A 515,740-nucleotide genomic window follows, 5' to 3' on the forward strand; every position below is an offset into this window, starting at 1 on the left:
CGCCCGTGCCCCCCAGCTCCCCCTGTGCCCCCAGCTCCCCCCGCCCGTGCCCCCCAGCTCCCCCCGTGCCCCCCAGCTCCCCCCGTGCCCCCAGCTCCCCCAGTGCCCCCAGCTCCCCCCGCGCGTCTCCTGCCCCCCCAGCCGCGGAGGGAGCCCCCCCGCCCGCGCGCGCTCCCGCCAGTGTTTTCGGACTGCACCAGCCCCAGCCCCGCGGCGCCGCCGAGCCTCCTCGCCCGCCGCCCCGCCCGCCCCGCCCGCCCGGGCCCGCTCCTGCGGCTGCGGCTGCGGCGGTGGGCGCCGGTGGGCGCTCGGGGGGCGCTCGGGGGGCGCTGCGGGGCGCTCGGGGGCGCTCGGGGGCGGCGGGCAGGGCGCGCTCCGCACCTGCGCGGCCCGGCGATGGCGCGGCGCGGGCCGGGGCCCCGGGCGTCCTGAGCGAGCGCCAGCCGGGGTGCCCGCCGCCGGCCCTGGCCATGTCGTCGTCCTTCTTCAACCCCAGCTTCGCCTTCAGCTCGCACTTCGACCCCGGTGAGTCGGGCGGGAGTCCCTGGCCCTGCGGCCGCCGACCGGCTGCGCCCCCAGCCCCCCACTGCGGACATGGTGCCTTCCTGAGCCCGGTTTCCTCTTTTGCATGGAAATTAACCCTTTGGGCACCCTGAGCCGAGCGCAGCAGGAGCCGCCGGGGGAGGGCCCGGCGGGGGGCAGGCGGGCAGGCCGCGGGGCTGGCACCTGGCAGGGTGGGCACGGAGGGCCGGCGGCGTCTCTGGGGATGCCTCGGGCACAGGTAACTGGGGCAGGAGGGCCCACCTCGGGCCCAGGTGTCCAGGGGAGGAGGTGGCCAGGGGCGAGGGCTCCCTGGGAGGGTGGGAGTGTCACCTTTGGGGCCCAGGCCTCCGTGCCCCCTTGCCCGTCCGTGGTCTCAGCGTGGGAGCCCCTCTCACTGCCAGGAGCCGGTTCCGGGGAGCCCTGCCCAGCGGCCCAGCAGCCTGCACGGGAAGCTGGGAGCAGCTGCCTCCCACAGGACAGAGCCCACCGGGCAGAGGCTCGGGAGTGGGGCCCCGTGGTGCCCAGGCCCCCTGCACCGGGGGGAGGTCCGGGTGGCAGGCCTGGGGGGCACAGCATAGCTGACTGTGGGGCCCCGGGGCCCGGGCTCTCACCCTGCCAGGCAGCTGGCACCGGCCGCCTGTTTACTCGTGGCTGCTGGCATCCTGGAGGGGTGGGTGCCGCAGGGGGCACAGGGGGCACCGGGCCTGGGGCTGCAGGAGGCCCGCGTCCGTCCCCGGGAGGGGGTAGGCTTGCTTGCCTCTGTGTTACCAGCTCCAGCCCTCCTTGGCCCAAGTGGGAGAGAAATCCCTGCCGTGGAGCCCTGGCCCAGGGGCCGGAGTCCCACCCATATGTCACTGGAGCTCGGGCACAGGCCAGTGCAGCCAAAACAAAGCCAGGCACATGTGATGGGCTCTCCTGGGTCTCCCGCCTGGAGCGGGGCCGGCGTGTGCGGCCATGCGCGGCGTCCCCTGGGCACAGCCCCATCCGAAGGCATCTGCTCCTGGGGGAAGGGAGCTGACGTGAGGTCTGTCTGCTGGGTTTAGGGTGTGGGTGTCAATCCCTCAGCAAAGCCTTCCCAGGCCATCGGCCCCCAGGGCCCGGGAGCTCGCTGTCGCCCGCAGACGGCCCAGCGTCTGGGTGGCAGCAGCCCCAGGCCCCGCCAGCCTAGGCACAGCCCTCCGGGCGGCTCCGGCCACTGGTCCCCGCAGCCTGCGGGCCGGGAGGTGGGGGCCGACCCCAGGACTGCGGCCGTGGAGCTGCCGGCAGGGTCGGGGATGCGTGGGCACATGTGCCAGGACTGGCCCTGGGATCACCACCCCCTCCCCCTCTTCCCTGCCTCCCCCCCGCCCCCCCGTGGCGCCCAGAGCTGCCCTGCGTGGGGTTCGGCCTCCGCGTCCCTACGCTCGGTGTGTCCTGGCACCAGACCCTGCCCCCACTTCCGAGGACCAGGGCTTTGCGGGGCTTGCAAGTGTTTGCGTAAACAGCTGCGATCGTCGTAATTATAACGTGTCAGTTTAACGACGTACAGGGAAAGTTGTCATCGGGAGGGCAGGGGGAGGTCCCCTCGGCAGCCCTGGATGGCGGTGGCAGGTGACGGTTGGGGTGCAGGGCTCCGTGCCGGCCCCCACGCGGGCGAGGCGGGGCCCCCTGCCTCCTGCTAGATGCCCGGACCCGTGGAGTGTCTCTGGCGCTGTCTTCTCGTCGGTAAAATGGGACAGCAGGGCCTGTCCCCCCCGCCCCCGGCCCTCGTGCGGTGGAGTGCTGGGGAAGCTTGGCGCCCTGTGAACAAAGATGCTGTTTGGAGGGGGTGGCAGTGAGCCCACGGTGGCTCCATGGCGTTCCTCTGCCCCCAGGGTGGAGGGGGGTTCCTTCCAAGGGCTGCTTGTGTGTGGAGGGGGGGGCGCCCTGCTCCGGCCAGCAAGCCCAGGGGGCAGGGAATACCCCCGGCCACCTGGGAGTCTGTCCCTGTGGCTCCCCCTCCAGGGTGGACGGGGAGGCCGGGCCCAGGCCGCATCCTCACCAAGTCACCCGCAGGCCACGCGTGCTTCCTGGGATTCCCTGGAGGTCGCCGCAGGGGCGCGGCAGGGACGGTGGCGGTTGTATTGAGAAGGGGACTGAGCTTGAGGCTCAGGCCGTGAGTACGGGTTCCAGGGGGGCCCGGGGCTGGGGGGCCCTCGCCCAAACCAGCGCCCTCCGGGGCTGCCACCAGCTGTCACGTGTGGGCGGGACCGGGGTGTGTGAGGGGCCAGGCCTGCACGCGTGCTCTTGGGGCAGGCTGCCACTTGTGGGGTCCAGTGCTTTCTCCCACCGTGTGGGTGGCTGTGGGGGATTTCCTCATGCCCTCGGGGCTGTGTGGCCTTGGGCTGATCCCTCAAGCTCCTGAGACTCGGCCTGGTGCAGGTGACCCCTCACCCTGGGGAGACAGGCTGGACAAGGCCTGAGGGGCGCCGGGGGTGCCACATGCTGGGTCGGGAGCAGTTGGGACGGGATGGCCCTGGGGGACAGGGGGATCCCAAGGCAGGGGGCCGGCCGGGTGGGGCCTGGGAGGCCTCGGTCGGTGGCTGGCAGGTCCAGGCCTCGCTGGGGCTGCTGCGGGTCCCTGACCCGCCGAACACAGGGAGTCCCCGGCCCGTGGGGTGCCGGCTGACTGGCAGGGGGACCTGCCCCTTCCCCCAGCCCCTCGGCTCCCGTCCTGCCTGGGTGCTCACCTCATGTTCCCTCTGGGGAGAGGCCCGCCCTGGGGGTGCTGGGGGCGCTGGGGGGTGGGCGGGGAGCCCTCTCCCTGGCGGCAAGTGCCCGGCGGCAGCAGTTCTCGAACCCGGTGGCTTCTGCTTTGCGGCCTGGCTGGGGCGCCCGGGGCCCACCCTGCGGCCAGCACCACCACCCTTCCTCGCGCCCGGGAAGGGCGGCCCCTGGGCGGGGGGCGCGGGGGGCGCGGGGGGGCTTAGCTTCGGGCACCTTCTCCAGGGAGCCAGCCTCTGCCTTTCCTCCCCCTGGGGCCCTGCCATAGGGGTGACCCCGGCGTGTGCACACCTGCACACGTGCTCTTCACACAGGTGAGCACACACAGGCGCCTGGTGCGTACACCTGGGGCAGAACCCGTTGTTTAAAATATGTGGTTACCGGGGATCCCTGGGTGGCTCAGTGGTTTGGTGCCTGCCTTCAGCCCAGGGCCTGATCCTGAGGTCCCGGGATCGGGTCCCGCGTCGGGCTCCTGGCATGGAGCCTGTTTCTCCCTCTGCCTGTGTCTCTGCCTCTCTTTCTCTCTCTCTATCATGAATAAATAAATAAAATCTTTAAAAAATTTAAAAAAAAATGTCATCACCTCCCTGGGGGCGGAGGGTGTCTCCTGGGCGAGGTGGCCCTGCGTGTGGCCTCCTGACCCTCTGGCCGCCCGTCCCCCCCGCCCGCCGTGGGAGAGTCCATGGGGCAGGGCCCGCACTGGGGCTGGACCCCGGTCCCTCCGAGGCCTGACCGGCTCCCCAGCCTTCGGTGACCTTGAACTAGGCGCAGTGGTGCCCCTGGATTTTGAGTGTGGCCTTCCCCGCCACCCTGTGATGGATGCTCGGGCTCCTGACTCGCTCAGGCGGCCCCCGGGGCTCCCAGCCGCCCCCGCCCTCCGCGGCCTGCGGTGCCCTGTAGACGCGGCACCTGTGCCCACCCAGGGGAGGCTTCAGAAGAAAGGGAGGGAGGCAGGTGCGGTGGCCTGGGGACCTGCGCGTCCACCGCCTGCCCCTCGCGCAGGACCGGGCGTCAGCAGGACGCGGCCTGGCCTCCCCGCCCCGGCAGAGGAAGCGGCAGAGGAAGCCGGGGCAGGGCCGCGGCCCGAGCCAGTTCCCAGGCGGCCTGTGTGGGCCGCGGCCGCCGAGCCCTGGGGCCGGGCGCCTGGTGCCCCGAGTGGGGCGGGGGTCTCCCGAGGCCACCCCGGGTGGGACCGCCAGCCGGAGCACGTGGGAGCACCGCCCGAGCCGGGTACGGCGGGGGGGTGGGGGTCCTGGTTGGACGCGGTGCCCGGGGCGGCAGCTTGTCACGAGGGCCGGGCCCTGGCGGAGGAAGTGGCAGGACAGGAACGGGCAGGGCTGGTGCGGTGCTAGTCCCACCTCGGGGCCACTCACCTGTCCCGGCGTGGGGGTGAGGCGGTGGGGTCCCCGTGAGCCGGGCCAGCAGCGGGGGGGCGGGAGCCGGCCCCGGACTCTGCCCAGGCCTCCCCTGCAGTGGCCCAGGGCCGAGGACCCCGTCCTACATCCGAGGAGTCCTCGCAGGGGGCCCGGCCCGGGGAGGCCCCGCAGGGCTTCACCCCTGCTCCCGTCACTCTCTGATCCTTCGTGATTTGGCACAGGGGCCCCGGGGTTCCGATTGCGGCAGCCCTGCAGGCTGGTTCGGGCCCCGGCTGGGGGCACCGGGCGGGCTCACCTGCAGGCGCCGCGGTGACTCTGCAGCGGAGGCCGTACGCCTGGGGCCATGGAGCCGCGGAGGTGGCAGCAGGTGGGGGCTGTGCTGGGCGAGCCCCCGGGGAGACCCCCCCCGGGAAGGCAGGATTCGTCCCCATGGGAGGCAGTTCCCAGTGCGCCCAGCTGCTCTTGCTCAGACTCACGCGGCCTGCGCGGGTGGGCCTGCCCGAGGCGTCCTGGCTCCCACCGCTGGCCGTGCTCCCCGGTGACACGGCGCCGTGCGTTCCCCGGCCCCACGGTGGACGGCAGTCGCCTTCTGTCCCCCACGTCTCTGTGTCACGTGACGCAACCCACCCTGCAGAGGACTCCCCCCTTTACAGGGCGCGCTCCGGCGTTTACTGGCCTCTGGGCATGTGCAGCCGTCCCCGCCTTTGTCCCCCAGGACCAAGCCCACGAGCCTGCCGGTCCCCCTCCCTTCTCCCCCCGCACCACGCGTGCATGCACAGGGTCGCCTCACGAGGTCACGTCATAGCAGCAAATCGTGTGACACGGGGCCTTCCTCGTGTCCCCTGATTGGCTGGCTCGTGGGGCTTTGCTCCGAGAACGGCAGGAACAGCTCGGGCCCTGGGGCAGCGGCGGTGGCCGCTGTGGGCAGCCCCTCTTGGGGCCCGCGTTTGCCCTCCTGTGGTGGCCGTGCTGGGGCGCAGATGCCGTCCCCCCCGGCGTCGCCTGTGTGGCGGTCCCTTCCGTGATGCCCCTCTGGGCCTCCCCCCTGTCCGTTTGGGGTGGCACGTCTGTACCCTGGAACCCGGAGTCTCGGTCCCACGCGTGTGTCGTGGCTCGCATTTGCTCTCCCGGTGCCGTGTGGCCGCGGAGTGTGCTGGCGCCAGTGGCCCATCCTTCCCAACCCTGCGCTCGGTGACGCGGCGCTGGTGGCCGTCGGGCCCCAGTGGAGGCCGCGCCCCAGGAGCTGGCAAACGCCGCCCATCGAGACCTGCCCCTTTCCTTTTTCCTTTTTCCCACAAAGCTGGTTGTGGGGCGTTAGGGCCGCCTTGTTCGTCCTGGGGACGTGCCTGAGCCCTGCTGGTGGCAGGCTGGCACCCCCAAGCCGCAGCTCCTGGCCACCGCGGGGACGCCGGAGGAACGATCCTGCTCAAAGCCGCGTAGCCTGGGAGGGGGCTGTCCTGTCCCCTGGCGGGGCCTGCTCCGGGCCGGCGGGCCTGGGCTCCTTTCCCAGGTCCACGGGTGCACTCCTGCCCCTGGCGGAGGCTGCAGCTGGCCCGGTGGTGCCCCCGCTGCCCCCACCCCCCAGCCGGCCACCCCCCAATAGTGCCCTGCATGGCGTCCAGGCAGAAACATGGAGCCAAGGGTGGCGGGGCGTCCGAGCCTGGTGGCCCTGGGCCTCTGTCTACCAAGCTGCTGTCCCCTGCGTCCCCTGCCCCGGCCGTGCTGGAGACAGACTCCTCCGTCCGGCTCAGCTGCCCCGGGACCTGGTGCCCAGCGTGTGTCAGGGCAGGGTCCCCGGGTGAACAAACAGGCCTTTCTTCCCGAGGTGTCTCCCACAGGCCGGGGGGCGTGGGGCCGTGGGCGCGTGTGCCTCGGAGGGCCAGGTGGACCGGGCTGGGGGCCCGTGGGGGGGCCGTCCATGCAGGGGAGACCGTGTGGAAGGTAGAGGCAGCCCCCGTGCTCCCCGTTGTCACCCTCACCCCCCAGGCCCCCCACCCCGGGACCGGCCATGCGGGTGGGCCCCACGCTGTGTGGGAGGGCTGTGGGGTCGGCGGTGGCACCCTGGCCTGGGCCTTCTCACGTGTCACTGGACAGTGTGGAGATTGCGGAACTTCCTTCCGTCCCCGTGTTTGTGACAAGCTGGCCTGACGCGGGGCGGGGCCAGGGCGGCTGCTCAGCTGGCCCTGTGCTGGGGTCCCGGCCGGGCCCCCCCAGACCACCAGGCCTGCACCCCTGAGCGTCTGTCCGCACCGTGGAAACGTGCGCAGGTGTGTGCGAGTGGGAGCGTGAACACGTGTGAGTGTGAGTGCGTGTGTTCCCCTCCCCCAGGTCCCCTTGGTGCTGTCCTGCCCCTGGGGAGCCAGGGCCTGAGGGTGCCCCCGTGGGCTCCGTGTGGGGCCTCAGCGGTGACCCATGCGGACGGCAGGAAGGGAGCTGCCCCGCACGCCAGCTGCCAGGCCGCCCTTGGCGGGTCGGGGTCCGGGGTCCAGGAAGGGGTCCTCCCGGGTGAGCCCCTTGGCCCCAGCGCACCCTGCACACCCTGCAGGGGCAGCACCCCGGGGCCGCTGAGTGGTGTGGTCACCGGGGTGGGGGCGCGGCACGCTGGCACCCGGGTCTGGGACACGTGTGCTTCCCTGTGTCGGAGGAGGCCGTGCCTTGGCCTCTCAGCCCCACCCTCCGTCTTCGGGGTGCGCCCTCCCTGTCTCTGCTCCCCACACACCCCCTGCCCTCTCGGCGCCTCCCGTGCCCTCTGTCCTCATGCGGCGGGCGGTGCCCTCGACCGAGCTTCAGGGCTGAGAGGTTTGGAAGGTTCTGGAGTGGGGGCAGCGGGGCACAGCCACCCCAGCCGGACGCCCCGTGGCCCTCTCTCATCTGCTGGGGGGTGGAGGTCGGGTCTGGCTGCACCCCGGCCCAGAGCCCGGTTCTGAGCGGGGAGGGTGTGCCTCAGTTTCCCCACCTGGCTCCGGTCAGCTGAGCCTGGCGGCGGTCCGTGACGGTTCTGGGTGCAGTGCCAGCTGTGGGGCGGGGGTGTGTCCTGCGGGGGTGGCTTTGCCGTGGGAGGCTGGGGTCGGGGGTCCGGAGCCCGCGTGTTGGAGCCCATGCATGTGGGCAGGTGCGTTCCGGCTCACAGACGCCTTAGGGCCCCGCTCTCAGCCCCTGCTCTGCCCTCTCGTTCGTCAAGTGGCCTCTGAGGTTCGGGGGACATGGGGCAGCAGACGTCCCCTGCGGTCACCCTGGAGCCTGAGGCCCCAAGGCCCCGAGGCCGGGTGGCTGACCCGTGGAGTGAGCTCCCCGTGGTGTGAGCAGCCGGGGGCGGGGGGCTGGGGGCTCTGGGGGCCGGGCCGCCGCGCCAGTGCGCCCTGAACACTTTCTTAAATTGAGGTGAAACGCACAGAACAGGGTGACCTGTCAAAGTGAGCAACGCCCGGCGCTTAGTGGGTTGACATGTCATGCAACCACCCCGTCTAGTTCCGGAACATTCTTCTCACCCCGTAAAGACACAGTGGGCCACCTGCAGCCCCGTCCCACCCCTGGCCCCTGGCGCCACCCCCGTTCGCCGCAGACGGTCCACACTAGGGGGGAGGAAGGTGCATGGCGATGCCCAGAGGAGCCCCCACTTTCCCTCGGGGTCACTGGCCGGGGACGGGCTTCCCGCTCTCTGTGTCCTCGCCACACTCACTTCCCATTAAACGATTTGTGACCGTCTTGGCGGGTCAGAGGGCTCGCGTATGCTTCAGAGCAGCAGCCGGGCGGACAGCAGGCTGTGGCCCCGGGGGACGCTGGGGAAACAGAGGCACGGGGCTGCGGGGCTGGAGGGCTTGACTGCTGTGCCCTCGCTCTGCCCAAGTGGTTCCGGAGTGCTGTGTGTCGCAGGCCCCCAGCCATGTCCCCTCAGGCCGCAGGGACAGTGAGGGGAAGGGCCGGCCTGTGGGCAAGGGGGGTCCGCGTGGACGGCCCGGAGGAGGCGTTGGTGGGCGCTGCTTTTGGAGATGGCTCTGGTGCTGCGGAGGGAGGGCCTGGACGCCCCAGACCCCCGGAGTTGGCAGGGTCCTGGCTGTGCTGGTGGCCGTCCGGGCCTGGGTGGGGCTACCCGTGGGGAGAGGTGACGGGTGCAGGGGCAGCTGGCTGTGAGGTCCCGGGAGTGGATGGGTGGGCATGGGTCCAGGGAGCGGGTCCACCCGAGGGAAGGGCCCACCTGGGGGTGGCGAGGAGGGTCCAGTTGGGGACCGTGGTGGGGGGGCCAACGGGTCTGCCCCATGGCCGATGGGGTCTGCCCCATGGCCCAGGATGTGGCTTTGCCCGCTGCAGACACGGCCCGGCTGGGCCCGCTGAGCTCTGGCTTGCTGTGCCGTCTCCCCGCTTCCTTCTGGGTCCCCATCGCTTCCCCGGGGACACCTGGCTGCCCTCGGCAGGTGGCTCCCGGCGGGGGATGGATGGGTGACGCTGAGGCCCTGGGCTCCCGACGGCATCGAGCACGGGGACTGTGATGTGGCTTACGCACGTGTGACCGGAGGCGCTGCGTGCTCATCGGGGCCACGAGGCGCAGACGGCGGGAGCGGAGGCGCCGCTTTGCCGCCCGACAGGCGCCGTCCACGCGTTGAGGGCTTTCTTGGGGGTGGTTTGGTCTTTCTTCGTCCCTTGACGTCCCCGGGACCTGGATTCATGAGCGGTTGCGGTCCCGCCTCGGGTTCCACTTGGTGCAGGTGTAACTGAAATGAACTCTGCGGGTTTGGGTTTTCTTGGCATTTTATTTGGAGGGAGCGCGTGCGAGTGTGTGCGGGGGCGGGGGGGGCGAAGAGAGGGGGTCCCGGCCGACTCCACCGTGACATGACTGATGCCTGGCGCCCCGACGTGTCCTCGTGGCCTCGCGGCGTCTCCGTAGCGTGGGGCGAGCTTTCCTCGGGAACGCCGTCTTCGGTTCGCCGCGTAAGGCTTCCTTTGCAGATGTACTGATTTTTTCTTTTTTTAAGCCTTCCCTCTTTTGTGGACTGTTTGGGCTGTTTTTGTCCTAAAAACATCACCTCAACGAACGTCTCTTCTGTCTGCGGTGGTGACGCGCTCAGTCCTGGGTTCGCCTCGGTTCTGGCTTCCCGTGCCCTCCGGGTTAGGCTCGTGGTATAAATTCCCAGACGAGGGATCACTTGGCCAACGAGGGGGCCGGTCCCCCAGGGGGGCCGTGAGGACGGCTTTCCCGCTTTCCTGATGCTGCCGGGTGCAGGCCGGGGAGCCCGGCGGCAGGGCTGGAGCGCGGGCTGCGGCCGAGATCGCCCCCCGGGCCTGGAAGAGGACGTGGCCTTTTGGGTTGCGCTGTTTTTTTTTTTTTTTTTTTTAATTTTTTTATTTATTTATGATAGTCACAGAGAGAGAGAGGCACAGACATAGGCAGAGGGAGAAGCAGGCTCCATGCACCGGGAGCCCGACGTGGGACTCGATCCCGGGTCTCCAGGATCGCGCCCTGGGCCAAAGGCAGGCGCTAAACCGCTGCGCCACCCAGGGATCCCTAGGGTTGCGCTGTTTTGATTATGGACGAGGCCGAGTGTGGTTTTTTTTAGATTTTATTTATTTATTCATGAGAGACGCAGAGAGAGGCAGAGACACAGGCAGAGGGAGAAGCAGGCCCCATGCGGGGAGCCCGACGCGGGACTCGATCCCGGGACCTGGGGTCACGCCCTGAGCCAAAGGCAGACGCTCCACCACTGAGCCTCCCGGGCATCCCTGATTTGGGGCTTTTGTGGAACGTACGTGTTTATGGAGGCAAATCCATCGATATATTTGATTTCCTCCGGTTGCTTTTATTTATTTATTTATTTTTTAAGATTTTATTTATTTATTTGAGAGTGACGCAAGCAGTGGAAGCAGAGGGAGGGGGGAAGCAGACCCCCCTCGGAGCAGAGAGCCCGCCGCGGGGCTCGAACCCAGGGCCCCGGGGCCCGGTCCTCCACTTGTTGCCTCAGCGTTGTGCTCCGCGCGGAAACCTGGTGACGTGGCTCCCTGGCTCCCGCCGCCGGCCTGGCCCTGGGCCTTTCCTTCTGCGCCTGGCCGCCCGCGTCTTCCCGCGGCACCGTGTGCGCTTCGTGGCGGCCACGTCCTCGCGTGGGGTCCGCTCCGGCCCACGCCCTTCCCGGCTCTGTTTCGCTCCCTGGCCCTGTGTGGAGCGTCATCCCCCACAGGGTCATAGGACCGGGACAGGGGCTTGGAGAGGGCCTGGGGGCCACCCGGACGTGTGACAGCCAGCCCCGCCCCCTCCCGATGCAGACGCGGTCACGTCTCCCTCTGGGGGGGGCCGGCGCCGGTTCTGCTCTGCGCTGGGCCCCCCGCTTCCCGCGCCCAGCTCCCAGCTCCCTTCGCAGCCCGCAAGGGGCCCTGAGCACACGGGGGAGGGTGACTGGGCGGGACGGCTCCTCGGCGCGGGGTCCCGGGGGCAGCGCTGGGGGTGCGGCCCCGGGTGCGTGGCCACCGTGCCTGCTGCCCCCCTCAAGGGCCAGCGGCCAGAAGACCTGCCCAGTGGGGGGGGGGGAGCGGGGACGCAGGGGCCCCCGCGGGTGACCCCCAGGGCGCTGGTTGCTCCCCGGGTGCGGGGCCGGGGCCTGTGGAGGCGCTGGGAGGTCTCTGCCTTGGGCCCCCTGGGCTCGGGTCGTGGCTGTCCCTGCCGCCCTTGCCCCCCAGTCCCCTGGCCCTGTGGGCGAGGGTGGGGCCCAGGGACCCGGCAGGTGCCCGGTGCTTGCCCTCGGGCTCCCGCGGCCTCCAGGCAGCCCCCCAGACAGCCCGTCAGCCCGCAGCCCGGGGTGCCCGTGTGGGCGCAGGAGGGCACCTGTGCTGCCTCAGGCTCCTCGCTCTCGCCGGGACGCCGTTCCCTCCTGTGCGGGGGAGCAGGCCCGGGGTCACCTCGGGGGCCGGTTGGGACCCCTGAGGCCTTGCCGAGACCAGGGGTGACTCGCACGGACGTGCCTGGTGTGGCCGGCTGCTGCGTCGGGTGATGGGGTCTCAAGGGGTCAGCCACGGGTGGCAGGGGGGTCGGCGTGACAGGTCGGGGGCAGGCCACGGGGGCCGCGGGGGCGATCCTCTGTGTCCGGGGAGTGGTGCTGTCCCGGCACCCCCGTCCCCACACCTGGTGACGCTCAGGGCCGAGGCACCGGGTGGGGCGGGCGCCGCCCTGAGGGTCCCTGCTGCTCCCGGGACAAGCAGCATCAGGGGGCCTTGGGGACGCCAGGCCGGGTGCAGGAGGCCCGCGGCCCACCCTCCCGGGCCCTGGGGTCCCCCGCCCCCCGCCTCGGCTCCAACCCCGCCGCAGAGCCTGGCGGGTGCCTCGCTCCGGGCGCCCCTGGGATCCTCACGGCTCGGGCGGGGTGACTGGCCCTGGGGTGGCGCCGGGAGGGCAGGCGGGTGACCGGGTCTCACGATCGCCCGCCGCTCCGCGTCCTCGGACTGAGGCCAGAGCGGCGCCCCGTGGCCGTTCCGGGAACTGCGGGTCCGAGCGGCAGAGGCCGCGTGTGCACCTGCGGAGCCGGGTCGGTGCCTGTGGGTGGCAGGTGCGGCGGGCCTGGGGGCGGGGTGGGGAGGCAGGGGGCCGAGGGCCGGAGGCCGGGGCGGCAGGGGTGTGGGGCCGGGCGAGCTGCCCCTGTAACCCCCTCTCCCTCGGCAGACGGCGCCCCCCTCAGCGAGCTCTCCTGGTCGTCCTCCCTGGCTGTGGTGGCCGTGTCCTTCTCTGGGCTCTTCACTGTCATCGCCCTCATGCTGGCCTGTCTGTGTTGTAAGAAGGGCGGCATCGGGTTCAAGGTGAGGGCTGGGGGGGTCCGAGGCGGGTGGACGGGATCCCGAGGGCCGGGCCCTCTTGTGCCCACGCAGCGCTGGTTTCCCTCCTTCCTGGGGTCACCTGCAGGCCACGCAGACCTGGGACCCCACAGCCTCCCTGGGGGCCGCCGACGGGAGGGGCCTACAGGCTTTTGGGGACCCCTGCCCACTACCTCCCATACTTTGGGTGCCCCGTGTGGGCCCGGCCCCGTGCTGTGGGATCCCGGCTCAGGGCCCGGCCTCAGCGCCGTGCGCAGGTTGGGCGCCCTGGGACAGTGAGGAGGGGCCTCGCGGGCGGCCGTGGGGGTCCTGAGCACCGTGGGAGGGGACTCGCTTCCCCGGGGGCCCCTGACTTCCCGGGGAGAAGTGCCCCCGGCCCCTCAAGCCCTGATCGTGGGACCCAGCAATGAGAAACCACAGCCACCCGCACACGCTTCCCGCACACCAGGACCCCCCGGCCAGCTGGAATTGCCGTCCTTGGGGCCCCCAGGCCCCCACAGGGAGGGGCTGGGTGCCGGAGGTCGGGGCGACCGCGCAGCAGTAGCCAGCGCTGCTGTTCACGGAGCGTCAGCCAGACGCACGGCCCTGGCCTCTCGAAGGCCGCCCCCAGGGCCGCTTCCAGGGAGCCTGGGCCGGAGTCAGCGCCGAGGCCCCCGGGATGTGGCCAGGGGCTCCCCGGGGAGCTGTTCGGGGAGGGAGGACCAGGCGGAGGAGCTGGCGGCCCAGAACCGCCCAGATCCCCGACCCGAGGCTCCTACCCCGGCCGCCTGGGCTGGAGGCAGTTCCCGGGCCTGGCGGCTTTAGGAGGGGACCGGCCATGCACGTCCCCGCTAAGCGGCCCGCACCACAGCCGCGACACCCCCGTTTAGAGAGACGGCACCCCTGCCACGTAGGCCGTGCTGTGTCCTCCACGAGGACGAGGAGGTGCCTTTCACCCAGCCGCCCTCCCGGGTCCCCCAGTGCCCCTGTGGCCGGGCTGTGCCCTGGCAGCTGCAGGGTCCGTGCCCCTGCCCGCGCTCCCTTGGCCGGTCCTGGGGAGGCCGTCTTCCTGCCCTGTGTCACCTTGCAGCGCCCCAGGCAGGATCCTGGAGCCGTGAGGCCCTGGGGGTGGGAGTGGGGGCCCGTAGAGGTCAGCCCCTCCCCAGGGCACGGCGGGAACAAGGCCCCAAACAAAGGCCAGCCTCGGCCCCTCCCACCCGTGCCCTCCTCACTTCCTGGGGAACATGGTGCCCAGAACATTCCGGCCCCAGTGCGCCTCGGTGGGCGGGCCTGCCTGCACGGGGACTCCTGCCTGGTCTCTGGGGGCCCGGGGCTGGGCACCCCCGTGGAGCTTGCTGGGAGCAGGGGCCGGGAGGCGATGCTCACGCTGTCCTATGTGATCGCCTGCTCTGCTGGCACCATCCGGCGGGCTGCCAGGCGGCACCGTCAGGTATGGGCGGGGGGCTGGGGCCAGGCGTGCTGGGGGGTGGATGGGGCTGTAGTGGGTACCCCAGGGCCCCCAGGGAGGGCTCACGGGCCCTGGGAAGGGGAGGCATCGCAGGGGATGCTTCCTGCTGTCCCCAGGCTCTGTCCTCTCTGGGTCGGTACCAGGACTGGGGTTGCCTGCAGTGGGCTTCGGGGACGAAGGAGGGTCCCCGGGGGCACGAAGGGCCAAAGGAAGAACCTAGGCCCCCTGGCTCCCGGTCCAGCCACCTGCCCACATAGGGGCTGTGCTCTGGGCCTCAGTCTACCCACCTGGGCAGTGGGCTTGTGGGCTCCGGGGGTGGGAGCTGCTCTTGTTTCTGTAGGAGGGGATTCCTGAGCCTCTGGCTCTGCTCTGGAGTGCGCTCTGGACCCGGGGGAGGGGCTTCCCCACCGACAGGGACAGGTGCGGCAGCTGCATTTCCAAATAGCAGGCTGGCCAGGTAGGGCCCCCCGCCCCCTGCCCTGGCTGCCACGGCCGGGCCAGGCTCTTCAGGAGCCCCCGGAGCAGAGGAAGGCCCTCCTGGGTCGAGGTCCAGGGCGGCCCGCAGGCAGGTGGCTGCGGAAGGTGGCAGGGAGCCTGGCCTAGGCCTGCAGCCTGGGGGGTGGGCTCCCTGTTCCGGGCCCTCAGGAATGCAGCTTGTGGAAGGGGCAGGGTGGGCGGGCTGATGGGGCCCCTGTCCCCGCTCCCCAGCCCTGACCTCGAGGTTGGGATCACAGGCTGCTGGGGGGAGTGGGGGCGCGAAGAGGGTTGGGGGGCTGACCGACCGGATGGGCAGGGGCAGCCGGCCTGGGGCTCCGGGCACCCATGCTTGAGGCCCCCTCCAGGCCTCTGGGAGGAGAATCACCCTCCCCTCTGACCAACACAAAACAAAGCTGTCTGGTCCCCCGGTGCCCGGGCAGCTGGGGGGAGTGGGGGTGTTCCCTGCCCGAGGACTGGGAAGGTGGGGGGCGCTGGCAGGTGCCACCTTGGTCAGGTGCTGCCCAGCACCTTGGGCAGGTGCTGACCACCTTGGTCAGGCCCCCAGCCCGCTCCACCTCCGGCTCCAGAAGGAGCGGAGAGCTCGGTCCTTGCCGAGCCTGGCCTGCACCCCTTGCCCCTGCCCTGCCCCCCGTCCCCGGAGCCCCGGAGTCACTGCCAGCGGGCGCCCACCTACCGCCGCAGGAGTTTGAGAATGCCGAGGGGGAGGAGTACGCCGCGGGCTTCTCGGCACAGGGGTCCCCTGCGACAGGGGCTCAGAACGGGCCAGACGTGTACGTCCTGCCACTCACCGAGGTCTCCCTGCCCATGGCCAAGCAGCCGGGGCGCTCAGGTGAGTGGACCCCCCCGGAGAGGCCGGGTGGTGCACACCCGTGTGACTCCGGGGTCCGGCCTGGCCTCTGGGCTCAGGAGGGGAGAGGCGGGAGAGGGCTGGTAGGTGCCCCCTTCTGGTGGGACCTGGGGCACCGCGGACAGGCTTGGGTCGGCCTCCTGCCCGCCCCCCGGGGGCTGCTGTGCAGAGGGGCAGCTCCGGCTGCAGGGGCGAGGAAGCTGTGGGCCTGGTCCTGCGATGGGCTACCCGTGTGCTGGGAGGAGGGGCTCCCCCGCTGTCCCTGGATGGCTGCCCCCACACGACCCCCTGAGGCCAGCATGGCCCCGCAGGGACATGGGCCCCATTGTGCCCAGTGGGCAGGGCCCACCTACTCAGGGAGGAGGGGCTCGTCGGGGCCCCTCCGTGGGCGGGCTCGTGAATGGGCCTTTCACTCAGGCCTTGGGGTGGGGGCAGGAGCAGCAGGGCCTCTTCCATGGCCCCCTTGCCCTGTGTCCCGTTTGTTCCCCGTCCTGGGGTCCCCCCCAGGGCGAGCGTCCACAGGACAGATGTGGGTCCAGGCTGGAGAGGTTAGAGGTCAACATCCAAGCTGGGCTTCGAACCTGTCTGCCTGAGGCTGGTGCTGTGGGCACCCCTGGTCGTGTCTGGGTCCGTAGGGGGAGGTCCCGCGCTGACCCCCACCTCCGAGGCAGCTTGACCTCAGTCCCTGTGGGCTCCGAGGCAGGGCCGTGCCCGCCGCCCTCCCCTCCTCCAGGGGCACGAGGAAAGGGTGTCGGGCCCTGCAGGGTGATGAGCAGGCCCATCCCTGCTCTGTTCCAGGCCTTGGCAGGCCCATGACCACGAGGCTGCCCACTGTGAAGCCCAAACTTCTTCAAGGGCTGGGGACCCCCAAGGTGCTGAGTCCTCGGAGCAGCCCTGCGGGCCCCCAGCTACCAGCCCTAGGACCCGGGGTTCCATGGGCGTCACCGCCCACCCTCCAGCCCGCATCTCCTGGAGGAGAGGTCACCGGTTAGGCAGGAGCCAGGGCTGGGGCTCAGAGGCATGTGCCCCCACACAAACTGCAGAGGGTAGGCCCCCTGCTGTAGGACACTCCCCTGGCCTTCCTGGATGGCCCCGGGGCTCCCTGAGCTGTGCTGGCCTGGACACTGCGGCTGGTGGGGAGCCAAGGGTCACCTACCCCCAGCCCGGGCCTGTCACGTGCACACAGTGTCTGGGACCTCGAAGAATCTTTGAGACGTGGCTTCTCCCACCCCTTGGGGGGCTGTCCCTGAGGGTGGGAGCAGGGACCAGAGAGAGCGATTGCTTGCTTTCTCTATTTCCATAGCCCATGTCTCAGATCTGCAGGGTACCCCGTGTCTGGGGAGGTGATGTCGGGGGGCAGCCCCCCCCCCGGAGGTGAAGGCTGAAAACCCGAGTAGCAGGTGCCACCTGTTGAGACTGTAGATAGAGGAAGACAGAGCAGGGGGAGGAACCCCGAGGCTCGAGCCCCAGTGGGACCCTCCCCACCCTAAATTCTGCTTAGCGTCAAGGTCTGTGTTCCCTGGGAGCCGCCCCCCATCCCTGGGGCTCTCCTGGCATCCTGGCCCAGCCCTGTCCCCTGGGCCCTCAGGGCGGTTGGCGTGGGAGCAGAATTCGGGGAATCCCTCGGGGGACAGGGTGTGAGTGGGCTCGGCAGCCGTGGCCCGTCCTCCGGGGCCCCCGCTGACCCTTCCTCGCTGCTGACCTCACCCACTGAGGCTGCAGGAGAATGGGCCCAGTGTGTTCCGTGCACGGCTGTGCCAAGCAGCCCCCAACAAAGGAGCCTTTGGTGTGCCTGGTGCTGGAATGCCAGCCTGCGGCAGGGGTGAGGGGACGGGCGGCTCCAGGGCCCTCCTCCCCATGGGCTTGGCCCCGGCCATCCCGCCTGCCTGGCATTGCCCGCGCGCTGGTCTTGGCTCCAGGCCCTGCTGTCTTTGCGGCTTGTCCCTGTAGTTTGGGGACCAGCCTTCCCAGACCCACCCAGAAAGATGCCCGGATGCAGCTCGCAGGTCCACAGCTCTCCTGGGCAGCAGGCATCCTGCTCCTGATGGCAGCCCCCCAGCTGTGGCCCCGGCGCTGGGGGGCTGAGGGCAGGTGCTGAGTGGGCAGCCCTGGGAAGGGCAGATGGGGGCGCTGACAGCCCGAGCCGGGGTTCCTGAGCCCCCTGCCCTGTTACAGTGCAGCTGCTCAAGTCCACGGACCTAGGCCGCCACAGCCTCCTGTACCTGGAGGAGGTTGGCCACGGCTGGTTCGGGAAGGTGAGTTGCTGACCCCGGGGGCGGGCGGGCGCTGACGCCGGGGGGCCGGTCTCCTGCCCGGCAGGCACAGGGGCAGGATGGAGACCTGCTTCCCCTGGGAGCCGCCCCACCCTGGGGTCCCCTCCCGGGGGCGTCCCTTCCGGGCAAGTGCTGGTGTCAGATGCTGGGAGGCGCCCTGGGAGCGCCGGGTTGGGGCGGCGCGGGGTCTTGGTCCTGGCTGCTCCCCGATCCCCAGCCTGGGGATCCCTGCTTCCTCCCCGCGGACCCCCAGAGAGAGCCGGGAACAGCCGGGGGCCTCGGGATGAGCACGAAAGGGAGGATGTTACAGCCGGGAGGGTTCCCCCAGGAGGGGCCCAGAGCCCCTTCTGCAGATGAGTAAAGCAAGGCTTCCAGGTCGGGGCTCGGGGGGAGCGAGGGAGGGCAGGGCCGCCGTGACGCCCGCCCCCGCAGGTGTTCCTCGGGGAGGTGAACTCGGGCATCAGCAGCACCCAGGTGGTGGTGAAGGAGCTGAAGGCGAGCGCCAGCGTGCAGGAGCAGATGCAGTTCCTGGAGGAGGCTCAGCCCTACAGGTGGGTGGCACCTGGGGCCGGGCTGTGGCGGGCGGGGGCTGCCGGGCACGGGGCCCTGTGAACAAAGGCAAGCTCTGTGCTGTCCCTGCTCCTCCCCTACCCCTGCAGAGCCAGCCCCCCTCCCCGCCCGCCCGCCCCCTCCTGGCCTGAGTTCGAGTCAGGGGGGCAGCCTGTTGGCTCCTGCAGGGCCCTGCAGCACAGCAACCTGCTCCAGTGCCTGGCCCAGTGCGCGGAGGTGACGCCCTACCTGCTGGTGATGGAGTTCTGCCCCATGGTGAGTGGCCGCTCCCGCCTCCAGCCCCTGCTCCCTGAGCGGGCCCGGGGCGCATGCCCACCACGTCCCGCGGCAGCCTGCGGGGGGGCGATCCCACGTCACCCGGGAGGGCGGCCGCTGCGTCTGGGCCCCCCGCCTGTCCCCCTCAGTTAGGATGCTTTCCTGCGAGGCCTCACCTCTGTGTCCTGGGCCTCACGTGGCCCGTGTTCCTCCCGGGGCGTGACCCTGGCTGCCCTCGCCCCCCGCGGCTCCAGGCGTGCTGCAGCCTCCCCCCGTCTGGTTTCTGGACTCCGGGCCGCAGCTGTGACCTCCGGCTTCCCCAGCGGCTGGGCCCTTGCTGGAGCCAGGCAGTGTCCGCAGGTCAGGGCTGTGCCCGCTGACGCTCGGGTCGTCTGCCCTGGGCCAGTAGTGAGGTGGCGAGCACATGGGCCCCAGGGTGGTACACAGGGCGTGCTCCTGTGGCCCCGGGCTCTGCGCCCTCCACCCGTGGGGTTGTCCTCCCGCGAGCAGGCCACCGGGGCAGACCTCGTGGCTGTGGGGTGGCTGCGCGGCCACCAGGCCCTGGTGGGGAGGGCGCCTGTGGGGCTGGCTGGGGTGCCCGCCCCGATCGGTGCGTGACGGTGCCGCCTCTCTTGGCAGGGGGACCTCAAGGGGTATCTGCGGAGCTGCCGGGTGGCAGAGTCCATGGCACCTGACCCCCTGACCTTGCAGCGCATGGCCTGTGAGGTGGCCTGTGGGGTCCTACACCTGCATCGCAACAACTACGTGCACAGGTGAGGGCGGGGCAGGGTGCCGGCTCTCTGGGCATCCCCGTGGGGCTCAGGGCGGCTCCTGCCCTCGCACCGAGGGGCCCTGGGTTCCCGCCTTGGGGTCGTGTGAGGCTCAGCTGGTCCATCTTTATTCAGCCTTTAGGGACCGTGGTGCTTTAATGAAGACCAGATAGATGGGGCGCGGGATGGGGACCTGCTTCTGCAGGACGTCAGGCTGGCCCAGGCGAGCACAGGCAGGGCCCAAGGCCCATCCACCGTCCCTGGGGTGGCCAGAGCCCCGCGGTGGCCCCACACTGGCCCTTGCTGGCCTCTGGATCCCTAGGCCCCGGGGGAGGGATGGCTCTGTCCTGCTTCCCACCCTGGCCCTGGAAGTCGGAAAGACGGACCAGGGTGCCCAGCCCAGGGGGACGTGCCGGAAGAAGTGGCGATGGACGAGCGGCCCACCGGCCCCGGACGCCGCACAGGCCGTCCTCCCCAACAATATCCTGGTGCTGAGTGATGACACATGCAACTCCAGCATCAGTGATTTTGTTGAAGAGGGCAGCTGCCAGCCTCCCGACCTGCCCGCCGGGCCCACCCAGCCCCAAGCACCCGCATGCCCCAAAGGCGCGGGCCCGTCTATGGCCCCCGGTGGATGTGCGCTGACCCCACCTTTGCCGTAGGGGCCCATGCCCCCCACACCCTGTGGCCCCCGAGCAGGTTGGGGGGAGGTCCGCAGCCCTGGGCCCGCTGTGCTCCAGGGGGGCACTCCTACCCCTACCCTGTCCTGGGCCAGGAGGGGCCCAGCCCCGTGTGAGCAGGGCCGGCCTGGATGCCCTGGGCTGCTCAGACCCCAGGGTGCCGGTTGCCTAGAGGGAGGGTGGAGCGGGCGGGAAGAAAGCCTGTGGTGTCCCCGGCTGGCTGGCTGGCCCCCCAGGGGTGGCTCAGCAGGCAGGGGGACGGAAGCCAGGACAACAGCAGGGGTCAGGAGGGAGGGGCTCCAGCAGGGCCATCCGGGCCCCCGTGCGTGCTCCCGCCCTCCCTGGGCCTCGTTTTCCTTGTCTGTGGTGTAGCGTGTGCGGCCCGTCCCCGTGGGCCCCCGGCGCGCCCAGTGCTGGGCCGGGGAGGGGGCTCGGGGCAGCTGGGGGTTCGGGCTGCCTCTCAGACGCCCCTTCCCACCTGCTCGCGAGCGACAAGGCCTCGGGGACACACGGCCCGCCCCACGGCCCCGCGGCCCCGCTGCCCCCCTGCCCCCCTGTCCCCCAGGGGCCCTGCCGCTGACCCGCACCCTCCCGCCCTCTAGCGACCTGGCCCTGAGGAACTGCCTGCTTGCGGCCGACCTGACGGTGAAGATCGGCGACTATGGCCTGTCCCACGGCAAATACAGAGTAAGAGCACGGGGCCGCGTGGGGGGCAGGGCCAGCTGCCCGGCGCCCCCGGGTAACGCCGCCCCTGCGCCGCAGGAGGACTACTTCGTGACCGCCGACCAGCTGTGGGTGCCGCTGCGCTGGATCGCACCCGAGCTGGTGGACGAGGTTCACTGCAACCTGCTGGTGGTGGACCAGACCAAGGCCAGCAACGTGTGGTGAGTGGGGGGCCGGCGGCGCGGGAGGACACGCCCAGGGGGACCCAGAGGCCGCCAGGCCCTGGTGTGTGGGTGCGTGTCCAGCCAGGACGCGGGGCCCGCCGGGCTCCAGGGGGCAGAGACGTGCGATGACCTGCTCATCTGCCCACCTCACCTCTCCGTGGCCCCAGGGGTGCTGGCGGGGCTGCCGGGCCACCTGTAGCCCACGGTCCTGCCCCTCCCAGATCCACGGACACCCACAGACCCCAGGCCCGAGCACACGTTCAGGTGGGGAGGCCGCTGGGACTGAGACGGGGCCTCAGTGTGGCCCCCCCTGTCTGCGAGCAGGCCGGGCTCTCCTGTCTGTAGTCTGGGGCCTCCCTCCTCCCCGAGCACCCGGCACCGGGCAGGGCACAGAGGGGCATGCAGACCTGGGACTGCAGCCGCTGGAGGCTCTGGCACGGTGATCCCGTCTTCCTTCCCCACCTCTCCTCTGCACCCTGCCCGCCTGCAGCTCCTGGGGCCTGTCTGGCCTCCCTCTGCTCCCAGTGAGTGCTCAGAACCTGGACCCATGGACCCCCCCTTCCTGAGCACCCCGGGGCGTTTCACTTAGTGCATCACCACTGCACCCCCGTCCCCTGCCGGCCCAACCTGACTGGGGTCCTCTGGGTGGCTCTGCTCCAGGCCACCCGACTTCTCTGTTCCTTATGCTCTGGGTCTCTGGGGTCAGCCTGGGCCCGGGAGCTGGAGGAAGGACCACGGAAGGAACCCAGGTGCCATTTCCCAGCCCTGCAGGCTGCGGCCGCCCCTGCCGCGCCCTGGGCCCACACGTGTTGTGGACCTAGACCCCCTCCCCTCCCCCGCCATCACCGGGCCCCTAGCACCGGGAGCCTCACCAGGTTGCTCCAACCCCTGGTGCGGTGTCCAGCCTTCACCGCGGCAGTGAACAGATCGACAAGTGAACGGACTTGGGTTTGGGGAAAGGCCCGCGTGGCTTTTATTTGCCTGGGTGACCTGGGCGCCGCCTTGGGCCTGGCCGGGTCACGCATCCTGCCAGTTTACCCAAGGACCATGCTACCCTTTGGGAGGGGCGTCCGTAGGATGCTGGCGGGATGACAGGAGCTGCCCTGTGGTGGCCGAGGCTCTGAGACCCCGGGCAGCCACGCCAGCCCCCTCTGACGGCCGTCATCTCCGCAGGTCCCTGGGCGTGACCATCTGGGAGCTCTTCGAGCTGGGCGCGCAGCCCTACCCGCACCACTCGGACCGGCAGGTGCTGGCTTACGCTGTCCGGGAGCAGCAGCTCAAGCTTCCCAAGCCCCAGCTGCAGCTGACTCTGTCTGACCGCTGGTGAGGACCCTGGGACGCCAGGCTGGGTGGAGCGCCCCCAGCCGGAGGGGCGAGACCGAGTCTGACAGCCTGGGTTTCCAGCTCACGCCGGCTCCCCCTCTGGCCAGCACTGACCTCTGGGCCCTGTCCTGTGCCCACGGCCCAAGTGGTCTCTTTACCCAAAACACAAACGCACCTGCGGCCAGGGTGGGGGCGAGCTAAGGGGAGAGCCCTGTGCCCACCGCTTTGGGAGAGTTGGGGTGTCCGGGAGTGAGCTGGAGGCTCTCTTCCCTGTCCTTGGGGGATTCTGGGTAGGAGGAGAGGCCCCAGACCTTGGTGCAGAGGGCTGCTCCGCTCGGCCCGGCGGGGACTGGGGTCCAGGCTGGCGGTGCCCCGGGGCGGCAGGCGACGGGCGCGCGGGCAGGGCCTGAGCCCTGGGCCTCCTTCCGTGCAGGTACGAGGTGATGCAGTTCTGTTGGCTGCAGCCTGAGCAGCGGCCCACGGCCGAGGAGGTGCACCTGCTGCTGTCGTACCTCTGCGCCAAGGGCGCCACTGAGGCGGAGGAGGAGTTTGAGCGGCGCTGGCGCTCCCTGCGGCCGGGTGGGGGTGGCGGGGGCCCCGGGCTGGCCGGCCTGGCTCTGGGGGGCGCGGGCGAGCTCGCGGCCGCCTCGTCCTTCCCGCTGCTGGAACAGTTCGCGGGCGACGGCTTCCACGCGGATGGGGATGATGTGCTGACCGTGACGGAGACCAGCCGCGGCCTCAACTTCGAGTACAAGTGGGAAGCGGGCCGCGGCGCCGAGGCCTTCCCCCCGCCCGGGGGTGCAGGGAGCCCCGGCCGCGCCGCGCGCCTGCAGGAGCTCTGTGCCCCTGACGGTGCGCCCCCCGGCGTGGTGCCCGTGCTCAGTGCGCACAGCCCCTCGGTGGGTAGCGAGTACTTCATCCGGCTGGAGGAACCCACACCCGCCGCCGGCCACGAGCCTGACTGCGCCGGCTGCACCCCCAGCCCCCACGCCGCGGACCTGCTCCCCGACACTGGTGACCAGGACAATGACTCGGAGGGCAGCACTGCCGCCTCGTTGGCCATGGAGCCGCTGTTGGGCCACGAGCCGCCCGCCGAGGGGTCCTGGGGCCGCTGTGACTACTACGGGCGGGAGAGCCATGCCCGAGACCCGCCCTGCCCGCTGGGCTCGCCGTCACCGGGGGCCCTCGGGTTGGCGCAGCCTGGGGAGGAGGACACCGACTGGGGCGCGGCTGCCTTCTGCCCACCCTTCTTGGAGGACCCACTGGGCACATCCCCCTCGGGGAGCTCTGGGGCTCAGCCGTCCCCGGGTGGGGAGGAGGTGGGGGGGGCCGAGGCATGCAGGGCCGCCCAGCTCAGGCACTGGAGTTCCAACGTGTCCGCCAATAACAACAGCGGCAGCCGAGCACCAGGCCCCTGGGCCCCGGGATGTGTGGGGGGCTGCATGGGCTGCTGCCCCGGCACAGAACACGCCCTACAGGCTGTCCCTGAGCTGGCACATCCCCTGGCCATGGAGGACGCCAGAGAGCCTCTCCTCGGGCCGCAGGGGGCCTCCTCTGGCCTGGAGCTAGGCCGCTGCCTTGGACCCCCTTATCTGTGTCCTGCTGGGGGCCTGGCGCCTGCCACCTGCCTGGTGACCTCGTCCTGGACACAGGGGGCCGTGGGCTGGGGTGACAGCCCCCAGACAGAGCCCAGGCTTGCTGAGGAGGCCGAGGGCTCCAGCAGAGCTCAGCGACCCCTTCCCTCCATCCCAGCCCCATCCCAAGAGGGAGCCCCGCTGCCCGCCGAGGAGGCCGGTGCCCTCGCCACCCTGCCTGCCTTGCCCCTGCCTGCTGGCAGCTGGGAGACTGCCCCTGAGGTAGCCCCGAGCCCAGAGAGCCGCACTGGTTCCCCTGGGCTGGAGGCGCCAGTCAGCGAGGATGAGCACACAACAGAGGCCACTTCCGGCGTCTTCACAGACTTGTCCAGCGATGGCCCGCCCGCGAGGAAGCCGGACGTGCCGCCGGCCTTCCGCTCCCTGCAGAAGCAGGTGGGGACCCCCAACTCCGTAGACTCCCTGGATATTCCATCTTCTGCCAGCGACGGCGGTGGCTGCGAGGTCTTCAGCCCGTCGGTCACCGGCACTCCCGGCGGGCAGCCCCGAGCCCTGGACAGTGGCTATGACACGGAGAACTATGAGTCCCCGGAGTTCGTGCTCAAGGAGGCACACGAGCCGTGTGAGCCCGAGACCTTTGGGGAGCTGGTCTCCGAGGGTGAGAGCCCGGGGCCCGAGACTCAGCTCCCCGCCTCCCTCGGCGGCCTTGGGGAGAAGAACCCCTACCGTGACTCAGCCTACTTTTCGGACCTCGACACAGATCCCGAGGCCACCTCCGGCCCCCCGGAGAAGGGAGGAGGTGCCCTGGCCTCCAGGCTACAGCTGGATCTGGAGAGCCCTGGGCTGCAGTCTGCACAGCCCTCGCCTGAGTCTGGGGTGCCCGGGGGGACACAGGGCCCTGGCCCCAGGGAGGTGCCGCCCCTGCGACTGCTGCCGCTGGAGGACGCGTGTCCGGAGCCGAGCACCTGCCCGGAGAGCCCCAGACTGGAGCCTCCCTGGGCTCCGGGGCTCAGCCCCGGGCGCCCCAAAGTTTTCCAGCTGACCCCAGTCCCGCTGAGCTCCGAGAGCCCCCGCCCTGACCTCCAGGAGGCCCAGCAGGGACGGACGGGGGGCCCCGGCGCCCCCAGGACCCCGCTCTGCTTGGCCTTGCCCGCACTGCCCGCGGCCGCGGAGGGCCGGCCGGAGGAGGAGGAGGAGGACAGCGAGGACAGCGACGAGTCCGACGAGGAGCTGCGCTGCTACAGCATCCAGGAGCCCAGCGAGGACAGCGAGGAGGAGGCGCCCCCGGTGCCCGTGGTGGTGGCCGAGAGCCAGGGCGCGCGCAAGCTGCGCAGTCTGCTCAAGATGCCCAGCCTGCTGTCCGAGGCCTTCTGCGAGGACCTGGAGCGCAAGAAGAAAGCCGTGTCCTTCTTCGACGACGTCACCGTCTACCTCTTCGACCAGGTGGGCGGGCGCCCCGGGGGCGGCGGGGCGGCGGGGGTGGGGGGAGCCGTGGGAGCGCCCGCTGCAGCCCCGTGCCGCTCTGACCCTGCAGGAGAGCCCCACTCGGGAGCTCGGGGAGCCCTTCCCGGGCACCAAGGAGTCGCCCCCCGCCTTCCCGGCGGGCGGCCCGCACGCCCCCGGCGCCCCCGGCGCCCCCGGCCGGCCTCCGCGGGCCGACTCCGCCCCCGACGGCTCCGCGGTGGAAGAGGGTGAGCTGGGGGCGGGGCGTGCCGGGCGGGGCGGGGCGTGCCGGGGGGCGGGGTCTGCTGGGCGAGGGGGCGGGGCGTGCTGGGCAGGGGCGGGGTCTGCCGGGAGTGGGCGGGGCGTGCCGGGCGGGGGCGGGGTCTTCCGGGCGGGGGGTGGGGTTTGTCGGGCGAGGGGCGGGGCGTACCGGGCAGGGTCCGCCGGGCGTGGCGTGGAGGGGGCGTGGCGTGCTAGGCGAGGGGCGGGGCGTGCAGGGAGGGGGCGGGGTCTGCTGGGCGAGGGGGCAGGGCGTGCCGGGTGGGGGCGTGGAGGGGTGGGGCCTGCCGGGAGTGGGCGGGGCGTGCCGGGTGGGGGCGGGGTCTTCCGGGCGGGGGCGGGGTCTGTCGGGAGAGGGGTGGGGCGTACCGGGCAGGGTCTGTCGGGTGAGGGGCGGGGTCTGCCGGGCGTGGCGTGGAGGGGGGCGGGGCATGTCGTGAGGGGCGGGGTCTGCCGGGCGTGGCGTGGAGGCGGGGCGGGGCATGTCGTGAGGGGCGGGGTCTGCCGGGCGTGGCGTGGAGGGGGGCGGGGCATGTCGTGAGGGGCGGGGTCTGCCGGGCGTGGCGTGGAGGCGGGGCGTGCCGGGTGAGGGGCGGGGTCTGTCGGGCGGGGTCTGCCGGGCGTGGTGTGGAGGGGGCGTGGCGTGCTAGGCGAGGGGCGGGGTGGCGGGGGCGGGGTCTGCCGGGGGCGGGGCGTGCCGGGCGGGGGCGGGGTCTGCCGGGGCGGGGCGTGCCGGGCGGGGGCGGGGTCTGCCGGGGGCGGGGCGTGCCGGGCGGGGGCGGGGTCTGCCGGGGCGGGGCGCGGCCGTGACGTGCCCGACGGCAGTGACGTGCGGGCCCTTGCAGGCGGCGGGCTGGCGCGGGGAGACGGCTTCCCGCGGGGCGCGGTCCCGGAGCCCGCCCCGCCCGCCGCCCCGCCCGCCGCGCCCCCCAAGCCGGCGGCGCCCGGCCCGTCGTCGCGCTTCACCGTGTCGCCCGCGCCCGCGTCCCGCTTCTCCATCACGCACGTCTCGGACTCGGACGCCGCGCCCGTGGGAGGTGAGGCTGCGGCGGGGCTGCGGGGGGCGCGGCGGGCGGGCGGCGGGGGCTGGGGCCGAGGCCGAGGTCCGCGCTCGTTATTTCGCGTGTCCGGGCCTCAGTTTCCCCGCCCGTAGGAGGGCGCAGGGCAGGGCTGAGCTCTGCTGGGCCTGAGGTCGGGTCCGGAGCCTGGTGACGCGGCGGGAGGAGACCCCGGGCGGCTCCCGCCGGGCCATGGGCAGCCCCGCTGCGGGGGAGGCGCCAGGCCGCAGCCCCGCGGTCACCTGGCCCGGGAGGGGTCGGAGGTCAGGCGGGCCCGGCGGGCGGCTCTGGGGACCGCGGTCTGCAGCGTCTGCAGATGCTCACGCGGCACCTCCTGTTGGCCAGGCCCGGTGGCAGGTGCTGGGGGCAGCTGTGAGGAGGCTTGAGCCCCTGCTGGTCCCGCTCCAGGCAGCGGCGAGGACGGTGGTCGGCGGCCGGCACCCAGCACCCGGCACCCGGCACCCGGCACCCAGCACCCGGCACCCAGCACCCAGCACCCGGCACCCGTGCGGCGCCCTGGAGGAGCGGGGCAGGACTACTCTGGACGCTCGGGCTGGTGGCGAGCGGCCGGGGGCGCCCAGAGCCTCAGGCCCGAGCAGCCCCTGCCCCCGGCAGCCCCGCCGCCCCGCCCTGCGTCACAAGGGGCTGCTTGGCTTCTGCGCCCGAGGACCTGCTCCCGCGGGGGCCTTGCATGCCCGCCCGCCCGCTCCTGCGGTGAAGCCTGGGCGCTGTGTCCCCGGGGAGGACGGGCGCAGGCCCGCTGGGACGGCGTCTCTGCCCCTTCGCCCCTCTGCCGGGCTCTGGGTCTGCCCAGCAGGAAGAGGCCCCCGGGCTGTCCCCCGCCACCTTACCTCAGTCTGTGGCTGTTCCCCTGGCGACTCCGCTACCCCGGGGCTCCCTCCCCACGTGGTCTGGGCCAGCTCCCGTCTGGGTGCAGGGTCTGAGTCATGGGGGGGGGCTGCCCGGCCACACCTGTTCTAGAGGTGCCTGCGGCTGGCCCCGCACCCAGCTCCCTGCGGGCACTGCCCCACCGGCCCTGCTGCGCCGGGAAGCGGGGGCTGCACCTCCACCGTGTCAGGGGCTCCCGCCTGCAGGAGCCGCAGGGAGGGGCGCAGGGAGGGGTGGAGCTGGGAGGGGCGTGGGGGGCAGGGCAGCACAGGGAATATTTTTGTAACTGCTGTTGTCTGAGCGAATGGATACGGGATGATTTTAAGTTATTGTTGCCAAAGAGATGTAAAGTTTATTGTTGCTTTGGGGGTGTGGGTGGGGGACTTGTTTTGGGTTTGTGTTTTTTGTTTTTTATTAGTTTGAGGCTTAGGATGCTGGTGCAATGATTTTCTTGTTCCTTTTACGTTTGTTTTTTAAAAGAAATCAAGCTAAGAAAAAAAGAAGGCTTCATGCTATGCGTGTGTTTTCTTTTGGGGTTTGCATCTAAAGCTCTGGGCAGGAGGGGGCCTGGGTGGTGCTGAGGAGGGCCATGGCAGGGTGGGGGGATGCGAGAGGGCGGCCCCCGCGTTCCCGGGTGGAGGTCTGCGCGGAGCAGGGGGGAGACCGGGCTGCAGCCGCCTCTTCCTGTCCTGCGAGGAGGGGGACCCACACACCTCCCCGATGGGCCTTCCCCTTGCCTCGCCAAAGTGCAGCAGCAGGGGCAGGACGACTTGGGGCTTCCGTGCATCTCTACCCCAAACATCTGCCCTGAGAGCCCGCCTGGCCCGTCCCCAGCTCCTGCGAGGCCAGAGGCAGAGGTGGCCCCACCTGCCCTACCTGCGGCCCCTTCTGCTTCTCTTCCTGGGCCGCAGACAGGCTGTCGCTTCAGGGCTGCAGAACCCAGCGTCAGGAGCCTGGCCCCAGTGGCCGCCGCTGCCACCGCTGGTCACCATGGGTGTATTTCAGCCACAGATAGCATGCAGGCAGCTGGGGGGGGGGGGGACTCCCCCAACAGTGACACCCACCATTCACTCCAGGGACATGGAGGAGAGCCAGGGGCCCCACAGCCAGTTCTGGAGGGGAGTCGGGCCTGGGTGGGGTGGGGCAGAGAGCCCCCCAGAGCTGCCAGCAGGGGTGGGGAGGCCCAGCAGAGCCCCATCGGGGGGCATCTCCCCCCTCCTCCACCAGCCTCCCGCCCCCTCAGGCCCACAGATGACAAGCAGGCACAGGTAGGGCAGCCTGTTTATTGACCAGACACTGGGGAGCCACGGTCGGGGCAGGGGCCGTGCTCCCCTTCCAGCTACAGGCCGACGTCCTTCCCTGCCCCGGGGGCCGTGGCCCGGGGACACCTCCGAAGCAACGGCCAGGGTCCAGCCCAGGCCAGGCTGCAGCGGGGCAGAGCCGGGCAGGTGAAGGCTTGCAGGGAGGGGAAGGTTCTTTCTCTGAGCGGGGAGCACGCAGACTGTTACAAAAGAGGGTCTGCGTGCGGGTGGGGAGCAGGGGCCCAGCGGGCAGCGGTGGGGGCCTGGCCGTCAGCTGAGGAGGGGTGCAGACCTGTCATTGGTCACGGTCGGCTTCAGCTGGACGCTGGCAAAGGGGTTCCTGAGAGAGGAGAGGAGAGGAGAGTGGTTTTAGTGTCGGGAGGGGCACCGTCGGGCACCGAGCCACCTGGGCTGCCCAGGCCCCAGGGTCCCCAGTGGGAGCCCGGAGCAGGGAGACTGTGGAGCCTGCTGGGGACAGCCAGGGACGGGCTCTGTGCACAGGGCCAGCTGACTGCCTGCGCCCCACGGCCAGGAGCCACTTCTTTCTCCAAAACCTGAGGCAGTCCTGCGGGGGCCTGCATCCAGGTTTGGGGAGCCACCGCCCCACGAGGCCAAGAGGACCCTCCACCTGCCCGTTTTTAGACACACCACGGACACACACAGCTCAGCAGCTCACACAAACCCGGCCCATGCATCCCGGGGTCCCGGAAGGTGGCTGGGGGCAGACACGGGGCCTCGGCCGCCCCACGCCAACAGGACACACACGGGGTGCACGCACACCGGCGGCCGTGGGACAGCAGGGCTGGACCAGGGCTCAGCCACCTGTCAGTCCAGGGAGCTGCGCCCTCCCCTGCGTGCCTGAGGCCACAACTGACGGACAGACGGACTCGCCAGACAAGAGGTTGAGATGGGACAAGATGAGCACAGCAGAGGCCGGCACGCAGCCTGGTCCTCGCAGAAGCCTCCCCTCGGAGTCCCCGAGGGGCTCGGGGGACCCTGCCTGGGCAGGGACAGCAGAGGACAGCGGGCTGGGCGTCGTCAGGCGGCCCCAGGGGTGACAGCACAGATGGTACGTGGGACACGGAGGGCTCGGCACGGACAGGACTGCACCCCCGGCGAAGCACTTGGCTCTCAGGCCATTACCTGGGGCAGGGGTCGCCTCTGGCACAGCTGGGCTGGCGTCCATGGCAGCTGGGGGGGCACGTGGGCTGGGGGCGCCTCCCTGTGTTTTCTAAGACACTGAGACAACTCGGACGGAATTTTTAAAGGATAAACTAGGGAGAGCGGCCGACTTATTGGCGCACGGCTTCCATGTCTGCGCGGGGACAGAAGGATCCTGCTTGGCCCCGTGGCCCGTGAGCGTCTTCTGATGTGGAGCGCGACGAGCCCGGCGTTCAAGGCCCTTCCTGCCCTGCGGGCTCCCCCAGGCGCGCCAGTCTCTCCTGGCCGACGTGTGCAGACCGGCCGCAGCTCAGATGCTCGGCAGGTAGCGGCCACCTCCGGCTCCCAAGGCCAGGTGTGCTGTGACAGTGACGTCTGCCCCAGGCCCTGCCACCGTGACTCGACTCTGGCTCCAGAAGGCGGCTCCGGGCCCTTGGCTGTCCCCAGCCTGGTCAAGGCAAGGGGTGTCTGGGGGCCGCACTAGGGCAGCTTTGTTCAGGTGGAGGTGGGGGGTCGAGCAGCTCCCGTGCGGGGCCAAGCGGCTGTGGGCGGCACACCCGACTCCTGCCCTGGTCCCGGGGCCGGGGACCCAGCCGCAGCAGCTGGGGCCGGAGGGGGGTGGCAGGGCCAGAGAGGCCCCCCCCCACAGAGGGTGCCTGGCCTCCGACCCCCCCTTTCTCATCTTCCCCAAAACAGCGCAGGGCACCGCGCCATCGACACCGCAGGTCCCGGGGGCCTCCTGCCTTCGGGGAAGATGGGGCTCAGCAGCTGCCCCTGGGTGGGCACCCGGGTGAGCCCGGCAGGTCAACCCCCTGCTGACGCAACAGGACAAAATCCCAACCCAGGGCACCCCCGCACAGTCCCCGGCCCCGCGGACATCCGTCACTGCCGGGGGAGCCGACGCGTGACCACAAACCACCAAGATACAAGGAGGCTCCAATCGCGCCGGCAAAGGGCGGCAGGGACCATCTGGATGGCAGGGTCTGCCCTAAGCAGGCCCCTCCTGTCCCCACGGGAGCACCCCGCTGGGCCCCCAACGGGGTGGTCTACACTCGGCAGGGCAGGCCCAGGGCCGCCGGCGCCACCAGCTCCCTGCCCAGCCGGGCCCCTCCCCAGGGGCCGATCCAGCACCGGTTAGCAGTCACGCTTCGGGGCGTCGCGGGGCACGGGGGTCCCGCCTGCAGACCCTACAGCTGAGGGGGGCCGAGCGCCACGGCCCAGCACCTCTCCACTTCAACCTCTCGCCGCGCACTCCGGGCGTTGCCTGTTCTGAGTCCGCTACGTGAGGGTGAGCGAGAAACGTGATTGGAGAAGAGCCGCGTCGTTTCGGGGTGCGGTTCCCAGCCTTCTGTGGTTCTGGAGCAGAGGGAGCCCAGATTTCCACTTCATCCTCAACTTTCTCCTCTGGGGCCTGACTGGTCCCTGTGCCTCCGGGACGCTGGCCCTCCCGGGATGGAGTCCACTGTGTCCCACCCCTCAGGGCCACACCCAGGGGACACCTTGGCAGAGCAGGCAGGGGTGCCTCAGACTCCCCGGGGGCCCTGACACCCACCCCGGGTGAGTCCTGGGCCAGGCCCAGTCTGTGGGGGATGCCCCGGCTCCCGCGGGGGGCTGCAGCCCTGTGCCTGGGGGGCGGGCTGGGGCAGAGGCTGGGCTCCCTCCAGAGCCCCAGGGCCGACGGGCAGCGGGGGTGGCAGGCGTAGGCCTCCTAAGGCCTCTTGGAAGAAGGAATCTAGAGGCAGGGAAGGCCTGATTTCCATCCGCCCCATCCCCAAACGTCAAGAGCATTTGTCTCCAGAATTCTCCAGAAGTTCCTCACGCTGCAGCTCAGATGTGGTGAGAGAAGAGAGTCCAGGACTGTTGAAGCGGTCACTGCCCGTGGGGAGGAGCACATCACGGCGGTGCTCCGTGGGGTAGAGGATGCGGGTGCCAGCTTCGTGGGCAGGCTTCTTGGCGACGGGGTGGGGCGGGCACAGACGGGCCCTGGCCCGGAGCACCGGGCTTCCCCTTGCTTGTCGTCGGGGCTTGTTTCCCCGGGGCCCAGCGGGAGGGGCCGGCACGGCCGGGCTGTGGGCAGCCAGTGAGGGCACCTGCACGCCGTGGCCGGAGGCCTGGTCTGCAAAGCCTGGTGCGGCCTCTACGCAGCCACGACAGGGCGCAGCCGCCGCCGTATCCACCTGCCTCGGCGGGCCTGAGGCACCCGGGTGGGCTCGAGCCTCGGGGCCGTCCCCGAGACCCACCCTGGTGTCCCCAGCCCCCGAGGGGCCGCAGTACTCACCAGCCAGGGAGCCGGCCAGGCCGGGCGCGGGCCCGAGCCCACAGGGGCCGGTCCGAGTGGACACCGAGCCAGGGGAGCCCAAAGCTGGCCTCACAGCCCATCACCAGGCCTCGCCCCGACTGCGGCCGAAGCACCCCGCAGAGACAGGAGAGGAACCCGGGCAGAGGGCCGGGGCCGGAGCACGCGCGGGGGTGCGGGAGGTGCCGGGGCGCAGGGGGAGCAGCCAGTCAGGCCCGCAAGCTTCCAGACGGAGGGCGGAAATCCCAGAGCCCGAGGAGCAATCCAAGGAGAAGCGAAAGCCCAGGCCGGAGCGGGGCAGCCCGGCAGCCCGAGCAGCGCGGAGCCCGGGGCGACTTACTAAGTCTAGTGAGGGGCGGCTCAGAATCTGGCCACTTCCACTTCGGCGCTGCAAGGAAACACAGGGCTCCGTTGGTGGCGGGCGCGGGGGCACGGCCGGGCAGCCCAGCCCCCAGGCACAGGACGCAGGCCGGTCCGCTGAGGCGCCCGGGCCCCGCGGTGGGCCTGGAAGGACGCGCCACACTCAGCTCAGTGCAAGAAATAAAACTTTTATTCAAACGACTGCAGTACAGGGCACAATTCAGATTAAAAAAAAAAAAAAGAAAGGAAACGAAAGTATTTTGAGCACTTTACATCTTCATACAAGTGTCGCAGTTTTGTGTCTACATTCATCCACTGAGCATGGAATCCCCTGGATTTGAGATCTTTTAGCAAAATGAGCACACACCACGGAAGGCTCTGTACATGGGTCCACGTTCTGGCTTTGTTTTTTCCTCAAATATAAAACGGGTCCGTCTGTGTCTTGAGCGGCTTCTCTCGCGGAGGGTTTTCTTAGATCACGTCAGAAAAAGCTCAGAAAAAGCGTCCACAGCTTCACGGGGCTCCCGGGGCCGCGGCCCGGCTCCCTCCCCAGACTCAGGGTGTGAAGAGGCAAAACCAGTAGCCACGGAGTCCGGCGTGTCTGCTTCTGAAGGCGCCGAGACACACGGACAGACGAGCGCGCTGGCGCAGGCCGGGCGGTGGGCCTGCTGCCCCCTCCCCAGGGCCGCCCGGGCTGTGCGCCTCTTTCCAGGACGCTCGGGGCGGCGGGGGGGGGGGGGGGGGTCTCTGCAGCTCTTTGGAAAGTCCGAGCGGCAGCGCTGGCCCCCCCGCCCCGCAGAGGGCCCACGCCCTGGGGCCGCCCACTCCGTGCTGCACGCCAGCGTCCGTGGGAAGCAGCGCTCAGGGGCCCGGCTGCGGGGCGGGGGCCGTGGCCTCCCTCACAGGAGCGGCCAGCTTCCTCAGGAGGCCCCCCGCTTGGCAAGACCCCTGGAGGGTGCGGCCCTCGGAGGGGCACCTGCGGGCCACGAGCCTCCCGACACAGATGCCAGCGTCCGCTGGGGGAGTCAGATGCAGGAGTAACAGTACGCACACCGGAGTCCATGCAGATCTGGTTTTGTTTTTCAGGAAAGAAAAGTCCTTTTCCTGTTTTGTTTTGTTTTTTTCAGTTTTCTTTTTTCTTTTCTTTTTTCTTTATTCTTTTTTTTTTTTTTTTAAGATTTTTCTTTTTCTTCAAACATTAGGCCTGGCTCGCGGTGAGCCTTCGACAAGGGACAGCGCGTCATGAACACGGCGGCCGCGGAGCAGAGGCAAGGACGCCCGCCCCCGCTGCCCCGCCAGCAGCTCCCGCCTGGCGGACACGCGGGGTGGGGGGCGTGTAAACACGGGGAGCAGAGATGGGGCAGCACCATGGACCCTGGGGGATCTCAGAGTCTGGGGTCACCAACCAAAAGGCAGGACAGGGCAAGTGAGGAAGAAAAAGAACCCGAGAACAAACCAACGAGCGCAGAGGAGGGAACTGATGGAGGCCAGACAGGTGGGGGGGCTCTTCCGAGCAGCGGCTGCCCGTGGTCAGCGTCCTCACACTGTGGACACCAGCGTGCCGCTGCCGCTGTGGAACAAAGCACAGGACGCTGCCGGGCCGCACGCCTCTCCTGCAGCAGCTCCGCCAGCAGCTCGGGGGCTGGTTCTGGGGACGGGAGCCCAGGACCAGGCGCCCCCCTGCTGCACCAGGAGAGAAGGGCAGGTGCGAGAGCAGCAGGACGAGGGGCTTCCTGGAAGGCGGGGCCCCTGGGGCCACGCTGGGCTCCCGCGGGGAGGACCCGCTCCCACCCGCCCGGCTCTCCGGACCCCCGGCAGTATCTGGGGCTTGGGCTGCTGCCTGAGACGCCCGCCACGCAGACACGTGTAGAGAACAGGCACCCGCCCGCCTGCCCGGACCCGGAGCGCGGCCTCCAGTCTCTGGCAGGCCCCACAGAGCAGGCCGTGGAGCGTCTGTGAGCGGGGCCGGCCCTGTCCACCCACCGCCCCCGACGCATGTGAACCCCTTACCTGCTCACAGCCCGTGCTCCGTAGTCATCTAGACCCTGGAGAGGAAAAGCACCATGGGTCAGGCTGGGGGTCGCGGGGGGAGGTGGGGTCTGCAGGACAGGGGGCGGCCAGGCAGCTGTGCCCTACTGCAGTCGAGGGCACGGGGGACCCCTCCACACGCCCAGCAGGGACAGCCCAGCTCCACACCCAGCCAGCGGCAGACTGTGCATCGAGCGAGCTCACGCTCACGGGCACACACCCGACGGGTCCTCTGGTGACCTCTCCACACACATCTCCCGGGTGAGCACCAAGGCAGCTGAGCTCAGGCTTGCATGGCACGTCTCGGGGCATGCAGGGGGGCCTCCCGAGGACACCAGCCTGGGCCAGTCCCTGGATGGGACACACCCCTGCACCCCAAGACACCAGCGGCAGCTTCCTGGCCTTGGGGGAGGTGCTGCCACCCCAGGAGGGAGAGCCCTGGCTGTGGGGCTGAGGGATGGGCTGTGGGTGCCACCTGGGGACACCCTCCTTGGTCACCTCAGCGCTAAAGCCAAAGCTGGACGCTGGACTCGGGAGTGGTGTGTGGTGGCCAGACCCACGCAGCTCAGCTGGCTGTGTCCTGGGCCCAGGCGGGGCTGGATGGCACTGGGGCGTCGCCTGGGGCCCGTGCTTCTCCCAGGCTGGATGAGCACCCCCTCCTGCTGCTGCCTGAGCACCAGCCCTAACCTCACCTTCTCTGGAAGCTTCCAGCCCAAGCCTCAGCTCCACCCCCAAGCCAAGTCCTTCTCACTGCGCTCGTGCTCCTCCCGGGAAGGGGCAGGCCGCTCAGATGGTGCTGCGCGGGGGCCCTCCCTGGACCTCACCCACCTCGGCCGCCGCTCTCCGCAGCCCTGGGAAGGCCTGATCTGTGGGCGTCACCGCTGCCCACATCTTAGAGAAACAACTTCTCACCCCTTGCAGGGGCTGGGAGCTCACCTTGGAGTCAAGGACTGGAACCCCCGCTCCTGACACCCCACGAGAGACCAACGTTCCAAAACCTTGGGCTCCTACAGCCCTAGGAACCTGCCCATCCACGCACACAGCCTGGCCTCACGTGGACTTCAGAACCTCCATCGTGTGCTCGAGGGCTCCACTGGGACCCAGGCCTTGACCTCCTGCCTCTGGCCACTTGGTCCTGGGTAACCTGGGCATGCGCACCAGGCCCTGGCTCCCAAGGCCCCAAGACACAGCAACAAAACAGTTCTGGCCGCCTCCCAGGCCTCCGGTGCAAGTGCTCGTGTCCACGCTCGGGCCTGGGAGCCCCATGGTCGGGGGGGGAGGGTTTTCTGAGGCCACTGGTGCCCCCACCAGAGGGGAGGCTGGGCAGAGGGGCTGCAGAGCTCACCTGGGAGAAGGCAGGCACAGCCACGCTGTAGGGCCTCTGCTTGAAGGTACCGGCCGTCTGGGCAGGGAACGCACGGGATGACGTGCCGTAGTCGGGGGGCGGGAGGGCCAGGTCCTCCTTGTCCAGGAGGTTCCCCGTGCTGCTGCTCTTTCCCTGCTGCAGGCTGTGGAGGTGGGAGTGCTCAGGGGCTGGCTCCACCCCTGCCCGGGACCCCGTGGGGCCCCCACCTTCCCCTTGGACCCTTGGAGAAGGCCTGGCGATGGGCTGCCCTGGAGGCCCGGGAGCAGCCTCACTGAGCCGTGAAACGGGGCCTGAAGGTGTGGCAGAGGGACTCCCACAGCCGCGCCCCCAGCCCTCCTGGCGCCGCTCAGCCCCTCGGGAGGCAACAGTGGGTGTGTGGTCCCCGGCTGGGGTGAAGCAAGGGAAGCCCCCACCCCACGGAGCACCCATGACCCCCCAGGCTCCCTGACTCCCGCCTCACAAAGTGCACTGCAGCCGAAACCCGGGGCCTCCGACGCACAGCATGCTGGGCCGAGAAGGCACCAGAGCCCAGCCGAGCCGTCTGGGCTGAGAGCAGGGGCGGCTCACAGAGCCGCACGCCCACGGTGCCCTGTTCCCGAGCAGCCTCTGCAGAGCCGAGGGCCGGCGCCCTGGTCAGCACGCTCACCTCATGTGCAATCTGTCGCCACCGTCGCCGTCCAGAACCCGGGTGTAGGAGAAGGGAAACCAGCCCCGCCTGCAAGAGAAGACAGGTGAGAGCGCGTCGGGGCCCAGGAGCCCCAGTTCCCCCGCCCGCTGCAACCGTCTGGAGGGAAGGCGATTCCACATTCCAGGGAGACCCCAGACCCCAGCCTGCGCCCTGGGCACACACCCGGCCCTGAGCCCCCGCCCCGGACGGGAGGCTGCGGATCCCCGGCAGGAGGGCAGGGCTCCTGCGTCTGCAGCAGCCAGGGCTGGTTTCCGGCCACACGGCCCCAGCATCAGAGCAGCTGTCTGGAAGGCGGCAGGTGCGCCCAGGAGCGAGGTGGCCTAGTGACCGCCCTGCCAGGATGGGGGCCGCTGGGGCTGGGGCAGCGCTCCGACCAGCCCCTCCCTGGCCAAGGTGGGGGCGTCTCCCATCTCGTCAGCGGCCACAACCGGAGGACAGTAGCGGGGGCACGGCCCCGCGGTCGAGTGAGAGCGAGAGGCTGGCAGGGCCTCTGTGTCACACGTGTTCAAGGAAACCGTGAAGACGCGGCTCCGGAGACATGACAGTGTGACCTCTGGAACCCCAGCACTCGGGCTGGTCAGAGGAGCCTCGGGGCAGCAGGAAGCCTTGGGGTGGACGGTGGGCCTCGGCCAACTGGGAAGCCACAGCCCTGACAGTGGGGGGGGTGCCCGACGGGCTGTGTGCACATGCGGGGCTCTGGGCCAAGTGGGTGACGCAAGCAGGGAGGGCGACGGGCTGCTGAGTGACCGTGAGGCCGGGGCTTGGACAGAAACCGTCACGTCTGTGCCGCAGGGACCGACTGAAAATGCTCGGCGGGAAACAGTCGGGGAAGGACCCCGAGCCGCCAGGACGTCTGAGGGCCTCGGGGCCGGGGGCCGCTGTCCCGAGCACAGCAGAGCGCAGGGCAGGCTGCCCGCCCCGACGCCCCGACGCCCCGACGGCCGGCTGGGAGGGTGCGGCCGGTGGACGCTTACATTTTGGTCTTCTCGCTCTCGCCGTAGTGCCAGCCGTCCCGGGCCTCAGGCACCAGCAGGGTGATGAGGTCTCCCTCCTTGAAGCTCAGCAGGGTGCTGTTGTCCCCGGCCGCGTGGGAGAAGATGGCTTTCACTCGCATGCGGCCGTTGCGCTCCAGGCCAGCCGCCATGGAGCTGGAGCGCGGCAGGGTCTTGTTCTCGGCTGCAGGAGGACAGGCAGGAGTGAGGGGCTGTGCCCGTCCTCCTGTCAGCTCGGCTGCCCCGGGGGCGGGGGCGGGGGCGGGGCTGGCGGGGGCCGTGCCTTTGGACGTCAGAGTCAGAGGCAGATGGGGCTGCAGACCTGCCGCAGCAGGTGCGGGGAGCTCCGGGCCTGGGTCTCGGCTCCCCCACCTGCTCATCATTGACCCTTAAGCTGGGGGACGCGTGGTGCCGCCCACGGGAGCTGGGGGGGACTGTTCCACCCTCCCCTGCAGCCCCGCGGTGTCCCCCCTGCAGCCCGCCACTCGCCAGAGGCCTAATGGGAGGCGGGGGGAGCCAGGCGACGCCTGAGGATCCAGGACAGAAATCTCAAAGGGGGTCAAGGCGCCACCCAAGAGCACGCACACACTCGGGGCCGGGGGCCTCCCTGACCTCCCCTGGGTGTGACACGACCACCCGGGGCTGGGGGCACGTCCAAGCCCTTACTGGCCGCGTAGCTGTTCTTCGGAGCCACGCTCTTGCGCACGGGGAGCGTGTTGGAGTAGGAGTCGCTCAGCTTGCTCTGTGACTGTGGAGGAGACGAGGTCTTGGGCTGGGCGGCCTTGCGGTCGGCCCAGGGGCTGTAGTCTTCGCCATCTGGGCCCGAGACGCCATTCATGACGGGCGTGCTCTCCTGGGCAGACAGCCGCTGTGGGGAAGAGGCGGGGGGTGGGGGGGGCGGCGGCGCGGGAGGGCCTGGTCAGGCGAGGCTGGCGTGGAGACCCCTCAGCCCAGCCACCCTGGTGCAGGGTGGGGGGGCATCTTTCCACACCCAGAAAGCTTGCCGGAAGCCGCAGACTCACCCCCACAAACGGGGCCAGCTCGGGGGGCACCGGCAGGGGCTTGGCCCCCGGGATGGGGTCTGAGATGACCAGGCTGGACTTGGAGGCCGACAGGGCGCTGGGGAGGACGGAGCCGTTGCTGCTGGCCATCTGCTGCATCAGCTGCACCGCGCGGTCTGGGATCTTGTTGGGGTCGGCGCAGGCCTGCTGCCATAGCGGCAGCTTCTGTGCCAGCAGCTCCTTGCCCTGCAGCAGAGGAAGCAGGGAAGGCAGGGGCAGGGTCAGGGCTGGCCGGGGAGGGGGCCGTACCTGTCAAGCCTGATGGCTGCTCTTCACCAGGTGGGGACACACAGCCAGAGTGGCCACCTGTGAGCCCTGCCCGCCGGCCCCCAGGAGGGCTGGGCTGTAGCAGTGAGCCAGGCAGTCATGAGGCCACCAGGACTCAGACGACACCAAGGTCCAAGCTGGGCAGGGGCCACCAAAGAAGGAAAAGGGGACGACGGCCCAGTAGCCATGCAGCTGACGCACCGTGGGCGACCTCGAGGCCCTGGGGATCCTGGCCACAGGCAGGCCAAGCTGCAGGGGGTGGAGGACGGTGGGACCCACCAGGCGGTACCTGGTAGATGCAGGATGCTAACTGTCCCTGCCCCCAACCCAGGAGCCCAGAGCCCAGCTGTCCCTCCGCGTGCACTGGGCCTGCGGACAGCTCGGCCGGCCTAACAGGATGAGGAAGCCAGGGGTCTGGTGGGGAGGCACCAGCCTGAGGTTCCCTGTAGCCCACCCGGGTCTGGTGCCTCCTGCGTGAGCCTGTCCAGGGCCTGGGGGGCTGTGCCCTTCCCTCTCCCGTCTGGCTGAAGTGGCACATGAGCTTCGTCCCACTGCGGAGCTGGAGCTCCCCTGGGTGACGTGCTCCCCAGCTCAGGGCCTCCCCAAGGGCGGTCTGGCCCTCGTGGCCTCTCCCCACTTCTGACCTGGGTCTGGGCAGGGAGGGGGCGTCTGTGTGGGAAAGCAGGGAGAGGCGAGGAGGAGGCCCTCTGAGTGGTTCAGACCAGGGCCCAGCAAGCCATGGCCTGAGGGCTGCCCCCGTTCTGTAACGCACCCCGTCTGTCCCTAGTCGGGCTGCTTCTGCGCTACAGCAAAACCCAGTGTTACCTGCACCGAGGCTGAGATAACTGGTTGACAAGTCTGGGTGGTGGTGACAAGAGGCCTACAGGGACGCGGCACCCAAAGGAGGCAAGCCCAGGTCTGGGTGTGACCCTCGAAAGGGCTCCCCGGTGGGGGCGGCGGCCCAGCCCAGGGCTCCTACCTGGTGACGAAGCCCGTCCGTCCGTGGGGCTGGGACGCACCTGCCAGGGAGACACCTGGGGGCCCTCGGGCCTCTCTCACCCAGCTCGGGAGGGCTGCGTCCAGCCCCTGGGGGTGGGGGGGAGCACCAGGGCCTTGGCGACAACCCTGCCTCCGTGCGCCTGCAGCACTGGGGAGCCCTGACCTGCCGCGGGGCCTGGTGCCACCAGAGGGCGCGGGTGCCCACAGCGAGCCGGCGTGTGTGGGCGGGGCCGCCTCTGCAGCTCCCAGCACCCAGCTGCAGGCACCGCACAGAGCTCCTGGCAAGGCTGGCACGGTGCCCCAGGGAGCCCTCCCAGCCCCCCAGGGGATGCACGTCCTTGCACTGTCCTCACCCTGCACCTGTGGCCAGGCCCTCGGGAAGGCCAGGAGGCAGAGCCTCTGCGCAGGGAGGGAGGCTCCCCTTCCCAGCCCAGGCTGGGGGAGCAGAGGGCGAGTCTCAGGTCAAGCACACGTGCGTGAATGTGCATTCACCCTGCCGATCCGCAGGCCCCTTCGTGGAGAAAGGACGGGAATGTGGCTGCCTAGGCAGGCCCTCTGAGCTCCTGGAAGGTTCCGGAGTGCTCCCTCCCTGGCTCCCGACTACAGACTATGCACAGAGGCCTGTTCCTGCAGGGGAGCCAGCCCCAGGAGCGACATCACCCCTACAAGGGGTTTCCCTGGCACCCAAGCCGTCCCCAAGGAACCAGTCTCCAGCCACTGTCCTCAAAACAACAGCCGGCAGCTTCTAACCAAAGCCTCAAAGGCCCCCGCGGCGTCTGGCTGGTGACTCTGCTATTCACACGCCGTCCCCCGGGACGACCCCAAACGCTTGGTATTACTTTGATCCCGCTCCACGGGGAGCGGCCCGCGCGAGCACCCCCACCTTGGAGTGGTAGGCGGCCGAGTTCTTGGCCACGGCGCACTGCTTCTCCACCAGGAAGCAGAACCTCCTCCTCTCCTCGGTCAGGGCCGTCTTGTAGCCGTCCGACACGTAGTTCTCCAGCTCGCCCTGCTTGTTGCTGATGGCGTCGATGTACTGGGGGCGGGAGAGAGCGGGCGACACGCGTGAGCGGACCGGACTCGGGGGCCACGCCCAGCTCTGGGCGCCCCAGGCCCCCCGCCCCCGCAGCCATGCCCACGCCCGCGCGGACCCTGCTGGCAGATTGCCGGTGAGGCCCTGGAGGCATCGTGGCGCCTCCCGCGGTGCCGATCCAAGCGTCTGAAGCCGCCCTGACGGGCCGGGAAAGCTCACCCGGCACGACGTGTGTGAGAATGACTAATTCACACCCAAATCCTGCGGGGGCGGCCAGAGAACACAGGAGACACTGCTTGAGGCCGGGGCACGCTGGAACAGTCGGATTTGCAGGCTGGAAACTTTGGGTAACAAAGCACCCTCAAGACGTAGGCAGCCGTCGTGGGGGGTGGGGGCACCCAGACGCACCGCTCGGGGGCCGCCGCGCCCTGCCCGTGTGTGTGCGTGTGATAGGGCCCGCGGGGTCCCGGCGCCTCTCCCCTGCACCCTCCGCCCCGGGTTGCTGCTCTGTGCGGCCCTGGGCTCTCCCGTGCCCCGGGCAGGCCCTGCCTAGAGGGCGCCTCCCCCACGGCTCTGACTCAGCCTGGGGGGCGGTGCTGAGCCCAGGTGGGCGCCGGGAGGAGGTGCACAGAACGGGATGTTCCTGCCGCCTCCCTTCCCTTCCCGGCAGCGCTCTGCCGGAGGGGCGAGCACCCGCCTGTGGGTGTGGCTTGTCCCCCGCGGCCACCGTGCAAGCTGGGTGCAGGCTGGGTGCAGGCTGGGTGCAGGCTGGGCCAGCGGGAAGCAGCCATACTACCCCACTCCCTGTGAAGCCTGCCCCCAAGACCCGGGCCCCCCACCCCTGGGGACCACACGCCTCCCCATGCAGAGCTCCACTGCCCCCTTGGGGAGGGCGGTTACCAGGACACCCCATCAGACACCCCATCGCCCGCCCACCGTCCGCAGCCCCAAGCAACAGGCCCTCCCCCCGTGCCTGAGGGGACACAGGACGGCTCTTGGGGACCAAACCCCCCTTCCCCTGTGGCCACACACACCCCTTCCCTCCTCTCCCCACCCCACCCCCCCATTCCCTGAGCTGCCTGAGGACTTTTCTCCTGGTTATGAAACATGCGCCTACCAGCACCTCCCCTGCACCGTGGCTCTTCCCCAGGCGGGGGAGCAGGCCTGGTGCTTGGCGGTGCCCCGGGAGATGCTGGGGGGGGGGGTGCTGCTGGGCACGGCTGCACTTCACGGGGGCCTTCCCAGGGGAGGACGGGACAGCCCGGATGGACGCACACCCCCAGGGCCCCGTCCTCAGCGCTGGCACAATGCTCCGCGGCTGCTGCGCCCTCCCCATCCGGGCCGTCAGGGACACCACCGTCACCCTACAGGCCTCAACCACCCACAGTAAGGGCACCTTTGACACCACTCACTGGCTCAGCCCAGTGCCCACGAGCCCCTTCAGGGGGCGGCCTCAGGATGAGGGTTTAACCCCCAGGGAGGCCCCCAACCCACCCTCTCCTGGTGCCACCACCTCCCGCTGTCCCAGGGGCTGCTCTAGCGTCCCCACCAACTGGCAGGGGACTGGGGGAGGGCCAGGCTAACCATGATGGGCTGCCCGCCTCGTGCAGGGAGGCCCAGGGAAGACCGCCCAGACCAATGGCCTCCACGCTAGCTGTCACCTACGGGGAGGAGAGGGGCCACTGTGAAAGGTCAGCACGGGACGGCGTGGAAACCGGGACGCGGGGCCCCCTGGGTCTGCCCGCCCAAGCACCAAGCACGGCTCCTTCCAACCCCAGCCCTCGAGCCGCCCCGTGGTCCCACCTGCACACGGTTTCTGGGTTTTTAGGCTGTGGCACGTCTTCGCCAGTGGTGTGCCCCGCTCCCAGGAGTGGAGAGGAACGGTGCCGGGCCGTGCGGTGTGGGGCGCTGGCCTCATTTTGGGGCCTAGCAGCCTCCACGCCGGGGAGAGAGGGGAGTTTTATTTTTAAGATTTCCATTTACTTAAACAAGCTCAGAGAACGGCTGAGAGCAGCGTGGGTCTCAGGGGACGGGATGGAGGTGGAGCGCATGGCCCTGGGAGAAGCGGGGGGGCCGCGACCTGGGGACCGTGCCTCCCGGGGAGCGGGGAGCGGGCAGCGGCCCCAGCTGGAGCTACGGCTTCCTCTGTCGAGGAATGACAGCCGCCCTCCCGGCCTCCTCTTCCTGGATGCAGCTCCTTGAGGACCGAGACCACGGCTTCGCTGGGCGCATCCAGGAAATCTGGGTCAAGAGGGGAACTTCGCCGTCGAGGGGGACGGGCGGTGCAGCACGGCCACCCACGGGGCCCGGGCCACGCCGGCTTGCTCCGGGCAAGGACACCCACGGCCCTGAGCGCGGGCGAGCCTTCACGCACCCTGCAAGAGCGCAGGGGACAGGACACGGCCTGGCCCTACACCTCCGATGACTGAGCTGCTGGAAACGGTCCGAGCCGTCCCCGCCGTGGGCAGGCGGGCAGGTGGGCGCCGTGGCCGGCTCGTCGCTCCCGGTCGCTCCCGCCCTCCGCCGCGTTCCTGCTCGGCCGCGGTGCCATGGCGACGGTGCTATAGAAACACCCAGCTGAGAGCGTTTAAGACCGCAGAACGCTCCCGCTTAGTCACCCTGGGCTCAACAGCCCTGTAATCCGAGAAGACAAAAGTGATCAGAACATATGTCTCCTCTCAGAGCGAGCAGTGACTCACAGGGGGGAGGGGCGCTCGAGAACAATCCTCGGCCCACGTGGCCGCGGCGCCCCACGTTCCTCAGGGCCCTGACGCTGCCCCTTCGGGTCTGCGGCTCGGCTCATGGATGAGAGCATCGTTCCGGGCCCCGGGCTGTCACCGCGGGAACCGACCCCCAGGAGGCAGCTGAGGAACTCAGCTGGCTGCAGGGATCAGGAAGGGGCAGCAAAAATCTGACCCCCACGCTCCGTCTGCACTCTGGGTACCTGCCGGCCGCACCAGCGGCTGCCCTGGGCCTCGCTGGCCAGGCCTGTGTCCCCTCCCTGGGGGGCCGGGCCGGTTCTCGGAACAGGAAGGCCGCGGGCGTCAGCGGCTGAAGCCCCCACCAGCCTCAGTCCCCTAGGGGGTGGGCGTGGCGGGGCCGTGGGCGCAGGGCAGTGCGGGGGAGCCTGAGGGTTTCATTCCAACACGAGGGGCCGAGCAAGACTCCCGTCGCCCTCAGGCCCGTGAGGGGAGGGCCAGCCGTCCAGCTCCCTGAACCCGGGGGCTCCTGTTTGCAGGGGTGTAGAGCTGCGTCAGCGTGGCAGGAAGGTCTGCAGACCCCACGTGCGGACGCCCTGCCCAGCACCCTTGCAGCCCAGAGGCCGGGGAAGAGCGTGGGGCCCCTTACGTCCACACCCGTGGGCCAGATGCCCTGACAGATGCCCGTCAGGCCCGCAGCGCAGCCCGTCCCCCAACCCCAGGGCCTCGGCCTGCACTCACGGCCCCTCGCCACCCAGGGGTGCGGTGCGCTCGGCCCCTCGGGCCTGGAGGAAGCCAGAGGCTGGGTTTAGCACCGCTTGCCAGGCGACCCCTGCTGAGCTGCGAGGCCCTGGGGGTCTCTGTTCCTCCGTGGGGGGGAAGGGGCGGGCCCGCCTCGCCCACGCTGGCACGCCGACACCGCAGCCCTCGCCTCCCGCGGCCACGGAGCTCCTGCCACTCCACGTCCACGCCCAATTTCACAGACTTAATAGGAAAAGAACACGACGTATCTCGCTAGTATTCTTCAGGGTGATGACGTGTCAAAGCCACGTTCTAAACACGTTCAGACAGGGGCTGTCACTTAAAAACGTTATTAGGACAAATGTCATTAAAACCCTCACCTGCTTCCTACGTTTTTAAGGTGGCCAGGCCTGGCCGTGAGAGGGCAGGGGCCACGTGCCCGACACGGCTCCCGAGGGCTCTGGCTCTGATGCCCAAGACGTCCCAGACCACTCCCAGGCGGCTGAGTCGGCGCCGAGGCCACAACCCGCTGCGCGGCTCCATCTGGGCAAGTGGGGGCCGGTGGGCACGGCGCGGTGTGCGGGGCGACATGGCCCCCGCAGCCCAAAGGTTCAAAGGAACAGAGGGCGTCCCCCAGCGCCCTGTCCTGGGACCCCGGCACCCGATGCCACCTCTGGACACACAGGCCCTGACAGGGCGCAGAGGCCGCTGCTTTCTCAGGCTCGGCCGGTGCACCTCTGGCGGGACGGCGTCCACACCGCGGCCGGGAGACTTGCCCACAGACCGCCTCTGGCGTGGAAGAGCTTTTTAAGTGAGACCGGGAGGTGCACAGGGGGCTTGAACCACGAGCACGGCGTCAAACTCCACACGTTGACGGGACCAGCCTCTGCCATGATCTTTTTTGAAGACCTAAATTATGGTTATTTTGTTTTTGTTTCGTTAATTACACACCCCTTTAAATAGAACAAGTCTCCCCCCTCGCAGACTGGGATCTGGATGTGTGCGCCTCCTGGAACGCGCGAACCCAGGGAGGGGGGCGGCCGCCACGAGGAGGCCTGCGCCCCCCGCTTCTGACGAGGCCGTGCTCAGGGTCTCCCTGGACCTCCTCCTCCAACACAACCAGCGTGGGGCTGCGGAACCTCTCCCCCCACGGCCGCGTGGCCCCGGGGACGGGAGGGGACGGGAAGGGACGGGGCCTGGCTGAGCGCTCCCCGCAGCTCCGAGTGCTCAGCAGCCGGACCCTGCCTGGTTCAGGGGCTCCAGGGGCTCGGCCACCCGAGAGCCCCAGGCGGCCGTGGCTCACCGTGCTCAGGGCAGCAGGCCTGGCCCACCCTCGGGGGACCTCGGGGAGGGTCCACCCCGTCTCTTTTCCTTCCCAGGCGCTCACCTCTGCCTTTGGGGCCCTGACAACCCCTCTCTCGGTGTATGGAGCCTGTACACAGGAAGACACCCCGCTTCCCTGGACCCCGACCCACCACACACCCAACGTGCGTTCTTGGGTTTTCTATCCGTCAAGACACCCCTTGGAGGATGGGGTCCCCTGCCTCTGCCCGTCTCGTTCTAGTCAGAGCTGGGCCAGGCTGGGCCAGAGGGGGCAAACACATGCAAGGCTGCTGCCTGGCCTGCAGGATTGGCCACTTCCACACCAGCCGCTCACGAGCCCTGCGACCACCGGCCGCCCGGCGGGACTGGCTGCCCGTCACAATCACCCAGAAGCTCTGAGGACCCTGACACAGTGCCACTGCTCACACCTGTGCGTTGGGGAGGGGGACGCGGGCTCCGCGGAGACGCCGAGGGCCAAGGGGACAGAGTCACGCAGCATGTCCTCCACGGCCCAAGCACCCTACGGCCCCGTCCACAAGGACGGGTGCTCCATGGGTGCCAGGAGGTCTGGGGAGTGGCCTTGGCCGTCAGGACGGCCCCTGGTGCCTTCCCTACTTCTAGATGCCACTCTCGTCCTACTTAGTGCCCCAAATGCCTCTAAGCACCTGTTCCCTGACCTACAACTAAAATCAGTTCTCTTGATGGAAATCCCAAAACACAGCCTCAATTACCAGTGGTTCTTGCAAATGGCCGGCTCTGACCCAGTCCCGTTCACAGGGAACCCCTACTGACGGCCCGACACCCAGTCGGATCAACGTCCCTTCTGCCGCATGGGCAGTGGGGTGCTCTGGCTCGGCCTGGCCGCGGACCGCACAGCACAGGCCCTGGGGGAGGACAAGCAGGTGGGGGTGCGTCTGGGGGGCACGGAGCTGCCCGAGGAGACCCCAGGGCTGGCCCTGCCCCGTGGGCAGCCCTTCCTCTCCCCAGCAAACGTTCTACACACGTGACATGGGAGGGGGAAGGACGCCAGCAGCCGAGCCTCCTGAAGGACCACCCCCTCTCCCTGGCACCGAGCAAACCCGCACCTGAAAGCCCATGCTGGAACCCCCGGCCACAGTGTCCAGGCCCACGCCAGCCCGTGGCACAGGCTCAGGCCATCTGGTTTACCACCTGCTCTGGCAGGGGAGCGCCCCGAGGGCAGGGGCTTCGGTGAACCTGCCTGAGCCCCGGGATGCAGGGCCTGCCCCCCCCGGGCTGCATGAGGCTCGGGGCCCAGGAGCACAGGAGTCTGCAAGGGAGCACGGAAGGCCGTTAGCTGTGTCTGAAGCCCACCCCACGCCCCTTCCCCGGGGTCACGACTCTCCTCCTCCTCAGCTCACGGATGCAGCCCCAGGAGCCCACACAAGTCAGGATCCTGCCCCCCCGGGACTCGGGAACACCACGTGGGCACATCTGCCTCTCCCAGCTCCTCCGCAGGGTTGGGGACAGTCGCTACAGCGCTCTGCAAACCACCCGACCCCATACGGTCCCAGCCAGGCCTCTTGAAGTTCTATGTGCTGGTTCGACGATCCCTTTGCGTCTGCCCTCAAGGAAGGAAACTGAAATAATGGGACACGTCCAGGCTGTCACGGTGCGGCACCTCGTGCTGAGCACCACGCGACCTACCCCTCCCGGGAAGGGGCTCAGTGACCTGGGAAAAGTCATGATAAAACCCTTGGATGATCACAGATCCAACAGAGGGAAGATGGGTTTGGAGAAGCAGGAGACCCACAGGTGGGGCCTGAGCAGGTGCTCGAAAGAGGGAGGGGGATGCCACTCTGTGGGCGTTGGCATGTGGGGGTAGGACCCACCCCGTAAAGGGGCGGGCAGGCTGGGCGAGAGCCTGGAACTTGCCACCACCACACCCCCTGCAAGGGTCAGGGTCAGGAGGAGAGTCCAGATCTGCCCACCAGGCCTCACAGCATGGCCTGCATGGGGCAGGGCCTGCATGGGGCAGGGCCAACCTGGGTTGTCCGCCAGCCACGCGTGGGGTGACCAGGCGCTGCTGCACAGCAGGTGCCAGGGAGGAGGAGGGGCAGGGGCCGGGCCCTGCTGGGGGCGGGTAGGCTGTGCTGATGGCCAGGGCTTGGGGGGTGACCCTCAGTCATGGAGACCGGGGTGGATGTGGCCAGCTCGCCAAGCTGGGGCTCTGCCGGGAGACCCCGTGCAGCGAGAACAGAGCCCCCAACTTTCCAGCAGTACCAGACGAGGGCGTGCGGAGAGGGTGCATGCAGGCCCTGACGTGTCCCCTTCCAGCCCCGCTCTGCAGGCCCGAGGGTCCAGGGTGGCGCAGGGCGCACTGAGGGCCGTGGGTGGCTGGGGGCTACATGCAGCAGAGTCTCTGGACTCCGCAGACACGGGGTGAAGAGCTGTCAGGGCCTCCACCAGCCCCACCCACCCCCGGTGTCCCGGCCATGACCCCCACCCTCCAGCTGCAAATGCTGGTGACAGCTTCCCGGGGGCTGGTCACAGCAACTCAGCTGGTCCAGGCCCAGGCCCTGTTCAGGACAGAGCTCCCACATTCGTGGCCGTGAAAGGAGAACGTTCTGACACAGGCCACAGTGTGGACCAGGCTGGGGCGCACAGTGCTGAGGCGGGAGGCCGCATGCGGAAGGCCACAGGGTGGTGACCCGTTCACACCGGACACCCGGACGGGGCCGGTTCACACGCGGACAGCAGATCACCGGCTGTCTCAGGGGAAGGGGTGCCTGCGGGCAGGCGGGGGCCTCCTTTCTGGGGTGCTGGAAATCCTCTGGGCAGAGCGTGGGGACGGCGGCACAGCTGCAGGGGTGGGCACGCTCCAGGCCCCCACCCACCCTACGGCACGTGAAGCACATCTCCAAGCTGATACCAGGGAAAGGAAAAACTGCCTCGAGGGGGGTGCGCAGGCTCTGACCCCTGGACGAGCCGGCCTCCGTGTCCCCACCACCACACCCCCTGGGCCCCTCAGCGGGAGCTCAGGGCAATCACACCAGCGCTGAGGGGGCTCCTGGCCTCCAGCCGGGGGGGCACGGGGGACGGGGACTGTTCACCTTCGAAGCTTGGGTGAGCAAAATGGCAAAACACCACGGGGGTGACGAAACCGAGACGTCCAGCGAGGCGTGGGCTTCTCACCGCTCAGCCTCACAACCGCTCCTAGACGGGACTCTCTCTGCAGATGACTCTGTGGGACGGCCTCGGGGACAGGTCCTCAGGGCTGACGAGCTGGGGCAGTCCCGGGAGAGGACCGTGGCAAGAGCGCGGCGCCAGGACGTGCGTCTGACTCGGGAGCTGCCCACCGCTGCCCCAGGCGACAAGCCCCTCCCGCTCCCCTCGCCAGGCTGTGCTCGTTAGTTCTCACCTGCTGTTGCCAGGCCCGTGCACCCCACCAGGCGGGCCCTGCACAGAGGGGGGCAGCGGGGGGCCTGTCACCTGCACCCGCTCAGGGAGGGCGTGGGGCGCGTGCTCCTCGGGCACCACCCCACCTCTGGGTCCCGGCACGCGGCTGAGGGACGTGGGCCCACGAGCAGGCGTGCGTGGTGCACCTTGGCTTGTTATCGCCGCCCCCCGAAGGGGGGCCTCGTGCCCACACCCGACCCGGGGTGCTTCCCTTGAAGCAGCTGGGAGAGGCTTTCTTGAGGTTTCCTTTGGAAACAACGGGCGTCCTCCTTGTCTGAAGTCCGTGCAACCTTGGGGGGTGGGTGTCCTGGGCCTGACCTGTGTCAACCTGCACCCAGGGGTTCACCCCGGTATCTGGGGTTCCGGTAGCTCCGGTGTCTGGGGCTGTGCCCACCATGGGCCACGCTGTCCTAAATCCCTGCCCTGCTCTGCGCCCCGTGCTGGCCGGGCCACCTGCCTCACACAGCAGGGCTAACGGCCCCGTCCCCGCGGCGCCGGCCGGCCGGTCCCACCTGCAGCTCCTTGTCCGAGTACTTCTGCGGGTTCTTGCTCCCCTGGCTCTTCTTGCGGAGTTTCTTCAGCTCGGCCTGGCACTTGTCCAGCGCGTCACCCTTGCTCCTTTGCTCCGTCTGGTATTTCTTCAACGCGGCCTGAGGTGCAAAGATGCGAAGATGCCACATGAAGCAGAGACCGATGAGCCGACGGCCCTTCCCGCTCCCTGCCCCGCGGCGGGCAGCTGGGCCCCGAGGGCGTGGGCAGCACCAGCTGCCGGTAGGAGGGACCGGGCACACGAGGCACCCAAAGGCTGGTGCCCCCAGGGCTGCACTTGTTGTGGACGGGAACCTGCAGGACCGCGAGCTCCCAGCAGACGCGGGCCCCCGCCGGGTGTGTGTGTGGGGGGGCACTACTTACACTCAGGTACCTGGAGTCCAGCTCCACCTTCTGCTCCAGCTGTGTGAGCAGCTCATTGTGGAACGACTTGAGCTGGATGTGGAGGAAAGACGCCGGGTGGTGAGCGGCCAGGGCAGGAGGGAGGGAGCCGCCCCCCGGACGCCGGCCACCCCGAGGAGCCTGCGGGGAACGTCCCACCGTCCCGGCCTTTGTGACCTTGGGGGCTCCACTCCAGGCAGAGAACAGCAAGAGCCCCCACGAGCCCCCTGCTCTGCGCCGAGTCCTTCTGTACGTCCCTGGCCCCCCGGAGAGTCAGCTCCCCTGTATGTGACTCCTATGAGGCCTGGGATACGCCCCCACCCTGCGGCGGCCACATGCCTGTGCAACGTGCCCCAGGACACACGGCCAGGGCACAGAGCCGGCTCTTCCCCTCCCTCGGACCGGCCGCCCCCGCCTCCGTCCCTTCCTCCCCGGGGCCCTCACCATCTCTTCCAGCTGATTCTGAATCTGCCGGTGGACTTCCGCCATCTGAAAGAGAACGTCTCCTGCAAAAGCACAAGGATGGGGAAGAGAGAAAGGAAAGAAAAGGTAAGTTCTCCGCACTACGGCCCCTCCACCCTCCTGTGGCCGAGGAGCGGGGCGCTGGCGGTCGGGCGCAGGGGCCTGGGCTGCGGGTGACCAGCAGGCAGAGGTGCGGGGGGGGGGGGGGAACCAGGCAACGGGAGAGTCTCGAGTGACGGGGGATGCCCAACCTCAGACACTGATCACTGGAGACTTTGGGGGGCGTGGGTCAGAGTCCTCAAGCATCTGCACCAGAGCGGCGGTGCCCGACAGAGGCAACAGGCTGCACATCTCCAGCCCACGAGCGAGCCGTGAGCACACGCACGTCTGACCCCGCGTGGCCGCCAACCACCCACCCACTCCGGGGCCAGGCGACACCAGGGCCAACAGACCTGCGCCCACCCTCCCGCCAGTAACGGGGCCAAGAGGAAATCTAGCCGCGGGCCCCAGAGGGAGGCCTGCGGAGGCGCCCGGGGCACGCAGGGCCTCTGGGGACAGCGGGCGCACACAGCACAGCTCTCCAAGCATCTTTTCTGGAGCAGCGACATTTCGGGGACGCTGATGGTTCGAGCCCGTCATCACAGGAGACAGGCAGGAGGGAGAAGGTGGCAGCACAGGGAGGAGGCTGTCCCCCAGAGGCTGCTTGCAGTCCGGGTGTCGGCGACATGGGCTCACGTCACCTGCACGCAGGGCGCGTTCCTAGGGGCTGACCTGACATGAGGCCGCACCCCCTGAACTCTCTGCAGCAGCGAGCGTGCTGCCAACCACCCCCCACTTCCCGGGAGGAGGAGAAGAGACAGAGGAGCCAGGGAGAGGCCGTGGAGGGTGGGGGGCTCAGCCTCGTTCTCCCTTCTCTGCCAGCTGCGACCCTGAAGTGTGCTCAGGACCAGCAGGCTGCAGCCCAGGGCATGACCGTGGCCAACAGGCCCAGTACCCGGCCCCGAGCCAATGCCCCCAGGACAGAGGCCTAGGCCCAGGCCGCTCACCCCGAGACCCTCTGGCGGCCCCGCAGCACTGGCACGAAGGACGCCCTCCTTGTGGCCCAGGGACGAGCTGACCGGGCGCCGGGCTGCGCTCGTCGGGACGGCTCCTATTTGCTTGGTGCCGTTTGCAGAGCCAGTGCCGTGAGTGTGCTGTGGACACGATGGATCGGGGGGCAGGGGCACTCTGCCCTCAAACCCCGTCCCTAACGTGCCGCTGGCACCAGCAGCCCTCCCAGCTCACGCCTGGGCCCCGTGACCCAGAGATCCTTCCTGGGGCAACCACGAGGGGTGCCCTGGCCCCCAGAAGGCGCCCTGGCGGGGGGTGGGAGGGTGGGTGCTGCCTGCCAGCCAGACGAGGGGCACCAGGCCCACTCTGCCTCCCAGAAGCACCCTGGGCTCTAGGGCGGCCCGCCACTCGCGGCCACTGGCTGTTCCACGAGCTGCTGACGCCCACGGGGCCTGCTGAGCCCCCGCTGAGTCCAGGAGCTGCCCGACCTGAGGCCCGCAGGCTCCACCCCGCCCTGCGGGGCCCTGGGCTCTGCCTTCGGAGCTGAGTCACCCCCTGAACCCATTTTGCCTCAGAGAAACCACAGATGTCTGCTGAGGGCGACAGCACCCGCCCGGCAGCTGGGACCCTGCTGTCCCGCCACGGCCTCCTCCCCGCCCAGGCCCCTCACGCCTGCCCCGGGGCCAGCCTGCGCGCGGGCCTGGGACGGAGGGGAGGCACCGGGCCTGAGTGTGTACGGGTGAGCGCGCGTGTGAGCACGAGCCTCCATCGGGCAGGGCTGGGCCCTGTGCACACGGGAAGCCCGGCGCTGGGCTGCGAACACGCGGCCCCCGGACCAGAGCTGCACCCGCTGGGTCTGTCTGCAGGCCCGACGTGCGGAGGGCGACCGAGGAAGGGACACGGGCAGGGCTGGACCCCAGGAGCTCCCGGTGCACAAACCCCCTAACCGTGCGGTCACCCGGCGGTACTGCCACAGACGGCAGCACGGCGAGCACCTGCGGGGCCCTGGGTTCCTGGACTTAGTCCTGCTCCAGTCCAAGCCCTGGCCTGGCCTTGTGGCACCACAGGGCGTGGCAGGGCAAGGGGGGCTGTGGCTTCCTGTGGTCAGGTCGGGGTCAGGTCAGCGCCCTGACCACATGTGGCCCACGGTCAACCACACGCGGGGCGGGGGGGCTGACCAGCCCCACAGGGCGCCGAGCCTGCCCTGGCCCTGACCCTACTCCCACCAACCCTGACTCAAGGCCCAGAATGACACGGGACGGAGGATGACAAGGAGGGGCCTGGGCCCAGTCCTGGCCGAAGGGAAGCCCGTGGGACAAGAGGCGCGAGGGGGCGCTGGCCAGGGCGGTCCGGCCCGTCGCAGACACTCGGGCGCATCAGCACCTGCAGGGGGACCCGGGTACCGGCCTCGGCCCTCGGCACCGCCACCTGCGGTGTGCAGGGGATGCGTCCCGCGTACCTGGAGCGGAGCACACAGCCAACCCCGACCCACGGGTCCCACCTCTGGTTGCTCAGAATCTGTCTAAGCCCCAAGAGGCGCAGCTCCAGGGTGATTCTGCTTCTCTGTGCTTCTGGCGTTCTGGAACTTTCTCAAAACACCCACTACTCTGAGATGAGGAACACATTGTGGTCTCGTTTGTGACGGGTCTTCCTGTGTCAACGGCCGGGACCCACCCTCAGTCTCCCTGCCCGCGGGCACCTGGGAATCGGTTAGACCGAGGCCGAGGGGTGCGGGCCCACATGGCACAAGGTCTGGCCGGTGCGGGGAAGGGCCGGACTGGACCAGAGGGCCTGCCCCCATGCGCCCACCCCCTGCCCCCACAGCAACCTCAAGGGGCATCAGCCTGGGTGGCAGCGCCCACACGCGGTCCAGCCGGTCTGCCCGCAGGGGCGGCACCCAGGCCACCGGCCACCCGACCGTAAGTTAACAAGATCAAACAGAAAACGAATGTTTCCTGAAAATTCTGTGCACGAGCAGCTTGGGGAGAACATCTGAGAAACACAACCCCGCAGAGTAACCCCTTCAGAAAGGAGGTCCCGACGCCAAGAGGTGCGTGAAGCTCCGTGAGGAACTGCGGCCGCTGCACCCCCGGCTCTGCCGACCGCTCAGGAGCACCCCGGAGCCTCCCCCCCAGCCCCCCCCCCCCCCCCGGCAGAGGCCCGGCCCGCCCCCGGGCCCACGGCCGTGCTGTCGGTGCGCCGGTGCAGTGCGCACACCGGCTCCAGGCCCCAACCCCAAGGCTGCACCAAGCAGCCCACACAGTCAATTTTTAAACTGCATTTTACCAGCAGCTGCAGGAAGCCATATGCTCACGAACCACGCAAGGCGGTGGCGGGGGGAGAACGAGCAGCCCAGGCCCTGGACCCCCGGGGACCGGGACCCCGCCTGCAGGGCGAGGCTGGCCCCAACACGGGCCCCTGGAGGAACAGGGAGCCACAGGCACCACACTCCCTGGTCCCGGGGCGCCTGTGCCTTCCGGGGCCCGCGGGCAAGCTAGCAGGGGTCCTGAGAGCCAGAGCCAGCAGGGGCCGCGTCGCGTTTCTGGGTTCCGCGAGGCACTCCACCCCGTGTCCCAGACAGCACCGAGGGGGACACCCTCCCAGGGGGGAGGCGGCCGCGGGCTGCCCCCGCCTCCCGAGCGCAGGCGCACGCGCCCCGGGGAATCTGTGTCCTGGGTTCAGAGCACAGGTGGCTCATAAACTTGACGAACCGGGTTTAAAATAGCAGCGCAGACCCAGCCCTCCACAGGCCAGGGTGGGGGAGCGGCCAACTCGGCCCACCGCCCGCCGGGGCGCCAGGGCTCCAGGGGGCGTGCACAGAGGGGTGCCAGGCGGCAGGTGCCCACGGCCTGGGCTGCAGAGTCAGCAGAGCCTGGAGCCTGGTGGCCGGGCTGGAGGGGCCGTGCAGGCTCGAGTCACAGGCGTGGAGAGGATGTGCAAGCGGGGAAGGGGTAAAGGCCACGGGAGCAAGGACAGGAGTCGAGGCCCGCGTGGGCGCCGCGGCTTCCTGAGGGACCGGCCCCCGTGCAGAGCACAGAGGCACCTGAGTCAGAGGCCGCGTCCTCCCCTGCCCTCCGAGTGTTTGCTGTGCCAGCCAAGCAGCAGGGCAGCGGTGAGTCACCTGCGCACGCCCCTCCGCTCCCCGTTTTCACATTCCAGGTCCTGCCCGTAACCTCAAGCAGCTTTTGGGCAAGGAGCGGAACTCGGTACGCACGGCAACGCCCCTCTGCAGGGGGAGCAGGGGCGTTCACGCACGTCGGCATACGCACGCACACACGTGCACCCGCCCTCGTATACACACACACTCACACACGCAGACACACAAGTGTACACACAGCCACACGGGACGTGCCGCTCATCTTTCCTGGAGTGAAATGTGAAACGTGCGGGGGACCTGTGGCTGGACATTAACTGGTTTTGTCTCATGTGCCCAACACAGGACAACGGTGGGACAGTCGGGACCGACCTGGCAGCCGGAGCAACCCGTAGAAAGGGTGCAGCTAAGGTGGGCTGGGGACGCTGAGGACGCTGCTGGTGGCCCAGCTCTGGGGTGACAGGGACAAGTAATAATGCAGCCTTCCAGGGGGGACAGATGCCCCAACAAGGACACAGAGCTGGAACCAGGCCTGTGGACCCCCCGACAGGCAACTCTTCCTCGACTGCATGCACCGGGTCGAGCAACCACGATCCTTGACTCCAGAACATTCCATCAGCCACAAACCTGTCCCCATGAAGTCCCATCCTCCCGCCTCTCTGAGCCACCAGTCTGTATGGGTTTCACTGTTCTGGACATTCCCAGCAGGGCCCTGGGGAGGCGGAAAGAAGAGCCACTCTCACCTGGCACGCCAGCCAGGATGGGACAGCGGGAAGGACGGCGCCTGCTCCCATACAGCCGTGTCCTCTGAGGTGACCGGAGGGTCCACCACGCACCACGCACCCCAGGGGGCTTTCAGAACCTCCAGAAGGACGCCACGGGGGAGGGGGCTGCGGAGCACTCGGCCACTTTACACACCTGCAGGGTCGTAGGACCACACCCGACATCCCAGAACCAGGAAAACCTTTGCTTGTTTCCCCAAACTCAGATCTTTGGGAAAAAAGTATTCCAGAAAACTGGAACAAAGGACAAGTACCAATGTTTTAAAGGTACAGACTCTACAAAGTACAGGCTGGTGTGTCAGCGTGAGAACTGCCCCCAGGTCGAGGTGACCAGCTCACAGCCTGCGCACTTGCTCACGTCTCATCCTCTGCGGTCACGCCCCACGGCTTTCAGCGGGCACCTGCTCCGTGTCAGGTGCCGTGGCCCGTGCGCCCGTGCGCCCTCCGGGGCCGCGCAGAACCGGGAAGGAGAGCCGCCAGGACGGCGGGGCTGGCCGGTGTGCTCTGGGAAGACCGAGAAAGCCCGTGAGGCTGGCAGCTGGTGGGGAGCCGGCCTCGGGGTCCCCAGGATCTTGGGGGTCCCCAAGTGGCAGAGAGACCACGAGCAGAGTGGGTGGCCGGCGGGGGGACCCAGTCGGCAGCTTCTCTGAACCCAAGACCAGCACCGGTGCAGACCCTCCTCCCACGGGAACCGGAGGCGCTAGGCGGGTCCCCCGGAGTTGGCCGTGACCCGGGGCTCCAGGGGGGCCTGCAGGTCGGCCTGGGTCAGGTGCAGGCCCGTTCTACAGCCACACCCACAGGCTGCCACCGGAGGCCCCAGGTAAACACAGTGGGACCTGCTGGGCGGTAACAGGGCCGTGAGTCACAGCTTCGAGTCCCCTGTCCCCGGGGCCGAGAGCACAGCACACGTTCTCATCCCGGCCTGACCTTCTGAACTTCAGGAGGTCACAGGAACAGTGAAGCAAACACCGTGCGCCGCCTCCTAGGCCCCCTGGTCCTCGGCGCTCGCCGTATTTGCTCACGCCCTGCTTCTGGTGGATGTGCACACACACACATGCATGCACACACAAGCACACGCTCGCACATGCACATACACAATGCACACGCACACCCACGCACGTACACATATACACATGCACGTACACACACACGTTCCACTGAACCATCTGGGAGGCAGCCCGAGCCCAGGGACGTGGCCCCCGCACGCCGGCGCGCCCTCCCAAGCAGGGCCTGGTGCCACAGCAGACACCCCCGCGCTGCTCAAGAAAGGCGGCCACGGACGCACGCCCCCCTCCCCGACAGCCCCACAGTGCACCCGCACACAGACGCGGTGGCCGCCAGCTTCTCCCCCCGGCCGCACGCCCATCTCTCGCTCCTCTCCCCGAGGCACCCTGCACCTCGGCCTGAACGTGGCTCCAAGCGTCAGGAACCGGAGAGCCCCATGCAGGCCCGCGGGCCGGTTCCCGGGGACGGGCGTGGAGCGGGACTCGCATCTTCACCTCGGGCACCGAGGTCTTCGTCTGCACCTACAGAGCCCTCCCACGCCTTCACGGCACTGAATCCGTAAAGATTCAGGCTCGGTTTTTGTGGGTTTTTTTTTTTTTTTTTTTTTGCTTTTACTTCTTACAGAAGATACGACGTGTTCTTCTAATCTTCAAGTGACAGAGAGCTGAAAGGGAGCGGGACTCCGGCTGACTGACAAAGACACGGGGTTCACTCGCCCGCAGGCCGGCGGCAGACTTGGGTCCATCCTTCCCCCCCAGGCTGGGGCGGGGACCTGTGTCGGCCTGACACCCCTCCAGGGCCACCCGGCTGGCTCCTGGTCCCCAAGGAGCGAGGACGGCATTTCACCAGGATTTGGGTTAACGCCCCATCGAGGCTTAACAAGAGAACACGTTTGGGGATCCCTGGGTGGCTCAGCAGTTTGGTGCCTGCCTTCGGCACGAGGCCTGATCCTGGAGACCCAGGCTCGAGTCCCGCATCAGGCTCCTGCATGGAGCCTGCTTCTCCCTCTGCCTGCATCTCTCTCTGTGTCTCTCGTGAATAAATAAATAAAATCTTAAAAAAAAAAGAAAATAAAAAAGAACACGTTTTAGCCAGCGCCACACAGGCCCGGGGAGCCCGCCCGGGGGATGGCCCCCATGAAGGAAGCCCGTGGCCTGAGCTGACCCCACGGGGCAGGCGAGCAGCCCAGCGTGGAACGAGGCGGCTCTGCAGCAGCTGCCAGAGGCCACGGCCGGGTGTGCCCCCTGCAAGGCCGGCTGAGCATCGCCTCCCGACTGACAGGTTCACAGGCTGCCCAGGGGTGGGGCCTGTAAAACCTGACTAAGCCCAGAAATGGAGAGGAAGCGGGGACCCCAGTGGAGGCGGCCGAGGAGGGCGGTTTCTTTCTTTCCTTTTAATTCCGTTACCGTACGGGGTAGCACCAGCCTCAGGTGCGGGACACAGGGACCACCTTCCGGACGTCACCCGGTGCCGCCTCGACAGGCGCCCTCCCGCATCCCCGGCACCTGCCCCCGCGGCTCCGTCACCCTCACTCTGTTCTCTGTGGCGAAGAGTCTGTTTCTTGATTTGTCTCTTTTTTCCCTTTGCTCACTTGTTTTGCTTCTTAAATCCCCTGTTAAGTGAAATCATGTGGCGTTTGTCTTTCTCTGACTGTGCCGGGTAACACCCTCCCGCTCCATCCACGTCGCTGCAAGCGGCAGGATCTGACGTCGCACCTTCCTTGTCTGCTTGTCAGTCCGTGGACACTGGGGTGCCTCCATGACTTGGCTGCTGTGGACATGGGGTGCACGGGTCCCTCCGAGTCAGCACTCGCGTGTTCTCCGTGTCGGAAGGCAGCTCTGTCTTGACCCTCGGGAGGCGCCTCGGGAAGGTGGTGTGCGTGTCCGAGGACAGGCCACCTGAGCCCCGACGTGGCGCGCAGGGAGGGAGAAGGGGCCCGGCACCACCCTCGGCTGCAGCTCTGGGCCCGTCTGCAGACCAGGGAGGGCTGCCCGGGGGAGACGGCCTCCCAGGCCAGGGGCCCGCGGGGGAAGCCCAGGAGGGCCGCTCCCAGGCACTAGTTTTCTCAAGGGTTAAGCACGGATGTCAGTACCTGGTGTGACTGAATCAGTAGGACCAAGCGTCTCCTGACGGGGAACCGGGCCAGCCAGGCACACGGCACACGACACAATCCCTGCCCCAGGGACAGGGCCAGGCAAATGCTGGCCTCCATTAGCAACGGTGACAGTGGGGCGCGGGATCCGGGCGCGGCACCGCCCGACACCCACGGCGCCTCCAGGCACAGCCTCCCCACTTAAGCAGAAAGACGATGGCAGCTGAGGCGGTCAAGCAAACAGGCAAAAGGCAGGAAAAGCCCCCAGTGGGGGCAACGTTCAGTCCCCGTGGAGCCAGGTCTGTGCCTGTGGGAGGGCCACCGCCCACCCGTGATCAATGGGTGGGCACCATGCGTGGCCCCTTACCTCCCACCCGACACCCTTCATCTGGTGACAAAGCCAGGCCTGGGAGTGGGTTCCAAGCGCCAGGCGTCTTCCTCACTGTGCCCGCCCACCTGTGTCCTTCTCACGACTGTTACAACCGCACAGGCCTGTGGACAAGAGGAGCCGCGCACAACGCACGGTGTCAGGAGGGGCGGACCCAGGTGGAACTGGTGCTGCGGGACACGCAGGGGATCTTCAGCTACAAACGGCAGGCAGTGATGTGACCAGCAGCTGGCCCGCCGGCCCCTGGGGCAGGTCCGCGCTCTCAGACCACATGGCTGCTCCAGGAAGCACTGGGCTTCCTGGAGGGGGCCCTGGGTCACCGAGGAGGCCCCATGTCCTCTGAGGGTCTTCCTTCCACTTGAACCCCATTACCTGCTGGCCTGCACCCAGGGAACAGTCAAGTCTGGACACCCCGGTGTTGGGGAAGGGTCCTGCACACACCTGCCATCCCCTCTGGGTACAGGAGGCTGGCATGGTCAGGTTTGGGCACCAACGGGTGCCACCTGCCAAGGCCCCACCCCAATCTCAAGTGGCCCACGTTCCTCTCTCCTGGGGGTTAAACTGTGTGCCAGTGAGAGGGCAGCCATGCCCAGAGGCGGCTGGACATGACCAGGCGGCCAAGGCAGGGGGCCCCACCGCTGCAGGCTGAGCCTCAAAGGTCGAAGCCCTCCCAGACCTGGCTATTTCGACCACCAGCATTCTTGAAGGCAGGGGCTGGGTGACCTCAGTGGGACTGGGAGCAGAATGTCCATGCCATCCTCCAGGAGACTGTGCTCCCTGGCACTGACAAGCACGGGGGTCGTGTGAAGCAGGGGGGACCCCGGGAACCTGGAGGCCCCAAGATATGATGGCAGAGGTGCACTCTCTGACCAAGAGGAGCTGGGCCTCGCTGCAGGGACCTGAGGGAGCCTGGGACCAGGGATGGGGTGAGGGCGTGGAGCACAGGGAGCCCCCAGGGTAGGAGCCCACGGCGTAGGAGCCTCTGGGGTGGGAGCCCTCGGGAGGTGGAAGCCCCCAAGGTGGGAGCCCATGGGGTAGGAGCCCCCGGGAGAAGGGAGCATCGTTTGCCCATCAGGCCGGCAGATCCTGTGAGCTGGCTGGCCTCTCGGGGGCCTGGGACCCAGCATCCCAGGGTGGGGAGCGCAGCAGCCGCAGGCCTGCGGGGACCCTGGCCCCGCCTGGGCACAGCCGCTGAGCATCTGGAGACCAGCCCTGGGGAGGCAGAGCTGAGACCAATGACGTCATGGCCACAGCGCGGCATGAGCAGTGCCGGGTCGGGGCAGGTGGACTTGCCGATGGTCTCAGTCTCTTCTGGGCGAGCCGCGCGCTGGAGGAGCCCTCAGAGCCCCACAGTGCCCGGGGCTGCAGGGGAGGCATGTGACCTCCCTCTCGTGCCTCAACCTCTAGCCTGGGGGTCTTGGAGCTGGCCGGGGCCACCCTGCGGCTCCTCAGAGATCACGGCATCCCTGTGGTCACGAGTGGCCAGCGAGGACCCCGAAAGCTCGAGTCTCTGGTCTCTGTCACTTCGGAAGGGGCTCCAAGCCAAGGGGTCAGCTGCTCAAACTTGGCTGGGAACACACACCACCTTCTGGAGCCTTCTGAAGCAAATATCCATAATGCTCAATTATTCTGGTGGCTTCCAGAGCGGAAGGCGCCTCCGAGAGCTAATTAGCATATGCCCAAACGAGGGACAAATATAGAGCTTCACGGGGAGGACAGACAGCGAGGGGCTGAGGGGGCGCCGCACCGTCAGGACCGCGGGAGGGGACACAGAGCCCAGACGGCACCACGGGGACCCCCATCAGCTGCCAGCACCACCCTCCCCGCGGCCACGAAGCCTCCAGCTCCTCCCAGGAGAAGGGGGTTCTCTCTGCTCACAAAAAAGGCAAAAACGGAAGGCGGGGGGGGGGGGGGGGGTGATGGCTGCGTTGCCATGGTGATGACGGCAGACAGGGCTCCTCACCAGCTCTCCGGAGGCTCAGCAGAGCCCCTCCCAGCACCCGACGCCTGGCTGGGCCTTCCCGCCAGAGGCAGAGGCGAGGCCGACCCCGCCACGGCCACCTGCTCCGGGCTCAGGGCCTGGCCGGGTGTCGGCCGCGCCTGGGAGTCTGGACGGATCCAGAATCGCCGCCGCCGCAGGCCTCCCGGTGCCAAATCTGTGCTTGGCCACGATCGCAAGCGAGTCCTACAGGCACACGGCACGGGCCGGGGGCCCCAAGCCATCTGGTCAGGGTGGCAGGGGTGGCGCCTCAAGGGGACCTGCCGAGGCAGGAGGACCAGGAGGCGCCAACCCTTGATGGCAGCGCCCAGGCCGTCACCCTCTCCCCGTGGGCCCCACGGTGCGGATGGCACCGCGCACCCGCCCCCCACCTCCCGCGTCCGCCGGGGCTCAGCTCCAGCAGGCTCGCCACCTGCCAGCCGCGTCTTTCACTCTGCCTGCCGCGACTTGCCAGGAGATGCACGGTGTGAACACAGATGAGGATTTTTTCCTGCATTTTCCCCCCAAAGCAGACACCAGGGACCAAAGTCACCTGGAGGAGTGAACCCTGACACCCGGGCCTCCTCAGGGGTGGGCAGACGGGGCCCAAGGCCCAAGGCCACAGAGCCCCCGGCTTGGAGCAGAGAGGCCGTGCCCCCCCTTGGGAGGCACTTCTGGTGCCGCCGAGGACCCCCGTGCTGAGGGCAGCCGTCAACCTGCCTCGCGCTCCCTTGTTCGCCATCCAAGTGGACGTCGGCTCCCCGAGGGCAGCTTCTCGCTTTCTCACCAAGACACAAACAGGACAGAGGCCGCTGGGAGACGGCTGGTCACCAGCACACCGGGTCGCCACCGTCAGGGTGTCACACTGCCTCTGACACGCCCGCCCTCCCCCAGTGTCAGGGACTCCAGGGACCGGTGTCCCCCCAGGGGCTGGCACCCCAGGGAGACTGCAGACCTGCCTCCCAGGCCCCCGAGCAGCACGTGCACCGGCCCTGGGGCCACCACCAAGCGGAAACCAGCTCCCACCCGAGGGAGAAAACGAGGGACCTACTCTTCTCCTCAGATGTCCTCTGCAGGGTGCTGCTGTCTACAGCACCGCACATCGGGGGTGACACAGCTGGGGTCAGGAGACACGGTCACTGGCCGCCGCGGGAGAGCTCTAGGCCCCCGGGCTCCAGGGCTGGCCCGGGCACGCCGCTGCAGGGCGGGGTTCACAAGGCCTCAGCTGCAGGCCAAGACACGGGACGAGTCGCCGCTCCCCGTCGGAGCAGAGGCCGGGGGCCGGTGGTCACTGACCCTGCACGGCCCCACGGCCCCCCAGGGAACAGGCTCTGGACAGGGCTACGGCTCAGGGCTCCTCTTGGCCCCTTCCAAGCAAGAACCCCGGTATCCAGGCAGGAGGCCCTACGGTCCCACCTGTCCTCAGGATGAGACCCAGCCACCGACCGCTGTCCCAGCACAGGCCCCTGGACGCCAAGGGACGTGAACACACACTGCAAGACCTCTCCCGCTCTCACTGAGGCCATCACTGAGAAGACGACGTTTACCGAGGTCTCCTGGCCGAGGCTCAGTCCGCCCGACGCTCCCATCAGGGCGGGCCACGCTGGGGCACTCGGGGCCCCTGGCAAGAGTGACGGTCATCTGAGCCCCCGGGCCCCGAGAACGGACCCCTACATGTCCCGGCCCCTTCTGTGTTCAGCCCTGAGGCCCGGGCTGCCGAGTGGGGCCGAGGGAACGCTGCCCAAGACAGCGAGGCTGGCCCGCCCGCTCCCAGGCTGGCTTGGACCCTTGAGCATCCACAAAGTGGAGCAGGACAGCAGAGCCACAACGCTGCCCGGGCAGAGCCCCGATGGGTCCCAAGTCCCTACGGCCGAGGAAGACCAGAGAGCAGGGTCTTTATCCCTGGGGTCCGGCCGCTTCTCCGGGTGCTGTTGGGGGAACCTCGGTGTCGTTAGCTGGGGAGGGGACGTCAAGGCAGAGAGCCCTGTTCCAGGCTGGCCACGGATGTGCAGCCTGCGGGACACGGGCTCTGAGTCGGGCCCCCCGGGGACATGAAACGGAAGGCCCCACCACCAGGATCTGAGTAAGCCTCCAAACAGAGCTCCTGTCGGGGTCTGATAGCAGGTGGCACTTCCGCCCCACTGCTGTCACATGTGGCCTGAGGGGAGGCAGGGGCACTCCTGAGGCCCTTGGCCGGGTGCGGGCAGCCTGCCAGACACGACAGGGACACGGGAGGGGGGCTGCAGCCAGACCACCCCCGGGCCTCCGGGAGCACGGGAGCCGGAGCAGGTGGGTGGCCGACAGAACCACCTCTGCCAACACAGCCCGTCCAGCCACCGTCGCAAGGTCCCCGGGGTCGCATCGCCGAGGGCACGCCCTTCTGCTGGGCCCCCTGCACCCCCCAGCCCCTCAGGCGGGAACAGGCACCTGTGCCTCCGAGGGAGAGGCCCGAGTGAGCAAAGCCAGCTCTGCGGGCGGGACCGGGAAGAGGCACCCAAACCCCACAGGGAGTTCTCCTTGGGCGGGCGTGGGAACGGTGACCCTGCGGAGAGCCGCCAAAGGCGGGGCCGCGCTCAGGCCGCACCTCCCCTAACCCGGGACTGGGGGCCAGAGCGGAGGGTTTCAGGCGCCTCCCACCAGCATCGGGCAGGGCCGCTCCCAGCACAGAGCTCCTGCCGCTCTCACGGCGCGGGTGCGGGCACACGGCGGCCCTGCAAGCACACGGCGGCCCTGCAAGCACACACACGCCCGGACCACAAACAAGCAGCCTCTTCAAAGGCAGAGAAGAGAAACAAAGCGGCCGTCCACACGGATGAGGCAACCAGAGCAGCCGCGGACGGGACAGGGCGGGCTCGGTGGGCAGCTCAGCCACACGCGGGGGACACCGAGGCCAGCAGAGGCTGGGCCCTGCTCACCGCCGCCACGGGTTCTCGCCAAGCAGTGCCGCCTTCGTGAAAAGTCTAGAACCCTCTAGAAGTCTGCCCTGCAAAGCCAGGGAAGGCCAAAGAGCAAGCGACGTGATCCTCTTCCGCCTGAGTGATTCCAGCACAAAACACCTGAGTCACTTCACACACGTAGAGGAACCCAGGGGCACCAGGACCCTGGCCCCCGCTCCTGCGCCCTCCTTGGGCTCAGCCCAGCTCCTTGCACACAGTCACCCTGCAGAGACAAGGCAGGGCTGTGGCTGCAGGCCTCGTCCAGAGGGTGGGACATACTCAGGTACACAGCACCCCGGGGGCACCACAGACCACGGCACCCTCCCCTGCAGAGGGACCCAGAGCAATGGTGGGCTCCCCCAGGAGCAGGGGTCCTTCCAGGAGCAGGGCTCCCCCCAGGAGCAGGGGTCACCCCAGGAGCAGGGCTCCCCCCCAGGAGCAGGGGTCACCCCAGGAGCAGGGCTTCCCCCCAGGAGCAGGAGTCATTCCAGGAGCAGAGCTTCCCCCCAGGATCAGGGCTCTCCCCCCAGGAGCAGGACTCCCCCCCAGGAGCAGGGCTCCCCCAGGAGCAGGGGTCCACCCAGGAGCAGGGCACCCCCAGAAGCCAGCTCTGGGGGAAACACCATGCATCACACACAGACGGTGCCCTGGAGCCACAACCCATTCTCCAGTGGCTGTGACGGGAACAGAGAGCCCAGAAGCCAGCCCCCCCGCACCTGGATGGGGGACATGGGTGCTTGAGCCCCACAGCCGCGGGCACCTGCCTGCAGCGCGCACAGGGCCGGGGCCGGAGAAGAGCCGAAGTACGGGCAGGGACTCCCGGGGACAGGGACGGCGGCGAAGGTGCGACGGCACGGGGGTTCTCGCCACCGCCCTGTCTGCTTTTCCCCAAACGGAGATGTCCGAGCACTGGAGCTCAGGTCACCAGGAGCCTGGAGGGGCCCTGGCCGTGCGGGGGGCCTCCCTGGCTCAGGCCCTGCAAGGCGGGTGCTCGGGCGGTGCGCCCCCTGAGCTGTGGAAACACCAGCCCCTTCAGCTCGAAGAGAGCCTGGCCCGCCCCTCGCCGGGGCCTTCCAGAAACATCGGCAGCTCAGTGCTGTGCTCCCGGAGCAGGCTGACGGCACTTCTGATGGTTCGTCATCAGGACGGACGAGGGAGAGGCCAGAGCAGGGGGGCCACCCGTCCACCGTCCAAGGGACTTGGGTGGAGGTGCAGGCGGAAGCCCCCCCGCCCCCCAGGGCCCGGGACCCGCACGCGGCCGGGGCACCCTCCCTCATCGCCCCGAGCCGCCGGTCAGGCCCAGCCCAGGCCCGGAAGGCCGTGGACGGTGCACAGAGCAGGAAGCGGAGGCTGGTGTGCTCAGGGGTCACTGGTGGGGGGGTGCTGGCGCTCAGGGGTGGCCCAGCGGAGCCCCGCAGGCGGAGGTCACGTGTGCGGCTGCTGGAGGCAGCGAGAGGGGCCGAGGAGCTTCTGACTAGGCCACCGCGACCCGGAGCAGAGGGGCACCCCCTGGCAGCTGGGGCGACGGCCGCCCACCCACTGCAGCGGGGCCAGGCAGAGCCAGGGAACCACACTGCGGAAGCCTCGGGCCTGCGACTTGGGGGTTCACCCGGGAGGGCCGCGGGCCACCCGAGAGCTCGTGCTGGCGGTTCGGGCGCACGGGGCTCCGCGGGGAGCGGGGTGGCGGCAGCGTCCTCAGGGACGGCGGGTCGGAGCCCCACAGGGAGGGGCCGCATCGCCGCCCCAGGTGCCTGCCCAGCCCCGATCGGCATCCCCGGCCTCGCGGAGGCCCCGCGGGATGCAGCAGCCAGAGGGTGGACCGAGCCCTCCGAGGTCAAGTTTCTCAAAACACCTCTGGTCACGAAGCCCTGGCGGCTCCTCCTGGGCTGCCCCCCAGGGGTACTCGCCCCCCCCCAGGCCAGGTCGTTCCCAGGCTGTGAGGGTCCTGGGGGGAAGGCCTGCGGGGAGGAAATGGTCAGAAACAGCCCATCCCCGGGGGCCGCAGACAGGAAGACGTGCAGGAAGTCAAACTGAACACCGGACAAAGCGACAGAGGGGTCAGCTCCGCAGGAAGGTGTGACCACACACGGGTGTCACCCCACAGCCAGAGACAAGCCGGCGTCCTGGGGCCCAGGGGCGCGCGTCGGCTTCCCCATCAGTCCCCAAGCATAACACGGAGCTTGCACCTGTTGTCAGGGGACAGGTGTTCCCTCCGAACACAGCACAAGCACACGTACGTGCACAGGGGGCCACGGGCCGACGGAACAGCCTGTCAGCAGGCACCTAAGACGGGGTCACGCGGGAATCCACATGGGCCTCACCCGGGGTCTTGACTTGCCTGCAGGGAGGGGAGCTCAGACCGATGTCCCCGCTCCCCGCGGACCGATGGGACCAAGGAACTAAGGAACCAGGAAGAAGTGCCCCTCAGAGGGTGACGTGACACCAAAACCCCAGTGACATGGTTCCCTGGTGACAGTGGCCAGAATGTGCCACCGAACCCCAACCTGTGCAAACTCAGCCAAGAGTGAAGGATCCCAAATGTGAAATTTCCACCAGGGCCTCAAGGCAGGAGCGGGGACAAGCGCTCGGAAGGGCCTGGAAGACCTCGCACAGTGACCGGCCCAGGACGCGCGCCCCCTGGGAGGCAGCATCCGCCCCCGGTACATTGGCACCTCTGACGCCCCGAGTTACAACAAAGGGAAGACAAGTGCCTCTTGGTGTCCGAGAGGCCTGACCTGTCCCTCCCGGCCCCCACGCCAGGCTGGCCAAGCCGGCCGGTAGCTGCTGCTGTGGCGCAGGGGTCAGGGTGCGTGCGGGGGTCCTGCCCACGCAGACGTGGCCTGAGGGCGTGCGAGGAGAACACGTGTGCTGAGCCTCACGCAGAGGGGAGCCTGCCAAGGCTCACAGAAACCTCAGCAGTGGGCGCAGGCCACTCCCTCGCTCCTGTCCTGGAGGACGGCGGCAGGTCAGCAGGGAGTGCTGGTCCCCCAGCAGCCCTGGTGCCACATCACAGGGGCAGGGTCACCTCCACGGTCCTATGGACACACTCGTTCAGAGCAGCAAAACCCACCCAGAATAACCCAACTGCCGACGGAGAGGAGAGAGAAACGATGGTTTGCTCACAGAATGTTCTACTGTGCCAAGTGGGCTCTGCTACTGGACAATGGCCCGGGGGGGGGGGGCACAAATCCAACCTCCCAGGGCCCCCAGCAGCCTCTCCACGCTCCTCGGCTCCACGCTGTTCCCATGTCACCAGAGCACCTCGTTCCTGCCCACCTTGCAGTGTGTCCCCGCCCCCTCCCTTCCCCTTTCGGGGTCACAGCTTCAACACCAGGCCCTGGCCACCCCGCCCGGGGTCCTGGAGGCCGCACGCCTCGTCCACGACTGGGGGATGCTCTGACCTGCAGCCGGGCCCACACCCCCCAGAGCCGGGAGGCCTCCAATGCCCTCCCCCCAAGAACAAAGACCTCAAATGCTTCCAGGAGAAAAACAAAACACCCTAAACTAAACCCTGCTTGGAAGAAAGCAGAGCTGGGCCGGGAGTGCCTCCCTCCCCGGGGGAAGACGCAGCCTCCTCCATCCTAAGTCAGCCCCACCTTCCACCAGGCGGACAAACGGCTGCGGACACACAGACAAGGCCTAGGCCCTTCCCACCCCCGTGCCGAAGAAGCCTCTACAGACCGGACGGTCCCCCGACCCAGGGGAAGCGGGACCCAGAGCACACGGTCTGGGCCCAGAAGAGGGACGCCTGGTGCCCGGGGAGCGGCCGGGAGGACGGCGGCGCAGGAACAGCATGGTGCCCGGGGGCCTGGGACTAAATCAGCAGAGATGCTTGGGAACGAAGCGAAGGAAGAAGAAACAGGTGAAAACCATGACCAGAGTCACATTAATAAAAACCCACGACCTAGGGATGTCCGGGTGGCTCAGCAGTTGGCCGTCTGCCTTCAGCTCAGGGCATGACCCCGGGGTCCCGGGATCGAGTCCCACATCGGGGTCCCTGCAGGGAGCCTGCTTCTCTCTCCGCCTGTGTCTCTGCCTCTCTCTGTGTCTCTCACGAAAAAACCCACAAACTGTAATGTTCAAGAAAAAAAAAATCAACCAACTGGACTTCACTGAAATTAAACGCGTTTGTTCTAAAAACCCTGCTCCGGACACAACAGGTGAACAAGACTGGGGGCGCCGGCTGTGGGGCTCACGTGACCGACGACCTCCATGGAGAACACACGAGTCTTACCCTCGGCCACGGGACCAAAACCCCAGCAGAGGAGGAGGACGCGAACGCACACTCGGCGAGGAAGAGACGCAAGCGTGTGAGGCGCTGCTCGCGCGCCGCCGGTTCGGGGGAAGAGGCAAGCGTGGAAAGGCCCGCACTGGAAACCGCCGACGCCGCTCGGCAGCCGGCAGGACAAGCAGGCGCCTCCATCGGGCGGGAGGGCCCGGGCGCCGCGGCGGGAGGGACGCTGGCCCCACGGGGGCAGGGATGACCGTCACGGCAATTCTGACGGTAGCAGAAGCCAGGCCACACGCAGGGCACAGTCCGCACCACACGGCCCCACCGACGCCGCGCCGGCGAATACCCGCTAACTCCCTGCGCAGAGAAGCCCGACTCCACGGCCAGGCGGTCACTGTGGTCCGGAGCCAGCATCTCCGGGGGACGACAGTGGCTGCAGCGGCTGGTGGATGGTTGCACCCCTCCATGAATATCCTAGAAGCCCCCCAGCCCCACAGCTGACCCCCGTGTGAGTCGTAGGGCACGTGAGTCACGTGTCAGTAAAGCTGAGAAGAGACGAGCCTGCGGAGGGGGGGCTGGCACAGAAGACACAGTCACGGTTGGGCCCCGAGGCCCCTGGGAGGCCCTGAGCGACGGGAGCATCGTGCATCCTCACGTCCTCCGGGTGGGCCATGGGGCTGGCCACCAGGAAGGCCCCGCACGGCCACACGCTGGACTGTCAGCTGTGCCCCTTCCCCTGGGGCCAGAGGGCCTGGTGACTGAGGCCCTGACCTGCTCACGCGGCGAAGCCTCCGTGAAAATGCCTGAACCACAGGGTTCAGGGCCCTGCCTGGAGGGGAACATGCCCCGGGCTGGGGGTGCGGGGACCGAAGCCCCCGGGTTCAGGCCTCCCACCCACGGTTCCCTCCATCTGCCTGTTCATCTGTATCCTTCTGGCACCTCTAGGATAATCTGGGCAACGTAATTAAGTGTTGCTGAGAGCCGTGAGCTGTTCTAGCAAATTCTCCAACCTGATAAGAGGTCACAGGAACCCCTGCCGTGTAGCCCAAGTCTGACAGCACTGTGGCCTCCAGACACACTGCTCCACCTCGATGGCGTCCAGGAAGGCCGCGGCCGCCAGACAACGGGAGACCTGGCTGACCCAGGGAGCCCCACGCTTGCTGCCAGCGCGTGTGCTGAGAGGACACGGGCCGACGTTGCCCGGCACCTCGCGGCCACCACTGCGGATGCGCACACACCCAGCAAATTCCTACCTGGTGCCGGGCCCCACGCTCCCCATCCTGGAGCCGCACGCCCATCCTGCCGAGTGCGGCCGCAGGGAGCAGACAGGCCTGGTGCCAGGGGAGCGCATGACTCCCCCCACAGCGGAAGGGCCCTCTTCCTGCAGGAGCCTGTGCACACAGGTCATACAGGCCACCCCACCCCCGAGGGCGTCGGGGGGCCCAGAAGCCCCAGGCAGGCCCACGTGTGGCCTCTGAGCCCAGAGCCCACTGGTCTAAAGCACCACCTGCCACAGGACCAAGGGCCTCCGTCACTGGCCAGGCCGCACAGCCACCTCCCCGTCAGCACCCTCCGCACCCTCAGGCGCAGGGCAGCGTGGTATCCGTGGAGGCCACATGGGAGCCAGGGAGCAGCGCAGCCCTTCAGACGCCGGACAGAGGCCGCCCGCCACCCATGCAGGCAGGGCCAGCCTGCGCGTGGGGCCTGCCCTGGCCACATACCCCGTCCGCAGGGTGCCCCCGGCCCTAGGAGGCTCCTTGGCCGTGTCTGTCAACAGAGCAGCCGTGTTTCACACCAGTTCAGGCGCCGCAGCCGTTCCTCTAGGGCGGCCACCACCGGCAGGGGCATGTGACCGCCGGGCCCGGGCGCAGGCCCCATGTCCCCTGACAAGGAGCACCAGACGCCCCTACAAAGCACCACAGCTGACAGGCCCCGCGTGTGGCTTGGGACAGCGTGGGAGGGCAGTGGCCTGCTTCGGGAGCCACAGCAGCGATGCCGACGGTCTGGTACCACCACCTGCCAGCGTGACCAGGACACACGAGGGACACCATGCGCCTGGGGCACGAGCGACACGAGTGTGTAAAACAGCGAGAGCACAGAGAGAACCACCCGCCGCAGGGGCTCCGCCCGCTACGCTCTGGGGCCTTTCCCCCACTTGTCAGGCAACAGGCATGCAGGCGGGTGCATCCTTTTCCAAAAAACCAGGTGGCCCCATGTGATGGGCTGGGTCCCTCCTCGCTATCACACCAGGAACGCTCGTCACCTCAGTCCCGCTGCTACACGGCGCCCAACACCGGCCTCGTGGTTCCATCTCCTCGCCCCCCACCATGCTGCTCCGGGTGGGGGTGGGGACAGACCCAGCGGGCGTGCTCTCAGCAGCCCCCGAAGCTCCCAGCGCACCCCACTTGCAGCCGGGCATGTGCCTCACGGCCCTCGCCAGCTCTGAGGCTCACGGTCCCTCAGAGATGCCGATTTGACAAAGAGACCGGACCCCAAGAGGAATCAGAACCAGGCACAGGACGGGACCCCAGACCCGCGCGGGCACATCTAACGGGACGGCCGCCTGGGGGTTCCCGCTGCGTCAGGGGTCTTACCGAGTTCCTTGGAGCCCTGGCTCTCGCTGGCTAGCTCGCCCATCTTCACGAGGGCGTCGAAATAGCCTTTGGCCGCGTAGGTCACACCTGAGAAGAGAGAAGGGACAGTCAGTGCCCACCGGGGACGGACAGGGCGGCCCTCAGCACCGCCACGGTGGTCGTGGGCACAGCCCGCTCCGCGGCCCTTCCACCTGTGCTGAGCACAGCCCGGGCCGGCTGACGTCCTTCCAGCAGCTTTCCCCTACGAACGCGGTGCCCGCTCAGGCCCGGGGCCTCTCGAGCCCATGCCGGGTGCCGCCCCCAGTGCCCGGATCCGGCCAGGCCGCAGGGCCTGCTGAGGACAGCTCACCCGGGGGACCGCGCCAGGCAGGAGGCGGCAGGAGGCCGTGGCACGGAGACCCCAGCCGCGGACGGAGGGCGCCGCTCACGTCTCTGAGCGGAAGCCACGCGGCGGGCTGCCCCACAGCGACCGTGGCCGCATGGCCGCGTGCCTGGAGACCTGGGGAGAGGGGACCCGCCTGCCCTGCAGGCCGCCGGGAGCACGGGGCAACGAGCCTGTCACCTCTGCCTCCAGAGCCAGGCCGGGCCATCTCACCGGGCCCCGCATCACAGGCTATGCAGCGGCTTCCACAGAAGCAACAGCCAGGAGCGCACTCGGCACCCGGACGGCTGCCCAGAGGGGTGGGCTCCTCAACGCTGATCAAAGGGCAGCCGAGTGTGGCCACGGGGACGCTGAGTGGAGCGGAGGGGCCGGTGGTGGCGTGGCCGCCCGACCTCTGCCACTGGGTGGTCCGGGAACACGGGGTGGAGGAGCCGCTAACTTTCCACCAGTGCCCCTGGGAGCCTCGGGGAACCGGGGGTGGGGGCAGGAAGCCCTGGAGGGAAACCTGGCCTCACGTTGAAGGGGAGCGGGTGGCGTGGTCTTGACCAGGACCGACTGGGAGTGAAGTGACACCCCAGGAGGTGGCCAGCTGAGGGCGAGCAGAGTCCCCGACGGCGGCTCCACAGAGGGAATCCCCGTCAGCCACGTGCACAGCCCCGAGCGCACGGGGAAAACCCGCCTTGTCAGAAGAGATGAGCCCGGTCCTGCCCCGCCGAGGCCGGCACCTCGCCCTCCTGCGTTGCCCTCCTCCAGCTTGGCACACGGGGCGTCTGGGGCAGCGGACCCGAGGCCAAGCCAGCCCGCAACCCCCGGCAGGCAGAGGCCCCCACTGCGGCCTGTGACCTGCAACAGGCTGCGTTTCAGCTCCAGCAGCGGACAGAACCTGTGTCGATGAGCAGACGTGCCTCTGTCCCTGCTGGGGACCGGCAGGCTCCCGGGCAGCGTACCTGCGCTCAGGGCTGCGGCACCGGGTGGGGGGGTGGGGGCTTCAGAGACCCTGGCTGGGCGCAGAACGCCTGTGAGCACCCCACAACCAGAGGGCGGCGCGGGACCCTGCCCGCCCACAGGGGTCAAGGCCATCGACCCTCAGCAGGAACAGGGGAGCACACGCCACACTCTGGGCCTGCTCTGTGCGTGACCTCGGGCTCTCTCCTTCACAAGGGTCAGTGGGCAGCGGCCTCCCCCAGAGGGGAGCCCCAGGGCCAGGCAGAGGCCCAACCTGGCAGAGCGGGGTACGACAAGAGGCGCCCCCCACCCCTAAGACATGGCGAGTGGGCAGGTCTGCAGCCAGGCACCTGCACGTACAGACCGGCAAGGCCACGTCCAGGAGCAGACGGGTTCCGCCGGGCGCTCTGTCCCCCGGGCGACCACAGAGACAGAAAAGAACAGGAGCTGCCCAGCTCCGGCCTCTCCCTGCTGCCTCCAGGCCAAAATCCCACCAACCAAGCCCCCTTGGGGCCGCGGACATCCCAGGGCAGCTGCTGGGGGTGCGGGCTCTGCTTCACAAGGATGCCACCCCCCCAGGTCAGGGGGCTTGACCCCCACCCTGGAGACACAGTCAAGGGTGGGGGAGACCAGCAGTCAGGCCCCCAGAACAGGGCGCCCCTGACCGTGGTGTGGGTTAGCCGGCCCCCGCCAGGGTGGAAGCGTCCATACACACCCGCGGCCCGCGCTGCGGAGAACTGGCACTGACGCCCCTTCCCTGAACGAGACCGGGCAGCGCTGCCCCCGCCCCAGCGCCCAAGCCCAAAGCCCAATCCTACAGCCTCAAGGCGCTTCTGCAGCAGACATCCCCACCCGCCGCCTTCAGGTGCTGTGGACGAGCACCGAGCCCAGACCCCAGGCCGAGGCCAAGGACGTGGCCGCCCCCCAGCCGTGGGCGCAGACTGCAGGCTCGCAAGAGGTATCCACACCCTCCCTCTGCCAAGGGCTTTCTTCTGGAGCAAAGCACCTCCTCCCACTGCTGAGCCATCCACCCGCTGACAGGCCACTGCTCGGGACCTGCCTTACCTGCCAGGGCCTTCTCATAGTTCTTCCCCATGGCAATGAAGTTCCGGAGGCTGGGGTTGAACTGCTCCATGATGGTCTGCGGAAAGCAAGAGAAAGGGCGTGAGTGACCAGGTGGCCCGGTGACCCCGGGAGTGTCCCAGGGGAGAAAATCCACAGGGTGGAGACCCCGAGGCCCCAGCCCCACCCTCGGCAGACCCCCCAGCCTCAGTTTTCACCTTGTGCAACGGAGCAAGAGCGGCCTGCTGCCCGGGGCTCTGCAGATCGCACGCCGAGCACAGAGCGCCTGGCACAGGATCGCGCCCAGAAGTGTTGCTGCTGAGGTGCCATTACCCCATCTGGAGGGGCTGAGTCGGGGAGGGGAGTCCCTCCGGCCGCACACAGGGCTCAGCGCCACCTCCCACCCAAGTCCTGGCTCAACACGCCAATTACGAACACGGCTCTGATCAGAGGGGCGCACGGCGGACACGCAGACACCCCACTATGAACCATCCCGCAGCCCCGGGTCCTCTGGCCCACGGACCACGGTTCTTCATCGGATGAAATCAGATGTTCGCGGCCAAGGCCAAGCAAATGTTTTAATGAAAAGGCGTGAAAACAGGCCCACACAACCTCCCGACGCGAGTTCCACGGGGTAACAGGGCCGATGCCGACAGTCGAGAGCTGGCCCGGCCACACGCGCCCCCCGCCACACTTTCAAAGAAAACCCGCCGTCCCTGACGCCCGTCTGGGAACAGAGGCGGGGGACCGTGTCCCCCCAGAGCCCCTCTGTCCCCCAGTCACACCCTCCGTCCCCTCTCCTTGCGCTTGGCCAGCGGGAGGGGCTCCAGCTGCCCTTGCCCGCCCTGGGGTGCAGCCAGGGGCGTCGGGAGACCTCAGCCACAGGGAGCTGTGCCCTCCTAAGCCCTGGGGCTGGCCTGAGGCCCCACGCCACGTGGGAGCAAGGAGAGGGAACACGGGCAGCTGTACCCATGGGGGGGCGAGGGAAGGGCACCTGCTCCGCGCAGCACAGGAACACATGGCAGCAACCCTGCCTATGCCCCATCCCTGTGGGGCTGGCACCCCGAGAGCAAAGCACATCCACACCACATGCCAGGCAGGGGGCAAGACTGTGGGACCTGGTGGGGGAGCAGGGGAGTGGGGCATGCTGCCTACAGGGGGGAGGGCTGGGGGTAGGGGGTGGGGGGTGGGGCCAGGGCAGGGAGGAGGGGGCGGATAAGGGGGTGGGGCGGGGGGCAGGGTGGGGGCAGGGCGGGGGCAGGGCAGAGCCAGGGGCAGGGCAGGGTGGGGGCAGGCAGCAGCAGGCAAAGCCTGGGCCCAGCCACTGGGTGGAGCAGGACAGCACCGGCCAGGGGCTGAACGGCAGGGGAGGAGGCGGGGAGGAGGCAGGAAGCAGTGGGGAAGGCCCTGCTCCCGGGCCTGGAAGGGAAGTGGAGGGAGGGTCTGAGCAGAGCTGTTGTCCAGCCACCTCCCGAGGGGAACCACAGGTGCTTGGGGGACTGCCGCCAGGGCCCAGCAGACGCAGGGGCCCTGCTGGACCTGCCCTGGGATCTGAGAAGCGGGGCCCTAGGCCCTCAAGTCCCATCCACAGGCACCGGACGTGGGTCAGGTGGGGCTGAGGGGCAGCGGGGAGGCAGGCAAGATGCAGGCCGCTGCTCTGGGGCCCCAGGAATGTGGACCAAATCCAGGGAGCACCTGGGAACCGGGACAGGGGCGTTGTTGCCAGGCAGCAGGGTCAGGCATCGGGAGGATTGGGAGCAGAAAGCCAGGTTTGGGGGTCACCAGCCAGGCGTGAATACAGGGTGTGTGGGAGCTCCAGGCACATGGCGCAGGCTGCCTGCAGACCTCAGGGCCGGGGAGCGCAACAGGCTCCGTGTGTGTCTGGATTTTGTTTTTGTTTTTCTGTTTTTTATTTTTTTTTTAAGATTTTTACTTATTCATGAGAAAGACACACACGGAGATAGGGAGCTGAGCAAACAGTGGAGGGGCAGGGGGAGGGAGAAGCAGGCTCCCCACTGAGCAGGGGCTCCATCCAGGACCCCGGATCACGACCTGCGCCCGCGGAGCCACCCAGGTGCCCCCATGTGCGTCTGTTCGGTGAAGGACAGAAGGTCCATAATCCAGGCAGGGTAGGTTGGGTCCCTGAGCCCGCTGGCCAGGGGTGCCTGAGGTGCGTGTGTGTGTATGTGTGTGTGCTGGGGTGTGCACGTGTGCCCAGAGCTTCAGCACAGCACGAGTTCCTCGCTGTGGCAATGGGCACAGGTGTGAGACGCTGCCCTAGCGGATGCTGGTGCCAAACCCACCCGCATTCCCAGGACCGCAGCCACCCTGGCTCCGGGACAGCACCCCCAGCCTCCTGGGCAGAGGAGGACACGCTGCCCAAGCTCACTCTGAGCCCATCAACATCCTGACTGACAGCAGGAAACGGGCCAGGAGGTGCCCAGGCCAAGCGAGGGGATCACCGTGGCAGCCCGCCCACACCCTCCCAGTGACACACGGGGACAGCCGCCAGGTTTCGCTCCCTCTGTGTGGCAGCTGAGCTCACGCGGAAGGAATGCGGGAGTGAGTGGGCAGGGCAGCCTGGGTGCTGGGGTGCCAGTCAGGCCACCTGGGCAGGGCAGGGCCTCCGATCTGCTGAGAAGGCTGGTGGCCAGGACAGCAGGCCTGGTCACACAGGGGCCACTGTCTCCCCTGGAGGCGGTGACAGAGGCACCTGCTTGCAGCCCTGTGCAGATCCCGCTCCCTGGCCTGGAAGGCAGGCCTCCTACGGAAGTCTGCATGGACACACAGCCAACATCACCCACCTGCCTCCCGGTCACTGGCTCTCCTGGCACCGGAGCAGCCAGAGACCAGCTAGGTCTGCCTCAGAGGCCTGGCATGGGGTTCCTCCTCCGGCCCGGCCCGGGGGGAGCACCTGCTACACCTGCCCCAGCACCGCTCCCCTAACCAGGCCCGAGGAGGGGCCCCGGAGCCAACAGAGGCAGGAGCATCACGGGCGCCCACAGCTCATCACACAGAGGAGGCCTCGGTGGGCTGTCACTGGCCACCCGGACCTTTCTCAGAAGCCAAGGGATGGCACTATCTTTTCCTGGGCTCTGCCAGGAGGGTGCGGAGACCAGAGCACCCAAACCCTGCAGCGGGGCCTGATTCCCTGGAGAGGGAAACTTGCTTCTCCTCAGGACTGTTGTGCCCAGGGCGCTGCCAGCAGGAGCAAGGCCGGGGACAGCCTGCCTCCCGTTTCGGCCACGTGCTGCGGCCTCACACTCGTCCTCAGGGCAAGGGCACGGTCCCACAACATGAGCAGCGACCAGAGTCATCTTCCAGCTCTGACCCCTGTGCCCTGAAAATGAGATCCCCAAATTGGCTCAAAGTCTGTGGTGCAACACGGAGATGGTGCACGTATTCCCCTGGCAGCTTTCTGGGCCGAGGACCACACCGCTGGCCTCGAACAACACAGGAGGGCACGTGCGCGCTCACAACGCCATTTTATCAGTAGGTATCCGACAGCCCTACAGGTGTATTTTCTCTAACAATTCTTTTCTTTAGATTTTATTTATTTTAAGGAAAGAGAGACAAAGAGACAAAGGAGAGAGGGAACCCACGTGTGCATATGCCAGCGGGGGCGGGGGGGGGGGCGGGCAGAGGACAGACTCTCAGGCAGGCACCCGCGGAGTGTGGACCCTGACAAGGGGCTCGGTCCCAACACCCTGGGCCGAAACCAGGAATCAGATGCTTGATCATCTGAGCCACCCGGTCCCGTCCGCCCCCCCCCCCCCCCCCCCGCAATGGTTTTAAGTAACGTTTTCTCCCCTGGTTAACTGCATCATAACAACGCAGCACGTAGCACACACGATGTACAAAACACGCATTCATCAACTATTCTTGTCATCGGGAGGTCGGCTTCCAGCCAACACTAATCCACGGGGAGCCAAGTTTTGGGTGGGGTCCCACGCTACACGCAGATGTTCGGCTGGGAGGGAGGTCGCGCCCCTAACTTCCACGTTGTTCCCGGCTCCACTGTATTTAGCACCAAGCACTTACTCGCTGGTTCCTTCCCCTGCTAAGGACCGTCCCTGGGTAGCAGGTGGGCGGCTGGGATCGGCGAAGGGCACCCGGACGCCCCCCCAGAATGTACGCTGCGGGAGGGCTGGGACGAGGAGGGGTCCCTGCAGGGCACACGCGCGAGCTCAGGCTTGCTGTGCTGTCACCCCCTGCCAGGACGTCCTGAGCTGGATGCCCCCGCCACCCCGGAGGCTACCTGAGTCTCCACGCCACGGATGCCCGGCCGCCCTGCCCAGCCCTGGGGACCCACATGCCCTTCTACAAGACCAAAGGGGAGGGGACGAAGGAGCTGTACAGGTGGCTGTCGCCAGGACCCCAACGAGGGGCCGCTCCCCGCCCACCTGCACGCTGACACGCATCCCCATGGACTTTGTGGTCACAGGTCCGCCTGGCCGGTGAGGGGAAAGGGCAGCGAGGCAGCCCGGTCTCCGACGCGGGGGACGAGGAGGGCGGCCAACGCATCCTGGAAAGGAGCTCTGCCAAGGGACTTTGCTCGGGCCTGCCCTGTGCCCGCGCCGGCGGCTGCTCGCAGCGCAGGGACTCCGTCTCTTCCGCAGCGCGGGCTCCCGCCGACGGCCCCCTCCAGCACCTTCCTGGCAGGCCGGTCGCAAAGTGCAAAGTTTCTCTGCTGACAGAGGGGAAGTGACATGCCTTCTGCTTCCCCTCCAGCCCCTCACACGCAGCAGAGGAAGGACGGGTTGGGCGTGTTTGCCTGTGTCCCGCGCACACTCGTGGGAACGCACTCGACACCTGGAAGCGCACGTGCAGAGGACAGGACGGTGCTGGGACCCCACCTGGCCTTTGGCCCCCGTCACCCTGACCCTGGCTTGACCGATCCGAGTGCGCCGCCGCCCCATCTTACAGACGGGCAGGGAGAGGCGTGGGGAGGCCAAGAGCCTGCCCAGTAGTTGCCGCGGGGACAGTTCCAGCCTCAACCGCAGGCTGGCCGCACAGCTGAGCTCCGCGCTCGCCGCACACGGGCCTCCCCGCTATCCCGACGGTTGCCGAGGCTGGACCAGGGGCCATCTGGGCCACCCCGCCTGCCCTGGGCGCCCTCAGGGGCCACAGCCAGCAACCCCAGAACGAGGCGAGGGCCGAGGTGGTACGTGCCCACTCCGGGACCACCTGCGGGAGGGCTGACGCCGGTGCCCACCCCAACTGCTTACCCAGGACACAGGGCCTCCAGCCACAGAGTGGCCCGGTGCCTGGCTGCCCCGGCCACCTGCCCTCACGTCCCACCTCGTCATGACCGCAGGATAAGGAGGCACAGGGCCCAGGTCTACTATGGTGGCCTCTGTCCAGGAGCTGCCCAGGAGGGAGCGGCCATCCTCCCAGGGGAGCCCTGCTGCAGCCCCCCCAGAGCGCACCGGTTCACTGGGGCCCTGATGGAGGGTCTGGCTCACCGTGCGAGGGGGGCCAGGGAATGGGAGCCGTGGGAAGGACCACCAGGCCGAGCCGGGAGAGCCCAGCTCCTCAGCGCAGCTCTGCACGACTCCCACCTGGGGTGGGGGGGGGGCAGGTGGAAGGTTCCATTCCTCTTTAAAAACTGGGGTATTGGGACGCCTGGGTGGCTCAGCAGTTGAGCGTCTGCCTTTGGCTCAGAGCGTGATCCTGGAGACTCGGGATCGAGTCCCACGTCGGGCTCCCTGCATGGAGCCTGCTTCTCCCTCTGCCCGTGTCTCTGCCTTTCTCTCTACGTGTCTCTCATGAATAAATAAATAAAATCTTAGGGCAGCACCGGTGGCGCAGCGGTTTAGTGCCACCTGTGGCCCAGGGTATGATCCTGGAGACCCGGGATCGTGTCTCACGTCAGGCTTTCTGCATGGAGCCTGCTTCTCTCTCTGCCTGTGTCTCTGCCTCTCTTTTACTCTCTCTGAATAAATAAATAAATCTTAAAAATATAAATAAATAAATTAAATAAATAAATAAATAAATAAGTATTAAATAAAATAAATAAATAAAATCTCTTAAAAAAGCAAAAACTGGGATATCTATTCTGGGGATCCTTTTTGAAAAAATTAAACCAACTTGGAAAGTTCAGTGAGTGCTAGAGGGGGGCTTCCTGGAGGAGGCAGGTCTTGAGCTGGATCTCACTGGGTTAGAGCCAGAGAGAAGATAAGAACATGTTCATACTTGCTCAGAAAATGACTGGATGTGGCGAAGCTTCCAGAACAAAACAGCCCCTGGGGTGACCGTGGGAGGGTGGAGGCCAGCAGAGGACGCAGAAAAACCCCCCAGGGGAGCAGGGACAAAGCGAGCAGCACTCAACACAGACGAGCTCCACTGTAACAGCACCAGGCCCCCCGCCCCCACCCCCACCCCCACGGGTCCCCCCCATGGGCCATGGCCCCCACAGCCCACGACCCCGACCGCGGGTGCTCACGGCCTCAGCCCCACAGCCAACAACAGAGACGCGGACCCCACAGGGGCTTGAGGAGGCCAACCCAGCCGCAGCCCCCCAGGGACAGAGCATGAAAAAGCAAAGGGACCTGGTGGCCACACCCCCCCCACCCGGAGCCAGGCCCACACAGGGCCCGAGGCCTGGCTGCTCCCCTCCCGTCTGAGGCTCCCTCCACCCGTCCCGACCTCAGTGGGCGCGGCCGCCCAAGGGCCCACGGCAGGCACCGGCCCCGCGGGAGCAGCTGCCCTGGGCCAGGGGACCTGTGTCCTCCCACCGCTTCCCGTCCGCCCTTCACACCCAGCCGAGGCCCGGCCCCACCAACGGCGGCTCGGAGCGCACGGCCCGCGAGGGAACCGCGTGGTCACACCCGGGGTGGCCGTTAGATTGAGGCTGGACAGAAATGCGTCACGGCCCGAGCACGCCAGCCCGGAGCCCCTGGCGACCGCACGCCCGCGCCATGGGGTGCAGGCCCAGGCCACGCGGCTGGTAGCGGCTCAATCAGGCCGAAAACTTCCCGCGCCGAAGGCCCAGCGCCCGGCACCTCAGCACGGGGCTGCCCGCGGAACGACGGTCCTGACAGAACGAGCTGGTGGGACGAGGCCCTCGGGTGGGCCCTGATCCACTCTCACTAGCATCCGTCTAAGAAGGGATCGGGACAGAAGCCCACAGAGGACCAGCGCGTGGGGCCGGGGGCAGGAGGCGGCCGCCCGCGAGCCGGGGGACAGGCCCGGGGGAACCAGCCCTGCCCACGCCTGGATCTCGGACTCCCGGCCCCCACGGGCGTCAGAAATAGGTGTCGCGTGAAGGCTGCCACCTACGGTGCTGTGTCATGGTGGCCAGAGCGCCTGGGGACACTGGGCCAACCCCCACTTGCCACAGGAAGACCCAATGCTGACGACAAAGCGGGGTCTGGTTCCTGCGTCCCCAGTTATGATGTTCCACTGACCTGTCACCGCCCCTGTCCCTGTAGAGGCGCTGACCTGGGTTTCACGGCACTGGGCTCCCCGCTGCATGAGGAACTACCTCTGAGCAAGCAGGGATGCAGCTGCGAACACTCTGGAACCGCGCCGGTCCCTGTCCTCATGTTCCACAGGACGCCCCGGCCAGGAAGCATCACGCCGACGGGCACACCGGCCACAGCGCCCCGCAGGCCCGGCAGCGGCAGCCTCGTGTAGGGCCTCGGCCTGGGCCTCCTCGGCCTGGGCCCCCCGCCCTGCCCTCCCCCTGCCCCCGGAGGTGTCCACTCTGCAGGCTAGTCCGCCCCCCGCGCGCCCCCAGCGCTCTCCGCGCTAGGAAGTACTCGACGGGCCCTTCACTGGTCAACGAGGGATGGTGCGGGGCGCCCGGGGGCTCAGTCAGTCCTGATCCCAGGGTCCTGGGATCGAGCCCGTCGGGCTCCCTGCTCCTCCCTCTCCGTCTGCCGCTCCCCCTGCTTGTGCTCGCTCTCTGTCGAATAAATGAATCTTAAAAAAAAAAAAAAAAAAAAAAAAAAGAACAGAAAAAAGAAAATGGTGGCACAGAAGCTAAAAAAGTTGCCTGCAATCTGTGGACCCCCGAATGGAAAGACAGTGCCAGGCTCCAGCAGCTCTGTCCCGGCCCCGGCTCAGCCCCAGAGCAGCCAATGGCGTTGGAACACGCCGCCTCCCCTCGCGGAGGCTCCCGCCAGCCGGGGCAGCCAGGCCCCCCGGAGGAGCAGGCTGAGGAATAAAGCAGGTCATGCGCACGGCTCGCAGCACGGCGCCCGGCCCACGGCCACGAGGTTACTCGAGATCACCAGCGGGCAGGAGAGCCCAGGTGGCCCGGGGCCGATGCTGTCTGGCCCCCGCCCCCCCAGGCCGAGCCAGGCACCCGACGTCACAGCCCCCTCCCCAGGTGGGGCCCGGACGGCCCTGGACGCCCAACGGCAAGGCAGGCGGCCACGGCCTGAGCTCCGTCGGTCCCTGCACCGCAGAGGACAGGGCTTCCGTGTGCGGACAGGAGGGAACAGAGGCGGCCGGACAACAGGCCTCTCCGGCCACACAGTGTCCCCCAGGGCACGGGTACACAGAGGGACCCTAGGTCTACTGCACCTCGGAAACCGGCCCTTCCACGTCTGCCACAACTCCATCTTTCCTTTTTTAGACTTAATTTAAGAGAAAGAGAGAGGGAACGCTCACATGTGCGTGAGCTGGGGAGGGAGAAGCAGGCTCCCTACTGACCAGGGAGCCCCACGCGGGGCTCGATCCCAGCACCCTGAGGTCAGGAACTCAAAAGGAACAGGGGTCCTGGCTGTCCTCAAAAAACCTTCAGTCTAGAAACAAGAAAGAGGCGGGCAGGGTCTCAGGGCTAGGAGAACATCCCAGAGACCAGGGGAGGGTGCTGGGGACACCGTGAAACGGGGCAGACTCTGAACGTGGGGCAGTTTTAGGGAAAGTCTACCGACGTACTTCTTGCCTATTTAATACAGACTTTCCTAAACGTTGCTGAAACCGTTCCAAGGCACTGTCCCCTACATGGAAAATTAAAATCTCAAACAGGAAGCACGCACTCCATTCTGATCGGTGGCCTTGTTCCCCCCTGGCGGCCCACACTGGCCCCCGGCATCTCTCCGGTCGGGGTGTGGGGTCCAGTGATGTGTGTCGAGACATCTTCTGTGCTCTCCACCCAGGGTGCGTGGTGGCTTCAGGACGAAGACGACAGACTGGCTCCGCCAGCCCCCAGATGGGCAACGGGGAGGGAAGGGGCACCTGCAGGGGGACCGCCCTGGTCATGGTGCACCTGAGACCGCCGGGCCACAGAACCAGGGCAGGGACCAGCCAGGCCAGCGTCCTCCCCACCGGCCGCAGGAGCCCGAGGGCCAGACAGGTTTCTGGAACAGATGGAGGCGCCCGCAGCACAAGTCTGAAGGAGGAGCTGAAGGCAGGAGGAGGGATCCTGCAGACTGTGTGGGCACAGATCCCCTGGCCCCTGGCCTCAAGGTCACCTCGCAGAGAAGGGTTCTGCAGGCCAAGGTCACCTGCAGGCCCTGCCTTCCCAGCCCAGCCCCTCTCCACAGACCCGAGGGTCCCCCCGGGACGCTGCAGGACCCCCACTGCCCAGCCAACACCCAGCCTGCCATGGGCTCCGGGAACCAGGGACACATCGTGCTCGGGGACGTGCACCCAGACGGCCCCCAGAACTCTCGAAGCCAACAGCCCGAGGGCAGACCCGCCAGAGACATGGACGGCAACGCAAACGCAGGCACCCCGAGCCCCGGCACTGACGCGTGTGCTGGCCAGTCAGGCGCCCGCTGGTCCGGGGTGTCTCAGGGCAAGGCTGGGGTCGCCTGGGAGCACATCGCAGACAGACGAGACATTCTGCCGTTTAGGAGAAGCCCAGGCACCCACCGCCCCTTGGGCCACCTGTGCCCCTGCCCGCAACGCGTAGCCCACTCGCAATGACCGGCACGGGGCAGGCGGCTGTGGTCAGCGGGGGCGGCACGGTGCTGACGGGGCCCTGGTGCTGTGCACCCGGGGGACACGGGTCTACATAGGGACAAGGCAGCCTGCCCCCCCACCCCCAGGCCCAGGTGGAGCGGCGAGGATGGCAAGGGGAGATGGGCCCTGGCTCAGTGCAGCTACGGGCAAGGGAAGCGGACAGGAGCCGGCCGGGCCACAGCCCCGGGCACCCCCACCCCCCGAGGACGCAAACCCAGGCACCATGCCAAGCGGGGCAGGGTCGGCAGGCAGCAAGGCCAGCCCTGCCTGGGGCCCACCCAGGCCCGCGGCCACACACAGGGCTCTCCCGAGCAGGACCCAGGTCTGAGCACCCAGGTGGAGAGCCCCGGGGCAGGGGACAGGCCCCCCCACTGAGCCCCTAGCCCTCCCATGACCGGCTGCCCATCCTCACCAGAGCCGGGGGGAGCAGGGCTGCCCTGAGGGAGCTTCATCCCAGACCAGGCAGCCCCGTCACGGCCTCTTCTGCCGGTGGTGCCCTGAAAGCCTGGGACCAGCGTCAGCCACCACTGGGACCTGGAGCCTCAGGGGCACGGGGTCGGTCCCACGGGCCAAGCCAGCCTCCCAAGTGCAGGCCCGTGCTCGAGGCAAGAGCCGTAGGGACAGCGCAGGCCTGGGCCCGTGACCTTCAGGGCCCCGCAGCAAGCACCCTGAGAGCCACCAGGGGCCTGCACCGTGCAGCCGACAATCTCTGGGGTGACCTGGGCACAAAGAACTACCACAGCCCGTCAGCTCAGAGCTCACTGCAACAGAGACACCACTTCGCTGCCCCGGCTACTCCAGAAAGGGGGTGGCAGATGCTCCCCTAAAAGCCTGGTGGGGGAAGGACAGGCCGTGCAGCACACCCCAGTCGGCGGCAGCAGGCCCCGCCACCTCCTCAGAAGACATTACAGCAGAGGACACCCCTGAAAGCACCTTTAGGGCAAAGCACACGAGCACCACACACACGTACACACGTACTCACATTCACACTCACACGTATACAAGCAGAGATGCGTGTGCACAGAGGTGGGCGCAGTGCTGTGACTCCTCGCCTCCTCCACAAAGCAGGCATCAGCTCCGCTCCTCCCGACAGGCGTTTCCGTTGCCAAGGAAGTGCCTATCAGTCCACCTTCTCCAACTGGGGGCCCCCTGGGCTCTGTCCACGCCAGACGCCGGGCTTCTGATGGCAGCACACGCTTTGGTGTGACTGCCCAGCCGCGGGTGAGGAAGCGGGTCTGAGGTCAGCGGCCCAGGGCTTCCCAGAGCGCCCCCAACACCCACCTGGAGGGGGGGCCGGGACAGTGGAGGGTAGTGGGCAGGGCCCGGGCAGCCAGGCCTCAGTGGGCTCTCACGGCTGCCTCCCTGCAGCGCCCAACACCCCCCTCCTGGCACCAGGAGCCCCGTGTCACCCTCCACCCACGGAGCAGCTACAGCACAGCCAGGCCAGCATCCCCACAACAGCCACAGACCTCCCCTAGCGACCAGCCCGGCCCTGTTGACCAAGGCCCCAAAGCCACACTGTCATAGAGCCTGCCCAAGGCTCTCCTGGGGAGTCCCATCCTCGGGCCGTCTCCCACCTTTCTGCAGCCTCAGGACAGGTGATGCTGCTATCCCTGGAGAAGCTATGGGAGCTGCCACCCCGAGGGGACAGAAGGTCACCCGAGGGCCACAGTTCCTCTAGACATAAAAGACCACGAGGATGAGATCCCTCGGTGGCGCAGCGGTTTGGCGCCTGCCTTTGGCTCAGGGCGCGATCCTGGAGACCCGGGATCGAATCCCACATCGGGCTCCCGGTGCATGGAGCCTGCTTCTCCCTCTGCCTGTGTCTCTGCCTCTCTCTCTCTCTCTGTGACTCTCGTAAATAAATTAAAAAAAAAAAAAAAAAAAAGACCACGAGGAAAACACCGACGGTTGTTCCCCAAACCCAGCAGGAGGTGAGGTCCAGCACGTGGGGTCACGCTGAAGTCTCTCCCAGGACAGCTGCGGTTTGGCCCTAAGTCTGAGCAGTAGATGCCTCTGCCCCTGCCCCAGTATGTCCCTCCCTCTGGCTGTCACCCAGGGCTGCCCTCCAGACTAGATCCTGGCACCAGGCTCTGCTGCCCGCGCCCTAACCCCACGCCTCCCCCCAGAAGGCTTCGGCACTTGTCGCCCTGGCCCAGAGAGAAGGGGAGCTCTCAGCTGCCCCCTGAAGCCGTTCGACCTCTCTCCCTTCACCTCTCGTGAAACTCCCCGAGGACGTGGCCACAGGAAAAGAGGTACAAGTCCACGGGACTCATTCCTCCAGGAGGGAGTATGTTCTCTTCTCACATTTTTAATCAGCAAGGCCAAGGACGAGCGTCCCTGCGGCTCCCTCCTCTGCCAAGGCAAACAGCGCTCCAAACTGCAGCTGGAACGGTGCAGGGCCAGAGCAAACAGCTGGGCCGCCCCGCGGGGCACACGGCCGGGGACATGGCCCTGCCACACTTCCGCCAGCCCCCAACCTAGGCGCAGAGGTGGCCCGGCCCCTGGATGGGACGGTGGGCCAGCCGGGTCCACACGGGCAGCTTGGCTGCACCCTGACTGTGCCTCCGGGAGGCCAGGCCTCCACCAGGCCAGGGTGCCCCCGCTGCCCCACCCGGGCCCCTCCCCGCCCCCCCCGCCCCCCCCCCCCCCCCGCAGGGAACGCTGAGCTCCCTGGGGATAAAACACAAAAGGGTGAGAGAGCACTCGGCACTCGAGGACTTGGCAGGCGGGCCACAGGGCGGCGGGGACGGCGCCGCCCACGAAGCCAACCTGGCTGCGGTGCTGGGCTGCGGGGGGCACGGCCCTGCGGACACCCAGGCCCGGCAGCCTGCAGAGCTCGGGGCTCCTCGCCACGCTTCCCCGCGAGCTTGCGAACCGCCCGGCCCATGGGCACAAAGCACGGGCTCGCCTGTTGAATGTGCACCCGACACCCTCCAGCCGGCTCCCCGAGGGGTTCACAGTCCTCACGCTCAAACCCCACTTGTTTCCTGCCAGCAGATCTCACTTCAGAGCTCCGGATAAATCACGGCTCCATCTGGAAGCCGCTCAGCCGTAACCGCACGCCTCGCTGCCCAGCTTATGAGAGTTCTAGCAAGGACGATCGTGGGGTTCCCCTGAGCAAAGCCACGCCGGGCACCCCTTGTGAGTCCCCCCATGAAAGTTCCTGTTTAATGGTTTCACGGCAGAAACAGGGTAAATAGGAAAGAGATCCTCTGGCCGGCACTTCCCTTCCACCCGCTGCAACAGCGAGCAAATGGTTATGGAACTAATGACTAATAATTGAATAAACCTCCCTTCCCCGACAGCATTAGCAGAGCCCCACGGCCGGAACGTGCGCCACAGGTTCTCCGCGATACCAGAGACCCCCAGGGGCTGTTCCTCTTACGTGCTGGGCCCTCCTCGGCCTCTGCCTCCTGTTTACCGGCGGCTCTAACATGGCTCCGGGACGGGCTTGTCCACCCCGCCCGGCCTCAGGGTTCCTCCCGTCACCGGCTCTAACTTTAAAACCCGCGTTAGGAGCCGCGTTAGAGGAGTGCCCCACCTGAAACCCAGCTGCGAGCGGGTGGGGGCCCACTGGCAAGTCCGGGGGGGGGGCGTCCGGGGCCGAGGTGCCCACGGGGAGGGCTGCGCAGGCCGGGCCAGGAGGGCTCAGCCACAGTCGCTCAACACGATCCGAAACTGTTGCACTGGCAGCGCCTCGCAGCCCCGCGTAGCGGCCGGGCGCCCGCCACCGCCCGGAAACACCGGGTGCCTGAGTCTCCCAGCCCAGCAGGAACGCCCCGGGCTCGGCTGGCTAAGCCGCCTGCTGTGGACGCCCAGGCCCCCAGCCTCCCCCCAGGACCTGCCCGCGCGGGACTGATGCGGGCCCTGGGGCTGCTCGACCGGGGGTGAGGCTGCAAACTGGCAATGGAGGCCGGAGACAGAGCCCAGGGCCGGCTCCTGTGGACCAGGCTCAGCGGAGGCGGCGGGCGGGGGCGCCCGGGGTCTCGGGGCTGCGGGCCCGCGCTGTGGCAGCGACGGCGAGTGCAGGGAGGGCGCGCACCCGGGTCTGCACACGGCAGAGGAGAGGCGAGGAGAGGAGAGGCGAGGAGAGCAGAGGCAGGCGCGCCGGCCTCCCACACAGGCAGCCTCCGCCGCGGTTACATAAGATGATGGATTATCCGTCCACCCCTCAACCTGCCCGCGCGACCTCCCGCCCGGGCCGTCCAGGACGCCGGCGCGGCCGGGAGCGAGTTGTGCGAAGGGGGAGCCTGTGGCGGAAAGTGCCCGGGGCTCGCGGGACCGGCCGCGGGGGCCGCCACCGGGTCCGCACGCCGCCGGGGGCGCGGGGCGACGGCCCCGACCCGGCCCTGCCCGGCCCGCCCCCGCCCCCGGCCCCGGCCCCGGCCCCGGCCCCGCGCTCGGCTCCCGCAGGGCCCGGTCCGCGGACGCGGGGGGCGGCGGGGCTGCGGGGCTGCGGGGCTGCGGGGCTGCGGGCCGGGGCCGGGGCGGGGCGCCCACCTGTGACCCGCGGGCAGGCGCCGGGGCCGGTCGGGCCGAGCGGGCGGCGCGGGGCTCACCTTGTACACGTTCTCCGTGAGCCGGTGCATCTCCTCCGTGCGCGACAGCGACATGGTGCGGGTCCGGCGGCGCCGCGGGGCGGAGCGGGGGCGCGGGCGGCGGCGGCGGCGGGCGGCGGGCGGGCGCGGGCGGGCGCGGGCGGCGGGCGCGCGGGGCCGGACCAGGGACGCGGGGCCCGGCCGGCGGCCGCCTTTATAGCCGCTCTCGCCCCGCCCCCCGCAGGCTCCGCCCCCCGCGCCCCGTCGCCGCCCCCGGCCGCCCGCCCGCCCCCGGCCGGCCGCGCCGCTGCCAGGCAACCGGCAGGCCCCGCCCCCGCACCGCCCTTCCCATTGGTGGGTTCCGGACGGGGGAGGGGGCGGGGCCCGGCGGCCGGCCGCAGGCGCCGATTGGCCGGCGGCGCTGTCGATCGCGGGGGAGGAGGCGGGGGCGCGGCGCGGGCGGCGGGCTGGGAGCAGCCCGGGGGCCGGGCGACAGCCGGGCTGGGGGCGGGGCGCGTGGGCCGGCGGCGCGGGAGGAGCGGCGCGGGGGGCGGGGGGGGGGGCTCTTCGCCGAGTCGCGGTCTGGGCCGACCCCGGGCGCCGCGGGTCGCGGGCTCGGGGCAGGCCCGGGGAGAGGCCGGCGCGCGGCCTCGGGTCCCGCCCCGACCCCGACTTTCGGGAGGTGAGTGTGCGGGGCGCGTGCGGGGGGGAGGATGGGCGGGAGGCCGGGGGGGGGCGGGAGGGTCCTGGGAGGGAGGGACGGACCCTGGGAGGGCTCGACCCCGGGAGGGTGGGCTGGACGGGCCCTGGGAGTGACAAGTCCTGGGAAGATGGACCCTGGGAGGGACGGACCCTGGGAGGGTGGGCTCTGGGGTGTGTAGGGGGGTGTCATGGGGAAGGACCCTGGAAGGGGTGGACCCTGGGGAGGATCCTGAGAGGGGCGCGTCCTGGGAGTGGACCTTGGGAGGGTGGGCTCTGGGAGAGGAGGGCCCCGGGAGGGGTGACTAGGGGGCCGGGTGGGCCCCGAGGGAAACCCTGGCAAAGGGAGCATCCTGGGGACAGGGAGGACAGTTTGCCAAGAAGATCATAGAGGGGGTGGGTGGGCAGGTGGGAGAGGACCCTGTGGAGAGGACTGCCCGGGACCCCAGGGAAGGAGGGGACCTGCAATGGCAGATGACCCTCGTCGGGAACACTTTCTTTGGGGAGGGGTGGACCCTGGGGCTGGAGGACCTCCCTTGGAGGGATCACGGGGTCAGACCGCTGGCTGGTTCTGAAGGCCTTTCCTGGGAGGGTCCACGGGGAAGCTGACCCAGCTGGCCCACAGGGCTCCCAGTATAATTCCTTTGGAAAAATATTTACAGAAATTAGAGTCACACAGAGGGATTGTTTGCTTTACGTTGTAAGACACCAGATCTGAGCGTTTCCCTCTCACGAAGCCCGACGCCGCGCCCGCATCCTGCCCAGGACAGCGGCTCACACGGCTCCTCACACGGCTGCTCAAGCACAGGCGCCCAGGAAGACACGGCCCCGCCAGGTGGCCCTGCACGGAGCGGGACTAGGACAAGTCCCGAAGTCACAGCGCCCGGACCCAAACGGACGGCCCTCCGCCTGGCAGAAGGGCCCCCGAGGAAGGGGAGCGACGTCGGGGCGAGCCCCCCTGCCCTCCTGTCTGCCGGCTCCCATCACAGGCAGAGCCTTCTCAGTTTCATTTCCTTCCTGCTCCCAGCCGTGGCTTCCTCTTTTTTCTTTCTCAACTGCCGTGATTTAAGGCGGGTTCCTGTGCCCACAGATTGTGGGATTCCTTTGGTTGCAAGTGTCGGAAAGCGGCCGAGTGCAGCTCTCAGAGCCGGGGCACCTCTCTGCTGGCGGCGGGCGGCGGGACCATTGTCCTCCTCCCTTTCCCTTTACTCCGGGCCACCTCGGTGCACTGCACACGTCCATCCTGCCAGCCCTACGACCGACGTCGGTTGACCTGAGCGGGGTCAAGGGCCGAGGTGGAGCTGGGTGGGTGCAGAGTAAAGCTGCTGCCTTCCCAAAGGGAAGTGACGTGGTTGGGACCAGAATGACAGGTGGAGGCTGGCAGGAAAACCAGAGGGGGAGGTCTCCTCACTGTGGGAGGGGAATGAGTCTGGAGGGTTCTGAGTTGTCTGCTCCCATCAGTGTCACAACAGTAGAAGGAGGAGAGGGCCCTCGCCAGAGAGGCATCCATAGTCCTGAGTGCAGCTCCACTCTAGAGGGTTCTAGACTGTCCCCCTCCTGCCCAAGGGCATGCTCACTGCTGGTAGTGGCAGAGGTCAGGGACCCACCTGAGCCTGGCCTGCCTCCCTGGTGTGCTGATGGTCCTGCAGCCCATCCTGGGCCTCTTTGTCTCCCTGGCAGCGGGGCAGGAGGCGAGCGGCGGGGAGGGGCCAACACGCAGCACCTGCCACGGGCGAAAGTGAAGGAGCATTGCCCAGAGCATCACGGAGAGAGCCAGCAGGGCCGATGGGGGGCGCAGAGTGAGAGGTGGGCGCAGCGCTGGAATCCAGGCCTGGAGACCCGTACCCTGCCTGTGCCTCTCTGAGCCACTGGAGTCCAGAAAGGTCTCCAGCACGAGTGCAGCCCCCCTTCGGCCGTGAGGATGGGTCTGAGCCCCCGCCTCGGAGACACCCCTGTTCTCTGAGGATTTTCTTCATTGTATGGAAGCCCCTTTGCAGTGGTGATGGCGTCTGGGCCGGGGGCTAGGGCCCGAGCAGTGCACGAGACTAGATGGTGGGCTGGGTGCCAAGGTCAGCCCCAGTGCCAGCCCCCAGAGTTAAGGGGGCACCCTTATCTTGCCACCTTCTTACTTGGGAGGTGTCCAGAGGTCTTTCCCCTTTCCCAGGTGTTCCATCTCCCCTGAACCCTCAGTGTTTTGGGGGCAGTGGGATCTCAGGCCTTGCCTGGAGATTGGCAGACAGTGCAGCTGGGAAATCACTGCCCAGATGTGGGGCCTGGTCTGCCCCCTCCAAGGCCAGCAAGAGGAAGGCGCTGTCACGGTGGAGAAGTCCCAGGGGACTGGCAAGAGGGCCAGCGCCAGCACCGCGAGGCCCGTCCTTGCCCCAGACCGGGGTGGTGGTCCTCCTACACTCAGGGCAGCGCTGGGAGGCAGCTCAGGGCTCCCTGAGAAGGCAGGTGCTCTGGCACCCCGCACCGCCGACTCTCCCGTCGCTTCTGATTGTCAGTCCCCACCTCTGGGCCGCGCGGCCGGGCAGGCGTGTAGCCACGTGGGTCCTCGGCACCCAGCTCTGAACCAGACGGTCCCCGGCCCCGAGCAGCGGCCCCGGGGCTGGCGCCGGCAGGCTGCCGGGCTGTGGTCGGAGGCAAGAAGGTGGCCACGTGGAGCTGCCGCCGTCGACCCCGGCTCCGCAGCCTCCGGCCCGGGCGGCCCGGGAGTAGAGGGCTAGAAGCAGGAAGAATAAAAGTGCGTCTCTTCATCAGCTTATTTTTAGGCGTGTTATATAAGTGGCTTCATCTCAGCGTCACGTAGGGAGGGGGGTCTCAGATTTAATTACAGGATGACAGGCTTTGCTTTTCAAGCAAGCTGTTCTCCTGGCAGGCAGGCACAAGGATTTGTGAATTTTTGCTAAACAGAAGGAGCCTTTCTGAGGTGGCCGCCCAGCAAAACTTTGAAGGGCTTTCACCTCCACGTCTCTCTGCGCCTAACCTGGTTTCTGCTGAGCTGGGCCTAAGGGGTGGCCGTTCAGCTCAGATCCCAGGGACGGGTGTGCTTGGCAAGGAGGCTGTTTCTCCCTCCGCCCTCCTCCTTCCTCCGCTCTCCTCTCCGAGAAGGGAGCCAGCCAATCCGGACTCCTCCTCCTCTTCTCCTTCCTGGATTCAAGCACTTGTAATCGGCAATCAGAAAGTTCCAGGGCAGGAGGGACGGGCATACCTGGCAGGACCTCACCTTTGGCCTCCACCCGGGTCTGCGCTGCTGACGCCGTCCACTCCAGGTGCCCCAGGCGACTGGCCCGGGCCGCGGTTGTGGCGCAACTGTCCGAATTGTGTCCGGAGAACTGTTTTCTGGTTCCTGGCCAGGCCCCTGGTCTTCGAGACCGTCAGCAGTATCGGCAGGGAAGCCTGGAGCCGCCCGGAGCTGGAAGATCTAGGCCTGGGGGAGTCCTGCCTCCTGCCAGCAGGAAGGTCACCGCCTCCGGTGCACCGTGGCCTTGCTGTGTCTCCTGCCCGCGGCTGAGGCCTGAGGTCTACCGGCTGGGAGTGGACACAGCGTGCAGGAGGAGCCAGTCGCTGGGCAGCCCGGCGGGGCTCGGGGGCTTCCCCAGCCTCTGTGGGCCCCACCGGGCGGGGGGTGCAGGGGCACCTGCCCCAGAGCTTGGGGACATTCAAGGTGCGAACGACAGGAGAAGCGCCGAGAACTGTGCCTGGCACGTGGCACGCCTTCAAACGTTTTACAGATTGTTGTCATCGGCCCTTAGACATTTCTAGAAAGCACCCAGATGCCACTTAGAAAGGCACCGGAGAAGCTGCCCTTTAAAAAGCGGGGGTGCCTCAAGAAGACTCCCCAGCCCCTCACGCGTGGGCCGTGCGTGGCCGCTGCCTCCCAGAGAGCGCGGCAGGCAGGAGAAGAGCTTCGCTGGGAGACGCTGGGGAGCAGTCCCCAGCCAGGGGAGCCAGGGCACAGCCACGGCGGGCATCTTGGTGACCTCCCGTGGCTCGACGACATGAGGGGGACGCACTGCACTCTTCCTCCTGGAACCTGTCCCGCCAGTGTAATCCCACAGAAGCATCAGACGTGTCCCGGTGGAGGGACAGCCCCTGCACCCCCACACAGCTGGGCCACCAGAAGCCAGGGACGTGGGGGCCACCGCGGCCCAGAGGCGCCCGGGGAGACGTGACACGACCAGGCCGAGAGGGTGTGACAGGGGAACCAAGGAAGCCTGAACAGAGAGTGGACTCCTGCTGACCGCGGGCCCGCGCTGGTTCCCGATGTGTGACACGGGGGGCGCGGCGGGGCGGCAATAATTGTGTGAAGTGGAAACTGTCCTGATACGGGAAGTGTGTTGGGGGTGGGGCGCATCACACCCCAGACCCCAGCCTCGGGGCCAGGCCAGCGGCGGGCGGCTGCCTGCCCCCACACGGGGTGCCCAGGGCCCGGCTGCCGACAGCAGGGGCCCCGGGGCACCACCCGGCCAGGAGGGGGTGGCCACCCCAGATGATGCCGTCCCCCCCAGCTGTTTACTCGGGTTTGCACTTTCCCGAAATCCACTCCTCCTTGCCCTGAAGTCCGTTTACAGGCTTTCTCCTCTAGAGTTGGCCCTGCAGGACGGCTGCGGGCTGGCCACAGGGATGGCGCCGCTGCCTGTCCCCCCCAGGAGTGCAGGGCGCGTGCCCGGGAGGGAGGCCTGAGTGGAGCCCTGCCTGGGCAGGGGACGGGCTTGCCGTCCCCCCAGAGGGGGCTGGAGGAGTGCAGGGCAGGCTCCGGGGGTCCTCTGGGCTCCTCCTGGCCCTCCTGGCAAGGTGGCCTAGAAGGTTCCCCAGCTTCCCTACTGGCCGGGCAGCGGGAGGGCCACAGGGGGCTCATCCGGGGCGGAGGAGACGAGGCGCGACTGCGGCAGGGCTGGGTGGGAGAGGTTCCCCGGCAACCGGCCCCCTTACATAATGCGCGCCTCGGCGTGACTCCAGGGGCCGTGGGAGGCGGCGCGGGGGTGAGCGCCGGGGCGCGAAAGGCTCCGACTTTCTCGGGGCCCCTCCCCGCTGTGTGTCGGCGTCATCCCGCGTCTGCCAGCCCGGCACCCACCTGCTGATCGAACGCCTTAGCTGACGGTGCACATTCACACGCGTCCAGGTCGGGGGTGGGGGGGGCGGGCAGGTGCCCCGGTGACCAGGCCGCCGGTGTGGGCCCGGGAGGGACGGGGACCTGCCGTGCCTTGCTCGCCCGGCTCTTTGCGTCCTCCTCTCTGCTTCCTAGGGACGTGAGGGGCCGCACAGTGACGGGCAAGGCGTTTGGGAGCAGAGAGGAGTCGGGGCTGGGGGACGCCCTCCCCGTCGAGGCGGCCCCGGCCCCCGGGCGCTGCCAGGAGACTGCAGACGGCGCTGCCTGGCGCGCAGATGGCTCCCCTGCCCGGGGCCGCTGCTTCTAATTTCAGCTGCCGGAGGCTCCGCTCGCTCTTTTTTTATTCCATGTTTATTTAAAGCCAGATTTTAAAATGTTGTCTTCAGCCCTGAAATCTTTTTCTTCTCGCTGCAGATCCTTAAACCCCCCAGGGGAGCCTTGCGACCCACTGGGGCTGGGCCTGTGGGCCGCCCACCCTGAGCGGGGAGTACAAAGCTGCCCCAGCCTCCAGCTTGTGGCCACCGGCGTCTGCCAAGACTGGCCCAGTGTTGCGTCCCTGGGTCCCAACTACAGCCGCCCTGTCGTCTCCCTGTCTGGGTGGCTCCTAACGCTGGGGGCCTCTCCTGGGCCAGGTGGGTCCCCGGCCGTGGCACAGGGACCAGGTGGGCAGCTTCCAGCTGGTGAGGCGGCTCCCACATCTCCTCCTGGCACTCAGGCCTCCCCCTTCTCCTGTGGTCGGGAACTGGGGATGTGCAGAGGGCAGACTCGCGCGGTGTTGACGGGACACTGGGCCACTCTTACAGGAAGACGCAGGCCAGTCTTACAGATGTTTGTGTGCATGTGCCGGGTCATGGGGCAGCATTGTCCCCCTCGCCAAGTGGGTGACCCACAGGCCCAGCCCACGTGGGTATTGGGCTCTCACCAGAGGCAAAGGCCTGTCCCCTTGGGTAGCACGTAAGTGCTTTGTCTCCTGCAGCCCCTAGAATGTGCTGGAATAACGGTGGTAGAATTGGACAGGCGGACAGCAGAGCTGCCGAGGGGACCTGGGCAGGTGCCAGTGCACCCTTGGGGGGGACAGGGTGTGTGTGTGTGTGTGTGTGTGTGTGGCCACGAGCTCCTGGAGCAAATGGTAGGGAAGCCCGGGAGGAAGGGGCTGGGGTCGGGTCAGCAGTGCCCACGGTCTAGGCCCACGGGGCGGCCAGACTGAGACGCCACAGAAGCGCCTGGCCTGTGGCGGGGGCTGGGGAGGCAGCGGGCCGGGCACGCCGGGCTCCCTTCCGCGCTCCCTCCGGGACCCAGGCTGCAGTTGGGGCCGTAGCTCGGGGAGCCAGGCACTTGTCCCAACCGCCCAAAGCCCCCGCCACGCTCTCGTATCCAAAGACGGGGAGTGTTTCGGAACTGAGGCCCTGGCCGGTCTGGGCCGGAGGTACCGTGATTCTGGGGGACATTATTTTAGCGTCTCGCTTGAGAATATTACTTGCCCCCCAGGCTCTTCTCTCCCTCCGTCTTTCTCTCCAAAGTTGGAAGAAACAGACTTTGCAGAGGCCTCTGGAAACTTTGTTGCCTAGATGTCGGCAAGGAAAGAACATTCCCTCCGTGGGGGGAAAAACCACGGAACAGCTCGGGGTGACCTTTAACCCCCGGCCAACCGCGGCCTCCGCAGGATGAGGCTCTGTGGGGACAGAAGCGAGGCCCCAGGGGAGCCCTGGCGGCTGGGCTGCTCACCCGCACCCAGACCTGGAGACTTGCTCCGCCGCGGGCGCCGGGGGCTGCAGTGTCGCTCGTAGGAATTTTGCCTCATTCTTTGGCTCCTGGAGTTCCTGCTGGGAAAGGTCCGCGACCTCGATTCTGCACCGGGAGAGTCAAAGCCGAGACTCCTGGGCGCCACGGGCTCCTGGTTGGAGAGCCCAGGTGGGATCTCAGCCGGAAGTTGGGCTGGTAATTTGCGGGGGGCCGTTGGGACACGGTGGTCGGCCCGGGGGGGGTGCAGGGGGGTCAGTCCCAGGACACCCCGCGGGGGCTTTGCCGGACTGCGTGGCCCCGTCTGAGGTGGGCCCCAGGGGGTGTCGGAGTGTGTGCCCGCAGGTGCCCGACCCCGCCTCCTGGTCCGCGGGGGGCCTCGGGGCGCCGCCCGCCGGGTGGGCAGGGCCTCCACATCGGGGAGCCTTCGCTGCCATCTGGTGGACGGCCCCGGAGATGTCCTGCCGCGTCCTGGAGGCCGGCGAGGGGGTGGGGTGCTGACGGGGATGGGGTGGCCACTGGCTCAGGTGGTGGCAGTGCCGCGTGCCCAAGTCCCGGGCGTCCGCAGGCGTCCGGGCCCGAGGGGCTAGGAATTCTCCGAAGACGTTGGAGACCCGGCAAGGCCCCAGCCTCCGGGGAGCCTGTCCCCCGGGCCCAGCGGGAGGAAAGGCCACAGGCGGGCAGGAGGCCCTCCCTGCGCGCGGACGCTGCCTGGGCCCTGCGGGGCGCCCTGCGAGGAGGCCTGCTCTCGGCGATCTGTGTTTTCAGAGGGCCCGGTGACATCCTGTGACATCCTGTTCTAAGGCTGAGGTAGAAGTCACGTGCCAGCAAACTTTTTGGCAGTTCGGTCCACATCGGAGGCACAGAGGGTGGTGCTGCGCACCCGCCACCTCGACCGCGAGCAGGTTCCCGACCTTTGTCAGCAGCTCAGAGGGAGCCCGTGCCCGGCCGCGGCCCCCGCGCCCCCCTCGCCAGCTGCCGGCAGCCTTTCTGTGGCCGGGGTCGGCGTGCGTGGAATCCCCCGATGTGTCCCCCTCGGTGTGGGCTCTGCGTCCCCTCCCCGGCCCAGTGCTGCCCGGGAGGAGCACTCTGCCTTCGGGGCCGAGGGGCCGGTGCTGCCAACCTCACGTGCCCGCTTGTCGTCGGTCGGTGGCGCGTGTCAGGCGGGAAGCGCTGCGTCACCTGCGTCACCTGCCGACTTGTGTTTAGCTGTGGCTCCGAGTGACCCAGGGTCCTGCGCCCCGCGCTCCCTTGCTGTGCTCTGGGCTGCGGTTCCCTGAGGCCGTGGGCGCGGAGGGGCCTGGGCTCCTGGGGGGAAGAGGTCTGTGCGGCCCTGCAGCCCCCCCCGCCAGGGGCTCTGGGGGAGCAGCTGCCCTCAGACCCGCAGGGCCTGAAGTCCTGAGCTGTTGCCTGCGGAGCCCTGGGTGGGAGCCCACCATCTGCAGCCCTGGCAGGCCGGCGGCCGGGGGGGCCAGGGGCCGGGGGACCAGGCGCCAGCAGCCTGCCCGAGGCATCCAACCACCAGCCCACAGGACCAGCTCTAGGCTCAGGCTGTCACCGGAGGCCGGGACCTGGGAGGGGCTCTCCCTGCCTCCCCGCCCCCCGGGCCGCTGTACCCGCGGTCCTGACAGGCCAGAGCCCGGGCTTGAGCACGAAGGGCTTTGTGAAGAGGAGGTGGTAGGCGGTGGGAGTCTGGAGAGTGCGTGGCGCTCATCCGGGCCCATCACGCAGTGGTCCAACCCGGGTCCCCGCTGCCCCTGCACCCCCAGCCTCCCTGTCCCCTGGCGGGCCAGCCTGCCACACCATGGAGAGGAGCGGACCCGGGAAGGCGGATCTGACACCTGCTCTGACTCAGGAGCACCGCACACGGTCCCCAGATCACACTTGAGGACGTGTGTGTGCATCTGTGGGCCACATGCATGGTCTCCAGGCAGGGGGTTTACACCGTGGAAGCCACTAGAGGCCTCGCTCCTCTTGGCAGGCCCGGGCCCTTCTAAGGCTGTGTCAAGGGGAGCCCGGCTGTGGCGTCCTCACCGCGCCCTACAACAGGGGCCAGTGCCCGGAGTCCCAGGAGTCCCATCACACTCTCCAAGCAGGCGCGGCAGTGCTCCCACATGGCAGCTGTCGGGTGCTCCAACGGGGCGAGCTCTCCCTGTCGTCGTGGGAGCACTGGCCCGTCCCGTGCTTCTCCATCCTGGATGGTGGGAGCCTGGTTCCCGTCTACATGTGTTTCCAGTGGTTCCAGTTGTTGCCGGTAGATATAGAAATGCATGTGGCATTTTGCACGGTGACCGGGTCGCCTGCGACCTCACCAAACCTGCTGGCTAGTTGTAAGGGATTTCCCGTGGGTTCCTTCGGGTTCCCCGCTGCAACTAGAAACTCTTCTTTCTTCCTTCCCGACATGGCTGCATCTTATTTCTCTCTCAGTTATGCTCGAGGACCCCGACGTGATGTTGAGTACAAGTGGTCAGAGGAGCCCCCTTGCCAGGTTCCCGATCTCGCGGGGAAAGCACGCCGCCCTTGGCCATGAGCATGCTGTCAGCTGTAGGGTTTTGCGGATGCCCTTTATAAAGAAGTTCCCTTTTTTCATAGTTGCTACTTTTTTTTTTAAATCATAGATGTTGAAATTTGTCAAACACTTTTCTTGCATCTACTGAGATGTCCTCAGACTTTCTTCTTGAGTCTGTTGATATTGTGGATTGCATTGCGTCATAGCTTGACCTTATATTTCCAGGATAAACCCCACTTGATGTATCCCAGAGTCAAGTTACTCCAGGATAGAAACCCTTTCTACACTGGATTCAGCGTAATAGTTTGCTGAAGACTGTGCACCTGTGTTCCTGCCGGGTGCTGGCCGGACTCCATCTCTGGCTCTCCCCGAGTTCGTGCAGAATTGCTAGGACGTCTCCCTTCAGTGTCTGGTGAGAATGAATTTCTTTTTTTTCTTTTTTTAAAGATTTTATTTATTTATTCATGATAGACATAGAGAGAGGCAGAGACACAGGCAGAGGGAGAAGCAGGCTCCATGCCCGGAGCCTGACACGGGACTCGATCCCGGGACTCCAGGATCACGCCCTGGGCCAAAGGCAGACACCAAACCGCTGAGCCACCCAGGGATCCCTGAGACTGAATTTCTTTAGCAGATACGAGTGCGCGGCCCATCCGTGCAGCCTCGACTGTGCTGCGCTGTGTGGGGCTTTCAAGGAATTGGTCCATTTCTTCTAAATTGATGAGTTTACAGGCATCAAGCTAATATTTCCTTAATGTCCTTTTAATGTTTATAGGGTCTACAGCGATGTTCCCTTTCATTCCTGGTGTAATTTGTGCCTCCTTTGTTCCCATCACTCTGGCCCAGGTTCATCAGAGTCACGGAGTTTTCCAAATAACTCCTTTTTGCTCTCATTGATTTTTATTTCGTGTTTTGTCTTCATTGATTTCTGCTATTATTTCCTTTGGTCTGATCACTTTGGATTGAATTTGCCCTAATTAATTAAGGTGAAGGTTTAGCTCATTGATTAGAAACTCCCCCCTTTTTAAAAGTAGGCGTTCAGTGTTACGAATCCCTTTAGAGGTAAAGCACTGCTCTTGCTACAGTTCATGAATGTTAATGTTTTCATTTTCATTCAAAATATTTTCTAATTTCTCTTACGAATTGCACTTTACCCCATTCATTGTTTAGTATCTGCGGATCTTTCAGAGATGTGTCATTGACTCATTACATTATGGTCTGAGAACATACTTTGTAGTATTTCAAGTTTTTTTAAAAAAAAACCTGGGTTTACAGGACGGCCCAGGACGCGGCACATGGTGACGCACATTCCGTGCACACTGGAAGGGACGCGTGCTCCGCTGCGGGCGCTCCGTCCGGGGGCCTGTCTCGGCGGGTGAGGGTCTGAGCTCCGACAGCCCATCGGGCCTGCGGTCCTGCCAGGCTTTGCTTCCTGTGCGCTGAAGTCCTGTGGCTGTGGGTACTCACCCTCGGTGTGAAACCTCCACCGTCTGACGGTGACGTAACCGTGCCAGCTTCCCTTTGATTCGTGTCTTGTCTCCAGGATAGATTTCCCCATCTTTTGATTTTTTCCCTGCCTTTATATTTAGAGTGGGCTTCTTGTAGACAGCATAGGCAGGCTTTCTTTTTTTGGTTAAATTCCAATTTGACAATCTGTCTTTAATTGGGGTATTTGGACTGTTTATATTTATGTAGTTATTCAGAATTGAATGTAGGGACGCCCGAGTGGCTCAGCGGTTGAGCATCTGCCTGCAGCCCAGGGCGTGATCCCTGGGGTCCCGGGATTGAGTCCCGCATCGGGCTCCCTGCATGGACCCTGCTTCTCCCTCTGCCTGTGTCTCTTGTGAATAAATAAATAACATCTTTAAAAGAGAATTGAGGGGGATCCCTGGGTGGTTCAGTGGTCTAGCACCTGCCTTTGGCCCAGGGTGTGATCCTGGGGCCCCAGGATCCAGTCCCACGTCGGGCTCCCGGCATGGAGCCTGTCTCTCCCTCTGCCTGTATCTTTGCCTCTCTCTCTTTCTCTATGTCTATCGTAAATAAATAAAATATTTTAAAAAATAAGATAATTGAATGTAGATCTACCACTTTTTCTGTTTGTCCACCTGTGTTCCCCTTTCCTGCCTTCTTTTGGATTCTTTGACAATCTTAGTATTCCACTTGACCATCAGACTTTTTGCTGCATCTCTGTTTTTTTTTTTTTTTTTTTTTTTTTAGTGGTCACACTAGGGATTTCAACATACACGCTATCCTTTCACGGCGGACTGGGAGCTAACCGTAGAGGCCTTACCCCCGCCATGCCAGTTGTGCGTTCACAAGTCGTGTGTTCTAATTTTTGCTTTCAACAGCACGTTTTTTAAAAACTTAAAAGGGAAAACGATCTTTTCGATGTACTCAGATATTGCCCATTTCTCTTCGTCCTCCATTACCGAAGACACACATCTCCGTGTGGCATCGTTTCCTGGCGGCCTGACGAGTGTCATTATATCTCCTTAGAGCAGCTCTGCACAACCAACTCTTCCCTTCCCCTCTCCTGAGAGCGTCTTCGTTTTTCCTTCCTCCCCAAGGCATGTTTTCATAACTCACTGAACCTTGGGCTGACTGTTGTCCTCCAGCACTTTCAAGATCCTGTTTCTGCGTCTTCTGGCGTCTGCGGGTTCTGATTCACAAGCGCATGTTCGGACTGTTGTTCCTCTGGGCAGGTTTCGTATCTACCTAGTGCCGTCCAGATTTTTATCTTTGCTTTGTTTTCAGCAGTTTATGGTGCGTCTAGGCACGGCTTTCTTTGGATTTACCGTTTGGAGGTCACTGCAATTCTTAAATCTATAAATTGAGGTCTTCAAATGTGAGAAATTTTTGGCCAGTTTTTCTCCAAAAAATTTCTCCCCCCTGCTCTATTCTCTTCTCAGGATTTTAGTAACACGACGTTGGACCTTCTCATCCGGGCTCACAGGCCCCCGAGGCGTGGGCTTGCCCCCAGACTCCCATCTCTTATCCAGGCTGGATTTCCTTTGGCCGATCGTCCAGCTCAGAGTCTTTCCTTGGATACCTCCTTTTTGCTATTGAGCTTGTTAGTTTTTTTTTTTTTTTTTTTGGTTTTTCAGTTCTGAAATTTGCATTTTGTTCTTTTGTATACTGTCTCCCCGCCAGTTGAGATCTTTCCGTGTTTCCAGCGTGTTTAACTTTACCTTCTGTGACATGGTCTTGATAATTGTGTTCACGTGTCTCATTCCACCACCTGGATCTCAGGGTTGGCATCTGTTGATTGTCATTTCCCTTGGAAACTGGTCACGTTTTCCTAATTCTCTGTAGGTGAGTAACTTGGGATTGTAAATCCGGCATCGTGGCTGCCGTGTTGTGTAGGCTCTGGGTCTGTCATAATCCTCCGGAGAACACTGGTTTTTGTCTCAGCAGCCTGTCACCCTGGCTAGTTTATGCCACAGGTTCTGCTGCCTCCAGCGGCCAGTGTGGCGGGGCCTCCCCGCGCGTCTGTAGCCAGGGAGTGACCACACAGGGAGCCAGCGCCACCCGAGGCCCCTGTGTCGTCAGGACAGTGCCCCACGCTCTGCCGTGTTCCCGATCCCCTCTCTGGGTAGGACAAGGTGTCAGGGAGACCCTCTGGGGTGGCCGTAGACGGGGAGAGGGCCAGTGCCTCCCCAGGGCAGGGCACACAGGTGATCCAGGGTGCCCCCATCTCATCCTGGGCGCCCCTTTCTCCCAGCTCCCCATCCCCTGCTTTTATACTTTCCATGATGCCTGTACTGGGGACAAATGTGTGTCCCACCAAAATGGTCCCAATGCCTCGTCCTCCCCCCTGCCCTTTCCTGTCCCAGCTCCCCAGGTAGTCCTCTCTAGTCTGATGGCCCCTGGCCCCCTTGCTAGCCCCTCCCACCGGTTTCCCGGCCCCCAGGGATCTTGAGCAGGACACCAGCTCTGCCGCCGCTACAGACAACTGTAGTGCTCCTGAGCCCTATGCCCCATACGTTAGAATGAAGTGGGGTCAGGGTCAAGTCGCTGGGGTTTAGGACCAGGGCTCGGTGCTGGGCAGGGTCAATGCGAGGCTTGTGCTGGCAGGAGAGGTCACCCCAGCTCCCTACGCGCGCGCACACACACACACACACACACACACACACTGACAGGCGCTGGCAGGCCAGGCAACTTCTAGGGCCAGGGCCGAGGAGTCAGCTCAAGGTCAAGCTGGGTTTCAGGGCCACACCTTCCTAGGTAAACAGAATAAATGTGTAAAAAGAAAAAAGATGATTAATGGGTACATACGACCTAACTTCTTGGACTTTGAGAGGATAAGCTTCCCTCTCCAACTTCTGGGCTATTTCAGAGGAGATGAGGGTGCCCCTTGCCCGGGGCAGGAGGAAGCCCATGATGCTGCAGGGTGCACGTCGGGGAGCGGGTGGTTCCCCGGGAGCGGGCTGGGTGGACCCGGGCAGGTTCCCTAGGGGAACACCAAGAGGGCATCGGAGCCCTGACGCCCCACCGTGCAGCCCCACTGCGAGCCGTGAGGGGGCCCAGTCAGTGTGCGGCAAAAGGCAGGCTTTGCAGACAACCCTGCCCCCTGGGTCCTGGTGGGAAGAGGGAAAGGGGGGGCACCTCCCCCAGCCAGGCTGCCCAGGCCCTCCATGCCCCGGGACCGGCAGCGGCCGTGGGATGGGGTCACCGTATGGAAGGTCTCCTCCTAGCCTATCAGAGCTGCCCCCAGGGGCACTGTGCATCTTGGGGACAGGTGGCTGGATTACCAAAAACAAGGGGGGGGGCCCAGCCACCAGACTGGCACTGCAGTTTCCTGCAAAATCCCCCAAATTAGCTGGCAGACAGCCCCCTCCTGGCTAAGGCATGCATTACACCCCAAATCCAGGTTGAATTTTCAGCTCATCGCCCTTCTGGCTGCATCCCATCATGCCCTCAGAGTGAAGGGCACGGAAGCCCCCTCTTAAGTGGTCCCCTTAAGTGGGACCCCCCCATCCCTCTCCTTGTTGTTGTCTGCTCACTCCCTGGGGCACCGGGACTCCAAGCCCGCTGCCCTCCCAGAGGTACGCCGCTCCCTCACCCCAAGGGGTCTGAGGCCGCCTCAGTGAGTGAGCCCACGAGGGTCTGTCCCACCGGAAGGGGACAGGACACTGCTCCCCTGCACTCTGCTACAGGCAGCTGCCCAGAGGTGACGGCGGAGCCCTGCTGGGTGCACCGAGAACCTTCGCCTGTCCTTGCCCAGCCCCATGGGGTGTCGCCCCAGCAGGCGCCCTCAAGTGAATGCCCTGGCAGGGGCAAGGGCCTTGTTTCAGGGATGCTAGAGGACAGGAGCCACACTTAACGCACCCAGGTGTTCCCATGGACCCCACGCCACAAGGCAGCAGACCATGCAGGCATCGACTTTAATAGGGGGCTGACCTGTTCGAGGGGCTGGGAGGGTCCCCTTTCTGTTCTTGTTGGGAGGGACGTGTCACTGGGATTGTCTGAAACCAAGATGAACCGTCAACTAGGGAGCCGCGACCACCCTCCACAGCCTCTGCCCCGCAGCTGATGACTCAGAGACGGCGGGTCAGAGAGCCTGGGGTGCTCGGCAGGGTCCCAGGCAGCGGGGCCGCGGCCACCAGAGCAGGCCCCGTCAGCACCTCCAGGGACTCCAGTGAGACTGCTGGCTCCCCGGGACGTCCCTCTGTGGTGGGGCCGCCTCTGCGTGCACAGCCGCATGTGACGGGGACTGGTCGGGGCTCCTGCAGCCACCAACCCAGCAGGGGTGCGTCCTCCCCGACCGGCCCGACGCCCCAGAACGCCGACACAGAAGAGGGGAGGTTTCCAGCCCTGAACCGACGTGGAAACTGGGCAGGTCAGGAAGCCAGGCCAAGGCAGGGACTCTTCCACTGTGCTGCCGGGCCGCTGTCGGGAGCAGCAGGAAGAAGCGAGGGAAGGAAGGGCAAGGAAGCTAGGCTCGACGCGCCCTCCAAACGAGAGAGCGGGCTGCAGAGAAGGCAGCCCGTGGAGCCTCGCGGGGCCAGGGACAGGAGTGTGCCGGCACCAGGAGCGTTGGGCCTGCCTGTGGCCGCGTGGGAACCACAGCGTCAGAGCTGTGTTGGCTGGAGGGTCCAAATGTTGCCATTTAATCCAGAAATGAGAGCAAGACAGCAGCGCCAGGGCAACGCTCCGTAGAGTCATCCTGGTATCAAGCCCTGTGTGCACCACGCTGCGCCGTCAGCACCTGACCGGCCTGGCCTGGCGCCGGCCTCCTGGGAGCCGGGTCAGGGCTGGCCACGCACCCAAACTCTGTGGGCCCCAGTCTCTGGGGAGTCCCTGCCAGTCCCATGCAAAGAGGCCAGTTAGGAGGCTGCCACCAGGTCCACCTGCTTGGGCCTGGCCTTGATGGGAACTTTTTCTGTGGAGGAAAGAAAGAAGTTAAAAAAAAAGAAAAGAAAGAAAAGAAAAGAAAAGAAAAGAAAGAAAAGAAAAGAAAAGAAAAGAAAAGAAAAGAAAAGAAAAGAAAAGAAAAGAAAAGAAAAGAAAAGAGGTATTTGTCAAGTATACAAGACCCCACCAGCAGAAACTTCCAGAGAAGGAGGGGAGGTGGCAAGGAGCCAGGTGCCAGGGCAGTGGGCTCTGGGCAGAGCCTGCGGGGCTGACAGGCAGTGCCAGCGAACAGAGTGGTCCAAGGCTCAAGCACTCAGGGCCCTGGCGTGAAGGAGGAACGCAGGGGGGCAGAGAGAAACGTGGAGAGGCCAGCAGCCATGCAGGGCCCCCGCGGAGAGCAGCATTGCAGGGCCGCTCGGCCCAGGGCCCTGCTATTTAGAGGACAGCTCGTCCTGGGCTGGACACGGCCTTTTCCCAGCTCTGTCTGTGGGATACGCCTGTCTGAATGGGGTTAGGCTCTTAGAAGTCACCCCCCACCCCAGAATCCAGGCCCAACCCTCCCGAGTTGGCCTCGGCAAGCTCACCTGCCCAGATCTCCCACCAAGCGGGAAGGGAAGGACCTTGCAGCTGGGGGATTTTGCTTTGTTCTAGAACTCACTGTTTTCCAAAGCACAGAACAAGAAGCGTACCTGGTTCCTTTGCGGGAAGCGGCTCCGAAGGAACCTCTGGGAGCTTTATCTGCTCCTGCAAGAAAAGAGGGTGGAGGCTGTAGACACAGCCTGAACAAGACCTCCTGTGCCACAGCTCCAGAGCGCCTCTGAGACTGGAATGACCCCAGGGGGCTTCCTTGGAGATCCCTCGTCAGACCCTGGACAGGCAGGAGCACAGGCTTTGAACCAGACCTCAGTCTAGCACAAACTCTAGTTATTTTAGGAACACCAGCTGCAAAGCCAGAGTGGTGTACTCACATGAAGCCCGATGCAGGTGCTCACCTAAGGCCAACGACCACAATGGGCAGGGGCCTCCTGGGGGTCCGATCCCCTGAGCGACCGTGCCTGGTCCTGGGGGTCTGATCCCGAGCGACCGTGCCCTGTCCTTACCTGAGTAATTGCATTCAGCTCCTCCAGGATGGCATCTTCATCCTCCTGAGTGAAGCTTCCTGCCAATAGTTCATCTATTTGCTGCAAAAGGAGGAGCAGAGGTGAGGACAGCGGCCAGGCTGGGGCAGGGGGTACAGTGCCCCCTTGTGGAGGAAGGAGACAGCCCGTGGCTCAAGGCCCTCCTCACTTGAGAGAAGGTGACCACCAGCGGCCTGGGGGGCGCGGCCCTCGAGGGTGGTCGCTGGGCACGCCCAGGCGGCAGGTGCGCTCGCACCTGGTGGAAGGTGGGGCCCCGTGACCCAGCAACACCAAGCGACACCTACCCGCTGGTACTCCACGGCTTCCTGGGTCTCCTCCAGTATCCGCTCCACTTCTTCTATGGACATCACCTAATGAGTGCAGAGCGTGGGGGTCCCGTCAGTGAGGCACATAACCAACCCCCGAGGTAAGACCACCTGGACTGCAGGGCGCAAGCCGGGCCACGTGGACACACAGCTCTGGCGATTTCTGCCGTGGGCTGGGCCTGCGCACAGAGGCTCCAGGGCTGTCAAGACCCGTCTCTTCAGAAGCCTTGAGTGCACTGCTCAGACTCCTGCTGGCCTCTGCTGCAGGCCTTCGGGTACCCCAACCAACCCTAGCAGGTCCAGGTAGAAATAAGTAAAACGGCGTCAAAAACTTTCTCTGGGCAGCTGACTCGACTTCCTTTGGGTTCACAGTAGCTCCTTAGCTTGAGTGGCAGGCACAGCACCACAGGGACGGTCAGAAAACCTGGGAGGCCGTGGCGCCCCGTGTAGCCCCTGCTGTCCACTCATCAGGAGATGGCCTCTCTGGGCCTCACCCTCCTTTTGCCACCCACCCCTATGCTGCTTCCTGGGACGAGGCTCTGGTCACCTCCTCCAGGAAGCCCTCCCAATGAGTTCACTACCCCGTTGGTGCACCCTCACCAGGCTTTTCTTCCAGTCCCTCGAGCATCTGCAGACCCAATTCATCGTCTCTGCCCATCACCCCATCCTCAGGCCAATACCCGAGTCTGTCTGCCCCCAACACCATCACCCTCTCGCACGTTCCCGCCAGGCACGACAGCTCCCGGCCGAGGTGTGAGCTCAGGAGCAAGCTCTCTGCCCCCACCCTGCGAGGACCTACCTGGTGCATCTTCTTCAGACACTCGTTTCCGATCTGCAGCCCTTCCACCACCTTCATTTCAATCTGGGTGAACTCAATGCTCTGGACCTGGGGAGACCGCAGCAGACCCGGCCGTCAGGGGCCCGCCTTCCCCGCCCGCTCCCCGCCGCTCCCGCTCGCCTACCATCGTTTCCAGGCTGCTGATCTGGTTCTCTGTCTTGTCCAGAAGCTGCTCCCGATACCGCTTCTTCTTGAGCAGCAGCTTGGCGCGGCTGCAGAGGGAACCCGAGCAGTGAGCCGGCAGCCGTAGCCGTTGGCCGGCCTTGCCCGGCGCTGACCGGCCTCCTGGGCCAGCCCACCCCCGGTGTGGAGCCTGTCCATGCGCAGCCTGCCCTGGGCCCCACTCACTCCTTCTTCCCGTCCCGCAGGAGCTGCCTCGCGATCTCCCGCTCCCTCTCCAGCTGCTGGGTGATCCTCTTCTGGTACTGCTTCAGCTTATCCCGCTGCTGCTTTAGTTGCTGCGAGAGAGCAGGCCGAGGTCAACAGCACGGCCTCCCCGCACCGGGCCCCGCGGGCCACCCGGCACCCGGCCCGGCCAGCCTGGAGGTGCTCGGACTGCCGCCCCTGGCAGCACACCCTCCGAACAGTTCTCCACAGGGGCCGGGGCACATGGCGCAGTATCTGGGCACGTCCGCGGCTGTCATGAGCCGGGTGCTGCTGGCCCCGTGGGTGGAGGCTGGGGATGCTGCTCAACGCCTTGCGATGCCCGGGATGGCCTTGACGCAGAGTGAGCCGGCCCCACCGTGCACAGTGCCGAGGTGGGGACCAATCTGCAGCCCTTCGCAGGGGGCTGATGCTCACAAGCGCATCTCCGCACGGCACTGCCATAGCTGCTCTGGGGGCAGGCCAGGGTGCTGCCGGTGCCTCGAAGGTTCAGAGACAACACGGAAGGGCACCAGAAGGCACCATGCCTCCGGCCCCAGCGAGGGTTTGGGGCCTTCCATCCCGGCTTCATTTGGGTGAACTGTTTGCGTGATCTCACCAAGCCCCTGGGACCCCCAGGTACCGTCCCAGAAAGGATGCGTGGTCATTTACACATGCCAGTCAATTCTACCCTATTTTAGGCTATTCACGTCTCTTCCAAATTTCATTTTTGATGATGCTATGGTGAGCACCTGCAGCCACAGGGCATTTCTCATACGTAGCATTATATCCTTAGGATCGATTGCTCTGAATTAATGAAGTTAACTAAGTCGTGAGCTAGGTACATCCTTAAGACTCCATATGGCTAGACACCACTCAGCAGTGTAGATGTGTCTGCAGGGGCCTGTTTGAGGGTCCCTCTACAGCACGTTCTCCCGAGGGCCTGGTCCTACTGCACCACGGGGCCTGTGGGTCAGGCTCTGTGATGGTGCCGCTCTCCTTGCTGCAGTGCAGGGTGCCCAGTCTCCTGGCCCCACGGCCCAGGGACACCGTGGCCAGCCTGCCGCCCCGTCTTCTCAGCTCTGGCTGCCCTTCCTCCCCAGGACCTGGGCACCCACCCCTACCCCTCGGGCCACTGTCCCAGCTGGGTGCGCACAAAGTATTGAAGACGAGCCAAAGAAGCAGGTGTGGCCAGGCTGCCCCCCCCCACCCCCCCGTTGTAAAACAAGGAGTGTCGGCAGAGGGTCACGGGACGGACGGACACTGGGCTCGGAGCGTCTTAGGAAACCATCAGGCAGTAGTTTGTTTTAATGTGTGCAACCCTGCAAGCCTCGTTGTTCCCCAAACTGAATCCCCAGCAAGTCGCAAGGCCTCCTCCAAGAGGAACCCAGAGGGGAGTCCTTAGTGGGAGACGACGCCCGCCTTGGGGGCTTCCCGGTGCAGAGCAGCGACCAGCAGGGCCCGCTGCCCCCCTGCCGCCCCCCTGCCCGACTTCCCATCCGGCTCCCGCTCAGCACCCAACGCTGTTCAGATCTTTAGGGACAATTGTGCCTGATTCTCCCTCCTCTGGGGAACTTCAGCTAAGAACCCGTTATGACATAGGGCTTCTGAAGCCAAGGTGGGGAAAAAAAATCATCTGTCGCTTGAATTCGTTTCTCTCTCGGTGCAAAAATAACGGGTTTTCGTTGCAAGCAGCTTAGAAAAGACGACGTGCGAAGAAGTCAACTCCGCTCGCACTTAGGACCCCCGCCCGCCGCCCCCCGACTCCCCACCTGCCGCGTCACTTCTCCCGACACCGGGTCTGTCCGCAGCAGCGAAGTTTTCTACCCGGGACTCCGCGGACTCCGCGGGCAGGAGCAGCAGTGGGCGCGGGGCTCCGGGGGCGGGACTCAGAGGGGGCGGGGCTCAGAGGGCGGGGCCTCCACAAGGGGCGGGGCCTCCACAAGGGGCGGGGCTCAGAGGGCGGGGCCTCCACAAGGGGCGGGGCCTCCACAAGGGGCGGGGCTCAGAGGGCGGGCCTCCACCAGGGGGCTCAGAGGGGGCGGGGCCTCCAGTAGGGGGCGGGGCTCAGAGGGCGGGGCCTCCAGTAGGGGCGGGGCCTCCACCCGGGGCTCCCTCGGGCCGCGGCCCCCGCCCCCACCCCCAGCCCGGAGCGGAGCGGGACCCCGCGGGGCGCCCCCACCCCCACCCCCGCCCCCACCCGGGACGTGGCCGGGACCTGCCCCCTGGAGCACGCGCCCGCCTGCAGAGCAGGTGCGACCACGACGGCGCGGCCCCGGCCCCGGCCCGTCCCCCCCACCCCGGGCGCCTGCAGCGCGGGGCTCGAGCTCGGAGGCCGCCGCCCGGACGCAGGAGCCCGCCCAGCCGCCGCGCCGCGGGCCCGCTCTCACCAGCACGGCCTTGTCCTGCTCGGTGACCCGGCTCTGCTTCTTGCGGCCGAACAGGTTGCCCATGGCGCCCCGGCCCGCGCCCCGCCCCCGCCGCCCTTCCGGCCTCCGTACTCGGGCCCCGCCCCCTACGGCGGCCGCGCGGGACCAGGCGCCGCGGAGGGCGACGCGCGCGGCGATGACGTCCCCGGGTTCGAATCCGCCCCTGCGGCCTCGGCCACTGAGACGTGCGCGCCGCGTGACCTCCCGGAGGCTCTGCAGCCCTGCAGCGGGGCTCTCGGGCACGAAGGGGCCCCTGACGCCGCGGTCGGTGATGCTCTGTTCAGCCCGCGGCCTCCCCGCCGCCCCCGGGGCCGCACCTGACGGCTCCGCGTCCCCTGCGGCTCCCTGTGCCCGGGCGGGGGGAGGGGCTCCGCGGGGCCTCGGGGCGCGGAGCATCCCCTCCCCTGGCTCCGGGCCGCGCTGCGCCCCGCTCGGCCGCCGCGGGGACCCCATAGACCCCATAACCGAGGCCGCAGGGCCGCGCCAGCTCCGGGCAGCCCCGCGGCCCCAGCACAGCAGCCCCGGCCTCGTTGGCTGGGCCCCAGGCTGCTCTGGGCTGCTGTGGGCTGCTCCGGGGTCCGTCGTTCCGCGGGCACCGAGCGGCCGTGGGCAGCGGCCCGGCTCGGGGGTCCGAGTTGCTGAGCCGCGGGCTCACCCCGGATGCCGAGGCCACTTGGCGTTGGGCCACCGGCCGGGAGGCAGGAGAAAGCGCTCGTGGGGGCGACCCAAGTCCGCTTTGGGCCCCCAGGCCTGGAGTCCTGTCCGTGGTGCCGCCACCGCTCTAGGGCTGCCCCATACTTCATCCCGGACCCCCTGACTGGCCGGGGGTCCCCTAGGGGGCCGCAGCCGCCTGCCAGGGCAGGTCCAGCCTTGCTAGGACAGCAGGGGCCTGCCTGCGGCGACACACGGTCCGAGGCGAGAGCCAGAGCTGGTCGGTAGGAGAGGCCGCCCCTGGGCCGCGAGAGGCGCGGGGCCGCGGAATCCACCGCCCGCCCGTAGGCCTTCACGTCCAGCAGTAGGATGCCCCGCGACCTCAAGGCCGGGTCACAGGCCACACGGCCCCATCTCTCCGGGTGCGCGCTCTGGAACCCAGCCGCCTGGAGACCGGGGTTTCTGCCGGGGTCACGGGAGCCGGGACAGCTTTCCCCGCGGGCCCGGCCTGACGGTCGGAGCCACCAGCGCAAGGGTGAAGTGAGGGCCCGACCTGCCCTCGCTCCCGGCCGCCCTGGACCTGACTCGGCCAGGGGAGACGTAGGACTCTGTTGGGGACGTTGGGCCGAGCTGGATGATTCTGTCCACGGCCGGGGCCAGCGTTCCCACACTGTGCAGCTTGCTCGGGTCTAGGGGCCCGACCAGCCATCACGTCCTCCACGGATGCTGGAGGTCCCAGCACGGTCCCTCGTGACCGCTGCTCCCACAAGCCCCTCCCTCATCTCTGGGCCCGGCCCCTCCGGGTCCCCGGGGGAAATCGGGGGACCCAGTTGTGATGGCAGCGCCTCTACCGTCATCCCTGGCCCACGGACAGCTTCTCAAGCTTGTCTCGCGAAGGGCTGTCTCAGGGCCTCTGCAGGCTGGTGTGCTTCGGGGACACAGGGAGGGGGCCGCACCTGACAAGCTCACACCGTGTCCTTGTCTCCCTAAGCCCCTGCCCTGCCCCCCCGGGCACCCCCCGTGGCTGCGGGTTTGAGCCAGTGAAGTCTTGGTATTCTCGGGGTGGGGTCCCGAGGACCACCAGTGTCCTGGTAGTGACTGCCCACGTGAGGGGCTGTCCCCGACAGGCAGGAGGGTCCCCAGGCTGGCGGGTGGGGACTGGGGGGGGGCAGGGACAGGGACGGGGGTGGGGGGCACAGTCCTTCCTCTCCATCTCCATCCTCAGCCGTCTCCAGGCTCCGAGCTGGCCGGGCAGGCCGTAGTCCTTGCAGCGTGGGGCGAGGCTGGGGGGGGCGCTTCCCGGACGCCTCGTCCCGCCCAAGCACTAAGGTCTCTGGAGGCCGCGAGCTTTTCGGATCTGAATCCGCCCTGGCCCTGAGAATGTAAGGCACCGCGCTCATCGGCTTAAAAGATGTGATCTTGCCCCGGGCGGTCAGAGGTCACCAGCGGGCGCCGGCCCCCACGCTGCTGTGCAGCTGTCACTCGGGCTCCCAGAACCCGGCCTCGGGAGCACCTCGGCCGGCAGTCACAGACGCACTTGGCCACGTTGGCGAGCACAACTCGGCTGCCCAGCCCCTCACAGGCCCCGTGGTCGCCGGGGCTGCCGTGACAAATTGTCACAGACCAGGGGGCGGGAACCACAGAAACGCGTGGTCTCTAGGCCTGAAGGCGGGAAGGCGAGGTGTGGGCAGGGCCCCAAGGGGGTCGCCCTGGTCCGCTGGCACCGGGGCTGGTCCTTGGCCTGTCCCTGCACCACCTGCCTCCAGCCGCCCTGTGTGCGTGGCTGTGTCCAGATTTTCCCACGAGGTCCCGGTCATACTGGATCAGAGCCCACCCAGGGGCCTCTTCTTATCTTGATTACCTCTGCAAGGGACCCTACTTCCAAGGTAGATGACGTCCAGAGGAACGGGGGTTAGGACTTCAATAGCTGCATTTTGAGGGGACGCAGTTCAACCTGCAACACAGCGATGAGGTCACCACTTCTTATAACCTATTCTGGGTTTCAGCCTTCGAGGCTCTCTCCTGGGTTAGAGGCTATGGGAACCCCCGCATCGCCCTGCTTCGCTCGGGGCACCTCTCGGCATTTCAAGCCCAAGGTGTGTGTGTAATGCAGGGTCAGTGCCTCTAAACCAGCGACGGGGTGGCAGGAATGAAGGCGGGGGGCCCGTCACTGGATCTAGGGGACACCGAAACTCCGCAGCCCGAGGGAACGCGAGGTGTCGGAGAGGGCGGCTTCCGTCCCCGGCGTCCTGCCCCGTCTCACTTGCCGCGAGCCCCCCCCCCCCCGCCCCCGGGTGGCCTGTGGCCCCCAACGGGCTCAGGAGAAGCATGGAAGGTAGCCTGGAATCCCGATGTGGTGGCCCCCCGGGGCGCTGGTAGGAAAACACGGTCCTCGTGGGGGGCACCAGCAACAGGACCGCTGGCGGCCCCCCGGAGTGACCCCAGGCCTTCTGGAGCAGGCGACAGAAGCTGCACCTGAGACGCGGCGAGCCGGCTGCGGGGACCACCTGGGGCTCGGGGTCTCCGCGGTGCACCTGCTGCGCATCCTCCGGCCGCGCTCGGATTGGCCGCCCTCCGCGGGCCAATCGGCTGTGGCCGCGGGCGGGGCTGGAGGCTGATTGGCTGAGCCTGGCTGCGGTGCGCGCAGCGGGCCAATCCGCGGCGGGAGGGCGGGGCCGCGGGGCGGGCGCTCCACGCACGTGCTCACCACCGTCCCGCCAGAGGCCGGCGGTCCCTGCACCTGCGTGTGGGCCGTGGGTCCTGCGGGCGCCGAGCCGGGGTGGCGGGGGCGGCACAGGCGCAGCGCCGACGGGGCCCTAGGGCGTGAGAGGCGTTGCCAGGGGTCCCGGTCAGGGGTCCTGGGCGTAGGGCGCAGTAGGCACAGCAGGAAACGGCGGGAAATGCGGGATGAGCCAAGGAATCTTCTGGAAGAAATCAGAAGAATCTGGGCAAATTCCCAGGGACTGGGTGTGAGCCCAGGAGATGCTGGGGACGCTGGAGCGGCCCTGGGGGTGGGCCTGTGGGGGCCCCGGGGCAGGCATCCTTGGGGGGACTGGGGAAGGGAAGCTCTGAGAGGTCTGGACTGCAGGGGGGAGGCTGCGGCGGGGAGGCCCGGGGGGGGGGGAGCTGCAGGGGGGAGGCCCCGGGGAGGCCCGGGGGGGGGGAGCTGCAGGGGGGAGGCCCCGGGGAGGCCCGGCAGAGGCTTGGTTTGCAGGCCCCGCGGCAGCGGAGCCCCGGGACCGCAGCAGGTCAGGTGCCGAGACACGTCGTTTGGGGCCTTGAGGGAGGAAGGTGGGCGGCGCTGCGCGCGGGCAGCGGCGAGCCCCGGGCGGCCACGCGGTGGCGCTGCAGGACCGCCTGGCGTCGGGGCGCCGCCTCCCCGCAGGGACCGCCGCCCGCCCCCGCGCCCCCGCGCCCCCGCGCCCCCGCCCCGCGCGGGGCTTCTCCCGCCAGCACCTGCCGCCCCGGGGGCCGCGGGTCCAGGGGTCCTCGCAGGTCGGGGGCCCAGCAGGCCGCGGGGCCGCGTGGAGGGCTCCCTGGCCGGGTCCCTGCCCGGGGGGTGGGGGGTGTGGGGTGCTGAAGACCCGGGTCAGGGTGCCCTGGTGGGGGCCGGCACGGTGGGGGGCGGGAGCTCTGGCCCCGGGGCAGGGCCGCGCTCACCTGGGTTCGCTCAGGTCGCTCAGCGGCTCCGGGGGCAGGGCCGGGGCCGGGAACCCCGGGCGTCCTGGCGAGCAGGCGCAGGGTGCAGGTGGCCCGGTGCCCCCCACCCCCGGCACAGCCTTCGGGGAGCCCCTCTCCGCCTGCGCGGCCGGATCCAGACCCAGACCCCGAAGCGGCGCCCCAGCGCGAGCTCGCGCTTCTGTCTTGGGGTTTTGTGTTTCTTTAGGTGGAATTCACGGCGCATAGATTCACCATTTTAAAGTGGACGATTCAGGGCATGTGGTGCCTCCGCGACCTCCGGCAGCTCCAGAACGTTCCCATCACCCCTGCCCGCCCGGAGCCACTGGTCTTGCCGCGGTTCTGCGGGGCCTGAGCCCGGATGTTGCTGAAGGACAGCACGTGGCCGCGCGCCTGCCCCTCCCCCGGCCGGCCCGGCCCAGGGGCGGGTTTGCCACTGGCTTGGTGCCCTCAGACCACGGCCTGTGCACCCACCTGTACCCGCCCGTCCGCGGGCGCCGGGGCTGTGTCCCCGCTGTGGCGAGGGGCGCTGCCGAGAACGGTGGAGCCCGGGCCCCGCGGGCGTCTGTTCCCCTCCGGGCCCCCGGACATGCTCCCACGTCCTGTGCTCCCCGAGGTTTCGAGCCGAGCGCGCTGCTCTGCTCCTGCACGTCCCGCTGCCCCGGCGGTGGCCTGTGTGGGTTCCGGGCCCCAGCGGGCGTGGGGTGGCCCCAGCGGGTGTGGGGTGGCACCTGTTCGCACTTTCCTAGTCACTAATGACGCCGAGGGTCTCGCTGATGTCCGCGGAGTCCTGAGGGCTGCGTGTTCTGGCAGTCAAGCCTTCCAGGCGCACGGTTTGCACGCCTAATGCAGAACCGTCATCCGTAGCTTGTCTTCCCTGCATCTTGGAAAATGTCTTTGATGCACAAACGGTGTCACTCAGTCAAGTCCGACCGCCTCCTCTTTCGCCGCGGGTGTCTCTGGTGCCCCCGCACACCCCCGGGCTGCAGGGCCTGACGACTCCCCGTGTGTCTTCCCCACGAGCCTGGCGGGTTCAGTTCTTGTGTTTGTGCCCCGACCCCCGAGTTGGTTCTCGCGGGCGGTGGGAGCTGAGAGCGCGCCTGCACTCGGCTTCTTTTTTTTGTTTTGTTTTTTTATGATAGTCACAGAGAAAGAGAGACAGAGAGACAGAGAGGCAGAGACACAGGCAGAGGGAGAAGCAGGCTCCATGCACTGGGAGCCCAACGTAGGATTCGATCCCGGGTCTCCAGGATCACGCCCTGGGCCAAAGGCAGGCGCCAAACCGCTACGCCACCCAGGGATCCCCTGCACTCGGCTTCTGGGGCTTGCAGGCCCAGCTGTCCCCCGCCTTTAGCCTGATGCGGGGGGTGTCCACCTCGGTGCAAGGCAGGTGCTGGAGGCCTTGGCACTCCGCTCGGGGTGGGGGGCTCTGGGTCCCGCTCCCCTGCCGGCAGCCCGGCCTCGTGCCAGCACCGCTGTTTGGATCATCGTAGCTTCGTAGGAAGTTTTGAAACAGGGAGATTCGAGCCCCCCAAGGCCTGCCTTCTCATTATTGCCTGGCGACCTCGCAGCCCCTCGCACGTCGTCCCCGTGCGTCGGAGGGGCGGCCCCCCCAGGTCTGCGGGAAGGCGCCCGGGGGTTTGACCGGAGGGTCCCGGGTGCGCAGGGCACCGTGGGGAGGCTGCCGTGCGCGGTGGGGGGCTCGGGACGGCCGTACCCCAGGATGTGCTGGCCCCCGAGGTGGGCGGGGGGCGCAGGGCCTGCCCTTGGCCCATGTCGCCGCGCCTGGTGGAGCCAAGGGGCCTTTCCTCGTCCTGCTGCTGACAAGCGGGGACGCTGCCACCCCACGGCCCGCAACCCGTCAGCCGAGGAGCTGACCGCACGGCGGCTTAGAGCCTGTCCGCGGCCGGGCCACCGCGAGGGGTCCCCCCCAGGAGGAGGAGCGGGTGGCCCAGGTCCTAGCAAAGGCCTGAGGTCAAGCCCCTGGTGGAAACCTCGACAAGAACGGGGCCGTGGGGGCTGAGCGCTGACCCCTGCTCACTGGGCACCGTGGGCGGCCGGGCTGGCCCCGGGCTGGTCTCGGATGAATCCCCAGGGCCCTCTCCCCACTCTCCGTGCAGGGCGCGTCGGCCCGACACTGGCATCACCGTGCGCGCCTCGTGCCCGCGGGGACAGGTGGCGGCGGCCTGGGCACCCGGCGGGGGGCCTCTGCACCTGGGTGTGCTGATGGGCGCGGTCAGCACCCGGTGAGGACAGCCCAGGGGACGCTCCTAGGAGGCCCCCAGCAGGACGGGGCCGGGTCCCCAGGGGGCCCCGCAGGACGACCCCACCCGACGCCGACCTGGAGGCCGCCGCCCTCCCTGCCCTGCCGCCGGACTGGGGCTGGGGGCGGGTCTACTACAGGGCCCCTGGCGCCCCCGGTGGCCACCTCTGCCCGTGGGAGCGTGTCCGTGTCCGTGAGCACCGGCTTTGCACGCAAGTCTTGGCGCCGGAAAATAGTACTTTCCGTCTGTTGGTAGGAAGACGCTGCTTTCTGTGCGGAAGGGGGCGCGGGGGCCCGGGTGTCCTTCCTGCACAGCACCGACGTCACCGCGTGAGCTGGAGCTGCAGTGCTCAGGCCCCGGGTTTCCATGGCGACGCCCCCAGCACAGCAGCTGCAGCCTCTGCCCCTCCCGACCCCTTCTCCCCTGGCCCGAGGGGCCCCGGCCTTGTAGACAGAGGGAGCCGTGGGCGGATTAAAGCCCCTAAGGATGTCCGAGTCCTGCTCCGGCCGTGCCTCCAGGGCACCGGGCTTCGGGGTGTTGGAGACTGTCCCCCCTGCCCCCACACCCCTGGGCCTTCACATTGGAAGAGGAGGTGGAGGGTCAGCTTCAGAGCCATGGGGACAGGGGACACGGGCCCGGAGCCTAGATGCCGGCAGCTCCTGGAAGCTGGGAAAGGGGGAAATGGAGTGTCCCCCGGGATCCTGCTGCAGCGGCCTGGCGTCTCCAGACCGGTACGGTTTGGGGGTCCCACTGCACGGGGGTGTCATCGATCTGGGGACCCACGGTGCTGCTCCCGTGACCTGGCCCCTTTCTTTCCTGCCTGCCTCTTGCCGCAGCCCACCTGCCGGCTGCCCTGGGGACCCTGTCCTGAGCCTCCTTCCAGAACCCCTCACCCCGGGGAGCCAACCAGCGCTTCCTCCGGGAAGCCCGCGCCGGCAGGGACGGGGACCTTGCGTCCTGGGACTCAGGTGGCCCCTGGTCTGTGCTGGCTGCGGGGCGACACGAGGGCGCTGGAGCCTCCCCGCACTGCACCCCTGTGCCCCTGCTCCCCAGCGCCCCGCCCCGCGGGTGTGGAGGTCAAGCAGGCCTCGGGCGGGACCGGGGCGCACCCAGGTCTCCCCCCCCCCCCCGCGGCGCCAGCCGACCACACCCCCCCCCCCCCCCGCCCCCGGCCCCGGGCCCCGAGCCACCAGGCCGCAGCCGGTCACCTCTGCACTTGTTTATTGTCATGAACAGTTGTCGTTCGCTGCGCTTTCACTCCGCAATTCTCATTTGGTAAAATAAATAGAGATAAACGAACCTTCAGGGCGTGCTCTGTGGAGCCCCGGTTAACTCCATGATTGGATTTTCGCGTGGGCCCCGGTTAGACCGGCCGCCGCGTGGGTGTGGGCGGCCCCGCGCCCCCCCGCCGGCCCGGGCAGCTCCTCCCGGCGTGGTCCCTCCTTCGGTCCCTCCTTCCGTCGAGGCTGCCGGGCGGGGCGGCTGAGCCAGCTCACTCTTCCACGGTAACCGTGATTCCCAAGGAAAATGGAAAAATGCTTTTCAGAATCTCATCATTGGGGTTTTGTTTTACAAGCGCCGTAATCGGTCAGCACACCTCCGTTGTCCTTCGTGGGGACACGGCCCCCATGGCCCTGAGGTCTGCACGGGCTGAGGACACGCGCACACCCATGTGTGCAGACGTGCAGACGCCCGGGCACACCCTAAAGCGACCACCACGAGACTTCTGCGTTACTCATTGCAAGATGCACACTTGTGCTGCACCAGCGAGTGGCGGCAAACGCGGGCCACTGTTTACCACAGACGCCCCTGGGTCCCCAGCTGCCCCCTGCACGTGTGTGATGCACGTGCCGGCAGGGAGGCCACGGGGCCACGCGTGGACACGCATGTGCGGGCTCGGGTGTGGAGACCGCGGACCCTGCACACACGTGTACACCCGTGTGGGAGGCCACGGGCCCAGGTGGCTGTCACTGCACCTGCCCAGAGGCAGCAGTAGAGAGAAACAGGCCCGTGGCCCAGTGGTGGCCGGATCACCAAGGACCTGCCTCACCTGTCCAAAGCCACAGGCCCCTCTTGCTTGCGGGTCTGTGGTGAGAGGGGCCCGTGCCAGGGGTGGGCTGCGTGGCAGAGGGGCGGTGCCCAGCCTCACACCGTCTGGCCATGAAGGCCCCCAGTGGGCGAGGACTGGGGGTTGGCGGGAGGCTCGGGCTCTCCTTCCACATGTGCGGCTCCCTTGAATATGCCCCCTCCCAGCCTGCTTGGAAATGCCCCCCGGGGCGTGTGGCTTGCAGCCAGGGGGAAGCCCGGCCCAGAGACCCGCGATGGGCCCCAGCGCTCCCCCATCCGCCGGGGCGGCTGAGCCCCCGGGAGCCGGCTTCCGTCTCGGAGCTTTCCTGGAGTCAATGCTGGGTCCTCGCAAAACAGAACCAGTGCGTTTCCCCCTTTAAAAATCTCAGAAGCAAAACAGGACGGGAAGGGTGCTGGGATGTCTGCGACGGTCCTTGGGCTGTCACACGGCAGGACCCCACCAGAGGCCCCTTCCCTGGGCTCCTGGGCATGACAGTGACCACAGACGGACGGACAGACAGACAGCGAGGGGCCTCCGGGAGCCCCTGGCAGCAGGTCAGGACCAGTGTTCAGGGTGGTGCAGTGGATCCAGTATGTACACGGAGGCCTGGCGGGGGGTGGGGGGCGCCTGCTATCTGGCACGCTTCTCCACGGAGTACACGGAGATGTAGTAGTCGTTGCTGCCCACGGCCAGGTGAGGCTGCGAGGAGAGCAGGGCAGGTGAGCAGGCGGGCGGGAGGGCGCCGTGCAGCCACCTCATCCCCACCCTGCTGCAGCTCTCGGCAGAGGCCCCACAGCCTGCCACAGGGACGCGGGGCCCCCACGGCTCCCTGTGGGGATGGTTCTGCGAACCCAGTGCCGTGCGTCCAGGCTGAGAGCCCCACACTGCCTGGGGGCCTCTGGCGGAGCCCACAGACTCGTGGCACTGCCCTAAGGGATGAGCATGGGTCACAGATCTGGGCTGCTCCTCCCCGGGGCCCACGGGCTGGGCGAGGATGCCCAGCACCCTCCTCACTGCGAGGCTTCTGCAGGGGCGGCACCAGTGCGGGCCCAAAGGTGACGAAGAGTGGGCTGCCCCATGTCTGTGCAGCCCACGACGCCCTGCCTGACGCGGGAATGCGGTGCTGCTTTTAGAGGCGGTTTGGGGGCCGTGACCCCCAGAGACCCTATGCCCCGACAAGATCCTGTTTCTCAACCTTCTTGGACATGGGGAAGGTGGTGTGGGGTGGGGCCCGGCTGCAGTCCCACCTGCCCGCATGCCCCCTGGCCCCCGGCCCCCCGCCCCGGGTGTGGGAACACAGACCCAGTGCGGGTGGAAGGCCAGGCAGCTGATGGCCCCGACGCGCTGGCCCATGAACCCGTCGTAGTACTTGATGTGGTTGATGAGCTCCCCGTTCCCGCTGTAGATGGCCGTGAACTGGTTCATGGAGCCGCTGCGCACAAGGAGGTCCGGGGTTAGCCTCCCGCCGGGCGGAAGCTGCCGGCGCAGAGAAGCTGGGCGGCGGCCCCTCCCCCCACGCACCTCCCAGACACGGGGCCGCCCTGGCCGCCCATCACCCAGGCACGAGGGGCCCCACAATTATGTGGCTCCAAGGAGCACTGCTTCCAGCCATGGGGGACGGCGCCGGCTGTTTACACGGAGGCCCGAGGCTGACTGTGGTGCTGAGAGGGTCGGGCCAGGAGAGGCCTCTCGTGTTCCCTCAGGTTGGTACCTACCAGGCGATCAGGTTTGCCTGGGGGTGGATGTCGAGGGCCGTGAGCCCCTTCACGATCTGAAGGACGTTCACAGACTCTGGCATCCGAGGGTCGAAGAAACGCACGTCCCCGTTGACACTGCCGGGAAAGGGTCACCGTCGGGCCGTGTGCACACGCACTGCTCCAGGCCAAGGCCGGCTGGCCCCTGAGGCCGAGCATGAGCCCGCCCCACCGGCCGAGCCCCGGACTCCCAGGCCCCGCGGCCCAGGCGGAGCAGCGTAAGCAGCCGCGGCAGGTCTTGCACAGGAGGTGAGTTATGGGTTCATTTCCGGTCCCGGAGATTCGATTTCGTGCAGCCCGGGACGCGGTTACGGGGTGGGGGGGAGGCGCGGGCGGCACGTGGCCCCTGGAGCCGCTTTCCCGCCCCCGGGCTCCGGCGGGTGTGGTCCAGAGCTCTGTTCTGCTTTCATACTCGCGCCTCTCGGGAGCGATGGTGGCTCGGTGACAGTGAGTTACCTTCTGCTGTCCCTTTAACGGGCAAATAAATATTCGCTGCTCTCAGCACGGGATTTACCGGGCAGCAGAAACGAACGTACGGGCAGGCGGCTACTCCACGCAGAGACCCCGCGGCAGAGGGCCGGAAGATGCCCACCGGCTCCCGGGCACCCCCCGCCACCGCCGCGGAGCAAGCCTCCCGTCGCCAGCGGGCACGGCTCTGCCCATGTGTCCCTGCCCTCCCACCGGCCCTGACCTTTCCGCCGGTCCCAGAGCGGAGGTTAATTACTGCCCGGAAATGCCACCCTTTCCGGGCTATTTAAATACCAGGGACATATTTTAAATGGAGGAGAAAATACTGTTTTTACAGCAAAACGTCCCATAAATATTTCGTGCTCGTTACCTCACGCTCATGATGTGGCCCTCGGGGTGCTTCTGGAGGTAGGCCTTCACCACCCAGGCCGTGTGCTCCCGGTACGTCATGACGCGGCTGGAGGGGAGGAGGCCGGGTCAGAGCCTGGGGGCTGCCGGGGGGGGGGGGGGGGGGGGGGGATGGGGGGGGAGGGGCAGGCTAGGAAGCCCAGAGTGTGACTTCTCTGGAGCCAGGGAAACCCGCTGTTCCTTTACAGGGGTCAGGGTCCCGCTGTGTCTGCGGATTGGCCTGCGCCCACCATTCACGTGACGCCCGGACGCCAGCAGGCCCCTGGGAGCACAGCGCTGCTGCCCTAGAGCCCCCCGCCCTCCAACAGCGAGCCCCAGGTCGCAGCTGGGGTGCACAGGTGCCCAGCGTCACTGCCCTCGGCGTCAGGAGGAGGCGTGGGCTCTGGGGGACCCCAGCTGCACCCTCGGAGCCACTCCATCATCCTTGGCTCTTTTCGGGCCAATTTGTGACTTTACTGCCTGCTCGGGGTAGCTTTTTAAAGTGACAGCCTGATGGGGATAAAACTCATGTACCATAAATCCACGCTTTAAAAGCGCAGGGGCAGTGGGTTTCGGTGCGCTTGCGGCCGTGGGGGGGTATTTCCGGCAGCCCGGAGAGAAGCCCCGCTCCCCCGCGGGGACCCTTCTAGGGAGAACCGGCAGGGTGGGTGCGGGCCCACCCGGCACCGCTCCAGCCTCGGGGCTGCACCTGCAGACCAGCCCTGACCTGGCCGGCTTGTCCCGGCACCAGGGCCTCTGCAGCCAACAGCCTGCCCCGTGGCTCATCCCACGCAGCTGCCCACTTGCCATCCCGCACCCCGAAGGCCAGGCTGGATGTTCTGGGATGGACTAGGTGTTAATGAGCACCTCAGGTGCCCCTGGAGGCCGTGCGGTGGGGCTCGGGCTCGGGACCACCACGGGGACCTCAGCTCCTCACTGCCCACAGGGGACAGCACTGGCCCCCAGTGCCTGGAACCGCCCTGACCGTACGCGGGGCTCCGCGCTGCATGATGCCCACACAGGCGCTCCCTGACACCGTCTCCTTGGCCATCCACTGAGCTCAGGGAGGGTCCCCGGCCCTGCTGGCCCCGCTCCATGCGTCGTGGGAATGTGGCCTCGGTGGGGGGTGCCCAGTGGGCTCCGGGAGGCTCACTCTGTCTGGGCCCGGGAACCCGGCAGGAACATGACCACCTGGTCGGTGCTGGTGCTCGGGGGAGGGTTACCATTCACTGAGCGCCATCCTTCGGTCGTAGACACGGATGGAGCCATCGCCGAGGCCGGCCACGATGAGGGAGCGGTGGGAGTCACAGGACAGGCTGGTCACGCAGCTGTCGGCGCCTGTGGGGATGTCCTGGGGCACAGGGACAGCAGTGAGACCCACCCACGGCGGCCGGGCGTGCCACCACCCCTGACATGGGGCCCTGCCTTCCCCACTGGGGAAGCCATCGAAGGCACAGGGAGCCCGCGAGCCGGTCCCCAGTCCCCAGGGCCACAGCCAGCACACAACTCTGGAAACTGGCTTTGGTGCCAACTACTTTCCAGGGTCTCTCTTCCCTAAAAGGGAAGACACAGCACAATTTGGTGGGGAGGGATCCTCCTAGTTAGTTCAGGAAAGGGGCCAGGGAGTTTGCCTCTCCTCCGGGCAGCCGTAAAGACCAAGGAGGGCAGGGGTGATGAATGCTTGGGAGGAAAGAGCAGGGGACAAAAGGGGCCACAGGAGGGCAAGTGCCTTCCCACTGTCAGGGCTTTTGCTGCTGTTGGGTCCACAGGGAAGGGATCCCACATGCATGGATCCAATCTGCCTAAAAGGCATCAGGACGAGGGGCCGCAGCCACCCCTGGGATGCCCGGCCTGGGGCCTGCTCGGGGGACCTACAGGCGGGAGGGGCGGGACCCAGGCAGCTGAGCTGGAGACAGGTCCCAAGTCCCAAGAACGGGCTGTGAGCACCAGCGAGTCCTTGCTGCACGGGAGGGCTGCAGGGGCCCCGGGAAGGGCACCGTGGCATTGAGGCCCTGAGCGCAGGACAGACGGAGGTCACCTCCACCTGGGCGGCCACCCTGGCAGTGGAACCCGTGGAGCGGTGGCGGCGGCTCAGAAGAGCGTGCCCTGGCCTCACAGCGGCTCCGTCCCCGGCCCTTCCAGATGGCCCCGGAGCCCTCCCTCCTCCTCAGGGCGCCGGTGTCACTGAGGGCTTGGCGGGAGGCCCAGGGCCGGCGGGAGGCCCGGAGGACGGAGCTCCCGGGCCTCAGGCCACAGCCAGCACCGCCTCCCGGAGCCTCGGTGGTCCCCAGCTGTCTGCGCCCTACGGCCCCTCCCAGGTTGTCTCAGTCAAAACCAGTCCCCTCCTTGCTGTTGATTAAAATTGGAAGTAAAAGACTCTTTACGAAGCACAAAGCACGCAGGGAAATAATTCACCATTCCAATTTAAAATGTTTTCACCCTGCAGCTTTCTGATATTCCCTCATTTGCACACATAAAATAATATTGGGAAATAATGAGGATTAGCAGAGGCTTAATCACGCGGCGACGGCGGGTCAGGGTGTCAGAGGAGGGCGCAGCAGGAGCTAATTAGCTTCCTACGGGGTGGAGGCCGCTCCCTCCCCGGCTCCTGCTTCTCTGGAGGGCGGCCTGTGGGGGGAGCGGAGCTGGGGGCCGGGCGGGGGCTGGGCTTACCTGCACCTTCATCTCACGGTCCGTGTCCCAGATCCGGACGATCCGCACGTCCCCCGAGCTCATGAGGAGGCCGGTCTCCTGCTCCCAGTCCACCACCATCCCGGCTCCTGGGGGGACACAGACCGCCCCGGTGTCACGGCGGGAGCCTGGCCCAGCCCCTGGGCACCACGGAGCGCCACACCACCCACACCCGTGGCTGCGTCCCCAACCCCACGGGAAGTCCAGGGCGCGGATCTGGGCCGGGGCAGCAATCTGGGGTCCGTGCAGATCCCCGGGCTGCCCGGGCACCTGCCGGCAGGACAGCGCGGTCCTAGGACCCCTTGTCTTCCAGAATGCTGGGCACAGCGGGCAGCCCCACCACCTCCGGGTGGCCGTGGAGATGCTTCTCTTGGCCACGTCGGGGCTCAGGGATGTGGCTTCTCGGGGCTCTGCGGGGGCCGGGCAGACGACGCCGGGAGAGAGGCCCACGCTGGGGCCGCACGGGAAAGCGGGGGCTGCGGCGCTCCCAGACGTGGCATTACAAGCTCACGAGAGGGACTCTACTTAGAACAAGGGTCTGTCTCGAACACCCCGGGGGATCCCGTACCCCCACCCAGCTCTGACGGTGGCTGGCATTTCCCCCTTTTTGCTCTCTTGAAAAGTAAGATTTTAGATGAGCGAAAGCCTCACTTGCCGACTCCGATCCCGGCCGAGCCGTCCCGGGCCGAGGGCACCCTCCCTAGCCAGCCGCGGGCCCCCCGGCGCACCCGTCCCCACAGGAGGGTGGCCTCGCCACCACCACCAACTCCAAATGGGGCGTACTTCCGGGAACCTGCGTTCCCCTTACAGGCAGCAGGTAGGGGTCTGGTTACCCTCCGGACCGTTTATTTAGCTCTTCCCCGATTCTGCAAACCGTGGCTGCAGCGGCGACTGGAAGGAGGCACCGGGCCGGGGGCGCGGGTCCCCCTGGGCGCAGCCGCGTCAGGACGGCACAGGGGCTCCCGGACCCGGACCCCGCGCTGGCTGGCGTCTGCGGCACTCTCCCGGCCAGACGTGCGTCCGGAGCCGCGTGGGGACAGCGTCTCTCCCCGTTCTGTCACTTACGTGCTAACCTCGCGCGTGTTCCTTGGGTGACACGCACGGCCCCCTGGCTGCTGCTCTGCGCCGCGCCCCCCGCGCCCCCCACGGCCCCGGGCACCCTGCTCTCCCGGCTGTCAGCCTGGGCCCTGGAACTCCTCCTCCCCCTCCCTCCGGGTCCCAATCTCCCTTCGGAGCCCCAGCCTCTCCGCCGGGTCCCCTGCAAGCAGGGAGGGAGCCGGGCCCAGACCTTGGACCCACGGGCAGCTCGGCTCGGCGGCGGAAGTCTTCCGAGTGTCACTGTCTGCAAAAGGACCTGCGGGGAGACTGAACTACTGGGCACGGGGTTTCCTTCTGGCGTTGAGAATGTTCTGGAACCAGATGGGGGGGTGCACATTACGACTGCACAAAATGCCACTGAACGCTTCGCAACGGTTAATTTTATGTTATATGAATTTTACCTCAAAGACAATCTCAAAAGAAAAGAAAAGAAAAGAAAAAGACGAGCAGGAGGCCTCCATTCGGCCGGGGTGTTTGTTCTCCTTGAGCAAAGGTCACGTGTCCAGGTGCGGAGGCAGGGCCCCCGGGGCAGTCCCTCTGGCCACTCTGTGCCAGGACGATACCCCAGGCCTGGGGGACGTGCTGAGGCTCCAGGCACGGCCAGCAGCGGGGGGCGGCGGGCGAGGCGGGGGTGTTCACCACGTGGGGGCGACCCTGCAGGAAGCTCCCTGACCTGGGGAGGGGGCAGGATGCTGAGGGCGCCCGTCCCGAGGGGGAGGGAGTCTGCAGCCCCGCTGCTTCAAACCCCATTTTTACTGGATTTGATATATTTGGTACCATTGAGGATGGAGAGCGTGACTTCCGACCCCGGCCCCTTGGCCACTGTCAGTCATGGGCCCCTCTGGAGTCAAACCCCAAATGCATCCCTCAGAACGGGCTGCGACCCCGGGCCAGCACCCGTGGGGTCACCCAGGTGGCCTGTCCCAGCCAGTGTCCCAGGAACCAGTTCCTCCACCTGTGAGCCTTCTGCCCCTCACGTCGCGGGGACCGGACGGCCTCATACAGCGAAGCCAGCGCACATGATGAAGGATGGATGGCCGTGCGGCGCGGGGCAGCGCACAACCCCGTATGACGGGGAACAGACACGGCTCCTGAGGACGCTTGTTCGAGGCCCCTGAGACCCAGGTGTGACCTGAGAATGACGAAGCTGGACAGCCATGAGTTGGTCCCACGGTGGGCGGGGGGGCCGCATAGTTGTGCCACCCTGTGTCCACTAGACAAACACACGCCCCCACAGCAGCCCTCTGCAGGCCCCCGGGGCACACCAACCCGCAGGCCCAGCAAAGCACACGGTGTGACGCAGCCCTTGGGGGGGAGAGGCCACACGAGGGCTTCTCTGAGCAGCGGCTCTGCTGGCTGACCCGGGGCAGAGCGGTGCCCACTCCCTTTCTGCGACTGCTGAGCCCCCTGGCGCGGGAGCCCCTGGCTGCCACCGTCCCCACACAGGAGGGACGTGGCCACACTGACGCAGGACCTCAGTCACGTGCCCTTATCACCAGTGACAGGCAATTGGCCCGGGGACCAGCCTCAGGAGGGACCTCTGTCGGGAAGGAGCCACCTGCAGGCAGGGACCGCTGCCCGCCGACGGGCCCATCTTCCCCTGGCGACGTCGGCAGGGATCACGTGCACTCCTGGTGGTGCCGAGGCCGTTCCAGGACTTGGATCTGTCATCCCACTGTGGGCCGCGTGACCAGGCCCCTGGGCAGGCCTGGGATGGGTTCTGCCCTCACCCTGCTCCTCAGGGGCTGGCGGGCCCCGGAGCCACAACGTGAGAGCTCGGCCCACGAGAACCAGGCGGCTTGAACGAGACCCTGACTTCTCCCACGTGGAGGCCGGAAGTCTGAGGTCAGGGTGCTGGAGGGTCGGCTCTGGCTCGCCGACAGCAGCCTTCCTGCCGTGTCCTCACGCGGCGAGGAGAAAGTCCGGGCGCTGACCGTATCGTGGGCCCCACCACGACTCTGTCAAACCCCAATCACTGGGGATCAGGCTTCAAGAAGTGAGCTTTGGGGGCCACGCACATTCGTCCACAGCCTTCCTCGCTTTGAGGACAATGACTTCCTCCGGCTGGATTCACTGTGACGTGGAGGGAGGCACCCGTAGGAGCCCGTGGAGGAGGTGACCCACGGCGACAGGGGCGGTGGGAAGAGGCAAGGCCCATGCAGGGCTGTGGACCGGCCCTCCCGGGGGTGCGGTCTGCACGGGGCCGCACCTGAGAGCAACCAGAATTGGCCCCTGGGTCAACGTGGGGTCTCGGTTTCCTGCAACGGCTCCAGCTTCGAGAAACAATCTTTGTAAAATTTGTAAAAACTAAAAGTCATTTGCTTTATGTAGACTCCTCAGGTTATCCTAAAGAATAAGCGAGTTCACAAGTCCGAAAGCACTGAGGTCAGAGCACAGGCCGTGGCCCTGGGGGGGACTGCCGTGAGGGGACCACTGGGTCGCTGCGGGGCTGCCTCTGCGCCCCCCTGAAGGCAGGCAGAGCCCGGAGGCTGGCGATGAGGTTTCTGTCCTGGCGGGGACAGTGCACCGTCCTGCACAGCCAGACCTCCTAGGCCCCCCGAATTGTGACCCGCGGGGCGGCCGCCGCGGCAGAGCGCGCGCTGCCGTGTGTTGAGGCGTCCTTGGCCGTCCACCTGGTGCTCCGTGTCAGCCCCGCCGGGCCCTTCGCGGCGTAGTTGATGAGCGTGTGGGCCAGATGGCATCTGGAACACGGCGCCAATGTCTCAGCGCCAGCGTCTGGGGTCACGGGGACGAGCAGAGAGGGTACGGGGTGGGGTGGGTGACCCAAGGACGTGAGGCGAGCGCCGCGGCTGCCCTGCGCGGGGGTGTTTTGTTCTGGAGGCAGCCGCTTCCTGAGGCATCGCCTTCACGGTGATCCGACGAGGGGCGCTGCGGAGCCAGAGGGAGCTCGCCCGGGTCAGGGCCCCGATGCTCTGGTTCTGACTTGATGGCCTCTTTGAAGACCTCTCAGGCGTGGTCACCTGGGTGCCGACCCCAGGCCTCGGCATCTCCCCTGGCCCAGAGGCTCTGGGAGGTGAGTCCACGCGGCCACCTGACAGCCCCCAGCCCCCTGTGAGCGGAGCCAGGGGATCGCGGGGGCTCTGGTTCCTTTTAAACTCTGGACTCTGACGCTAAGCACGTTCTGGCTGAAATTAGTGTTGCAGTCGAGGTCTTGGGAGACTGGGTTTTCCCGAGTCCTGTGCCCCACGTCTGGGCAGCCCAGTCTGACCCCAGATAGGACGTACAGGTGCCTGCAAGGTGGTGAAAGCCACATTCTCTGACCCTGTGACCCTGAGACCGTGAGACCCACAGCACGGGCGGGCGGCCAGCCCTGACGTGGGGCTCCCACTGCCAAGAGAGCCACTGCCCCCCCTTGACGCCAGTTCCTGAACTGAAAAACAGGCAGCCAGCAGTCCTGTCCCAGAGGAGGGCCGGAGAGGGTAATGGTGGGATGGCTACGACCCCTCCTGCACAGGGCGTCTCGTACACGGGGGCCGGGCGCCCTCACCAGCCGCAGAGGCCATCCCCCGGGGCCCGGGGCCTGCGGGGCGCACCTTTCTACCATCCCAGTTGCAGTCGAGGACCTAAGCTCAGGCTGGTTTGGGGACTTTTACAAAAGCAAACAAAAGGGAGCTGAGGTAGAGTCGGGGCCGCAGACGAAGCCCACCCTTATTCAAGTCTGTTCTCTCGTGGGGCCGCCCGGCCTCTGACGGACACCAGGGGAACATAAACTTTCTCGACAACTCAGTTGTTTCCTCTTTTAACTGCAAAAAACGCCCTCGAAGCTGGCCTCTGAGGTGCACACGACGGCCGGCGAATGGCCAGGGCCTCTTGCTGCCCCGTCTGCCCCCGGGTACTTGCACAGCGCTGGCCAGGTGGGGCCCTGCACCCTGGGCGTGGACAGCCCAGGGGAGGGTCCCGGACACGTGCGGGAGGCTGTGGGCTCTCGAGGTGGGGTGCAGGTCACCGGGTCATGGCAGGGCGCTGGCGGGCACAGGAGAGCAGCGTCTGCGGTCGGTTTTAGTTGAAAAGAAGCCCCGCGGGAGCTGGAATGTGGATTGGGAGCCTTGGCCCGTGCCCTCGGCGGTGTTTGAGTTTGAGGGCGCCCCTTGCCGAAGACGGCGAGGCTGCCGGATGAAAGCAGGGTGTGCGCCCCCCCCCACCTCCAGGAGGTGCTCCTGCTCCCGCCCGGCCGCCAGGTCCCCCGGGGCCAGAAACGTGGGGGGAGGCCACTGGCGTTCTCACCGCCCCTTTCCCAGCCAGCCCCGCGTCTCGACTTCCAGACATGATGGGACAAGAGGTTATCTGATTTATCATGAGTTCAAGACGATGAGAGGGTTTCGTGTTCTTCCCAGGTGGGATGAGCGGAAGGAACAAAGTGGACGCCTGTGTTTGACGCTCCGAAGGCAGGCCTTGCGCGAGGTGGCTTCCTCCCGTAGGTCACCACCGGCGCCTCCTCTCTTCTCCTCCTGGGAGAGCAGAAGCCCATCTCCTGTTCGGTTGGGGTTTCCTCCCTGCGGCTTGTCTGCGGAGAAGGAGCTACCACAGCGGTAGTTTCTTCACAAAACACTGACCCGTGAGTCCGTGAGATTGTCCTCAGCCCCCCGGCCCCTCGGCCCCGTGGCCCTCCTGCGGAGAACACCCCCAGCTCTGGCAAAGGGACAGGCCAGGACGGAGGCTCCGCGCGGTCTGAACCTGACCCTGTGAGTCACAGGTCGGGAACCCCGTGTGCCGCCTGCATCCGTGAGCCCCAGCTCTTCGCGAGGTGCCCACACGCTGAAATTAAGAAAGAAAAACGATGTGTTTTGCTGGCTACGGGTTCCGTGTTTGCTAACCCAGTTCTACAGCTGTGGATCCGCGGGCAGCTGCGTGTGGGTGTTCTGTAACTATTAAGCTTATACGCGGAGTTTTCAGATGAAGTCAGGCGCTGTAAGAAACTTTGCATTAAATTCTGAAAAGGATTATTTTTCAAAAGTTTAGGTGGAAACACCAGTCTTGATGCAGGACTTCTCTGGCCCTGCTGGTGTCTTGCCCGCAGGGCTGGGCTGGTCACAACCTCCCTCCAGCGGGTGTCGTCTGGGTCACCTTCCATCCCTAACCGAGCGCGGTGTGCGGACCGGCCATCCCGTCCGGGAGCCCCACAGGAAGGCAGCGCAGCAGAGGGGAGGGACGAGGTCCCGAGCCTGCAGGACTAAGTCCCCACCTTCAGAATTAGCAGGACCAGGAGGTGCCACCACGAGGCCTCGGATCCCAGGGAGATTCCCGTCGACGGCTTTCCTTCCATTTCTCCCCAGAGCCCGTGCAGCTCCCCGGCTCGTCCCCTAACACCTGAGAGTCCCCTGGATGATCATCTTTTATAAGGGAGGGGCAGACAGGCAAAGGCACAGCCCTAACCCCTGCTGGCCCCGAAGAGCGGAGGGTGCAAGTGGAGGAGAGGGCCCCAGCTCCCCCAGCCCCGCCGGGGCGGCCCCGGCTAAGAGAGAGGACGCCTGTCCCTGCTAACTGTGGGCCAGAGACACCGAGGCCTTGTGGGTGAGGACACGGGGACCGTGGGTTTCACGTGGGGCTTAGCGGGGCAGCCAGAGCAGTTGCCAGAGTCAAACAATCCAGGGGGGTTAGGAGAACATTCCAGTAAAAGCAGCGGGGAGGCTCGCAGGCGGGGCGGCCGAGGCCACAGCGTGCTGCAGTCCAGACAAAAAGGGCCGGCCTTGCCCCAAACGGGCCTGACAGTCGTGGAAACCCGGTCACCAGGGTTTCTGGTCTAAAAATCAAGTCTCCGTCTAGGTGGGAAATCGGAAGGTGCTGCATTTCCTGAGACCCGGCCAAACGTGCCACTGGAACTCCCAAGTGCCCGAGGGCCCGTGAGTGCCACGGCGACAGCCACTGTGGCCGGTGCAGGGAGGCCTCCGAGTGCGGAGGCGGCGCTGTCGGCTCGGGCAGGTCGGTGGCCAGAGGGCTCGTGGCAGGCGTGGCCTGGGGGCAGGAGCTGCCCCGGCAGTGACCGCAGGGAGCACCGAGGGGAGAGCCCACCTGCGGTTCAACTTCAGAGCATGTACACGCGTGTGCATGCCTGTGGCGTGTACGTGTGCCCAAGCGTGTGTGCACACTCACGTCAGCCAGAGGTGCTTCAAGGGACGGATAAGAGCTCACATTTCACGAGACTCCCTGCCTCCTCCTCAGTCACAACTGCAGATTCGGACCTCCCCGAACAAGCTGCCGGACGGCACCCTGGCGACAGCGCCCTGGCAGGTGGATTCCAGCGCGGAGAGCTGAGCGAGGGGCTTCCAGCCGGCGGCGCTCTAGCTGCGTGGTGGCACCAAGTTCCCCGGGTCTGCGGGCAAATGCCCCTCCTCGCCCTGCACGCCCAGGTTCCCAGAGGACGAGCCTTGTCCGTGGGCTCCCCAGCGGACAGGTGTGGTCGGCCAGGATGCAGGGGCCCTGCTCCGGGTGTGTGGCTGTGCAGGGGGAGCTGATGGCCGCCGGGCCCCCCGGCCCGGACCATCCCCTGCACGGCCGGCAGACAGCTTGGAGGGCCAGCTGGAGCACGCACGCCTTGGCCTGCGGGGGGGGGGGGGTGCCCCAGATGCCAACAATCAACGGCCTGGGGAGCGGCTCTTGGTGTCCTCACTCCGTGTCTCTCCAGGTGTCTCCCTAGGGTCGCAGCCCGGCCTCTCCCAGCCGTCACGTCAGAGGCCAAGACAGTGCTGGGCAGGGGGAAGGAAGTCGGGAGCTCATGGCAGAAGGCGACCAGCGGTTGGCACAGGGGCTGGCATTCCACCTCCGACCCTCGGCTGCGGAGCTTAGATCCCGAGACGGGAGTTACATCGGGGGGACTGTGTGGACCGAGGGGGGTGGCCCTGACCCCACAGCACCCGGCCCGTCCTGTCTCCACCTGTAGAGCAGCAGCCCCCAGCTCCCGCCCCTCTGTCCTTCCAGCATCTCAGGAAGAACAAGGAAATAGCCTTCTCGCTAAGCTGACGCTGCCTGGCTACGAGGCGGGACCCAACTCTGGCTCAGCAGCCAGGAGAATCAGGGCGCCCCCCGGCCCTCGGCCTGCCTGCTGATGAGGACCTGCTGCTCCTCGCCCCTCCCCGTCCACCTCTCCTGCGGGAGGGAAGGGGCTGGCAGGAAAGGCACATGTACACAGCGGAAGCCACGCTCAAGTCAGGCCCGCGGTGGATGACGGGCCCGGAGCGGCTCCCCGCACCCCAGTGACATGTGGGGTCCTCTGATGGGGAGAAGACAGTGCAGGGGCGCCTGGGACCCAGGTCGGCCCCCTCAGCCCTGCTCCCTCTGCTCCCAGCTGGACCCTCCCACCCCACGCATGCGAACGACGACGCTCCCTGCCTCCCTCGCCCTGGGCCAAAGCAAAGGGAATAGCGTTGTGGGTGAGACTGTTCTTGGGGTATCGAAACCACACACCCACATCTTTGGGGGCAGAGAGGCGGGCGGCTGCAAATGGATCTGCTGAGCCGTCGGCGGTCCCCCGCTTTCCCATCCTGTGGCCCGGCCACGACCCCGACAGCCCTGGGCAGCCCCTGCTGTGCCTGCACAGGGGTCTCGGCTGTGCGCACGGGCCTGGGGTGTGTCACCCACTAGACAGCAGCAGGAAGTGAACGACCCAAACCTTCATCTCCAGGGTTCCCACCTGCACTGTGGGCCGCGTGAGCGCCCGGGTCGGGGTGGGGGTGTGTGTGTGGGCATCATGGCCCTGCCCCGACGCAGAACCCCCAGGAGAGCTGCCTGCATGGCTGGGGCAGTGGGGTCTGTGGGGGAGACAAGCCTTTGCTCTAATCCGGGAAACCAAGACAGAGGTGGAAGGACACAGGACGTAGCTTCATCGTCCCCGTCAGCGTGTGACCCCGGGGCCTGCAGGGGTCCAGGGCCGTGTGGGGGCCTCAGGGGAGGGGAGGATGGATGACTATCCTTTAACTAAAATAATTTGAAAATACGGCGACATTTTAAAGCCACCACAGGCGCCATCTGTGCTGGAGCTGCCCTCCTAGGGTCGGCGACTCCCCGCACGGAGGGGAGAGAAGGAGCCACAGAGACGACAGGCCGTGAGGATCGTGGGCACAGGCGAGGCCGCATGGGGAGTGGACCACGTGGCAGCGAGGCCGGGCTGGCAGCGCAGGGGCAGGAGGGCTGAGCTGCTTTCCTGTCAGTTTACAGCGAGACCACGACCCCACGGCCGCACATCCCTGGAACCAGGACCCGACGGGCTGTCCACGCGTGGTGGCACCACAGCGGCCATCAGCGGAGAGGAGCCTGCCGCCAGTCCAGCTCCTGCCCTGGGCCCTGACGGAGTGGCCGAGGGCGGCGGCCGTGCCCACCCAGGGGCAGCAGCCGGGGGCGCCTCTGTGGGCCGGGGGCCGGGCGAGCGGCCGGGGCTCCCGCGCAGGACACCCCCGCTGTCCGGGCCTGGGAGTAAGCCTGGGGCAGAGACTCGGGCAGGACAGGACAGGACACGGGCTGGAGCCGCGGGCAGCTGGCAGCGTCGGGTCTGGGGGCTCCGAGGCGGCGAGCGGCCCCCCCAGGGGCAGGCGGATGGGGCGGCAGCGAGGGGCCGCTCCCGGGGACCCACCTCTGGTTGTCGGCAGCATGTCCGAGAGCCCCTGCCAAGCCGTCACCATCTCTGGGTTCTTCTCCAAATCTGCGAAGTTCTTCCAGACCCGGATGGCGCCATCATCTGGGGAGAGGAGGGAGGGTGAACGCGGGGGACGCGGGGGACTGGAGGGGGCGGCCCCTCGTCGACAGGCCCCCGGCCTCGAGCCAAGTTCCTAGGAGGCCCATCTCCCCTGGGGCCCCTTAACTCCCGCCTGGGCTGCGGGGACGCCGCAGGGGCGTGTGGATCCTCCGGCCGCAGCCCGGGACGCCCAGCACGGGGCCTGGCGCTCTTCGCAGCCCGGGTGGCAGGGGGGTGCAGCTGCCTGCAGAAGCCACCCCGTGGCCTTCCTTTGGGGGCTCCCCGGGCTCCTGGGCCCCTTGTGTGGCCCTCTGAGGTGACTCCTGCCCGGGGATGACCGCTCGGCCTCACCTGCAGGGGGAGCACGAGGTTGGGGGACACCCGCTGGGCCGTGTCACCGCGACAGCCACGTGTTTGTCCTGCCCCTACTCTGCGACCATGAACCTTCCCTGCACTGGAACCTAAGAGCGTGTGCTGCTCCTCCGACGGGACCCCTATGACCACTCTTGTGCCCCCTGTGCCCGGAAATCACCCTCTCCCTACCCATGGCTCGTAAGGTGCTTGGGGGCACCTGCCCTCCGACTCCGCTGAGCCGCCCCGGCTCCCCACGGCCGCCCCATGCTCCTCCACTCCTGCACCCTGAGGCCTGCGGCGGAAGGATCTGCTGTGGGTGCCTCCACCCAGTGTGCGGAGGCCCCGCCTGGGAGGGAGGCCCCAGCAGGACCCTTCACCGCGGGGCCAGAAACACCCTGAAGGACGGGGCGGCAGCGTTCTCACTGCGGTCAGCTTGCTACGTCCATGACTCAGGCTCAGACCTAACGTAGGCCGGGGCGGGGCGGGACAGGGTGGGGCAGACCAGGGCAGGGGAGAACAGGGACGGGACGGGAGCGAGCCTGGACGTATACCTTGCCCCCCAGCCTCGTGCGCCCCCTCTGCCCTCTCCCCTCTCCCTGCCCGCCCGTCCCACCCTGGGCCTCTTATCCGTGGAGGTGCAGTCGGTCCCACGGTGACTCCTGGTCACCCACAAACAGCAGGGATGTGTCATTAAACAGCTAAAGGAGGCGGCTGTTCCCCAGGGTGGCTCACTGGGAAGCCTTTGGGGGGGCGCGAGGTAGAGACGTTTCAGGCCCAGAACGCGGGCGAGGCCTGCGGGGGCAGCGGCCCTCCGGGAGGCAGGCGTCAGGCCCGAGCAGGAGCTGGACGCGGTGGTGGCGGGAACCCGCAGGAGCCGAGGTGGGCCTGCCTCCCCGCCCGCGGCGCTCCGGGACCCCCAGGCCTCGCCTCTGAGGGCATCTCAGGGGCCATGAGGGCCAAGGCTGGCGGCCTGTCCCGGTCAGGGTCACCCGGCAGTCACTGGGTGTGCCCCAGGAACGCTCCCGCCTCGGGGTGGTGGCCGTCACCACGAGCAGTGCCCTTCGCCGCAACCACCAGGGTCGAACAAGGCTGCGTCTGCACCCGTGTGGGGTCCCCCCGAAGCCCACTCACCCGTGGCCGTGAGCAGCAGCGAGCAGTCCTGGCCGTTGAGGTACTCCATGGCGGTGACCCTGGTGTACCGGGGGTTCCCGTTGTGGAAGTAATCCAGCTTCTCCCCCTTCTCCCAGTCCCAGAAACTTCGGAGGAGAGAGAAGGTCTGTTGTCAGGGGAACAGTCACGGAAGCCACAGGGCGGTCCTCCCCTGCCCCTGCTGGGATGGCCACACCGACCCGCGGCAGCCGAGCCCCGGCACGTGCGCACAAACGGCCTGGGAGCACGGCTGCCGGGCGCTGGCACGGGGGTGCCCTGAGGCCCGGGGTCCCGCTCCTGGGCACCGAGACGCGAGACACGTCTGCCCACGCCCATAGCCACCAACGGTGGGGAGAGGGGGGCGGCCACAATAAAGACTGGGGCCCAGACCGACACAGAGGCCCCAGCGCTGTGCAAACGGGCCGTGTTGGGTGTTGCAGACAGATGGCAGGACGGCGGGACGACAGGGTCAGTGACGAATGGGGACAGAGTTCCAGTTTACGAGATGGAGCGAGTTCTGGAGGCGGGTGGTGGTGCTGGCCCCGCGGCAGGGTGAGGGCGCCCGTGCCCCCCCCCCGCCCCCCCCCCCCCCCCCCCGCACTGACGCTGTGAAGACGCAAAGTTTTGTGTGCATTTTGCCACAATAAAGGCAAGAGGAATAGGAAACAGGTAAGGACACCCCGACCGCCTCCCCTGTAGTGGGGACCTTCTCCGTGACACAGGGCAAGGCTAGTCATAGACTCGGTGTCTCACTGTCACGTTTCTTTGCAGGCAGTAGCAGGACTGAACCCGGGCGCCCGTGTCTCCCTCACAGTGCAGTTCCGAGGAGCCCACCGTGTGCGCAGGCGCCAGAAGCTCCTGCCACCACCCTGTCCGTTTCTCTGCGCGTTCACGAGCCCCGCTGCTGCGACCCCCCCGAGGGCTCGTGGAGAGAGGCGGCCACGCGGCGACCGCGGCACATGCCACTGGGTGCCTGTTACCAGCTGAGACGCAAGCGCCACGAGCGCCCGGCGTACCAGATGCTGTCCTTATCAGCCACGGCCACACACGGTGTAAAGGGGTGGAACTTGACCACGGAGGGGACGCCGGGGTTCCTGTTCAGAAATATCTGGTCGTCCAGTTTTGAGATACCTGCACAGAGAGAGACACAGCCATGGGCCGCCGCGTACAGGCCCGGGACGCCGTCGCGCTACCAAGGCCGAAGCCGCACCTCCTGTCTGGGGACCCGGGAGGCCAGAAGGGACACACAGGGCAGCGGCCGGACGAGGGCCTGGCTCCCTGACCCCAGGGCGGACGCGGGGCAAGTCTTCAGTCGGCCCCATCAACTACGCGCAGGCCGCACGAGCGAGCTCGAAGGGCGATGGGGCGGCAGTTTCTGGAGGAAGGAGACTCCGCGCCCGCGGCCACGGTCCTGGTGGGCCTCTCGGGAAGGGGTCCCTCATCACCACAGACGCAGGGCGCCGAGTGGGGGCTGACACACCGGGCCCCAAACACCAGCACCGGGAAAGAAGCCCCACGGGGCTTTGGAGGAGTTTGTTTTAGAGAAACGATAAAAAGAGGCTGAAGAGGCCAAGAGGTCAAGACAGGGCTAGATGCGCTTCTGGCGACTAATCCATGGCTGAGCGGCCGGGGCCACGTGGGGGTCCCCTGGAGGGTGCTGGCGCCCGCCTGACGGTGACGTGGGTCCTCCACCCCCGCCCCCGCCGCGGGAAAACAGCGGACACTGACAACCACCTGGTAACAAGGTCGGGGTCTGAGCAAGGGCCGCCAGAGGGCCACAGCGGCTGTGTTCACGGTGGGGGCACGTTGCGGCCAGAGGGTGGGAGACCCGGGGACCCCGGCTCCCGAGTCAGGGTGCATGCGCGCGTGTGACAGCACTGGTCCTGGTGGCCGTGGTCGCCGGGGCGAGGCTGGGCGCCTCCCGGTCCGGTCACCTCGCTAATCTACGGGCACCAGGCCGCTTGCTCATCACCGCACAGGCACTCGGATCGCCGCACGCGGGCTGCAGGGGGGCGCGGGGGGCTGAGCGAGCGCCGTGTCCCCTGCTCTGGTGGCCGGGTCTGCCGCACGACCTCTCCCTCTCCAAGTCCCCTGGCCGACGTCTCCGGCGGCTGGTCCAGGAGCCCCCTGACTGTTCTAACAACGAGGCGTCTGTCGCACGAAGATGGAGAGGAGAACCGGAGCCTGCTTTACCCACAGCCTTTTGTTTTTGCCTAGAGAACCTGGTGTGTCTCGAGTCTCACCCCCGTCCTGGGTGTGGCATCGCCGTGGGGGCCACTCTGCCCTCAGACGCCAAACCTGCGGACTGGGCTCCCCCACAGGACCAGAGCCACGGCCTCCCGATGCCCTAACGCCCGGAGCACGTATCAGGCCCCGGCGGCTCCGCTGTCTCCTCGCCGAGGGCGCCATGGGGTCGCAGCCCCTGCACCGAGGCACAGAGTCGCACACAGCCACGACTCGCTTTCAGCAGAAACGACTACACACGCTAAGGCTACACAGCCCCAGGGCGGCTCCGGGGAGCGCTGGACAGAGGCAGCTGCGCGCGACGGCCTCCAGAGCGGCTGCCGGTGTGCTCGGGGCCCAGGGCGCGCCAGGGTGGCCGTCCAGCCAAGCGTGTCTGGGTGACAGCCTGTCGCCTGGGCCTTTCCCCCCGACTTGAAAAAGCAAGCAGAGCAATCATCACAGTTTGAGAGGACAGGGGCGCAAGGTCAAAACGGTAAGTCGGGAGAACGACTTCCCCGTGCGCGGGGCCCTGGGCCGCTTCCGTCCACCGTCTGGTCGGCCTGGGGGCGAGGGCGCGCTGGCTCCTCAGAAGATGCAAGTGCCTCCCACCTGCCTGTGCCCCGGAGAGGGAGGGGGCGGAGCGGGGCTGCCTGGCGAGCCCGTCCCTGACCTTGTCCCGTCCCTCCCCGTGCCCCGCCGGCAGCCCCTCTGTGGCCGCTTCAGCACGGGGGAGGCTGGGGCCCGGCAGATGGGGCGGATTGGCATCTCCTGGCAAATGTGCTAAAAGGTTTGGTAAAACGTGACTCAAACACAGGTCTGGTTGACGAGGGTGGTGATCCTGGGGACACGCAGGGGCCAGTGGACACAAGCAGGGCCCTGTTTGTCCCATGTCCCCAGGGAGAGTACAGGGCCGGGGGTGGGGGCGCCTTGCTCCTTCCCCCTGGAAATGGCAAGATGCACAAGCCATGGTCCTGAGGCCGCCAGCCAGCCGGCTTCCCTTGGAGAGTGGCCCAGGGTGCGCCCCTGGCCTCAGCCCCCCAAGACCCCACTGTTCGAGGGGAGCCCGCACCCCACCCGCACCCCGCCAGCCCCGGGCGGCTTACCCTTCTGGATGAGCTGGCGCGCCTGCTGTCGGACGCGCGTGTTGCGGAGAAATCGCCACTCTCGTTCCTTGCGGATCTGACTCTCCAGGTCGTGCTCTTCTGGGATCTTCAATAATAAAAACACCACGTGAGGTTCGGCGGGAACAGGCAGGTGCAGCCACCTCGTCTTACCGTGACTCGCAGACGCTGCGTTTCTCCCCAACGGGAGGTCTGCGGTCACCCCGTGCCTGGCACGCCCGTGGGCACCATCGTCCCGATGGTGCCGGCGCACTTAGTGTCTGTTCACGTGTTGGTGACTCTCACACACCCCACGCTGTTCAGTATCAGCACATCTGTTCGCGTGACCTGGGGTCCGTGAGGACGCCTCTGAAAGCCCAGGCGATGGGTAGCATTTTCCAGCAATGACAGGTTTGTTATTTATGGTCTACGGGTCGTTTTCTCAGACACGGTGCTACTACTGTGCGCTCAGCGGACTGTGGCCTAGGGTGAACGTGACTTTTACACGCGCAGGGACACCACAACACGTGCCCTTTGTTCCCGAAAGAATTCGGGTTCTTGGGTCTGGCCAGGGCACCACTGCCCCGCTGGCAGAGCGCACCGGGGCTCCCTCCCACGGTGGTCTGGGGGCTCTGGGGCCAGCCGCCTGTCAGGGAGGCGGGCGGCGGGCGGCACGACGGCAGGGGAGGGCAGTGTGCCGTCCCGCTCCTAGGAGCCCAGCGCCCTGATGGGGGCAGCAGGGCGGCCACTTCCAAAGCAGATGAGGAGCTCCGGGAGGCACAGGCTTCAGGGATAAGGGGCCGGTGGGGTTTGGGAGGGGCCCACGGGCCGAGCTGGGCCAGCAGGAGGCCGATGCTGTGCACGTCGAAGAGGCAAGCTCAGAAGCAGGTGGGCGAGCTCAGGGACTTTATTCTCTCTGAAGCCAGAGAACTGGGGCTGCTCTTGAAGAGAAAGGGGCGCAGGACAGCGACACAAGGGCCCGGGCTGGAGGCCCCGTGTGGCCTGACCGGCCGTGGCGTGGGGTGGAGCCGGCCAGACCCCAGGCTGCATGGTCAGGAAGCAGCTCAACTGCGAGCCTGCTCAGCCCGGACAAGCACCTGGGAGCCCAGCTCCCTCGCCGCCGAGCGCGCTTCAGAGACTGAGCTCACGTCCCCTTTGCAAACCGGCCGCTGTGTCCCTGGAGCAGGAAGGCCCTGTGTGCTCGCGTGGGCGCCCAGGAGAGGCCTGCCCCTGGCCGAGAAGAAGCCAGGAATGACGTCTGCGTGTGCAATAAAGATGTACTTCCTTAACCCCCACACGTCATCAAGTAGACCGGATGGACTGGGACTCCCTGCTCGAAAACCTGGGGTTGTGACGTCCTGAAATACGACAGAAGCCAAACACGAGAAGCCACCCTACTTGCTCCTGGCGGAGCCGAGCAGCCGGCCTGCGGTCAGCGAGCGGAGAGCGCCCGGGCCCGGACAGCCCACACTCCGTGTTTGCACACCGTGTCCCCTGCCGGAGAACCCACTGGACGACAGGCAGCGTGCGTGGCCGCATGCAGGTTGTCGTGTGCAGGCAGGCCGCGAAAGCGGGCACAGCAGAGCCCCCCGCCCCCACGGGGCCCCGCACCATCTGATCACGAATCAGACACAAACCGCGCCCCTCGCGTCTGGGGCCTGCAGATCTGTCGCCAGCATTTCCCTGCTCTGCTCCTTCCCCTTTGCCCTAGAAATCACAACCCCACACCTAACAGAACAGAAGCAGCCGCAACAGGGCATCCAAACGCGGCGGAGACATGAAGGGATGGCGTCGGCCTCCGCAGCACGTTTGGTGGTTTGGAAATAACCCCCAGGGCAGCAGGGTAGACCGCGGTTCCTAAGGCCGGTGTGCTTGTGACAACCCGGAGCTTTCACAGAGAAGACAAGACCAACGGTCAGTGCTGTCGTGCAGCAAAAAGAACACCCGAGACAAACAGGTGGAAGGCACGTGCAGGAGGCACTGGGCGGGGGGGGGGGGGGGGGGGGGGGGGGGCAGGACACGCACGGAGTCCCCGGACACGTGCACCCCAGGGCCCGACCCGAGGGCTCCACAGGACACGAGGCAGCGGCGGTGATAGGTAAGAAGGTGTGTGGCCGGGACGTGAGGGACCCACAGCAGCCCAACCCGTGGAGGTGGTCGGGCCGCTCCGCCTTGGCCGGGGGCTGCTCCGTGCTCTTCTGAGAGCAGCTTGCTGCTCCTGGGGCGGTGTCCACGGTGCCTGCCCCCACGGGCATGCGGAGCTCACCCAGGGACCTGCGGGCATCTGTCTGGGGACAGTCGGCCAAGGATCACCGGGAAGAGCCAGCAGGATGGGAGAGCGGCAGGGACAGTGTGGGTGCGGAGCGGCGCTGGGTGACGAGGGCCGTGACATCAGCCCCGGCACCTCCGGGCTCCCACGCAGAATCCAAGAGATGCCTCCCAGAGATGCGGGGCCTGGGGCCCTAGGCCTGGCCTGTCCCTGCAGCAACTGGGGGCAAGGACCAGTGGGCCCCCCGACAGCAAACGGGGAGACAGACCCTGGGAAAGATGCATTACCTTGATGCTAAGCACTCGGACCCGAGCTCTGTTTCCACCCAGAAACCAGGCCTGTTCTGACGACACCATCAAGCGCCTCTGGACCTGCTTTTCACCCCGACAGTTGTGTGATTTTTCCCATTGTGACAAGCCGCCCTACCCCGCCACAAACAAGAAGTCGCTCTGATGCAGAGAAGTGGCGGATGCGACACTGCGCTCCTGCTCTGCGGCCCCGTCCTGTGGCCGCTGACGGCAGAACCTCAGAGGAGAGGGTCAGGCTGTCCTGTGTGCGTGAGGCCCAGACACGGGCACCTTCGCCATCTGACTACACGTCCTGCCAGGTGTCAGGTCAACGGCGGCAGAGTCCCCGTGCGACACCCTCCCGCTCAGGCTGCCTGGTGGACAACAGAGCCCGGCTCTGCTCCGTGCCCCTCGGCGGTCGGCCTCCCTACGCCCAGGCCTGGCACCTGCCCCGTCGTTCTGTTTTGGCTTTCGTGGAATGCTGGGCAAATGGGTCTCACGGCGTGCAGCCTTGGCGTCTGGCTTCTTCACTAAGCACGACGCACTCGAGGTTCATCCGTGTTGTGTATCTGTTCCTTTGGAAAACCTTCTCAGAGGACTGCCATTTCTTTGTTTCTTTTAATATTTTATTTATTTATTCCTGAGAGACACAGAGAGAGGCAGAGACCCAGGCAGAGGGAGAAGCAGGTTCCCTGAGGGGGGCCTGATGTGGGACTCGATCCTGGGACCCCGGGTCACGCCCTGGGCTGAAGGCAGGCGCTCAACCGCTGAGCCACCCGGGCTTCCCTGACTGGTATTTCTTCCTATGACCCCATCACAGTTCAGGCATCAGGTGCAGGACACCTGGCTTCTGTCTACTTGTCATGATTATGAACAAAGCCACCATTGATACACACACGAGGGTTTTCATTTTTCCCAGGTGAACGTCCATCTAGAGTGTTGGGTGGTATCACGTGTGTCCATCTTGTAGGAAACAGCCAGATGTCTCCAGAGCGTCTGGGATACTCATCGTCTGCACAAGGGACGAGTGTCAGCTGCTCTGCGCCCACTGTCAGCACGTGGGATCGACGGACCTGAGACGTGAGCATCATATGGCAGCGTGCTGGTCGTCTCCTGTGGCAGCTCGGGCCCCCAGCGGCCACCCGCCTTAGGGCCACACACCTTCTCAGGGCTCCTTTACTGTCCGCACACCTTTTTGGGAAAACGTCTGTGCCCGCCTTCTGTCGGTTGTTTGAAATTGCCTTATTTCCTTCTGTATGGAGTTGTTTTTTTTTAAGATTTTACTTATTCACGAGAGATAGGCAGAGAGAGAGGCAGAGACACAGGCAGAGGGAAAGGCAGGCTCCATGCAGGGAGCTCAACGTGGGACTCGATCCCAGGACCCCAGGATCACGCCCTGGGCTGCAGGTGGCACTGAACCACTGGCCACCGGGGCTGTCCTCGTATGGAGTTTTGGGGGCTCTTTGTGCTTTCGATGCCGGAACTTTACCAGATACATATTTTACAATATTCTTCTCCAGGCTGTGGCTTATGTTTTCATGATTTTAACACCAACGTTCAAAAAGCAGTTAATGTGATGAAACCCACGTACCATTTTTTTTCACGTGTGGCTTGTTCTTTTTGTGCTTCTCAAGGAACCACTGCCTAACAGGCCAGAGGGGGCTTCCAGAAGTTTCCATAGCACGACGCGATGCTCTTCGAGTTGGTTTCTGAATACGGTGTGGGAGATGGAGTGATGTTCTTCTTCTGGGCAAATCCATGTCCAGTCACTGCAATCACACTTGCTGGAAAGACCACCCCCCGCCCGTAGCTTTGTGGAAGATCGGTGGGATGCACCATGGCTCCACTGCGGGGCTCCGTTCGGCCCCACTGGTCCCGGTGTCTGCCCTCCCCATTCTACTCCTGACTGATGTCACGGTGACTCTTGAGATCACACGGTGCGAGTCCTCCAACAGAGCTCTGGGACAAAACTTCTTTGGTTATTTTAGTTTCTTAGCTTCTTCCCATAAACTTTACAACAGGCTTGTTGATGAAAACAATCCTGTTGGGGTGTTCGGTGGGACGGCATCGACCTGTGCCCAGGTTAGGGGCTCCTGACACCCGCACGTCACTGAGCCCTCTGGCCCAGGAGTGCACCTTCCATGCACTAGGTCTCCGCCAATTGGTTTCATCGCTGTTTTGTATTTTTCAGCATTTGGGTCTTGTATGTATGTATTTATTTATTTATGAGAGACACAGAGAGAGGCAGAGACACAGGCAGAGGGAGAAGCGGGCTCCACGCAGGGAGCTGGACGCGGGACTCGATCCTGGGACCCCGGGATCATGCCCTGAGCCGAAGGCAGACGCTCAACCGCTGAGCCACCCAGGCGCCCCTGCATACCTGCCCTTGAGACAGCACCACACTGTCCCCATTCCTGCAACTATGCAGCAAGGTTTGAAAACGGGAAGCCTGAATTGTTTATTTTTTTTGTCCTTTATGATATTTTTCGTAAGCACTATTCTGGGCCTCCTGCATTTCCATCTGAATTTTAGTCTCAGCTTGCCAGTTTTTGCAAAAAAAAGGGGCTGCTGAGATTTTCACCAGCCTCACGTGGACTCTGTGGGTCTATTTGGGGACCTGCTGTTAAGAAGTCACCCGACCCGTGAACATGTGATTTCTTCCCATTCCTGTAGGTATTTACTCTTTCAACGCTTTGGTTTAAGGAATGTTTGTTTTAGAGAAAGAACATAGCTGAGAACCAAACATCTGTTGGCCCTCGGTGGTTTACAATCCAGCGGTGATTTACAAGACACGCGGGCGCCTGGCACGAGGCCAGCAGGTGGGAAGACAGGCAGAGGGGCGGAAGTGGTCCCCAGGTGGCAGCAAGTGGGAGCCCCCGTCCTCCTGGCGTGGCCGCGTGGAAGCAAGTGGAGGGTGCTGGCGGGTCTCCCTGCCACCCGACCAGACACTTCATGCAGCTGCCATCACAAAGCGAGCACCTGCTCCATCCTGCTGATGCCGGAGGGGAATCCACATGTGTTCGGTTTCCAAGTGAGCTTTCCAGGAAAGAACCAGGGGCCTGCGTTTTAGGAACTGGAGACCGTGTGGCACCGGCTGGCCTCCTGACACAGGTCGGGCTCACCGCAAACTAAGCTGATGTGAACCGGTGTGAAGGTGCGCCCACGGCAATGTTCGGGCTCTGTGTGCCTGGAGGTTTACGTACAAGAAGAGAAAAAGGAGAAGTCGTTTCTGTGCAAGAGTATTTGAGGATATGAGAAAATGTTTGATGTTCATAACCACATAAGTGCACAAAGCAGCACACAAAGCTGTACGTGTGTAATAATCCCAATGGCAGGGGAGAGAACTGTGTGCGTGGGAGAGAGACGGAGAGACAGAGAGAGAGAGATGGAGAGAGAATTACCGGGGACTTCCATTTTATTTTACATTTTCATTTTCGGAGTTAAAAAAAAGTTAAGTACACTTAAAAAAACCAGCTTCCTGGACCTGCAGACTTAAGCAAGTTCTGCATCTACTCCCGAGCACGGTCACACACAATCCTAAGTTGGGTCGGGGTGTAGGATCTGCGCCCTCTGCCTGGAGAAAAGCCTTCACTCTGCTCTTGGGCCTGAGTGCGTGTTAAACCGACATTCGCTCGGCATATGAGGTCTTAAAACAGTCTGACTCTTTTTAAAGCTCTTTCTGTAAATAAACGTTATAGTTTAATCTGTTCTAAATCATGACACTGATAGCTGTGTTCTCTACAAAGTTCAAACAGTCTGAACGCTACAGTGTAGAAAGGACAGTCCCTGCCCTCTGGAAGCAACAGTACGGGGCCGCGTGGGTGGCTCAGTCAGCTGGGGGTCCGACTCCTGGTTTTGACTCGGGTCGTAATCTTGGGGCCGTGAGATCGAGCCCTGTGCCGGGCTCCGCGCTCAGCAGGAAGTCTGCTTGTCCGGCCCCTCGGCCCCTCGCCCAGCTCCTGCAGTCTCTCTCTTTTTCTCAAACAAACATGATGTAAACAAACCTTTAGAAGGAACAGCATGAGCAGTGTGATGTGTGGCCCTGGAGGCCTCCTCCCGTGCTCGTGCACGACGAGGCACCATGGCACCTGTGCGGGCATTTGGGACCATCGGATTATCTACCTTCGCTAACAAGGACTCCACACGTGTCCTCAGGCCGGGCGGCTCACGGTAGGGCCGTGCAGCTCTATCGCACGAACACAGTGGTCTTAACTCGCGCTCCTCCTAATTACTGACGGATTTTTTGTTTTGTTTTATTTTCAACTTTTTGCTCTTACAAATCATGTTGTAGCGAGCACCTCTGGACACATCATTACACACGCACGTACGGCGGCGGTTTTAGGATCTCTTTCTCAGAGGAGGGCTGTGGGTTTTTAGGGTGAAGCCATTTCTGATTTCGAGAACCACCAGTGAACTGCTCTACAGCGAGCGAGCGTTTTACCACCAGCAACAGCGGCGGAGAGCTCCTATTTCCCTGCACTCCCGAGAGCCCGCCTCTGGGTAAAATCAGTCTCCACTCTGCCAACCTGAAGGAAAAAAACCTATTACTTTTGTAGCCAGAACAAATCTCAATGTATCTTTTTTTTTTTTTTTTTTAAAGCACATGACAGGCGTCTTTAAACAGTCTTCATCTTTCTAAGGCAGATGCGAGCCCTGTAAACCAGCGGGGGGGGGACGGTTCCTTCCTCAGCACGGGAGAGCCAGCTCCGGAGCCAGCTTCTTTCTGGCCACGCAGACCTGAACAGAATCGGGCGGCGAAGTGACAAAAAGCCAACAGAAAGCGTCCTGGCCGCCACGTGGTGGGGTCCCCGGGCCCCCCAAGCGCGAGCTGCGGGATGCTTGTGAGCCGTCACGCTGGGGACAGTCCTGCTCTCTGAGGCGGTTTAGGGCTCTGACTTCTGAGGTACGAGCCTCGCTATGAGCTGTTCTTAGTTTACGTGTGAGACAGGCCGATAAAAACGCCCCTAACGCATGTACTGCACGCGTGTCAGATGATGCATGAACTTAATAAAAGGACACCCCTGTGAACGGTACCCAGAAAACGGGGGAGAACAACTTTTAAAAAAATTACAAAGAAATAAAAACGCATCTTCTTCTGACACTTAGAGATGGTTTCTAGTTAACGCGAGGGGGAAGTTACTCGGGCGCCCGACCACCTCACATCTTAGCCGCCACCAGCAGCTACAGACAAAGGCCATGGCGACAGGCTCACCTCCGACCGGGAGGCCTCGTGCGTCACTTCAAGCGACCATCACCCGAGAGCCTGGCAGAGGGTTAGCAGGACTTCCTGACCGCGTCCCGCGGGCCAGGTGGGAGTGACACCGGCGAGGGCCCTTCCTCCCAGGCCCCCTGCAGCATCCCCACTCCGGGTGTCGCCCCGTCCCCCCCTGACCTGCAGCTACAGAGGGACGGGGCAGGGGTGTGGGGTGCGGGTGTGCCCGTGGGAAGCACAGGAGCAAACCTCAGGCCTGCGCTCAGGAAGCGGCCCTGCGGGGGCTGACGCCACTGCCCCTGCCCCAGGTGGCCGAGGACACTCGCTGGTGAGAGGACGAGCCTACGGACCTATGCCCCTCCTCCCTCCTGTCACCGAGGACGGCAGGGCCAGGTGCCTCTCAGACCGCCCGAGGAGCCGCTCATCACCCCAAGACACCCCCTGGCAGGGCAGGCCCCGGGCCCTAACCTGATGGCCTCGCTCCCGTGAGGAGGAGACTGTCAGGGAGACCGAGCTCCTGCAGACCTGGACAAACCCTTGTCCCTCAGAGCAGACGGGACCAGAGGTCTAGGGTCGGCCTGCTGCCCACGGCCGCAGCTGCTGCTCGCTGGCTCGCTCCCTTCTCAGCGAGGGGCCCGGGTGGCGGCAGTGGGCAGGGCGCAGAAAGCCCGAGGACGAGCACAGGCCGCGGCCGCCCCTTGCGCTTGCTGCATTCATACTTTTGTTCTGACTGTAAAGCTGCTTGGTGCTTAGTATGGAAAACACAGGGGAGACAGCCGTGGATAAACACGCTAGTGCCACGCCGACACGTCACCCGCCACCAGCCACGGGGCGGCTGCTTTAGTGTTTTCTGGGCACAGACGGATGTGCACAGCGTTTCCAACGGGGATCTCCCTGTAGCCAATTTATGTCCTGCTCTTTTCCTTTTTTAAAAGTTTTAGCACGAGTATTTCCTTAAGAATCAAATTTTAAAGCTTAATTTTTAAAACAATAAGCATCAAATATTTCCTGAGTGTTAAGCCCTCCTCTCCGTGCTGGGCCTTCAGGTGGATCCTAGATTTCACGAGATAAATAACACCCAGATCATCCACGACTGATCATTTCCTTGAGTCGGTATCTCAGCAAACGAGTTACCAGGTTGAAGGGAACGGCTGCTCATGGCTTCTGACGCTTTACTGCTAAACCGTTTTCTGGGAGTCGGGTTCAATTCAAAAATGGAAGAGAGATGTCCGCCTTGTCAGCAAAGGGGCTCAGCAAACTAGAACTCTGTCCTCTGCCTCAGGCACGGACAAGCACCGCCTTGTGTTTTTATCAACAAATATCAGCATCTTTATGGGCAAAGAAAAGCAGGACGAGAGTTGTCATAAAGGGTCCAGGTTACTCCTCAAGGAAACTGCTTGGATGTGTAGCTTGATACACAACCAAGAGTAAACCATGATTTCAACGGTCTTTACGAGAGAAGAAGAAAGTTTTCTAAGAATGTGCTTCATGGGAAAGTCGGCGCTCCCGGCGAAGAGCAGCAGGACAAAGCGCTGCTGGCCCCACACCGTCCCCTGGACATGCGGCTCGGATCTGCCGCGACAGGACACGTCTCCCGTCAGGGCCGGGGGAGAAGGACACCTGAGTGCCAGGCTCCACAAGCGGCCCGGGCGCGCTGGAATTAGCCCCAGCAGGCAGGTCTTCGGGACAAGCCTGCTCCCCGGCCCAGCAGCCAGAGCCCACGCCCCGGGCCGTCCTCACCAGGAGGGTCTCCAGGCCTGGCGGCCTTGCCGAGTGGACAGATTCAGTTGTCCTGGCGGCTCTGAGCGGGCAGGCTGCCTTGGTTTCTTTGAGAAGACAGGAGGGTAAATGAAGTCTGTTCCTTTTGCTGTTTTGACTATTACATCAGCTACCATGACGGCAGTTTGGGGTCGCCCATTAGCAGCTGTAACGTGACGGGTCAGGAGCCCCAGAGGGTCGGTGGCTGGGCTGGCGGGAGCCACCGAGAGTGACCAGCTGGGTCTGGCCGTGAGCAGGGGGCTCAGACAGCTCAGGCCAGAGGCCGAGGCTCCTGGGGAAGGAGGGGATGGAGGGAGCCAAGGCAGGGCTCTGACCGACTCCAGTGTCTGTGCGAGGGCACAGATGGGAGGCCCACTTGGTACCCGGAGCAGAGGCGCACACTACCTTCATGACAGGCTGGGCGAAGTACCGGGCGCTCCAGTCACAGAAGCCGGTCTGTGTCGTGGCCGAGACAAAGCTTCTGTGTCCAGCGGCATCATCTGCATCGTCGGTGGTCTTCAGGGGCGTTTCGGGGGGAGGGGGAGAGAAAACAGGAAGAACAGTCACACACTCCACACACCCGTTTGTGAGCTCGAAAGGACTTGCAAGGAGACAAAAGGCAGTGGTCTGGCTGCTAAGAACGTTTCTCTGCTGGCCTCGCTTCTGCATCCTGGTGGCCAGGGACCCTGAACGCATGGCCAGGGCTCCAGGGAACCTGTGTCAGGGAGGGCCATCGAATCTGTGCTCAGGGGACCAGGTTCCCCTGGGGCCAGCCACAGTGGCTTGGGATACAGAGCCTGTCACTCTTAAATCGGATGCTCAGGCCAGGCGCCATGAGGTCAGCAGGGCCTGAGGCCTCTACGGCCTGGAGGGCAGGGGCTGCTGGCACCCTGGCACCCACCTATGCAAAGTAGCTCCTGCACGAAGGGACATGCAAGTATCGAGACCTCAACTGCTTGGTGCTGCTCTACTGGACAACACATTTGTTTCCCACAGCACGGCCTACGGGGACCGGGGTGGGGGGGCGAGGGTGGGAGTTTGCATCACTGTACGAAGCTGGGCACCGCAAGGCCCACGATGCACGGGGGGGCGGGACGGAAGGCGTCCGTCAGAAAGGAGCCCTGTTATCCAGGGGAGCCTCGCCTGGTGGAAAGTCTGACAGCTGGGACTCGGTGACAGGGTCTCACCCCCGACTGCTGTGGGAACCTGCGCTGCTCTGCTGGGCCAGGCTCCTGGGCTCGCGGCCCCCAGGGCAGTGAGCGCTCCCTATGCCCAGGCGTTCCCGTCTGATGGACCCATGTCAAGGTCCTGCCAGGAGGACGAACCTCCTACTGGGCACTCGTGGCCATGTTTGCTCCACCCAGTACGGCGGGAGGCCTTGAAAGCCAGGGTGGGCGAGGGGCCAGGGGCACGTGTAGAAACTACCACCGTATGTGCTTCTGCTCCAGTCTCCACAGCAGCCTGGCTCCCTTGGCGTGTCCTGAACGGCCCCTCCAGACTGCGTCCTTGCCCAGTAGAGCGGCACACCGTCTGGACCAGCGGCCAAGGCCACAGCTTATGTGTTTACAGCAGCCAGGCCAATGAAGACACCAATTGCTCCCTCTCCTGGAGTCTCTTTCCAGCTTTGAGGCAGAGACTGCAGCTACTTATGTGGCAATAACAGGATGTTTGCGGAAAAAGCAAACAACCCACTCGGAACAGGCACTTCTGCACGGCAGCTGCCATGTCCAGTGGAGGAAAATGCTACTCAGCCGCGAAGGGAGAAAGCAGATAAGCTCCATGTGCTTACTTGGCTACATGGAAGGTGCCGGAACAGTGAGCCGACAACAAAAGGCCACAGAAGGGAGGACCCCGGGACATCTGCTCAGCCGTGATGAGACAAACTGAGAGCCACAACTGGGGGTGCAGGCTGTGGAGGCCCCCCGTCCTGGTGTCCAATCTTGGCTCACACTGAGGGATGTGACGCTCAGCACCTACACTCACTAGAATAGGTGCCAGGGAAGGGTTCGAGGGTACCTGGTCTGGGCCCTTGTCAAACATCTTCCGTGTGCGGGGGAACTGCTGGGAGTGGGGCGTGTACTGCACCCCAGCGGGGCCAGGGGCACCAGGACGGCCCGCGGGCAGGTCTCGGCTGACTGGCTGCTTGGCCACGTCGTTGGTCAGGCTGGAGCTGCTGGCGCTGGATGTTGGCGGGGAGCCCCTGTCAGTGGGGGAAGAAATGCTGTGCTTTACCCAAACAAAACACCCTGTCCTCACGCCACCCACCTAGATACTGCCAACCGACCTAGTTCAGGGCCCAAAACATCCTCACACGCCCGACACATCCCTATGCCTCCAGACACCAGCCACCCACGCTGATGGCCCTTCTGGGCCCTGCCTGTGGGTTCCAGTTGTTATTCCCCCGGAAAGCCAGGGTGGCCCCAGGCACGCTGCATGCAGCCTAAGCAAACCAGCCAGGGCCTGGAGGGCGTGGGGGCACGCATCTGCTCGCCGCTTCCTGCCTGTGGACACTGACCTAAGAGGGGAAGCCGCCTGCTGGTGACCGGCTGGCAGGGGACAGACCCTTGCTTATAGAATTCTGCTTGGCGGCAGAAGTCAGGCTCAGGCCAAGCATCTGCTGTTGCATCTCGTCATGCAAAGGAAGGTAGTGAAGGCTTCCCGCCAGGGGCCTGCACGAGACAGATGCAGGCACTTACCCTGCCTGGTGGATGTGGATGCCCTTGTTGGTGGGGCTGGCGGGCGCCGACTGGGTGAGCGAGGACGTGGTGAGGATGCGCTGGGGCCGGGCGTTCACTGTGGCCTGCAAGAGCAAAGGGGCACGTGGTGTGGACGGTCAGCTGCTGGAAACCCTGGCGGCCACGGACAGCAGGACGGGGTGGTGGCTTCATGACTGCAGAAGAGGCCCCTTGGCCCAGGAGGTCCTGCACACCGGTGGGGGGCCCGGGTGACTCCCCCCCCCCCCCCCCGCCCCGCCACATCACCCTGCAGGTAAAACTACGTTCTCCCGCTTTTCTAGAAGTCACTTGCGGGGTCCAGGGAGGCCTGAGGGCAGGCCCTCCTGGAACTGTAGCCACAAGACCACGCAGCGTTAACGGTGAGCTGGGGCCCTGGCACCCCATCCGGGACGGCTGAGAATGCCACCCCAGTCTTTCAGTTTTCACACCTCAGGGACTCACGCCGTGTCCCTGGTTGTGGCACTTAGAGGATAGAGACAAGGTAGCAGGTTCTAGAAACTTTCTCCACAAATGTGCAGCATTTGACATTTCATCGCAGAAAGGCACTTGTGCCAGCCTGAGACTAGCGTGTAGGGGGAAGTGGCTTTGTTTTGATTTTTGGAAGTAGAGTTTGTGTGGATTGGGAAATCAGCTGTCTGCCGGAGGAACACGGCACATGGAAGTGCCGAGCCGACGGAGGGTGTTGACCGCCCCTCGGACGGCAGACCCGCCATCTGCCAGGTTCTCTCCTGGCGTCTTGCTCCGGACACACGGGGCGGCTGGTGGGCCCTGCTGGCTCCGGACACACCAGGTGACATGCGGGCAGGTGGCGGCCGACGCAGCCATCTGGGCTCCCTGAGTGCGGCTGTTGCCAGACTGTTTGAGAGCTGCCGGGAGAAAGAGAACCTCGACCTTCGTGGGTGATGATGTCGGGCCACCCTGCGCAGCCCCCCCCCCCCCCCCCCCCCAGTCAGGATGCTGGCCCTCCTGCGTTCAGCCAACAGGCAGAAAATCGCAGAAAACAAAAGGGCCATGAGGCTGCTCATTTACAGAACATCTGTGCTTCCCTGATAATCCGCTGCTCTGAAGTAAGAACAGCAAGGAAACGGAACCATAATCAATCTTTTGAAATCATTAAAATTTTTTTTTGTATTATAGAAGTTATATTGTCAGCTTGTTTTTGCTGTATATTTACATTATCTGGCCTGCGCCCTTCCCTCCAAAACTCAAGGGCCAAGCGACCTCCTACGTGGTCTGAGGAGAGTGAAGAATCTCCTCTAAGAAGCTGTCAACTTCCATGTGTCTCCCAAAAATTCTGGAGATGCAGGCGGCGGTGGTGGGGGAGACAGAAAACTTCTGCGCCGCCGTGCAGACCTTAGCAGACCTAGCCCCGTCTCCCCGCGGCCCCCGAGGCCCACCCGCCGCCTCTCAGGAGGCCCCACGTCCCTCTGCTGGGGCATCCGGGGCACGGGGCCCACACCCAAGGCTGCCACACGGCTCTCCTTCCGTGTCCGTGTTGGAATCCACAGCGTGGATTTTCGGGGCCGGTGCACGCTGGACCATGTGCAGAGCACGTGTATCGCATCCACAGCGATGCGCGTGCTGGCAGCCTTCACGCTGGTGATCACAGGGCTTCAGACTTCGAAGATTTCTTTTTCAGCCCAATGGCTCCGACCTGTTCAACATGTATGGACTCGATCTTGATCACGTGTGCGGCGTAGGCCTGTGGGGATGAGCGTGCGCAGACCTGCCTATCTGCAGACTTGGTCTGGGGGCACAGGGCATGGGGGGCAGGGTGATGAGCTGGGCATGCTGCCAGAGGTCAGCAGAAGGGCAACAGCACTCTGTAGGCTCCGAACGGAGGGCTGGGCCTGGCCGTGAGCACGTCCCACCTGTGCTCGTCCTTCTCCGGTGAAGACTCCCTGTCCTTCTGCACTCCAGGACATGGCCCCGAGACCGCTGGAGGGGCAGGTGCGCCTGCCCTGACAGGTGACCGAGGCCAGATGCGCAAGGGCTGCGGGGCGGGGATGGTCACAGCTACACGTCACGCTCTCAGAGGGCAGCAAACGTTACTTCGTTACACGCCGGATTCTCAGGTCAGAGGTAGTCTCTTGGCCCAATGCAAACACGGGGATGGTTCGCAGGGACACGTGCACGTGCATATGCACGCACACGAGCCGGCCGATGCTCCCTGACCCTGTAGCTAACGGGGACATATGGAGCAGGAGCCTGGGGCTGCAGCGAGCCCGTCTCCAGCTCCCGGAGTGCTCCCGTTACTCTGGTTCTCCCACCGGAACACATCACCTCACAAGGACACAAAGGACCATCTACCACAGAGAAAAATACCTAAAGCAGCGTGGATGACTTCGGACAGTGGATTTCCCAACTGGGTGGGACAGAGTTGGGTTTAGGACGCCGGTGCAGGCTTTCAGCCGCTCTTTCCTGGGGGCAGTCCAGGAACCACAGAGGTTGTACCGTCAATTGTGCATCAAGGATCTGGATTCATGTGTGAGAAGGTGGTTCCCACAAGGATCATTTAGAGGTAATTTGGAACTGAGTCTGATGCAGACCCTGCTGGATGCTCGATCACTGAGAAGACACCTATGAAAGCACGAGCCTACTGATAAGAAGTGATTTCTCTATGAGCTACGTTTCCTAAATAAGTTTCCCTCTGGAACGCTGAGTCACAGGGAGTGTTCAGGGCAGCAGTGGTGATGACCAGGAGCCCTGCCCTATGGTCACTGAGGGGCCTCAGTCCTCCAGGAAGAGAAGCCAGCAGGGCCGAGGCCGGGGAGTGTCACCTACCCCCTTTCGGGGCCGGTGCACGCCAGACCATGTGCAGAGTACGGACTGAGAAGGAGGAAGGAGACACTAATACTTGACCTTGCTTCACAGGGTTACTGTTTACTATGGAGCAGGTCCTACCATGAGCCCATCTCTGCAGACAAGCTGGGGCATATGAGGCTGAAGGCTGGTGGAGCCAGAACAGGACCCACGTGCCTGGAGAGCCACCCCGTACCTTATGGCCATGAGTCCCTGTGCAGGACACACAACAGGGCCCTGAGCAGAGTCTCCATGAACCAGATTTCCAGCGGCCACAGAGCCACTGAGTCCGAATCCCCGAGGGGACCTGCTCTCCTGGGGTTGTTTGTGCACCCGGCCGGGCAGGCCCCACGGGGTAGCGACTCTCAGGGAGGGACAGCGCCTACTTCTGTAAGCTAAGCCAGTCTGAGGGATGATGGCGTCACCCTGGGTCTGCAGGGAGGCGGGAAGGGGGCAGGTGCACGGGAAGGTTCAAACTATGAACAGATGCATCTCAGTCACAACAGTTCGCTAGGACTGTGATTTCCTGCTTGCAAGGCCTGCCCCGCTCTGACGGTTCTAGGAGTCCCTCCTCCTTGTGGCGGCAGCGGGGAGCAGTGGGGCAGAGGCCTGGGAGGGCACAGACAGCACTGGCACCTCTGAGTCAGGGTGGGGGTGCTGAGGTGGGAGCTGGTGGGCTTCCAACAGCAGAGGGTGGTTCCAGCGGGAAATGGTGCGCAGAGAACCTCCACCTCTGGGAGCCGAAGGCCATCTGACTCGCGTGAAGAGAAGTCAGGACGTTTACACACATAGCACGGAGCCCGCGGACAGACAGATGCAGGTGCCAGTGAGGGGGTCCCCGCATCAGACGCGCTGCGCGACGCCTGCCCGGAAGCTAACCGCAAACTCGCTGGATGAAATCGGATTCGGTGTGAGCATAGCAGGTTCCCGGGGTGCTAGTGAGGCTGCCAACGTGGAGGAGGACAGAGACCACGACAGGTTTTACACACTATGAAAGCGTGAGCCGGGTTCTGTTCCTGGTTTTTGTGGTACTCTGGAATGTGCTGTTTTGGGGACGATATCAACCATCCTTGTTTCTCCGTCGCTTAGGCCTTCGGTCTATAAGAAAGGTGTTCAGCTTCCAACTGTGCACCTGACCTCTGGTCTCCTCCGGTGCACCTGGCTGCGAGTGTCCCACAGCAGACGCAGCGATTGCATTTCCGCTCCTTGGGTGTGGAGTCGCTGGTGGACTATTTCTAGGTGAGTTTATGTGCTTACAAACTTTCTCCTAAATATTTAAAGTAGTGATGATTATTACGCACGACCCTGACATTTGAACACCTGTAGCTTGAAATTTCCTCCTCGGTATTATCTGTAAACCACAGGTGGCAGGAGTGGCGTGAGGGAGGTTGTTGGGGGCGACGCGGTTCCCGAGGGTCATCATGTCCTTTGTCCTCTACGTGGTTTGAAATTTTCCATGTTAAAAACTACAGGCAAAATGCAAACCCTAAGCCTGTGTGGAGAGGAGATGTAAATACTTGAAATTAGGCCAGGGCTCCTGAGCTGGTAACAATCTCTGTATTGGAGTACGGTATCCTGTGGGGGCATTCCAGAGTGGTAAGGCTGTTTTGACCATGATGAACACAAACCTGCCTTCAGAGGCACCCCGGTGGCTCAGGCGCTGAGCGTCTGCCTTTGGCGCAGGGTGTGATCCCAGGGTCCTGGGATCGAGTCACGCATCGGGCTCCCTGCAGGGAGCCTGCTTGTCCCTCTGTGTCTCTCATGAATAAATAAAATCTTTAAAAAAAATGTTTTGCCTTCAGAGTGGAGTATCAAAAGTAGGTCCATTTCTCTGTAAACTGAAATGTCATCTCCTCTTTAGTTACTGGAGTAGAAAGCAAGACATTTCTGAAATTAAACTGAGGACAAGAAAATGTTTCCTTCATGTTCATGCTTCCAAATCCTTCAGTAGCAGTGTTTACTCTTAATAATAAACGTGCGTACACACGCGCACACACACACACACACACACACGGACGCACTCAGGCTCTCACACACTCAGGCTGCGTTGTGCCAGGGCAGGGCTCTCGGGAGGCATGGACTCGAGAGGAGGCCCACTCCGCCCTCTGTCCCTGTGCCTGGGCATGCCAGTGGGGGTGCCCACCGTGCACACCGGGACGGATGGGTCAGCCTAGATCAGCACAGCAGGCAGAAAGCCACTGGCTACTTGTAAGGCTCCGTTAGAACGCGCTGTTCTGAAGGCACGAAAGGCTGTATTTCCGGTTGCCGCAATCTGCTGCTAGGCTCTGCCTGGTAGGAGCGATTACACATACGAGGTTTAATTACCATGGAGTGGGATGAGGGGCGTCTCTGGCTCACACACTTTACACATGATCTAAAAGGACACGGAGATGTGGTCTCTGTGCTCTACGTGCTAGAGAGAGACACCTAAGAGAAATGGATTTGACAGCCTGACGCCAGGTCTACCGCGATGAATTTACAGTCGTGAAATTTCAAGATTAGGCACTCATTGTATTTTCAAAGGATTCAGGTTTTAGTAAGGTTGTATACGTAAAAGCTACTGAAAAACAAGCTTATATAATCTGAATACTAGTTTCATCACCAAATGGCTAAGGGTCGGGGGAGGATGACCAGAGGCACCTGATGAAAGGTGCTAGCCACGGCCAGGGGGCCATCCCACGTCTCAGAGAGAAAACAAGGTCTCTAGGTACCTCTGTGTGTTACATGCTCTCAGGCAAAGGTGATGACCCCCAGCTTCCATCTTAAGAAACTAGAATCAGAGAAGCAAGTTACATTCAAAATAAGCAAAAGGAGTGGGGTAATGAGGACCAAAAAAAAAAAAAAAAAAAAAAAGGCACCAAAAGCTGGTTCTTTGAGGTTTCCTTTAGCCACATGGTTGTGAGATGAGCCATAAACGGCTGGTACTGGAACAAAAGGGGACATCACTACAGACCACACAGACCCCGACATGATCACGAGGGTAAGGGCAGCCCCCACCTAATATCCTGGTGCCCCGATACGGCCAGGTTGAAGCAGGAGGTAAACAGAGATCAGGGTATGCTGTGAACTGCCCGTCAGAAGGCTCTAACCCACGGCGTAGGCCCGATTGAGCCTGGAGGTCCCCGCATGAATATCTGTCACTAAGACTGTGAGCTTGAGAGCTTTGCTGAGGACACGTCACACATACCTTGTAAGCAATGCTGTTGAGCACCTTCATGGCCAAGTCGGAAACGTCTGGATAGGGATCCGCAGCCAGGTGCAGTAAGACTCTCCAGATCTGCGTGTAAACACTGTTAAAGGAGACTCCTGGGAAAGAGAAAGGAGATGTTTAGTAAGATATAGCCGTCCCCTGTGTGTCTGGCCGGTGTCTAAAGACCCAGCTCCTGCCAGGAACGGGCGCTTCAAAGAGCTGGGGACTATGGGAGGCTTGTTTCTGGCTGTTTGCTTAGGGGCCCAGAAATCCCAACTGGTCAATAGGCTTGATGACATTGGGGCGGGGGGAAGGAGGCTGGATTTTTCTAGAAGGAAAAGTGAGTTAGAAAATGCTGGCCTTCCTTGAAGCCCTGGCTGACTGGACAGCACCACCTAGCTCCCAAAGACCAGCTGATTTCACGTCCAGGTTTCAAGGAGCCGTCACAGTCTATGTGAGGTGCGTGTGTTGGCTGGGAGCCCCATGTACACCTGTCTCACATTCAGAGCATGCTCGGGCTGTGACTCAGTGAGTCTTATCCACACACTGCACAAGGACTGTCCTGAGTCCCCAGGAAATCAGGAAGGGTGTGCATGATGTGACCCAAACTCTCCAGGTCCCACCAGGCACCCACAACACTTCTGGGTGGGTTCTCTACACGGGCCGGGCGCCACGGCAGATGAGACGGGGTGCATCACAGACACGAAGGAGGGACTGTCTGTGAAGGCCTCACCCAGGGATCCGTTCAGCCCTACTTTGCCCTCATGATCTTGGCCACAGGCACTATCCCTGGGCACTGTAGAGGGACAGTGAGGCCTGGTGTCCAGGGGATGAGGGAATCAAGTGCTCTCCTGTCTGACATTCAGGCCAAGGCCACTTCTACAATGCCGTGCCGCTGTGACAGCTCCAGTAAGGGATTCCTTCTGTCAGGAAGTGGGGCCAGGAGGCGAGGAGCCAGGCAGCTTTACAGAAGAGGCACACGGTGGGCTGCACGCAGAGGAACCGGGATTGCTCTCTTGGCAAAGACTTTCCTGGAGGAAAGTCAGCAAACGCTGGAGTGGCACAGAGGGGATGGAATCGCACGGAGCATTTGGAGAAGTGGCACGACCATGACCTGGGCGTGCAAACCAGAGAGAGCAGAGGAATGGCTCAGGGCCTGAGGGTACAGAAGACATGGGTGCAGGCCTCTGGGTGCAGCGGGGTCTGCATCATGCTGGGTCTGGACAGGCAAGGAAGGAGCCACGGCCGGGAGTGGGGAGTGCCGCGTGGACACTGCACCCTTGCTCTCTGCTGGGGTGAGCCCAGGGGCTGGACACAGATGGCATGACGGATGGGAGACAGCAGCATGTAACTGTGGGAGGCCAGACAGTTTGTTGACAAATGCTTATTTAGCCACAGAAAGTGATGAAAAGAGCACTATTTGCTTGTTTTTTAAATATTTATTTATTATTTATTTATTTAACAGAGAGAGAGAGAGAGAGAGAGAGAGCGCGCGCGCGCATGCACAAGCAAGTACATACACACACACAGCAGGCAGAGGGATGGGGGGAAGCGGGCTCCCTCACATGGGGCTCGACCCCAGGACCCCGGGATCATGACCTGAGCCCAAGGCAGGCGCTTCATCGACTGAGCCCCCACAGGTGCCCGGAAAAGGGCATTAATTTGAATCAGCCAAGACCCCAGGTCACGGCCTGGCCAGCTTCCAGCACAGCCCCACTCGCCCTGTGAAGGGGCTGAACCATCACGTGCGCTGTCAGAGGACGGAGCATCCCTGTCCACACGGAACAAGTGGCACCCGACCGTGCAAATCGGAGGCAGGCTGGGTGAAGTGGAGGGTCACGCATCTTCGCTCACCTCAGCGCACAGCCTCTCGTTTGGGGGCGGCACTGCCCGCTACCACGGGGACGGTGCGCTCAGGCCGCACGGCTGCACACACCTGCTGCGTAGGGATGCAGGGAGCCCCCGGCTCCCGAGGAGGCCTCGCGGGGACCCCGAAGACAGGCAGGGCCACGGGGACTGGGAGGCCGCTGGGCTGCCCTGGAAGGATGGCGGGTCCCATGGCTGCGTGGCCCAGGGGGTCGGGCAGGGCCCCTCGGGGGACGGGCTGGGTAGGCATCTGCCCTTTGGACGGTGAGAGCTCGGCTGAGGACACTCTCCCTGGAGAGGAGTCCGCGCCGGGTGACGCACCCTTTCCCTGCACACTTTAACTTAGACGCAGGAACGGATGAGCACCTCCGACCCTGACTCCGGATTTACAACCCAAGTCTGAGGAAGCTGTGTGGTAAAATGGGCCCCGAGCCTCCCGGAGGAACTCCCAGGCCCCTTCTGGATCGAGCGGAGCGCCCAGCAGCAGGCACTGGGCCTGTGAGACGTGAGGACCGTCCACGAAGACGTGGCTCCCCAGTCACCCCCGTGAGGGCTGGGGGTTTGGGGCCTACGGGGACCGGCCGCTGCACGTTCACGGGTGCGGCGCGCTTAGGAGGGGAAGGACGGTCGGGCCCCTAATGGGGTGAGGCTCTTAGGAAGGCCCCTCGAAGTCATCACAGCTACTGTGTGAGGTTCTAGCTCCCCCACAACCCCATTAGTTTTGGGCTCAGATTCCCCAGAGCGCCGCCAACAGGGGACAGAGTCGCGAGGCGGTGCACTAAGATGACCTGCCACACTGTCACCACAGCCGGGCCGGGGACAGGAGGACTCACAGCAGCAGGGGAGGGGGCCGCGGCGCTCAGGAGCCTGGTGACCTGTGTGCCTCCAAGAGCAGACACCCGAGCAACCTGACCCTCACCCAGCAGTGCCGCTGGCGGAAACGCGAGGAGGGGCCTGGGGTGGGCGGCAGAGACCGGCACCAGGAGAGGGGTGGCACTGCGCACCTAGGAAGGATGTGGCCGCCGTTCCCATCTGGAACCTCATTACTGCTGTGGCCTTTCTTGTGCAAGATTTCAGCTTTGACTCAGCAGAGAAGGAAAAGGCTCTGATGTTGGCCAGAGTCTGGCTACAACGAATGAGGTAAGTATTTGCTGGTGAAAACACGCAACTGGTGTGGAGAAGTGCTCCGTGCATTTCACCTCCTCCCTCAGTCTGGCCTCCAGGCTCCCTCGGCCCCCTGCTGCACGGACCACCCTGCTCTGAGAGCTGCTGCCAACGCACCAAGGTTGTAAGCACAGCAGAGGCTGGAGCCCCCGGGCTGCTGGAGGACGCCCGAGTGGCCTTCTGGAGGCTTCTGGCTGTGAAATGCTCAGGAAGGACGCCTGGGTCTGGCACTCACTCAGCTCCTTCCTCATGAGCGCTGAGAACCTATTTCCACGTCTAGACCAAAAGTAATAAAAGATCATAACTAATGGTTTTACATTTATTTTTCAGAGCAATGGCCACAACTTCCCAAGTAGCATAAAATGTAGGAAAATGTGCTTGGAGCTCTGTAGCCAACTCCGGCTCCCAGAAGCCCCCGGGGCTGGCTGCACCGCTCGGAGGAAAGAGAAGCCGGACCTTGCCCCCTTAGGGCCGATGTGGCTGACAGCCTCTGCCCGGCCCAGCACCCAGCGCCCGAGCCCTGGGGCCTCCGCATCCCCAGTCTGTGACGCCCCCAGGGACGGAGCCCCGTCAGGAGCCCCCTGACTTCCTGCCTCTGCCCGTGGGAGGGGCGCGGAGGGCGAGACTGCTGAGTGCGGGTGGCCCCCGTGTCTGCACAGTCCTGCCAGCGACGTGCCTCAGGGCCCCGGCGAGACACGCGTAATGATGGCCTTTCATCAAAGGTTGTGGCCATAAAGATGTAACTGATGTTGTGGCGTCGGAGAACAACGCCGTTCGCCTTCCCCCCGTTCTCCGGCAGCAAGAAATCAAACTAATGGGCTGTAAAACCTTCCCTGGGACCGTGCGCGGCTCCTCTGGCGACAACCGCACGGCCCCTCCTCCTGGCTGATGGCCCCGTTCTCCCCGGTCCTCTGCTCTTCATGCTCGCACCTTGCGGCCCTGGGGCCCCAAGGGCCTCCTCTGTTAGGGCTTCTCGAGGTGGGGGGACAGAGGGAGACGGAAGGACATGCTAGCTCCTGGCCGATCACGATGCAACGGGGACGAGCGGGCTCAGGCCAGCAGGGCCCCCAGGGGACCAGAGATGTGGGCGGTGGCCCCGACCCCCAGATGCTGAGCGAGTGGAGGAGTCGGAACCTGGGCCCGGCTCCAGGCCGGCGCACAGCTTAGATCCCGGCTCTTCCCACCCCAGCCCAGCTCCGGCTCGGATCCATTGCTGGGAACACGCTTGAGGTGATGTCAGGGTCACAGAACTTCAGGGAGGCGCCATCGTCCCACCGCGGCCAGGCCTCCGAGCCACGGCGAGCAGGCGCTTCGGCGGTGGGAGCGCTCACGGCCGCCCCAGTCTGGCCCGGAATCCTCAGAACAGAAATGATCCCCCCTCACCCCCTCCAGGCTGTGACTCACTCCTGCAAAGAAGCAGAGTGACCATCCCCGCCCGCCCCGGGGCCCGGGCTGTAGAGCAGGGTGCCTGATGGGGCTGGAGGGCTGCCCGGCGGCGGGGGCAGGAGGGGTGTGTCACGTGTGCCCTGATGTCCACGCACGGGCCGTCTCTTCCCCCCTTCCCACTCCACCTCTGGGCGCTCGGACGGGGTAGGCTCAGGGCGGGAGGGGCACGCGGGGCTGCCTGCCGCACACATGACCAAGAAACTGCAGCTTTACCATAACGGAGGAATAAAGACGGACCCCCCACTCGCCCCGCGGGGGTGCAGGTGTCGCCGCAGGGAGGACTCCGCGCTGCTGGGTTGTCCGCGCCTCGCTCAGGGGCCGGCATCCAGCCTGAGAGGAGGAGCAGGGGCGCAGGGGCGCGGTGGGAGGGCCGATGCCGAAGGTGGGCTGTCTGGGGGAGGAAGGCCTCGAGTAGGGAGCTGACAGCGAGTGCGGTTTTCAGGGAGGCTTCTGTGCGAGGCTGCCATGGGCCACCTGCAGACGTGCTGCAAGGCCTGACGGGGGTCCTGGCAGGCCGCGTGGGGAGACCCTGGGCTGGGAGACCAGAAATGGGGAAGACCGACGGGGGCCCACAGGGATCAGGCCAGATGGCTGGTGAGTCAGAGATAGGTGGGGTTCCAGGGACGAGGGGATACGGAGACCGGGTCCCCCTGCAACCCTACAAACATCAGGCGGCCACCCTTCAGGTGCGGAGACCCAGGCAGGGGCGAGGGAAGCCAAGGCTTCTCCCGGGAATGTGTTCCTGGACCCCCTACCCCGCAGGCAAGACCACGGGGCATGCTCAGAGCGACAGAGCAGGGAGGGGGCTGGGACGGAGCTGGGAGGGGGCCCGGAGAGGCTGGCCTTTGGGGAAGAGGTGGGGATAAATGGACGTCCTAGGACGCCATGGTTTTGAAAACCTCTTGCAGTATGCACTGAGGGCCTGGAGAGTTTGCTGTCCTTTGGTTGAAACGAAAGAGAAAATTGCCTCTAAGCAGGTGAGAGCTGCACGCGGTGGGACGCGGTCGGTGACGTCTGAGCGCGGAGGCGGGGAGCGTGCCTCGTGGAACGCGCATGAGCCGGCTCCACCTGCTGCAGCTCATAGTCGGTCTTCTCCACTCTGGTTTTCAAAGATTCGACTGATATACAGGAAACACTCAGCTTCTCCGGGAGCCGGAATTTGTGAGCAAGAAGGTGGGGGTGTCGGGGCTGCCGACCCTCCGGAGGAAGCCAGCGGGCAGGTCCGGGGCGGGAGGTGCTGCGGTGCGGGGCCCGGACACGGTCAGGTGCTCGTCCCCGGCAGCTGCCGCGGCCTCTGACAAAACATCGTTCTTCATCCTTACGCCTCCAAGACCTGCTGGCCCCGCCAGCGCCCGGGACGAGGCGGCACCTGCTCATCGCGGCGGTGCTGTGGCCCAGGCCGGTCCTGCCCCGTGCACGTGCAGGTGCACCTGGACGCGCGGCACCAACCCCACCCTCGCCCTGTGAAGCGGCCGAGACACTGCGGCCTGAACCTGCTGTTGCTCCACCGCACACGCGGCCTTAAAGACCCCGGAGAAGGGAACATGCTGTAGACAATGGGGACTTCCTGACAGGAGCTGGCAAGGGTCCCTTGGGGACACGTGACTTCCATACTCGCTTCAGTTCTGTCTGACCTGCGACAGGTACTGTGTTTCTGCACGTTCGGAAGCCAGGTGGGACCCTTTCAAACATTTCTTCTCTTGACGGCCGGCCATGCGTGTGAACAGGGGGCCGTGGAGTGGATGGCCACCCGCAGAACACGGGTGGCACTGGACGTGTGCCGCGAGGCAGGACAGTCAGGACGAGACCCCGAGGGAGGCAACAAGGAGATCAGTCAGGAGGACCCTGCAGGGGGTCAGCACGGGGGGGGGGTGAGGCCGGGCAACGGGGAGGGTGCTCTGAAGGTGCTGAGGGCCGGGGTGCAGGGGCGAGGGACAGAGGACTCACAGACAAGGACCCGAGGCCACCGCTGTCCCGGCAGCTGAGGTAGGGCGAGACTGGACAAGCCCCGTGTGGTGACTGGCTTCCAAGTCTGGCGCTCTGTACTTATTTGTTCCATGGCGGTGAGCTCGTGACGCCCGGCACGCCAGCGGCACTTACGGAATGCTGCTGAACGAATGACGCACCTCCACGTCCCGAGACAGAGCAGCACGAGACGCTGTTGCCGTCACAGGGACAATCTGGGCCCTCCAGGGCAGGAAGGGTGGACGCAAGCTCCGGTGGGCCTGCGGGCAAACCATGGCCCAGACACACGCGCCAGCTGCTTGTTTTCTTGTGGCTTGCAGACTAAGGATAGTTTTTTTACTTTTTAAGTGGTTGAGAAAAAAAAATAAAAGGAAGATAATGTCTTGTGACTTGTGACTATTTTATGAAATTTGCATTTCAGTTTGTAAGTAAATTTTGATTAGAAGGCGGCCAGATTCATTTGTTCACGCGCCACCTGCAGCTACTCTTGTGCCATGGAAGCTGTGCCACCTGCACGGCTGAAAACACACACTGTCGGGTCCTGTGCAGAGAACGTCTGCCGACTCCTGCTCTGGTGAGAGGTGGGAGGAGGGGTTGTCCTGACTCAGGCCGGGGGGGAGGTGCTGCACCAAGTTCACCGGCTGGTGGGTCGCAGAGCCACAGCGTGGCGCATTTCCGTTTCTCTGAGTTTCCCCTGTGACTCCATGTGTTTTCATTGTGGACATATGCACAAATACTGATTCGGATTCATATCGACCAGAGTTTAAAAGACTCCTGTGGGGAAGCCTGGGAACCAAGCCACCGTACACAATGTTAATTCTGTCAAAAGAACACATTCTAGTTGAAAACACCCTACCAGTGACACTCAGAATGTATTTTATGGGTGAGTTAGCAGAACCTGCGTTCACGCCGAGCACCAACATCATCTTCTGGGCACTTGGGATATTTTAGCAAACAATCAAACGCACGAATTTGTGATGTTATTTCTCAGTTTAGATTGACAATTCAAGTTGGCATTTCTAAGCTAAGTTCCTGGTGGTGGGTGGGTGGGTTTGGTGGCCACGTCTGGAGCCTGTGGCCTGTCCAGGCCCAAAGGGACATCACACGGACTTAACCTACAGGAATTATGGCAGATGCCCTGAGCTGCGTTCCAGCAGAGGGACAGACTGGGGTGGTTCATGCAGAGACCGCAGTCCTGCCCCCTCCAGATCATGGCCGAAATTCAGAAATATCGCCCTCACCACATGGTGTGGAGGGTGCAACTGCTAGGGCATAGGGCTCCCCACGGAAATAAGTTGATGATTTAGAACCGACACAAGGGCCGATGAGGGGCAGAGACCACAGATGTGAATGTGGGTGGACGCTGGGAGGGATGCAGGAATGAGCGCCAGCGCATGAGCTAAATCTATTCTCAAATTCAGAAACGAAACCAACGATGGAGAAAAGCTAAGGAAAAGAGAAGGGAATAACGAAATGAAGTTATTAGAACAAAACACGAGGATCTAATGAAAAAACCAACAAAGCAAAAGTTGGGACTTGGACGCTAGGGCAATTCAACATCTTGTGGGGATGATCATGAAGGAGCAGAAGCAGAGAAACAGTGGCAGGAGGACAAAGGGACACACGTCTGGGGACGGCAGGGGCTACGAAGTCAGGAGAGCACTCTGCACGGCTCCACGGGCCGACGGGGACATTCGACTGACACGGGCATCTCAGAGCAACCTGAGGTGCTGAAGCAAACCTAGGGAGGAGCAGCCTGCGCGACCCTGGGATGGCTGGAGGGAGGACTCGGCGTTGGGCCCTCCACCCGCAGAATGGGTAAGCGAACCCGGCAGGTGAGGAGGGGCTGGTGGAGCAGGGGGTGGGGGGCAGGGCAGGGGTGCGGCGGGTCAGGGGGTGGAGCGCAGCACAAACACAGAGCGGCGGCACGAGCGGCCCCACGGAGACGTGCCCCACGGCACAGGGTTCCCGTGAAGTCTGCAGCCTGTAAGGGGCGCGGTGGGTGCTCCGGGGGTTTGCAAACTGTGATGAGCGTGGAACCGGCGGCGAGTTCGGGGGATTTGGCTCTGCCTGTGATTGCTGAAGTTGGGAGACAACCCACACGCAGTGGCCGTACATTAGTGTCCCCAGGTTTTCAACATTAACTAAAATTCCTGCTGAGGCCCGGAAACTGTGTGGGGTGGTCAGAGTGGAAGTGCCCTCACTGCCAGCGCCCCGAAGACCCACGGTCGCGCGGTGAGGAGGGAAGAGCCCTCTGGGAGGGATGCACTCAGCCTGTCAGGTGTGGCAGCCCCTGCTCTGCCCTGGCCGCGACAGATGCGTCTCCGGGGGCAAAATCACTGCACAGGCAGCCATCGGGCTGCGGCAGACGGAAGGTTCTGGCAGCCTTCCCCCGCAAGCCCAGAAGGGCCTGTAGGTACCATGGGAGCAAAGTTAAAGCTGCGGAAAGTTCCGGCTGCCCTCGGCACCCACTCCTCTCACCTCCACACTCCAATTAATGCTTGTTCTCTGGCCGAGGCGGTGCCCGCATCCCGTGCCCTGGCACAGGCGGGTGGGGGCACCCGGGTAGCCCGGGCGCGGCACTCACCGATGAGGGAGTTGAGGGCCGAGTAGGAGCTGACGCGACGCATCTTGTCGATGGTCTCGAAGGACAGGATGTACTCCTCGTTCTCGGGGCTGCCCAGGGTGCTGCTGGCGCTGCTGCTGGTGCTGAGGTTCCCGGGGGAGAACGCCACGGAGCTGCCGGCTGGCCAGACAGCACGGTGGGGGTCAGGGTGCGCCTCCCACACGGCCCCCCACCGCCCTGTTGCCCGCTCCACCGCAGCCGGCCCACACCGCGGCGAGACGTCAGGGCCAGCCGGTGGGGCAGAGGGCACGCGCTCACGGCAGAGGAAGGGCGCGGCCCTTGTGTGTAGAACGGTTCAGAAACTCACACCCACAACTGTCCCCCCCAAGGACCCGATTTCCAGGATCTTACATTCTTCCGTCAAGCTCAGATTCTGTAAAGACTTGTTCAAGCTTCGGGCAGTGGTGACGGCACGAATGTTTCCATAGGAACTCACGGAGCGGAGTCTGGGGGTGCACGGGCTGTCCCGCACTGGGGTCAGGCTCCCACCCTCTGGGAGAGAGTCAAAGAAAGAGTTAATGGTGGGCTTTGGGGGGCAGTGCACCCCCTTAGGCAGGGGCCACAGCACGAGGTGACAGGAGCTACCACGGCTCGCCCCCCACTCGGTGCGGACCCGACACGCGTGTCGGGTAGGGAGGTGTAAGGAGCAGGTGACCAGAGCCCACCCCTGCTGTTCTGCGGGGGCGCCGTTCTAACAGACATTTCGGAGCAGGGCTGGCGGCCGGGGCGCCCTGAGGGCTGTGCCAGCAGCTCCGTGGCTCAGCTGCAGGCTGCTGCCCCTCAGGTGACAGCACAGCCACGGCCGGGGTGGTCCTGCCAGCCCCCTCCCTGCCCTGCTGCCCCTGTGCCCCCCTCTGGACCAGCTGTTTCCACCGAGCAAGTTCATTGTCACTTCCCTCCCCGGTGTTCTAGAAGCAGTAATGCTTTTGTTATTGATCACGAGCCCTCTTTCCTGCGGAGAAGCTGCGCTCTGGGGGAGGAGGCAGCCCATCACAAAGAAATATTAATCCAGTGACAAGGACAAACGGGAGGAAAGGAGCTGCGTAATGTGACGCAAGTGTATCACGGAAGAGCCGGCGAGCTTCCCCGTGCGCCCCCGTGGCACACGTTCCGCTATCCTTCAACATCCCCATGAATCTGATTTCCAAAGGTGGTAAAAAAGAAAGGGAAAGAGTCAGAGGGTCCGGGCGGCCCGTCCTGCTGTCCTTCCTAGCCTGTGTCGGGCCTGGGAGGGTGGGAGTCGGGGGGCCACTCCAAGGGGGCAGCTGTCTGACGTGGGTCCCTGGGGGGCGGGCAGGCGGGCCGCTCAGGCCGTGTGTGCAACGGCGCCGTACCTGTGGCCGCTGGAGAAGGCAAGGGGTAGTTCTTCTCCTCCTCCATGAACTGCAAGGCCACGGTGCAGAAATTGCTTTCGTACTGAACGACAAGATGACTCAGAGCCACCACCAGTTCCTGCCGGGAGGGACAAGGACAACAGCACTTATTGGCGGCTGGCGAAGGATTGCGGAAAAGCAGTGAGGCGGAGAGTTCACGCCGAGTGCCCAGATCACCACAGAAAAGAGAAAGGTTAAGACAAACTGCACTCGGTGTTGGCAGCGGGGACTGGCCCTTCCAGGGACGTGCTCGGGGGTGTCCGGAGGGAGCGGGAGCCTCTGGACAAGCAGTGAGGGCGGGATGGCTGGACGTGAGCGGCCGGAGCAGGTGTCCTCGGGGCGCGGGTGTGAACGACACGCTCCGGGGGGGGAGGGCGGTCGATCCTGGGGCCCGGGCTCAGCTACGTGTTGACTGGACCATGTCGCTGGGTGAGCCATTTGAATTCCGGGCATAGAAAAGCAAGATACGTCTGACAAGCCAGAGCACGCTCTTTTTACAAAATGCAAAACTTGCAAAGATAAATTAGTTTCCAGTCCCTGAAAGGCAAAGACACGATCCCCAGGCCCAAGTGCCCGAGGAGACGAGCGCAGCGGCTTCTGTCCGGTGATCACCTGGGCCCCAGCTTGCGTGTGAATCCCTGCCCCTCTGCACGGGGCCCTGGGACCCCCTCGGCGGCTGCCCTGTTGTCTCCTGCCCTAACCCCACACGGCCCTTCAGCTCCTCCTGTCGGCCTGTGCGCTGCTCCCAAACCCACCCCTGGGCCCTCTCTTGAAGCTCCAAGCCGACCTCAGCCTAAGTGCTCCTGTGACCCCAAACTCAGCGTGCCCTGCAGGCTGCTGGCACCACCCCTTCCCACTCAGCCCCCACTGGGGACTCCTGTGCCCAGGGAACCATGAACCCCCAATCCACCTCCCACCCAATCTGCCCAGAGTCTATCTGCACTGTGGCCCCGCGAGCCTCTCATGCCACTGCCGACGCCTCCGTGCCTGCCCGCGCCCTCTGCAAACCAGGGCACATGCCAGGTGGGGTCGCCTACCGGGCCCCTCCTGTCAAACACGCAGCCTATACGGTCTCCGAAAAGGACGGACCCTCCCCTTCACTCTGATGCAGGGCGGGAGGAGCCTGAGCTGGGCCCTGCAACGCTAACTCGCACCCAGATCCCAGGCCCGCTGATGTACAGACAGCCATTCAAGGTCAAACACTGGGGCACTGCCCATGCCCAGTGGCTCTGGACCAAGCACATCCTGCTGGGGTGGTGGCCACTCAAGGTGGCTGCTGCTGGCCATGGGCTGCTGGTGTGCAAGTGGCCACAAACGTGTGGGTAGTTCTGGCAAGGGTGTGCGGGCTGGGGCAGGGCCGCGTGCATTCTCAGCTTCTGGAAGCGGTTCAACACGGGCACTCCGACACCCCGAGGCACGAGGCCCAGCTCCCGTGGCACCCTGGCACTCCTAGGCATGAGGTCCGGCTCCTCTGTCCAGCAGCACCTCTCAGCCTCACAGGTCAGGGTCAGTCCCACCTTCTTCCCAACCTCCTGCCTCTGCTCACACACAGAACAAAACGAGGCTTTTCTCGCCTGGGTCCCAGGTACCCCCATGCCCTCGTGCCCCCACCCTGGGTCTAGCATGGACCTTTGAAGGAGCCACCACTCCTGCTCTGGGCCTGAGCACTTGCTGTTCCCTTTGCCTGGAAAGGCCTCCCCAAGTGTCCCCAGCTCAGCCCATGTTTCCTTCAGGGCTCCACTCAGATGCCCGAGGGCCCCACGTTCGCCAAGGGCTGCCCCCCGGACACGCTCTGCCTCCCTCAGAGCATGACCTGCCACGTCACACATGCGCCTGTTCAGTCTCCAGCCTGCCCCACCTCCAAGTGCGAGCCTTGGGAGGAGAGCCAGGTTAGGCTCCCTGCTAGGTGCTCAAGGCCCGGTGACCCAGGGCCCAGCACACGGGTGCCTAACGGGTATGCGCCAACGAACGGAGCCTTTCCCTTCAAATACGCTGTAATCTTCAGCATGTGGGGCACTTCACCGAGTGTCCTAGGGTTCAGGGCCACCAGGCCTGGGCATGTGCATCCCCCAACGGGAATCTGGCTACTGCTCGTTGGTTGTGTGGGAGGCCAGGTCAGGTGTCTTCCTGGGGTCCTCCCTGCGGCCTGCGTGTGCTGGCTGCCACCTCCTTGCTTCCTCCCCAGAGGGCTGTCCCCACTGTGCGTTTCCAACAAGTCACTGGCTGACACCTGGTGGCCCGCCGTCACGGTGTCTGACTCGGCCGTGACCACGGCACGACGGAGCAGCGTTCAGGGGAGCACGTCTACTCCGGGGTCACCTCCAGGCATCGGTGCTCCAGCCTGGGGAGCTCGTCCCCCTTCGTCTCCACCAGGGACCTGGGGCCTGGGCGGCCAATGAGGAACAGCGTCTGAGGCTGTCTGTCAGCCTCACCGTGGGTCAGACGTGCGGGTAAGGGAGGCCGACACCGGTGCCGCTCAGGAGGGTGGTGGTGAGGAAGCCGGAGCGCGGCTGTGGGGCTGGACGGGGGACCTACCCGCAACCCCTGGCCCTTCTGAGGAGGTGGGGGCGTTGGCGGGCTGGGCACTCTGGCTGTGTCCTTCGTGGGCAGCTTCGGGCCCAGGGATTCGGGAGGCTGCCGCCAGTCTGCGGACTCTGGGCTCATCAAGCAAGCTCACTAAGCAGGCGATGCTCTGCTACCTCACGGCCTCAACTAGGAAAGGACGCTCGTACTATAAAAAGTAATCAGACGTCATCTTTTCCACGCTGAGTACACGAGGCTTTGAAAACCCCGCATACATCCCGGTTTCTCTCCTCTGCTGCCCGCGTGATCAGGGCCCCAGCTGCAGGTCAGAGCCGGCGACCTTGGCCAGGGCCTGGGTGAGAGACGCAGTCGGGGCGGGTCAGCTCGCAGCGCTCGACGCCCACATCTGGGCTGTGCTCCAGACCCGCGGGCCCCGCAGCTGGGTCTCCCGGACCAGCACCTCGTGGGGCCATGGGCCACACCGGTCCCACCACGGGGCTCTGCAGATGGTGAGGGGCCCCTGCCTCTGAGCAGCTGCCACCGTCCTCTTCAAGGCTTCCCTGCCCCCCAGACTGCACCCTCGCTTCCTCCCCTAAACCTCTGTGCCCCACGTGCCCACAGCAAACGCCACCTGCCTGGCTTACTCGCTAGGCTGCCGTGGGCTGTCCGTCTCCCCTGCTAGCTGTGCGGGGCCCCAAGGCCTCCCTGCCCCATACCGGGAGCCGGCACTCAAGCGTTTGTTGGAAGAATGAAATACTTCTGTGCCGTGAGGGCAGGCACGCCCCTCGCACGCGGGGCAAGGCTACGACGAGCCCCTGCCCTCCGTCAGCCCCTCGCTGCCTCTCCTGCCGATACAGCCCCTGGAACGGCGGCAGCCCTGGGCGCAGCACGGTCCTTCACACCTGCACTGCACACACCCTCCGCCTGCCCTACGAGCTCCCCCTGCCCCTTACCCCCTGGGTCCTGGCTGCTGAGCCCTCATAACCCAGGGACAGGCTCCCACCTACGGAGGCCTCCCCTGGCGAGGCAGTGCAGGCGCCACTCAGACCTGTTCCGAGAGCTCTGCGCCCACCTCTGAGGTCCCACGTGTTTCTGGGTACTTTAGCACCACTGCTGGTGCCCGTGTCCGGCCCCTGAAGGCAGGATCATCTCCACTCTGCACGCCAGGGCCTGGGATGCAAGGGCTTGTTTGCTGAGCCCAGGATGGAGGAGCACAGGGGAAGAGCTGACCTCTGCCTCCTGGTGAGGCACATCTCTGGCTGACGTGCAGCCGTGCCTCTGGGATGCATCTACGGTGCTCAGCCCCCCAGCAAGGCAGACACCCCGATGCCCTCGGGAGACACCTGGCTACACCTGCGCATCCTCATGTCTAGAGGAGAGGGACAGCAAGTGGATCTGAGCCAGGGATGGGACGCCAGGGCCATGGAGGCATTCAGGGCCATGCTCGAGAGCACGGCAGGCCCAGGTGTTCCCACGGCCTCACCGGCCACTGTCCTGATACTGGAAACTGACAGGGATTTCTTCCAATTTTTATTAATATTCTTTTTAAAGATTATCTAAAAAGAAGAAAAAAAAGCTTTCCTTCTTTTAAAGGGATTTTAACGGACAAGTAAAGGAGCCACTCCTTTGCTGCTCTGACTGGGGGCGTCCGAGGGGGGGCAGCTTGCTGGTGGGGCTGCAGGAGACAAGCCTGCAATCGAGAAACTGTGGGCCAGTGAAACAGGGTGGACGCCAGGGTCTCATGTCGCGGTTCTGACGCTGCGCTAGGGAGTCGGGCACGTGAGCAACGAGGTAATCGCTCCCTGAAGGGAACAGGAGACCAGGGAGTCCTCCTGCCTCTCGAGTCTGGCCGAAGTGAAAAGCAGCGGGGTCCAAACGAGCACACGGCCCCAGGCCACAGCCCGTCCTCTGCCACTCCCGCCCCCGTCCCCCGTGCGGTGGTCTCGGCCGGGCACCTGCACGGCACCATGTGGACGCGGGCAGCCTTCCAAGGTCACCAGTAAAGCAGGCGGCCTGTGGCGCCTCTGCCCGGGTGACGGGGGTCTAGCTGTGCTGGGCCAACTTTTGACAAGAGGTGTGAGGTCTTGGACGGAAATCTGTGATATTTCTACATCTAAACAGACAAGTAAAAGCTTTCAACTTTATAAAAGTGTTTCGTTCAGCCGCTGACAAACACGGGGGCGGGGAGGGGAATACACTACACAAACCTTTCCGTCTGTCTGTGGGTGTCTACTGCTCTTTTGAGTCTCCATCATGTGTGTATGTGTTGCTCCCAGGCAGGAAGGAGCCTATTATACAAGCTGCCGGGAGGCGCAGCCCTGTTAAATGCCTTTAAATGAAGCAAACACATGAGTATCTGGTGAAGAAACGCATTTTGTAGAGAATTAAACAAACATTTAAAGGTCTGCTCTCTGAAGGGTGCGCGCCAAGTGGGACATGAGGGCTCACGGCTGCGGTCAGGGTCGCCGGCTCAGACCCCCGGGCGCCGCAGGAGACGGGTCGCAAGGCGCTCTGCTGCTGCCTGCGGACCTGGGGCCACGCACCTTGCGGACCACAGGGCTCCCGTCGTTGATCAGCTGGGCCAGCATCATGGCCACGTTGTGGTCGATGGTGGTCGAGTGGTCGGTCCTCTCTGCGGAGTTGCCCACAAAGGTTCCGAGGGCGAAGACTGCCGCGCAGCGCACCTGCAAGAGGGGCCGGGGTGCGGTCACACCACGGGGTGGTTGGCATCTGGCCCCAGCCCGGCACCACCTGCCCCGACAAGGCAGCAGAGCACCGCCGGGCACCACCAGGACGCGGGGGGCCCGAGGCCAGGCCGTGTGGCGGCTCGGTGTCGGCCCTCTGCACGCGGCAGCCAGGCCTCAGCACGCTGGTGGCGGGCTCACCTCAGGGATGGGGTCAGAGAGGAGGCTGCAGAGCTTCTCGTGCGCGCTGTCCCTCACGCCACACCACCTGGCCGAGTCAAAGTTCTGCCAGATGCGGCCCAGACAGATGGCCACCCACTGGCGCAGGAGCGGGTGCGGGTCGTTGAGCTGCTCCAGGCAGATGGCGATCAGGTTTCCCTGGAGGCAGGCCTCCTGCAACAAGGCAGACGTCACCCACATCACACCCGACCCCAGGGCAGGGGATGGCTTGCGGGGACCACAGCCCCGTTGCTCAGGAAACTCCCACTTGCAGCAGATGCTCAGTTTTCCTCATTCCAGATCCTGCCAGTTTCAGCTCCCCCCGCAACGGCGGGCTCCATGAAGGCCCCGCCCGCCCTCGGCGCCCCCTTCTCCGGGAGACCGCGTCATGGACACTCAAGCCCGCAGGGCAGCCGGGGCGGCCACCACACTCACCTGCCCCGTGTTGTAGCTGTTGACGATCACAGCGAGGATGAAGGCCGTCATGGTCCGGTGCTCGGCCTGGAAAAAGGAAGTCGGCCTGGTTTTGCTCCCCCCGTGGTGGAAGCCCAGCCCTCCCCAGCACAGCGGAGCTCCCCTCCCTGGGCCCCTGTGATGAGCCAGGCGTGCAAGGTCACGAGGGGCAGCTCTGGTGCCCTTGGACTGGAGTCTCCAGACAGGAAAAGCCCTTGTAGGAGGGCCTGGCTCTGCACTGGCCGCGGAGCACAGGGGGTCCCCGAGGTGTGAATGCGGCCGGACGGGACACGTCTGCTGTGCTGCTCCGGGAGCGGAGGGCTGTCCCACCGGCAGGAAGCACCCGACCGCTCACCCCTCAGCCTCGTCCAAGCCCCTGGAAGCACACTGTCCTCGCCGAGCACACTGGCGGAAAATGCATGAGTCCCACACCCTAACTCCATTCCAGCTTCTTCCTTCCAGAGCTTCCATCATGTGGACCTGCGTTCACCCTGCCCTCCTCTGTGGCCCTGCTGCTGTGGGGACCGCTCAGCCGATTTTAACGGTTTTGTGGGGCCTGATGTTTTTAATGTGCACCCTGAGCAGAGTCTGAAGCTGATCCTTCCTGTGCTCGCCCGTGGGTTAGTCAAGGCCGCTACGGCGCCGCCGACTGCAGCCTCCCTCCTCCGGCCTTAACCCCTGGGTTTCCTGATGGCCGTCGTCTGTTTGTTCAGCCAGTGCTTACTGAGATCTGGCGACACGTTTGCCAATTCCTCCGTCTTGTGCACTGTGTACGTCCCTGTGGGTTCAGATTCCACGTGAAGCATGGTCTTCATAAGGCTCTGCGCTGGGGGTCTGCGTGCAGCGGGCTCTGAGTCTCTGACCACGTGTCCTAAATGTGGGGCGGTGGAGGGTCCTGGGGTGACAGTCCATTTCCTCCAGTGCCGGCATCCATCACCCGGTGGAGCTGTCCGCTCCCATGCATAGGCCCTCTTCTTGTTCCGGTTGCCTTCGAGATTTCCTACTTCCATCAGGATGAGTCTTTGTGTGGATCTGTTTTTATTTAGCCTCTTCAAGATACTGAGCTGGGGCACCTGGGGCTCCGTGCTTGAGCGTCTGCCTTGGGCTCAGGGCGTGACCCCGGGGTCCTGGGATCGAGTCCCACGTTGGGCTCCCCGCAGGGAGCCTGCCTTCTCCCTGTGCTCTCTGCCTCTCTCTCTGTGTCTCTCATGAGTAAATAAAATCTTAAAAAAAAAAAAAAGATTCACTGTGCTTTTTAAAACTGAAAACTTGTTCCTTTCTTCCTATTGGGAAAATTCTTAGCCGTGGCATGTTCAGGTCCAGCTTCTCCCCGCTGTTCCGACAGTGCACTCTGGCCTCAGGCTGGGAGCAGCGGGACCCCTCCTCACGGGCCTCTGAGCCCCCTTCACGCCGTCTGTTTGCTTCATCCTGGGTGGTTTCTCCAGGAATTCTGTCACTCACAGCACTGGTCTGAGTTTACTTCACCTGCAGGGCTTTGAGCGGCAGTGACTATGTCTTCTGTTACAGGTTCTCCCCCCTTGAATCTGAGTATTTACCCAAAGAATCTAGTTGGTCATTTTTGAGGATGAGTAAAAAGGGAAAAACATTATTTTCTCATCACAGGGTAAAAGTACTCCTGAGGACACAACATAACGTATTCCTGAACGTAATTAAACAAATGTGTCATTCAGTCGTCTTGCACACACTTACTCATACGGACTTTACAGTCCTGCTCAGAGAACTCTAGGACTCTCGGGTCTTGGGTGCTCATTTCCCACTGGTGACTGCCCGTGCTCCTCCCCACCTGTGGCTGCGGCTCTAGGCTCCGCGCTGTGCGAACCCCCTGCAGGAGCTTGTGCCTTTGCTTCTAGGCCCCTGGAGATCCCGGCTGCTGCCCCGGCTGGGACGTGCACACACGGGGCCGTGTTCCCAAGCAGGCTCCTGGCTTTCAGCCACGATCCCTTCTTGCGCTGCTGCCACATGGCCCCCATCCTGAGTGCAGACTCAGGGTCTGCTGGGCCGGGGACCCCAGGGTCAGTGCTTCCTTCCCACCATGGCTCTCCTCAGACTTCTGGCTTCGGTTTTTGGCATTTGGCAATTTTCTCTTTGGAATTTCACTATAGGTTCCCAACATTGATGGGTCCCGGCTTGACGCTCCACCCGTACCAACTCCGCTCACCACTTTACCACGACTAGTCGCACAGGGCCCTTTCCATCTGGTTGACCATATCCTTGCTCACCCAGAAAAGAGGGAAGCAACTGTTTCCAAACCTCCATGAAGTGTCAACTTTTGCTGCCTAGGATGATGCTGAATTACCGCACTTAAGTTAAAACACGCAGGTACCGTTTGCCTTTTATGCAATGAGCCTGTTTTTAATGTCTTCTGGCTTTTCTTCGGCAACCAGCACTTAGTTCAGGACACCAAGGCTGTGCAAACACTTTAAGTACACTGGCAAAAGTCAGGTATGTCAAGGAGCGACTCAGGACGTCTGTTTTGTTCTCTCTGCCGTGCTCGGAACTGCTACAGGGAAGGAGTCTAGGGATTAATTACAACACATTTGTAGGAGTCGCTGTAAATGCTGCTGTAGGTTACTACTGTTGAAGTGTTTTAATAAAACAAAATAATCTGAAACTTAGACATTCACTCTCTTCTTTCCTCCCCTCCCTCCCTTCCTGCTTGATTCATAAGGCACACGGGCAACTTGTCATGTTCCAGAACCTTCCCTGGGCATGTGAGCTGTCATACTGCAGACGTGCAAGCACTCATTAATCTAATTCGGTTGACAGGCTGTGAGGGAGAGTGGCTCCTACTCTATCGTAGAGACGTACGTGCCAGGGAGACAAATGACAACAACCAAACCAACCCGCGCGCCTCTCCTACTCAGACGCAGAAAGGAAAAAGCCCTGAAAGCAGGTGTTCTCGGGCCCAGGTGAGGCACGTGCCCTCAGCCCGACGTGGCCCCTCCGCCCGCAGGGAGCCCCTCGCCACAGGTACCCCAGAGCGTGACAGGGGAGCAGAGACAAACGACACGATCTCAGGACTGTCCAAGGGGAAGCGAGGGTGGGCTTACTGGCATGTAAGGGTCGGCCAAGACGGACAGGAAGTATTTGTGACCGTTGTCCTTCACCAGGTCAGCTTGACACGACTGGGGAGAGAAAGAGACAGGGAGAAGCCATGAGTGCAGGTGCCTGGGAGGGCCCTTTGCTTCCCGTGATGTGTGAAGAATGAACGTGCAGTGAACGTTTTATGTCCTAGTGACTTCCTCAGGCCCAATGTTCGTTTGGTGAAACAGCTCGAACGGCTGCTCGCAGACAGCGTCCTCGGCTGCGGCAGAGCGGCTGGCAGCGCTGAGGGGTTCTCTCAATGCCTCCGCCTGCCCGACAGGAGGGGCCCCGGCTGCAGGACCCCTGGGAGGCCCCCTTGGCCTCTGCAGCCCCTGCCCACACCCTCCCCGGTGTCTGCAGACAGCCCCTGCCGAAGCTTTCCTTAGGATTTTGCTGGGACTTAGAAACAGGACAATCTGTGTGCGTACAATCGTTATGAACCATGTGTGTCACACGCTTCAACAGGTGCTTCCTGGGATAGAGGCCCAACTCTTTACCCCAAAGGAGGAGCCCTGAGGGGGTAACTGCAGCGTTAAGTGTAAGCCAACTGTCAGGGGTGCGGCTCTTCCCAACTCTTCAGCCCGCTCCACACCTGCCAGCACCTGTGTGCACCAGCGGGGCTGTGGGTCCGTGAGCTCAGCACACATTCGAGGACCCGCAGGTGCCAGGCACTGGCCTGGTCCTGGACGGAGGGACGACCCACACCCTGCTCAGTTTCTGGAGAAGACCCTGGGGGCTGGGGGACTCAGGGACAGGAGGGGGTGCCTGTGCTGAGGGACAGCAGTGAGTCTATCCTGTGGGCTTTGGACGCTGTGCAGAGGCTTGAGGACACCTGCAGGGTCACAGGGGAGGGTGAGCCAGACCGGAAGGGGGAGGCACATGCACCAAGAGCACAGCGAAGGGGATGACCCCGGAGACGGGAGATGGGAGGAGACAGTTCTGGCAGCATCCGGGCCAGAGGGACTGAGTGACCAAGAGGTGGGGAGGTGGTCACAGGCCCTCGGCGAAGGACAGACATCAGGAGGAAGGTCCACGTACATGCTCCAGAGAGCAGAGTGCAATCCTAGCTGACCTAGATGGGAGTCATGCCCATGTTGGGTGGGAACCAATGCCACAGAGGGGAAAGAGGGTGCTCGGGACGAGGACACAGGAAACAGGCGCCTGGGAACAGGGGGCTGGTGAGCGATGCCCAGGGCGGAGGAGCTGGGACCCCGGAGAAGGGAGCCTAGCTCGGAGGCAGCGGCCGTGTTACCAGAGGCCCTGACGGCACACCAGGCTGGCAGGTCTAGGGGCATCCTGCAAGTGCTGGTTCTTAAGGGGCTCACACGATCGTGTCCTGGACACTCAGGGTTCGGGTGCACAGCGTCAAGAAAGGTTTCTGCTTGCACGGAGGAGACCTAAAGGCAGAGCTGGAGGCAAGAAGCTAGGTCCCAGGCCGGGCTGCTCCCGTCGCTACCTGCTGGGGCCATAGTATAAAAATCGGTGCTCAACTCGTGGAGTCAAAGGTAAACACGTGGCGTAGGCACAAGCCTCTGAGATGGACACACAAATCCTGGATGCTCTTACGCTTGGAGAGGGTGACCCTCGGAACGTGGTCACGATGCTAAGTGGGCTCCAGGCCTGACACCCGGAAGGACTGATCAGCAGCACTTGGGGTAACGCGTCCCCAGAGACGTGGAATCTCACCCGCTGCATCCAGGGACAAAGGCCATTACCGCAGGAGTGAGGACGAGCAGCTGAGGAAGGGCGCTCCCAGCAACGGGGGGAGAAGACCACGTGCTCCCCGCCGCTGGCAGACCGAGCCCCCGGCCCGCGCCGCCCCGACACGGCCTGCTGCCGGGTGTTCCGTCCTCGCGCTGATACACCGATGGGGAGGCCTCGGCTCGGCCGTGCAGGTGGGAGCCCCGCGGGCTGGGGAGCGGGGGGTCAGGAAGCAGTGGGCGCCAGCGACTCCGGGCGGCAGGCTGATGCCCCAAGAGCCAGGGAGGCCAATTAAGTGCGCAGTTTGCGGTAATACCACGGGGACTCCCTGCTCTGAATGGAGGGTGTGACGGGAGAGCGACAAAGACGGGAGCACGATGTCCTCTCTGTAGAGACGTGGTCCACAGGGGCCCGGGAGAGAACAAAGGCCGGGCGCCCGCCTCCGAGAACAAAGGCCCCTCTGTGCTTAACAGCAGAGCTTCGACAAGGCACATCAAGGCCGACGCGTTTACAGGGGAGCTCCTCCAGCGCGCCTCATCACAGCTCCACGGGGTCACTAATTCTCGCCCTACTAATTCTGCACCGAGGCGTGTGCCCCGGCGAGGTGGTCACGCCAGGACCGCCGGCAGCGCCATCTCTCCAAGGGCCTCCTTCCCTGTGGGTCCTCAGCCGGGGTCTCTTGCCAGCTGGCTCTGAGCTTGCTCAGACTTTCACCAACTCAGCCGTCTCACCCCTGCCCTCGGTCCACACCGCAGGCAGGGACCCGGGACACACGTGCCCCGGCCGACTGCCTCATCAGAAGGAAGGAAACACGAGGCCTTTCGACGACAAAGGCACAGAAATGCAACCCACGGACGCACACTGCGCAGGCTCGGTGGAAAGCCCCGCGGAGCCTCAGGGCTCGGGGCTCGGGCAGCTGAGACTCCCCCTTGGCAGCTGCTTCCCGGGCCCTGTCTGTCGCCCCCAGATCCAGCTGCAGGTACGACACACGCAGGCCGGAGGGGAGGCAAGGGCACGAGTACAAATGGCCTTTCCAACCGGCCCCTGCCCCACCACATGCAAAACCAACTCTGACGTGCTTTTAATTCTTGCTACAGCTCTGGTTCTCCTCTCTCGGGCTCTCAGGGAGTTTAAAACGGGGACGGGGAGGTGAGGAAGAGAAGCAGAGCCGCAGGGAAGGGAGCGCACGTTTCACTGTGGCACCAGGCGAGGCAGGTGGGATAACCTGGGAGCCCTCTTCATCCTCCTCCACGCAGCTACCCTCCGTTCCGCGGGTGCTCGGACATGGATGGGACAGCCCTGAGCACCAGTGGGCACGGGCTGCGCGGGACGTGCTCTGAACCTGGAGAAACCCACCCAGAGGGAGAGTCATGCTTCCCGTCCACATGGGTCCTGGAGCTCAGGCCGACGTAAGAGAAAAGACCCAGAGTGGGCTGTGGGGTGGCGGTTCCCCAGGTGACGGGTACCAGGTGCCCACAGAGATGGGGGGGTGGTGGGATGTGCACATGCTCAGTTGTAGCAAAGGCGCGAGGTCATATAACCAGAGGTGCCTGAGAAAATGAGACCAGGGCAGGACTTCTGCCTACTGGCCACAGGAGCTCACAGCACCTCACAAATTCGGCAGCAGGTCCATTGGGCAGCTACCCTGGGACCGACTTGCCTCCGCACGCCTTGCGCCCTGGTGACGTGTCATATTCCCGGCCTGCCCCCCCCCCCCACCAATGCCAAAAATGCTTAAATATACGGGGCAGCTGGCTGGCTCGGCTGGATGAGCCTGTGACTCTTGATCTCGGAGTTGTGAGTTCAAGCCCCACACTGGGTGCAGAGATGACTTAATAACATGGAAAAAAAATATTCTTGCACTGGATGCTCTTGTGTCAGAGGTAAACCTCGGAACGAAGACACACCACGTGTGTTGTAAACAACTGGGACCAATGGGAAAAATCACTGGCACATGTGAATGCTTTCACACTTTCAATCTACTTTTTTGGTACATGTTCCAAAATTTGTAAATATATTTACAAGATGAAAAATCAAAATGCTACCGGAAGGCAGAGATGGAGAAGTCGGCTCCCTTCCTCTGTCTCTGCAGGGGTTGCAGAGACTCAGCATGATTATACATTAATGTGGAGAAGGGACATCTGGATACAAAGCGAAAATAAATGTGAAATAAGATGCAAGTGTAAACCTCCCTCCACCACTAGTGTAAGTGCTTTGTTAGTTTCTTACTGATTCTCCCGATTTTTCTCTACGGAAACCTAGGGGACGTGAACACAGAGACCAAGCCACCCTTCCCTTAAATGCGAGGACCGCTCCCTCTCTGTACGACAGCCTGGCCACGTGGGAAGTGTCTTCTCCTCGCAGTGAGGAGAGTGTGGCTCGGTCAGGCCCACGGGGGCAAGGCTGTAAATTCCCACAAGCAACATGGCCCCGTCGCGGGACAAATGCATCTGCCGTCCTGCAGCGCGTCCTGCCGTGAGACACCTGAGGGCTCGCCCATCTAAGAAGTGAAAACCCGTTTTTGGTGCCACCCTGCTGCACCCGTGCCTCATCGTGGAAGGACTCCCTTCCCCTACGTGTAAGTAGTAAGTAAGGTTCACTTGTATTTCTCTTTCTGGGAATTGCTAGGTCATGGTCATCTTTTGACCAATTCTCTGCTGGACTGTCAAGTGTTGTTCTTCATTTCTTGGAGCTCTTTACATATGACGGCTGGTTTTCACCAGGGAGAGTTTTAAATACCATCCCCCTCCAATTTTTTGTCTTAAGACTTTGCTAGTTTTTCCCCCCATGCAAATGTTTTATTGTTATGCAACCAAATCTATTAATTTTCAAAGATGTGTAGACTTTAAATCATGGTTGAAAGGACTAATCACTCTAAGGCTAAGATAGAATTTGCCTGGGTTTTCTTCTACTGCTTCTATTCTTCATACTTAATCTATCTCTTTAAAGTCAATTCTGATGTTTGGGGTGCACAGTCGGATCGCTAGCTACCCTCACACCAGAAAGTCAGGAGCCCATCATCCTTGCTGCCCTGATCTGAGCTGCTGACTCGACTACACAGTGCCGTGCGCGCGCCGAGGCCCGTCTCTGTGGAGCCCATTTGTCTGCCTGTCTGTCCATGATCTGTCCAACCCCACGTCGCTCTTCATTGTTGAGGCTTTGTCCTAAGTTTCGATGCCTGGTAGGGTTAGCTCCTTCCCATTTTCCTTTCTATTCAGAGTCTCCCTGGCGATTCCTATTCATTTCTCCACAGGAAGTGCAGAGCGTGTCTGTCTAGTTCCAGAGAAGAGGGAGGGGGAAAAGGAACCTGCTGGTAGTTTTATTGGGATTGTATTAAAGCTTAAATTAATTTAGGGAACACTGACATGCTGACGATGACGGATCCTTCTGTGAAGGCGCAGCACATGTTTTCATTTGTTCGGGTGGATTTCTGCGTTCCTCAGGAATGTTTTACGGTGTTCGTGTCTCGGGTTTATCCCCAGATTTAGGGGGCACGTACCTTCCACCGGTTGTTCCTGTGATGTCTGTACGTTAATCTTGAGTCCCCTGCCTCGTAGCGCCCCTCATTAGCAGCATCGAATGGACTCCACGGGGCTTTCCAGGCGCACCGTGTGTCAGCCGCAGTGGTTCACTTCTACTTTTCTAGTCTCTGTGCCTTTAGTTGTGGCCTCTGCGTGACGGTGGCTTTTCATTCTGCCTGCTTGTTGTTCTCAGGGTTTCTCTGTTAAGGATGATGCTGGCTTTGGGGCTGATACCAAACTATTTTCAGTGTTCGAGAAGCAGCTCGGGATGCTCCTGTATCGTGTGGTTCTCCTCCTTCATGAGAAGATCGATGTCGGCCTTCTGCCTACTAACGTCTCGAGGATGACAGGGAGCCAGCCCCGCATCCGGGAGGAGCCCGCTGGGCAACACGGTGCTGTCCCTTCCGGACACTGTGCTGGATACAGGGGCCTTGTGGTTTGCTTTTGTGTGTGGACTTTTTCAGTTTTGTGTGTGTGTGTGGTGACACACATGAAACATAAAATTCGCCATTTTATCCATATTTGAAGCATACGGCTGGGTGGCATTAGGCACACTCACGCAGTTGTGCATTTTAGGTTTGGGCGTCGGTGTCCCATGTGCCCCGGGAGCAGGCTGGCGCTGCTTGCCTTCCTTCCGCTGCTCCGGGGGGGTGAGGGCTGCTGGGGTTCTGCAGCCCCGGGGGTGGCCGGGCGGCCAGGTTCTCTCTGGCCCCTTCCCTGGTCCGTGTAGGGAAGCTGGCCTGTTTGAACCTTCCACTTCTTCGCAGTCGGTTTGATCAGTTGTAGTTCCCTGGAACTACAAGTGTGCTGCATCCAGGCTATGGCTGCATTTTCAAGGATGCACAAAATAATCTCCTGAGTCACTGTGCTCTTCTTCCTGCGGTTCTTCCTCCCTTGTCCCTTCCTGATGGTGCTCTGTCCCCTTCATCAGGTAACTTGATTTCCCCCCAAGAAATAGCTTTTCATTTACTGTTAAGTTTTTATTTCATTTTTTTTGCGAACTCAGAAAAGTCCTTTGATCTTTTACCAGCTTTTTCCTGTGTGTCTAGAGCTCCTTCTGTTTCACGGTGTCATCCTAGCGGGCTGCTTACTCTACTCTGCTTCTGTCAGGTGGCGTGGGGACGTAAGGTTGCCATGTTCTTCTCTGAATGTGGCTTTAGCTAGAGTCCGTGGGTCTGATGGGCATTACTTTCAATATCTGTGCTTTTGGAGACTATAGTTTTGTTCCATATTTTTCCTTTGACACAAGACCAAAGGCAATTGCTTTAAAAAAAAATAGATTTCTAGTTGGAAGGCTTATTTTGTTTTCAGTTACTGTTATTCATTTCTGATCCTACTATGCACAGTCTGTACTATTGCTGCTTTCTGAAAAAAATTTATAAGATTTCTATATATTTGAGAGAGAGAGAGAGAGAGAGAGAGCGTGCGCACACACGTGCACTAGGGGAGGGAGAGGGAGACTCCCCCTGAGCAGGGAGCCTGATGCAGGACTCGATTCCAGGACCCTGAGATCATGACCTGAGCCAAAGGCAGAAGACCCCAACCAACTGAGCCACCCTTACTTTTTGGAATTTCTTAAAAGTTTCTCGTGACCTAATAGATGGCGAGACCTTGTAAATAGAGTTCCCTGCGTGTTCTTAGGTCTGCCCTACTTCTACGTCTATCTTATTCTTAACAAAAGCAGCAGCAAGAATCTAAGTGCCTGGGCCCTACTACGTGCCCTGTGCCCTGGAGACATAGCCCAGCACCGGCTCTGCATCGCCACCTCGAGAGGAAGTGGTTGGAACTCCCATTCTGATACAGAGAGGCCAAAGTCAGAATAGGCAGTGACCTGCCGAGGTCCATGGGGGGCAGAGCCGGAGCCCCAAACCAAGGCCGGTCCAGATTGCATGCACCTTTATCACTTCCCTTACTGCAGAGGCTTTTTTTTTTTTAAAGATTTTATGTATTTATTCATGAGACAAACACACACACACACACACACACACACACACACACACACAGAGGCAGAGACATAGGCAGAGGGAGAAGCAGGCTCCATGCAGGGAGCCCGACGTGGGACTCGATCCTGGGACCCCAGGGTCACACCCTGGGCCAAAGGCAGCACCAAACCGCTAGGCCATCAGGGCTGCCCACAGCAAAGACTTTTAAAGTCCATCCTCTCTATTCTCTGGGTGGACAGGGGACACACAGGCTTCTAGTTGGTCACCTAATTCTCTCCCTGACAGCTGTGGATGCTCCCACCCTGGCGGAGCTACGTGGCTCAGAGGCTCCTACCCGGCGGCAGGGTCGGGCTGCTCCTGCTCTGGGCCTGGAAGGCTGCCGTTTCTACTAGAGGAATACAGGGAGGGAGGAGGAGCCGCGGGACGGCCCTCAGTGGCCTATTCCTCCCACCTTCAGGTCCAGCTCCCCAAAGGCAGCCAATCTCAATTCTTTTGGAGAGGTTTTTACGAGTTTACTTCTAGCTTTCAAAAATAATGGCTAGTGTTTATTTAGCAACTGTAGACGTCTACTGCTCCATCATGGAAGATGAGGATTTCGCTTTTGCACTTGCGACTGTTTGCCCCAACTCTCCAATACGATCTCGCCGTAGCCCCTGGTGAAGTCCACACTCAGCGTGTTACACAGAAGCAAATCTTTCTCACCGGCGAGTCCAGCTGCGTGCTCGATTACATTTCCTCACCATAAACCTTTTGTTTCACTTACTTTTTTTTCTAATGCTTCTGGGGACGTCGGGCCATCCCTCCCCTCAATTTTGCACCTGCTCAGCCTATCGGATAACCGTCAGCTCCTGCATCTCCATCCACCTGGCCCAGGGGAACTCTGCTCTGCTCTGGGTGGTTCTGGTCTAGGCCAAGAAGTGGCTCCACCCCAGAGCCGGCCCTTCTGCTGGACTGGCCCCCGTGTTTCCTGGAGCTCATCTGAGATTCCTGGACTCCTTTGAACGATCTGATTAATTTCTATAGCACTGCTCTACTCGTATCCCAGCCGGGCCCTAAAACTGTCCCCGAGGGTCATGCTCAGCCCTGACCACTTGGTGCTGACTGCCCAGCAGCAGGATGGGCAGCAGTGATGGAGAAATGCTTCTGGGCCAAAAAGTCGTCTCTTAGTCTTCGCCCCCTCACACGAGGCGCTTGCAGGCGGAGTTTGTTTTCACCAAGTGTGTCTCGGCTCCAGGCCCTCTGTCCCCCACTGGAGGCATCAGAGCATCCTTCAGGTACAGCCTCTCAAGGCAGCCCTGCCGGCCTCCGGATCTGCTTCTTGCTTCTTTCACTGGACGTCCTGCATCACGACTTCTGGGTTGGCTCTTTCCACTCACCCCCGCTTTGCTACACTCTCAGCTCTTTGAGGACGAGGACCCTATATTATTACCCTGTATGGTCCCCAAATGTAGCACAACCTGGCTCCTATCAGAGGCCTACAAAGCATTTGCTGAAGGAATAAAAAAGCCAATGTGTACACAGAGAAGTATTATGATTCCTAATCACAGACGCTAATCACACCCAGTAACTGCTTCCAGGGTGGACGTTTGAGTCCACACGTGCCACCCGTGAAAGGAGGAAGGAAAGAGCGGCAGAGCCAGGAGAGCAAGGCCTGGCCTCTCCTCGCCTGTCCTGCGGGCTTGCACCCAGAGCCTGGAGCCCAGGGCACTGCCAGGTGCGGCCTCACAGTCCAAGCTGGTGCTTCCCGGACCATGGCGAAGCCCAGCCTTGACTGCGGACTCCCCGTGTCAAAACTGCGGTTGCCCTCTCCCTTAACGTGTAAGGCTGGAGTCCCGCGGGCCGTGCTCTCAGGCTGACCAGCACCCTCGTCCCCATCCTCGCTCCGATCAGCTCTGCAGAACCGGCGATTCAGCCCAGCCTGACAATGAATCATGGGCCCCTGAGTCATCACCCAGAAAAACGGCCTCTCTCTCAACTGCCCTCGGTGTCGGGCTGACGCTTCACCTCCTCTCACCAGGAAGTCCCCTGCAGCCTGAGTCACAGCGCCCGTTCCTGCTGCCAAAGGGTGATCTGTCACCTTCCCGCCCGCGCCCAGGCCCGTCCGCCTGTAGCGGGGCCCAGTGGCCGGACGGTGAGTGGGGCTGACAGCCTCCAGCCTTCTCCTGCTGCTCTCCATCTCACTCCTGGAAATCCAGGGCCATCTGAAAGCAACGGTCTCCTCCTGCCACAGACAGACAGACATACTCAGCGGCCACCCAGCCTTTCACCGAAGTGCACATCTGGCTGGACCTGGCCTCTTCCCGGGCAGATGGCCTCCAGGGCCTGAACCAGGGCTGGAAGAGGCGGCCCTGGCTCCTGCGACGTGGAGGGCGGGGGCTCTGCTTTCCGGGTCCACAGCTGTCCAGGGCCCCTCGAGGGTGGACCTGCATCTCCCTGGAGTAAAGCCCTCTGTTAGGGCCTCCGACACGCAGCCGTCTCATTTAACTAGGAGGGCGCCGTTCTGCATGACAGCTGTGTTTTATCAAACAATAAAAACAGCAGCTCAAATCCACTTACACAGCACCTCCTGGCTGACTACAGCTTCTCTGTGTGACGTGCAAACTCGTGCTCCTCGATGCTGAGACTTTATTTTATCTAGACTTTAGTTTATTTTCTGCACTTTATAACCTATAGTTTGGAAATTAAGTGGATCATCGAAGCAATTCAATTACTGACATCACAATGGGGAGGCGGGGAGGATAAGCAACGTTCATCAAGGGCCCACAGCAAGCCAGACGTGGAGCTGCACCTTTCCTGGGCCTCGGTGCCGCTGCCCGCACACCTGCCGTGACAGGCCTTCCGCTCCGCCTGCCCGCAGGGGCTAGGCCGCAGGGCAGGTGGCGGGTGCAGTCGGGGAACTGAGACACACAGTACACGAAATCCCAGGAGTGCAAAAGCAAAACAAAACAACTCCACCACCAAACCTTATACAATAAGCCTAACCCAGCATTAAAAGAACGATACTCAGATTTAAAAAAAATGTAATAATGAAAGTGAGTAAAGGAATCATGGTTGACCTGGGACCCAAAGCCGGTCACATCCTCCATGCAGGGGGATCGGGGTAACATGGGGATGCACCCCAGCTGGGTGGCCGTGGTCCCATCCTTGGTGACGAGTCACACTGAGTGCACAGACGGACCTGCGCTGTGAGGGGATGAGGGGGCCCGTCAGCCCTGTGCTCTTCCTCCCAGAACTCGTTGCTGCGGCGTAGTCTCCACAGAAACATCCCGATGGAGGGACGGCCCCAGCACCCCCACAACTGCTGGGCCACCCGAAACCAGGGATGGCCCAGAGGCGCCTGGGGAGACGTGATGCCAGGAGAACCAAGGAAAGCCGCACAGAGCGGGGACTCTGGCTAATAACGACAACGTGCTGACACGGCCTCCTTAGGATTCCACCCGCAGGGGAAAGTGGGGGTGGGCTGTACGGGGCTCTACTGGCCGTCTCGGGGTTTCTGTAAATACCACCTACGGAGCAGTTTCTTAAGATAAAACCTGTAGGGAGAAGGAGACGGAGCAGCGGCGGGCACGGGGCGAGGTGTGCGGGGGCCCGAGCGGGCCAGCCCCTGGCAGGCACCGGCCGGCAGGAGGGCAGGCTCTGGGCTGCAGACTCTCTGGCCGTCCTGGTCACACTCGGAATCCGGTGACGCGGGTCCTCACAGGATGGGGGAGAGCTAAGGCCGCTCATTCTGTCAATTGAGCTTTGTGTGTGAGGCTGCAGGGGGCGGTGGGAGAGGGGGTGCAGGTGCAGGAAGCGAGGCTGGTGGCGTCAGAGCCGAAGAGCAGCAACGGGCCTGCTCTGCAGAGAGCGGAGCGCGCGTGCGGGACCGGGGAGGGGGCCGGCCCAGGGGCGGGGGACACAGAAATGAGATTCTGCTCAGCCTCTTTCCGCTTTTACTCACAGAGCTTGTTCCTTCCTGGCCCCGTGACAGCTTCACACACGGTGAAGCCCTCTGGACCCCCCAAATTTGGATCGGCTTCATAAATATGACACGGAACGTTTTCCCAAGCTCTCGACAATGTGCCCTTGGCACCCTGCTGGCACTCTAAATAAAACTTTATTAACGGTAACTTGGAAAAAGTCTGCCTGAATTGCACACTGACGGCGTCTGCGAGAAAACCCCAATTAACCGCAGCTTAGCTCACAGGAGCATCCTAGTGACCTTCTCCTCCCTGCCCCTCAGCCCCCAATGTGGTTAATTAGCAGAAAGGGGATAACGAGGGGTCTGAGGGACTACCCAAGCACGGCCACCAGCACCCTCTCGCAGGGCCGCCCGCGGAGAGCGCAGGTTGGGCCACATTTTATGTGCTTTCTCATCCTCCGGTGATCCTGCTCTTGACGTGTGACCCCCCCACCCCCATCCCACAACCTGAAGGACAATTTAATTTAAAATGAATATTCTGCAACGTTTGCTTTCTCCCTCTCCCCTCCCCTGTGCTTGTCTGCACTTTCTCAAAGTTGCAGATGGCGTGACGCGTTGCCTGGAAGCTCTCCTAAGAAAAAGGACATTCTCTTACATAACCGCAAAACCACGATCACGCTCGAGAAATACGGCTTCGGTACCACGCTATTATCTGATGTTCAGTCCATATTCAGATTTCTCCCAACTGTCCAAACAATGGCCATTCACAGCTTTTGGTTCGGGGGCCGGGATCCAGACCTGCACTTCCTGGTCATACATTATGAGTCTTCATGTGGAACAAGCTCCCCACATTTTGTTGTCTTTCTTGGATTGAAAAATCTAGAAGAGGTGGTACAGTTGTCCACAGACTGTTTCACAATTTGAAACTTTTAACATCCCTCCTGAGGTCAAAGTGATAAATGGAATCTGCACGTTTATAAGCACAGATTTTGGTAACTGTGGCCGTATGTCCTCACCCGGGGGGCCGTGCCGACAGTCAAGGTAAGGGGATTTCTGCCCTCAGAAGTTTCCTTGTGCCCTCGGGAACCCCTCCTCCCCAGGCAGCAGCTAATCTGTGCTATCTAGGATTTTACATAAATGGGATCGCATAGTATACACCCTTCTTCTCCTGGCTTCTTTCACTCAACGTAACTATCTTGGGGCGGGTATATTCCTTTTTCTTGGCAGAGTAGCATTCCGCTGTGTGGACAGATGACCGCCGGCTTACTCAATGACGCGTCGATGGTCACTTGGGCTGTTCCCGGTGTTCGGCTCTTACAGATAAAGCTGCTGTAACACTGTGCACAATTTTTAACGGATGTATGCTTTCAAGAGACCAGAAGCACTTCCCAGGGCAGGGGTGCCACCTGCATTCCTCCGAATCTGTGCCCACAGGGGACACAGTCTTTTCGTTTCAGACATTCTAACGGGCGTGTGCTGGTGTCTGACTGGTTTTACCTGCCGTGTGCAGAACCACGTCCAGCATCTTTCCGGTGCTTCCTTGCCAGCAAGCTACTTCCTTAGTGAAATGTCTATTAAAACCCTTTGACTATTTTCTGGTCTGTGTGTTTGTTTTCATATTGTGTTTTGAGAGTTCTCGATATAATCTTACTATGAGTTTTTGATCCGATAAATCATGTGCAAATGTTTTCCCATTTTGAGTTTTTTTTTTTTTAAAGGTTTTATTTATTTGTTTAAGAGAGAGAGGCTGAGCAGGGAGCCTGATGTAGGGCTCCATCCCAGGACCTGAGCCGAAGGCAGATGCTTCACCCACTAAGCCACCCAGGCGCCCCTTAAGTTTTTTTTAATGTGGTACCAGGTGTAGACCGCAGTTCAGTTTTTTGCACATGGATGTCCAATAGTCCCAGCACTGCAGGACGAAAACGTGCTCTGTTCTCCGTTGAGCTGAACTATTTGGATCTTTGTTGAAGATCAGCTGACCATGTATGTAGGGGTCTACCCCCGACTTCTCATTTGGTTCCACTGGTTTATTTGTCCATTTTGATGCTGCTTTCAGCTCTACTACAGACGTAGGTAAGTCTTAAAATCAGATAGTGCTAGTTGGTACTAGCCCTTTAACTTCTTTTCTTTTCTCTTTTCTTTTCTTTCTTTCCTTCCTTCCTTCCTTCTTTCTTCTCTGTTTAAAGAAGCTGTTTTGGCTATTTTAGGTTCTTTGCATTTCCTTGTGGATTTTCGAGTCAGGACCCATGACAGGATCTCTCCATTTATTGAGATTTTCTGTAATTTCTCTTGCCAGTAGTTTGTGGCTTCAAGATACAAGTCTTGTGTCTCTTTTCCTGGGATCCATTCCTAAATATTTCATGTTTCCGATATTGTTATAAATGCTTTTTACCTTTTTTTTTAAAGATTATTTATTTATTCATGAGACACACACACACACACACACACACACACAGAGAGAGAGAGAGAGAGAGAGAGAGGTGCAGAGACACAGGCAGAGAGAGAAGCAGGCTCCATGCAGGAAGCCTGATGTGGGACTCGATCCCGGGTCTCCAGGATCACACCCTGGGCCAAAGGCGGCGCTACACCGCTGAGCCACCAGGACTGCCCACTTTTTACTTTAAAAAAAAAAAAAAAAGGATTCATGGGAAACACAGAGAGGCAGAAACACAGGCAGAGGGAGAAGCAGGATCCATGCAAGGAGCCTGATGCGGGACTTGATCCTGGGACTCCAGGATCATGACCCAAGCCAGAGGCAGATGCTCAACCATTGAGTCACTCAGGCATTCCTGCTTTTTTACTTTATTTTTTTATTTTATTTTATTTTATTTTATTTTATTTTATTTTATTTTATTTTATTTTATTTTATTTTATTTTATTTTATTTTTTTATTTATGACAGTCACAGAGAGAGAGAGAGAGAGAGGCAGAGACACAGGCAGAGGGAGAAGCAGGCTCCATGCACCGGGAGCCTGATGTGGGATTCGATCCCGCGTCTTCAGGATCGCGCCCTGGGCCAAAGGCAGGCGCCAAACCGCTGCGCCACCCAGGGATCCCTGCTTTTTTACTTTAATTTCAACTTTTCGTGGTTGATCAATAGTAAATATAAATAAAATAGATTTTGGTGTGTTGGCCTTATAACCTGCAATTTTACTAAGCTCATTCACTAGTAGGTTTGTGGGTTTGTGTGTGTGTGTGTGTGTGTGTGTGTGTGTGTGTGTTTAAATAGATTCAATCAGTTTTTTTACAAAAAGAATCATGTTGACTGAAAAGGAAGACAGCTATGCTTTTTCCTTTCCAACCAGGACACCTCTGCTTCTCTTGTACTACGGGGGCTTCCGGTACGCGCTGGAGAGAAGCGACGGGGGCTGCCACCTAGTCCTATTCCCGATCTTAGACTTGCACCATGAAGTGTGATGTTGGCTGCGGCAGTTTCTGTAGATGTTGTTTGTCATGCTGAGGAAGTGACTGGTTTGCTGAGAGCTTTTTAAAAAAGTCTGAAATAGATTTTAGGTTTTGTCAAATGCTTTCTTTGCGTCATCTTTGAGAATGGTGATATGGCTTTTGCTGTTACTTTTGTTAATATGGTAAATTTCAATGATTTTTTTTTATTTTCAGTCATTAAACCGCCTTACACTCCGAAATAAATCCCGCGGGGTCATGGGTCACGAGTTATCAGCCTTTCTACATGTGGCTGAATTTGATTTACAGAAGTTTTGTTTGGAATGTGTGCGTCGGCCTTCACGAGGGACGCGGTCTATAATGAGTCTGTCTGGGCCTGGCGTTGGGAGAGTCCCTGCTGGTCTCACCTGACGACACGCGACGGTGCTCGTCCGACAGCCACTTCCTCAGTGGCGTGCTGGAATTCACCAGTGGAGCCACCTCGGCCCGGGGCTTTCTCCGTAGGAAAGTTTTAAACTACAGATCCAGTTCCTTTAACAGACACGGTGCTATTCCGACTCACTTCTTACGTAAGAAGCTCCACTCTCTCATTCAAGGAGTGTCTGTTTCTTCAAAGTTCTCCAATATCTGGGCATCGCGTTGTTCGTAGTACTTGTTCGCTATTCCCTCATGTCTCTAGAACCTTCCGGATGCCACTGCTCATTCCTGATTTGGGAAGTGGTGTCTGTTTCTCTTTCTGTGCGGCCACTCGGGGAACAGGACAGATGTACCTCAGGACAGATGTGCCTCAGAACTAGAAAGCAGAAGGGGCCTCCCATCCAGGGACTACGCGAATGGGTGTATAACCAGAGGAAAAGAAATCTGTGTGTTTATTCATTTTATTGGTCTGCTCTAAGAACCGGCTTTCAGTTGAACAGATTTTCTCTACTGCTTTTCTGCTTTCTTTTGCACTGATCTCCACTGTGATTTTTATTTCTCTTTTCCTACTTCCTTCGGGTTTAATCTGCTTTTCTTTTACTAACAGCTCAAGGTTGAAGCTGAGACCAATGATTTAAACCTTCCCTCTGCCAACAGAGGAGGTTTCCCATTGGTGCTGCTTTACTGTGCCCACAAATCCTGATGCTCTGTTTTTACTTCCCTTTAGACGCTTCTGAAAATAATTTTATTTTACGGATTTTATTTTTTCATATCAATGCTTATATAATAAATTATAGTAAACTTTATCAGTATAAACTGAATGTTGTATTATAAGCATATATTTTTCCTACCTTTATTGATTTATAATGGACAAGCAAAAATATATATGATTTTTGTATATTCAACACAACGGTTTGATACACACACATACTGTGAAACGATCACCAGAATCAAGTTAACATCCATGAATTCTCATAGTCCCTTTCTGTGTGTGTGTGTGTGTGTGTGTGTGTGTGATAGGACGCCCTCTCTTAGCTTCCTTGGGGTGCATGACACAGCATGACTGCTACAGTCACCACACTGGATGTCAGCTCCCCAGGTCAGTGGAGAACTGGGAGTGTGTACTCCTTGGCCTGCGTGCCCCCACTCGCACCCCCTGCAGCCCCGGGAACCACTGCCCCCCTCTCTGGCTATATCAGTTCCATTTTCTAAGATTCCACAAATGAACGAGGTCAGCTGGCATATGTCTTTCTCTGTCTGGCTTATGCCATTTAGCACAGTGCCCTCCAGGTTCAGCCATCTGGTCACAAACGGCAGGGTTTTTTTCGTTTTTAGGGCCGAGTAATACTCCAGTGTGTGTGTGTGTGTGTGTGTGTGTGTGTGTGTTTTCTTCATCCACCATTGACGTGTTAACGGGCACGTGGGCATTTCCATGCTTGGCTACCATGAATGATGCTGCCATGAACAGGGGGATGCAGGTCTCTCCACAATAGGATTGCATTTCCTCTGGTTAAGCACCCAGCAGTGGGAATGCCCCATCGATGAGCAATCCCTGCGCTGCCTTCCACGGTGACTGTACCAGGTCACGCTCCCACCAGTGGTGCTTGTTTTGTTCCCCTTTCTCCATGTCCTCACCAACTCTTGATAACTCTTGTCTTTATCAAGATTATCTCAAGGGGATGAGATTCCTTGCGGACAACAGAAGGGCTCTCGTCCCAAGTCATGCCTTCTGTCCCAACACTGTCCCCACGGTGTGGCCACCCTTTGGTCAAATGGCACAGAAGCGTCTGACCCTGTTCTTCCTGCAATCAGCCTCCTCCTTCCCAGACACAACCTGCTCTCTTGAAGACTGAAGTGATCCCTGCCCTCTCCCCGAGCCCTTCAGGGGCCCCTCTCAAGCCGATCTGGCCAATCTGACAGGTGTGAGGTGGTGTCTCACTGTGGTTTCCATTTGCATTTCCCTGGTGATGAGGGATGTGCCTGCTGGCCATCTAGGTGCCTTCTTCGGTGGAAAAATGTCTATTCAGGGATCCCTGGGTGGTGCAGCGGTTTGGCGCCTGCCTTTGGCCCAGGGCGCGATTCTGGAGACCCGGCATCGAATCCCACGTCGGGCTCCCTGCATGGAGCCTGCTTCTCCCTCTGCCTGTGTTTCTGCCTCTCTCTCTCTCTCTCTCTCTCTCTCTGTGACTATCATAAATAAATAAAAAAAATAAAAAAAAAAAAAAAGAAAAATGTCTATTCAGGTCCTCTGCCCATTTTTTAATTCAATTGTTTGAGATTTTGTAGTTAAGTTGCAGGAGTTCCTTATATATTTTGGGTATTAACCCCTTGTCAGATAGATGGTTTGACAATAGTTTCTCCCATTCCACAGGTTGCCTTTTCTTTTAGCAAACTGTTTCTTTTGATGCGCAGAAGCTTTTTAGTTTGATGGAGTCCCATTTGTGTACTTTATAAATATAATACATACATTCTCTTAATGAGTATTTATGTTACTTATGGAATTTATAGGACATTTACAAATTTCAATGTTAAATATTTTATATTTAATAAAATTTATATTTTATAATATAATTATTTAAAGATGACTTATTGAAATGCGTACTGCTTAGTTTCCAGGTGTTTGGTGGAAGTTTTCTTTTCCTCCACGGTTGACGGTTAGACTCCACGGTGGCTACAGGGCACACTGTACGATTTCTGCTCGTCTACTTCGTGGCAGTCGGTTTCAGGGCCAGGCTGTGCTCGGTGCTGCTGGCCCCTGGCGAGGACGTGTGTTCGGCTGCTGCAATGGGGGGCGGCTTCGGTCCCGCTGGCCACGTGCTCTCTCCCCACTCATTTCCCTCCTACTTGCTGGGCCGTTTACTGACAGAGGAGCCTTGACTTCTCCAAGTACGATGATGGATTCTCTGCTTCCTGGCAGCTCCCCTCGCTTTCCTTTCACGTGTTCAGGACCCTGCCGTTACGTGGGTCAATACCCAGGGCGGTCCTGCCCCCGTGGCCCACGGGGTCCGAGAGCACTGTGTGCACTGATCTCCTTTACGGCCCGTGACGCTCTCTGCTCCTAAACCTGCCTTCGTATCAATACGGGCATCCCGGCCTTCTTCACTTAGTGGAGACGTGGAACGCCTTCTGCTTTTAACCTGGTTGTGTCTTCATGTTGAAGCGCATTTCTCGTAGGCAGCACAGGGTTTGTTCTTGCTTGTTAGGACAGTCTGACCACCTCTGCTTTTACCTGGGGTTAGATCACGTACACGTGAGGCCGACACGGTTATGTACAAATCCATCCACCTGTGTTTTTCTATTTGTCCCATCCAGTCACTGTCCCCTCCACTTCATCTTCTTTCGTGTTCCTTGTACATATTTATGACCCCAGGTTACCCCTGTGGGGGCTAACTGGCTTTCTCTCTATCTGTATAAATAAAATCACAGTGATGGCGTGAAGGCGCGTGGTGCCAGTGCTCCGCAGGAAGGCTCAGAAGCTGACCAGTATTTCTCCAATTTCCCCCCCAGCCCCGTTTCTCTACTGTGACCACGCACCTTACAGACCCCACAGCGCCCGTGATGACTGCTTGTTCCACCAGTTGACTATCTTTGACAGGGACTGAAGCCGCAGGAAGAAGTCACGCTTCCTCGTGGAGCGCCCCTCTGGTGCTTCCGTCTCCAGTGTTAGAGATCCCCTCGGTGGGCACAGAAGGCCAGGCCGGCGGCTCCTCCTCGGGGACGTCAGGGCACCAGCCCCCCGTGCCCTCCTGGCGGCGTTCCTGGCCGGTAACCGGCCGCCGTCCTCCTGCTCCTTGTTCCTCCGCTCTCCGTGGTGTGCTGCTTCCGACTCCTTAAATTCATTCTGTTTTCCAGCAATTCGATGATGACTCAGGGAGGTTTTCTTCATATTCCTTGTGTGGGGGTTCACGGAGCTTCCCGGGTCTCTTGGTTTGTTGTTTTCACTAAACTGGAAAATACAGACATTTCTCAGTCAACATTTCTTCAAATATTTTTCCCGCAGGCCCGTGCGAGGGCTCTGAACGCTCATACGTCACGTCACCTTCAGCCGTCCCACGACTCGATGCCTTCTGTTCTGTAAAAATTCTCTTTCCTCAATGTGCTGCATTCGGGTAGCTGTGACCACTAACTTTCTTCTGCGGTGTTCAGCCGGCTGTCCGTCCCGTCCAGCATGTTTTCCAGGCCACACTGAGGCTTCCCTCTCCAGAAGGTTCAGCAGGCCCCTTAATGCCTTGATGTGTCTCAGAGGAACTTTTTTTTTTTTTTTTTTAATTTTTTATTTATTTATGATAGTCACACAGAGAGAGAGAGAGAAATGCAGAGACACAGGCAGAGGGAGAAGCAGGCCCCATGCACCAGGAGCCCGACGTGGGATTCGATCCCGGGTCTCCAGGACCGCGCCCTGGGCTAAATGCAGGCGCTAAACCGCTGCGCCACCCAGGGATCCCTCAGAGGAACTTTTTACGTGGAGATTTCTAGCAACTGTTTCCATGTCCTCATTGGCTAATTCTAACATCGATGAGGGGTCAGAGTGGGTTTTGGTGGGTTTTCCCTCCTTGTTGCGGGTCACGTCTTCCTGCTTCTCCACACGCCTGGCCGTTTCTCCTTGGCAGTGGTGCTGGGTAACACAGTGCACGGGTGACCTGGGATGAGATTCCTTGCGGACAACAGGAGGGCTCTCGTCCCGAGTCATGCCTTCTGTCCCAACACTGTCCCCACGGTGTGGCCACCCTTTGGTCAAATGGCACAGAAGCGTCTGACCCTGTTCTTCCTGCAATCAGCCTCCTCCTTCCCAGACACAACCTGCTCTCTTGAAGACTGAAGTGATCCCTGCCTCTCCCCGAGCCCTTCAGGGGCCCCTCTCAAGCCGGCAGTCACCCCATCCTCAGCCCCCAGGATGTGCCCAAAGTGAGCAAACACGGGGCACCGCAGGCCTCAATCTGTGCTCCGTGCAGGTTTTTATCCTCACGTGGGCAGCCCTGTGCATAAATGACGTGCACTCCGACCTTCGTGGTGGCCATGCCAACGACACTGGGGACTCTGCGCACGGCACGAGAGCCCGCAGAGGCCAGCAGTGACCAAGTGTGACTTCCGGCGAGATGCAGAGGGAGGGGAGTGGCCTCACAAAAGCGCAGGGAACGTTAGTCTCTGGGAGGCGATCAGTGGTTGTGGTAAGTGAGGGTGAGGTAAATGGCACGGTCTCAACCGGAAATATGTCAAAATGTCTCTCAGCGGGATGCCTGCCTTTCAATAAACAGGTGCAACAAGCTGGTTAAGAAAGGAGTTCACTGGAAGGTCCCTGGCACCCGCAGGAGTTACACAACGGTGCAGGCGAGGGCGTTTTGGGCGGCTGCAGACGCAGCTCCCGGAGCACTATTCCTGCTGCGCTGTGCGGAGACAAAGGCAAGGCCCTGAGATTTCCTTGCGGCAGGGCAACGAGGGAGCTGCAGCAGGTGTGCTTGTGGCTGAGCGCTCGGCTCTGGGTGCTGGAGGGAGACAAGCAGGTCCCCAGAGATAGACGGGGCCTGGGAGGCGGTTTCTAGCAGATTCCTTACACCGAGCTATGATGACCACTGCAGATCCCACGAGAACACAGCAGCCAAGCACTGCCAGCTCATAAGGGCCGTCCTTTTCATGGACAGAACAAAAACTGAAGCAGGAATAGATAGTCCTAGGTCTCAAAATAAACACCGCCTGGGTCCAGATACTACAAGGTCCTAAAGATCCTACAGGGACAAGAAGCGCGATGCTTACCCGCGCTCCAGCAGCACTGGCGGCCCATGGTGGGCAGGCGGGCTCTGATGGCATCCCCTTCGTCCCTCTCCTTCGACGGGCTTTGGTCTGAGCTGGGCCCTCCAGCACCCAGGAACCATGATGCGTGGTCCCCTCCGCCAGGAACCCAGGAACAGTATCGATAAATTTCCAAATGTGCCGCACAGAAAGCAGACGCATCGAAGGAGAAGAGAGAGTTTCAGAGTGACTTCCCTGAAAGAGCCCTTCTGTTCACACAGCTTGGCTCTTCAGTGGGAAGTTAAGGTCAAAAGAGAGACGAGCAAACGGTAGAGCACCCTCGCCCACAACAGCCGGCCATCGGATCAGCCAGCGAGGATTTCTGTGTATCCGACACCAGCCGGGCAGACGCGAGACGTATGCTTCTATTCCCTTTATTCTAAAGTTTCCAGGGTGGCCTTCCAGGTCATGGCTCTCGTCTCCGGGCCACGCTGCCAGAAGCACAGCACCAGTAACTTTACAGAGGGGCAGACGACGGGAAGTGAAATGGCTCGCTCAAGTGAACGAGGGCAGCAGGAGGACTCAGATTCGGTATTTTCACTCTTAAATCTAGTGTTTTGGCCAACCTTTCGGAGAGGTCGTTGCTTATCTGAAGTTAGTTCAGTGGATAGAAAGGTAAATATTTTGTCATGTCACAGAATGTTCTGGACACCATCGTGAAGCCAACAAGCCACAGAACATTCTGTGGACACAGCTGCATGCAGGGCGCTGGCCTAAGAAGGGTCAAGGCTGAACAGAGGTCAAGGTGAGCCTGGGAGATACTGTGGGGAGGGAGGGCGGTTGCAGCGCCAAGAAGACCACTGAGACCAAGCACCGCCCAGGTGAGTGGGTCACTGCGTCTGATCAGCAGCGTGTGCGAGTCCCAGTCGGTACCTCCAGACCAGGAAATGAGCGGGGCTTAAGGACGGGGACAGAGCCACCTCGCTGGCCCTGACTGCAGACAGCGTGCCCGCCTGTGCAGAGAGGCCAGGAGAACCTCCCAGTCCACGGCAGGAACTACAGGAGTCGTTAGGCTGCCGCTCGAGATCAATAAACAAAAACAGTAAGACTCCTTTACATCAGAAGTAACCGAGCACCACGGGACCACAGACAGCTGCCCCCAGGGGCGCCGGTGATGTGACACATTCCCCCGAACGCCTGCGACACCCGGATCCTCAGGCAACCGTCACCCCAGGTGGGGGCCTGATGGCAAAGCTCGGGGTGCGCAGGCGGCCGCGGCGCCCAGGGGAGGGAGGACCCGGTCCACGGCAGCCTGGAGTAGCAGGGGCTCGTTCTCGGCACAGCAGAGGCTGCAGAGAGCGGAGGGCAGCGTTCAGGACCGTGGGGGAGCGGCCGGGTGAGGCTCTGGTGACCGGTGCGAGGGCGACAGGGCCGGAGCCCACTCCCCTCCCCGCCCACTGAACCCCTCAAGGAAGCCACGGTAGGAGCATCGGCACTTCCTCCCCACCTTGGCACCTACGGTTCCTCTGAGGCTGACTGGACGGCTTCTGCTGGGGGGGGGGGGGTCTCTGTTCCCTCACGCTGGACCCCCCCTTTGCTCTCCTCCTCTGGCTCTTTGTTCTCCATTCCCCCGGGGGGGCTCTCCGGCAGGGTCACCGGGCACCGGGGGGTCCCCCGCCTCCACCTCTCAGGTGCAGTCCTCCTCACCCGGGGTCTCCTGAACAGTCGCCCCATCACGTCCGCCCCTCCTGCCCGGCAGCCCCTTCCTCAGTTGACCTATAATCTCCTCTAGGCCGAGGCCACACACTTAAAAACCACAGCTTGGATCTTGTGTCTTTGTTCCCAAATCTTTAATGGTTCCTCTCAGGGGGCGAAATGAAGTGGGACGCCCTGCACTTGGAGGGCTCCCCGCGTGTGCCTCCAGCACCTCAGCCCAGTGGGCCGTCTGACCTCCCTGCCCCTCTATGCCCCGTGCAAGCTGTGCCCCCCGCGTGTCTACGCCCATCAGTGCCCCTCGCCCTACGAGTTCTCAGGTCCCTTATGCTCACGGCATAGCCTCCCAGGGCACAGTGGCTTCCCCTGTGTAGCAGAGAACTTGACCCACTGGACGTGAGCCTGTCCAGGGCAGGGACCACTGCCCTTTGCGCCCCGACAGCCTTCAGCATGGTCCTGCCTGGCTCTTCATGGGGCAGAGGTGTGACTGCAGCCCTGCAGGCAGGAGGACAGGGAAGGGGCGGCCACTGGAGAGCAGAGCTGCAGGGCACTGTCCCCCAGGCCAGGGCAGGGGAGGGAAAGCACAGGTGGGACAGAGGCCTGGTAGGGGTCCAGGCGAGGCAGGGCCGAGTTTCAAGAAGGAAGTGGTCGGGGTCACTTCCTGCTAGAAGGCTGGACGGGCAGGGAACAGGCAGCAAGGGATGTAACATAAACGGTGCGTGTGCAGCTCAGGTGACTGGGCCCAGGCCCCAAGGGGATGCACCTCACTTATTCTGGAAGCGGGGGGACCAGCAGTGCCTGGAGAAGCTGCAGGGGGGCAATGGCTCCGAAGACAGAGGCTTGGGTGAATGAAAGACAAGAGACGTGGGGTCGCCACAGGGTGAGGACACGGCGTCAGGGCTGGCAGACCAGTGGCACCCGGCACCTCCGGGAGCCCCGCTCTCCGCACCCCTGCCCAGGCCAGGTTGGCTAACGCGGAGGCCACCTGGCGCCAGCGGGGAGGACCCGGCTACTCACACTGTCCACGGCGAGGATCTTGGCCCAGATGAAAACCAGAAGGGGCCGCAGCTCTCTGGCTGAGCTCTGGAGCAGTTTCAGCACGTAGGGGAAGATGCCCACAGACAAGGCCTGGGGAGAGAGGAGAGCGTGAGCGGCCAGCTCCCGGCAGTCAGGGCGCTCAGGAGGCAGGCGCTGCGGCTCGGACGCCGTGGGCACTGCATTTAGCGCTCGTGGGATCGCGTGAGCCCCACCTGCAGCAAAGGGGCCTCCTCGTCTCTGCATCCGGAGATGCCCCGCCTGGTCTAGAGGCCGCAGTGAACCTGGAGAGGAACCCGTGGCTTCCCGCCTGGGTCCCCCGGCCTCACTCTCAGGCGGCCTCCTTTGCTTTCAGCAGCAGAGCATGGGGCCCCTTAATCACGATTCTCGTGTTTCAAACCACAACGCTCCTGCCCTGTTGGCTCCAACATTCACATTTGCCCTTGAGATGGACCTTCTGAGAAGCACTTGAGCCCTGGGACGGGCCAGTCTGCTGGCTAACACAGGGAGCCGCTGTGCGGGTCGCTGGTGGTGCGTCATCCCGGGGGGCCCCTCTGCTCCCGGGCAGGCGGTGAGAGAGCAGGTGGCCGTCCCACAGGGACAACTACCCGGGCACAGCCTGGTTATGTCAGTCGCCTCAGCACCGGTGCTCTGTCCTTATCTCCAATTTCGTGGAATTCCAGGACACGGCAGACGCATCCCCCCTCCAAGATGGGTGGGGCCTGTGTCCTTTCCGTTTTCAAGGCCTGCATTTAATGGGGGATACGCATCCTGTCTCTGGTTCGGGCAGGTGGGTCTTGCTGGAAGGCCCAACCCGCACCTGTGGCAACACTTCATCTGTCCAGCACCTGTTCATGTTATCAAGATTTCCAATTAGCACAAGCTTAACTCTTTAAAGGGCCAAAATCAAATTTTTAAAAAATGTACCGTATAAATAAAAATCTCTCTAAAGTGTTACTAATACAAGTTTCCCGTTTCCCTGTCTTCTTAAAGAGCACAGTGGTACACTGCAAGCTTTTCCACGGTGACGAAGACACATCGCTACGCACATGACACGCGCAGGCCAAGCCGCTCCAGAGTCACGGGAGACCCCTCCCCAGTGACCTACACGTTCTAAGTCATCTGTACCCCAAGTGCCCTGAGGGTGAACCGTCCCATGGGGAGTGAACTTTTCTCCCCAATTCTTAGACTCCTCCTTTCCTCCTTCAATCTCGGATCACCAAGTCTCACTCTTTGTTGACATTACGTAATGACAAATCTTAAATATATACAAGTGGAGCTAAAATAATATACTGGCTCCTGTGTGCTCATCACTCAGCCTCAGGGACACGAACCCGACGGCTGGGTGCTGCCTCGCACGCCCACTCGTCCTCTCCCAGAATATATGAAGCACATCGTGCTTGCCACACACGTTCATGTGTAAACAGACTTTACCTCCAAAAAATAAGTTCTCTTTTATAAAAGAACCACATGCCATTACACCCCCAAAATGAACAATTATCCTTTAATAATACTGTATTCAGTTTATGTAAAATTTCTTTTCTTTTATGTAAAATTTCTACTTTTTTCAAGAACACTAATTTTTCAGACTTTCAAACTTTTGTTTGCCCACAGAACCAATAAGGTCCGGATACTGCAGCTGTGAGGGGCCTCTCGTGCCTCCTGTGACGTGTATGTTCCCTATCGATACCTCCTTTCCTCGTGATGCAGTTGTTGGAAAACGGGTCACTGTTTGATCTTATTTTTGTCACCATTTTCTGTTTTAAATGGCCACTACCACTCTTTTGCAGAATGAGTAAACAGAGAAGTGTTTTTAAGTTGTGCTGAGCATCAGAGTGTAAAGTCAGCGAATGGGTGTGCACCGGGCACTTGGCCAGAGTAGGAGCACCCTGCTTGGTGGCTCAGGCAGGGGTGAGCCACTCCCTAAACAGCACGGCCAGGGGGCAACACCTTCTGCCTGCAGAGGTGAAGCTTCATGGCGGATGTGAAGAGGCCAGAGCAAAAGCAAACCCTGGAACGCTGTAGTGGCCGGGGCTGCACAGCATGTGTTCCCTGAGGGCCCCGCGGGCTTGCTGCCCGCCCCACAGTCCCCCTGGATGGAGGGTTACCGTCACTCCTCAGCCCTCCCTGGGGTCAGGGCAGGGAGCACGCACCAAGCTCACGGCCCAGGGGCCCAGGTCCAAGAATCGTCCCAGCAAATCCAGGGCTCTCAGCCTGTGCACCTGGCTCAGCAGCACCTGAGGAAGGAAGAACAGGACAGCGTCACTGCAGAGTCGCGGCGCGAGGCGTGATGCCGCGGGGCCGGCTCCGCAAGCTCACAACTGCCCCTGGCTTCATGTGTTCATTCACCCAGGGCAGGTGCTCCTTTCTCTGCAGTCCCGGGGTGTAGGTGGCTTAGGAAAACACTGTATTGTTTTCATTAACAGCTAAAATATACACCCTGTTGAAAGTATTAGAATAGTTTTTAACTGTATTTATTTATTTTCATTTATTTTTAAAGATTTTATTTATTTATTCATGAGAGACACAGAGAGGGAAGCAGAGACACAGGCAGAGGGAGAAGCAGGCTCCATGCGGGGAGCCCGAGGCGGGACTCGATCCCAGGACCCCGGGGTCACACCCTGGGCTGAAGGCGGCGCTAAACCGCTGAGCCACCAGGGCTGCCCTTTAACTGTGTTTAAAAAGAAATCACTGATGATGTTGTGTATGTGGACACTGTCCTCGGGGCACACGCTCCCTTACCTGTTCTAAACTAGATAACCTATTACTGCGTTTCTCATCCTTTGTTAACCTAAACTGAATAAAACACTGTGGCGGTGATTCTGCATCACCGGGCACGTCTGGCCGTGTCTCGCCCAGCGCATGCCTCCCCCCTGCCCGCTTCTGAAAGGATTACCAACTTTCTGCTGTTCTGAACATGCTGTGATAAATGTCCTAACAGGCACATTTCTGTGCACTTATGTGGTTTTTTTCCCCTGGGATAAACCTGAGGGTCGGAGCTATATATACTTTTATTACCAAACCATCCACTACTTGAACCAGCTTGCACCCCCAAAGAGACACGAGTGGGCGCTCTCCCCGAGCCTTTGCTATTGCAGGGCGAGGACGAGGGCTTGCTGTGTGCTCTCTGGTTATCTGACGCGGGGCAAATTACTTAACTTCTTGGAACCTTAATTTCTTAATTCGTAAGAACGGACAACACAAAACAGAGTCCTGAAGGTTTTATTAGATACCAGATTGAGAGCTCCTGGCACCAGCAGCCAGTATGACAGGTAAAAATAAAATAGCCTTTTTAATCTGAATTTCTTTGATTACAGTTGAGGTTGATCGTCTTCTGTCACAGGTTAAGTGGCTATTTTGCTAGTAAACTGGCCACACATGTCCTTACTTTCCTACTGAAATGTTTGGCTTTTCCTTCTCGATGTGGAAGAGTTCTTGCCACAGCTTCTCTTGTTTTCTTTCTTATGTTGGGGTTTATTTATTGATTTATAAAAGACTCTATTCAGGAGAGACACAGAGAGAGGCAGAGACCCAGGCAGAGGGAGAAGCAGGCTCCATGTGGGGAGCCACATGCGGGACTCGATCCCAGGACCCCGGGGTCACGACCTGAGCCGAAGGCAGACGCCCAACAGCTGAGGCACCCTGGCGCCCTGGAATTTAATATTTCTAATGGGGTCACTTCTATTGGCTTCTTCCTTGTGGTCTTTACACTTGAGGACAGGGCCATGGAGACCTCTGAAGGGACTCTGTGTCTGCTATTGCTCCCAGCCAAACCCAGTGTGCATTCACGGGCGTGACAGGGGACAGCAGGGAGCCCCTCCCACCGCCACTAGTTAGCCACAGAGACAGACACACTGCAACAGGCCCCTGTGACGGTGGGACGGGCTGTGAGTCGTGAGCCCCCGCCCTACCTGGGGTGCAGCGAGATCCCTGAGGGCAGCCAGCGTGTGGGGTCCCCAGGTAGCAGGCAGAGGGAATGGGATGGCCTGGGGTGTCAGAAGATGGGTCCCCCAGACCAGCCTGGGGGTTCCCTGAGAGGGGCAGCAGTGAGCCATCCAATGTGGTCGCTGGGGGGATGGACTGGCCAGAGGTGGGATGGAGGGCAGAACTGGGTGGACTTGACTCCCACTGATGGGGAGGAAGAGACTCAAGATGGCCGGGGACATGCCCATGGAACCTGTTGGCTGAGGGAGAAGGCAGGTCAGGGAAGAGGACTCTGGAAGAGAAGATTTGGAATGAGGCCTGAGAAGGATGGGCAGACATGCCAGGGAGGCCGGGTAGACGTGCCCCCAGGGTGGTGCTCCTGGGGGAGGAGATGCTGGGTAGAGGAACTGGTGACGGTGGGAGGTTCCAGTGATGTCACCTGCTCCTGCAGGTCAGTAGCAGGACCTGGGAAGACAGCCCCTGGGGACACGGTGTGGATCGTGTTGGGGTTGTGGGGAGGATGCCAAGTGGAGCTGAGTAGAAATCAAGGGGGGTGAGGAAATGAGGCAGCAGGGCTCCCGTGAGGGTCCTGACAGCACCAGGTCCCGAGAAGGACAGGCAGGCCCAGGGGCAGGAAGTGCAGGAAGAGAAGCGCCCGTGGCCCCTGGAACGCCGTCTTGCCTTGGCCGGCACCTGCTCCAGACCCCCGTCCACACCACTGCCTCCAGACGACGACGTGGGTGTTTGGGGGTGTTGAGTCTCTGGGAACTGGGGAGGTGGTGACCTGATCCCTCTCCCACTGGACTCGTGCCTATCATGTGCCACTGCCGCCTGAAACGGGTCAGGAGGGCAAAGTCGGTGGTAAAGTGTGGGCTTTGGGGCCTGGTTTCCGCCCGGTCACTTCCTGACAGTGCAGCTTAGAGCACAAACCACGGGGACTTCTGTGTCCTCAGCGGGACAGGTGGAGGTGATGACACGTGACCTGGGCTCATTCTCAGAGCTCACTGGGACGAGGTCGGTGGAAGCCCCTGGCGTGTGCCGTCCACCACGAGGGCGTGTCCTGGACGCCGGCCTCACCGCCTGGGCCTGCAGCTCAGGACGCCTCCTCTTTCATAAGCCACTCATTGGCTCTCCTTGTTCTAAAGGAAACAAAACCACCCAAGGTGCTAGTTTCCAGGTGACCCAGGGGGAGCACACCTGCAATCTGTCAAAAATCTAAAATGTCTGTGACCATGAAGGCTGGTAAAGCCCGTGGTCAGATTCCTTTTGTTGTTTAAAACACCAAACGTGGGGCGCCTGGGAGGCTCAGCGGTTCGCGTCTCCGTTCGGCTCAGGCCGTGACCTGGGATCCCAGGGGTCCTGGGATCGAGTACTGCATCGGGTTCCTTGCAGGGACCCTGCTTCTCCCTCTGCCTTTCTCTGTGTCTCTTATGAATAGATAAATAAAATCTTTAATAAAACAACAAAACACACCAAACATGAATAAAGCTGTTTTCTAGGGCAAACTGCAGAGCGATCCACGGTGGAAGAACGGGCAGTGAAGGCCGAGAACCCTGGCCGCACAGGCCTGTCCTGCGCTTCCTGTGTGTGCTGGCCGCCGCCACTGGCCCCAGGCTCCACCAAAGCGTCCTCCTGGCAGATGCAGCAGCGGGACGGGAGCCGCGTTCACAATGCTGTGACGCGATCTGCTGGCGTGCCACGGATCCTGTGATGACACGCACAGGACGGCCTCGCCTGCCTCGGGGGTCCGGTGTCTGAAGACGTTCGGCAAGGAAGGACTTTGTGTTGTGACAGTGTTTTGTGGGAAAAATAAAGATTGTCAATAAAGAGTCCCAGGAAAATGTCAAGTGTTGGTTTTGTTAGACATTATGTGGTCTTTCTTATTCCTTCTGTTCATTTATATCCAAAAACGCTGAAGGCTAGCAGAAATTAAAATTTACGTTAAAATAAAGACTGGCTTTTTGTTTGTACTTTTTATTACTATTATTCCTGTTTCAGACGGCTCTGGGATCCTGGACATTAGAGACAAACAGTCAACGGGATGTTTGCATCTGTGGCGACCTGAACCAGAGATTAGTCGTGGTGGCGTGAGCGCCCACGGTAGCCTGGAGCTTGCCGCGGTGGCTACACTTCGCGTGCCTCATGCACAGACGGCGCTCAGGCTCAGGGGCCAAGGCTTCCTGGGGGGGGCGCCGCTTCTTACAAAAACAGATTCTCTAGCTCTGGTCTGGTGGACCGTGGGGGTCCCTGTGGGCTGGGTGCCTGGGGACCTGGTGACTGGCTCCTGAAGCCACTGATGTAGATAATCCGTCTAACAGTGACATCCCGGTTACTCTCCCGCTGGCATCTGAGAATGACCCTGCGCGTTCAGACCTAAAATTCTCTCCGAAAGTAAAGGGAGGCAGTGAGAGCAATCGGCGTCCTGATGAAGTGGCCGGCCACGGTCCGGGCCTGGGGGTACTGACGCAGCCCTGCGAGATCCCTCCTCTCCCGTCTACAAGGCGCGGGCAGCCCCCGGGTCTGTGGCTGCAATGCGCCCGAGCCACCCGGGGGGAGCAGACAGCAGTGTCACATCCGACAGGTGACCACAAGCGCCTGCCCTTGCGCTGTGGGGACCGAGAGACTTCCTTCCTAGGCCTTCTGTTTAACATTCTTTTAAAGTCAAGAAAAGACCCCGGGCTGGTCGGGGAAAGTTACTTCCAAGCTTACGTTCCCAGGAGGGACTGCAAATCAGCTGGCCTGAGAAGACATTTCGCTTGACCCTGAAGGTCAACAGCTAAAGCCTCTGAGTCTCCGGGCACAAAAAATTCTCTCTGGCTCGTGGGAAAAGTAGCAGGGACTGGAAAAGCCACAAAGTCTGCATTAAAATTCTTCCTTCCTTAAGCAATACTTTCTGACTTGCCAAGGCCCTAGAGGATAATTTATGGGTAACAGGGTCCAGGCTTTGGCAAAAATAAATTTCCTCAAGATAAGAGGCGTGAAGTTAACTAATGAGAAGGAGGCTGACCCCGTGGGCTCCAGCGCACGAAGCGGGTGCCCATCCGCCCTTCCCTTCTTGTTAAGTAGAGGATCCCGCATCGATCCAGGCCGGGCACAGCCCAGGAGAGCCCGCCAGGATGATGAAGAGCCTGCTGCTTGCGGCTGTTTGAGAGGCCAACGCCCCCCCTCTGCTCTTTCAAGTCCTGTCCCTGACGTCGGCACCAGGACGCTGGCTCTGTGAGGGCCGCACATTCCCCAAGGGAGTGTGGACTGTACGTGGAACGTTGAAAAGAAACACCGGCGTCAGGCCACATCCAGCAGGACTGTTTGCCAGACCCCGTGTGCTTGGCATCCCGCCCCGGCGTGGGGAAGGACGGAGGGCACGCAGTCGTGCCGTGGAAGTCACAGGATGGCCAGCAGGACCTCCACAGGTGAACAGGCTGGTGACCCGGGAGGAGTGCGGGTCCCACCTGCGCCACGGCGTCCCTGGGGATCCGTCTGCTCCCACCTGGCCAGCGCGAGCACGGGTGAGCGAGGGAGTGCCGACGGCTGCTGCGTGGTCAGCGTTGTCTCGTCCTTAGTACCGAGAAATTCTTTATTTGAAATAAAAATTTATTTGAAAATTTTTTTTCAAGTTTTTCAAATAAATTTTCATTTACTTGAAAACACGTGCACTTACAGCTCACACCAAACTCGGGATGGTCCTAATCCTGCAGCCAACTATCCCCGTGCTCTAGTCACAACGTGAACCACCGTGCACAAGGCACCAAGCCGCGTCGGGGGGCGCAGACCGTCTCTGCGGCACGTCGGCCACATTCCCGGCCCTCTGCCCTCTGCGGGGCCCTGCGCACAGGCCCGGACCAGGTGAGACCTCCGGTTCCGTTGCCGTGAACAGTCTCCGAGCCTGCTGCGCGGTGCACCCAGAGGCGCTCGGCCGCGCCCTTCCCACAGGTCCACCGTCCCGGACACAAACCTTCTGTGAAGACTGAAGATCCCCCCGGGCGGAAGCCGGTATCCTGCCCTCCTGCCCCACCGGACCCCACTAACCAGACAAGTTAGCTAACGGGGACCCGCGGCAACGAGCTTCCAGCCCTCCGGCGGGGTGTGGGTGACGTTCCCGCGAGCACGGACACGGGCCGTGGGAGGGGCTGGCGGCCTCCATGGAAGGGCTGCCCGTCACCCAACGACCCGCCGTCCGCGGGCACCGGGCTGGGGCCCCGAGCGCTGTCTGCCATGTGGCCACCGCTCCTCTCCCGCTCCTCCCGTGTGCACCTGCAGCTCCCGTCCTTCCAAGCAGGTGCCCCGGAGCGCATGTGCTGCAGTGACCACAACCCAAACTGGCGTTGAGAGGACAGTGGGGAAGGGAACTCCGACGTCCCAGGAAAGCCCTTCCCCAGTACGTCTGCCCTGGCTCCGACTTCCCCCGGCGGGGGGCACGGCCACGGCGCCGCACACCCGCACACACATCCCGGGCTCCAGTCCCTTCCCCGATCGCTCATCTGAAGGGACTCACCTGCAGGACAATGGGAAGTTGCTCGGGTGGGTTCCTGTTCTCCACGCCCATCGTGAGCCACACCTGGAACGCGGTCAGCTGCTCGGCAAAGAACGGACTGTGCTGTGGGACAGGCAGGGGCGTTAGTTAGGGACCCGCCGCTCCTGGTCAACTTGCCCGACACGCCCACGTCTGCCCGAGGCCGACGGTCCAGGTGAGGGATGCGGGGGCAGGGCAGGGGCGAGCGAGCCGACTGCAGCGGCAGGAGCACGGGTGGAGTCCAGGATAACTCGGCCCGAGCCCCGGAGGGGGGTCCCCGGCCTGAGGCGGGAAAGGCGCTCAGAGCCGGGGAATTCCTCCTCGGGCGTGTTGAGTTCCAGACACCCACCCGCACCCCTACCCGCACCCCGCGGCCCCTGGACGGAGCCCCGAGACCCACGCGGCACCGCAGGAGGACGGGGGCGGCGGGCAGGGGCGGGAGAGCCGATCTGCCGGGACTGGCTGAGAGGCGCAGCCGCGGGTACCGTGGGGTGCGCTCGGGCCGAGAGGGAGGGGAACCTGGAGGCGGCAGCGCAGATGGTTCTGTGAAGGGACCTGGCTGCCAAGGGTTAGGGCCGAGGGGACCGGGCTGCCTGGTGGAAAACTCTGGTTTAAGGGTGGGAGGGTGAGGGCGCTTCTGTAAGCGGACGGAGCAGACGGGCAGGGGGCTCCCCACCACAGCCTGGGGGCTCTCATGGGGCGGGCCCGGGAGGCAGCCGGGCCTGGATGCAGGGGCCCGGGGGGTCTCTCCCTCACTTATATTTCTCGGGAAGGCAAGTCACAGTGGGGCCGAGCGGCAAGGGAAGGAACTCTGTGGGGACTGCAGTGGGGTCACAGGGGCTCCTGGTCCTGGCCCCAGTCAGCGGAGAGAGGGGCCAGCAGGCTGCAGGACTGCCGGACCCATGCACTGGGATCAGAGGGTCAGAGAGATGGTGGGAGGGGGGACGCCTCTCCCCGCAGGGTTAGGGACCCGGTAAAGCACAGAAGGAGCGGCTCAGGCCGGAGGGAGGAGCTGGCCGCTGGGTTTGTCACTCTGACACAACTGTTTTCACCTAACACATGGTTCTGCTGTCCCCGAGCCCCAAACAAGAAGACCTGAGTTACAAATCTCTGTCTCTCCACCCTACCCTCCCTTTTATTTCCCAAGCAGGAGAAGCAGTGTCTGTATGTAAGGAACACGGGGACAGGAATGTGCTGTGGCCCCGGGCTGGCGTGTGCGGACACACGAGCATCCACAACTTTGAGCTGTGGGCGGGGCCTGGGCATGTCCTTGAGCTCAACTCTGGGCCTGCTCGCTGCACAGCACCCACGGAGGAGCCACCACGATCCTCCCTCACGTCTGTCACGTGAGAAGCCAGTGGACAACGCGCGCCACCCAGGAATCCATGCTCCTGCAACGTCAGCTTGCGTCGGGTGAACCAAATCTGGAGGGCAACCTGTGAGTTGGGATGGAGCCCCCAAACTGGCTTTCCTACTTTTAAGTGTGAATTACTCATAAATTGGTTAAAAACGGCAACCTCATTAAGCTCCCCTCCCTACATGTGGGAGACCTCCGGTCCCTGAGGGGAGCTCGGGTAATTCACATCATCCCCGCTCTTTCCTCCTCCTTCCAAGTTAGTTTTAGAATTACGGACGTTCTCGTGTTGCTCATTGTGGGAAATACCATTCTACACAGAAGGAAGGACAAGCGTCCCTCATCTCTGCACCCAAACTGACAAAGCGAAAGCCTCTGCCATGGAAGCGCGCGGTGAGGTTTGGGGTGCTCCTTACAGCATGGGGGAGCCGACAAGCGAGGGCAGCCCCCGACACAGGCGGGGCTCAGGTTCTAAATGACGTTCCACGGGACATCTTGAGAGCTGCCCCACGCGCACCTTACGATGATGCACAGCTGGGGTTTTGGGCCAGACTTCCGAGATTACCTCCATCGCGTCAGAGTTGCTGCGTAGATTTTAGGGAAATTGGAGCCCAGGAGGGGCGTTCTGGGGCACAGCTTGCGCAGGCCTGGGCGGAGGTTCTGAGTCCTGGGGCCTTGTGTCCAGGGCCTCCCGGGACAATACTGAGGCCAGGCAGGCTGCTCTGCTGTCAGCCCATGTGTCAGATGGCCCGAGGGCCTGAACAAAAGGAGGGCCTGAGCGGCAAGAAGATCCACACCTGACCACTGGGGGACCTAGAAAGTCCTTTGCTGTCGTTGTGAGAGAGGAAGGGGTTAATCTCAACACACTTCTTCCTCCTCCCCCCCGGCTTGCCATCCCTGGTCCAGACACACCTACACTGTCCGTGCAGTGATCTACTTGCTCTTCATGACCTCACCAGTTAAAAGAGGAGACGAAAGAAAACTGCAGTGACCAGGAGTGTTCAAATCCCAGCCCCCTGTCAGAGCTCAGCTTGCAGAAGGGCTCTTTAAGCCCCTTAAGAGCCGGTCATCCACTCTTCCTACCGTGTGCAAATGCTCCTCCTCTCTCCCCGTGTCAGCAAATGACAATTCTGATTGGTCTCCTTTCCATTGTGGATTAAAATCTGTCCTCCCAACTATTGACCTTGGAAGAGTGACACTCGTGCTGGGCTTTGTTTTGGGCTATCCGACAGTGAGGTTTTAAGATGAAGCCAGTAATTTATAGAAAATTATTAGAACAAAGTAGAGAACTCAGGAAAGCTGCTGCATAAAATCACCTATAAACACTATGTATACAAAGAAAAACCGTAAATGCAATTTAGGGAGATACCATTTGTAGTCAGGTTGATGGATGGGAAGACTCGACATTGCTGAGACGCCCCCAAGGCCATCTATGGATCCAGGTAATCCCTATCAAAACTGCCTTCATAATCAAGCATGCTCAGTACCCGTGTGAGGGCAAAATGACCAATGAGTAGAGCCGAGAACCCAGAAGCGGCCCCACAAAGATGGTAACGTGGTTTGATGTAAATAACACTGGGTGAGCTGAACATCCATGTGTGGAAAAGCAAATCTCGAGCCCTACCTCACATCAACCATGTGAGTGAATCCCAGATGGACTACAAGCCTAAGAGTAAAACAATCAAGCTTTCAGAAGAAAAAGACAAGAACACCCTTTCAGGGGTGTTCCTCTCAAACATTTCTTGGACAGGATACCAAAAGTCTTAAGCAGTAGGAAAAAAACTGGCAAACTGGATTATGTTAATTCAAGAAATTTCTATTTAAGAAAAAACAAAAACAAAAAACACTGAAAAAGTGAAAAGTCCAAAGTGGGGGAAAAAAAGATATTCATAATGAGTGACAAAGGATTTGTATTCAGAATATACACACAGTCACTACAAACCAATAGAAAACAGAACATAAAAGAAAAATCAAAAGATCAGGCAATTTACAAAAGAGGATATTCAAATGGCCAATGAAAATACACAACAGTGCTCAACACTATTAACCATCAGAGAGATACAAGATAAAACTTCAGTGACATGCCTCTTCACATTGAACCAGAATAGCCAAACAAAGGGAAAAAAAAGTCGAAAACATCAGGTATTTATGAGGATACAGGGCAACTAAAACACTCACAAGCTATGGGTAGGAGCGTAAACTGATTCGGTCACTTTGGAAAACCGCCTGGCTGCACCTACTAAAACTGCCCATAGGCATCCCTGGGGACCCGAACTATCGCTCCTAGTGTGCACCCCGGACATAAATGCACCAGAGGCAAGTAAGACATTAGGAGCACCCGGACTGGGCTAGTACAGCATGGGACGCATTCACCTCGGGAGCAAAATTTAAGGGGGCACCAAAAGACTCAGTCATTGAGATTACAAAATACTTTAATGCAATATTAGAAAAAAATCATTGCAAACATCCATAATGAATAAAATATCAAAATTTTAAGTAAAGACAGCCTCACAATTACTACTTCTCCTTTCCTCAGGCTCCAGGGACTCGGCCTGGCCCGGGCCCAGCATTATTTGTAGGGCCTGCAACCTGGAAACTCAAAGTGCCCGCTGGCCAGAGTGTGGCAAACGGCCTTCGAGAATGCCGCCCTGTGATAAGCGCTACCGCCACGAAAGCAGGCGTGACGCTGAGTGCAAGTGGTGAGACACGAAGGCTACATCCTGTAGGATTCCATTCATCCAAGTGCACAAAACCAGGCAAGAGGGTAGCTGCCCTCGGGGAGAGCAGATAGAAGGCAGCAGGGAGGGGCTCCCGGGGCTCCCAACCCGCAGCTGCTTGATTTGGGTGCTGGTTACTCCCGTGTGTTCATCTCATAAAAACTCCTCAAGCCACACATTTACAGAGTGCAATTTTCTCTATGTACGTTCGGCTCCCGAAAACGTAAAAACAAAATAAAAAAGCTAGCATGTGGTCTACCTCATTTACCCCTCCCTGTCACAATTTGGGGGAAATTATTCCCATATGCAGAATACTGATTCCAGCAGATTAGAAATGAAGTACTGAGATCCTTGGAAGCATACCTGGCACCGCAGCGGAAGGGTAATAATCCAGGAACCGTATTATTTTACGTAAGACTGTATAGTTCCAATCCCCTAAGGATCAGAACAAAGTAGAACCATACGCAGTACAAAAAGCTGAAATTATATTAGGTTTACTGCACATGTGTTTGTGGCCACAGGCCCTGGCCTCCTCTGGTGAGCTGAGGCACGTGGGAGGGCTACACAGCCGCGGGGGGGGGGGGGGGGGGGGGGGGGAGGGGCGGTCTGTGGCTGTCCCCAGTGTCCTGTGACCGTGCATGAGCCCGGCCCCTCCCTCAGAGCTCAGGTTCCACAGGAAGGGGACCCACAGGCGAAGCCAAGCACGCTGGTGAGAGCTGAGGGAAGGCTCTGCCAACTTCTCTTCCCGGCTTAAAATGCAAAGCAGTCGGTGACGTAACTGGTGAGTGTGTTAAAGAAAAAGGCAGCTGGAGAGAGGGATGGATAAGCTCGAGCAAGTGCGGCCTGAGCAGTGGGCGTGCAGGTGCTCACTGTGCAGTCCTCTCAGTGTTGCTGTAGGTTTGAAAGTTTTCATACTAAAATGTGAAAAATTTCAAGCAATAAAGAGGGAGGAAATATGAGATACAAAAGCGAGGGAGGCCTCTTAGCTTATCACCCCCACCAGGCACATCAAGATCTGAGGAGTTACACACACACACACACACACACACACACACACACGCACCCCCCCACAGATATGCACAATGCACACAGGTACATACCTGCACATACACACATAATGGACACTCATACACATCATTCATGCATACTCCACACAGATACACCCCCCACAGAAACACGCATACATGTATGCATACACACAAATCTGCACACACGTACACACATGTCCCTAGACCCTCACACAAATATGTGCACGTGTACACACAGTAACCAGACACACATATGTACCTACATATACATACATGTACATGGACCCACATCTTACAGAGACATGTGAACACCCCATGCCACAGGTACACATGTACACACAGATGTGCACACATGTATACACAACCGATAGACACACATGTACACATGTACACACTCGTGTACATGGACACACCCCACAAAGATATGCACAATGCACACGTGTATACACATACAGATATGCACACGAACATGCATCACAGACATGCATGTCTGCACATTTACAGACACACCTAATACAAATATACAGACATGTACACGGACACACCTCACACATGCACACATACCCCATGCTTGACCTGAGCACTCAGCCTGTGTTTACTATTTCAGTCCCATGTCCCTTTAATTGGATACCACCCTGATTCCCCCTGTAAAACAAGGAAACTGAGGCACAGGGGAGAGAGCGTGTCCACTGTAGTCCTGCGTGGGGTCAGAGACGAAGGTGTGGGTAGCGATGGCCAAGGCTCTGACCCTCCAGCCTCACCCTCCATGGCCTGGAGCCACCCCGTCCCTCCACTGCCCTGGCCCTCCCAGGTCCGTGGGGGCCAGAGGGCGCATGTGCACAGATGTGAGTGACCACATCCCCTCCTTCAGGGCTCTCGAGCGAGGGGCTGGCTCTGGTGCACACACGCTCAGACCTGGTGCGCAGTAAACACTGGATAATCAAATCCTGAATGAAACACGGAGGCCGTGCAGCAGATGGAGCAAGGGGGGGCTCTTGGTGCTGGGCTGTGAGACAGATACTCCCTCAGGGCTGAGCTCTACACCCCCGGGTTCCAGGCAGGGTCTCGGGAAACCCACAATCCATTCCAGTTAAAGGGCAGAGCGTAAAACGCCGGGTCAGGGAGCGTGCATTAAGCAAGTAGATTGACAAGAACATCATTTTAAAAGAAGACATTTCCTGAGAGCTCGCCATTTCAAAAGCTTTGACCCCTGGTTGGTGTAATCTTTCAAACTTCTGCCAACTGCACCTTTTCCCAGGTGGGCGAAGGGAATCTGACAAGCCAGCACCCTGGACGCCACACCCGCTCTGGCGGCTGTGCGGGCCGAGTGCCCAGGGTTGGAGCCGCCCCAGTGGACCATGCGGACGCCCTTCGAGGGACTCACCCGAAATGCAGTGCCTTCCTCGATGATGGTGGGCAGCTGAGACAGGCAAATGTCGACGGCCAGGTCCCAGGCTTGCCTGCAGAGAGAACAGAGGGACACCCACCGGCGTTACTGACGGCTTCTGTGGGAGGGGCCCTGGCTGCGGGTCCTCAGGGCAAGCAGGAAGACGTCTGGCGGCACGCTAGAGCCACTTTGTTTGTTAACATCGTCTCTCTTCAATTTTAAATGAGAAGAACTTGGGGAAAAATATGGGGCTTGCCTCCCTTTGCACTGCAGCTCCAGCCCACCGGATGGCCACAGTCCGTCCACGTCCAGGGAGCAGCCATGGCATGGCGAAGGCCGCAGTGCCAGTGGCACACACAAATGCCCCGCGGTGCTTTATTAGAGGCGGCCAGTGTGGCGCCGGAGTCCCGCCCAGAGTCAGGACCGGCACGTACCACCGCCCTGCCCAGCACAGTGCCCTGGACCTGTGCCCACCACGAGCCCTTCGGGGATGAGGCAGGCGGTGCTTGTTTGAGGGAACAGCAAGTCTCTCCCACGTGTGACCCCGGCCACCTCTCCACCAGTTTCTCATGGCATCAGGGCCTGGCTCAAAGCCCACACAGAACAGTGAGTGGCCCGCCGGCCTGGCTCTGGGGTCCGGCATGCGTGGCTCCAGCTCCCAAGAGCCAGTTTCCCCACCTGTAAGGGCAACGATCGTGCCTGCTTGCAGCGTCCTCGGGGGACCCTGGGGTAGCAGGCGCCTTGGCAGGGGCACCGACTGGCGAGGGACGCTCACAGCATCCATCGTTAGTTCTATACTGACGGAGACAGTCACCTCCCTTTCTCTACAGCCACAGATGCAAGCGTCGATGCCGTGGACACAGGGGCTCCTTCGCCCCTGCTCCCCCCTTCCCTTCCTCTTGGAGGCAGACTGGGGATCAGCTCACGGGTCTGGTGAGGGCAGCTCCTGAGAGGCAGGAGGCCACCTGCCATTGATGAGACTAACCCCCCGCCCCCCGCCCCCTGTGCTTGTGTCCCCTGAGACGACGGCACCGGGAACGAAACATGTGAACAGCCAGAAACACAGGAAACACGTGAGGCAAACAGAAGCCTAGGGGGCTCTCTGCCATTGTTCGATCACACGGAACATATTCCAGGTTTCCCGACTGGCCCGCTCTGAACCGGCGCGCCCTTCCCCCACCGATCTAATTAAGAGGCAATCAGCGCATAATCAAAAGTGCCTCAAAGAGCAGGCAATAAATAGTCCCCATATGCTCAGTAAGCGCCCAGGCTGCAGGCGGAATGGTCCTTCAGCGGCGCGGAGGGACAGATCTGCTCTTTGTGAGTCAGAAGCAGAGTCAATTACTGCAATTAAACGCTGTAAAAATTCCTTGAATATAATCAAATACAAACTTTGAACTTCAAGACTTGGAAGAAAGTGTGAACAAGCTGGGGGCAGGGAAGCTGTGAAGGGGGCGCAGGGGTGCCAGCCGCGAACCCTGGCTCTGGGCCCTGGCAGTTGGCTTCGGCCGCTGCGGGTGCACCCGGGAACCGCACCTGGCGTGGAGGCCGCGGCACGGCCTCTCTCGGCTCCGTCTCGTCCAGATCAAGGGGCAAGAGGAAGACGCCCCGTGGTTGTCCGCGGTCCTGGCTGGGTGCTCCGGACACAGTATCGGGGGGCCCAGCCTGCCCGCCCCGGGGGAGGCTGCCGGGCAGTCTCCTGATGCCCGCTCGGTCCCTCCATAGAGTGAAAGCCCCAAGGAGCCGCGCAGGGCGGGGGTGGGGGGCAGTGCCAGTCCTTTGTGGAGCGAGCTCCGAGAGGCCGGCCGCTCCCTCGGGGACCGAGTGCTCAAGCAGCCCAGGACGCAACTCTGGTTTGTGCACGGGGACTCTGGGGCTGCGCACAGGCCAGGGGGCCCAGAGCGGGGCGCGGGGCAGAGAAGCTGCTCAGGGCCATGCGTGGAGGGGCACAGCTGTCTGGGCGACAGGGAAGAGGGACTGGGCCCACGGGGTTGAAGAGCTCGGCACTCGGGAGAACGTCTAAGACCCGCGGAGACCCCCCAGTCTAGAGGGATGGCCGGTGCGGGCGGCAGCCGTGACCCTCTCCGGGCCTCTGGAGGGGCCGCTCGACAGCGGCGCTCCTGCGAGCGTCTTACCCGTTGGCTGGAACCGGCTGCATTTTCTAGGGTAAGATCACAATCAACTGGGAGTCTTAATTCGGGTTCTGGCTCGGGGAGAGCGGGAACGTGAGTCCCGGGAAGCCCAGGCCGGGCTCCGGCGCCCAGGCGAGCGCCAACCGGGAGGGTGTCTGCGTTCGCACTTCCCACGGCCCACGCGGCCGCACTGCGGCGGGAGGGGGCGCCGCGACAGCCTGACCAGCTGAGCCGAGGCTCCTGCGCTGTGGGCTGCTCGGTGAGTCACTGCCCGGAAAACGTGCCGAGCAGGCAAGAGCTCGGGTTTTCAGGAAACGGGCCTCGGATGGCAGGCGCCCAAGCGTGGGCCGGCAGGGAGCCTTCCAGGAGCGCGCGGCCTCCATCTGCGGCGATCGCTCAGCGGGGAGGCGCCCTCGACGGACGGACAGCAGGACAGCACCGGTTATTCCTGCGCCGAGGGGCGAGGCGCCGGGACCCGCAGAAATCGGAAGGGAAGGCGACGAGTCCCTGGGGCTTCACATCAAAAATTACACAGGAGCCGGCGCCGCGCTCCTCATTACGCCCCGCCTGAAGCAGTCAATGGAGCTTACTTTGTGTTTTAACCCCAGTCTCTGTTGGGCTTTGTTCCCTCCTTCCCCCGGCTCAACACGCAGCCCCTCCACCCCCACCCCAGGACCGCGGGCACTGGACGGCTCATCCGTCATTCCAGATGCGCTTTCTGACAAGCTTGGCCGTGGGCTCCCAGGGGACGCACGAGCTCTGGTCCATTTACACAGAGGGGGCCTGTCTGGATGTGTTGTCCCCAAACCAGCTCCGCGGCAAGCCCAGCGAGCAGCGGGCACCCGGCCTCCTGGGCAGAACCGGAGCATGACCTCTTGGCATCTGGGCCGCACGTTCTCCCACCGCCTGAGCGGACAGGCACGTGAGCTAGATACCGGCCACCCGGTGGGTGCAGGAGAGGGTGCAGGAGCCAGCAGGAAGCAGGGGTGCCCGTGGGGCTATCCACGGTGGGGCGGCGGGAAGCCCGGGTCCCAGTGGCTCAAGCTCAGGCGACGTGCAAAGAGAAATAGACCCTCCTTCACGAAGCCATGGTGGAGCCTCTATCCACCGGCAGAGGAGGGGGAGGCAGCTTCCCCCTCTAGCTGAGTCGGTCTACAAGCAGGGGTGAGGCTGCAGGCCCCAGATCATGGCCTGAGTGCTTCTGTAAGCAAGTAAAGATGACCACCCTCTCAGGTGACTGTCTCCTTCCCAGGTCTACGTGGTGGCACACCTGGACTCGAAGTCTTCCTGTTCCATCCACTGGAGCATCGAGACACTCCGGGAAGCAAGGCTGGCCCTCTGGGGGCATCCACTCAGGAACCATCTCAGCAAACACAGGAACTGGACCCAGAGCAGGGCTGGCACCCAAACACACACGTGCCCCAAACCCGGAAAGAGGGTGGAAATCGCAAGCAGCACCTTCATGCTCTCTTCCTGCCTTTACGCTCATTGTTTTTTTAGCGTGTGGGAGGGCGCGGACCAAGCCTTTGTCACCCTGGACGCTCCCCTGGGATGCAAAGACCGTCTACGTGGGTCTTCCAGCTGCCTCTGGGTGTGAATGGACAGCAAGGCTCGTCCACGGTGGCCCCACGGAAACCAGCAGGTAGACACTGAAGCCGGTCACTGTGAGGGCACTGGCTTAGGTCACTGTGGACAGAGAGCTTGGGAAAAGCATTTTAGAAACTGTGAACACTCCTAATTTGGGTGGTGGTGGGGTCTATTTACCACTGAATGAACCCCCTCATGAACCCGCACGCCAGAAACCCCCTCGTCTCCACGTGCTTTGGTGGCAGCAATGAGGAAGCAGCTCCGGGAGCGCTGGCGCGGTGGGTCCTGCGGCAGGCTGGTTCCTCGTCCGCACAGACGCCGGAGCCGGGAGGGCCTGGGCTGCCACACCGACTGCACCTGATTGTTTCTGGCCAGTATTGCTTCACTATGTTCCTACGAGCATTTTCTTCTTTAAATCTGAAGCCTGATTTCATGTTCAACTCCTGATCAAAGTAGGCTAATGGTATAATTTTCAACATTTAATGGGATTGACTAATGTTTACTCTTTGGCTACAGACCCATGCTGGCACTGTCATCAGGAAAACCCTATCCTGAGAAAACGTGTGTTATATGCATATGATGCTCCTTGGAAATCTCATCACCGCTAATTTCTGTAAGAGAACCCTGTAGCTCTAGTTACACGGCATTTTTCAGCTTTTCCATCAAGATAGGAAGCCACAGTATCGAGCCGTTCAAGAAAAAGATGCCAAATGGAGAGGACTCTTTGATGTGGACCGTGAGCATGACCCGCTCACGAGACGAGAGCCCAGGCCGCTGCGCCACGACGCGGACACGCAGCACCGCGGTGCACGCCTGCCCACTGCATGGCTCCCGGGCTTCAAGGGCCCAGGGCACCAAGGCACTGAATTCTCACTTCCACCCCAAGGACATCCAAGGTCACGGTCCCCTGCAGAGTCCCCAGCGGGCTCCAACGCCCCCCCATGAGTTTGGTCTGGCCCTTACAAAGCTTACTGTCCTGGCTGTAAACGTACGTGCATATGTGTGTATGTACTTACTTATCTATTGGGGAGAGAGCGAGTGTGCACACGCGTGGGGCAGGGGGAGAGGGAGAGAAAATCGCAAGCACACTTCTCGCTGAGCACGGAGCCTGACACGGAGCTCGATCTCACGACCCTGAGATTGTGACCTGATCCGAAGTCAAGAGTTGGGTGCCTGATTGAGCCACCCAGGCGCCCCCGGCTGACTACATTTTAAAATAAGTTGTAAGTGGAAGTGTGAATCCATGGGCTCAAAGTGCCACGAGGAGCGGCACTGCAGTCGAGTGCCAACACCCGGCACGGCCGACACCCCTGGCCCCCTGCCCCCCACCCCCTCATGGGTGCTCCCACAGGACCGACACACACGCTGCAGCGTCTGCCGCCAGAGCAGACCAGGACCGAGGCGACTGCTGCCTGGAGCCGAGGCTCCCGGCCCTGTATTCTGCTCAGAGAGCGCACCTTCGGGTGACGGGTCCGTCGGCACCCTGCTGCACGGTTCCTGCGAAGCCGTCCTTTTACGGTCCACGCCCCCGACAGTCGCTGCTGGCACATCACCAGGAACCCACGCAGTCCCCGCGCCGGCCCAGCCAACCCAGACAGTGTGCACCAGTGGTACGAGGGGCTCCCGTGCAAAGGCCTGACACGACCCCGGGGATGCCAGGTCCCTTCCCTCGACACGGCCCACCTGGGCCACTCACCCACGGTCCCCTACAACCTGTCCTGTACCGCCCGCGCCGTGGCATCTCGTCCCACCACGGGCACTCACAGAGGAGCCCTGGCTTCGGAGATGCCGCGTCCTCCCTCTCAGCAGGGAGGGACAGCACGCCTGCCTTCCAGGCCCGTTCCCTCGCTCCCTCGCGTGCTACACTGACACGACAACATCTGTTGCCAGGCTGTGTCCGGGATTAGGAAGATGATCATGCCAGGAACCCAGTAACGGGACCCAGTACACGGCCTGGCACTTAGTAGGTGCTCAGTAAGTGGCAACCACTCGCATTGTCATCTACCCGTCAACTGCCTTGAATCTTCGGGCTCCCAGGGTCTGCAGCCCCCCCACCCCCGGAGCCCCAGGGAGCCTGCCCACCCCGCACACTCCCAGTGGACTTGTTTCTGCCCCTCCCACCGCCCGGGTGCCTGCTCTGGGGTTGGTCACAGGCAGCACCACCTACTCAGCTTTCCAGGCGGAGCCCTGGAGAGGTCCCACTGTCCTGCCCGCCCACCCCCGATGGAACTGGTCACCGAGCCCTGTCCATCTCAGCAGATGAGACACTGAAATCTGGTTCCTCACATCCAGCCACATGGTCACCGCCTGGGCCCCAGCGCAACATGCTACACAACCTCCACCACTTCTCGTGCGGGTCCTCCCGCACAGGCTGGGGTCGCTGGCTCCTGCCCTGCCCTGCTCACCACCGCAAGCACATGAAGCTCCTCTGCAGGGCCAGCTCTGCCCCTTGCTGTAGCAGCTCTGGACACAGCCACACCCCGGGCCCCCCCGCCAGTGGCGTTCCGTTTCTCTGCTCTCCCGACCACACCCCTCCTCCTGCCAGCATGACACCTTCCGGGGTCCTCCTGGCTCTGTGAGCCGTGGGCGCGTTTCCCTCGCCATGAACACACTGTGTGACGACCCCCCTCTCCAGGCAGCAATCCCCTTGGGGCCAGGCCTCATTTTTGATGTTTGGACAATTAAACCTGGTGTGGTCTGGGGCTTTGCCCAGCTCTCCCTCCTTGGGCTCAGACAGGACAGCGCAGGGCAGGACACTCACACTCACGTTGGACATGAGCAGGCCAGGATGTCTACAGGTACAGGGACAGGTGACTCGGGACGCAGGGCTCGTCGGCAGGGCTGGGGGAGTGGGTGGGCAGCTGCCCTGGGGTCACAGCAATGCCCATCAGGGTATCTTGTTCCTGTATCAGGAGCCTCCTGGGTTGTGCTGAGGGAACAGGGTTCAGGGGGCCCCCGCCTCCTTCTGACCAGGGACTGTCCCACCACGGAAAGGCTTTTCTTCCCGAGCGCTCCTCAGCTGCATTCAAGCTCCCCGAGGATGGAGGCTGTGCTGGGGCCCCAGGACCCCACAGCAGTAGATACTCGGGCACTACTTTACACTTTTCTAGAGTGGCTTTTTATGGCCTTTACGAGGCCCATACAGGTACAAGTCCAGTGCCCAGGACTTGGCAGGGGTGCAAGGTATCCCCGCAACGTGCTGCTTCAAGGACACTCCTGTCTGCTGTACAAACTCAGGACTGAGTCTAATGGGTGTGAGTGATTTCCAACTTGGAATTTTAATGAGCTCTTGTCACAACATTTGAAACATACCAAGTGAGACCAAGTCCCAGCACCAAACCTTACGGGATTTGACTAGTCACGTGTATCTTGTGCAAAGAAGTACTCAACAACTTCTTCTGTCTCTGGTTTTGTATTTTGACAAGTAATGCCTTAATCACAAAGACTCAATTGTTAGAAACAGCTTCTGGTGTTTCAAAAGCTTCGAAGAAAATCTACACGCAGACTTTATAAAAGCAGCATCTGCTGACTTTTAAAATGGAGAGCCTGCCCTCGGCCCCACGGCCCAGGTGCCAGCGCCGCTCACCCCAGGTCACCGCTCCGCTCCGCCTTTCTGCGCGGAACACACATCGTAATATAGATACGGTTGATTCTGTTGATTCCGTTTGGGGTCTGCTCTTGTCGTTTAACACATTTCGTACAGTAATAAATTGTCTTCATAAACATAAGATTGCTTCCGCTGTTTCAAGTACATGTATCTTAACTGTGCACCTGCTCCGTTAGGTACCAGGGTGAGTCTCAATCCTCTTTATAGCTAAAATTCTGACAAATGGCTTAGCTTGTCAAAATCTTTCAGAATGTCTCATCTCTCACGGTCCTTGGTCCTTCCTCAGCACTTGCCGAACCATCCTCCTGAGCGGGGACAGGTGGGTGCAAAGCAGACAGCGCAGCAGGGGGCAGGGGGCCTGAGGCCAGCAAGGTCACAACCGAAGGCACGGGTGCAGGGTCGAGTGGTTCCGAGGCGTCCGTGGGTAGGACACGGCAAGACAAATCAGATTCCAGAATGGCTGCATGTCTGGCCACTTCCAACGTCCAGCCGGAGGGAGAGACCCAGGGCTCTGGCCCCGCAGGTGAGGCTGACTGAACAAGGGTGCAAGAGGGAACTGGAGTGCAGGTGAACCACGGAATCCTTCCTGTGGAATCCACGCCACCCCGCCTCACCCGGCCGGGTCCACCATGGCATCTGATCAGACGCATTCCCAGACACCACACAGGCTGACTGATGATGGAGATGCCGTGACCCAGGTCTACCCGTGTCCCCGTCACACATCTGGAAGCCTGCGTACATGATGTGTCCACGCAGAGCCGTCTGGGGCTGGACTGCCCCATCGTGGCCTGGCCCTGCTGTGGGGCCACCTGCTTACCTCCCTGTGCCTCCCGCGATCACCTGTGAAATGGGGCTGTTGGCACCAACACCTCTGTTGTGAGGGGTGGGACTTAGTGCACGGACAGCACAACACATGACCCACAGAAGCTACTTAATAAGTAAGTCACTGGCGTTATTATTTTTGTATTCAGCACCTTTGGATCACATGCCACCACTTGTCTGTGCCTCTGCCTCGGTAAAGACCGCGGCGCACCATCTTCTCACCCGCCCACGCCTTGCCTTCTGCACAGAATTTCCACGGACTCTCCAGCTGTCTCCTTCAGCAAGATGGGGCTCATGGTGGAGACTCTGATGGTCGCCCCAGGGAGGGACCTGGGGCTGACCTTTAACAGAGTCCAGCAAAGAGGACACTGTTCCTGATGCTACGTCACTGTGTTAGACTGCTGTGCCCTTGCCGGCCGAGGCAGCTCGAGGCCACACACGGGACCCCACGGGGCAGGGGCTGTGGGTCTCTGCAGCCTGGTGAGACCCCCAGCAGACCAGAACCCTGCCCCACAGAAACATCATAACCAGTGTGCTTTAAGCCACTCGATCTGCAGGAATATGGTTATTCAGCAACAGGTAACAACACACACCTTGATTCTTCTGACTGCAGGATTCCTATTTCTAAATAGAAGACTGTGCCTGTCAGAAAAACAGCCAGTGGGTTTTCTTACAACACGCATTTAGTTTGTGGTTGGTTTCCGTGTTCCCTTTCGTTTCGGCACAGGGGCTGTGGCATTCATCAGCCCCCCGTGCTAAGCCCGGGTTCAGTGGGAGCTGACAAAATGGCTTCTTCACTTTCATGGAAAATGCCAGGAAAGCACATGAGATACATGCTTAAGGTTCGGGTTCAAAATGAAAAAGAAAAAAATATCCAAAGTACATAAATTCCTTTGGCCATGATGGTAAAACCAAACCCACGGCTCCAGCCCATCTGCACTGCCCACCACCCTGGGGCCCAGAGCCCTTGGAGGCAGCCACCAAGGAGCGAGTACGTGTCACCTCCCTGAGCTTGCTTTACATTAGATCTTTCCTCCAGGATGTCTATCGAACTACATTATGGAAAGACCATGATGCACACGCACAGTGGAACAGGCTGGAGAGTAAGGAGGGAGGACCGGGGGCGGAGGTCTATCTCCACCCCCTCCCACAGTTCCTGCTGGATGGCCTCCTTCGATGAGGCAATCACGAGGCGGCCGGGTGGCATCTCTGTCCTCGGCCTGGGAGCACTGCAATGGCACCGTCACACCCTGACTTCTTGGGGACATGCTCGTATGAACAAAATTCACTCCCAGTGGCAGGCAGGAGCTGGACTGTCCCACGGTCCTGGTGACGGAGCTCAGAGCCAACTGGAAAGACTTCACTGTTCTGGATTAGGAAAGAGAATGTGCTTCAAGGAAGCAGGCTGCACAGGGGCCAGGAAGCTGGACGCCTCGAGGAGAGCCGCTTCCACTTTGTGCTTCTGACTTTGAAAGGTCCCTTGGAGTGACAGCGGCCTGGCCCTCTCAGGACGACGAGGACTATTCTGAGGGGTCACCCCAACCTCAAAACCGCACAGGGTCAGGGGTCGGCTGAATGGGGCCACCAAGGTGTACTGCTGGTTGACTTCCCTCCCCACCCACCCTGCTGTCTCTTGTGCCCGGCTCTGGGCTGAGCACCCCCAACAGCACCTGGTGCCAAGCCACGGCTCCAGCACAAGGCCAACCTGCAACAACTGGAGTCCACCTGACAGGGAGCAGGGAGGGCGGCACACCAGGTGGCGCTGCGCACGGTGGTGGACCACCGAGGCTGATGGGGCCCAAGGGACCCCAGTCCTCAGGGTACGTTCTAGCCGCAGAGGGGTCCCGAAATGCTCAGGGCAGCCAGACCAGGAAAGGACGGCGCGGGTGAACACAGATGGCTGCTAGCCATTCCACTGCCTCGCCACACCGTGAGGCTCTCCCCACGCTCACTGGGGCCTCGGTGGATCGCTGTGTCGTCCACGTTTCTGTGCACAGCACATACATACACGTGCAGATTTGCTTTATGAGATTCACAGGAGCTAACTTCGCAGGAGAGAGGGCCATCCTCCCAGCCTTGGGGCCAGCAAGGAAAGGCGTCCTTAGTAGCGATGGTGGGATCACGAAGCGCTGCTGTCACGTCTAGATTTGGGACCATAAGCAGGTCCCACACAAACTCTAGAGGTTAGAACATTCCAAGGGGCCAATCTGGGGAAAGGCAGCAGGAAGATGAGAGGAGGCTGGCCGGCTGCCCTCGCTCCAGCCCCGCCCGTCCCGTCTGCTCTCTGCCGTCTTCTCCAGCACGACTCGGTGTTCACTGAGCCTATCTCGCAGGAGGCGTTTCTACTGCCAGAGAAGCGTGCGCTGTCGGGGGAGCGGGGCTGGGGCTCGGGTGGGAGGGGACAGAAGGACACAGACTGATTCTCTCCGACAGTAGTGCCGGAGTCATTCATTCTCGCGTCAGCCAGTGGGGCCCTGCGACCTGGAAGGTGCGCACACCGGGCGCTGCTGTGCTGCCCACGTCGTGTGGCATACCCGGTAATCCTTCCAGACCACACGCGGCACTGACCCCGTGGAGTTTTTAGCCCTTTTCTTCCCTTTTTAAAGAAAAGCTGTTTTATAAAAACCTGGTTCAGAGGAAACAGACAGGATTTAAGACATCACGTTTCTTAAGGGAGAAGGTTGTTTGGAGCATCCACACTTCTGGAAATGCCGGTCTTCACACTAATGATTCACTCTAAGTACCCAGAGGGCGCCGAACACCCGCCAATGCCGGCCCCGTGGAGTGGTGGGAGCAGAGCTGCTCTCCCCCATTCTGGGCACATGCGACCTACTTGCTGCACGGTGTTCCGTCCTCACGTGCCCCCGCGGCGGTGCTCTGCGTCACTCGGGTACGGAGGAGGGTGTGTGCCCTAACTCCCTCTGTACGGTCCGCTGCTGTGGCCAGCACAGCACGCCCCACTTTGCCTCACAGATGACAACATTCCTTCCTGATTTCCCTTGAGTGGATGAGGGCAGTGAGTCTACAAACCCGTCCTTGGTACTCAGAGTCTTCAGTGTCGGGGGAAAACAGTCGTGCAAGTATTTAAAAAAAAAAAAAAAAAAAATCACCGCTGAAATATGCCTGACCATGAGAACACACCACGAGGGAACTGCTGTTTTCAAGTACCTGAGTTAGGGGTTCTCCCAGACAGACACGACTCAGACTCACTTCCCCTTTGCTGTCACCCCAAACTCTGCCCGTGTTACAGAAGCCAGGAAACAGGAAGAAACCCAACGCCTTCAGATCTGGTATCTAAACCAGACAACTCACATTAGGATCCTTGTTACCACTAGTTACTACTATTACTAGTAGCGTAAGTAGCAACAGTCGGCGAACTATAAGCAATGGTCAGACAGCCTCACTCGTGTGCAGTGTGTGCACACATGCGACTGTGTGAGTGGAGGCACATGGGTGTGTGCAGTGTGTTGCACACACGGGGTACATACGTGTGAGCGTGTGTACATGTGTGCTCCTGTGATAGAAGCCTATAAATTAACTGGTCACGAGTCCAGCATTTAAGCTGGTGGAGCAATCTGGGACATACTTCATAACCCTGCTGCCAGTTTCTCTCCGCAGAACCGGCTCCTGCGGAGTCAGAAGCTCGCGTGCAAGCCTCTCCCACCCCGGGTTACGGGACTGAAGTTACCTCCAGAGTGGCTGGGCCTGCTCCATCTTCAAAGACCCTCCAGGGCACCTGCACCCCTGAAGGAGACTCACATTTCCCATCTACAGAGCTTTAGGTAGGGACTCTGCCTACTTGTTAACACCACTCGGGTCTCCAAGGTGCTGGCAAGTCCTTATATTTTGTTTCCCATAGTTCCACTAAACTTGTCCTACTGCAGAAATGGACAGAAACCGAGCCATTTAGACACGTCGCATTGGCCAGCACTGCCCGGCCGGACACTTACCACATCGCGTGCATGTAAGTGGGGGGCAGGCGTGGGCTGCTGACGGGGGTGCAGTTGTAAGACCTCATGATCCTTTCCGCCAGGAGAAAATTTCGAAACAGACTAGCCACCAACAGGTCCTGTCTGAAGAGCTTTTGGAAGAGATCTGAGGACAGATAAAACAGAAAAAAGGTATTTTCAGTGACCCACGTTCAGCGTGTAAAGCCAAATACACAGATTTACCTCCATCAGAATTTTTTACAAGCAGGTCAGGACGAGTAGGCACGTTTCCCATTGGCGATGCCACACACACACACACACACACACACACACACACACACTCACACACCCTCACACGCATAAGTACAAGCACACACCAAACCCCAGCCAGTCACTAACGAAAAAATATAAACAAGTCTTATAATAGCACTTCAGATTTTAAGAAATCTGGATTGTGCCAACGTTTATGAAGAAAAGGGAGCCCTGAGTCCACATAGACAGTATCACACGAACGTCAGAGCGAATGCTCACGTGGAGCTCAGTGTCCACTGCTGTTCGTGGCGTCTGACACGTGGGGACACCTGGAAATCCTGCCTCCTCCTCCTCATGCCCCCTCAGCATTGCTCACTGACAACCTCCTTGCTTCCGTTTTGTTTCCCTCCCTCTAAGGGGCGGCATCTCCCGACTGCGAGGCAGTAGCCCTCCCCGCCCCAAGGGGACCGTCCGGGCAGCCTCACCCCGAGGGAGCACATTCCACGCGATGGTGTCTGTGATTGCTGTGAAGATCCAGTTCAGTTCTCCCAGAGGGGTCCTGCGGTCGTTCAGCCGGCCAGGAATCCTAGGAGACACCGTGTGCTTTCGTTAGTGACTGTCCAGAGAGCCCTGGCTACGGCAGAGGGGGGAGAGAGGAGACAAGAAGCTCAGGGCAGAGGCAGGGGGAACACCCTGCCAGGCCGGTGTACTTCCAGCCTCGCAGCTGAGAATGCAGCCTCCGTCCTCACCTCCCTTCCCTCGGGTGCCCCGATGCATAGACCAGACCCCTGGATCCACACACCACTCTTGTGGCTTCCACATACGAGAGATGGGCCATGGCCAGGCCCGAAGGGCAACTGTGGCAACTGCTACCGAGGAGCCTGGGCCACACTCTTCCACTCCACGTCCCAGCCCTGTGGCTCCAGGCTGCAGGGGTGCACTTTCAACCTGACCTCTGGGGAAGGAAAGCTCGGCCTCTGAGGTCAGCCTACCTTCCGTTCACTCATCAGACATCTGGGTGCCTACCACTGCAGGGCCAAGTGCTGCTCTAGCGCTGGGATGCAGAGGTCGGCGGTACCGTCAAGGCCCTGCTCTCGGGCTCACGGTCTGCCCAGAAGCTAGTCAGCAAGCACAGGTGTAATAACACGGAGACCAAGACCACAGAGAAGGAGGGGTGGGAGGGGGGTCCAGGTGGTCGTGCCACAGGCGAGGGTGAGAGAGCGGGCCGAGTCGACACCCAGGGGAGACCGAGTCGGGCCGAGCCCAGAGGTGCGCTTGTGCCTGCAGTACAGCCTGGCTCTGCCGTGTAGCAACTTTAATTAGATCTGACAGGAAACTCTTTTTTTTCCTCCCCAAAGGAAAATGTTCACAGTAATTTGGCTCAGAGACTAAAGTGTGATTCCTGCTATTTCCAAGATTTCACAGATTAATAATTTCCATCATAGTAACTCATTTGAAGGCACCATCTCTGCACGGATTCTGTTCAAAGCGGCTGACTGCAGTGAGGGGCACCGCTGAGCAGGGCTAACTTCCTACTCTGACTGTACCTCCCACTAGAGGAAGAACACATCCTTCTTACTTCCACAAGTGATAAGACAAGAAAAAAGAAAGGTAAGATATTTGAAAATAGCATTACTGCTCAAATGGTCTGAACCCTTGGCAAAGAAGTCCAAAAAAAAAAAAAAAAATGTACATCAACAGGGAGACTCCAGTTTCTTTAAACTGAAAGGCTTTGCAAACACAGTCAAGCTACTGATCATGGCTTAGTTCACTTAGAAAGAAGGATTATTATTATTATTATTTTTTTTTTTCCGGAGAGAGAGAGTGTGAATGGGGACAGAGGGAGGAATTTTTTTTTAGATGTTTATTTATTTTACAGACACAGGGCAGGGAGGGGGAGCAGAAAAAGGGGAGATAGAGGAGAGAAAGACTCTCAAGTAGATGCAGGGCTCAATCTCAGATCCTGAGATCATGACCTGAGCTGAAACCCAGAGCTGGACGCTCCACTGGCTGAGCCACTCAGGGGCCCCAAAAGCAATTTTAACTGGCTCTGTGTGCTGGGCATGGCTGAGGATTTCCACAACTTAAAAGGAGTGAAGGTCTCCAGGTAGACACTTAGCACAAGGCCGACAGGACTGTCTCACTTTCTCATCCTTTCTCCACCCCACTCTCTTCCAAAAGGAGAGCACATACCAGGCGGCCAGGATCTAGGAGCAGCACAGCACAGCAAACACCGCCAGCCCTCAACAAGCAGCACCAGAGCCTCCCCGCAGAGCTAGGGGAGCAGGGCGAGCACCTCCCAAGAGCACGCAGTCCGCGAAGGCGTTCGACCGGCGTCCTCATCGTCAGCCTGCAAGTGCCAGTGCAGACTCCTGGGTCGCTGCCACAGAGGGAACATGGTACTGGGGATGATGGGAAGGAGGGGGCTTTGAGAGGGCCAAGGGTGGACACGGAGCCCAGACAGAGCAGCCAGTGGCTCGGGTCCTGCATCTGGGGAGGAGGAGCACAGGTACCGAAACCTTTCTGAGTAAGATCGTTCACAAGCTCACCAGCAGGAACACGGCTCCTTCCCCTGCGTGAGGACTCTCCACAGGGTGGCTCGGGTGAGGAACTGGCGCACCTGGAGGGCGTGTTCAAGGCTGAAGCCCCGCTGTCTAGGACCAGCAGACACACAACGGCTGGAGCACGCAAGGAACAAGCACTTGAGAAAACGGTGATCCTGAATGTCTCATGACGGGTTCTCTCTCTCAATATATTCAGGGTTAGCCAAATTGCAAGGTGACAGGGCACGTCCCCAACTTGGACGCCAACTGCAGGTTCCATGGGTTCCCAAAACCACTTGTGGTTTTGAGAATTTACTAGAAGGACTCTTAGAACTCAGTGAACGCTGTTATGCTCATGGTTACAGTTTATTAGTGAAAAATACAGAGAGACGTTCAAGCCAGTGCAGAGACTGCATGGGGCGGACTCCAGGAAAGGTATCAAAGGTGGGGCTTCCATGTCCCCTCCGGCATATCCACATGGGACAACACGCACGGAGCTCCGCCAACTGGGGGGCCCTGGGCCTTGGTGTCTACCTCGGAGTCCTGGTTGGCCGCCTGGCTGCCCACGAGCTGGATCTCAGCCTCGAGGTGGACAGACACCACACTCAACCCCCAGCTGAAATCACACACTTGCCCTCTCCGGTAGAGTGGTGGGCCCCCATCCTGAGGCGACCCGGTGTGGCCAGCCCCCACCCCAAACAATGACACTCCTGCCTTCTCTCTGCCGCCAAGTTCTTGACTACATAAGTGTTAAATCTGTTCAAGATCAAAAACAAACCTATTCAGGACTAGATTTCAGATTCTGGATTCACATGTCGCCCCGGGTGTAGCATCTTCACTGGACTAAAACCCCAGAGGTGTGTTCATCAGAGGCTGGGCTGTGTTGTACGCACAGGCCTTCCAGCAAGGTGGTCTCAGGGGAGTGCTGCTTGCCTTCACCCCACTTTGGAGGGCAAGTCAGCACCACGTGAAGACAAAAAATCCAGCCTGACCACTGAAGGGCACGAGTCAGGGACGCGCCAGCCCCTGGACGGTGCTCTGAGCGTGCAGCCAGCACCGCCTGTTTGGAAAGGACAGACCGACGAAGGCCAGAGGACACCAGGATCCCTTACCTCAGCAAGTCTGCTTCCAGAAATCAACCCCAAACTGGACTCCTGCAGATGCAGTGTTTTATTTCCGGGGGTGAAAAGTCAGAAACTAGGAATGTTACCAGAACGAAGGAAATGAGTAAATTACAGAACCACCACGTGACATCACTACGAGCTATCAGACAGTTACTTATGAATATTTCAACAATGTGGGAAAATGCAAGCTTCCTGACATCTAGTGAGGGAGCAAGACAAACACCGTGGTCACCACCACGCAGGACGCGCAGGCAGCGAGGTCAGAAGACAAAGCCTCAAGATACGACCGTGGGGAGGCGCTTCCTGTCTCACGTGTGCACACGGTCAACATCTGCTGCATGGTGTGCGCCCACTGGAGCGATGGGCGGCAAGCCAAGCCCCGGTTCCCTTGCCTCCCCACCCTGAGCCCCTGGTGCTCACGCCAGGGGAGGGGGCAGCTGGTGGGTGACAGGATGGCACTCTTGGAAGGGTCCGGCCAAGGTCTATTTCCAAACCTGGACCAAGCACATCACTGCGTGAGCAGCGCGTCCGGAACCAAGACGAGATGGCCCAGCATGAGCGGGTTCCTCGGGGTCCGATCTCTCGGGTAAAGGAAACCCGCATTCCCAGCAGCACGGAGCTGCCGACCAGACTCCTGTCTTGCTGGGCGGGCAGCCAAGCCACGGGGACAAACGAGGCCAAGCCCTGTCAGGCTACGGTCAACGTGCACTTAGGTGTTTAGAAAAACCTGCAGCTTGTGACCATCGCCAGCAGAAAAGCACAAAGTAGGCTCCCACTACGGTCGCCCGGAGGTTCCATCCATCGCTCACTAAGCTCATCGTGGAAGCAGAGACAAAGCCGTGTGCCTGACGGATCTCAGACAGACGTCACGTCATTCAAGCCGACCCACCCACCCATGAGTCCCAGACGCACCCTCTCCGCGCAGACTGGGGTGCGTACTCGGGATGGCAGGGTGGAACCTTGTCGACCTCCTGCCTTGTCCTGTCGCTTGGGATCCAATCACCTTAGAAACTTTTTGTTTCTGTTTTCCTTTCGGTACCAGAGCCTAGGAAAGAACGTCAAAACCCAGCGTGCTCTGGAGGCCGTTGGACCGTGGATGGCTGACCCCGAGCCACGGAAGGAAAGGGCAGCACGGAGGGTGGAACCATCACAGGGTTCCTCAGACCCCCAAGAGTTTCATTAATAACAAAAGTGGTTCTATTAAAACTCAAATCCAGGGTGTTAATCAAGGACCAACTTTTGTGAGAAAAGCATGCCAAGCTGGCGTTTGGGAGCAGATCGCTGAAGTGGGCGATGAGAAGAGCCAGACTCTCGCCCAGGCGGTGCTGTGTCCGGGGACCTTCTGGCATCTGTTCCCCGCTCCGAGTCACTGAGCCTGACCTTACATGCAAACAGGACTCCAACAAGATGGACAGCACGGCCGAAGGACACACAGCCAGCAGCGACGTCCCTGAAGAACGCATGCCACTCCCTCCAGCCCTGCATCACTGGCACCAGCCACTCACGTCCCGAACATCTCGGCTCACCTACAGCCTTCAGATTCTGGCCAGAAATTAAGCTCCCCGACCTCCGTACCCAGGTCACCACCAGCAACCTCCAGCCCGCAGCCTGGTACGTGGTTTCTGCACGTCAGCACCCACACCCTAATCCTGATGAGGCCTGGAAGCGCCAGCAAGCTCTTGGGCATCAGAGTGCTGCCCTCCCTCTTGGGCCACGTTCTCCCTCGCTGACACCTGCCTTCCTACCCTCTGCCATCTTTGCAGTCAGTCCCACGGTCCCTGCACCAGACACTTGTCACTTGGCTTCTGACACGGTCAGCCCTGACCTGGCCGTCATCTTCTGGCCAACCCAGACCCTGGACCAGGTAGAGAGGGCATGGGCTACGTTCTCCTGCTGCCCTGACCGCCGTGAGGACTAGGAAAGAGCACACGTGTGCGCCGTCCTGCTGAGGAGGTGAGCACACAGCCGCACTGTGGTCCTCCCGTCGGTCCCAGCCTTCCGGCCACCACTTCTGGCTGCCTCTGCCAAACACCTGCAGGGTCCTTCTGTTGTCCACAGGAAAACAAAACAACATAAAAACCCATCCCCCACGGATCCCACCAATCGTTATGGGCTGTCTGTTCTGGTCTCGATGTCTGTCCATCTGCCTCCTTCCCTAAGCTCTGCTCACCCGTCTTCATTGCTCACTGCCGTTACTACCACCATCGTCCCCTGGATCATGTCCCCACTTCAGGGGCCACGTGGATTCTCTTGCACCAAAGCTCAAAATCTCAGAGACACAGCTCATCTGCTCTCCAACCCCCAACCTCGGGCAGCTTACGTCTCTGGCTTCCCCCAAGAACCTCTCCGTCTGCCTTCTGCTGCTGAGCTGCTTCCTGGATTCAGGATCTTCTGTTCCAGTTCACACGATGCAGGATGATGGCCCTTAGCCTAACTTTGGTCAAAATTCTGCTGGCTTCTCTATTTACTAGTGCAGCATTTTCTCTCTTCCTTCCTTTCTTCCTTTCTTTCTCTTTCTTTCTAGATTTTATTTGAGAGAGACAGAGGGAAAGGGCACAGGGGAGAGGCAGAGGGAGAAGCAGACTCCCCGAGAAGCAGGGAGCCCAACCCGGGATTCGACCCAGGACCCTGTGATCATGACTTGAACCAAAGCAGATGCTTCACTGATGGAGCCCCGCATGAGCCCCTGCTACTGCAGTGTTTTCAGTGACCGTGTTGCTACCTCTGCTTCAACAGATCTCATGTGGGCTGACGAGTGGGGTGGGCAGCTCCCCAGCTTCCTGGCTGCCCGTGCCCCCCGAGACGGCCTCTGGGAGGCCACAGGGCAGCAAGGGCAAAACCAGCGCCAGTGGAGTCAAGTAGAATGTTCCCAGCTGGCTTCAAAACCAGCGATACTCACCCAGCTTGCCACATTAAACTTTGAAGCTAGCTCCCAGTCACTTCTCCCTCCGTCCCTCTGGGCAGGTCCACCACCTCGCAGGTTCTCTGCCTCCTCCCACTGTCCTGACCTGGAGGGGCCTCCCTGGCCCTCCCTGCACCGTTTCCAGCTCTGAATCTTTACAAACAAAGCTCCAACGTCACTGTCCACAAAGATGTTCTTGCCCACGGCAGCTTTGGTTGAGCTACTGTTTAGCTGGAGATGAACCATGGCCTACATCTTCATTTAACCTCTTTGGCATTCCACCAGTGGCTCACCTTCGTTCCTTTTACCTCTTTACAATTGCTCCATGCATGCTTGTTATTGCTCTAACTAGATAATTAGAAGTCAATCACTGTTACCACATGACCGTTCCCACACCAGCCGGTCCTGACATGGAGCCGCCCCACCCAGACCCCTCACGAAGGCCTGGCTGCTGGGCAAGGAAGAGGGTGGCACCTGGCACCCAAGCCCATCGCAGCTCTCAGGACGGGGTCTCCCAGCCAAGGGCTGAGCATGGCGGAGGCACAGGCCCAGCTCTTCCCCAGTCCTCAGCACCTCCGGGGCGACAGTCAGTGCTGGGCCAGTGGAGACCGTGCCTGGTCTGCAGCACGGCTGGCTTCCTTCCCTGCCCTGCGCCCTGTTACTCCCCCCATACACTTGCGTCCCCCACAGGGGTTGTGTCTGCACCCCACAACCAACCAGCACAGGGGCATGTGGGAGATTTTGCATCTTACTTGTATTTGCCCTTCTCAGGCTACTTTGTTTCTCCTGAGCTCTCTCTTTCACTAAAGACACCACATTCCAGCTGTTTTCAAATAGTCCACGTGCCCTCAAACCTGTGCAGACCAGCCTCCTGCTCTCCTGGCGTAGGGAGCACCGAGCAGTCCTCAAGTCCACCTACATGCGGAACAATTCCCAGGGGCCCCCGTGCCTGAGGGCTGCTGCTGAGATGCCCCTGGCGGACAGGGGAGCCGAGCCGTCGGAGCGCAGGCTCACCTCGCTCACCCGGGGCTCAGCACCAACTGCTAACGGGTAACAGGTGCTCTGTACATATTTGCTGAGTGAAGGAGTGAATCCCTCCTGAGTGATCACAAGCTCTGTGTAAATAAAACGTTCAGTGAAAAATACAGTTTCCAAGAAAAGGATACAAACTCACTAAAAATACTCAAGTGATATGAAGATAACACAAATCATCCCAAATTCTACCATTTAAGAACTACCGGTAACATCCTGGTGACCATTTATGCACAAAATCATGTAGAGGGATGTTACATTTTTGTTTAAAATGCCCACAAAAACGCTTAGATAAAAGGTCTGGGAGGGCAAATATGTACCAGAGTATTAACAATTACCTTCGCATGGTGGGGATTATAAATGACTTAGGTTTTCTTTGCTTATCTGTATTTAATAATGAATCTGTGCTAAAAACATGCTACTTGCATAATGAAGAAAAATAAAACTTTTTCTTTAGTAAGAGGAAGGCTACAGCAAGTCTTCCTGAAAAGGGAAGAGATTTTAAAACCGTGTTATCGTCTAAATTTACATCATCTCACACTCAACCAAAATAAAGCAGGATTCACCTCTACTTCGTCTACTTTAAACGACTTCATGGAAACGACAGCGTAGAGAGCCTTGGGCTGGCTCATTTCCTGTAAGTGATCATTTCTGCAGAAATGTGCCATGACTAAGAAGGTGGGGACATGAACCTAGCACTTTCTCTCCCGAACACCAAGTCAGTCCACAGCCGCTGGATATTTGGTGGGACGAGAGCCGCACCGACAAGAGCAGCGGCTCTGGGCCGGGGGTGTCTGTCCTGTGCACAAGCCTTTCCTTTATGGGAAACAAGGTTACATATACGCACAAGACATGCACAGGGCACAGCCACAGCCACAACCGTTAGAAAATCACAACTGAGCAGGGAAAGGACACCCTGCGAGGGAAGGCCGGGAAAGCTGGCCTGGCCTTTTGTGAGAGTAGTTTCCACACGCTGACATTTTCCTGAACCAAATGGAGTCACGTATCCACAGTGCTCTTCCATCTCTCCTTCCTTAGGACTGGGCACAGTTCAACACTCTAATATCATCTGATTTCCTGTTACAAAGTGCCATTCATGCCAGCCATTGGCAGACTTCAACTGACCCACTCGTGTGCATGAAACCTGCGGTTTCGAGCATGAACTATGGGACCAATCTGAAGGTTTGCAGTTTTACAACCGGAAAAGTCCTTCTTCCATCGGGGCTGCAGGACCATCCACGTGGACAGAAGGAAAGAAAGGAGCTGGGACGTGGTAAGAAGGCCTGGCTGGACACCGAACCATGCCTGTGTAAACACAGAAAGCCTCGAACGCAGAGCTGCAATTCTCCACACGGGCTCTGAGAGTCAGCCGCACGGCCACGGTGGCGCTGCCTGAACAGCTGAGTCAGCCGGGCCCCAAATGACATCTGCAAACCCTGGGGCGTGTGGCTCCATTCATCGCTTAGGGTTTGGGTGACGTCATGAGTTCCCTCCCTGGCAACGGCAGGTTAGGTGACTCACATCCTCCTGCTGCGAACAAGTAGCGGGGCTGTGTGTGCGTGTGTGCGTGTGTGCGTGTGTGTGAGGCTGGCAAGCCTGTGGGGAATCACAGGGCCAAGGCGTCAACCAGCATTTGGAGCTAGCTCTCTCTTTGGGAAGCATCCGGTGATTCCAATGCAAGACAGAGGGCCAGGATGATGAGCTGAGCATGGTGCCCACAGGGCTGGAGGGCAGATGCTGGGGTTGAGGGCTGCAAAGGCATAGGGCGCTCAGAACCCCAAGGCATTGAGCTGGGACCCCAAGGATGAATTGGAAGTAACCCAGACCTCATAGCCCCAAAGCATCCAAGCCCAGCAGACATTTCACTTTCAGTTTGTTCAATCACAGGTAACCAGGCACTTACTAGGAAACTAAACTGATGTTTGAAACCCAGAAAAACAACTGCTGAGGGAAGGAGTTGTGCAGAAGGTTTACACAGTGGTAACCTCAGACATAGCATCACAATAATTTTACCTGGTATGTGTGAGAAATTAAAGGACAAAAGAAGGCTTTAGCAGAGAACCAGAAACTATAACAGAAAGCCTGGAAATTCTAGAACTTCAGGAACTTGAAAACACATCATATTAGTTACTCGATAGATGGGTTCAAGAGCCTATGAGGCCACAATGTAACGAGAAGTGAAAGGTCAGAAAAAATACTCAGAATTAGGCACAAAGAGATGAAAGGGTGGAATATAAGAAATACAGTGGACATTATGAAAAGATACAAAATAACCTGCTGGAATCCCAAAAGAAGAGAACAGAGGGAATGGGACAGAAGCAATCTTCAAAGAGAATTTTCTGCAGCTGATGAAAGATATTGAGGCACGGCGTCTGGGTCTGCATGGGCCACCATAACAAAATAGCAGACCGGCCGGCTTAACCAACCCGAATTCATTCTCACACAGCTCTGGAGACTGTTAAGTCCACGATCGGGGAGCCAGCATGGGCAGCCCTGGTGAGGAGCCTCTTCCTGGCTTACAGCCTGCTGCTTTCCTGCTGTGTCCTCAGATGGCAGGAAGAGAGAGCTCTGTTGTCTCCTCCTCTTGTTACAGGGCACTAATCCCATCATGACTTCCTCTAACCGAAGACCTTCATCTCCCACAGGCCCATCTCCAAATACTATAAAATTGGGAGTTAGGGGTTCAGTATATGAACTTTAGGGGATCACAATTCAGTCCGTAGCACTTAGGTTCAAGAAATGCTATAGTCATAAAGCAGGACAAATACAAAGAATGTCCAGGTAAGCATAGCAAAATAAAACTGCCATAATCCAAGAAAAGCAAAAGATTTACAATAAAGCTACAAATAATCAAGATAGTGTGGTACTGGCATAAAGAGCAATGTAACAGCACAGGGCAAAAGAGCTCCACAATTAGTCAAATGCTTTTTGTCAAAGGCATTTTTTGAGTGGAGAAGATAGTCTTTCTACAACGGTGCTGGAACAAGTGGGCACCCATATGGGGGAAAAAAAATGACCCTTGACTCTCACTGCATATTGCATGCAAAAATTAACTTGAAACGGATCATAAAAGTTAAAATCATAAAAGTCTTAGAAAAAATAGGGGAAAATACAACACTGGGGTAGGCAAAGCTTCTCAGGTGCAATACAGAAAGTACATAAATCATGAAAGACTAAAAAAACTATTAAATCAGATTTTATCAAAATGAAATGCTTTTGCTCCTAGAACACTGTTGTGAAAACGAAAAGACAAGCCAGACTGACCAAAGACAGAGACCTGACAACAACTTATCCAACATAATAAAGGCTCTTGAAGATAAACACAATGTAAAAATTGGTAAAAAACATGAATATACATTTTATTAAAGAATATAAATTAATGGCCAACAACACATGAAAAGCTGCTCAGCAGCATTAGTCTTTAGACAAATGCAAACTGAAACTGCAGGATTCAGCACTACACATCCTGCAGAACAGCTAAATTAAGATTAGGAATACCCAGTGTCGTGGATGTCGAGCAACTGGCACACTCACGCATTACTGGTAGGAATGCGACCTGGCGGATCACTGGAAAACAGCTGAGAAGTTTCTGGTAAAGTTTAACATACACCTACCAGATGACCCAGCCATTCCAGTCTTATATATTTATCCTGGGGAAACAAATACATATTTACACATAAGGACTAGTACATGAGTATCTCTAGCAGGTCTGCTCATTATAACGACCAAAATGGAAAAACCCTGCTGTCCCTCAATAGGTGGATGGATAAAAGGGTTGTGACACATACAATGGACTAAATGGACTACTGCTTACTATTGAAGAGTGTGAACTACCGAAATACCCAGCAGGGGTTAAATCTCAAAGGCACTGTACAGAGAGGGAAGAGCTAGACACAAAAGAATACATTATAATTCTCTATTTATGTGGAGCTCTAGAAAAGTCAAATCTAAGGGATGATTAGAAAAAGCAGATCGTGGTTGCCTGGGCTTGGAAGCTTGGGTGGAGGGTGAACTGGGATGAGGTATAAGAGGAATTCTGGAGTAGGTTTTAAGTGAAGGTGGTTCCATGAACGTGTGAATCTGCCAAAGTCCATCAAACTGTACACTTAAGGTGAGTTCATCTTATGCAATGTAAGCTATATTTCAACAATGATGATTTTAAAATGAAAAATTCAAAGAAGGGGAAATTACAGCATTTTCAAACAATAAAAACATATATTTTTTTTTTTTTTGCTGGCAAATCTGCACTAAAGGGAGTTCTTTTTTTTTTTTAATTTTTTTTTAAATTTATTTATGATAGTAACAGAGAGAGAGAGAGAGAGAGAGAGAGGCAGAGACATAGGCAGAGGGAGAAGCAGGCTCCGTGCACCGGGAGCCTGATATGGGATTCGATCCCGGGTCTCCAGGATCGCGCCCTGGGCCAAAGGCAAGCGCCAAACCACTGCGCCACCCAGGGATCCCGAGGGAGTTCTTTAGGTAAAGAGAACTGATCTTAGATGAAAGCTCTGGGATGCAGGAAGGAGTGGAGGGCGGCAGCAGGTGTGAACACCAGTGAGTATTAACTGCAGCATATTAGTAACATTTATGGAGAGAATACACGGAGAATTAAAACATGTGACAATAAGTCCACACAAGTCAGGAAATGAGTAAATGGCATTAGTGTGCTCTCAGGTCCTCCTTGCATTGCCTGGGAACTGGTAAAAGTGCTAATTTAGATTTAACTTTAATAAGCTGGGGGTTGCCAAGACTATGGTCTCAGGGCCAAATCCAGCCAGCAGCCTGTTTTTGTTTGTTTTTTTGTGGGGCCCATGAGCTAATAATGGTCTTTACAATTTTAAAGCTGACACTAAGAATACACAACAGAGACTTCACGTGACTTGCAAAGCCTGACATGTGGACCGTCTGGACCCTAATAGAAAACACAAGTAGGCCACTGCTTGGGAGGAGCGGTTAATGTGCAGGAAAAGAACATGTAGTTAACAAGCCGATAGAGGGGGAGAAAGGAGTAAAACTGCTAAATCAACCTGAAAGAGGGGAGCAGAGGGAGAGAAAAGAAAGGAAGATGGGGGAAAAAAAAAGAAAAAAAAGAAATGGGGGAAGAGAAAAAAGCAAAAAAGATTTCAAGTATGTCAATTATTACACTAACTATAAAAAGACTAGATACTTCAATTAAAGTCAGCAATTTTGAGTCTAAACCTAAAACCAAAAGTCAGCTACATCCTGCTAAAAAGAGATACACTTTCGATACACACAAGACTCAGAAACAGGTATCAGAATACATGCTTACATATATACAAGGATAAAAGACACACATCCTTGCAAACCCTAATCAAAAGACAGCTACACAACTATCCCACAAAGTGGACTTTTTTTTTTTTATGGTGAAAAAATTTATATTTAGATTTATAGCCGGCTGGACTCAGTTTAGATGATCCCAATTTTGTTGGCAACATCCAAAGCATCATAGTCAGGAGCCAGTCAAACATATGCTTTCTTCTCTCCATCAGGCCTGATCAAGATGTTGACCTTGGCCACATCAGTGTCACAGAGCTTCTTCACAGCCTGTTTGATCTGGTGCTTACTGGCCTTGACATCCACAATAAACACAAGTGTGTTGTTGTCTTGTATTTTCTTCCTGGCTGACTCAGTAGTTAAGGGGAACCTGATGATGGCAGAGTGATCAAGCTTGTTTCTCCTGGGGGCGCTCTTTCGAGGCTATTTGGGCTGCCTTTGGAGACGCAGGGGATCTTCTTTTTTTTGTGGCTGTGCACGCCTTTCAGCACGGCTTTCTTAGCTTTCAAAGCCTTTGCTTTGGCTTCGGCTTTGGGAGGGGCGGGGGCTTCCTTCTTCGCCTTCGGTGCCATCTTCGTGAGAGGGCCCACAAAGTGGACTTAATGGCAAAGGCATTATCAGAGATGAAGAGTGGCTAATTTGTCCTTCTAAGGTCCTGAAGGGCAAAGTGTGAGGTCAACAGGGGGAATGGGCTTTTAATGTAAAGTTAAAGGGCAGTAAATTGTCAAACTTAGTTTCTGAACGAGAGGAGGAAGGTGAGATGAATGGATCAGCAACTTCTCTAGCAAGGGGACTGGTCATAGGCAAGCCCAGCACGGCATCAGCCAAAGGCAGAACAGGGACTTGGGTCTGCACACGGAAAGGGATGATCCCAGGAGCACGAGGACAACCTACAGTTGGACAATTAGGGACCAGTGTGCCAAGGGCCCCAGTAAACAATGGAGGCTTTCAGACTTGTAAAACCTCTCCCGGTAAGAAACGCATTTTGCACAGTGACCTAATATACACATGCATGACCACATGTAAGTATACGTATTCAGAGAACAGAAGTAAAGGATACTCATGTTACTAGGAAAACAATATTTTCTTTTTTCTTTTTTTTAAATGGAGGCTGTGGCTTGCCAAACTGATTTCACAGCCACTAATAAACCATGACCCGCAGTTTAAAAACAGAGACTTGAACGACGCTCTTGTTAATTTCTCCAGGAGGCTATCGGCTCGAGGTTATCGAGATGACTGGATGGTGAACATAGCTCCCCAGGGCTTTAGAGTTTAGAAAATCACACAATTCTACCTCCAAATAGCTGGCTGATTTTTATTTTCAAACCCACACAGGCAGCTTGTTTTCTAATGATTTTTAAAACTCTGTACTAAGTCTTTAAATCAAATACTTTATGTGTGCAGCGCTGCTACCCTCGGCCCCTTTCGTTCTGCATTTAATAGCTCCCACAGATTAGGAACCTGCTAATCTTGACTTGGGAAGCAAATGGCATCAAAGAAAAATGAATTTTAAAATTCTGGAGGAAAAGGAGTGATGATTTCCACAGCTCAGTGGTGAGCAGGAGTTAATACGCACTGGAGATAATCCACCTTTTACCGAATTTATTACAGAATGATAAACTACTGCTCATCCCTAGAGCCAGCCAACAACTCGAAGGACTGGGACGAGTCCCTCTGGAGGCTGCAGACAAAAATCAAAGGCAGACATGGGATCCAAGAGAGGAAAGGAACAGGATCCCATTTGCTTATTCAACATGTTCGTGACACAATGAAAACAGATTGTTTTTTATTAAACAGCACAGGTTCCAAAACTCTTAAGAAATAAATCTGAGCCTGAGTTTATTTTTGAAGCATTTCTGAAAAAAGCTGATTTTCTTTGGACTTCCTAGTGTCAAGACTCATCTTCAGACAGACCCTTTCCTGAGAGCTACCGTTACAGGGCCACGTGGGACCAGTCTCCAAGCAGAAATCTCTGGGAAGCTGCTAAAAAGCCTGTCATGCTTGGGAAAGTCAGCTTCTAAGATGAGGGGAAGGGCAGGTGGCTGGTGGCTCCACTGGTTAAGCATCTGCCTTGGCCTCAGGTCACGATCCCAGGTCCTAGGATTGAATCCCATGTGGGGCTCCCTGCTTGGCAGGAGTCTGCTTCTCCCTCTGGCCCCCCTCCCCCTGCTCATGCTCGCTCTCTTAAATAAATAAATAAATAAACAAATAAATAAATAAATAAATAAATAAATAAATAAATAAATAAAATCTTTAAAAATACCTAAACAAAATGAGGGGAAGGGACAGAATCCAGATGAATCCCAGGAAACATTCGCCTCTGATCCAGATGAAATCGTAGGGAATATTCCCCTGATTCAGACGAATCTAGGGAGCATTAAGCCCCTGATCCAGATGAACATTCTGCCCTGCCACCCCCATCCAGATAAATCTGTGGAAGCACTTCCCCCTTGATGCATTCAGCTACTTTTTGGCTGTCTCTCCAGATGTCTCTTCTGGAATATGCTGAGGCGCCCTCGCCAGTGAGCTTTGTAAAAACCTGGTCTACAGAACGTAGAGAGAGAGGCAGGTGGGCGAGCATGGAGTGGAGGGCCAGACCCTGCCTCCTCGGCAGTAAACTCGAATGTAATGCTTCTGTCTAACAGAGATGGCCACCAGCCTCCCCTGGTGGCTCCGGAGCTGATGAGCATCGTTCCAGTCTCGGTGGGGATGAAAACGACAAGGTCGCTCCAAGCCTGTGCTGAGCAGGACTACCGGTAGCCGTGCTTACATTCTGTCTCTTCCTGTGAATTTATCAAAATATTACAAAAACAACAGTTTCCCAATACAGTCAGACCGTGTTTGTTCTTGATCTTCTAGGCTGGTTTTCCTGGCAGAGGTGCACTGAACAGATGTCAGCTCCAGCTCCTCCTCCTCCCAGGTACCTGGTGGCCTGGCTGAGACCAGTCGTTCCTTCTACACTACAGATGTCCCCTCATTTTGTTTTGTCCGTGTCTAATCTGCCCTTGGAGACCAGACACCCTGATGCATAAAAGTCATACCCATCTCCCTCATAAGACCTTTCTTTGTACGTCCCCAACCAAAATTAACCTTTCCTGCCTCTGAGACATCTGCGCCTGGATCTGCAGAGTATCAAGTGATTCTTCAACATTACACACAGCAGCACAGAGATAAGGGGATGGGACTGGACAGACCTGGGTGTGAGTCCCCAGGCTCTGCCACTCATAGCTGTGTGACTTCAGGCATGTTACTTAACCTCCCTGAGCCTTAGTCACCTCACGTATCCCACCTAACTCCACGGGGAGATAGGAAAGTGGGATGAATTAACACCAAACAGGTTAGCACAGAACCTGGAACATACATAGTAGGGGCCCAGGAAATACAGCTGTTCCTCCTTATTTATTACAAAACCCCCCAAAATTTTAAGGTAAATTAAACCCCAAATGCTGGAATTGCCCCAGTAACCTGAACTCTTAAGATTAATAGAAAAGACGTGACAATTTTAAGAGTAATCTAGGTTACGTGTCGCGCATTTTCACGTGTGCAGCTTAGAAGCTGGTCACACATCTGAGAAGCACCGACATGCCAAGTACACAAGGAACTCAGCAGCTCAACGGGAAGATGACGACCCAGACAGAACAGGCCCTCTCCGTTCTGAACGACTGTCCACCCACAGGCGTCCACTGACCACCCACTATGCGCTGGCCTTGCTATCCGGGCCCTCAGCTCTGACGGAGGGGCCTGCGGGCTAGTGAGCACAGGCCATCCTCGTGAACGATTCCACGGATACGGCCCTGAGCCCCGCCGCTGGACGGAAAGCTCCGGGGACGCCCGCCAGTGCACTCCTACTATCCATATCCTTCCCGTCAGGATCCCACAGCACCTGAGGTGTCTGTGCAGCTGGCACTCAAACACCTACTGATGGACGGCATGGAGCAGCAGGTATTTCCCTGTGGCCTTGCTGTGGCCCAGGAACTGAAATTGGAACAATCCGGCTCCATCTCTGAAGCAGGTACCGACAAAGATACCTCGTGCCTCAGTTTCCCGTTCGGTGCAGTGATCTGAGTCAGGCTCTGAGAAGTGGCTGTGAGCCCATGAAGTGCTCCCAGGGCAGCTGTCCTTGTTCTAGACACCGAACCCCCTTCCTGAGCCTAGAGCATCAGGTGCACCTCTCGAGGCTGGCATACGCGGGTCAGAGAGGGCAGTGTGATGCAGCCACCAGGCCGCGCGGGGCCAGTGGGCTCGGAGCTGATGTGGGCTCTGCCATTTGGGAGTGACTCTGGGCACGTCCTTCCTTCCTGGTGTCCAGAGTTTGACTCCCTGGACTGCTGTGTGGACCAGAGTGGCTGATACCCATCAGGCCCACCTGAGGGGCTGGGTATTACAAGGCTTGCGGGGTCCCACTGACCCCAAGTGGGCTGGCCGTGCAGACACAAGTGGCCACATGGTGCCTGGTCCTGTGTCAGGCAAAACTGTGCCTGTCCTCTGTCTGATGGTGTAGTGCCAGTGGCCACGAGGCAGGAGAGGGGGCGCCATCGCAGAGTGGGGTCTTGGGGGCTGCCTCTGGGAGAAAGGCTAAAGGGAGGAGCAGGTGAACAAAGGAGGGGAGAGTGCAGGAACGGCCCGTGGCACCGGCTGGGCCCGAGCCCACCGCCCGTCCGCCTGCGCTGCGCATCGCCTGGCTTCCCCCCGGCACCACGCCTACCCTCAGCTAAGGAGAGCGGCCTGCTGGGCCGGCTGCGGCCCGGATCTCCGCTCCAAGGGCACCATCAGAGACCGGCAGACACACACTTTCTTTAGGACACAGGAGGGCACCAGGGCACCAGGCAGTGAAGACAGGAAATCGGCACCGCAGACCTCCAAGGCACCACGCTGCTTTGTTTGTCTGGATGACAAAGGCCAGGCTGCTGGCGCCACAGCGAAGGAAACGGAAGCCCTGTGTGGTGTGCGGGCGCCAGGGAGGCCCGGAGAGCTGCTCCCGCTGCCGCTCCCCCGCGCGGCGGCTCCGCACAATCTCATCTCAGGGCCCGGCCTCCGTCAGGCCAGGCACGACTGAGAGGGAGGCCGTGGTGCGGCGTGTCCGGCACAGGGGGCCCCAGGCAGCCCTCGGGGCGCGCTGACTCACGACGCCCGGCGGGCACCCGGCTCCGCGGCTCTCTAGCTTCGCAGCAGCCCTGCGCTTCCGCCACTTACTCACTCTCCGCGCCGCGCCGACGTGCGGTCTCCGGGGCTCCCGATCCCACTCCGGCTCTAAATTAGCTTCCCGGGAGTCATTACTCACCCTCGCCCAGAGCGGCAGGCGTTCACGAGTCACCGATTCCTCACCTTCCACCAGCCCATACGATACGCTTATGTTGGAGAGAAACGTACCTTTTGAAAGACGCCTGGCACCTGGGTAGCTTTCCCTCCAAGCCTGACACATTCGTACGATTCCGGCCTGACGGCAGCGGAAATCCTCATCACAGCTACCGAGCCCGTGTGGCAGGCGTGGGTGGCCGCAGGCCCCTGCCGACCCTGTGCCCCCGCGGTCCCCGGAGGACGCTGGTCTGCGTCCCGGTAGCACACGCTGTGGGCGAGGGCGACGGCGTGGGTCAGCTGCCTGCCAAAGCCCTGCTCCCACTCACCCCGGTCCTGAGCCACTGGCCAAAAGACCGGCCCACCCTGCGCCTCAGTTGCCCCATCGTTAGAGTGTGGATAATGGCAGGGCTTCCTCTAGAGTTTTCTAGCGAGGACCACAGGAGTTAATGCGTGGAGAACCCTTAACACAGCACCTGGCACCCAGCAGGTGCTCCATAAACGTTACCTACTGTTCTTTTTCCTGATTCTTAACCAGAAGGATCACGGGTCGCCCCAAGTTTGCAAGCAACAGCTCATGCCCTCCTCCGCTCTCCCCAGGGCACGGCTGAGACCGGGGCTCTGACACATGGAGACCTCAGCTAAGTTAACCAAACACTCAAACTGTTCAAAGCAAAGCCAACAACCCCCCGCCCCCATCCCAGCTTCTCCCAGCTTCCGCTTCAGCCCGGCACCCCGGGCTCAGCGGTGGCCATGCCGCCACAAGCGTTGGAAGGAGCAGGGCCCAGCGACTCACTTTATCCCAGACACAGGGCTGTTAGCTCCTTAAAATATGCTGTTGACACAATAGATGTTAATTATGAATAATTTTTGGTACACTGTGCGCCTCCAGTGATCAGAATGCTAACGAACAGCCTCGTGCAAGAGGCTCCCCGTCTCCCCGATTCCCTAGTGCTTTCTGAGCGCCCTAATATTTCTAGCGCTGTTTAAGCGTTTCATTACTTTGTTTCAGGGCTGAAAAATGTCCCTTAATTTCCAAGCACGGATCTTATTGCCACTCTCTCCGAGGACTCCGAATATAAATATGTGCCGCAGCAGCAACATGCTTATTCATCAGGCTGCTGGGTTCGCTCAGATAATTAGAAATTGGGGGTGCTCGAGGAAGGCTCGCTCTAATTTACTTCCCAACGCAGCAGCTTAATTAGAAAACAAATTCCTTCCCCAGCTTTAAAGATTGCTAAGTAATTATAAGACCCACACACCGCCCATATCTTCTCTCTGGTCTTGTGTTGAGACTGCAAACGACACATGTTTTGCACATCTGACAAAAGGTGGCAGAAGCTGGGAAGGGGTTAACACTCGCTATCCTGGGGAAGCTTATGCTGAGCAGTCGCACGGTGGCAGCTGCTGGAAACAAACCACATTTATTATGGAATTACCACGCAGCAATTTGAAGAACGAAACCTTTCCATCAATCTCTCCAGTGAAGGCAAAGAGGCCCATGACGCGAATCAGGCTGGGCTCTGACTGGCGGCAGCCAGGGAAGGAACGACCCCCACCCCATCGCCCGCCGCCCGCCTTCCTGATGGTGGCGGGCAAGGCCAGTCTCCCAGGTGGAGCGTGGGCCCCCTCCCGCCCCCACACCTGCCGCTCCCGGTCCTGAGGCTGTCCCTGGCTCCTGGCTGTCCAGCTGCAGGCCAGGAAGGGGCCTCAGCTCACTCAGAGCTGCACAGGGAGGAAGGACAGCTTCCAGGGAGCAGCAGGCGAGGGTGTGTAGGCACGGGACGGGGCCTGCCAGCTCGGTCCCTTCATGCCATGCAGGGCCACTCGCCAGATCTGTGCCAGGACGATCCTTCATATGCAGAGCAAGCAGGGGGCACAGGTGTGCATCATTCTTATTTTCTGCAGGTCGTTAAATTAAGGGAAGAAAACCCAATAACCCAGGCCTGTATTCTCCATTTCACTCTGCATTATGACTTGTCTCTCTTGTCAGATGGCTACGGTGACCAGAGTCACTGTCAACGTAGAGGTGACAGAGAGGTTCTCAGCGTACAAGAACCACCGCGTGGTGAGGAGAAAGCAGAGAATAAAACTACGCAAAATGAAGGGCTCCGAATCTTTAAAAAGCTACCAAAACTGTTAACGTCAAGTTCCAGCTCACCTAAGTTGGTGTAGGGCCAGGAACCCCTGACGTGCGCCATGTCCGCGCAGCTCCCACCTTGCAGGTAGCACACACATGCTGCCTTCCGTGCTTCCTTGCCAGGGGGGCTTCCTCCCTCCTCCCCCAGCATCCTACGGGGATTACGATTCTGTTCAGAAGGAAATGCTAAGGAATAAATGAAACAGGGCCAAGGAACTGAGCAAAAGAGCCAATTCCTGTTTGGTCTTATAACTGTAATTAAAAATAAGTTATCCTGCCCATTAACCTGGACCCATGACCAGGTCACCCAGAAAGCTGCACGGGACGCCCACCTAAGGGCCTCAGTGTGGCAGGTGGTGGCCACATGCGTCCCACAGGGGAGACACAGGGACAGGGCAGGTCAGCTTTAGCAGACGTGACCCCAGGGCCCAGAGTCCATAGCTCTTGGAAAGGACAGCGGTCACAGGAAGTGGGGACATAGGAGCACCACCCAGAAGGCCACCTGGCTCTCCCAGGTATCACCCGGCAACCGCCCCATCAGCTTCCTCAATATTGTATAACTGTTTTATGAAAACGCCCCAAGCTATTAAAAATTTATATATTTTGAAATATTCTGTGGCTTCTCCAAAGATAAGCTACTTACGAATTCAAAAAACCAAAACACTCACGGTCCCGCCTGAGGCAGAGGCGAAGGGGAATGCTGAGGGGGGTGGACGTGTGTTGCGAGGTGCTGCTTGGAAGCCCCCAGCCCCCAAACAGTCTGGGGGGTGGGACGTGGCTCCTGAAACAGGAAAGCCATCCTGCTGAACCTGAGCAAGGGGACGGGCGTCGACCCTCCACACCCACCCAGAGTCTGAACAGTGACTCTCGACCAGCCAACTGATCCACACGAGCAGGAGCACTGAACTAACTACTCACGACTCCGTTTTAGGCAAGTTTTAAAAAATATGACCAAAAAACCCCATAATTCAAAGGCTTTCACAAATCAGCTGTCGCCCCAGGAGTGTGGTATCTGCCTGCTTGGAGCACTGGAATAAAGGACCTGGGCACAGGTCTTGCTTTCAGAGTGACCTCTGGGCTTCTATGTCGGGGAGGTGATGCTGCTCACCTATGGCACACTAGTGACAACGGCACACAGGTGACGGCACCGCCCTGGAACGTGACATGCAGAGGCTGGTGGGGATGCACACGGGAGCCTGGCTGGACCGGGGCTTCCACACGAGCAGACCGGCCAGATGCCTGCAGTGCCTCTCGCACACGTGGCCTGCGTCTGCGTGGGAGAGGGGGCCCCAGGCTGTGCCACATTCAGCAATGCTCATCGTCTGGCCCTCTACAGCCTGGCCAACGTCTCCTGTGCGGTTTCGTGTCCTGATGGAAGGATTTCACCTTATACTTCAATTAAAATACAACACAACACAAAAGCCCAGTCTGCAGTGTGGGCTGTGGTTTTAGCTGCAGGACCAGGGATGACATCACTGCCCGCCCTAAAGGCTCGGGGGCGGGGGGCAGGCAAATGCACTCTGGCCACCAAAGCACCACTGGGGTCTTGATGAGACCCTCAGCACCTTGCAGGCGAGTTTCAGGCCGAGTGTGCACAACGGGTGGGGCGCATGCAGAGGAAGGGCGTCCAAATGGCTAACGGAACTGGCAGTGTCCCACAGGAGCGGCTGCTGGAGCACGGGGCCGACGCAGAAGAGGGCCTCGCAGGCCTCGGGTGCCGGCTGGCAGTGGCATAAACCACTCACCGTGCCGTGCCCCTCACGTCACCTGTGCAGTTCTGAGCCATGGGACAGGATGACCACAGGCGCGATGTCATGTCAGCAGTGCTGGCGGGGCCCCAGGCCCAGTGCAGTGAGGGGAGGTGGCCGTGTACCCAGGAAGTGGGAGCCTGACAGCCACCAAGACCAAGAGTTGCCCAGGGGGAGAAGAATCCAACGAGATACTCTCTCCAGGAATGTTCTCCGAACACAGAAGCCACAGCGGCCTGGACTGCGCGACTCGACGGGCATGTGCCATGCCCCTGCCTTGCCGGGCAGCCGCACTCAAATCCGCAAGCGCTACTGGGGAAAGGTCTCAACACTAAAAAACACTCATCCTGCTGCCCCAGGGAAGGCGGTAAGGGGCCGGGTGCTGGAGGGGGCGGGCCAGCACCCACCCAGGGGTGCCGTGTCAGGCCGGGCAGACACGGGCGAGGGAGCGCGGGGCCAGGACTCGGGCTGCGGCCGACCGCCCAGCTCCATCTCTTCCCCCACCGTCTGCACCCAGGAAGCACCGTGAAGGTGCTGCCGTCCACGCCCAAGCTCCCCGCGTCCGACCAACCGCGCAGCACCCCTGGGCGCAGGAGGGAGGTGAGAAGACGGGGCACGCAGGCCTGCGGAAGCTACCGTGTGCACCCACGCCCTCAGCGCCGGCCGGACGTAAACCTGTGTCTGTGGGAAGGACAGTGGCTGTTGCAAACTCCGATGTCACGAGTTAGGGAAAGGACGCCCGATGAAAAATACTAATGTCTTAACGTACTAGGGTGTTTACTTCTATTTTCGATCCTCATTAACCAGTCTTCATAATGCGGGTGTAGCCTGCTCCCCAAACAGGCACCCCAGTTTCCTCCCACCCTGGCCTCTCCAGCCGGGCCGCTCCCGCTGGGCCTTCCCCGAGTCTTCCGACCTACCTTCCCTTGCACGGTTTCTTGCTTCCCCCTGTTACGTATTAATTTTGTTTTCTGCGCTGTCGTATAGTCAACTGGCTTCTCTGGGTGTGCGGTTCCGTGACGTCAGCACGTCAGATGTGCAAGGTCACCCCCCACCAGGATACTGAACATCCTTTCACCCCACATTCCCTCGTACTCCTAACCCTACAACCAGAGCCCTGTTCTCTGACCCGATAGCTGCGTCTGCTCCAGGATGTCACGTGATGCAATCACACCGGATGTCTCCCCTAGAGCCGCCGTCTGTCCCTCCATGTGGTGCTTCTGGGGCCACTCATTCACGTGGTCATGTAGCAAACGTCCCCGTTTCTTGCTGGCTGGGCCCCACTAGGCCATGCACATTTTGCACCTTCATTCACCCCAAGGACATTCTGGTTTCCCCACGGTTAGGTGGTGATGACCAAACCTACACCAACAGCGTGCACACATGATGTCATGCGTGGAGCGTCTCACTCCTGCAGGACGAGCGCCTGGGAGCAGGACCACGGTCTGGGGGCGTGCCCTTTTGTGGCGCGGCCACCCCGCTCGCTGTGGCAGCAATGCCCGGGGAGTAGTGGGCACCCCCCTCGCCCGCCCGGTGTCGTCAGCCTTCTGTTTCATTAACCCACGCCGGGCTGTGGCCAGCTTTCTTGTGCCGGCTTTCATTTGCGTTTCCTCGGTGGTTAATGACTCTGAGCATCTTTCCACGGGCTTATTGGCCATCCTTAAATTCTCTTTGGTAAAGTGTCTGAAGAGTCAGGTCTTTTGTCCATTTTTGAATCTTTTTTTTTTTTTAATTTTTGTTTTGAGGTATCTTTATATACTCTGGATGCGAGTCCTCTGTCAGCTGTGTGGTTTGCAAATATTTTCCCCAAGCCCATGGCTTGTCTCCTCACTGTCTGAGCAGTGCTTTTCAGAGAGTAAACATTTTAAATTTTGATGAAGTCCAATTTCACAATTTTTTTCTTCTGTGGGTCGTGCTTAGGGAGTCAAGCTGCTGTGCACATTTTACAACTGAGAGAGGGACAGGACGGGAGTGGCTGTCCTGACACAGTCTGGGTACGGGGCAGCCTGCCTGTAGGAGGAACAGACTCCCTGGAGGCCCGGCTGCCCCGCTGGCCCTGCCACAGGGTGCAAGATGCCACCAGGAAGCACAACTGAACGGAATGCCACGTTCCTCTCCAGTGAAATCAGGAGGTTTAACTAAATATCTTTAAAAATATGTATTTTTCATTTACGTGAGTTTTAATAGCTCTTTTTCCTCTGGAGAACTCAGAACATGTGGTACTGTTGCTCCCGCGTGGCTCAATGAACACGAGCTGAGTTCAGCTGGGGGAGGCTACAACCCTGCTGGGGGACTGGGGGTGCACAGGGCAGCAGGCCCCCGGCCCCCCGGGGTGGAGAACAAGCGGGATGCCACCCAGCACACAGACACTGGGTTCACGCCCTGCCCGATGGGGGAGGCCACACAAGTCTGACCCATTTGCAGGCAGGCGGGAGGTACAATATCAAGACAACAAGCAAGGCCTCTCCGGACGGACAGGCCACCAGGGTGACCTCCCCGTGGTAAGACGTACCTCTGCCACAGTCTCACTGGGTAAGGCCGGACAGCTGGTCTGGACGAAGCAATGGGAGTACAGGTAATGGAGGGAAGCAGGTAATGCGACCGGCACGCTGCACTCCTGAGCCGCCTCTGCCATCTCTGTGATCCCGACGAGGAACCCACATAAGCCGATAGGTTGACCAGACCTCAACTTCTCTAATTTTTAAAAGTTTTTTCCATGTGATGTTTCTCAAGGCTTATGCTTCTTGCTTAGCATTTGTAAATGGTTTTTGGGGTCATGGCCCTGGGAAGGGGAAACTGGCTTAGAATTTGGAGGAGTAGGGGGGTGAGTGGGGGCGCCCGAGCACGCAGGCCGCTGCAGAGGGGAGTGAGCCTGCCAGGGACGTGGGCGAATGGGGAGCACTTCAATGCCCGTGTGACCCAGCCCGTGTGTGCCACAGCACGGTGCCCCTCTGCTTCCTGACCATGAGAGGGGCACAGCGGGCAGGGACCGCACGGGGGGGGGGGGGGGGCGGGGGCAGGGAGAGGGGACGTGCCAAGCAGGCCTGCGCACCATCACGACAGCCGTTCATCACGGTCTGAGAAGCAGCAGGGCGGGGGCCAGCCGCCGGGTGCTGCACTCCACTGCACCTACAGAGGAAGGCAGGCGGCAGGCTGGCCGCCACCTCTGCAGGAGACCCCTGCCAACCGACGACACCCGTCTGCAGTCCCTGCTTCTGGCCACTGCAGCTGCCCCTGACCGACGGAATGCGGCTGGCTCCCCTGCCTGCAGTCTCAGCTTGGGTCTCCTGCTCTGGTGATGCCAGCTCGCCTGCCTCACCTGTCGGCGCACCCCACCCCTGCAGCCCTGCCCTGGCCGTTCTAGCAGAGGCTTCCACGTCGCCGTCAGCTGGGTGCGGTTTTGTGATAACCAGAGGAACTGCCAACCCTCTCCACCCACCCCGCCAGCGCCGACCCTGCCACCATAACCCATCCCGCTCATGAACAAGAGCCCTGTGATGTAGACCAGCCTGGTCTCATGATTTCCTTAGAGGCGGACTCAAACCCTGCATGGAATAATTACACTCAGTGAATTGTATTGTTTGCAGGGGCTGTGGTTATAGTCTCTTGGTTCTTTATTTTATAGGCATCCCATGTGTCTATATTCTTGTAGAAAAATTTAAAAGATGGAAGGGAACCCAAGTCCGTTAACCCAGCCCCGCCCCTTGTGCTCGCCCACTCAGATCGAACGACAGACCCACCGTTCCGTGCCTGTGTCACCCGTACTCACGCAAAGCCGTGTACGGTTGTACAACTACCCGTCGCAGCCTCCCACATGTACTGGTCTCGGTCTGCCTTTCCCACCAACAGCACGTCGGGCAGCTGTCCTGCCAGCTGAGGTGGAGCTGCCCCAGAGTGCACAGTCCCTGGCAGGACCCATCCCCTCCTGCCCGCGATGGGACGCTTAGGTGTAATGTTCTTGCCTATTTCCCTGCCACAGAGACAAGGAGTTTTACAGGAGAGAAACTGAGGAGTGTATTTGCTTTTCTTATCTGATTTAATTAAACTCAGGCCTCAGCTATTCTCACTCCCGATTCTGTGTATGAAGACTTAGAAAACTAGTATCTTGTATGTTAATTCTAGAAGAAATGGTTTAGGAACAACTACCCAGATGAACCGGGATGAGTCAAGGCGAGTCGCATGAAGACATGCACACGCACACGCACGCACGCACACCCAGCAGGCAGGTCAAGTCTGAGCTACAGAGGCGTTCGGACCCAGGGAGAGCCACAACTTGGGGCAGCCGGGCCGCCCATCCACCTGGAAGGACGAGGCGATGCCGCACAGCACTGCTGGACTGGCCCTCAGCATCTGCCCCGACAAGGAACACAGACGGGGGCGGAGCGGGGAGCCTGCAGAATCTTACAGAGGGGGCCGGGGGAACCGGGTGGGCACGAGGCCACGGCCCGGCTACGGCAGACCTCCGTGGGCAGCCCAGCGCTTTGCTTCGGCTTTGTGTCAGGAGCGTTCAACTATGTTGAATGAAAGTATTCACCATTTATTCAAGTTCTTTTAATGTGGCCGCACATGGGGCCGTGTCCTACGCTGATCACCGGTGCAGGGGTCACAACACAGCCTCCGCCAGGGAGGGAAGGTGCACGCTCACACACAAGAGAACTGTCCCCGCGCTGACCGGAAGTGCCCCCAAGAACCCCCCTCAGGCCCCGAGAGCACAGCTTAAAAATCTTACTTACTTTTCTATCAAATCCAGTGTGACCCCAGGCACCAGACTAACGCATTTCTGCATGCAGAACCTGCCGAGAAAGGAGAGAGAGTGAGTCACGCTGAGGGGACGTTTAACAGGAAACACAACAGTCCCCCAGGGACGCGAGGGCATCTAGGCAGGGCTGGGGGTTGTCGTGCTGAAAATGCAAACCCAGATTTTCCTAATCCTGGCACCTCCCAGATTTATGAAGAACACCTGACTGCCAGCCTGTCAGCGGAAGGACAGAAACCCGACACGGGGTCCCTGGGGAGGGGCGCAGGGGAGAGGAAAAGAAGCGTCCGCCCAAACACTGCACACACTGGCCTCTCTTTCCCTTTTTCCTTTCTTAAGAAAGCAAGCTGGGGGGCACCCGGGTGACTCAGTGGTTGAGCGCCTGCCTTTGGCCCAGGGCGTGACCCCGGGGTCCTGGGATCGAGTCCCGCATCGGGCTCCCCACAGGGAGCCTGCTTCTCCCTCTGCCTGGGTCTCTGCCTCTCTCTGTGTCTCATGAATAAATAAAATCTTCAAAAAAAATAAAGCAAGCTGGAGGGAATGTCAGCAGGACAAGTATGAATGACCTCCGGGCACACACAAAAGCGGGGGTGGGGGGGCTGGGTGGAGGGGGAGACCTGGAAATGTGAATTCAACGGTATCACTCGGAGATCACGAGATCACACAGCTGACCCGTGCACCGAGCCGGGGGCTCCCGCAGCTGCCCGGCCGGACAGCGGGCGCTGACCAGGGGGCAGGGAGCCGGCCCTCCTGCGCCCTGTCCCGGCTGCTCGCACACAGCAGGGCAGACGCAACAGCAACAGAGGAAAGAGGCAACGTAGAGCTTCTGGGGGCCGGCGTGTGAAGCGTGTTAATTCACCTGCTTCACAGATTAGGCCCCAATAACCCCTCAACACCGAGCAGGCACAGGCAGGTATGCACACCTATGAGGAGCACTTCTGTGCGTCACTACCCGGACACGGGGAGGGGACGATGGTCGGAGGAGGCCGGGGGCCCACGGCGGGGGACGGGTATGAGCACCAGGCTGCATTTGGGGAGGGGAGGGGTGACACATGCGCAGTGGCTGGATAGGAAGGGTGACAGAGAGACTGGGAGGGATGTGGCCGTGAGGACACGGGGCTCCCAAGGGTGGCCTCCAGGGGGAGGGGATGGGGAGCTGGCTGCCGGGACCCCCGGCACCTGGCCGGCGCACTCACAGCGTCCGGGAGCCGGGCCTCACCCGCCACCCGCCTGCTGGCAGAGACGAAGTTATTCTCCTGGTGTGGCCGCCGTCACAGGTGCTCCCTTGTTCCCAGAGCAGGAGAAACAGCGGCGGTCACACCTGCCTGATGGAGGCAGCCCCTCTCCCACAGGCACACAGCTCGACGCCTCCACGCTCCTCCCGCCAGTCGATTCTACCGGAAGCAAATCCTGTTTCCCCCCTTCCATCCACGCCGCAGCACGTGCCGCTCCTCGGGCAGGTTCAGGTAAACCGGGATCTCTCAGGGGACACAAATGACGTCCAGGAAAGGCATCTTCCAGTCTGATTCTGGGTCCTGTGCAAACGGCGCCCCTTCGTCGTTCGTCTTACCTATAAGGTACTTAACCACTGGCACTGCTGGGTTCCGCTGACAGCAGGATAATTTGTACCAGACTGGTCTTTTTATCAATAATAATAATAATCAGCTCTGGACAAAATACAGAAAACCATCAGGTAAAAGCACCGACAAGCAAACGGGAACATAGGCAGGAACAGAAGGGATGTGACCCTTGACAGCACAGCTCGGGCGAGTCCACCCCTACCCACGGGCACACGGCGCACGGGGGCAATGAATGCTCCACTCACTGGAAGGCGGCCACCTCACCAGGTGACCCCTGCCCTGCACACGCAGGGGGCGAGGCTCCCGGGGGCCCCGCCGAGACAGTGCCCGGAAGGCTGCCCTGAGATATTCAACACCCACTCCCGGCCAGATCCGTCACACAAGAGGGGCTCCCCCCACACCTGGCTTCCACTGACCTCCCAGGGAGGGGGGATGGCGCCTCTGTGACGATCGCGCTCCAGGACTCAGAGCCACAGCCCAGCAGTCAGCGCAAAGCCCAAGGACACCAGCCCCGCCACCGAGGGACCACACGATGGCTTAATCCACCTGCAAGCCCAGAGCCAGCCGCTCCCCAGGGTTTAACTGTCACACCCACAGTCTAAAACCAAGAGGAAAAACAGGTAACAAAACCAGATTCACGGCTGGCCAGATTTGGGAATTAGCAAACAGAGACTTTAAGAGGGTAATTTGATTATTGTTTGAGAAATACGCATTTTAATAAACCTACTGCAATATAAAGTTCTATTAAATAAGAAAATTAAAAACAGGAACAGCCTGCATTAAAAGAATCACCGTATGGTTCCAGGCGGATCAGCCACTGATAATCCACTAATATGACTCCAGCCAATCCTACCAATTCCCCCCGCACCAGAATTGACGAGCGCGGGTTTCTTTTCCGCACTGTGCTTCCCTCCCCCTGCACGAGAGTGTCGCGGGCCCAGGAGAGGCCAAGGAGCACGCAGAATCAGAGGCGGTGGACGGGGCCTCCGACGTCAGTGACCATGATGACAAACACAACCGTGGGACTATTCAGGGTGTCCTATGTGGTGCTGGCGCTCCCCAACAGGCACCTGACCCCCGCTGACCCCCCCAGGCCAGGCTGTCTGGCCGGGCACTGTGGACACTGGGGCTGGACCATTCTCTGTCGGGGGGGCGGCATCCTCCTCTCAGCCCACAGGATGCTAGCAGCACCCGACCCTGGCTGTCACGACCAAAGACGTCTCCCAGGATTGCTGAGTGTCCCCTCGGGGACAGAGTCGCCGCCGCCAAGAGCCACAGCCCCGGGCCAAGCACCAGTACCTCTCACATCTTTCAAAAACAGTCTCTCTGCTCCCACACTTGCCTGCCCTGCCTACTCCTCTACGGAGCAAGCCTCTTAAGAGGTAATGTCAAGAGAAAGGAAGGCCCTGCAGGATCTGGCTCCTGACCACTCTGCCTGACTTTACATCCTCATGCTAACCCTAGCTCACCCTGCTCCCTTCCCCGACACTTGCTGTTCCAACACACCAAGCACGGACCTGCCTCAGGGCCTTTGCACCTGCTGTTTCCACGGCCTGCAGTATCCTTGCCCCAGAAAACTGTTAAGATTTAAGCCTTTCTCTTACCTAGATTTCAAACTCCTCGACCAGCCTAAGGAAACCACCTCCTTTCTCTCTCCCCTCACTCTGCTTTTTAACACCAGCATTTCTCATTCCCTGATGTTGAATTATGTAAGTGTTTCTATATTGTCCTTACCGTGGAAGGTACGGGGGGTGGGGGGGGTGAATAAAACGACTTCTCTCATCTTGTTGATTGCTACAACCCCAGTGCCTAGGACGGTGCCTGCCACAGGTTCAGGTACCTGAGAAACACCTGTCAGGGATGTCATTTTGATGGATTTCTAATATTTCCCCCATACTCTTCTTTTCCTGTCACACGTGAAAGCAAGTAGCTTCGAGATTTTATGAAGAACAAATTAATGTTAAAAAAACCCCAGCTCAGGGCAGCCCCGGTGGCCTAGCGGTTTGGTGCCGCCTTCAGCCCAGGGCATGATCCTGGAGACCCAAGATCGAGTTCCCACATCAGGCTCCCGGTGCATGGAGCCTGCTTCTCCCTCCGCCTGTGTCTCTGCCTCTCTCTCTCTCTCTGTGACTATCATAAATAAATAAAAAAATTAAAAAAAAAAAAAAAATCTAATAAATAAAAAAAAAAAAAAAAAAAAAAAAAACCAACTCAGTAACCCAATGAGGTATCACATGTAACTGCTCAATGCTGTTTCTCTGAATGGAAAGACGTTACGTATCTTTCTAACAACATGTATTTATCGTAAAAAATTACAAGTACAGAACATTACAAATGGAAATTACCCCAAATCCTAAGATAACCGTTGCAAAACTTTGCATCATTCCAACAGACTTTGTTCTAGAATAAAAGGAAATCACCATCCCTGTAGCACCCAATGGGATGGGCCATCCCCACCGGCCCCCCACCCCACTGCACACACATGGCCATTGTTCCCAGGGCCCACATTTGGGTTTTAATTTTTTCCATAAGAGATTACTGCCATATATGTCACAGCTATTTTTCTAAACATCCCCCCCCCCCCGCCAAATATTTTCGAACACTCAACAAAGTTGGGAGAATTTTACAGGAAAGGCCTGTGTCCCCCAACCTGGGTTCCACCATTAGCCTAGGACTACGTGGGCTTTATCACGCCTCGGTCTCTCCCTCCATGAATCTGCTTTCCTTTGGGTGCAACTGAAGACCCTGTTCGCTCCCCTCGAGATTCTTCAGCTCGTGCACCCACCTCGCAACATTGGCTTATTGCTTTTGTCCTTGTGAAACCACACACACCTTCACATTCAGCAACTTCTGACAAAGGCACACGCCTGCGTGACCCGGACTCCTACAGAGACATTCCCAACATCCCAGAGGGTGTCCTCTTGCCTTTCCCGGGCAAGTCCGGCTTCTTCCCATTTCCCCAGAGACAAAGTCCCTTGTGGTTCCTCCCCTGACTTACTGCTCTGTTCCAGAACTGCACAGAAGCAGAGTTGTCCGGTGTGTACTTTCTGGCGGGTGTGGAATGACAGATGTCATTTGAATTTCTTTGATTAGTTCTGAGGTTAAATGTCAGTTAATGATTTTTGAGTTCTTCATATTTTTCTTTTGCTGGTTGCCTGTTCACATCCTTTGCCTTTATTTTTATACTGGGGTGCTCATCACCTTATGGATTTTTAAGAGTGTTTTACACATAAATAGAACCAACATTTTGTTACATGTTGCGCCATTTTTCACAACCTGCAACATTACAGTTGATCTAAAACCAACAAGGGTGAGGGGTGCCGAACCCCCTCCATGCGGACAAAAACACCACATGTAACTTGACTCCCCCAAAATGTAACGATTATAGCCTATGGAAGCCTCACTGATGACAGTTAAGACGCATTTGTGTGTGAATCATACACTGTATTCTTACAGTGGACTAGAAAAAAGAGAGCATTAATGAAACCATCAGCAAAAGTACAGGACTCACTGTCCTGTATCTACTGAAAAAACTCTGCATCTAAGTGGACTCCGTGCAGCTCAATCCCACGTTGCTCAAAGGTCAACTGTATATTTTAAATTTTACTTTTTTCCTTGCCCTACAAAATTTAAAATCGGTGTTTAATTGTCCCAGCTGATCATTTTCCTAGTACTTTTGTGATTTTTCTTTTTCATATCTAAGTCTTCATTATATTTGGAATTTATTATACGTGAAGAGGGAGGGATTTAAAAACTTCAAGTGGCGAGCTGTGTGCCTCAAATACCAGATAGTGAACGATTCATTCTTTTTCTGAATCCTACATTCTGATACACACAGATCCTGGTTCTGGAACAGGATCTCTGTTCTGTTCCACTGACCTGAAGTTCCACTCTTATTTCAATTGGACCTTCAAAATGCACTAGTAACTGGTAGGTTTTTCTTTCATAAATCTGTTTTCATTTTTAAATTTTCATGGCTATTCTCAAATATTTGTTCCAGTTGACCTTTAAAATCAATTTGTCAATATTGTGTTGAATTCATGGTTTAATTTAGGGAGAATTTATATCCTTAATTTACTGGGTCTTACCATGTACTCATGCGACCAAGTCCTCCTTTTATTCAATTTCCTTTCATTTCAATCAGTAAACTTTTATGGGATTTCTATACATGCATGCGGTGAGTTCTGAGCCAGTTCATGTTTGTCACCGTCTGTTATTGTCACTGTTATAAATCAGATTCCTTTCCTTCCCAGTATTTCCTTGCTGGCTATTTTTAATATATAGGAGGGAGAATATGCTTTAAACAATTATTGTGAAAAATACCCTATGAGAAAAGCATAAAGCTGTGGATAGGAATTGAAGCAATAATAAAGTCAGTACGACGAGCACCCAGGGGAAGAAACGGTGCACCCCCAGGTCTCCCGGCCTCGTGGACCCAGGCGCCTGCCATCAGGAGGCAGCCCTCGTCGCGGTACAGATACCTTTCCGTGTTTTAACTTTTTTTTTGTTGTGCAAAGCTGAAGTTCAGATCACACACCAATAATGGCAATTTGACTTCTCCTTGGAAGACGTACACCTTTCACGTTGATTTCTCATCTAACTATGATATAGACTCGCATTTCCAGAATAGTGTGTTGAGTGAACTAGAGTCCATACACGCCCTTCTCCCGGTGCTAATCACGCTGTCGGAGACCCAGAGGGATGAGGGCAGCTGGTGTGGAAGAGAAATCTCACACAAGGCAAGCAGCCTTCTATTTTTGTTACAAGTTTTTATTAAAATTCATTTTTAATTTTATCAAATAACCTTTCTCCTTTCACTCATTAATATGATGAATTATATTAATAGGCAGCCTAATGGAAAGTCACCAAAACAGCCCTGGAATGAAGTTCACTCTTCTCTTCCTGCACCGCAGGATCCTAGCTGCTAATGGTTTATTTCTAATGCAATGGTAGTGGCTGTGTGTGCACCTGTGCCTGCACACCTATGCGTGTAAGTGTAGGTATGCACATGTGTGTGCCTGTGTATACATACCTATGTGCATGTTGCTGTGTGACCGTGTGCCCATGCGTGTGCACATGCCCCATGCGTCACGGCTGGTGCCCAGCTGCAGTAGCCTCTGGAACAGAACCCAAAAACGTGCCCGTGGTGAGGTGTGTTATGTGCTCACACACTAATGTGTTACCGCCTGCTGCCTTCCGTATTCCAAGAGCAATTACCTGTATGTTGAATTCTCATTCTTCTATCTGTCATGCTTCTCATTTTTTATTGTTTTCCATTTCCTGTAACACCTACTCACTGGTACCCGATTTTAAGGTCACTAAAATATTAGAATTAAATTTTATTTCTGAAATCTTTTCCTTCCCTTTGCTAGTTGTCTTTTCATGTTGATGCATTATTTTGTCATCTTAATATTTATCTTTTTTTTTTCCCCACAGAGACGATTTTTATATAATTTCATGGAAGGCACAAAGCACATGCTGCCTCCTCTGCCCAGAGACACAATAGCCTCTGGTGATTCACAGGCCCCTTCTGGCCACAGCCAAGGCCATGGGGACGAGGGCACACGGGGAAGGGGGCCAGAGACTGAGCGCCATAGAAACTGCTGAAGCACAAGATGTGAGAGCTTCCACGCTCAGGAAGATCCAGGGCTTCTTGGAGCCTGGCGTGCCCCCTGGAGGACTTGCTCTCAGCGTGCCCACGCGCCTGCCCCTGGTCACAGCTGGGACACAGAGAAAGGACCTGAGGAGCTCAGGCCCACGGCAGGTGGTTATTCAAGTCTGATGTGCATTCTGTGTTCTGAGGAGAGGTTGAGCTCGGTGGGAGAGATGGGCTGGGCACTGCCCTCACGGGTGGCACACGGTGCCTCCTGGAGCCCCCGACCAAGATGCCAGGGAGCTCTCACACCCTGGATCCCGAGGCCTCCCTCACATGAGGTACCCTGCCAGAGACGGTGGGTTTGGACTATCCCCCTTTTAAAAGGAACTTGAGGGTACAGCTCAAAGGAACCATAAACACACTTAAAACAAGCAAATTCTTCGGCATTTCATCCAATTCAGTAGATTTCAAAAAACAAACCTCACATGAAATCAGTGCATCAATCACCTGGTATTTGTAACTAAATTAAAAGTCTGCCATTTGGTATCACTCGGTCCTAATTTACTCACTTTAAATAGCTGCCCTTCTAAAGATACAGAGCAGCTTACTCTCCTGAGGAGCCTCCGGGCCGGGAACGAGGACAAGACACAGGTGCAGCTCAGGAGCTGCTATTTCGGGGCTGCCCTGCTTCTGAAGCAAGCCCGCTGAAGGCAAAGCTGATTATTCCATCGGTCAGAGGAACACAACACCCCTTTCTCCAAGCATTCTGCTGCGCGAGGCAGGGAGCTGACCCGATGGTCTCCTGGCCACGGGCCCAGGGCCAGACACCCAGGGCCCCAGAAGCACCTGCCGGGTGTAGGAGCCTGGCACGCCATCGGACGCAGCTTTCAACGGAGCAGTGTGGACTTCACAGGGGTTATTTTTAGTTTGGAAGAGATTAAAATGTCAAGACAAGTGTGGTTAAAAGGAAAATGTCATTTAAAAAATGCATAAATATTTGAGGTGAATATCATGTCAGTAGTTTACTAAAAATAAGCCATAAAAACAAAACAATGAAGCAAATAACAATTATAAAATTGGGGTGATAAGCACACGGGGATTTTTTATTAGTTTCTCAACTGCTCTTCAGAATGGCTGGAAATTATCTTGTGATGAAGTCAACAGGGAAAGAGAGGGAGAGTCCCTACACACTTTCCTACACTGATGAGGAAAACATTAAGGCAAAGATCTAATTGTTCTAAACCTGAGCGGCTTGTTTCCATTTCTGAAGAATGTGGAGCTCTGAGGGAGGACCCCTCTTCCCCCTGGCTCACCCCTGTGCTCGTGAGCAGCTGCCTCTGGTGGGGAAGCCACTGTACTAGGCTGCAGAAGCAGAAAACCCGCCCGGAGGAAGCCCTGCTGAGTCAGGAAGGGGCCGCCTCGGAGGACAGGCACCCAGGGCTCCGACCCACTCACCCGGGGCCCCCACGAGAGCCGAGAGCCCCGCGGCACAGCTCTGATTTAGGAGGCTTCTTCCAGTGCCGTGGAAAACCGGCCAGCGATGCAGAGGGAAGGTAAAGGACGCCAGCTGCGGCTGTGATCCCGTGAGGCCTGGCACTAGAGCATCATGAGAGGACGGCGCTCCATGGCCAAGAGGGAAGGTTTTTCACGAAATTCACCTGTTTGTGTTCACACACAGCACCTGGGGCTTATCCATCTTTGTCTAGGATAAAGGGTGGCCTGTGGCAGACACACAAAGTTAAATGTAGGGAAACATCAAGGGATTCTTTCCCATTGAAGAACCAGACACTTAAATTACAATCGCCTACCATGTTTATTCTTATCCTGTTTCTTTCCGGCCCCTCCATGTGCTCTCTACCCCCTTGACCCTGGTCTGTCCTTTGCATCCAAAAGTTCACTCTAGGGCCTGTCGGGGCCTGTGTTCACAGCATGGAGGAGACACAGGCCACGTAGTCTCCGTGAGTCAGGTCGGGAGGGTGCGCAGCACCAGGCTCCTTCCCACTGGCCGCCCAGTGGCAGCTTCACAAGCGCTGACTTTACTTAAACTCACAAGCCGCTGATATGCAGAGACAAGCAGAGCTCGCCAGCTACACGGCGGCTTGTCATGGGTCACTTTAGAGTCAGCCAGTCCCTACTATGGGCACGGAAACCGATGTTGCTGCAGGACGCTGCTGAAACCGCTGCACGCCTGGCGGCCCCACACCAGGTCTGAGTCTACTCCTGAACACACGTGACAGAAGAAACGGGAAGGAATCTCAGAGATTCCTGGAGACCAGGATGGACGTACAAGCCCTAGGTTCCTCCTGTAAGTGCATCACAGAGGCCTGCCCCAAGTCACACACACCCGAACTTCCTTCATCCTGAAACCAAAACACCTGTCTGCATGACGACATCTGGGCGTCAGGTCAGACGTCCAGTCCCCTGGGCTGTCCAGCCCGGGCAGCAGGGAGCTGCTTCTCCAGGCTTCTGCTGCAGGCGAGGCTGCTCCGTGTCTCATAGGGAACGCTGAACTTCCCAGGTGCTGTCGAGCTCCCAACCGGGGCCATGTGGAGCAGAATCTACTCCTAAAATACCCACAGGTACGAGCCTCTTTTGAGTAAGCCCCTGTATTTGAAATCTGCCAAGTTCTAACTCTTAAAAAAATCTGAATAGTTTCCAGTGGCACCAGGTTAGCTCGTGGGGAAGGGTGCACGGTGTGGGGACGAAGGAAAGTGGTTGTGTGTGCATGGCGGGAGCTGCGAGCTGACCAGCAGCGACACAACAACAGGCCGGACTGGACCCCTCCAGCTGCCGCACACCACACACCACTCCGTGGCCGCCCTGCCCAGGATTACAGCACCACTTCCTATGCGACTCCTGCGGCCACTTACATGCTTGCCATCATCATCCCATTTCTTGGGGGGGAGAAGGCTGAGGTTCAGAAGGTCCTGAAAACACCCAGCCAGCTAGTCGGCTGACCTGAGTGCCCTCCTCCGGACCCACATGCCACGCGTGCCCATGTGGGCCAAGGTGACTGAACCCAGACTCAAAAGTCGAACTCGCTGATTCTTCTTGGGTATCAGGAGAGAACATGTCCATCAGGGAAAGTGGGACAAAGGACAGAAGCAGAGGACCCCTGGCTGCACACAAGGGAGGCCCAAGGGCCAGGCTGGACGCTGATGGGACGGCCCATGGGACCCCAGGCAGCAGAATCAGGAAAGAAATGAAAAGCATGCCCATCCCATTCGTCTTTGCCAAGAGCCTCACAGGACACCACATCCCGAGTCCCGTCCTAGCCTGGATCGCGGCTGACACGCCAGCTGGCCAACAGCTGTGCGCCCGGCTGCACCCCGCCGTCGACTCGGGTGCCTTCCCCTGGATGGAAATCACAGTGGTTTTCAGGCGCGTCCCCCACCCGCACCGACACTGAAGCTCTCCCTCCGTGCCTCCCTCCACTCGGGCCTCCGGTTACGCTCGAGGAAAGCAGATCGCCCAGAATATGTTTCTAAACATTAATAGCACCAACATGATTTTAATTTCTTGTGAGAGAAACATTTGTCAATTAAGTGGACTGATAAGTACCAGATATTTCAGCTGCTTTATGAACCGTGAGTCTGTGCCTATTAACTTAATAGAAGCAGATGGACATGGTGGTAACAGTGCTGGGGGTGTGCGGGGAATCGGGCCAGGGGCGCGGAGCTTACTCGAGACATGGAGTTCTCTAGAGCAGACGAGCTGTAGAGGTGTCAGGCCGAGCCAAGGAAATGAAGTCCAGGTGCCCACCGGCTCCTCCGTGCTTGACCCTCGAGCCACCAGGAGACGCTCCGGGGGGGCAGGGGCGAGGAAGAGCACTGCGGAGAGGCTGAGCTCGCTCCTGGCATGCCGGCAGCCAACAAGTGAGATGGTGCTGGTCTTCCAATCACTTTCTCTGCACAGACTGTGTCCCGTAACACGCTTGATACATCACCTGTCCTCGAGCTCCGTAACCAGCCGAGGGCACTCACTTGGTCACACTTGCTGATTTTACCGGCTGTGCTCCCGGTGTGTGCGTTAGGTAGTGTCAGGTCAGTGGCCTTGGGACCTCACCCTCCAAACCTGCCCAAAGGCTTCCAGAAGCAGACGGACCCCACCATCAGGAAGGAGCAGCCTCTGGGGCCCACAGGATTTCAAACGTCTGTGTTCACACAGGAAAATCTTAATTGCATCAGAACGGCACCCCCCCCCTTCCCACCCACGTACACGGAGGCACTGAGGAAGCATGAATGAACACCGATGCTGCCCCAACAAGGCCCAGTTGACCCTGAGTCTCCCCTCGGGGCTGCCAGACGCCAAGTGTGGGTCTGCTCACGAGACACAAGGGTGCCTGTTTCCCTGGTTGCAAGAATAAGACACCAGACAAGCTGAGGACAATGATGTCTTGTGACCTAGTGTCACTAACTTGTGCATGATTTTGGTATTTTTATAGGCAGAAGTTTATACTCATAAGTGGAAAGCCAGCTCACTGCAGCACACACTCGCAAACCAGGCTTCAAGCTCTCTGCTTGGTCCTGTGTGATCGCTCGGGCTGTGGCCCAGGCAGGGGCTGGCTGTGGCCATGGGGACAGGATGTGCATCACCACATAAACCCATGGCCCTGCTTCTCCGGAGACCACACTGGGGCCACGTGTAAGGCCTGGTTTTGTCTGGGGGTACAAGCTGTGGACAGCGGCCAGCCCAAGGAACAGTGCGCTGCGGTCTGCTTCTTCCTGGAGGTGACAGAGAGAAGCATGTCCACCGCCCTTGCGAGCCGCCTCCTTGCCTCAAGTCCTAGTCCCGAGTGGACATTCTTCTCATGGTTTGTAGTACGTGGAGGAATGTGATGAAAAAACCAGTACAGGGACATTAAAATGGGGGAAAGAACACATTGAAAAGGTGTGATCTTTGTGATTTCTGTAACTGCTGCTTTCCACGACCCTCAGGAGGCACCAGGCGCACAAGGGTCGTGACTCTCCTGCTCCGTATGCTGGATCACGAGGTTCGGCTGGGAAGCCTGTTCCCATCACCTAAGGCAGGCTGATTTTCTGACACCAATTTTCACCTGCCACTAAAAACAGGATCCTAATAGCTACTCCCAATATACATTGCAGAGAAGAGGCTGGCCCTGACATCCTGGGGCACAGAAAAAGTGTCATTCTGTGTGGTTGTAAAAGTACACTGGCAGTTTGATTAATCCAGGAGAAAAAAAATACTCGTCAGAGATGTTACATAATCATGATACTAAAAATGTAAACGTTTATGGAGGAGGTACAAACGGCATTAGTTCCCCCCCTCCCCGGGTGATAAACTGAATAATGAATTCGTATCTTAGGTTCCTACACATTAAGCTAACCCCAGCCATAGTCTACACCAAGAAGAGAATTTACCTTTTCTTTACACAGTTCCAAAGACATTCCAGTAATATCCCTGCCACGCCTGCAGGAGGCGTTCTCAGTGTAAAAAACAGACTCAAGCGTCCAAGGTAAGCTTCTTTAGGACTTTTCCATCCCATCTACAAAAATTAACCCAAAATGGATCAAAGACCTAAATGTCAGAGCTAAGACTATTAAAAAAAAAATCCTCTCAAAAAGAAATGCAGGTGCATAAACCTTCATGACTTTGGAATATGACATCAAAAGTATAAGCAACAAGAGAAAAAAAGCAGCTAAGTTGGAGAAGTTTCCCACATCAAAGGACACCATCAAGAAAGTGGAAAGATGACCCACAGAATGGGAGAAACATTTGCAAATATGATTTGCAAAACATATGTCTCATATGGGTCTAGGATCTAGAATATATAAAGAACCCCCGCAACTCAACAAGAAAAAAAGACCACAGTGAAAAAACACACACGAGATCTGGATAGATGGTAACAATGAGTCCTCTCAAGGATGCAGGGAAACGGGAGCATTCATGTGCTGCTGGTAAGGACACGAAGCAGTGCAGCCGCCGTGAAAAAGTCTGGCAGTGCGTCAAGGAGCTGCCATGTGACCAGAATATCTGTGCAAAGTAAGGAACACGTTCTCTCTGAAAATAAAAATAAGATTGCATTGAAACAGCATTTCCACGTATGTGAGATTTGGGGCGGCATAAATTAGTCCAACCTTTTGGTGAAGAAGTTTGGCAACTGACATCACAAGCTCTACGCTTTGACCTACTGACCCCATTCCCAGGAATGTATTCTATGAAAACAGTCCAAAAGAGGCAAAAGCTCGGTGGTGCACTGCAAGGATGAATGGGGGGTGGGGGTGGGGGGAAGGACACCTGCAAATACTTTAGTTTTACAGAAACAGGGAAATGCTTTAAATAATATGGTCTATAAACATGATGGAATATTACAGTTGAGAGTAAAATACTGGTTAATGATGTAAAATGATAATCTTAAATTTTAAAAACAAAATACAAAATATATATATAACTCCAGTTAAGGACAATTATGCACACGTACAGATAAGAAGTATAAAGGAATATAGAAAAATAGAAATGGTTAATTCGCTAGGTAGGTGGCACTCTGGATGACTTTCCTCATCTCCTCCCTTTCACTGCGTGAACTCTACCGCCGTCTGTGCAGGAGACCACGCGGGAACAAAGGCCCACCCTGGCGCTCTGGCATCGACATGCATTTTGGGGCCGTGCGGTTGGACGAGTAAATGTGGGGGACAGTGCTGACTCTACCTCCAAACCCTGCGACCCTACACTCGCGGGCGGGCCATGCTGAGCCTGACACTGTCAGGTTGAACGCCAACGCTGGGCCCTGCTTCGGCCGCACTTGAGCTGCTCTCCACATTTTCAAGCTCTCCCAGAAGAGGCAGAGAGGATGACAGTGCCAGGGGCCTGGACCCAGGTGAAGAGAACAGGAGAGTAATAACAGGCAGAAGGGATGAGAAACAGGAAGGAATCTGAACAAACAGTACAGGGGAAACGGCTGAAGCCAGAGGAGGACGTAGGAGGCTAGAGCGTGGGCGAGTCCGTTTCTGCATCTGCAGGGGACGCCGCCCCCCCCCCCCCCCCCCCCCGTGCTGGACCAGAGTCTGTGGCAGGGTGGCACCGTCCGTGAGCAAGTGTGAGGACGGGCAGAGTGACCCCAGCAGAGAGGGACAGTGCACACACAATGGTTCGGTCAAGGAGAGAGGAACCTGAAACCTAAGGGCTTGCCAACTCCCCATGGTTGGGACGCCCCTCCTCGATTTCTCTGGGGCCTCTGACACCCCCTGCCATGAAACACAAGCCCCATGGCTCCAAATGGGCAGCACGCTGTTCTGCAAGGACCAGAAGGCCTGCAACGTCCCCAGAGGAAAGCTGGTTCTCAGGTGAACGCCAGAGCAGTGTTAACTAAGAGGACACTTGTGTAGCAACATCAGGTCACATGTATAAGGCAGGAGGGTGGGGGGGAGGGCGTGGCTAGAACAAGGGGCTTGGGATCAGGGAACCTGTACGTCGTTTAGCTCTGCTGTAAATGAAGCTGTAGGCCTGCTTGGCCACACGCCGCGCATCTGGTTCCTTATCGGTAACGCAGCCACGTTTGCGCATCGTGTCGGCTCTGACTGGGCCTCGGCCTATTAGCAAACACACACGTGAAGCCATATGGGAAGCACTCGTAGGTGACGAGCATTGTGCAGTCAACATTATAAAGGTCACACGCAGGCAGCAGAAGCGCTGAGCCACGGTCTCGCCGGTCACCCCCGAGACGAGGGCAGGAGGACACAGACACCCCACGGTAGTCTTTCAGGACACTGGGCATCACGGACATGCGCTTGCAAACAGGGACAGACGGGACCAGAATGGTCGTCAGGGTCCCAGAGCCCCCGGTTTCTAGGATGTCCTGGTGTCCTCCAACACCAACAGGATGAAAGCCCTTCTGACACTTGAGATTTTTCCCAATTAGCGCCACATGAGCGCTCCTGTGAGCAGACGGGCAGAAAGATGCGGGCAGAGGCGCAGCTTCAGCCTGACCCACCCTGAGAAGAGCCCGTGCACCCGCTCGGTACGGCCGTGTCGCCGGCAGGTGTGGCAGGAGAGGGCACGGCTGGAGCAGCGCCGCCTTCCACCAAGTCGGCCCGGTGAGGTCCCACAGCATCGGAAGACGGGCCGCCGCACAACAGCACACGTGCGTGTGGCCGTCCTCCAGGAACAAGTCACTGGCAGCCCCACGGTGACCACTCGTACCTGCCCGGAGGCACATCCGTCCCGTCTGCGCAGAGCACCCCAGGGCAGGGCGCCGTGCCTGGGAAGCGCACCAAGGCAGCAGCGGCCGGCCCGGAGCGAGGGCAGCGTGAGCTCCGCGGGCAGAGCAGACGCCAGGCCGGGCTTCGGTTAACGGTCCCGGAACATGCCCGGAACATCCGGGGTACGGGGCGCCCCGGGCGCAGGCCTTGAGCAAAGCACAGGCAGGGATCAAAGTAAAGGGAGGCCCTTTCCAGCAAGCTCCAAGCTCGGGGGGGTGGGGGGGGGACACAAGAAACACCGACCCATAAAAGAGACATTTGAAATGACTGCTTCTCCCGCGTTCACAGGAAAAACCGCGGCGACAGCCAGCCCACGTCTTAACCCCACGCCAGACACCGCCGCGGCACCCCAGCACCCTGCCCAGTTTCTCCCACGCCCTCGCGGGGGTCGGGCGGCAGAGCGCAGGCGGGGCTCCCGTTCCGCAGCGGGGATGTGCTACCATAAAGGCTCCTGCAGACAGTGTCGCGTCAAGACCCGCATTGCTGGAGCCGCTGATGGGTGATCACCGAGAGGAGGCTGGGGACAAGGCACGCCCCAGGCCCCGACGGCAGCTCCGCCAGCCTGGGGAGAGGTGGGAGTCCCCCACCCCAGTTGTTCCCCCACACACGTGTCCTGCGCTCACTCCGGGCTGCCCTCTGTCCCTCTACCCTCGTCTTCTGTTCCTTTTCTACTTAGTTTCTGGGGGGCAGGGGGGATCGGGGGGCACGTGGAAATGGAGGTACTAGAGACGGCTCACGAGGGCATATCTTCTTGCTCGACACCACAGGTAATACCCGAAGTCACTGGAGCCCCGTCTGGTGCTCGTCCTGCAAAGGAAGGACGTAAATATGCCCGCGTGGCCAACGTCGTCCTCCGGGCTCCGGCATCCGACGGCTCGGTGCCAGCTGCCCACGGGACTAACCAGAGAGGCTGCGTTCACAAAGGACAGTGTATCGTCCTCAAGATACGGGGGTGACAAAAACACCTAAAACCCTCATCTGATAATTAATTTTAGCAAGAACTTAGATTTGCAGCAGAACGTCTACTGGTAAGAGTTGCGGTTTGACGTGAGGACAGGGAGAGTCGGCAGGGCAGTGTGGACTGGAAGGCACGGCCTCCCGGCCTCGGCTGCGGGGCAGTTCTGTTCATGCGATGGGGACGTGGGGCCTCCCTGGTCAGGTGGCTCCATCGGCCTGTCTGTGGCTGGGAATGGTGGACCCCGCAGCCTCGACTGCCAACTTCTCCGGAAGCTTCAGGTTGCCACCTCATCCCTGTGCCCAGACCCTGGCCCTCGCTGCTCCTCGACCTTCCTGAGCGTGCAACCCAGCCCTTGTGCTGCCTGTGAAATGCTCACCGCCCTGGGCACCCTCACGTAGCTGCCTGACGCTCCCCGCACCCCAAACCCCGCACTCTCGGTGTGGCCCTGGTGCCTCAGGAGCAGTAGGTAGGGTCTATGCTCTCGACTTCCACTCTTTTTTTTTAAACATTTTATTTTATTTTTTCACGAGAGACACAGCATGAGAGAGGCAGAGACACAGGCAGAAAGAGAAGCAGGTTCCCGGTGGGGAGGCCGATGCAGGACTCGATCCCAGGACCTGGGACCACGACCTGAGGCAAAGACAGAGGCTCCACCGCTGAGCCAGGTGGGCGCCCCTGCACTCTCATTTCTAACATAAGGTTTCAACTCTTTCTTTTTTAAAAAAATAGTTTCTTCCTTTGAGCCATGCCAGCCCATCCCGCGACTGTCCTCTGCTCGGTTTTTCTACCCACCTCCTGTCTTGTCTTCCAAGTCACTTCCCGTTGCCCTGACCCTAGAGTCTGCCTTTACTTGGTTCCCCACCATTCAGTACCCTGCTGTCTTCCTCCCCGAATTCAACACCACACTGAGGACCCACCCCACACAGGTAGGTCCTTCCCCGTCCACCTCCCAGGACTCCTCCGATGCCCTGAAGCCCTCCAGAGGCCAGCCACATCCCCACTGGACCCTCGCCACCTCCACGTGCTCTCCCACACCCCCACCTCCATCCCCATCTTCTGTCCCCTGATTCCCGGGTTTTCAAACTGGTCCCCTTGGCCTGTCTCTCCCGGCCCAATTTGGTCTAGAAGTTCTTCATTCTAACTCCACTCTCCCCCAAATCCACAACGTCCTTCTCGACCAATCATCACCCACAGAGCAACCCAAACAGCTGGGTTTTGTTTGTTCTTGTTCTTATTCTACGCGTGCGTCACTGCCACGAAGTGTGGCTTCCCAGGGCCAGTGGACCTCATGCCACCCAGCCCTGCCCCGAGGGCCCCAGGCCCACCTCAGGCAGCACCTGCTTCCCAGGCCAGCAGCAGGGCCCCACTGTGTGCTGTTACACACTCTCCTCAACGGCTTCCTCCTATCAGAGAGCTGCCTCCCCGTCTACAAGTGCAACCAACCAGCTAACAGACCTCACAACCCCTTCCGTCTCGCATCTTCCTCTCGCGGACGTCTGCCTCTCCCCCATTTCCAGTTGACTTCCAGTAAAGCAGCCTGTCTGGTCTCAAGTCAACCTGTCATGTTCTGATGACGGCCCCAACAGCCCTCCAGAAACAGCACTGGTGACCAGTGACCCCCTAATCGTCAACTGCAGTGGCCTCTCAGGCCCTCAGGCCGAGGGATCCGTCACCCCCTGTTCTCTGACAGCCCCACTCTCTGGGCTGGTGGTCCTCCGCTCCTCCCCTCTGGCTGCCTCCCTCCTTGCCCGAGGGATGTGCTCCCACCCTCTTCTCCGTTCTCCCTGCCAGTCATCCCAGCCCATCTACACTGGAATACTGAATTCCGCTGAACCAGCCCCTGCTGAAACCCCCCTCTCGTCCTGTCATACCCCCCCTGCTTCTCATGCCTAAAATAGAAAGCTTCCATGACCCACAGAAGACCCACAGGAAACCCACAGATGATCCAGTCTCCCACGTGGTCTGCTGGGTTCAGCGCCCTCTCTCTCGCTCCTCCCGACTTAGCTAAGAGTCTGCAGCCAAGGCCTCCTCCTACCTCCTCCTTGGCACTCAGACCTTCCAAGTCGAATGCCCCAACCTGCCTGGTCCCGTGTGTATAATGCGGCTACTTCCTAGCTGTGTGTTTTCTAATAAGAGGAGGGCATCAGAATGACAGGGAGAGCCCTCTGAGTTACACCTGTAAACTCTGTGCCCTCCACTGTGGGTGGGGTTGTGGAGGGCCAGCTGGGAGTCTCCCGGGTCATGGCCACACTGGGGAGGCTGCCCTGTGCCCAAGCACCTGCGCCCATGCCCAGCAGGGCCTGGGCTACCCTGTTGCTGATGTACCTGCCTGTCTTCTGAATCTTGGCTCTAGAGACTAGATCCCAAACCAGTGCCGCACCTGCTGTCATCACAGAGCAGATGCTGCCTACAGAGTAAGACCCGCTCCTGAGCCTCATGTTCGTGGACCTCACCCTCTTTCTCGGTTCAGGGTCACCATCCCTTTCCTCAGACTTCAGGGTCTCTGCCACGCTGGACTGTTCACCATCCAGTTCAGGTTCGAGCCTACGACCCAGACATCTGCTCAGAACGCTGCGTCTACCTTATCACTGAGCGGTGGGACTTCACTCATCTCTGGAGGGTTAGAATTGACAATACCCAACACGGACGATGCTGCCTGCCTCTGAGGCAAGCAGAAGGAAGCTGGTTCGCTGTCCTTTTCATTCCAAGAGCAGCACTGAGAAGGATGTGTGTCTCCCTGCAGACTCTGTCTTCCCAGAGGACAGGGACTCTGTCTCACGAATCTTTATAATCCAAGTACTTCTAAGCTACTTGGGACAGAACGGGCACTCCAAAGAAGCTGTTATTTCAACCGAAGAATAAGCAAACATCAGGCTGTCCCAACAACCAGCTGACGGCACCAAACACCAAGGCTTGACGCCCAGCCTCACAGCAACTTAAAGGGTCTCTGCATCTGGTTTACACGGTTCCACATCAAGTACGTAAACATCAAGGGCACAAGAGAGGCTGACGTCCCGAGGCTTCTTTGACACCATTTTTAAACAACCGGGGACACCACGGTGCTGTCTGCATGGTTTGTACATGGTGACGTGACTCTGGAATCCAAAAGAGGCTATTCAGGAAGGACCATCGATCCTATCTTAGCGCGAAAACAATGAGAAAGAAATGGTTTTCAACATAAACTAATCCAATGATTGTTGTTGCGTGTCCATAATGGTCATGAACGTCCACTATAAAACACGCAGCTGTGTGCTAATGCTTTTGAGAGCAACGTGGCTGTGTGTTACTGATTACACGTGGGGGCAATGCCTACTCAGACACACAAACCAGATAAGAAGTCAAAGTACCACTAAAATACCCAGAAGGTTAGTAAGATACAGATAGGCAAATAAATAGTTAACAAGTCACTGTTTTATCAAATAGGATGTAATTCAGTTGCTCTGCAGGTAGGATTTCAAATAAAGATTAAAACTAATTTGGAACATGGTGATGATGGTATCCAAACACCAGAGGACAAACGGCTTTCCTCCCATTGGCCAAGGATAACCAGGAGGGCTAGGAGGGCTGGAGGGGTGGCGAGCGGGGCTGGGAGGGCCATCTATGTTATGAGGATCATTTCAGCCAAAGTTGATGTCCTGGAATTATGTCAATAACTCAGTGGCTGCGAGGACCCCTCTGTGAGCTGAGCTGCACATAATCTTTATTCTCTTCTGAACAGTCCTGTTATGTTAAAAGAATATCCTGTTCATGCCTGCTACCTTGCATCTTCCATCCATACTACATTCCGGTGCATTCGAACTCTCACAAAACACTCTTGGATTCACTAAACTGCCTGCAAGATCCCGTCTGAGACAATGCATTCCCTGGTTTTCTTGTTAGATGAACACTGGAGAAGAGAGGAGATGAGCCAGGAGTAAATTACTACAAGTTAGATAAGCTCCAACATGCACCAAAATTAAAAAGGCAATCTGCCCTTTAAAAAAAAAATTTTAAGAAAACACTTTTTTCTTAGGGAAATGAGCGATTTTCCAAAGGCCTCACATGCCTGAGATTTGGTCTAATAGGTCAGTTAGGCCGTAACTCTATAATTTCTTAGCTTATCTTAGCATTATTGATGACACTGAGCCTCGGGACAGCACTGTCATACGGTCAGCTGGTATTTAAGAGAAATAGGAGACGTGATTTTAAGTGCAGCCTTTCACAAAGGGCCGTCCAGCCAGCCTGTCACATGTGTGACTGAGGAGCTGCTCAGAGTCTACCATTCATCCGCCATTCACGGAATGGTTACCGCTGGGGCGCATCTCTTATTTGTCCCCCCTTCATCCCCGGCCCTTCTCAACACCCTACAGGCACACACACGATGTGTATGTCCTTCCATATTTTGATTTAAGCATATGTGTAAACTTAAGTTTATATATGTCTTTTGTGTTCAATTCACCAAAGAGCACTGTGGTTTAAATCCAAGCCTGTTTCTTATTTTTGCACTGAACACTATGCGCTTAGAGACATTTAAATCAACTTCATGAGGTGCAATTTGCATACAATAAGATGTACCCACTTTTAGAGTCTGAAGCATTAGATGGATATGTCTCTGTGTGGCCACCAGCAGGACCTCCCCCCAAGGCACTGTGCCACCCCACTTCCCACCGATCCCAGCCCTACATCTGCCCCGCAAACCCCATCTGCTTTATCTCACTGCGGTTTAGTCGGTCTTTCTGGGAACTTCATGGAACCACAATCCATGCACTCCTCTGTGTTCACCTCCTTTCAGTCATTACAATGTTTCTGAGATTCATCCATGCTGTTATCAACAGCTTGCTCCTTTTCCTTGGTAAGAGGTAACATGTTGTGTGGACGGACCACGATCTGATTATCTGTTCACCCGCTGATGGTTGTTTCAGGAGTGGGACATCATCAACAAAGCTGCTAGGAACCCTCATGTGCACATCCTTTTGTGGACAGAGGGTTTCCTCCCTCAGGTAAATACGCAGGTGTGGAATTGACGGGCTGTATGTTTAACATCACATCCCTGAAGCGGCTGTACTATGTTGCATCCCCACTGGCGAAGTACGAGAGCTCTGGATGGTTTTACACTTTCCATAACACATCGTGAACCTTTCACGTGTCTATCAGCCATTCATGTATCTCCTCTGTAAAGCATCTATTCCAGTCATTGGCTATTTATTTAAAATTTGGGTTGTATTCTTGACTTTTTAAAGGTCTTTCTGTATCGTCTATATGGGTCTCTGTCAGACACGTATTGTAAATCTTTCCAATGAAAATCTTTCCAATTAACAATGTCAACACTGTCTATCAACAGCAGAAGCTTTCAATTTTGATGAACTTCAACTGATCAATTTTTTGAATGGTTTGTGTTGTTTGGGTCCTGGCTAAAAAATTATCAACAATTTCTCCTATGTTTGCACCTTAAGTTTTATAGTTTCATCTTGTATAAGATCAGAAGTTAATTTTTCTGCATAGCATAAAATAAGAGTGACGGTTTTTGTTTTTCCTGAATGAGCAGCCAATTATTCTAGTACCATTTGTTAAAAACACCATCCTTTCTCCATCAGATTACCTTGGTACCTCTGTCCAAAATCAATTGGTCATATACGTGTAGGTCTACACCTGTACTCTGTATTCTGTTCCACGGATTTTTATGGCCATCCTTATGCCAGTACTACAGGCCTGATGACTGCAACTTTATATTAACCCTTGAAATAAACCAACGTGCCTCCTTTGCAAAGTTGTTTCAGCTTCACCCTTTGCACTTCTACATAGAATTTAAAGTCAACTTGTCAATTTCTTCTTAAAAAAAAAAAAAAAAAAAAAGGATTGGGGCAGCCCCGGTGGCTCAGCAGTTTAGCGCCGCCTTCAGCCCAGGGCGTGATCCTGGAGACCTGGGATCGAGTCCCATGTTGGGCTCCCTGCATGGAGCCTGCTTCTCCCTTTGCCTGTGTCTCTGCCTCTCTCTCTGGGTCTCTCATGAATAAATAAATAACAAAAAATGGATTAAAAAATAGGATTCTGACTGGGACTGAACTGAATCTATAGATCAAGTTGAATAGGTTTAAAAAACTTTTTTACTCCCTAAGTACAGTGAAATTCTGAGTATGTGAGTCTTTCTCTGAGTCATGTTCTTTCTGTATGTTGTGTGCACACGTCTGGTACATATTTTGTTAAATTCATCCCAAGTATTTCAGAATCTTGATGCCACAGCAAATATTTTTAAATTTCAATTTCCAACCTTTATCAGTACTATATAGAAATGCAGCTGATGTGGGGGTATCGGTCTTATACCTTAAAACCTTGCTACAATGAATTATTAGTTCCAGCAATGTTTTTGTAGATTTTGCATGATTTTCTATATACATAATCCTGCTGTCTGTGAACAGTTTTCTTTGCCAATTTGCATGCCTGTTTATTTTTCTGTATCTTTACTGCAACAACCAGAACTTCTAGTACAATACTGAAAAGTAATGGTGAGAATGAACACCTGAGTTTTATTTCCAACCTTCCAGGAAAAACACTTAACCTTTCACCCTTAAGTACAGTGTTAGTTAGCTACAGGCTTTTCCTACACGCCTTTTAGGAGCTTGAGAACGTTCACTTCCATTCCTAGTTTGCTGAATTGATTTATCATGAATGGGTGTCAAATTTTGTCGAATGCTTTTTATGCATCTATTGAAATGATCATATAGTTTTTCTCTCTTATTCTGGAAAAGGAGAGTAAATACATTAATAATAATGTATTGATTTGTTACATGTTAAACAATCTTCCATTCCCGAAATAAACCTTGTTTGATTCTCATACTTTATCCTTTCTCTATGTATTCACAGACTTCACTTGCTAATATTTTGTTAAGGATTTTTAAATCTATGTTAATGAGGAATCCTGGTCTGTAAGTTCTTCCCCCCACCTCCCTTATACAGTTTTTGCTTGACTTTAGTTTTCGGGGTAAAGTTAGCCTCTGGAATGAGAAAATGTTGCCCCTTGTTTCACTTTCTCAAAGAGTTTGTATAAGAATTGGTATTATTTCTTTCTTAAACATTTGAGAGTTCATCAGTAATAATATTGGGGCCTAGAGTTTTCTTTGTGAGGCTTTTAACTATAATTCAACTTCTTTATGAAGTATAAACTCTACATTTTCTCTTTCTTCTTGTGCCAGATTTGGTAATTTGCGTCTTTCATCTACTTTGTCTCAGATGTAGAATTTTTTAAAAATTAAAAAAAAAATTTTTTTATTTATGATAGTCAGAGAGAGAGAGAGAGAGAGAGAGAGAGAATGGCAGAGACCCAGGCAGAGGGAGAAGCAGGCTCTATGCACCAGGAGCCCGACGTGGGACTCGATCCTGGGTCTCCAGGATCATGCCCTGGGCCAAAGGCAGGCGCCAAACCGCTGCGCCACCCAGAGATCCCTCAGATGTAGAATTTATTGGAATAAAGCCAATACGTAAAGGGATTCCTTTATAATAACCCTTTTAATGCCTGTGGGGTCTGTAGTGATGCCCCTTTCTTACTTCTTTTTTATTTTATTTTTTTCCCTTTCTTTTTTTTAAATTAAAAAAAAATTTTTTTTTTATTTATTTATGATAGAGAGAGAGAGAGAGAGAGAGAGAGAGGCAGAGACATAGGCAGAGGGAGAAGCAGGCTCCATGCACCGGGAGCCCAATGTGGGATTCGATCCCGGGTCTCCAGGATCGCGCCCTGGGCCAAAGGCAGGCGCCAAACTGTTGCGCCACCCAGGGATCCCTTTTTTTCCCTTTCTTACTTCTGATACAGGTAATTTGTGTCTCCCTTCTGGTCTTGGCCATTCCAAAGAGAATTTTTTTTTTTAAGATTTTATTTATTTATTCATGAGAGACACAGAGAGAGAGAGGCAGAGACACAGGCAGAGGGAAAAGCAGGCTCCATGCAGAGAGCCCGATGTGGGACTCGATCCCAGGACTCCAGGATCATGCCCTGAGCAAGCCAAAGGCAGGTGCTCAACTGCTGAGCCACCCAGGCGTCCCACCAAAGAGAATTTAACAGTTTTATTGAACTTTTCAAAAATTATCATTCAGTTTCATGGGTTTCTAGATTTTTCTAGTGCATTTTCTGTTTACTTTTTTTTTTTTTTTTTAAGTTTCTTTTACTTATAGTTTAATGTGCTTTTCTTTTTTCTGGTCTTAAAGATAAAGACCATACAATTTAGACTTTTCAAATTAAAATCCATAAATACTATTATGACTTTGAGATCAGTTATATAACTATGGTATATATAAAACTTGTTCACCAACTCTACCTGCTGCTTACCTGGTATTTTACCCATGATTCCCTAATGCTGCAACTTCGGTTAGTTCATGTCACAAACAGTGCGATGAGAAAGGTCATAGTGGGGGATCCCTGGGTGGCGCAGCGGTTTGGCACCTGCCTTTGGCCCAGCACGTGATCCTGGAGACCCGGGATCGAATCCCACATCGGGCTCCCGGTGCATGGAGCCTGCTTCTCCCTCTGCCTATGTCTCTGCCTCTCTCTCTCTGTGTGTGACTATCATTAAGAAAGAAAAGAAAGAAAAGAAAGAAAAGAAAAAAAGAAAGAAAAGAAAGAAAAGAAAAGAAAAGTCATAGTGTGTGTCTCTGAGAGGACTTATAAACATTTCCACATACCACTAAGACAGAAAATATGCTGCCAATTAAACAGGCATGTAATTTACTGTAAGACAGCACTAGATCTCAGAGATGTTCGAATATGAAAATGTGTACCCTACAACAGATGGAATATGATAGATGACCTATACTGTCATCTACACATTTTTGTGTATAGAGAGATAACTACACATTTTTGTGTTTTTCTACTACTACTTACTTGTCTTATTGGTGGCCAGGACTTCTAGCAAGGCAGTAGTGTCAGAGAGGATGCTTACCTTACACCCAGCCTAAAGGGAAGGTGTCTCAAGTTTCTCCACCAAGCATGATGTTTGCTGAAGAACTCAGTGTAGCCTTTCCCCAAGTTAGGTGAATCTCTAAAACCTTTACTTAAACATGGATCTCTGCTCCCTCCATATCACCTCCAAAGTGAAAGAAAAGGAGCAAGACAAGAACCAGCACTAGGGAGAAAAATGACAGCAATGGAGAGAGGAAGGGCGCCTGGGTGGTTCAGTCGGTTAAGCATTTGACTATTGGTTTCAGCTCAGGTCATGATCTCAGGGTCTTGAGATCAAGCCCTGTGTCAGGCTCTGCAGTCATGAGGAGTCTCCTGGAGATTCTCTCTTCCTCTCGCTCTGCCCTTCCCACTCATGCTCTGTCTCTCTCTCTAATGAATCTTTAAAAAAAAAGGGGGGGGGGGGGAAGGAGAGAGGCAGTCAGCAGAAGACAGGAGGCAGGCAGAACCTGCACCAATGTCCATCCGGATTTGAATCCTGGCCCTACCAGTTACTAGCCGTGCAATCTCATGTCCTCCCCTTGCCCCGCAGGCCCTCTGTACGAGCTGATTGTGACTTGACAGTGGCACACTCAGTGAACGCTAGCTGCTCTTATTACCGTGACATTAACATTTCAGCCAAATATAAGAACGAGTCAGGCAAGTCGTAATGACTCAGCAGAGGAGAGAGCTGAAACCTTAACCCTGGATCGGGAAAAGCCAAAGCGAAGTCAGCTGACGCCCAGAGCAGAACGTCGGAATGTTGGGAACCTGTCACCAGGCTCACTTGAAAGAGGTGCTGACAATGAGAGCACGGGTCCGACCTTGCACAGAGAGGAGTGGGAACTCCAGGATCCCCCTCCCGATGGTAGAATTCTGGGGAGTTGGCCAGACATGGGCCAACTAGGGTCTGGGACACTGTGAACAGTTATGGGCTGCCTCTTCCTCCAAAGATCTTCTTTCTGCACATTATGTTCCCCCCTGGCTCTATAGGGGGAACATTTTGTTTTTCTTCAATATTAATCTTTGTTTTCTGACTACGTGTCCTAAATCTGAGCCTGCTTTAGTTCTATCCCACAGATAAGAAAAGCACTGCTATTGCCATCATCCAGCTTTGAGTAGTTCCCAATATTTTTTAAAGCACTCCCTCTTTAACGGTTTTAAGAGTAAGATTTTTAGTTTTCAGAACATTTTTTCAAGCTATTTTTCTGTTACTGAGCTCCAACTTTATTGCATGGTGGTCTGAGAACAGAGTGGATACGATGCTGACTCTCTGGGGTTATTAAAGCTTCCTTTGCAGCTCAGCACAGTGTATTTTTGTGAATTGGCCCCATGTGCTAGAAATGTGCAGGCTGGGTTTGTTGCCTATATCACCCCATCTGCCTCTACACATCCAGTTAACTCACCCTGTTACTGAAATCTTACCTATTTTGCTTACTCTTCACCTCCTTGGTGTCTCAGTATCTTCATTCCTGATTTGTCTGTGGTTCTTTCTGTCCTCATCATCCATAGTTCAGGGCCACACTGTCAGGTGTGTACGGAGCCATACTGGTGTGCCTTCTTGGTCTCCTGAGCTTCGCACCATAAAACACTCTTCTCTGTCCTTTCAGTATGTCTTATCTCAGGCTCTGCTCTGATTCATTAAAACTGCCACTCCAGCTTTCTTTCACTTCATATTTCACTGCTTTCCTCCTGTGACTTCCAGCCCTTCAAATAGTTTGTTTGCCATATCATAGTGAATTTTATCCAACAGAAGAATCACTGCCCTTTGAGAGATGAATTCAACTCACTTATAGTTACATCATCACTTTTATTTCAAAGCTTATTTTGGCTGCCTTATTTCACATTTTCTGTTTACCATGCTTTTCTTTTTTCCTTTTCTACCTTCTTTTAGAGAGAAAATTTTCTCTCCTTGTATGAAAATTATACCTTCTACTTTCATTACTTTGGTGGTTATGACTAATGTACTGCATCTTACACATAGTTTCCATAACTGATATCTTCACTATCTTCAATTTCCAACTCCCACTGTGTCCTACTGGTGAGTCCCTCCTCCCGTCTCTGTCCCTTTGATGGGAACTCCCTGCCCCACCTCCAGCTCTCGCTGTCCGTCACGTCCAGGTGCTGCTTGTCAGTGCACCTGCTACAATCCTTATTCTGTTAGCCATATTCTTCATGTTCCCTATGTCCTAACTGCCTGTTTCTTCCTCACATTCCCCATGTTCTCTTTTGTTATCATGTTGTACTACTCCTCACTCTAAATTCTTCCTCTGCCTTCTACAGGTGCAGGCTCCTCCAGGAAGGATAGATCACCTTCTTTCTTTCTTTCTTTCTCTCCCTCCTTCCCTCTGTACCCATCCAGGATGGTAGGGGGAAGCAGCCACATGCACAGCCAGAATGCCGACCCTCAGCCTGCCCTCGCCTGCGTCCTCAAGTGCTCGCCTGTCCTGCCGTCTCCATCCCAGGCTCCTCTCCCCTTCCCTAGTGGTCTCAGCTGTCTTCAAAGGTCCCTACATTTCTGGCTTATTGCCAAATGTACTCCCTGTAGGATGCGTCAGCGTGACCGCCCGTGGCAGCCCAAGGAGCAGATCTGGGGTCGGAGAGCCAGGGAGTGGTCGGAGGCATCAGGGGTCATCAGCCCTGTCATTCCTTCTCCTTCAGTTCTCTTCCTTAGCAGCATACGCCAGATTTCTGCATGTGGCCTTTCATTAAAGGAGCTCTGTCACGTACATTATGGTGCTCATCCTAACGAGTGTATGTCAACAGACTGGAACAGTGAGCGTACATGGTCTGGCTGGAGGAAGTACCTTCTTCAGGTGGGCATGTGACTCATCATGTAACCAGAAAGACTCTGGAAGCTCCTGTGGGGCTCAGCAGCAGGACCAGAGCATGGCTGAGGCCTTATTGTGAAGACTTCCAAAGAGGAAAACCATTTAAATAAATCCCAAGTGGGACATTATGACCAAGTAACTGGTAGGGCAGTTTGGTTCTCTGGTGTACTAGACGGCCTCCTTCTCAGGCGGGTCTCTAAGCATCTCTGCCTTCAAGTGTGCGAAGTAAGGCAGAGTCATTCTACTCAGTTCCTACCACAAAGAACACTGAAAGGCAGGCAGGAAGTTTGTTTTCCAGCAAGGAAGCTGTGTTCTGGGAAATGCTACAGAGAACAAACGGTTAACCTATCATCAAAAACCAGCAGGAAAAAAAAAAAAAAGAAAAAAAAAAACAGCAGGAACTTATGTGTCTAAAAGTAATTCTGATCGAGTCTTGGGTGAGTCTTCAAGAAAAATACAAAGCAAGGGGCCCCTGGGTAGCTCAGTTGGTTGGGCGTCTGACTCTTGATTTCGACTCAGGTCATGATCTCAGGGTCGTGAGATAGAGCCCCACATGGGGCTCCACGTTCAGTGTGGAGTCTGCTTGAAATTCTCTCTCCCTCCTGTTTGTGCACACTTGTGCACAAACTGTCTCTCTCTCTCAAATAAATACATATATACATACATAAAATCTTTAAAAAAAAATCCAAAGCAAATGTCATGGCCAATATATGAGATGAGCCAGACACATGACAGCAGCCTGGTGCCTGGTTCCCAGCATTCCGACGTTCTACTCTGGGAGTCAGCTGACTTCTCTTTGGCGGTTCCCCATCCGGGGTTAAGGTTTCAGCCCTCTCTCCTCTGCTGAGTCATTACGATGTGCCCAACTTGTCCTTACATTTGGCTGAAATGTTAACATCATGGTAATAAGAGCAGCTCGCGTTTACTGAGTGTGCCACCGTAGGAATCAACTCAGTCAGCCCGTATGGTGAGCCTGTGGGGCAGGGGGCACCTGTGGTCCTGCTCTCAGGGGAAGGACATGGGGCTGCACGGTGTGGGCTCTGCCTGCCTGTCTGGGGACTGCTTCTCTCCCTTGTCTTGCTGGGTAAACACGAGGGCAAGACTTCCCACGTCGACAAATCTACATTAATCCTGTGTCATTAACATTTAAACTTCTTGAAATCCCTCAATTTAATTGAGAAGAAGGAAACAAGTTTCTTGACCTCTGTTCAATCCAAAATAATGTCTAGCATTTTCTTTAATAAACAATACGATTCCATGCTGCACATGATGCAATAAGCATCAATCTATTTTACAGTAAGTCCCACAGCAAATTAAGTAGCGCTGAGTTATAATTTTCAGTACTACACGAATATACCCAGGATGAATTTAAAATGACACTCTGTCACCAATCCAAGAGATAGAAAAAGCCAAGGAAAATATATGTTTCAGACCCTTCTACTACACTGATATACACAGTGAGCAAGGTAATCACCTCTAGAGGGAATAATGCACTGGCTCATTTCAGAATTACTGAAATATCAGTTTCTGAAAACAAGAAAGACTGAAGCAAACCATGAAGAGAAAATCAGAAAACAACATTTTCCAGCAACTACTTCATCAAGTAAGATTCATAAATACACTTGCCACCAAATACGAACACACGCTTCTCGTGCGTAGAAAGCAAGGCTGGAGTACGTGTATAAGCATACGATACTCTCCACAACTGTGTAACGAGCAGTGTTGTTAAAAGCCATCCTCTTATTTACATCGGGGGGCGGGGAGGGGGGAGGAAGGAGGCCTGTTTTTAGGGTATTTCCTGACTAGTAGATGAGTACAGCAGTCATCTGCAGGTAAGATCCTGGTTCCATTTTCAAAAGCACGATTTGGCAAGGTAGGATCCGCTGCTGTTTTTGCAAATAAAGTTTTATTGGGACACTGCTGCACGCATCCGTGTACATACAGCGCATGGCTCTTCCAGGCTGCATCAGTGGAACTGGGACCCTTGGGCCCTGCAAAACCTAAACTACTTCCTATCTGGCCCCGTAAGGAAGAAGTTGGCAGACGCCCTCCTAGAGTCGCTCTGAGCTCTCCCACCTTTTTATTCACTGGAATCCTATAGTCCTAGGCGTAGGTTAAATAAAACATAAAACACCAATACAGTGAAATCTTATGCAATCATTACAAATGGTGTTTACTAAGAGTTGCCTAATGGTCTAGGATAAATTTATTGTAACGCTAAAGATGAAGTAAAAGAAACCGCAAATGCAGTCTCATTACATCAACGCTGAAATGTCCGTGCAGAGAAAAACAGACTGACAGGCAATACACCAAAGAGTTATCACTGATTGTGATAAAATCTTGAATAATCTTTTCTTCTTTTTGCTTTTTTAGTTGGCTTCTACAAAGAATGTATATTCTACTTTAAGCTGGAAAATACTGACTTTCTAAATGAAAAACAAAACCTGAACCCTATCGGCTTACTGAGTACTACCTACCTCACAGTTTTCCTTTCTGCATCTCAGAAAAGCGGTTTCTAACTCAGCTGTTAGATAAACACAAGCGCACGTTTCACTCGACCAGGCTCCTGACGATTATGGTTTATCACAATCACCGGCTCAGGACGGCATAGCAACGGTGCCGTTCGATCTAATTCCAGCTCCTCAGTGTGGCGGAGAGCGCTTTGCTGTAGGAGAGCCTCCCGCCCACTCCCGCCCAGGTCAGACGACGGTCATCTGATGACCACCAGGTGCAGCTCTGGCCTTTGACACCAACGTCCACCTGATGCTGACCGTGTTCCTTTGAGTTGTTTTTCACAACGCTTCCTGCTAAACACTTACTTTTACAAGTTTTCATCACAGCCTGACTCCAAAAACGATCTCAGGCAGCTCCTGAGATGAGGCATCATGTCGTGGGAGGGTGACGGTCCACTCCCCGGTCAGAGGGCCCCTAGGGACCCACTCTAGAATTCTCAAGAGCCGACTGGCGTCTGAGGGAAAGCAGCTTTTCTAGTGGACGCCACATCCCTCCTGACCAAGATGGAAAAGAGAGGGCCAGAGACGCAGGCGAGGAACATCCACTCACTGTGCCGGGGGCAGGTGTGTGGGAGCGAGGGTGAAGGGTGTGTGGCCCAGATTCCATTTCAGGCTCTTCGTGGCTTCTCTTCTCCCTCCCTCCTGTGTCTCCACTCAGCTGCCGCAAAGCCTGGACAAACGCTCCACGAGACGCCCACCTGGCCATCCCCAGCCCAGGGTGGGCAGAGGCCCGGAGCCCACCTGGCCCTCGCAGCGTCATTCTGGGGTTGGGATGCACAGAAGTGGGTGGGGCAGGAAGTCCTGGAGGGACTGCCTGCTCCGCTGTGGGGGCTCCTGCCCACAGATTCCCACCTTCCCACTCCAGCCTGCGACCAGGTGGCAACCAGATCGGGCTGTGGAAGGGCCTGGGTACGGCCACACCATCATTCCGTGGACTATCTCCCTACAACACTGCTCTTGGTCACGTGCCCACGTAGACACCATCCAGATTCTCCCCACCAGTCCTCCAAGAAAAGGTCGGTGGCTCAGCACCCAGAACACCCACATGGGCCACGGGCCACCCCTGGCCTTCACCCCTTCCCACATCTTCTATGGGATCAGGCTGACGCATGCGTTCACTCTTCTCAGACACGGGCGTTACCCCTGGCACCGCCCGTGCCATGTGCCGCCTGTCTGTGCTGCTCTTCAAACCCTGCCACCTGCCGGGCCCCCGCTGGGCTGAGACTCCTCCACGACGTTCTCCCGCAAGCCCTCGGCCGTCAGAGTGTCCCCGTCCCTGGGAACATGAGAGCCTCTGGCGCATGCACACGTTCAGTCCTGACCACGCATTGCGTGCAACGCTCAGACGCCTTCTGCCTTGCGTCGAGCTCCCACACACATCATTAATTTTCAGGCCACAGCTTGTCTCCTCAGCTAGACTGTGAACCTGGGAGGGCACACGCTTCTGTGCATCTCCTACAGCGCTGGGCATAGGCCTGAAGTACACAGTGGGATTGAGTAAATTATCTTCCAGACAATGAACAGAATGAGTGAGCTCCTGAGTCCTCTGGACCAGTGGTCTTCCTGTGGTCACGTCCAATGGACCTATAAGGGTTGCCGGCGGCCACCAAGCAGTGTGGGCAGTTACCAAGAAAATTCATAAACCACCCAGGGAGTGAAGACCCACCCTCAACGAGCTGCACCAGAGGGGAGATGGATGACGGCAGAAGCCACGAGTCCTCCTGGCAGGTGGGCGTCCCTCGGCCTGAGCTTTGGCCTCTTCTCCACGTCCCAGGAACGTGGATGTGTGACCTTGAGGAAGCAGCACCTCTGCCGACCTCTCCCTGCAGGCGGGAGAGTCCATCTCTCTGAGTTGCCCGCCCTTCTGTCCTGTTCTCTGTGCCTCCTGCTGCTGCTCTGAGCTCCTCAACGTCCCCTTCCAGCTTGATCCAGGCTGCAGCTGCCCTCCCCTGCCGCAAATCCCACCGTGTTCCTTCTTCCTGCGGCCCCAATGGCCGCGTCTGTGTATTCCTGCTTTGCAGTCCTCCCTCTTGCTTCTAGCATCTTCCTCCCTTCATTTCCCTATCGTGTGCACACACTTGCTGGTGGCCGTTCTGTAGTGTTTTTCTGTGCTGGCTATGCCCTCGGCGTTGACTTCTGCTTCTCGGGGCACAGGGGGGCACATCCCTAGGCAGGCCCTGGCCCAGGTCAGCTGGGGGATGAGCCCAGGCTGCTAAGGAGCACAGTGGGTCACCCCTTTGCCAGCCCCTCTGGGCAGCTCCCTCCCTGCGCTCACTGCTTAGGGGTAAGTTGCCCCACAGGATGCTCTCCCTGGGCTTTGGGGACGAGGGTGGGAGTGGCAGAGGGGTGCTGCTCAGCCAGCCCAGCACCATTAACCTCTCACCCAGGGCACTGCTGAGCGGAAACACTGCTGCAGAGGCAAGGCAGCAAGTCCCAGCTTCGGTCCAAGCAAGCAGCTCGGGCTCTCGGGGGTCTCCCCAGAAGCCCATCACTGCGCTACCCCAGAGTCCACCCTTGTCTCGGCTGCTTCTCTGGGCTTGTGCGTTTGTGTGTCAGGCCGCCCTGGCAAACCACCCTGGAAAATGGCCCCCAGAGCTTCTCCTGCCCCTCCTCGACATGTATTCCTCTCCCAGCTGCCTCCCAGAAGATTTTCGGCAAAACATAAAATGGAAAAGTAGAGAAAAAAGGCAGTACGGTCGTCTGCAGCAGAAACCTGGATTTGGAGGACAGAGCTCGCACGTCCCATGGTGGGTCCCGCCACTGGTGCAGGGTCATTAAGGCAAGTTCTACAGTTTGGAGCATCCCACCCATTTCCTCAATCGTGTTCTCGACAGCACTGGACTGCCACAAAGAGCGGAGCAGGAAAGGATCACGGTTCGTTTAACTGCCACGAATAAACTGAAAGATTAAGGTTCCACTCTAGCTCGGGATCAAAGGGCTCTCCTTGTCACGACGGCCTGAGCTCCAGGATGACCAGTGCCGCTGCTTAGGCCACGCTCACAGCTGGCAGGTCGGGACAGGGTGTTCTGGGGAATCACACAACGACAAACGCACACGCCACTGGCCCAAAAGGGAGAGCCCTTCTTTAATTCTCCGTGAGTAAAGCCCGAGCCTCGGGATGCTGAGTTTGCGCCCGTCAGTCGGGTCTGTAAAGCCCAGGTCGATCGCTGGGATCCATGCCACCGGGGCCCCCTGGGGAGCCCCAGTCACGGCGGCAGGAGCCACTTACCAGCGCAGGGCGATTTTGATGGGGGTGGTGAGGCACGACGTGAACAGGTCGGCCGGGAGGTCGGGGATCATGGGCAGGAGCTCGTTGGCCTCACAGGCCGCCAGCTGAATGCAGTTCTTCATGGACGGAGGCAGGGGCATCTGCGCGAGTGGGTGGTTTGGGTTAATGGCAGCGACCTGCGGGGAAGAACAGGAAGAGAGAGTGGCTTAGTGGTCATGGACGACTGCAGCGTTGGCTGGAAACGCAGCCCCGAAGGAAAGACTCACACGCAGGCTGCGCGCCCTCCTGCCGCACGGCCTCGCGCCCCTTACCAAGGTTCCTCCCCGACACCGCCAGGCGAGGCTCCGCCTGTACGTTGTCTCAAGTGTTTTCTGTGTTAAGGTCCCTCCTTGCACCGTGATTATACCAGCGTTTAAGCAGTATCTCCCTCGGAGTCTCATATCGGGTCTTCGTGTTTATTTTAAACTTCAGTCTTTGGGGCACCCGGGTGGCTCAGCGGCTGAGCGTCTGCTTTTGGCTCAGGTCGTATTCCTGGGGTCCTGGGATCGAGTCCCGCATCCGTTCCCTGCATGGGGCCTGCTTCTCCCTCTGCCTGTGTCTCTGCCTCTCTGTCTCTCATGAATAAATAAATAAATAAAATCTTTAAAAAAGTTAAAAATAAACTCTAGTCTTTAGTCCAGCATGACGTATTTTGGTGTGCTGACACGGGAGGATGTTCAGGGTATAGACAGCGGCCACCGCCAAACAGCTGACGGCAGAACCGCAGCAGGGGGAGGCTGGAGACACACGGAGGCTCACTGCCCCGCGGCCGCCCAGCTGCTTCCATGTTCCGCGAGCTTCAGCAGACATTTCAAAACACCCTAACAAGTGTGTATTAACTCTGTAACCAGGGAGGAGGGCTCTTCTGTTTGTTTTTTTTTTTTAATTTTTATTTATGATAGTCACAGAGAGAGAGAGAGAGAGAGAGAGAGGCAGAGACACAGGCAGAGGGAGAAGCAGGCCCCATGCACCGGGAGCCCGACGTGGGATTCGATCCCGGGTCTCCAGGATCGCGCCCTGGGCCAAAGGCAGGCGCCAAACCGCTGCGCCACCCAGGGATCCCTCTTCTGTTTTGTTTTAATGCAGAATTTAATTTCTCTTTGAAGCAGGGATATTTTCTCACTGAGACTGTGGTCGTAGGGGCCCTGGAAGTGAAGCGTGGGGGACACCCACAGTTTAGGAAGACAGGGATCACGCTGGTTCCTCTCCATTGAGGGTGTGCTGTCCTGAAAATCAGCAGAATTCACCGAAGTCGGGGAGCCTCATGCCCTGAGCCCCTTTGCCCGGCACGTGGCCTGGGACCCCTCCCCAGCGACACACATCGCCAGCGCTGCACTCGTGTGGCAATCTGGTCATCCCGTCACCCACCAGTGGTTCTGCTGCCCCTTTCAGAAAGGCGAAGGCTGAAAGTGCGAGGGCCCCACCCTGGTCTGCCTGCCCCGCAGCGGCTCTGGAGGAAGGGTGTCTAGCGGGGCACGGGGCCCAGCTGGGGCACGGAGCAGAGGGCTGTCCCCTGGGAACAGCACGATGGCAGCAGAGGGGGAGTGGATGAGTCATGTCGACTGCAAAGGGGCTCCGAGGGGCTCCGAGTCTCCCACACATCAGCTGCCCTGCGGGCCAGTGTGGCAGGGCAACAGGTAACAAAAATAATGAAAATTAAAACCCAGAAAATGCTGGTTGCATGGGCCCACACAGCTTCCAGGACCGGGTCACCGGCTCATCTACAAACAGCCATGACCCACCTGGAAGGACAGCTATTAGCCAGGGGCCCGAATGCAGGTGGTGTCCATCCCCAGAAACGAAACATGGTGACGGCATCATCCTGCCCGCAGCCACGGGGTCCCAGGGCCAGGGACAACGATGGTGGAGAGTGTGGGCCACGGGAAGGGACCGTTGGGTTAACAAGCCCCAGCGCGGCCGGCCCCCTTCCTCTCCCTGTGGACCGTCACAGCTCCGCCAAGCTGCCCCTGGCACAACACGGAGACCACCACCGGCCGCTGCTTTGTGTCAGGCCTGCACCCGCGGGGCGTGACTCCGTGTCTGCTCCTCTGTCCGTGAGGTTGTCGACAGCGGTCGACCTTCCTCCGAGCTCTTTCCCAGTTACTAGCTCACGTGCTTTGTAAAACGGCCCCATGAAGTAAGTTTTGCTTCCACTCTTAGAGATCCTCCACCATGAGAGAGCAGAGCCCCCAAGGAATGGCATGTGCAACCCACCCCCCGGTCAGTGCCAGGGCCACCCAACGGGCTGCTCCGGTTTCAGGCTGCACCGCCCCTCCGGACCCGGCCGTCACCCCCAGCCCGGAACACGGGCGGGGTGCTCTGGGGTGGGGGGCTTTGCCAGCCAGGTGCAGGGCATTCAGACTAAATGCATGCGGATGACGTGAGGTGTAATTACTACCGCTGAGCAAACCTGGTTCTTACTCTCAAATTTCTCAAATGGAAATGGAAGGTAGTAAATGGTGTAGTTTTACTGACAACCCATCCTACATCAGGAGCATTGAGCCCAGGATGCAAAATTCTACTAAATAATAAAAAACACAACTTTTAGAGGAATGGGTTTTTTGTAATGGTGGTAAAATGCAGGTAACATGAAGTTTACCATTTTAACCATTTTGAGAATACAGCTCAGTGGCACTGAGTACACTCACACTGTGCAGCCATCACCAGAGACTAGGTTATTTGTTTTTTAAACTTTTTATTTTTTTTTAAGATTTTTATTTATTTATTAGAGAGAGAGAGGTAGAAACACGGGCAGAGGGTGAAGCAGGCTCCATGCAGGGAGCCGGACACGAAACTCGATTCCAGGTCTCCAGGATCAGGCCCTGGGCCGAAGGCAGGTGCTAAACCGCTGAGCCACCCAGGGATCCCCAGTTTTTTGTTTTTTAAGATTTTATTTATTTATTCATGAGAGACACACAGAGAGAGGCAGAGACACAGGCAGAGGGAGAAGCAGGCTCCCTGCGGGGAGCCCAATGTGGGACTCGATCCCGGGACCCCGGGGTCACACCCTGAACCAAAGGCAGACACTCAACCACTGAGCCACCCAGGTGTCCCGGGACCGGGGTTTGTGAAGCAAACAGGGACACCTGGGTGGCTTGAGCTCAGGGTGTGATCTCAGGATCATGTGACAGAGCCCTGTTGTCAGGTTCTGCACGGGGCAGGCTGCCTGAGATCCTCCCTGCTTCCCTCCCACCCCCCTGCCCCCTGCTCTCACTGGATCAAAATAAGTAACACAGCAGAGTCACACTCGAATCCTCCCCTCGCGTCCTGCACTCAGCTCAGCCAGCCAGCAGAGCACCTGCCGGCAGGAGAGTGCCCCAGAACCGGCTGCCAGGCCTGCAAACCTCTGGAGTCTGGTGCGCGGCAGGCTTTCAGGAGCACCAGTGCCCACACGGAGAACGCGAGCAGGGCTGAACTTCGGGGGGAAGATGCAGCCATTATGGACAAAATAGATTCCACATTCTTATTTTCCATTTCAGAGAGAAGTCTGTTTCACAGGAGAAATCCTAGAGGTTCCTGAGTTTGAGCTTTCTGGTTTCTGATTTGCTTCCACGTTAAGATTCCTCTCTGACGGAGCTGAGAATGGACCAGCAGGCCCCCTGGCTACAAGCACAGACCCTGTGCCTCTTCCACCCTTGCTTTTTCCACGGAGTGTCTGAAATCTCACGCCCCTTGGGAGTGCAGCACTTTGTCACACCAAGGTCACCCACATGGCACGCACAGGCCCCACAGGGAGGTAAAGAGGTGGGTGGTTCACACACTGGACACCATGGTGCAGTTCGGTGGGTTTTACAAGGCCTCCCGTAAGCCTGCAGGAGTCTGTCCTGTCCGGTCCACAAGGGGCAAGGTTGTGCAGTCTGCACCCTGGGCCTCACCGGCATTTGGCCCAAAGCCTCCGGGGTCCTGGTACAGGAGGCATTCCACGGACGCTGAAGGAGGAAATGGCAGGTACGTGGAGAAACAGCTTTACTCCAAATACAGCTGCTAGAAATGAAGTTCCCACCTCAAAATGGCATTGACAGAAACCCCGACTTCTTCACAAGCCCCTTGCAGCACGTCGTCGTCGTATCAACAGGGAGCAGGTGGTCTAGCTGCACATGAGCTGCAGGGACCTGGCGTCAGCTGTTCAGTAGGAAGCATTTGGTCAGGGGCCCTTCCTTCCCACCACACTGCCCGGCACACAGAAGGCAGGTGAAAACTCCGCTTTAGGGATAAGTAGGATGCTAATATTTACATTAAAAAATGGCATTCAAGGCCAAGGATTCCACCAACGAATCACTATTTTTCCAGTGCGCTAACCTAGAAAGACAAATACCTATCTTAACGGATGAGGTATTTCCCACACGTTATTTTGGTTTCGTACTGACCTTTTAATCAAACTCACTCTTTGGAAACAGCCTGCACGTATGGTAACTACCGGCAACTCAGGGAACTCTGAAAAGCCGCCCAGACACCCGCAAGAGCAGCGCCAGCATCACCCAACACGCACCTTCACCCAAGGGGGTTTCTTCTGGGGAATCTAGAGACTCAAACACATGAAACAATCTCAAGTTTCAAAGCTCACTAGAGCCTTCTGGAGGATTTGGGAAGGGTCCAGAAAACTCTGGAGATGTGATACACAGCAAGCAGATCCAACAGAGACATCTGCTCCGTGTCCCACGCGTGTAGGTCACGCGGAGCTCGTGAGGGCCAGGAAACACTCATCTCTGAAAGCACTGCTGCAGGGGCCGCCGGGGGCACGCCTGCGTCTCTCATTTTCTCCATGAAACTCTGACATCACGCTGCTTCTTTTTCCCAAGGCATACACACGCACAAGACACCTCTATAAGGAGATGAAAGTACTGGCAACTTCAGGGGCCTGTAAAAGGTGAACTTGTGCAAATAACATGGACTTGGTAATTGGTTTTGGTTACAGCAACTTCTGTGCTCAACTCAAAGACGCCTGCTTACTGTGGACACCTTGCAAAGTGCAGAGAGACTGAGGTCCGTCAAGGACTCCGGGTACTGCTGACCCAGCTCCTTTCAGAGTGATGCAGCCTCTATCACGTGACACTGTCCTAAAACCAGCAGGTAAAAGCAGCAGGAATTTCTCATCAGTAACGTATATAAGTTTGCATCTTATCAAATACTAAGTAGCAATGTCACAGCCCCTGGTACCCACAGCTGGGGGCCACCAGCTGTCCAGGAGACCAGGAGTCAGTCTTGTTGGATGAAGGCCTCCCTGATGCCCTGGAGCCCTCGGAGCTGCCTGTCAAAGGGCAGAAAAGAGCCTCTTTGTAGCGCGTTTGTCACCATCACCTGGGGAGCTCCTCCGAATGGACCTTCCACTGTGCGAAGTCTTCTAGCTGTTAGCAACTGAACAGTCTCTAACATGCTCTAGAACCATTCTGTACCTCAGTGAGGATGCTTAGTTCGAATCTGCAACCAAATTCTACCCCCAGTGACTCCTACACGGTCAGCAGCCAAAGGAAAGGGGGTGCCGAGGAATCCTGCAGCCTTCTACTTCAAGAAGAGAATTTCCATTTGGCTTTGCGAATAGCGCTGCTATGAACACGTGTGTGCACGTGTCTGTGTGAACATATGTTTTCAGCTCTCTTGGGTACAAGCCGGGAGTGGAATCACTGGGTTGCACCGCGGCTCCCAGTGTAACAGGTGAGGAGCCAGCAGGCTCTGTTCCAAGCGGCCGCCGCACCTTGCACTCCCACCAGCACGTGAGGGCTCCTGAGTCCCCCATGTCCTTGCCAGCTCTGAGAATCACCCTTCTTTTCTATTCTAGATGTCCTGGTGAGTGTGAAGCGTGCCTCACTGTGGTTTTGCTCTCATCTCCCTGGAAGGGATGATCTCCTCCTACCGTCTGCTGCTGGCCGGGCCTGCCAACATCACGTGCAGTAAGAATGCTGGGAGCAGACAGTCCTGCCTCGCTGCTGATCTCGGGGAGAAACAGTCTCTTACCATGAGTACGAGGACAGAGAGGCTCTCCGTCCAGCTGAAGACATTCTCCGCTTTCCCTAGTTTGCTAAGAGGTTTTTTTTTTCCCCCTCAAAGATATATATATAATATATAAATTTATTCATTCATTCATTCATTCACGAGAGACGCAGAGACACGGGCAGAGGGAGAAGTAGGCTCCTCACAGGGAACCCAATGTGGGACTCAATCCCAGAACCCTGGGATCACACCCTGAGCCAAAGGCAGACACTCAACTGCTGAGCCATCCAGGCATCCCTAAGAGGTATTATGTTTTTAACATGGAAGCATGCTGGATTTTGTCAATTTTTTTTTTTTTTTTTTGCATCAACTGATCACATGGTCTTTCTTCTCTAGTCTATTGGAGAGGTGAGTCCCATTCATTGTTGTTGTTGTTGTTGTTTTTTTAATTAAGCCAGACTTGCATGTCAGGAATAATCCCACTGAGTCATCGAGTATAATTCCTTTCAGAGATCACTAGAACCAATCTATTATTTGCTTGAGGATTTCTACATCTAAGTGTGTGAGAGTGGTTTGCGGTGTTTTGTTTTTCCCTTTTGTCCTGTGGGTCCCCTTCCACAGCAGGGTAACAAAATTCCCTCCTTTTTCCACCTTCTGGGCAAGCTTTGTGCACCCCCCTGGTATGAATGCTTCTTCAGACATTTGGTGCAATTCTCCAGTGAAACCACCTGGGCCTGGAGACTTCCTTTTCAGGAACTGTTAAATTACAAATTCAGTTTCTTTAGTGGTTATTAGACTGTTCACATGATGTATCGCATCTTGGTCTGGGCTTCTGTTTGTGGTTCTGCAGGAACTGGTCCATATTTGGAAGCTGTCGAATTCCTGAGTGTGAAGTTGTCCACAGTATTCCTGTATTGTTCTTTTAATGGCTGCAGGATCTGGATTCTTCCTTCCTCCCCTGTGTGTTGGTCTTGCTAGAGATTTATCCGTGCTATTGATGATTCCTGAGAAGCAGCTTTCTGCTTCCTGGGTTTTCTCTTTCTCTGTTTTCAATGCCAGTGATTTCTGCTCTTACGGCCACTCTGGTCTTTCTTGTGGCTGCTCCGGGTTCATGTGGTTCTCCTCCCGTAGCTTCCTAAGGTAACGCTGTGGCTGTGGTTCTGGGAGGTGGGGCCCTCGGGTGGAGCCCTCAGGAGTGGGGCCAGCGCCTGGTCAGAGAAGCCCCTTCCATCGAGTACGGACACAGGGAGAAGGCCCCCACCAGCCCACGCTGGCGCCTTCACCTAGGACTCCAGCCTCCGGAGTTGTGAGATGTGCATTTCTGTCCTTCACAAGCCCCCGGCCTATGCTGTTCCGTTACAGTAGCCCGAAGGGACTCAGGCAAGTAGGAACCTCTGACCCATCATTTATGTGTTGTTAATTTTACTCCAACGTTTTTCTGTTATCTTCCTATCGCTGACTTCTAGGTGATTCTACTAGGGTTGAAGAACATACTCTGCGACTTCAATTATTTCATATTTGTTGAAGCCTGCGTTATGACCCAGGACATGCTCTATTTTGAGGAATGTCCCACGACACTTGACAAGGATGTATATTTGCTGCTAGTGGTCCAGTGTTCAGTAATTGTCAATTAGATCCTTAGGATTGACATTTCAACACAGATGACTGTCTTGGCTCCAAAACGACGCAGTTTCATTCCCTCTGCTGCATCCACATGCCTTCCTCCCTGAGCCATGCTGCATGGACTGTTACGGCACACAGCTCGGGAGGAGCAGGGGGGTGAGCATGTCTCCTGGCCTCTGAGCTGTGTGTGTGCAGATACCACCTGTGTGTGGGGCCCCGTACCCCATGTGGGTGGCAGCTTCCCACCCACCCTGCTCCCCCTGCGTGGCTCTGTGTTTACCTGGTTAATACAGACAGAAAAACGCTGCCACAGAGGCTCTGCTGCCCTGTGCCGCCAGGATCTTTGCAAGAGAGAGTATCTGGCCATTAGCTTAGTGTCCTCTGGCTCTGGGCCGGGCTGGTGGTGGGGAGATGCCCCATGAGAGCGGACAGGCCATGCAGACCGGCCTGCACCACAACACAACCCAGAGCACCAGCCAGGATCTGGGCTCTAGAATACTGAGCACATCCTGGTGTATTTTAAAACAGATGAAGTTAGATAAAATGATTAAGCTCTAGATTTATCTTTGGAGACGCTCTCAGTTTTGGCTACAATTTGTACTTTATATTCATGAATCTGGATTAATCATTTTTTCTTTGTTTCTTTTTAAATTTGATGGAAGTTAATAAAAATCCAAACACATTCAATGAATCATGAACATATCAAAAGAAGACAATTAAAGGTAGTTTATTCAGATATGAATGCACTTATGTGACCACAATTGTAAATATTTCCCGAATGTCTACCTCAATTGAGGCGCCCTTGACAGGCTTACATAACAGATCTAAATTACAGCCGAGGACACCAGTAGAACAGATACTGCAAGACAACATACACCTCGCTGTCCCGATTACCCGGTGACACTTGGCTGCGTGTGGTCAGCTGAGGACGCCGCGGGCCCCAGGAAGTGTTTGCAAGGAAGCAGAGGGGCAGTTATGCCCTGAAATGTGACGAACTGCAACACACGCTCCTAGCCCCCGGGTCCACCCAGTACCATCAGCCATGAGAGCTCCAAAACGTTTCATGCAGAGAAATCACTTCTCTTCCTCCCCGAGCAGTCAGATTACAGGCAGGGAACTATAACAGCAGCTGACGGAAGAGATCTCAGGGTTCCCTATGAGCCAGTCCAGCAGAGTCTGGGGGCTGATCGAGTTCTTTCTGTTGCACAGGCGGACAATAGGATGAAATGTAAAATGCTCTGCAACAGAACATGTGGCACAAATAAAAGGGAGCTGTGCCCACCTAAGATGTGCCAGCAGCAGTGGCCCTGGCATGGGGAGCCCAGCCCTGCTCTGCACCTCCTCTGAAGCCACCTTCCCATCTCCCATGGCCCTTTGCTGCCCGGCGCCCACTCACAGTGACGGCCCTGGTGCTCTAGAGGCTGCTTTCTTACCACGGCTTTTCCACGAGCTGTTGTGTTTTCTGGTCAGCATAGCAGCCCCCTAAAGCCCACTGGGGGGCCAGCTGTCCCTCTGGGTCTTTTATTTCCATAAAGGATGGCTTTCTTCTCCCCAGCCAGGCACTGTTGGATCCCAATTAAAGGGGCTTCTGCTGTATTTGTTTTTAGATTAAACCCACATTCTCTCTTCTATAAACAGTCGAAATGGTAATATTTCTTCTTAAATTACAAATGAAACCCTATTCTGTTGTGTGTGTGTGTGCAAGAATATCAAGTACATTATACATTTCTTATCACTATTAGTTTTGAAAACCTTTCCTATTGTGAATTCTTACTGCTTATTACACAGAAAGTATAAGGTATCGACGAGTGAACTTGACCAGTCTTTACTAAAAAGAGGGAACGAAACTGTCTAGAATGTGTGCAGAGAAGCAAGAGGCGAAGGGCAATCACCGGGCACAGCCTGGAGTGTGTGGGCTGGAAGACCAGTGTCACCTGAAGATGGGTCATCGGACAGCCACTGCTCACCCATGTGCCTGGAGCCAGGTGCCCTGCTATGAGCCTCACCACTCCTCCCCAGAAAGCACTCAGGTTTTCTTTGCTAAAAAGAGTTACTGATGCACCTGGGGCAAAGCAGGGCAGCTAGTGAGGCAGCTGACATCCCAGGAAATGGGATGGCCCCTGCATGGTGACTATACCTGCAGCCAGACCCCCGAGCCCCCGGCCACTTCCCCAGCTGAGAATTCCCGCCTGCAAACGCATGGGAGCTTCATTCTTCAACATGGGAGACAGCTCAGTGTCATCACCCACCTCCAGCATGGAAAAGAACAATCTACATAAACCTAACAGAAGATTTAGCACATGGGGCGATGGACGTAATGCAGAGAAGAGGGGGGATGCTATTTGCAAGCCCACAGAGTAGCATCATTTAAAACCTAAAGGAGAACATGAACACAGCTACGGTGTAACTGACTTCTCATTTCTCTGCTACCTACAGGTGACAGCTCTGCAGCTGGAACGAAGCAGCTGCACCAGAATGATGGAGCCGGATGCGCCTCAAGCCGCTGCCAGCAGCAGTACCCCATATCCCCACACCAAGTGCTCAGAGAACATCACACATCCACACACGCAGACTCCTCGTAGTCAACAGTAGTCAGGACCCGCGCCTCTCTGCAGGCACGCTGGGAACTAGCCTGCGGTGTCAGGCATCACCACGGGCACCGCAGCACAAGCAGGACCCTGGCACAGGCTGCAGACTGGGCTGTGAAGGCCATGGGCATCCACCTGATGTGCTGTCAGGACCGTGAGACCTAGAACCGTTACCTACAGTTCTAGAAAATGCACATTTAACGAGTTCTGAAGAGACATGAAGAGTCTGCGGTTAGTCCTTTCTTGTCAGAAGTTCTTAGTTTAACTGTGACATAAAATGTAGTCGCTAAGACGCATGCGTGACGATGCTGCATCACGTATCAGTTCATACACAGGATCACCAACAGGAAACAGGGTGGTTCCATCACTGTGGATTCAGCGGCACTAAAGGAGCGAGTCTGTCACTGTGGAGACGAGGGTCCACACAACAGGTCTCTGCAAGCCGGGGGTGCCAGGCGGGCCAGCAGCCGTGGGCTGGACAATAGTGAGCAGAGGATGGAGGGCAGATGAGGGACCAGCTTGGAGGCATCACAAGAAGAGTGTCGCAGAGCACCAGCAGGCAGGAAGAGGAGAGGAGGCCGCAGAGAGGTGGATGGAGCGGTACAGGACAGTCCTGGTGTGGGGAAGACATGCTCCCCGCTGGCCACCTAGGAACAGCCGTGCACCAGTCGCAGTCCCTGAAGACCATGTTCAGGATGCAGGCTTTGTGTCTCTGGGGAACGAGGGGCGTTACTGTGCCCACCACCACAGCCACCGCCAGGCCCACTGCCATGCCCAGGTGCCTTGTAGGCCTTGCACACACACCACACGGCTGCATTCACACCCAGGTGGCCCAGTACTCGCACCCCAAGTCACCCAGGGCCAGCCACAGATGCAAAGGGAAGGCCACTTGGCAGATGTGCTGGCCCTGCCTCACCCACGGGTGTCCTGTAGCCGGCAGGAGAGAACACCAGCAGCCGCGGGTGCCAGAGCAGAGGGTAAGAGTGGCCAGGGCACTGACGGCACCATGAACAAGGCGTGGAGCACCCCACAGACCTTCCTGACAAGCTTCTGCGGGTTTAGAAACTGGCAGAGAGCTGTCCCATCCCTTCCCGCTGGAAGCATCCAGATGTAGATACTCAGTGAAGGGCTGAGAAAGGTTACCCCACGCATCCTTCCTCAGCTTCGGCCTGGAGGGTGTGCCCTGGCAGAACCAGGAGGAAAACCAAGAAAGAGGCCGAGGTGGGACCTGGGAAACGGCGGCTGCACCTGGCAGGCAGTGAAGGGAGACCCCAGGATGGCAGCTCCCGGAGGCGCCTTCAGGACAGCCACGCCAACGGGGAGCAGCTGGGGGGATGCCACGCAATCCCTGCAACTCTGGGAACCCAGGAAATGTGAAAGATCGAAGACAAGAAGAAATGAGAAAGTCTCCAGGAAAATCAAAGAAACAAACAAAAACTATTATAAAATAGGAACCACAGCACCCAATTCAGCCGCTCAGTGAATTGTAATGAAGTCCTCGAGTTTTTGACATTTGCCATGTTTTAGAATCAAGAAGCACCAGTGCAAGCACATTGTCTCCACCTGCAGAGACTCACTAGAGGAACAAGAGAGGTTCCCTTTGGGAGCAGAGCCCTGGCGGGGTACGTGCGGCAGGACGGCTCCACCATCGCTGGCCCATAACACCTTTTATTTTAATTTTTAATTTTTTAAAAAGATTTTATTTATTTATTCAGAGAGGGGAGGGGGGGGGAGAGAGAGAGAGAGAGAGAGAGAGAGAGAGAGAGAGAGAGAGAGAGAGGGAGAGGCAGAGACAGGCAAAGGGACAAGCAGGCTCCATGCAGGGAGCACGATGTGGGACTCGATCCCGGGACTCCAGGATCACGGCCTGGACTGAAGGCGGCGCTAAACCGCTGCGCCACCCGGGCTGCCCCATAGCATATTTTAAATGTTGGCACTAACCACATGCTAATTTGGTAATAATAAAAATGCTTATATTAGAAAGAACACTGAAAGCAGAGACTCTCTCTCACGTTCAAATTACAAAGCAACATGAAAAATGTACAGAAGGTGACTGAGTGATGGACAATGTGTTTTCCTGGCCACCATGCGGTTCTAGTCGTGACCAGTAATTTTTGCTGTGCTTTCCGTGGGGGCGCCTCCTGCTGTACCCACAGCGCTCCTCAGGGGAATCTCCTGGTCCTGCCACGAGGCAAGGCCACCCCTCCAAACATACTCCTGTCACACCTGTGCTAACATTAGCACCTTGGAGGCTCTCCGGTCCGAGTAACAATCGTCACGTGTTCTGTGCGATCACTTTCACCCTCTACCTTTTAAATGTTGGCACAATGGGCAGCCCAGGTGGCTCAGGGGTTTAGCGCCACCTTCAACCCAGGGCGTGATCCTGGAGACCCAGGTTCGAGTCCCATATCGGGCTCCATGCATGGAGCTATCCTTCTAAAAAAAAATGTTGGCACAACCATTTCACCTGCCAACTTCTTTCAACTCACACGTCATCATCTACCCAATAAAGCCATTATGATGTATTGTAAGTTGACAAAGAATGTGACCAACTGCAGAGTGGGTAAGAATTATGTAAAAGAACCAAGCTAAGAGGCTATATAGGATTTCTGTTTGTGCAGCACATCATAATATGACTAAAACAAACATTAAGATATTAGCTCGGAGCCAATTTTATCATTTTAATTTCCGCTGTTTATGCAAGAGACCAACTGAACAATAGCCAATCATAGTAAGTGTGATGGCAAAACACAAGACTTATCTACACTGTAATTAAAAAAAAGAAGGAAGATAAAAGTCAGAACTAATTATAAAACATATGGTATGACTTTGCACTGCCATCTATTTGCCACTTCAGATAATGTATTTCTCTTTTGCTCTCCCCCATGAGGAATTAGTCAATTAAACATTTTTTCCCCCAAAAAAGATGCATGGAAATCTTTTCTGTTGCGCTCACCAAAATGAACAGTTTTTTGAGGCTGAGTAAGGCTTGGCGACAGGCAGAGACCACAAGGTAGTGGTGGAGCAAACCTGCATGTGCAGGGCAGTCGGCGCTCAGGCCCACACCCAGGAAGCGCCCGCCTTCGGTGGGGTGCAAGGGGAGGGGCTGCATCCACCTCGCTGTGATCTGCAGAGGCGGATGTACTGTCTCCTTCACTACCCTGAAGCTCATGAATTGGGATGAAAATCAGGCAGCATTCTTTGCCATCTTCATTTACATAACATATTTTATATGTAAAAAAAAATCTTTTTTGCAATATTTATTAGTTGATGTGAGGAAAAGCAAATCACCTCTAGGTGTTCTGAGTCTTTAGTGCTCATTAGATAACCTGTCCCTTGGGTTAACGTGCATGAAATGCCTAAAAGCAAGGTAATAATCGAATGGTACAAGACGTAGACTTCCCCTCCTATTACAGAGTGCAAAAATCATGCCTTGTGGAGCGGGGTTCCATTTCCAAGGATAAAGGGCACTGTATTTCTCAGTCACTCTTATGCAATGTTCTGCATTAGGGACTTAATTTATAAATATAAAATATTAAACTGCATGACATGTTAATTTCAAGTTCTACCAAATAGAATTTCTAATTTTATTGCTGATTATTTCAGGCACATCCTCTGATGAAACATGAAAAGCACAACAATACATTAAAATTGAATAGACCCAAAAAGGCTTGAGGAAACATGTGCTTGGGACCATTTCTGTTCCGGAATTGAGAACTTCCCGCACTAGCACCAATCGGGATTCATGACCCCCTCGAGGCTGCAGAATATTTTATTCCCACGCTCTCGTGCAGACCACAGGATGGAGGTCTCTTAATTGAAAATGCCTCTACAATTTCTCTTCAGAATTCACTGTTTGGTTCAAACATCAAATATTAACTAAAACAACCAAGTGAAATGCCTCATCGTGAGCTGAGTGCGGCACAGGCTCTCCAGCTCCTCAAACAGAAGTGACCGATGGCAAACATTTGCGTTCGTTTTCTGTATCTAGCTTAGCGGGGTGTTTCTCATCCTCTCTCTCTCTCTCTCTCTCTCTCTCTCTCTCTCTCTCTCACACACACACACACACACACACACAACTAAGATGTACAACTGAATGGCTCTGCCCAGATACGGGTCCATTTCTCCTACAATGTATCTGCTTTATTTTAACACTTATCATGGGCAGAAACCACTGGAGCACAAGTCAACTATTAATGTCATCACTTAATTTCTATTCAGATCAAATGACATGAAGTAAAATGAGATGTAAAGATATGCCCCGAAGCTCGAGCCGAGTACCTCCCAAGCTGTGGCACCAAATGTTCCATGGTGCCCTGAGTGCTCTGAGAATGAAGGGGGTCGCCCCCCAACCCCAGCCTGGAGGAAACAAGTGGAAGCTCAGGGTGGGGGCGCGAGTGCCTCACCTCAAGCTCCTGCTCCCTCTGCAGGGCAAACTGTTTGAAGGACTTGACGATCAAGCCGGCATTGGAGCAGTCGTAGACGAAGATCGATGGGCTGCCCATCCACGTCTGCAGGTCATATATAGACAGAGGGATGTACTGAGTGTAGTTCTGGAAAACAAAACAGTGCACATGTGAGCTATGCCTCCTGGACAGGATGACCGACCTGCAGCTGCACGACAAGGAAGGTGTGACACGCAGGGCCTGGCGGCTTGGAGGGCTGACTCACTGCCTGTACACCTGGTACGTCATAGAGGGCAGACTAAGCCCTCCGTCGTGTGCCTGCCCTGTACCCAGACGTCTGAGTGCTGCATGGCAGCCACAGTCCGACACCCAGCCCCGGAGCCCCTCAGCAGCTGCCGCCGGGTTCAGCAGCTGGAGGTCTCCAGGGAATACGGGCCCCTTCCTACGGTGAGGTTTCCTTCTGTGTGTCCTCCCACCTGGGCTTCATCATTTACCTTACTCCTTCCTCCACCCCGGGAACCACAGCCTCCTCTTACACACTTAAAGGACGTGCATGCGCACCACTTCCCTGCTCATCATCTTCCTCAGTGACTTCTGCGTGCTTCTAGAACATGCCATGCACCTCGCTAGCCAGGGAGATGCCCTGAGGAGCTGCCAAGGCCCTTAAATTTGCATATTTTCCCTGCTGTGTCTTCTACTCCAGAGATACCCATAAGCACTTAATCCTCCAGATGACTTAAAAATCACACTTAAGCGATACAAGTGGATTTGGCAATCTGATTTTTTCAAACCACAGAACAGAAACTTATTAATGTGAATCCATTAAGTGAAATATTTTTCTGGACACACTGTACTGTTCAGTACTCGAAAACTCTCTCGAGTGATGACTGGTGAACATAGAGCAGGATGTTCCTCACCTCACTAAAGAAATGATGGCAATCCTCACTCAGAGGCGGCGGTCTGAAGCAACCCTTCTGCACAGAACACCACCCTCATTTACCCTTCCTTGCACTGCCGGTGTGCCTGGGGAGGCTGGCGGGAATCAACTCTGTATGCTTGCAGTGAAGGTGACTGTGTTTCTCACGGCTGAGCCACAAACACTGCCCCTGGTGTTGCCACAAGGACTGTGTGAACACGGCAGGAAAACAGGGCAGAGAACAAGGGAAGGCTGTGACCGTCGGGGTGGCCGGCAGAGGCTTTCTCGAAACGCACAGCAAAGCGCCAGATCTAAGTCAACCTAGACAGGATGAGGCAACGTCCGGACACACAGGTATGTGCACATCAGGGAGCAGACACCTGTACCCCAAGAGGGACCCCACTCTGCTGACGCTGTGCCGCTTCGCCTGGCTGACCGCCTCCTCCTGTGGCTGGCTGGTCATCGCCGCACTACGGAAGAGAACACTTGGAAATGCTGTCCGTGAGCACTCTCACCGAAGGATTCTCCAGATGTCAATGCTCCCCTACGGAGTTTATGAAGTCAACACATGCCCGAAGTACCAGCAAGAGTTTTCTTTAATGCAATTTGACAAGCTGATTCTAAAGTTAGTGCAGAAGAGAAATGCACGAGGACTGCGCAAAAAAAAAAAAAAAAAAAAAAAAAAAAAAAAAAAAAAACCTCCAAAACCACATGTCCATTTTTAAATAAAGAATAATGAGTAGGGACCCGCACTACCGGATATTAAGTATACTATAAATCCACGGTAATTACAGGATGGTATTAGGGAGGGCGAGAAAAAAACAAAACAAAACAGAAGAGAACATCCAGAAATAGACCTACATATATAATTATAATGAAGGTGGCATTTTAACTCAGTGAAGAAAGAACAACAATTCAGTACATGACACTGTAAAATCTAACTAGCCATTCAATCCTGCTATCTGGGATTCTACATATAAAAAAAAAAATCAAATCAGGATAGATTTTAAAACTAAATATAACACAGAATAAAAGATCTGTATTTTGGTACAAGAAAGTCCTCTTAATTCACAAAACTTAAAAGACCTAAAGAGAAATATAATAACACAAAAATTATGTAATTCTGACAAAACACACACCGATGGCAAGCAATTCAGGAACAAAGTGGGTATAACACACGTGATAGTAGTTTTAGAGTGTTTGTGTGCTCAGACCAACAATACGAAACACACAAACTGGCAGGAAATACAAACATGCAACTCTCAGAGCAGCAGGAATGATGAAGGATTATGAAGAATTTCAGGCTATAGATGAATCAATGAGAATCATCTATCCAGAACGGTGTAAAGAAATACAGAGGATGGATGGACCAGGATGTGTTCAACAAAGCACCAGTTGGTAGGTGTGTAATAAGGAAGCTTTTTAATTTTTATTATTATTTTTTTTGGGGGGGGGAGGACAGAAGGAGAGAGAATCTCAAGGAGACTCCCAGGCATGGAGCCCAACATGGGGCTTGATCTCACGACCCTGATACCATGACCTGAGCTGAAATCAAGAGTCAGATGCTCAACCAGCTGAGGCACCCAACCCAGGTGTCCCAAGAAGCTCTTCTAGAAGGCAATTTGGTGGCACGGACACATTTTAAAATGTACATCCCTTTGACTTCTAGGTGTCCATCCTACAGAAATACTTGCATGTACACACGGAAATGTATGTACGAGGATGTACGATGCTCCTGCTGGTAAAAACCTGCCAGCTATCTAGATGCCACCGTGGAAGAGACGGCTGGCCTCTCTTTTCTCCCTCTTCTTCACCAATGCAAGTTCTCACTAAGCACATTTCCCAGCTTCCTCTGTACCTCAATCTGATCTCACAGCCAAACTCTGGCCAACGGGACCTGATCAGAAGCGATGTGTCCAAACTATCAGTGCCACCCTCCTGTTCAGCTCTTCCTTCTTCTTTCCCCTGTGGGATGTGGACATGGTGAGACGTCTCCAATCAAGCAGAGGACAAGAGCAGAGGGATATAAGGGGAGTGCTGGAGGGAAGGGGTCTGGGGCCCACATCCCGATGTGGCCACAGCAAGGCCCCAACGGCCTTCATGGACCATCACAGCCTATCCTGGATCCTTGCACTGCCCACATGAAGGACCATTAAGGAAAGGAGTGTCCATACAGCCACATCATGGAACACCACACAGCCCTAAAAAAACTGGGCTTGTTACATGTGGACATGGAAAGACATCCAAGGCTTATTATGATTTAAAAAGTGCACATCTGAGAACACTGCACAGACAATGACATCATTTTAGGGAAGAAAAGGAGAAGGCTCTGTGTGTGAAGCACACGAGCCTGGCACCTGGGCTCTGCTCGTCCGCACGTAATGAGAAGCGTCTGTCCAACGAACAAGTCACATAAATGGTACCAAAGGGATAAGCATCGAACTAGCAAAGGCTGGGCAGGTAAAGGTGTGTGTTTCGGGGTAGAGCTGTGTTACCTTTATACTTCTGCTCTCTTGGAATCTTTTACAACAAAAATTACTTGTACTTTCTAAAAAGACAAAATGTACCAAACTACTTAAAGGAAGGAGGGAAAGGATGGCCTCCAGGGTTTACTGTATATACTTCTACGTTCATCTACTATTTTAGAACAAGCAGGCACTATTACCCGCACAAGCCTGAAGCCTTCGGCAAGCGCTCCACCAGGCAGAGCCGGAAGCGGACGGGGCCTCTTGGGCATGGTGGGGAAGAGAGCCCCTCTCTGTATCCACTCCCCAGCACCCTCCCTGCACCCTCTCAGCCTGGCACTAGGGGCATCTGGGCTGATCACTGGGTGTGGGGGTGGATCCAGGCACCGTGTGATGTTTGGCAGCATCCCCGCCCGGTTGCAGATCAAGAAGGTTTCCGGACATCACCAATGCGCACCAAGGGAGACTCTGCCCTGGTGAGAACCTCGCCTCGTACAAGAGGCGATCTCATCTACAACTGCAGCTGCGTGCTCAGGTTAGTGAGGTCGCAGAAGTGTGGAAATCTGTGCCTGCTGGGAAATACAAAATCAACTCTATTATACCACTGAGGAAAATGAGCTTTGAGAACTAATTCTTATTAGAATAGTGCAGGTAGATCTCATTTCCCATCTCAGAAAGACCCTGGGCATTTGTTAGGCTTCAGGCCAGAATCACAGCCTGCGAACGGGCCTGCGGAGCCAGGAGCAGAGAACAGAACCAATGTCCAGTGCACAGCTGTTGCTCTGTCCCACATCATCACGGTGGAACCACCTGTGCAGGCCGGACGAGTGCGAGGCCCCTCTGTGCGCAGGAGGCCTCCCGGATGCCCAGGGCCTTTCATGTAGAGGTTTGGTTTCTCCCCGCAAAGCTACAAGTTCAGGGAATTCCTCAACCCAAGCATTTCTCCTTTCTCTTAAAAAAAAAAAAAAAAAAAAAAAAAAAACTCAAGGCCATGGTTTCATTTCAAACAAAAAAACTGAAATAGGTTTTAGATAATTTATTTTTTTTTAAAGATTTATTTTTATTTATTTATGATAGTCACAGAGAGAGAGAGGCAGAGACACAGGCAGAGGGAGAAGCAGGCTCCATGCACCGGGAGCCGGACGTGGGACTCAATCCCGGGTCTCCAGGATCATGCCCTCGGCCAAAGGCAGGCGCCAAACCGCTGCGCCACCCAGGGATCCCGGTTTTAGATAATTTATTCATTACAACCCACTTCATCTGTCAGGTTATATTAAAGATCAAGAAAAAAAGGGTCCCCTTGTTTCATGAGCCCATCTTTCGGGACTGGGTCAAGTTCAAGGGCGGTGGCACAAGGACAAGGGGGGCGAGTGGCACTTGGTTGCTGGGGAAAGTGGCGCACCTCTGAAGAAGTACCTCCCCATTTCTGAGAAGACTCGAGTGCATCTTCTGCCAGAAACCTCCAAGTGTGAGTCAGACGTTGCAGCTCACAGCCTCCTCCCAAGGGCCTCCTGGACAGCCACCCGAGGCGGCTGCTTCCCTCTGACCTCACGCATCACCCTGTGTGCCCGGCACCGCAAAGCTGTTTATGTGCGGCCATTGGCCAAGGAGGGGGCATAGCAGATTCATCTTCTTTCCAAAGGGTGTTCTCTGAACACATCACCCAGTAGGCAGCAGCTGAAGGCCCAGAAATGTCAGGCGTAAAGAGCAGGCCTGGTGGCCTACACGTGGCTGTCAACAACTCCGGAGTGTGAGCCACAAGCAAACCCTCAGCCCCTCAAAACCCTGAAGGCTGAAGGCTCACAGCTTTGTTGACTCCTGCTCTGCCTTTATTACAGTTAAAGAACTGGTTAATCCATGAACAATTCTAAATAAATATCACTTAAATAAGAGAATTTATTGGTTTTGAAAACCAGTTCTCTAACACATAGTGACATTCTTGTTCTCATTCTGCTTTATATACAGTTCATTATTGATCCTGTTGAAAGATGGATCATAGAGGTTTTTAAATGCACAATTATCAAAAACATACTTGCAATTTTAAAGAGCAACATTTGTGCCAGATCCTATTAATCATTTGTTATAATCGTTACTTTATCCATATTGAGAGTGCAGAAGAGTCAAAAAAAAAAAAAAAAGCTGTTAATTTTGTTGTAAACTTGACTTTTCTGAAGATCTCTAGGACTTGGTGTTTCTCTGCAAGAGCTGAAGGAAGACCATCAGTAAAGAATCTATTTCTTCAGAAGTACTGGAAAACTTGGGCCTATTTCTTTAGAAGAGCTTGAAAGTTTCTTAAAAAAATATGATTCCCTTGATGCTAAGATATAAAACCTTAACCAAGTCTCAGATGTCTTATCCTATTTGAGAAGCAGGTTTATAGAGGAGTAGTTCTCAAACCACCATGCATAAGGGATACTCACTCTTCAGTTCTGGCACCACCTGTGCCCCTCATGCTCTATGAAGAACACTTCCCAAATGCCTTTTTTGCCATATATGCTTTAACAGTTTATATACACTGGTCAGGAAACAGTTTGCTGGTAAGATGATATTTAAAGAAAAATATCCACTCATCTAGGAGTCAACCTGTAAGACTTTTAACTACGAATTCAGTGTCTCTGATTGATACAGGGCTACTCAGGTTTTCTATTTCACTGTGGGTCACTTTGGGTAAGTTGTATGTTTAAAAGGCATTTCCCATCTAAGTTGTTAAATCTATTGTCATAAAATACTAATCTGTCCTCATCTTCTCTATGTCTACAGGATGTGTGGTGATGTCCGCCCTTTCGTTTCCAAATGTGGATCGTGTCTTCTCTATTCCTCTTGATCTACCTACCTAGAGACGCATCAGCTAGAAAAAAAATGTTAGTGCCAGTTCTCTCTACTGCCTGTCCTCTGTTTTACTGATTTGTGCTGTTACTTCATTCTTTCAATTTACTTTAAGTTTAGTGGGCCCATCATTTTCTAGTTTAAGGTAGAAATTGAGATTTTAATTTCAAACCTTTCTGCCTTTTTGTATAAAGATTTAAGGGTATACATCTCCAAGCAAGCATGGCGTTAACTGTGTCCAGCAAATCTTGGCAAGTCTTATTCTCATTGTTTAGTTCGAATTATCTTTACTTTCCTTTGTGCTATCTTTTTTGACACGTCATTCAACTTCCAAATATCTGAAGATTTTCCAGATATACTACAATTCCAGATTCTATGGTCAGAGAATCTACTCTGATGATATCCATCCTCCAGACCTTTAAGGAGACGTGTGTGACGTGGCCCATGGCCCTTCTCCTGGATGCCGCACCTGTACCGGAGAATGTGCACATTTTCCAGTGCTTGGACAGAGGTCTGTGGTGCCAATCTTTTATATTAGTAACTGAATTTTTTTTTTTAACTAGAAATAACATACTATGTCTGCAGTTTTCTTTGTGGGTTTTTAATTATCAACCTTACCTGTAATTTTAATGTCAGTTGTAACTTATTGATTACTGATCAATGGTTATTCAAAGCCCCAACTAGAATCGTGGATTTGCTGCTTTCCTGCTTTGGTTCTAGCAATTGTTCTCTGTGTATTCTGAACTCTCCTATCAGGCACATATACATTCAGGATGGTTTATGTCCTTCTGGTGACCTGACCACTCATCATTCTGAAATGTCTCTCTGGGGCAGCCTGGGTGGCTCAGCAGTTTAGCACCACCCTTGGCCCAGGGCGGGATCCTGGGGTCCTGGGATTGAGTCCCACACATCAGGATCTCTGCATGGAGCCTGCTTCTTCCTCTGCCTGTGTCTCTGCCTCTCTGTCTCTGTGTCTCTCATGAATAAATAAATAAAATCTTAAAAAAAAAAAAAAGAAATGTCCTTCTTTCACCTCTGGCAACACTCGTGTCTCAAAGTCCATTTTCTGATTAGGACCAGGGCCACCCTAGCTCTCTTACAACTAGTAGTTGCATGAACCCTCTCTTGGATCCAACCTTTATCTTTGTATTTACAGTGCATCCCTGTGGATGGCATGGCGTTTGGTCTTGCCTTTAATCCAGCCAGATATAATCTTATGAAAAAAAAACTAATTAACTTAGAATGTGGGGCATTCTAGAGAATAACTGGTCTGGACTCATCAAAGAGTCAATGCACACTACTGAATGAATGAAAACTCAAGTCCTACACTGCGAGGAAGTATTTACAGAATACACACTGATAAAGGCCATGCATTTAATATATAAAAAGAATTCTTTCTAAAAAGTATGAAAACAGGGGATCCCTGGGTGGCGCAGCGGTTTGGCGCCTGCCTTTGGCCCAGGGCGCGATCCTGGAGGCCGGGGATCGAATCCCACGTCGGGCTCCCGGTGCATGGAGCCTGCTTCTCCCTCTGCCTGTGTCTCTGCCTCTCTCTCTCTCTCTGTGACTATCATAAATAAATAAAAAAAAAAAAAAAAAAAAATTTAAAAAAATAAAAATAAAAAAAAAAAGTATGAAAACAACCATATGTAGAAGTGGACAAAAGAGGGGCACCTGGGTGGCTCAGCTGGCTGAGTATCTGACTTTTGATCTCACCTCAGGCCTTGATCTTCAGGTCGTGAATTTAGGCCCCACATTGGGCTCCATGCTGAGTGTGGAGCCTACTTAAAAAAAAAAAAAAAAAAAAAAGGAGGCAAAGATATGGACATGGACACCCCACCAAAGACGGTACACAGATGGCCAATAAGTAGATGAAAAGATGCTCCACATCATATGTCATTAAGGAATTGCAAATTAAAACAACAATGAGACACCACTGCGCACCTAATTAGAAGGGCTAAAATCCAAACACTAGCAACAACAAATGCTTAGCAGGATGGGGAGCACTGGGAACTCACATTCATTGCTGCTGGGAAGGCAAACTGACATGGCCCTTTTGGAGGACAGTTTGGCAGTTGCTTAGAAAGCTCCACATATCATCTGATCTAGCAATGCACTCCTAGTAGTTACCCAAATTAGATAAACCTTATGTCTATCCAAAAACCTAAACACAAAACGTTACAACAGCATTATTCACAATAGCCAAAAACCCAGAAGCAACCAAGATGTCCCCCAACAGGGGTCCATCCAGACAATGAAGTGTTACTCAGTGGTAAAGAAGTAAGTCATCAAGCCACAAAAACACAGGAGGGAACCTTAAATGTGTACCCCCTGGCTGAAAAAACGCCAATGTGAGAAGGGCCACAGACTGTAGGATCCCAGCCAACTTTGTGGCACTCTGGGAAAGCCACAACTGCAGAGACTGGGAGTGTCCCTGGCTGCTGGGGGGCAGGGGAGGGAGGTCTAGAGGGATAAAGGGCAGAGCACAGGATCTCAGGGCAGTCAAAGTGCCCCATATGACACCGTGATGGTGTCATATGCATCTGGCATCTGGCAAAACCCACAGAGTGTGCAGTGCAAGAGCAGGTCCACACGGAACAGTACTGATCAGGAAGTATGGCAAGCGCCTGTGCCGATGCCAGTGAGGGTGGGGGAGGGACAGAGTGCATGGGACACTCAGTACCTCCCAATGTTTCTATAACTAAAACTGCTCCAAAAACTAAAGTCTATTGATAATGATAATTTTTTTTAAAGACCCATGAATAGGGATGCCTGGGGGGTTCAGTGGGGTTAAATGTTTGACTTGGATTCTGCTCAGGTTGTGATCTCAGGGTCATGGGATCAAGCCCTGTGTCGGCTCTGTGCTCAGCACAGAGTCTGCTTGGGCTTCTCCTTTTCCTTCTCTCCCCCCACTCCCCACCCCCATCCATTCTAAAATAAATAAATAAAATTTTTTAAATAAAAACTAAAAAAATAAGGGAGGGACTGGGTGGCACAATCAGTTAAAGCATCCGGCTCTTGGTTTGGGCTCAGGTCATGATCTCATGGTTTGTGTGATCAAGCCCCACGTCGGGCTCCGTGCTTTTGAAATTTTGAAATACTATTGACAGATATTTAAAAAAGAGTATAGTTTTGTAGACTGAACGTTATAAAGATGCTGAATCTTCCCCACCATTAATTAACTGGTTTACAAGTTGATTCACTAATTTTTTTTTTAAAGATTTTATTTATTTATTTGACGCAGGGGGGAGAGAGAGAGAGCAAGCGACCGTGAACATGAGCAGGGGCAGAGAGAGAAGCAGACTCTCCATTGAGCAGGGAGCCCGATGCAGGACTCGATCCCAGGACCCTTAAGATCATGACCTGAGCCAAGGGCAGATGCTTCACCGACTGAGACACCAGGTGCCCCTGAGTTACTACTTTACTGGAAGATCCAAGAACAGCCAAGAAGAACTGAAGAACAAAAAAGAGGAACTTGCTTTCCTGAATACGAAGACTCACTGGAAACCAATACTCGTTAACACAGTTTCCTGGCACATAGAGGCAGAGCCACGGAACAGAACAGAGTGCTCAGAAACAGGCCCACACACGGTAGAAATCGGATTTTGTTCAGAGTTGGCATTAGACGGGAACAGAACAGGTAGGTGTCCATTACATGAGGGATAAAAAACACAGCATGAACCCTACCTAACAGTATGTACAAAATCCATTTCAGGTAGATTAAAGACCTAAATGTAATAGACAAAAACACAATCCTTTTGGAAGAACAAAGTGGAACACCTTTCTCCAAGATGGCACAAGGGAAGTCTTCTTAAAGAGGATACAAAATGTCCACCCGACAAAGGAAGACTGACCGGGATGACCACGTGAAAATGAAGAACTCCCGTCCTCTAGGGGCGCCATTAAGAGAACAGAAACAAACCAAGAAACCAAGCCATAAATTAAAAGCAGACACTTGTAACTCATAAAAATGATAAAGTGTTACTGTCCAGAATATAAAGAATTCTCTGAAATCAGTAAGAAGATGACACACCAACCCAAGTGAAAAATGGAGAGTGTGACTTCAAGATGAGGAAGCCTAGACGGCCAACAACAGATCAGAAGGTGCTCAATGTCACGGCTCAATGTCACTGGGGAGACCTGCGTTATCCCCCACGCTGGGCAGAAAAAGCAAGTCCTGACCACAGGGCTGGGGACAAAGACAGGCAGTTTAGGACAGAACAACAACGGGAACCACCTGGACATACGCCTGCACAGGAGGCACCAAGCAGCTCCTCAGACGTCCCCACGCCCGACAGTGGGGCTAAGGGGAGGCAGAGGCACCGAAGCTGCAGGGACGGGTCTTCCGGGCAGAATAGGGAGCGGGTGCAGCAGGCACAGGAGGATCCCAACCCCATCAACAGAAAGCACCTGCCCCCCAACACGCCTGGACAGACACACGAAAGTGGACATGCCGTAAAGGAAGGAAGGTAACGCTATACTGGAACCTGCTGTGCTGGTGACCCTGGCAGGGAAGAGGGAGACTGCGCTGTGTGCTCCCAAGGTGCATCTTCTCGCCCGGCTGGCGGTTACGTGGCACCAAACGCTGCACACCTCCAGGCCCCGCCTTGCACACCGGGTACGAGAGGGACTTACCGCGCACAGCCCGGAAGACGGCGGGAGGGGGCGGCCGACCCCTGGCGTCCACCCGCCATCTTGGGTAAAGGAGCTGCGGGCGGCCGGCAGCGTGGCCGTGGTGGGGCAGAGCCCAGGCTGCGTCTGCAGGCGGCCTGTGCCAGCTCGCTGGAATCTGCACCATTTTCTTCTCTCGGGAAATCGCTGGTTCTCAAAGAAAGACTAACTGAACTGAGAGACCTGATCACTGGGCGACACACACAGCAGAAGCGTGAGCAAGTCCTGCCTCCCGCAGGAAGAACACACCGCCAGCACCTCACAGCGGCCTCCAGGCAGTCGTTCCCCGGCCAGGCTGGCGCCAGGAACAGCCCGCCTGCCCGTTCCCAGCCCCCATCGCTGAGTGGGCGGTGATCCCACGACTCCCTGCCTCACTGCTGGCCCATCGCGCCTATCCAGCCTCACTGCACTGGGGTCTGCAGAAGCGGAGTGCACAGCAACGCAGCCATGGGCGAGCGGGGCCTGCGGTCAACCACCAACACTGACACATCTTTAGGCAGCAGGAGAAGTGGGCTGGGTTCACACAAACGTTTGACGGTGCACCTACCTTGTTGAAGACCCAGATCTCCCCATTCACGGTGGGCCTGGGCACCCCGTGGCCGTTGTAGTGGAAGAGAACCCGCTCCTCCTTGGCATTTCGGCGTAAGGACGTACAAAGCTTCTTTACTTCGTCCACAGTGGGATCAAGGCTCTGCTTGTACCGGGCCTGTTGCGGGAGAAGAAATTAAGAAACTCACCATGGATTCATGGGACTACCTGGAATACGTACCCCATTCCTCACTCTGATTTTGCGTTGAACAGCTGTGTGACCCTGGACAAGTGACCCCGAATTTCTCCATCTCTAAACCTGGGATAATGACTCCTTCGGAGGTGGCTGTGGAAATTCATCCATCCAACAAATATTCCTAGGGAAGATCACATGAGATGAATGAGTGAAGCCTGCCACATGGCCACACTGAGCAAGAGGTACCACCACTGTGATAACAAAAGTTTTTCTGGAAACACTGAATCCTCTGGAAGAAATCCTCTGGAGCGTGGGAAAGATAATTTGTTTAAATGCGGGGAGCGCAGTCCCACGCCAGCCAGAGGAAGGAAGCCGCCAGCCCCCTCTGCCTCACCACGCTGGCCTGGCTCTGCCCCACCGGCTCCTGCCTGGACTCCTGCAGACAGATGGAAGGATTCACTGAAGAAGCAGGACCCAGAACTACCTTAGAAATATCAACAGTCTGTATGCACACGGACAGTAAGTGTTTAGAAGATGTAAACAGAAGGAATACCCATTCCTTAAGCAACGGAGAAGATTAAGGACACAGGAGTGAATGTAACACAGAGCATAAAACATCCAAACGTGGAAAAGTTTAAAAAAATCTCCCAGAAAATGCAAAGGAGACTTTAAAATGGAAAGATGTTCCCGTCCAGGTATGTCCCTTTCTGGACGGGAAAGACCAACATTCTTTCCTTAAGTAAGCTCTACACCCAATGTGGCACCTGAACTCATGGCCCCAAGACCAAGGGTTGCACACTCCAGTGAGCCAGCTGGGTGCCCTCGCACCAACATTCTTAAGACGTCTGTTCTCCCTGAGTTAACTGACAAATCCAGTGTGTTGCTCATAAATGTAACTACATGCTTTCTGATGCACCAGAGCACCTGCTACAGAAGTTCACGTGGAGACACAGCCATGCAGGAAGGGACACAGTAAACAAGGAAGGCCATGAGGGCTCAGCCTTCCTGCACCCCCACACCTCCTCTAGGACCCATCTCATTGAAATGGGGAGGTCCAGGGACGTGGGGGGCCACCCCACAAGGTCCACAGACCCAAACACATGTTTCCTGGCTTCCTGATTTTATTTCATCAAAACCTGTTCTGGCTTCTAGCTGACCTGAGCACGGAGGGCAGCCGTGCACGGAGGCCAGGCTGCCAGGTGAGGGGCACGTGGGGCTCATCAGAGGAATCTATATTTGCTTCAGAGGTAGGTTCCCAGTAAAAATAACCAGAAAAGTAAATCTATAATCATCATGGATGATGCAATGGAAGTGACACGTATAGAAGTACTGAAGCCACACCAGGAAATCAATAAAAATGCCCCAAATTGATAAATCAAAAAGTGACACAAACATATTCTGTTAAAATAGAGCCACATCTACTAGAGAAACACAGCTAAAAGGGTTTGCCTTTAGGTGCGGATTATGTTCTAATTTTTAAAAAATAATGTACATGTTTATTACCTGGAAGAACTTTCAAAACTTTCTTTAAAAAGCTAGATAAAAGCTGCACCTGGGTAGCTCAGTGGTTGAACATCTGCCTTTGGCTCAGGGTGTGATCCCGGGGTCCTGGGATCGAGTGCTGTATCGACTCCCCTCAGGGAGCCTGCTTCTCCCTCTGCCTCTCTGTGTCTCTCGTGAATAAATAAATAAAATCTTTAAAAAAATAATAAAAGGCTAGATAAAAAATAAACACAGTATATCATGTCACTTGAAGAAAGTGGCAAGAGCGAGGAGCATGCACAACGGCCGAGCTGTGCCGGGGCCATCAGTGCCCACATGGGGCTTGGTGCTGGCGCTGCCTGCTGAGCAGTGGCTGGCCTGGTGGGTGACAAGCAGAGACAGTGAAGTCAGAAGGCCCAAAGGCCACCCATGCTTCCGAGGACAAAGGATATCCTGGCCTTTCAAAAGAAAACACAGAGTGGGACATGAAGAACCAGCAGGGAAACGGGGCCCACCGCACACAGGAGCATCTGCCATCAGCGACCGCACACTGTTGGTGACAGGCTGCATCTCGCCATCCAAGCATTATCAGTGGACGTACCAAATGGAAGCTTTACGATGGTGAAATTCAAAACTAAGTTTTTCCAGATTCCCTACCCACATTTTCTGCAAACTAACTGAAGGGGAGCACCCGGTCCTTCCATAGGACAGTTCTAGAAGCCTGTGCCGAGGCGGCAGGTCAGGGTCTAGTGACGTGGCCTTGCCTCCCCGTGTCTCCTACAAACGGGCCAGAGCCCTACCCGTAATATAAGGGTGCCACAGAGGAGGCTGGAGAGAACACTCACGTGTGTGTGAGCTGTCCCAAGCTCCTTGTCACCGGCAAGGCAGCGTGCATTACTGTGACGCTGATGGAGGCTCTGGGCCCCATGGGGCTCTGAAGGGCTGGTCTGCCGGGAGATGGCTGGGGTGAAGCCGGGGCTCGGCACAGGGGAGAGCAGCATCTAAACCCTGTGCTGTGGAAGCCCCGGCTCTGGTGCACAGCCCTTTCTGGACCCTCGGGCAGGACACACCGTCTTTCCTCTCTGGCTGACATGTGGTGTTCGTTATGTCTCGCGTGTGTTCAAGAAAGACAGACCCGGTTAACTGTTTGGGTGTCCCACTCAGCTAGCTCTATCTTTACATTCTTCCCACAGCTTCACGATGCGCTCGGTTACTAGCAACAGGTGCTGAGCGACGGTCAGATCTGGTGGTGATGACAACACTCAGTAATGAGATGAGGGAAATGATGAATCCTACCTGATGCTAAAGTGACATGAGTGAGTCTCAGCACAGTATCATGAAGTGTGTCTGTAGACACCGCTGGGTCTAGGTGGGGGGCACTTACCTGTTCATAGTGGCTCTTTCCACTCTGCCATCTGGAATTCTGCATATTAAACAGTGGGGGGGGGGGGACCACATAGGACAGCACTCCTGATTAGAGGAGTGGTCACTGGTAACAGTGACGTGTCAGTGGCTTATAAATGAAAATCCAGTTCTAGGGAGAGGGGGAACATCTTATGAAGATGACCTGGACACACATCCTCCAAAACCACCCCACACAAGCATGCCGTGAAATCAGAAAGTGACTTAGAAGAGAAGGCCCCAAACCAAACCCAGATTATCAGGGAGCCTCCTAATTTCATGAATCCTCCTACAGGGGCTTTCTTGCTCCTCAGGTACAGAAACCCCAACATAGAGCGCTAAAGAGCTGCTCACAGACAAGGCACCCTGAAAAGGGAATGGGCCACACCAGCTCCCGGCGACAGCAGGCTGTCCGCTCCATGAGGCCTGCACTCACTTCACAGTCCCAGGCTACTAGGCGCCTTTCTCACATGACAAGTGCCTCCCGCAGCCGCCCACGCCTCTCTCCCTCCCGCTGCTCGCTCACTGCTGGCCTCAGTTTGCCCTCCTCCATGTGGCAAATGAACTGGGGTTTGCAAAGCCCCAGCTCCAGAGGAGGGCCATCTACTACCTCCAGAGATTAGTCCGAAAGGGGAGTGCTGTTCTCCCAAATCACACACAAGGCCATGGAGGGGACATTCCTCAGAGACATCCATACAATCAGGGATTCATTATTGCTGACCTTGGCTCCACCAAGGTCTTCTCCTGTGGGGTTGCAAAAAAATGATTTAGCTTCACTCTCCCTCCTACTGCACAGAGGACCATTATGGACTAGCATGAAAGGCACTACAGATGTGAATAATATGCCTCCTGGGATTTTATGGGAATTAATTAATATTTTTAAGGGCTTTGAAATGAGAAGCACTAAATTAAATGTCACCACGCCATGTTTGGTTTGGTTTTGAAACTCCAGTGCCGGATCCAGCTCCATGGTCAGAGGGCTGCGAGCGGCAGAGGAAGCAGCGAGCCCCCTGGGAGACCTCTGACCATTTAGCGGCCATAAGACACGACACAACAGTCTCGAAAACACGGCCGATGGTTCCCAGCATTCTGGCTCGAAGCCCAAGCTTCAAGATGTGGTCAGGCACGTGCGTGGAACGTGTGCAGGACGCAGCAGCAGGAGACCAGGGCTGCCCCTTGGCTGTGTGAAGGAAGCCTGGCCTCAGTAATGACTGCTGGCCCTGCAACGAGACTGACAAACTTCTGCGCTAAGGAGGCCAGGGCGGTGCTGCTGCAGCCAGCTGCTGCGTTCCCCGGGCAGCCATACTTCTCGGGGCCCTCCTCATGCAAGGACGGATTTCAGGGGCCGGACACACAGAGGCCCTTCCTGGTCACGTGAGGCCACTAGTGCACCTAAAACGTGGAGAGTTGGGATGTGCTCCAGGGTCTTCTCTCCTGGCAGACCCGACAGCGAGGAGGTGTGTGCAGCAGCGGGACTACCCCTGCTTCCTGGGGGTGGTGTCGAGTGAAGACCACCACCGCCTCACCCAGCTGGGCATGAGAGTACCAATGGTCTTATTTCCACCCTTCCATCCTTCCTCAGCAATGGATGATATCTCCAGCTCAGATTCAAGAAAGGAAAGGTCTCAGAGATTTTCTCAGGACTGTCCGGGAGGAACAAACGTAACATTAGAATTCAGGCCAGTTTTTCCTCTTGCCTCTTGAAAATATTCCACCATCTGCCCCTTCCCAAGTAGCAAGCAAGTACTTCCAGGGAAATGCTGGGGAGAGGAAGGTCAGGTCTGCTCCACAGACACCTGTCCTAGGTGGTAGCCCCATATGGAAAGCTCCAGGCGCTGGCAGTTCAGGGACTTTATGCTTCCACCCCTCAAAAAGCACTGACTATTGCTACAGCCCTTTGCATCCCCATTCACACCACCGACGCCAAACCAGGGCAGATACCACCACCACCATGACCACCGCCACCATCCTCACCATCATCCTCACCGTGACCACCACCACCACCCTTACCACCGATATCATCATCATCATCCCCATGAGCACTACCAATCTAACCACCACCACCACGTATTTCTTAGATTACCACAACTTCCCAAGTCATCTGCCAGTCTTACTCTACTCTGTCCAAATCTATTCCTCAATACTCAGTCTGTCTCACTTGCTGAAAACCCTTTGATGGCTTCCCACTGACCCTGCAAGCTCTGTAGAATGGCCCATGAGTCCTTGCAAAATCTTGTCTCTACAACCTCTGAGAGTCTATGCTCCAGCCACAGGCAAGTATCTTTCAGGTCTATGCTCTTACCTACCTTCTAGCCCCTCGGCCAGACCCTCTTCCTACTTGTCCTCTATCCTCAATTCCAAGTCTTTCCTGGACATTTCCTCTTCCTTCTTCAAGTATCAGGTTGACTGTCATTTCTCCAGAACTTACTCTCTGGTAACCCCAGAAACTGAATTAGGTACCCAAGACCAAACGCTCCCCTAGCACGTCGAGCTCCCCTACTAAGGCATTTACGAACCTGGATGGAACAAAACTCTAACGAGTTTCCATCTGTCGGCCCTCCCTCCCCTTCCTCCTGCCCTGACTAAAGTCCCGTGAAGGCAGGGATCACAATTTCCCTGGTCATTATGGCCACACTGGGTAAGTGCAATGCCTGGCAGATAGGTGGCACTCAATAAATACCTGTGTAGGAACAAATGATGAATCAAGATATCCTACTAGAGTTTGCAAGCCCAGTGAGCTTCTCCAAAAAGAGCTGTTATGATAGAGTACTGGAGTTTCAGTTACTATTTGCTTAAGATTTTGAAAAATCCAGTTCTGCTGGGAATGGAAGGCAGTGGTAAAGCAAGCACTTTTGCTACAGCACCTACTAGGTCCTGTGGCAGATGATTTCCTGTGGCTCTAAATAAGCTCAGGGCAGATGCTGGGGGCAACATGAGCACCCACGGACACAACCAGCTAATGTAGTGCAGGAGACGCAGCTGACGCTCTCTGTAAGCAGGCTCTCCTGGGTAGGCAGACAGGTGACCCTCCCGAGAGCCAAGCTGTCTGGTGTGAAAAACCAAGGAGCGCTGTCTGCAAGCAGAGACAGAAGGAAAGATTTACTTTGTCACTGGCAAATGTACGTGTCTTTCAAGGTTTGTAACGGCATGAAAAGTAATGAAAAGACACTTCCTTTCTCAGGACAGCTCCTTGGAGACAAGGGGATGGAAGAGCAGTAGTGTACCTGGCCTGGCACCTGCTTTTGGACTACCAGGGATCCTCCCTGTGGCAAAGACTAAGGAAAAGAGTAAACACTGACTGGGCAGAAGGAGTGGGGTGGGTGCTGTCTGGCCAAGTCCCACTCCTCTCCCTTGGCTGGAGGACCAGTGTGAAGAACAGCACAGCACCCCACACGGGCAGGCAGGTGGGTGTGCGGATGGCCCTCTGCACATATAAGGTCATGAGCTTCTCCTTTTCAAGCCATTCCAACATGTCGCTGCTGTTCTCAGACTGTCCTGTAGAGTCACAGGTCTTCAAGGTCAAATGCTCGGCAGTTCCTGCCACCAGCCAGGTCTCTGGTGACCCACGCGGCCCCTCGAGCTTCTGAAAGCCAATCCCCATCCTGCCTTCACGTGGCTCTCCTCCCCTGCCTCCTCCGTCAGACTGTTTCGCCTGCTGTCTCTCACCTCTCTCCCTAGTCCAGCCTCCTCCCTCAAACTTCAGGCAAGGCTGTGACTCAGCCTTTCTCTCACACTGCATGCCTCCCCCCACTATCCCGGCCAGCACAAACCCACGATGGAATTCCTTGCCTTGCTCCACACAGGCCCACTCTCTGGGCTCCCTACCTTAATCCCTGCATCAGTGGTTCTCAGTCACCCAGACCACACACCTCAAGCCCATCCATCACTCTGCTCTCCCTCTCAGGTCCCCACCATCCAGGGGGTCTCCAGGCCTGGCTCAGTGTACCTTTGGCAATGTCGCTCACAGCATGGCTGTCCTGCCTCTGCCTTCATCTGGGGTCAAATGCCCCAGCTGTCCTCAGGCTTCCAGACCAGCCAGACTCCGTGTCTGTCCAGTCTGGGAGAGCTTTCCTTCCCAAGCACATGATCAGGCCACTTGCCGTCTAAAAGCAAATCCTTAGTAGGGATGTTTGCTGCCCCCAGGAGCAGGGCCATGCCTGGGTAGGACGCACACCCCCTTGGCCCCATGCCCCCACCTGCCTCTGCAGGTCTTCTGGTTATTTGGCGCCCCATCATGATTTGGGACCTCTGCTCACACGCTCCTCCACCTGCGCTGCCCTGTCTCCCTGACCAAGCCCCAGCAAGCTCCTGCCTCCTCCCACTGCTCCTTGCAGCTCTCCTTGGCCTACAGGTGCCACTTCTCAACTTCTCCACGTGAACTATATGAGATCAGGCCCCCTCCATACAGGCCTGCTTCGCCTTCCAGACAACAAGCTGATGAGGACAGAAGCCTCCAAAGTTCCCTGAGTCCCAATCTCTGGATGCACCGAAGTCACAAGATGAGCAGGGGCCATACATTCACGGGTGTGTGCCTGAATGACACTGACTTTATTAACAAATGGTTTACACATCATTTACCTGAGATTGACTGCAGGAGAGCTGCGTTCTCCCAACATAACCTTGCAGGGCCCAGCCTGGACCGCAGAGCTAGTCTGTCAGCGGGAAGGCTGCAGGGCAGGCAGGCTGCTACACAGCACAAATCCAATGTTCCGATCTGGCTGCATATTTTCTTCTTTCACTATTTTCGTTATTTCATAGTAAGATGCTATCTGTGTCTTTTTTTTTCCTGATGTCATTATAATATTGGCTTTCCCCCAAAATCCCTTAATTAAAAAAAAAAAATCAAAAACAAAAACAAAAGCAAGCTACCACTTATCTTATGAGTTTAAGTGGAACACCTGAGTCCTAGAAGTATAAACAGGAGGCGAGAAGCAGTGTCTCAGCCAATAACCCTCCTTGAGAGTCTATGCCGCCCCGAAGGACTCACTCCGAGGGACTCAAGCTGATTGCAACGCAGTGCTGGCTCTTAGCACCACACACGGACACAGCCGCGGTTTTGTACCTGATGTAACCAGTATCCTCTGCAAACCTGTCACCAAAAGACAGATCTTAGACTAATTAAAACCATCTCACAAAAACAAGGGAGCCGGAGCCCAGGTCAGGGTGGAAAGCACCATTGTCCTGAACCCCCGGCCCGGCCAGGCTCTGTTCTTCACTCCCCAGAGGTGCACCCGTGCAAGCTGAGCTCTGGTTGCCTGCGTGGGCACAGGGGAGGTCAGTTGTTTCTCAGAAGCAGAAAAGGTGAACTTCAGAAGAAGTCCAGAAGCACAGAAGTCACAGACCAGCTAGTTCCTTTTCATATTACCTTGAAATTTTAGCTAACACAAATGGAATTCAGGAGGTGATTCACTGTCTCATTTAAAATGACTGCTCAGAAGGAGCCAGAGTGGCTAACACAACGGGCCTCCCCGCCTGCCCGGTCAGCACTCTGGGAAAGGGCTGCTCATCTTCATGCCTCACTACACTCCGCCTGCAGACAGATCTGAATGGACTAAGATTCATGTTTGCTTCAATAATCCAGGGTTCCCCTCTACTACTCTACTCTAGTAAATTATCTCTAAGACACATTCTTGGTCTTTTAAAGACTCCCTCCTCTTGATTCACAATGCACTGTCAAAGCTCTGCCAGCTCCGGTTCTAACAATCAGCTCCACCTACTTCACAGAGTGAGCTTAGAAGCTGACACAGTATTTTCAGGTTTCCTACCCCGTAAGTCCCACCAAGGTCTGCCCAGAGCAGTGGTGTCTCTGATAAGGCTCTGACTGGCTTGAGACACGTGTCTGCACTGCCCCATAGCAGCCCCCACTAGAGCAAGATCCGGTCACTTTCGGGGGCTGACCATGGGCTGCTCGCTGTCGATGCCATACCGCACCCCCAGACCGGCTTTACACACACCCAGTTTCAGCAAGGCTCCTCTGGTGAGTGTCCCCTCTCGTCCTCCCTCTGCACCCAGGTCGTGCCATTCCATGCTGGACAGAAGCTGTAGAGGGGAGGGTCCGCTGGGCCCACGAGTGCCTCCCCTCTATTACAGTTAGAGTCCTCGAGATGGAAGGCTTGAGATTCAGCTCCAGATCAGGGAGTTCTCCGCCATTCAACCTGGGGAAGTCTGAGAACCAAACCAAACCTCAACTCCCTCCTCCTGGAACAACTAAAACCATCCTGCCCCTGCCCAGTTCATAAGCCGTGCAGACGACATGAGGAAATGCAGGGCAGGGGGCCTGGAAACAGGAAGCAGGAGAGGAGGCCAGAGGTCAGCCCTCATGCAGCAGGGGTCGCACCAGCTACCGTCCTGAGCCGTGGTTTGCGCCACTCGCCTACACGCACCAGCAGCGTGCGGAGCGGGCATCGGGAGCACCCCCGCTTCACACTCACATTGCCCGGGGTGAGCCAGCGGGCAAGGTGTGTTTTTCTAAGCCAGACTCCTCGGTTTTACTGCTCAGTACCCTGCGGACGTTAGTGGAGACGTGGAGGCCGCGGGTCAGTGTTCTCACCTGTTCGCAAACGGAGGACAAGCAAGAAACAGACATAAGGGCCGGGTCTGGCCATCCTAATGTGACGATCCTGGCTTGGGTGAGCATGGCCTCCGGGCTCTGGCACTGCCCCAACAGGCAATCCCCCGTCTCGAGAGAGGCAGAAGCCTCAAGAGAGCCTGACAGCTTGTGCCGACTGAGCAGAGAGCCAGGAACTGCGCAGGCCATCAAGGGAACACCGCAGCCCAAACCTCTCACTGCTCCTGACTCCTGCCAATTTCCAAACACATTAGCACTGGAAACACTGCTCCTTCCTGACATTAACGCCAGACCACCTCCGAGCGAGATCAATCACTGCTGGTTACCTGGAACACTCAGTATTTACAAAGCTGCCCTGTGGGGAGGAAAGAGAACCCAGAACTTAATAAGCCAAACAGAGCAGACAGGAGGGTTCGGGGAAGACTAGCCTAGGACCCCAGGACTGGGGCATCCAGGGGACACGGGGATATGGGCAGCCTAAATCTGCAGCCTGTCCCTGACACTGTAGGCCACGTTATCTCTAACAGTAACAATAGGAGTAAGGAAATAAATAAACATTAGCACTCAGAGGCCTCACACTGAGTAGGAAATAGGTATTTGCTCTATGGTTGCCAGACCCAGTCCAGCAAAGCAGTCAACCAGGGCCGTGCCCCCAGGCATGCCTGTCGCCTTGAACCATGCTCGGATTCATCCAAAGAAATGGCCACCAAAGTGACTCAGGACAAAGTGAGAGCCGCCTGATGCTTTGACCACCCAAGTCCATTCTGAACAAAGCCCCAGTAGGGCTGCCCGCGGGCCCAGCAGCAGCCAGCAGGAGAGCCAGGCTATCAGAGTCCACCGTCTGCTGGCTACAGCCATAAACCCAAACCTTCAGCTGTCACAGAAGCATGCTTGCTGATCTCGTTTATTCACTTTCCAAAGAAATCTCTCATTTTCTATTAGTTTCATGATGTTCATGATGATCCCCTCTGTCGAGGCTAATCCGATATCCATGTGGAGCATCAGAAATCTGGGAGTTAGGTGCGCAGGTGAGCGGCGGGCTCTGCGGCTGCTCCCAAGGCCCCGGTGACCTCCCGGCTGGCGCCCCATGTTTGCGGAGCCCATCTTCCAGGCTTGTGCTCATCTGCTCCACCCCAGTTTCGAGGACGCTGCTTGGGACAGTTTCACTGGCCCTTGGCAAGACGCCCTGGCTCTTCCTCGTGGTCACCCAACAGTCCAGCTGGACTGTGGGGACAGCAGGGGACCTGAGGCGTGCACACATGGCAGGGAATCCTGAGGCCCTCACGTGCCTCATCCTCGAACTGCTGCTCGAGGCCAAGGTCACACCTCAGGTCACCACACATCATGCCAACATAAAACTTACAAAACCCTTGCCTCTCTCTGCTTTGTATGTTATTTAGTAATAATTCCCCCCCCCCCCCCCCCCCCCCCCCGTCTTCCCTTCTATGCTGAAGGAGCACGAGATAATTACAAGAGCTGGTTTGGTGGTTAAATCCAAAATCAGATGCCAGAGCTTCAAGATGGGGTCTGAGTCCACTTCTGAAACAGAAGGGCTCACATGGTCTCTGCAGACCTGCTTAGAACATGCTGCTCCCAGCAGGGAGTGCTCTGCCTCCGAGGGGTTTTAATGAAGTACCTGAGGTCCCCAGACACAGCAGCAGCTGGGGAGGAGGTTCCTGGCACCTCACGTTTAAATGCCCAGTAAGCTGCTAAACACCCATAACTACCCCCACAGCATGTGGAGACACTCTCACCACAAAGACGAATTAGCTGGCCCAAAAGGTCAACAGTGCCAATTTGGGAAACCCTGACTTCAAGGAAAAACTGCGGTTTTGATTCTAATGAGGACACACTGATTCTAATCTAATAAGGTGAAAAAAAAAAAGCAAGGTGGAAAAGAAATGTATATAGAGTATGACCATTTACCTAAGAAAGAAGCAAACAAATGTGTGTGTGTGTAAAAACACACGTATTTATATACACATACATTGTGGAAATGTTTATTTATGTGGTTGCTACAGAAGGAAGTGAGACATAGGATGAAGAGGACAGAATGGGGCGTATGGGTGGCTCAGTCTATTATGGGTCCACTCTTAATCTCAGCTCAGGTCTTGATCTCAGGGTCGTAAGAATTTCAAGCCTCACATTGGGCTCCATGCTGGGTGTGGAGCCTACTTAAAGAAAAGAAAAGAGGGACGCCTGGAAGAGCGTGCCTAGAAAAACACTAAGGGTCCTGAGCCAGACTGGTGGCTCATCAGTTAAACATCTACCTTCCGGCTCAGAGCGTGATGCTGGAGTCCTGGGGATCGAATCCCATATTGGGCTCCCTGCATGGAGTCTGCTTCTCCCTCTGCCTATGTCTCTGCTTCTCTCTGTGTCTCTCATGAATAAATAAATAAAATCTTAAAGAAAAGAAAGAAAAGAAAAGAAAAGAGATAGAAAAAAGGACAGGAATAGAAACCAGACTCCTTTGAATATACCTTGTTTTGTGTATTTGACTTGGGATCCACTGAATATTTTATGCAACATTAAAGCAAAATTTAAAAATTTTAAAAACAGTCCTTAAAAACTGTAAGTAAAATGAAACAAATGAACTTAGCTGTGCTAATCTATCTGGCTGGCGGTATTACTAGACAGGGAAGAACTCTTCCATGTGACTTTAAAGCAGGATGACCTGACTTGACATCTACACCCCAACATCAGAAAGCACTACAAATACCTTGTGAACAGTTTTCAGTAAAAACATTGCTGGTAGTGTTGGTGTTGCTTTCTGAAAGTGCTGAGTGTGGTGTGGGATCAAAGAAATGACTAATCATGTTGATGCCTATGAAAAATCCAAATGTTCGGTGTGGGAGAAAGCAGATACAGTTGTAAGACCCATGGGATTAGGTAAAAACCTTGCAGTCCCGAAACTGAATCAGTGAAAGCTCATAATGCATTCTATCTCTAAAAGAGAAGGGGGGGGGGGGGCTGAGTGTGAGCAGTGAGCATCCCTGGGGCCCAGATTAAGCTCTCTAAATACCATTCCCACTAAAAGAAGCCAGGATTCCTCAGAAACCTGGCTGATTGCAGGCCTAGAGCAGAAAATGGACAAAATGAGTATGGAGCATCCTGCCCAGTCATACCAGATAGGAAAGAAGTGATCGGAGACGCAAGACCTGTATCAAAAAGACCCAGGAGCCACATCAAAGAGGCCTCCACTGGTCCAAGATGAAACAACGTGCACACCAATGGTTAACAGAGGCAACCGTGAAGCTTTTACTGCGCATTAACTAGGACAACACACACCCCGTACGGGCTACCTTCAGAGGAGAAGCCCACTCTCACTTTTGAAATCTGCTAAGTAAAGGAAAGTAAGTATTGATATTGGCTTTCCTAGATGAGCTGTATCTCGAGATACCAATAACTAGTGAGAAGTAATTTCTCATTATAGAGATATCCCAGTTAACAGACCAGGGGATGGACAGCAGAATTACATTACCGTCATTTTGCGATCCAGGTAACAAGCATGGACAGCTGCTAACCGCCCCCCACCCCAAAGAATACTATATACGTCCTAAAGGGAGTGCACACCACCACCCATGAAACACTGTGCCCCAGAGCACCGCTCCAATTGGACCGAATCTGGCGAAGCCTCTAGATTGACCTGGCTCATAGAGGAGAGTCAAGGACTGGTGAGGGAGGCTTGTGTGAGCAAAGTGGGGAGAAGCAATGCACAAAATCTAGGCAGCAAGGTCTCTCTAAAGGAACACATGGCCTGGTTTCTTCAACCAATAAATTACAAGAAAATAGACAAGTGGTGCAGGATGAGGGCAGGTAACAACTTGTGGGGTACTCTACGCATCAACAAGGTAGATCAACCCACCACAAAGTACTCACCTTATCTGTATTCCAATTCAAGTAAACAAACTCCGCACGTTTGTGTGTGCGTGCATGTGTATTTCTGAAATCATGATTATCTGTAGAAATACACTGAAATATTTACAGATGGAATTATATGATGTCTGGAATTTGCTTTAAAATAAGACAGGGGAGTGGGAGGGAGAGGGGAGTGGGTGGCAGCAGAGATGAAAGAGGACTGGGAACACGGTGATAACTATCAAACACAGATGATGGGTAGATGTGGAAATTTTCCATGGTAAAAGTTAAAAAGCACACAAAAACAAATAAAGAGACACACAAGCAAACAGCATTTCAAAACGTTTCCATGATTAAAACGACCTCCCCTAGAATCACTTACATATAACTTAATAGTAAAGTCAAAATTGGCCATTTTTGATTAAGATTTGCTTCTACGAAGCATTTGTCCACGGTGTGGCCAGGCATTTTAAGAAGGTGTCCAGAGGGTAAAAAATGTTAAATGTGTTTTTAAGCACAGGTTAGACATACGTATCAATAATCTGAAAGATCAACGCATCTGGAAAAAACATGTTTCGTGACTGTAACACATATTGCTGTGTCTCAGGAAAACCTCAAGTGTCACTTACTTACAAGAAAGCCGAGTGCTAATGTAAGGTATCTTCAGCCTATGCTGAACTAGGAAACTGGTCTCCGATTAAGTGTTTGGATTTTTCACTGGGGGGTCACCGCTTTTTCACATTCCCTAGCTAACCTGACGGAAGCCTCAGGCTGTAGCCAGCACAGGGAATCTTGGTGGCTCACAGGTCACTCTGGCCACATGATCTTCTCTGATTGCATTAGAAAAGCACTAAGGGTCCTGAGCCAGAGGCCAGACTCAGGGAGGAGGCGCCCGCATCCTGCCCCACCTGCTCCATTAGAGGCTGTGGGCTCGGCCTTGGGGAAGACAAGCTGTGGGGGGGAGGGGGGGGCGCACAGTGTCCTCTGCTCCCGCCAGGCAGATCCATGCTTTCTGTGAGTAAATAAACGATTTATCGAGCAGAGTGAGAAATGCATTCAACTTCTCTAAGAATAACGCTGCCATGGGGAACATGAACGGCAACGTGCTCATCTGCTCACCAGCCTGTGCTGTTTGGGAGCCACAAGAGTATCGAGCAGCCTCGAAAGCTACTCCTGCTCGCAGGTAAAGACTCCAAAATGTGAAATAGTCTGACAGAAGTTTAGAAACGTTTCAAGTAACGTTTTTCAGCAAAGTCCCATCCAAATCAAAAATACCACTTTCTAGTACTTAATTATCTTGCAATCCCTCAGAGCAGCAACAGGCCAGCGGCCGTTGCAAAAGAGGCCACCCCCAGCCCAGCTCCAGCCCTCAAAGTGTCACTGTGTCACCCAGGTGACCCGTTCACCCACCAAGGCTCAAGGCCAGGGGGCAGAGGCCAGACTTCTGCCCTTGGCTCTGCTGGCAAGGCCACAGTCCATTCTTGCCACTGCCCTGGAGATACATCTAGCTTCAATAGCAGAGATGGCAAAACTAATTTTTAAAAGGGGTCGCCCATGCCTGTTCATCAGTCTCCTCCCGCAGGAGAGGCTGAGAGTCTCCCAGCAGCAAGCCTGATACAAGGAAAGCCAGTGGAAGGCTCCTAGGACAGCGGTCTCCTTGCTAAAAAGAGAATGGCTGTCTCTCCTTTCTCTCTTTGAGCACAGCTCTGAGGATGTAGGTTGGACCTGCAGCAGCTAGCCTGCCATCATGAGAGCAGAGTCAAGGAAACGGAGACTCCTCCAGAATCCTGACAGTACTAAACTGCACCCATAACCAGTATGGATTCATTTACCTTTAGCTGTCACGGTGACCCTCTTGGTTGAGCTACAGAGAAAGCACAGCACATGGCTGAGAGCATGAACTCTGGGGCAGGGAGAGCCCAGTCTATCCCACGCCCCTCTCTAATCTGTAAAATGGAGGGGCTGGAGGGAGTGCCAGCCTCACAGTTCTTGCGCAGACTAAATGACTTAACACAAAGAAGTGCTTATAGTAGTACCTGGGCCAAAGCACCCACCACTGAGCGGTCACCAGTGCCATCTAGCAGGTACCTAGTACTTGTCACCAGGAGCAACCCCCAGTCATCAATCTCCTCCCCAGCCCAACACAGGGCCTCAGCCCTCTGCATGTGCTTTGCCCCCGAGACCACCATCCCCACGGTGTCTCTACTTCCTGTGGATGTCTCTGAAACAGGGGCCACCGGCCCGACCTCTCCTCCCTGGCATCTGCACGGCACGCCTGCACAGTGCGTCCTCCTGACTGCCCCAACCTTGCGTGCCTCTTACAGCTCTGAACACAAGGACTCACAGGCCCTCAACAGCCACTTAATGTCAAACATCCGTAAATGAACGAGTACTGTTGTTTTAGGATTTTACTGACGTGTATATAGCCATCTGTAATTTTCCATAAAACTGAAACATTCAAATAGCCAATGTTTAGGACCAAAAGTGTAATGAAAAATGGAAAGGGTTAGGTCTGACCCAGACTACTAGTCCATTCAATTTGGCCAGAATGTATCGAGCCCTATGCTTGAGCTCTGGGCACTCACTGGGCTCCAGAGTGGAGACGGCTGCCAAGTCGGTGGGTGAATGTGCAGAAACCGAAGCAAATGGCACAAAAGGTGAAGCCTCAGGAAGCCGTGATGCAAAGCCAGGTGCACCTATGAGGAAGCCAGGCCCTCCCAGGAAACCAGCTGCAGTGGACATCCGGCAGGGCAGGGTGGGGGGGTCAGCGCACACCTCCCATTTCTGAGCTTCCTAGAATTCCACGTTAACCTCGCTTCTTTTCCTGTTACACTGTGAGGCTTGTCCTTCATTCCAGTGAAGGGATCTCCTAAAATGGGAAATGGAACTTAACGACATCAACCACAGGAATTGCTCACCACGGACAACTTTGTGGCTGTGCTGTGGGCACACATTCTGACGATTCTCACATGGGCACAAAACCTGTGAGAGTGTCCCGAGTGCACAGTTCTGTGTTGGCACAGGGGCGGGTGGGGAGGCTGGGCCTGTGGCCTCCCAAGGACGGACAGCGGGCTGGGACCTCCTCTGCTGTGAACCCCGCCTATACGGAGGCACGGTGGTCATGGGAGACACAGCCAGGCACACCCACTCCCTGAGCACCAACGTGACAAAGCAGGAGGCGGCCATCCATCGGCTCCAAAGAGAAGTGACCCGTTCAATATGCCGTGTGATTTTAACAGCCTCCACTTTTAGGGCTCCCGTTAAAACAAACCTCATTCAAGATTTAAAATAACTTACATCTAAGGGTCCAAGTAGAATGTCTTAAGTCCACACTGCAGAAGCTCAGAATCCCCCGGCTGCGGGGGGCGGGTGTGCGGCACACCACATATCCCCTCGAGCATCTGACTCTGCGGAAGCCAGACAAGTACCTCGGGTAGAGGAGAGTGCTCGACAGAGGCCTCATTAGCAGAGAATCGCCATCCCCAGCCTTCCAGGAGACTCATTCACTGCAGAGAATCTGAATCACGCAAATGATCTGGAAAGAAGCCTAGGGAGTGGAGTCTCTTCAGTTTTCAATGTTACAGGAGCAGGAAGGCAGACCCACACCAGGGAGGGCAGCCTGCAGTCTCCTGATCCTGGGGACGCTGTGTCTGCCCCCAAGCACTGCTGTGGCAGCCTCAAGCCTGGGCCAAGCTCCCTGTGATGGCCATTCAGTCACCTACTTCTTTATCTTGCAGACTCAGGATCTCAGGAAGCAGCAACACAGACAGCTCAGGTGGCCTGACAGAGGTCAGAGGTTTGAGTCTCTCTAGGCAATCCTGACAGTGTCCGGCCAATGTTCGCCAACCTCCGGGTGCAGGACGACCCTGCCCTCCTGATCCCTGAAAAGCACTGACTGGAGGGTCCTCCCACATGCGGAGAAGCTGCTCCCTGTGGATGAGCTCCTCGTTCTGCTCTCCAGGAGACCCTGGAGCACGAATCTGGCAGCCAGAGGCACAGCAGGGCACAGCAGCTGTCATCAATGAACTTAAACGTTATGGAAATAAAACATATCCTGTGAGAAAAATGGGCAAAAGCCTTGAACAGACAATGTAGAGCCAAGGATTTGGAGTCGGCCTTTAAGGATACAAAACTACTCAACTTCACTCAAAATAACGCAGGTAAAAGCAGCCGGAGACAGCACCGCCCACCTGCCAGACCACACACACTGGCAGACGTGAGCAAGTACCAGCCGGCACTCCGTGGCCAGGCACCTTCACGTGTCGCCAGTGAGCCTCACGCAGGGGAATTTGCCAACAACCAAGAAAAGGCCACCTGGGCACTTATGTGACCCAGTGACGCCATTACTAGGAATTTGCCTTGAAGATACATCCTTAACAGGACAGAACACGTCCAAACAAGGATGTTCAGTGTGGTGCTGTGGTTACTACATGTTACAAGCAATTTTACCCACACTTGCAGGACACTGAATTGTGGCACATCCACAAACTGGAGCGTGACACAGCTCTGAAAAAAACCAGAAAGATTCCAGAAACTGATATGGAGTGATTTCTAGGATACAGCACGAAGTAGGAAAAAAACAAAGTAGGAGTATATGTCATATAATACCTTTTGTGTAAAAGAGAACAGGAAACAAGAAAATAGGGACGCCCGGGTGGCTCAGCGGCTGAGCATCTGTCCGCCTTCGGCTCAGGGTGTGATCCTGGGGTCCCGGGATCGAGTCCCACATCGGCCTCCCTGCATGGAGCCTGCTTCTCCCTCTGCCTGTGTCTCTGCCTCTGTCTCTCATGAATAACTAAATAAAATATTAGTTTAAAAAAAGGAAACAAGAAAATAAACAAGGATCTCCCCATTTAAAAATAAGCCTAAGAAAGATAAGCCCGACACTGGATTTTGTCACCCACAGCAGGTGGGCTGGGTGGCAGTGGGGAACTGACACTACACTGGCCCAAATCTATATAGTTTTGGCCTGGGGAATTATGTTAATATCTTACATACTCAGGGGATCCCTGGGTGGCGCAGCGGTTTGGCGCCTGTCTTTGGCCCAGGGTGCGATCCTGGAGACCCGGGATCGAATCCCATGTCAGGCTCCCGGTGCATGGAGCCTGCTTCTCCCTCTGCCTATGTCTCTGCCTCTCTCTCTGTGTGTGACTATCATAAATAAATAAAAATTAAAAAAAAAAAGAAAAAATATCTTACATACTCAAAATATGAAATAAAAAAAAATCAAGATGAAGGAGCCCCAGCAGGAAATACAAACAAAAACAAATGAACTCAATGTCCTGCCAAAGGCCAATTGGGTGGCACTGGAGGAATTCTAGACACAACTCACAGCTTGGAGGAGAGGCCCTCAGGGACAGACATCAGTACAAACAAACCCGAGGTCGTGTTACAGGGGGTGCTCTTCCCAACCCGAGGCACCCCGAGGAGGAGGCTGGAGCCGCTCCTCCAAGCTGGAGGCAGTGAGCCCCGGAGAGGACAGCCCGGGCTGGCTCCCCCTGGGGAGCACAACGCAAACCTGCTACGTCTTGTCTCTTGTCGTGTCGTGCCAGGCAGCAAGGGAGGGCTCCAAGTGGAAGGGAATGCACAGCGCACGAGCAGGCCGGCCGGGGGAAGTGGGGCAGCCCGCCACTGGCCAGGGCAGCGCGTTCCCAGAGTTAAGGAAGGGCCCTTCACTTTACGCTGGCCGAGAACGAACGAACGAATGAATGTATGTGAAGAGAAAGCTCTTCTCACAATAGAACCCCAACAGATGTAGAAGGAAGGTCAAATTAGAAAATCTGCACGTAGGGATCCCTGGGTGGCGCAGCGGTTTGGCGTCTGCCTTTGGCCCAGGGCGTGATCCTGGAGACCCGGGATCGAATCCCACGTCGGGCTCCTGGTGCATGGAGCCTGCTTCTCCCTCTGCCTGTGTCTCTGCCTCTCTCTCTCGCTCTCTCTCTCTCTCTCTATATATATATATATATCTGACTATCAAAAATAAATAAATAAAAATTAAAATAAAAAAAAGGAAAGAAAATCTGCACGTGGCGGCCACCAGAGCAGCGACCCAGTCGGGGAAGAATTATCAACGGAAGGCAAACTGGGACAAGGAGCCTCAAGGTGTCCCCAGCACCTTCCTACTTACAAAGGGAAGAGTAACAACTGGACGGGAAGGCAGCCGCAGACGCCGTCCGCATCGAGGGCTGGAACCCACGGGACGGCACGTGGGGCCGCCTGAGCGGCGAGGCTGCCCCTGCCACCACCCGGCCGCGGGGCTCCCACGCTGACGCTGGTGCTCGGCCGGGCCGGGAAGCGCCGCGGGGAAGACGGGCCCAGGTGGCGGATGGGGCCGGGCGGTTCGGGACGTCCCTCAAACGACCCGCGAGCTCTGCTGATGAAACAAGGAGACGGGGTCCCGGATCACCGTGACATCCCCTAAACACGGCCGGCGCACAGCGTTCACGTCCGCAGAAGTCCCGGTTCCGGAGAGCGACGCGCCGAGGAGTTACGGATAACGTGATGTTTGCAGGTGGCCTTCGCACGGTGCGGGGGGGGGACACCCCTGTGTAGGCGCAAGAGCAAGAAACCGGTCACGGCGACAGTTCACCTGCCAGCGCCCCCACAGGAGGAAGCCAAGGGGGGGTGGCACCGGGCTGGGGGGCAGTGATGTCGACGTGGGAGTAAGAACTACAGACGGACAAAGAGCACCGCGGCTGGGAGCCCCCGGGGCGCGGGCGCAGGCTGGGGGGAGCTGACCGCGGCAGGGGGCAGGGCCGGCGGCCGCCAGGAGTCCCGGCGGGGGCCCCACCGTCCTCGCGGTCCTGGGTGTGACGGCCACGCGCCCGGGGGACCAGCGCGCGTCAGGGGTCTACACCAGGACACACGCGTGCCCCAACGTCCGCGTCCTCCCGTGAGTCTCAAAGGAGCCCGGCTCCGCGGGAGCGGCGGCGGCGGCAGGACGGGCACGCGGCCACATCACCCGAGTCGGCCGTGGGCGCCGGCTCCCGTGGCTGCTGTAAGCAGGCGCCCCGCGCCGGGGGAAGGCACAGACACGCTGTCCCTCTGAGGGCCCGAGGGCGCCTTCCCCCCCCCCCCCCCCCCGCGCCGCTTCGTGGCAGGAGCCGTCCAGGGAGGGGCGCCTGCGGCCGGCACCCGGGACACGCCGCAGCCCCACGCCTCGGAGGGCGACGCGCTGCCGCGGGCAGGGAGGGCGCTCGCGGGCGGCGCGCAGGGCCCTCGACTCCTCGCTGGCTGAGCCCGCAGCTCGCCGACAGCTGTGCACCTGGGCACCGCGCGTGGCAGCGTCGCAGTGTGCGGCCGAGAGCACGGGCCGCCCCGGCTCCCTCACCGACTCCGCCCCGGCCGCCGCCCGTGAGCCGGACCCGCCGCTCTCCACGCGGGGCTCCACGCGGGGCTCCACCCGGGGCTCGCGGGCCCTCAAGGACCCCACCGCGCCCTGTGCAGTCCGGCGGAGACGGCCGGGCCTCGGGAGAGGATGGCCATGCCCGGGAGGGGAGAAAGGAGCCGGGAACCGGGGGCGGAAAGGCCCGGCGGTGACCTCGGAGGCGCCTCCCGCGACGGGCAGGCCTCTCAGGCCAGCGCCCCTGGAACGGCGCGGGGTTCGGGCTCTGGCCCGGGAGAGGACGCATGCAACCTGCCGGCACCCGACGGCGGCCACCCGGGTAGGCCCAGCCCAGGGACCGCCAGGCGACTGTGCCCCTCCCAGGGCTGGGAGTCTCACCCACAGTAACTGGAGGCCCGTGGCTCCGGGACGGTGGCCATTTCGCCTCCTGCTAAGCGGCACCAGCCCGGTCCTGCCCCGTCCCCACGGACTCGGTGCTCACCCATTGCCCCCACGCGCAGGAAGAGAGGGGAGTAGGGGGGCACGCCCTGAGGAGCACTTTAAGGTTCACTCTTCAACGCTGTGCCTTTTTCCAAACAGGACTGAAGTTAATAAATAAGTCATTTCACCAGGGCAAAAATTAGTAACCTGCAGACTCAAAAATTAGGCTACAAGAAACAAAAGGGAGAAAAAATGAGAGAAATCCTTAATTGTAAATCATTTAGTGGGTTTATAAAGGTACCTTAATATTCCTCAGCCTTAAACTGAGAAAAAAGGAAATAAAAATTTACGCTAACATTATTCACCACTAACTGCCCCCCAACCCCCAAATCTTAACTCAGGTTAAAAAAAAAAAAACCTAAAGAAGGAAAATCAGGACACTGGGTGATGTGCAGCTGCTGGTGCTGGGCCTCGGGGTCAGCTGTGACTCTTCCTGCGGGAAACGTGTCCCTCCAGCTGTCATTCCTGTCATCAGTTCACGAGCCCTCCAACGCTCATCCAGGGGAAGATGAGGAAGAGGGCTAATCGGTAGGGGACGCAGTGAATAATCGGAGAGCACAGAGGCTAGTTCTCGGGAAGTGAGAGAAATGTGCTGGGGGATGAACAAAGCCACTGCTGGAGAGAAGCAGAAACAAGAAATCACCCCACCACTGCGGCGGTAAAGCCAGTGACTGCGAGCAACGGAAGCAGAGGGCAACGATGACACACGCAAACAGAAAATGTGTCTGGAAGATTCCAATCCATCCAGAGCAGGAGTCACTGAGCCTCGTGACGCTAGGAGTCCACGGTGACTCAAACCTATCGTTTCAGATTCCCAGCCCATTACCCATTCCACGGTCTTCTAGCATTTTTTTTTTTAAAGTATACATATCTTGAGTTAGAAAACATGAGTGGCTGTCTGCTATGTGTAAGACATTGTGCAAAGGACAGCTGCAAATGGACGGGGCTCTTGCCTTCTTTCCCTTTTTTATCTTGAAATCATTTTAAACACTCAAAAACTAAAACCTAGCACAGAATTCCCACCTCGCCCTCACGCAGCATCCCAAGGTTAGCGTCGTGCCCGACCGCGCAGTGCCTACAATCAGGAACGTGCCGGCTTGCCCACTGGCCCTCCTCAAGTTGTGGCGGTCAGGCACGTGGCCCCAGCCAGGGTTCTACCCCCCCCCCCCCCGTAGTGTCTGTACTCACACCTCCTCATCTGCCCCAAGCCATGGCAGGTCCTCAGTCTTGGTCATGCTCGAACATCACAGTTTGGGGAAACACAGGCACTTATCCTATAGAATGTTCCCTCAGCTCAGGTCTCTCTGGCGTCTAATCATCCTCAGACTGACACAACGTATTTGTATGAAGAACAGGACAGAAGCGATGAGCACCCTCCTTGGTGCCTGACCAATACACTGGATTGCCAGGGATGCCAGTTAGAACGCTTGATTAAAGTAGAGTCGTTTCCACACTGAGAAGTCATCATTTCTCCCTTCATAATTAGTAAGTGTCTTCTGGGGAGAAACATCAAGACTATTCAGCTGCCGTTTCTCAACATCCCTTCCAAGACGGATTCTGGCGTCTGGCACAGATGCCTGCCTGCCACCTGCCTGCTGCCAGCAGGGCTGCCTCCGGTGACCTGGAGCACGTGTTTGTCCTCCACAGGTGTGTCTTCAGGGTCAGTCCCCGGAGGCGGAGTCTCCAGGCCCCCAGGTGCGTGTGTGTCTGCCCCTGCCCAGGGGGATGCCAGTTTGTGGCCCCCAGAACTGGAGAGGGGCTGCCCCCACATAGCCTTGCTAGCATAGCACGGTGTTGGCCCCTTTTTAATTTCTGCTAAGTGAAGAAGGACGGCTCCGTGCTGTATTACTCTGCGCCTCCCCACTGATGAGCTTCAGCACGTTTTCCTATCGCAAGCCCCGTTTTCCTTTTGTTGGGGTGTGTGGATCATCACCCTGCCCTGGGGCAGCCGCTTACCCGCCATGCCGCCAGCCCCATGCCTGTGCTCTGAGCGCTCTCCCCAGCTAGAAAGCGTTCCCTACATGGAGATCAGAGGAATTCACGTGGGGCTCCTTCTAGTGTTTGATGGTTTCACCTTTTACATTTGGATCCCTGATCCTCTCGTAGCTTATTCTTCTAGACAATGTGAAATATGGTTTGAATTTTATCTTGTTCCAAATGGCTACCAGTTGTACGAGCGCCATCTATTTAAAAGTCCATCCCGTCTCAGCTGTGTCACATTTAGCACACGCCGTATCTCCACGTACACTCGGGTCTACTTTCCAGGGTCTTGACTCTGTTAAGATCTGGTCTGTCTCCCTCTTCTTGAGCCAGCAGCACACTGTTCTTCTCCTAACCATGCTTCACGTTTTTTTTCCCAGATACACATATCAACTTGTGTAACTCCATTTAAAAAAAACAAAAAACAAAAAACGGTGTTTGTACGGGGATTGCATAGAATTCATTCACGAACTGGGGGAGAATGGAAGTCTTTATAAAGCTGAGTCATGCTCACCAAGAACAGGGAAGCCTCTCCACTGGGTCAGCTTCTGTGGTTTTCAGGACTAGGTTCAAGTTTATCTCATAGAGTTCTGCACGTTTCTTGTCACATTTCATCCTACAACTCTGTTGCAGCACAGAAGCAATCACAGACAATATTTAAACAGATCAGTGTGGCCAAATTCCAATAAAACTTTATTTGCAAGAAAGGTGACAGGCTCAGCAGCCTGAGTCTGGCAATCCCTGCTTTCCTGAACTGTTTGAGTAGTGAGGGTTAGCTATGTGATCTCAAATTTAGGGGTTCTCTTTCACTCACAAGACCCTAAATTCTCCCTTCTGCTTCCTTTTCACCACTACCTAAATGCCAAATCCTCCCATTTTGTCTCTTCTCCTGCAGATTCTCACTTATACCCACTAAGCCCACTACCTATGGCTCATGCTCCACTCTCCCTGAACTCTTGCTTCTGTATTTCAAACTCAGATAGGGCCTGATCTTCCTGCGGATGAGCCACAGGCCCCATCCCTTGCTCCCTTCTCGTGTCCCTGTGGTCTTTCTTGGTCTGCCTTTGCAGAGCCTTGCAGTAGGACAGGAACAGTGAGGAAAAATCAGAGACTACATGGAGGAATTTGGGTTTTTCCTTGTTTTCAAGTTTGGGCACATTGTGTCTTTTACACCAAGGGTCTGGTTGCTATATAGTTGAATTTCCCCCTCTTGTTCTTCTGCATTGTTCTGAAGGAAATACTCGGGGATGGGGTGTAAGGCACCACCACCACCATCAGCCACCTTGAAGTCCCCATTCCTTTCTTGAAGGCTAGAGACCAGTGAGCAATACCAACACCAAGATGATAAGAATGATAAATCTTAGGGTATATAGTACATCTTATTTTTTTAAAATTTTTTATTTATTTATGATAGTCACAGAGAGAGAGAGAGAGAGAGGCAGAGAAACAGGCAGAGGGAGAAGCAGGCTCCATGCACCAGGAGCCAGACGTGGGATTCGATCCCGGGTCTCCAGGATCGCACCCTGAGCCAAAGGCAGGCGCTAAACCGCTGCGCCACCCAGGGATCCCTATATAGTACATTTTATGTAATAAAAATAACATCCTATAGAGAACAAAGGAGCAAGCACCTTTCTGAGGGTTTGTTTAGTGATTTGCTAAGGATTAAGGATTCAGGGATGAGGCCAAAAAAAATGATACCAAAGAGGAGATCCGAAGCCTCAACAGAGTCTAAGGGACCGAGGAAGAAGTGCCAGCCAGCAGAAGGTGGGAGGGAAGCACGGGTACACAGAGACACCAGGCTGGGGTCCAGCGTGGGCACCCCAAGACATGTGGCCGCTGCGCGGGGCAGGGGCAAGATCAGAAGCCCCCCATCCGCCCAGCTGAAGACCTTGCACTCTGTACAGGGGCCAACGAAAAGCCATCGCAATGCTTTAAGGGGATCAAAAACCTCCGAAATGAGACCTGCAATGTCCCCAGAGGGAGAAGAAGTGCCAAGTTTAGGAATTGCTGTACAGTTTTAGGGTCTCGATTCCTTTCTTACCCTTCAAACAAAGAAATTACACTAGTGTGAAAAGCACAGAATTTCTACATTTCTCTAAGGGCACAAACGTTCAGATGGAGACACGTCTGCTGCCTATTTTCTCACCACAGTAAGAGCTTCTCACAACAAGGCCCGTCTCACACACACAAGCAAGTGGCATCTTGCTCCCTCATGCCCAGGGGGCAGCCTCTGACTGCCCGGCTGGTAACCTCAGACGTGCCCCAGGGGGCTGTCACCCAGGTCTGCCCTCCTTCCACTGCTCTGGTTTTCAAGATCTGCCCTTAAACTGATTATGAACACAGACGGTCCCTGCAGGGTTGACGTCACCTACACCTCGGGTGCTGCTGCATAAAGACCACCGGCCGTCAGTCAGGACGCCCCACACCCGCAAGGGGACGAAACCTGAGACCCCACAGCCCGTCCGGCTGTGCTGCTCTGGGCCCCGCGCCTCCGCAGGCGTTCACCCAGAACCCCGCAACTTCCCACTGGGGGCGCGCACACCAATGGGCACGCCCAGCCCAGCTCGGGGAGTGCACGGCCAGGGCGACGCAGCCTCTGGCTTCTCGCGGCCCTCCCGAGGCTTCAGCTCAAGGAGGACTGGGGTCTCGCTCCCCAGTAACCCCGGGCCCGTTCCCACAGAACCAGGAGAGCTGTCGGCTCCTCACACACCAGTAACTTCCTCTTTCCCCTGACTCTGTTTACCCCTCCACTGTGACTCACCTCCCTCAGAAATGCTCTCGACTCATCAAATTCCATTCACCACTCACCTGTACACAACGCTTCTTATCTACTGGAACCTTCCATCAACAAGCAGAAGCAAGACATTCCAAGTTTTGCACAGACACCACAAACTCCCTTGCGTCTCACTACTGCCAGGCTCACTGACCTATACATTTCCAGAATTACCTTCAATTCTTAGGTGAACTGAATACTATCCACCTACTGTGTATAGTAGTTTATCACTGAAAATGCCTATACTTGATATCAGGCACTCGATTACATTTTCTATTTCTTCCAGAACTGTCAGGTTGTGCCATTCAGACTCTGTGATTTAGTGCAATTCATGTTCTCAAAAGTATTTCATCATACCACTGGGTTTTAAGAGCAGGAGCCAACACAGCTACACGCCTCAAAGAAACACTGCCTCCACTCGCTTCTGCAGGAGTGGTCAGGCCACAGATGACAAGGTGCCCTGTGCCCTGCAGACCTGGGCTCTGGACCCCCTCACACACACTGCAAGCCATGGGGCTGCTGGAAGCGGGGCGCCTTCTTACAGAGGAGGATGAGCAGGTATAAAAGTAAAGAATGCCCAGACTGTACGCTGAAGTCGGGACCAACACATGTGAATGGGAAGAGCCAGATTTCCCCTGAATGGCAGGGGCCGTGCCCTGACCAAGGGCACATGTGGCTGGAGGGACTAGGGACAAGGCCCCAAGGTTAGATGGGGAGTCCAAGAGAAGGTGTCTGCCCAGAAGACTTGAACTCAGTGTGAGGTTGATCCAAAAGTATAACCACCTACCAAGGGTCTGCCAAAAAAATGCAGTGTCTAACGCTGATGTAGCAAGTGGAAAGAGGGAAAAGCTGGTCCTGACCTGGATCTGCAACGTCATACCACCTGGGTGGGATATAAAAATCTTAGGCCAGGATTGTAGATAACCTTTACCATCAGGGTCCCTAAGTGCTCAATAGAAGCGAATTCAAATAATTTCGGGGGGGGGGGGGGGGGGGTGTGGATCCAACTTCACTTCAAGCTTCAAATATTTTAGAGTTAAGTTTCAAAGGGAAATAATTCACTGTCAAAAATTTTAAGGTACATTGGGAAACAGGCACGTGACCAAAAAAACAACTAAATAAACAGTCGCTAGAGCAGATGCACAAAGACTTCAGAGACCAAAATAATTAGATGTAAAATAAAGTAGCTTTGCTTAAAGTACTTCAAGAAAGAGAACTGGAAATATGACACAAGAACAAGCAGGTATGACAAAGAACTATTACGATTTTTTTTTTCAAGTTTAATGTCCTATTAGAACTTAAATAGAAAGAGAGGCTTCCCAACAGACTAGACAGAGATGAACGAGGAGTATGTGACCTGCAAGACAGCACAAGAAACGGGCTAGAGCGCAAGCAGAGAGCCAAAGGGATGGGACGTATGAGAGGCGGGTTCATGGGGATAGCGTGATGAACAGTGTGGAGGCCCAGGGTAGTTCCAGGGAGGTCCACATGCAGGAGGGACTGGGGCTCACATCCGGCACCTGGGGAGAGGACGGCTGGGAAGCTGTCAGAGTGGATACAAGGTGCCAACATCAAAGTCTCAGAAAACCATGGAGCCCCAGAAGAGCGCACAGAAGGAAATTCACACCGTGCACACGTTCATAAATTTGCAAAGCCCTAAGCAAAGAGAAAGGAGCTCCTCAAAGCAGACGGGGAGAATAGAAAAACTCCTCTAAAACAGACGCACTAGGATTGGCAGAGGACTTCCTGAAAGCAATGCCAGAAGCCACAAGATGTGGAATTATTTGATGTACAGAGAGAAAATAAATGTCAAACGACTCTATACCCAGTAAAAATATCTGTCTAAAACAAGAGTAAAATAAAAATATATTGAGATGATAGAAACAGAGAGAGTTTACCCCAGAAAGAATACAAACAAGGAAATTCTAAAGGATAAGCTTTGAACACAAGAAGAATGACGAGGATGGGAGCTCTGAGGTGCAGAGCAGCTGGTGAGCACTGGGGTGAAAATAAACCGCAGACAGGCCGGTGTGGACAGCACGGTGCGAGAGAGCACCCCACACCTCCAGCTGCACCCTCCAAACACCCTGGAAAACATGGCAGCACAACAGCCATAAGCATTCTCACTCCAAGAGTGAGATCTCAAAATACAAATTTCTCACTGAACTAAACCAAAACTTACTAGAAAAAAATGGCTCTTTCCAGGTCTGGGAAAGGAAATGTGCAGGATGAACTCGGACCACCTTGTCGTACCAGAGAGTGGGAAGCAACAGGGGAATCAGAGGAACAGGACAGGTCACCATGGGACAAATCAAACTTCAAAAATAATAAAATGGCAACGAATTAGAACTCATCAAACTTGTATAAATCTGTTAGTTCACCAAAGGACACTACAAAAACTCTGTGGCAAAAACAACAACAACAACAAAAACTCAGTGGCTTCTAATAAACCATGCCTCCCTGCATTTGTATCCTGGGTACACTCTGGCCTCAGCCATGTGACTCAAGAGGCATTTCCAAGTGTGATGCAAACAGAGGCATGATAAGCACCTGCACAAGCCTCAGCCCCCCAGAACTCTTCCATGCCCAAGCCACCGGGTATACACAGAGAGACTCGGCTACCTGCTGCAAACGACTTTACCTGGAGAGGGAGAGACGAATGGCCTGCCCACAACGTCCTGGCCATCTCAGCTGGTGCACTAATGTAAGTGATGTCAGCTGATTTCCAGGCCAGCTGAGCCTCCAGGTGACTGCAGCCACCTCACAAAGTTCAGGAGAACCTGGCAGCACTGCCTGGCAGCTGGGCATAGCCCATACTGCACAACTGTGAACAAATACACACATGTGATTTTAAGCCACCAGGTTCTGGGGCACTCAACTACTCAGCCATGGAAAATTGAAACAAATGCTTTTTGTTATTCTTAGCATTTATGTGGAGCCAAATTAACAGAAAACTTTTTTTTTTAAAAGATTTTATTTATTTATTCATGAGAGACACAGAGAGAAAGAGGCAGAGACACAGGCAGAGGGAGAAGCAGGCTCCATGCAGGGAGCCTGATGCAGAACTCGATCCCAGGACCCCAGGATCATGCCCTGGGCTGAAGGCAGATACCAAACCACTGAGCCACCCAAGGATCCCCTAACAGAAAACTCTTAAAGCACAACATTCTACCCCTGGCCATAGGAATGGTGTTCTGACTTTTAGAAAAAAGGCTGGGGGTATCCTGTGTTTATTATTTGGGGCTGACTGTCCAAAGAATATTGTTGGGCTTCCCTAGCATTTATCCAGAGTCAAAAGCACTATTTTGAGGTGGCAGACAGTCTCCAAAATAGTTGCCTCACCCAAGTCTTCCTTTGGCAATCCTAGTGTTTGACCAGAAGTTCAACAGTAAATCCTACAGATAGATTATAAACTATATGCATATTAAGACAAAATAGAAAAATAAATTCTAAAATTATTTTATTGGTAAATTATATTACTTTCAAGTTTAAAAAAAAAAAATGGGTCACAGAACCATAAGTACATATATGACAACGAGGAAACCAGGATGGGACCTGACAAAGCCAAAAGCAAACAAGCAAACCCTGTAACATAAATTTGAAAATCTAAAAAGAAGTGAATAAAAAGTCTATCAGGATAGAAGCAAGAATTCACCCTCCTTCCCCCACATGGAGAAAGAAGAGATGGTGAGAGATACCTTGCTAACCGCCTCGGGGCAGCCTGGAACAGTTCTCCGCCCGGACATCCAGCAACCGGGTGGCTCCCGGAGCCCCCAGCGGTGTGGGAGCCTCCGCAGCAGGACACGGGACTCACGACAAGCTGAGCGCTGGGGAACAGGAGAGAGAGCCCACGGGGTGGGTCCCAGCCCCTTATCCTCAACCCTGGCCCCAGACGGTCTAGATTTCTGAATGTCTGTACTTTATGCACACGGTACTGTGAATGTATGAACAGATGTCTACTTCTGCTAACAAACCTGAAAATGATCCTATTAATGGGCTCATTCCCCTTTTCACTAGAGATAGGCTCATGTCATTCGGGTCTGGGTTGCTGCCAGGTAAGCCTTGGCACCAAATACAGAAAACTTTACATTTTTGGAACTTCTAAATTTCTGAATTTCCAAAGAGGAGAACTTTACCATGACCTAAACTTCAATTTCACTTTTTTACAGCTTTTTTTGAACCCCTGTGAAAATCTAAGCAAATATTAATGCAAAGGATTACTAGCTTTTGCACATAACGGGCATTGAGTACAGATATCAATCGCTGACATTTAAGGAGGGTGTTTTATAAACATTACGTCACCAATTTCGTCAACACCTGTTACTAGTCTCCTTTGCAGATGTGTAAACCAAGTCCTGGTAAGAAAAACACTGTATGCAGGGCCCCACGACCAGCGAGTGGCACAGTGGCCCCAAGGAAATTCCCATGGTGAGAGGGAGGCCGTCCTTCTATGGCAGCGAAGTCACTGGAGAGTACAGTCCCCAGCCAGGAGCATCCTAGTAGCTTCTGGTGGTCTCTCTCCCTAAGCCGTCTTTGCAGAAACTAGTAACTTAGACCAAGACTTAACAGTAATTTTCCCCAATCTGCAATATAATACAAATCATCTCCAAGCTATAAATCATCTTGTGGGGACCCCCACATCAGCAGAGTGTTCTTGAGGATGGCACCTGGTTTGGTGTTGTGCCAGACACCACCATGAGCCACCCCAACCTCCCACACCTCTCCTGTGTGGCCCCTTGCCACAGCCAGGGGGTAGGGCCTTGCTCAAAGCCAGCAGGTCACCGAGCTGTCCCACCTCCTGGCTCCCAGGCCCCTGCCACCAGGGTAATCCATTCTCATATTCTTGTGCACACCTGACGGCAGCTTGAGATACACTCAAAACCAACCCAGACGGATGAGGCAACACTCCGAGCAAAGTCATGCTCTTCCTGGCACGGCAGCAGGGTTCTAGCTAAGCATCTGCCCAGCTGGTGCCTAAGCCAGACACTGAGTTACTTCCAATATCTGTGCCACCCTTCTCCTGAGTAACAGAAGCCCCTTTTTATGTGGTCCCAGGGCCACCCAGACAACACTGCCCAATCTCCCCAGGAAGGTGCCAAGTGTAACTCTCAGGAGGTAAGTGGAAAGGAGAGGGGCCTCCCTCCATCCCCCTGTCTGCAAGGTAGAATGCACGTGGAACAGCCAGAGCCCCAGCAGCCACCTTGGACACCGAGGTGACAAAAAGCAGAGTCCTAGACGGGAGCTGGGAGCCGGGGGCCCTGGTATCCTGGAGCACCTCACAGCCCTGGGTGACTGCTTCAGGACAGTCCTACTGTGAATGAGCAAACTTCAGTTTTATTTACAATGCTGCCTCCCCAGCTGGAATTCCTAGCCAGACCGAGTCTCGAAGCAGCCAGCATAAGGAGACGTTAAGGTGGCAATCGTGGAGGGAGCGCCCAGGGCCACCACTCCTCTCCTTCTGTATCTGAATCAGAGCAGATTTCATAGTCGAGTAGGTGCTCAAAAACCTATTTTGCAACATCAGCCCTTTTATAGAAAAGATAAACCCCATGTACCAACCATCCTATTTTAAACAGAAGCAATGGATTCGATGCACAATGGAAGGCGTTGCTGGAATGTAGCCGAGGGCGTGCAGTGCTATAGCAGCGACCTCCGTGAGTCCGCTGGTCACTGCCGTGCAGAGTGTGTCATGCACACTGCAGTCCCTTTCCCATCCTGTGCACCATTTCCAAAGGAGAGAAGGTGATTCCCGAGCCAAGTAAGATGACTCATGATGAAACAAGACAATGGATAAGCCTGGAAAGCAATTAAGACTGTAAATGGAGGGCCTGAAAGAGCGCCAGCCATGTGGGCATCTCGTCGCCCACGCACGCAGCGCTGTCCTCTTACGTTCGTGTAAGAGGCTGGAGGACGTCCCTGTGTCACTTGGCCAGGACCCTCCCCACCCCAGTTCCTAAATGCTTTTCCCAAAGGAATCCCACCTATTTGAAATCATTACAGCCACCACCCCCAGCTGCAGTGTCCGGCTCAGCACTATGACACAGAGGCACACCTATTACACATGCACGTGTGCGTGCACGCACGCACGCACGTCACACACCAGAAGGGGGGGCAGCTGGGAAGGAGCCAAGAACTCTGATGTAACCAAGATGTCTCATCAGGAACACTCACACTCACAGTCTTACACAGTCACACTCACATGCAGTCACATACATTCTCACACAATCAGACACGTTCACACAATCACACAATTTCAATCAGACTCACACATACATGCTCAGTCACATACAGGTGGACACACATATAGTCACAGCCACACACCCACATTTATACACAGTCACGTGGCCTGTCGCACACTCCCACTCTCCCCCCAATAAACATGGAAGGGACAGGACAGACAGAGGCAGGGTGTGACTTGGCCTCCGGGACACAGAGGAACAGGAAGGGAAGAGAACTCTGGGAGACAGTCCGACAGCAGGAGTGAAGTGCTGGGCCGTGCCCTGGCTGCCCTCCAGCCCCGAGGCCCTCACGCACACAGAGGACAGGGTCAGTGGAGGGCTCACAGTGGGTGCCCCCCTGACAGAGGAGACCCTCCTGGCTGCACGGGGGATTGTGCTCAGGAGCAACAGAAGGGCCTGAGAAGGGGAAAGGCCAGACCACCCAGGTTAATAGCCATGCTGGGGGCTCAGCAAAGCCACCAGTGATGGACAAACACCTCCTGTGTGCCAGGGTCTGGGGCGCCTGCAACCCAACCGGGGAGCCCTGCCTCCTGGAGCACACACTCATGAGGGAACCAGACACTGAATGTGCTCGTACAAAAACCACCCAGTGTGTCCGAGCCACAGCACTACAGAGCCCTCAAAGGACGAGAGGAGCAGAACACAGACTGAGCTTCCCAGAGTGATGAGTGCCAGGACCAAACTCCACCACGGCTGCTGGGAATGCCCCCCGGGTCCCAGAAAGCCCCAGAAGCTCGTACTGAGCCAGCCGATGGGGCAGCTCGCACCAGGTCCCCCCGCAGAAGATCCACACAGACGCCGACTTCACAGGGAGGGCCCCAACGGCAAGGCAGTCTGGGTGGTGGCTGTCGGTGCTCCCACTCCTACCAGCACCGGGAGCTGGGCCGCAGCATCCCTGCTTCCCTTTATGGAGACTAGACCTTTCCAAAATGCTGCACAGGGAATGAAATCTGACATTTGGAACGTTCAGCGTGTTCAGCACTGACCACAACAAGAGGAGCCCCGACCCAGGCAGCTCTAAACGGGCCCTGCCCTGAGCACAACCCCTCAGTGGCCTCGGCTGCACCCGCGCTGAAACAAAGGCTGACGAAAATCAATGGTGAGAAAGAAAGGTTGCCAACACGCCAGGCAGAAAAGAAAGAGAAAACACGAGAGGAAGTACCAAACTCTTCACTGTCTCTTTCAAAACAAACGAGAACGGGGACTATGAAATTTATTACAAACCTTTAGAACACAGTCAGGGCACCCTCACCACGCAGGTCACGCTGAAAGGCGCGAGGCTCTGGCTCTTGCCGCTGCCCCGAGCTCTCTCCCCCTCCCCATGACACCCCCATGGTCTCTGTGAGAATGAGCCTGTGCCGTGCGGGACACAGGGAGAAACACCCACCTGGGCAAAGTCCCCAGTTGGACCCTGCAGAGCTACTGCCACCTCCTCTCCAAGACCTTCCCACAAAAACTCAAGGTCCACTCTACGAGCTCAGGTGGTCAGGACTGGTCCTCACAGCTTAGAAAAAAGACAGAAACCTGCCTCTGCACTTCACAAAGACTAGGGACGGGGAAGCAAGGATGGGAAGAGCCCCGGAACGCATCGGGTGCCGCCGAGCAGCTACCTGCCCGACGGGCCTCTGTCCCAACAGCCTGTCCGGGGGGGGCCCCCGTCTCTCCCACCCAGGCCTGCTTCACCGCGCTTACTTCTGTGCTGGGAGCTGCAGGTGAGAACAGCCCCAGGCTCCATGGCCCACTTGAAAACCAGATGTTTTTGCTGTGTGCTTTCCATGTTGCGCTGGCACTAAATTTCCCTTGGTCCCAGATTCGCATCTGAGGTCATTCTGCCCAAGGCATATATGCTGCTGGCACAATGGCAGATGCTCAAGGAGTTCCCCATTACACGGACATCACAGAAAGGCTCCTTGTTGGAACATCAGCCCACTGGTGGGAATCAAACAAGCTACTGACTGAGCAGTGTTACATGGTGACCACTATCTCCTCGGCTCGCCGAGATCCCCGTCATTCTGCAATCTTGTACCAAACTGTAATGAGGACAAAGCCAACAGAGGAGCCCCTGTATGTCCTGTGAAATCGGAGAGAATATTCACATCGTTCCTAGCTGGTCAACAACCTGCTGTCCTGGCCCCTGGAGACAAGGGTGATAGTGGATGATGGACGCGGGTATAGGAGAAGAGTCCACTCTCAGCTGCAAACAACTGAGGCACAGAGCGTCCACACAACAGCCTCAAAAGGGGAAAGTGAATTCTTCCCTCTCAGCTGCTGCCTCTGCACATCCTGGTCAGAACAGAGAAGAGAGAAAGACTTGGGAAAGGGCGCGAGCAGGAGAGCGAGAGCGCACGCCGCACTTCTAGCGGGGAGGCTGCCTCCACAAGGACAGAGGCCTGCTCCAGGGACACGAGCAGGCCTCGGCCGGCGGGGAGCATCCCCAGGCATCGCAGCCCCTGGCCATGGCCGGGTCCCCGGCTCTGACTCTGACGCTGCTGACTCTGTGGAGCTGCCCTCGGCCTCTGTTAGACTAGTAACTCTTCCACCTGGTGGTGGCCCCAGAGGTAGGACAATGAGACAGACTGGAGAGGTCAGCAGGTGCCTGGGGAGGAAGGAAGTGAGGAGAATCTCCTCTCAGGGCTGGCAGCCTGGGAAAGATGGGTGGGCGTGATCACTCGTACCCTCGAGGTTACTGTGAACATCCAGGCCCTGGCTGATCTCTCCCTGGACCCCACACACACACAGCACCCGGCAAGTGGCAGGTACCACCCCTCTCACTGCTCTGAGCACACGATGACAGGGAGTTGCCAGCATAGCTCTGACGCCTCCTTTGGGACAAGGCGGGGAGCACTCCGGCCTAGCAAGCATTCAATCAGGAACACGACGGCAATTCCACATGACTTCCGGTCAGGAGAGCCATCATCCACGTTCAGGGAATGTCTTCCTTGTTTTAGGCACTTCTCTTGGCTTGCTGTCCACCCCCTGCTCTGACGATGTGACTGCTATCTGTGTCCCCCACCCCTGCTAGACTCCATACTCCACAATGGCAGGGAATGGATCCGGTTTGCTCAGAGTCTGAGCATAATATAATCCCAATGCACACTGACGGTAAATGCATGAACCAGTCAACAAATTAATGTCTACTTTCCCTACAAGGCTTGGAGTTCTTTGCCAGGAGGAAGCATCTTATTATCACATCCACGGCAACTAGCAAAGTGCCCCATGTATGGCAAACACTCAATATTTTGTTGCATGGAATCAAGTCGGCATGAGTCACCCTCCTGCCTTTCCCGTACCTCGATCCAGTGCTGACGGCCTCACGCTCACTGTGAGCCTAATAAGTCTTCTCCTTTACCCTGAAGACACCAGCAATCTGTCCTAGGACCTCTTCCTCCCTCCATGGTTTATGTTCCCACCACACTAGGTGACAGGGACAGAACAAGAGTCTTCTCAAGTCCATACCAGGAAGAAAGAGAATAATGAAAATAATCTATTATTACGAGCTGAATTTGGAGAAAGGTAATTTTTAGGTAATATCAAATGGAAACCTTTCTAAGATTTCATATTAAAAGAGATGTAAAGAATCTGGAGAGAATCATTGAAAATAAAAAGGCTGTCCTCCTGCCACCTCTGTCCTGCAAGTGCCCTAAATGGGACGGTCACAGAATCCCAACAGACACAGAATTCACGGACCCAGACTGGAGAGAAAGACAAGGAATGGTTTGGGGGCTAACAGACAAGCAAGACTCCCCTACTTCCTATGAAGATCCTCCTGGAGTTTCTAACACTTACATCACTCTTAAAGGGAAATTTCTCGGAAGAAATGAGAACAGTGGTCAGAATGCACGCCAGTAATTAGCAGTGTCTTCGATTAGCTTCCGTGCCTTTCTGCCTCTCCTCGGGAAACCTCCCGTCTTTGATGTGGTGCAGCCGCACAAGGCTAATTAGGATGACAAGGAGGCATCCCAGGAAACGCAGGCTCCAACCGGGGTGCCCGGGCGCCTGGTCAACAACAGCAAAGGTACTTCAGATATTTCCTTTTAAGTATTTTAATTGGCAGAGAAAATGAGGGAAAAAAAGGGGAGGAAAAAAGAATAATACAAAAAAAACAAAAGGAGGGAAAATCTAGAAGGTCTCCACAGCACAGGAAAAAAGACAAAACTTTTTTGGTTCCTTTGGAGGAATAACGTAGATTAAATCGATATTCTGGACATAAAACTTATAAAACCATATTTCTCCTTGTCAAAAAAAATTCTCGGTCTTTCTGAAGCAAATGAACACTATAAATTTATCTCAGGCACTTTACAGCTAACAACCCACATCATCATCAATGTTCCCTCTCCTGATGGAGCAGCTCCAACAGGAGCGATGCTTTTCAGGACTTGGGCTCCTTTCCCTTCCTCACTTTCTCATCTTCATTAACCAACAGGAACCATGTGACCTCGGTCAAGGATTCTGAGTGCTGCTGAGTGCTCCTGAGGAGACCAGCAGGGAGGGGAGCAGGGGGACAGAGGAGGAGAGAGGAGGGAGGGGAAAAGAGGGCCCACGGTCTGCTCGGGGCCTTGTTGGCAGCGCGCGTGCATAGTCCCCCTGGAGAAAACTAAGGGAAGGCATGCAGCCCGTCCAGAGTCACTCCTGCAGGTGGGGTGGGGTTGAAAGGGTTGCTGTCTTTTCAAGTCCAGTAATGGGGAAAAACAATTAAAGTCTTATTTCCTAAACTGTCAATTCCTAAACAATTAAAGTCTTATTTCCTAAACTGTGCCCTATTTATAAGCACAAATGGCCTGATCCATCCACAGCGCGAGGGAATGGATACCATCTGAGAGGAAAGTAATGCCCAATACCTAACCTAAGAACTCCTTCAAAGACAGGCAAACATCTCCCAGCTCCTTTATGTTCACGTTTGTGCATCTCCAGAGCATGTGGAGAAAACTGTAAATAAGATTTCTCTGCAGACTGCCTGGCTCTGCAAGGAGAAAAATTATTTTTGTCATCTTGCCAATTTAGAGCTGCTTACAAAATATAATAGAAAACATACAACCACCCCACGACCTGCAATTCCATCCCTAGGTACTCAAGAGAAATGAAAACACACGCCCACACAAGGATTTTTACATGAATACCCACAGCACCCTTCTCCGTAAGAGCCAACAACTGGAAACAAGCCAAATGCGCACCAGCAGGTGAACGGAGCACCGAACATGGTCCAGCCACACACCGAGACGCTCCTGGCTCACAGGGCACGAGCTCCGGGCTCGCAGCACCACCGCCGCACCTCAGATACTGCACCGAGCGACCGGAGGTAGGGGATGACCCAGCCCGCCATCCTCTGTGCATCCTCTGTCCGGAGGCAGCCTCCAGCACGTGGCTCCAGCCAGGGAAGATGACGGGGAAGAGTGAGGGACCCTCCCAGGTGACTGATGCTTTACCTCTGCTCCTGACTGCAGGGCAGTCTACCACCCTCACAGTTCATCCAACCAAACACTTAAGATGTGTCTTAAGATTTTTCTTATCGAAAGGACATCTAATAATTGCCTGAAAAAACATTTGTGGAATGGCACAGAGAAAAAGGGATGCTCTAAATTTTAAAAGATCTAAAGAGACATGAAATCTATAAAACTGAAACTAGAGCAGACCTTCCCGTATGCCTGTGAGTTAGAGGTTTTAACTGAATCAGGCACCCAGACGTGCAGGCAGTTAGTCTCTAGGGGACACAGCGCCAGTACTGGTGCCCCGAGGCCCTCCAGGGCACCGTCACAGCCCATCTCAGGGCCACAGTGTGACAACCAACACACAGCAATAAGCACCATTCTAAAAGCCCACGAGAGGCACACAGGGAAAAGATCTCTCTACCAACAGCAACAGAAACTCATCAGAACCTTAAGGGAGGCGTCAGATCTCTATAGGGAGTGTCCTGGCCTCACAGAGGCCCACAGACACAAGAGCAGAATGAACCGGAAAGCACGCCAGTGCTGTGGCTGCCGAAACCCAGCTCCTCCCAAGCTGATGGACGAACTCAGCGTCAGCCCCATCAAAACCTCAATGCAGTGCTGTTGAGGAAGCAGGCATCAGGGGCTGTGCCACGAGCAGGCCGGGTTCTCCGGCTCCTATTCGAGTCCAACTCCGCCTCTGAGATGCCACCTTGCCTGTGCCCCTCACCATCCTCCCTCGTGTGGTGATGCAGAATGATGATGCTCTCCCAGTCTGTCCCACTAAAGACCCCAGGACCAATAATGACTCTGACAAGTCACTTCCAATCGCCCCAAAATGTAACCTGTGCCATGGCGGCCACACCCAAACCCTAACTGGGCTCAAGCCTACCTTCCATCACCTCCATTCCTGGCGGTGGAAGGAAGGGGCACATCTGAGACAGTCTGGGGAGCAGAGATGGAGGGGCTGGCGGCATCCAGAATTTCTGGGCAACAAGACACTAACTTGCATCTCCCGTCACTTATTAGGAGTGTGGCAAATATGGGTCAATCCCTGACCATCCCTGTCGCCACATGTGCACGGTCCCTGCGAGCCCCTTGCTGAGGGATATCAGATATGAATGGGAAGGGGAAGAGCCCATAGGGTGGCCAGTGGGATGCTCTGCACTATTAAACTCCACGGAGCCCTATTCTGTCCCCAGCTCTGCTCCTCACAAAGTATGGCTATGATCTGTATAAAACAGATGCTATTTCTTTCTCATAAAATTCAAAATGCCAAAAATTGTAAGATGCATCATTGCTTCATGTGTCACTAAGGGAAAAAATGCTGCCAATGAAGCTCTGACATAGTGCTTTCTCATCAGCTGGAAGTTTGATCTGACACCTGGTACAAGAGCTATGGTCAGTTTAACTGGACAAGATTATCACTTAGCACGCTCTGGCCGAGGAGCCCCAAAAACCTCCTCCATGTGTTCAGAGGTCCACTTGGTGTCGCCCTGCGGGCCACAAGTATGGGTGGTGCACCATCTTCATGGTGGTCTCTGGGGGGTCTTCCAGGCCACAGACCCTCAACATAGGCATCCCATATCCAGGACTGAGCCCCGCTCTCCTAGCTGGCTGAACACTGACCTGTCTAGTCACGCCATGGAGTTCACACCCGTGCACTCTGACAACGACCACTCCATCAACACACACAGCAGTCAGCACTGCTGGAAACATGCCTCCCGATCTCAGAGACGTTCACGTGAAAAGAAAGGGCATCTCAGCGCTGATAGCCAATGTGTTCAAGAGAACACGTAGCAAGGTGGAAATTCTTCCCAGAGACCAGCGATCGATAGAGAGACTAATGGAAATTAGGGACTAGAAAAATACAATGGAATATAAAAAATTTGGTAAGATGCCTAACAGGAGACTGGACATCAGAACAGAAGAGAATATGTGAGCTATAAAGTGGTCAGGAGAAAGTATCCAGACAAATGCACGGAAGGAAAAAATACAACACTGAACAGAGAATAAGACACACTTGGGACAGAAAGGAAGGTCTAACACACTGGAACCAGGGCTCCCAGAGGACAAGCGGGATGCACAGCACGGGGTCTGCGGGACACGGATGGAAACCAGCAGGCCCCACGGCGAAGGAACACCAAACAGGATGAATATGAAGGAAACCACACCTACGAACGTCTCAGTTCGTGGTGAAAAAGACTTCAAATCAGCCAGAGCGTTAAGTATGAAGATCCGCAGCCAACTTTTTAACAGAAAAGAGGGAAGCCTGGAGATGAGAGGAACACACTTTTTAACTCCTTTAAACTGGAAAAAAAAAAAAAAAAAAAAAAGCAATTACTGTAGAAATCTACACCTAGCAAAACTATCTTCAAAGTGAAATAGAGGTAAAATAAAAACATTTTCAGGGGTGCCTGGATGGCTCAGTCAGTTGGGTGTCCAACTCTTGATTTTGGCTCAGATCATAATCTCAGGGTTGTGAGATGGAGCCCCGCGTCCAGCTCTGTAGTGAGCATGGAGTCTGCCTGGGATTCTCTCTCTCCCTCTCCTTCTGCCCCGCCCCACCAAAAATAAATTTTTCAAATAAAAACTAAATAAATGTGTTGCCAGCAGATTCACATTAAAAGAAGTATTTTTAAAATTCCAGGTTGAAGGAAAATGATCCCAGAGAGGACAGAGATGCAGGAAGGAGTAAAGAGTGCCAAGAAGGGTGAATAAAGGGATAAACCTAAGTAAACACCCACTGCCCCATAGAACAGCAATACTGCCTTGTGGAGGTTAGGACGCACAATGAGCAAACCCACTGGCAGCAACACAGGTTGGGGCCGCAGGAGAGGGCAGAGGGAGTGTGCACAGAGGCCCTGCCCTGTGTGAGCCTGGCAGAGGGACAGCACACAGGACACCCCGATGCCAGCACACAGCACATTCTTTACTATGTCCCGAAGAGAAGGGGAAGTGGAACCATGTTCTGAAATCGAATTAACACAAAAGGAGTCAAGGAAAAGGTAATAAAATACAGATGAGACAAAAATAAAATAAAAAAGAGGAAGCCAGACATATGCTCAGATGAACCCACCATCACATGAAAGGAAGTGGACAAGATACTCCAATGAAAACACAAGAAAGCCCTGTAACCGGTAGGTGGGTGGTCCAGTCTCCAGAGACAACCCCCCCACCCAAGCTCGCAGGCTCCTCCAGCACCTACAATCCTGGCTGCACCCCAGACAGGCCGAGGACAGTGGCCCAGGTGCCCCAAAAAACAAAGAGCCTTCTCATCCTCTGTGCATTCATCCAAGCCCTGCTCAGTGCTCTGGGGATTTGAAGGAGAGGGTCATCCTAGCAATCAAAGCCAGACCCAACAGACAGACACGAGCCAAGGGGTCAAAGATGTGGCCCTAAGATCTGGAAACTCTGGCTGGCCCTCCTCACCCAGGCTGCAGTCCCTGCTGGGGCCACTATCCACTCACCAAAGCTGGAGCCTGCTCCTCCCAGGAGCCTCTGCCGGCCAGGTGGCCCTACCTCCCCAGGGAGCCCACCAGCCCGAAGCCCCCCATGCAAGCATCCCAGGACTTGTGGAGTCTCACAAGGCCCCAGTCCACTGCTCCCCATCCCCCTCAACTTCAAAGGTGAAGAACTCCTATCAGCTCAGCAAACAGAAACATAGTTGCATGATCGCCATCTCCCGAATCCTGTGTCCTGGAGACATGAGGCCCAACATTGTCCAAAATGCTCACCTCCGAGAAGATAATCGGCTTTACTCGATAGTGCAGTCTTTCTGGCCAGATTAAGTAGAAAGAATAAACCCCTTTCAGAACCAGAGCTCGTCGGAGCTGAAACAAATTCTGGAGATTACCCCCAGGTCACAAGTATTCATGGGGTTCACACAGGTCCCCCGGCTCCAGGCGAACGCCATAATACACTGTTCAGAGTCATCATTAAGTACATTAATTAAAGGACAATGTTTGAGGGGCAACCTGGGTGGCTCAGCGGTTGAGCATCTGCCTTCAGTACAGGGCGTGATCCCGGGGTCCTGGGATCGAGTTCCACATCGGGCTCCCTGCAGAGAGCCTGCTGCTCCCTCTGCCTGTGTCTCTGTCTCTCTATCTCTCATGAATAAAAATATATATATATTAAAAAATAATAAAATAAAATAAAGGACAACTTTTGTAAAACAAAGGAGTTTCTTTAGGGTTAGGAAGGCATGAAAACCCTCTAGCCACACTTAACTGCCCCAAGCCTCTCGCATCCTAAGTTCCCCAGGCTCTTGTGTGAGACGCTTATGGTGCTAGGGAAAGGAGAGGGGGCTCCCCTGTAGACCCTACCAGACAATCAGCTCCCTGAGCAGAGGACAGTAAAACTCATGATCTGGTCCATTATCTGCAGCTCTCTCCATCAATGAGTTGTGCTGCTCACTTACCCATGATTGTGCACTAATAATGGTAACTATCCACTCTGATGAAGACATCAAAACTACAACAAAAACCACTATTTCTTCTAATTAGAGGCTAGCGCAAGAATCTGAAGTTACCCAGCTGTGCCAGCCTCACACCCACGTCCAGCCCAACAAGGCTCCTGCACCTGTGGCCACAGCCGGCCAGAGCCCACACTACGTGCACACACCACCAACACACGTGTGCATGTCAACACCATCAGGCACTTCCATCCTTGGGGTCGCAAAGCCCATGGATACAGGGCTCTCACCTTCTGACAGCCGTCCCTCATGTCAACCCTGTAGGGTGCTATGTGTGGCCAATATTTATTATTTCAAGATGTTTCCCTTCTTTTTTAAAGAAAAGAGTATTTAATATAGCACTAAAATGTCACTGTTGTCTTTCTTGGGTTAAATGCCCTCCACAAGCTCAGCAATTTTGATGCTTGGTGCCAATCAACAAAGTCAAAGGTTATATGACTGCAGAGCAGAGACCCTCTGCCTGGTCACCCACTGAGGGCAGTGCCCCCACCGTGCCCCTCCCCTGAGTCTGTGCAGCTGCTCCTGGCACAGAGGAGCCAGATGCCCCTCAGACTCCAGCAGACTCCAAAGGCCACGGCGCTGGACAGGAAGGGAAGCTTGTCCCCCAGACAGGACAAGCCCAGGCAAACCACCTGCCAAAGCTCTCCAGCTGCGCCAGCCCCTGTGGGCACACACTTACACACACCACACATATACACGACACAGACACGCATGCCACATACACACATACTGCACAGTGCACACTGCACACATCACATACTTCATACACACACACTGCGTACGTTACACATACGTATCACCCGCATACAACAGTCGCACATACCTCATGTACACATACGTCACGCACACCACACACGTGGCACAGAAACAAGAGAGACAGATAAAAAGGTCAGAACAAACTGCACGTAAATCTCATGACCTGAAGGCAAAAGTCCCAAATGGCTCCTTCTGCCTCATAATCCCCTTCCTACACTAAGGCGACACATGGAGAATGGCTACTTTAAATCGGCTGCCTATTATTAAAGCAATAAATAATCAGGATTTTTAAATGTAAGATATACAGAAGAATTTAGGGTCAAAGTCTTCTGTATCTACCCTACGCTCGCCATGACAAATGCTTTGTGTATCATTTCAGGGATTACCTACCTGTGTATCTACACCTTTTTAGGACTAGAATTAACCAACACAACAGATATCAGGAGGCAAAAAGAAACTGCGGACACCAGAGACAGCCCTGGCTAAGTCCCCCAGGGCATGTTCCCAGGAAGGCATCCGAATGATCAGAAAGCCAGGCAGCTAGACTTGTCCAGGTGTGCATCTACCTACCTGCCCACCCACCTACCCACCCATCTACTCATCCGTCCACCCATCCATCCAGCTCCACACCCACGTGTCTCATACACACCTACACTATTAATCTGACAAGCAGGAATAGCTAAATTTCTACAAGGTACATGTTCATATTCTAAGTCCACTGAATACATTGTTTCTTTTATACTTTGCTTTTTAAATATAACATATTTTTAATATCTTCCCACAACAGAAGTCAAATACCTATAGAATTGTGTTTCCCCCACACTTCATATGCTTTACAGGAAGGAGGACTAGGAGAAGACCATTTGATACATTCTCAATTTCTCCCATGCTTATGGATTTTCTTTTCTGAGGTCAATTACTGTCACTTAATTTTCCTAGAAAATTATGCATCTCATTTAGATTGCCCCATTTAATTGCAAAGTTTAGCAAAGCACTTCTCATGACTCAATTTCCTCAAATCTTGAGGTACACTTCTTTATTGTTTGGGTTCTTTCCTTGGACTTGACTGAAATTTGGCTAAGATTGTTTTTATAAAAGAAACTTAGAACTAAAAAAAATCCATCAAGGAACCTGCCCTATCCGCAGCCCTTAAGAAGAAACCCCCTCGAAGACACGGACGCATGTCCTGTGTGATCCTCCTGATTAGGTCATGTGCCAAATCAGCCATCTGTCCTGTCACCCAGCCCCCGGGTCATAGCCGCGAACCAGGTGGGAACCGCAGTTCTGAGGGACTGATCCACAGACTGGCCAGCGAATGCAGGACCATGGTAAAATACATAAATAAATGCAAGGTATGCTGGGCCAGCCACGGTCTCCCTTTGCTGGGAAATGTTGGGAAAGGTAGGCTGGAATCTGCCACTTAAGAATGGCCGTGGGCCCTGCACACCTCCTTACCGGGACACAAAGCCTGCGCAGAGACTGTCTTGCCTGGGCCAGACTCAGGGCATGTCCCCTGTGCTCCTTCGATGCAGGAGTCTGTGGCCCTCATGTGCCCCCAGCTTCCTGGGGGCTCCTTTCATTGCAGCGAGATGGAAGGGGTAGGCAGCCACACTGCCTGGGTGGGGTCAGCAGCAGTGTGGACCCACAGGCTGAGGGGCGGGGGGAGAGCCGGCGTGCTCAAGGAGGGGACCCTGGGGTCCTTGTGCTCTCCTCTGCTGCAAGCAAGTGCTGCACCACTCATGCCCGGCGCGCGCCCTCTGGTCTCTCCCATTTCACCACACAGCAGGGCCACTTGGGGAATAGTGAACACTTTTCTGGGGGGGGATTTAATCTTGAAACTCCAACCAAAAAAAATGCAGCTAGTGGAGAGCTGAGGTTGAGGAGCAGAGAGAGTAAAGAAAGGTCATGAGGTGATGTTAGAAGCATGGGGCTTGTAGCCCCACAAACCACGGCCACAACAGGACACAGAGTGACAACCCCCAGAATGTGAGCCCCGGGGGCAGGGCTGGGTCCCACCGAGACCCGCGCCCTGGCAGAGCCTCCTGCGGGCAGGCCACCCACAAACACGTGTCAAATAGACAAATACATCAGAAAAGAAAATCAAGTCACCAAGCATTAAGGGGTACAAAAAACATCTGCAGGGTAAAGCACAAGTAAAGCTAAAGTAGACAAGAGACCCAGGGGACACAGCATGTCAGTGACCAGCCACCAGCGTGGGAGTGACCCTGACCGCTGTGGAGGCCCCTGTCCACCGTGGGCCCCCAGAATGGGACCGGGATTGTCACAGAGATCCACCTCCCCTCCGTCCACATGGACCGAGCCTGACAAGAAGTCTCTCCACATCATGCAATCCAGGCCGAGCCAGCCACTGCTTCTCAAAACCAAACACCTAGTGAACTGTGTGGAGTACATGTTATTTCACATACACACACAATTAGAATAATAACTAATTACACAGTACGTGTAGCAGTGTGGTCCTAGAACCTCGTTTTTCTTTTAAGATTATTTGTCAGAAAGAGAGAGAGAACACGAGCAAGGGAAGCAGCAGAGGGAGAGGGAGAAGCAGACTCCCCGCGGAGCAGGGAGCCCGATGTGGGATTCGACCCCAGGACCCCGAGATCATGACCTGAGCCGAAGGCAGATGCCCAACCTACTGAGCCAGCCAGGCGCCCCATTCTAAAACGTCTTAATAAACGTTTTGTAAGTGGAACAAATGGAAGAGGCTGAAGACTATTTTAGGACTTAAATGTTGCTGCGCGGTTGTCAGCAACGCACATGTCCACGCACATTACCTGGAAAGGACACAAGTCCTCACAACAAAAACTCTGGTTCAGTCAGCTGAAAAGTCTCCTTTATGAACTTTTACAACTCAACAATACAGACATATCACCCGACTAAAGAACGGTATAGGGTTTGAACAGACATGTTCCAAAAGCAGACATGCAAATAAATGGCCAATAAGCACATGAAAAGGTGCTCAACATCACTAGTTATTAGGGAAATGCAAATCCGAACCAGGAAGAGATGCCTCTTCACAGCCACCAGGAGGGCCATCTTAGTAACAGCTCATAAACTATTCTTACTTACTAAACACACAGAAAATGACAAGTGTTGCTGAGGACAGGGACACTGCCAGGAGAATGGAGGTGCGGCTGCTATGGGAGTTTGTCAAAAGGGTAAACACAGAGTCACATTCGACTCGGCAACTCTACCCCTAGGTACACACCCAAAAGAACTCAAAGCACACGTCCGCGCAAACACTTGTACGTGTAAATGTTCACAGCAGCGTGACTCGGTGTCCACAAGCAGATGGACAAACGCAGTGTGTCCGTCCAATGGAATTCGCCCAGCTGTAGAGGGACTCAGATGGTCCGTGCACGGCACGCGGGCACAGGAACCAACCTCTGAAGCGCGATGCTGGGCGAGAGGGGTCCGGCACACGGGCCACACCACTCCCGCTCCCCGTGTCATCCCGTCACGTGAATCCCACCTCCACTCCACTCCACACCAGCAAGCAAGCCCTTGACATTTGAGGCAGGGGTACCCAGAAGCCATCGTGAACGCCCAATTCACGACCACTGCCGTGACATACGGGTTCCTGATGGAATGAAGTCAAGTGAGCAGAAGCGGCCACTCCCCTCCAGTCTGCTACTAACCCCCTAGATCAGCACTTTCTCATCTGGCTGGAGCCGGATTTGACAACCCTTCCCGTCACATATGGCGAGCATACGGTGGGCTCCTCACAGCCTCCCCCAGATTCTGCACCCCACTGCCTCCTGCTCCGTAGCTTCCACTTTCCCGGAGCCCGCACTTCCTCAGACTTCTCCACTTCCCTCCCTGGCACGGCCTGCAGAGCTGTCTGCACGTCGCTCAGTCCCGGGGCCCGCCGGGTGAACTCGGGAAGCCGGCACCGCGCGGATCTGGAGCGTCAGACGCACAGCGCCTGGGCCTCATTTGCAATTTGTCACACACGGAGATAGCTCTCTCGTTAGAAAAGACCGTGAAGATGAGAGACCAGATCCTTGATGGGCTTGTTAAGGACAGAGTTAAGCCCGTCTCTCTGTAGAAACGCGACACCTCACGTAGGCCTGAGCGCAGGCCGGGCGGGCAGCGGGTCGCCGGGCAGAGCTGTGCAGCCGCGCTGGCCCTCCCCACCTCCCGAGCCGACGCTGTCCCTGGTCTCCTTCTCCTGTGAACCCCTCCTTTCACACTTACAAACCCTAACTTTTTGCAGTAAGCTCTCTACATTCCATTTCTAGGAAGCAACATGGGAACAATTCAGCAAGTCGGTGTTCCTCCCACGGATCCCAGGCCACAACACCCCCGCACACTCCCGCACGATGCCAGCGGGAGGCGCCCGCCCTGGGAAGTGCCTCCTGCCCATGAGGCGCACCTGCCCGCGGAAGGCGAGGCGCGGGGGCTGCCAGTGACCGCCGCCGCAGGGACACCTGACCGACCTGTGCCGGGCGGTGCCCCGCTCAAAACCACGGGGGCCCAAATCCCATCGGGAGTGTCACACAGCCATGCCAGCTGCCCCATGTCACCCGGGGCCCACACCGCGGTGGCACCATGCAGGGTGATCCTCACGGACCGCCGCAGACGGCCAGGGGCCTAGCTGTGCGAGGCTGCTGTGCCTCCAGATGGGCTGCAGCATCACTTGCTTCTTCCTTAGTGCATTTGTGGTTTTGTAAAGAACTCACCAGTGGTGCCTGGAAGTTGAGTGATGACCGAGGGCCACCGCTGCCTCTCTGCTCTGATGGAACACGACGGCAGGCAGGGTTAGCAGGAAGGAGCTGGGTATAAACTGGTTTTGGGGAGGGGACAGGAGGTGTGTGGGTAGGGCTGCCCAGGAGCACAGATCAGAATTCTCCCCGAACACGGTGCATGGAGCAGCTGTCAGGCGAGCAGTGAGAACGGGGTGAGCATGAAGTGCAGGGACGTGCTCAAAGCCGAAGCAAAAATATAACTGACGGTCTGTCACAGGTACAAGTCTCAGCATTCTGGCGGGGAAGCAGTTAAGTCACCGTCAAAACACAACCGTTAACCCCAAGAGGACTGGAAGGCTTTGCCTACCCTGTCATACAAATTTAACCAGGACCTGGTACAAGTGCTTCACACCAGACCTGAGCCACATAAAGTGTGAGCCATCTCCCCGGTTCCTACTTGGGCTGTGCGTCCTCGCTTGCAACGTGTCACAGAACACGAGGTGCAGAAAGCCCCAGCTTAGGACCCACAGAAAAGGAAGCCCGGCTGGTGGAGGAAGAAGAGGGAGAGCCAGCTGGCCTGGGGCAGCAGGACTGGATGATGATGTGAGTGGGGTGTCAGCGACGACAGCTCCCTGCCTTACAGGGCCATTCTCACCTGCTGTGCCACATCAGTTTGGGACTAAAGTCACCGTGTGACTGGCCCAACAGGAGCCACTACAACAAACAGTCCCCATCGGCCTAGTCCACAAATCTGTCCAGAGCAGCTCCCAGGTGGGGCACACAGCCCCACAGCAAAGCTGGCTGCCCCCTCAATAATCCACATTCAACTCTGAGAACCCCAAGTCAAGGTGGAAACCACTCACTCACAAGTCTTCACTGTGTCCTGCATAAAGCTCACTGGGGGCTTCAGGCGCCAGAGCGGTCAGCGTTAACACACCGCTCTCCTCTACTCCCCCCAGAGGAGCCACCGCGGCCTGAGGCTCCTGGGCGCCGTGACAAGCCCCAGGAAGGAGACCGCAGGCCAGGGCGCGAGTCACCAGCAGGGCGGTAGGCTACAGGGCCCTTCCCTTAGCACCCTGCAGCTCAAACGTCTGGCAGCGCATTAAACGGGCCACTGGATGCTCTGTCCCTGAGATGAGGGTCAAGCCATCAGCCCCACCCCAGGGAAGAGGCAAGGAGCTATCCCACCCACATCCCCACCAAAACCTAAGTGCTGGGGTTGGCAGACAACACCCGGGCCTGAGGCCTGTGGGACAAGCCCATGAATGCCCCCAACATGAACGAAGCTGTCCACTGGCCTTCGCCCCCTCACACCAAACAGTGCAGTCATCGGGGCTGTCTGTTCAAGCTCGCTCTCCGAGGCACACGAGCAACTCCATGAGCAAAACCAAAGGAAAGGCCTTTGTCGCCTAAATTCAAATGCAACAATGATTTCCACGTAGCTAGTGACCAGGTGATGGAGCCCTGCTTTGTCCCAGACAGACTTCTCACCCCACACGCACTCTGCCGGGTGGGAAGCACTGCAAGAGCACGTCTGTCTAACAGGTAAACTGACTTCCATTCCTCAACTGCACATCGGCGGTGACAACCAGGGGGAGCATGGTGACCCAAAGGATAGGAGGGAACGCACGGCCCACATGCCGCCCCAGGAAGTGCACCCACAGACCTGGCTCCCAGAGAAGGAGCTCCTCCCACAAGCCTTGCTTGTTCTAGGGAAGCTCCAGAGGGCATCTGTCGTCATCCCCCCCCCCCCCCCCCGCCCGCCCTGTGCACACACGCAGACTGCTAGGTTACTGCTACAAAATGCACTCAGGAGCCAGGGATCACTTCAGACACTGCCGACAGTGGCATCCTCGCCGAGCCCCTTCGCCTACCTTGTGAGCTAGACACACCTCCATTTGCTCTCAGGCCCCCCAGGAGAGCAGACAGTTCCTCAAGGAAAGAAGCTTTGGTCTGCAGCACTCTGGGGAGAGAGCAACAGGGCAAGACCTGCGTTTGCAGCCTCCCTTCCACTCTGGCCCATTACACCCGGCGCTGACCTGCCAGAGGCCTCTCCTTGTTAGGAAAGGCCTCGGACACATGCATCCTTCACTGGACCTGCTCCACTTTGTAATCCCCACTCCTGTCGCCCAGTCACACGCCCAGCTGGGACTTCCGGGGCCAGCAGTGAGGGCTGTCCATCTGCAGGACTGTCAGCTGGAACAACAGTTGGCATTCTTCCTTCAATCTCCTGCAGAACACAGATTTATGTACCTACGAGGTACTAAGGCAGAGCCTTAAATTTAATCAAAAGAAAAATTTCACTGGTGGCAAACTGATAAATTATTTAGACAAGGGTTCAATCGACCTGGAGAGGAAATCCGGGCCTGGTAGTCTGGCAGCCTCAGGGAAAAAAATATCACCATCACAGCTTCTCTAAATTCCTTCTTGACCCCAAATCACTTTTATCAAAATGTTTAATCCTGAATAGTTAAAGCTAGAAAGGCAAAGAGGAGAGAGCCTAAGGAAGAATGTCAACTCTCCGAGGCACGAGGTGGGCAGGTTTCCCGCGGTCGGTTCTTCGCTCCTCCTGGGTAGCACTGGGGTAGCAGGGTCCCACATGTCCCACCCACAGCCACACAGAGGCATGCAAACACTAATGAATATGACCTTATTTCCAGCTGTTCCACCTTTCTGAGTCTCACAGTACAGGAGGAAGAAAAGACCAGATTAGGGACATCTACATCAAAGGTCTAGAAATTTAATAACACTCCCGTCGTTTTATTGCAGATGGCACATCGGTTCTATCAGGGCCTTGCAGAGCGCAATAAAATAGGGTGAGTTTAGCTCTGCAATGTTTCAAAGGACCCTGATTTACAGTAAGAACAGGCCACCTTCCACACAACCATCTGAGGTTGGTAATTGTCTCATGTTTTGTGCAAACTCTATGAGGCCAGGTGCAGCTGGCCTCCCTCCCTCTCTTGTAACCCGCAGGAGCTCACAGAGAGCAGGGGGAAGCACACCACTTGCACCAGGGCACGTGCTGTTACTGCCCCACGACTGTCACCAGTGAGCCACTGAGCGCTCCTGCCGCTGCCCTTACCTTAGGCTCTTAGGTTTCTGAACAGGTGGATCCCACTGACAGTTGGAAGCAGCAAAATTTCAAACCTTTTCATCGTACTTAAAAAGGAATGCAATCGTCTTGACGTTCAAAACAGAAAATACTAAGTATTCACTGCTGTGGTTCCATGTCTTGATGGAAATGCAGGCAAAAGAGCCCCTCCACTGGCGTGAATGGCTCCTTCTAGGGTACAGCTGGCACTTCGTTCCAATCCCTCTCTACAAACCAGCCCCGATGGGGTCCCACTGGCACTGGTGCACCCACACCTTTTCTGAAGCACCCTACAATCTAGAAACATGACCTTGCAGATCCATTCTTGAAATCCCACTGACACGAAGCTCGTTGCTTAGACTAAGAGCCAGCCGCCTGGAGGACAGCACCCTCTGTGCCACTGCCAGCCTCCCACAGACACCTTCCTGCCACCCGAGAGGGTAACTTCTCAACCCCATGCCAATTCTACTGTCATTTTTGGATCTGTCATCATTTCCCTCTCTGTAAATGCTGCCTGCCTTACATGGTAAAGCCTCTTCCAGATGCCATGGGAGAGATCTGCTCTTAGACAGAAATTTAGATTAAAAATAATAATAGATCCTACTTTCGAAGATTCCATGTACTGCCAACTAGTGTGAACTAGCTGATGCCTACCAAGCTAAACTAATAATAAAGCTAGCAGTAAATCGACTCTTAGCACTCCCCCAAAATTGTAAATCACACCAAAAGGAATAAACATACAATATCTTGAAATATTAAGCCCATATTCTGAAAGACCAGCTCTTTTTATGTAATATTTCTTTAAAAGGAAGAAAGTAATTAAAACAGCAGAGCATGTGCCGTGGAGAACACAGTTGGAAGATCTGAATTTATCTGCTTGCCTTCTCTTTTAAATAAATGAATCCAGCAAAAACCCAAAGCATTAAGTCAAACCCAGGAGATGGTCAGATGTAGGTAAGTCAGAAAGGCGTTCTTTTAAATTTAAACACTGCTGGTTCTCCACCTTCTAGATGCCAGTGACGTCAAGTCTTCCGACAGACATTACCTGCGTGTTGTCACATGTGCCCTGAAAACCTGTCTGCACTGCACGCACCCGTCAGCGCCTGGGTGGTATCACTGAGATCCTGGAGTGCCTTCAAAGTCCCTAAAGAAGCGATTTCCTACTGACAATAGTAGGCATTTCGACTGTCTCTAAAGGGATACACTGTGGAAATATCTCTCTGTGCCTCATCCAAGGCCCAAAGGCACTGTACTCTCACAAGAAAGGCTCCTGAGTTTTATATAACCATCAAGAGGTAATAAATCTAACAGAGGAAAAAGCAAAGCCCTTAGGCATAGATCAGAATCACCACTAAGAAACTGCCTTCTGAAGAATGGGAGTCTGTGGTTATTGACTCCACAAGTTAGTCTCTGCCGCCTCTCAACACATGGGGGACACAGTCCCCACCACCTAGTCATCCCACAACCATGGGCAGCAGCAGAATTGACCTGCGGGCACTGTGACAGGCAACAATGGACTCATTTCTGGCTGTTCTCTTAAAATGTAAATAACATACAAAGAATCCCTAATTCCAGATCACGAGGACAAACAGTCCACAGACGAAATCCCAGGCAGGCAGAGTTCACGCCCCTAAGCCACTTACTTCCATGAGGTAGACACCCAAAAAGGAAGGGAAGAAGACCGCAAAGGCTTAAGCGAGGCCACCGGCCACCCACCTCGTGCGTGGCCGCACCCTACAGAGAATTCCAGAGCCAGCCCACCATACAAAGCTGAATGGAAAGGCAGCTCCATAAACACCCCAAAGTTCTAATCTTCTGCTACAATTATTACATCTTCAAACGGGCTCAAGAGCAAGGCTAGAGGAAGTGGGTCTTGGGGTGGTTCACGAGAAAACTCAAGATCTTAAAAGGCAATTTGACACAGTTACCATATTCCATGCCACTGTTTAAAAAAAAAAAAAACAACCAAGAAATTGTAAGACATCAGGACATCAGTAACAAAAGGCACAGTAATTGGTGACTGGCTCCCTAAAAAGAAACTCACCTTTTGAATCAAAGACAAGGCATATAAGAGCTGTCATCTTTTCAATACTGAGTGCTTTTTTCTCAACTGTTTGAAAATTGAAGACAGAAGGAATAGCTCTAACTAGTTAGGTTACGGGAAAGTTACTGAAAATACATTTCCTGTGCAAAAGAAAAACCATGATTTAAGAGTAACATGAGAAATGCTTTTCAGTGTCTCAAGGTTGTGGGGGCAAAACTCAGGCCAAATGAGTAAGAGACCGTCCAGCCCAGGGCTCCCACCAGTGTCCAACCACCTTCATGCAAGAAGCACATCCATGAGCCCAGGAGGGAGGGTGCAGTGAGGACTGGCCTGCCACCAAGGGACATGAACTGGGGGTCCGTAAAAAGCTCTCGCTTGGATTCAAATGCTGTTTGAAACCAAGGAATTGAAGCTTCCCTGTAAGAAAGAAAGAGAAAAGCAAAGAAAGAGCGCTTACCCTCGGCTGCCAGTTCTCGTACTGCTTCTGCAAATTCGCACCGATGGTTTCCAGAGCTTTCTGAGGCCCCATCGACAGAGGATCTGAAGAAGTAATAAAAAGCAGAAAGTTTGTTATTCGTGTATTTCCTCTGCTGCTGAGCCTCTCACGGTTTCCTCTTCTGTCACTCCAGAGTCACCTTGGACTGAGGAAGATACATCTGGGGTTCTTCTGTGTTTAACCAGATGTTGGAAACTGCTATGCCCCCAAACAGGCCACACCTGTTCACCTTACTAGAGAGAAGTGGTTTTATCTGCGTTGCTGGCCGTGTGAAAGTTGCCCACCTCCCTGTGCTCACCAATCAGCCTCACAGTCACCCTGCACACCCACTGCCCCACTCCTGTGCGCCTGGACCAAGGTGGCCCAATGGCCAGGGGTGGGCCTCTGGGAAATGGCGGGGGGGGGGGGGGGGGGGGGGGCGGTGCCCACAGCGAGAGCTGCATGGCGCTTCCCTCAGCAGACTCAGGAGGAAGATGGAAAGACAAAGGCCATGTGCTCTAAGTTAACTTCCCTCTGAGCTGGTTCATCAACAAAAACCACTTTTATAAGCACACCCATGTGTTTGTGGCTTACCCTCCCATTTTGGGAGGGCTTCCAGGGCAAATAACTCTAACCAGTAATTCCTCAAACTTAGTTGGTCTGGAGACATCTCTGCAATCTTTAAAATTATGAAGAACCCCAAACAACTTTTAAGTGGTTGTATCTCTTGGTACTTGCTGTATCCAAGATGAGAAATTTTAAATATATTTCTTTATTCATTCATTTAAAAGTAATAAGCCCATTACATTTGAACATAAATATTATGAAAAATCACTGTTTTACAAAAAAAAAATTAATGAGAATAGTAGCATTCTACCTTTTTTTTTGCAAATGCCTTTAACACCTGGTTTAACACATCACAGCTGGACTCTCCTATCTGCACCTGCATTCATCTGTTACAAAATGTGGTTCTGGCCGACAGAGGAGCAAAACCCCACCTCACACGCAGACATCACTGGAAACGAGAGGCCACTTGAAATAGCTTTTGAGACAGTCGTAGCTATCTTCTTTGATGCTACACCAAAATTCGACACGTGGTAGTTTCCTAAAGACTATCGGCAATGTGGAGTCTGAAGCCACAGCAATGAACCTGTACTCCATGGCATTAAAATCCACTGGTCCATCGTGCACTTTGAACGGATCCTCTACCCAAGGATGACTCTGTGTCATCATCACTGGTCATTTGTAAAATACTGGTGCGCTAAGCTCTGTGCATCTTCTGTATGTCATTCTCCAATATCTCAAATTTAATCACCAGCAACAAACACTTCCAGTTGTTTTCCTTAAATGCCAGTTCACTTTGTTCTTTTCCAGAAAACACCTGCCCAAAGTCCGTCAGCTGCTCCTCCACGCAGAAAGGATGTTCCATGAAAAGAGCAGCTAGTTCAGCTTGGGACTCTCCCATCATGTGAAGCCCTCCCTCTCTGTGACCAGGAGGCGCCGCTCAGCGTCCCCCCCTATCGTGCCATCTACAGATGTGCGTCCAAAGGTTGACATCCATCTGTAAGACTGGGTGTCGGTGCGGAGTCAGAGCACCGAAACAATACCTTCCCTGAACTGTTTTCACTGTCCTTGTTGTCCACAAACTAACACTATTTCTGCCCCAGCCTCCCCAAAGTGTCCCTCTCAAATACTGCCTTCCATACAGTTACAGATAACAGCTTATCTCCCCTCGTCTCCCCTACTCCCCGGCCATCCCCTAGCCAATCCCACTGCAGTGAGGATGTAGGACTGCTCTCTGTAGAAGTGGAATGGCTCCCAAGAAAAGAGCCTCAAGGGACCAGAGGACAATAACGTTCACATCATCGGAGTCTCACAATGAAAAAATTAAGTCCAGAGCTCAAAAGCAGTTGAAGATATAATGCCTGACAACTTCCCAAATTTGACAAGAAATGTAAGCTTACAGATTCAAGGTCAGTGAACCACCAACAGGATTAACCCAAGAAAATCTATATCCAGACACATCATAATCAAACTGTTAAAAACAAAAGACAAAAAAAAAAAAAAAGTCCTTAGAGAAAAATTGGTTCACAAAGGATCAGGAAAGGGAGAGTCTCTGGATTTCCCAACAATCCTGAAAGTTGGACAGAACAAAACAAATGTCCTATGAAAATAACATCTACCTGATATTCAAGTCTGAAGGTAAAATAGAGGTCTTTTCCGACAAGCAGTCACAAAATCTGTCCTGTGTTCCTCTCCTTGAGAAATAAAGCGCAAATAAAGCAGTGAAGGACCCAGGAAAAGAAATAGAAACGACAAGATGTCCATGAACCAGATCCAGAGACAAAGCCAATCCAACAGGAGCAAGGGGGGGCATTTTTAAAAAACAAATATATTATTTGAGCACTGGAATCATTATTGATAGCACTTGACAGATCTACTGGAATATAGGTTAGGAAAAAAAAAAGATGAACCTAAGTTTACAGAAAATTTAGCAAATAAAGGAACTGGCAACTGGCAATAAAGGAAGGACAGAGAAAAGAGACAGCTTTCTCTTAATACACTCTCCAGTACTGTATGAGTTTAAAGCTATATGCATGTATTATTTTGATTTTTTTTTAAAGAAGTATAAAATTAAGTAACAGGATTTTAGAATTAGAAGGGACCTTTACCACTAGTGCGTCAAAGTCATGGAGGACTTTTTACCATACCGACGCCAGGCCCTACACCCTGGAGAGTCCAATTCAATAGCTTCAGAAGAGCCCAGTCAGCTAATGAGCAGCTCTGGCTGAGGAAAACCTAATGAAAATTGGGTTATAATTAACTTATCTGGAAGAAGTATGGTAAATTTGTTTCAATCCGTAACTAAAGAAATTAGATGTTCATCTTCATCTCTCTTTGTTCTGGTAGGAACCAAGTGCTAAGGTCTCAAAAGAATTATAATCACCCCAATCAACTGTGCTATAATCTAAGTCACAGGACTGGCAAGAGACAAGAATAAATCAGAATCTGGAAAATAAAAATTCAGGGCCACGGCGAAGCATAAACAAAGCAAAGGAAAGCAGAAAACATCAACAAACAGAAACCATTCAAACAGCCACGCCTCGTGCAGGAGACCGGGAGAGCAAATGCAAGAGCCGGTGTGAAAGCATCCAGGGCATCTGTCCACACCTGCGGCACCCACACGGTCAGTGTTATGGCTGGAATCTACGCTTAAGAGAATGGAAATGGTTTCCTGTGTAAAAAGATAAAAGGCCAGTCCAGGAACCACACTGCTCAGCACCAGCTCGTAGGCGTGCCCTAGGAAGAACCACAGCAGAGGGAGGAGGGAGTGCCACAGGTCCCCAAGTCACGGAGAAGGGGCAGAGCTGGCCCTCCTCCTGGGACTCCCTTCCCTTGGAAAGCCCAGGCCCTCCAGCCCCACACCATCCTCTCCCATGTTCCAAAGAGGGCATGCCGACCGTCTGCCAGAGCTGGAGGGCTGCTGCCACGCAGCCCTGAGCACCCTGTGGCCGGTCCAGCGCCCCTCACTAGATGTGGCCGCCTGACAGCAGCACCCCTCTTCCTTCCCTGCTCTGGATCCAAATCCCTGCCTTCCCAGGGAAGGGGGGGCGGCAGCCTCTGGCCACTCATCAGCCCGGGATCAACCCAGCGGTGCTGTCACATCCTGTCTACTGTGAACCCCTGTGGCCAATTAACTGCCTGGTTTCCTCCCAAAGGTACCATGGAGAGTGGGGCAGGGAGACGGGAGCGGAACAGGCACAGGGGAAGGAAGAGGACAGGGAAGTGGTGCATTTCGGACCGCGCTCGCTACAGTAAGCTAACCTGGGAAACCAACTAAACCAAGTTCCTGGTGGGCGGTGCTGACGCTCCAACCCACCTGATGAGGGTCAAGTGGACACAATGTAGGTCTGCGAGCGGAGTGCTGTCTTAATAAGACGCTTCTCCTCTAGGGCCCTCACGGGTTTCTACTGAAGGAATGAAGTGGGTGGGCAGGTGGTGGAAGGAAGAGGGACAGTAAGTGACATCTGCATAAAATTTTAGCCTGGCATCAACCTCCCCGCAAGCTTTTCTGCATAAGAAAAGCTCATGATGCACAGAACTTCACGTTGATGGGAACTGCAGCTACCTACCCCAGGGCAGAGGAGAGAAGCTGAAGTTCCAAGTGGTCAGGTGATCTCAAGGTCACAGGCTGGCGATAGTGCCAGCAGTCACCCAACCTGAAAATCTCCCCGTTCTCTCCACTCTTCCTTCAGAAGAGCCTGTGCGTCACCATCAACTACGAACATGCTGGTCAGTATTGCTGCAGCACCTGGTGCAGGTACCTCCTCCTAGCTAGGTTCTGGAAGATTCTGAGCAGGGCAGAAGCCCAAGGTGCAGGGCTCTGCTGACCCGGTGAGCTCTTCACCCACCTGAAGATGAGCACAGGTGAGCCCTTTTAAAGCAATTCTGTGATGTCACTCCTCCCCGGAAGAGCCTGCAGAGCCTGTGTTATGCTACCACTTGGTGAAAATAAGCAAGACTAATTTCAGCTGTCGGGACACAGACCAGGGGCAGGGCTGGCTGGGAGGGGATGAGAGACCTGGCTGGACTTGGGGGCTGCTGCTGAGGCTGTTTCTTGATCTGTAATGGGTCAGTCTGGGAATTAGCACACCTTTCCGTATATATGCTATCCTTCAGACAAAACTTCAAATTTAAAAAAGACATGCAAGGGCAGCCCAGGTGGCTCAGCGGTTTAGTGCCGCCTTCAGCCCAGGGCCTGTGGGCCTGATTCTGGAGTCCCAGGATCGAGTCCCACATCGGGCTCCCTGCATGGAGCCTGCTTCTCCCTCTGCCTGTGTCTCTGCCTCTCTCTGTGTGTGTCTCTCAGGAATGAATGAATGAATGAGTTAATTAATTAATTAAATCTTTAACAAAAAATAAATTAAAAAGACATGCAAGAAGAGCTCCCAGGTGGCTCAGGTGGTGAAGAGTCTGCCTTCAGCTCAGGTCATGATCTCAGGGTCCTGGGATCAAGCCCCTCCTAGGGCTCCCTGCTCCATGAGGAGTCTTTCTCTCTGCACCCCCATCCCCGGCTTGAGCTCTTTCTCTGTCTCTCAAAATCTTTTTTAAAAACAAAAATTAAAAAACACACAAGGCTCACTCCTCAAAGAACGTCTGTACTTCTTTGTAGGTTGTCTTTATGTGGACATTTCATAGGTATCTGTTAATTGACTTACTGGCTGAGTGCTGCCTCCTGGATCAAGTACAAATTTCTCTGTATGGCCTTCAAGGACTGTGCCACTAATTAGTTGTTTAACCTTGAGCAGCTAATTTTGATTGAAAAAATAATCATGGCAAAGGGCCACTTTGAAATCAGAAGTGGTTTTTAATGGCTCTGTACTGTGTCAGCCATAATACCCACACGCATTTTACCATTAGAAGCGTCTTTGGTGGGAGGCACCTCCCCTGAGGCGAGGGCGGAGCAGGGAGCTGGCAGTAAGGCCCTGGCCCCTGCCGGGCGTGGCCCTCCCAGTGCCCGCGGTCCCGGGACAGGAACCATCATCCTACTGGGGCCTTGTCTACACTGCACCTGGTCCTAACCACTCAGACTCACCCACCCACACACGCACAGCCGCAAAATAGATGAAGCGGCTCTGTCTCCTGTCACGCGAGCCCCAGGGGCTGAGAGGAGTTTCCAGAGCTGGGGAGATGGCTGGATGGCGGTGGCTCGCACAAGGCCCTCTGCACGTGGTGGGAGTCCGAGCGGCTACACCTCGGCAGGGAGACAAGGAGACACTGCTCGGAGAGGCCAGCGTGACTGGCACAGAAAACAGGGTCTCAGCTGAAGGGCCCCGATGCCCGGGGGGCCCAGCCTGTGCCCCAGGGCTCAGCCCCCACAGCTGGGCCCTTCTCTCTCCGCACGGCCTTTCCTGAGTCGTCTACCCGCAGCATCTTCGGAGCTCCCGGCCGCTCAGGGTGGGCCCTGTCACTGGCCCCAGCCCCACGTCTGCGGTCTGCGGCCCTATCGGAAGCAAGGCCGAGGCCCGAGGCAGGGCTGGGCAAGCCTGAGGGCACGGGAAGGTGTTGGCTCTCATCAGCCTGAGTCTCTCACCCCCCGGCGGGGGCGGGGAGGGCTTTTCTCTGAGGAGAGGATAAGACAGCTGGGTGCCTCCCAAATACTCCCTTAGGGTACCAGAACTTCCTGGGGCTCCAGCATTCTCCCCTCTTATGATCCCGGCTGCCTCTGACAGCGCATGAACAATCTCTGCGCTCAGCGAGGGCTCCTCCTGTTGGGCGTTCAGCGCCTCTAGACCTGCTTTCAAACAGAGATTTCTCCAAGACGTATGGGCACTCGCTGCTCTTAGCGCGGTTGTTTTTAGTATTACGCTGTAGCATTTAATGTCAGGTCATAAAACAAAACAGCCTCTCCCCTGCTTCTCTGAGAAGAGCTGAGTGTCACTTCCATGAAATAAAACAGCATCTTATTATGTGGCGGAGTGGAGGGGCAGGGGTGGGGAAAGGGGTGTCGACAGCCAGCCATGCCAGGCCCGAAATCCCAGCGAGCTGTAAGGGCCCCTGCGCCAGGGCCTTCCCTGCGCCGGGGAAGGGGCCTGCGCGTGCTTCAGAACCACACAGTGAACCTTCTACTTGTTTATTCTGGCAACAACGATTCCTGTCACCATCAGAAAACCTTAAGGGGCCACTTCCCGAACACAGACAGGTCCAATCCCTGAGCCTCTGGAAGCAGGTGTCTCGCCTATGTGTGCCGGCAGCACGCGCCCGGGGACGCCAACACAGACTGGAAAGTAAGAGACTCCCCCTTTGTCAAGTTACCCGCACCCCTCGTCCCTGAGGTCAGAGCAATTTCAACTAGCACGGACCGTCTCGGCTGGTTTGATGTGTCTGCAGCCAAAAAGCCATCAACCTGCAATGCATCCCACCCCTTGGCACATCATAGGCGTAAGGTAAAGCACAAGAGACTCTCACGTTGTTACCTGACATAGTTAACATCTACTTTGTAAGATGAGAAGCATCTAGCAGTCTACTCTCAGACATCTGCTGGAGACCTCCAGCCCAACAGAGCAGCTGGCACGCGTACTGATGGGTGCATGACGCAGGCCCCGTTCCCGTCTCTCAGAGTGAGCACACAGGGGCAGATGAGAAGCAGACGCAGGAAGCATTTCCAGTTCCCACTCAGCACTGGGGGAGGGAAACAGGCATGCGGCTGCTGTTCCAGCTGCACACGGTCTCTGCACTGAGCCCTCCCAGTGAACCCTCTCCCCAACCAAGAGGTGGGTACCATCATTGCTCCATTTTGCAGATGAGAAAACTAAGGTCTCAAATCATGAAGTGACTTGCTGAAGTGAAGAGCTGAAAGGAATAAAGCTGGGGCCTTGATGAATGCAAAACCTTTGGATCTCTGGTGATGGAGTACATACAAAACCACAGACCAAATATACTGTGGAGACGGGCTGCCTTCTAAACAGGAGCACCCTTTAAGCTAGTGGCCGCACCAGCCCCTGCAGAAGTCTTCCTTGCGACTCCTTCCCTAGCCATGACATACGCCAGACATTTACATCTTGGAAAAGCCAGAACCAACCTATCCTCAGGCCTATGTGTCCTTGTGCCGCCAGCCAAGCTGCCCCACGGCCTTCACTGCCTGAACCACTTGTCACAAGCAGCGCCCCTCCCCGCACACTCAGGGCCCTGGATCTGCTCCTCTTCCCCTGGGAAGCTGCTCTCCTCTCAACACCCAGAAGCACTGGCCTTCTGCAAAATGTAACCCCACTCATCTCCACGGCCGGGCCCCAACTCTCAGTCCTGGCTGTCGCATCATCATTGTGCCTGCAACCTACAGCGCTTGCTGAAAACGCTAACCCTCTTCCTGAGCAAGCCTAGAGCCCGAGGTGGGGCGGGCGAGGCCGCACCTAGGGGATGAGGGGTGGCTCCGAGGGAGCAGCCCAGTCCTGGCAGGGCATCTCCGTGGAGGGGTTGGGCACCTGGCAGGGAGGAGGGCAGATACCTGAGGGGGAACAGCAGGATAAAGGAGTGTGAGAAGGGTGCAGACAGCACGGTGAGAAGCTGTCTCACACAGCAGCAAGGATACCTGGAAACCACATTAAGGCTGTTGGAAAGGGAGTCACCAACATGGAAAAATCCTGTTGGGTTGGAAGGGAGGCGGTTCTTAACCTATGCAGACGTGACCGTGTGCACACGGAAACACACGTGCACATGCATGCATCTAGGAGAGGGGAGCAATAGGACCCCTGTTCCCACGAGAACACGGGTACCCAGATCGCAGTTTCTCATCTAGATGCCCCAGCCCGGGATGGGGCAGGAAGGACAAGCTGGAAGGAAGAGAGCAAGGGCCACATAAGCCAGTGGGAATGGGGCGGGCTGCCGATCAGGAAACAAGCAGTGCATCAAAATAAGCAACAACAACACTGGATTGTAACCCAGTGAATGAAAAAGAAATCCATGAGCTCACAGCAAATTCCCTCAAAGTCTGATGAGGAATACCCGCTTAGCAGTGATGCACCTCTTCCCAAAACTCGTCATTGCCTACAAAGGGGAAAGGGGGCGTTCAGAGCGGAGAGTCCGGCAGCACCTGCTTCATCAAGCAGTAAGCACGTTGCATAACCAGTGACGGGATAAATCTACTCATGTGCCACCTGACACATGTCGTGGGAGGAAGGCAGATCTCTGCCGTGACACTCCTATCGAAGAGATACAACCAAAATTTAATCCTGAGGAAACATCGGGTGTTCTTCTAAGCTGAGCCTGTGATCCTCTGGGTGTCAGGGTCAGAAGGGTCAAGGAAAGCCTGAGGACCTGGTCCAGTTTGGATGGAACTAAATCCAGGGCAAGGCACGATGTGGAGCCAGGTCCCTGTGCCACAAGGGCATCCTGGGACAGGTGGTGCACCTGGATGTGGTCTGAGGCTTATGGGGTGGCAGAGTGCCCACATTCACCCCTGGCGGTGATGGCCACGCTGGGATTATGCCCGTGGAAATCACAGTAACTCACTGGTGATGGAGCTGCACTGCAGGAGCTTACTCTCCTGTGAAGCAGGAAAAACGCTGCTTAGCTCTGTGCTAGCAAGTTTGGGATTTTTTTTTTCCAAGATAAAAACTGGAATATGCACTGCTAGATACCACTGCAAATTTGCCAAAATCAAATCTCCAGGATTCTTCTCTCTCTTATTCCATACTGTTGAAATCAGAAGGGCCAGCCCTACTCAACTTTTTAAATAGGAGCTAAATGCATATTTTTTTAACTTAGAAGAGGTATATGCCCTTCTGAACTCAAAATCTACTGAAATGAGTACAGAGTAGATTATATTCCTAAATTGCAGAGAAATTTTAAAAACAAATATAAAATACCTATTCAGTTCCTGGATTTTTCATGGCAAGAAGGAAGTAAGGAATTCCTTTCATTTTCACCGACATAGTCCCATAAACACCCATCAGAGACTGTGTGAGGACGGAGGAGAGCTCTTGTGATTCCTTGGGGGAGGAGGGGTGCAGGAGAATGCCTAGAGAATCTAATAGAATCCAAGGATCCTCGCCTGGAAGGTGCAGTTCCGTAGTCAGACACCACCACCCACACGATGCCAGAGGGTTCACGCGTCCCCAGGAGCACACGCTGGGATCCAGGTTGAGAAGGCTTGTTCTAAAAACCTAATGTAAGAGTACTTAAAGAGGGAGAAAATAGAACACGATTGGTAAAATCCAGCTTGGACAAGGGGTAAATGAAGTGGAAACAGTCGGCGGTGGCTAATAAGAAGTCAATTTCACCGGCGGAGACGCCAGGATATGGCACAGGGCCAGGAGGGCCTCTAGGGAAATCAGCCACGGGGCCGCTTCTCTGTCACTGGCCGTGGGGGCCGAGAGGCCTGGGCTGCACGAGGGGAGGCGACGAGCACAGACGCTCATCCGAAGACCCTGAGACACTGAGGCAGGCAAGCCAAGTGGGAAAAACAACACTGTTTCCAATTCAGCCTAGAATATAGGCGTCCCCCCATCCAGAAGTAGACCATTCCTCCAACACCTCTCCTAAGCCAATCACGGCTTCCTGCCAGCAAAAACCCTCTGGGGGTTCTTTCAGTTAGTAAAAAACAGGCGCTAACAGAGGTCTGCTAACAGAGGTCTCCAAGCAGCACAAAGCTGGCCTTCACACAGCAGAGGAAATCTGTCATTTGCAATTTTTGTTATTTAAAGTAGATGAAGGGAATTTCTGCTTTTGCCAAGGGATGGAGAAAGCCACGGGAGTGGGGGTGCTTTTGCCCCCAATCTTATCAAAGAGAGAAAAACAATCTGCGACAGAAACAAAGAAAAACCCACACATCACTGTTAAATTATACCAAAGTTTAGAGAAGAAATAATAGCCAACTCGCTACCAACTCTTCTATGAAACAGAAACGATGGGACTGTTTCTCAACACATTTAATGAGGGCAGCATTATCTTGCTACCAAAACCAAACAAATATGTTACAAGAAAAGACAACCACAAACCAAAATCACCCATAAACACCGCTGAAAAAATTTCTTAACAAAATAATAGCCATCAAGTCCAGCAATATATAAAAAAAAGATAACACAAGTGGGGGTTATTACAGGCATTCAAGGTTGGCTTAATAACCAAAATTCACTCAGCACGATCTACTATTATCAACAAACTAAAAAGGAAAAGCCAGGTGATTACATCATAGATGCTGAGAGCACATTTTGTAAGATTCGGCACGGGTTCTTGACAGAAACAGTCAGCAGATGAAAAAACATCACGCTGAATGGTGAGAGCAGAGCGAGTGAAGGTCGTGCACCCCGCCCGTCTCGACACTGCCCCGGGAAGCACTGGGCACTCCAGGCATGCCTTCCTCAGGGAGAACCAGGACTCCTGGCAACACACACAGGAAACAGCCCGGAACTACTATCACATGCAAATTTAAAGAAGAAAATGCTATAATCCAATAATCACTACTTATTAATTTTCCTTGAAACACTCTGTGTGGGACAAATCGTGACTTAAAGGTTCTAGATGTCCAAAAAGAAATGAAACTCTCAGATTCACAAAAAAACAGTGCCAGCCTCCAGCAGACTCAGCCTTGGTCAGTGGGGGGCAAGCCCGGCCCAGCCCAGAGCGTACAGGGATGCTGCAGGCCACGGCCACGAGGCCATGACGGACGGAGGGGCCACACTTACCGATCCAGCACTCCAAACGTGCACAGGGGGTGGTCTTCACCACATCTGGAGGGTCCACGCCGACATTCAGGCACAAAACTAAGGCAACACTGACCGTCTTCATCTGGAAACACAATAGAAACAGCGACCATTTCAATATGCATCCCATTGACACACTCTTCCAGGCTCAGAGATGTCCCCAGAACACACGAAGCCCTGTCCCCACCACTGGCCTCTCCAACTGGCTTCCATTCACCCAGTACCTGTGCCGCCCCCATGGTGCCACACCAGTAACCTCCTTCCTGGAGGGGTTTTGGAGTAAAGTGGACAGAAGGGAAGAGGTCCGTGTCAGGGAGGCTTCCACAGGCTTCCTTTATGATACATTTCCAGAAACAGAATTATTTGACTAAAAAATATTAAGGCACTTGCTACATTCTGCCAAAATCCTCTGCAAAAATAGTGTACAAACTTACACTCTGACCAGGTTATGCTACTCTCATTATTTGAAGTCATTAATGATTTGATGAGAGAAAAACTGCCATATTGATTCAGTTACCATTCTTTCAGTATTAGTAACACTGGGTATTTCTTCAAATGTGTATTCACTGTTTATAAATTTTATGTTCTGTGGATTTCCTTTTTTTTTTTTAATTTTTATTTATTTATGATAGTCAGAGAGAGAGAGAGAGAGGGAGGCAGAGACACAGGCAGAGGGAGAAGGCAGGCTCCATGCACGGGAACCTGATGTGGGATTCGATCCGGGGTCTCCAGGATCACGCCCTGGGCCAAAGGCTGGCGCCAAACCGCTGCGCCACCCAGGGATCCCTGGATTTCCTATTCATGCTTATATACCACTACACCGGCATTAGTGACTAATTCTGATTGATTTCATGTACTCTTTACATACTCAAGACTGCATCCACATTATTTGTTGCAAAGATTCCCCTAGTCTGGTGTTTACCATCTGATTCATTTCCTGCTTCTTGACGCACAAAGCCTTGGTTCTATCATCTGGTACAGCTTCCTGCACACCTGTTCCTTCTCCAGCCACCTAGTATGGGGAGTGTCAGCCCTACCTACGTAGCGGCTCAAGCCAGAAACCTGGAGCTCATCCTTCAAACATTTACTGAGCATCTACTAGGTGCCGATCACTATTTTTAGGTGGTGAGGAGACATCAGTAAATCAAAGAAACAAAGATCTCAGTGGGGGTAGGGGGTGGGGTGGAGATACACTTCAAACAGGTGAGAGGACTCTGGGCTGAGTTACCAGCCTGGACCCCTCCCCTGTTCCTGAACGCCAGAGCCCACCCCTGACTCCTCGCCCCATCTGTTTTATCCTGTCTCCTAAATGCCTCCTGGGCCTGTCCCCTTGGCTATCCCCGCTCCTGACCATACAGCCGCCTCCCCGCTGCCCCCTCCCCAGGGCGGGCTCCATGCTGCAGCAGAAGCATACCTCTTCACACACATCTCCTCGCTGCCCTGCTCTGTCCGTCCCGAACCTTCAAGATTTACGTTTGAACTGCTCAACATGCATCAAAATCTTGAAAGCCCAACTCCTGCTAAGCACGCCACACGCCTGCCACGGCCCCATCCTCAGTGGCTCCAGGTCCTCAGCCCACTTGGCATGACCTCGGGGCCTCCCAGCCACAGCTCCCTCGGCCTGGAAGCCTGCCTCTCCCACTCCACCGACTCAGACTCACCTTTGCGGTTTCCGTGCAGACAGCCATTTCTCAAGGAGCTTGCCCCCAAACCCCGGCAGGCGCACCACTGCCACGCACCGTGCTCTCCCGCTGCCAGAGCTCTCGGACCTAGGCTCCCCAACCCACAATGAGAGGGGACCTACGTGGATGCCAACTCCCGGCGCACAGCAGAGCTCAGGCCCTCCGTACTCACTAAGGGCCCCATGCATTTCTTCTGATGTTTTGATATGTTTTACGTTTAACCCTTCAAGCTACCTGGAGGTTGCTGTGGTATATGACACAAGGGGATTAATTCCTGTCTCAAAAAACTAGCCAATCGCACACCAATTCCCTGCTAAATAATCTCCCCCAAACTCAACAAGTTTGTATGACTCCTGTAACATATATAAATTTCCAGATAGACCAGATCCTACTTCAGGCTAACTGAATTTATCCCATCATCCCATCAACCAATACTTCTGGCACCACGCTGATTTAAGTCATTTATTTTTACAACATCTCACAATGCTTGGGAGAGGAGGTTTCCTTCCTCACAATCTTTTTTAAGCTTTTACTTAGCTATATTTATATTCATCTCTTTTTTTCCCAAATTAATCAGTTCTTCAATTTTTTAATCCCATAGAGACTTTGACTAAAGTTGCATTAAACTGCAGATTGATAACACTCAGTATTTTAAATTATTTTCTTTGATCTGATAATTCCACATTATGAGAATCTGTCAGAGAAAAATACCCCAAAAATAATAAAGGGGAAGTCTGTATGTACAAAGATTTCCTTCACAGCATTTTTTATTCTGAGTGCAAGTAGAAATGACTTAAATTTTAAGTGAATAAAGGAATATTTAAGCATGCCATTATATTCTAACAGAATAACACTTAAATTCTTATAATGTTAAATGAATAAAAATTGATCCAAAATACCAAAAAAAGCATATTAAACATATAAATTAATTTTGGCAAGAAGTGATAACCTCCTAATACTTGATTTTTCCATATAGGAACACAGTATGTTTCTCCATTTATTCGAGTCTTCTTTTAATTTTTGTCAGTACTCCTTTCTTCGTTTTCTCCAAAAAGAAGTCCTGCACGTTTCTTTTTGGATTATTCCTCAACACATCATGGATATTTAGGGGAAGTGTGCTTCTACACATGTATTCTCCCCATCGTGTTTCTTACAGGAGCCACTGACACCTTTGCTGCCACTATGCTAAACTCCTTATTAAATGTCACTGCTTCCTGGTGGTCCCCTACAGGGCCTGTGAGTTGACAAAGATACCACGTACAAATAACGAGTCCATCCTGTCCTTTCCAACGGTTCATTCCTCTCCCGTTTCAGGTCTTAGGCATTGCCCACAACTTCCAAAATAGTTCCTGTGCTAATGAGTACAGAACGTGGCAGTGGCGATCCTCGCGTTGGTTTTAATGAGCCGTCATGAGTGTTTCCTCATGAGGTGCGCGGGCGATGACAGCGAGCACACATATCGCCCACCTTCCCAAAGTTCGTGTTAGCGCGTTTCCCGGTGATGGAAGATCTCCCAGTGGAAGTCTTGATGCACCTGTTTCCGATAACCGAAAGAAATCCAAAGAGGATTTTTACTTTTCCGAGAAAGGGCAAGAAGTGGAAAGGCGTGCAGAGTTGGTTCTGCAGGCAGCCAGCGTGGAGGCAGTGCCCCCCGAGCTGCGAGCAGGGGACCCCAGAGCTCCTTCCCTGGGGGCCACCCGAGGCATCTCAAGTCCAGCCCCCAGGTTCTGAGCTGTGTCTGTCAGTGTGTGGGCTTTATCTCCATTTACTGTGTGCGGCACTAGCAAGATGTGTCCCTAAGGTATCAGAAGAGCCTGAGAGAGGTTATTTTTTGGGGTCTAGGGATGCTCAACATTTTTTTTTCCACATGAATTAATGGTAATTATTTCTCTCAGGAAAGGTCTCATAGGAACATACTGCTTTTGGATAGCGGGGAAACTCGTGTAATCTTTATCACATCAAGAAAGGATTCCTGTGTTCAAAACAGAATTTAAAGTGTGGGGAGGGGAGAGTATTTAGTCTTAAAAAAAGCAGTCATTAATGATAAATCACTTTCTATAGGAGCTGCACGCCTGCTGCCAGAGACACACCGAAGAGAAGAACAGTGTCTTCCTGCAGACGTGTGCCAGCATCTCCTAGTTATGAACCATAAAAAACAAATGGTCCCTTTATCGTCAGGAGAAAGGGCAAAAAATCAATCAGAAAATGGTAATAGTTATTGTTTTTCTTAGTCATTTTCCAATATTTAAGTGACCAGTATCAATAATCCCATACAGTTGATCAATTATCTTACAGCAAACTCAGCCTTGCAGGAGAAGCTGCTTCAAACTAGAAGTTCCATGGAAACATCTCGGTGGCCTTCCTTTGGTGAGTAATACTAACAGCTGTCCCATGACATTTTTAAAGCAAGGGGTTCTCCTCTGCTCTGACACCGGGTACCTAAGTCACTCCCCGGAGCGAGCTCCAAGCCACCTGGCTCATCCCTGAGCCCGCTGTGGGAAGCCCCCTGGAGAAAACCATCTTTCTCTAGGGATCCGGTTGCATTTTCAAAAGGATTGCCTGCCCCTGCCAAAGTACAACGGGTCTCTGTAGCCTGACCCTGTCCTCAATCTGCGAGGGGACATGCTCCTAAACCATCAGGTTCCTTTCACAAAGTCCAGCTGAGGGAGTGACACTCAGCGGGCTAGTTTAAGGAATGCTGACCCCCTGGGCCTCAGGTCTGGTCGGCGCCTCTGCACAGAGGGCCTCCCCGCAGCCAGCCCTGTGCCCAGAGAGGACGGGAGAGAGCCGCTCCTCGGGGAACACGTGCTCAGTGAGCCCCCACGCTCCCCGTTGTGCCTCAGGGACTCAGGGCAGGCCTTATGCTCAGTCACATCTGACATTTCTTTTTTTTTTCTTTTTTTTCTTTTAAAGATTTTATTTATTTATTCATGATAGTCACACACACACAGAGAGAGAGAGAGAGAGAGAGAGAGAGAGAGAGAGAGGCAGAGACACAGGCAGAGGGAGAAGCAGGCTCCATGCACCAGGAGCCCGACGTGGGATTCAATCCCGGGTCTCCAGGATCGCACCCTGGGCCAAAGGCAGGCGCCAAACCGCTGCACCATCCAGGGATCTCACATCTGACATTTCTGAGCAAGAGCCACCTCCACTTACTCAAGCTCACCCCCTAACAGGCAGAGGGTCAAGCAACATGAGCTCTCTGGCCATTCTAATCCTTTCCTAAAGGGTCCTGACCCAGATGCTCACATCCCCACCTGCTTTTCTAGCATACCTGCTTTTTCTTCTAACCCTCCCTGGGGTCAGGGAGGTGGTACAGGATGTGGCAGAGATAGGGCAGGGATGTGGCAGGGATGCGGCAGGGATGGGGCAAGGTGTCCGCACAGTACCCAGCAGCCCCAATCATGGTCCCACCTCTCCCTCCTCAGCCAATGCTCCAAAGCATTACATTCCCTCAACCTCTACGACCACACTTAATTGGCTTAAAAACACAATTCTCAAATTATCTCTGATTTAATTATAAAATTATTATGTCTGAAGCTCTCCCAAGTGCTTAGAACTATAAATGGAAGCCCAACGATCACCGTTTAGTCCCTCGAAACACTAAAGGGCCCCAGGACCCCATACCTGTCACCAAGCACAGGCTTCGTCGCTTTCCAAGTGAGCAACAGGAGGGCACGGCCCTCAGTGTGATATTAGCTCCATTGACCGGAGGTCATCTGATTCGCCCTTGCTCATACAATATACACTGTTCCTACAACCCGAGTTACACCTTTTTAAGAAAACAAAAAAGGTCTCCAGGATATATTGACATGTGGATTAGAAAAATGTATCTGGCCTAACCAATTTAATTCCACCAGTGGGCAAAAGACATTACCAGTGAATATCCTTAAACCAATCAAATGTGTCTTGTGTTCCCTTGCAAATTTTAATAGCGTTGGCCTGATTCCAAATGTGGTAAGTTTTAAATTCTAAGCTATACCCCAAAGTGCCTTTTTGGTATTTTATTTTCATTTTTCATTCCAAAAATTCCAGATTAATGTTTTTTAATAACACAGTTACAGCATTAAGAGAATTTAAGGGCTATGAAATTTAATGTGCCAGAAACTGCGTAAGAGTATATAAAATAACCATTTTAGACTTTAAAACATTTGTTCTCCAGTGCAATATAATTGAAGAGGATAGTTCTATCCCCAGAGGTTAATTCTGAATTTGAAAAGAGTATCATTTTGAGAAGCTATCAAACATTAAGTGATCATTAAAAACATGTGACCTTGGACTTGTCAGTCAATTCCAATCACTCCTGAACAATGCTCCAACCCTTAAGGTGAGTGGGTATGGATGACTGCTCAGGGCCCGAGGACTTCTCCAATCCCGAGCTCTGGCTCCAGACCGGGGCTCTCCAGCAGCATCCCCACGGGTGGCACGGGTGGCACGGAGCATTCTGCCTTAAGGCTCTGAGCCCAGCCCAATGGCCTCAACCACAGCTTGGATGTGAGTGGGAGCGGCGGGGGACAGTCCAGCAGGAGGGCCGGGCACTGCTGAAAAGTCTGGCCAGGGTCCTGTCATACCATCCTCTGGCACCAGGTGTGTTTCGAAATTCAAAGTGTTTCAGACTTACAAAAGGATAGTATGGTACGTAACTCAAATCTCACAGCATACACCCAAAAGGGTCTGTCTGCAACAACAGCCAGTATTGAAAACTATTAAAATTTCCACAGTGAAATGCACAAATATCCACTCTCCGGGGAATAAAGACCATCAACAGCCTCAGCCCAGGTCACATCCGCTTTGCTGTAGACGAGCTGTGAAAACCTCTCCAGTGTTCAGAGCTGGCTACCTTCAGAACTGCAGACGAGCGCCTGCGGACCCAATCACCACCCCGACTTGAAAACCCCTGTATCCCCAAGTGTGTGTCACCTCACTGATTAAAAATACATTAATGCCTGCCACCACGCAAAGAATTTGAAACAAAATCACAAGGGATGCCTTTGTTTCCTCCTACTTAACTGATTTGATAAACCATATATACTTTAAAAGATACAGTTGATCAAGTGGTACAATCAAATCTGAATATAAATTCACAGGCTTACACACAATGACACCCAAGCCGATGTGCAGAATGAAGAAAGCACATATGTGTTAAACTGGCCAATCACGGCTTCCCGCTCCCCATACTGAGAGCCTGGCTCACTCATCCTTCCCGACAAACACAAGCGGGCGTAAAGGAAAATAAACAGGAAGCGAGGCTGGGGTTTGCCACAACATCCACTATCCCCCGCCTGGCTGAGGCAAAGCCACCCAATTCCCAGCAGTGCTCGTTAAGATTCAGAGCATCAAGCAAAAACTTTGAGCAGAGTCGAAGCTACACAAATGCATAATTTATAAAGGAAGTCAGAAACTAGAACATAGAGCAAACAGAGCAAATACACCACGAGGGGGGGCAGGGGGCAAGTCGAAAAAAAGGAAAAACAGGTTTGCCTCCTAACTCCCCCCCACCCCAAAGCCTGCTAGAAAGAAGTGAACAGCAAACCTAGCAAGAAGCACATCAAATTGAATTTCTGGGCCCCAAACCTGCAACACAACACAAGATCCTCGTCGCCAGCCGCCCAGGAACCTGGCGATTCCCCATCTGCATATTCCTTTGTTCACTTCAGCGGGAGCCCGAGCCAGAGAGGTTCTTAAATTTATGAGTCCGTTCCCTACCTTCAGCCAGAAAACTAATTTAGCTTTCAGCTCTCTTTTTTGAGGCTAAATTCTCTCTATAGTTCCCTGCATTAAAACCTGCCTCCACTCCTATAAGGCAGGCTAATGAAAGGGAAGAGACAGCGGGTAATTTTCCAACATGGAAAAATCAGAAAGTCTCGTTCTGGACCGTGTGTGCCAGAGCGCTCCTTTCCCACCTCTCCGACCCCCTCCGGACTGCCCGGCACGCTCACTTCCCACATCACAGGCCCTTGAGAAATTCAGGTCTCAGAAAATCAAATTAAAGAGCTGCACACAAAATAGGTTTATTATAGAGATCACAACTGCCTTAGACAAACTAAAGAAATCCCTTCCTGAAAGAGCTCTATACTGAAACTCTTTATGATCCCTTCGTGAAACAAGTGGTCTTGTTGGTGCCACCTCCGCCAACCTGAGCATGGGGGGAGGGGGTGTCTGTCAGCGACATGCCCCCCCCCCACCTCTGAGAAGCCACCTTCTCACACTAGAGAGCTGAGAGAGGGGCAAGAATGACTTTTTTGCCTTTTCTTCTAACACCGTATGGGGTGAAAGTTTTAAAAAAAATCTAATTACCAGTATCCTTATCTAACAACTGAAAATAAAAATACCTTGTCACAGAGGGATACTGTGAAAATATATATGCTCACAAATTAATTCTAAATAGTTCAACAATATAAACTCTAAATATGCTAAATTCAAATGCTATGGAAGCCTACGGGTCAGGCTCAAAGGGCATAATTAAATGGCATATATTAAATGATGCCATCTGTTACATGATGGAACATTATAGTGCCTTTAAAAACATATTTTCAGGGGTGCCTGGCTGGCTCAGTTAAGCTTCCAACTCTTGGTTTTGGCTCAGATCATGATCTCAGGGTTCTGAGATGGAGCCCCACATCGGGCTCCAAGCTCAGCAGGGAGCCGGCTTAAGATTTTTCTCTCCCTAGCCCCTCCTCCTCTTTAAAAATAAATAAATCTTTAAAAAAACAAACAAATGTATTTTCAGGTTTCACAAGTCTGTTGGTGGGCTCCACTGGTAAATGGGTAAACTCTGTAGTGTGTGAATTATATCTCAACAAAGCTATTTAAAAAGGATGTGTTTTCAAGGACTGGTAAGTGGCAGGGGAGGCACCCAAACATAACGTGAGTGAAAAGTGGAAGGTGCAAAACCACATCCACATAATTATTATTCCAAGTGTGTAAACACATACATACAGAGGACGCAGAATAAAAAACAAGTTGTCACAAGTGGTTTCCATCTCTGAGGAGTGGAAAGTGTGGATGATTCCTCTCTTCTTTGTATCTGGCCCTTCTATGTATTTCCAAATTCTCCACCATAAACAAGTTATTTCTAGAAGCAAAGGGGAAAGTCAGCTATTATTACAATAGCCAAGGATTTCTTGTGTGTGTGCATGTGTGCATGCGTGTGTGTGTGTGTGTGTGTGTGTGTGTGTGTGTGATTTTTATTACATTCTGAAGAAAGAGAAAACAGCTTGTTGGGCTAGCTGAAGCTTAGACTAGTATCCAAGGCAACGAGCGCTCTGGGATCGTGAGAGGAAATGTAATGTAGGCCACAGTGAGCATGCTCACAAAGAGAGCCCCGTTCTCAGTCCCAAGCATTCCAACCACACCGAATATGGCCTCGTGATCCAGAAATACCTGCTCCTGGCAAAGCAAGTACAGCGAAGGGCTCCCATCTCTCTTTCCTCTACTCCTTCCCGGGATAGAGCACACGATAAAGCCCACTGCTAAAATTTCTTTCTTGGGAATGAGATTTTCCTTCAATAAATGGATTGATTTCAAGTCTATTTAGAGAGTTCTTTTATTTGATAAGACACTGGGTCATTGCTTTTCCAATCCTAATGTAAATTAGAATCAGCAGCATCACCATGGGAGCAAGTCATTCGTTCAGGACTAACTTTTCTTCCACTCTTCATTATCCAGCAGTATGATACCTGGGACACACATTTCATAAAAACAATCCCAAGGCAAACAAAACTACACAGAGCTCCCATGCTGGCTGAAGACATGCACCTGAGGTGGCTGAACACCCTGATAACAGGCATTTCACAGTGCCAAAATCCAAGCATGCGAAGGGGGGCTATTTCCTTCTGCTCCCATCCCGCGTCCTGTTGGGCCGACATACCTGATGAAGCAGCTCTCACAGGTCCGCAGCTCCATGTGGAGAGCATGATGGACCATGGGGCCCTGCAGAGGGTCACAGCCCCATGAAAGCTGTGAGGCACAGCACAGCCTGGGGGGCTCCCAGGAACTCCCCCTGACCATGGAAAGGAAGGGAGGTCTGGTGTGGTAAAAGAGGAAGGCCTGCACAAGGTGTGGCAAGTGTGCAAAGGGACAAGAACCAAAAAAAAAAAAAAAAAACTTCTACCTCAGAGAGAACAGTTGATAGCATGTGCAGCTACAGGCTGTGAGCAACGAAAGGCACAGGCCCATCGAGGTCTGCACACTGACACCCCGATGCTCCCACAGGGAAAGAATGCAGCAGACATCTTGGCAACTTCCTACACTATGGGTGTTACCCTCCCAAGGGAGAAAATAAAGCAAATGTGAGTCGGACTCTTGCAGTGAAGGGGCTTGCTTGTGGCTTACACTCCTCCAGCTATGCCAACCTACCCCTCCACCGGGAGCCACGTGGCAGGGGCACATCTTGAGGGTGGCAGTAGAAGGTGTCTCCCAAAGTCCCAGCTGTTCAGCCCCTCTGGGGTCTTCATAACTTCAGGATCTGGCTCTGAGTCCTCCCAGAGATCCAACAACAAATTCCTTTTCTGCGTCACCTTGCATGGATTCTGACGGCTGTAACTAAGAACCCTGAGGCTCTACAGCCGAACCATCACTGGAGTTAAGGAAATAAGCATCTTGTAATAATCACCTGCTTGGGGGTCATCATACCTGGGATGTGTGGGAACTGAGGACACCCAGATTTGCCAAGATGCCGTTATCCCAAGTGGGACCTCGACCTCACGCAGACTAGCTGACCACTTCTAAGGGAGACAAGAAGGGAACGAAAGGTCACAAGTGAGCCATCAATGAACCACCACCATCAGGAATCTTCCCAGACCCTGGACACTGTCTGAAGCTACCCAAGGAGGCACCTTGATCTCACAGTACTTTGGATCTAAAATTGGTGCTGGCATCTCCTTACTGCTGGACGATGGAACAAGAGCCACAGCCAGCCTGCAGCGCACTGGAGCAGGAATGGAGGACAGTGCTGGGGAGGGAGAAGCTGCACAGCAGGCCACCTACAGCAGGCGGCCAGTGGCTCCCCCTGCCACCGGCTATCGGACAAAGGCTTAGCAAGCCTCACCTTCATAAAATAACGTCAGAACGCCCCCCCCCCCATGACCCAATTATTCATAAGAATTCTAAGTGAGAAATGACCACAGGATAGGGCCACAGGTGGAAAGAATCATAAACATGAAGTAATAAATATCAACATTTCAACTTCTCTCAAAGTCCCGCAGGTGAAGGTGACAAACCACGAGCTTCCTTGGGGCTGCTGGCTGCTAAGCCAGCTGAAAGCAAGCCCAGGTCTATAGCCAAGCCCGGAATTCAAAATCACAGACGAGCAGTGCCACATCTTCACCCACTGCTTCAAAGCAGGAGTTAGGATCTGAGCAGTGAGGTGTCTCCTACAGCCTGCCATTCACTACATACACTTCTGCTTGACACGCTTGCAACTCTGCCCAAAATGTTTTGTCTTCAACATTCTCCATCTGCTCTGCTCTCAGAAGCCGCTGCAAAAACACACAACGTACCCAAATGCAGAAGGGCCACATCTCGCCACCATGGCACCATGCATGGACAAAGCCAAGCCTCACCTAAAAACCCAGGTCTACAAATTTGGTGGGTTTTCTGCTACCAACCAAGCTCAAGGATCAGTCCAGAAGGAGCCATAAAAATCACTGACAATCCCAACAAAACTTATGATTTGAAAGACAAGGAAAGAAAGCAAGCTAGGTGAGTGCTAATGGCAAAAACTCTCCTCTTAAAAATTTTAAAGAAAAATCCAAGTGGAACCTCAAAAACACTTAGAATGACTATTTTTCCTTTAAAAAAACAAAAAGCAAAACCAATTTCAAAAGTGAATGACACTCCTTTCAGGGAACATTTCAAACATGAATCACAGTAAGTCCTCTGAACCTTCCCCAGGGAGGCCACTTCACTGCCACCTTGCTGTGCCCCCCACCGACCAACCAGGCCTCTCAGACCACAGCACCAAGCTCAGGGAGCATTTATTCATGGGGGTGGGGGGGCTCTGGACTGTGGGCAAGTCCACCTCACCTGGTCACCTTTGAAGCTCTAGGCCTTGGGGCCCTTGCCGACCAGAGGAAGGTCCTGACTAAATGTGGGGAAGAGAGAGAGAGTGTCTGCTTTTTCAGAAGCTAGATGACAATCAAGGACATCAAGGACCCCCACACACACTACTCCAGCGGTATCTTTGGGGGCTCTCCACAAATACCAGGAAGAAAGTCGATATTCTTCTCAAGTCCTGTGACAGGAAATCCACCTGCTATAGCCAGCCCTGGGGACGGAGACAACGTGGGGATGGATAGCTCATCATCTGCACAGGCACCGACACAGAATGCAGGGCCCAGCTGAAATCTTAATGCCACTTCAGTAACACTTCCCACTGTGAAACCAGAGAGAATTTCCCGAATCCAATGTGTTCTTCCCGGAAGTGTCCATACATAAATGCTATTGCACATTAAGTGTAAGCATAAAAAGGAAGGCATGAGAGGTAGGGGTCTAAGTATTCATTTCAAATGTCTTCCTCAAATGGCTGCAGCATGGGAGGTAGTCATGGGTTCAGAGGATGTGACAGGAAGGGCTTAGAACTCACCCTATCTGACACGAAGGGAGACAGCTTTGCAAAAGAGTGACACTCAACCTAGGTCTGAGGAGAGACTTTGCAGGCCAGCAAGCGGTGCCAGGAAGCACAGGTCACAGCAGCAGAGGTGGAGGATGGCTGGGCTCTCCAGGAGGAGTGGGGCCGGGAGGGCACACCTGCCATGCTGAGGGGGTGTGCTTCACCTACAGGAATGGGCTGCACGGGGGATCCCTGGCTCTGGGGAGCTGTTGTGATGCTTCTGAGCTATGACATTTCAGGTACTTTTGGTTCTTTTTATAAATACACTCATGCACTAATATATATTATTTTGCCCTTAAAATTTCCACCACAATTTTATGGCCTTACATCTTTGACAATGATTTTCAAATCAAATTAAAAGTTCAAAGAAAAGTACTCCTATCATCACAAGATATAAGCTTCAAAGAACAAAAATCAGTCACAAAGAGAAAATTAGGAATCAGAATGGCTTCAGAGATCTCAAACGGAAAGAAAGCAAAGCAGATTTCCAACCTAGAATTTCATAACTAGATAATCGATTAAATGTGATGAGAGTAAAATTAAGGCTCCTATAAAAAGCCCGTTCAATTTTAAATGATAGAGAAGAGGATGGTGTACTCAGTTACAAGCAGATTCACGAACACAATGTGGAGCCATCACCAACACACTGGCATTCTGGCCCAAAAGCCTGAACCTGAACATAACTGTACAACCAGTTGGACCCCTTCTTCAAAAAGTCAACGTTGTTTAAAAAAAAAAAAAAAGGTTCTCAATTTGGAAAAGACGAAAGAACCATAAACCATTATAACAGAACTTGGCTTTCAAAACCGCTATGAGAGATGTCGTGAAACACCCGGGCAGATGTGGGCACAGATGAGGCATGAGACGGCGATGAGGACGCAGAGCTGACTCGAGGGAGTGACCTCAGGGTCGGGGTCAGGCAGGAGGGCATGTGCCCACAGGTGTTCTGAGTTCAGATGACTCAAGAACACAAGGGGAGGAAAAGAGCCAATAGGGCAAACTGTGAACAACCCTGGATCTAAGTGGAAGATACAACGTGCATCCCCCCCTACTTCTGACTGTCCTAGCTGAATGACGGCTGCTGCAAACAGAATGGAGGCCACCTCGTTAAGAAAACAAAACTGATCCCAACAAGAACTCCAGCAAAAATACATTCTGTTTAAAAAAAAAAAAAAAAAATTCTGTTGCTTCAAACTAGCTTCCAGGTAAATTATTTTAGTTTCCACGAGAGGATAAATTCTGGAAACCATTACAAGGCCCACACGGTGCATATGTCTGTGCCACTCCAAAATTCTAGAAGAAGAGCAAGGGTGCTGTTGCACGCTTTCTGCCATTCTTGCTAAACTGATATGAGGCATATGGCACCTTCAGTCCAGAACTAAGGCTGTGTTGGAGAACTTTCTCGGTTTTCCTTCAGGGGTGAATTCTAACATGTCAGGAAAGGCCACACTTCCTCTGGCCTCCTCTATATCCGGGACAGAGGATGCTCCTTCTAGGTGCTTCTGACACTGGCCCAGTGACCCCACGTCTCACTCACCCCTCCCACTAACCAACAAGAACCACCCGGGAGTGCAGCCCCGAGACGACCACCGGCTGCCCCCTCCACAGCACACCCGGAATCAGATCCCACCCCGCCGTTATCTGACCACGCCACCCTGAGGGCAGGCGGCATTACAGCCTCCTCGGGTTATAATTACTAGTCAAGTAGATGAAGCCCACTGAACCCTTCTTATGAACAACAACAAAAACACTTGCTCACTTTAATGAGCAATCGTAATTGACAACAATGGGAACATTATACGTTACATGAACAAAATTCAGAAATGTTTTCCGTCTATATCATCATTATGTTGTATAATTGAGCTTTTGCTGCACGTACCCAGAATAGGAAATGTTTTACATTTTGCTTAGCTGACTGTATAATGAACGTAGTAACACTGAACAGATATGTGGGGGGAGCCTGAGGAGGAGGAGGAAGGGATGGGGGGGGGGAGAGGCCACCTCCCCCTTGAAGTTCTCTCCTGTGGTTTACCCTCTTGGCCTCTCTCTCTCTTCCTCTCTCCCTCTCCCTCTTTTTCTCTTTCGGTCACCATCCCCTGCTTCTCACCCATCCCAAATCTGTCCCACATGCCTCATCCCCTACGTCACTGAAAGGCACTGCCAATCACTCAGCTATAAAGCCTGGAGACTTCACCCCACGTCCTGGTGTGTGACAACCAAACTGACGTCCACTCTGCACGTTCTCCATCGCCCTTGTTCACTGCCATAGTCCAGGCCTCCGCTCAGCGTCCTTCACCACAGCAGCACATTCTCAACTGCTCCCCTCCTACCTGGCCTCTTCCGTCTGTCTGTGCCTCCTAAGCGGACCGTCCAGGTGAGCCAGGCCATCCCCCCGAGGCACCCTGGCAGAGGTCCTGAGCCTGCGAGACGTGGCTCTGCCTCCTGTGCCGGCTACTCGTGCACCTGTACGCAGGCCTTGCTCACAATCCCCAAGGCTGCTGACGCCCTCGCGTGCTCCAGCCTTTCTTCGCCCGGAACACCCTTCGCTCCACCCACTTGCTCCACAAACTCCTGAAAACCTCTGCCCAGCCCGAGCGACCCACCTCTGGTCTGTCCTCCCAAGGCCCTCGCAGGCCATGGGAGCCCCATGCTGGGTTCCCTAAGGGGCACCGCGGGCCCAGCCCAAGATAGAGACTCTACAAAGGACACCAGAGACCACTCTCCAGGGCCGCCGCCGCCCACGCACACCCCGCGAGCCCACGGCACAGGAGCCTCCGTCGCTGGCGGGAGCCTACCACGGTTGCCAAGCATGCCGTGGAGGGAGAAGGCTGAGGATCACTGGCCAGGCCGCCGCGTGCTCCACGGCGGAGGAGAGCTCCCGCGCCTGGTGCCAGGCGTGCCTCCACTCTGCACACAGAGCAGGCCGCTCCGGGTGACTTGGTACGGTGACCGCGGCACTGCTGCCAGGACGGTGATGAATGATGGTTTCACACCTGCGTACCATCTACTCCAAGGCCCTGTAGTGTTTCAGAAAGTTACCAAGACTAGAAGCACCCACACGTGTGTGAGAAAGTGGCATGTATCACAGACGTGGCAACAGAAGAACGAGGAGGAAAAAGAGGCTTTGATAGCTAACCCTACGTGTGGGAGAAAAAACTAGATCTCTACTGCAGACTTCAGATAGGCTGTAGACCGAAACCTGAAAAGCAAACCTGAAAACATTTAGAAAACAAAGTGCAAAACAGCTTTAGGGCCCTTGGGCAGGGAGTGGGTGTACAAATGGGTGAGAAGAGTCTGCAGCCACACACAGCACAGGTGGGAAACATGATGAAGCTGGTGCAGACACACAGAACTTCCACACACACACATGCACCCTGAATGCAGATCTAGGGAAAATGTCCACCTACCAATACATACAACCAAAGTGTTAGCAATTTTCCTGTTAAAAAAGGGAAGAAGGGCAGCCCGGGTGGCTCAGCGGTTTAGTGCTGCCTTCGGCCCAGGGCGCAATCCTGGAGAGCCGGGATTGAGTTCCCTGTCGGGCTCCCTGCGTGGGGCCTGCTTCTCCTTCTGCCTATATTTCTGCCTCTGTGTGTGTGTGTGTCTCTCATGAATAAACAAACAAACAAACAAATAAATAAATAAATCTTTTTTAAAAAAGGGAAAACTAAGAAATAAGATGCAATACAAAAAAAGAGCAAAAACTACAATTTCCAAAATAAAAACCCTAAGATGGCCACATGCACCCAACCTAATATTTCTCAGGGAAATTCAGACAAGATACTATTTCACACCATGGTAGTATTTGGAAAAAAACAAAACAAAAACAAAACACTTTCAAGTCCAGAATACCTAAAATTAGCAAGGCTGTGGTTAATCTGGAGCCCTCATTCTGGGACATGGGAGCACCGATGTGCTTTCTCTCTTGGTGAGTTCTGGCAACGTGATTGACCAGACAAATACACACACCTACAAACTCAATTCATTTTAGGTAAACACCCTAGAGAAACTCTCTCACCTAGCTTTTTAAGTTTTACCTATTTAAGTAGCATTATAATGAAAATTGTATTTTCTTATTGTGAACGAGGGTTTAATTAACTTAAAAAGGGACAAAGATAGAGAATACTTAAACATGTGGCACCCAGACAGGACCATGTCTCCAAGGGCCCCAGTGACTGGCATCCAGGGGTCAAATCCTCTAAATGAGCAGTACCTAAATAATGAGGTGGGAGAGATACAAAGTCAAATTAACTTTATATACATGTACATACTCCATAAGAAATTTTAGGGAAATGATGGGCAAAATACTGGTTTTGGAGTCAGACACACTGAGTTTAAATCCTGATTCAACCACTAAAGGGCTACACTAGAAAGCGGGTAAGGTTACAAAAATAATAGTCAACTAGTAAACTAAAATAAATAGCAATTAAAAACTATTGATAAATGAGATTAGAACCATTAAATATTTTTTATCAACACTATAGTTTTGGATCCAAAATCGCCTTCTATTCTAACTAAAACATGACACCATCAATAGCCAGAGAGTAATAAAATTTTCATACAGCTTTCAATCAGTAAAAAGTCAAAGAAAGCCCCAGGACTGTAGGCATGCTATCTTACTGTGCATGCACATCACACTCAGCTGCTAATACATAATCTGCAGCCATCCTTACTTTGCTGCTTCTATAATGGGTCTTTTCCTTGTTAGATCAGAAATCTTTAAGTATTCCCTCTAGAAATCTGGAGTTCAGTTTCAATCAGAGAATGGCTTTCCAGATTGCTAAGAGGTATCATTTGTAGGTGGATATGTGATACAACCTCCTCCACACACACACATACACACACAGAGACCTTTAAATGCAAGAATGAATGGGCAGGTTGGCATGTGGGTGGGTAAACAGTTGATAGATAAATAGATAAAAATAAATAGATAAATAGATAAGTGAATAAATGGATAGGTATATACTAGTACATAGAGGAAGAGATAATGAGTAAATGGATGGGTGGTGGAATGGATTGACTGATTTTGAGCGGACACATTGATAGGTAAATAGATAATGCATAAATAAATGGGTGGGTAGGTAGGATAGACAGGCAGAAGCCTGAAATTTGCCTTAGGCAAATAATTTCCCACAGTGTCACCTGTAAAACAAAATCATACAAATACAAGCGACAACAGAACTATTCCCAAAGTCCAAATTAATCAAGTCCTTGAACTGTCAATCATGAAGAAGACTGCTCATAACTGCACCCGTATTTCCAGACCACATGAGAAACTTTTAGTAGGTAAGGACACGACCTCCTTTAAAAATGTACTGATAAGAAACACCCACAGAAAAGAAGGGCCCATGTGCGACATACCTACCACCTACTGAAACCTTGAACTTTATGATTCACATTTCAAATACTTGAATAATAGGATGGCAAGACCCAGAGGCAGAGCAGTTCCCAATTACAGCTATGGTCTGCTCTAGAGCTAGTCCACCCCTAGGGACACAGGCCTGGACAGGACAGCCCCCACCACGAACTGTGAACAGATGGAGAGAGCGCTGGGTCCTTTCTCTACGTAACTTTTCATTTCTAAACACAGGTATACTGCCTCTATCGTGTATTTCCAGAACTGTAGCTGGGGAAGAGGGATGCCCAGGTGATCCCAACCAGGACTTAACCCCCCACTCTGTTCATTCTGCAGCCAGCACACCCCGTGTGTCTGGAGCAGTCACTGGACAAGAGACGTAAGGCAGTCCATCCAAGCACACGCTTCCCCTCTGGACACCACTCTAGCTGCCAGGGCACAGCTACACAAGGACCCTGCCCAGGGCTCTCAGGTGCCAATCGATGCATTTTCATGGCCTCTGAAAGGCTGGGAAGGGTTTCACATTGCATCTGCTCTGTCATCTACCATCTCCCCACATTTTTTCCCTTCACCTCCAAAAACATGAGACCGGCACGGTCCCATCGCTGTTGTCACAAAACTATTATTCTGTCAAAGACTAAGATCACATCCCAAGCTGTCCATATTTTGACTCTGAAATACTACAATACAACTACTGTCTTTCCTTCCTCTTTGGCTGCAACTTTAACCTTGGGTCCAGCAACACCTGCCCTTAACCCTCCAGCTCCAGGGCCGCTTGAGAGCATCATAAGCTATGGACCAACCTCAAGACCTGGATTATACTAACCCCCACTTAGCTGTATTCTAGTTGAATACAAGAAAGTCAGTCCACCAAAGTCCTGATTCTCTAGACTCCACCCCGAGAGTTGACCTCCATCTCAGAACAGACTGAGGAGCCGGACTGGGGCAAGGCAGGAGAGGCTCCGCGGAACTCCTGGGGCCAGCCCACCCCATGCTTCCAGGACTGCAGGCAGCCTGTAATGCAACTATGTCTTACAGGTAATTAATACTCAGCCACAACTCAATGCCATTCTCACAAGAACAACTCTGCCAGCATTCAGTGCTTGCATAGAACACAAGCTCAGCAAAGTTCCATTTCTTTCCAGCGCTTAACATGAAATGCTAAAAAACTAAGTCTTTTTCTTCTCCCAACATACCACTACTTCCCTTTTGCGGCTACAGTTGTATACCGGTAGTCAGTTGGAACTGGCTTCATGTTTCTGGGATATTTTATTTCTGCCAAATACAGGGTGCCTACATGACCAGCCCCAATAAAGACGCTGGGTGCTGAGCCCCTAAGGAGCTTCCCTGGTTGGCAACATCCCACACACGTTGTCCTAACTCATTCTCAGGAGAGGCAGGCATGTCCAGATACTGCCTAGGGAGAGGACCCTTGGAAGCCTGTCCCTGTATCCCCCAGACCCCACTCTACGCTCCTCTCTTCCCTTTGGGGTTTTGCTGCCTCCTCTCTCCAAGGTTATCATGGCCATGAGTACACCCGACTAACTCCTGGAGTCCTGCTAGTGAACCATCGGAAGAGGGGGTGGCCTTCGGGACCTCTGACCACATGTAACCTATTATTTGTACAACCAAACACTGGTCAGCATTTCTCCCCATCATTCCCTCAACCCTTCAAAGGATACACCAATCCCTCCCAACTGCCAGTTTTCCTACAAATAGCACTGAATGGGTCAGAAGGTATCCTATCCCCCAGGCTCCTAATTTTAATGCAATGCATATTAGTACTCGATTATAAACCAGACCTTCAATTAGATCTTCTGCTCTGAAAAAAGCCACCATCTGTGCCAAATCCCCCTCACATTGCTCTCACAGTTTCTCGATACTTTTCTCTTGGCGTGACAGCAGAGTAAGCTAGATTTACTCAACAACATCCACAGGTCAGATTGCCTAGATAAAAGTGAGATTGCGTTGCTGGAAGACATGTTTCTCATAACAAAAATACACAGCCTCATGCGTGAGGCAGGCCGCAGATCCGACCCCTCTAAAGCCCCTACTTCTCACTGTGGTTCAGGAAGAATCCTCAAGCACGTGAGTAGGAAAAGCACACGGTGCGAGGTAGAACAAGTGGAACACCCCAGGTAAGGTCAGAGGTCTCCACCCATGGCAGAACTAGGGAATGACACCCCTCGGAAGCGGACAGACACCACGGCACACAGGAGGAGGTGCCCCTCACAGCCCCCTGCAGCCAGGTCCCCCTGCAGCCAGGTCCCCATCACGCACAGGTACCTGCCACCAGGTGGTGACAGAGGGCTCCGCATCCCCTGGCTGAACATCACACCGCCCCACTGGGTGGGGACTCTAGGGGTCAGAAATCTAGGAAGGGCCAAAGGGGCAGCTGTCTCTGCTCTCCAACGTCTGGGGCCTCAGCTGGCAAGACACAAAAACTGCTGATGACTTGTGGAACCACCTGGAAGCTTCCTCTCTGACACGTCAATAGGAACATCCAGTGGGCTGGTCAGGGCTTCCTCAAGGCTGGTGGGTTGGGCCCAAGCACAAGTGTCCCTGAGAGAACCCGACAGAAGCTGTGCTGTCTGTAGCCCCCGAGACATAGCGCACTGTTTCTACCCCGGTCACAGCAGACCCCGGCCCAAGGCAAGGGAAAGGGACGTGGCCCCTCAATGGCAGGAGGGTCACAGCGACCGTCCAGGGACAGCATGTGGGGTGGGAGCCGCTGTGAGGTCCTCCTAGAAAATTCAACCCACCAGGCTACCCTCTGGCCCCACATCACATGCTTCCAGTGCAAAATGCACCCACACCTCCCCGGCCCCCCAGGACCCACGGAACTACCGGTCGGCCTGAACCTGGGCCTCCTGGTCTACATCACGTGCAGAGCCCTGGGAGGCCCCTCACACGTTCCCTCCGACCACAGCCCCAGGGCCGCCGGGAGGCAGCAGGAGGTGGGGTGCGGGCAGCCGGCACACCCAGGGGTTCCCTGAACCAAAGAAAGTAGCCCACACTCGCAGCCAGGCGCGTTCCTCGGCCTGCTTGCCCCCTCGGAAGCGCGGGGGCCGGGCCTCTCAGGCCCTGCTGCCTCGGTTTCTTCCAGCCCAAGCAGACACATCACTTCCTTACAGGCTCTGTGGGCTTCGGGAGCGCCCGTTCACAACCCACTCTTGCACACAAGCACGCCCGCTCCACCTGCCTCCGGAGCGTCCCCTGCCGCGGGAACAGTGAGCACGGCCCCCCCTTTCATCTGAGGACCCTTCTGGGGAGGGCGCTGGGAACGAGGAGGGGCTTTATGCGTGAGCCCAGCAAGCCCTGTCTCTTCATGCTCAAGAGTGTTCCTCACCGCTCCCCCACCCCCGCCTCCTCTCCAACTGGCACTGGCACCAAGCAGCAGCCAGGTGGCACTTTGCGTGTTCTGCCCAGAAACCCCCTGACCTAGGTCAGCAGGTTCACCGAGGGCACAGCATGTGTTCCCCACTTGGCTGGCCCCAGTGACAAGAAGCCAACTTGCCACCACCACAACAGGGACCCCGTAACAGTCTACAATTACACGCTCCCTCTGTTCTGTCTAGGGGTGGCCGAGTCCGACCCCACCAGGCATCGCCCACCAAGACTGAGGAGGAGAAAGACACCACGCACTACCCCCAAGCCATACTAGCTTCTGCCCTCCACACGGTCCCAGAGCCAACACCACAGGCTTTAGGGTTTTAATATGGCAACACCAGCTCCAGCTTCCCAAACGTGTTCCACAATCCCCCCTTCCTAGTGGTATAAAAGAGCCCTGTTACTACTCTCAGAGCCGCACGTCAAGCACTGAGGAAGGGCCCTGCAGGGACTGCCGATGTCCACTCCGCAGGTCTGGGGTGAGCATCGGCTGGGGGCTGCGTACCCTCCACGGGCTTTCCTTGAAGTGAGGCGGCTGCTCCAGAAACAAGCATCCCCAGACCTGAGGGAAAGCTTTATAGGACCTGGTCTCAGAGGTCCTGTGGCCCCTGGTCACAGTGGCAGATTTAAGGGGAGGCAACAGAGACCCCACCTTCAAGAGGCAAAGTGTCCGTGTCACTGACTGTGTGGGGACAACACAGTCTACCAGAAGCAGGGTCCAGACTGCTTCTGCTGTCTCTGTCCACCTCTAAGTCCAGCAGCCCTTGTAGCAACAGAGCTCATTCCAAGCAGGTCTGCACACCACACGATCCCGGTTTCCACGAACTACTCCGTGAAACAGCTTCTAAACCCCGTGTAAGGACGGTAGGTAAGCAAGATGAGCTCTTCCAGCCTCTGAATGCTTAATGGAGAGACCGCTCCACGCACAGCTCTTCTGGATTTCTGTTCTGGCAGCATCAGCTTCCTCAACCCATCCCTTCCAGATCCCCTCTCTGCTCCACGCCGGGGGCACACGCCCTCCCAAGGCAGGAAGCACTCATTCTGTCAGGACGGTCACTGAGCTCCAAGTTTAAATTGAGACTAATGAAATATGAGAGAACCACCCTTTGAGAAGATAAGCAGCCACTGACTCAACACTCGGAGACCTCCTGATTTAAGAGGTTAGTGAGGGGGCGCCTGGGTGGCTCAGTGGGTTCAGTGTCTGCCTGTGGCTCAGGCCATGGCCTCAGGGTCCTGCGATGGAGCCCTGTGTCAGGCTCCCTGCCCCTCCCTCTGCCCCTCCTGCTGCTTCTGCTCAATCTCTCTCCTCTCTCTCTCTTGCTCTCTCTCAGATTGTTTTTAAAAACAAAGGTCACTGAGGATTCTCTAATCCAACAAACTGAACAGCCTTATGGTTCTTAAATTCCTTTACAGTGCCCAGTAAGAAACAATGACCACAGAACAATACTAAATACCCCAAGTTCAATCCAGAAATCTGAATTTCTTTTTCTTCTGTCACTCCCTTGGCCTCCCCCTCACCTCATCCCTGCTATGGACTAAGCTGTCAAAGGCTCCGATTTCTCCTCTTAAACTCCTCCCTACCTGAATCTGCTCTTAGGGATCCCCACTGCTAATCCTCTGTGTCCAGGGGCCCTCCCCCATGCCTGCTGTCACCCGGCAGGTGCTGGCTGACGGTACCTACCGGCTCCATGTCTCTCCCCGTGCCCCACTCACACCAATCTTTAGAAAACCTAGCTTCTGCCTCCTCAAAAATTTCCACTGCTCCCCACAGCCTTTATCAACAGGGCCCCTTCTCCTCCACCCGGTCCCCGGGAAGCCGCAGGCTGGCCCTGCTCTACCATCCATGTCACCCACACCCAGCCACATGGGCTCCCAGGGTCCCATGAAAAAGCCATGCCCTATCTCCTCTGGAAATCATGGCAACATCCTCCCTGCAACTGGAATCCCTTCCCCTTGGCTTAGCCTCCTGGGCCCCAGTTGAGTGCCACCCCCACACGGCATCACCCAGCCTTCTGCTTTGTTCCTACTGCTCAGTGCCTGGACCTGGTGTCTGCTGCAGACTCCAAGGCTCAGTCCCAAACAGCCTGGTGTGTTTCTGCTGATGTGACTACATCAGTCCCAAGATCACAAAACTATCTTTTAACCTTCTTTCAAACCCCCTCCAATGTCAACCCAAATAGCGCGAAACAAAAGACAGTAATCGATATGTATCTGCTGAGTGAACTGCCTGTTGGACACGGCAGAAATCAGAGCTGTTCTCACTGCTCTCATGAGAGCCTCTCAAAAGGAGCCGGGGATGCTGAGGCCTCTGGGCCCAGATGAGAGCTAAGACACCAGACTCCTCATCCTCTTGTAAGAGCAAGCTGCACTGTGCTTTGAGAACATGCTCGATTAACCTGGGATGCAATGGCCAAGCTCCGTGCTGAACCCCAGCACTCAGATTCAGCCTCTGCAAGAGTCCATTTAAACAGGAGAAGGAGGGGATCCGTGGGTGGCTCAGCGGTTCAGCGCCTGCCTTTGGCCCAGGGCGTGATCCTGGAATCCCGGGATCGAGAGCCTGCTTCTCCCTCTGCCTGTGTCTCTGCACCCCCCCTCTCTATCATGAATGAATAAATAAATTCTTTAAAAAAATAAAAAATAAACAGGAGAAGGAGGTGTCAGCACCACCAGAATCAAAACTGCACGAAGCTCTTCTACAAAGTGCTTTCTCGACAGGAACTCCTAAATACCAGCACTGTCATCAAGGATAAATGAACACAATCTGGGATGCCTTGGCAGCTCAGTTGGTTAAGCGTCTGCCTGCAGCTCAGGTCATGATCCCAGGGCCCTTGGATTAAGCCCCACACTGGGCTCCCTGCTCAGCCGGGAGCCTGCTCCTCCCTCCTACTTGTGCTCACTCTCACTTTCTCTCTCAAATAAATAAATAAAATCTTTAAAAAAAAAAAGTTACGCAATCGAAGAAATAAGCTAAAGAAAATATAAGCCCCCTACACCACAGAAAAGGAAGCCCTACATATGGTCCCATAACCCACCACAGACCCAAGGTACCAGAGGTTCCTCCCAATGACTACAAATGTGCCAGCCCATGAGAGGACTCCCAGCTGCTAAGGCAAATCAAACAGTTGGAGCCTAACAGTGCCTGCCAGCCTTTGAAGAATTAGGGGAAGAGAGAGAAAAGGGAAATTCAAGAAGAAAACTTAATAACAGATTAGCCAAAAAGATAAACATACCTCTTTTTTACTTCTTATTTTTAACATTTACAAAATACAGATAGGTTGATCCTCTACTACCAATTCCAATCTCAACTAGAAAGATGTGAAAACAAAGAGGACAAGGCAGGAATAAGCAGATTTCCTTAAATTCAAATGTAAATATTTATGATACAAAATGTAAACAAAGTAGCTGCCCCATAAAACTGTGTCTGGAAGACCAGGTTTCCAGACACTTCTCTTCATTGCAAACACCCAAGCTAATGAAGCCTTTCTCACCCAACACAGCATGAGCTTTCCAACTAGTCCTGCCAGCCCTCAGTTTTAAATGGTAATAAAACAAAAACTATAACAACCAGAAAAGTTATCAAGACTTAAGGTTATATCAGCCCAGAAGATAAGCAAAGATTTGTTATATTTTAGGAAAGTTCCCAGCAAGATCTCCCCAAAATGCTGCATCCCTACCAGGAGGGCAAGCTGGTTGATGGCCAAAACCTCTACAAGAAAAACCCGTACAGCGTGGTAATACTGGTGGAAACACTGAAACCTAAACCATACCCCATAAACCTGATCAACAGGGGCCGCACATACAGCTCTGCCAGGATGTCGCTGCCTGCCGCAGCAGCCCACTGTACCCCATGTCCTCCTGGCAGACAAGTGTGCCTGCTACTGTGGGGGTCCAGGCTTCACTTTGCTGTGCTCTCTGCCTTTTTTCCAATCTCATAAAACTAGATGTTTAAGAAAAAGTCGGGGGCTGGTAGGTTCATTTCTTTTTATGGAATCAGGAAATCCATCTGAATCCCAATGTTACACTGCAGTTGAAACCCCAAATCAGCCCACTTAGTAAGTCTTTTAAACTTTTAGAATTCTAGCATCCTTCCCCTAATCTGAGAAATTCTGAGTCTATAATAACTTCCAAGACAGAAAGACCAGGCCAACTTCCACCTTATTTCATTAAAACATATATACATATAAAAATAGGAAAACAAAGACTTATGATGCTGAACTCCTTTGTTTATTCCACCAATTTTTCACCAAAATTTCAATAATTTCAATAATTTTGGTGAAAAAGTTAATGTCTCAGAGATAGAACATGAAGGTAGAGAACTACATGCTTCTGTACAACACCTGGAGCCTCTCACATCCAAATCACTAGCCAATCGATTCATCAGTTCATCTAAGTGAAAAACAAAGTGTACAAAATGTGTACAAGGAATTCATGTGCTAGTGGCATGAATTTTCTCTTTCCCTTACTCTGAGGCACATACACCAACCAGCACAGCAGGCGTTTACTGAGCTCTTCCTGAACGTTCTCATAACCTGCCATCTCTAACTTCTGAAATATACTTTAAGCCAACATTGAAAAGGGACAGTTGTCACAAGAACAGATGTTGCAGAGCTTTATCTATAAGCACTTCACGGGAAGAAATCCCACTCACCAACTGGCAATTTACCATGGCAGCAAGTGCAACCACTGCTTATTAACATTTGCCACACTTGAGAAATAAAGGAAGAGAAGAGCCACTCTGTGATGGATATTTTTAATTAAAATGTTCAATTTTCAGTAATGGCTGGTTCTCTGCTGATTTTTAAAGCTTTTATTCTTATCCTGTGCCCACTGCCCTCAGACAAACTCTTTCACACACATAGAGGGCCCAATACTTTCCCAGTTTAGACAGCAGACAGAAAATACTGCAAAAGTATTGCTCCCATGCTGCATTCACAAGGCCGAGGAGCATGGTTTTGCCCAAAAGCAAGCACTTTGTGTAAAACATTATATTGCAAGAACATTAACACAGAAAGGTGTCTCCTTTGATGGCAGGAAATGCTACTGTCAAATTGTGAAGCTAAAGCTCATCTCCTACATTCAAAGAGCTGAAAGATCACTAAATAAATATCATCTCCATTTCTATAAACCAGCAATTCTCAAACTTTTTGGTCTTAGGACCCCTTTATATTCCTAAAAATTAAACACGATCTCAAAGAGTTTTTGCCAATTAAAACTACCAATGTGTATCATGTTGCCAGTTAAAACTGAGGGTTTTTTCCACTTTTATTAATTCGTTTAAAATTAATAATTACAAACCTATTACATATTAACATAAATAATATATTTTTATTTAAAAAAAAAAAACACTATCTTCCCAACAAAGAGACTTTATTGAGAAGAGCAGCAAAATTTCTTATTTTTGCAAATCACTTCAATGTCTGACTGGGCATAGGCGGGATTCTCTTATTTGCTATGTACTCAGTCTGTTAACGTAATGCTCTCCTGACCACAGTATATGAAGGGAAAACAATCCATCCTCATACAAACATGTAGTTGCATCTCTACAATCTTCAAATAACCGTCAATATTTTTTGATATTACACCAAAACTCAACAAGTGGTATGATCTCAAAGGTTATTTGCAGCGTAGAGTCTGAAACCATTTCAAGGCTCTTTTCATACTGTTACGTTAAAATCTGGTGCTCCACCTTGTGTTTTCAGGGGGGCTAGTGGGCCTGCATATGATTTCGTGACACTGTACCCTGGTCACGTTGGGGAAGACTGGTTCACAAAGTTATGCAGACCTTGAAAACGCTGATGCACTTCCTGCTGCGACATCAAACAGCCACTTGCATCGATGTCACACTCATCATCAGAAACTGCTGTGAGCAGTGAGAATAGGCTCAAATCATCACTATCAAGAGTAAGAGAGCAAGCTCTACACACACTGACAAGAGAGGACAATTGAAACAATGTTTGGTCACTAAATTGTTCAACTTATTAGATTAAAGTCAAATTCCTAGAAAAACACAGCTCTCCAAAACCAACTCACGAAGGCATCGAAAACATGAAAATTTCCACAACCATTTAAAAAAAACAAATCAGGGATCCCTGGGTGGCGCAGCGGTTTGGCGCCTGCCTTTGGCCCAGGGCGCAATCCTGGAGACCCGGGATCGAATCCCATATCAGGCTCCCAGTGCATGGAGCCTGCTTCTCCCTCTGCCTGTGTCTCTGCCTCTCTCTCTCTCTCTGTGACTATCATAAATAAATAAAAATTTAAAAAAATAAAAAATAAAAAATAAATAAATAAAAAAAACAAATCATAATCAAGAGCTGTTCCACAGAAATAACTCTAGACCCTGATGAATAACTAGAAAGTTCTACAAATCTTACTGAAAGCCAGAGAATAAAAAAATAGAAAACCTTCCCCAAATGTGCATTTTTTAATGCTAGCATAACCTTGGTATTAAAACTCAATAAAAAAAGTACAAGGAAAAACATATACATATAGTTCATTCTCATTAAGAACACAGATTTAAGAAAATCATAAGCAAACCCCAAACCTAGCAATGCATAAAAAGCATAAGTCACAATTCCCACATTGGGTTTTACTTGAAATATAAAATAGGTTTGACCATTAAAAACAGTATATGGGGGATCCCTGGGTGGCGCAGCGGTTTGGCGCCTGCCTTGGGCCCAGGGCGCGATCCTGGAGACCCGGGATCGAATCCCACGTCGGGCTCCCGGTGCATGGAGCCTGCTTCTCCCTCTGCCTGTGTCTCTGCCTCTCTCTCTCTCTATCATAAATAAATAAAAATAAAATAAAAATAAAAAATAAAAATAAAAACAGTATATGGGAGGCAACTGGTGGCTCAGTGGGTTGAGTGCCTTTAGCTCAGGTCATGATCCCAAGGTCCCTGGGATCAAGTCCCACATTGGGCTTTCTGCTCAGCAGGGTATCTCTTCTCCCTCTCCCTCTGCCTACTACTCCCCCACTCGTGTGCACTCTCTCTCAAATAAATAAATAAAATCTTAAAAAATAAATAAAAATAAAAACTGCGCGTCTGTGTGTGCATGCATACACATGCATTCACATTTCACTACAAGAGAAAGGAGAAAAAACGTAATCATCTCAGTAGATGCAGAATAAATATTTAATAAAATTCAACAACCATTCATTATAAAAACAACTCTTCAGCAAGAAGAGGAAAATTCCTTAATCTGATAAAAAATTATAGCAAAAATCACATTTAATAGTTAAAGGTGGAAAGCTCCCTCTGTGAGATGAGAAGCAAACTAACAACGCCCCCACTTCTACTCAACACCAGTCCTGGTCAATGGAATACAAGTAAAAACAGAAAAGGAAAACTATAAGGATTGGAACAAAAAAAAACCAAACCTGTCATTACTTGCAGAAGACTATGATGCTTACAGAAATCCAAAAAAAACATGTGGATAAATATTAAATAAGAGTGTTTAGCTGCTGGATACTAAATCAGTATGCAGTAAAATCAACTGCATTCCTGTGCAACAGAACAAAATAAAATGTCTAAGATACCATCAAAATAGCATTTAAAAACTCAAATATCTGGGAATAAATTCAACAAAAGTTACAAAAGACTTCTACATGGACAATTAGAAAACTTAACATTGAAATATGTTGTTCTCTACTCAAATGATGTATGGTCCTACAGATTTTATTAAACCACAATCAAAATTGCAATATGTTCTTCTGACTCAGAACTGGTGTCAGACTGGTGGCTCAGTTGGCTGAACATCCAACTCTTAGTTTCAGCTCAAGTCATGCTCCCTGGGTAGCAAGATCGAGTTCCACGCTGGGCTCCACCCTGAGCACAAAGTCTGCTTGAGATTCTCTCCCTCTGCCCTTCCTCCCACTCCCATGCACCAGCACACATGCACTCTTTCTCTCTCACTCTAAAATAAATGAAAAAAAAACATTTAAAAACCAAAAAATCATAACAGTCCTTTTGCCCCTCTGTAGAATTTGACCAACTGATTCTAAAATTTACATGGAAATGTAAAGAGACAAGATACTCTTGAGAGGGGATCAGGAAGGGACAATTTGCTTGTTCAGATTACATGAAGCCACAGAGAGATTACATGAAGCCACAGAGAGTGTGTGATGCTGGCACAGAAACAAATCGGTCCCTAAGCCAGCAGAGAGGGGCCAGAATCAGACCCAAGCAAATACAGGACTTGGTTAATAGCAAAGACATCACTGCAGAGAAGTAACGATAATCCTTTACAATAAAAGAAATGCTAGGACTTTCTCATATATTCATATTCACATGAAACTGGACCCCTGCCTCACACCATATGTAAAAACCAATACAAAGTAGGCAATAGTTTCATAAGATAAATGGTCATCCAAGTTGCACACTTTAGAGTGAAAAGGGATGCCATGAATAATTATGCCAGGACAGCAGGTATGAACCAGGAGTGCCCTCAGCACTCTGGTACGTAGGTCACTCTAGCTATGAATCTAAATACAAACAGCAAAACTATAAAGCTTTAGTATTATGTTACAGGACAAAGTTGTGACCGCAGGGTAGAAAAAGACTTAAACACAAGCATGAACCGTGGGAGATACAATCACACATTCAACTACAACATAAATAAGCATCCCTGTTTATCCAAAGAGTCCATAAAAATATTAAAAACTTACAGAGTCGGAAAAGAAATGTGGCATACATCAAACACATCTAAAAAGGACTTAATCTAGAATAATATAAAGAACATCTACAAATCAATAAGAAACAACCTAACAGAAAAAATGGGCAAAAACCCTGAACAGCCATTTCACAGAGAGGCTAACCAAACGGCCAGTAATTCTATGAAAAGGGATTTGATTTCATTTGCCATGAAAGGAATGAAAATGAAAATCACAACAAAATACAAGCCAACAAGAACATCCAAGTGAAAACAACAGTGTTGGCCAGAATACAGAGCAACCCGAACACACACACACACCGATGGCAGAATGAACAATCCCTTTGAAAGGCCATTTGGCAGTATCGTCTAGAACTGAGCCTGTTATACCCTAGTAGCCTGCAATTCTACCCCTAGGCATCCTCCTCCCCCTGAAGAGAGTCCATGCATACGCTAACCAAAAGACATACACAAAAATGTTTATAGCAGCACTGTTCTTAATATACAAAAACTGCATCAACCTAAATATTTCAACCCCTGTGGGATGAATGAGTAAACTGCAGTCCCTTTGGTGGTGCGCACACCTCAGCAACAGGATGAATAAGCAACTACTGCTACACAACAGCAGATTCTCCGCAGGTGCTCCACACGCAAGCTCTGACACACGGCCGGCAACAGTGCCAGCGTCACTTTCTGGGTATTCATTTCATTCTACATTTGTTTGATGCATCTTTGCGCATACAGAGCACGTTCTTGAAAACTTATAAAGGTTAAAGAAAACACAGATAAAGTGATACACAACTGGCTCATGTTTTTACCCCCAAGAAACATTTTCTAAAGTCCAGTTACAACACATTCCGTCCCCTAATGGGGGAAGGAGGCCTTTCTCACCATCAGGAATGTTAATACCTAGTCAGAGGGATGTGAGCCACTATAATACACAGCATAAAGTGATAAGGCCCGTAAGAGACACAGAATTTAGCAGAGGAAAAATCAGACATTTGAGCTAGATCTTTAAAAAGCTGGAAGTATCTAGGTTCTCAATTTTGGGACAGACCTTTCATCTGTTCCCTGAGCCTGGCTTGTGTGAAAGGGGGATAGAAGTCACCTCGGGGCTGCTCTCCTGTATTTACCCAGGGGCTTGAACCACGATCCTTGAAGGCTAATGGGGACACTGATATCTCACAAAGCAGACACAGCAGCTTGATCACAGTGACTGACTCTATAGAAACATAAAAGAGGGCCCATATGCTACACTTGTCCAAGCCTTCCTACAGTTCTTTCTTTCTCCTTTTAATTTTTTAATTCTTACTTTCTTTAAAAGAAAACTTCAGTGCAGACTTTTGGCCATAAAGAGTGTAGAATGAAAACAGACATCCACGTCTTGGAAGGTAACGCTTCCCAATTTGTCACCTGTGATCACCACGTGGCTACCACAGAAGGGAGCCAGTGCAGGTTAGGAGCCATCCAACCAGCTCCCCTAGTCTCAATTTAGCAAAATCTATGACAACTCAAGCACAGATTTTTGTCTCCCAGGCTCAATTTCAGAGAAAAATAGGCCCGTATAAAACTAGCATCTGTAGGACAGATCAGAATGGGCTGAGGCAGGACTTAACATATGACTTCCCAGTTGAACCAAACAATTAAATCTGTGCCAGCACCTGCGGATTGATGCCCTCACAGATTCTCAGCACCCTGCCTCTCAGCCCCTCCATCTGCCTGGCTGCTCAGCACCTCTGACAGACTGCAAACAACATTATGATGTATGCTGGAAATGTTAGCTCACAACCATAGCTAAGAACTCCAAACACTTCAAAACAATATATAACACACTGGACTGAAGGATTCTGAGCAGACCTGCGTCAATGGCTAGGTTGTAAAAGAAGGCAGATTTAGAATGCATATTATTCATAAATACTGCAATGTTTGAACTTCCAGTCACTATACAATTTAATAGGCATTCAAATATTTTAAGACATAATCCAAAAATAATTTCTAGGTTAAGTAAATCTCCAGGTTCCTCTTCACAATTAGATCGCATAAAATGTCTCATTTTTAAACTACATGCATATAGCCCTAAATAAAATTCACTCTGAGAACACCATTGTCCTTAAACTATATAATTCTTTGAGAGGCATAAACTTGGGTGTTAGTAGTAATGTGCACAAATGATATCAAAAGCACCCCCAGAGATGTGTGCTGCATTCTGAGGCTCTGGACGCCTTAGAATGCAAAGGGAAAAAATAATACACTAGAGCCCTGGAACAATAACAAGACATTATAAAGCTAAGAACAGTGTTATATAATTTGGGTTTAATTCAATTTCCAATTGACCCTCTTACCCAGCTTTCTGTAACTATTCACACAAAAGCAAATTCTCATTCTTTTTTGGGAAAGTGTAAAGGAGCTGGGAGAAAGAATACAAAATCCAATGAGGCCAGCTCATGCTCCCTCTATATTTTACGAATTCATATAAATAATATGTGGCTCATTTTAAATGTCTGAACTTTGGTAGCATCTTGTCAGTAAATATTCAACACATTGGAGATCATTTATTTTAATAAAGTTCCATGACTCACCAGCAACCAAAGACTTGATTTTAATTCAAAGTTCAAAACATAATTCCCATTTTCTCATAATAAAAAATCTTTCTAAATAAATAATAGATCAAAGTAGCAGCACAGTGATGGCATCTACATCCCAATATCCTTCAGCCAGTGGTCCTTGGAAAAGGGAGAAGTCACGAAATGGAGAAGGAAAGACAGGCAGAAAATGAGACTTTCTATCACTTGTGTCACTGTACTAAGGTCAGGGGCGCCTGGCAGAAAAGGCACACTCCTCCCAGACTCGCCACATACAGGGTTAGACAGGGTCCTGTGGGAACCCTCAGCTCCATGTAGGCAGGAGAACACCACAGTGCTTCTCCCACAAGGATCCCACTCATCTTGAAAGGCAGTTATTTAAGAGTCACCCTACAAAGTTCAAATGTTTATGTTTTTACATATTTTTTTCTAGTTCCCAGGAGTTCTGACCTTAAAAGCTCAAAGAAAAATGCAGCACTCCACAACGCTTCTCAGAACCCCCAGGTGAGTAGTTTCTCTGTTGCTCTCAGTAAAATCCCAACGAACAAAAAATAAAGTTCATTAAAGTGCAATTCAGGATGCTAATTTATTCCCCTTTATAACTCAGAAAGAACACTGCATTCAGAACAAAAAAAGTTAAAGATGTAAAAATGTGGGTCTGCCTGGATCCACCCAACCTGGCAGGAACGGCAACAGCCTCCAGGTAGCCTTCTCTCCGGGCTCAGCAGCTACAGGAGCCTAACTCTCCGCAGAAAGAGCCCCTGTTCATTTATGTGTCTACTTAGCTGAGCCACAGCACCCAGAAGTGTGGTCCAGCATTCTCCTGTGAGGGTGGCTCTGGGAGAGATAAACATTTAATACGGTGGATCCTGAGGAAAGAGATGCCCTCCACAGTGTGGTGGGCCTCATCCAATCAGCTGAAGTCTGACTACAAAACTGACCTTCCCCAGGCTAAAGAGGTCTCTGGGCTTGAATTAACATTGGTTCCTGGGTCCACCAGCCTGCTGACCTGCCCCAAGGGTGTGGACTTGCCAGCCTCGATAACCACATGAGCCAAACACACAGAGCCTACTGGTTCTACTTCTCTAGAGAACCCTGCCTTATCCATCCCTGCCCCCAAATGAGTCAGGGCCACGTTCCAGAACGGTTATGAGTAAAAGGAATGGAACCACATACTCTCCACTGGTCTGAGTCAACAGGCAGCTGTACCCAGCCATGAAGGTCCAAGAGGGCAGAGGAGCCAGGGAAGAGTGAACAGCACATCCTCAGAACAAAGAAAACGTCCTCTCTGGCCACTGCCTTCAATGAAATGGATGCCCAGGCAAATACCTAAGTCTCTGCACAACACGGACTAACACAGCACAAACCAAATGTCTTCTGTGTGCCCACGACCAGTGACAAGCTGGAAATCGTGTGGGTGTGAACATCAGGAGGAGACCCAATCCCAACACCTTGGTTTCTGTTACACGGTATCTTCCCTCTGAGGGACACCTAATTACTCTCCTGTGTCACTTCGACTCAGACTGAGGCGGCCAATATTAGCACTGTGGTCACAGACAAAGGCTCTGAAGGACGGGGAAGCCGGTGATGGAGCTCGGCCGGAGGACTCCTCCCAGGCACGGAGTGTGATGTGCCCCAGAAAGAAGCAGTGAGCTTGCACAGTCAGTTGTTGTTTTATTGGCAGATGCTCCAACAGGAATTCAAATTATATGTGAAGCTAAAATTTCTGATACATTTTCTAATGAAAAGTGTCAGGATTTAAAACAACCCTTGGGATCCCCGGATGGCTCAACAGTTTGGTGCTTGCCTTTGGCCCAGGGTGTGATCCTGGAGTCCCTAGATGGAGTCCCATATTGGGCTCCCTGCAGGGAGCCTGCTTCTCCCTCTACCTGTGTCTCTGCCTCTCTCTCTCTCTGTGTGTGTGTGTGTGTCTCTCATGAATGAATGAATAAATAAATAAATAATCTAAAAAATTAAAATAAAATAAAACAACCCGTGTGCCCTGCTGCCATCTTCACAATCAACGTGTGTGCCAGCTATGCGTGCACATGTGGGCACTCAGAGGCGCAGTCTCTGCGGTTTAGAGCTACGGAGACTCTGCATCCATCCGGCATCCCCCTGGGACGTACCGGCTCTGCCTCCTTAGACCTTCACATCAGTCACAGGAAACAGGTATCAATATCCTACTTGTGGGGAAAGGATTCTCGAAGCGATGAAAGAATCAATCAGTCTGAGGCCACAAAGCCAAGAACCAGCGGGCTGTGCTCTGCACTCAGATCCACCTGGCGACCCTTCTTCACCACGTGAAGCATCCTCCCAGCAACACAGAAACCCTCACGTCCCAGGCCATCTAATTACTCCCGGAACCTTTCCAACACAAGTGAGATGACAAAGCTGGCTGTCCAACTGGGGAAGGATTCTGAGGCACTGGCCGTGGGCTCTGTCCCCAGCGGCCCCTCAGGAGCTGCAGGCCACTCTGCTCCCTTGCAAATGCCCAGCAGCCCTTCTGGGGCTAGAAGGGGGACCAGCCACATCCCTCCTTGGCCTTCTGTCCCCTATTCCATCCCCACACTTTCCAGCTCTCCTTAGGAGGGCCTCCGCTTCCAGGGGCTGTTTCCCAAGACTACTCAGGCTCTTAGCCACTTGCCTGCAGCCGCCCCATATCTGGTCTGTTCTGTGAATGTGTCTCAGAATAGAGCATCCAGAAGTAAATAAGATACTCCATATGCAGTCTCAAGTGCCTAAGTGACAGGCATGCAGGAGCCCATGAACGGAGATCTATACAGCAGTCAAACATCCCTAGGTCGTCTTTGCACGTGGATTACTACACGTTCATCCGTATTGGCACAACTGGTGGAATAAATAGAAACAGAGAAACAGAAGGAAAGGAAGGGAAGGAAGAAGGCAGGAGGGAGAGCAGGAGGGAAGGAGCCAAACACAGGACTCACAATGTGTCCCGACCTACCCGGCCACACTCCACCAGCACCTTGTCCTTGCACGACTGTGTTCAATCCCGATGCTGTCAACCACATTACCACCTGTCCTTCCCGGATTTGTATCATCAGCAAACCTGGTAAACACACTTTCCAAATCTTCATCCAAAGAGCTGACAGAAATGTTTATAGGCCAGGGTCAACACCCAAGCAATGAGCTATATCCCCCTAGGCTGCATGAAAGGCACAGAACCACCCCAGAGCACGGGCAGCACGGAGCCACCCACAAGCGATGCCCGGCAGGCACCTGTCTCTCTGTCTTACTCAACGGGGGCAGAGGGCACAGACGATAGCAGGAGGGGCACAGCCAGCCCATAAACATGTAAACATGTTCAACTGTACCAGCAATCGAAAAGTGCAATTGAAAAAGAATGCCCAGGTACCTACTTAATTGCAAACACGTGTTTGGTGGCAATGCCGAGGGTTGGCAACAGTACTGGGAAAGAGGCATCCAGGCCCACCAGAGGGGTGTATAAAAGCCTCAAATCTGTGTCTTCTGAGTTCTGGTGCTTCCACAATGGCCCTCCCAGGCTAGCCAATTCCTCAATGTAGTCAACAACAGCCTTTCCAGTGGGAACCAACCCGAGAGGTCTCAGAATCCACTCTGGTGTGACCTCCTTCACCAGGCTCTCAGCTCTGGGCCGCTATCCCCCTGCCCTAATTGCCCCAGGACCAGGCAGGCGCCTGACTGACAGCTGCAGGCAGCCCCTGAGCCCCAGGGCCTAGGGAGGTTATTCAAACCAGCCAACCATCAAGCTGCTTACCCTGCCTGCCTGTGCCTCCCAAAAGAAACCCTAGTAAACGCCCTCACCCACCCACCATTCCCCTCCAACCTCTGCCACCTGGACCCCAGGGCTCCCCCACAGGCCTCCTGTGGCAGGGCTCACCCCCTTCCCTTGGCAACTGTAATGAAACTACCTTTTCAATGGTTGATTGTCTCCTGATCTGCTAGCCCGACTGCACCTTAAATTTTCTACCAAAACAATATTAAAACACATTCATGAAAGCAATTTTGCAAACTATGTCAGTACCCCTAATATGCTCATATCCAGGGTGCATGACTTCTAGAAATCTAAACTAGAAAAACCACCAGAAATCAGGACAAAGATTTACCTACAGAGATCCTCATTGTAACGTTACTTACAATGTTGAAAAGTCAGAAACAGCCTAAATATCTAACAGAAGAAAGGTGCTTATAAAAAGTATAGGTACATCCCAGTAACTGTAAACTTTGATATTAAATAACTTTAAGTTACTATGAAACCGCTAAAAATCCAGTTTTTAAAGAATGTGTAAATGATAAGGGTAATACACACATGTGGATTTTAAGTGAAAAAAGCAGGACACAAAACAGTCTCTAAAATATGATCTCAATTCTTATGCAAAAAAGGGGTAGGGGAGAGAAATATGTGTGTGTGATTCTGGAGAAATTCTCCCGGAAAAGGAAATAAACTCAGCAAACACAGCCTGCCCCTAAGGAAGCTACGTGCACATCAAGTGATCGATTCTATTCTAAACATTTACAAGTCGACTACTTTACAATTCTGGTTATCCTTCTAAAATACAGAAAATATCCTTCCAAAATAGCCAATTACAGATGCAAAGCTGTGGGTTCTCTTCCCGGGGGAAGATACAATCTTGGAATGAACAACCACGGACAGAAATAGAGTGAACAACCTAAGAACTTTACACAAGTGTACTGAGATGCTCTTGATTCTAGTAACACAGTTTACAACAAAGACTGAACATAGATTACAGACCTCTTTGAAATACCTTAATTTTCTTTGTGACCCGAAAACAACTCAAGGGCAAGGCTGGCAGGCTCACTTCTGGTGTCCTCACGTGGGGTTGGGCTCTGACTCTCCACCCGCCACCCCCACTTTGGAGAAAAGACTAGATCTTCGTCCCCCCACCCCATCCATGGTGACCCTGTGTTTGCAGGGCTCTCATCAGACCCATGCCATCTGTGCTGGGGTGGCGACTTGAAGGGGTCCCAAAGTTCTCTCAAAGCCCCTCATTTGGGGAAGCCTATGTAGACAATGATGCAAGATTCTACATAGGAATAACAACACCTGAGTGAGACAGATAAAGGGCAGCTCCTTGTTTACAAAGCAAACCCTCTGCTGCCTCCTGGCCTCTGCCTAGGGATGCAAGCACCAGGGCTGCGGGCCTGACTGCTCCTCTCCCAGGGGGCTTTCTCGGGGCTCCGCCACTGGGGACACTAGAGGGACATGACTAGGTGACAGGAGGAAGCCTGGGTCCTTTCTGCTTACACCCCTCAGGAGGCCTCACTGCACACCCCGCAGAGGGGCCAGCATCCTGCATCCTTACTTCAGTGGCCTGAGCCCCCAACTCCTGGGCCCCTCTTCAAATCCTCTAGTTTTAGTATCTCCAACCCCTACCTTATTCCCCAGCTCTCAGGTTGCTGGCTGCCTCCTGTAACTAATACCTGGAGGCTCTGTTTGCTCTTTCAACTCCTCAGAAACCAATGCCCTATGGAAACCCCCTCTGTCGCAATAGCTGGGATGTGTTCTGGTTCCTTTACTGGATCCTGATTCATACCCCTTCATGTCAAAGAGAGAGGATGCATACAATCACATTAGGGCAATAGAAACCGGGGAGAGTACTGAGTCAGCCCTGTCACCTGGATCAAAACCTAGGACTGGAAGATGTCCCCTGTCTTTCCCCAGCTTACCCCCTGACTTGGGAGACAGTCAGGCCTGAGTTCCCAGGACCTTGTGCAAATTACTTCACCTCTTGCCCCCTCAATTCCCTCCTCTGGGGGCACCTGGGTGGGTCAGTGATTGGGTGCCTACCTTCAGCTCAGGTCGTGATCCTGGGGTCCTGGGATAGAGTCCCACATAGGGCTCCCCACAGGGAGCCTGCTTCTCCCTCTGCCTGTGTCTCTGTGCCTCTCTGTGTTTCTCATGAATAAATAAATAAAATCTTTTTTAAAAAAAAAATCCGTCCTCTGTAAACTCAGGATAAAAACTACGTCTACACCACAGGTGAGTACTCTGATGGCATCACCCCACCATCAGTGCCCACAAAAGACTCTGCTCTAGGTCACACAGCCCAACCCTAACTGAACCTCCTCTGCTGAGATCGCCCTTGACTCCCTTCACAATCCTGGCCAAACACCTTGAATAAATTCCAACTTATGTACATTCTTTCTAAAGATAATGCTTATTTTAAAAAAACAAAAACAAAAACAGCTTATAAACAGGAACGCCATCCCCTCCCTCATTCTGGGCATTGCACTCTATTAATGTACCCAGAAGATGACACTCAAGCTTTGATTCGTTTGTTTTTGGCAGCACATCATGGTGTTAAGCCACGTTTTGCCTTCAATAACTAAAACACCTAAATGTTTTCAGATGCATGAATGGTGTTCAAATTGACGGTTTTGTCATTAAGTGTACACATCTTCTCAATGATGAATGAAAACCACTCTAGATTTCAGCGATTCGTCCAGCCCCTCTGGTGAGCCCTGAAGCTCCAGGGCCCCTCTGAGAACGGCACCAGAGACAGACAGACATGCTCCCGGAACACAGCACATAGGAAAGCACGGCCTTCACACACGGCCACCAGGTCTGCACATTGGCTATGTCTCTACCAGCTGCACCACCTGAAGCCAGTTCCCTTCCTGCTCCATGCTTCATGTGCCTCATCCGTATCCACCTCATTGGGTTATTGGGAGGATCAGAGGATTTAATATACATAAAGCACTTAAATTGTGCATCGCACACACTAGGTGCACAGAAACTTACCTAGAAAGAGAGCCATCACCAACAACACCATTTCCACTGACATTTGGACAAGTTTTCTCACACTAAAGCTCATAGACAAAGTTTAAAAATTGAGACAGGGTACCGCATGATGGTAATGGATCCCAGGGGGCCAGGACTGACAGAAGGGACTTCCTGATGACATAATTCCCTAGTCACATCCCATACTGTGTTCTTATCTGTGACTTGATGAAAGGTTCAGAATGTCTGCTCATCCCATTCTTTTTTGTTCGTTTAAGGTAAATTTATTTGAGAGAGAGTGCACGAGCAGGGGGCAGGGAGAGAGAGAATCTCCAGCAGACTCTCAGCTGAGGGCGGAGCCTGACACAGGACTCCATCTCACAACCCTGATGTCACGACCTCAGTTGAATCCAAGCGTCAGATGCCCAGGCGACTGAGCCAACCAGGCACTGCCCCCCCCACCCCCCCTTGCTCATTCAATTCTTAAATGGCATAGCTGGAAAGGAGTGTAAGTAAGCTGGCTAAAAGAATCAGGCATCTTTTGATTTAGTCTTTTTTTTTTTTTAAGACCAAAGTAACTAAATCAAATGAGATAAAACTGAAGATTAAATTATTGGTTCTCAGGCAGCTCCGGTGGCACAGCGGTTTAGTGCCGCCTGCAGCCCAGGGTATGATCCTGGAGACCCTGGATTGAGTCCCACGTCGGGCTCCCTGCTTGGAGCCTGCTTCTCCCTCTGCCTGTGTCTCTGCCTCCCATTCTCTCTCTGGGTCTCTATGAATAAATAAATAAAATCTTAAGTTAATTAATTAATTAATTAATTCTTGGTTTTCGTGCAGCCCAGGTGGCTCAGCAGTTTAGCACCGCTTTCAGCCTAGGGCCTGATCCTGGGGGCCTGGGATCGAGTCCTGCGTCGGTTCCCAGCCTGGCGCCTGTTTCTCCCTCTGCCTGTGTCTCTGCCTCTCTCTCTCTCTCTCTCTATGTCTATCATAAATAAATAAAAAATCTTTGGAAAAAAAATCTGTGACTATTTATATTCAAATTAATGCACTATAAATTTTGAACTCAAATATCTTATTAACCTCATTTTAATTCATTAACTCAGTAAATTTAGCTTTTTTGTACTTCTAATTTAGTAAAAGGACTATTTCACACATTTTACTGTTAATGCTTAACTAGCAATCTTTTTCTCCCTTCTTATGCATCTGTGTCTTACTGAACTATTTTGTATCACTTGTTTGATTAATAAATGACAAATAAAGGGGCCCATAAGCACTGGAAATATTTAATAGGATGCAGGAAGCAACTAAGCAGATGAGGACCTCCACACCCCGCGATAAGGGCAGGGCTCCCCAGGCCTAGCCTCATGATGCTGGGTGGCAGGGCAGTAGCAGGCAAGGAAGAGACCACCTCGGTCAAATATTTTGCTTTCTTTTGACAAGCAACCTCCTTAAACGCGTCGAGGAGTCTTCAAGACAGTAAGAAACTGCAAGATCCGAATCTAAGGGAGCAGGGACTCCAAGGCAACAGCAGACCCCAGGGCATCTGCAGGTGAGGGGAAGGGAAATTGGGGAGCCCAGAGCATGAAGACTAAGGCAAGATTTCCCTGTAAGCTCGGACCCCACAGGCTGTGCTCTCAGGGCAGGGAGGTATAGCAGGCACCACCCCTCCTCCTACCCAAGCACCCCTGGGCACTTGGCGATGACAGGGCCAGGAAAGGAACAAAAGGTGGCCCTGTGGACACACAGCCACAGGTGGCCTTCATGCACTTCTTACACAGCTGAACTGAGTTATACTTCAGATGTCATACACCGAGGGTTTTGGTTAGGGCATTTGCCACTGTCACCAGCATCTAATCTCAGAGCATTCCCATCACTCCATAAAGAACTGTGGTGCCCATCTGAAGTCACTCTCCATCTCCCATCCCCGACCATAGCCAAATCTGGACATTTTACACAAAATCCAACAACGTGTCATTTTCTGTGTCCTCCGTGCGAGTTTACAAACTGGGCTTCTAGCTGTAGGTGGCCCAGGGGAGCTCAGTCCATGAACACAGCTTACCATCATCCCAGACTGAACGAACAGTCTGCAAAACAAACAAGAGCCCAGCCTGGGGGAAGGCACCTTCATCCTGAGCCCATCCCTGCAAATCACTTCCCAAGGCAAAAGCAGTAAGTAACAAAAAATAACAAAGCACCACACAAAATAAACGCACTACCAGAGGCAATGATTAACATAAACAACAAAACAGAAGACTTCTGGAATACCAGACAAATAATAAAAAGCCATCCTTATAAATTCAAATGAACTAAAAGGCAAATTAAAAATAACTACAAAAGGGAAATTTTTTAAAGTGATCTAGTAGTAAACCAAAGTTCTAAAAAGTGAAAATGACAAAAAACAAACAATATTAAGAACTCAGTAGATTGAGTGGATGAAACAGAATACAGAATGAGGGAAGATTCAGTAGATGACTAATAGCACAGTCGTAGCTTCAGAGAGATCGCCTGAACTGGGTAAGAAGAAACTGCCCTGCCCACAATGCAGCACAAAAGGACAAAACAGAAATGGAAGAGAAACATAGAAAAGAGAGTGAACACGTATCTAATTAGTTTCCGAAACAGTGTGGGGATGGGCGCCTCCCAGGTGCTGCAAGGGACCCTCATCCTCGAACTCTGTGCCCAAGGAAAGCAAACTGAAAGAATCAGGAATCAGTAAAGACATTTCCCATCAGTAGACACTTGTGATGGGAAATTCAAAAATCTTTCTTATTAAAATAAAAGTGATCCCATATAAAAGGTATAAGATGCAAAAAGGAATGAAGAACAAAGTGTCACAAATATGTGCATGAACCTGAAAGTACGCTGACTGAATAATACGAGAATACTAAAAATTACTCATGGTGGGGCGCCTGGGTGGCTCAGTCAGTTAAGCGTCTGCCTTAGGCTCAGGTAATGAATCCAGGGTCCTAGGATCAAGCCCCGTGGCAGGCTCCCTGCTTAGTGAGGAGTCTGCTTGTCCCTCTGCCTCTCCCCCAGCTTGTGCTCTCTCTCTGGCTCTTTCTCAGATAAATAAATGAAATCTTAAAATAAAATAATAAATAATAAATAAAATAATAAAATAAAATAAAATAAAAAACAGTGTAGGCAGGAAAAATATATATATATATGTATATATGTATGTATATATATGAATGACGGCATATTTAAGCCCAAATAAAGGTAAATAGACTAAATGTTCCAATTAAAAGACAAAAGTTGTCAAACTAGATTTTTTTTTTACTCTATCTACAAGCTGTTTACAAGAAACATGAAAAACATAAGGAGGATACGGAAAGGATGATGTAAATAAAGAGATAGGAAAATAATCAGTGAAAATACCAAACCAGAGAAGACTGGTGTGACCACATTAATGAGACACCACAGACCTACAGCACAAAGCTTTATAAGGGGACAGCTGGGGACAGAGAATGACTCTGTCACAGCATAGACTCCGGTGCTCAAGGAAGACAGTTTCAGAGATGGATGACATAATAACATCGCCTCTAAATATAAACAAACCATGAACGGAAAGAACCATAAAGAGAACAAGACACATTTACAAACATGGTCAGAGGATTTAATACAGCTCCCGCTGTTACTGATAGAAGTCAGAGAAGTCGGTGAAGATGAACACCAGAAACAAGATATCTGACTCAATGCACACAAACAGGATGTGGCACCAACAACTGTAGGTAAACCATATGTCCAAGCACACAAGGAGCATTTATAGACTGACCAATACAAGTTTTTAAGGCAAAGTTCAACAAATTTCAAGGGACTAAAATTCAGAATGCATAGGCACACACATGAAGAGTTGTGCAAGTCAATGACCCCACAACACCAGGGGGCGCCACACATAGGTCAGTGGGGTAAAGGGCTCCCTACAGACATGCAGTACACCCATTACTTCATTGATGGAGTCATACGGACATTCTCTGCTCAAAATGCAACTAAGTAAGAAATCAAACATCAATCCTAGGAAAATTCCTCTATGTTTAAAAATCACAAGGCACACTTCCGAAAGCTAATAATGAAGTCAAGATGAAATTCAGAAAATAATTTGAACTGAACAATAATAAAAATACTAAATATCAAAACTCACTGAATGCAACTAATAAGCATTTAATTTATACATTTATATAATTCATAATCTAAATTTTTATAATTATATGCCTCTGTTAGAAAAGACAAATGAGGGGATCCCTAGGTGGCGCAGCGGTTTGGCGCCTGCCTTTGGCCCAGGGCGCGATCCTGGAGACCCGGGATCGAATCCCACGTCGGGCTCCCGGTGTATGGAGCCTGCTTCTCCCTCTGCCTGTGTCTCTGCCTCTCTCTCTCTCTCTCTCTCTCTCTCTCTGTGTATGACTATCATAAATAAATAATAATAAAAAAAATTAGAAAAGACAAATGACAGGGTGCCTGTGTGGCTCAGTCAGTTAGGCATCTGACTTTGGCTTGGGTCATGATCTCATGTTCCTGGGATCAAGCCTTGCATTGGGCTCTACACTGCTTCTCCCTCTGCCCCTTCCCCTGCTCATGCTCACACTCACTTTCTCTCTCTCAAATAAATTTTTTTAAAAAATGGAAAAGACAAATGACTGGGAATTAATAAGTATCCATCTCAAGAATTTCCCCCTCAGGATGCCTGGGTGGCTGGCTAAGTGGTTGATCACCCACCTTCAGCCCAGGGCGTGATCCTGAAGTCCCAGGATCAAGTCCCACATCGGGTTCCCTGCATGGAGCCTGCTTCTCTCTCGGCCTATGTCTCTGCTTCTCTCTGTGTGTCTCTCATGAATAAATAAATAAACAAATAAATAGTCTTTAAAAAAAAATTCCCCCTCAAGAATGGGGGGGGGGGGCTAGGCAATAAAGTAAATCCAAGGAAATGATCAGATTTAAAAATAAACTGTTACCAAGCAAACTATAGCCTATCAACAAAGCCAAGAGCTGGTTATTTGAAAGACTAATAAAAGTGACAATCCTCTGGCAAAAACAGCGAGAAAGTTGGGGCACGTGGGTGGCTCAGTTGGTTGGTCGCCAGCTCTTGATTTCGGCTCAGGTCATGATCTCAGCTCAGGTCATGATATTGGGGTCCTGGGACTGAGCCCTGCATTGGGCTTTGTGCTCAGCAGGGAGTCTGCCTGAGGATTCTCTCTCCCCCTCTCCCTCTGCCCCTGCTCACATGCATGTGCATGCTCTCCCTCTCTCTCTCAAATAAATAAATAAATAAATAAATCTTTAACAAAAAATAGAAAGAGCAGACATACAAATGCTCGGTGTCAGGAATAAAAAGGGAACATAACCACGATCCAAAGACTTTTAAAAGATCACAGGAAGATACATGAACTTTATGCCCACAAATTTGAAATCTAGATGCAATGGACAATGTCCTCCAAAAAAATGTTAATATAACTTCTCAAAACCGACTTTAGAAAAACAAAACAGAATATCATTTTAAAAGCCTAAATCATGACTTTTAAAAACTCTTTTTACAAAGGAAAAATTAGGATTTTGTGGCTTCACTGGCAGGTCCCACCAAGCGTTAATAGAACAGATACTCCCCATACTGAGGGATCATCTTCTGTGGCTCAAGAGTTTCCATGAAGCCTGAAGTGTCCCCAGAGCCACAAAGGAAGGCAGCACAGGAGGGCTGACTCCTCCAAACACCAGTTCCCTAGATAAATGGGAAAGGCTGGTGCTCGGGGCCAGCTATCCGATCCTGGGGATAGCACCTGAAGCAGGTGAGCCAGTAGGAAGCTGAGGTCTGGCTACTCTGTGTCCACACACCCTGCCTTTGCAAGCCCAGCAGCCTTACACAGGTGTGATGGGAGGAGGTAGGAAGCTGAGTGCGTGCATGGGCCGCAGGACTCCCGATGAGATGGAAGACACCGGGAATGCTGCTTATAAAACAACATACAAAAATAAGTTACCTGCTTATATACTAGAAAAAAAATTTAATACAGCCAAACAATTCAATTCTTAAAAGATGCTATTTAGGAAAGCATCATGATAACATCAAGTACCTGAAAGAAATCCAACAAAAGACGGGCATCACCTCTACAGGGAAAAATATATAACTTTATTTAGGGAAATTAAAGAAGACCTACCTAAGAAATGAAGACATGCCAGGTTCATGGACTGGAGCACTCAGCTTTGTAAAGACAGGAAATCTCCCCAAACTGCAATACAGGCTCAATGCAATCTCCATCAATATCCAACACATTATCTTTCTTTGAACCTGCAAACTAATTCCTCAACTTATAGGAAGAACAACCAAGACATTCTCAAAGAAAACAAGTGCCAGTAAGGAACCTGGGTGGCTCAGTCAGTTGGGTGTCTGCCTTCAGCTCGGGTCATGATCCCAGAGTTCTGTGATCAAGCCTCACATCAGGCTCCCTGCTCTGTGGAAAGCCTGCCTTTCTCTCTCTTTCCCTCTTCCCTTGTGCTCTGTCCCTCTCTGTCAGATAAATAAATAAAATCTTGAAAAGAAGAGAAGAGAAAAGACAACAAGTGTGAGGTCCTCCCTCACACAGTGTTCCACAAAGCCTAGCAATTAAGCAAGGGCTGACTAATAAGAATGAAGAGAAAGCCCCAAACAGACCTACATCGACATGGATGCCTGACACATGACAGAGCCTACAGCTGAGGGAAAGGACAAGCTTCTCAGCAAAATTCACCAGGATGACCAGAAATCCACATGGGAAAAAACAGAAATGGGACCCCTACCTTACACCACACACAAGCATATAAAGACATGCAAGAAAGTCCAAGGCCTTCCCAGGTCAGACAGGAGACCACCCAAGCACTAGGCTTAACGAGAGTGAGGGACCAACAGCACTGAAATCGAGAAGCCAAAAGACTCCACAAAGAACGTTAAGACACACCTCAGAGTGGAAAGGTATTCTTTTTTTTTTTTAATATTTTATTTATTCATGAGACAGTGAGAGAGAGAGAGAGGCAGAGATGCAGGCAAGGGGAGAAGCAGGCTCCACACAGGGAGCCCGATGCAGAACTCGATCCCGGAACTCCAGGATCACGCCCTGGGCGGAAGGCAGGTGCTCAACTGCTGAGCCACCCAGGGATCCCCAGAAAGCTTTCTTGATACACAGCCAAAATACACAAAAGCTCCTAAAGTCAGTAGGAGAAAGATGACAACAGAAAAATAGAAGACCTGAACAGGCTTTTTTTTTTTTAAATAAAGAGAATTTGCAATTACCCTGTACCTGTACGCGCGACTGCACAGCACATCAGAACATTTAAGAATGTTCATTTCACATCATTCAGGAGTGGGATGGGATAAACTGTGACACAGACATGTAATGAGATATTTTACAGAAGTGAAAATGAATTAATTACGCATATTCTGAACAACCAGGGTAAATCTGACAAATGTTAACATTGAGGAAAGCAGCAACACACAAAACATAAATGCAATGCATCATTCATATAAACTTCAAAGTGGCAAAACCAAAGCACGATTTCCAGAGATGCACGCACAGGTAGGAAAATCATAAAGAAAAGTGAAGAAGTGCATCTCACCCAGAAATGGAAGAACAGCAGCTGAGACTTGGAGGGAAGAAGTAACTGTGCTGTGGGCAAAAGACTCATGGACTCCAAAGGGCTACAATGGTCTATTTCCTGACCTGGACAGAGGCTACATGGGTATAGTTTTTATAAATACTGGTTAAATTATAAATAGACATTTTATGCATTTTATCACCTCATAATTTTTTTGAAAGAAAATCAAATTGAATCAGGTGAGGAAAAAAATCTTCTTCAATAAAACAGCTAAATTGGAAAGAGTAATTAGACTGCCCTTCCAAGGCTGTAATGATTATTAACACTGAAAGAGGATTTCTGCAAGTAACTAAACCCTTAAGGTAGCAAGTCACATCCAGCACTCCTAAGACTGCGTGACAAAGTGCCAAATTTAGATTTGTAACACCAAAACAGGAAAGGATTTTATTCTTAAATCCTCTTACATGTTAAACAATTATTTCCATTTCACCCTCTGACCTACCTGGCTTTATAAAGCCCAAATGAAATGCACATGATTCCACCGGGAAAGGCGGAACTCTAAATCTAGGCTTGTAAATTACCTGTCTAGGGATCCTGCAAGCTGAACTCTTACAATCTTTGATCTGTACTATTAATTTGATACACCAATGTAATCTTAAATTTTAATGCCACATTTAAGCTGGAAAGTGAAATGCCACTGGGGGAAAAAATTAGATTCAGTGAAAGAACAACTCTAACACATAACTGTTTATTAACAGTACAGAATCAACTATCAACTAATCTATTTAATAAAAGGTGATATAGTTGTGCAACATTCATCTCTCCAACATATCCTATCTTCCGTGACTCATCTGTGGCTCATCTGTGGTATGATACTGAGGAAGATCTCCACCTCCAGAAAAGATGGAATAACTAATCCCAGACTAGCCCTCCCACCATAGATGACCAGAAAATTGCACAAAACATATAAAACACTTCTTCGGCATCAAACAACATACAGTACAGGAATATGGTTGCTAGAGAAAGAAAGCAAATGAGGTGAGCCCCATAATCACCAAGCTTTCTATGTGGACAGACGGGGCTCCAAGCAGAGCAAAGTAGGATCAGCTGAGGAGAGAGATCAGAGTTCATGGAGGCTGAAAGACCTGGGCCAGATGGCCCAGAGTACCAAATGGAAGATAGCTACACAGAGGTCTCCTCCGTGTAGCTATCTACATGGGGTCCAGAAATCTATATGGCGTCTCTCATGTCCTTGGCGAAGCACTAGGCTGAGCATGCATCAGCAAGACCACAGGAGGCCAAGCAAAGAACAGCTACTGGGTGAGGCTGGCAATCCAAGTTCCAACAAGTCAGAATGAAGAGACCTTAGTAAACATCCAGAACACTCAGCAGAAAGCCCAAAAAGGCCACACCTGAGGCACAGGGTTAACCTAGACCCAGAGCAAAGGCTTCCCTAGTATACTAGGGGTCATCCCATTTTTCCCAGAAAGAGCCAGACAGTAAGTATTTTAGTCTTGCAGGCCTAACACCTCAACTACTCAACTCTGATACTGTAGCATGAAAATAACACAGATGACAAATGCCATGGCGGTATTCCCACACACACTATTTATCAAAACAAGTGGGAGGCCAGATGAGACCTGGGGGCCATAGTTTGCCACCTCCTGATGGGCTAGAAGAGAAGCCTTGAGAATGAAGTTGATACCAAGTCGATTAACTGCCCAACAGAACAAAATCCAACACTGTTTAAGTGAAGACGATACCAGACCCACACATACAACACAACAATCATAATGTCCAGCATTCAACAGAAAATTACTAGATGTAAGGAAAAGCAGGAAAATGTAATCTGTAAACAGAAGAAAAGCAATTAACAGAAACAGACCCAAAAATAACAGTAATGATGGAAATAGCAGACAAAAAGAGCATTAAAATGGTTATAAATTTGTACAAGGATTCAAAGGAAAATGTGAATATAAAGGAGAGAAATATAAACCATGAAAAAGACCCAAATAGAATTTCTAGAGAATAAAAATATAATATCTGAAATGGAAACCACAGTGGATGGGCTTAACAACATATCACGCACTACAGAAGGGTAGATGACAGAACCTGAAGACATGGCAATAGAAACAATCCAACCAGAAATAGCAGAAAAGGGCATAAGCAGTAAAGAGCCTCAACAGAGCAATGTCAAGTATCTAAAACAAATGTCAAGCTTTGCGCAGTGGCAGTATCGTAGCCAATGAGGTTTATCTGAGGTGTGATTATTGCTAATAAAACAAATGTCATCAAAGGGGCACCTGGCTGACTCAGACTCTTGATTTCGGCTCAGGTCATGATCTCAAGGTCATGAGATCCAGCCCTGCATCAGGCACTGCATTCAGCATGGAGTCTGTGTCTCTCCTTCTCTACCTCCCACTGCCCCTCCCCCCCACTCTCGCACATGCATGCATGCACACATGCTCTGTCTCAAATAAATAAAAATATTTTTAAAAAGATGTAATACTGCAAACCTTAAAATCACCACCAAATCTCCATCCACAGAGACCATATCATAACAGTAATCTTTTTCTTAATTAACGTTAAAAAAATCATGCAGGATTTAAAAATTAAGCACAGGAAAATAAAATGTTTTATAAATATAATTCTATCAATCTCTACCTCTCATCCTGCCCGTAAGTGTGTACTTTTCCATAAATGTTTTACATAGATAAACACATATTGTTATATGTACACACAGCTTTTTAAGAGCACAGACAGGATGTCATATAATCTGTTCTATGCCTTGTTTGGAGGTTACTTTAGTTTAGTTTTTTTAATTTAATAATATGTCTTAGAAACCTTCCCATGAGAGCACATGTAGAAGGACTTTGCTGTCTTCGCTAGCTGCAAGGAGTCTGGTGTACAATGCACCATAATTCAACCAGTTCTCTGTTGATGGACACGAGGTCGTCTGCAACCACTCAGGAAACACTCAGTGAATGAGTGAGTGCTGCCATGAATATTCTTACAGGAAACAGGAATAATCTTAAAATGGCAGTTTTCTCCATTTGCTTAGATTTATTATTCCTGGATTAGGCTCATAATTCTATAAAGATAATTCCTTATCTTTATCTTATCTATAAAATCAGGCCATTTGTGAAAATATTAACATACTACTTTTGGAACACGTGTCTACATTCAAGCCATCAAATGAAGAATAAAAATAATCTACAGAATCAACCTTAATCTACTCAGCATGAAATTCATCTCCAAGAAAAAAGACATCATCAGAGACAATCTGGTAACTATTTCTCAAATATAGTTATTTAAGTGATTATATATTTAGTTAAGTGAAAACTCTCAGTAATTAAATAAAGCAATAAAATAGATCATAAATTAGGATCCTCTTCTAAAGTTTCATGTAGTAACCTAAGACACTAACAGAGCACTAGCAAATGTATCATAAATAAGCATGTCCTGGCAGAGCTTACAGTAAGCAAGGGCACAGCCAAGGGGCTCACAGCCAACCCCCAGCCAAGGAGGACAGATGAGTGTTAGAGTTGGGGACAGGAGGAGTGGCCAAGGGAATGAGGCGGTCTCCAAGTCCACTCCAAAAAGGCATGCTTTTTTGGCACTGTGGGTTCTGGACACCATCTGAAGTAGACCTAGCACAGGGAGCCCAAACCACTGAGAGGTCACTGCCTGACACACTGGGCTGCAGGACCCAGGCAAACCTGACACCAGGGAGAGCCGGTCAGGTACTCAAAACTGAAACTCAGGAGAATATGAAGCAAACCAGAACTCATGAAGGAAACTCAAGCTCTGGATTTAGTAACAGGTGCCTAGCTGTTGTGAGAGCAGGGAGTCGCTGAACAGAAAGAGCAAGGGCCCAGTGATCAGCACCAGGACACAAAGAACGAATCAAAGTCACAGAAATATGGCTTCAGATACAGTTCCCAAGTCCAGTGGTCAGTGCCAGGTCTTCAACTTCTGGGTCAGCCCCCACACCCTTCCTCCCAGTGGGGTCCCAGGACAGTTGACTGCTTGGCTCATTTCTTCTGGGACTCAGGACAGCACTAGGCCAATGAGCCCACCTGTGGGAAAGGCAATACAGAGTTAATAGTTGGGGGTGTCACCAGCAGCAGGAAGGGCCTTACAGCAAGCACATGTCCAGAGACGTCCTCCAGTAGCTGCTGGTGGACCCAGCAGTTGGCCTCACAGACCAGATCCTACTGGAATAAAGTATTTTTACCTTCAGAGCATCTTTACTAGCGAGAAGGAAACAGTAATGACCTCTCCTTCCCAGCCTGACCTGGTAGATTCCCAGAAATGTTTTTACGAAAATGCTCATTCAGAACGAAATGAATTTGATGTCAAAAAAATGAGAGAGCTATTACTGAGCACCTAATACCTGCCATGATGGCTTACAAGAATCCACTCATTTTCAGTAGTGTTCACAAACAGTGCTTTATGGGAAGAAAGTCATAAAGTCTAGTTTTTGGTACATCTACAACACTTACCAGAACCTCACACACACACACACTTGGGCAGAGCATGGATCTCAGGGAGCCCTCACACCCTTGGAGGAAAAGGGGCCAGCAAAGAGTTAAAGAAAAAAAAAATAGAAAGAAAGGCAATCTAAGCCTGCCCAGTTTGGAGCTCCTCCTAGGAGGGTGGTCACCTGAACAATTTCTGCCCCTTACCGATGGATGAAAATCGCAGGCACAGCCTGCTGGCTCCACGGGGGGCAATTTTCACTTTTTCCTTTTAAGCAAGCGCACAAAAACGTGATGGAGCTCATCAGTAACTACGCAACAAAGAGCGCGTGGAGGGAAGGCGTAGGTGCGCAGGTCACCGCCCCTCAGAACAGGAAGACCCGTGACCCACTGGGCACCCGGCCGGGCGTCAGCAGACCCCGGTATCCCACAAATACTGTCCCATGTAATCCTCACAACCACACTGTCCAAGGTGGCTTAGGACTCGCTTTACAGATGAAAACACTAGGATGGAGGCCGAGACACACAGCGGAAAAGGAACCGCTTGGGCCAAGATCAGTGAGACACCAGGTCCCCTCTCTTGGATAAAAACACGGCTGCCTCTTCAATTATTGGAAAACGTCTGTTGGGATTTTCTGAGTCTCCGTAAGAAGGGACTTTAAACCAACAAGAGGGGATCCCGGGTGGCTCAGCGGTTTAGCACCTGCCTTCAGCCCAGGGCATGATCCTGGAGTCCCAGGATCGAGTCCCGCATCGGGCTCCCTGCATGGAGCCTGCTTCTCCCTCTGCCTGTGTCTCTGCCTCTGCCTCTCTGTCTTTCTCTCTCTGTGTGTGTGTGTGTCTCATGAATAAATAAAAATCTTTAAAAATAATAAAAAATAAAAAATAATAATAAATAAAAATAAACCAACAAGAAATGTCGCCCTAGGCCACACAGAGAACAGGTCAGAAGGAGGCAGGAGCCAGTGCTGCTGGGTCGGGTCAGATCAGGGCTCGGGCTGCCGGCGCGGCTCCTTAGCAGCAAAGGCCGTGCCGAAGCTGCCCTCGGAGCTCCGCTCCACCCGGCGGGGAGGCAGACGTCCGCCAGGCGTGTCGTCAGGATGCCAGACGACCCTGCGCCAACCATCTGCAAACTGCCAAGCAAACTGCCAAGCGATGAAGCCCCCGGCCCCTCCCGGCGTTGGGCCCAAGCGAGCACCTCACGCACAGGGCCGCTTCCCTCGGCGCCCAGCTCTCCCGCCGCACACCCTGCAGGCTCGTGGGCCTTGCACGCCTGCACGCCGTTTGCCCTGCCGCAGCGGGGGCCGCCCGCCCGTCTGTCCTCCCAGGCCCCGGCTCCATGGCCTCCCTGACAACCGTTCCTCAGTTCAGCTTCTACTAAATTCCCTGTTCCACCAAAGCTTCTCGGAAGTCCCCGAGGGTCCTGGCTCCATGATGCGACCAACACGTACAAAGTCCCTCCCGCGGGGGACCCGCGCCCGCCACCCGGCTCGGCCCTCTGCACTGGGGGGGGGGGGGGGGCCGAGAACACGGAGGACTGGGCTCCGGCGCGATGCTGCGGGGACACGGACGGCGGGGCCGCACCGAAGACCCATCACCCGGGAACCCAGCCCGGCGCCCGCACCCAGGAGCGCCAGTGCACATGTTCCCCACGAGCCAGGGGACGCTGTGCAGCCCGCACGCCTCGCCCGGCCCCGGGCAAGCGCGGCCGTGGGGGGCGTCACGCGGTGAACGAGCGAGCACCGAGAACCACCGAGAACCACCGAGAACCGCAGACACCAGGCGTCCGCTGCCCGAGGGCAGCCGTCAGGACTGCGGCTTCCCAGCACGAGGAGGCCTGAGAGGAGCCTCGGGGCCGTCCCGGTCACCGCGCTGTCTCCTGAGCCGTGTGCCAGGCACGTGGGTGCTCACGTGTTGGCGATTCACGGAGCGCTTAAGAAGTGAACTTTCCAGTTGGGCTTTGCTGAGATCTACTAAAAATGAACTTGAAAACGGAGTCCCACTTAAGTGACCCTAAGCAACTACGTTGTGGAAGGACACCTAGCACCGGACGCAGAAGAAAGCGAGGCCCCGCGCTCAGAAAGGGCGGGAGCAAGGCAGGGCCAGGCGCAGAGCCGCTCCCGGTCCCCGTCGGCCGTGACCCAGCCCACGCTGAGCCTCCAGCCTTCTGTCCCTGCACCAACTGCTTCCCAGGTTGCGGGGACCCCTAACTGAGAGTGCACCATGACCCCCTGTCACCCAGACCGATACTCTGTTCCCATGGGTGTTTCCCAGTGCAAACTGTCGCAGGAAACCAGATGGTCCAGCTCATCTCCTCATGCCCACTGGCCTCAGGACGTGGCTGCCCCGGGCCCAGCCATCCAACCCTGGCCCACCAAGGGCGGTCCCTTCAGGAGGAGCCAGGATTAAAACGGGAAGAAGTTTCGCTGGAAGGGTTAGGACTGGCAGACACCAAGCATGGCACTTAAGAAATGTCATGGGTCAACTGCTTCCCAAAAAAGACGTTCTCCCGTTCTCCTCCTTGGCGTCTGTTAAGCCACAGGATTCCCTTCTCCTCAACTCTGACCACGCTCCCAGACGGACAGCCTCTATCTTCATCCTTCAAGATCTCCTACCATCTGGCATCACCCCTATGGAGTCAAACTTGACTCGTGTCTTCAAGTTTCAGGCTACCTCAAACTCAACCTGTCTACACCCAAGTTCATTACGTCTCCTCCGGAAGCACGCCTTTCTCTGAGTTCACTTGATGTTACTGATCTCTTGGTTCCAGATTTAGGCACAACAAAAAACTTTAAAAATAAGACAGTAAGACTTGAAGACATCACCATAAATGCATGTTTCACTTAATACAGAGATGGTTACACCTGATGGAACTATTTCTAGACGTACATAAATGGGGGATGGGGGAGAACAAGTAGAGACAACTAACACGACCTCGGCCAGGTGATGAAGGTCACATCCACAGTGACAAGTCAGGCTCAGAGCACCGACCCTCGATATGACATGATGAGATGGGCACTTTCCCTCTGGGCTCTTCCTCCCCAAACCTATGACCCCATCTTATCATGTGACAACCATCAGACACACCCCAACAGGCGGAAAGTCTACTGCACCCCTGCCCAGCCCTCCTTAGAACTGTCGGTCACCCGAGACTAGACTGAGAGACCCTTGCCACCAAGAGGAGCCAAAGGAGACGTGACAACTGAACGGAGTGTGGTGTCCTGGGTGGGGCCCTGGGGCAGAGGAGAGAGAACAGTGAAACACAGCGAAACGCAGGAAATTTGAATGAAGTGTGGCCTTTAGCTGATAATAACGTATCAATAATCATCAGCTGTGACAAACGTGCCATCCTAATTTAAGATGTTAGGAAGAGGGGAACCTGGGTACACAGTATATAGGATATAGGAACTCTATCTTCTCGATTTTTCTATGAATCTAAAACTGTCATAAGAAGACTTTATTAAAAACAACAACAACAAAAACAAAAATACTGCATAGTTTCTCTTTCCTCAAATTATTCCCCAACCCCCTGACTCCCTCCTCTCTCTCAGACTGTTCTGATTCCACACTTCACGGCCCACCCCCACTCAGAAACCTTCAGAGACTGTGGCTTCCCCAATAAACGTCCTTTCCTTAGCTTGCCATCCAGGCCTTCAAAGATCTGGTTCTAGCTGCATGTGGCGCTGCTGGGCACAGAGGGCTCCGCGTCGCTCCGGACAGCCCCCCTTCCACCCCCTCCGCTGCACCCCCCTCACTCCATCCCCCAGCCTCTGGCTTCCATGGTTTCCCTGACGACTACATCCCCCAGCTCCATCCTCTGTCTCACCTCGCCTGAGTCCTCACCACCTGCCCTCCCAGGGAACAGCTCCTGCAGGCAGCCCACCGATGTGCACCAACCCAAACTGCACCCACCACAGCCTTCACCCCTCCCCACACCTCCTTAACTGTAGAGAAGGATCGAGCTCCCTGCTGGGCATTCAAAGCACAGCGATGTGGTGCCCCCACCCCAGCGGCCCACACCATTCCCCACTGTGCTCCAAAAAGGCCCTCCTGTCACTGACACTGGACACCACCCACACACCTCCCTAGAAGGGCCTTCCTTCCCTCCACATTCTGGCCAAATGCTCCCCATCTCCATCCATGCCCGCCTCAGGTCCTGCGTCCCCCAGAAGCCTTCCTCAACCAGATCAGTCATCCCATTCCTCTCCACCGAGTGATAACACAGCCTGGAACATTACACATCTCAACATTATCAGTCTGATCCACGAAGCCGGTCAGCTCGGGCACTGATTCTACAGTGCTCCCCGAGTAATGGACCAGGTCACGTTCCCTTTTCATTCCCACCGAGGACTGCACGGCAGAGGCGCTCACTCGGCAGTCAGCAAGTCAGCAAAAAATGTGTGAGCAGTGGCTGGGTGGCGATGCCCCAAGCAGCAGGCACAACCGTGCTCTCCCAGCTCCGGCACCCAACGCTCACGCTCCCTGATAGGCAAAGATAACACTGCAGGCTGAGGCCAGATCCCGGCTCACCACTCACCAGCTATGTGACCTCTGGCAAATTACCTAACTCTTGGCGCGGTCCACTCAACTGTAAATGCACCTGCTCACAGGGCTGTTCAGTAATCAAAGGGGCTGTCAATATGGAAAACCCACACCACCTGGCACATAGTTAAGTATGATTTAAAACAAAGCTACCACAGATCTTATTCAACTCACAATGGGGTCCATCCCAATAAACCCGTCATAAGGTGAAAATATCACAAGACCTGACCTACGGTCGTAGCTTAGCCAAGCCTGGCTTCCATGCAATCGGGACACTCACGTTAGCCTACACTTGGGCAGAATCATCTTGCACAAAGCCCACCTCACGACACAGTGTTGACCATCTGTCATTTACTGAATACTGTAGAGAATGTGACAAGCAGTGGTTGTATGGGGACAGGAATGGCTGTCACTGTATTGGCTGTTGATCCTGCTGATCGCTGGCTCGCCAGGGTCTACGCTCGCTGCCCAGCAACACGAGAGGATCGGACCCCGTATCATCATCAGCCCGGGAAAGATACGAATTCAAAATCCCAAGGAGGTTTCTACTGAATACGTAACATTTTCACACCATCACAAAGTCGGAAACTTGTAAGTCAAGGACTGTCTTCTATTATTTTCCCAGAGGCAGAAAAGATGTTAAAGCTGGTAGCTGGGCCAGTGTTAAAGCTGATCTAGTTCTTGGGTGTTGTGGGAGTTTCCTGAGTGTTTATTTTATTATTATGCTTCAGATCCTACAAGGCTGAGGATATCAAAAATGAGAAATTCAAAATAGTCCTTTAGGGATGCCTGGGTGGCTCAGCGGTTGGGCGTCTGCCTTTGGCTCAGGGGGTGATCCCAGGATCCCGGGATCAAGTCCCACATTGGGCTCTCCGCAGGGAGCCTGCTTCTCCCACCACCTGTGTCTATCTCTCTCTGTGTGTGTCTCTCATGAATAAGTAAATTAAAATCTTAAAAAAAAAAAAAATAGTCCTTTAGTGGCACATATAGTATGATCCCGGTTGCAGGAAAAGGCAAAAAGGAGGATGGAGAAGCAGAAAATACGCCAAAATATTAACAGTGCCATAGCAGGATATTTATATAATTTTTATTCTCGTTATGTTTGTCCCTATTTCCTAAATATTTTACGACACGTGTTATTTGTGTAATCTGAAGGAAAACAAGTTTCCAAGAAACTCAGCTTCTCCAATAAAAATGCTAAAATATTTTTCAAATACTAAAACCATCCCCAGAATAAAGTTCCATTCAAAGAACAAAACAGGGTGCCTGGGTGGCTCAGTCAGTGAAGCATCTGTCTTCGGCTCAAGTCATAATCTCTGGGTCCTGGGTTCGAGTCCCGCATCTGGCCCCCTGCTCAGTGGGGAGTCTGCTTCTCCCTCTGCCTCTCCCCCTGCTTGTGCTCTCTTTCTCTGTCAAATAAATAAATAAAATATTTAAAAAAAAAAAAAAAAAAAAACATAGGATGAAACTATTCTGGGAAACAGTCCTGCCTGCTAACCAAGTAATAACACTTTCTCAGGAGAAGTGCTGCATGCATGATGCAAGAGACTGAGGTGAGGGGTAGCTCTCCAGAAGGGGTCTGAGCCAGGTGCCACTGCCACCGCCACCACCACCACCACCAGGAGGCCAGGCCACCATCAAACCAGACACAGCCAGGGCATTTCTGGTGCACTGTGATCATCTACTCTGTGGAAGGACAATGAATGACACACATGAACACTCCAGGGTATTCAGGATATTGATAGGGAAAGAAACACAAGACACCTTGTATCTCTTAAATGCTCCTGGCTCTACAGAAACTAATTCTGAACCTCAGCCAGGTCTCAGAGGGAGAGCAGGAAAAGGAAATGTCTAATTTACATTTGACAGTGGTTTTATTCTCATATATCTTTAAACTGCAGGTCTGATCAACTTTCATGGATAAAAGAAGTTATCCAAGAGAACACCAAACTGGACAATATTCATGCATGGCTCATCACCAGCACCATGGCCTGGGGACAAGAGTGTGGCAGGGATGAATGAAGACCAGACACCAAGGGGGACAGGGGGCCTGGGACCTATTTTAAGCAACACTATCAACATTTCCCCCGAAACACCCTTTAGAGAAAACTATCCCCAATTTCCAGATTCAGACACATGCTCTCCCCCTTCCCAAATGCCCACAGAAGCTTGCCCCTCTCTCTCCCACATCCAGCCAGGGCCTGTAAGTCACCATGCCACCTCCTGCAGCCAATCAATGACCAAGCACCATCAATCCCCCGTTCCAGGAGCTCTCAGGGCCACCCACACCTCTCTGGCACGGGCCTAGCTCAGCCGCAGCCAGCTCTTCCTCAGCTCCCACCTCCCCACCCTCAGTGCGCTCCTGACCCATGCCCCCTCCCTAACACAGATTCTCACACACACACCCCTCCTCACACCCCACACATAACACATCCTCTCTCTCACTGCAGCCAGTGAAATCTTTCTAAAATCCTGATTATGTCATTACCCTGCTTTAAAACATTTCTTAATTGTCCTTGAGACAAAATCCAAATTCCTAAGGTCTTGTAAAGCTTGTCATGGCTGGCCTTGTCCACCTGTCCACCCGCAGAGACTCCTACCACTTCTCCTGACCGATGTTTATCGAGTACCTAACCAGACGTCACTGTGTGAGAAGTTAGGGATGCACCAGTGAACAAAACAAAGTCCCGTCTGATTGGGGTTGACAAAACAAATACAGAAGCTGGTGTTAGAGTGGCAGCAGCACCTGAGGGAAAGTACAGCAGCAGGTGGCCAGCTGCAGCCTTAGGAAGCACACAGGGAAACCCTCACCAGGAGGCCAGGCCTCAGAGAAGGCCGGTTCCCCAGAGCTCCTGCTCTCACCTCCCCATCTTCGCACACCCTGGTTGCTCGGCCGGCCCTCCTGCCCTCTCCCCTCTCTGCCCAGCGAATTTCTGTTCCCCCCCAGGGTCTGACTCAGAGTGCCAGCCTTCCAGGAGGCCTTCCTCGCACTCTGTATGCAGTCCCACCAGCCCAACGCCCTGCCTCCTGCGTTGAGTCAATCCATCTTCCCTCCAAAACTGGAAAACGCCTTAAAAGCAGGAGTTGTTCCGCAGTGAATCACCAACGCTTAACACACTGCCTGGCACAGAGAGGCTCTAGACACACATTAGCTGGATTACGGAACTGTACAAATCAGTTGCCTGAGACTTAGCTACCCTTCCCCTCTCCGCAGCCCCACCCCCGACCTGCGCACGCTTCCACTTAGCCCACTGCCCCCCGCACAGAGCTCAGCCGAGCGCCTCAGGCACGCAGACGCAGACGCAGACACAGTGGAAATGTCCAGCCAGCAGAATTCCTGAAATCACTAACTTGTGACTCCACCGCAGATACATAATTATCGCATTGTGCTTTTATTTTGTATAAGAATGTTGTTTTTCTCAAATCAGATACAAACTCCTCAAGGGCCATGCCCACTCCTGTGTGTGAGTGTTACACGACTCCAGGCTCAGCACCGAAGGGCGAGCAGTACTAAATGCATATAGTAACCGTGACCTCCACAGCAAACTCCGAGGAACCCTGAAACTCACCTTGAACAGCATATTCTTCTAGTTAGGATTTGGGCATTTTACCGTATGTAGAATGTGCCTCAAATAGTAACGTCAGTAAATGTTAATTAAGCCCTTAGTAAGTCGCTTCCCCAAGTGCCTGGGTTACCAATTCAGAAACTCCCCTCTGTGCACCCTAGTCTGGGGCAAGTGGCTAAACGAGGGTGCTGGAGCCAGAGACACCAATATTGGAAGGAAGCAACACCATGTGCTTTCTTTCTTTTTTTTTTTCTTTTATTTTTAAGATTTATTTATTTGAGAGAGAAAGAGAATGCATGAGCATGGGTAGAGCAGAGGGAGAGGGAAAGAGAAGCTCAAGCAGACTCCCCGCTGAGCACGGAGCCCAACGACGTGGGGCTCCATCCCACAACCCCAAGACCAGGGCCTGAGCTGAGCTGGACAGTCGGACACGTAACTGACTGAGCCGCCCAGGGGCCCCAACACCACGTGCCTTCTGACACGATGCTCTGAAGACAGCACATCCCTCCACCTGCGTGGGGACGCTGAATATGCAGAAGAGGAAACATCAGGCAAACCCAACCTGAGGACACTCTACAAAGTAACTGCCGTGTACTCCTGAAGAATATCAAAGCCAACAAATTCACAGACAGAAGGTAGGATGTCGGCTGCCGGGGGCTGGGAGGGCAACAGGGAGTTGGCTAGCGAGGAACAGAGCTTCGGCTTGGAAAATGGTAAAGTTCTGGGGGAGGACGACGGATGGCTGCACAACAAAGGGAATGTACCGGATCCCACCTGGCTGCTCACTTCAAAAGGATTAAAGTGGTACATACATTACTGGGTTTTACCACGACAAAAAATGTCAAGGGCAAGAAATTCTAGGAAAGGCTGAGAATCTCCCTTAGATAAAAGGGGGCTACACAGACAAGGCCACAAATGGCACTGAGTGACCCCGAGTGGGGGCAGGGAGGGCAGAAATTGCTAACAAACTGGCATGGCTAGGACAAAGGACAACAGGTTACCGTGAACTGTGGATCAGTAATAGTAACATCAATGACAGATGCCCTGTGGTCACATCTGAGAATCCCTGCGCGTGGGACACAGGAAGGCCTAAGGGCGCACAGAGCCTCCACTTACTCCTCAACTGCTCACGGGAGAAAATGAGACTTTCATGGAGAAACACAGAGAGGATGATTGCGTGAGGGAAGATGTAAACAACTGGTGAATCTGGGTAAAGGGCATAGAGGAGTTCATTATACTATTCTTACAATTTTTCCTATAAGTTTGAAATTATATCAAAACTAAGAAACAGGGACACCTGGGTGACTTAGTCAGATCGGCGTCTGCCTTCGGCTCAGGTCCTGATCTCAGGGTCCTGGGATCAAGTCCCACATCGGGCTCCCTCCTCAGCAGGGAGTCTGCTTCTCCCTCTGCCCTTCACCCCCTTCACGTGCATGCACGTGCTCTCTCTCTCTCCTTCTCTATCTCTGAAATAAAATCTTTTAAAAATAAAATAAACTTTTTAAAAAACAGAAACAGAAAACAGTGCAAGAACAAAAACCGCATCTGAAAGCAAACTGAGTGGGGGGAGTCAAACCGTCAGGGTTCTCCATGGGCACCTGGGGACACACACCCCCTGCAGAGCCACACCTGCCCTACACACTGAGGCTCAAGAGCAGGATTAAAGCATTAATTATCATGTCAAACATCTCCTGGGATGGCATTTTCTATATATTTAACTAGATGTCCGAAAAGAAAAGGTGTCAAACCTCAGCTCTACTGAAACAACTATGGAAGATGCCCCAAGTACTTTTTTAATGTCTTCTGAATAAAAGGAGGAAAGAGTCAGAAACCTGGAGGACACCATCTATATATAATCCACATGCTATCTTGTTAAAACTCTAGCTTTAGAATTCTACAAGGTGATAATGAGGAGAAATGTTCTTATCCATTTCAGGACTCATCCACAGCACGTTGTTCAAAATGGAACACGGCACATTTTTTAAAGCAGGTTTAAAAAAAAAAAATCTATGTAGATGGTCCCTTTGTGGCTCCTGAGCCTCCCATGACTAATGTCAAGGGCAAGCTGAGTCAAGTTCACACGCGTTGAGTACAGAGAGAGGGTGCCTGCGCCGGCCACCCACTCTAGCCCCCAAGGCCTGACCAGACTCTAGATGCCACCTTCCCGACAGCCATCCTCCTGCTCTGGCTGCCTGGCTTTGGGCATAGTTTCTCACTCAGATTCCCGCAACTCCCCTCTCCAGCTGGTGTTCCCACCTCCAGTCCCACCCCTCCAAGCCTTCCACTCCACCCACGGTCAAAAGGATCTTTCCAAACACAAATCTCTATGACACCCACCTCCTTAAATCCATAGCAGCTCCTCACCACCAAACACATCAATACTCATCAGCTGCTGAGAGTTCCACGCTAGGTCAATGAGACCGACCTGTATGTTTCATAAATGCAGTTCAATGCAAATAACTTACTTATTTAATATAGATGCAAAGTGTTCCCTATAATCATGCCCTTCCCACCTGTAAACACATGTAACAGTGTATTACAATTTGGTGTTGGCCTGTCCGTCCTAGATACCAGGGTTCTGGGGAGCATAGCACACTCTAAGTGAGCAATAAACCTTTGCTGAACCGAAGTAAAGACCTCTGGATACCCTCCCCGGCCATACTCAGATCGATGTTCCTCCACTCCCAGGACAAGATGCTACTGGGTGATCAACAGAGTCAACCCCTCCAGGACACACGCCAGAAGTCCAGGGGCACCAGGAGGCCCTAATGAATGCTACATGGTTACGTATACGGCAACTGCCTTCACAACCCCGCAGAGCTCTTCACAGAGCTCTTCACGAACACAAGCTCCAGAACGGAAAGGGCGTAACAGATCCCTTTTAGGTCTGCTACCTAATTTCTGGTCCTCTCTGCTTGATATTTTTGGCCAACCACCTGATATCCTCAAGCCCTGCTTCCTAATTTAAGTCTGACGCCCACTTTCTTTTAACTACACTAACGAGTCTCCAACTCTTGATGATACGACACCTTTACACTCAAATATTATTGAAGACTCCCAAAGAGCTTACGTTATGAGCTACACTTATCAGTAGCTTCCATATTAGAGGTTAAAGCCAAAAAAAAAAAATGTATCTCTTTATTAATTCACTTAAAAAATACAGACTTATTATATATTTAGATATTTTTATGAAAAATAACTTTTTCAAAAAATTGTTAGACAAGTGACAGTGTTTTGCCAATCTCTTTAATGTCTGCCTTCACCGAGGACAGCTGGACTCCATATTCCATTTCAATCTACGCTGTGACATGTTGTTTTGGTCCAAGTAGACAAACGAACTCAGACCTCACAAAGATGTGCTGGTGAAAGGAGCAAGAGTACCAGCATATCCAAATAACTGAGAATATTCTTCTCTGATGTCACATCAGAACTCAGGAAATTGTAGTTTCTTAAAGGTTAGCAGCAATCTACGTGAACAGAACACAGAAGAGGATACCCAATCTAGCTGAAGCCACAGCAATTGGGCTTTGCATCCCTTATGAAGTGAAAATCCACCGGCCTCACTTGAGTGCATCTCCTACCCATGGATGATTTTGTGTTAGAACGGACTGGTCATCTGGAAATACTGGTTCACTGAATTATGCAGATGTTCCAAATGAGGACACATTTCATTCACATTTCATATCCAAAAATATCCTATTCACTCTACCACCACGGTCTCATTGGAAGAGTCTCATGTCTGGGAAGCTCACAGCGGCAGACACGGGCCCTCCAAAACTCTTGATTTTCACCTGGAAGTTCAAATTTTATCCCCGGCAACAAATCCTGGCAGTCTTTCTCCTTGAAGTGACAGCTCATTCTGTTCATTTTCAAAACACGTCTGCCAAAGTCCCAAGCCTGAGTGCCCCGCGCCGCCTGTTAGCCCGTCAGGTGCAGCTCAGCCTCCAGGCAGCCACAGCTGGCCCAGCCGCACCCCGCGGTGCCTTCCTAAGCTGGCGCCGCACGCAGCACCAGGACAGCACGCGGCCAGCGCACCGTGGGGACGCTGTGCACTAGACAGCCAGGACCTACTAAAACTGACACTTTTCACTGCGTCCTCAAGGGCATTCTCAAGTGGAGTGCAATTTTTTACTGCGCATGGATGGCCGTGAAGAGAACAGTGCGCGCTCAGCACCGTCTGGCGCCACCACCTTGATTCCTGCGAAGGCGCCAGCAGTTTTACCCACGTCACGTCTGCACCATCCGCGCAGACCCCAGTAGAGTGAGTGGGAAAGGCCAGAGCTACCTTGCATTGTTGTTGTTGTTTTTTTTAAGATTTTATTTTTAAGTAATCTCTACACCCAATGTGGGGCTCGAACTCACGACCCTGAGATCTGGAATCACACACTCCACAGACTGAACCAGCCAGGTGCCCCTGCCTTGTACTATCCTTGAAATAAGAGTTGGGGAGCCTGGAGCCCACCACAGGAACAGGTGAGCTACACTATCAGCACTGTTCTCTGGTTTTATATCCCTGCCACCACCCCAACCACCTTCCCAACACACTTGGTTTTAGACTCCACGGACTTACAGAAACACCTGAGTGGCTCAACGGTTGAGCGTCCACCTTTGGCTCAGGCAATGATCCCTGGGTCCAGGGATCGAGTCCCGCACTGGGCTCCTCTGCCTGTGTCTCTGCCTCTCTCTCTGTGTTATTAAATAAATAAATAAATAAATAAATAAATAAATAAATAAATAAATAAATAAATAAATAACTTTAGACTCCATGGACTTACAATGTAAATTTTTCAGTGGAACACTGTAACACCATTCTAGGCTGTTTCTCAAGTCCACTTCCCTCATTGCTAGCCATGCAGCTTAGGTCCCTTCTGCAAGCCATTTAATTAAGGCCTCATCTCCTCATCCATTACGTGGAGATAATCATCCCCAACCAGATAAGTGCTGGTGGACTTAAAGAACCCACCCTCTGTGGAAGCCCTTTGCAAACTACACATTTTTTCTTCAGTACATCTTTACCATGTGTCAAGCACTGTCCTGTGTACTAGCATAAATGAGGTTTCTGCTTTATGACAAAAAGCTTGGTTCTAGCAGTGGGGGTGTAATGAGAAATAACAGAGAAAGCAAGAGTGATCGTGAATGGTTGGGGAGCTGCTTTAAATGAGATTGCAGGAAAGGGCTCTCTGAAGAAGTGACCCAAGTAGATGAGAGTGGAGGGCCAGAGGGAGCCAGGTGTGCAAAGAACAGAGGGAAGACCATTCCAGGCCTCTCCATCCAGGAAAACAGAAGAGGCAGGCAGTGCCATATCACGAAGCTTTGTGAACCAGGGTGAGGAATTTATTTTTTTCTTTTTTTTAAATTTTTATTTGTTTATGATAGTCACACAGAGAGAGAGAGAGAGAGAGAGAGGCAGAGAGAGAAGCAGGCTCCATGCACCAGGAGCCCGATGGGATTCGATCCCGGGTCTCCAGGATCGAGCCCTGGGCCAAAGGCAGGAGCTAAACCGCTGCACCACCCAGGGATCCCAGGGGTGAGGAATTTACATTCTACTCTAAGCACTTGGGAAGCCGGGAGAGGGCCAGTCAGGAAGTAACAGAATCTGATTTACAGTTGTGAAAGATCCCTGTGGCCACTACGTGAAGAACAGAATGTAGGGCATGAGTGCATATGGGGAGACCAATCAGGATGTGAGGCTAGTCATCCAGACAAATGATGGTAGCTGCCTGGACTGGGCTCACAACAGATGGAGACCAAACGAGGCGGTCCGATATAAGATGCACTTCAGAGGCAAAGGTGACAGGTTCTCCTAGTGAGCTGGACAGGCCCATGAGGAGGAGAAGAGGAAAGAAAGGTAAATTTCTTGATTTACAGCTTGAACACCTGAGTGGGGGCGGTGGCCATGGGCAGAGGCAAAGAGTCGCGTTCAGGAGCTCCAGGGCCAGGTCAGGAGGGAAGACCACGGATGTGAGAGTTGCTGGCACGTGAACTGCACGTAAAGCATGAGCCTAGACAAGACCCACTGGCAAGTGGCACACACAGCAAAGAGGAAGGGCCCAAGATCAAGCCCTCAAGTGCTCCACACTCAGCTGCCAAACAGCAAATGGGTCTGAGGAGGAGTGATGAGACCCTGGAGGAAGACCTGGAGTTTTGGGAAGACAGGTGAGGAGAGTCTCAGGAGGGAGGGAATGGCCCACCTTATGGAATGCTGCTGAGAAGTCAGACAAGATAAAAACGGAGGAGTGACTTTTAGACTTAATAATCAGTGATGGCCTGTGAAGGGTGATCTCAACACTGGGCAGGGAGCCTAACTGGAGCAGATGAGAGAGGATGCAAGGTGACCAAAGTAGGGTTACTCTTCTATTGTCCATACGTTACTTTGATGCATCCACTTGGCTTCCTCCATGGCCTACTCAAAGTACAGCTTACAAAGCCAAGTGACAATTAGTTGAGAGACTGGTTTGGGAAACAGCTCATCATTTTATACCTACCCCTCCCACACACGTGTGAGTACAGTGTGTGTGTCAGTGGTTTTGAGAGCAACAGCTCTCTAGTTTCCCTGCTTCTGTGCCACGTGTGTGAGGTAGAGATCCATCTGAAATCAAGTGTTCCCCCATGCCCACTTTCCAGTGGGAGAATGAACTCTGTTATCACCATCAAGTATCACAGCGCAACACAAATGGGGGACATATATATACATCAGCATTAGCCACAGGCCTACGAATGACTCATTTTGAGCTGTAATTTATATAAGTCTAGTTATTTGCAAATTACAAGCCAAAGATGCTATTGATGCATATACATATCATTTACTATAGATAGAATTAACCAAACAATGAACTAATTTGATAATAGCAGTATTAAACTAACAGTAGCTTAGTAATTAAAATGCAGTAATAGTGGCATTTGAAAACCAGCACTAATAATAAAAAAAAAAAAAAAAACCTGTGGGAATTCCAACTGAGAGTAGGCAAGTGCTGCAGCTCCCTCTGTAAAGATGCTCTATGCTGGGTGGAAGAAAACCTTTTAGGGCCTTCAGTCAACTTTAGTGAAGATGTCAATTTTAGGAATCCTTAACAACTTCACTAAATATGACACCAACAAGTAACCACTAATACATATACAAAGTAAAAGTAATAGGGACTGACAAATGGATCACAGAAAGAAGCGAAGGCTGAGTCTGGGTTTAGGGCACTGAATGGCGCATCAGGGCGAGTGGTACGAGTAGGGCCTACTCTGGGCCAACCTGGCCCACACGTGTCACTTTACTACAGTGCCACTCCATCAGACTGCTGGAGGGAGCAAGGGAGACAGCCTGCCTGGATGCCTGTGCTCAGAATTCCTCAATTCAGAGTGGCTGTCTGGTGTTGTGGTAACAGAGCACAAGTCACACCCAGGTAACCCACTAGCTAGAACCAGCCCCACAAATGGGGCTTGTTTGGCCTGCAGTGTTGGACTCCTTCATGTTTTATAACATCTGAAATAGTGCCAACATTTAATTGGAAGGCTTCACATTAAAAAAAAAAAAAAAAAAGTCTTCTGGCTTCTCAAAGAAAAAGAAAAGAGATAGAGAGAAAGGAAGCGATCTGGCCGAGGCCCACCTGCCCTTCAGCTGCTGGGGCCTGTGCTCTCCAGAGCCCACCCTCCAGAAAACCAGACACAAGTCACTGCCAGCTGCCATTTATCTCTGAACCTGTGCCACTCGTCTTCTATCTGGCCTGTTTCTTTCACTTATGCTACCTTCCTGCTGCTGGCATCACTTGGATTTGCAACCTGTGTCCTGGCAGAGGGTGCTGAAAGGTCCCGTGGGGTTGAGCCCAAGGAGAAGACTACGAGGACTGTTAAGACGCCATGCTCTCACACACGGAACTGAAAATGTTAGCTGCTGATTTTCCTCTTCATTAAGCACCTTGCAAAGGTCAGACACAGCTAACATCCTCCCCTGGCTCCTTCCTAAAGAGCAATCTCAGTAATTACTCAAGACTCAGAACTTTTCTCTTAACAACCTACGATGAGCTTATCGGGGAATGCTGATCATTCATAAATTAATGTTTTAATTAAAAGGGCAAAAATATATCCATTAGTCAGTTTGAACAGTTTGAGCACAGGTTTAGGGTAGCAGAGGGAACCACATTTCAAATGGAAAAAAAAGAAAAAAAAAAGCCCTCCAAATAGAATGAGAAAAAAAGAAAAGAATATTAGACAGTTACTTTACAGTAAGTTTCTTTTCATATATGCACAACAACCACAAAAGCTTTGAACTAGGGGCAGCCCGGGTGGCTCAGCGGTTTAAGCGCCGCCTTCAGCCCAGGGCCTGATCCTGGGGACTCGGGATCGAGTCCTGCGTCGGGCTCCCTGCATGGAGCCTGCTTCTCCCTCTCTCTGTGTCTCTCATTAATAAATAAATAAAATCTTTAAAAAAAAAGAAAAAAAAAAGCATTGAACTATCAGTTAGTACTTAAGACATCCATAAGACAGAGTTTCTACAATCTCTTCCGATCACCATCTCTTTTACTCCTTAAACTACCTTCGGATGAAACAAATTCTCCTAACCCAAATTAATAACTAAAGGACTGGTTACTAGTGATGGACTACGTACAATTACGGCAACGGTGATCTGACGTGTGTTCAGCATCATATAGGAGAAGCAATGATCTTATATAAACACTAACAAGCCCAGGGCAATCGCACTGTAATGTAGCACCAACTACCCCCATTATACCGCTCAGATGTTTACGTAAATAAAGACGGCCTTGAAGGAGAAAATAAATCGCAAAAGGACAAATGTCAAGCGCGCACAGATGCGACGCCTCCCACCCGTTTGGCTTTTACAGACCAGGAAACAGACAGTGCTTAATGAAGGACGGGTCCACCAAAGTTGGCTGTTGTCTTTCCCACGAGCCGCTTGTGAGTCGCTGCTCACACTCCCAACACCGTGGAGACGGCCGCGAAAACTCGAACCCAAGTCCCAACCCATCAGCCTCCAACTGTACGGCGGGAGACGAGTTCTGTGTCCAAGAACACAGCGACACGAGGCCGCCACACAAAAGGAGGGAAAGTCTGGATTCGAGGCAAGCCGCTCAGAAGGCTGTGATGAAGTTCACCGCGACTTTGAGAGAACTTTGCACCGACGAGTTGCCAGGCAGACCCTTCGCTTTCCGGTTGTGTTTCCCGGTCGTGTTTCCCGGGCTTGGCGTTTCCCCCACAACTTGGACAGGGGGGCCAACAGGCCCTGGACGCGGGCTCGGCCGGTGGGGCACGAGTGCTCCAGCCCAAGGCCTCTTTCCTCTACCTGCTGGCAGCGCCCCGGGTGGGTAGGCCGGGTCGGTGTGCCAACACCTGCAGTGCTCAATCTCCGAACTTGTCTGAACCGCAGCGGGACTTGGAGGTAGCCTCACATTAACCAGAGGAATAACAACAACTAAACCAAAACACCCTTTTATTGATGTATGTATTTATGTATGTATGTATTTATTTATTTATTTATTCCTTTCCCCCTACTTACAACCCCCCAAGACCGAGGTCTGCAACAGCTCATGCTTTTTTTTTTTTTTTTAGTGAACTTGCATTGCACCACGTGGCTGGGGAACACACGACACGCAGCCCGCTGCCTCCTCCAGGACGCCCTCCTGGATCTGAACTCTCTGCGTGCGTGGCGGGAGGGGGGGTGGGGGGCACCCTCGGTGGCCGGGGTGGGAATCCACTCACCCGATCCTTCATCCTCCAGCTCTGGGCTAAGGACTTGGAGCCTTCGATCTTCTCACAGTGCCGCTTTTTCATAAAGGCCAAGGGCAGGTTCCAGTCGGTGAGGTCGGCCTCGTCCTCCTCCCCGAGCCCCAGGAGGGGCGCCTGCAGCATCTCGGCCTCCATCGCGGGGGGCGGGGGCGGGGGCGGGGGCGTCCTCGGCAGCAGGCGCTCGAGCACCTCCAGCCTTAACAGCAGGGGTGCCGGCAGCGGCGGGAGGGCACCGGGCGGGGCGGCGGGAGGTGCCGAACCCTTGTCTCCGGCTCCGCGCGCGGGGCACACACGCGGCCCCGGACCCCGAGCGACCTCAGGCCTCGCGGTGACCCCGCTCGCGGCCTCCAACGCCCCGGCCGACCCGAGCCCGGGCGCCGCCCCGCCGTCCGGAGCGCGCGCGGGTCCCCGCAGCCGCTCTCAGCCCTGCGGGCCCCGCACCCGCCGGAGCTGCTGCGCCCAGACCCGCGACCGGCCCATCGCGCTCGCCCGCGCCCGCTCCTCAGCCCCGGATCCGCGCGGCCTGGCCGGCCCCGGCCTCGGGCCCGCGGCGCTCTCCCGCCTGAGAACCAGTCCTGAGGAAGGGCGACGCGGGGGCGCGGAGAAGACAGCGGCGTGGGCTTATCGGGTCCGGAGACTTTTGCCCTCTGGTTGGAAGCTACAGTGCAACTCCGCTCATCAGCACATCAAGGAGGACGCCATGTTGCCGCGGCCCAGCATGCACCGCGGCCGACGGCGTGACCCACGGGCCAAACCTCCTCGGAGCGCTCCGGCCGCGCTTTCCCGGGATGCGCAGAGGGGGGGAACGGTCCCTCCACCCCCCACCGCCCTTCTTCGTTACTATGGTTACCACAATTCCGCTCTCCAGAGTTTATGGCGTTCATTCAATAGATGCGTGATCTCCAAGTCAATCCTACAAATGAAACTATGTCAGTTTGGTTCATGTATAAAAAAAAAAAAATTTTTTTTTAAAGCTTTATATTGTTACAAATGAACCTACACGCTCCTGAAATTAAAGGCGTTGACCCCCTGTTGTTTTGTTTTTGTTTTTTCTAGATTTCGAAAAGGCAGCCAAAGCTTCAGAAAGAACCACTGGGGAAAAAAAGAAAAAAAGAAAAAAGAAAAAAAAAAAAAGAAAGGACCACTGATAATACGACAGAGGAAGATAGTGGCAGGGTTAGGGGGCCGCAGAGGATCCTCCATGGTATCAATCAGATTTTTTTTCTTTGCTTTGCATCCCCCCCCCCCCAGGGAATACCCGTAGAGAAAATTAATTTCAACGATTACAGTTTCTTGTTGAATCCATCTTATTTTCTGAGCAGTTTATTCTTCTTTTGACGTAGCTTTACGTGCAAACAGCTAAGAGCTACAGGTGTCTACCCATGGAGGTGAGCCTCCTGCTTTATTTCTCTACTCGGAGCATGGATTTAGGGGAAAAAAAAAAAGATTCTATTCATTTATTTGAGAGACACAGAGAGAGGGAGTGGGGATGGGGAGAGGCAGAGGGAGCAGGAGAGAGAGAATCTCAAGGAAACTCTCTGCTGGACCCCACCACCCGGAGATCTTGACCTGAGTGCAGACCTAGAGTCAGACGTTCAACCCACTGAGCCACCCACGCGCCCGGGAAACGTTGCTGATTTACAATATGTGCAGAACTGTGACCGCTGCATGAGAAGGGAGCAGGAGGCTGGATGCAGCGTGCAGCGCCTGCCTTCAGGGCCACGGCGCTAGTGAGATGCTCGTGTACCTGTGGATGAAGCTGGGCAGGCACCAGAGGCCGGCGTCCCCTCTGCATTCCGGCTTTGGTGTCAGATGCACCTAGTTCTGAATCATTTTTTAAGATTTTATGTATTCCTGAGACACAGAGAGAGAGAGAGGCAGAGACCCAGGCAGAGGGAGAAGCAGGCTCCACGCAGGGAGCCCGATGGGGGACCCGATCCCAGGACCCCGGGGTCACGCCCTGGGCTGAAGGCAGAGGCTCAACCGCTGAGCCACCCGTGTGCCCCCTAGATCTAAATCTTGGCTGAATTACTTTCCGTCTCTGTAACCTTGGTCAATTCTTTAACTGGTTCAGCCTCGGTTTCCTCAGATATAAAACCGTGATACCGACACCCACCATGGAGACAATTAACCGGTGGAAGTGCCTCGTATAGTATGAACACCCGACACAGGCCTAGCAATGATCTTGCCATAACTAGAGTGAAACCTAGCAACTGGGCTTTATGAATCTAAAACCTTCCATTGGACTCTAGAAGATACCCTGTCTCTCCATGGCTTCCCAGGGCTTTGACCCGATGTGGGAGTCCATATCAAAATCCCGATGGCATCCAGACGTGTTCCTTTCCACGTCGGAATGAACGGTGCAATCCCAGATCTTTCTCACCTAGCACAGAGCAAGAGTTCCAGTATTCATGTCAAGATTACGTCCAACTGAGCCTGATTCTCCCCTTAAAGCTCAGGGTCAGGCAGCCCGGGTGGCTCAGCGGGTTAGCGCCGCCTTCAGCCCAGGGCGGGATCCTGGAGACCCGGGATCGAGTCCCACGTCAGGCTCCTGGTGCATGGAGCCTGCTTCTCCCTCTGCCTGTGTCTCTGCCTCTTTCTCTCTCTGTGTCTCTAATGAATAAATGAACAAAATTTTTAAAAACCTCAGGGTCGGGATCCCTGGATGGCACAGCGGTTTGGCGCCTGCCTTTGGCCCAGGGCGCGATCCTGGAGACCCGGAATCAAATCCCACGTCGGGCTCCCAGTGCATGGAGCCTGCTTCTCCCTTTGCCTATGTCTCTGCCTCTCTCTCTCTCTCTCTCTGTGACTATCACAAATAAATTTAAATTTTTTTTTAAAATAAAAAAATAAAAACCTCAGGGTCAATTCACCAAAACACAGATGGAGGTTAAAACCTTCATTTTCCTTGCTCCCCAGATTGATGAAATATCCCCACAGGCACCAGCAAATGGAGGCTTTGGGACTGCAGGGTCTTGAGAAGACCAGGGTCTTCCAGCAGCGTTAAACCCATTCATTCCTAATCAGCCTGTGACCTGGGAAAACCCACTCAATCTGTGTGAGACTCAGTTTCCTCACCTACAAGTGTGTGTCACCTGGGATATCCCTCACTTTGTCTGATATTCTAAATGAAGATCATAAAGGTGCATACAGAACTCAAATTTGTCAGGTCATTAGAATCACTGGGGAAACTATTTAAAAATAAAGATGACTGGGTCCCACCCCAAACCCACTGAATCCTGGGAAGTGGGAAGATGGGATCAGGGCCTATGTTTTTGAATCAGATAACACTCATGAGAGCTTAAAACCAGTCAGAATTGAGGATATTAGCAGACATTCTCTCTAAAGATATTAGGCAACATTCTCCTCTAATGATTCCATTCCAGCCACGTGGCGGGCCCTCAATAAACATTTGTACCAAGTAAACGAGTATAATGAAGCAATCATCCAATCTCCCAGCTACTAAATCAGAGCAAGACTCATCCTCTCTCCCAAACTATAGAACAAAACACACCCTCTACTCTTTTACAAATGTGACCCCAGAACCAAGAAGCCGTTTGGGGTCCATGTCCTGGACCAAGGGTCAGGAAACACACATGGTGACCCCCCAGCCAGGAACCGATTCCTGCAGACAGCCGAAAAGCCGTTGGCCTCCGCTGCCCTCAAGCTCCATGTGGGTGACATGAGGAACTTGAAGAAGGTGAAATCTAGGCTATTTCAGGTCCAAAACTCTGTGATTCATGTACAACCCAGAAAGAGGCTGGCGACAGCCCCACTCCCAACCTGAAGGCTCAAGAATGGGCTTGAATCATTTCGTAGCATCATGACATTTAAAAGAAACCTCGTCCCAGTGTGTCATGGATGATTCTATTCGAGTCCCAAATAAGCACTGGGAACTTGGCTCCAGGCTTCTGGAAGGCAGTGAGCATCTATGACTAATGACGAGCTAGAAACCCAAGGCCTACAATTTCTCACCTGGGTGATCTCATCACCACGGTGTGTGATCTGCTGGCCACCAGGGCCTGCAGTTCCCGTCTCCGGCATCTAATTCTTCATGAGCAAGGACATCTCATGCTTTCCACAGCACAGAACTTCTAAACAAGATACTTTCATTTTGAAAACAATTTTATAAATCTCAACAAATGCACAAAACCTGGCCTGATTTTCAAGCCACAGAACTGGGGGAGGGTGTTGCTAACATCCTGCGGGTGGTGAACACCAGGCTTGGAACTGAGAGAGGAGGGCCTTGCAGGCCCAGCTCTGATGGGAAACAGCGGAATAACCTGGGACCTGCTCATACAGAGAGGGTGGCCTCTTCCTGGACCGTGAAGGTAAACCAGCTGACCTCTCCCAGCCCTGAAACTTGGGCTCTTTGGCAACCAGAAGCCAAAGACACAGCAAAGTGAGCACGAGAACAAATATAAAAACCCAAATGTGTGGGTCAAATACAGCAGACGTTACGGGTAAAATAGGAGGGGAAATGGGGCTGGGAGAAGGTCTGAATAATTGCCTCGGGCACGGAGCCTGTTGCCCCGGGAGAACAGAGCAGGCTGGGTTAGCCCACCTCACCTGTTCTCGAAACCCAAGACCCGCTCAGGCGAGGCATTCCATGTGCACGCAGCAGTGGGCTGAGTTCCATCCTCCAATATTGCAACTTCTCCGCTAAATCAATCGAGGGCATGGAATGTGTTTTGTCATCAAGAATCAGGAGCGAGACTGGAGGTCAAGAAAGCGGGTGCTTCGCTGAGCTATTGCTTTCCACGCAGGGAGACCGGCCAGCTCCTGTCCTTTCCAGAGAAATCTGTGCTTAGCTTAAAAGAAACCAAAATAGACATAAAGTACTTTGCTTTTGTCTGAGCATCATTACTCTGTTTTTAGCAAAATCCAAGCCACCCCCCTCTGCAGGTCAGATGCTTTGTTGACAGCAAAGTGAGAAGAGAGAACGGGAAGTGACGGGCCTCAGCATCTCCGTCGTCGGAAACGCAAGGCTGCAAGACGCCAAACGCGCCCATCTCCCTCTCCGCCCGTGTCATCCTCTAAAAATACAGTTATTTATGTACGAGTTTCATCCCCTACAGAATACCTTTCTATTTCGCTTACTTATTTTTTTAACACTGAGTGTGTATGGTTTTGATAAGCAGAAACAATATTCTTCTATTTTAAAAAAGGAGGTGGCCCCCGAGGGGCCTGGGAACTATGGTAAAACGTGCTTCTCGCTGAACAAACTTCACCCACTCTCTGCATTTCTTCTTCCAGAGCTGAGAGATTTTGCATCACCTCAGCCTTCAAGATCCAACCACAAGACAGAGCGGAGGAGGAAATGCACAAGGGCAAGGAAACAGAAGTGGATCCTGGGCAGAAATGTGCCGTCGCCCCCAGCCCCTTCCTTCCCACTCTGGGGGCTGTTTGGTGTAGGGCGGAGAAGAGCCTGTCTGGGGAATCCCAGAATCTGGGCCTGGCTTCCAGCACGGGCACCCTGGCCAGGCCGGCGGGATAGCCTGGTGCACCCAGCTCCAAGGCCTTCTGGGTCACACACTGCTGTCCTCAGCCCTTAGAAATTCTTCACGGAGAAAGGACGAGTGGTCCTGGGAGGCCAGTGGTCTTTCCCAGCTCCCAAGTTCCACCCAGGTGAGCACCTGCCTTCCTCCCTCAGGGCCCTGGGGGTCAAAGGGCCACGATGTGGTCCAGGACAGACAGTGCTGGAAAAGGAAAAGGAAGGAATGTTTGTATGATAGAGACTATACCGAGAAAATTTGTTATCCAATAAAAAATATACAAACTGAATTTTATAACCTTTTGTTTTAATGGAATTGCCTGCAATAAGATTCTACCTTTATGAAAATACAAATAATAGAACTGTCTCTTTTTAAGCTCCCCATTTGTTCTTTTATGTAATATTCACATCTCATCAGTGATTCTCAAGTTTCCAGCAAACACAAGACCCTGGGGGAGCCAAGGCTAGCCCAGCCATCGCCTCTGCCTTTAATCGGGGGATTAGGGAAAACGGCTGTAACTAAAATATTATAATCCTAGTGGTGAGTGTTTGTGGTGAGCCAAGCCCTTTTCATGAGAATTAACTCATTTAATCCCCTAATAGGCTCATTTAAAGGCTCTTGTTTTAGATCCGTTTTACCAGTAAGGAAATTGAGACACAGAACAATTAAATAGCCTTCTCCTGGTCTCTCTGCTGGCCAGGGCTGGGCGAGGGCCCAACCAGCTCAGTGGAAGCCCTGGCTCATCTGCAGAACCCAGCTCTGGCATTTCCAGGCCCTGGACCCCAGAGAGCTGCTCCATGCACCACCCCAGTCCTGCCCCGGCCCAGTTTCACGTACAAAGTAGGAAACTAACAGTTCCGATCTCATGGACATGTAAGTACTAAACGAGCTAATGCCCAGCACACAGGAAGCCCTTGGTATAGGCTGTTATTAACAAAGTTCTATAAGAAATAAATTCCATCTGTGTTGATTAAAAAGCCTTCCTGTGAAACACAGCATGTGTGCCTGAGCCGCAAAAATTGATTTCTTTTTTGGAATAATTTTCATTGTTTTTCTAAATGGAAGTCCTACATGTGAGGTGGAAGGGAGATGGAGAAGTCTCATTTTTCTCATTTTTCATGGAGGTCTGTGAGTCGGACCATAAACTGATTTTTTTTAAAGCGAAGGTACTGGGGCGCCTGGGTGGTTCAGTTGGTGAAGCATCTTTGGCTCAGATCATGGTCCCAGGGTCCTGGGGTTGAGCCCCATGTCCTGCTCGCTCGCTCACTCTCTCTCAAATAAATAAATAAAAGATTTTTAAAAAGTGAAGGCCGGGGATCCCGGGGTGGCTCAGCGGTTTAGCGCCTGCCTTTGGCCCAGGGCCTGATCCTGGAGTCCGGGAATCGAGTCCCACATCAGGCTCCTTGCATGGAGCCTGCTTCTCCCTCTGCCTGTGCCTCTGGCTCTCTCTCTCTCTCTCTCTCTCTGTGTCTATCATGAATAAATAAAATCTTTAAAAAATAATAAAATAAATAAAAAGTGAAGGCCATGTAAATTTGCTATGTCCAAATGCTCAGGTGGGTATGAGCAAAATGAGCCTAACCCACGACCAGCTGCTCCAGGGGCTTGAGCGCTGACTTGGGGGCTGGGACCACCATCCTGCCTGCATTTAATCCCAGAAATAATATGGGGTATTTTAAACAGTACCACAGAGTACTTTGACAATTCTTCGTAAATTTAAAAAATAAAAGTAATAAATTCTTGCTGGAGGAAATTGGAAAACGTCAAAATGAATAAAGAAAAAGAAACCAAAAAGCACTGTTCTCATTTTGTGTATTTTCTTCCTGCCTTTTCTTTCTGGCATGTGTATATATATATATTTAAAATCTATTTGTTTTTTTGCATTAAAAAAACAACATTCTTCTGAAACATTATTTTGAAAATAAAGACCAGGACAAAGAAACACTTAATTCCACTGCCCAGACATAACTGCCACTAATATTTCTTTGTACAGCCTTCTGTATATATTATAAACATATATTACAAGTAGACATGCTCATTTGTATAGTTTTTGCAAAAAGAATCATCCAAATTTATACAAACAACACTATTTAACAAAACATGTCATGTTGTGACTTGTGTCTTCCACTTATAGCAGGAGCACGTACTCCTAGCACAGCCAGTAACTAGGAAACGTGGAGGGTGACCCACAGACAAGGGCACAGCCCTCAGGGTCGTTGCAGGAAGCCATCACCCTTACCTGGCTTCATGAAACTCAACAAACTAGACTTTTGGTTACAAAGACATAAGGCGAACACTGTGCCTTTCATTTCTAAAAATGCCCAGAGGGACATGAGACCTGCATGCTGAGCCTTGGGGAGGGTAAATGTTCAATTTAGCACCAATAGAAATGATTATTACTATCCTGTAATAATAGTGGGTAACTTTACAGTGCACGCCCTGGTACCAGACCCGGTTCTAAACACTCCCCACATTAACTAGATACTCACGATGTGCCTATTGTCCTCATCTCACAGGCAAGGAAGCAGAGACACAGGTAGAATAAGGAACTCACCCAAGGTCACTCGGTTACTGAATGCTGGAGCCAGGATTCGAACCAGCACGATGCCTCTAGAGCCGAGGTTCCCCAGTTTTGCCGTGTATCAGGATTGCTTCGAAAGGCCCAATGTCCAGGCTGCACCATCACGGAGAGACTGAACATCAGGGCGACGGCAGCCCCAAGTCCCCGGGCGTTGGCGCCCGCAGCTTCGAGGCCTGTCCCCCAACCAGTGCGGAAGCTGGTTTCCAGCAAGCCGGGGCCAGCACAGAAGCAGTGATGCAGCTTCCCTGGGAAGTGAGTGACAGTCGATCACATCTTGGAGAAATGTGTGGTTGTGGTGCCTCATGCACACCGTGCAGTCTACACTGAGCCGTTGGCCAAGGCTGAGTGCACGGCTGGGAGCAAGCTGGTCTGAGAAGGTCCGTGTGCGCTAGAGTTAGGTCTTCCCCGGGGACCACATGTCCCGGTTTCCCCGGGGCCAGTCCTGGTTTTCATCTACTGCCCTGACATAATTATCAATAATACCCTCTTACATTCTTGAGAATGTCCTGGTTTGGGTGATCAATCACTGTCACCGCGCCTCTTACCCACTGAGACCTCTGCTCTTGACTCATTGCCTTGATCCCTGTTCTAAACAAACTTTTTTGTCATGTCCCTTCCCCCAATTATATAGAAGCTCCATAAAGACAAGGAGCCTATCTTCTCATTCCTGATTGATGCCCTGCAGAGAGCACAGAGCCAGGGCGGGCAGTGAGCTCAGTGTCTGTTGAATAACCCCGGTGAGCAGGACCTCAAGGAAGTCATTCTCGAATCAGAAAACAAGGGACAGGGAACAGCCTGGACAACTCAGAGTGCCCTGCTCGGGGGAACACTCAGGGCACAAGGCCCACCAATCAGACTTCAGAGTCACAGAAGCAACGATGGGTCCTTTGGAATGAGTACCCAGTGGGGAAGGGGTAGACCTGGGAACAGCTAAAGAAACTCTCACCCGGCCTCCACCCAAAGGACGGCTGCCCAAAGACTTAAAGGACAACACTGGGGCCACTCTGACCTGGATATGAAAAGAAAGTGACATGGCAGGGAGCCTGGGTGGCTCAGTGGCTAAGCATCTGCCTTGGGCTCAGGTCATCATCTCAGGGTCCTGGAATAGGGTCCCACATTGGGCTCCGGCTCAGCAGGGAGTCTGCTTCTCCCACTCCCTCTGCTGTTCCCCTCACTTGTGCTCCCTGGTTTTCTCTCTGTCAAATAAATAAATAAATAAAATGAAAAGAAAGAAAAGAAAGAAAGAAAGAAAGAAAGAAAGAAAGAAAGAAAGAAAGAAAGAAAGAAAGAAAAGAAAGAAAAAAGAGAGTGACTTGGCTTTGAACCCCAAGTGAGCGGAACAGACTGCCTGAACATTGTTGCACATGAATCTTTGGCCTCCGATCTCAAAAGGACAATGCTCACCCATACAGCAGTTCAATACAGGTGCCTGGAGTAAGCGGGGGGCACCCTTTCCACCTCGGGGTCCCCACCATCCCCAGAGCCCAGGGCCCTCTGCTAGATGCCTGCTCCCAGCCAGCGGGCTTGCAGGACAACTGTCCCTTCTATTGGCCGGCCCCTGGCTTACATCATCTCTGCTGCATTCTATTGGCCAAAGTCGGTCACGTGCCACAACTAACTGCAAGGGAGACTGGGAAGTGTAGTCCGTGAGCCCAGGAGGACCTGGAAATCAATTAGGTAGATAGGGAGATACAAGATCTTCCTAGAAATGAAAGTAAAAAGTAAAAAAAGGTGTGTATTCATGGACTGCTGTCCTAACAAAGTGCCACAAACTGGTGGCTTACAACCACAGAAATGTGTCATAGTTTGGAGGCTGGAAGTCTGAAATCAGGGTGTCAGCAGGGCAGCGCTTCCTCTGATGGCTCTGGGAGAAAATCCGTCCCATGCCTTTGTGGTGGTGTCTGGTGTCACCTGGCTTGCAGCACCCATCTCCAGCCTATGCGTCCCCCAACATACGGTGTCCTCCTCGTGTGTCCCTGTGTCTCCCCTCTTCTCAAGGACCCTGATCAGACTGGATTGTGGATCCCCTACACAATCTGCAGAGACTCTAAGTCAGCCCACATTCATGGCTACTAGGGCTTAGGGCTTGGATATAGATCTTTGCAGGACACAATCAACCCATAAGAAACAAAAGGTATGAACTTTTCTTTCTTTTTTTTTCTTAAGATTTATTTATTTAGGGATGCCTGGGTGGCTCAGTGGTTAAGCATCTGCCTTTGGCTCAGGGTGTATCCCGGGGTCCTGGGATCGAGTCCCACATCAGGCTCCCTGCATGGGGCCTGCTTCTCCCTCTGCCTGTGTCTCTGCCTCTCTCTGTGTGTCTCTCATGAACAAATAAATAAAATCTTTTAATAAAGATTTATTTATTTATTGGGGATGGGGGACAAAGGAAGAGAGAGAGTCCTAAGCAGACTCTGCACTCAGCATGAGTTCAACATGGGGCTCAATCTCACCACCCACGAGATCACCACCTGAGCCAAAACCAAGAGTTAGTGGCTTAACTGACTGTGCCACCCAGGCACCCCATGGCACAAACTTTTTAAAGGTGCCTGAGATGTTCTCACACTGCCTCCAGAAAGATCATCATAATTTGCATAGAACTAGCAGGACAGGAGAGGACAGGTATTATCTCACCTTTCACAAACCGAGGAGCAGTATTTTGTTTCCCTTCCTTGGTTTTATTACCTTGATTTTTGCAACCTTGAGAAGTGGACAATGGCACCTCATTTTCGTTCTGACAGGTACCCCTTCAGGAGAGACATAGAAAGTGGAAGAATGCTCCAGAATCCTGTCACCCAGGCTCGGGAAGTGAAGGGTGTCTGCTGGGCAGTGAGCTGCCACCCTTAGGAAATCGTAACTGGCAGTCCTTAGGTGCTGAGATGGTTCTTTTCCTGCAGAAAGCAAACATCAGAAGGCAGGGAGGACAAAAATTTCCATTTATCCAACTGAAATTAATGTTTCCAGCGAGGAGGCCTGGATGGCTTTGTGCAGACAGCCAGCTGCCGCGGTGGCGAGCCTCGTCTGGTCTGCTTGTCACAGTGGCAAGTTGGGTCTAATGGTCACGAGCGATGGATGCAGCAGCGACGCTGGGAGCCAGCTCCTGGAGGCCACGAGTGCCATCGCACGTCAGGACACTGTGTGCTCAGTGCAAAATTACCCTGCGCCCGTGAATTATTCATCCCAGCCACCTTAGGATATGCGATCACATCCCAGGCAGAGTGTCAGCCAGGGAGAAATGGGTCAATGTAATTTGTAGTCTCGATTTCTGTCATCGTTTGGGTCATCACCGTCCTCTCATAACTCTCCATCTCCCTGCTGGATTCTGATCAGAGGGACATGTCAGGACCCAGTTGGAACACCTCTGCCTTCCTCCCGACTGCTCTCTCCGGTGACAAAGCGTTAGTGTGTTTGTGATACATATTTCATTACCTTTGAGTGCAAGTAATTGCTACGGTTATTTCTGTTGACCTTAGAAGAGCCAGCATCGGGACGCCCGCGTGGCTCAGTGGCTGAGCGTCTGCCTTCGGCTCAGGGCATGATCCTGGGGTCCTGGGATCGAGTACTGCATCGCCCCCCACCCCCTGCAGGGAGCCCGCTTCTCTCTCTAGGTGTCTCATAAATAAATAAATAAAATATTAAAAAAAAAAAAAAAAAAGAACCAGCTTCTTTGCCAGAAGAATAATGTCCCCGAGGACCAGAAGAGCAGTTGCGAGCCTGTGCCAGCGGGCCTAGGCCAGTCACGGAGGAGCACGGAGGGCAGCGGCCGGGTGGGGCCGCGTCACTGAGCTTTCATTGGCTGGGCTGTTGCCAGGCGAGGGGAAAGTCTGCCTTGGTCCCCTTTGCCAGCTGGTGGCAGTGCCAGAGAATGCCCCCTTCAGGGCTGCCCCACTGCATTTTAAGTGAGGTTTCTGCTATCTTCATCTTTTTTTTTTTTTTTTAGATTTTATTTATTTATTTGAGAGAGAGCGAGAGGGAGCATGAGTGGGGTGAGGAGCAGAGAGAGAAGAAGCAGGCTCCCTGCTGAGCAAGGAGCTCGGTGCGGGGCTCCATCCCAGGGCTCTGGGATCATGACCTGAGCCAAAGGCAGACACTTAACCCAGGGTGCCACCCAGGTGCCCCATTCATATTTTCTTAAATACATGCTTTCCTGTCCTTTATTTTGAGCATGGTTTGAATTTTTAGGCACCATTGTATCTGTGCTCCCAGAGGAGGTGGGTGGGAACCCACTTCTCACCCCACAGCACACCTGTTGCTTTCATGGCACCACCTTCTCTGAGAAGGAGACAATCTCCCTCTCTGCTCCATGGAGTGAGTCAAGAATCCCACCCCCACCACTCATTCCCAGGAAAGCCTGAGAACCCCAGCTACAACCAAAGCAGGGAGGTCAATAGGATAAATAGAAATGAAAAAAAAAAAAAGAAAGAAAAAGAAAAAGATGCCAAGCTGATCTCCACTGAATTAAAGATTTTTGTAATTAGAGAATCAAGGTGGGCTCCAGGCAGGCTGGAGCCAGAAATGTGGAGTGCCTCAGAACGTATTCCCAGAACGAGGGGCTGCATCGCTGACCTAAAGCCATTGAAAGTACTCAAGGCTTGAACCCCCCTACATTGGGTCCAAGTCTACCACTCAAAGAGTCTACCTGTGGCTCCCACCTCCCTTTAGCCTTTCAGCACAGATGGGACACTGACCGACTTCCCCCAGAGCACAAGGATAGACCTCACAGGTAATCAGATACAGTGAGAAAGCTGGATTGCTCCTGAGCCCATTGACTTTCCCAAGACATAGGTTGGACCCCACAGCCATGCACGTTGACCCTGACATCACCCAGTCTGTTGGCCTGCGGAAGGCAGTGGTCAAGCATGTGCAGTGCAGCACAGCCTGCCCCAGGGCCTCCTCCATGAGACAGAGCCAGATTCCAGCAAAGCTCCACCACTCACAAGCTCTGCACTCTCAGGTGAGCAGCATATCTGCTCTGAACCTTGGCTTTCTCATCTGCAGGATGGAGAACAGATGAACTTACCTAGAGCACTGAGTCGTGAGGATGCAAGGAGGTAGTGGAAATTTGCAAAGTGATTCTTTTAAAGCGTAGGGACTAGACTGGGAAACACCCAGGGCTCAAAAGTCTCCAACAGCCCCAGATCCCTCAGGATAAATCCAGAGTCCCTACTCTCACCCCCAGAGCTCTGCAGGATCTGACCCTGCTACCTCTCTGACCACACACCAGTCATGATGACCTCTGTGCTCCTCTGGGACACCCCAGGCTAAGCCATTCTCACCTCCAGGCTTTGCACTTGCTACTCCCACTCCCCAAAACACGCTTCCCCAGATGCCTTCGTGCTTCCTGCACTCACTTCCTTGGGGTCCCCACTGACATCCCCACTCAGAAGAGCCCCCCCACCACTCATGCTCCTGAGTCCCCTCCTCCTCCCCTTTCTCTCTCCAGAGCCCCCATCACCACCTGGCACACTTTGCATGGACCATTTATTTATTGCCTGCTAACCCCTCTGGGAGGTTAGCCAGGTAGGAGCAGGAATGCTAGCCTGTCTTGGTTGGCCCCAACCCTGGCGTCTATCATGGAGTAGGCAGGGGTCTGGAGCTACTTAGGAGGTAGGATGGGGGCCTGATGCTTGACTGGCTGCGGTGGAGGAAAAGGGGACGCAGAGCACTCCCACATTTCTGGCTCAGGCAGTCTGGGCCCAGGGCACATCACCATGAGGCAACCTAGCTGTGAGGTGCTCCCCACTCATGGTCTCTGTGCTCCCCAGCCAGGCACAGGAACTGCTGTTTGAAACTAAGGAGGGAAGAGTCTGATTTGGACATGCGGGGGAGGTAAAGATGATGGAGGGCTAGCATATGCTCTTAGCTGCTTGGAACAGAGCTAAGCCCAAACACGTAGATGGGGGAAGGGACTAGCTAGAGAAGCTGGGACTAAGGGGGACTTTGGCGGATTCTGGGCATCAGCAGGGCCACTTAGAGCCAGATGACACAGTGTGGCATGGCACTGAGGGCTCATTCTCCAAGAAGACAGCCTCAGTGTGTCCAGGGGGGGGACAAGAGTGCAGACATTGGCTCTTGTTTGAGGGTTCCTGACATCAGAGACTGTCTCTTTGAGGGTATTTAGGGTGGGCAACATCAAATCACAGTGGGATGGCTGGGAGGGATGGGGTCCTCCTGGGTTACCACCTGGATTGTGAGCCAGCGTGACGTCCCTTGGAGATGTGGGGCCACCTTAGTGAAATTTGGAGTAAGGACTGGAGGTCCTGTGGGTATTGGTGGGGCAGAGGGAGGGACTTTGGGCAACTGCTGTTCTGTAAGTTGTGACATTCGGTGGCACGTGTGTGAAGTGGCCATGCTTACCCCTGTACCACCACAGCTACTCATGCACGCCAACACCAACTCGCCCCATACAACCACTTACACCAGGCTTTCTCAGTCGCTGCACTATTGAAATTTTGGGCAAATGATTCTACTTTGTCATTGTTCTGGCTTACATTTTAGGATTTTGTAAATATGCATAACAGAGCACTACTGTTAATGTTCCTAAGCGTCCAGTTCAGTGACATTGAGCACAGTCACATGGTTGTTCAACCATCATCACCATCCCTACCTCTAGATGCTTTTCCTTTTCATCTTGCAAAACCGGAACCCTGTCCCCATCACACCCTAACTGCCCCTTCTCCCTTGATGCAGCCCCTGGCTCCCACCACCTACTGTCTCTGTGACTGTGACTGCGCTAGGGGCCTCATATAAGGGGACTCCTACAGTAGTTGTGGCTGGCTTATCGCCGTTAGCGTCATGTCCTCAAGGTCCATCTGTGTTGTGTCCTATGTCACAATTTCCTTCCTCTAAAGCTGAATATTCCTCCCCACTGGGGAGCCACCCTGCACACTGTAGGATGTTGAGCAGCCTCTGCCTACTAGATGCTAGCACCATTTCCTTCCCCCCAACGATGGCAACAAAAATGGCTCCAGTCTTTACCGAACATCTCCTGGGAACCTAGTCTACCCCCAGGTTGAGAGCCGCTGCTCCAGGCACACTCACCTCTGATGAGTCAAGTCTCCCCTGCGTGTGCCTGAGTGCCCCGAAGCGCAGCCACACCTCTGCCAAGGGGTACGGGCCCTCAGGAATGTGTACCTAGCTTGGATCCCCAAACTCATCCCACACATTTCTCCCATAAGAATCACCTAATAACATTAGGGCTGATTTTCACAATAGCCACCTTTAATAACCAAAAAAAAAAAAAAAGTCTCTTATCTTAAATCCACATTAAGCATATGGCAAGCCATGTGCTGGCTGCATTGCCTCCTGCAAACCGAATGCTGGCCTCTTGTTTTCTACCCTCCATCTGGGGAGACATAAATCCTACTTAGAGTCAAACCCCAGGAGATCCGAGAAGCATGTGAGAGTCAGAGATAAACAGGCCTGCTTTGCCCTTGGACACATAAGCTGGATTTTCTTTAGTAATCCACAGAAACAGCCGAGAGCGAGGAAACTTTACAGCACAACCCATAACAACACACACACACCCCAAAAAGAGTGAGTCTGGCAGTCCAGGAGGCTGACAGCCACAACTCGGGCAGTGTTTCAGCCTGCCCCCCCCCCCCCCCCCCAGGCCTGCCAGCACAGCTCCGTTTTGATCCGCACAAATTCCCGGTTTCCACTCAAGCCCCACATAGCTCTGCTAATGCACATCAGTCCTCAGACAAAATCTTTTATTTCCCAGTAAGCCTGGAATAAAAAAGATGAATTTGTAGGGGCTTTGGGAATGAAAAAGAGACACCCGAGCCCCTCAGGATTATCTTGGCAGAGGATGGATTTCCTTTGCTCCTGCATGGTTCGTCAGGCATTGATTAAGAGTCATAGAATTTTGGAATTGCCATCAATCGGACAAATAAACCTCCCTTCCGGGGCCAGAATGGAACTGAGGAGCGGCGGTCGTCCAGCTTTTGTTGGAACACCCCAGAAGGGTGGTAGATTTGCCCCAGTTCTTGTAGCCCTCCTCGTGTCCCCTGTCCTCTGTCACGTGACTCATGACTTGTGGCTCTTCCCACAGAGCACGTGCTCCCCTGACCCTTGACTTCTCGCGCTTGGCCTGGGGGCTTGTTTTGGCCAATGGGCCGGGTGGAGTGGCTGAAGTGGGGGCTGGGAGAGAGCTGGGGGGTCGCCTCTTTCTCCAGAGCCAGCAGCCACCCCATCCAGCCCGCAGACCCGGGCCTTGTGGCTGCGCTAAGCCATGAAGCGCATCCTTGCGGGGCCCATAGCTGGCCAGTCCGGGCAGGGCTGGCTCCCGCCTCCGCGCGGGCTCCGAGGCCTTGGTGCTGTTCTTATGCAGAACCAGGTGACTGTGCAGAGGAGGGAAGCACAGCCCCACCAGGCGACATGGTCTTTGCTAACGCCACCCGTCATCAGAGGGTGGCTTTTGTGTTTTGCGGACTTTGCCTCTCTCCACCCGGCCCCGGGTGAGCCCCGCCACTGAAGCAACCCAAACAAGGGGGATCTGTACTGGATTCGGTGGCCTCCCCGCTCTCTTGTGACAGCTCTTGAGCCTTCCCTCCCTCTTTGGGAGGCTGGAGGAGACACCTGTTACGGAGACTTGCTCCAGGCACGTGGGGTATATATGGCAACCCAGCATTTCACAGCGAGTGAGAGATGGTCAAGCCGGGGGCAGGTCACATTATGGAGAAGACAGAGTCCCCCATGGCAACCCGGCAGCTCTGGTGACCCTTCCCTCCAGGCCTTTCCCCTTCTCGGCTCCCATCACAAGTGACCTGTCCTGAACCGATGCTTGCACACCCGTGTTCATGGCGGCACAACTCGGGACCTCCAAAAGCTGGGAGCAACCCCAGTGTCCATCGGCGGATGGATGGACGGATGAACTAAATGGGGCCCATCCGCACAGGGCCTATTACTCAGCCTTGAGAAGGAAGGACATCCCGACACCTGCTACGACACGGATGGAGGTTGAGGACACGGTGCTCCATCAAGTAAACCACTGACGAAAAGACCAGTCCTGGAGGATCCTACTTACACGGGGCTCCTAGAATCGTCATTTATGGGGACAGAGAGTTGAACAGGGGTCGCCGGGGGCTAGGGGAGAGGGTGGGGAGTTGGCGTTTATTTTTTTTTAATTTTTTATTTTATTTATTATTTATGATAGTCACACAGAGAGAGAGAGAGAGAGAGAGAGAGAGAGGCAGAGACATAGGCAGAGGGAGAAGCAGGCTCCATGCACCGGGAGCCCGACGTGGGATTCGATCCCGGGTCTCCAGGATCATGCCCTGGGCCAAAGGCAGGCGCCAAACCGCTGCACCACCCAGGGATCCTAGGAGTTGGCGTTTAATGGGGATAGAGTGTCAGTTTGGGATGATGACAACACTACGGTGGTGAAGGTCACACAGCAGAGTGAATGTGCTCAGTGCCACGGAACTGTGCACGTAATGATGGTTAAAATGGTAAATTTCACACTATGCCTCTTACCAAATTCTTCAAACACGACCTGTCCCATGTCCCGGTTCCTGGGGCCCAGCTCCCGCCTGGTGTCAGACAGCAGAATCTGAGCTCGGGTGTGGCCGGGAGGAGTGGGCGCTGGTTCCTGTCTTCCTCTGCGTCTGTGGGAATCTCCAATGCCAGGGCAGGGCGGGGGGGGGGGCAGGTAGAGAGAGGCGGGGAATGGAGAGAGCGCCGGGGTGCTCCTGACTCTACACCGAGCCACGGCGGCCCGCTGGGAGGTGGGAGGTGGGAGGTGGTGTCCGAGGCCCGGGAGCCTCGGGACAGCGGGGCACACCAGTGAGAGAAGACCGTGGAGAGGAGTAGGGAGGGCGCAGGGAAGGAACCGCAGACCCGGACTCAGGCTCCAGGGAGGCCTCAGCGGCTGCTGAGTCTGGGCAGCACCGAACTCCCCGAGGCACCAGGCTCAGCTGTTGAGCCCGGGGTCCCAGGATCGAGTCCTGCATCGGGCTCCCTGCGAGGAGCCTGCTTCTCCCTCTGCCTGTGTCTCTGCCTCTCTCTCTCTCTGTGTCTCTCAGGAATAAATAAATAAAATCTTAAAAAAAACAAACAAACAATGCTGAGCCCATCGTCACTTAGCAAGGGCTTCACTAACATCAGTCCTGCTGGCGTGAGCTCTGTCCCGTGCGACCCCGGCCTCCCCGGAGCGTGGGTGGACCAGAACGGCCTTCTGACAAGGGGCTGCAGCAAAGGTAACAGGGTGTCACGTGCATGCCTCGGTCGCCAATGGCCCAGGCTTCCGTCCTGCTGCCACCCTCGCTAGACCTCCCTCCGGCCCTCCCACCTGCTCACCCCCGTGAGCCAGGCTGCCGCGTGGTGAGCTGCTCCGTGGAGAGGCCCACGTGGCCGGGAACTGAGCGAGGCCCCAGCCCGACAGTCGGCAAGCAACGGGCGCCCCAGTAGCCGCTCAGGGGACAAGGGAGCACGTCCGTCCCGGTGCAGCCCCGAGATGGGCCTGCAGCCCGCGGAGGGACCAGATGCCAGGAGCCACCTGTCACACCAGCTTCCCGACACCAAAATCACGTGATGACAACTGCGCCTTTCAGCCACTTCCTCTGAGCTAATTTGTGACCCAGCCGTAGGGACCTAACACGGTCCGAGCCCCTGGACTCCATCCGATCCTGTCGCTTGTGACCTTGTCTCCCAGACATCCTCCCAGCCCCCGACCCCGCTCCTCGGTCTCCCCCACATTCTGCCTCCAGCGTCACCACACACACACTCACACTCACACACACACACACACTCACACACTCACACACACTTTCTCTGATACCTGTTGGCTGAGACAGGATCGGGGACAGAAAGTGTGTGGGGGGCACCTGCAGGAGGGAGCCGCACGAGGTCTAGAGTCGGCTCCCAGAGGCGGGGACGGGCTGCTCTTGGGTCAGCACCGGCAGGAGAGGGGCCTCCGACCCCCTGTTCTTTAAGCAGAAGCATCTCGGGGGAACATCAGCTTCCGGCTTCGGGGCCTCCGCTCCCACGGCCCGAGCCCCGCCTTCCTCTGGCTGCGGACACGCAGAAGCACAGCCGCTCCCCCGTTTACTTGGGCGTCCAGGAATCACGGTGTTTGACCCCCACACGCTATTCCACTTGGCCCACAGTTTGCCAAGACGTTGGCATCTAAGGTCTCGCGACGAAGTTTGGACCCTCGAGGGCGAGGCTGTGGGGGCCGCTGCGCCAGGCGGAAGGCGGGGAAGGAGCCCGGGGCTTGCCCTGACAGGCTGAGCCACTTTGGAAGAGGTCCCGGCCGTCAGGGGGCCTCAGCCATAGCCCCGTCGGGGGTCTGCCGTGGGAGACTCAACAACGTAAGGGGCGCGTGCCCTTCTCTTCTGGCTTGGCTTTAGCAGACCTAAGCTACTGCAGGCCACAGGCCCTGGCTGTGCAGCCGAAAGCCTCTTTCACTGGGAAGAAGCACACCGTCCCTCGGGTTCACCGCTCCGTCGCTTGTGATTTGGGTTGTCATGAGTTGACTCCCGAGAGCCTGAGCACTAAAGGGCTGCATCTGGGTCTGTGACATGGAGAGCTGCCCCCTGAGCTGGTCCCCCTCCCGGTTGCTGAGCACGTCAAAGCTTATCCCTCATGGTGTCATCCTTGTATCGTCACGATGCCCTCCTCACTTTAAAAGAACAACCTTTGGGGGACCCCTGGGTGGCTCAGCGGTTTGGTGCCTGTCTTTGGCCTGGGGTGCGATCCTGGAGTCCCGGGATGGAGTCCCGCATCGGGCTCCCAGCATGGAGCCTGCTTCTCCCTCCTCCTGTGTCTCTGCCTCTCTCTCTCTCTGTCTATCATAAATAAATAAATAAATCTTAAAAAAAATAAATAAATAAAAGAACAACCTTTGCTTGACCCTGCTGCTTGAGAACTTGTCTCTGAGATTCCGTCTGGCTCTGAAGGGCACCCTAGGAGGTAGACTATAAATCTGGAGTCCTCATGACATTTAGATCCATTAATCCATCAAAAGAAGATTTGCTACCTCTTAGTGGCCAGAGAGAGACCGGAAATCCCCTCATCCACATGCTCCCATGGAGGCTCAAGCACAATTAATTCTGCTCAGCACTTTGTATCGGGATCTTCAGGAATTCGTGGGATGTGTGCACTCTGACCTGTGCCTTATCACTTGTGGTTGTACCAACACAGGAAACCCAGCCCAAGGAGTTGGTTATCAGGTGCCTTTGCCTGTCCTCAGATGGTACATGAGGGACCAGGTAATCCTGAAATGATGAGACTATAAACCACACTGTAACCTACAGGGTCCAGACAACTTCCCAGACTGGGAATTCTCTGAAAGCTATTGTCAGTGCTTAGGCCTAGGCCTGGCAATGCACGGATGAACAGGTGAATGAGTGCGTGAATGGATAGATGAGCGGGTGCCTGGGAGGATGGATGGGTGGGGGGGTGGAAACATGGCTGGATGCTTGGGTGGATGGGAGGATGGGTGGGTGCATGGATGAACAGATGAACACATGAATCTCTGGTTAGGGAACAAAAATTCTTGCCCAGAATCCACTACCCAAGAGCCTTGTAACTTCCCTCATTTGTAAAATGGGGTAAGGGTTGTTCTTTATATTCCATAAGGTTGTCGTGCAAATGAAGTCAGATGATGTAAATAAGGTTTTCTGGCCACCTCTGTAGAATTATACCAATGAGAGGAAGTACTGTCCCAAAGAAAATGTTTTCTTCAGCCTAATAACCGCTCCTAGGAACATCAGTTGCTTCAATCAACGACTTAACAAATCCTCTTGGGGGAAAACAACCCTTTCTGAGTTCGTTAGAGGTGGAATTCAGAGCAACAGCGACTTGGTTGACAAGTTGTCTCACCTCGAACAGGCTCCACCTGTACATCCTACAAGACTGTGAGCTCACAGAGGGCAGGCACTGGGCCTTAGACCTATAATCCTCCTTGTCGGTAAAAATGAGTAACTATGGGCACTCAGATACCTACTGCAGTGATTTCAATAAAATACTTATAGTATTTTTAAAAAAAAAGGTATAGCTTTACAAAAAGACAGCAATGCAGACATGCTAGAGTGAAGTGCCACGTGTGAACTGTGTCCTTATATAATTGTGTCCTGGGCAGCCTGGGTGGCTCAGCAGTTTAGCACCTGCCTTCAACCCAGGGCATGATCCTGGGGTCCCGGGATGGAGTCCTGTGTCGGGCTCCCTGCACGGAGCCTGCTTCTCCCTCTGCCTGTGTCTCTGCCTCTCTCTCTCTCTCTCTGTCTCAAATAAATAAATAAAATCTTTAAAAAAAAAATTGTGTCCTTATACAACTTAGAGACTGACATTTGATGGGGCTTTTTCCCCATGTAAGTCCCATTTTCAAGACGGACACGGAGCTTGCAAGAGAGTGTGAGGGGAACGGGGACGGGGAGGGGTGTCTGTGAGACAATGTGTGCAAAGGGCCTGAGGCAGGACTCAACAGAAAAAATGCTTGATCCATAGCAGCTTATTATGGTCACGATGATTTGGGGTCCAGGCCTGCCACTGTGGTCCCAGATCCTCTGTCCTCTTTCCCTGTCTCACTGGCCTCCTCTGTCCTTTGGTTGGGGCGGAAGGTGGTGAGGGTGGTGGTCCAGATCAGAGCGTGATGGGAGCATGGCAGCCAAGCAGGAGGAGCTAAAACCTCTGCACTGACACCCCTGTCCCCCCTTCCTCCTCAATTTGGACCCTGCGCAGCCAGACCCCAGCTGCTGGTGCTGGAGGGTCCAGTGTTTGCTTCTCCTGGGTGTGTGCTAGGGCACAGAGGTGTCCCTGGACGTGGTTTGGGGCTCTAGACCCAGGCTGTCGGGCCCGGCTGGGAAAGGAAGTGGGAGCCACGGTCATCAGCACGCACGGGCTTGTCCTCAGAGCACCCCCAATGTGCTGGCAGGCCGCCTGCTGCAGGGCTCACTGGGGGACAGGATCGAGGGAACACAGTGGCAGTTTTTAATGCATGACAGCTCTGTGAAAAGGGCATAGCATTTACTTTAGCAAATTTGGGACTGAGGATTGGTGAACTGACCAAAGTTGGTAAATATCAAGGGTTAAACAACAGGCCCCCCATTATCAACCCTGACGCCGAGTTACAGACACCACGCTTTCTAAAGGACAGGAGCTAGGGGTCAGGATGGACTCGCGCATTAGAATTTCTAATACCACAATTCACACTTGGGGATAAAATGAAACAGCTCTATTTTAACCGTGCACCTTCCCCAAGAGCTGGACCTCAAATGATCTCTAATTATTACAGAAATCTCTGATTTCTGGGCCAGCTTCCAAGGCTGCTATTACGGCTGTTCATCAGCGGCAGCGGCAGCGGCAGCCGGGCCCTGGGCTGACCGTCCGAGAAGTCAGACGCAGGGCCTGGAAGCCAGGCGAGGCCCGCTGGGGGTTCAGGACCCCGCCCGCGCTCCGGGGACGCGATGAGGAGGCATCCCGAGATGCAAGACGTCCAGCCCCCTCCCCGGTCGCACAGAGAAGGCGGACTGGGGCCTGCAGCCAGCACCCGGGCAGGGGTCATGGGGTCCAGGTGGCCTCCGGCTCGCTGACCACCTTCCCTGAGAGGTTTTCACTCCGGAGCCTCCCTCCCGCCTACCTCCCCCCTCCCCAGGGAGAGGACGTGTCCTTGGTTGCCAACATCTTGGGGACCGTTGTGGCTCTCCAGGGTTGCCAAACGTACCTCGATGTGCACAAGGCGTCACTGCGATGCTTCGTGGTCTGTGTCAACGCGGCTGAGCCGTGGTGCCCGCGCCAGCCCAGGTGCTGCCGTGAAGGTATGTGGTTAGGCCAGGGTGACATTAAAGTCCGTAGAGTTTTAGACAAAGGTGACAACCCTCTCTAACGTGGGAGGGCCTCATCCAAGCAGCTGGAGGTTTTAGGAGAAAAGCTGAGCTCCCCAGAGGAGAAAGGATTTCAGCCTCAGACGCCTCTGGGCTCGAGAGTCAACAGCTGCTCCTGGAGTTTCCGGCCTGTGGCCTGTCCTACAAGTTTCAGATGTGCCAGTCCTGTGGTCTCGCGAGCCAGCTCCTTAAAATCTCTCCCCGTCTCGGTCTCTCTCTGTGTATATATATCCTCTTGGTCTCTCTCGCTCTGGAAAACCGTGATTGATACAGCCACTCTGCCCCAAATGCCACCAAGGACCCCCAGAGAGCCACCAATGACCTGGGTCAGCCCCACACAGCCCTCCTGTTCCCTGCCTCTAAGATGAAGGGTCGGGTTGGACTAAATGTGATTCTCGACATTAAGAGTAAACCCCGAGAGGCACCTGTGGGAAAGCACCTGCCTTGTAGAGGCCACAGGTGTTCCAGGTCATAGAAGGAGACCCTCGAAGCCAGCCTGTGTGCCTGTCCCCCTGCCCCCAACCGCAGCAGCCCTTGTGCACATCGCTGCAGCCCTATCCCCAGGCCCGTGGAGGCTCAGATCTCTGGTTAGTTGTTGAGACCGGATTGGTCCAGGCAACAAGGAAAGCAAATGTGCACAGTGTGACGGTCCCACAGTGGATTTCTGGCCTGTGTTTCCTAATCATATCGTCGTGGGGGGGGGGGGTGTTCTCAAACTTTGGGACATCGCCCTGCTTAGGGTCGTGGTTGCAGACAGAGCATGGAGAGCCCGGGCAGGAAGGCTGGTACCGAGGAGCAGGTGTCTATGCTACTTCCTCCAGACCAGGCCGGGCCTACGTCACATGTCCCCTTGGGAGAGCCTGAGTGTTTAGACAGCCGGGCTCTCCTTGGGTGGCTTGACGCCAGAGAAAGTTAACGTTCTTAATTCGATAAAGTTTATTGGGGTCCTTTTCCACTGTAAGTGCAATACTCACTTATCGATGGGACAGAAATAGGTCCCGCACTGTGCTAGGTGCTGGGGACAGCAGGGTGACACGTGGGTGACACAGTCCCCGACTTCAAGCAAGTGACAGCCGTAATTGAGAAAGGGGGCCCTGACCCGCGTTTCTAGCCTGGAGGCCCCTTCACAGCTGCTGAGTGTGTGGGACCCTCCCTGCACGGCGTCCCCCTCGCTTCCCCGCTCTCGGGCCCCCCACCCAGGCCTGCCCTGCAGCCCCCTGAGAAGGAGGCCTGGCTTGCCCTCTCTGAACGGAGCCACATGGGGCAGGGCGGGCGTAGGACGTACAGGGGACGAACCGTGCAGAAGCACTTTCCACGCCGCGAGCTTGGTGCCAGGCTCGCATTCCCGTCAACCGTGTCTTGGAAAGCACTTTTGTCATCCTTGTCTCTGTTCTCGGGAGTTGGATCCAGGCCCAGCTCTGTCCTCCTTTTCTTTATTCCCCGTCTAGTGATGATGCTGTCTGAGAGCCCTGCTGCCCCGGGAAGGAGGCTAAGCTGGGACCACGGCGGGGCGGGGGGGGCGGGGGGGTGCTGATCCCAAGCTTGCTCCCCTGCAGCTCGGGCCTTGGCACATTTTTGAGGTTCCCAGTACATCTTCCCAAGGAGCCTCCTCCGAAAAGGCGGGATTCATTTCCACGCCCAGCACCAGCACAGCCAGGGGAGCTCGGCTTCTCCAGCTGTGCGCCCTTGGGGCTCCTCTATGAGACCCCGAGGGCCAGGCTCCCCACGCCCCACCCCGCTCCAGCCCACCCTGCAGTCCCCACGAATTCCCCTGAGGGGCTGTGCCCCCTCAGTGCACAGCCAGGGAGGGCATCTGGGCGCCACCCGGAGACAGCAAACGAGGTCTGGTCCCAACCAAGGTGACGTCCTCATACGAGAGGCAGGTGAGCTAGCTTGGTTTTCAAGTATTATTGTTGATTGCGGTAAATTACACGTAACACAGAGTTTATCATCTTGACCGTGTGAGCGAGCTGAGTGTCCCTAAGTGCATTCACGTTGTGTATGGCCACCACCACCATCCAGCTCTTGACCTGTGTCATTGTCCCCAACTGAAACTGTCCCCGTGAAACACTAGCCCCCACCCTCTCCCCGACGCCTGGCGCTCACCATATTTCTGTCTCTAAGAATTTGAGTGCTCTAGGGACCTCCCAGGAGCAGAATCATAAGAGTATTTGTCTGCTTGTGATTGGCTTATTTCACTTAGCATCACATCTTCAAGGTTTATCTATTTTGTGTCAGGTGTCAGGATTTCTTTCCTTTTTTTAAAAAAAAATATTTTATTTATTTATTCCTGAGAGACACAGAGGGAGAGGCATAGACACAGGCAGGGGAAGAGGCAGGCTCCCTGCAGGGAGCCCGATGCGGGACTCGATCCCAGGCCCCAGGGATCACGACCTGAGCCGAAGGCAGATGCTCCACCGCCGAGTCCCCCAGGTACCCTGGTTTCCTTCCTTTTTTAAGGGTGAACAATATTCCGTGGTGTGGAGGGGCCACCTTTAGACCATCCATTCCACCAACGGACACTTGGTGGCTCCCACCTTTTGGTGACCCTGGGTAGCGCCGCTGCAAACTTGGGCGTGCACATAGCTCTGGACGACTGTGCTTAGGATTGGGCACCTTGTGGCTCACAGAACCACCCTTCCTCCCACAGAACTCCAAGCAGTTGTTTTCAAATCGACTCTCCTTGAGTTCTTACCGAGCAGGGTGACCGTGGCGGTGCCCCCCACCCCCCACCCCGGGCAAACGCTGGGACTCTGTTACCTAATGTGCTCAGCCTGGCATTTTGACGACTGTCCCTATTTTATAGGTGGGAAAACTGAGGCAGAGAGGGGATGATAAACTTGCCCAAGGTCACACATGAACTAGCCTACTGAGGCAGGTGGAAGCCGGGCAGCCTGGCTCCGGAGCCCACGTGCTAAACCACTCGACTGGATGGTTTCAGCATCCCCGTGAGAAACGGAGGGGGGACATCATTGTCATTGGGAGGAGAAACTGAAGTCTCAGACAACTTACGTGGCTCTGAAGGCCGCACAGCTCTTGTCTTGATTCTCATTCTGTGCCTTAGAAACCCAGGTACGGTTGTTGGCAGACCTTCCACTTTCCTGCCCCCTTCCGCTCGCTACCTCTTCAGACCCGGAATCCCAGGACTTCTGTTCCCGGACCCAGCCTGCTGCCCATCCGGCGGCCCAACAGAGGCGTCATGACGTCCTCCGCCGGCAAGAGGCACCGCGTCTGCTGGGCCCTGAGTGAATCAGACGAGAAAAAGGTTAGGCGGCCAGAGGGAGCTAAAAGCCCCTAAAAGTTTAGAGAAATCCTGCCAAATGGGTGATTGGCTCCCACTGAGATTAGTTTTAATCAATTATTAAGCAATAGTTTAATATTTTAAGAGTTTATGCAATCACAGAGAAACGAAAACATTTTGTGATTTTCTTCCCTTCTATCTTCCAAAAAAAAAAAAAAAAAAAGATAAAACAAGTGACTAGTGGCATAAATTTGTCTTAAATTTCCTTTCTATTGAAATACTAGGATGTCTTTATTTCAATTGTTTAACTTCCTTTTGTTCCCCTCAATGCTTAGCCTTTTGTGAGCCTGACTGGGTGCCAGTTGTGATCGCCTGCCTGACGTTCGCACCAGCTCTGCTCAAGGAACGCCAGGAAACATCAAAGTGTCCTAAAGTGCCCCTGACGTGCTGACAGTGGCAGGCAGCCCTGGGGCCCAGGCTTGCCGGGGGGCCACATGGGAGACTCCCAGTATCTGGTTCTTGAAATTTCACCTTCCAACCTCCCAAGGTCTGGGTCCATTCCGCTCTCCTCCCTGCTCCCCAAGCCCTCCCTTTCCAGCCAGGAACTGCGAAGCAACAGGTAGAGGGCAGCAGGAGAAGAGAAGGATTGAAGCACATTACTCCCTCTGTGACAGAACCTGGAAAAATACAGGTGAGAGGTCTCCCATTTTTATTCTGTGATCAGTTCCCCTTTGGAAGCTTGATATAATGTGCCATTTTCACCCACTCATACAGCCAGCTGCCCATCCATCCATCCATCCATCCACTCACCCATCCATCTATCCATCCATCCATCCATCCACTCACCCATCCATCCGTCCATCCACTCACCCATCCATCCGTCCATCCATCCATCCATCCACTCACCCATCCATCCATCCATCCATCCACTCACCCATCCATCCGTCCATCCATCCATCCATCCACTCACCCATCCATCTATCCATCCATCCATCCATCCATCCACCCACCCTGCCAGCCAACCAGCCAGCCACCCATCTAACCATCATCCATCCATCCATCACCTACCCACCCACTCATCCATCTAACCATCATCCATCCATCCATCATCCATCCATCCGTTCACCTGCCCATCCTCATCCATCTAACCATCTATCCAGCCACCCACCCATTCATCCATCTATCCACCTATCCATCCATCCATCCATCCATCCATCCACTCACCTATCCATCCATCATCCACCTATCCATCCATCCATCCACCCATCCATTCATCTATCCATCCACTCACCTATCCATCCATCATCCATCCATCCATGCATCCATGCATCCATCACCCCTTTCATCCATCCATCCATCATCCATCCATTGGTGTAACAACGTGTCAGGTGCTCAAGGAGCTCACTCTCTGAAGGGAGACAGACCTGAAACCGTACATGCCACGCAGGGTTCTGGGTGCTAGACCAAAATATCCTCAAGACATGGAGGACAAGAGGGAGAGCGGGGTCCCTCCTCAGGATAAGTGGACTTCACAGGAAGGGGCTCTGTGCTCTATCCAGACAAATTAACTGGCAGGTGGAGTTATTCTAGGCAGGGATGTGGGCCCCTGAGTCGCATTTGGCTCATCCGTCCTGGTCTCAGCACTCTCCGCCTTCCCAAACCCAGTCTCCTGCCTTGTCAAATAAGGACACTCCAGCCATTCTCTTGGGGCCTTCAGCATGTGGGTCACTCTGAAATGGTCCACATGCTGGGCAGACCCCGGCATTTCCTGCCTGCCTCTGTCTTCCAGGGGAAGCTCATATGAGGGGGAGGTGGTCAAGGTTGGGGTCATTTCTGTAGATTATTCAGATCCATTTGCTGTATCTAGTTCACACCGTGTCCTAATTAATGCAGACCTTCAAGGTTGTACTATTTGCAAAGTTTTCTGAAATGGGCCAGTGCTTTAAACGCCAACTACTCCTGCCTCCCCACCCAGAAGTTTCCCTCCCTCCCCACGGCCGCCCCCCAGACACTCCAGCTTCCACTCCCGGTGGAAGTCCTGCACAGCGGGAACGCAAGATCCTAGTTTTGGCTTTTCTGAACTCTGAGCCTCACTGACCAAGGGACGTGTGATAACTGATTTGCCTCCATAAAATTCGCAGGTGACTAACATGCCCAAGAATTCCCAGGCAGCTCCTGGCTACAGCTCTGTGTCACCCATGCGTGGGTTGTTTTCATCGGACGTCACCGAGTGAGATCCAAGGCGGGAGCTGTGGCTGCAGGAACATATGGGCAGAGCCAGGGCTGAGCCTTTCCTATATTCTTTGGGTTCAACAACAGGGATTGTTTTAACTCTTCAGTCAGGGGATCTGTATATCCTAAAGACAGTATGTAAAATATTTATTAAGAAGAATATCTATTTTTAACCAGGGATGATTTCAGTTCTATTATTCATGCAGCCTCGGAGGGCAGGCTTCATGCTTCTCGGTTTGCAGGAGCTGTGAGACAGAGCAGAGGCGAACCTGAAATCAGAAGCGGAGGCCGGGGGAGGCAGCGGGGTTTCGGGCAGGGGCAGGGGTGGGTGGGGAGAGCCGCAGCTGATGCTGCCTGCCTGATTTCCGCCAAACCTCCACGTTCAGGTAACTGTCTGCGTGAGCCGGTGACAGCTTTGCCCTCATTTTAAACACAAAGATGCCTGTGCCCCCGGCCAATCCTTTGGAGGCTCCCGCTTACAGGGAGCCGAGGCTGAGCCGCGTAGGAATCCGTGAGCACGGCCCCGCTCGGCTTGAGAGCCCAGAGTAACATCCCCGTCGGAGCAGGAGGCCTCCTCCCGGCAGCCCCATGCTGACAAGGTCCTGACAAACAAGCTTCAACCTGTCAGAAGCCAACAGGAACACACTCGGCCTCCCAGGGGCTGGCGAAGGCACCGGGGCGGTGACCCTCCGAGGGACCATGTTCCCAGGGCCTCTGCTTCCCCGGGGCCCTGGGTATGCAAAGCTGCTGAGCATCTGGTCACTCGGGGTCGGAAGGAGGCCACCCACACACGCTGAGCAGGGGGTCACCCAGGAGTATGGGGGCCAGTGCACCAAGCTTCAGTCCCACGTCCACCGGGACCAGCTCTGGGACCTGAGCCCAGTCCCTCAACCGTTCTTGGCCTCAGTGTTCACATCTGTAAGTGAGGACCACAGTGACATGTCCCTCCAGGGGACGTGCTATTCTTGGCAGATGCTCCTGCCGGGTGCTGGCCCCACGGTCCTGCCGACTGTAATCAAGAGTAGCCCGTGGGACCTGGGGGCAGGCGGTTCTCATGGGCACGTCCAGTCCCGCCAATCGGCAGATAGGAAGCGACGAGGGACGTGCCAGGCCCTGTGCTAGACGCACGGTATTTCTTCCAACCTGTGCGTTGCTGCTGCCGTTTGCAGACCAAGAGTCCGTCCCCGGAAACCCTTCCGTTCCTCGTTGCACACACCGCAGAGAAGCGCGCCGTGCCGGGCACCCCAAGTCCCCGCCCGGGCTCCGGTGCCAGCCTGACCTTGTCGGGTGGAATCAGGGTGGAGGAGGACAGTGGGGGCGGGAAGGCTCAATGCCTGGGTCCGAAGAACGTGAGGGGTGGACGCTCAGGGCAGAGAGAGGCGGAGGCAGGACAAGGTCAGTGCCAGAGGCCCCGAGGAAAACCTGATTACAGCGCAGGCTGGCAAGGGAGGCCTGGGCCGCGAGGAAGGTCGCCGGGTCCGAGAGGCTGCGGCCGGGCCTTGCTCTCCCGCCCCACACCCCGCTCGGCACAGGCCTGGAGCTGCTGCTGTGGGGCCGTTCCTCTGTGGGGAGCAGGGCGGGGGGGGGGCTGCTTCCCTGCGGGGGTTGGGGGGCGGAGACACTTGCTGCCCCCCTCCGCCCTCTCCCCCTGCCTCTGCTGCGTACCCCCTGGAGCCCATGGCCCCCAGCTCCCCCGACAGCCACTGCGTCCTGGTCCTGCGTCCTCCCTGTGGCCGGCGTCCACCCGCCCCGCCCACCCGCCAGCCCAGAAGGTCCCCTAAACACCCAAGGGCCACCACTCTGGCCTTGGGCCACACGGTCACATTTGGTAAATATCTGCACATTCTGAATGGTTTCTTACAGGGCATGTATATATTTTTTTAAAGTGTTACTAAGTATAAAAGTAAAAAAAAAAAAAAAAAAAAAGTGCTGTCACAAATTTTAAAGGAAAGGAGACAGAGACCCAGGGTTGGTGGCTGATAGAAGCCCTCAGCTGTCAGAGATGAAAATTGGGAAGTGAGCAGCCTGGGGACCCTCTGGGCCTTCTCAGGCTCAGGCCTGCCGGGTCTAATTAATCCGGCTTGATTCCAGGCCCCAGAGCAAACCACCTCCCAAATGAGGCCAGCACCCCCACCCTGCCACCAGGGAACAGCAGGGCTCCTCCAGGGGAGCTTTGCCACCAGCCAGTGCTCAGTCCCCACCCCCGCACGGCTGCCTGGGTGAGCCTGGTGCCTCCTCTGCGTCGGGTGGGAGACGGGGAAGCCCCACGGCCCCCAGCAGGCGGCCTGCATGGGACAGTCCGGGGCAGGCCTCAGCCCAGGGCTGCCAGCGGGACCCTCTGGGCCCAACCCCCCCGGGAGCGCAGACCATTGCCCACCGCCTAGATTCTACACCCAAAGAGCGGAGGCTTGGGGGGCGGACGGGACCGGCCCAGACATTGAGCCCCGGGCACCAGGGCCTGGTCCCAAAGCCCATGCCCACCGCCGCCAGGTTCACTGCCTCCCCCAGCCCCAGCTCCGGGCCCTAATCTCTGTGTCCCCGTGTGCCCTCTGCACATCCGGCGGGGGGAGGCGGGAGGACGGCGGACTTGTCACGAGTCCACTTGACAGGCTGCCCCACGCCCTCCCGGGGGCCGGAGCCCACGCCCACCCCGCGCTGTGCTGGCAGCTCAGACAATAAGAGGGAGCTGACCCAGAAAGGGCGGGCGACAGGCTGCCCCCTCCCCTGCGCTGGCTGCCCGTGGGGCTTGCTTGCAGCGGGCGGGGCGCTCCAGGCGGACCCGCCAGGAGAAACTTCCTGACGGCCAAGTTATTACCTTTATTTATGTCCTCCGTGGGGACGCTTGAGGCTTCGCAACAGCAAAACACTTTAAAAACAATAAAGAGGAGTCGGGATCCTAACCACAGGAATCCTGGAGCCACAGGCGCCGAGACAGCCCGTGCCTGGCCCTCTGCTCGGGGACCGGGTGGGCGCAGGGGCCGGGGTACCCCCGGAGGCCAGGGGTGGGGTCGGGGGCCAAGCGGACAGCGAGGTTGGCTCCACACACACAATGACGCCCAGGTACCGCGCCAGCTGCTTTGCACACCTCCTCTCCTGCCACCTGCCCTGGGGGCGCCGTCCCCTCCAAGGTCCTGTCGTGCTCACTGGCTTTCACACAGATTGAGGACGCACAGCTGGAAGGGGGTGCAGCCGGTATTCAAACCCAGGCTCGCAGGTTTATGGCCTCAGGAGGTGGGGACGTCCCTTTCCTGCTGTCCCAACACCCCCCCACACACACACGCTGCTCACCATCCCCCCCCCAACTACACCGCACATCACCTCCCACTCTGATGGCCTTTGTTGGCTTCTGCAACCTGGTCCCCGCCACCCCGGCCGCCTGGCCCCCACCCCAGGAAGGAAGTGTCCGCTGGCAGCAGCTCAAGCAGCTTCCTCCGCCAGACCAGGCTGCCCCGTGCACAGGGAAAGCTCTCGGGGCCAAGGCGAGCATCGAGGAAGTCACCGGAGGGGGGTTGGTTACCGCCACCAAGGAACAGAAGCCAGCGAGCCGGGCGCGGCAGGACCGGGCAGCCGGGCTGGGCCCCGCCGGCAGAGGCGCCGTAAGGCACGGCCGGACACACCAGGGCTTTCCCTCCCTGTGCCCTCTGGAGCCCTGGTGCCATGGGTCAGCAGGAGGCCCCCTGTCTGCCCTGGTGGCCCAGGGACCCCGTTGCTGCACCGGGGAAGAGAGAGAGAATGACCCAGAAGGCCTGCAGGGCTCTGGCCTGAAGCGACACTCTTCATTCCACTCGTGACCGGCCACTGCCATTTTGGCCCAGAGCCCCCCTTCCCGGGATGTGAGCAGTGGTGCCCTCTCGGTGGTGCCCATCAGAGTCCGCCTCTCCCAGAGGGCCCTCCAGGGGCCGGGGCGCAGGCACAGAGGGACGGGACGGGGGAGGCTGGGCCCCGGGGCAGACTCCACGTTCTGCAGTTGCCAACTAAGAAATCCAGACGGGGTCAGGCCACCCAGTGGTCCCACTCCCCGGCGTATACCTCCCCAGGAGTGAAAGTGGGATCCCAAAGAGACACGAGCACGCCCGTGTGCGCAGCAGCGTCACTCACGACGGCCAAACGCCGGGAGCAGCCCAGGCAGGGGTCCGTCGCCCATGAGTGGAAACACCAAACGGGTTAGTCCTCAGTGTTGAAGAGGACCGTGTCCTGACACCCGCGACGGGGTGGGCGGCCCTGGAGGCCTGGGGCTCCCCAAGTAAACCAGACACAAACATGGGTTACCCATTCATAGGAGGTGCCCAGAGGAGGAGGACCGGGGAGGAGGGCTGGGAGGAGGGCTGGGAGGAGGGCTGGGAGGAGGGCTGGGGAGGAGGGCTGGGGAGGAGGGCTGGGAGGAGGACCGGGGACGAGGGCTGGGAGGAGGGCTGGGAGGAGGGCTGGGAGGAGGACCGGGGACGAGGGCTGGGAGGAGGGCTGGGAGGAGGGCTGGGGAGGAGGGCTGGGGAGGAGGGCTGGGAGGAGGGCTGGGAGAGCAGCAGCGGGGGCGCTGGGGGAGGGAAGGGAGTCGGGCTTAAGGCGCCGAAGTTCAATTTGTGCTTGCCGCCGCCCCACTGTATCCTTCAACGGTTCAGCTAGATTTTAGATGTGATGTACTACACATTTTATTTAATTTTTTAAAATTTTTATTTATTTATGATAGTCACACACACAGAGAGAGAGGCAGAGACACAGGTAGAGGGAGAAGCAGGCTCCATGCACCGGAGCCCGACGTGGGATTCGATCCCGGGTCTCCAGGATCGCGCCCTGGGCCAAAGGCAGGCGCTAAACCGCTGAGCCACCCAGGGGTCCCAACATTTTAAAAGTTAATTAAATTCAGATTAAAGACGGGGTGGTGTTGAGCAAAGGTCCAGCCCGTGGCGTCACTCAGAGGCCCCCCTTCCTCCCTGGCGCTGACCAGCACCTGCACACCCTGCGGAGGGAAATGGCCACATGATCCTGATCGGCAGGTGCCCAGCGCTTCTCCAGCTGGCACCCCGCCAAGAGCTTTACGGGACTTACCTGATTTAGCCCTGGACAGAGCCCAGAGAGGTGAGGTCACCTGTCCGAGGTCACGCAGTCCGAGGCTGCCGAGGCCACCCTCTCACGGCCAGGCCACCCGATCTGTGAACTGCCCAGGAGTGTCCGGCAGGTGCTCTAGCAGGTGCTCCCCCAGATGCTCTCGCAGGTGCTCCGGGCTCCCGAAGCTCCCAGGAGGGGGTGAGGAAGCGGCGCTGCCCCGGCCTGCATCCGCCCGGCTCCTGGGGCGCTGCCAGGCCGGGTTGTCTCCACGAGCAGCCCAGGCTCTCCGAAATGCCTCTCTGGCCTGCCGGACAGAGCTGCCCGTCCTTTCTGTCTCCCAGGTGGTGCTTTGCAGCCACCCCCTCCCGCGCAGAAGGACCCGGTGCCCCCGGTGCCCCCTGCCCTGAACGGCTGCGGCCGCCCAGCTAAGTGAGCCTGTGGGCACCGTCTTCCCGCCCCGGAGCAATGATGCTCTGAACCGCCCCCCCCCCCCCCCACTGCAGGAATATTCACCTCGGCCTGCTTCCCCAGGAATGGAGGAAGGTTCCCCAGGCGGCACACAAGGCCCCCAAAAGCACCCCCGGGGTCAGGAGATCCTGGTCCTGGCCGGCTGTGCCCCGCTTCCTGGAGAGCCTGTGAACCTCACACCTGTACCCCCCAGCTCTCACCCCTGTGGTGCCTGCAGCCTGCCTGGGGAGATGGGCCCCTGCAGGGGCGTTTGGAGCCAATCTCTGTGCAGGCGGGGGGGGGGGTGGCCCTCCGTCCTGGTCCCACCTGGGACCCGAGGGCTTGCTGTGTGTCCACCAGCAGCAGACTAGGCCCCACGCGCTGATGTGAGTGCTGCCCACACTCTGTCCGGGACATGCGGCCTGTGACCCATGTGCTTGTGGGAGGGAGTCCCTACTCTGGGGGTGGGGTGGGAGGGCGGCAACACCGAGGGAAACGCACCTGACACCCCCCTTCCCCGATGTAAATGCCAAGGCAGCAAGTCAATTTTGCAAGCAGCACATCCTCTCTCTGCAGCTGGCCCCGGGAGGCTTAACCCGAATCCCTCTGGAACACAGTCAGAAGACCGGCCGGATGCACAAACCCCCCCGCCCTCCAATATCCGGGCCACTCGGCCACCGCCACCGGGCCCAGGCCAGCTGCAGGAAGTCACCCAGGAGGCCCCTCCGCCCCCACCAGAGCCACGGGGGAGTGGCCCGCTCCTGCAGCACCCACTGGGAAAGAAATCTCCGGGAGGGGTACATAGACCTCGGGGATGGAGGGAGCCCAGGTGGAGAAATGAGACGGACGGGCGGGCTTTCAGCACCTGCGATTCCCGGCAGGGGTCTCCTGGACCCAGGCTGCCTGCCCCACGGCCAGGTGGGGGTCATGGGGGCACGGGCTGCGCTTCCTCGGGGCGAGGGGACAACCTGAGCTCAGAGAGGGCCATTCACCTGCGGGAGGCCACACGGAGGGCAGCTCTGACCTGCAGGCTGGGAGGGCTTCAGGGATGGTCCAGTGACAAGCCTCCCCCCACCTGGCCCTGCTCCGGGGCCTGGGCTCCCAGGAGCTTTCCCCCCACCCCCTCCCCGTGGCCAGGGAAAGGGAATCGTGGTGCAAGCTCTTGGGAAACATTTTCTATGAATGGTCCGGTTCCCTCCTCCAGCCTCAGGAGTGGAGGCCCCAGCAGGCTGCGGGCAGCCAATAGGAGACGGACCTGCTGTTCCCGCCCCGGGAAGGCCCCCCCCTCCCTTCAGGCTGGGGTTCCCCCTCCCCGAGACCTCCTGTGCCCCCCACCTGCCTCCGGCCCCTGCCATCCTTTTAAAGGGAACACGGCAGATTTAAACCACAAATTAAATTTTTAATGAAACCGCATAACACGAGGGCCTGATGCACTGCAGTATTGATGAGATCACAGTGTCCGGCCGGCGGGAGTTCACCCCGGAAAGCTTTTTAGGATGTTATGCAATATGGAACCAAATTAATTATTTGCAACAAAGGGATCCGCGTCTCTGTCGTGCTGCTGGGGCCCAGTGAGTGTAAAGCGGGTGCTTTTCATTATTGTCAGCTATAAATGGCAGTCACGGGAAGCAAGCGGTGACTTCACAGACCCAATACTAGAGTGTGAGCGGAGATCACACAACGAGGATGAGGACAACGTGGAGTAGGGGGAGGGAATGTGTGTGAGAGAGAGGGGGGAGGAGGGACAGGGAGGGAGGGAGGCAGGGAGAGGATGGAGGGGACCTACCAGCCAGATACTGCAGCAAAATGCAGCAAATGTCTTGGAAGCTGGCTGGGAGCTCCCCTACCTCTCCGAGGCATCCCCTCACTTAAAGGGGCAGCAAGCAGAGCTGGGCACCCACAGCTGTAGGTCGGAGATGATGCCCCCCAGCTGGGGATGGCGCTGCCCGCGAGGAGGGCCTGTCCCCCGGGTCAGGGTGTGAGGCGGCCTGAGTCTGGCCATCACAAGGTGAGCTTCCTGGTGGCCAGGTCTCTATCCTGCTGAGTTACCCTCCCAGCTGCTCCTGGCTCCGGCTCAGATGTGGGTGCTCTCCTGCAGGACACCCCACAGCCTGCCCCGCACCTGGAGGGCACGTCGCCAGAACGGGGAGCCCAGTCCCTCAAAGCCGTGGGGCTGGGCCTGCACGAGGCTCCCTGGAAGCCATCCCTGGGTGTCTGGTCACCCCGGGTTAGAGCAAACTGGCCTGGGGCAGGAGGCTGGGTGAGGAACGGCCCGTACCCTGGACAGGAGCCGAACCACAGGGCCGTGTGCCCGCCTGCTCCATGCCGGTGCCACCTCCGTGCCCACCACTGCTCCAGGCTTCACCTCCTGACACGCTTCCTTGGGAGGCAGGCAAATCCCTCTTTCGTAGACGAAGAAAGAGTCTCCTGCGGTTGAGTGAGTGTCAGAGGTTGTCGGACGAGAGAGGGTGCAGCCCCCCTGGCTGGCCACCAAGGTGCACGCCCCACGACAGCCAGGCTGCTTCCCACGGCCGCGCGGCAGCCCTGCCTTCCCCCTCCGCTCCGCTCAGTGGGAGGTGGTTACGAGACAGCTGGCTGCGGCTGGGCGAGCGCCACACAACATGAGCACTGGGGGTGTCCCCAGACCGACCTAGGGAATCGGGAGACGGCAGGAAAGGGGCCAGCAGGGCAGTGTCAGAGGCCTGTGGACGGGATTCGGGGCTGCTGGGTTCGTGGGAGGTCACCCAGAGCCGCCGCGGAGGCCACGAGCTCAACATGATCGTACGTCACACCGAACAGACACTGATTCTACACGTGACAATATTTCGGGGGTGTTGTCCCCACCTCCACTTTCTTCCAAGCCGTCCTTCCAGCCGGAACAGTAGCCTAAATGATCTCCCTCCACTGGTGCCAGAGCTGGATCCATTCTCCACTGAGGGGCCAGCAGAATCTTTCTAAAATCGTCCCCTGCTCCAAACCCCTGGGTGGCTCCCCAAGACCCCAGTGTAGTCTAAACCTTTAGCGTGACCCACAGCTGCCTCCTGCTCACCCCACTCTCTGCTATAGCTAGTCCCAAACGCCTTGCTGCCTCAGGGCCTTTGCACTTGCTGCCTTTCCTCACTTCCGATACCTCTGTGCCAGACAATTCCTGCTCCTGCTGCAAAGCTCTGCTGAAATGTCACTGCTTGAGAAGGTCCTCTGTGACCCCCACAGCCTGGGTCAGGGTCCTGCTGTGTGCTCCCCAGACGTCCCTGAGCTAGCTGGGTTTCCCCAAAAAGTGGAGCTTGAGGCTGGTAGGTAGTTTATCTATGAAGTGGTCCAGGAGGGAAAGGGAGTGCAGGGCTGAGGGATGGAGCCGCCCACGTCTGCGGGCAGCAGGTGCTCGGCCCCGTGGGGCCTGCGGAGGAGGCTTACGAACCAGCCAGGGCCACCCACCTGGGGGTACAGAAGGGCTCTGGTCCATCGAGTCTTTGTGGGGTTTTTAAAAGATTTTATTCATTCCTTAGGGAGAGCGAGAGAGAGCGAGAGCAAGAGAGAGAGCAAGGGACCGCACATGCAGGGGGAGGAGCAGAGGGAGAGAGAGAAGCAGGGAGCCCCACGTGGGACTCGATCCAGCTTCCAGAACCGTGAGGATCTCTTCTGTGGATCCCGTGGCGTGGAGGGGGCGGCTTGTCCTCAGTGATGTCCCCTGTGCCCAGCTCCACCCTGGCCCGTGGGTGGTGCAGAACAAATGGCCGAGGCGGGCGGCGGGGGGGGAGGGGGGGAGGACATACAGGCAGAGGCCTACATCTCTCGCCACTGGAGACAGAGCGTGGGGCAGCCAGGAGGGGACGCGGGGGGCAGGCACACCTCCCACGGCTCCAGGGCCCTTCCTGGGGGCCCACCGGGGGACCAGCTCCTGCTTGGGCTCCTCGGGGCTCAGCCTTGGCCCAGTGACCCCTTGGGGACCCCGGCCCAGTGACGGTCAGCTGATCGGGCTGGTCCTGAGCAGAGGACGAGCTCTGACCGGTTCCTGTTTTCCTGCCTCCCCAACGCGCTGCGCCCCGCCGTCCCTGCGCTGAGCAGGAAATGGAACAGGAGATGAAGATCTTCCCAGAAAGAGGGTGTTTTGACCCCACGACATCCCAGGGGGAAGGCTTCATTCCTTTTTGTCCTCTGTTTTCTTCCCAGTCACCCGAACAATTTAAGGTTTCCCCCACTGCTCACGCGTGCACACACACACACGCACACGCACAGAGGGTGCTGGAGGAAGGCTCCTCTCCCAGGAGTCCCCCTGCGTCCCCATGACATCCCCAGAAGGGTAGGAGGGACCACACACCCCGCAGGATCTGACGGCTTCAGACACTGACTCAGCATCGCACAAGAAAGAGGTGGGATGTGCATCCCCAACCCAGAGCCAGCTCCCTGCCTCCTGCACGTCACCTGGGCTCCCCTCCGGCTCCGAGACCCTCCCTGCAGAGCTTCAGTCCAACAACATCCAACACCATTGATCCTGCCGGCTGTGCGCCAGGCCTCCGTGGCGTCCCTCCGCCCCGTGGCATCTGATGACATCTGTACGTCTCCCTGGGGGTCCTGCAGCTGGTAAATGGTGGGCCTGTGCAGGGGTGGGGGACCGCTTGCATGCTGAGCCACCTGCCCTCCTGGTTGGCTCCCTCCCTCCCTGCACCAGAGCCCCCCACCCCCCCACACATCTTACAGACATTGCGGATCAAGGTGGGGGATCGGCCCAGAAAGCCGAAATCCTGCCCCCCTAAGCCGCAGGTCGTTTAACGTCCATGCTGCGGGCCCAGCCAGACACGGTCTCAGAGGGATCCTAATATAGCTCCCGGTTAGTAGATGCCAATGTTTCAGGAAAAGTGCATGAAATTGAAACTTAAGACCAAGAAAATTCTAACCGCCAGAGCTGGAAGGCTCTTGGGTCTCTGCTGTCTGGGAGCCATCCCTGTGACACACAGTAGGTTCTGGAAGAAAGCCCGCTGACCCAGCGAATGAGCGAGGGAACGGAAACCCCGAAGGCAGGTCGTGCGTTACTGGAATTCGTGGTGCTGCTCGGGCCAAGGCGCTAAGGCAGGTGACATAAAACCAAGACCCCGGGCGCAGGGGGGCTTCGGCGACCAAGTGGAGGAAGGCCCGTGAGGGCGACTCGACAAGTGTCCTCTCCGCCCCCTGCATCGGTCCCTCCTCCCCCGGCCTGAGCCCCAGGCACCTGCCAGCCTGCAGCCCCCCAGCCCCCAGCTGGTGCCCAGGGCACGAGGCTCCCGCGCTTCCCCTGCCTGAGAGCTCCCAGCCCAGGCCTGAGGCCTGTAACCCCGGCCAGCACACCCCGGAACACCTCGAGGCCTCCCCTCATTCTGTTTCCTATGCCCTGTCCTGACGGTCGGCAGATGGCAGACGTGATGTGCAAGGACACATCCCGCTGGCGGCCGGCACCCACCGCACCAGCCAGGTGCTGCCAGCTGGGAGGAGCGGACCAAACCGACGCTCACTGGTGTTGGTGGGGCGCGGGGGCCCCGGGGCCACCCCAGAACCAGCTGCCACATTTACTAGGTCTCAGAGGGCAGAGAAGGCCGCTCTGATGCCACAGGTGCCACCTAAATGGCTGGGAGCACCAGGGCCTGGCCTCCCCCGTGTCCTTGAACGCGGAATTCAGCTATCCAGCTATCGTACCAGAAGGGTCCGCGTCCTCTCCTATGTCCCGCCCTCTCCCTGGGTGACCGATCCCCCACTCCCACCGTCCTGAGCTGGTGGCCTAGTTCAGCTGGAGGCGGACGCTGACACCCCCAAGGGGCCCACTGAGAGCTGGCTGCCGGGACAAGCGCCCGGACGGGGTGGCCTCGGTGGCCTCAGTCTGCCCCTGGCTGGCAGAGATGCGCACCGATGGCCCCGCTCCCTGCAGGCCCCCGGCCCGCCACCCCCTGGCCCGACCCCGAGGGCAGAGCCAGCTCCCTCCCTCTGTTAGCTCCTCACCCCAAGTCACCGCCAAGCCCTAACCTCCCTCTGTTGTCCCTTCCAGCAGCGCCTGGAGCCGGGCCCCTCTGCAGCGTGGGCTCCTTCACGGGGGTGCCCCCCAGGGAAGTGTTCCCAGGTGGGATGTCTGTGCCTCCTGGCCCACGGGAGGCCCCGCGGCCCCCAGCCGGCATGCACAGCTCCCACCCTCTGCTTTCCACTTTATTCTTCAAAGATGAAAGGCGTCCCCTCCGTGCATGGCATGTCCCCACCGCCCCCGCCGCTCCCTCCTTGCTCACTCTTCTAGACACCTCCCTGGGGTCACCGCCTCAGGACACCGTCCTGACTGCTGAACCCCGGGCTACCCGTCCGCCTCGGCTTGGGGGCGTCTCTGGTCCCCGTGGCACGCACCTGCCCCACGGAAGGGGCACTTACACCTGTGTAGCCCGGGAGCCGCCGTGCCCTCTGGGACAGAGACGACTGATCCCTCTGTAGCCCCGGCACCCGGCCTGCCCCTCAGTCGATGCTCGGGAAATATTTGCTGAACTGTGAGCAAACCTGATGAATATTTACACTGTTACATGCCCACGGCTCTGCCTGGCACCTCAAACGGCTGCTCCGGGGAAAGTGCGACGAGACTTCCCGGGAAGGGCTCATGCTCGAGCCTACAAAGCTCCCGTGTATGGGGGTCGGCCCCAGTTGGCCCCCCGCCCCCGTGTGGGGCTCAGGGGAGGAGCCCCCCAGGGCTGGGCCAGCGTCACCACACCGCCTGTGACCCGGCAGCCGCCGCGGCTTTGGTGGTTTCTGCAGGCGGACGTGAATGTGTAAGGCCCACGGAGAAGCAGGGCCGCGTCTCCTCCAAGGCTGGCGGGCGGGCAGCTCCTCGGCCTGGGCTCTGTGGACCTGGCCTGACGGGCCTAACCCCTCCTCACGCTGCTTTCCCCCGGTCCCATGCATCAGGGAGCTCTTGCCTTGGCCGGCCGGGGCTCCTGCGCTGAGTGGGGCGACGGCGGGGGGGGGGGGGCAGGGCCACGGCTTGCCCCCAGTTCTGCCTCCACTGGACGCGTGTGGTCTGGGGCTTCTCAGGCCTCTCTCGGTGTCCCCATCTGTCAAGTGAGGACAGTGGCCCACGGGGGCCTTACGGGCATGAATGAATGTGGACAGACGGCTTTGCAAAGGGACAGCTTCTTGCTTGCAAGATAGGGTGATTATTGCACAGGCGCCCAAGAAGAGGGCTGGAGGGACTGTGGGGTGGGGTGGGGGGTGCGGGGAGGCCACGCCCGGCAGGGCCCTGTCCCCGTCACACCAGAGTGGGTGGGCAGGGTCTGTCAGCGAAGCCGCTCCACGGGGACCGGGGCTTGCTGTCAGAACTGCCCCGTGCCCACCCCTGGAGCCCAGCATCATCTCATGGGGCCAGGAGGGAGTCACAAGGCCTGCCCCGCTCTGAGGGTCCAGCTGCCCCGTTGATTGTCACCTGGTGTCAGCCAGAAGCCCGTTTCCCCTGCTCCGGGGACAACCCTTGGGTGCCACACATCGCTACACCTCGCGTGAGGTGTCTAACCACAAAGAGAAAAGTGCATCGATCACATCGCAAAGCAAGCACCGCCAGGAAGGGACACAGAACCCAGAGACACAGAACACGGCCGGCAGCGTAGGGGCTGTGGGGGGCACAGAAACAAAACCAAAACACCACCTGGGCGCGCTGCAGGAAGTGTCCCCCACGTGTCTAAAATGCTAGCCCCTGCACGCCTGCAAAGGGTCCTCCCATCGAGCTGAGATGCCAGCCCACCCAGCAGCGGCCCGCGGCACCTCCTCCGGAGCGACGTGGACCTGATGGAGCCGCCTGTGCTCCAGAGCTGGCTCCGGGAGGACTCCTGCCTTCTTCTCTTCCCAGACAGGAGCCCACGGCCCGCCCCGCCCCACCCTCTGCTCCCCGGCCTGCCCACTTCAGGGGTAGCTATTTAAAAAGGTAGGGTGGGCCTCAATGCTGGACAGGCTCAGAGTCAAGGGCTGGGTGGGCCATGTCCCCCTGTCCGGTGTTGTCCTAGGTCTTCCCAGCATCTTCCCGGGACCCTCTCTGCACCCATCCCCTCAGCACCCACCCGGTGGCCCACTCTTGCCCACCCCTAGGGGAGCCTTCTGTGCTCAGGTGAAGGTTCTAGATGGGTTCATGGCTTTGGTCCAGGGAGAGGACAGACCCGGAGACGTCACAGGTCCTGGGCACAGCATCAGGCTGGGACACAGCCACACTTGCCCCCAGCCCTCTGTGCCCTGCCTGCCCTCTGAAGGCCTCTCCATCCACTTCCACCAGGGGTGTGCAGAGCGGACTGGCACCGGCTCGTTGCTACGTTCTCAGGAATTTGCAAGTGGGATTGCTAAACGTAGCCATCGTTAAAATCTAAATTACACAAACTCATAATTAAATAAATTATATTAAGAATAAAGGTGATACTCAGAACTCATCAACTTCTAATTATTTTTATTACATTTTACTATTATCTGTGCCTGTGAAGTTGCTTACACCTCTTGCATACTTAGGGTGGGAAAGCCCCGAGGACTATCTTCTGGGCTCAGCATCCAGGCTTACAGCACTTCCTCCCCGCCTCTGTGCCCCTGGGGTGACACCCAGGCCAGGAGAGGAGAACCGCGGGTCCACAGAGGAAGGTGCCCCTGCACTGGACCTTCCCATCAGCTAGCTGGGCAGCTGGGGGTTCCTTCTCCATGGGTTTTGTTTCCCCAGCCCCGGGGCTCTCGGATATCTCCGCGCCCTGGGGACGGAGAGGAAGCCCCAGAAACCATTAGGTCTGGATCCTTCCCTGCCCAGGATTGAAATAAGGTAGAGGGATGGAAGCTTGGCCCAGCACCCACGGTCCCTGCAGGGCCCCCCATCCCATAGCCCTTCTGGGGGGGGGTTGCAGCGCTCCAGGGGGCTGGGGGTGGAGGGCTCCCGCCCTGGGCCGCCGTGACCTCCCCTCCGAGCTCCACACTGCTCCCCCCCAACGCCCCTGTGCCCACCGCCCCAGGCCCACCTCCCCTCCGAGGCCGCAGCTCCATCCCCTGCGGAGCGGCGGGGCAGGCGCCCTCAGTGCCAGGTGCCGGGTCTCCTCGGCCGTGGTGGGCGCAGGTGGCAGGTGAGCCCCGCCCGCCCCGGGCTCAGGACGCAAGGCCGGGCCGGGGGTTCCCCCTCCGTCTGCGCAGCCGGCCCGGGCCCCGCGGGGCTCTTCTCCTGTGCCCACGCGGCCTCTGCGCCCTGGACCCCCGGGCCCCCGGGCCCCCTCGCCTCCGAGTGGCCTCTAGCCTGGGCAGGTCGGGGCGCGGGCCAGCGGGGGCGCGTGGGGGGGCGGCGGGGCTCGGAGCCCACGACGCCGCTGCGGCCCGCGGGGTCCCTCTGGCGCCGGGAAGCGGAGGCCGAAGGACGCGCGGGCTCCGGGGAGGTTCAGGGATGAGGCGCTCAAGGACCGCGGGCGGCGGGGCGCGGGGGCGCGGGGGGCGCGGGGGCGCGGGGGCGGGTTCTGACCCAGGTCGCCACGGAGCGGGCTGCGCCTCGAACCCCCGGGCGGCCGCGCACCCCGGGCTCCTGGCCCCGCGCCGGGGGCAGTGCGGGGGCGTCCGCGGGGCCGCCGCTCGGCCCGGGCTCCCGCTGGCACCTGCAGCCCGACCCCCGCGCACAGTGCGGGCCCGCTCGGAGCGCCTGGGGCGCGCCGGCCGCTCGGGCCTGTCGGAAGCCCCGAACCGGGCGTCGGAACCCGGACGGAGAGCCGGGGCCCAGCCTCGCGGCGCCGCTTCTCGGGAAGCAGGTGCAGGGGGCGGGGGTGGGGGTGACTGTGAGTCGAGCCACCGCGAGGGCGCTCGGCCCGGGCCGCGACCCCGCCGAGGCCCGGGACCCCTCCCCACCTGCCGCGGGCCGGAAAGCCCAGGGCGCACGGACACACACGCGCACACGCGCCTTGGAGCCGGGAAGGCGCTGGGGGCGCGGAAGGGTCCCGGGGCCCCTCGGGAGCGCCCGGCCCCGCGGCGCCGTCTGCCCGGAATCGGGCCGGAATCGGGCGGGCTCCGCGGGCAGGAAAGGCTCGGTGGCCGGGGCGGGGGCGGGGCGGGGCGCGCCTCCAATCCCCGGGGACGCGTGGCGGGTCCCCAAAGCCCTGGGCCTGCGGGACGGGGCAGGAGAGCCAGGCCCTGGGCCGTGGACAGCTGCACCCAGGGGCGGGCCGGCTGTGCAGCCCCGCACGCGCCCGGGAGCCCCGCGGCAGCTCGGCCACCACCTCTGTGGACTCGGCGGCGGCGCGAGGCTTCGCTCCCCAGCGCTCCTCCCCCCGCGGACGGGTGTAGACGGTTCGAGTCCCGGAGGGCCCGCTCCTGCCTCGAGCACCCCCACCCCCCCCGCGGCCGGGGCCCGAGGGTGCTCCGTGCGCCCCAGCGGGTGCAACCGGATTCGGCCTCCCGGGCGCGCGTAGCCCCGTCGGAGATGGGGGGCATCAGGCGGGTGGCCCACCCTGCAGCGCAGCCCCCCGCCCCCCTCCCCTCCCCTCCCGGGGCTCTCGGGCCTTGGGGCGGCCGTGCCGGCTCGGCGGGGGGCGGGGGAGGACGCGGAGCTCGCGGCCCCGGGCGCGCCCCCACGACCCCCGCCGCGCCGGGGCCCGGCCGCAGGCAATTAAAGCGGGATTCCTCCCCCGCTGACGTCGGCGGCGCCCGGCCCCTCCCGCGGCGGCATAAAAGGCGCGGGCTCCGCAGCGCGGGCGGCAGTGGGGGCCGGGCGGCGCGGCGGTGCGGACTGCGCGGCCGAGCCTCGCGGCGCCCAGAGCGCGGGCCGCCCGCCGAGCCCCGGAGCGCGCCGAGCCCCAGCCGCGCCCCAGCCGCGCCCCAGGCGCGCCCCGGCCGAGCCGAGCCCGAGCCCCAGCCGCGCCCCAGCCCAGCCCCAGCCCAGCCGAGCGCGCCAGCGCCCGCCCCAGGCCCGCAGCCATGCCGGGCCCCCGCGCCGCGCGCACCTGTGCGCTGCTCGCCCTTTGCCTCCTGGGCAGCGCGGCCCAGGATTTCGGGCCGACGCGCTTCATCTGCACCTCGGTGCCCGTGGACGCCGACATGTGCGCCGCGTCCGTGGCCGCCGGCGGCGCCGAGGAGCTCCGGAGCAGCGTGCTGCAGCTCCGCGAGACCGTGCTGCAGCAGAAGGAGACCATCCTGAGCCAGAAGGAGACCATCCGCGAGCTGACCACCAAGCTGGGCCGCTGCGAGAGCCAGAGCACGCTGGACGCGGGCGCCGGCGAGGCCCGGGCCGGCGGTGGCCGCAAGCAGCCCGGCGCGGGCAAGAACACGATGGGCGACCTGTCCCGGACGCCGGCCGCCGAGACGCTCAGCCAACTCGGGCAAACTTTGCAGTCGCTCAAAACCCGCCTGGAGAACCTCGAGGTCCGCGCGCGCCGCGGCTGCCCCTCCGGCCCGCGCGCCCCTCTGCCCCGCCCCACCCCCACCCCGGCCCGACCCCCCCACCCCGGCCCGGCCCGGCCCCCCCCACCCCGCCCCCCGCAGTCGGCCGCTCCCCGGCTCCCCGCCAGGCCGCCCCCGCATCCGCCCTGAGGGGACCGCGCCGTGGGCCTTGCGCTGGGTCCGGCTCCGCGCGTAACGCTGTGGTTCCCCCCGCCCTTGCACCCCCGCAGCAGTACAGCCGGCTCAATTCCTCCAGCCAGACCAACAGCCTCAAGGATCTGCTGCAGAGCAAGATCGATGACCTGGAGAGGCAGGTGCTGTCTCGGGTGAACACTCTGGAGGAGGGCAAGGGTGGCCCCAAGAACGACACGGAGGAGAGGGTCAAGATCGAGAGCGCCCTGACCTCCCTGCACCAGCGGATCAGCGAGCTGGAGAAAGGTAGCCCGGGGCGGTCGGGGTGGGGGGCTCCCCCGCCAGGCATGCTGCCCGCCCGGCCGGGCTCCCTGGGCCACCGGACCCTGCCTCGGGTCCTGGCTTCCTGCATCGCTCAGCTCCAGGCTGTAAAAGCCCTGAAGCTCCTCCAGCCCCTTCCCGCTCCCCGAGTCCCTGCCCTGGGTTTTGGGTTTCCAGGCGGTGTTCCTGGTAGGTCTGGGGCCCCCTGGGCTGGGGACCTCAGGAGGGAAGGGTAGCGGAGTGAGGAAGGGGTTGATCGGTGTCGGCTGCACCCCCTGCGCACACACACACTGGAAGGATTTTTCCAAGTCCGATGCATTTAATCTTCAGTAAGTTTGCACTGTAGCTGTGGCGCTCCGAGCCCTCCCTGCCGAGGAAGACCGGCTCCAGCTGGTCCCCGTCCCCAGCAGAGAACGGGGCACCGGCTGGGGATGGTCCTCCCGGTGCCCAGTGGATTTGGTCCCCGAGCAGGTTTTCTCTCACGCCTAATGCACCCCTGGTGTCCTCTGGGGATCTCCGGGTTCCCCGCTTCAGGTGAGCACCCCTCCCCGTGGTTTTATTTCCTGAGTGACCCACAAGCCCTGGCATCTTGCATGTCCTGTGGTTCCTGGCTCACCAACGCTGGCCAGCCCCAGCTGCACCCCGGGGCTCACAGATGAGCTGGGCTCAGCCTTGAAGTCACGGAAATCAAACAAGGTTGTAAAAGGGGGGGGGGGGTCCTGGGCTGGGAGCGGGGCCACGTGACCCTTCTTGGACCGCAAAATGTGCCGGCTGGATTTAAACAGTGCCATCTTAAGGCATGTTATATAACTGAAAAACAGATCAGGGGAAGGAGGGACGGGGGAGGGAGGGGGGAGGAGGGGGAAGGAGGGAGGGGACGTTGGGGGAATGAAAACCACCCCCTAGGGAGGCCAGGGGCTGGATCTGCTCCAAGGTGTGTGTTGGGGGGTGCGGGAATGCGAGCCCGAGATGTCTGGGGGAGCCCTGAGGGGGCCAGCCCGGCCGTTCCTTCCCTGATACCTGACTTGGATGGCGGGTTGCTGGCCCAGCAGGATGCCTTCTAGAAATAATTCTTGGCCTGGGGGCCTGTTTAGTTCTGGGCTCCCTGGCGAGCCCCGGAGCACACCCAGGAGCTGGCAGGTGTGTGTCTTCCTGGCTCCGAGCCTGGTGCCTGTGCCCACTGCTGGGTTGGAATGTTTTGCCTGGAGTCAGTCACACCACACCCAGGGCCACAGCTCCAGTGCGTGTGTGGGTGGGGAGGGGGCAGACAAGCGTTCCCCGAGACATCGCTGGCAGGCAGGGAGCTGGTGGCTGTTGTGTAAAGGGAAGCTATCAGGCCAGGAGCCTGATTTTTCAGGAAACGCAGAGGAAGCTCTCCCTGAGAGTGAGTGGCACAGTGCTCAGAGCAGTCCGCTGGGCCGGGGCTGGGGGCCGGCTCCCTGCTGTCCTGCCCTCCGTGCGGGGCTCCACGCCGACTCTAGAAGAGCCTCAGAAGAACGCCTTTCCCTCCCGTGGGGGTAGATGGGATTCTGGAAATAGCCGGAGTCCTCGGGGCTGGTTGATCGGGTCAGGAGAGTGGCCAGGGACTGCAGCACGTCCTGGGCCTGAGAGGAGTGCGCTGGGCACCGGGGGCCTGGTTGTCTCGGGTGGGAGTCCAACACGAGTATTTGTGAACACGGGCCGGCAGCCTGCATCCCTGGAATCGGGTCTGTGAAGGGGCTGCTGGGGGGAGCCAGGCTGCAGGAGACCCCCTGCCCCTGGGGCTGCACCGTCAAGGGCCGGTTTACCCGCTGAGCGCTGACCCATTCCCTGCCGGTGCCCACCGCGCAGCCTAGGCACGGAAGCCTCCAGCCCCGCACGCTCCCCCCACCCCCCCTACCTCCCCAGGGGCAGGATGTGGGAGCCTGACCAGCCAGTGCAGAGATCTTGGGTCAGCTCTTTTGTTCTGGCCCTGTGCCCTCGGGCAGGGCAACGCTTGACCCTGCTGGGCCTCCCTCTCAGCTACCCTAGAAGGGAGAGCAGTGTGCTTGTCCGGCTTCCCAGAGCGTGGGGGGGCGGGTGGAGGGGAGCACCGAACGGTTTCCGACGACAGGGACAAGTGCTTTGAGGTGCAGATGACAGGACTGTGTCCTGTCCTTTCCAGGTCAGAAGGACAACCGCCCTGGGGACAAGTTCCAGCTCACGTTCCCGCTGCGGACCAACTACATGTACGCCAAGGTGAAGAAGAGCCTGCCGGAGATGTACGCCTTCACCGTGTGCATGTGGCTGAAGTCCAGCGCGGCGCCCGGGGTGGGCACACCTTTCTCCTACGCCGTGCCGGGCCAGGCAAACGAGCTGGTGCTCATCGAGTGGGGCAACAATCCCATGGAAATCCTCATCAACGACAAGGTAGGGGCCCTGCCCACCTGGCCCCGTAGGACAGCGTCGTGGGGGCCCAGGCCCACGCGGCTGCTGGGGCGGGTCTGCAGCGGGAGGGACACACAGCCAGGGACGCGGCTGTGGCCCCACCAGAAGGGCAGGCAGGCAGGACTCGGGGGGGGATGTGACAGGCAGGAGGGCGCCCTTGGCCATGCTCCGTGGACGGGGTGAAGCTGGAACTGCCCCAGACGGAGGCCGGAGGATGATCCAGAGGGTCCTGCGTCCCTGGGATCGATCCCTGGCTCCTCCTCCCCCAGCCTGCCGCAGAACTGGCTTTGCTCCTTCCGGGGGGAGGACCGCAGAGGCTCCCCGGGTGGTAATTCTAGGGTGGAGATTCTTCCAGAGTCCAGACCTATACCCTGCTCGACCCCTGCCCCCTGGGCCCTTGGAGGGTGCGGCCTCGTCCCTGCGGGGAGCCTTCTCCACCCTGGCCTTCTGCGAAGCTCAGAACGAGCTGCCAGCCGTCCAGCCCCCTCGTCGCTGTGCCAGCGCTGCTAGTAAACATCTCAAGCTCAGGCTGGGGATTGGAACCCAAGCCCTCACTGCGGATGCCGTGACCAGGAAGGCTGTTCCTTTCTGAGCCCCAAGTGAAAGGGTCTACGGGTCGCACCGTCCGCCCTCCCTCACCCCCCAATGCTGGAGAGGGAGGGAAAACCCAGGCCAGAGGCTGGCCTTGCGCTTTAAAAGGGCCGGTGCCGTGCCCCCTGGCGTCGGAGTCTGCAGAGGCTGTGCAGTGTAGACCTAGCAGGAGAGCGGAGAGGCCCAGACGGTAGCCGTGAGCTGAGACCCCAGCAGTGGGCCTCTCCCTCCCAGGGCCGGTTTTGTAGACCAGCAAAGAGGGAGGAGGGTGAGGATGTTGTGTGTTCAGATGGACCTTAGGGACCCTTGACAAATGGTCACATTTCCTGTGTGACTCCATGGTTCGTTGATGGATGGGGCCAGCGGACAATAAGGTCTCTGGGGGGGCAGGTGCCGAGACAATTCCCTAACGGCCCCTGGTAATTATTTTAAACGTCGCGATGGGAAGAGTAACAGTTGAACCGGCGAGTGGCGACGATCACTGACCCTGTGCCGTGCCCTGTGTCCATTGTGTCGTGTGTGTCCTCCTTCCTCCCAGGTGGCCAAGCTGCCCTTTGTGATCAACGATGGCCAGTGGCACCACATCTGCATCACCTGGACCACCCGGGATGGGGTCTGGGAAGCCTACCAGGATGGCACCCAGGGTGGCAATGGCGAGAACCTGGCACCCTATCACCCCATCAAGCCGCAGGGTGTGCTGGTGCTGGGCCAGGAGCAGGTACTGGCCTGGGAGCTGGGGGGATGCCGGCTGCGGGGGGAGGAGCCCCAGAACCAGAGGAAGGACAGCATGGCAGGCGGGTGGCCGGGTTACCGGGGGCAGCAAGGAGGGAAGGAGCCACGGAAAGCCGGTTGTGTGGTGGCTGCGGCAGGGTCCCTGCCCTGTGGGTGGGAGTGGGCTCGGTCTGCGTGCTCTCGGGGGCTGCAGCAACACCCCCGGGCACGGGAAGGCTAGTCCGCCGTTAGCGATGCGTGATTTATTTCCTGGAAATGGCTTATGTCCCGCTGGGCAGCCAGAGGGAAGCGCAGGTGGGAGGGTCCCAGGCCTTCTGTTCTGTTGGGCTCAGCAAGGAGTGACACCTGAGCTCCTCCGGGCCCTGCTCCTGTGGTGGTGCCAGGCCCCAGCGGCCCCCTCGCTGGCCCCCTCGCTGGTGGAGGGACGGCCCGTGGGTGAGGCAGAGTGCAGGTGTTCCCGGGAGAAGCTCTGCATCCGGGGCACAGGTGGCCAGTAGTGTCCCCTTTCCTGGGCTCCCCGTGGGAGGGGGACCGATGTGTCACCAAAGACCCAGAGATGTGAAATGTCCTTGGGGGTCCATGTGAGAGAGCCCATGATGGGGACACATCACGTGCCCCCTTGAGAGACCCCCCCATGGCCCCCTCCACCCTCACTCTCTGCTTCTCTCTCGAGGACACTCTGGGCGGCGGGTTCGATGCCACCCAAGCGTTCGTGGGCGAGCTGGCCCATTTCAACATCTGGGACCGCAAGCTGACCCCCGGGGAGGTGTACAACCTGGCCACCTGCAGCAGCAAGGCCCTCGCGGGGAACGTCATCGCCTGGGCCGAGTCCCACATCGAGATCTATGGGGGGGCCACCAAGTGGACATTCGAAGCCTGTCGCCAGATCAACTGAGGCTCCTGCCGGCCGAGCCTCCCCCCTGCTTGTGCGGTGATGACCCTCTCGTGTCTCCTTCTCTCCCTCTCCCCAGGAGTGACTCAGGCCCTCACACGCCCATGCGCACGCACACGGCCTGGCTCGCCCTTGTGCCCCAGGGGAGGCCCCGCTCCCCTGGGGGAGCCCACCCTGGTTCCCCGCTCGCGCTCGCAGGCCCATGCGGCCGTAGGTGAGGTCGTGTGTGTGTGTGTGTGTGTGTGTGTGTGTGTGAGTGTGTGTGAGTGTGTGTGTCTCGGGGAGGCGCTTTCTTTCAGAATGAGCTAGCTCCTTTCCTCCTCTCTCCGCGGTGTCGGGAAACCCCGAGGGGGCGAACATGTGAACCTGCCGAGCCCGCGCCCGCGCCGCCCGTGGGCCCCGGGGCCGCGCGGCTTCTTCCGCGCCCGCGTCTGTCTTCGCAAACCCTGTCCGGCGTGGCCGGTCTCTGTGTGGGAGGATACGTGCCTCTCAGCGGTCGGCTCGAGGCCGGGGGGCCTCTCCGCAGAGACTCTCTCTCGTAGCAGGAGGGGATCGTCCTGATGGGGCCCTGGGGTGGCAGCTCGTGCCCTGGGGCCGGGCGCGGGGCGGGGGAGGGGGGCCGGCCTCGGGCAGCGGCCAGTGCCCGCCCAGCTGGTTTGCATGCCCAGCTCTCGGCTCGGCCCAGCACCGGTGCCCGCCCCCCAGGTCCGCGGGCTCGTCCCTCCCTTGCGGCTGCCGGCTGGCGCCCCTGGGATGAGGGGTCCCTCCCACGGTCCAGGAGGCCCCCTTGCCTTTGGCCTCGGGCGGCGGGGACTGGAGGTGTCCACGGGTCAGCTCCACGGAGGACCCGTTGGACCAGGAAACCCACGTTCTGATTAAGACCCAGCCAGGTCGGGCCCCTGATGCTGGACGTGCGCGGTGGTGAGGTCCAAGCTCATCTTGACAGCCCCCCTCCTCCCGCACCCCCGGGGCCCGCGGGCTGGCGGCCAGTCCTCCCCGGGGCAGGGCCTCCGGATGCCTCCACACGGAGCCCGGCAGGGCCTGAGACCCGCTCCCCATCACAGGTCCTGCAGGGCCCCCCCCCCGTCACCAGCTGGTGACCCCCAGGCCCCCCAGAGCCTTTCCTTCCCCGCCGTGAACAGCACCCATACACATTTCCTCCTCGTCCTTCCGCGGCGGGGGGAGCGTGTGTGTGTGTTTCTGTGTGTGCACGCGTGTCGAGAGCGAGAGCGAGAGAGAGAGAGAGAGAGAGAGAGAGCGCGCTCCAAGACGGATCACGCCCACGGTGAGCTCCCTGCTCTGTTGTACCATCTGGGGGTCGCACCCTGGACTCTGTCGCCAGGAGTCTAATTAGCAAAAGGCTGGCACGTCTTTCTAGAAATTCTCCCGCACTGCCTGGCTCATCTACAGCTGCAGACATTTCTTCGGGAGGAGCAGGTGTTCCCATCTTCTGTCCCTCCCGGGGGCACCTGTCTCCTTAAACGCAGGTCCGTGTTGTGTCGGAAACCTAGTGCATCTGTGTGTGTCTGTGTTGTTGTCTCTGTGTTAGTGTTCACGTGGGCGTCCGCGCGGCACCCGGTGGCCGTTCCCCAGAACGGGTGCGGGCCGGGCGCGCGCGCTGCGTGTTGTGGTTCAACAGTGGCTTTTTTCTGAGACCATCGTGCTTCGTCAGAGCCCGTCGGGTTGTGGCATCTTTGGATCTGCAGGGATCTTCTGTGTTTGCATGTTCCTTGGGGTGGCGCGTCCCTTGCTCCTTTGGTCCGATGTGTGTCCCCCCTGCCTGCATGGACTTCTGGTTCTGTGTTGTGTGCGCACTGCCACCCGTCGTTCCGTGACCATCCACGTAGCTACCGAAAATGGCTGGATAAGCAAGCCAAGGGTGTCGGGGGAGGCCCGGCGAGGGAGCCGTCTCCCTCTCCCCCTCCCCACTCCCCAAACACACCAAGAAGTATTTTTCACATGTAGGTTGGCAAGGAGCCTAAACAGAGCCCATGACTGGGACGGAGCGAGAGCTTGGAATCACCCCTCTAGGCAGGTCGGCCCCACCCCTCACTTCAGCCCCCGGCGGCTGTTGCTTAGGCAGAGGCCCGGGGGGGTGCTGGGTGCTCCCCTGTCAGCACCTGCCACCAGCCCCTGCCGATGATCTAGCGGACCCCAGACCACCGTGTGCCCCCCGCGGGGCCGGTGGGAGCTGTCCGTGCAGGACCACAAGCCATCCTCTGCCCCCGCCAGAGCCGGGCAGAGCCGACCCCAGACGCTACGCCTACACCCCCGTGGCCCCCTGCCCCATGCACCTTCCTCGCCCTCCCCGGCCGCACCCCCGCGGTGCCGGGGACAGAAGCTGACATTTGGCTCCCTCCCCGCCCCTCTCCGGGGCCTGTGCCAAGCCCCTTGACTCCCGCACTGTGTTCACACTTGGCACGTTGCTGGCCCCGAGAAAGGTCGATGACACAGCCACAGATCTAATCCACGTAGTCTCCCATCTCCTTAATCTGACCGACGCTCCCTCTTGCACTGAATACCACATGCCTATCTCAGGTAAGCCGTTTTATAAAATAAGAAGATGCACAGCACTGCCGAGGCGGTGTTGGCTCTTGCCGAGCTGGTGTCCCACAGCTCCCCGGGTGTCCGAGCTGGGGAGCTGCCGACAGAGGCTCTCCGGGCCCTCGGGGCTTAGATCCCACTGGAATCGTAAGCCTTCTTGCTTTTGATAACACAGTATTATTTCTCTTACTGTAGAAGAAAAAAGTTTATTACCAAACAAGAGTATTTTTATGAAAGAAAAGGACAAACCTATAAAAATTAACTCAACCTATATCTCCCTGGAAAATACTTTCAGGCTCCGCCAAAACGTAGGATTGAAAGCGTGTATTTTGGAAGAAAGAGATACATTTTGTATGCTTTCTTTTCCTTTTTGTAGATTCCCGGTTTATTTTCTAAGACTGCAAAGATCACTTTGTCACCAGCCCCGGGACCTGAGACCAAGGGGGTGTCTTGTGGGCAGTGAAGGGGGGGAGAGGCCGGCGTGAGGTTCAGTCATTCCAATGAGCTCCAGAGAGGGGCCACGTGCGCTCAGAGGTGTTGGGGACCAGGATGCGAATTGGCCCATTCGTGGTGGACCCTTTGCCTCGGAGCCCATCAAGTCCAGGACTTGATGGTCAGTTCCAATCCCGGTAGAAGAAACTAGGGCTGCGTGTTGTTAACACGAAGAGGATAGGACGCTTTATAATCTCATGGCAACCAAAATGTGGCTTGACACAGCCGTGGTTTCATCTCTTAAAACACAGCGTGTACATTTATTCAGCTAATGATGGGAAACGTGTCACTTCCGGGCACAGTGGACTTAAGTGCAATTTGTCCAAAGGGAACAAGTCATTGAGGAGAAAAAAAAAAAAAAAAGCCCAATACTTAGAGTCCCGATCTTGTCTTATTTGCCAAAAACAAACAAACAAATCCAACAAAGCAAACCCCCCCTGGTTGATATTGTTACAATGTATATACTGTATAATATGAAAGAGAATCGACGTATCTTACTTTTTCATTATTTGCTAACCAAAGCTGTACATTTTTCATATGATCTGCAGCCTTTTGGGTATCAAATGGGTCAAAACCATGGGACCTGCCACCTCCCATCAGCAATTCTGGAAATGCACTATTTCTACTGGTATTGCTTTTTTTTTCATTTTCTTGCTGAAACGACATGAATTGTTGAGTTTATTTTTACACAGTAAAGAGTGAAGAAAGACGGTGGTGTGCGTGGAGTGTCTCTTTCCTCAAGCTCGCCGGGGCCACCCCGACCTGCCTCAGGGAGGGGCCGCCCGGGCTCTGTGCCCCTGGCAGTCTCACGGCCTTTGCTGATGCTGGGACATGGGTGTGGGGGGCGCTGGGGGGGGGGGCTGGGGTTCACAGGTGCCACTGGCACGGGGGCACAGAGAGGGAAGGGACGCCCTGGCTGGGTGTGGCCACACTGGGCTTGGGGTGCAGAGTGCCCCCCACCCCCATTCCTCGCCTCACCTGCAGGCCCGCTCCCTCCTGGGCGCGTGCACTGCCCCCACCGCCGCACAGCCGGGCGACGCTCCAGGCCACCCCGGGCTCGTGCTTCTCAAGCCACCCTGCTCTGTTCTTTGCCATGTCACTGCCGGCCGGATAGTGGCCAACACCTGGTCACCTCCCCTCTTCTGCGGTTCCCGGGCCCCTTCCCTGCACTCAAGTAGGAGAGCATCCCCACAAAGGATGAGGGATTGAGACAAGGGGGGCAGGTGAGGCGGGGGCTTCCCTCCTGGCCCCTCGCGAGCTGAGCCAGACTCTGCATGCACATAGAGCTCGTGAGCCGCTCCAAGGGACAAAGGGACCAAGAGCAAAAATAGCCCACCTGGTGGATTGGTCTCCCCACCGCACCCCAACCCACATGTGCGCAGCGGCTTCGCGGAAGGGGTGAGCCCCCGGCTTCTCGCTGGCACTGACCGTGCTCCTCGCCTCGCCCACGGACTTCCTGCCTGGTGCGGTCAGTGGCCTCTGTTGGGGGCCCGGGAGCCGGCGTTGGCTGGGGCGTGAGCAAGGCCCCTGGTGGCCAATGGGTCAGTTCTCCCTGTTGTGCCTGCGGGAGGAGCCTCTGGGCCCCAGAGCTGCCTGGGGGGGGGGGGGGCTGCAGACCTCACACCTGGCCCTGTGGCCGGGCCGGGCCGGGCCATCCCCGCAGCCGCAGCCCACGCTCTGCCTCTTCGCGTCCCCTCAGGAAAGCGCGTGGTCAGGTGCGCGATAACGTCACTCTGAAGGTTTTCATTTCCCCGAGGAGCTCGTTCAAAGGCTCGGGTGTTTCAACTATGATTAGAAACGAGTTTCCCTCCACACCTCTCCCGATCCTGGCGCATCAATGAATGACGTTGGGGGCCTTGAAATGGAAAACGACCGCTCAGGGGAGGGCTGTGGGGCGCCGGCTCGTGTGGGGGTCTGAGCAGGGGGACACAGGCTTGGGATGGTAGCGCCAGAGTGTCTGGGGTCAGCGATCCCAGGAGCCCATCGGACGCCTGAAACTCCTCTCGGCTTGCACACGTCTGGTGATGGGGAGCTCACTATCCCACAGAGACCGTCTGTCCCGCTTTCAGACAGCTCCGCCAGGGAGTTTCCTTACATGTTTCTGTTATCTGCCTTTTATTTTTTGTAAGATTTTTAAAATTTACTAATGAGAGACACAGAGAGAAGCAGAGACACAGGCAGAGGGAGAAGCAGGCTCCATGCAGGGAGCCCGACGTGGGACTCGATCCCAGGACCCCGGGGTCACGGCCTGAGCTGAAGGCAGACGCTCAGCACTGAGCCCCCCGGGCGCCCCATCTGTTCTCTTCCTTGGATCCTGTGCTCGGTTGCTTATACTGAGGTGCAGCTTCCACCCACCTGTTCCCACATGTGGACGCCCACCATGTGCCCCGCGTCCCCACCACCCCTCAGCCGTCGAACCACATGGGGCAAGGGGGCCACCTGTCTGATTTGTGGCTTTGTCTAGCTCCATCGTTGAGGGGGGACAAAGCTCAGTGTCGAAGGCCTGTGAGATGCCTGGGCTGGGAGAGCCCCGAGGGTCCCCTAGCCCAACCCCTCCATTTTCCGGATGAGGGGATCGAGGCCCAGAGAGGCCGTGTTCAAAGTCACACAGCTCGTGTACGCTGGCCCGAATCAGACCTCGGGATTCCTGACTCCCAGCCCAGGGCTCAGTGGCCTCACCGGTCACCACCTGGCAGGTAACCACGGGGGCAGCTCCCCCCTCCTCTTCCTGCATCACCCCGCTCAAGAAGGCTGACCCCCGCCCCTCACTCCCCATGGGGCCTCCGGTGACCACTCCCTCCTGAGGCACTGAATGCCGAGGGGAGCTGCCCGGGGTGGGGGGTGTGGTCTTCTCCAGGCTGGGCCTTGGGCCATGTCGGTGCAGCCCTGGGGCCCAGCGAGGGCCTCTCGGAAGGCCTGGGGGGCCGCTGGGCCGCTCCTGCCTCCCCCGGCCCTCCCCACCCCCACCCAGGGCCGCAGCCTGCGTCTGTCCCCGCACGGCTGACCTGCTGCAGGCCTCCTTGAACTCCTGGCCCCCCGCAGGGGCAACGGAGAAGCGGAGAGTGACCTGGGGGGGCGTCTGGGTGAGACTCAAAGGAGCCCACTGCCAAGTACAGGATCTGCTTGAAATCGCGCATTTTACCTGAAGCTACAATGCGGATTCGCGTCCTCCTCCCACACCAGACCCCTGCAGACCCCGACCTGGTCCCTGCCCCGGAAGGCTGGGCCACATGTCCCCCTGGTATAAAAAGGGTAACACCAGAGGGCCTCTGCGGTCCCTCTGAGCTCTCCCTGGGGCCTGAGGACCGATGTCCCCAGTCCTGGGGTGTCAGTGTCGTCCTCTGCCCCGAGCCCCTGCTCACTCAGGCCCCCTGGCCTCCTGCCCCTCGTGTGTGTCCCCTGCCCCGCCATCAGTCCCAGAGCCATGGGACCTGCCCTCACAGACCTTCCCACAGTGTTGGCTGTCCTCTCAGGGTCCCTGCTGTCCTTCCTCAAACCCTCCGGCCAGAGACCCCTGCCCTCTCAGCCGCGCAGGAGCTCACGTGTCTCATCACTGGTAGCAGACCTTGGGTCATGGTTTCTCCCCGGAGGTTTCTTTTTTCTTTTTTTAAAAAAGATTTTATTGATCTATCCATGAGAGACCCAGAGAGAGAGAAAGAGAGAGAGAGAGAGAGAGAGAGAGGTGGAGACACAGGCAGAGGGAGAGGCAGGCTCCATGCAGGGAGCCCCATGCGGGACTCGATCCCAGGACCCCAGGGTCACGCCCTGAGTCCAAGGCAGGCCCTCAACCACTGAGACACCCAGGCGTCCCACCCTGGAAGTTTCTTAGCCACCATGTCAACCGGGGTGCACAGAAGCCCTCGGCGGTGGGAGGGGGGGGTGCATCGAAGGTCTGGAGCGCAGAGTCCCTCCCAGCACCCGGCCGCCCACCCGTTTCCAAGCTGGGCCTCCCATCAACGTGGACCCCGGTGGTCTCCCTCTTGGGAGGGGTGCAGGGCGCGGGGGGCCGACAGGGTTGAGGCGATGCAAAGCCTGGAGGCCGCACTCCCTGAGCACCTGCGGGGGGCAGGCACCTGGGCCGCGAGGCCGGTGGGTGGTCGCTGGGCAGAGGGGGCGGCTCCGAGGGGTGCTGGGCGGCTCCGGGGCGGGGAGGCGGGGGAGGCGGGGGAGGCGGGGGCGGCGGGGAGGGCTGGGGAGAGTTTGCAGGCTTGCGTGCCTATGAGACATTGCCAAGGAAGCCGTCTGTCCCGTTTGATTTCTGTGCTTCTCAATTCAGGCCAAGGTGGGGGGCCATCTGCTAAAGTGGGCACGGATAAAACATTGTCGCTGTGCAGAAAATTGGCTTCTGAGGGGAGGCTGTGTGCTCGGCACAGAGCAGCCTGCAGAGTTGCTGCCAGAGGCGCCGGGCAGCGCCGGGGTGCAGGGAGAGAGGCGCTGGCGCGTGTGTCTGCAGCAACACCCCTGCGCCCCCCGCGCCCCCTCGCCGGGCTCCAGCCCACACGGGCCAGCTCTCCAGGGCGCCAAGCCCCTTCTCCAAACTTAGGGGCCGTTGCACAGGGGGTCACAAAGCTTCCTGACGGCTTGACTGATACGATTCCCTGTCCTACATGCCGCCGTTTACACGATTCGATGGCTTTCACGTGTCACACTACTAATTTTTAAAAATTGTGGCAAATGTATGTCCCATAAAATTCAATGTCACTGAAGCGTGCAGTTCAGTGGGGGTTTTGATTACACTCCCAGCGCTGCGCCACCTCCGCCACCACCTCGTCCCAAAACTCTTTCATCCTCCCACTCTGTCCCCGTAAAACGTCGACAGCCCATTCCCCTGCCCCTCACTCACGGTGACCTCCGTGGCCTCTGACCTACTGTCCGTCCCTATGAATCCAGGCCCCTCGTGGAAGTGGGATCAGACACTATCTGCCCTTTTGGTGCCGGGCTGACTTCACGGAGCATCGTGTCCTCAGGGTCCGCGCACGCTGTGGCACGTGTCGGGCTGTCCCTCCCTTTTCACGGCTGAGTAATACTCCGCCGCGTGGATGGACCACATTTTGTTTCTCCCGTCATCTGCGGACAGACACGTGGGCTGCTTCCAGCTTCCGGCTGCTGTGAATAGGGCTGCTGTGCTCAGGGGCGTACCAGGATCTGTTTCAGGCCCCGCTGTCAGTTATTTGGGGTATGCACCCAGGAGTGGAATCATATGGGAATTCTATGTTTAGCGGTTTGAGGAGCTGCCAAACTTCTTTTTATAGTGGCTGCACCGTTTTACATTCCTACCAGCGATGTGCTAGGGTTCCAATTCCTCCACCAACATTTGTCACTTCTGTTTTCTTTCGTTCTTTCTTTCTTTTTCTTTCTTTCTTTCTTTTTTTTTTTTTTTTTGATAGTAGCCATCCTAATAGGTGTGAGGTGGTATCTCGTGGCGACACGGATTGTGTTTCATAATGATTCGTGACATTGTGATATCACACAGTACAGTGATACAGCGATTTTTCACCTGCTCATTGGCCATTTGAGTCTTTTCTCTGGAGAAATGTCCATTCGTGGACGTCTGGGGGGGCTCAGAGGTTGAGCATCTGCCTTCGGCTCAGGTCGTGACCCCCGGGTTCTGAGATCGAGTCCCGCATCGGGCTCCCCACAGGGAGCCTGTTCTCCCTCTGCCTGTGTCTCTGCCTCTCTCTGTGTCTCTCAGGAATAAATTTTTAAAAAAATCTTAAGAAAAATATCCATTCAAATTCTTTGCCCGGTTTTCAGACGAGGTGTTTGGCTTCTTTGTTGTTGACTCATAGGCGCTCTTTACATGTTCTGGATACGAATCCCTCATCAGACATATGACTTCTGAATATTTTGTCTTTTCGCGCTCTCAGTTGTACCCTTTAATGCACAAAAGTTTGTCATGTTGATGAAATCCAATTTGTGTATTTTTTTTCTTTTCCTGCCTGTGCTTTTGGAGTCATAGCCAAGAAATCATCTTCTTAAGTAAATCCTACTCATCCCCAACCCTCCCCTTCCCCGTGGGCACCCAGGACCCCTCTGCTGGCCACACACACGCAAGGGTTCCGCGTGGCTCTGTGTCCCCCACCCAGAGCCTGGGACGCGTCCTTCCTCGCAGCAGAAGCCCCTGCTGGCTTGAACATTCTTGGCTCTGGGCTTTGCTCTTCAGAATTTTGGTTCTCTAAGAATCGCAGAATGTTAGCACAGATGTAGAAAGAAGAAAAAAACAACAACAACAACCAGAAACGCTCTTTGAAATAAGAGCTGAGTGCTTTCCCCTTCTGCGGGAACAGCAGAAGTCCTAGGCCAGCTGGACTCCAGTTAGGACCCCCCCATGGCTTCTGTTGGTGTGAAAAGGCGCCCCCGGCTCTGTGCCCTCCCTTGTCCCCCGCCTCCGGGGGTCCGGGGGGAGGGAAGGGGTGAGGGGAAGGGGTGCGGGGAGGAGAGTGGGGAGCCCGTGGTTTTCTCAGGCATCCTGGGAGAAAGGCAACGGCCTGTGGAAGAGAAAGCTGAGATAGGGCCGAGGGGGGCAGGGGGCGACATTGCGGGGGGTGGGGGTGGGGGGCGGGAGGGGAGCCCCGAGCTGCTGCCCCCCATCCTGGATGATGACTCGCGGAGTGTCCGCTGCCCAGAGCCACCCGCGGGGAGGAGGCTGTGCACGCAGGCAGCGTGGACCACCCGTGAGCACGCGGCAGGAGGGGGCGCCAAAGGAAGGGAGGTCCTGGGGAAACGTGGGAGCCCTCCCGGGACCCTGGGTGCTCCAGGCTTAGGGACGGTGCTGTGCACCGCTGAACAGCGCTCCCCCACTCAGGCCACCCAGAACCCCGGAGCCTGACCTCGTTTGGAAACAGAGTCTGCAGATGTGATCCAGGTGAGGATCCCTTGGCTCTGATCCTACCAGCAGCAGCGTCACAAGAAGGGGGACGTTTGGTCAAAGACACGGAGACCCCGGGAGAAGGCCGAGCAGACACGGGGGTGGGGGCCTGACCGCGGCGTCCACGAGGTGTGGTCCTGGAGGGGCTGCGGGCGGCTCCGCTGATGGGAAGACGCGGATCCGATTCTGCCTCGGGGCCGCCACGAGGCCCTGCTCACACCTGACTTCACCCCTGGGGTCAGACTCTGGGCCCCCCGGGACCGTCCGGGATACGTTTGTATGTGCGAGGCTGCTCCGTTTGGGGGATCCCATCCCAGCAGCCCCAGGAAGAAACAAGGGGCTGACGGCTTCGTGGTCATCGCACAGCAGGGGGTGGCTCAGTCGGGTGAGCGTCCGACTCTGGATTTGGGCTCAGGTCATGGTCTCGAGGGCGTGGATGGAGCCCCGTGTCGGGCTCCACACTCGGCGGGGAGTCGGCTTGAGGTTCTCCCCCTCCCTCTGTCCCCGCTCGTGCTCTCTCTCTCTCTCTCTTTCCCTCTCTCTCAAACAAACAAATAAATCTTTAAAAGCAAAGCAGAGAGGCCCCTAAGCCTGACGTCCCGGGAACGCCAGGTGGCTGAGCCTGGCTCACCCTGGGGTCCCTGCCTCCAACTGGGGGCCAGTCCCCGCACAAAGGAGGCAGACCCACCTCGGGGACAGTGAAGGGCAGCCTCTGAGCTCAGGGTCTCTGCCCCTTAGGGCTCAGGGGGCACCAGGCTCTGGCCCCTGGGCATTTGGCGGTGGGAGGTGCTCAAACCCACCCATGTACTTCGCCCGCCCACCTGCTCTAGCAGAGGAGGGTTCCAGGTGGGCCCACCAACACCGACAGACGCACGGATGGCTTGGGGGGACAAGCGCTACCCCCACGAAACCTCCGCGCCCTCCAGCACTGGGATGCACCTGTGTGTGACTCAGCCCCCCTGGGCTGCGGGATTTGGTGGTGGCACATGAGCCCGGGGCAGGAGGTGGAAGGACGGGCGGTGGGGACGGGTACGCTGAGGAACAAGGGACCCAGGATGAAAGGACGCAGCATGAGGCCCCACAGGGAAGGCAGCCAGGGCTGGGGGCAGCGGGCAGAGGGCCTGGCCACTGGGGAGGGCCTGCGAGGCCGTCTGTGCAGCCTGGGGGGGCGGGGTTGGGGGGCGGGTCCCACTGGGGGCGTGGGAGGGGACAAGCTGCAGGCCTCAGAGTGGTTGCTGGCGTCCTGACAAATTTAGGGCCAACGTCACAGGACAGGGGCATCACTCAAGGCCTCTCTGTGACGGCGATGGATCGAGACCAAGGCAAGAGCACCGCCGGGTCACGTCTGGGTGCAAACACCGCACGCACTGTCCAGACTCCGCAATCACCCCCCCTTTCCTCCGGACTCGAATGGCTTTTCCAATTCCGGCCTCAGCTTGCCCTGTTTTCCTGCCTTCCGGATAAGAATTATTAGGATCCTGCTCACGCAGTGACGCTGCCTCCTTGCCCCCCACACCCGTGGGGCCCCGGCGCTGGGTCTCGCAAGTCCTTGCTGACACCCTCCTGAGGACACGCGTGCAGACTCCGCGGCTTCACCGCAGGTGGCCTCCTGGGGGTCGGTGGACGGACGGTGACTGACACCTCATTACACCATTGAAAGAACTGTGGGTTTTACTTTGAATGATATGGGAAGCCACCAGATGGTTTCGAGCAAGGAGAAGTAGGTAGTGATTTTTGAAAGAAACATTCTGGGAGGCGAGTCAGGACGCCGTGTCTGGGAGCCCAAGTGTGGCATCTGCAGTGGGTGCTGTGTGGCTACTCGGGGGGGGGGGGCGCTTGCTCCCTGCCCTGCGAGGCTGAGAGGGAGCGAGGGCGAGGACGAGCGGGTGGCCTCGGTGTCCCAGAGGGGACTCCCAGGGGCTCCTGAGATGAGCAACCGGCCACGTGCACAGGACAGGGCTGTTTGCCCCGCTCCAAGCAGCCGGGACACAGAGCATCCTGCGGGAGGAGCACTGAGGAGCCTACCCCCGCTGCCACCTAGATGCCCTCGGAGCGGGGAGGCCATCACACCCAAGACTCCCTTGAAGACAGACTTTGTCAAAAAAATAAAACCACCTCAAACCTGCAGGCACCCAGGAGCCGGGACACGTCCGTGTGGTCCATGCCCCAGCTTGCCCAGGTGTCCGAGGGGGCGGCAGCCTGACCCGTGTCCAGCTGAACGGTGAGGTCATTCCCATGACCCTGGAGAACAGGGCCAGGACGACTGCTCATGCTCAGCCAGGAGAACTGAGGGGCCAGACTTGTGCACCCCTGACCACCCAGATCTGGGCTCAGAAGGGAGCCCCCTCCCCCACTCTATGCATCTATGGGGTGCTTCCAACTTAGCCCCGGGGTGGGGGGGCTGAGCTAGCTAGGGGCTTCCTCCGGGATGCTGACCACAACACGAGGCCTTGTCCTGTTAGGGTGAAACCACGTGGTGGGTGCATATGGGGGGGGGTCTTCCTCTGGTTACTGGTCCTAAAGGCAGAGGTAAAGGGTTGGCACTCGGCCCCGGCTGCCTCCCTGTCTGATCTGGCCACTTGTCCTGTTTCTCCCAGGACCCCCGCTCACCAGGACTGCTGGGTTCAAGCCTCATCCTGAGCCTGCCTCCCGCCCCTGCACCTCTGGCCTCCTGCACCCCAGGACCCCCTCTGTAGGACGAAGGTGGAGCTCTGGCGGCCAGAGGCTGCACCAGCACCAGCCGGGCCCAGCGCACCGGGAGCCCGGCTCCGTGCACCAGGGTCCCAGCCCGGGGCTCATCCCCACATCTTGCGGGGAAACCACGTGCCTGCCACGGCCACGCACCGACGGAACGTCAGCCTGTCGGCGCTTCTGTCTTGCGGTGGGATCAAGAGTTTTTATACTTTCCTGTGTTTTCCAAATTTTTTATACCGAACACGTGTTAGTTATGTAATTTAAATTTTATTTATTTATTTTTAAACCGAGTTCTCCAGCCAACTGTGCTGCTCCCCGGCGCGGTAACTTTCCTTTGAGTCAGACTCCTGGGTGAAGTCAAGGCGCACGACCCCCGCCCCGGCCCCCAGGCCCCCAGGCCTGCACCCTGGTGTCCCCCTCTCCGGACCGGGGCCGGGCTCAGCGCTGCGGACACCTGCCCCCCGGCAGCCCCGCGGACGCCCCGCGGCCTCCGTCCTCCCTGCCGCGGCCCCGAAGGCGGCCCCCACGGCCCCCAGCTGCCCAGGGTCCAGTCCCGCCTCCTCCCGGTCCAGCAGCGGCGGCCCTGAGCTCGCCTGGGAGGGGTCGGGGAGACGGGGCCCTAACTGCAGGTATCGGGGGTCGGGAGGGGCGGGGCCTAGGACGAGGGGAGGAGCCGAGGATCGGGAGGGGCGGGGCCGAGGATGGGGCGGAGCCGAGGACCGGGAGGGGCGGGGCCGAGGATGGGGCGGGGCCGAGGACCGGGAGGGGCGGGGCCGAGGATGGGGCGGAGCCGAGGACCGGGAGGGGCGGGGCCTAGGACGAGGGGCGGAGCCGAGGACCGGGGGCGGGGCCGAGGACCGGGAGGGGGCGGGGTAAATCCCCCCACCCCCGGCAGGACGGCCGCGGCTGCTCCGCTCCGGGGGTGGGGGGCGGAGTGCTCGGACAGTGAACGGGGTGGACGGCCTCCCGCCTCCACCTGCCCCCGGGCCTCCCGGCGCGGGCGCCGCTGCGCACCAGGCGCGGCGCAGGGACCCAGTGGGCGCCGAGGCCCGGCTGCCCGGGTCTGGGAGATCAGGACCCCTGCCCGGACCGAGACGCAACGGGGTTGCCACGGCGACGCGCTCGGGCGCGCGGTGATTGGCCAAGTGCAGAAGGGCGGGGCCCGGGAGATGCTCTCGCGAGAGCTCGCCCTTCCGGCTTCCGGCCCGCAGGAGCTGGCGGGGGCCGGCGGGGGCCGGCGGGGCGGGGCTTCCGGCCGGGGAGTGGTCTTGGCCACCGCCCTCACCTGCGGGTGGGCGGGCGGGTGTGCGCGGACCTGGGCGCGTCTTCCGCGCGCCGTGCTGCCCCCTCCGCCTCGGGCCGCCCTCTCGCCTGGCCTCCCGCCCCGGCCCCTGAGCGGGGTCTCCCTCCGTGTGCCCTCGACACGCAGCCCGTGACCTCGTGGTGCCCCCTCCCCGCGGTCCCCGGTCCCCGGATGGAGAGGCGCGGCCTTCCCGAGGACCACTCCCTCCTGCGCCCCGCACGCCCGCGGCCCTGGGACCTGCTGCTCCTGGCCCGCTCCTCTCTGCCCCAGGGCCTTTGCACTTGCAGGTCCCTCGGCCTGGGCCGGCTGCGCCCCGCCGCACAGAGACCTGCCCGGCTCTCGCCTCCTTGGGGCTTTGCTCAGCCCGACGCCCTGAGCAGGCGACCCTCCCCGTGCCCCTCCCCCCGGCCCCCGCCCCCTGCCCCCTGCCCCCTGCCCCCTGCCCCCTGCCCGTGTTCTGCGCACAGGCCTTAGCGCCCTCCGCGCGGTGCGGCCTGAGCGCGCAGGGGGTGCAGCGGCCGTTGCTCAGGCCGCAGGTGCTCGGGAACACTGCACACCGCGCAGGTGGACGAGGGCTCCTTGCTCGTCCCGTCCGCCCCCGGGGTGATTCTCTGGCAGGGGAGCCAGCAGGAAAGAGCCACTGCCCACGTACCAAGTGCCTTACTTTCAACATCTCGCTCCGAAAAAGCTCGCTCGTGTGGGAGGAGCGAGGCGCTCAGGGAATCCTGCCCTCAGACACGGCCCCCTCTGCTCGGGATGCTCTGGGGTCCAGATGTGCCCGTTGGACCGGGGCCTGGGGCGCCCCCAGGCTCTCCGCCTGGCGGGAGGGACTCCCGGGCGAGGATGGCGGCCGTGCAGGGCAGCGGGAAGCACAGCCCGGCGGCTGCTGGGGAGGGGTGGGGTGGCGGTCCTCGGACGTCCCCGGGACCCCGGAGGCCACTCCTGCCGTGAGTCGTGCCCGCGAACGGCCATTGTCCACTGCCTGGCCTGCGCTCGTGTGGGTCTGGCTGCCCGTCCTCACGCGCCATGGAGCCGGTCGGGCTGCCCGCAGACGGCCAAGCGGGGCCACCATGTGCTGCCAACCTCAGGAGCAGGGCACAGGCCACCCGGCAGCCAGATGCTCCTGGCCCCACTGTGGTGCCATGGCGGTTCCTTAAGGAGCTGGAGCCCCGGTGTCCCCTCCTCTGCGCCTGCAGCCCGTCAGCTCCCGTCGCCAGGGTTTCAGGGTGGTCGGGGGGGGGTGGCGTGCTGCCCTGACCTGGGGCGGCCACCTGCCTGGCCCGGGCGGACACAGGCTCTGCCTCAACCCCCACGGCCCTCGGGGCCCCGCAGCAAGGGGAGCGGAACCGGCCCCCAGGTTCCCAAGGCAGCCCCCGCCCAGGGCCCGCCGGGCTGGGGCTCCCCCTAAGGGCCAGGCCAGGGGGATCCCGAGCTCCTTGGGGTAGTCAGGGCCGCCGCAGGGCACCGGCTGGCTCGGCAGGACGCAGAGCCCCAGAGACCCGTCCTTCTGCAGCAGCAAGCCTGGGACCTGCTCTGAGGCCGCCTCTGGTTCGCATTCCCTGTGCCCTCACGGGGCGTCGCTGGGCTCGGGGCGTCGCTGGGCTCGGGGCAGGGAGAGCCGCCCCACTTACTCATTTTCCCGCGGCCCGAAATCAGGGAAGCCAGGCTGAGGCCAGAGCACGGCCAGGATTGGGGACGAGTGTCCTGCCCCAAGCGAGGAGTTCTGAGGCTGCAGCTGGGCTGGGGCTGGGGCCGGGGTCGGGGTCGGAGCTGAAGGCGTGAACAGAAGCGGCCCCAGCGGGCGGTGGCCGGGCAGCACCTCCTCCCCCGGGCCCCTCCCGAGGGGTCACACGGAGCCCCCCCCAGCGTCCTCCTCCCTCCGTGACGCCCCCTGGAAGCCTGTGCCCGAGGCCGGGCCTGGTCACCTTCCCAGACGCGGAGGGGATCCCCAGCCACGGTCACGCGGCTCGGTCACAGGCCTTCAGGGTCCAGGTGCAGCGGCGGGCGGGGCGGCCGGAACCGGGTTCCGGGACACGGGACACACAGCCAAGGGGCAGAAGAGAGGTGCGGGCCCCCTGGGGCCCCCGGAGGGGGCAGCGGGGAGGAAGGGAGTGGTCCCCACACAGGAGGAGGCCTGGGGCCGTGCCCTGGGCGGGAGGGTGTCTCTGGAGCCCGGGCGCCCCCGGGGGTGGCGGGAAAGGCCGCGTGGGGGGCCCAGACCCGGTGGGCCCCGGGAGCCCGGCCCGGAGCCATCAGAACTTGTGAGGCCCGGGAAGTGTCGTGGGCTTGGAGGCCGAGGCGGCCGGGGGCACAGCCGCACTTGGGGAAACCGCTTTTCAGCAAGTGCCGGGAGCTTTCTTGGAAGCAGGCGGAGTATAAATCATAAACAAACGCCAAGTCTGCAGGTGGGCGTGGGCCGGCGGGAAGAGGGAGAGACGGCAGGCAGAGACCTCACGGTCCCAAGGGTCTGGAGCCGTACCCGACCTTGACCCCACTGCCTGGTGGCCTGGGGGGGGGGCTGGGGCTCCTGCAGAGGGCGCCGCTGGGCCCTCAGGCCTCGGGGAGCTGACTTGCCCAGCCACAGGGCAGGCCCTGGCAGACCCTAGGTTGGGGTGGAGAAGGCCCCCCGGGCTCCTGCCACCCGAGGAGGTGCAGGCCTGAGTCTCCCTCGGACAAAAACAGGCCCGGTGGACACTCATCCGTGTGGGAGGTGTCTCACCAAATGTTTGAAAGGGAAAAAAATCCCATTTTCTTAGCTTTTTTTTTTCCTTTCTATTTTTTGATTATTTTTCTAGATGACTTCATTTCTAAGAAGGGTGTAGGGGAGAGAAGGAGGACAGAGGGAGGGAGGACATGCGCCCCGAGGAGAGTCGGGCACGAGGGGAGCAGGGGTGTTGGGGGCAGAGGCCGGTGCCGGGACCCAGGGAGGAGCCGAGGCCTGTCTACCTAAGGGAAGGCGGGTGTCCTGTCCCCACCAGGGTCCTTCCCCCTGCTGACCCCTCCCAGCCAGCTCGGCGCCCACGAGGCCCTGGGCAGAGGGCAGCCCGGCCAGCTGGGACCGATGGGAGCTCCTCGCTGGCCCCGGCCTCTGCCCAGGGCCAGAGCCGGGAGCGGTGGGCGACCGCACACACCACGTGGGGCCCACAGAGCCGCCCCCGCCAGCCCCCAGGGGCGACAGTCGTCAGCGGCTCCAGGAATCCCCTGAACAGCCGTGCATTTGTCGGTGCCACACGTCCTGGAGCCACCTGCCAACCCATGGCCCACGTGCGAGACCTGGGCTCTGAAGGCAGAAGTCAGCGCCTGCGTCCCGACGCCCCTGCAGCCCAGACTCCCCGAGGGCAAGCGCCCCGGTCACCCCCCCAAGGTGCCCGTGTAAGGCGGAGAAGGCCCGCGAGGCGGCCTGGCTGCTGAGCCCCGGGAGGACCCGTCCGGGCCTTCTCCCTGCCCCCGCCGGCCTCTGCCTCCACCTTCAGGGGGCCGTTCTGGGTCTGAGCCTCCACCACCCTCTGCCTCCCTCTAATGACACCGAACACTGGGGTTGGGCCCCCCATGAGCTCATCTCAAGATCCTTAACTTATGTCTGCAAAGACTCTTATTACTCTAAGTTCTGGGGGCACATCCTTTGGGGGCCCCCATCCAGTCCACCCCAAGAGGCATGAGAAACAGGCACGGCGCAGGGGCTGGGAGGGAGGGGAGGATGGCGGAAGGAGCGTTGGGGCAGGAGGGGGGCCCTCGGACCCCAGGGCAGCTGTGTCGGCACGTCCCGGCTATTGGCGTCACGAGCACCCCGCTTCCTCCCAGGCCCCGGGCGCCCCTGCCCTTGGGAACCCCGGGTCTGAGGCTGGGAGGCAGGAGAGGCCGCCTTGCCCCTCCCCCAGGCCAGAGCCCCTGTGCCCCAGCTCGCCCTTCCCGGCTCCTCCCGGATGGGTGCATGGGTGCGCTCCCATCCGCGGCAGCGCAGAGGCGGGGAACCCTCAGGGTGCACGTCTGTGTGTGCTCCCGTCCACGTGTCCGTCCTTGTCCTTGGACCCCCTGCCAAGGAGATGCCGACGGAGGAGGGCGCAGCCCCTCGGGGCGGGACGACCTGCGAGGTTCCCACAGGCACCCTTGGGCTCAAACGCCCCACGCCCCGCTCCAGCCCGTGACCCCTTCCCGCCAGCACCCCCCCCCCTCGCCGGGCTCAACCCACGTCAGGGCTTGAACCCTCCTCGGAGCAGGGAACTCAGCACCTAACAAAATGGCAAATTTCACGGACAATCCCGTGTCCTTCATTGAGGGAGAGCCCGTCCGCGTCTGGTAACTTGATCCAGGACAAAGTGCTTCATTTCGTCCCTTTCTTGAAAAGCAGAGCTCGGCCCCTCCGCGCGCATCACCCTCCCTAGGAGGGTTTCTGGCCTCCCGATGCCCCACCTACAACATCAAGGACACAGGTCCTTGGGTCATGAGACGCGACAGGGGGCACTTTGGACAGTGTCCCCGGCACCATGCCTGGGTCAGCAGAACTGAGATAAGGACCGCGCTGCCCCGCAGGTGACAGGCTCTCTCTGCCCCGGGGGATGCACGGCCATTTGGTCACCTCGGCTGCCTCGAGCTGGGGCCACCATGGGCAGTCACCCTGCCACAGCGCAGCAGCAATGTCATACTTTGGAAAAGAAAAAGAAAAAAAAAAGGCAACCACCAACAAGCGGAGAGGCTGAGTAACAGCTGAGCTGAGTCACGCCGGGCGGGCGGAGGCGGCTGCGGGCCGGGGGGGGGGGGGGGGGGGCGCCCGGGGATGGGGGGCGGCGAGGGGCGCCCGGGCCCACCTGGCACCCTCCCCTGGGCTTCTGGACCGGGCAGGGGTGCAGTGCCAGGCAGCCACCGGCGGGGTGGTTGGTGGGGAGCCCCAGGGGTCGGGGGAGCCCCCCCCCCGGCTCAGCCCCAGCGGCCCGGGGCCTCCCCCACCTAGTGCTCCTGTGCCCATGAGGCGGCGGCCAGGGGCAGGTGCTCAGCGGCCTCGGGCGTCTGGGCCCCCAGCGCCTGTCCCCTTCCTTGTCAGCCAGGAGCCCTGAGCTACGTTCTGGTGCCTGCCCATTGGCCCCCGCCCACCCCCCAGCGCCCTCCAGACCTGTCGGGCTGTGGGCTGTTTCCTCCAACCTCCCCACCCCTGCGCCCTCCCCCGCAGCGTCCCTGAGGGTCCCGAGCTGGGGGCCCATGGCACCCAGGCCAGGCTGGCTCCCCTGCTTTCGTGCATCCGGGCCCCGTGACCTGATAGGACCCTCACTGCGCGACTCCAGCCATAGCCAGGCTGCAGGTCCTGCTTGCGCGGCACCCCGCGGGGACCTGGCCTGACATTTGGGGCTACCCTGACCCCTCTGGGGGCCCCAGCCTCGGAGCACACGGCACCTGCTGCCCACGTGCCCTGGACCGTGCTGGCGTCCCTGCCACCCTCACGCCCTGGCAGGGGGGCCCTGCAGATGGCAGGCGTCTCTTTGCTGAGGACACCCCCATCCTGCTGAAGCTTGGGGTTCAGGAGCTGGGAGGCACCCCGGAGGTGCTCCCCGAGGCCCCGAGAGGGGCCCTGCTTGCCCAAGGCCACCCGGCCAGCGGCGGCAAGTGTCCCTGCCCTGCCCAGTGCCTCAGCGCCCTGTCACGTGCCTCACCCCACACCCGGAGCCCCTGTGATCCCAGCCCCCTCTCCCTCCCCAGCACTCCCCGCTCCCCCACCGGCCTGCCTCCGCCCCCACGCTCCGGCGGGAAGGGGTTCCTATGGCACCCCTTCCCCCGCACACAC

At 57.1% G+C, this 515,740-nt stretch overlaps 5 protein-coding genes, 1 long non-coding RNA gene and 1 other non-coding gene across 18 annotated transcripts; 4 read left to right on the forward strand and 3 right to left on the reverse strand.

Annotated features, from left to right (window-relative positions):
* The first annotated feature begins 309 nt into the window (after positions 1-309).
* On the forward strand, positions 310-27,327 carry AATK (apoptosis associated tyrosine kinase). 5 transcript variants are annotated; one of them, XM_072746329.1, is made up of 14 exons: positions 310-525; positions 12,304-12,437; positions 15,079-15,226; positions 17,420-17,499; positions 17,950-18,068; positions 18,177-18,342; positions 18,982-19,115; positions 20,395-20,479; positions 20,555-20,676; positions 21,853-22,002; positions 22,436-25,037; positions 25,129-25,285; positions 26,162-26,353; positions 26,720-27,327. In XM_072746329.1, the coding sequence occupies exons 1-14, from the start codon at positions 471-473 to the stop codon at positions 26,758-26,760; spliced, it is 4,185 nt and encodes a 1,394-aa protein (XP_072602430.1). In that variant the 5' UTR covers positions 310-470; the 3' UTR covers positions 26,761-27,327. The 5 variants fall into 5 exon arrangements, with proteins under 5 accessions (XP_072602430.1, XP_072602422.1, XP_072602420.1 ...); XM_072746321.1 differs by lacking the exon at positions 310-525 and adding an exon at positions 715-781; XM_072746319.1 differs by lacking the exon at positions 310-525 and having other exon boundaries at positions 18,255-18,342.
* A 1,204-nt stretch (positions 27,328-28,531) lies between these two features.
* BAIAP2 (BAR/IMD domain containing adaptor protein 2) lies at positions 28,532-87,556 on the reverse strand. Of its 5 annotated transcripts, XM_072746354.1 has the most exons (15): positions 87,406-87,545; positions 72,929-73,004; positions 70,537-70,623; positions 50,369-50,430; positions 49,907-49,978; positions 49,507-49,644; positions 40,665-40,817; positions 38,477-38,701; positions 38,121-38,322; positions 37,437-37,638; positions 36,421-36,489; positions 35,754-35,916; positions 34,391-34,425; positions 32,361-32,408; positions 28,532-28,903 (listed from the first exon to the last, which is right to left on the reverse strand). In XM_072746354.1, exons 1-14 carry the CDS (start codon positions 87,457-87,459, stop codon positions 32,381-32,383), a joined length of 1,566 nt encoding a protein of 521 aa, XP_072602455.1. In that variant the 5' UTR covers positions 87,460-87,545; the 3' UTR covers positions 28,532-28,903; positions 32,361-32,380. The 5 variants fall into 5 exon arrangements, with proteins under 5 accessions (XP_072602455.1, XP_072602463.1, XP_072602472.1 ...); XM_072746362.1 differs by lacking the exon at positions 32,361-32,408 and having other exon boundaries at positions 87,406-87,556; XM_072746351.1 differs by lacking the exons at positions 28,532-28,903; positions 32,361-32,408 and adding an exon at positions 33,498-33,950.
* A 387-nt stretch (positions 87,557-87,943) lies between these two features.
* LOC140597533 (uncharacterized) lies at positions 87,944-90,847 on the forward strand. Of its 2 annotated transcripts, none has more exons than XR_011999380.1 (2): positions 87,944-88,066; positions 88,746-90,847. It is a non-coding gene; the product is annotated as an uncharacterized lncRNA (long non-coding RNA). The 2 variants fall into 2 exon arrangements; XR_011999381.1 differs by having other exon boundaries at positions 88,789-90,847.
* Positions 90,848-102,810: 11,963 nt separating this feature from the next.
* Positions 102,811-108,973, reverse strand: CHMP6 (charged multivesicular body protein 6). Its single transcript, XM_072746376.1, has 8 exons — positions 108,835-108,973; positions 106,430-106,539; positions 106,206-106,293; positions 106,043-106,129; positions 105,223-105,288; positions 104,900-104,980; positions 104,489-104,543; positions 102,811-103,827 (listed from the first exon to the last, which is right to left on the reverse strand). The coding sequence occupies exons 1-8, from the start codon at positions 108,895-108,897 to the stop codon at positions 103,772-103,774; spliced, it is 606 nt and encodes a 201-aa protein (XP_072602477.1). The 5' UTR covers positions 108,898-108,973; the 3' UTR covers positions 102,811-103,771.
* Positions 108,974-116,670: 7,697 nt separating this feature from the next.
* RPTOR (regulatory associated protein of MTOR complex 1) lies at positions 116,671-446,216 on the reverse strand. Of its 3 annotated transcripts, none has more exons than XM_025999917.2 (34): positions 445,732-446,216; positions 376,854-376,956; positions 365,653-365,735; positions 312,399-312,557; positions 300,974-301,120; positions 286,390-286,565; positions 252,539-252,598; positions 226,215-226,315; positions 225,499-225,643; positions 213,398-213,473; positions 206,897-206,998; positions 200,634-200,717; positions 198,463-198,573; positions 175,088-175,162; positions 171,999-172,064; positions 171,546-171,737; positions 171,204-171,344; positions 166,099-166,216; positions 165,116-165,256; positions 164,726-164,884; positions 155,695-155,813; positions 149,667-149,770; positions 148,987-149,170; positions 147,376-147,486; positions 137,448-137,553; positions 135,138-135,252; positions 134,104-134,228; positions 132,517-132,621; positions 122,817-122,923; positions 121,367-121,494; positions 120,127-120,213; positions 119,250-119,366; positions 118,837-118,966; positions 116,671-118,233 (listed from the first exon to the last, which is right to left on the reverse strand). In XM_025999917.2, exons 1-34 carry the CDS (start codon positions 445,891-445,893, stop codon positions 118,165-118,167), a joined length of 4,008 nt encoding a protein of 1,335 aa, XP_025855702.1. In that variant the 5' UTR covers positions 445,894-446,216; the 3' UTR covers positions 116,671-118,164. The 3 variants fall into 3 exon arrangements, with proteins under 3 accessions (XP_025855702.1, XP_025855703.1, XP_072602575.1); XM_025999918.2 differs by lacking the exon at positions 445,732-446,216 and adding an exon at positions 384,128-384,366; XM_072746474.1 differs by lacking the exons at positions 365,653-365,735; positions 376,854-376,956; positions 445,732-446,216 and adding an exon at positions 361,935-361,973.
* On the forward strand, positions 425,657-425,792 carry LOC112920936 (U4 spliceosomal RNA). Its single transcript, XR_003235155.1, has one exon. It is a non-coding gene; the product is annotated as a U4 spliceosomal RNA (small nuclear RNA).
* A 44,187-nt stretch (positions 446,217-490,403) lies between the features above and the next one.
* NPTX1 (neuronal pentraxin 1) lies at positions 490,404-499,477 on the forward strand. The gene is made up of 5 exons (XM_072746398.1): positions 490,404-490,974; positions 491,223-491,430; positions 493,589-493,833; positions 494,981-495,160; positions 495,848-499,477. The coding sequence occupies exons 1-5, from the start codon at positions 490,531-490,533 to the stop codon at positions 496,067-496,069; spliced, it is 1,299 nt and encodes a 432-aa protein (XP_072602499.1). The 5' UTR covers positions 490,404-490,530; the 3' UTR covers positions 496,070-499,477.
* Positions 499,478-515,740: the final 16,263 nt, after the last annotated feature.

Source organism: Vulpes vulpes, chromosome 2, assembly GCF_048418805.1.
Source record: "Vulpes vulpes isolate BD-2025 chromosome 2, VulVul3, whole genome shotgun sequence".
NCBI lineage: Eukaryota > Metazoa > Chordata > Mammalia > Carnivora > Canidae > Vulpes > Vulpes vulpes.

What these genes read in the sequence shown, in the direction of transcription:
- BAIAP2 (XM_072746362.1), bottom strand. Translation starts at nt 87,459, where the DNA reads ATGTCGCTGTCGCGCACGGAGGAGATGCACCGGCTCACGGAGAACGTG. An exon ending in CCAGGGCTCCAAGGAACTCG is followed by an intron (nt 50,431 to 70,536) that starts GTAAGACCCCTG and finishes GTGCTTTTGCAG; the next exon opens with GAGACGTTCTCTTTCAGATG. An exon ending in GGAGCACGGGCTGTGAGCAG is followed by an intron (nt 28,904 to 34,390) that starts GTAAGGGGTTCA and finishes CTCCTCTCTCAG; the next exon opens with GAACCCCTTTGCCAGCGTCC.
- RPTOR (XM_025999917.2), bottom strand. Translation starts at nt 445,893, where the DNA reads ATGGAGGCCGAGATGCTGCAGGCGCCCCTCCTGGGGCTCGGGGAGGAG. An exon ending in ATCAAAATCGCCCTGCGCTG is followed by an intron (nt 252,599 to 286,389) that starts GTAAGTGGCTCC and finishes CTTTCTCGGCAG; the next exon opens with GTTCTGCATGCAGAAATGCG. An exon ending in GGAGCCCTGTGGTCCGCAAG is followed by an intron (nt 166,217 to 171,203) that starts GTGCGTGGCCCC and finishes CCCTCCCGGCAG; the next exon opens with GAACTGGTGGTGGCTCTGAG.
- AATK (XM_072746329.1), top strand. Translation starts at nt 471, where the DNA reads ATGTCGTCGTCCTTCTTCAACCCCAGCTTCGCCTTCAGCTCGCACTTC. An exon ending in CAGCTCGCACTTCGACCCCG is followed by an intron (nt 526 to 12,303) that starts GTGAGTCGGGCG and finishes CTCCCTCGGCAG; the next exon opens with ACGGCGCCCCCCTCAGCGAG. An exon ending in TGATGGAGTTCTGCCCCATG is followed by an intron (nt 18,343 to 18,981) that starts GTGAGTGGCCGC and finishes CTCTCTTGGCAG; the next exon opens with GGGGACCTCAAGGGGTATCT.
- CHMP6 (XM_072746376.1), bottom strand. Translation starts at nt 108,897, where the DNA reads ATGGGCAACCTGTTCGGCCGCAAGAAGCAGAGCCGGGTCACCGAGCAG. An exon ending in AGCAGGACAAGGCCGTGCTG is followed by an intron (nt 106,540 to 108,834) that starts GTGAGAGCGGGC and finishes GCTCTCTCGCAG; the next exon opens with CAACTAAAGCAGCAGCGGGA. An exon ending in GTCTGAAGAAGATGCACCAG is followed by an intron (nt 105,289 to 106,042) that starts GTAGGTCCTCGC and finishes TGCACTCATTAG; the next exon opens with GTGATGTCCATAGAAGAAGT.
- NPTX1 (XM_072746398.1), top strand. Translation starts at nt 490,531, where the DNA reads ATGCCGGGCCCCCGCGCCGCGCGCACCTGTGCGCTGCTCGCCCTTTGC. An exon ending in CCCGCCTGGAGAACCTCGAG is followed by an intron (nt 490,975 to 491,222) that starts GTCCGCGCGCGC and finishes GCACCCCCGCAG; the next exon opens with CAGTACAGCCGGCTCAATTC. An exon ending in AAATCCTCATCAACGACAAG is followed by an intron (nt 493,834 to 494,980) that starts GTAGGGGCCCTG and finishes CCTTCCTCCCAG; the next exon opens with GTGGCCAAGCTGCCCTTTGT.